The sequence below is a fragment of the Lagenorhynchus albirostris genome, chromosome 5 (genome assembly GCF_949774975.1).
Source record: "Lagenorhynchus albirostris chromosome 5, mLagAlb1.1, whole genome shotgun sequence".
NCBI classification, from domain to species: domain Eukaryota; kingdom Metazoa; phylum Chordata; class Mammalia; order Artiodactyla; family Delphinidae; genus Lagenorhynchus; species Lagenorhynchus albirostris.
Genome location: NC_083099.1, coordinates 138,587,828 through 139,164,543, shown reverse-complemented (window position 1 = coordinate 139,164,543; position 576,716 = coordinate 138,587,828). Strand labels below are relative to the sequence as shown.

Sequence of the window (576,716 nt, the reverse complement as noted above, 5' to 3'; positions counted from 1 at the left end):
GGTTAAAAAACAAAACTATGTGTGATCTCCAAAAAATCTACTTTAAATGTGATGACAAAGATATGTAAGAATAAAAAGATGGAAATAGATATACCATGAAAAGAGTAAACAAAATAAAGAGTAGCTTCATTAACTTTTAAGAGAAGATGGACTTCAGAAGAAGAATTATTAATATGGGTAAAGAAGATTATTTCATACAGATAGAGGTCAATTTACCACAAAAGCATAACAATCCTAAATGTGTGCATATACAAAAACAAAGTTAACAGGCCTCATAAACTAGGCAGATCAACTATTTTAGTTGGAAATTTTAGCATTCCTTTCTTAATAATTTATAGAACAAGTAAACAGATACTAAATAAGGATATTATTCACCAACTTGACCTAAAAATGTCTACCCACACCAGCAGAATAAACCATTCTTTTCAAGTGCACATGGAACATACACCAAGATAGACCATATGCTAAGTCACAGAATAAGCCTCAACAAATTTTTTTTTTTTTTTGGCTGCATTGGGTCTTCATTGCAGTGCATGGGCTTCTCATTGCTGTGGCTTCTCTTGCAGAGCACAGGCTCTAGGCACATGGGCTTCAGTAGTTGTGGCTCGTGGGCTCTAGAGCACAGGCTCAGTAGTCGTGGCGCACAGGCTTAATTGCTCCGTGGCACGTGGGATCTTCCTGGACTAGGGCTTGAACCCATGTCCCCTGCCTTGGCAGGTGGATTCTTAACCACAGTGCCACCAGGGAAGCCCAACAAATTTTAAAAGGATTGAAATCATACAAAGTTTATCCTTTGCTTAACAACAGAATTTAGTAAGAAATCAACAACAGAAGAATATCTGGAAAATCTTCAAACATTTGGGAATTAAACAGCATACGTCTAAATAACACATGGGTCAAAGAAGAAACTACAAGGAGGATTAAGAATATTTTGAACTAAACAAGAATAAAAATACCAGCAAAATTTGTGAGGTATAGCTTAAATAAATGAATTAAACTTCCATCTTAAAATGTTAGGAAAGAAAAAAATGCAAGTTAAATCCAAAAGTCAGAAGCAGAAAATAATAAACATAAAAGTAGAAATCAATGAAATGAAAAACAACAGCAAAATAACAACATGAACGAAACCGAGAGTTGAGTCTTTGAAAAAAAATACACAATGAAATTGATAAACCTTTAACTAGACTTATTCAGAAAAAAAGAGAGAAGACACGAATTACCACTTCAGGAATGAAATAGAAGCATCACTACAGACACTATAGGCTTTAAAAGGATAAAAATAATATGAGCAATATTACTCCAATTACTTTAATAACTTAAATGATTTTTTTGTCACAATATTACTTTGGTTGTATTGAAGAGTGTCCTTATTTTTAGTATATACATGCAGAAATATTATATTATATAGAAATATAAACACAATTTTGATGGTTGGTGAATTGAAATTTTGAATCTCACTGGCTGGTGTACAAGTGTTCATTGTGTTCTTCCTTTCCATTTTCTGTGTACTTGAACATGTTCATACTATGAAATTGGGAAAAAGAAATCCAGCATAAATACTTGTCAGCAGAGAGGTTCTCACTCCAGATTCTTCACTTGAAATAGGCTGATGGTGGGAAGGACAGTGTCATGACCTTTTTTCCCAGAGGGCGGTGTTGTGACCTTCCCTCTGTGTCAGGATGAAGCTTCTTGGTGGGGATGCTGGTGGGCTGTGGAACCTCCTATAAGACAAACACAGAGAAGAAGGACCTAGATCACTGGGTGACCAGTCTTGCCCTTTCACCAACAGCAAGAGCCAAGAAAAATATTTAGTAGCTTAATCTAGAGGTTTAGCTACTAACAACAACTTGGGAAATGCCTGGGGGAGTCAGTCTTGGGCCTTGTTCTGTAAACAGAGGCCTGACATACTTAATTGGTCCCAGAGGTTGGAAAAGGAGGCCTTGACTCACACAGACATGAAACTTAGCCTAATTAAATACTAATTACTCATAAGAACTTTGTTTACCTAAACTTCCCATAAACCAAGTTTGGTATGAAATGAGAGCAGGCATAAAGGAGCAGAATCGCTGCTCGGAAAATGACATCAATTCAGTCCTTTTTTCAGAAATGATGTTGCTAATTGCACAAGAATCAACAATACACGAGTTGATAAATCCCACACTTAGGGGCTGTGAACAGCTTTCCTACATTCCTAAGGAGCTCTATGTTTGGAATGGGTACAATGAAAGGAAGAATAGTTGGCCATCTGAAGCCACTTTGGATGAAAGAAGCAGAATTCTCCATATTTCTATATATTGCTGTAATGAGAGAATCTGTCAAGGACATGAATGATTGCATGCTTACGACTCTAGTAAGATATCAGGAAAAGAGGCCTGGTAATGTGAGTTTCCCTTGGCCTTGGGTGCTGGCTGATGTTCGGGCATCCAGCCACCCTCTCTGTCTGAGTGGAGACCTGAGAGGGAGCCAGAGGGAGGAACAGCATTAAAACTTCCTTGCGGGACGAAAGCGAACCACTTGCTACTTAACTTTTTATGGTCCATTTGTTCAAGAAATGGAGCGTCTCAATCACGAATGCTGTTATAGACACTAGATACAGTGGAGAAAAAGACAAACTAAATTGCTGTTTTTATGCAGCTTACATTGTGGTTGAAGTCATAAAATCAAAATTATTTAAATAAGAAAAAAAATATGTGAGGAAAGCTTTGGACTTAGAAAATCTGGTCTCTCATCCCAGCGTTGCAGCTAGCTTGCTGGGGACCCTGAGTGATGAGTCCTTTGACCCCCACTTTAGACCTTAAGGTCTCATTTATCTTGGGTGGAAATGACCACATTTCCCAAAACAGCCCTTCCAGCCCGATCTTTGTAAGGGGAGATCCGAGTACAGTCCAGTGGGGAAGGGCTAGGCTTTGAAGTAAAGCATTTGGGTTGCTCAGTGATTGAATCTCTGATCTTGGTCAAGTCATTTAACCTCTCTGAGTTTAGTTTTCTTGCTGTGAAATGAGATGATAATGTTTGTTCAATTGAGATCCCACAGGCAAGACAACACTCTGCTCCTGACGTGCCCTCGTACCTGGTACCTGGCCGCAGCTCCCCTGGGGAGCTTACCTGTGAAAAAGGTTTTGCAGGGCATAAACAATGGTCATTTTGCTAGTGAAGCAACCCAGAAAGTGGGCAATTTCCCCCCAGTCGCCCAGCCTAAGAAGGTTTGGCTCACAACGTCCCACCCCCTCCCTCATTCTGAACATCTGTGGTCTGAAGAACTGGAAAATTACCTTCAAATGAGAAAAAAATTCCTGGCGGCACATACTTTCATTATCCACACTGAGTTTGTGCTCCTTTTGGAAAATGTGTCCAGTTGAACACGTCGGGGCCATTTTTCACACAGCCCGTCCTGGCTCTGAGAGACCAGCAAGAGGGGCAGAGGGACCCGGGCTTGGGCTGCTGTGCACCAGCTGTGCCCCTCGGGGTGCCTCTGGCAGAGGCCGGCCCTCCCGCGTCCACGTGTCAGGGGACGATTCCTGCGACCACGGACAACTGACCCCCCAGGGGCCTTGTGGTAGAAACCTCGAGGGCAAGGCTGCAGCAGTGGTCCAACGCAATACCATCATTTCTTCTAATTTCCAGAACACGATAGATGATTAACAACACAAGACTGGGATCCAGCACTTACAGAGAACCTGCAGAAATCACTAAGAAAGAGACAAGCGAACCGATTAAAAAATGGGCAAAGGTCCTGAGCCGGTGCTTTACAGTAGAGCAGGGTCCGCAAATGAAGGCGCCCTCAGGCCAAATCCCACCCCCCAGCCTGGTTTATAAATAGTTCTATTGGAAGAAAGCCACACCCGTTCACTCCCATGTGGTCAAGGGCTGCTTTTCTCTACAGCAGCGGGGCTGATGAGTTGGGGCAGAGACTGTGTGGCCTGTAAACCAAAGATGTTTACTATCAGCCCCTTTCAGAAAAATCTGCAGATCCAAGAGCCCACTAAGCATATGAAAAGGTGCCCAACGTTATTAGCCAAGAGGAACATGCAAACCGAACCCATAGTAAATTACCTCGTGCATCTATTAGAATGGCTAAAATTCCAGAGACTGGCCAGTGTGACAATGGTGGGACAGCTGGGGCTCTCAGACGTCTGTGGCTGAAGTGCAGAGTGATACCACCTTGGAAACTGTTCTGCTGTATCCCCTACAGGTAAACACACGTGCTTCCATGGCCAGCGGTTCCTGGGTGGGTGTAACTCAGGTGAGATGGGGGCTCGGGCCACAAACCGACACTCGTGAGAATGTCCATAATCATCGTCATGTATAATAGTCCCAAACATGAGCTAACCCAAATGGTCATCAGTTGTAGGACAAGTTGAATCAACTGTGCTATATTCACATAATGGGACGGTACACAGTAAACAAACAAACAGTTGTTCCAGGCGAGGACACGTCACAGACACAGTGTCGAGTGAAAAAAGACCCCAGCGCGTGTACTGTGTGAACCCACCTGCAGGAAGTCCAGTGACACGTGGTGCTGGGTGTCGGGACAGAAGCCGCCTCCAGCCTGGGGATCCTTGGTGGGGGTTGCTATTGACCAGGGGGCCTGCTGGGGCCTGGAAAGTTCTACCTATTGCTCGGGGAGGTGTCCCATGCTGGAGACGCATGTTAAAGGTCCCTGAATGGTACCCCGAACATTCAAGCACCTGCAGTGCAAGTGTGGTATCTCAATAAAAAAGAAGAAGATTAAAGAAAAGAAAGACTGGGAGTCCTTTTGGACTTGAACCTTAACACCAGCAGTGGATTCTGCAGAGTGAAGTTTTTTTTTTTTTTTAACATCTTTATTGGAGTCTAATTGCTTTACAATGGTGTGTTAGTTTCTGCTTTATAACAAAGTGAATCAGTTATACATATGCATATGTTCCCATATCTCTTCCCTCTTGCATCTCCCTCCCTCCCACCTTCCCTATCCCACCCCTCTAGGTGGTCACAAAGCACCCAGCTGATCTCCCTGTGCTATGTGGCTGCTTCCCACTAGCCATCTATTTTATGTTTGGTAGTGTATATATGTCAATGCCACTCTCTCACTTTGTCACAGCTTACCCTTCCCACTCCCCATATCCTCAAGTCTGGTCTCTAGTAGGTCTGTGTCTTTATTCCCGTATTACCCCTAGGTTCTTCATGACTTTTTTTTTTCTTAGATTCCATATATATGTGTTAGCATACGGTATTTGTTTTTCTCTTTCTGACTTACTTCACTCTGTATGACAGACTCTAGGTCCATCCACCTCACTACAAATAATTCAATTTTGTTTCTTTTTATGGCTGAGTAATATTCCATTGTATATATGTGCCACATCTTCTTTATCCATTCATTCGATGATGGACACTTAGGTTGCTTCCATGTCCTGGCTATTGTAAATAGAGCTGCAATGAACATTTTGGTACATGACTCTTTTAGAATTATGGTTTTCTCAGGGTATATGCCCAGTCGTGGGATTGCTGGGTCGTATGGTAGTTCTATTTGTAGTTTTTTAAGGAACTTCCATACTGTTCTCCACAGTGGCTGTGTCAATTTACATTCCCACCAACAGTGCAAGAGGGTGCCCTTTTCTCCACACCCTCTCCAGCATTTATTGTTTGTAGATTTTTTGATGATGGCCATTCTGACCGGTGTGAAATGATATCTCATTGTAGTTTTGATTTGAATTTCTCTAATGATTAATGATGTTGAGCATTCTTTCATGTGTTTGTTGGCAATCTGTATATCTTCATTGGAGAAATGTCTATTTAGGTCTTCTGCCCATTTTTGGATTGGGTTGTTTGTTTTTTTGTTATTGAGCTGTATGAGCTGCTTGTAGATTTTGGAGATTAATCCTTTGTCAGTTGCTTCATTTGCAAATATTTTCTCCCATTCTGAGGGTTGTCTTTTGGTCTTGTTTATGGTTTCCTTTGCTGTGCAAAAGCTTTTAAGTTTCATTAGGTCCCATTTGTTTATTTTTGTTTTTATTTGCATTTCTCTAGGAGGTGGGTCAAAAAGGATCTTGCTGTGATTTATGTCATAGAGTGTTCTGCCTTTGTTTTCCTCTAAGAGTTTGATAGTTTCTGACATTTAGGTCTTTAAGTCTTTGAGCTTATTTTTGTGTATGGTGTTAGGGAGTGTTCTAATCTCATACTTTTACATATACTTGTCCAGTTTTCCCAGCACCACTTATTGAAGGGACTGTCTTTTCTCCACTGTATATTCTGGCCTCCTTTATCAAAGATAAGGTGACCATATGTGTGTGGGTTTATCTCTGGGCTTTCTATCCTGTTCCATTGATATTTCTGTTTTTGTGCCAGTACCATACTGTCTTGATTACTGTAGCTTTGTAGTGTTGTCTGAAGTCAGGGAGCCTGATTCCTCCAGCTCCATTTTTCATTCTCAAGGTTGCTTTGGCTGTTCGGAGTCTTTTGTGTTTCCATACAAATTGTGAAATTTTTTGTTCTAGTTCTGTGAAAAATGCCAGTGGTAGTTTGATAGGGATTGCATTGAATCTGTTAATTGCTTTGGGCAGCAGAGTCGTTTTCACAAGGTTGATTCTTCCAATCCAAGAACATGGTATATCTCTCCATCTATTTGTATCATCTTTAATTTCTTTCATCAGTGTCTTATAATTTTCTGCATCTACAGGCCAATATCACTGGTGAACATAGATGCAAAAATCCTCAACAAAATACTAGCAAACAGAATCCAACAGCACATTCAAAGGATCATACACCATGATCAAGTGGGGTTTATTCCAGGAATGCAAGGATTCTTCAATATACGCAAATCAACCAATGTGATACACCATATTAACAAATTGAAGGAGAAAAACCATATGATTATCTCAATAGATGCAGAGAAAGCTTTCAGCAAAATTCACCACCCATTTATGATAAAAACCCTGCAGAAAGTAGGCACAGAGTGAACTTTCCTCAACATAATAAAGGCCATATATGATAAACCCACAGCCAACATCATCCTCAATGGTGGAGTTTTAACTAGAATTCACACTGCAATACCTTTTAAGCTTTGCCCTAAAAAGAACGAACATTTCAGAATGTACTAAAGTCTTCTGTAGTAACCTGTTTCTCTCCCTCCGCCCCCTGTCCCCACCAAAGCTGAGGACACTAGCTATGGCCCTGGCCTGATCCCTGATGTAGATGTGTTTTGAGGTGACACCTGTGGGGTGTGTGTGTGTGACTCATACTGAGGGGACCAAGGACCGAGGCTTACGCCAGTCCTGCCCTGGTGGCCATGGAGGCCAGTCCTATTCACTGGAAGGCAGATGTTCTGGAGGTGGTGCCTCCCCAGGGTCAGCTGGTCCCATCGTGGGTCCAGGAGGAGAACACAAGGGCCATGGTCTTTCTAGGTGAACCCAAGCCCCACCTTAATGGAGCAAATACCGAGGACCCCCATCATACCTCTGACAGGAAAGCATCCCTACCCCATGATGCCTAGGACCCGGTGGATGCAGGGTCACAGGTGTGAAGGAAGGAAAGCTAAGGCAGCACCTTTTGGTCTCAAAGCAGGTGAATGTTTCCTATTAGGTATTGGGATGATGTCTGCTGCTCTCAGACTGTCCCTGGGAAAGACTCAATGGTTTCCCAATGGTCTCCCATGGGTTGGGATTTTGGGTCCGACTGGATCATCTGGTAGTGGAGGGTGGAGTCACATCGGAAATGTCCTGGTACCTCCCCCATCACTGCACACGCATGTGAAACGCTGCTCAGCTGAAGTGCTCACGTAACAGGGCTTGAGGATAGACAGGTCCATGAACGCCTTTTCCTGGTAGGTTTGACTTAAAGCCACCTCTTCACTCACCCCCAGTGAAGGCGAGGAGCCACACAGAAAGAGAGTCAGTGAGACAGACTCTGAACACGTCCCAACAAGGGAACCTTTATGAGGACATGATGAGGTCACAGATGTGGCAGGACTGCCTCTCCCCACTTTTCCTTCCTGCCCATCCTGGGGCAGAGACGGGCCTCCCAGGAGCCAAGCACAGCAAACAGAACAGAACTTGTCTTCATGGAGCATGTGCAGGATTACACGCAGGTGCAAACCATGAACTCAATGTCATTGGTTGAGTTCATGATGAATCTGTGTCAATCCCAGGACATTCCCTAGAAGATTACTTTAAAAATATCTAAGGGGTGTGTGTGTGTGCGCGCGCACGTGTGCATGCACGTGTGTGTTATTTTTCTGTATTGTTTTACTCTTTCCTTAAAAGTATAAGGAGTAGGGCTTCCCTGGTGGCACAGTGGTTGAGAGTCCGCCTGCCGATGCAGGGGACATGGGTTCGTGCCCCGGTCCGGGAAGATCCCACATGCCGCGGAGCGGCTGGGCCCGTGAGCCATGGCCGCTGAGCCTGCGCGTCCAGAGCCTGTGCTCCGCAACGGGAGAGGTCACAACAGTGAGAGGCCCGAGTACTGCAAAAAAAAAAAAAAAGTATAAGGAGTAGATATCAGACACATTTTTCATTCTATCCTAGGTTCAGGCCAGTTGAATCCCAGCTTAGAAGTTTTGCAAGGCCTCCATTTTGAAGTATCATGTGTCACCGTCTTCATTTCCTGTGGCTGCTATAACAAATGACCACAAGGGTGGGAGGGAGGGAGGCACAAGAGGGAAGGGATATGGTGATAGATGTATAGCTGATTCACTTTGTTATAAAGCAGAAACTAACACACCATTGTAAAGCAATTATACTTCAATAAAGATGTTAAAAAAACCCCAAAATAACAACAAAAAAAACAAATGACCACAAATGGGGGTGCTTAAAACAACAGAAATTTATTATCTCCCTGAACTGGAGACCAGAAGTCTGAATCAAGGTGTCGGCAGGGTTGGTTCTTTCTGAAGGCCCTGAGGGAGGAATTGGTCCAGGTCCCTCTCCCAGCATCTGGGTCTCTGCCTCTGTCTTCACGTGGTTTCTTCCCTGTGAGTCTGTTTTCCATAAGAACACCAGTTGCGCAGGATTAGGGGCCCACCCTAACCCAGTATGACCTCATCTTGACTAATGACATCTTCAAGGACCCTATTTCCAGTAAGGTCACCTTTTGAGGTTGCAAGTGGACATGAATTTAGGGAGATGCTGTTCAACCCAGCACAGGCATCAAATGTGTCTATCAGTCACCTCACACTGCAGATGGGTGGAAAGACCCACCTGTGACCACATCCTGAAGACAACCTCAGGAAAAGCATTCTGGAAGGAAAAGTGCGTCATGAGCACGGGTGGGGAGGGCAAGGGCTGGCGAGCAGGTTGCCATGGTGATTGTGTCTGACGTCTACCATGATTCCCCCAGTTCTCAGGGGGTCCTGCCCTCCCTCCATGGATCATTCACAGTCCACACACCCCACACACAGGGGTCAGTGCATGGCCAGCAGCCTCTCCTCCTCCCTTGATAGTCTGGGGTCCAGAGATGATGGAGCTGCAGAGCAGCTTGTAGCTCTGGGGGTAGGAAAGGCCTCCTTCCAGGAGGGTGGCTGCCTGGGTGAGCCCCGGGTGAGGGTGCAGATTTGTCGCCCTAGCAATGGGTAGAGGACCCTCTGGGCCTAACTCAAAATACAGTAATTCACACGGGGGGTTAGCCTTTAGTGGTAAGGTAAGAGTTCTGGGTGGAGTTTTATGCCAATTGATGGCAAATCCTCCAGGATTTAGTATCCTCACCATTATGTTATGAACCTGGGAACTGGATGGGGGGTTTGCATCTCATAGGTCGTTCTCTAGCAGGGTATGTGGCTGGAGTGATGTCTGTGTTTGGGGGGCGGTCAAGGGAACTCCTTCAAGTCTCAAATTCCACAAACACTGTTCCCTACACCTTTCTGTCTCAGAAATTAGTTGATAAGTCTTGACATTAACTTTGCCCAGGAGGAAAAAAAAAAAAATATATATATATATATTTATCTGCAGCCTGTTTTTAATAAATCTTAATAGATGGGGTAGCAGCTGCCTTATTGTCTCCTCCCACTCAGAGAGTCCAATGGCGGGTAGAGATTTTATTTCAGCTTAAAGATTCTGTGTGATGCCTGAAATGAGATATTTAGAATACGTGTGATATAGACCTGCCCATTAGTTCTAATCTTACAACTACTCGAATCTCCCAGGTTTTGTTCATCCTGACCCCATGATTCAGACTTGAAATTTCACCAGCAGTGGGAACAGCAGAGTATTCAAATAGAAAACCAGTCCCAAACTGGCCATCATTGACACTCATTGACCAAAGTGCATCAGTTAGTATTTGCCAAGGTTGAGGTCAGATGTTGGTGTGGGATGAAATGGCAGAAAAGCTGTGTTTGTGGATGACGTGAGAGCTCCATGGATCTGTCTGATTAGGTGTTTTGTCTTCCAGCATTGCTGATAACTTCTAGGGGTCTCAGGATGGGAGTTCCAATCAGGACCAGCTTCTGCCTCTTCCTCAGGTCTCGTTTCGAAGGTCCAGGAGTAACCCTCGGTCAGAAATCCAGAGAGCACTTCACCACCACCACTGTTGGGGACAGAATACCTGGGTCTCGCCCCTTGTGGCCTCTCCTTCCCTAGGAGAGTGGCAGCCCCTCCCCAGAAGCTTCCCTGGCAGGGAGGTGCTCCCTATACACACAGGAGTGGGAGCCCCCAGCCCCAGCCCTGCTCCCTGGAGGAACTGCTGTGGGTCTGATGGGTCATTGGCGAAGGCTGAGCCCTTGTGGTCCCTGCTGTCTTCCCTGGGAAGTTTGGAAGCTGGGCCAAACAATCCCCTTCCCTGAGGGCCCACAAGGAGAGTGCAACAGCCTTGGACAGAGGGTGACTCCAGAGGGAGGATGCCTTGAAAACTCAGAAACAGGGACGCTTGTCACTGCTCCTATACTTGTAAAGCATGAGCCCAGGTGTGACCAACTGCACCTTTGAGCTCTCTCACCTTGTCTGTTCTGATGGACGCTGTGACTCTGAACAGAGTGTTTTATTTAAGACAGAGTTTGCTATTGGCAGAATGATTGTAAAAATATAACCAATAGGATTCATTCACATGCAACTGATAGAAACTCAGCTCTGTCTGGCTTAAACCTCAAAGGGGACTCAATGGCTCAGGGCATTTAAGAGAGGAGGATATGGGACTTCAGGAACAGCTGGATCCAGGGTCCAGCTCTCAGGACTCTGGCTCTGTCTTCTGGCTTCACTGCTTTCTCTGCAGTAGCTTAGTTCTCAAATAGGAGATCTCCAAAAGGGAGGAGATGACCAATGATGCCCCAGGCTTACAGGATTCTTGGTGCTCATGGTTTCAAACTGAGAGAAGTTCCCTCTTTCTTAACATCTGTACTAATCTGTAAAAGGGGGCTGGGCCCGGGCTTGCAGGGGTCACATGTCCACCCTGTACTTCAGGGCTGGAGGTCATTCCCACTTGGAGGAGGGCAACTCCCAGAAAGCAGGGAAGGAGGCAGAGTTGCGGGGCACCCAGCATCAGGCTTCCACTACCAGTGCTCAGAGACCAGCCTCCCCGAGGGGATGTTCCCTGGCACCTAGTGAGAGTCGGGAGACAGCAATCAGCAGAGGTTGGATGTGACCAAGAGCCTCTAAAAACCCCTGCTTGCTGACCATCTCACGACTCTGAAAACCTGAGAATGTCACCTAAATAACAGGAGAAAGGGCTGCGAGTCCCTCTGCCCTGTCCTGGGTGGCAGGCGCCACGGTGAGTCCAGAGCTTTCTCCAGGCTGTACCAGCAGACTGGTGCACTTGACATTTAAACCATATTCCAGCCCCGGGTTCCTTTGAGAGACTAGATCATCTCTGAACTGAATATCCAGGTAAATCGAGAGAAAGATTGGGAGAAGATCCCCTCTTCTGAAACGCCTGTTTCTTAGGAGAAGCACAGGGAGGGAGCGGACCAGTCCTCCTCTGTGGCTCTGCACCTTCCACGGGGTCCCAGCTCAGAACCAGGGGTGAGTTCTTTCCAGTATCCCCACCCTTCTGACCCCCGCTTCGCGATCATGGAAAAACCCAGGGAGGGACGTGACTTTTCAGGGTCCATAAATGAACTTGGATGGGCAAAAAGACCCCACAACATTTTAATTTTCACTAGCTTCCGACTAAAATGTAGCATTTTCTTCATTAATTGAATGGAGGCAACACATTACAGCAGCATTAGCAACACCTGTGATTTTGTCACCAGTCGAAATCACAGGTATTTCCTACGGCATTAACGCTGTTGTGAAATCTCGAAACACCGCTTCTGCTCGTAACTGCTTTGAAATTGCAGTAGTTATTAGACCTGCCACTGATCTTATTCTACGACATGTTAATAAAAAGCACATAGATCACTTTTCCACGACTATATTTCAATATGCATTTCAATGTACAGTAACTGGTTTCATTTGTCATCCTCTGAATTTTATGTTATGCGTTTAAAAATATGATTCTGAGAAGGGGCCCGTGGCCTTCACCAGCCTGCCACTGGGAGCCACAGGACGTCCTGTGTGTTGGCACTGTGCTGTGAGCTTTGCAAGTGTTATTAAGAGAATCCCCACAGCTACACTATGAGGTAGGTATGAAGAATTCCCCCATTTAACAGATGAAAAGATTGAGGCTCACAGAGTGGATAAATTCCCCCAGGACTCAGAGTCAGTAAGTGGCAGGGTTGGAATTCAAATCCAGACAGTCTAGCAGGGAGCTACCTCACCTTCTTGACTCAGAGGTGACGGTCAAGCTCTGGTCCAGGGAGGGGGCAGATGTCAGACGTGTCCCCAAAGCCCGTGCATCCTCCAACCAGGTTCACAGGAAGGTATGAACAGAGCAGGTGCCTGTGGGCACAGGCGGGGCCTTAGGAGGCACACCCTTGAGGGAGGACAGGTGAGAACAAGAGAACCTGCCTCGGGCTATATTCGGGGACCCTTGATTTTTTCCCAAACACTCCTTGCAGGGTTCCCCAAATTTTCCTATCTGTGATATCTGACCTATACTTAGATATCTGATTTTAGGTATTTTTTTCAAAAGGAGTCATCAGAAATTTTAAAACAATAAAGAGGAGGTGCAGTGTTTTAGGCTGGTAATAATATTATCAGTTTCTGATCAGTGAGAGAGGTGATATTTTCACTCTTCCACAAAGATCTCTCCATCCCTGTTGATGACAGAGAACTTGACCCATTTCTTTCTTATTCTTTAAACTGGAAAATCCCAGTTCATAGTTAAAGCTCATGATTGACAGTGAATAAATAATGGCTCAGAGAGGGTTTAAGTTCAAAATGAACCCAAAAACTAGGGAGCGATTTCTCAATGAAGAAGATTCTGCTTCCCTGAAAGATCATGGGAGCATGCTGACTTTTCTCCCCTCCCCTCCGCTCCCCTGTCCTTCCTGATGGTTCCTGGCAGGTCCTCAGCTGCCCAGCAGGTCTCTCCCCACCCCGAAGCTCCTCTCCCTGAATCACACATCAGCAGGGTTTACTTGAAATGATTATTGAACATTGCTTAGAAATGGAAACCAACCAAGGAGAGATGAGTAAAATATCCAGCTCCCCTGCTTTCTCAGTGGGAAACACTGAACGCAGCCCCTTTTCCCTGTAATTTCGTGAGCATATTTGCAGGTGCTCCCGGGTGGGGAGAACTTCTCCATGTGTCTCCAAGTGCCTGGCGCCCATCACATGCTCAGTCTGGGTGGGGTAGGGATGGATGTCGGGTAGGTGACCTGGATTGAGGTGGGAAGAGGAGGTGAGGAAGGGAAGGAGTGATGGAGGTGGGAAAGGGGAGGAAAGAGGCAGGAGGGGAGGGAGGGGAGGCGGGAAGCATCTGGAGACAAAGACGGAGCCCGGGGATCAGAGAAGGGAAGAGGCGGAGACGCTGCTCTTCACAGACTCTGGTTCACATCCTGCTCTGGCCTCACCAGCTACTGAATCTGACCTGTTTCTCACCTGGAGACTGGAGACCCTGTGCAGACCTCATAGGATCGGCGTGAAGGTGGTCCCCTCTGTGTGTAGACAGGGAGGTGGGCGACCAGACGGTGGACACGCAGGTGATGTGGGCATGATGTCGTCTGTCACCTTGAGCTGCTGCTCACCAGGGCTCCGAGGACAGAACCTTCTCCAGTGTCTGATCTCTGTCCGTGTGTTGCCATGGGAACGCTCTCCCCGTCCTCTACCTGCTCTTCACTCTGAACCCATCCTGGCCCTTCGGGATCAGATGCCCGCAGCCACCACCAGCCACGAGCTGTGGCACCAGAGATGGTGGCATGGCCCCCAGAGCACCTGGGACAACCCAGCTGCAGGTCAGCACTTTTCCTCCCTGAAGCTCTCAACACAGGATCCTGAGCCCCCTTGTCACCTGTTGGCCCCAGTCCCACAGGAAACAAACTGGGGGTGTCGGTACTCAGGATCCTATCGTTTCACCTCGTTCCGTGAGCGTTCTCATTTTTAGAGCGACCCGAATATCACCAGGGGAGCCCAGACTTTCCTCACTTGTCTCCCTATTCCTGAGCTCAAGGCGGCGTGAAAAGTGGGTTTATCATTTCATTGGCAGCATCGTCCTTACTAAAAACCCCACCCCCTCCACCTCCTGCCATCGTTTCCTGGCTTCCTCACCGTCACAGCTTAGAGACAATAAATAACTTATCCAAACAATCTTTGGCATCGTTCAGCCCTGAAACCAGGCCACACCATAATCCGGGTGAGAGTGGCCAGTAAAATTACTACCTCGGTCCCCTGTTCTTAATAACTATCTTTTCTGTGTATAAGATTTAGATATCTTGTCCCTATATACACAAATTGCACATGTGTGATTTTTATTTTTCCTTTATTAACTAAAATTTTTTTCTCTTTATTTTTACATTTTCCTTAGGTACTGAAATAACAAATAAATTGTCTTACACCCACATTGTAGTCTTTGTGTGTTTGTGTATGTCTGTGTGTACATGTGGGTATGTGTGTGTGTGCATATGTGATTTGCCAATAGAAAATTTTTATTTTCACTTCATAAAACTGAAAAATGTCTAAACGACAAACAATACTTTAAACAAAACGACAAAGGTTGAAAATATAATAAAACAAAAAATGAGGGCTTCCCTGGTGGCACAGTGGTTGAGAGTCCGCCTGCCGATGCAGGGGACATGGGTTCATGTCCCGGTCCGGGAAGATCCCACATGCCGCGGAGCGGCTGGGCCCGTGAGCCATGGCCGCTGAGCCTACGCATCTGGAGCCTGTGCTCTGCAATGGGAGAGGCCACAACAGTGAGAGGACCGCGTACCACAAAAAAAAAAAAAAAAGAGTGCAAGATGTCAACTCCTCTAAATTATTCAATGAATTTAGACCATTTCATAAAAAATTATGACATTTCAGTGGTAGTGTATTCAAGGGTTTTTTTGTTTGTTTGTTTGCATTGTGTTTTAAAACCCATCTAATTTCTTGGGGGCAAATTTTAGATACCTGTACAGATTTCTAATAACAGTTCGTAGCATACAGAAATGGTCTTTATTATTTCAAACATCTCTCTCATGTTAAACTTCAATGATGGCTTAAGGAATAGCGACTTTTGATTTAAATTAAAATACATTATTTATACTATCATGTTCTAGATGGTGCAAGACATACAAATAAATTATTCATAAGAACTGTATTAAGGGCTTCCCTAGTGGCGCAGTGGTTGAGAGTCCGCCTGCCGATGCAGGGGACACGGGTTCGTGCCCCTGTCCGGGAAGATCCCACATGCCGCAGAGCAGCTGGGCCTGTGAGCCATGGCTGCTGAGCCTGCGCGTCCGGAGCCTGTGCTCCGCAGCGGGAGAGGCCACGACAGTGAGAGGCCCGTGTACTGGAAAAAAAAAAAATTGTATTAAATAAAACTTTATTTGAAAAATCTTACAAATTATAATGCATTATCTGTATGAATAAAAAATAAATTATGTAATAGAAGCTAAACTAAAAAGATAAAAATCAAAATTACTCCAAAAAGGGAAAACACATGCAGATGTTTTGTCCTGGTTGTGAGTGTCCAGACCTCGCTGCTGTGAGCTGAGTCAAACCTGCAAGTGACCCCAGGTCCCTGGGCCCTCGTGGCATGATCTTCCTCCTTCCGGGGAGGTGGTGCCTGATGACCCAGGGGATCCCCTGACACTCCCGGGCCTCTGTGGACTGTGGGTAGAGCAGCAGGGGCACAAGGGCCCCTTGGGAATGGCTGGATGTTGGACTCGACCTTGGCCAGCACCTGCCTGTTGTGGTCACTCTCCTGCCTTGGCTCCTTGAGCTTTCTTTCCATCTCCACCACCCAGCTTTCTTGAGCTTTTTTCTCATGGAGGCAGGTCTCCTGGTGATAGTAGGAAGTGGTTCTCTCCAATTCTCTGCCCATGTCTTTGGCTGTCTTCTTGGAGAGGTTGAGGTTCTGATTATGGAGTTCATGGCTCTATACATGCTGAAAAGTTTCTTCCATCCTAAGCAGCGTGCTTCCTCCTTAAACAATTTTTTGTGAAGTTGCATCACATAGTCATCATGTAAATCAGGCAGACTTTGAAGTTTCTGCTTCAGCGGCTGAATCTCACTGTCAAGAAGTAAAGTTTCACACTGCACAGATGCTTCCTCAGTTTGGAGACTCGTGATTTGTCCTGTACGCTCTTCGATCATTTGCTTTTCTTCCCTCAGTTGTCTGGCTGCTCCTTGATGTTCCTCTTCAGGACGTGGCAGGGACACGTTGCAGTCAACATCATCAATGATGCCCTTCAGGTCAACTTCTGACCCATGGACAGGGCAATGGCCATTTTCTGCTTCCTTCTCTGGCTGGATATCTGAGTTCCCTTCATCCACGTGATCTCCAAAGGGCTCAGGTGCAGAGAAGATTGTCAGCAGGTGTTCTGCTATGGGTCTTAATCGGCTGACTTTATCTTTCAGGACCTGCTCCTTTCATGCCTTCCACTGCTCCAGGCTTCCTCCCATCTCCTCCTTTTCCTGGACTCGCCACTTTTCTCTCTCAATTTCTTGGTCAGACAGTTCTAGACTTTCTGGAAAATCAACATTGTTATTCAGATCATTTGTTTCTTTCTTCTGAGGTTGTTCTCCCTCTTCCTCTGATGCTTTAAAGGTGTGTTTTCCATCAGTAACTTGGGAAAGTTGAGGAGGCTGGCTGTTGTGTACCTTTTCCAGAAGGTCCACAGTGTCCTGAAATGATGACCTGCTCTGGTTTGCATTCATTGCCGACAAGCACAGCGTTTGTAACATGGGAGGACTGGCCTCCACCCAGGTGGCCTGAGGGCTTCATCAGCCTGAGCTATTGGTCCAATATTCTCATTACATTTTCCACAGACTTCATCATGGTCAGAAGACCTTTTCCCTCAGAACTTCACACCTCTTAAAGTGTGCCGTCTCTTTACTATCAGAACCAGCAGCATAGCACATAACAGGAACTCGCAGGGAAATGCAGGGAGACCTGGGAGGTGCGTCAAGCTTTGGGGAACCACCAGCAGAACACCCCACAGGTGTTCCAGGATCAGTTGGAAAGTGGACCAGGGAGCAGGTGGCAGACCTTCCATGGCTGTGCGGGCTCCACAGATCTGCCTCTGAGGGCCAGTGTCCTCTGGTTCTCAACTGACCACTCAGAACCCTGCAGAGTGTTCTGTCTCCAAGGTAAACAAGGGCCTGACAACCAGGGCTGATCCGTTAGGCTGGGGAAGGGGAGGTCAGCCAGGTTCTAGGAAACAGTTCTCCCTAATTGCTCTGAAATAGAAAGTGATCTAATCACTTATACAGGCCTTGGGGGAGGTGGAAAGTGCTGATCGCCGCCTGGAGCTGGACCCCTCTAGGCCCCACCTGGCCCTACAGCAAACCTAGGGGGTCAGAGCAGGGCCAGGCCATGTCCTTTCTGTGCAGAAGAACAAGTCAGTGCAGAGTGGTGGGGCCCTGTCCTATTTGCATTGTGATGAAAAATGACCTCTTCAATACCCAATGTGGTGGAGTTTACCAGCAAATGGCAAAATCGTTTCTGAAGGGGTTTACATGGAGATGGATCATGGCTGATACACAATATTTTTGTTCATTTTCTATTTACCATTTTCCCTCCATTTCTATCTCCATCCTCCAGCCAGCCCAGGCCACAGGCCCCCTTGAATCAGCCTGTCTGTCCCCCTGTCATGTAAACACACAGGTGTGTGCTGAGCCCTGATTATATGTACTCAGCGTATGAAGCCATAGACACAGAAACAACGGATGGGGATCAGATGTGGCAATCTGAGGCTGTTTTGCTATCTGAACCTGAATTTGGTAAGCAAGGAGGGGTCACTTACTCACAGCACATGAACAAAGGTCATGCCAATTCCAGTTGCAAAGGTGTCAACACACCAGCTGTGACCAAAAGTGATCTTTTCCCTAATATGAGATTTCAAGCAGTATCACATGTTCTAAACCTGCCCAGGAGTTTCAAAAGAGTGTATACAATAAGGGGTTTCCCCTTTCCCTGCTTGTGTCTCACCCTTCTGTTGTGCTCTTACAGAAAAGACAGATTAACTTCTGGCCCAGGTTATGCGATCCTGTCCTCTGCTCAGAGAACGGAGCTGCCGCCAGCTGCTGTGTGTCCAAGGACTCTATGTTCTCTTGTAGGAGGTTCCTAGATAATTTAACATTCAAAAACAAGGGCAGTGCACAGAAGCCTGGGGGAGCCCCTGGGTAGCAGTTTTAATGACATCAACAAAACTCAGTCTGGTTATCTTGGCAAGAGAACAACATGAAGAAACAGAAGATCTGGGTCTGAGTCCTGGTTCTGTTCAGTGTCAGCTTTATCGCTGAACTGTGCACCCATGCTGCTTCTGGAAACAGAGCATTGATGTGAGAAGCCGTCTGTTCTTTGCAGAACCCCTGCTGGAAGGCTTTGGTTAAGACTTCAGTGGAGTCCCCAGGCCACTGACTTCCCACAGTCTTAAACCAACCATGGATACATCCACCAGGGACCTCATTTTGTGGGGGGAAACTGAGGCATGGAGTAAGTCACGTGCCCATGGTCACAAAGGCCGGGTAAGGGTGATAAGCTGAGGTCTGGTTCCTAAGCACAATAAACCCTCCTGCCAACTTGATGTTTCCAAAGAGATGATGAAACAGCCCACCCTGCCCCCCTCCTTGGACCCTGCCCCCCTCCTCCGGCCCCACATCCTGTGCCTCACACACCCATCAGGCTCCCAGTCCCTGTATCTGCTGTGAGTGTCCATCATCTGCAGCTCTCAGGCCCCTAATATGAGGAATAGCTGGGACCCAGGGAGGAGGGGGCAGCTAAAGGCAACTTAGTTCTGCTGCTTCTCCACCTTGTGGAAAAGCTGGAAGACAGGCCACAGGAACCTCATCTCTTTATGACCACAGATTTGACTATGTTAGGAAAAATAATTTTAAAAATATATTATGGTAAAATATACATTTAAAAAAAGGTTTGGAATTTCAGTGGAACTAGGAAAAGGACAAAGAGTGAGGCTAATAGAAGGACTTTGGATCCATCTCAGCCTGGGTGAATGGATTTTTCCTTATCATGCAGACGTTAGACCATTCTATTTGCTTTAAATAAAAGATGCTTCATCTTAACTGGCTATGAAAGGGTAAGATTGGAAACACAGATACTGAATTAGAGAGACAAAAAGAAAATGTTTCCTCCCTGTGCCCCCCTCCCTGCCCCAGTTCCACCCCTTTTATTCTGGGTGAGCTTCTCCTCTTTCTAGAACAGTTCTCAAAGTGAGGTCCACAGACAACACCCTTTCAGAGGGATCCTCAAGGGTCGAAATGATTTTTATAATAATATTAAAACCTTCACCTTTTTTACTGTGTTGACATTTGCATTGATGGTGCTTAAAACTCCTGGAGCCTTAGCACTAAACTGTACTAGAAATCACGATATTCTTCATCATGTACATGCAGGAAAAAAATACTAGTTTCCTTTAAAAAATGTCCTTGATGAAGCAGTAAAAATTTTCTTAATAAGTGAAGACACATCTTTTTAGTTTCTGGGTAATAACATGGAAAAGTACACAGAAGGTCTGGTGCAACTGAGATAGATTGATTGTCCTGGGAAAGGCAGTTGTGGATTTGAGTTGCCAGCTAAACTAACCATTTCATTCATAAGTGCCATTTGTATTTGAAAGACCAACTGACAAATGATGTTTATTCAGACTTGGGTATTTGGCAGGTATTTCCCCAAAAGTAAATGAAATCAGTCTGTCACTCCCCAAAGAACAACTTTGAATATTTGTTGCTGATGATAAAACTTGAGCTTTCAAGTGAAAATTTGAATTTTTGAAAATTTGTATCTGCCACTGGGAGCTTGATAGCTTCTCAGGACTTTTCTGGTGAAACTGGTGGTGAGAGTAACTAATGTGATCGTTTGATATCATATGTTGAAATAAGTCAACATTTTGAAGCAGTGTTTTCCAATGACTAATGCATGTTACAAACCCACACATGGGTAAAAGACCCATTCAAAGCGCAGGAGGGACCAATGGACTTTACTGTAACCATAGGCAAGTTTATTGATATGGTTTCATAGGCCAACTGGAACTTATCTTTAAGAAACTACCATTTGTCAGTTTAGGTGTAGTATAAAGCAATATCCAGTTATGTGAAACCGCTATAAAACACGCTTGCCTGTTCCAATTACAGATCCCTGTGGGGCCTGATTTTCTTCAAAATGTATCCCAACAGACTGATGCAGAAGCCAATATAGGAATCCAGCTCTTTCCCACTAAACCAGACATCAAAGAGATTTAAAAACATGTAAAATAGTGCTGTTCTCGCTTTTTGGGAAAAAGTTATTTTTTATAAAATATTAACATAGATGTAATTTCAAAAATGAATCATAGTTTTCAACTTGTTTTAATTTCTAATATGGTTAACATTGAGGACCAGTGGTGTGCTAGTAAGTGTTTAATAACCTGCTCCCTGAGAAGGGCTGGTGGGGGAAGCCCTGACTTGTAGCGTTTGCTGGTTTCAGGGGTGTAACTTACTCTCGTCCCAAACAAGTTTGAGCTACTAAAATACCTCACTGATGCAAAGTTGGGGAGAGGCCCTCACCTTCTGCTCTGGCCAGCCCGTGGCAAGCCGGCTTCAGCACACCACTGATACAATCTACCTAAGTTTTTAGAATCCTCACTTATTTTGCAGAGTAGAAAGGTGGTCCAAGAATGAGTTTGAGAAGAGGTGTCCTAGGGACCACCAGCCTCATCTATGATAAGTCATCTCGGCAACATCAGAACTCCAGGGGAGTCAAGGTCTCAGTTACAAAAGTCCTTGAACTTCAAACTCCAATGCTTTTATTAGAAACATCCTAAAATCTCGTTATCTCTGCCAACCCCCTGGCAAAGACTAGACCCCTGTATTTTTCTATTTTAATCTCTTCTTGAAAATTTTTCGCTTTAAGGAACACTTTGGGGGAATTCCTTCAGGAAGTGCTCACAGTTGGTTCCAGCTTGGTCCCAATTTACTAGGGGATGGGTGTGTGAAATCAGTTAAAGGGAGATGTAATTCTGAGGGACTGAGCAGGTGTGTGTCCGGCGGTTCTGAGCCCAGTATCCTGACTCCACCGCCTCCACGCCGGGGGGTCGGTGGGGATGAAGAATGAGGACCCTTACAAGGAGTTTATATAAACAAAATACTTTATTATTTGAGAAAGAAAAGGCCGAATTACAAAACTTTTATACTCAAGTCCTGTTCATTACCACGCCAAAGGTTTACCATGGATTTGATTTTCCATAACTATTGGGTTAAGCCACATAAAACTGCCAACTTCGTAGATGAAACACACAAACATTGGCAATTTCACGTGGTCAAACCCCATATAAAATAAGCCAATAGCTAAGATTTCTTTTTGGCAGCAAGATGTTCCCAGTCCCATGTCTGTTGATGTTATAAACAGATGTCTGAGAGATAAACAGTTTCTGCTTAAGAAAAACACCTTGTGCGTAGTGATACTGGAATACAGTCCTGTGTGGGTTCTGAGACTGTGTGGTGCCCCTTCCAGCTCTGCTCTGCCCCGCTCGCCCTACCACCCAAGCCCCTGGTCTCATCGCACGGATGATTCTTCTTTAGAGATGTCACCGATGGTCCTAGTTACCTCCTCATGCTGCTAGTGAGGGCTGTCCAACCTTGAAACCGACTTGATTCGATCATTTACAAAAGGCAAGAGGCACAGGCTGAACCAGGGATTCCTTTGAAACAACTACTAAAGTCTCCATCACGATCAAGATGTTTTCTTCACAGGAACAACCCCAATCCCTTCTCTTTCCCATCTTGTTGGTCCTCTCTTTGCCTCTGGGCATTCTGCGTCCAAGAAAATAAAACTGTGGACACTAAGCAGAAAGGAGCAGCTTGGTATCCAGAAAGCCCGAGACTCGACAGGTAAAGAAGATGGGGAAAATCAGGCTTTACTCACGTTCAAGAGGTTTAATAAAGCTTCCCCTCCCCCTGCACCTTCAGCTCTGTACGTCAACTGTACGTGGAGCTGAGGTAAAAATAAAACTTTCTTTACAAATTACATTTTTTTCCAGTGAATTACTTTTGCAGTAAAAATAGCTGCTACATAAATCCCTCCTGATCTCTGAAAAGGAGTCGCATATTTCCAAAAATAGTATTCTTATTTTAATCAAACAGCATAATTTGGGGCACGGGAAGGAAATGGCTGGTCAAGGGGAGGTTCGTTGTTGGGGGAAAAACAGTTCAACTCAAAAATAAGTTTGTATATAAACTGATTTAAAGGCATGCATAGAAATGGAAAACATATGCCATTTATCAAGAAAAATACTGCTTTATAGCTTTTACATTACAATTAAAGGAGAAGCAGAGAGGCCAGATGGGCCCCCAGATAATAACATTAAGTTTCTTATAAAAATTCCCAAATGTACAAAGTCCTTGCCATAGATAACCCAGACAAAACAAAACGAAAAAAAACAGGAATTAACCCGCTTAGACCTTATTCCTGCAGGTATATTAAATGTAAATAATACACACTTTACAACTTCTCTTAGTCTGTCCTGGCAGATTAAACGTTTGCAAAATGCCACCTGTGCTCTTGACAACTGGAATACATTGCAAAATGCCGTCTGCATTCTCATTTCACATATAGTTATATAATTATTTTAAATTACAATATACAATTTCTGTTAAATAGGTCTGTTAGGGGATTTTGATAACAATTATAAGGTTACAGTCATATATACAAACTAACTTCTGAAATGGCATGATTGTTTCCTTGCACTCTCTTCCCCCTCTGAACCAGAGACCTCTTTGGCATTGGCGTTTCCCGGTTGCAAAAGGCAAAAGAAAATCCAAAAGTGTGTGTCCACAAGATGCTCGCTCCTTTGAGAAGACCCAACAGCCCGAATGATCCTGTCACGACACAGCCCGCCCAGAGCCAGGACGGCTGCCTGGTGCCTCTTTCTGGGCCATTCTAATGTAACAGCATCTTAAGTTGCGTGTTCCTGGCAGCAGGAGTTAGAAGCGAGAAACTGTGCTGCTTTCGGCAGAGAACCGCGGTACCAGATGAAATAAGGCCGCTGCTTCTTGGAGACGTTCCCAGACGCGTTGATCCTGCCTCTCGGGGTCCTTGGATGCGTCCCCATGGCCCCAGTTCCGGCCCCGGGCGGCTTCAGTCCTCCGTGTCCAGCTGGACGCCCAGGATGGCGTGCAGCTCCTCGGGCGTGAAGCCCAGCAAGTTCTGGAGGTCGCACACGAAGCGGTACACGTAGCGCTTCCCCGACGTCTTGTGGATGATGTTCTTGTCGTAGTAATAGCGTAAACCCCGGCTCAGCTTCTCGTAGTTCATCTTGGGCTTGTTTTTCCGCTTTCCCCACCGGCGGGCCACCTGTGGGATGGACGGAAAAGAGTTCCATTCAAGTTGGCAATTAAGAAAAAGTGCATCACTTTCCCAACAATGATTCGGATGCATGCTCACTTGACCACTATGTAAGGACCACAGAGGTGTCATCTGCTTCTGTGCACAGGCCAGGGCTCTGCATCCCCCCGGCTGTTTCTCAGGGGATGGAGGGAGGCACTGATGCGAGAGCGAGGTGACCTCACCCAAAGCTCCGTCTGCGGAGGCCTCTCACTCAGCAAAACCCCCAGGAGCCAAGGGTTCAGAATCAGGGAGGTCCTGAGACGAGGGAAATGCTGTGTCCCACCCACCTCCTGGGTTTGAATTCTGACCCCCATGTCCACAGCTGCTGAGGGGAATCAGGACCTCAGGACATTCTGCATCCCTCAGTGCTTCTGCTGCCCTAGGATACTGGGGAGGTGACAGAACGCACTCTACTGGTACCAGAGACCAAGGGCTCCCCCCTTACACTGTCCTCGAGGGGCTGGTATCGGACCTGCCCTCGGCTTTCTCCTCCAGATGGGGCTGGAGCAGCTCTGCCAACCTCATCCGAGGAGTGGGCTCAGTTCCTCCAAGGGAAAAGGCAAATTTCCTAAAACACCTTCAGATGATCAGGCGAGAGCCTCAGTTGACAACTTTCACCTTTTAACTAGATGACAGAGCAGGGTGGTGAAGCCTGCCTGGGGCTGTGTGCGTAAACAGGGGACACTATAAACTGTTCATCGGCGAAACAAGACTCCACATTTCCCGACAGTCAGGCCCGCCTCCTGTGGAAGTGCTCTCATCTGTATACTGGTGACCCCTTTCCTGCACCCAGAGAATTGGATCTGTGAACCCCACGGGATGGAATCAGGTTTGAGAGCCTGGAGAGCAAGTTCCCAGGTTCTGGACGTACCTCATCGGGGTCAGCAAGCTTAAACTCCCATCCGTCCCCCGTCCAGCTGATGAAAGACTGACAGGATTTGTCGGATAGCAATTCTAGAAGAAACTGCCACAACTGGATAGGTCCGCTTCCTGAGGGGAAAGGGGGCGGGTTATCTTTTTCTAGGTTTAAAATACAGCATGGCTTTAATCATTCTACTGAACCAAGGAATGTGAGACCTGGCTCTGGACTGGGTGCCAAGGTGAAGGCGTGACTCTGGGTGCTGGTGACAATCCTGGAGGGCTTCCTGCTCCTGAAAAAGAGGCCGCTGGGCCCCTGATTGCTGGGTTTGGTCTTTTTGGAAAAAAAGAAAAAAAAAATTCTGGGCCACCAACTCTTGGCATCAAAATTTCTCACCCTAGGGCTTCCCTGGTGGCGCAGTGAGAGTCTGCCTGCCGATGCAGGGGACACGGGTTCGTGCCCCGGTCCGGGAAGATCCCACATGCCGCAGAGCGGCTGGGCCCGTGAGCCATGGCCGCTGAGCCTGCGTGTCCGGAGCCTGTGCTCCGCAACGGGAGAGGCCACAGCAGTGAGAGGCCCACGTACGGCAAAAAAAAAAAAAATTCCTCACCCTATTTAATTGTTCCTTATGTAATAACTTTCAAGGTTTATTTCTAGAAACACCCAGTGGGACAGGGATGCAGGCGGTGGAAGGATGAGGCGTGTCATTCTCCGAATCCCATGCGTAGCTTTCTTGCCAGATGACAATGGGCAAATTGCTTAACCGAAGACTTGCTTTACTCAGTGGTCACTGGGGCATCTGGGGTTGTAGCCATGGCCTCACCGCCTCTATTTAATGAGGTATATGCTCTGCAAAGTGTTCTTCATATACCTTTTCTCGATTAATACTTAGAACTGCCGCCACCTTGTGAAGTATCACCGTATCAGTATTTTAAAGATGAAGGATAAGATGGGCTCAGCAGCTGGGTGCCTTGCCCCGGATCACATGCTTATCCAAGTGCCGTTCCGCAAGGCGCAGTGGCTATATCGTTGATAAGGCTGTGTGACCTTTGTGACCACAGACAGCTATCTTCCTCTGAGCCCATTTCCCCACCTGTAAAATGGGTTAATACCACCCATGCTAGGCTGTCCTAGGGTCTACTGACCATATGCCTACCACACTGACCTGGCAGGCAATGAACGGTAACTAATATTAAAATGAAAACCACCAACACCATGGCTGTTTACTTTCTTATCAGGCCCTGATGCCCACGTATGAAAATTACAGCAGTTTCCACACTCTCTGAGTATTTTAACACTTTTTCACGGCTATTCGTTTTATGTGACAGAAAAAAAATGGGTGTCTACGTATTCTTATTTTAACCTATTGGATTTTTTTAAAGCAGGTATTTTTTTTAAATCCCCAATGGCCCCATATGTTCAAAATATGAAGAAAAAAAAAAGCACATTTAAGGACACATGAAGCAACGAAAAAAATTTTCTGATATTTTCGCTAAAGTACTGGAAATATCTGGTTCTAAAAACAGCTTTAATATTTGTCCCCGGCCTAGAATAGCTCTTACCCAAACCTTCAAAATAAGATGGATTTGAGAAGCAAGCAGAGGTAAACAGTTCCCGGGTTACTGGAGGCTGGCTCTGCTGCCCCTCCCCCAGCCAGTTTACATTCTCTGAAATTCCTGGCGTGGCTGAGTCAGGGCTTAAGCCTCCACAGGCCCGCGTCCCCTGCTGCTGCTCTTCTAGGCACTGGCCGGGCACATCCCAGGTGAGGGAGCAGCAAATTTGGCCTTTTCTTAATTCAGGGAGACAGCTCGCTTGGGTTCAGGATTACACCCCACGCATAAGACATGGGGTGTCAACACAATGTGGTCCAGCGAGAAACGCCCTTGATAAACAGGGCGGGTGCAGGGCTGGGCGGGTGCAGGGGAGGGGACGGGGACCCGGGGTGGCGCCCACCTGTGAAGCCGGCCAGCACGGCCGCAGGTATAACTGGTTTGCCTTGCTCCACCGGGTCGCTCCTCTCCTGGATGTAGTCCTTGAAGGACATGGTCGGCTTGCTGAGGCCCAGGGACTGGCTGCAGTCGTCCTCGAAGCTCTCGAAGGACGGTACCCGCTGCACGTCCAGCAGGGACGACTGGCTGTTCCAGGACTGCAGCAGCGACTCTGAGCTCTCGAAGCTGTCGGCGCCTGTCTCGGCGGAGTCGTGGTCTCCGGGCTTCCCTGGCGGAGACAACGACGGACTCTGACCCCCCAGGACAACAGCACGTCTGGTGCTACCACCCACGGAGGCGGCATCGTCGCCATTGCCCCCTTTAAGTGTTCGCCCTGCTGGTTCAGAATCACCCAGACTTTTCACGATGCCCTGAAACAGAGCTGCTTATTCCTTATGAAACATATGCTACACAATCGCATCTTCCATCAACGGCAGGATGCAGCTCCGAGCAGAGGGCTGCACAGCAAGGAAAAGGGCAGCAGCGTGGACGGACCTCAGGCACACACAATGCGAGCAAAAGACAAACACGGGAGAAAACACAACCTGCGTCAAGTTCAAGAACCGGCAAAACTATGGTGATAAAAGTCAGGACAATGATGGGGTGGGGATGCTATTAACTGGGAGGGGGCGTGAGGGAGCCTTGTGGGGTGCTGGTACCCTCTCCGTGTCAATCTGGGTGGCTGTCACACAGGGGTGAATATGGAGAAACCCAACCTCAGCTTCACGCACAGTACATACGCATCCCCGTACCAAGAGATGTCACCTTCCTACACTGCCTCCCGCAATAGCCCGCTGCGTGGACGACTCTGGCCACAGGAGCAAGGACTGTGTCATTCACCCGGCACCCCCAGTGCCTGGGACCTGAGATACGTTAGGGGTAAGCTCGCCGAGCACCACTGTTGGGACCGTGACCCGACGGACCAGTCCTTGACCTCCTTCACTGGCTGAACTCTGGATGTCTGAGCTCATGCCACCGTGGCTGCGGGATCGAACCAACAACCCTGCTGAGAAGGGCACTTGGAAGCCTGGATCTTACCAGAACTGCTGGAGAGCAGATTCAAGGTGGCGGCCGGGAAGTCCTGGCTGATGGAGCAGTAGTTGACGCTGACAGTGCTGAGTCGGGCCTTGGGAAACATCTGGAAGTCCTGCTCGGGACCGAGTGTGCTGGGCGCTGAGGATGCTGGACACAGGCCATCCAGGAGGCCGCCTTTGGGGTAGTTCTGCGTCTGCATTCCATACAGCGCTTGCTCCACGCCAAAACCTGCAACAGGACCACAGATGGCAGAGCCGTCAGGTGACATCAACGTGATGACCAGAGACCCTCCACACCTCAAAACGGAGCGCGAGCAGGTCTGCCCGCTCCAGCCCTCCCTCCCCAAAACCCCAGTGGACTTGTGAGCTTGGGTGGGCAGCTTTTCTCCTGTGTCCTCCCGTTCTCTAAATGTTCGTCTTCTCAGTCAATGAGCCCTTTTCCAAAATGCCTGCAGCCCCTGGACCCCGGATGCAATGCCTCATGTGAGTATTTCTACATCTCTTGTTTTTCAAGTGCTTCCATGTGAGCCTTGGGACAACAGGGTCACTGGATCTTTCAGCTTCTGAGGAAACTAAGGCTCAGACAGATGAAGTGATTTGCCGTCCAGCCAGTGACCCATAAGGGAGTACCTCCAGTTGCCCTGCCCACTCTGGCTGGAGGACCACCAAAACCTACACTCACCAGTGTCAACCACCGCAGGGGCGGTGGGGGGACAGAATTCCATGACACCTATTTAAACCCCAAAGTCCAGAGCAAATTTAGTATTGCTGTCCACACACTTCCTGGGCCTGCCACCTTTGTTTGTTACACTAATCTGACCACAGCAATTGGCTCACTCCATTCTGCCCCTTGAGTTATAAATTGCCAATTTATAGCCCTGGCCAAAGCAAGGATAACGTAAGTCACTGATGTGACGTTAAATTTTCTAGTAGCCACACTGAAAAACTAAAAAGACACTGGCGAAATGAATTTGAATATTTTACTTGACCTAAGAGAGCCATTATCATTTCAATACGTAATCAGAATTTTAAAAATTATTAAGGAGATATTGACGTTTTCTGTTCAATACTAAGACTTTCGGATCGGGCGGGTGTGCGTTATATTCTCCGTACACATCTGTGTGGACTGGCTGCACTTCTGGATTTGTGAATGTGTGTGATCGCCGTATGGGACAGTGCAGGTTCTGCCTTCGAACCTTCCATGAATCTAACAGGAAGACTCAGAAGCTCTTAAGGGCAGAATTAATTGCACTGACCTAACGAATTGCTATTAATCCAATGAGGAACTGAGTTGAGGTGTGAAATTTCTTCATACTGATCTTCTGTCTTTTCTTGGTTTTCTGAAAAATAGACAGAGGAGACATAAGATTATAAATTGAGAGGTTTAAACTACAGAAGAACAAAAGTTCCTTTCTGAATTACTGTTCTATGGTTATTTCAGCATAACAAAATGCATTTTAGCACTTCCCACTTAATCTGACGGTGTTCCATGTCATCACGTCGTTTCAAAGCACTAGAGACAGAAATGTATTTTTCTAATAACTAGAATAAGTCTTCTAAACTCCTCAGTGCTGTTATTGGCGAAGCTGAATTTTCTAGTATACAAGAGAGAGATCTAGATGGTGTACTGTATTCATCTATGTAGTCGACAAAGGGTTAATGAATGCTTACGAAGTACCCCCCTGTACCAGGGGCTGGAATACAGCAGATTAGTAACATGGACACAGTTCCTGCCCTGGTGAAGCTTCTGACCCATCGCCTCAAACCCTGAGGTGTGTCCAGGGGTGGTGAGCGCTGTTACAGAAAGAGAGGTCAAAGCAGTGCTATGGGCATCCGAACAGGGACACACACGTCCAGGAACTTAAAGGGAAAAGGTTAGCATTCCCTGTATGTGCTTACATCCTACAAACACACAACCACATGCACGCCCACCACAAATCCAGACCCACACAGACTCACACAGCGAGAAAAGGCAAAACAGGTCTAACTTGCCAGCAAATAGATTCACCAGAAACTTGTCAGACCAGACGTGTCCAAGTTCAGGGAAAAGTTGAGGGTCTTTAAGTTTCCCTGGCCCTCAGAAGCCATAACTAAGAAGAGCTGGCAGGCGACCCCGAGAGCTTTTTAAGATTCTGAGTCTGTGACAGACGTTGAAACTCAGAGTTTAAAATCAATTAAATGAGGAATACTTCCCTAAACTCTTCTCACGGGCTTGTTTTCTTACATTTTCAACTTGAAGGATTCCCTCACTATACCGTTTCTCCTTTGTAACTCAATATATTTTTAACATTGGTGTCAATGCTCTTTTTAGGTCGAACTCAAGACTTTCTATATAAGAGCTCTTTTTACTCAAAGGCCAGGTCCTGTATAATATGTCAGTGTGTAAATATGTATCAATTACTTCTACATTGGTTTATAAACATAAAACAAAAAACTTCTCTGTTGGATTCCATTTGGTCTTAGGAAATGTTACTATAAAATTCCCAGTTTATCTGAACAAAGGCTCACTTTCGCCGAGGCTGACTTATTTCCTAAGGCTCTGTGAGGTGAGCTCCGAACACGGGCCTTCTTGCTGTCTCCTCACCTGAGCCACACGTATGCCTCCAACTCCAACTCATGACGTCTGGCGACACTGAACACCTTGGTGACTAGGGCTCCTGCCTTGTGGCCAATGCTCCCCACACACGTACTTAAGTGGAGCCAAAATCCATAAATCACCGTCACGCAGCTGACTCACGCCAATGGCATTTTCAGACAATCTGTCCTACATCACTGAAATGCCAACCGTAGACAACCTCCCCCATCACTCTTCCCTGCTATGCTCACCCCGCCTGGGGAGCCCAGTCGTTCACCGGTACCTTTGATCATCTGCTCCAGGTGTTCCCAGAGAATGTCACCCACAAAGTCAGGCGCCAGCTCCAGAAAGCGCTCCTTGCCAAGGTTACACAACACCTGGCCGGTCATGCCGAACCTCTGGAGGTTGACGTCCACCAGACTGAACTCGTTCGTGGCCCAGAGAAGCCACTGGCACACCTGTTGCTCAGTCCACAGCCAGGGATCTACCGGGGAGGGAAGAAAAGGACGCGGTAAGGCCAGAAGCACTCCTGATTTACCCGCAGAGCCCAGACGGGCACCAGAGTCCAAGGAAATGAACGAGACACCCAGGAAGATGTTGAGGCACTAAAAGCAGTGCTGGATGAAGTGTTCAGTTGGTGGATTTTGAAATAAAAACTGGCTCAGCTTAATGACAGCTCTGTCCCTCTTTTCAATACGCCCTCAACAAATGCTTGAAATTAAGTCATCTCAAGCTATGGCAGCCTGAAGGCTCTGTCTAGTACAGCGCAGGCGCAGAAAGCTCCAGGAAGGAGCGCTTACTCTTCGGGATGCCAAGGCGGCGCTGCTCCTTTTTGAAGCCACTGAAGGTAGCTTTTAAGGCTTGACTCATCACAGCCTTGCTGCATGGGGTCAACAGAGGCAACTCACAGTTGGTCGAGTCTGGAAAAGAAACCCCACGGGGATGTTAGGAGTTCAAGCTGGCAGCAACACAGGGAGAATTGGGGGCGGGGGGGAGTCTTAGCTTCTAGGGAAGAACAATTCTGATCTCAAATCTTCCACATCATTCCTTAGATGAGTGTAAATATTAACAAAAACTGTGTTTTTGACTGCAATGGAGAAAATATCATACATCTCATAACTACACTTATTTTAAAAAAATCTAAAATAAAACAAGTTTGATTTTTTGCCAAACTTCATAGAGCAGTGACACCTAGATAACGGTTCTATTTAAGACTATTCTTAATTTTCGACAATGAAAGAAGTTGCAAGGTTTTTGGCCAAAAGCCTTAAGGGGTTGTAAATGGCTAATTTGGAAGCGACTTCCATTAAACTAAGCGGCAGCAAAGGAACATCAGATGTAACAGGAACACACAGCACTTAGCACCCGTGACGTCAATTTTTATTGAAACACAGCCTTCTCTGGATTCCCTCGGCAATTTCAAGAATGATAAATGACCGTCACATGATGGCACGCTTACGCAAGCGTGTGTGTTTTAATTAATTTTCTGGGCTGTATTTTCTAGCACCTACTTCATATGACAAAGTAATTTCTGGAACGTTTCCAACTAATAACTCTATCACAGTAATCTCAGAGGCATTACTTGACGTGCTATTCCCTTAAAAAGAGTAAACAACGGGCTTCCCTGGTGGCGCAGTGGTTGAGAGTCTGCCTGCCAATGCAGGGGACACGGGATCGTGCCCCGGTCCGGGAAGATCCCACATGCCGCGGAGCGGCTGGGCCCGTGAGCCATGGCTCCGTTCAGCCTGCGCGTCCGGAGCCTGTGCTCCGCAACGGGAGAGGCCACAACAGTGAGAGGCCCGCGTAACGCAAAAAAAAAAAAAAAAAAAAGAGTAAACAAGGACGTTAAGAACTACGGAAGCAAACGCAGATGGGTAAAGATGAGCAGGAAAAATTTGTTGCCCCAAAACTCGGGGTAGGGGAGGAAGATCCAGCTAAGGACCTGGATGAAAAGTTGGGGTGCATTTTAATGTCTACTGGTCTGCTTTGCAGAGGGGACTGGGAGATGGGGCCGGGGCTAGCTGCAGTGTTGAAATATCCTAAGGAGAAGCTGGGGAGGGGGGAACCCCTGTGGTTTGCTCCCAGCAAGGCACCCACCCTCCCTGGGGTGTGTCTGGCAAGTGAGGACTTCAAGAGTCACCAAGCGCATAAGAAAGGAAAACTGTCTTCTCTCAGATCTGAGCCTCTACCGGACTTTTCATACAAAGATTCAAGATACCAACATTCGCCACTTACGAATTATAATGTAGGAACTGAACTACTTAGGGACATCACGCTCGATTTGTCAAGTCTGAGTAACAAATTACCATGAGCAATTGAATCCAAGCCTGTCGGCACTTCCTGGAGTGTTTGCTCTTCATTGAGGGAGGGGAAAGCAGCGAGCAGGGAGCCATCAAAGGTGTCAAAGGCAGGCTGGCGCTGCAAAAGCAGAGGGAAAGAAAACTGAAACGTGACATTTCAACTTACTTAATGACCTATTTTCAAAGTGGTCCACGGGCAGCCTCACTGATACACCCTGATTAAGCTGTCAGTCATAAAGCCACGCGTGGAATCAACCAGTCTGAGTGGACTTCTGACAGGGTCCAAGTGACCAGAACGATTCTACTTTACGCTGGATCACTTACAGGCCTACCTTGGAGATATTGCAGGTGTGGTTGCAGACCATCAAAATAAAGTGAATATTGCGGTAAAGCGAGTCACACAAATGTTTTGGTTTCCCGATACACATAGAAGTTACGTTTACATTATTAATTGTGCAATAGCGTTATGTCTAAAAACTATGCGTACCTTAATTAAAAACTACTTTATTGCTAAAAAATGCTAACCGTCATCTAAGCCTTCAGAGAGTTGTAATCATTTCACTGGTGGAGGGTTTGAGATATTTCGAGGATTACCAAAATGGGACACAGAGACACGAAGAGAGCAAATGCTGTTGGAAGAATGGTGCCGATAAACTCAGGATGCAGGGTTGGCACAAACCTTCAATTTGTAAAAAGCGCAGTAAAGCGAAGTACAGCACAACAAGGTCTGCCTGTCATCAACCGCAGAGCCAGAATGACTGGGAGCTTATTTTTAATGGCCTAACCAATTTAAATGAATAAATTAAGTAAACAAACCTAAAACCAAGAGAATCTTAGAACAGTGCCCGGAGGGACTCAGAGACCACTGCGATCCAAACACCTGGGCGGGTTTCCCTGGTGGCGCAGTGGTTGAGAGTCCGCCTGCCGATGCAGGGGACACGGGTTCGTGCCCCGGTCCGGGAAGATCCCACATGCCGCGGAGCGGCTGGGCCCGTGAGCCATGGCCACTGATCCTGCTTGTCCGGAGCGCAACGGGAGAGGCCACAACAATGAGAGGCCCGCATACCGCAAAAAACAAACAAACAAAAAGAAAAACAAACACCTGGGCCTTCTAAGCTACTTGGGAGAGATGCTTAGGCTGTGTGTATAAGAAAAACGACTTGGTTCACTGCAGTTAAAATGAAAGGCGAGTGATTAAATGAAAATGAAAAATCAAACAACAAAATACATTACTTTTTCTGTTGAAGCATTTATTCTGAAATGCTTACCATGAAACACTGCAACTGAAACTACATGTCTTTCCTTATCTATTCCAACGGTTCAGAAAATAATAATACATATGAGAACATTCCTTAAGACTAAATTTTGTAAAAGTTTAGTGCATTGAAAAGGACACCCCTCCCCCATCATCTATTAAGGGGAAAGATTTCTAAAGGAAATAGGTTTAAAGTTAAACTATCTATAATTTAGAGGAAAGAGGGGGAGAAATACACAGAGAAAGATACGCCTGGAACTGTGAGGACTTCTAATAATCTCATCTAACATTTACAAATGGAATAGCCTTTAATGGTAAGACTCATTGGGACTTCCCTGGTGGTCCAGTGGTTAAGACTGCACTTCCACTGCAGGGGGCATGGGTTCAATCCCTAGTTGAGAACTAAGACCCCTCATGCTGCATGGCGCAGTCAAAAAAAGGAAAAATGACTCATTTATGAGTAACACATGTAACAGATAAAGGCTCGATTCATCATTGCCTAACCTGAAGAAAAACGTGAAGGTTATATGTTTCCAACATAAGCTGGAAATCCCATGCCATGTGCAATGCAATGACCCATCTGTTGAGTCATCAATTAAAAAATGTGTAAGACATTTACAAATCAAACAGTTTGTGTGTTTTCTTTTTAGAAATGCAGAACAATGAATGACACATTACATAAGAAGTAGGAGCTCAACCCAGTGATGTCCCAATGATGTTGGAGTCCAGCTCCCCAAAACCCAAAGCAAAGATGTCCAATGGCCCAAAGCCCAAGGGGGAAAGACCAATCCTGAGAGTGTGAAATACTCATCTCAGTTTATGAACTACCTTCTAGCAGCGCCAATTTTAGTGAAATAGCCAATAGATTTTTAAAATTCCCACTAGCATTGCCCAGTGACTAAGAAATGCCTGCCCTTTCCTGACTGGACTCCTGACTGTTCTTTTTTTTAAAACCAGGAAGCCAAAAGACAAGACAAATTCCTGCTGCGTATTTCAACACATCAAATTTCAGCAATGACAGTTTCTTCTCCAAGCCCAGAGATCGCACAGGCATTGTCAAACTCTTCTAGTTTATAGAAGTCTTCTCTCTAGAGGGGTCGTTTCAAACTTAATACCGTAATTTCTTGTATGGTTTCTGCCATGCAAACACTGAAAATGTCTGACCAAAATGAACAGAAAAAAGAAAACCTCGCTCACTTGACGTCTGATAAGTTTCATGACACTCTAGAAAGGTCTGTGCCAATTTTTGCCTCTTGGGGTTCTATCAGACAGATAACCTCACGCTGATCCACTGAGAAAAATGTAACATGCCAGAGACACATCTTCATACAAAACACCAAGCTAGGAGGAGGCTAATTTAAAATCGCTGTTTCTGAGACATGTTTACTACTCAGCACTAAAAAAACCCCAATCAAATCTCCCTGTCACATTTGTAGAAGGCAAATGGGAAATTATCAGTTTGTGCTGCTAAAGAATGTTCCCCAAAGGGACTGAGACAGAAACTACACAGAATGTTTATGACGCAGCCGAGAAGGCTCTTTCATCTTTAATCTGTTCTTTGGTTTACATAAACAGGCGCAGTTGTGCCTGGAAGGACACAATGGAAGCAGACTGCCTGCATCCCGGTGGGCACTGACCCTTCTGACGGGAGCTGCAGCAGCAGTTGGGCCCGCCTGCCTCTTCTAAGCTCTTTCATTTCAGTTCTTAAACAACTTTTCTGTCACCCAAGAAAACTCCTGGGGGGACAGAACAGATAGCTCCTCCAGCTCTGTTCTCTGGAGAATTCATAGGATTTTTCACCTGGTAGGAGCCTCCGAAAGCAACTACAAAGGCCTCACCATCTGCAAATTAAATGGTTTCATATCTTGGAGGACAAGTTGAACAAGCACCAGGACACCCATTTTGCAGACTAGAAAACGGAGGCCCAGAGAGATTAAGCAAACAGTCCAGAGTCACACGGCCAGTTAATTAAAAAGCTAGGGCTAGAACCGGTCTTCTGGGACCCAACCCACTGTTTTTTCTCCTAGAGATTGAGTTTTCCAATTTTTTTTTTTAAGTTTTAATTAATACTTGTTCACTCACCTTGAGTGTCCCTCTGTAACTGCTGGACACAGGGGCCACCTGGTCCATGTTCTTGATTCCAAAATCATTCATCTTAAAAAAAAAAAAAAAGAAAAAGGAAAAGAAAGGAAGAAAGTCAAAGAGGCAACAAATCAAGTCCACGTCCACACCTAATTCTGGCTGAGTTGGCCCAAGTTCTCCAGCCCTAACAGGTCATTCAAAACTGAATGCCAGGAATTCTTCTCACAAATGGGATGCTACTTAAGTAATTAAATAATAATGCTGATTCGCTGCTGAATTCTATTTAGATTTGAGGCATACAGATAAAGTTGCCTTCTAGCTGGCTGGGTGAGCTGGGCTGGGGGCCTGGGTCCTTCCAGGACAGGAGTGGGAGGATGCTCAATTCCAAGGTTCACCTCGGGGTGTGGGCTGCCGGGCAGGGGAGGGCTATCTCCCTTATGCAAGGGGGACAGTCAGCTCAACCTGGGAGCTCCAGGGCAAGCGCAGGGATGACGTGCCACCGCAGCTCCCAGATCCAGGAAAGCCTGCCGGGAGACCTGCCTCGGAGGCCCCCTCCCCTCTCCAAGCTGTGAGGAAGCACAGGCCCAGGAAACAGATAAAAGGGAGAACCAGGGCTGCAGCTCAAACCCTCCTGCGTTGTCTAGATCCTCCTGCGTTTAATACACAAGCTCAAAACACGTCTGCTTTGCGTGTTGCTCAGCTGTGCATCTCTTCAAAAGGAAGTAATTCTGATCACAGATCTGCCTTACTTGCTTGGATGGTCTGGGCTTATCCTGGGCCTGCACTGACCAACGTGGCGGCCACCAGCCACGTGGGGCTCCTGAGCGCTTGGCACTGGGCTGGGGCGAACTCCGATGTGCTCAGCGTGCAAAAGACACTCTCAATTTCAAAGATTTCGTAGAGAAAAGTAAAGTATCTCAGTACTAACTTTGTATGTACTGCATGTTTATGTAATATTTTGAATGTGCGAGGTTAATTGAAACACATTGAAATTAATTTCACCACATTTACCGTGGCTATTAGAAAACTTAGAGTTGCATGTGTGATGGGCATTTGGACAGTTCCATATGTGACCTGTGATTGCTGTAATCAACTGAAAACTTATTTGGGGCCCTAAAATGTAATTGTTTGGTGGGGTAAGTTAAACATTAATAAGTGAGAAAGGTACTTAGATAATCCTGCCTTAGTGTTAGATTAAAAAAACAGAGCAACTAAAGCTGATTTTCAAATAACCTGGGAATCCCCTACGACAGTAACCCACCCTCCCCGCTTCACGGCCTTGAACTGGGGGTCTAGAAAGAAGCTTCACGGGGTACCTCTAACTGCCTGCCCCGCGGTCTCCACTGAGGGCTCCTACCTGTTACAACCAAGAACCCTGAGTAATTAAAACATTGTGCAATGGATAGACTCACTGGCGGAGGCAAACAGCTTATTTTCCTGTAACTACTTAATTCGAGTTTGTACTTTCTTGTTTTCTCTTTATAGTCAACGTTATGGCTAAACAGACCGCCCAACAACTCAGCATACAGACACACACCCCCTTGGCTAGAAAAGGCAGTATGAGAGTAGAGTCCCAGCCACCAGGGAGGCCAGAGGCACTGGACAGGCCTGTAAAAACCCTCAGACTGCGGGTAATTATCTTGGGGGACAGCGGAGGCGCGAAAGCTTTGACAGTAAATCATAGTTGGGGGTGGAGGGGTGGGAGCAGGGGTTCAGAGGGGCGGAGTTGTCCTGGATCAAAAGTGACCGCGTTTGCTCAGAATCTCCACTTGGTGGATCCTGTCATCCACCTGCACTCAAGAATCAATACTCACTACTGATGATCGCTGCCCTGGTAGATTCCACCTTGCTAAGGGCGAAGCCTGAGCTGGGGCACCACACCTTCCCACCTCACTCAACTGTCTGACATCCCCGAGCGGCAGATGTTATACCATCTTACAGCGAGGCAACAGAGACCTCGGGATCTTGCCCTGGGATCACACAGCTACTGCGGGGGCATCTAAGGGGCACAGGGCAGACCAAAGCCCCGGGGAGTATGGCCCTACCTGCTGAGCTCCTCCAGGAGCCAGGATCACGATGAGGCGTGCGCCCTCCTCCCAGCACATCAATAAAGAGCAGCGATGGCACACAGATATCTTTAGCCTAGGCCCCTGCTCGAGACGCTTCATGATGTGAAATGCTCCTTAATGTAGAACTTTATGCCACTGACCCGGATGAACTAAGTCCCGTCACCGGCTGATTACACCAGCAAGCCTCAAACAGGAGACCAAAATGAAAGCACACCTTGGGTGTTGTCAGCTACCCATCGTCTTTGCCTGGTTTGCGGACTTTATTCCACATTCTTCAGCTTCACGGAGACGGACAGAGAATAGAAGTGGAAGGCAATGGAGAAGCCTCGCCTGATTTTTGTGTACAAATACCAGGAGGAAAGGCCGTCTACCACTCCCACATAAAGAGCTGTAATGACTAGCTATGGAATAGAATTCTTCTGTTGTCCGGATTTTAATTTGTTTTGTAGAAACCATGTAGAATCAAAATGCTCTACCGATGGTTTCTGACAAACACATAACTAATCAAATTTAAGTTCCCTTATTTTACTCAACACAGCTTGTGAAGGTGGCAGACAGGCCAAGTTTCTCCACCTAAGTCAATTTCACATTTAGATCTTTTTGGTGTTGCCCTATTGATCGATGCTTTTGAACAACAGAAAAAAGGGAAAATGGCAGAAATGGAAGGGCTGAGAATGGTTAAATTTTAAAACAAGCAGAACTTGCCGGACAACAGTACCGTTATGGAAACAAGTGATCGCTTATGAGCACAGATTAGAGCACAGGTTTCTATTTAGGTAAATTTAAAAAAAAGCAAGAATAAAGAAAAACAAGCCTGAAACGCACTTTTGAAGATTAGTTTGCTTTTTCCTTTGAAAGTTATCAATCTAGAGAGAGGAATGACTAATCCCAGAAATGAGTGTTTGATTATTTCCCTGCAGGACTCAGAGAGCTAGCATTTACTGTACTGTGATATCATTCAGAATTTTAATAAATCTTAACTTAGAGACTTATCTCTCTGATTGGTGGTGATGTGGGCAAGCAGACAGTGCACAGCCGCTTCCACTGCACGGAACAAACATAATCTCTTACGGGTAAATTAAAATAAATTACCCCTATCTCCAAAGAGAACTGCTCACTTCTTTACTTTCTAAATCAGCAGTAGCAGGTCAACTACTATTTTCGGATACCCTAACACTGAATACAGGCCAATATAAAAGTCTCATGTGCTTAAAAAAAAAAAAAAAGCCATACACGCTCAAACGCTGTTACCCCTTCATCCAAAATGCTCTAAGAACGGGAAAATAAAGTCAGCCTTGTGCACCCGCATCTCCATTTCCGACAGGCTCCCCATGTTCGCCTCGCAGGACCGCGGGGCCCGGACCCAGAGGTCCTGGGGCGCCCGCGGGGGTCCTACTGGAGCCGCGGGACCCTCCAGCCGGCCCCCTCGCCCGCTGCCACGGCCGGGCCCCGGACCTGGCCGCGGAGGTGACCGGGGGATTGGGATCGGCGCGTTTTCGGGAAGCCGCAGCCTCCCAGGTGTTTCAGGCGCCCGGCACCCCAGATTTTCCCGGGCCCGGCGTCCTCCCCGCAAACCCGGGCGCGCCTCTCCAGCGTCCCCCACCCCTTCGCGAAATCAGGTCCGCCGGGCGCCCACTGGCAGGAGCCCCCCTACCACGCCCGCGTTTCCTTTTAAAACAAAAGCAAGTGAAACAAGCGGCGCGCCCCGCCCGCCCCTGCCACCTCGGCGACCCTGGGGCCGCGGCCCAAGTTCGCAGCCTGCTCCGCCCGTCACCGCAGGGCCCACTCCGAGCTCTGCCCGCCGCCCCGAAAGCCACTCGGCCCCAGGAACACGAGCCCCTAGCGGACCGAATCCCAGACGCTCGACCCCCGAATACTACGGATAGCCGCCACCCAGCCTGGGTCCCGGCTGCGCCCCGGGATCCGGACCTCGGCGCCACCCACGTCCCCCGCCCGGTTCCTGGGTTCCCCGGTAGAGGATCTGACGCCGGAGAACGCTCCCCGCCGGACCCCGGCCGCCCGCCCGGCCCGATCCCGCTCTTACCGCGCCTCTTCGGGCAGGGCCGCCGGCGGTTCGGGGCCCGGGCTCCTCCGTGCGCGCCGGCTAGGGCGCGGGCGCGGCCGCGGGCGCGCGGCGGGAGATGTCTGGGAGGCCGGGATGGGCGGCGGACGGCGGGCGGCAGGCTGCTGGCGGGCGGGCTCCGGGCGCTCGGGTCTGGGGCTACACCGCACTCCGCGCAGCCGCTGGAGGAAGTAACCGGCTGGTCCCCTCCGCCGCGCGCTCTTCAGGAGCGGGGGGAGAAGGGAGGACAAGAGGGAGGGGAGACGGCAGCGAGGAGGGGAGGAGGGGCTGAGGAGGAGGGGAAAGGAGGGAGGGGAGTGGAGGAGAGACTGCAGAGGGCGGGTGGAGGGGAGGGGAGGGGAGGGCAGCGGGGGGAGGGGGAGGAGAAGAGCAGGGGGCGGAGCCGGACCTTTCAGGCGGGACCTCGCTCGGCGCCTGATGTCACTCGGCTGTTCCTCGCCTGCTGTTCCAGGGCCGCTCTGGGCCGGGGACTCCGAGGCCTGGCGCCCCGTGCTCTGTGTGTCCCGGGAGCTGAGGAGGAGAGTCGTTCTTTGGTTTCTTCCCCGGGTCCGGAGGATTTAACCCCAAACGTGCCCTGGCAGGACTGGAGTAGTGTGGCCGCAAGGCTTGGGGTCATAAGGGATTCATCCTGGCCCCATTCTTGGACCTCCTCGTGGACTTAGGATTGTTGATCATTTTTATTTCTGATCATTCTGTCATGCTGACGCTGAGACGATAAAGATGCAGAATGGGCCCTTTTATGGGTCACGGAGTCCCCCTGCTCCGAGAAGCCCCATTCCCACAGCCGCCGTGTGAGTGGCGCCCCCTAGAGCTGAGCGGTGCCTTAGTAGTAGCCAGCCTTGACTGAGCTTCCCTGGGCTAATTCCCCAAGGCATTATTGTCCCCACTTTAAATGTGAGGGAGTTGACCCTCAGGGTAAATAACTTGCCAAGTCATAAGACATAGAAATGGGAAATTCAGGGTTGCAACTCCAGTTTATCTGACTTCTAACTAGGATCAAAACCATCACCCACACCTCCTATTTCCATTTGTAGCAGGAAATATTCAATACTTGAGTCCCTGGCTAGAAACGTGCACATTTCCTATTCAGATTCAGGTCGGATTCTCAATATTTTGGAGGAATATTTAGATTCCTAAGAGTAGTTATAAAATAAAATAGCTCAGCTTAGGCAAGGCCAGGGGCTGAAATTTGGTGCGTCTCAGGGACTGCAGTGCTGTGAAGGGAGAGAGGAAAGGCCTCACTTCTCCGTTACCAAGGTTCCTGGTTTCCATGGCAACCCTAAACCAGGAGTTATCCAGATAATTGAGATACTACTGCACCTTAATGTTTCCAGGTACCTGAGGGTCTCCGGGTATCACCATTGCATGGGTCAGAGGCAGGGTCTACACGGCTCAAACAACCGGGTGCTGGAAGATTGATATTTCCAGCACATTGAACTGATTCTGATGGTTTCTCCCTGTACATTCAGGCCTGGAACAGAAATCACAGATAGGTCAAGAAGGAGTTTCATAAATGGGATACAGATCCATAGTAAGTTACCATGGAGACATAAAGAGTATTTTTTTTTTAACTGTAGCAGAAAATACTGACTCATCTGGGCTGCAGTTTCCACTCATAGAGGGTCTTTTCCCCCAGGCTACTGAAAGCATCTGATAAGCTTGGTACAGACAGCCATTAGGTCAAGTTCAGTTGCCCGGAGTGGGGCTGCCTTGTCCATAGGACCTGTTCCCCTACCCGTGGGTCTCCGGTGCTAGGTGATCAGGGGCTCCCTGAGTCCCTGAGGTCCACTGACTCTTTGGGAAGACATCTTTCCTCCTCGAGGGGCTGGTCGGGGGAGGGGTGTTTCCAACACATCTGAGCAGAAAGACGTCAAAAGAAGTGGCACTGGAGTCTGGAGACAGTCCGTTCCTGACAACCAACTTTTCCTCTGCTCTAACGGGCTAAACCTTGGGCCAGTTCTCGCCTCTGTAGAAGCAAGGGTGATTATGGCGCCTATGTCATCAGGCTGTGATGGGCATTTGACACAGAACCAAATTTGTAAAGAATTTGTTCAGCACATGGTAGAGAGAGGTTAAAAATGATATAGCTATTAAGTGTCTTTTTCCAAGCTCCCCTCTGGGATCATTTTATGAAAAATCCTTTAAAAACTATATACATGAAACAAAAATCCCTACCCTCTCAGATATAAATGTATGAAACCTGATAGAAAATAATCCAACCGGGAGCAAAATGCAGAGCTGAAAGAAGTGCAGAGGCTGGAGAGAGGAAGCTGGGGTCACGCACAAGCCTGTACTCCTGACTCCCACCCAGGCCTCTGCCACTCCCTGTTCCCCTTCCCAGGAGCCCTGGGCTCAGGCAAGCAACCCCCTTGCCCTGGGTCCTACGCGGCAGTGGCTGATCCCACTCTAGGCTTGGGTGGTCACATGCTCATAATAAAATGTCTTATCCTAGTTCTGGGGCCATAACAGGGTTCCTAACATTTTTTACCTTCCTGTTGTTAGTCGGTTTCCTAGTTACTCAGCAGAACTAAAACCCAGCCTGGCTGCAGCCTGTGATTATTCATTGACTATTATGGCTTGATTCACAAGGAACATCGGGTTTTCCAGTAAATTAAACCCAATAAAAGTACGGCCCTTGCGCTTCAAGATCAAAAGTCAAAGGTGTTAGAAGGAAATTAAAAGTCAGGAGGGCCCATCAGGAGAAATGACCAGATTTACCATGTCAGGCTGAGTGTAAGAGCAGTCTTAACTCTTCCTTTAAGAAAGAGGGAAGCTCATAGAGGAGAAGAAGAAAGAGGAAATTACAGTAGAATGTATGCATTATAAACAGTAAATGTCTAGAGGGTAAAATGCAGACAAAGAGTTCTTTAGAATCCAGACGTAATTATTAAAAATGATTAGCTTACCAAATTATCCTGTAAAAACAACGACAACAAAAACTTCTCCTTAGAAACACGTCTGTATTTATCTTGAAATCCAAATCAATAGTCAACATACAGTTGCAAGTGGAAACCATACAGGTGGTTTCCACTTGCAAGCTAAACAGATGTCATCTGGTCTGAGATGTATCATTTATTCATTCAGCAAACACAGTGTCAGCTGCTGAGGAGACAGATGAGTAAGGGCTTAGTCCCTGCCCTTGAAGAAGTAAAAATGAAGTCCACGGTTCTGCAAAAATCATGCACAAGTGTGAGACTTTGGAAATCCTGGGAGGGGGGTGGGCAGTGGAGGGGGAAATGCACTTAGAGATAGAAATAATTTAATGCATGCATATCTTTCTGGCACCTACATTTCCTTTGCTGACCATTCACCCTGCAGTCACAGGGTCATGACCGTCAGTAGTTATTCCACTGATGCATGTTGGGGTCAAGGAGCAGATGAAATTAAACTTTATTACCTCCCCCATTTCCTCCCACCACACACAGCCAATACGCGCACAACGTGTATACCATCCAGCTGCTCTCTCCTTATGCCCATCTACGGGCTGGCACTGGTTCCTGGAATCCAGGCCAAGCGAGGGTCATCCAGCAGCCTCCCAGGCCCCTCCCCCACACTATGCAAGAGCAGGTAGTTTCTACCCTTTTCTTTAAGATTCCTCGGAACAGCCAACATGGGACTACCCGCGGGAGGTCAAAAACTTCTCCTAATGTCCTATGTTAACTTCAGCTGCTTTTGACAGCCTCATTGGTCCCTTGTGTTTCCTGGGGCGTGAAGGCAGGATAACTAGATATAGAGCCTGTGATCTTATCCTGTGAAGGGCAGCCTGTGGGGTCAGACTTCCTGAGGTCAAATCCCAACTTAGCCCTTCACTAGCTGTCCAGCTGTGGCCCCAGCAAGTTACTTAAACTGTCTGGATCTCAGTTTCCTTCTCTGTCAAGTTTGCATAATAGCCTTGCTTTTCTTCTAGGGTTGTGTGACGATTAAGTGAGTTAAAGTTTCTTAAGTACTTAGAACAATGCCTGGCACATAATTAAGTCTAAGGTTGTGATAAACAAGCAACAGGTCCGCAGAGAGTTGGTCCTGCCATCCCCTTCAGCCGCCTCTGATCACGATCTTCTGCTACACTCTAAGCAGGATTTTGATTCACAGTAGGGAATAAGGTCAAAGACCAATGCTGTCCATTGGAGCTCACAGTTTCACTATAATTCTCTTGCCTTTGGTAGCAGGAGACCAGGGAATGAAACACTGAATTTTAAAATCGGAAAAGTCTTCAGAGCTGATAAGTGAGACCAACTCCTGTTTTTACCAGGAAACTGAGGCCCAAGGAGGATCAATTCATAGGACTCTTTCCTGGTGGGCCTGGGGCCTCAGTCTAGACCTACTGCCCCCACTGCCTCCCTGACACAGTCATTTTTTCCTTATAAGGCGGTGCTCTTGGAGTATATAAACCACCTTCAAAATCCGCTGTGATATTAAACTACGTGATGACATGCTTTAGGCAAGTCTGAACAGCAAAAATAGTAAGAGGGACCTGCTGTATTCTGCAGGATTGATAATCCCTAAATAAATGTGTCTGCAGTGTGAGTCAGACCTGTACAGATAGAGGACTTTGGAGTTGTGTGTGTTTCTTCTGAATCACAAAATGATTCCCACAGCACACACTGGGCTGAAGGATTCTTCGAGCACCAACTTGATTATTTGTGTTGCAAACTGGACGCGGAACTGCTAGTCCTCGCGCAAATGAAGACTTAGTCTCTATTGTACCTGTCAGTCCAGCAAAAGATTAAGGAAGGCTAATTCTCATGCCACTTTAGGTGACAACATAAGACCTGGATTAGCATTTTAAAGCTCAATAATGTAACAGACATAAGCAACACATGAATAAATCATTAAAACGGGATATTTATATTATGTCCATTTGAAACCGCACACCTCAAGCTGGAAGTTGAACCCACAGGCCAGGACTAGAACCCAGCCAAAACACAGGCTCCAGACGCGCAGGCTCAGCGGCCATGGCTCACGGGCCCAGTCGCTCTGCGGCATGTGGGATCTTCCCGGACCGGGGCACGAACCCGTGTCCCCTGCATCGGCAGGCGGACTCAACCCCTGCGCCACCAGGGAAGCCCGAACTCACTGTCTTTTAATTGAGATTGCACACCTGGTCGCAGGACTTAATGAAACTCAGGTTCTTTATGTCTCAGCGCAGAAGGAATTCAACGAGAAGCAAAGTGATAGGTGAGAAGTGAATTTATTTAGAGAGGTACACATTCCATAGACAGAATGAGGTCTATCTCAAGAGGCAAGAAGGGCCCTGGGGAGTGAAACAGACAGACTCCGCAGACAGAGGGTGGGCCATCTCAAAAGGCTAGATGCCCCGAAATATGGGTGGTTAGTTTTTATGGGCTGAGTAATTTCATAGGCTAATGAGGGGGAGAGGATTACGCCAACTATTTTGGAGAACGGGTGGGGATTTCCAAGAATTGGGCCACCGCCTACTTTTCAGTCTTTTAGGGTTACCCTTGGAACAGTCATGGCGCCTGTGGGCATGTCATTTAGCATGTGCTGATGAGCGTATAATGAGCGTGTAATGAGTCTTAAGGTCCCCTGGAAGTTGAATCTTCTGCCACCTTGGACCTAGTTGGTTCTAAGCAGTTTACGTTGTATCCTCAACTGGTATGTCATTCTTTTAAAGGTTGTGCCCTGCCCCCTTCCCTCCTGTTTCACCTTCTTTTGAGGAATGGCTTTCCAACTGCTGCAAGATTTTTTCCCCCACTTCTTCGCTTTTATGGATTTTGGTGTCTATTTCAGACCCACTTTGTTGTTAGCGCCTCTGGTTTATAGCCGTTATGTAAATCACCTCTTTTCATTAAAGCTAATGCTTGCTTTACCTCTAAATGCCGGACTTGTCACCTTGAACATGCCTCTTTGCTTCTGGTTGAGGGTGAGGAGAAGGTCCCACCCTCCACTCGCAGCTGTCAAGGGGGCTAACCAGCTGCGCTCATCTTCTGGAAGATTCTCACAGAATGCTGCATGAGGCACCCCAGCTCTCCTAGCAAAGGAACATCCCTTCATGTGCCCCCTTAATCAAAACAAAGCAGAGCTGACTAGCAGGGACACACCCCTCCCCCTCCACGCCTGGAGAAAGGGACAGTGAAGGGACCAGGTCCCAGTCTCCACCTTGAAATTCTTAATACTTTAAAATTATTTATTTATTTATTGTTTTGTAATTTTTTGGCCATGCCCCTCGGCTTGTGGGATCTTAGTTCCCTGACCAGAGATCTAACCTGCGCCCTCGGCAGTGAAAGCACCGAGTTCTAACCACTGGACCACCGGGGAATTCCCTTAATACTTCTTTTTAAAAATAGGGGGCTCTCTTCCATTTTGCAGAGGGCTCTGCGAATTATGTAGTCGGTCCTAGGTGGGACATTTCTCCCACGCCCGTCCCCACGTGCAGGGAGCCAGCGGGCGCTTCTGTCACACAGAATGCACGGCAGACATGTAGCTGTCAGTCCCCTGCTCCCGAGGCAGGTCTGGGACTCTGCGTCAGTCTGACTTGGCCTCTTCAAACTACACACTCCACAAACGCACATCCACACCTTTCCTGAGATATAATTCACATACCATAAAATTGATCCATTTAAAGTATAGATAATTCGTTGTTGGTTTTTAGAATATTCACAAATATGTGCAACGGTCAATTTTAGAACATTTTCCTCACCTCAGAAAGAAGCCCTGTGTCCATTAGCGATCACCCCACCCGCCCGTCTATCCCTATCCAGCCTTATGTAACCATTAATCTGCTTTCTGTCTGCCAATTCTGGGCATTTCCTATGAACGGAATTGTACCACACGTAGTCTTTTGTGACTGGCTTCTTTCACTCAGCATACTGTTCTCAAGGGTCATCCCTGTTGCAGCCTGTGTCAGCATCTCATTTTTCTTTATGGCCAATATATATTTTAGTATACACCATTGTCTGGTTTCTGTTGGCAACTACCTGGGAAACTGCTGGCCTATCGATGAGTCTTAGAGCACCTTGAGCACCTAGAGAGGGGTCACCCCTCATGTTCTTTTCCTGGACCAGCCTGGGTAGCAGAGGAAGAAGCAAAGCCAATCCAGGCAGAAGCAGCCTGGGCTGTGCCGGACGGTCCATCACGGGGCTTCCTTTAGGTCCCATCTGTCCTTCCCTCACAGCGGCCCTCCCGGCAGTGGGGTACCCCAGGAACAGCCGGGCCTACCTCGTAGGGGATGGAGGAGAGACCAAGAAGACCCTCCCACCTCTGATCTTTAGCACATGTGTTTCTTGGTAAGGAGGGAGAAGAATGTTTGATGAAACTTAGCGAGTTGTGTCTTCTCGTTCCCTTATTTTCACCCTACACTTTGAGGTTTGTATAGAAAAGTGAGTCAACTATTTCCCTGCAAGAACCACCTGATCTGGTTTAATTTTTTTTAAAGTAACCATTTGACATTTTATTTATTCATTCATTCGTTCTAGTTTTATTGAGATATAATTGGCATCATTTGACATCTTAAAAATGACTTTTCAGTGTGACTTATACTCATTTCTAAAGACCTAAACACTGTGCTTGTTTTCAACACAGCAGCCAGAGGGATGCTGTCAAAAAAAATCCGTCAGACCTGTCGCTCAACAGCTGAAACCATCCACTGGCCCCGGGTGACTCAGAGGAAAAGCTTGAGGCCCCACCAGGACCCCCGAGGTCCTGTGACCCGGCCTCCCTCCGTCTCTGCGATTCTCTTCTTTCTCCAATCCTGGTGCCCCTCAGGCACCAGCTGGCCTTCCCCAAACACCAGGCGGTATCTTTCCTCTCCTGGGAAAGCTCTTTCCCCATTGAACATTTCAACCATTGCTCATCTGACACGGCATGATTTTTTTTCTAAAGCCCTTGTCATTATGTAATGTGCCTTTGACATTCTACTTTTTTACCCTGCGAATTCTCTATTTCCCTAGCATGAATTCTACTCCATCAGGCCAGGGCTTGTATCCGTTTAGGGCACTACTTTTCTACAGTGCTCAGAACAATTCCTGACACACCACTCAATAAATATTTGTTGAGTAAATGACACTCATGAATTCCGAGGATGAATTTCTGTCACCTTTCCGAGGAACACGTAAAATTTTGGTTGATAAGTATGGATGCAGATGTTAAAAGTTTTACCAATAAAAAGAGATAAATACATGATACAATGTCTTTCATTTTTAAAATTTTATTTTATGTTGGATTTTAGTTGATTTACAACGTTTTGTTAGTTTCAGGTGTACAGCAAAGTGATTCATTTATACATATACATATATCTGTTCTTTTTCAAGTTCTTTTCCAATTTGGGTTATTACAGAATATTGAGTAGAGTTCCCTGTGCTATACAGTAGGTCCTTGTTGATTATCAATTTTATATATATATAGTAGTATGTATATGTTAATCTCAAATGTCCCTCGCCCTCACCTTCCCCCCGGTAACCATAAGTTTGTTTTTGAAGTCTGTGAGTCTGTTTCTGTTTTGTAAATAAGTTCATTTGTATCATTTTTTTAGATTGCACATGTGATATCATATGGTATTTGTCTTTGTCTGTTTCATTTAGTATGATAATCTCCAAGTCCATCCATGTTGCTGCAAATGGCATTATTTCATTCTTTTTTAAGGCTGAGTGATATTCCATTATATATATATATATATATATATATATATATATATATATATATATGCCACATCTTCTTTATCCATTCATCTGTCAATGGACATTTAGGTTGCTTCCATGTCCTGGCTATTGTAAACAGTGCTGCAGTGAACATTGGGATGCATGTATCTTTTCCAATCATGGTTTTCTCTGGATATATGCTCAGGAGTGGGGTTGCAGGATCGTATGGTAGCTCTATTTGTAGTTTTTTAGCAATGTCTTTTATAATACTTTGCTGAAATAGTAAAAAACCAGAATAGTGACAGAGTCTTGCATTTACATTGGACTTTATGCTTTTCCTAGGTTTACCTTCTGTGACATTACTTATTTTGGATAACGTTAGTATTTCCAATTTAATGACTTGTCCAAAGTCACAGAGCAAACTTCAAGGTGATTCAGGACTAAAACCTCCTGAAGTTTTCATTGAGAGTACATAGTACTTTGCATGTGTGTAGCCCTTGACAGTTTGCACACTGCTCCACAGACATCAGCTGCCCGTCCCTTGCCCTGTGGGAAGCAGAACATGCCCTGTTATCCCTGTTAACCAGTGAGGGAACCGTGACTCAGCCTGGCCAGTGTCTTGCCCTGCGGCCGTTGGCTAAGCTGCAGGCCAGGGCCAGCCGTCTGCTCTGTGTACTGACTGGACAACAGATAAGGCCATCCTTGTGCTTTGCAGAAGGAGCTATGATGTGACCCTCGGCATTCGAGGCTGTCATGTTGGTCAGTTCCATCGTGTGAGGGCAGCCTGAAGACCCCTGGTGGGCTGGGTTTTGAAACTTGGCTGAGACATGTCTCAACTGCTCCAGCCACGTGGCTACAGGGGGAAGGGGCTCCCCCACTGCTCAGGGTGCTTTTCACCTTGACTTGGGTGGGTTCCCCTTCTCTTGGCCTGTGCAGTAACTCTCCACGAGGGGTAGTGGTCATATCCCTGAAGTGAGCTGAATGGTGCCTCCCCCGCCCAAAGATATGTCTATGTCCTAACCCACTACGAATGTGAACTTACTGGGAAAAAAAGGTTTTGCAGATGTACTTCGTGAAGAACCTTAAGATGAAACCACGCTGTGTTACCCTGGCAGCTCCTAAATGAAGTGATAAGTGTTGAGGAGAGACACAGGGAGAAGAGGAGGGGGCCAGGTGAAGACGGAAGCTGGGGTTGGAGTGATGTGGCCACAAGCCAAGGGACACCTGGAGCCCCCAGAGGCTGGAAGAGGCAGGAAGGACCCTCCCCGAGCGCCTCCAGAGGGAGCGTGGCTCTAGTGACACCTTGATTTCGTGCTGCTGGCCTCCAGAACTGGGACAGAATTAATGTCCATTTCTTCAAGCCACCGAGTTTGAGGTAATTCATTACAGCAGCCACAGGAAACTAATACAATCCCTTTGTGAGACAAGACACTGGAAGGAGAGAAAGGAGGCACCAGGGGTGCTGTCAAAGGACAGGAACCTTTTAAGAAAGTGAGGGGTCTTAGCAGCAGTAAGGAAGTTTTGAGTAAACTGAAAAAATAGGGTAACAAGTAAAAAGTTGAATTAGGCAGTGACTTGGATCTCTGACATTCTCTACAAGAAAATGAGAAAAAGGGGTTTATGAAACTTCTTTCTTGAATGTTCCAGCCAGTGGGGGCAACATGTGTTTATGGTGGTAATTACACGTTGGACTCTTAAGTGCAATCTTGGGAGTGAGTCACCATCTACGATTCATGTGAAAAAAATCATTAAAATAAAAGAATAAGAGCTTAGAATTCAGATCAATTACATGTTAATAACGTTGTGAAGTGGTCAACGGCCTGAAGATTAGAAGAAACTGGAAGGTCGTCTTTGGCTCTCCTGTCCCTGTTTGTTCCTAGTTTCTCCTTGTTGGGCTCTCTGGGGCCCCTCAACGTTGGGATCTGATCCAGTCCCTGTTCCTGAGTTGGGAAGAGAACTGGGCTGGCCCCATGGACTTTTGGACAGCAGCTAAAAGTACCCCAATAGGAAGCCCCGTGGTCTGGTGGAGATTGGACCCAGGGTCACTGCTGGGTCCTGAGAAGTCCCCTGGTCACTGCTGTTCTGTGCACCAGGACCTCTTCCTTCCCTCACTTCTGGTCTCCAGGACGGAGCTTCTGCCTTGGTCTTGTTTCTTCAGCTCAATCTTCTCCCCTGCTTGGTGTCCTCAATCCCCTCGCTGGCCAGAAGCATGTCCAAGTTCTGCCATCCAAGGACAGTCCCTTATAGTGATCACCTGTCTGTCTCTCCTCTGAGCATGAACCATACTGGGATTTCCTTCCAGCCCATCCGTTAGCACGTGCAAGTGTTTCTGTGGGACTCCAGGGCTGATCTCAACCTACTCCATCACAGGCTGTGGAGGACAGGAGTGAGGGCCTCAGGAAGGTCAGCCAGGTGACTGCACTGGGTGTAAAGGTAGGGGCCAGGGTGGCTTGAACCACCAGCGGCTTAATGGTGGAGATGGAGAAAATGATTCACCATCTTAGAAACCAGCACCATCATCCAGTTACTCAAGCCGAGGTCCTGGGGGTCATCCTTGATTCCTTTCCTTTCTCAGCCCCATAAGCCATCAGCAAATCCTGTGGACTCCACTTCCATAGCATATCTCAAATCTAACCATGTCTCACTCTTTCTGCTTCTATACTCTTGTCACCATTTTGCTCACCTTGACCGTGCATCTGTCTCCTAACTGCGGACCACCCTCCACTGCAGCCCTCCTAGGAGTCACCCTTCACACAGCAGTCAACCTAGTCTTGAAAAAGTAAATCCCGCAATGCTACATCTCTCCTCAGAATCGTCCAAAAGCTTCTCATTCTAAGTAGAATAGAATCTCAACTTTTTCTAGTGCTCTGAACAACTGGCCCCATCTTCTTGCCCATCATTCTTTCCCTTGATCATTATACTGCAACACACCTACTTCTGTCTGTTCCTGAAACACCTGAAACTGCTCCTACCCCAGGGCCTTTGCACTTGCCCTTCTCCACAATGTTCTTTGCCCTGTCTCTGCATCTAGGATGAATATCACTGGCTTAAGGCGGTCCTTTCTGATCCCTGGTCAGAAGGAGCCTCACCTTCCCGTCACTATCACATCACACTTGTAACACTCTTTCTAGCATTTATCGCTTCAAAAATTGTCATTAGGGCTTCCCTGGTGGCGCAGTGGTTGAGAGTCTGCCTGCCGATGCAGGGGACGCGGGTTCGTGCTCCGGTCCGGGAAGATCCCACATGCCGCGGAGCGGCTGGGCCTGTGAGCCATGGCCGCTGAGCCTGCGTGTCCGGAGCCTGTGCTCCGCAACGGAGAGGCCACAACAGTGAGAGGCCCACGTACCGCAAAAAAAAAAAAAAAAATTGTCATTAATCTGTTTCTTTTATTTTGCTGTCTTTCTACTGCAAAGTAAAACACAAGCTCAGTGGGAGCAGAGCCCTTGTCCATCCTGTTCATTGCTGTGTCTCAGCACCTTCAGGAATGAATGAATGAATGAATGGATGAATCTGACTGGATTCAGTGTACCAGTCCTATCTCGCAGATCTTTACGACTCCCAAGTTTCGTTATCCAAAGTATCTTCCATCACTAACCACTTTGAGTAAGCTATAACCTTGATAAGCAAGTCGTTGAACAAATAGTGACTAAGAATCAGTAGTATGTCACTAGGACTCTCCCTCCGGGTGGCAATAACCTAGGGATGATTAACTCATTTTGTATAACTGCCCTTAAAGATATAAGACATTGGGCGAAATATCCTGCTGAAGAACAAATAACATGTCACATTCACCTTTTCTGCTTCACCAATAAGCCCACCAGGTGCCACCGACGGAACTTGTTTTTATGAAATCCTAGCAACCCTGAGGCCCTCACTCAGTCGGGAGTGTGTCCCGGCTCAGCCCTGCCAGAGCAGTTGTGAAGTGTCTGCTGCTGCCCGAATGCCTGCTGCACACCTAAACGGCCTCTGTTCCCGGGCTGGCATGGGCTGTGGACACCTCACAGTGCAGAGCTTGTGGGCAGAGGATGGGTGGCTCTGAGAACCTATAGTCCGAGATAGAGTTTCTCAACCTGTTGGTCCCTTAAAATACAACAAAAGCAAATGGGTCTGCCCTTCACATAGCACGGCACATAAACATGTCAGAAACAAGACACCACAAATACAGGGGCTTAAATGAGGTGGAATTTTACTGATCCTGGGCGTAACACTCGGAGAAGGTGGTCCAAAGCTGGTTTTGGTGGCTCAGTGATGTTGGGACATAGGCTCCTCCCATCTTGTTCAGCCCTTGTCCCCCTGGTAGAAGATGACTCACTACCATGTCCACATTCCTTCCTGGGATAGGAGGGAAGAGAAGCAGAGGCACTTCCGTTTAGGGGCACGATTCAGAATTGCGCACTGCAGTCCAGCTTGTTCCCATTGGTCTGGATTGAGTCACATGACTTCATCTAGCTGCAAGGGAGGCTAGGAGGTATAGTCTCTGGCTGGATGAGCCTGTGATAAGAATGGCTACCCACAGGGCAAGCAGAGACTCAGCTACATCCATCCCTGAGATACGCCACTCCCCCTGGGCTATTTCCCTGTTGACCAGGGACATTCCTCAGGCTGTCTATCTCTTGCCCTCTCCAAATCAATCTGAAACCTGAACCGGGAACTGTGGATACTAGCTCTGACATTTCCCTAACAATCTCTTCTTCCTATTCTTACTGATCTAATAGGAATGAGCACAGTAGTGTCAGCCAGTTGTTTTCCCATCAGATGCCCTCCCCCTGGTATCTTCCTTTCAGTCAATGCTACACCAGGCAGCCCGATACGCTTCCTAATCCATTGCTCTGATTATGTCATTCCCCTGCTCAAAGGCGTTCAGTGCCTCAGCACTGCCCTCAAGATGAAACCTAAACAGCTTGGTGTGGCTTTCATCGGCATCGCCAGCCTTGTCTCCTGCTACCCCACGTCACCTACCCTGTGAGCCTCAAGACCCAGCCAAGGGAAGGGAAGAGAGTGAGGAGAAAACAAAGTAGAAATGTACCGAGGGTTTTTTGAATAATCATTGCTATGGTCTGAATGTTTGTGTAGCCCCCAGATTCATGTGCTGAAACCTAACCCACCCTGAGATGGTATTTGGAGGCGGGGGATTGGGGAGGTGATTGCATCATGAGGGCCCTGCTTATTTTGCACACGGTCCTTATAGTAGCCTTGTGGTGAGCAGACTCCTGGGTCTTAATCCCTGGGCTGTAACGCTCAGTTTTGGCTGTTTCTCCCTAGAGACTCTAAGCTTCCTGAAGGTCCAGAAAAGCCCCCTTCCACCCAGGGCTTGAGGCTTCCTGGGTGAGGGCAGCACCAGGATCTTTTAGAGGAGTTGCAGGCAGTTTCTTCCAGGCTGGAGAGGCTGAGATTGAAAGGGGCTCCACCAGCTCAGTGGACGTCAGGAACCTGGCTGGCTGACTGCAAGAACCCCTCTTCCTTCCCAGAGATTTCCAGAAGAGGCAGCCTGTGGCTGTGGTTACTGAATCATGGACTTAACCAGGAGCAAAAGCAGTGGGTGGCCCTCAGAGGGCGTGCCTCACATAGCAGGAAACACTCCGGGGCTGGTGAATGGGGCTTGACCCGTGTCACCACACTGAACTTGGAAGGCTTCCTGTGGATTCCAGAGCCTGGATCTGTTCACAGACCCAGAGATCTCCTCACACCACTCGTGTGGATGGTGTGAGCTCCTCCAAAGGGCTCTGAGTTCTTTCCTGGAAATCTATGCATCTTTCAGTGACAACTGGACACAGGCTCTCTGTTACTACCAACTCCAGGGGGCTCAGATACCCCCAGGATGACTAGAGAAGGGGTTGCCTTCTGGGGTCAGATTATAGAGCCACATTACAGAGGAAGCTACAACAGGAAGTTTGGGCTTTACCACCACCATGGGACCTCCAACAGGGACCTTCACTTCCGATGCCTCGGTTTCTCCCATAAAACAGTGACAGTGCCACCTGCCCTGTCAATTATACAGATACTGGAAGAGCTATGCCCCTGTCTCCTCCCTCTCCCCTCCCCCTCCCTCACATCCACAGATATTTATCAGGTGCCTGCCACGTGCCAGCCCCAGTTCTAGGCAGCCTGGGATATTTTAAAACAAAATAGACAAACATCTCAGCCCTCATGGAGTTTATACATCAGCAGAGAAATACACGTGACAGGTAAGAAGCATAACAAGTAAGTAAAGTATTGAGTAATTAAAATGACCATAAGTGCATTGTGGGTAAAGAAGAAAAAAAAAACTGACAAGGCAAAGACATCTAAATTAGGAATGACAAAGGGACCTTAAGGTGACTTAGTGCAATGGGTGTCAAATCCTTTTGTCTCAGGATGCCTTTATATTCTTAAAATTTCTTGTTGACATGGATCATACACATTTTTACCATATTAGAAATCAAAACTGAAACATGTTGAAAACATTTATTTATTTAAAAATAATGACGATAGACCTATTACATGTTCACCTGAATAACATTTCTTAACGAAAGGTACCTGAATGCTCTAAAACAACAAAACATTAGTGTGACCCATGGAATTGTTTTACAATTTTGTGAATCTTCTTAATGTCTGGCTTCATGGAAGGCATTTGGATTCTCATATCTGCTTCTTTCCTTTTCTTAAATTTTATTTATTCATTTTTGGCTGCGTTGGGTCTTCATTGATGCGCGCGGGCTTTCTCTAGTTGCGGCGAGTGGGGGCTACTCTTCGTTGCAGCACAGGCTTTTCATTGCGGTGGCTTCTCTTGTTGCAGAGCACAGGCGCTAGGCGTGAGGGCTTCAGTAGTTGTGGCATGCAGCCTCAGTAGTTGTGGCACACGGGCTCTAGAGCGCAGGCTCAGTAGCTGTGGTGCATGGGCTTAGTTGCTCTAGGGCATGTGGGATCTTCCCGGACCAGGGCTCGAACCCGTGTCCCCTGCATTGACAGGCAGATTCTTAACCACTGTGCCACCAGGGACGTCCTCATATCAGCTTCTGAATTCAATCCCTTGCAATATCACGTGTCACTGAAAAGCTCCACTGGACACTCAGGAGAGAGTGAGAATGAAAAAAGCAAATATGTAATTTTTGCCCTCACAGACACTAGGAAAAAGGCTCAGGGACCCATAGGTGCCCTGGAACACACTTTGAGAACTACTGCCCTGTTTTATTCTAATCTCATTTTTTAGATGAGAAAACAGAGATTCCAATGTGAGTTTATGAGGTCTGTCAGCTGATCAGTACCACGTAAGGAGGACCAGATGCACAACTTCTTACCTTAGCCCAAGATTCTCTCCCCAGCATGTTTGTTGCTTGATAATTTTAATGCAAAGCAAATGCCTAGGTATTTAATTATGTTTAAAATGAAGGCACAACTTTTGTAATAAATACGGTATCAACTCAATGCCACCCACAGCCCAAGGTAAGTCATACGTGCCGGAGGAGGAGCACAGCTGTCAATGGCGTGTTTACTACTTCCTCCATCTCACTGGGCTCTGGTTTACACAATGCCCCTTTGTGATTTCTGAAAGGCCTGTGTGTCTTAAGTGTAGCCTTGGGTACAGTGAGAAGAGTCATTACAACCACAGTAAATATTCCCTTTGATGAATGGAGCAGAGGTGATTTAAGCTGCATCTTGATGGAAGGAGGAGAGGTAATAGGCTGCTCTGTGTCAGCTGGTCACACTTAGAAGAGCTTCTCACCTTCTGGACAGGTGTATTTGACACACCTTGACTTCCGTCCCGGGAGGCCCCAAGTCGGCTCAATCACAGCCAGCTAGAGTGAATGGATCAACTCCTCTTGTTCTGGGACTGGAGGGACATAGCTACCAATCGGCACCATTTGATCTCTGTTCCAGGAAGGACAAGCCCTTGGAGCAAGTGTGGTCTGAACAAACAGTGCCTTCACCGAGCTTCCCAGGTGTTGTAGGCATTAGTCATCTAGGTGTTATCAAGATGTAGAAAGTCCTGACTGGGTTGGGAGTGAGTCACTGGGCCCCATCAAAGACCAATGAGACAAACAGAAACGAAGCAGAAAAATCAATATAGTGCCCTTCACCCGATGGGCCCAGCAGGGGTTGTGCAAGCAAAGATTTCACCACCTGGAAGGAAGGTGATGTCCCTGTACCCAGCTGTTGGGGCCCAGGGAATTGGTGGGGATCTCTAAGCTGAGGCCCACGACCTGTTATGTTCCTCCACTACATCTCTGATCTCTTAAGGTGGTCTGTACCACTTTTAGAATGTAAAAATGTAAAACCAGCCTCATGGGGGTAAGGCAGAGGCATTTCTGGGAAGGAAGAAAGGGAAGGGGGCTTTGCAAGAGAAAGAAATGGGTTGTTAGTAGAATCAGGAAGAGTGACCCCAGAGTTCTGAAGTTTATTCCTTCAACGGCTTTAACTAAGGATCTATATTTTAAGATTTCAGTTCCTTATTTTCTTCAGACGTTTTTGATATCATAAAATAATTTGGTTGATAAGGCTTTTAGAGCCATCATAAATTTGAATTATTAAGTAGTTACCATGTTTACTGAGACTCTAGGGTAAGTTTAAGGTGACATTTAATGTACTGTTCTCTATAAAATAATTCATTTTCATGTTTCCCTTTTCAAATTTTCAGCTCTTTGTTCATAAAGCTGTACTATAATTAAGCATAAATGGAGAAAATCTGGGCCTGTAAATACTGTCTCATGAGAGGGCTGAATACGAATGCCAACTTAAAAAAAAAGTCATTGCTTTAAAATCTAGAGAAATGATCTAGACAAAAGTTAGAATACATAACTAATTTTACACCATATTTAATGCTAATGTTAAAAGAACTATTGACTTATTTCTATTGAAATGACATTTAAATACCCTTATCACTCCCACTATAAGAGCTGGACATTCTCATTAGTGACATTCACTCATCTGTATCCCTTATGACTGGGGACAGTCACACACCTAAGACCCTGACATTAAGCTCTCTGCATTGGGTCAGTGTTTGGAAGTGTGTAAGGTGAGACACTTTGGTTTTGTTCGTGTCTGGGAAAGTTAATGCCTATCTTTCCATGTATCCTAAGGACTTGGACCCCTTACTCAATTTAGCATGTTCATCATAACATTCTAGATCTACCTGAATCAGATGCACTGTGTTTTGCCCAGTGGTATAATACAGTGAATGAGAACATGCAGGCTTCTTAAATGACACAGGTTCCTGCTTCTCCTTATGTCAATTCACTCAGCAGGTAGTAGATGCTCAATAAATATTTACTGAATGAATGTCAGAAACAGAGTGTAGAAGAAACAATATATATTACAAAGTCATTAAACCATAAATTTTACAAGGAAATTCCTATCTTGATCAAAAAAAAAAAAAACACTTAACAAAATGGTTGCTTAGTGGTGGATACTCAGGATGAGCAGGAATTTCAGGAGAAACTTGAGAAAAGTTAGGCAGTAAACATCCAGATACAGAGTCCATAACCCGACTGCGTTCCCAGGCATCTGGCTTGGCCCTCACAGGAAAAGATAATATAAGTCCCCTTGGAGCCTCCATCCCCCCAGCCTCGAGGGCCAAGGTGATCACTAAACTCTGCAGCTTTAGGTATTGTTGAAATAAATTACCAGGCCCCAGGTGGAGATGCTCTGGACCCGGGGCTACCACGTCAGCAAACCGCAACATAACTTTGGTGGCCCTGTAAATGCTCTGCTTGACCAGAAACGCAGTGTCTCTGGCCCCAAATGCCAAGCCAACTCTGGGCTCTACACTCAAGTCCTTGTTTTTTATGTTTTATCCTGTAAACGCCTCCTGCCTTCTGTCGCATTTTGCCATTTTCCTAATGGAGACTGTCTGCTTCATGAAGGGTTAAGTAAAATTCGTTGGTATCACCTAAGCTGTCTTTAATCATTTTTTAACAGTATCTTTGGGGCCTGTTAAAGGAGGAGCTAAGACATATTAAAATGTTTTGAGTTTCTTGGAGCAAAAATCTATTCAAATCGTGCAGCACTAGACTGGAAATTGTTCTCAGGCCCCCACCCACTGTCCCCAGAGAAGAAAGATACATATAGAGAGAGTGCGGAGGCAAAGGCAGGAAATCACTGGTTGATTGTAGCGTGAGGCATAGTTGGCTGTTTGCAATTGGTTGTCCTTAGCTTTTGATTTGGGAACTTTGAGGCGTTTACAGGCTTAGGTTCTGGTTTGCTTATGAAGCTGCCACGGCATCAGGCCACGTCAGACTAATGGCCTCTCTGTTGAATCAATTTAATGGGCCTAAACTGCCACATTTGGGCTTAAAAACCTATAAAAACTTAATTTTAGGACAGAGCTTTAAAAGAAATAGTTGGCCCCGAAACAGCCACACTTAGACTAATATGCAGTATGCTGGCTTATTTATTTTTTTTAATTTTTTTTGCTACTGGATATTTTAGTTTGCAGTGCACTAGGATGTAATTCAATTCAGTAGCGACCCAGTAGAATTAACTGTTCACACTATACAAAGTGTGAGTTCTGTCTTGGATGTATTTTGAGAGGCAGCCAGACAGTGTGGACTAGATTTTGGTGTGGATAGATCTTGGCTTTGCCTTTCACTAGCCGTGTGACCTTGGGCTGGGTGTTGACCCGCTCTGGGCCTCAGGTGTAACACGGCGATCGTAACACCTACCTCAGTGGTGTTGTGAGGGTAAGTAGCCACCCTGATGATTGATTGATGGATCCACCTCCTGTCTATGTATCTATCATCTATCTATCTGCGCATCTATCACACAGTCTGTAGACCAGGCTACAGTGTTTCGGCACAATCTGCGCAGGAAATACAAATGCTGTCATTGACTACACTGCCTCCAAAAATGATTCCATTTTATGCTTTTGTCTCTGTCTCTCTCTTTTTAATTGAAGTATAGTTGATTTACAATGTTGTGCTAGTTTCAGGTGTACAACACAGTGATTCAGTTATACATATACATATATATTTTCAGACTACTTTCCCTTATAGGTTATTATAAAATATTGAGTACAGTTCCCTGTGCTATACTGTAGGTCCTTGTTAGTTATCTATTTTATATATAGGAGTGTGTATATGTTAATCCCAAACTCCTAATTTATCCCTCCCCTCCCCCACTTCCCCTTTGGTAACTGTAAATTTGTTTTCTATATCTGTGGGTCTTTATCTGTTTTGTGAATAAGCTTATTTATATCTTTTTTTTTTAAGATTCCACATATAAACAATATCATATGATATGTCTTTCTCTCTGATGCCGAAAACTCGGCCTCTAGGCACAAGTACCAAATCAAATCTTGCAGACAGAGTTTTGGGCGAAGAAGAAAAGAACAGCTTTATTGCTTTGCCAGGCAAAGGGGGACACAGTGGGATCACGCCCCTCAAAACTGTGTGTCCCACTTGGGAGAATTTGGTGAGGAGTTTTATAGCAATGGTTGAAGGGCGGGGTTGCTGATAAGATTGGAGTGTGTGCAAGGCCTGTACTCCTTTAATCTGGTCTCAAGTAATCTCTTGATGAGCTTCTCTAGTTCCTTTAATCTGAAGAATGCTACATCTTCCATTAGTTGGGGGTTTTAGTTTTGCAGAAGAGCTCAAAGATATTGTTATGTGCATCCCTTGAGGCAGAACCAGGACCTGCCCCAAGGCTGCACTACTGTTTCTTGACTGCTCCTCCCCTGTCTCTGCATCCCCTCCCTTCCCTGATTAGCAACTGTTCGAATCTGCCCTTTGGGACTCAGGGAAGGTCATGGAGGCTGGAGCCTGTTCCCTACAAACAAGGAATGGGGGACACGGGAAGGCTTCCATGCCCAGGAGCCCCGCAGGATCCTGCTCAGTTTCATCTTTCTGAATTACCTCACTTACTATGATAATCTCTAGGTCCATCTGTGTTGCCAAAAAATGGCATTATTTCATTCTTTTTTATGGCTAAGTAATATTCCATTGTATATATGTACCACATCTTCTTTATCCATTCCTCTGTTTATGGACATTTAGGTTGCTTCCATGTCCTGGCTATTGTAAATAGTGCTGCAATGAACATTGGGTTGCACGTATCTTTTCGAATTATGGTTTTCTCTGGATGTATGTCCAGCAGTCAGATTGCAGGATCGTATGGTAACTCTATTTTTAGTTTTTTAAGGAACCTCCATACTGTTCTCCATAGTGGCTGCACCAATTTACATTCCCACCAATGGTAGGAGGGTTCCTTTTTCTCCACACCCTCTCCAGCATTTATCTTTTGTAGACTTTATGATGACGGCCATTCTGGCCAGAGGGAGGTGATACCTCCTTGTGATTTTGTGCAAAGTAGGATTGTTTACTTCTCTAATTTGAGAACATCTTAGATGGATGGAAGTTTGAGAATCTAGTAGAACATGGTAAAAATGGAAAACTGAGAAGAAACTGTAAGGTACTATTTTCTGGTCTTTGTTCTGTCCTACTGCTGTGTAACAGAGCAGAAATGACTTTTTAAAAGTTCAGTTTAGTTGTATCGGACAGTGAAGTGAATCAACCTACTGTTTTAAGTAAGTGATTATGGCCCCCAAGCTGTGGGTAGCCACTTGGGCACACAGCCCGTTTCTTACTCTATAAAAATGGAACTCTGAAGTTCTGAGCCTCCCTTTACTGTAGTGGGAAGGATTGATGAGACAATGTTTGCTCAGAGCCAGGCTGGAGGAAATGCTTTTAACAAAGCCTGTTTCTTCCTTCTCTGAAGACCTTCTTTAAATTATGTAAATAGAAACTATTTTGATTTAAATAAAACTGCTGCTTGGTTAGCAATGAGGGATGTTTCTGGCAGCCCAAGGCAGACCATCGGGTAAAAATGAATTACAGTCCTGAAAGCCTTCCTCTTTAATAAGTACTTGATCAGGCTGATAACCTTCTAGACAGAGGGTTCTCTCTCTTTTTCCTGAAGAACCAAATCTGACTAATGCACACTCAATTTAAGATGCCAAATGAATCCCTTACATTTAAAAGTTTTCTATCTACGATTTCAGACTTAAGATGGTGGATCAGAGCCCTGCAGCCATTCAGTCAGTAAAGCTGGAAATTCTGGGCAAGAGTTTTCCTTTCTAACTGGGACTCTTTCTGCAGGTCTCTCTCTTAAGTATCACCTTACAGGGAGGACCATTCTGACCTCAGGCTAGGTTCCTTTCTGAGCAAAGTGACCCAGGAAGGCTTCTGGCAGTGGGTGGTGGAACAGATGCTCAGGGCCACTGGGGTGTTCCAAATACTAGCTCCTTTTCCTACAGGCAGATTCTTCATCCTGGCTTTTTCCCCAGATGGATGAGTGATGCCCACCGACAGGCCAACTTCCCACAGAGGTCTGGCTTCGGTTATGCAGCAACATCTTTCTTCTAGTTCCCGTCATGTCAGATTGTGAAAGCCAGGGAGACAGATCTGAACCCCAGCACTTCACTCAGTGCTCCATTCCTGGCTTCAGATGCTCACCACCAAGTGTTACACAGAACCCACCACGATCCTGTTAATTTCACCCTTTGTGAAGTTCTTGCCTTTCTCGGGAGAATTAATGCAGATTTACACACAACACAATGAACTGGGTGGGATCTCAACAGTTGTCTCCTGAGTACACAGCAAGAGGCATGGAGGTCGGGGCTGGCCTGGAGGTGGTGGATCGGCAGTGAGGTGAGCAAACTCTCATTCTAGAAACATCTTTCTGACTACTGTGTGGAGAACAGATGAAGGAGGGAAGCTTGTTGCCATGAGGCCAGGTTAGAAGAGGGCTGTGAGGTAAGGGAAATGGAGATGCAAAGGAGCATTTCTGAGTCCATGTCGAGAGAGCAAGTTCTTTATTGTGGAGATTGGTAAGAAGAAACCTTCAATTGAGAAGTACCAGACCACATGACAGGTTACAAAACAACTGAAAATGGTGGTTAAAATAACCAAAACAGCTAAACATGTGTGGAAATAACAAAGACTGCAAAGGCTATTTATTTCTAGCTGGTGGCAGCAAGGAAGTTGGCCACCATCTCTTACTTCTCTTGAGCCCCCTTGCCTGACCCAACAGCTATAGAAGGACCACAGAACCATGACTATAGATTCACCTTCTTGTCAAGCATGCACAGAATATTTACCTACATTGTACACATACTTGGCTAAAAGACAAGCCTCAACCAATTTCAAACGATTGGTAAACTGGAGTCCACATTTTCTGGCTACAATGCTATTACATGGGAAATCAATAACAAAAAGGTAACTAGAAGAAAACCCATGTGACTGGAGTTGAAGAAACACAGTTATACATAATTTATGGATGTACAGGTCAAAGGCAGTGTCTTTGTCTGCTATAGTTTCCATCACAAAGTACCACAGATCAGGTGACTGAAACAACAAAATGTTATCCTTTCTCACATCTTTCTATTGGTTAGTTAGTTTTATCCAAATCCATTGAATCTATTTTATTTTATTTACATAATTTTATGTGTCAACTTAACTGGGCTAAGGAATGCCTAGATAGCTGATAAAACATTACTTCTGAGTGTATCTGTGAGGGTGTTTCTGGAAGAGATTAGCATTGATTCAGTAGAGTGAGCCAGAGATTCACCCTCACCAATGGGCAGGCATCATCCAATCCATTAAGGGCCTGACCAGAACAAAAAGATAGAGGAAGGGCAAATTCTCTCTCTCTTCTTCAGCTGGGACATCCATCTCTCCTGCCCTCGGACCTCAGAACTTCTGGACTTCAGACTGAATTTTACCACAGGTTTTTCTGGTTTTTCAGCTTGCAGATGGCATATTGTAAGACTTCTCAGCCTCCAAAATTGTGAGCCAATTCCCATAATAGATTTCCTCTTATATGTCTGTATATATCCAATTGGTCCTGTTCTTCCAGAAAACCCTGAGTACGACACATATTATTCTGCTTGAGTTACCCAGAGTTGGTTTTGCTACTGACACTCCCAGAACGACAACTAACTTGAATTTTCATCTCTGCTCAACCACTTAATAACCATATGACCCCATGTTAGGAACTTAACCTCTCTGAGATTTAAGTTTCTCATCTGCGCAAGAAGCATAATAATAAAAACAAGCAATGCAAAAAATGTTGAGAAGATTAAATTAGACAAAACATGTAAATGGAAATATTCATCCTTGAATCTCAAAAGGGAGCTATAGCTCAATAGGGCAGAGGAATAATTATTATGTATCAGTAGAATGAGCACCACGATTCTAAGCTAGATTTTATGCTGAATATCAACAAGAATAGCTGACTACACTTCCCTTCAGAATTGCCAGAGAGGAGAGAACTTCTCCTGGCATAAATTCGAGGAATTCACAACGTCTTTTCCTGGAAGCTAGATGATATAACTCTCTTGCTATGACCTGACTCTCAAGAAGAACAAAGCAGTTAGTCATCGCTACTACTCTGTCAAGCTCCTGAATATATTTGAATAAATGGGAAAAAAGTCCTTACCTTACGCTACATACGTTGTCAGTTCTTTTTAAACATTCCCTTTGAGTGTCACTCTCAGGATGCCATCTTTGTTAGCTATTCTCTTTGTACTTGTCTCTTTTGTATCGGTTGTTAGAGTTGTTTGTATTAGTTGTTTATGTTTATAAAAACTTGATGGGAGGGTAATAATATGTTTCAGAATGTCAGAGTTTAGTAATAGTATGATTCCTGTTGTTAGAACTGCTTTCTATACAATTGGAGTTACTTTTCTCATTAGTGTTGTCCCAGTGTTATTTCTAGCAGTTCCTTCTCTTTCATTTAAGAAAACAATAACAACAACAACAACAATTCATTTTCACACAGTTCTGGAGGCCAGAAGTCCAAGAACAAGGTGTTGGCAGGTTTGGTTTCTCCTGAGGCCCCTCTCCTAGGTTGGCAAATAGTTGCCTACTTTCTGTGTCTTCACCTGATCACCTCTTCATCTGTGCGTCTGTGTCCCAATCACCTGTTCTTAAAAGGACACCAGTTCTTATAAGGATTAAGTAACACACTAATGACTCTATTTTAACCCAGTTACCTCTTTACGGAATCTATCTCCAAATACTGTCACATTCTGTACTAGAGGTTAGGGTTTCAGCATATGAATTTTGAGGGGACACAATTCAGCCCAAAGAGATGACCAGAAATTCTTTGCCATTTCTCCCATCCAGAGGCAGGATCTGTGTCCCTTCCAATGAATCTGGGAGGTCTCTGTGGTTGTTTCGAGCAAGAAAATATGGCTGAAGTGGCGCTGGGCCAGTTTCCAGGTCTGAACCTTAGACTAGCAGTTTCCTTCCTCTTAGAGCACTCTCTCTGGGAACCCTTAGCCACCTTGAATTAGTCCAACCATCCTGAGACTACTGTGTGGCAGATGCCATGTGTGGACATACGAGCCAACAGTCTCACCTGAGCCTACCCTTCCCTCCCAAGATGCAAAACATGTATGAGGGGGCTGTCTTGGACCCTCCAGACCAGTCCATTTACCAGCTGAATACCACCAGTTACCTCAGTCAACACTGAGGGGAGCAAAAGAGTCACCCAGCTGAAAGTTGCCCAAATTCATGACCCACAAACTGGTGAGAGAAAATAAAATGATTGATGTTTTAAGCTGCTGTGCTTTTTTTTTTTTTAATGCAGCAATAGATAACCAAGCAAAATGTCAAAGGAGAAATCATAATGGAAATTAGAAAATATTCACAACTGAACAACTAGGAATATACTAAATATTAAAACTTGGGGGATGCAGTTAAAGCAGAACTTAGAAGTATGTTCATAGTTTTAAATGCTCACATTGAGGGGAAAAAGGCTGAAAACAAATGAGTTAAATATTCATCTTAATATTACAAGAGAAAGAACAGCAAAATAAATAAACTTAGGATCCAAACTTGCAGATGAGATCTTCAAGAAGTCAGTGGGACCCCGACACTGCCAGATTTTGTGTGTATGTGGGAGAGAGTCCACATATCTCGACAGATTTGCGAAGTTTCTCTGGGCTGGTCGCACAGATTTTTCTGACTTCTTTATTTAGTTTCCTTAATTGCTGCAGCCACTGTGGCTGTGGCTCTGGGGGTTACTTCTTTTACGTGTGTCTCTGTGTTTGCACTGTTTTTCATTTCTCTTTCTTGGAAAGAGATGATGACGATCTTAATATAATCATAAAAAGTAATGCAGGCAGCCTATGGTGCTGTTCATTTTGCTCAGGTCTGTCCCCTGGTATGGGTTCTCAAACCTGGCCCACTCTTGGTCACCATTACTACCCGTGTCCCTAAAAGGCCCTAATGGTACATCCTGGCCACATTGGTCCTCAAAGCCCATCTTCTTTTGGCTACCTGACTTTGGCTACCATCCTGACATTGAGTACCCCCCAGGATCTGGCCACTGTCCACCTTCAGAGTCCTCCATTCAGGACGCACCTGGACACATCATATACTTTCTAGTCTTTACTTCTTGTCCTGCCCTGCACATGGCCCATGAGTTCTTCCCACTACACACTATCTCTTGTGCACTGGTGAGTGGAAGGATGGGGGGACTCTAAACTCAGTTTGACCCAAGTTTAAATTATGGCCCTACATCTTACTTGTGTGTCACCCTGGGCACATGATCATACCTATTTCCAATTCCTCACATTGCTATTGTGAAGGAATATGAAAGGAACTGTTCCTCAAAAAGTTCAACATAGAGTTACCATATTAACCAGCAATTCCACTCCTAGGTATGTACCCAAGGGAAATGAAAAAGTATGTCCATACAGAGACATGAACATGAATGTTAATGGCAGCATTATTCATAAGAGTCAAAAGATGGAAACAACCCAGACGCCCATCAAAAGACAAATTGATAAAGGCCAATTGTGATGTATACATACAATGGAACATCATCGTTCAGTCATAAAAAGGAATGAAGTACAACATAGATGAACCCTGGAAATATTATGTCAAGTGAAAGAAGCCAGTCACAAAAGATCCCATATTGCATGACTTTTTTTCATATGAAATGTCCGGAATAAGCAAGTTTATAGGTAAGCAAGTTTATAGAGGCTGAATGTAGATTAATGGTTGCTTATGACTGGTGGGACTGGAGGGATAATGGGGTGATAGATAATGAGAACCAGGTTTTCTTGAGGTAATGTAAATACAGTTGACCATTGAACAACATGGGGGTTGGGGTGCTGACCCTCTGTGGTCTTGAAAATCCGAATGTAATTTATAGTCGGCTCTCTGTATATGCGGTTACTCATATCTCTGTTTCCTCCACTATCCACAGTTTCAATTCCGTGGATTCAACTGACCAAGGATCACGTGGTACTATAGTATTTACTGTTGAAAAAACTCCGGGTATAATTGGACCTGCACAGTTCAAACTCATGTTGTTCAAGGTCAATTTTATTCTAACAAAGAAGCCAGACACAAAAGGTCACATATTGTATGATTTCATTCATATGAAATATCTAGAAGAGGCAAATCCATAAAGAAAGAGCAGATCAGTGGTTTCTAGGGGATGCGGGGGGAGGAGTGAATGGAGAGTCACTGTTTGATGAGAACTGGGTATTTTTCTGGGGTGATGAAAAAGACTTGAAACTAGAGAGAGGTGGTGGCTACGAAGCATTTAGTGAATGTACTCAATGCCACTGAATTGTAGACTTTAAAATGACTAATTTATGTTATGTGAATTTCACCTCAACTGAAAAAAAAAGATGAAAGGAATCAATGGTACATGATAAGTGGCGATGACTATTAACCACAGTTATTACCAGTGTCCTTTCTGCCCCATAACCAGCACACCTGTTTTTTTGTTTTCCCATTTATTTTTATTTTTTTAATTGAAGTATAGTTGATTTTCAGGTGAACAGCAAAGTGATTCAGTTACACACACACACACACACACACACACATGCATATGTATGTATATGTTCTTTTTCAGATTCTTTTCCATTATAGCTTATTACAAGATATTGAATATAGTTCCCTGTGCTATACAGTAGGACCTTGTTTATCTACCAGCAGACTTGTTTTAAGGGTCTCCCTCGTTTCTGAAGGAGCCATAATGCATTATATCACATATATTAAAATGTACTCATTTCCCATCTTAAATGTTTCTTGAATGTAAAATAACCTGAGAAGATGTTTTTAAAAAATAACATTGCTTCCAAAATGAGCTGGCTGCAAGCAGCTACTTTAATCTATTGTGCATAGTTGAGAATTCTGTATTCTGGTAAATTGAGAAAATCTAGCTCACAAATTATTTTAAAACATAGTGGAATTTGTACCTATTCGAAATTCAACAAGTAATGAATTGAGATAGCATTACAGTTTGTAGAGATTCAATGAAACAATTTGGATTTCATAATTTTCCTCTCTCATCTAGGCTTTCAAACATTTTCACAGGCCCCTCAAAAAGTTCTCAGCTAAAAGTTTAAGCCCAAGATACCTAGTGGATAAATCAGTCTGAGAACCAGGTTCCATTCTGGTGTCTCTTCTGTACTATGCAAATAATCCTGACAGAGTCCAAGTCGTGTTTTGATGGGTGAGGCCAAATTAGGATGTCTATAGGTTTGGGAGGTTTGGCAGGTATTTCGATGTGGGAGGAAGCTTGATTATGAAATAAGCTTCATGAAGTAATGGTGTAGGATGAATATGAACAGCAAGATGAGGGTTTTAAAGCAGGATACGCCAAAGAGTCTCAGAGAATAAACGATCCTTGATACAATCTATTGAAGAGTGGGCCAGCTTGATGTTTATTTAAATTCATTTTTCTGGGAAGTTCCTGGAATCAACAATAAAAGCTAGTAACTTCTACTTTCCAGGGCACAGTGGGATGGTGCAGTCATGTCAGGGAGGGCTGCTGAACAGTGAAGCCACGTCTGCGTAGACAGGAACCTGTGTGGGTGTAGATGTTTCTGCTCCTGGAGATAGTCTGAGGCTATGTCATGGAGCACTTTACATAATATTTGAAAGAATTTAAATTTTATTTGAATGAAAATGACAGAACCAGAGCTTGTATTGGAGGATGAACATGGCAGCAGGTTGGAGTGGAGACAAGATCAAAGGCCAAGCGGCCGACAAGGTGGATAGTGAAATAGTTCGGGTGGGAGGCCATGAGAACTTCCTAGAGACACTGTAGCCTTTACTGTCCACGTTGTCATTCATCCAGAAAATATTCCACTGGGTGGCAGGCACTGCTCTCCACGCTGGGGCTCTTGGGGACAAGCTCTTGGGGCTCTTGGGGACTGGCAAAGGACCTGTTTTCGTGGTGCTTACAGAGACCTCCTGCAATGCACACGTGTAGGATGAGTGATGTCATGCCTTCTGAGTCCAAGACCCTGATTGCTTTACAGGTTAAAGTCTCACCAGCCTCAAATTCAAAGTCCTGGGTATTCGTTTCCTACAGCTAGTGTAACAGATTACTGCAAACTTAGTGGCTCAAAACAACACACGTTTATTCTTTTCCAGTACTGGAGGTCAGAAGATCTAAAATCCAGGTGTTGGCAGGGCTGTATTCCTAGTGGAGACTCTAGTGGAGAATCTGTTTCTTGGCCTTCTCCGGCTTCTACAGGTCATGCACATTCCTTGGCTAATGGTCCCTCTTCCGTCTTCAAGGCATAGGGTCATAGCACAGCACCTTGAAATCTCTCTCTCTGACCTTGGCTTCCCTTGTGATAGGTCCTTCTCTGAGACAGAGACTCCTGCCTCGCTCTTATAAAGACTTTTGTGATTACCTTTAGGTTCCACCTGGATGATCCAGGATAATGTCCCCATCTCAAGGTCTTTAACTTAATCACATCTGTAAAAGTCCCTTTTGCCATGGAAGGCAACATTCATAGTTTTGGGGATTAGGGCTTGAACACCCTTGGGGAGCCATCGTTCTACCACCCATACCCTCCAAGTATATATCTCATTCTTCTTGATTCTTCTCACTCCCTTGAGCCTTCTTCTCTACTTCCCAATGGAAGTTTCCACTCCAGCCAAGCTGGTGTTCTCACAGTCTTGGCCTCCAGATTTTCTTATAATGACCTTACCCCTTTCTTGACTTTTCCATGTTCTCATCATCTTTTAGGGCCTCTGGAAGCCCACCTCATCCAGGAATCCCTCTTTGACCATTGTAACCCATCTCTTCCTCCTCTTCCTCAGATATCTCTCATTCATTGTAAACATAAGATCCTGTTAGCTCTTTTATGTCTCTGTCTTATCTCTTTTAGGGCAGAGACTGAGCCTCAGCCACTGCTGGTTTAATTAAATAAATTTCAGAGCAACGCATTATTTTACCTAGTGAGGAAAGAGCCATGAGGCGTTCATGTGGTGTCAGTAACCAAATAAATGAAGACATACAGTGTGGAAATTGTGAGCAGTTTGTCCTTCATTGAACGGAATGAATGAGAACAAGGTGTGTCTGCCAATGGGCTTGGTTCAGCTTTCAAAAAGAAACCCCTGGTCCCCGACTTTTGGGTCACTGAATTACTAGGGTGGGCTGTGGAATCTCACTCTTGGCAGTCTTTAGGAATAGGGTTACAGACTACCCCTCAAGGATGACCTGGGTGCAGTTGTGTTTACTTAGAAGCAGGGAGTGGACTGAATCACACTTTTGCTCTAGGAATGTATGTGAATCAGGTCCAGAGTGAGCATCACCGCACTACTTTCATTCCCCACTTCTCTTTCTCTTCCCAACTGTGACCTTTTGGGACTGATTTTGAACTACACACCTGATCGGGAAAAAAAATCTGAAAAAGAAGTTACCCGTAAGCACCCTGCTCAGTGGTATCCATCTATACTTCCCAGAACTAGATGCATCGGTCAGATAATAAATGCTAGCTGCTGTAACATTGTCTTACCATCATAAAGATCTGCTTTCCCTCCTCCACAGTCTGATGCAGGCTGGGCAGCTCTCCTGGGCTCTCCTCCAAGTGGTAGCCCAGGAATCCAGTCTCCTTATATCTTGTGAAGCCATCATCTTCACGCATGACCTCTAGGGTCATGATGGAAGAAGGGCATGCATCAGAGTTCGTGCAGGGAGCTTTAAGGCCAAGCCATAACTCCAAGACCTTCTGCCCACTTTCCATTGGCCAGAACCCAGTGAAATGGCCAACCTAACAACAAGGGAGGCCGAGAAATGCATCCTCCTTTGTGCCCAGGCTGAGGACATGCAACTATGAATATCTTGCCTCACCCACCTCTACTACAACCTGTCCACACAGACCAAGCATCACCTGTGACCGCATCTGAATGTTTGATTAATATGACATTTTATCCCAATACTCACAGATGTCTAGCAGCAAGGAGACCAAATCTTCAGGTCACTGACTGGTGACGGTCTTATATCAACACAGTTAGAGATGCTTCTGCAACTCTTGACAATGTGCTCAGCCTGTGCATGCAACCCAGAGGTAATTTCCTATAAATAATACTGCCCGGCAGAAGACCTAAATAGACATTTCTCCAAAGGACATACAGATGGCCAACAGACACATGAAAAGATGCTCAACATCTCTAATTATTAGAGAAATGCAAATCAACACCACAAATGAGGTATAACCCCACACTAGTCAGAATGGCCTTCATTAAATGTCTGTAAATAACAAATGCTAGAGAGGATGTGGAGAAAAGGGAACCCTCCCACCCTGTCGGTGGGAATGTGAATTGGTACAGCCACTATGGAGAACAGTATGGAGGTTCCTTAAAAAACTGAAAATAGAACTACCATATGATCCAAAAATCCCACTCCTGGGCATATACCCAGACAAAACTATAATTTGAAAAGATACATGCACCCCAGTGTTCACAGCAGCACTATTTACAATAGGCAAGACATGGAAGTAACCTAAATGTCCATCAAAATATGAATGGATAAAGAAGATGTGGTATGTATGTGTATATATATATATATATATATATATATATAATGGAATATTACTCAGCCATAAAAAAGAATGAAATACCGCCATTTACAGCAACATGGATGGACCTAGAGATTATCAGACCTAGAGATTATCATACTAAGTGAAGTAAGTCAGACAGAGAGAGATTACATGTGGAATCTAAAATATGATACAAATGAACTTATATACAAAACAAAAGGAGACTCACAGATATAGAGAACAGACTTGTGGTTACTAAAAGGGAAGGGAGGGGAGAGATAATTTAGGAGTTTAGGATTAACATATACACACTACTATATATAAAATAGATAATCAAAAAGGGCCTACTGTATTGCACAGGGAACTATATTTAATACCTTGTAATAACCTGTAATGGAAAAGAATCTGAAAAATTCTATATAGATATCGATATCTATATATCACAATATAGATATCTATATCTATATCCATATCTGTACTGTGATTGGGGCTTTGTTTTGACTTTCGTTTCTTACAGTTTGAGAAAGAACCATGTTCCAGGTCATTTGGCTTCATGACAAATGAAACAAAAGTGGGGCTTTTCTACCTTAAACCTCAGCCAGCCTGTGTGTCCACACCTGCATATGGTCAGCAAGGCTGCCATGCCCTCAAGGTCAGGGGTGCCAGCCCTGTCTCCTGTGTCCACTGACTGGATGGGGAGGGGACTGGCAAAGACGACCCCTGGGGGGTTTTCCAGCCTGTTTTGACCTCCAGCTCTGGCCCCCCATCTCAGTCCTCAGCCCCTGCAAAGTAGCCACAGTTTCCTTCTGGGGAAACCTCCATCCAAGGGCAATTTTCTTTGCCACACACTCCTGGAAGGAAGGGAACCTGCTTTGCAAAGTCTGGTAGAATTTTTTACCATATAAAGGGTAGTAGAGTCAAAAATCCATACTTGTCTTCTGTCTCTAATTCCTTTGGAGTTTTAAATGCTTTACTACATTGCTCACATTCAGGGAGGGAATGCATGTGAAAATGTTTCCTAGCACAGTGCCTGACATGCAAAAAATGTGAATTGCTCTATTTATAAATGACCTTTCTGCCTGGTTCTAGTTTTCTTGATAATCTCACTGAGAGTATCCTTCCCACTGAAATGTGGATTCGTTTATCAACTTTCTGATCAGTTCTTTCCCCAGGAGAATGAGAGGCAGGCCTGTTGCCAGTGAGGACTGTGGTCCTACAGCCGCTCTCACTCCAGAATCCGGCCGGCTCCTAGATTCTTCTCCCACTGACGTCAGCATGACTGACCCCAAATTCCCAGTGACTTATTTCCCAACACCTCCCACTTAGTACTCCCTGAAATAATATTCTGAGGCAGTCCAAGTCCAGGAGGCTTCCAGAATGTTCTTCAAATTAATCAATGAATACCATGAGAATGTGTGAGTAGGAGAACGTATCACGACACAGGCTAGCGGACGCTCTTCTCGACTGTGTGCTGTTCACACATCTGTTTCTGTGGCACAAAACAACATATTCTCTCTTCCACCCTTTACTGTCACAGCTCAGTGAAGATTCACCTATTGGAGAAAAAAAATAAAAGGAAACCAAGATGTCTTTGAACTTAACTGTTTTATGTGTTTTCTTAACATTTTGGTCTGGGACATCTGTCTTTGCTTAAAAGCACATCTATTTATATCAACAACTGTTTACATTGAGTCCTGGGAGACTGATTCACACAGATGTTGCATGACGTGGGTTTTTAATACAATTCACTTTGAAGAAATGTGGCATTCATTTCTAGCCCACTCCTTCCCCCAGTCAAGTTAAATCTTAGAAATTTTCAAACCTTAGATTTCTGTGTACACAACGTACATCCTTTTGTCTTTTATAACGCTCGACTCACATTATTGTGTGATGGATGGACAAATGAATGATTTTTGTATTACGAGGGCTGGAGGACGGTACTCCTGTGGGAGCTGGCTTGCTTAGAAGACTGGTAATGGGATTACTCATTTAAATAGAGACCAGCATGAAGGCTGGGAGCTGCATTTCCAGGGATGTTTATACAACCACTGCCTTGGCATGGAGCATGGGGCCTGGGCAGATTGGAAGTGGGTAGGGAAGGCTGAGGCTGGCATTATGGAGTGCGACAATGCCAACGAATCAGACACTGATGGAGTTGCAGAAGGAAAGACCCAGGGTGAAACCGCCCTCCGCTGCATTTGAAAGTCATGCTCAGGCAGTGAGGTTTCTTGCACACAGCAGACTAAGTCTTCTGGTCTCCTCTCCATAGGGCTCTGCTGGCTTCAGGTGGGAGGGCTTCCTGCTTTCAGGGGCCCTGGGAGGTCTGCACTGCTTTTCAGGGAAGCAGATTCACTAACAGAATCCTGTTCTGTGTATTGTCTGTTCGATTCTTCTTCTTGCTGCCTTGTCTTTATCTTGTCCCATATGCATCCCATTCACCGGTGGCACACAGGAGATTTAATCCTATTCAATGCATCTTTGTCTTGTATTTGTGCCTAAAGAGAGTTCCTATTGATGGAATATAATTTATGAAGCCATTTCTTCCTTATTCTGTGAAATGACCTATGGAGTCTATATGCACAAGGGCTTCTTTTCTTGGAGGATATTTTCAACTGAATCAAGCCCACTTAAAGTGAACTTAATTAGGATGGAGAACATGATTTCACAGAACCAGTGGGAGGAAATGGATAACTGGGACATCATCTTGAAAATAAACCTTTAAAAAATGATGAAAATAAATATTGTTTTTTTTATTAATACATTTAAAGTAATAATTGCAACGTCAGCTTTCACCACACACTGAACAATTCCAGTAGTTCCTCAGTCGTGTTCTTTAACTTCAGGAAACTTATTATCCCAGGCAAGGTTTGAATTTCCACTTTGTAATCAGCTTGCATTGTTTTTGCACATTGTTTTCTGGTGGTTTCAGTATTTGTCTGTTATATATGAGACTGGTGTAGACACTGACACAATAGTCTGCAGTCAAGGCTGGTGTTGGGTGTGGAGGGATTTGAGTGTCATCTACTTCTCTAAGTTCATTAGAGAATATTTAAGGATTATGATTAATTTGGCTTTGCCCTGCAACATGGTCCTAATTCTAAGTTCAGGAGGAATACCCTGATTTTAAAAATGACCCCTCGTTGATACATGTTGGTGTTTATTGTGAACAAGGCACGTTATTCCCATTAATTCATCTGAGCCTCACAATGACTCAGTAATTTATGTGTGACTGCCCCGTTTTATAGATGCAAAAATCAGAGGCTCAGAGAGGTTGACTAATGCACCTGATGTCACACAGTGGATAATGGAGGAGATGATATCCACCCTAACTTCTCTACACAGTTCATCCAAGTCAACTGTGCTGGGTGGCCAAATAGGTAAGGGTCAAATCTAACCACTGACAGTAACCAGCCTTCGCTTTTCCTCCTCCAGACCTCTGACCTGGACTAAAAGGAACCCCTCCCAATTCAGCTGAAAGGTAAAGCCAATGGTGGAATCTGGTATAGGCCATGCACGCCTGAAACAGTACATAACTTAAATTCTATGTGCCTCTGTTATAATCCAGTCCAATTCTCGCACTGTCAAGGAGCATCTATCTGTACTTCAGAGCATCAGAAACATATTCTCGCAAGGAATAACTTTCCAAGAACAACAGAAACCCTGCCTGGCAGTGATTGTCTCTACACACCATGTATATTTTGTTGCTGGATTCGAACTAGCTGACATCTCCTCTGACGAAGGCACTGCAGGAACATCACAGCTATGACAGTTTTCTGATGAACTTTCCAACAGTATTTTGCAGCGTCTTTGTTGCAAAGATCAGGCAGTCTGCAGCCGGGCACTGAGGACGATTTTTACTTGCTCTGACTCTGTTCTGTGAAAGACTCTGGTAAAAATGTCAAATCCTTCCTCCATGGTGAATGTACAATGTGGACTCTGCATGAGCAGGTGGGAGGGAGCGGAGTCACGGGGTGCTTGTTATGGCGGCCCCTGATTGGCTCCTGGGGTGCATGGCCCCGCCCATGGGGAGTGACGCTGAGTGAGGTAATGGTTCAGAGCAAGGAAATCAGGTCTCCAATACAAATCGGACTGTTGCAAGTGAGTTCTCCAAGCAGGTGAACCTAAAGGCCGGCCTGCAGAGATCTCGTGCTGGCCAAATTACTGTTCCCACCTTCAGTTTCCTCACTTCTAATGTAAAAAATAGCAACACCGGGATCCTGGAAGTATTCTAGAGTCAGGTGAGATTTATCTGGATAAAGGATGTGAGAGTGTGCTGTTAGTGATAAAAAGCTGATTTCTAGGGAAGGGCTGGTGAGGAGTGATCACACTTTGTACAGAAAGTGATTTTTTTTTAATTTAAGATTAGAACTTCTTTAATGATAATATCATGTTGCCATGTTTGAAGACACTCTTTTGGAAGAAGATATCTGGGCATACATATCCGAAAGAAAATCAGAACCAGTACATTCCGACTTAGAGCTTCAAGGAAACAAAGCTTCTGTGAACCTGACAACTGAGAATTGAACTTCTGAGACTGACACTAGACTGTATCCTAAATGACTCTAATAAACAACCCTCTCACCATCATAGTTACCAGAAGGGTAACTTATATGATATGTTTAAGTTTGAGGTACACTATCATCCCATTGCAAACACCTATTTAATGAACTAGATTCCAAGCGTTGTTAATCGTTCGTGTAGGGTGTATATTTGGATGTGATGTATCTGCAATTAGGTTTAACTAAAACCACCCACTTAGAGCATGCTGAAAGACCAGGATTTAAAAACAGGAGCTGAATGATTAGAGTCATTAATGGGCGCTGATTATTTAGTTTATGAAGGCTTAAAAATAAATAAGGATCAGCAGGTTTCTCATTTCTAATGGAAACACAGAGGACAGAGCAAAGCTACTTTGGAGGGACCCCCTCATTGTAAGACCGAGAATGGCTATCGTTCTGCATTTTCCTCCAAAACATCTTCATCAGGCTTTTGTGAGTCGATACTGTGTCCTGTGAGGGTTAGAGGAAAGCCCCGCTCTTGGGGCAGAACAAGACAGCCAGTGGGGGCTGGACTCAGCCTCCCCGGACCCCTGGGTGGAGCCTTCGAGCTGGGTCTGAACTGCACAGTGCTGGGTGGCAGCCCTCATTCCCTCAGAGGCCTCGTGGAACTAATTCTCCGTCATCTCTGGTCCTGTGGTTACTGCATGGATTTTTCTAAGGCCACTGTGAACCTATTGATGAAACTCCTGGCTCACCCACTGTCTATGACTCCCTGCCCTTAAGTAAACAGTTTAAGTACACGATGCTGCTGCTGTCTGTCTGAGACATGCTACATTCTTTTGCCTCGCTGGGGGGCTTAAAGAGCTTCAGATGACTTACTAAAAGACAATGGTGACTTTGAAAGCACGTGTGAGGCAATGAGATATGCAACCTGTACTAATACCCAAGGTGACCTCAGGAGTACAAAATCCATAGCTGTTCCCGGGTGGGGTGGAGGTAGAGTGGTGACAAGTTAAACTCATGCAGGGCTCCAGAGACTAATACCTATGGCTGGTACCCAGTGATAAAAGGGGAGATTTTTCTGGCCATGATTTTCTCCTAGGCTTGAACTGGACTGTATTCACAAAAATCCAGAATAAGTGGTGTGTGTGTGTGTGTGTGTGTGTGTGTGTGTGTGTGTGTGTGTGTCCTATTAGGCAACTAACCACAGATGAGGCTGAGTTTCTATTCCTTCGCTCTATGATGGAAATCATTTTAAACCATGTTCCCCAGGCTCGGAGTGTCATTTCAAGCTACGAGTAGGTTTATTGTGAGGTACACAATGGTGCCCGGATCAGCTCCCTGAGAATCAGCCTTCCCCTCCAGCATCTGAACTCGTGTCTTGCCCGCCTAGAAATCCTGTTCTGTGTTTTGGGTACCACTGTTTACCCTTACTTCATAGTTTTACAAGTGCAGTAAATCTCATTCGAAAGTTTCACTCCAACTTTTTTGGTGGGAGAGTCGGGGAGTAGAGTTTGGATTGGTTTAGATTCACAAGAAAATGGTATGAATCTGTTCTGGATGTGTTTATGAAGTTGGTTAAATAGGATTTCATACCCATTATAAGACAAAAAGCAATCCCTTTAGAAAAGCTATAACACAGGGCTTCTCAGCCTCATCAGTTCTAACATTTTGTGCTGGATTATTTTTCGTCATTGGGGGCTGTCCTATATGCTGTAGAATGTTGAGCATCAACACTGACCTCCACCCACAAATGCCGGTAGCACTCTTTCCTCCCCCCCACCCCAGGGTGACATTCAAAGCTGTTTCCAGGCATTGCCACATGTCCCCTGCGGGGGGTTGAGGGGCAAAATTGCCCTGGTTGAGAACCTCATATAACATGATTTATCAGGGTAGGGAAAATTCATTCTGCCTTTCTCCATGTCTAAAATATCTTGAATTTTGTTTTTCTAAGGTTCTCAAGGAATTACTGAATCTCAGGATTGTTTATCCTCTTCAAGAAGATAAAGTCTTCTACTTTATTAAACACTTTTTTGGGTCACATTTTTGTTTTTCTATGCAATTTACCTCTCCGAATTTTAAGGTTTAGGAATGAAATTGTACATTAGCCATCCTTGCACTAGGTAAATTAGGTCTACCTTCTACTTGACCTGAGATAAAAATATATCATTTCCCCTGGCTTTTCAACTCCTTTCTCCATTGACAAAATGTCTAATCATCCATAACTGTTGACATATATGGCAGGAAGTCTTAGCGGTAAAATTGGCTGCTTAATTTTTTCCCATTTCTCCTGTTGATCTCCTTCAAATCTATTTCTCCCCAGCCTTTGTGGTGTGTCAGATTCACGTGCTGCAAATTGTACCCATAGAAACATGTGGTATGTTTCCCCAAGGCACACTGTAAATTTATAATCACCCAGATATTTTCCAGAGCTACCCCAAGACCGATTCACAGTTACTTTCTGAGATAAGTCTCTCTTCCTTGATGTGGGAAGATGTCGATAACGTACTAACGAGTGAAAAAGGAAGTTGTCAGACGCTGTGCTTTTAAAATACAATGAAATGAAACAGACGGTGTTACAGCATGTCTGTATGGGCAATGGAGAGTCTTCCGCTAGGCGGACTCAGCACATATTATATATAGTAGTTCCTGGGGAGTCCGAATGCGGAGGACAGGTTTTGGGGGTGAAAACAGAGGCAGAGGCACTTCTGTTTTGACTCTATATGCTTCTATGTAATTTTAGTGTTTTGAATCATCATGTACTGACTTTACAACTTAAATTAGTGAAACACTTTCTCTTTTACTAGACAAGTGGCACTTTTGGGTTTTCACTTTTGCCATTTTCCCCTCCCACTTATGACATTATCTTTCACTTACAGTTTGAATAAGGGCATCATTTTTCACTAGCCAAGGATACTAGTCAAGAATGCTCTACAGCTCAGGATACCAGTCAGGTAGGCTGGCCTCAGCCTACCTCACGTGTGTAATGGCGTGTTGGGGGTAGAATTTGACATCATTCTAAATATGTCCAGCGTGCCTTTTATGTGGCAGCAGAGGTATTGGGCACAGCAGGCTCGGCAAGTCCTCCCCCCATTTCCTTCCCGGCTGGCCCCCAGGGCTCAGAGCTAAGATCCCTACAGTTCAAGGCCCCTGCAGAGCACAGGCGGGGAATCGACTAAGGCAAGTGGGGACGTTTATGCTTATGGAGAGTGAACACAATGGGTCTGAAAGCAGTTACTTTTGTAAGATCAGTCAAAATAAGGATGAGGAAAAAGGCTAAAGGCAGAGTAGCAGCTAAACCCAAGCCTTACCCTCGTGCCTTGGATGCCGTGTGAGTGTCCTGGGGCTGCGGTCACAAAGTTCCACGAACTGGAAAGCTTAAACCACAGAAAGCTATTCTCAAAGTTTTGGAGCCCATCAAGGTGTCAGCAGGGTGGTGCTCCCCTGAAACCTGTAGGGGAGGGTCCTTCCTTACTTTGCCCAGCTTCTGCTGGTTTCTAGCAATCCTTGGCACTCCTTGGCACTCCTTGGCTTGTAGACACATCACTTCAATCTCTGCCTCCGTCTTCACCTGGCCTTCTCCCTGCATCTCTGTCTCTGAGTATCCTCTCTTTATAGGGACAGCAGTCATGTGGGATTAGGGAAGGGCCCACCCTAATTCAGTATGATCAGTTCTGAATTTAATTAGTTATAACTGCAAATAATCCAAATAAGGTAATGTTCTAGGGCATCATTTTGGGGGACAAGATTCAACCAGTGACAGAGTCCTCCAAAGGCTTCCTTTCTGGACCTTGTATCTTCCTGGTCAGACCTAGGTGTGGGGACTGGGGAGGGTGATGAGTCCCTTTTCACGTTTCCTCTCTGCTGGCCTTTCACAGCCCCTTTCCTAGTCCCCCTTCAGGTGCTGGAGCCATCTTCTCCCACACCTTCCTCTCGTCCCACAGAAGTGATGCCAAACCTGCGACTCACCTGCCATGCACTTGGGGTTCCCACTTGGCCTCTTTGAGTTTCTCCAGGAGAAACATGAGGATGTTGGTCTAGAAAGTCTCCCAGTTCCCTTCCTAGATCTGTTAATAAAGGTGATTAATAGAAAAACCTGCGATCCCTGTTGATTATCTCTGGAAGCAGGTTGGCTATGAATTGCTTTAAAGAGGGCATTTCAACTGAAGGGGCCTGAGAATCAAATATAACACAAGTCACATATGATTTCAATTGTATGAAATGTCCCCAACAGACAAATTTAGAGATCCAAAAAGGAGATTAAATGTTGCACAACTTTGTGAATATATTAGAAAAAAACCCAACTGGATTATGTACTTTTTTTCACTGTGTTGGGTTTCGTTGCTGCACATGGGCTTTCTCTATTTGCAGTGAGGGGGAGCTTCTTTTCATTGCGGTGCACAGGCTTCTCATTGTGGTGGCTTCTCCTGTTGCGGAGCATGGCCCCTCTAGGTACATGGGCTTCAGTACTTGCAGCACGTGGGCTCAGTAGTTGTGGCACATGGGCCCTAGAGCATGTGGGTTTCAGTATCACAGCATGTGGACTCAGTAGTTGCAGCACGGGCTCTAGGGTGTGCGTGCTTCTGTCGTTGTGGTGCATGGGCTCGGCAGTTGTGGCTCGCAGTCTCTAGGGAGCAGGTTCAGTAGTTGTGGCATGCGGGCTCAGTAGTTGTGGCTCGTGGGCTCTAGAGCGCTCAGTAGAGGGCTCAGTAGTTGTGGTGCATAGGCTTAGTTGCTCCGTGGCATGTGGGATCTTCCCAGACCAAGGCTTAGACCCTGCATTGGCAGACAGATTCTAAACCACTGTGCCACCAGGGAAGTCTGGATTATGTACTTTAAAAGGATGAATTTTATATTAGGTGGATTATATCTCAATGAAAAAAGATTTTAACTCTGGAGGAAACAGAGACTGTGCCTGCCCTTAACATCTTCAGAGAGATGAGATTTTCAGCTATGAATCAAGAAAGGGATACTATAAAAAAGCGACATTTAGGAAACAACAACATCCAAAGGCACTTTGGGAAAGTAACAACATGATGGCAGACATGGAAGACTCAGTGGAAGTGTTGGAAGGTGTGGTTGAAAGATTCTATCAGAAAATAGAACAAAATGACAGAGTGAAAAAGGGGAGAAAATATAAGAAATGGGAGGCCCGGTCCAGGAGGTGAGTGTCCAGGAGGAGGGAACAGGGAAGATGGTGAGAGGTCTTTAAAACACACTTCAAGAAACTTTTCCAAGAATGAAGGTTGAAAGGGCCCAGTGCGATGGGTAAAAATAGACCCACACTAAGGCCCAGTGTTGTGAAATTTCAGACCAACCAGGACAAAAGAAGATTCTGCAAGCTTCCAGGGAGTGAAGAAAAAAGCACCGTACAAAGAATCGAGACTCACAATGGCTTCAGCTCTCCCAGCAGCAACTCTGGGAATGAGAAGATCACAGAATGTCCTGAAGGTAGATGATTGTCAACCTGGAATGCTATACCCACAGAAGCTATTAATCAAGTGCAAAAGCAGAAGAAAGATATTTTCAGAAATTTACAATTACAGTAGGTTAGGTATTCATCCTACAATACCAACTGAGCTTTAAAATAGTCCTAAAGGAAAAGAGTCAGAAACATAGTGAAATAAATAACACCAGGTATGAGGGCTTACACAAAATACAGTGTGCATCCCACAGATGGTTGCAAATGTGAAGCCAGGTGTGGAGGGGGCAGAAAGGAAAAGGGAAGAGGGTGGAGACGGGAGGGAAATTGAGGAGCCATGAGAGGAGAGGGGAATGAGCAGGTGGCGTGCCTGTGCCCTGTGCCTTTTACTGACGTCATCTCAGAATAGAACTGCAGCTTTGCAGAATCTGAAGAGCTTTCAAGAAGCAGCAGAAGCCCCACAGTAGCCCTGGGAGACCCTGTGTTGGTGTCTCTGTCCACTCAGGCTGCCATAACCAAGCACCACAGACCAGGCAACTTGAACAACAGGTACTTGTTTTCTCAGTTCTGGAGGCTGGGTTCCTAGATCAAGGTGTTGGGTGCTTCAGTGTCTTCTGAGACCTGTCTCCTTGGCTTGTGGATGACTCTCTTCTCCCCATGTCCTCACATGATCATCCCCCTGTGTTTGACTGTGTCCTAAGTTTCTCTTCTTATAAGGATACCAGTCATCTTGAATTAGGACCCACCCTAATGGCCTCATTTTAACTTATTCACATCTTTACAGAACCTATCTTCAAATAAGAACCCATTCTGAGGTACCGGGGGTTAGGACTTCAGTGCATGAATCTGGGGAGATACATTTTAGGCCATAACAGCTGGACAGACAACCTTCAGATATTCAGTTTCATCACCTACAACATGTACAAAATAACAGTGCCAAGCTCTCAGAGGTATTTGAGAATCAGCTGGATAAAGTGTGTAAGAGTATATTTTTCAGAGTTAAAGCACCAAACACACCTCAGTTATTATTTCTGCAGGTCAAGGACCCATTTTATATGATGCTTAATCTTATTAAAGATAATTTTCTAGAACTATTTCCTCCTTTTCATCAGAAACCACTTTAGCAGGGTTTTATCTTAAAATGTTTCTCCATCATGCCATCTCATGGTTTGTTGCTTTGATCTGAGAGAGCCCGATCATTCGGTTGGGCAGTTTCTCTCTTGTGGCTGGCTGGGGGCAGGCTGGGTCCGGTCCAGCACAGTGTAAGAAGCAGAAGTTCGTCTCGACAGCTCTTCTCACTACCCACACAAGGGCCTTTATTCATAGAAAAATAGGCTTCTTATTTAATATAAACAGAAGCACAAATGGAAGTTTGTGCTTTTTTGCAGTTTTGAAACAAGGCTCTTATTTACGTTTTTTGCCAAACTTGGCATTTTATTGTGGACGTTGAAAGGGGCCCCCTTTTCTTAGAAGTGAAGCGCCCTCCCTGCCTGGCTTTCAGGGCCTCCCATGTAACATGGGGTTTAAGGATGAGTTTTTGGAGTCAGAAGTTTTTGTGGGACTGTGTGGGTGGAAAAGAGCGCCTTCTAATGAGCAATAGAGTCCAAGTTTGTTGGCATCGCGGTGGGAGCTGTTTACATGCAAACCTGAAACCCAACCAAACTGATGGAGTGAGACCTTCCAGGCCCACAAATGTCATCTTACAGAGCAGCATCCAGCAAATACCAGATAAACATGAACAGCTGTGGGAAAGCCCCAGAAACTATCAACTGGGTAGACAGAGGCTGCAGAAAGGTATGTGTGCATGGAGGGGAGGGGGTGTGCTCCAGAAAATTCCAGAAACTTCCAGAAATTGCTCGTTGGTCGGGTTAAATGAATGGCAACATCCCCAAAAGCTTTTCTTGTTTAACAAAATTGTTATCAGTCATGCCTAAGTGCTGTGTTAGGCCTTGTGGGCACTCAAATGTGAGACAGACATTGTCACTGTTGTCAGGGGGTTGCCTCTGTGTGTGTGTGTGTGTGTGTGTGTGTGTGTGTGTGTGTGTGTGTAGCATCAGGCAGAAAGCACAGTCTCAAGATGGCTTTTCTGATCATAAAACAGGGCAAGGTGGAATGTATAATTCTTCTCAATGTAGCTCTTCCCGCCCTTTTTTCCTGGTCATTCTTTACCAGGAAAGATTTATTTTGTCCTGTTTTATTTTTCTTCAGAGCATATGGAACATGATGTTACATTACACATTCATTTGTTTACTGTATTGGGTGTCTCCATCCCTCTCCAGGCTGTAAATGCCACCAAGGCATGTACTTTCTTTCATTCCCAGCACTTGGAACTATGCCTGGTATATTTAGGCACCATAAATATGTGTGGAGTGAACAAATGCAAAACAGAAGGACAAGCACAAGATGAGAGCCCCTGAGGGAGGGACTGAATCCCCTGGCAGGCTGGGGACACAAATTTCGAGAGTCCTACACCTACAAGGTTGAGGGAACCGAGGATTCTAGTTCCACTAAATGGTGGAAAGTCTGGGCTAAAAAAATGAAACTGTGTGCATCTTTATGTCACACTGTGATAGGTAAAATATTGTATTATCCAAAGATCGTTTTCCAAATCTTTCTTGGGTAAGTGATACAGGCACACAAAAACATGTGAATGGGCATGGGATGTGAACAAAAGAGGAAGTGCAACTAGTACCTAGTTTATGAGAAATAGTTCCACTAACAGTGGAGGAAATGGGAATTTAAGGAAAAAAACAGTTTTTAACCTATGAAATTCACAAGAAAAGGATAAAATGTCATGCTATTCTCTAATACTGGCAAGGATAGGGTAGACAAAATATTCAAAGTTACATAATAATAGTCAGGTATTAACGTTGGTTGCTTTATGATGGTAGGATTATGGGAAACACTTGCCTTTGTTTAGCCTTTAAAAATGGTTTCATTTTATAGACACACGCACATATTCACAAGCACATACAGCTTATCACTGCCTTGTAGGATTCCTGTTTGGGCTGTGGCAGGGCAGGGGTCTGCTGCCCACACAGGTGAACGTAAATAGTTTGCAGGAATAGCAGAGGCATAAGAACTTCAGAAGCCTTCCTGACATCTCTACCTCCTCAAAAGAAGTGTGCTTAGGAGATGGCCATGAAAGAATGAGACTGACCATTTCTGTGGCCTGTGGAATCTGTCATTATTTTACAGGAACTCTTGGAACTTGTACTTCTTAAATGTGTTCATGAACTTGTCAGAACATTCATGAAGCGAGATGTTATCACATCATTAAGAAAGATACCATGAGGGTGCTTCCTGACAGTAATACTGGCCACAGCGAAAGCAGCATAATGCCTGTAAATGCAGATAAAATGGTTAAAGAATGATGGGATCCCAAGAAACAGGGTGGTGGGAGATGGGCAGGGGGAGGGTGATATTACAGGTGCTCATGTTTCTGGACATTTGGGAAAATCCGTTTTCAGATTGGCTACCAATTCAGAAGTAATTTTTTAGCCAAAAGAGTGGACTCGACCACCTCCCTCCTATTACTGAAGTGTGAGAAAGACCAGGCTCGGGATTCCTCCATCCAAGGACAAAGTCTTTCTCTTACTTGTTATTGAAAAGAATAAACTTTCATGAAAATGAATCGATGAAAACTTAGTCTTTGGAGTGAACTGTGAGCAATTGCATCAGCACAATCTACAAAAATCTGTAAACAGTCAAGGTCCTGAAACAGGAATGGGAGCAATGCCATGCAGACCAGCATGGAATGTGGAGGAAACAAAGTAAAGCCAAAGAAGATAGAAAAAAGATCTCTCTAACCTGGAAAAAGCAGAATCTCGGTTGGGCCAATACTACAGCATTTTCATAATCTCACTAATGAGGAGTTCCTGTGAGTTCCTTAGAAAGCAGAGCCTGGAAGGGTCTACCTCGATCCAACAGTACAATTTTATAGATATTGTATATGCTTATCCTCAAGCTGATGAACAGGAAAATGGACATAATTCTTACTTCAGAACATGGATTTTATCATCGACACATTATTTTGCCACTGAAACAAGCATTCCTGTGCACATACCAGGCTTAAGTTTAAGAGAGGAATTTTATACTGTAATAGTTGGCTAGGTAATTCAGGGAAGCCAGAAATACGGTGAAACTAGTTTTAAAATTTTTTCTTCCATTGACAGAGAAATAGATAAATAATATGTGGTACATATATACAATGGGATATTACTCAGCCATAAAAAAAGAATGAAATAATGCTGTTTGCAGCAACATGGACAGACCTAGAGATTCTGAGTGAAGTAAGTCAGACAGAGAAGGACGAATATCGTATGATATCGCTTATATGTGGAATCTAAAAAAATGGTACAAATGAACGTATCTACAAAACAGAAATAGAGTCACAGATGTAGAAAACAATCTATGGTTACCCAGGGGGGAAGGGGGAGGGATAAATTGGGAGATTGGGATTGACATATACAAACTACTGTATATAAAATAGATAACTAATATTGACCTACTGTAAAGCACAGGGAACTCTGCTCAATACTCTGTAATGACCTATATGGAAAAGGAATCTAAAAAACAGTTGATATGTGTATATGTATAACTGACTCATTTTGCTGCACAGCAGAAAGTAACACAACATTGTAAATTGACTATACTCCAATAAAAAAAGAAAGATTCCCTAATATTGATTTCTTGGAATTTCCTAGTAAATAAAAGGGTCAATATATTTGGAAATTAAAAAAAAAATTTCTTGGGAGCATCAAAAAGCCAACAAAATAGTAAAGAATTACCCAGCCAAAATGCAGGGGAGGATGAAATTCCAAGATGGTAGACTGGATCTTAGGCTGATTTTTTTTTTTTTCTGATTCCTGCAAGGGCATCAGAAAGGTAAAGAGGCTGAGCCTCTGGGGATGAAACTATGGAACCCAGGGTTTGTCAAGAGGGGAGAGGAAATATTAAAGATAAGAGCAGGAATGAATGAGACTTATGTCTATATAACAAGCACTTAATAGAGCAAATTAACAAAGCCAAAGCCAAAGTTCTTTAGAAAGATTCATGAAATTGATAAATCTCTGGCAAGACAGATTAAGGGGAAAGAAAAGACAGAAGACATAAATAATCAATTCTAAGAATTAGAAAGGAGATAACATTACAGTTTCTATGGTAAGTGGATACAATGGTTAACTTTGTTGCAAAACATTTAAAAATTAAGATAATAAGTGACAAATTCCTAGAAAAATACAACCTACCAAAGTAACATTTAAAAGAAGGAAAGGTAGAACTTCCCTGATGGCACAGTGGTTAAGAATCTGCCTGCCAATGCAGGGGACACGGCTTTGAGCCTTGGCCCAGGAAGAGCCCACATGCCATGACGCAACTAAGCCCGTGAGGCACAACTAATGATCCCATGTGCCACAACTACTGAAGCCCACCCGCCTAGAGCCCGTGCTCTGCAACAAGAGAAGCCACTGCAATGAGATGCCCACACACCACAACGAAGAGTAGCCCCTGCTTGCCACAACTAGACAAAGCCTTGCATGCAGCAAAGAAGACCCAATGCAGCCAAAAATAAATAAATTTAAAAAAAGAAGAAAAGTTAGAATAGTTCTACAACTATTAAAATAATCGAATCTAGAATTTAACACTGGCTACCTACCCCTCTCCCCACCACTCACACACAAATTCTTGGGGTCAGAGGGCTTCACTGGCAAATCTAACAAATATTTAAGGAAGGAATATCACTAAAATTACACAAACTGTTCCACAGAGTAGAAAAAAAGAACCACTTCTCAACTGTTCACAAGAGCATATCTCTGATACAAAAACCTGACAAAGACATCACAGGAAAGAAAAATTACAGGCCTAACTCATGAATGCAATATAGATGCAAAAATCCAAAACCAAATCTTAACAAATCAAATCTAGCAACATAGAAATAGGATAGCACACAATGACCAAGTTGGGTTTAATTCAAGAATGTAAGGTGGAAAACCTTTGGAAAAAGATCATTGTAAATTCACCACATTAACAGAATAAAGGAGAAAATAATAAGGTCTTCTCAGTAGATGCAGGATAAGCATTCTATAAAATTCAACATCCAGGCATGAGAAAAAGTCTTAGCATATCAGGAATGATAGGAACATCCTTGATTTGTCAATTGATAGATAGGAAACCTATAAAGAAATCTCATCCATTATGGTACAGTGTTGAAAGCTTTACCTTTGAAATCAGCAACAAGGCAAGGACATCTTTATTGTTATTTCCATTCTCCACTGCATTGGAGATCTTAGCCAGTGCAGTAAGACAAGAAAAAGAAACACAAACGAGTGTGGTAAGGCAAGAAAAAGAAACACAAGATATAAGGTTTGCAAGGGAGTAAATAAAATCGTCAGTATTCTTAAATGATATAATTATGTATATAGAGAATCAAAAAATGAATTAGGATTCAGGTTACTGAGTCATATCAATAAGTAAGTTTAGCAAGACTCCTTGATATGAGGTGTCTATACAAAACTCAAGTTGCCCAATAGAAAAATGGACAAGACTTGAAGATGCTTGACCAGGAAGGATATTCAAATGGCCAATAAACATGGGAAAAGATGCTCAACTTCATTATTAATAGAAAATACAAATTAAAAACATATTGAGATTCTACGACATGCTCACCAGAGTAAGTAAAATTAAGGGGAGTGTCTACATCAAGAAAAAGACGGGGAGCAATGTAAACTGTCTCCCATACACTGCAGTGCTAATAACTGATGGAAGCAGTTTGGTGTGAGCTACTAAAGTGAATATATGCATACATTCTTTCTTAGTGGCTCCACTCCTAGGTAGATACTCAGGAGAAAAGCCGGTCTGTGTTCACCAAGATACTTGACAAGAGTCTTCACAGCAACATTATTTTTAGTAGCCTTAGACTGGAAGCAACCTAATTGTCTATCAGCAATGGAATGGATTCACGAAAATGTTTTCATGATAAACTACTCTACAGCAGTGAAAATAATTGAACTACAGTCACATGAATACGAACGGCTCTCACAACATAATGATGAGCAAAAGAAGCCAGACAGATACTCAAGAAAATCCATGGGAGAATTCCATAGACATAGAGTTTTAAAAACAGGCAGAAGTTAACTATGGTGGTAAGGGAGCCATGCTTAGGTGGTAAAACTATAGAAGAGTAAGACAATGTTTAGCAAGAGTCAGGAAAGGATAACCGTTGTCTTTGGAGGTGGGGAGGGTGTAGTACGAGGAGGGGACACTAGGGGCTACCGGGTGCTCCCAACGTTCTTTTTCTTGACCTGCAGCATTGTTACACAGGTGTGTGTGTGTGTGTGTGTGTGTGTGTGTGTGTGTGTGTGTGTGTATGTGTGTGTGTTATATTCATTGAGCTGTTCATTTCTTATTTTCACACTTTTCTGTTGTGTAGTATATGTAACATGAAAATTCATAGCACAGTCTCTCTACATTTTAAAAACTGCAGAGTTATTTGGGTCTGGTATTGGCAATGTTTAGGTATCCCCAGTGAGGAAAATCATAATCTATACCAGGGTGCCTTGATGAGGCCGGGTTCCGCTGTGTGTGTTAGTCGTTACATAACCGTGGTAATAAAGAGCACATTGGTCAGAATGGGGGAGAACAACCAATCATTATGATTCTTATGTTTGCACAGCACTTTTGGGGGCACTAAACAGAAAAGGAAGGTCAGAGGTAAAATGTTTCCAACATGCTTTAAAATTTCACTTGGCCTAAAGAAACAGCAGTGCTACGGAGACGATACTACAACAGCCGAGGGGAACTGCGAGAGACAACATTTTGAGCAGTCGCCAAGGCTAAAAGACAAAAGATGTACGTTCCATGAGTCATTGAATCCACAGAGCAGGAGTCCAGTATACAACCACTGTGGGAAATGGAGTGTCTACATTCAAAGAAAATCTACACGGGGCTCTCCTGCATGTGGGAGATCAACAGATTCCAAGACAGAAAGTGCTCCTACTGCAATGTTGGTGATGATGGACCATGGCGACCAAGTTGACAAAAGGTGCAGGCAGGGCAATCCTCTGCCTCACAGGTATCATGGACCAAACGGTTCATCATAATAAACTTTCATATGAATTAGCTATATGTATATGGTGCTTTGTAGCCTACAGAATTTGTCTGCATACATCAGTTTCATTTTCTTTTCAGCGCTATTGGGTAGGTAGATCTGCTATTATCACTCCCATCTGCCACACAAGGAAACCAAGACCTGGGAGATCACATGGGTTTGCTCATGGTTACATAACTGGTAACAGGATCAAGTCTTCCGCATTTCAATTTATCACTTGCCCCCATGCATCAATGATTCTCAATGGATTGTCTTGGAGTGACTTCCAGCGGTTCAGAAATCCATAACAGTGATTAAATAATAACTTATACACTCATACACGTATACCGCCATTTTTACATGTATGTATTTATTGCATGTAATAAAAGACACAATCTTTCAATGCCATTAATGAATTCACAGTGCCTTTTGTCATTATAGTTCTTCATTAATTAAGCAGCCCTACAAACATTTATTGAGCACCTACAGGTGCTTTTCTAGAAGCTGGGGATACAGAAATGAATAAGACAGAAAGAGTTCCTGTACCCTTGGAGCTTCGTTTCCTGTCAGAAGAGAAAGTCAATACATGAGTTGAGTAGTAATATAGTTGCGAGGGTATTAAGTGTTGTGAAGAAAATAAAGCAGCTTTAGGGGAGAGCGTGATTGTGGTGGAGGTGAGGATTGTGGGGACGTCCCACTCCACAAAGCTGAGAATGCCCCAGCCCTCCACAAAGCTTGCCCCAGTGGCAAGAGATGCAGGATGACCATTTTATAAAATCAACATCCATTCACGGGATGTTGGACCTCCACAAGTCCAGGCCGGCAGGAGGGAGGGGCCGCTAGGGAAACAGTTTTGTTAAAGGAAAGTGATAACAAAGTCATTAAAAGCATTTATTTCCCTTGATGAAACTGGACCTATTTTTATAGCTTGAAGAGATGGGGGGCAAAAAGGGGGCAGTTTATGGAATAATATCACAATGCTTTAAAATCATAGACAGTTCTCGAAGAGAATTATCTTGGATGCTGTTAACGATGACTGATTTTGGAGACAAAACGTCATAGTTATAAATTTAAGATGCTGAGAGTGCTTAAAAAAAAACCTACTTTACAAAAACATCAGCACGTGAAATATTTGACTTTCTTGCCCAAGGAACTCTCACTTGGCCATCATTATGATTACATATGTGACACCCAACTTGGCAAGTGACACCCAGCAGGATAAAAGAGGAACTGCCTTCCACCAAGATATTATTAAAGCAACAGATACATTTTAATTTTGTTTAAGAACAATTAAGGATGGATCATCTTGGCTTTCAGCCAAAGATTTCTCCTAGCCAGAATTTTCTCCAATTATGTAATAAATAATGGATGTCTCATACTTCAGATTATTTCCACATTCTTTGTAGAAGCTATAGCTTGTCTTTGAACTTAAAGCATATTCAGCTGTAAACTGGGAACGGAATGTTCTTGAGACTTGGAAACTCTATGTACTTTGCTTTCTTCTTCTTCTTTTTTAAAATATTATAGAGCTTGTTTAAACCAATTTAGCCCAGACTTTAACCAATCCTAGTTAAGACAAGGAAATGATAAGGCAAGTGCGGCATTAAAAAAGACTTGAGAGAGAGTTAAATGGATGAGATAATATTACATTTAAAAAACATTTTTTAATTGGAGTATAGTTGCTTTACAATGTTGTGCCACTAATTTTTAGATTCTTTTCCCATATAGGTCATTGCAGAGTACTGAGTAGAGTTCCCTGTGCTATATAGTAGGTCCTTATTAGTAATCTATTTTATATATAGTACTGTGTATATGTCAATTCCAATCTCCCAGTTTATCCCTTCCCCCCTTCCCCCCGGTAACCATGAGTTTGTTTTCTACATCTGTGAGTCTATTTCAGTTTTGTAAATAAGTTCATTTGTACCACTTTTTTTTTTAAGTTTCCACTTATAAGCCATATCATATGATATTTGTCTTTCTCTGTCTGACTTACTTCACTCAGCATGACAATCTCTAGGTCTATCCATGTTGCTCCAAGATATTACCTTTTTAGGAAAATCAACTTGATTTTCCCTCCAAAGTTTTCAGAAATTGTCCACTGTGGCAAAGGCAGAGATCAGTCATCTTCTCCATTTCCTGAAGATGCGGTGTGAGCTGCCTGCGTGGCTGTCCGCTTATCTGGCCGGTCCCCAAGGCAGTCACCTGCCCCTTCTCCTCTCACTTAGAAGAACCACTTGCTCTCCATGCTCTCCATGCATTAGAGCAGCCCTGCTAATTTCACTGCCCATCAGCTTTTTCAAAAACAAAGTATATTGTTATTTTTCCCAGAGATATAAGCAACAGAATTGCTGTAGGAAGCATGGAGTCCCCTGTGCCCTATTGTGTGGTGAATATATATGTGTGTTTTCCCATTTTCCCCAGCAGGCCAAGTTGTCACTAGCGTCTCTGAGAAAGTGCCCCCTCTTGGGGGAGGTGGAGGTTTGTCCAGGCCTGATCTTGTCAGATCAGCGGTGTCCTGTCCTGGGGAGTCTGGCCCGATCGGATCTATCCTTTCAGTCTTACTGGGGTGACAGCAGGGACACAGAGGAAATGGTCCTGGGGGTAAGGAGAGCTACTCTGTGGAAGGTGTTTCTGCCTGCTGACCCTTTGGTTGGTGGGGGGAGCGTTTATCTGTGTATCACAGGCAGAAGCCCAGGATCTCGGGGGGAAAGGGGCCTTTTGACTCATGGGAGGGGATCCTGCAGAGGCCATCAGAGTCCAGAGCCCCTGGATCACTTACGTGATGTGCCCCAGGTGCTGGCTGGGGGCCCTCTCTCCACCTCATCCCTGTGACCCACCAAAGGGCCAAGCCACAGAAGATGCTGGAAAACACAAGTTCCTATCCTCCCCGCCTTCCCTAAATACAGCTCCTTTTGCTTGGTGGGGTCTGAAGCGGCCCCCAACAGGGCACCGTTCCCTCCCGACAAAAGAGGAGCCTGGGAATGCAAAGAACGTGCCAACTTAATTCTCGCTAGGTCGTCAGTGTCGAATCTGGTGGCTTTCACCCCGAGTCATTTTCAAAGATGGCTCAACCGGTTGGAGAGATGCCGTTCTGCTACAGTTCAGGACACAGGTCTCAGCAGAAAGCAGGGGAAGCAGGAGCAGAGGGAACCCGCGGAGGCCAAGGGCAAGGTCGGCTCCCACCAACTCACCGCCTTTCTCGCCGCATTCTTGGGGACTGACTCCTACCCAGAGCCGCGGCGCAGGGAGGAATGCTGTGGTACGAGGTGCTCTTCTCCAGGTGGCAGGGGAGTGATATGGTCCTGATGCGGGAGGGAGAAGGGAGCTAAGTGATGTGTTTGATCTGCTGCTGTTGCGGCAGGTGAAAATTCCCCCACCTGGCTTGAGTCGCCGTGGGTGTGCATTAGTGTCCGGTCCCCCTAAGGGCCTTACGGATGCTCGGTGCCAGCCTCCTGTGGGACGCATCAGCATCGTTCCTGGTCAGGAGACATCTGCTCTCATTTCCCAATGGAGGGATTTTCTTTGCTCTGGTGCAGCCATCCACGGAAGACACAGTCTTGGCTGCTGGGAGAATAAGAAAATGGCTCTTTGCAGGGGGGAGGGGGGAGAAGCAGTGAAAGGATGTGACCGAGTAGAACTGAGTTTGGAAATGATGCTATGGACGGGATGGATTTTGGAGGAGATAGTTGCAAGCGTGATCGGAACAGAAAAAAAAATGAGGCGACGGAAGGGGTGATTTGAAAGATTCGGAGAAGAAGCAGCAGCAGTAGATGAGAGGTACCCGGCAGGCTTTCCAGAATTTGATGAAAGGAAAAGAAGAGGTCTAGGAAAAGATGAACGAAACAAAGAGAAAGGTTAACAGGTAGGTACTTGAAAAAGTGCAACAGAGCAAAGCAAGCTGTTAGCTCGGTTTCATCCAGAGGTCGCCAGCTCCTCGTGCGCTGAGTTTCGGTGCTTGTTAAATCAGCAAGTACGAAACTTAACCACACCCTAGGTGGCGCCTATCGGTACATGTTCTTGGACTCATCACTCCAGTGGTGGCGTCGTGGCTCGTGGCTCCCCCGGGGGGCGGGGTTGCTTGTCAGCCCTGTGTGGTTCAGAGAGCCTTCCTTGAGGTGCATCCAATCAATGCTCTGTAAGCAAGCGCCCCTGTTTCCAGCTCCTCCGCGTGTGACTCACCTACAGTAGCTGCCAAGCCTTGTGCCCTGTGTTCTCAGACTACATCTGATACGTTCCCCTGGGTGATGGGCTGAACTGTGCGCCTCCCCTGCTCCCTCCCGCCATCCACATGTTGAAGCCCTCCCCTCTAAGACTTCCAAATGTGACTGTATTTGGAGACAGTGTCTTTAAAGAAGTAAATGAGGTCATTACAGTGGCCCCAACCCAGTCCTTTTAAAAAGAGGAGATGGGGGGCTTCCCTGGTGGCGCAGTGGTTGAGAGTCCGCCTGCCGATACAGGGGACGCGGGTTCGTGCCCCGGTCCGGGAAGATCCCACATGCCGCGGAGCGGCTGGGCCCGTGAGCCATGGCCGCTGAGCCTGCGCGTCCGGAGCCTGTGCTCTGCAATGGGAGAGGCCCGCGTACCGCAAAAAAAAAAATTAAAAATAAAAAAATAAAATAAAAAGAGGAGATGGGACACACACACAGGAAAGACCTTGTGAAGACACAGGAAGGAGATGCCATCTACAACCCGAGGACAGAGGTCTTAAAAGAAACCAACCCTGCCAACACCTTGATCTGGGACTTCCAAACTCCAGAACTGTGTGTGAGCCCCCCAGGCCATGGTAATTGCTGTGACCACCCTAGAAGACGCATGCAACCTCCCTCATTTTACTCCAGCTATGCTGGCTTCTTTGCTGCTCCTCGGACACACGGGCAGCAGACTCCTGCCTCAGGACCTTAGCACAGGCTGTACCCTCTGCCTGGAACACCCTTCTCCCAGACTCCTCATAGCTTATCTGCTTCAGGTCCTCACCTTCCATGACCTCTGGGAGCCCCCAACTCTCCCGATGCCTTCCCCACCTAACTTCTTTCCCTAGCCTTGATCACCCTTCAACATGCTCTGTCTTCCACGTCTCCTGTTTATCATCCGTCTCCCTCACCAGAGGTAAGCTCCCTAAAGGCAGACAGTTTTCTGTTTTGTCTGCTGTTCCAGTCCCTAGAACAGTGCCTGACACGTGGTTGTTGCTGCCTATATGTATATATATATATTTTTGTTTTAGATGAATGAATGTACTGAGTGCTCGCCATGTGCCATGTATTAACTCAATCCTCATAAACAACCCCTAGAAGTAGGCTATTTGTCATCTTCATCTGAGAGCAGAAAGGTGAAGTAACCCACCTGAGGTTGCCTTCTGTGTCGGCAGAAGAATGGGGATTCGATTCTTCTTCAGCCCGGCTCCAGTGTCCTGGCCCTGAAACCTTTTGGCCTTGGACCAAAGGTTGACTGCCCTGTGCAGAAGTACAGCTTGGGGCAGGGTGGTGATCCCAGGCAAAGAAATGCAGATCTAGGGCCTGGGGGGGACCATCTACAAGTGAGTGGTGTTTGAAGCCAGGGTCCAGGGCAAGACAAGACCATGTTGAGGCCCTGAGCTCTCCTTTTTCTTTAAGGAAGAGACCCCTGCCTACATCAAGTCACACATTTTAAAATGCAGCCACATCTCACCTCACATACATGTGTATTTGGCTATAAAATAATTTGAAAGACTTGTTATACCATTTGTTTTAAAAATGAGTTGCGTTATGCTTGGCTAAGATGTCAAGGCAGTTACTCTGTATACATAGGGATGCTTTCAAATCATAAAATCAAACCTACACATGATTTTTACTTCCTCTGCGACACCCTTAGCCTTTATATCACAACCACTTATCTCATTAATGTCATTAAACGGCTTTCACTTGGTTCCTCTAGCTGCACATCTAGAAGTTTCTGGAACAGCAGTGGTGTTGACATTCCATGATCAGCTGTTTCTTCTATAACTCCGTGTACATATATTTCACTTCGACATTATCCATTTTTTTCCTTTGATGTACTTTCTTTTTTTTTTTTTTTGCCAATTCCCTTTTTCGATTGTCCATTTTTGTAAAATGTCATGTGGGTTTATCAGTGGGGTACAAGGAAGCAACACAACTACACATTTTGCTGCCTGTGTGTGAACTGAACCACAGACACGCAGTGACCAGTCCCCCACAGACGGAAAGAAGCGACGTGATTATTATTTAAGCAGCCATTTGTGGAGTGAGGAGCTAGCATCAAGGTTTGTACTGCTTGCAGTTACTCAGTTAATGCACCCTGGTAACCAAAATTTGAACCGTGTTGCTGGGAAACCAGTGTTGTTTAACTGGACCATGGTGAGTGAAGTTTGTATGTATAGTAACAAAATGAGGACCCCCCCCCATGCTTTAACTAGCTAACACGGATGACACTGCTTTTTGAAATGCGGTGATTAGCTGGGGTTCCTAGAGCTGTGTCCTTGCTCCGGAGACCTCCTTGTCCTTCTGCTGAAGATAATCTGAGTTCCTATAACATGCTACTGGATTGAGGGGTCTGAGCCCAGCCTCAGCTACTTGTTGTCTGTACGACTTTGGCTCGTTACCCAAACCCTCTGTACCTCTGTCTCCTCTTTTGTAACATGGGGATGGAATTCACAACACCTACTCACAAGGTATTTGTGAGGGTTAAATAAGGTAATATACATAAAACAATTACAGCAGAGCCTGGATCACACTACAAGCTGTAAACGCGTGAACTGTTATTTCTATTCTTTAAAAATAGCTCACTTTGGGTATTTCCTGAGTTCAGGGGCAATGCTAAGAAAACTACAGGCATTGCCTTATCGAATCCTCATAACAGTACTAAAAGAAGTTTCCAGAACCCCCATTTTACAGAGAAGGAGACTGAGCTTTGGAGAGATATGTAACATTTCCATGGCCACATTGGACTCAAATCTGTCTGACTTGAAAAGCCAAGCTTTTAATCACTATGTTATATTTCTTCAATCATCAAAACCCTGAGGATATCTGGTTGATAACATTTCCCATATATCCAGTTAACATGCATGTACATTAGGTCAATGTCATACCCAAATTATTTATTGTACAATCAGTTAGGTCACATCTGTACATGTCCTTATGTTGTTATCATGGTCACAAGAACTGTCTATCCTGAAAAGTTGATTTCTGCCTTCCGGTTTATTCTTTAAGGTTTATATAAATTTAGGTCCTAGAAGAGATCTACTTAGCACAAAATCCGGAGCTTACCACCCTGAAACAATGGAAATAATTGAGTTCTGTAATAATTTCCAGGCAGCTTCAGATTAAATTTCTTTCAATCTACTTTGAGGTGTAAATATTTCTCCAGGGGAACCATTGGGTTGGGCTTTCTAATTTGATTTAGCAAAAAAAGGAAGTGGAATCTCTGTTTCGTGGAGAGCAAGGCGTTTCAGTGCATTTGGGAGACTTTCAGATATCTGTGTAGGTGTTTTTAATAAGTTAGTTTACCTAATTTTATTTCCTCTCCACTAAAGAAGAAATGTCCTACCCTAATGGGTTTAATCTTTCTAAATTATTTGCTGGTTTTAATTGTGCTATTTCCCACAAGCACCTAATTTCATTATAAGATTATAAGGCTTTGCTGTGAAAGGGTTGCTTGCACATTACAAACGCTGGGATTCAAATGTTTAGAGGGGGACACAAAAAGCATGCTTATTCACTTTCTCAAGAGTGAGCAGAAAAGTGGCTGAATGCCCATTTGCCCCAGTCATTGGGGTCTTTGGAAGTTGTGGAATGTGAGGGGCCTGACCCAGTCAGGGGCTGAGGAAGACCCTTCGACCTGTCCCAAGACAAGTCCACATGTCACTAGAGACTCACACCATGGTTCCACTGGACGATGGTGCCTGTTATGAACTAAATTACGTTCCCCCTTCCTGATTCCTTTGTTGAAGTTCTGACCTCTGATGTGACCGTATTTGGAGACAGGGCCTTTAGAGAGGCACCAAAGGTGACATCACGACATATAGGCCTGGTGTCCTTATAGGAAGAAGAAGACATGAGGGACCTCTCGCTCCACACCTGCAGAGGGAAGGCCATGTGAACAATCTCCTGGCACCTTGATCTCAGACGTCTAGCCTCTAGAACTGCAAGCGAATAAATGCCTGTTGTTTAAGCCACCCAGTCTGTGGTGTATTTTTTATGGCAGCCAAGGCAGAGCTGGTTCTTAGGAGCTGGGGGTGGATGGGGAGAAGCCCGGGAGGCCAAGGGCTGAGGGGAAGGGCAATGCATGGACCACTGGGGCCCCTTCAAGGATTGTCCTGGAGATGGAAGGATGAGAGGGAAGGGAGGACGTGCGGGCACCATGTTAAATGCCTGTTCCTTGGATCATAAATGGAAGGAGAGTTGAAAACCCTGTAAGAAATCCCAGGTAGACAAAGGATCATGGATTTCTAGCCACAACTGGGAAAGGGAGTGGAGGAAGCCAGCACCACGGTCGAAAAATGATTCATTTCTTTGTGCTTCTGATTCCTCAGCTGTAAGATGGGCTAGTAATAGTAACTGCCCCACTGGGGTGTTATGATTCTTCATCAAGTTAATATTTGTAAAGAGCTTTAAAAATGTGTGTTTCTACAGACTCACAGACACAGAGATCAGCCTTGTGGTTGCCAAGGGGGAGGAGGCGATTGGGAGTTGGGGGTCAGCAGATGCAAACTACTATGTATAGAATGGATAAACAACAAGGTCCTACTGTAGAGCACAGGGAACTCTATTCAATATCCTGTGATAAATCGTAATGGAAAAGAATGAAAAAGAACATATATTATGTATAACTGAATCACTCTGCTGTACAGCAGAAACTAATACAACATCGTAAATCAACCATACTTCAGTAAAAAAAAATTTTTAAGTTACCTGAAAAAATGCATTTCTAAAATAAATTAAGATAAAATAAAATAAAACAGGATAAAATAGACAGGAACTAACATTTACTGAACATCTACTACATGCAGGCACCAGGCTAGACATTGGAGACACAACATCTTATTTAAGAGTGTAGGTACATTAATGGTACAAGTTTCCTGGTGCAATCTGTGACATATTTCGGTGACATACGTGAGAAAGCATAGGTATGAGGTTGTAAGCCTAGCTTTATTTGCTAGTTACCCTGCTCAAGATTTTCTGTCCTAACGGCCTGAGGCAAGGGAGGTACATATTGAACATATGCTAATTAAATATTGATTCTATTGACAAAAAACAAACCAAACAACAATCAACACTTTGGGTTTCATAGAATTAAGAGAGATATACTGATATTGTCCTTTGGTTTTTTTAGGCAATACAATTAGTCATCAAATCTCAAAGAAGGAGAATCGAGAGAGTTTGTTTACTGGGCATGGTTATCTCTTATTTACCTCTCAGTATCTTCCTAGGCCTGTGATTTAGGAACCCCAAGTGACACCTTCCTGGAGATGAAAAGGGCTTGATTTTATAGAAGAGATTATCAAATATTTAGCTACTTTTGCAGAACAGAATTATCTTTTCAATTGTACAAAGTCTCACAGGTAGGGTAATGCTTCCTCTCTTTCTTAGTAATGGTGTTATTTTTTTAGCTTTGCTTTATTTTATTTTAGTTTTTGTTTTGAGTTGCTTGAAGTGCACCAGACACAGTTGTGTATCCCACACATGTCATTGTGCCAGGGAGCTGGTATCCTGCTGTAAGGAGGAAAGGGATGTCCGGGTGACCTCAGTGACTGGGCTCCTTCTAAGGATACAGGCAGGGGAGGAGGGATGCATGGAGACAACAGGAAGCCCAGCTCCACCTGCACCACAGAGAAACAGTCCCCCTGGAAATTGGCACCACAGAGAAACAGTGCCCACCTGAAACCCCTGTCTCCCATCAGCCCCTGCATTCCCACCAGTCAGAGTGGCTGCTGGGCCATATGCCGGGAGTAGGGTCCTAAAGACCAAGTGGGGCTGAGGGATATCCCGGGGGAAGGGCTGGTGTGGCTGGGCAGCTGGGGTGAGACACTTAGCAACCAGTGTGGAAGTCATTCAGTACGGGAGCTCTGGGTGCAGCTGGACCAGTGGCACGAGCTGCACAGCATCCTGGGTGTGCATGGAGGTTCCTGCGGCTCCCTTCTCCATGGAGGTGGCCACCCTGTGATGGTGCTTCCCTCCTCCTCTGCTTCTGTGCTCCTGCTGTTGCCTCACTGACCCCCTCTCAGACCCATGCTCTCTGCTTTTTGTCTGAGGGTCTCTGAGTCATGCTCTGGCTCTGTGGACTGGCTCCCTGGGCCTCCCATTAGACTTTGTAGGGGCATCGTGTAGCATTGTCCCCGGCCCACACAGGCAGGAGGCTTGTGTCAGCTCATCTCAGTGCCCCCCATGTGCCTCTGGTCAGGTGATGACCCTTGGTGACCTGTGGCAGCCTTGTGTGTAAGGAACCACTTTGGGTTGGCCCAAGTAGGGGGCTATGGGCTTGGTAGGCACACTGGACTTCTTAGAGGGAAGGAAGGTAACTGAGGGGGGGGGTTCCCTCCATGGCTTTTTCTGTGTGTGTATGGAAAAATTTGATTTGGAAAAAGAAGTAAAGAAAGAAGGCCAAATAGGCACGTAAAAAGATGCAAAAGATGCTCTAATTATTAGGCAAATGCAAATCAAAACTACAATGAGATACTACAACATACTGGTTGGAATTAAAAAGTCTACAAATAATAAATGCTGGAGAAGGTGTGGAGAAAAGGAAACCCTCCTACTCTGTTGGTGGGAATGTAAATTGGTGCAGCTACTATGGAGAACAGTATGGAGGTTCCTTAAGAAACTACAGATAGAGTTGCCGTATGATCCATCCATCCCACTCCTGGGCATATATCTGGAGAAAACTGTAATTCAAAAAGATATATACACCCAAATGTTCATAGCAGCACTATTTACAATAGCCGAGACATGGAAGCAACTTAAATGTCCATCAACAGATGAAGGGATAAAGAAGTGGAACATATACACAATGGAATACTACTCAGCCATAACAAATAATGAAATAATGCCATGTGCAGCAACATGGATGGACCTAGAGATTATCGTACTAACTGAAGTAAGTCAGAAAGAGAAAGACAAATAGCATATGTTATCACTTATATGTGGAATCTAAAATACGACACAAATGAACTTATTTACAATATAGAAACAGACTCAAAGACATAGAAAACAAACCTATGGTTACCAAAGGGGAAAAGGGATGGGCGAGGGATAAATTAGGAGTTTGGGATTAGCAGATATAAACTATTATATATAAAACAGATAAACAACATGGTCCTACTGTATAACACAAGGAACTATATTCAATATCTTGTAATTAACCATAATGGAAAAGAATATGAAAAAGAATATATATATATATATACACACATATATACATATGTGTATATATATATGCAAATCACAGAATCACTTTGCTGTACACCAGAAACTAACACAACAATTTAAATCAACTATAGTTCAATAAAAAAAAAAAGAAATAAAAGAAGGCCAGAAGAAAGATGCCAAAGTCTTAGCTGTGGTGGGATTACCAATTTTTTTTTCTTTGCATTTTCCAATTCTAAACTAATTTTTAATGATGATGGCTAGGCATCATTGCATGTTTGCATGAGAAACAGAGAGAGAGAGAGAGAAGGAGAGGGAGGGGGTGTAACAGCAAGACAGCTATTCTGACTGATGATGATGATATTTTTAGTTGAAGTAAATTTTAGGCAGAACAATTCTCTAAGAGAAAAAAAGCACAAGATACAAGAATGAATTCTGGGATCTTCCACAGCAGTGAAAAAACCTGGACAACATCATAGCTTTGTTGTTTTTTTCCCTAAAGCAGTGTTCCTGAGAACTTCCTAAAGTGTCTGTTCTTTAGGACAATTGTCTCAAGATGTGTTCCATGAGTTTGGGAAACGACCATCTGTTGGTGAATCCTTTATTTATTTATTTAATAAATCTTTATTGAGATCTTACTATGTTTGAGACACTGTCCAAGACACAGAATACTTAAGAAGACACAGTCTTTGCCTTCATGGTGCTTATACTGTAGATACAGAAGGAAAGCAGGGTACCCAGGGGTAGGACCAATATAGTTGCTATGGTGACACAGACAGACACCCACCCTGCCGTTCCAGGTCAAGGGCTCTGACAAGTCCTGTGGTGAAGAAATCTACTTCATTTCTCTTCATTCCATCTTTGCCAAACTTTTCCATATAACATAGTTTGACGTCTCTCAAAACATCCCACGTCCACACTTGGAGAAATACTGCCTTTTAATAAATCCAACAATTCAGTCAAAGTGGACCCCAAGCTTCCCTAAAACAACTGCAGGGAAGCTCTTGTAATTGGACCGTTTGGGACCACGATGGTTTAGCATAAGTGAGGTAGGGGAAGCTACCCTGTTTCCCCTTCTTCCCCCTTCCTTCCTCAAATGACTGGGATCTTGAATTTTTATCGCAGGGGCCAAACCTTTCTGTGCTACAATGAAAAATAAGACATAAATACCAAGTGGCAGTTGTGACTGAGATACATACAACATGCAGGTGGAGGATAGCAGAAGTGGTGTGGAGGGTGCCTCTTTGTCTAGGGAGAAGGAGAAGGGTGTGGGGATGTCCTGGGAGCCTGGGTGTTTGCAGATGGAAGCTGCACTAGACTCACTTGCATGTGACTGATCTTCTCACTCAGAATAAAACCCACACTTGCCGTGCAATGTCTGAGGCTGCGCAGGAGCTGGTCCTTTCTGTCTAGGGATGTCATCTTGTGTTCTGTCCACTAAGCTCCAGCTGCACTGACCTCTCCAGTCTGGAATTCACTAACTAGGCTCTCTGTGGCCTTGACCTTGCACCCTTACCCGTCACGGTGGCTCCTTCACTCCCTCAGGTCTTCTTTTTTTATTTTTTACATTTTTATTGGAGTATAATTGCTTTACAGTGTTGTGTTAGTTTCTGCCGTATAACAAAGTGAATCAGCTATAAGAATATGTATATCCCCATATCCCCTCCCTCTTGTGTCTCCCTCCCACCCTCCTTATCCCACCCCTCTAGGTGGTCACAAAGCACCGAGCTGATCTCCCTGTGCTATGTGGCTATTTCCCATTAGCTATCTATTTTACATTTGGTAGTGTATATATGTCCATGCCACTCTCTCACTTCGTCCCAGCTTTCCCTGCCACATCCCCATGTCTTCAAGTCCATTCTCTACATCTGTGTCTTTATTCCTGTCCTGCCCCTAGGCTCATCAGAACCTTTTTTTTTTTTAAGATTCCATATATACGTGTTAGTGTACGGTATTTGTTTTTCTCTTTCTGACTTAATTTGCTCTGTATGACAGACTCTAGGTCCATCCACCTCATAACAAATAACTCAATTTCATTTCTTTTTATGGTTGACTAATATTCCATTGTATATATGTGCCACATCTTCTTTATCCATTCATCTGTTGATGGACACTTAGTTTTCTTCCATGTCCTGGCTATTGTAAATAGAGCTGCAGTGAACATTGTGGTACATGACTCTTTTTGAATTATGGTTTTCTCAGGGTATATGCCAAGGAGTGGGATTGCTGGGTCGTATGGTAGTTTATTTTTAGTTTTTTAAGGAACTTCCATACTGTTTTCCATAGTGGCTCTATCAATTTACATTCCAACCAACAGTGCAAGAGGGTTCCCTTTTCTCCACACCTTCTCCAGCATTTATTATTTGTAGATTTTTTGATGATGGCCATTCTGACTGGTGTGAGGTGATACCTCATTGTAGTTTTGATTTGCATTTCTCAATGATTAGTGATGTTGAGCATCCTTTCATGTGTTTGTTGGCAATCTGTATATCTTCTTTGGAGAAATGTCTATTTGGATCTTCTGCCCATTTTTGAATTGGGTTTTTTATTTTTTTGATATTGAGCTGCTTGTATATTTTGGAGATTAATCCTTTGTCAGTTGCTTCATTTGCAAATATTTTCTCCCATTCTGAGGGTTGTCTTTTCATCTTGTTTATATTTTCCTTTGCTGTGCAAAAGCTTTTAAGTTTCATTAGGTCCCATTTGTTTATTTTTGTTTTTATTACCATTTCTCTAGGAGGTGGGTCAAAAGGGATGTTGCTGCGATTTATGTCATAGAGTGTTCTGCATATGTTCTCCTCTAAGAGTTTTACAGTGTCTGGCCTTACCTTTAGGTCTTTAATCCATTTTGAGTTTATTTTTGCATATGGTGTTAGGGAATGTTCTAATTTCATTCTTTTACATGTAGCTGTCCAGTTTTCCCAGCACCACTTATTGAAGGGACTGTCTTTTCTCCATTGTATATTCTTGTCTCCTTTATTAAAAATAAGGTGACCATATGTGCATGGGTTTATCTCTGGGCTTTCTATCCTGTTCCATTGATCTATAGTTCTGTTTTTGTGCCAGTACCCTACTGTCTTGATTACTGTAGCTTTGTAGTATAGTCTGAAGTCAGGGACCCTGATTCCTCCAGCTCCGTTTTTCTTTCTCAAGATGGCTTTTGCTATTTGGGGTCTTTCGTGCTTCCATACAAATTGTGAAATTTTTTGTTCTAGTTCTGTGAAAAATGCCAAAGGCGATTTGATAGGGATTGCATTGAATTTGTAGGTTGCTTTGGGTAGTATAGTCATTTTCACAATGTTGATTCTTCCAATCCAAGAACATGGTATATCTCTCCATCTGTTTGTATCATCTTTAATTTCTTTCATCAGTGTCTTATAGCTTTCTGCATACGGTCTTTTGTTGCCTTAGGTAGGTTTATTCCTAGATATTTTATTCTTTTTGTTTCAGTGGTAAATGGGAGTGTTTCCTTAATTTCTCTTTAGGATTTTTCATCATTAGTGTATAGGAATGCAAGAGATTTCTGTGCCCTAATTTTGTAATCTTCTACTTTACCAAATTCATTGATTAGCTCTAGTAGTTTTCTGGTAGCATCTTTAGGTTTCTCTATGTATAGTATCATGTCATCTGCAAACAGTGACAGCTTTACATCTTCTTTTCCAATTTGGATTCCTTTTATTTTTTTTTCTTCTCTGATTGCTGTGGTTAAAACATCCAAAACTATGTTGAATTATAGTGGTGAGAGTGGACAGCCTTGTTTGTTTCTGATCTTAGTGGAAATGGTTTCAGTTTTTCACCATTGAGGACGATGTTGGCTTTGGGTTTGTCATATATGGCCTTTATTATGTTGAGGAATGTTCCCTCTATACCTACTTTCTGGAGGGTTTTTATCATAAATGGGTGTTGAATTTTGTCAAAAGCTTTTTTGCCTCTTTTGAGATGATCATATGGTTTTTATCTTTCAGTTTGTTTATATGGTGTATCACACTGATTGATTTGCATATATTGAAGAATCCTTGCATTCCTAGGATAAACCCCACTTGATCATGTTGTATGATGCCTTTAATATGCTGTTGGATTCTCTTTGCTAGTATTTTATTGAGGATTTTTGTATCTATGTTCATCAGGGATATTGGCCTACAGTTTTCTTTCTTTGTGATATCTTTGTCTGGTTTTGGTGTCAGGGTGATGGTGGCCTCATAGAATGAGTTTGGGAGTGTTCCTCCCTCTGCTATATTTTGGAAGAGTTTGAGAGTGTAGGTGTTAGCTCTTCTCTAAATGTTTGATAGAATTTGCCTGTGAAGCCATCTGGTCCTGGGCTTTTGTTTGTTGGAAGATTTTTAATCACAGTCTCAATTTCAGTGCTTGTGATTGGTCTGTTTATATTTTCTATTTCTTCCTGGTTCAGTCTTGGAAGGTTGTGCTTTTCTAAGAATTTGTCCATTTCTTCCAGGTTGTCCATTTTATTGGCATAAAAGTTGCTTGTAGTAATCTCTCATGATCCTTTGTATTTCTGCAGTGTCAGTTGTTACTTCTCCTTTTTCATTTCTAATTCTATTGATTTGAGTCTTCTCCCTTTTCTTCTTGATGAGTCTTGCTAATGGTTTATCAATTTTGTTTATCTTCTCAAAGAACCAGCTTTTAATTTTATTGATCTTTGCTCTTGTTTCCTTCATTTTTTTTCACTTCTTTCTGATCTAATCTTTATGATTTCTTTCTTTAGCTAACTTTGGGGTTTTTTTGTTCTTCATTCTCTAATTGCTCTAGTTGTAAAGTTAGGTTTTTTATTTGCAATGTTTCTTGTTTCTTGAGGTAGGATTGTATTGTTATATACTTCCCTCTTAGAACTGCTTTTGCTGCATCCCATAGGTTTGGGGTCATCAAATTTTCACTGTAATTTGTTTCTACGTATTTTTTTTTATTTCCTCTTTGATTTCTTCAGTGATCTCTTGGTTATTAAGTAGTGTATTGTGTAGCTTCCCTGTGTTTCTATATTTTACAGATTTTTTCCTATAACTGATATCTAGTCTCGTAGTGTTGTGGTCAGAAAAGATATTTGATACGATTTCAATTTTCTTAAATTTACCAAAGCTTGATTTGTGACCCAAGATATGATCTATCCTGGAGAATGTTCCATGAGCACTTGACAAGAAAGTGTATTCTGTTGTTTTGGGATGGAATGTCATAAATATCAATTAAGTCCATCTTGTTTAATGTATCATTTAAAGCTTGTGTTTCCTTATTTATTTTCACTTTTGATGATCTGTCCATTGGTGAAAGTGGGGTGTTAAAGTCCCCTACTATGATTGTGTTACTGTAGATTTCCCCTTTTATGGTTGTTAGCATTTTCCTTATGTATTGAGGTGCTCCTTGTTGTGTGCATAAATATTTACAGTTGTTATATCTCCTTGGATTGATCCCTTGATCATTATGTAGTATCCTTCTTTGTCTCTTGTAATAGTCTTTATTTTAAAGTCTATTTTGTCAGATATGAGAATTGCTACTCCAGCTTTCTTTTGATTTTCCACTTTCTTTTGATTTCCATCCTCCCTATGTATAACTTTGAGAAAAGTCTACACTGTCTTCAAATAAGCATTTCTTTCTTTTTTTTTTTAACCCACCATGACCTTGTATTTCACAGAGGTGTACATCTCCTGTAAACAATGTGTGCAGCTGTTAAAAATAGAGCATCGACTGTCTTTTCTGCATAGGTGTTTTCTAATCAGCCACCCAGAACAAATTTGAACAACACGCTTTCCATTTTTCTGCCTCCTTCTTCAAATTGCACAATGAATAGGTCATAACTCAACATCTGTGTACACTCTTGGTGGTTACAGGCAAGTTGAGTTTGGGAAGAGACCCCACGTGCACAGATATTCAAAGGGTGTTTCCTGGGGGAAAAAGTCTTAGTTTATCTTTCTTATAGGACTTGGCTCCTCCCAGGAGAGAGAGCCCTCGTGAGTTGGAAAACTAAGTCACAGAGAATTTGCAAGGGACAAGGGACAAAATGAAACAGAAATATAGGAAATGACATGACAGAGGATCTTGTTCTCTTCTCTTACTGAAAAGTCTATCTTGAACTTCAGTGTTTCTGGAAGGGGTGTGTGATTATTCCACTCAATTTATTTCATGGCTCAGCCTCATAAAAAGTGGTTATTGCCCTGGCGGATGCTGGCCTTTTCTCATTCTTTTCATTATTCTTCCTTAATGCATCATTTTGAGCCACAAGCCTCTCTCTTTGTCCTTGCCCAAATTTTCAAGGAATTGAATGAAGTTTTTACAATTATGCCTCCAATTAGAGGTTATTTAGAAATTAGAAATGAATCCAAATGTACATATCTCTAGAAAGTTTACTTTATTCTTATAAAGGGCAGGGTTGCAGAATATGCTTTGCTTATTGAAAAGACTAGAAAATGACGGGTTTCAGGAACATTCCATTTTAGAAGTATTTTCTTGAAAAAATAAGCAGACTTAAGCTAAATGTACAGTCCTAGCTTTTAGGAGAACTTCCTTCCTTAAAATGAGCTTTTGCCTATTTGGCCCTATTTTATTTTCCTATGTTTATTTAAATAGAGACAAGAATTACCAATATTTTAACAGTGACCGGAAGGACAGATCTTTTTACTTGCAAAGGGCCATCATAATTTTGTAAGGTAATAAGACACTGGGGAAAAACGATCACTTTGAATTAATTTGCATATGAAAGAAGAACAAACGTAACTTGAAAAGGCCTCTTATTACATCTGAAAGGCAGAAACGGAAGTTAATTCTCAAATGCTTAGTCCCAATAAGTCTCTCTAAGATTTGGGTTTTGTTCCTAGCTTTTACCTGCACAAAGGTTTCTAGGCTGCACTCTGGGCCGGAAGCTGCGGGGTGCTCGCAGGGACTCTGCCAGGCGCCCTCTTACTCCCAGGGTAGGGCCTGGCATTCTTGCCGCTGAGGGGCAGTCGTTGTCAGTCAATCCGTTTCTTTTACCGCAGCTGCAGCAGGTGCTGCGCTTGGTCCTGGCTGCTCTGGCATTTCCTCGTATCCAATAGCCTGTCTCCCTCTGAGGCGCCCCACTCTTTTGGGGCCCTTTTATTCGTCTTCCCGGCATGGCTTCCAGATGCTTCTCCCATTCACCCCAACGCGATGTTTCTGACCATCTCAAGTCCATTCTCTGACGATCCTGTTTGGAGAGCATCTTCAGAATCTGCGCTTCCAGGGCCAATATAGAAGCACCATTTGCCTGGAGCGCCACCGCCTGGCCGAAACGGGAACGACCTCTGCCCATCGCTGAGGATCAACTTGGAAAGTTGCTGAGGTGGCTCTTCTAGCCTTTGTACAATCCTCATCTTTACCCACTTTCTATAAAGTGACTATGATGGATATTCTTCCTGACTAATGTAGGTAGTTTTCTTCTGAATAACTCTACACATTTCTCTTGCAATAGTTTGAGTTTAAAGGTACTGAAATAAGAATCTGTATCATCAACTAAAAATCATATAAATTGTATTGTTTATAAATGGGTGGATATGATATGCTTTGGTGATATAAAAATACAATAACAGGACCATTCAGGAAATACTCTTTTTCTCACCTAGTTTTTCAGCATTCTGTCTATGTTGGGATAGATCTAAATGGAAATAGCTCACCCTCCCCCCATGGTCCCCAAATCACCTGGCATCACAGCTGGTTGATGGCCACGTTATAGCACTGACTTTACAGACCCAGGCTCCAGAATGAACTGGATTAGAAGGTTTTAAAAAGTGTGTACACCCCAGAGTGTGTGTGTAGTGTGTGTGCACATGCTTTGTGAGTTGACTCCCTGGAGTGCTAAAAGAAAATTTAGGAATTCTACTTATACTTATTTTGTATCTCAAACTTCAACATTTATATTTTATAATGTATGTAAAATTATTAGAACAGTTGTTGTAAATCATTTACAAATCAGCATTTTAAAAGGTATTAAGAGTGTGGGTTAAATGTCTTATTGATAGAAGTTTGTGACCAAAATGCATTAACATTTTATATGTTTAAAAATGCATTACAATTAAAGATGATCTCAAAACAGTCCTAACTGGCATTACAAGACAACATAATGGATATCCAGGCAATTGGAATGGGGCTTGGCCTGCAGGTCCTGTAGCCAGCCTCTCCCTCTGGGTGGGGATCTAGAATGAGATTAGGCTCAGCAGGGGATTCTGAACCTGCCTCTGACAGCCTCATTATGAAACCTGGGTAAATCATCTCACAACCGTGAGGTCTCTCCATGGCTACACAAATGTGTAAAGAGAATCAGCTAAGTGTTGGGCACCAGATGGGGTGGGTGGGTTGAAGATAATAGGTGACAGGAGATGGAGCTTATCTTGAGGCGTTTGCGGTCAAGGCTAACTTTCGGTTGAACTGAAAAATTATATGAAAGTACAAAATAAAAGTACAAGCACGATTAAAAGGAAAGGGTCTAAAATGCCTAAAAGAAGATGAATTATAGAGAACTCTCAAGCTCTTGAAGACCCCGCATTTGCTTACAGAACTTTGATGCCCTCTGTGTAGAATATCCTTACCAATTAAAAAAATTAGAACAGAAAAAACTCTAATTCGGAAAGACACATGCACCCCAATGTTCATAGCAGCACTATTTACAATAGCCGAGACATGGAAGCAGCCCATGGGTCCATTGACAGATGAATCGATAAAGAAGATGTGGCACATATATACAATGGAATATTACGCAGCCATAAAAAGGAATGAAATTTTGCCATTTGCGGCACCATGGATGGGCCTAGAGGTCATAATACTAAGTGAAGTCAGTCACACAGAGAAAGACAGATATGATATCACTTATATGTGGAATCTAAAATATGACACAAATAAACAGAAGGAGACTCACAGACATAGAAAACAAACTTATGGTTACCAAAGGGGAAAGAGGGTGAGGAGTGATAAAGTAAGAGTTAGGGATTAGTAGATACAAACTACTATATATAAAATAGATAAACAGCAAGGACCTGCTCTATAGGACAGGGATCCATACACCTCAAATATCTTGTAATAACCTATAATGGAAAAGAATCTGAAAAAAAAATATATATATATATATATATATAACTTTTCTGTATACTTGAAACTGACATATTGTAAATTAACTATACTTCAATTAAAAAATAAAATAGTAGCACACACAAAAATGAGAATCTCATGTGATAAATCTGCATTATATCTATTTGTGACTATATCTTTTTTTCTTTTCCAAAGTGGATGGCGAAAACAGGATTAATGATCCATGGGCTGAATTGCCATTTCTCAAAGATCATTTTTGTTATATGTTTGGACAAAGAAACTAGAAACTCCAGTTCTAAAAGGATAAGTGGGAACATTTTAATATGCAGCCCAGGCTTTGGAATGGTGATATAAATTGCTCTTCAAGTGACAGCTTTGATTAAACTCTAAAACCAGTATGGTCCCACTTATGTGACCCAAAGCACTGTACTGGACAGAAATCTTGTCTTATTTTAAGAGAAAGGCAAAAGACAAAGACCTGTGTTTTTCATTTACCTATGACTTGCTGACAGCTGTCAAATTTGTTATTATTTTTATTTTAGATTTGAAAACAGAGGCTTCCCTTTGAACAGCTTGAGGTCAGGATATTTTATTGGTGTTGGATCTTGTCTGCAGTGAATAGCAAGTTCCTCATCACATGGGTCATTTGGTGACTGTGTGGGTAAGAAAAATTATAATTTGACCATGATTTGGAAATGTTCTGGAAGTTTCCAAGAGATGCAGTTTCTGGAATCACTAAAGACGCAGTGTGTTATTTGCTTTGCAAGAGAGTATGTGGGTGGCCAGAAGTTGAGGGGTGGAGAGGTAACATCCCAGGCTGAGGAATCTCACCTGGCTCTTGGTCTACCTTCTCCTATTTCTGAGGAAATACTATTTGTTGTTCCTGCCTGCCTGGTTTTGACACGCATCTTGGGCAAGGCACCCAGCTAAACTGGGCCCTCTTTCCTCATCTGTAAAATCTGGGTTTGGGTGCACTGAGAGGGCAGCATGATTCATCCAAGAAACCTCTAGCGACGGGGCTCTAGGGTTTTATCTGCCCTGGTGGGGATGAATACTAGTCAAGCCTTTTGGGAGCACCATTTGGAAGCATGAATCACATGCCTTGTTAGCCACATGCACGCTTTCTGACCCAGCAGGTCTGCCTCTAGGAATTCGTCCTAAGGAAATAGTCTAGTGATGGGGACAGAGGTTCATGTACATGCTCATTTACTTCCCAAATTTTAAGACAAGTTAAATGTTTAAAAGTAAGGGCATTTCTAAATAAATTAAGTCAATTTGTTCAATGGAATATTGTGTAGACTTTACACATTATGTTTCAAAGCATATTAGCACAACGAATGTTCATTATATAAAATTATGATTGTAAAAAGTAAGACAGGGGCTTCCCTGGTGGTGCAGTGTTTGAGAGTCCGCCTGCCGATGCAGGGGACATGGGTTCATGCCCCGGTCCGGGAAGATCCCACATGCCGCGGAGCGGCTGGGCCCGTGAGCCATGGCCGCTGAGCCTGCGCGTCCGGATACCGCAAACAAACAAACAAAAAAGTAAGACAGAATGTTGAATTGCACAGTACTAATTTTGCAGCAAATAATTGAGACATACATTTGTATTAAAAAAGTCTGCAATAAAAACAACCACATGAGAACAGTCCTCCTAGGTGATTTAATATTCTTATTTTCCCCCTGAATTTCCAAATTTTCTTCAATGAATATGTATTTTTTTATAATTGGAAAAAACATAAAAGTAAAATTCCAAACTCAAAACAACATGGTGTTTGTGGTTTGATCACCTTTGTGACTAGTGTGATTGTGCACGTTTCTGGGACTCAGAGGAAGAGTAGGAAAACACTGTAGACCACGGACTCTAGAACCAGACTACTCGGGTTCAAATTCTGGCTGCCCTTCATCTTGTTGGCATGGCTGGAGTGATCCCCTTAGCCTCTCTGTGCCTCAGTTTCTTCAACTGTGAAGTGAGGATAGTAGTAGTACCTGCTGAGAGAGTTAAAGGTCAACATATGTAAACCCCTGACCCATACCAAATACTCAATGAATGTTAGTTATTATCATTAACATCTGTAAAGTGGAAAAACTAATATTAATTCAATAAATGTTTATTGGTCACCTACTCTGTGCCAGGCACTGTCCTAGGTGCTGGATATGCAGCCGTGTAGGAATGATCAATGTGGGCAATGACTCTGCTCTCATGGAACTGTGTTTTAGTGGGGAAGACAGACAACAACAAATAAACAGGGGAGCTAGAGTGTTAAGAAGAGTAATGAGAGAAAGAATGGGAGAGGTGTGCTCCTCAGGGAGGTGTTGGATAAAGTAACATTGAGAGAATGAGTGAGCATGGGGTGAGCCAATCAGGTATATGGATGAAGAGCAATAGGGGCAGAATGAAAAGTCAGTGCAAAGGTCCTGAGGTATGCTCGACTTGTTTAAGGAGCAGTAAGGAAACTATATAAGATAGTTATCCCCAAAGCAGACTCTGAGACAAGGATTCAAGTGCAAGTAGACTGCTTGGAAAATGATCCCAGGAAGATGGATCCCACAAGTGGGGAAGTGAGATAGGGAAGGGGAGGAAGAAAATCTGAGGGGCATTCATGAGTGAGCTGTCACTGGAGACAACTGGCCAGAACCACAGGGAGTGACAAATACGCCCTCTGTGTTGTCCCACCTGAGGGATGAGGAAACAGGAGTATGGATCCTCCAAATCCAGTCTGTCATTAGCCGAGGGCTGGCTTTCGCTGAGTACGGGCCCCTCACCCCAGAGAAAGCACCAGAGAAAGCACTGGAGCTGAGAGTTGCAGGTTCTTACAGCAGGAAGTCATCACCCGGGCTGAGGAGCTGAGTACTGAGGGATGGATTCTGGATTTTGCCAGCATCTGCCACAAAAGCCATTGTAGCTACAGTGGAACCAGCAAGGCTGACTGTGGCAGGAGTTGCATTCAAAGAGGTAAGGGATGGGGGTGTGAATCACGTAGGGTGCTGTGGGCCATTGTAAAGAATTTTATTCTGAGTCATATGAGAGTCATTGTAGAGTTGTGAGCAAAAGAATGGCATGATCTGACTTGTTCTAGAAGGACAGTCTGGATGCTGCGTGGGGAACAGCATGTTGGAGGGCAAGTGGAGGGGCAGGAACACAGTCAGGGGGTAACAGTCAAAGTCCAGGTCAGGGAGTATGGTGATTTGAATTTGAGCAATAGGCATGAGATATACTTTGGGATTCTGGATATATTTTAAACAAAGAGTCAAGTGAATTTGCAGACGAATTGGATGAGAAGTGAAAGAAAGACAGGAATCAAGGAAACTCTAAAGTTTTGACCTGAGCAACTGGTAGAACAAAGTAGCCATTTTTCAAGATGGTGAGGATGGCGGGAGGTGGTGATGATGGGAGGGTAAGAGTGGGAAAGAGGAGTTTGGCTTTCATTTATTAAATTGGAGGCATATATTAGTACTCTATCTCATCTTTTTTTTTTTCCTGGGAATTAAAAGAATCAGTACAGGGCTTCCCTGGTGGTGCAGTCGTTGAGAGTCAGCCTGCCGATGCAGGGGATGCGGGTTCGTGCCCCGGTCCGGGAAGATCCCACATGCCGCGGAGCGGCTGGGCCCGTGAGCCATGGCCGCTGAGCCTGCACGTCCGGAGCCTGTGCTCCGCAACGGGAGAGGTCACAGCAGTGAGAGGCCCGCGTACCGCAAAATAAAAAAAAAGAAAGAAAGAAAAAAAAAAGAATCAGTACAGTGTTATGAGCTCTCAGTAAGTATTACTTTCCCTACCCTATTCACTTTCCCAGCTTACTTTTTGTATAGGTGTCCTATGGTCACAATAATGTTGTGTCACAAACAAAAGTCTCAGCTTCATACGACAAAGAGGGTTTATTTTGCATCTTATGTCCGCGGGCCAGGTGGCCTAAGCAAGGCTCATCTGATCTCGGCTGGGCTTTTGCTCATGCATCTAGGAATTGGCTGGAGGTCAGTTGATCCGGGCTCAGCTCTGCTCCTGTGACTCTCATCCTCCTTGTGGGACCAGCAAGCTAGTCTGGGCTTGTTTCTTCAAGAAAGCAAGTGGAAACACATGAAGCCTCAGAAAGGCTCATACCCGATACATCATCACTCCCACGTTTGTTCAGTTGGCCAAGGCAAGTCACGTGGCTATCCCTAAAGCCAAGAGACAGCAAAACATATTCTGCCTTAGTGTGTATGTGTCTGTGTGTGTGTGTGGCTCGTGGTGGTGGGAAGTGAATATCTGTCAACAATAATCTAAGTTAGAATCACCCTCTTCTTGATGAATCTTAATTATTCTTCAACATGCAAAATATGTTAACCCTTATTCAAAAATCCCCAAAGTTTCATCCAATCATGGTCTAGACTTGAAGGTCAAGATCTCATGATCTACATCAGGGCCAGATGTAATTCCTCTTCCTTGGAGGCTTTAAAGAACAAGTTGATCCCTCCTCTCTACACATATACAAAATAATACAGTGAAACAGACAGGATAAGCACAGTAAAATATGCCTATCTAAAAGAGGGAAGAATGGCCATCATTGGTCCTTAGCAATTTTAAAGTCTTGCTCGGCAAATGTTTCCATGTCCTACGACATTGGGGTTGGTGAGTTTTCCCCGATTAACACCAGGTTCAGTTCACTGGGTGTGGTTCCTCACTCCATTGTTCACTATGGCTCATGGCTATGTTCTCTGAGCTGTCCTCTCTTCTGCATCCCTTTTCAGGGACACTTCTGAAGAGGACTTTGGAAAATAAGCTATTTTTGGTGACTCAGAAACTTTCTTGGTGTACTTTCTGTCAGGAGAAAGTTGGAGGCTGAGATGGTTAATTTTACAGATCAACTTGGCTAGGCCACAGTACCCAGATACTTGGTTAACCATTATCCTAGATGTTTTTGTGAATAGATTCTGTAGGTGAGATTAATATTTAAATCTGTACACTTTGGGTAAAGCAGATTGCCCTACATAATGAGGATGGGCCTCATCCAACTAGTTCCTTAGTAGGAAAAAGGCTGACTTCCTCCAGAGAACAGGGAATTCTATCAGTAGACAGCCTTCAGACACAAGCTGCAACACCAATTCTTCCCTGGGTCACCAGCCTGCTGGCTTATCATACAGATTTTGGACTTGCTACTTTCCAAAATCATATGAGCCTGTTCCTCAAAATAAAGGATCTATCTATCTATCTATCTATCTATCTATCTATCTATCTATCATCTATCTTCTGTCAAGAGATTCTATTGGTTCTGTTCTTTTGGAGACTGGTACACAGTCCCAGAGATTTTTCTGTGTTTTGAACACTCACTTTTACCCCTGGTTGCCAACACGTCTATGTGGCTGCCTCAAAAATGTTGTATGTCTTACATATATTTGGCTGCAGTCTACTCCATGTACCAAAAATCACACACATAATTCATTTTGAGATATTCATCTCTCAATGTACTTACTGCTATTATAGTCACATCAGGCTGCCCTTGCACCCCACTCTATGTTTTCTAAAAGTCTTTTTGTCTAACTGAGAAAGTACGTCAGACTTTACCTTAATTCTTACAAAATTCATAACAAAAGCACTTACATCCATAGGCTTAATTTGGTTTTTACTCTGAGGCCAGGTCTTACTGGGGGTGTTGTTGGATTAATCATTGTTGCCAGGTTGTATCCTGATTTGCAAATATTTTGTTACCTGGAAAGGCTGGAAATGAGAGACACTTTTATTCTCTAAATCAGTAAGTTCTGAATTCCTATATTCCCTCCAAATTCTGCTTGTAGACTGGCTGGTTCTTCCTGATCTCATTTCTTTCTTGAAGTAACTCATCACATGTGCTAAAAGGAACCAACTCACACTTTTGGTATTTTGCCTGGAGATCTCTTTGTCCAGGTTCACAAGTTCATTAGGTACATTTTCCATTTTCTACTCCCACCATGCATCATCGCTATTTCAGCCCCCTAAAATTGTTTTCTAACCATTTTCTTACCTTCTTTAAGTTTCTCAACCTCTTGCCACTCATCCCTCAAACCAACTCAACATACCTTGGGTTTTGTTAGAATAGCACTCCAATTCTGGTACCAATTTTTGTTCTGGTTTTGTGTGGCCAAAGTAATGCTGTGTAAGAGGCAACTACAAAATCTTGGTAGCCTACAACAGTAAGCACTCATTTAACTCATGCGTCTTGGGGTCAGCTGGGGGTCAGCTGATCTAGGCTGGGTTTGGCCAGGCGGGTCTGATGATCTTGGCCAGGTTTACTCACACATCTGGGGGTCAGCTAGTGATGAACCGACTTGTGGTTGGTTCATCTGGGGCGGTTCAGCTCTGCTCCATGTGTCTCTCCTCCTCCCCTTTGGCCAGCCAACAGTCCAGCCTAGCGGTCTAGTTTCCTGCCAGTGGCAGAAGTAAAATAGGGTGCATCGAAACACGTGAAGTCTCTTAAGGCTGAGGTTCGGGATGGGTACTCATCTCTCCTGGTTCCATTGATGAAACAAGGCAATGAATAAACTTAAAGCCAAGGGATAGGAAATATACTCCACCCTTTAAGAGAAGGATAGAGAGTGAATACGTCCGATCAATAATCTAATCTTTCCACTCCCCAATCATTCCAGTGATGCTGTGTTTCTATAAAATGTTTCACCAGAATCTCCAGTTGCATGGTCCTGTGTGGGTCTGATTTAGAGTTAACCAGAAGAGAAATGTGTGTGATTTCTGAAAGGCAGTGAAGCAGCAGCCGTTACTCTCTGAGGTTTTTCGAGAATCTGGATGTGGAGGTAGGTAGACGCAGAGGTCTGGTGGGTTTCGGTCATCATCTCCCTTCTCTGCTCCCTGCCGGCTCTTGATCCTGACTGCTGGCTTTCTCAGGCTCTTGGCTGCAGAGGTGATAGCAGCCTTCTCCCCAGATCTGCCTCTGTGCTCTCATTTGAGCAATGTGAAGATTGACTCTCAGGTTGATGGACTGGGGTCTCTAACGCTGATCATCACCAGCCCCCCCAACGTTGGCTTAACTCAGATCCTCCCACAATTGTGGAAGGTCTAATTCCTGTAATTCCTCTATCCCGTGACACTCACCGTGACCTTGCTCCCCTGCTGAGTCCCACCCGACTGAAACAGCCCACAAGCCGTCCACAACGCTGTGCTCCCTCCATTCCCATGACTCAGCCATGGACCCCGTGTCCTTCTTCTGCCTCTTAACTGCTCAACAGAGGACTTCCCTGGCGGTCCAGCGGTTAAGACCTCCCCTTCCAATGCAGCGGGTGCAGGTTTGATCCCTGGTCGGGGAGCCAAGATCCCACATGCCTCGCGACCAAAACATCAAAACATAAAAACAGAAGCAATATTGTAACAAATTCAATAAAATGGTCCATATCAGCTGCTAAAAGCTCAACACCTAACTCTTAAATGCTCCCTCCTTTCCTGAAACAATCCTCCACCCAGGTCCCTTTATTATTTTTAATTTTAAAAAATTTAAAAAAATTTTATTGAAGTATAGTTGATTTACAATGTTGTGCACAGCAAAGTGATTCAGTTATACATACATATATATCTATTTTTTTCTGATTCTTTTTCCTTATAGGTTATTACAAAATATTGAGTAGAGTTCCCTGAGCTAAATAATAGGCCCTTGTTGGTTATCTTTTTTTTGTTTTCCGGTACGCGGGCGTCTCACCGTTGTGGCATCTCCCGTTGCGGAGCACAGGCTCCGGACGCGCAGGCTCAGTGGCCATGGCTCACGGGCCCAGCCGCTCCACGGCATGTGGGATCTTCCCGGACCGGGGCACGAACCCATGTCCCCTGCATCGGCAGGCGGACTCTCAACCACTGCGCCACCAGGGAAGCCCAGTTATCTATTTTACATATAGTAGTTTGTATATGTTAATTCCAAGCTCCTAACTTATCACCCCCCCCCGTTTCCCCTCCTATGTCCCTTTAAATAGGCTCCCGCTCTCTTCTCGCCATGGTTCAGCAAGCCAAGACAATACCCGTTTTGTAGCGGATTCCAAAGTGTTACTAGGTCATTTCATCATTTTACATCTATATGTTTCAGCAGGACCTCTGGGTACAATGACAACCCAGAGCAGTGATGGCGTGAGTTTCAGGCTCTGTGACAGTCCCTAGGAAGCCACTCAGGCACCCGTTAGGGCCTTGCAGAGTCCCCTAGGGAATAAGAGGCGTTGGATTCCTCAGAAGCTGGGCTGGAGCGGGATTATGCCCACTCTTACGCTTCTTTGCCTGAATGAATTTTGCTTTTCCTTTGAATAACAGGGAGGTTTTGTCACAAATAGGTGGGATTATACAATCCAGGTATTTTAAAAACAAATCAATGTATAACTTAAATTTCTAAAGTAAAAACAGACCTTTTCTAAGTAGCCGCGTTGTGGGCTTACACACTTACCCACAGGAAACCTCGCAGCAAGCCTCAGTACCTTTTCACAGGCCTCGTTTGGAATCTAGTAAGCGATGGCAACTCATCCCACGTAAAGATGAGCTGGATCTTTTGAAACAACCAGAAGTCAGTTAGTGATCAACTTGATGAATAAAGGGAGTTGTCAGGGTGAGTGAAATTACTATATAAATAAAAAGGTGGTTCTGAAAAGCCACGTCAAAGAGGTTCTGAGAGCTGTTTCGATCCCTTCACGTTAACCCTGGAAAAGGTCACAGTCTTTCAGAGAGACAGCTCTGAAGAGGGATACGTGAATTTAGAGGTTAAGTCTTAGTATTTAAAATCGTTCAGGTTTTCTCAAGCCTGAGACCTCTATTATATTTTTATTAGTAGGTCTTATTGGTTAAAAACCATTATTGAAAATTCTTATACCTCAAACTACTATTCCCTTCACTTCTGAACTAGCACACTGCTCTTGACAGTTATTGTTTCCTTTTCTAGCAAAGTTTAAACAGGCTGATTTGTCCTGCAGGGAATTAAAGGATATGATCGACAAATTAGCACATGCTGAAAGAAGAATGGATAGTTTTGCGTCTTCTGACTTTGGAAGTGACTTGCAGCTTTGCTGGCCAATCTTTCCAGCAAGGTGGATTTTTTTTTTTTTTTTTTTTTTTTTTTTTTGCAGTTGAGCTCAGTTAGTGCATCACTGAGACCCCCACCAGCAAAACAGAAGTGGTGAGAAGTTGATATGAAACTGCTTTTGCAGGTACAAAATGGACAAATATGGGTGATTTAATATGGTTAACCTAATATTTCCACTAGTTTCCTGCCTAAGCTCTCCCCAGGCAAACCCAGCTGGAACGCAGTCGGCAGGCAAGCCCGGCCTGCAGAGCTGAGCAAGAGAAGGGGACTGAGGGTCCACTCAGAGGCAGGAAACTTGGAAGAAATTTTCAGAGCATCCCTGCCAGATGAAGGCTGGGAAAGACGTTGACAAAGAGAGCTTCTTGGAAAGACAGGACCACGACCTGGTCAAAGCACCATTGCAGGTAAATGCCTTCCCTCATTCCTTCCATGTGCTCTAAAAGCCATTCTTCTAAGTCCTGGTGGCTGCAGGTATAGGAGGATCAGGTCCACTGGGGCCACACGACTCTGGGGAACAGAGTGCTGTGTGGACACAATGGTGGGGGTGGACCTTTTGTTATCCTTACACCAGGTCTTGGTCGTTTGACATCACAAGTATAACTTAAAATATTTATGTCCGAGCTGCCTGACAGAGGGGCTGTTTACCCAGTGTGATTTGAGGAGGTGTTGTAGGTTGAACTGTGTCCACCAAAAAGATACACTGAAGCCCTAACCGCCCCCCCCGCCCCCCACCCCCCACATATCTGTGAAATTTATCTGATTCAGAAACAGGGTCTTGGCAGATGTCATCATATAGAGATGAGGCTGTACTGGGTTAGGATGGGTCCTAACCCAATAACTGGTGTCCTTAAAAGAAGAGGGAAATTTGAACACAGAGAGACACAGACTCATAGGAGATGCCACGTGACAACAGAGGCAGAGATTGCTGTGATGTGTCTACAAACCAAGGACCATCAAGGACTGCGGGCATCCACCAGAAGCTGGAAGAGGCAGGAAGGACCCTCCCCTGGATTCTTCAGAGGGAGCTCCGCCCTGCTGACACCTTGATGTCGGACTTCCGGCCTCCAGAACCGGGAGGGACCACACTTCTGTTGTTTTAAGCCCCCCAGTTTAGGATCATTTGTTATGGCGGCCCTGGGGCGGCTCATCCACGAGGTATCTAGCAAAGGTGATTGTCTGAGAGAATTAACACCTGGGTAGCTGTGGGCATGCCCCCCAACTTCCAGATTCTTCCCTCTGCTCCTGTCCTCCGGGGTCGCCCATGTCTGAAACAAGTGCTACTGACGTAGCTTTCCATTCCAGAGGGCAGGTGGAAGGCCTGCCTATCAAAAGTCTCCTGTGGTCAAAAAACTCCACAGCGTATTTTAAAGAAAGACGAGAAAAGGAAACAGTTCCCTCCCTCTCTCCCCATCCCCCCGCCCTTCCTTCCGACCTTTTGTAAACTTCCTTCCATTCTTCCTCCCTTACCTGCACGTTATTGGTTGACAGGGGTGTTAGACAGACATTAGGAAGCAGTTTGTTCAGGCTCTTATTTGATCTTTAAACGTTTACTTGTTTATTGTCTATACGCCTTCAGGGAGTAGGAAAGCACACTGCAATCCCCTCTCCTTCTTTTTGGAATGTGTCTCTGTTACTTTATGACACAGTGTTCTAACTGGGCTGGGCTGATTTTATGCCCCTTTCAACACTATGCACAAAAGTGTAAAGAATGGGTGGGAACTGAGTCCCAGCTGCTATGAATTGTTGGCTATCCTTCATCTTTTTTTCGGAAACCGTTGTTGGACATTTTTACAAAAAGCAACACCTAGATCTTCCCATGTATCTCTGTCTATCCCTGTCCTCTGTGTATATCTTGAGAGCCATTGGGCTAACCGAAGGGAAACTCATTCCACATTAGCCAAGCGGGGAGGAAATATCCGGCTAGTCTGACAGGATAGAGTAGAAGCCAGTGGTCTCAGCCAGCATTTCTCACGGGGGTGCTTCTTCATGTTGGGTGAGACATTTCTTGCTGGTGCAGAATCACGCCAAGCATGGCCTCAGCCAGTAAATACAGATAGGAGCTCCCAATTATTGTGACAAGTAAAACCCACTCCCAGTCACACGCACACGCTTTATTTCCAAAAGTCGTCTGTCGCAGACGCTGTTGGTGTCCTTGGATGTCATCTCTGACACAAACGGCTGCTTACTGTGAACACGTGAGACTTCCTGCCTGCAGGCTTGTTGCTGGATGACTGCGGAGCCCTCTCAGACGCACAGAACAACTGGAAATGCTGGAGCGTTCACCCTGCTGGCTGTAGACCAGTGGTGGATGCCCCAAATCCTCACCCTTGGTTGGGCGACCTGGAAGCATGCTGTCCACCACCTTCCAGAAGCCCCCAGTGTGCCTGGGCTCCAGTTGCCCACGTGGTAGCTGACTCCTAACACGCTTGTATTAGTTTCCTGTTGTTGCTGCTACAAATGTTCACGCCTTAGTGATTAACACGACACATATTTATTATCTTATGGTTTTGGAGGTTAAAAGTCAGAAATGAGCTGAGGATCAAGGTGCCAGCAGGTGCATCTGGAGGCTGCAGGGGAGAATCCATTTCCTGGCCTTTTCCATCTTCTAGAGGCTGCCCACATTCCTTGGCTTGTTGCCCCTCCCTCCAACTTCAAAGCCAGCACCATTGGGCTGAGTCCTTCTCCTGCTACCATCTCTGGTTCTCTCTTCTGCTCCCTCTTCTCCTTTTAAAGACCCTTGTGGTTACTTTGGGCCCACCCAAATAATGCGGGATACTCTCCTTATCTTAAGGCCAGCTGATTAACAGACTTAGTTCCCTCTGCAACTTGAATTCCCCTTTGCTTGTAATCCAACTTATGGCCAGATCTCAGGATGCAGACATCCTTGGGGACCATTATTCTTCCTACCAGAACACGCTTAATTGGCTTCCTCTCCTTCTCTGTCTCACTATCCCATTTCCCTATTGGTCTTTCTTGGGACCATCTCCCAAATTAACTACTTGCACTAGAAGTCTTATCTCATAGTCTGCTTGTGCAGAAATCCAAGCCAGAACGCCGTCTAAAAGGGAATTTTAGACACTCAGAACCACTGGCCTGGGGACTCCAGTGCATCATCAGGACTTAGTTTCTCTGTGTCCCTTGCCTATTCCTTTCACAACCCTTGTCACAGCTGACACAAAGGCTAAGGTAACGCCAACTAAGCCAACAACCTTCCAGGTTCAATTCTATGGGGAAAGAGTAACTTCTGTTCACATTCTGAGATAAATTCTAACTTGACTCCTTTAGGTCATGAGTCTCTCCCTCACCTGATCCTTAAGGCTGGAGGACTGTGGTGTTTTACTTGGCTAAGCCTGAGTTGCATTCTCCACTCCTGGAAATGAGGGTTGAGCCTCACCCAGGCTTCGTGGACTCAGAGTGATGTCTACTCAACGAGGCAGCAATGAGTGCTGGAAAGGCCAATAACAAATATCAACTACATCGTCTTTTCTTTCTTCTTCTTTGCTCCCTCTTCAAACCCCGCCACATGGGGCTGCACGCACCTGTGCTTGTATAACACAGGACGCCTGAGCAGGGCCTAGGGAACATCCAGTGAATTTCATAGATTGCAAAACTGAGGGCAAAACAAATGCAAGGAATTACTGTTGGTTGCACACCAGCATTGTCAGTCTCCCTTGAGAACACCTGTCTCCCGATTCTAGGCCCTGCGACCTGTTCACCACAGTCTGACCTCTTCCAGACTGTAGCCTTTTGTAGCTCGGGTCAATTTTGTATTAAAAATGGATACATTTGAGTTGATAGTGGGAGGTATCTCCCTATTAGTAATTTATGTTCATTTGTGTTTATTTGTTTGCTTTTATCCTTGCCCCAAATACACTTTTTTTTTTGCGGTACGCGGGCCTCTCACTGCTGTGGCCTCTCCCGCTGCAGAGCACAGGCTCTGGACGCGCAGGCTCAGCGGCCATGGCTCACGGCCCCAGCCGCTCCGCAGCACGTGGGATCCTCCCGGACCGGGGCATGAACCCATGTCCCTTGCATCGGCAGGCGGACCCTCAACCACTGCGCCACCAGGGAAGCCCCCAAATACACTTTTGTTGCAGGGTGCATACACTGGTGACATGGTGTAGAAGCAAATTGAAACGTGCATTCAACAGACCACATGAAACGTCGTCAGTGTGCTTTGTGATATGGATGTGATGGCTAATTTCATACGGCACTCAAGAAATGTGGCTTTCATTATGGCAATGATGGTGGTGGTGATGATTAATAATAAACGACTTTAACAAGAACAATGTCTTACAACTTCAGAAACTGCAATACATTAGATATTCATGTGGAGATAGAGAATCTCCTCTGGAACCCTTAGATGATTGCATTCTTTTCCAGGAATTAACACCAGGAAATAGAGATCAGTTCCCTCCTTGCATCATTTATAATATGCATTGCAAATTCATGAAGCAGAGTTGTGAGAGGAAAGTTATTCCTCTCTCTGAAATATATTAGATCAGCTGTAAATCAGTTCAGTATTTCTTGGGCTTAATTCTACGTAGACTTCTCTCCCATCTTGAGAACTTTCTAGAATCTCTCCTACTTGGTTATCTCTTTTAGGTCACTCATTGTGTCTCTCAGTCTTAATTTTAGGTAAGACATTTAGCCAACTGCTTCCTTGAGCTGCCTTTTTAAAACAAAAATAAAATATAACCCTAAACCAAAACCAGAAACAGCTTTCCATCCAGCCCCTTTGAAATAACCCCTAGGACTCTGGAGAGGGGTGTGAGAGAGTGTGAATCTGTGGGTTCACATGATTTTGGTTGGCTACATGAACATGCACGGAACATTTACAAGTGATGACTGGAAGTCAAAGCTTCTATAAACTTTTCCCATTCTCCTTGCAAATGGCAAACACCACTGTGGGGTAGAGAGAAATTTGCACGAAGAGCTGGCAGAGTGAACAGAGTGAAGGTGAGCAGAGATAGACATTGGACCATTGGATGTTGGGCTGGGACTGGTGTGGTGATGATGGTGGGGAAGGCATGTGGCCAAGTGGGAGAGTATTTTATTTTGATCTTATTTTCTTTCTGTTTTATTATCTTTAGGTTGGTTGAGTATAAAACTCATAAATGCACCAGGGTATTTCTTTTGGGGGGGTATTTATTTCTAGGCCAATAGTAGCCCAACATAGGAAGAGAGAGCACGAACAAATTGCACTGTTTAATGTAATGTGGTCATTAAAATTGGAAGGAGAGGTCTGGGAACCCTGACATTTTGGGGCCTTGGAGTTCTAATCTTTAAAATTAAAAAGTTAGGGGATCCCTAGGGACATTTCTCAGCTCTAGCACTTTAGAATTCATTGGCATAGGTCCCTGTGCTACAATTCTCAGAAACTTCTGCCTCAGGTTCTGCTAAATTAGTGAAGGGATACCCCAAAATACCTTCAAGATAGCTCGTTGGGAGGTGATGGAAAGGACCAGTTGTGTGAGGGGGATGGACACTCCCACCTGTGTCCAGTTGTCCTATAGCAATATGCACCCGTTTTCATTTGTAAATTTGACCACCGCTGAGAAATGAAGTCATTGGCAGGCTTGAAATATAGAGACCTTATATGATTAATCTTCCACATCTATAATTCATAATACTGAAGAGGAATTGGGGGGAAGGAAAAACATTTGGAAAGGGTAATGCTTTTATGAAACAAGCTCTGTTGAGTTTACTTAAAGATTATGCATGTTTTGTTTGCTCTTTATGTTGTTAAAATGTTCAGGGAAGAAAGAAAGTTGGAACCATTTAAGAAATACCTGGCAGAATTCCATGGTACAATGGAGGAACCATTCAGAAATCGAAAGTGGTCCTGCTAGGTGAGTCAAAATCATAGGGACCAGGGAGGCAGCCTCATCTCTGCATTTTGGGACTTCTTTAAGGAGCCGTGAGGTGTGCATGCCTGTGTACACACACACACACACACACACACACACTCACACACATACACACACATACACACAGACAATGCAGGGTATATAGCTCATCAAATAAAGGGCAGAGGGAAGTCTTTGCAGATACAAATTGTTTCTCCTGGTAATGGGGGAGATAACAGTGGGAAAGGCTGATTTCATGCCTCTCCACTGATGAGCCGCTGAGGGCCCAGTAATGAACCTACAGGCCCCAGGGGGCTTTGTCTGCACTTCTGCAGGCTTGTCTGTGAGAGGAATGAGGGCTGAAGAAAGGAGTGCCTAATATAAGGAAACAGGCTGAAAACGGAGTAGGGTGGGTGATAGCCAGAATCTAGGAGTTTGTATTCATTTTGAGACAGTCTGGAACCGGGGACCTGGGACCTGGGATCCTTTGCTGCAGTGCTTGCACCTGGACAAACATCTCCTGGAGCAAAAAAATGCAAAGAAACTCTACGGGACTAAAAATAACTGGCTTCCTGCACAGTTGGGGCAAATTATAGACAAAATGATACAATAAGACCCGCCCCCGCCCCCTCAAAATCCACTGCCTCTTCTGAAGAGCCAGGAGCAAAATCAGGGTACTGTGCATGCCCCCTACACTCTACACCAGTAAAGGGGTGGACGAAACACCTAAGCCACCCTCTGGCCTGACCCCTGGACTCACCCCTACCCTCACCCCATATCAGGAATAGCTCGCCCCACCCCCAACCTTGGGGAGCAAGCTGGGGAAACTGTTACTTGTTTTCACACTTGTTTTCACTCCCTCCTGCTGAGGCGGGTCTCCCAATACAGCCTTGCCTGAATTTCTTGTCTGGCCTCTCATCAATTTCTGTTGATTGGGGAAGGCCGAGAACCCTGGCTGATAGCCATTCTACCATTTGAAAGCAGAGACTAAAAATTCAATGTATCAATAAGGAGGATTCTTGTGCTGTAGTTGTATATGTTTGCAGTAGATAATGCCAGCAGCTCCCCCAATATTCATGTTTTCCCCTTTCTTTCTTATTAACAGAACCTTCATATGGCCTAGAAATCCAACCACTAGCTAAGGAAAAGTCACTTCCCCAGGCTTCTCTGCTGTTGAGGAAGCCATGGGCATAGCTTAGGCACGGAGACGTAGCTGCTAGACTCAGGACAGGCAGCCCCTCCTGAATCACTTTTTTGCCTTTCATCTGGTTACCCTTTTTTCTTTTTCCCACTGGATGGTGACTGTGTGAATTGTGAGTGAAGCTGCCATCTGGTAAGAAGCAAGTTTCACTGAAGAAACATGGCAAATGTGTTTAGATGTCATGGACTGAAAAAAGAATAGTGGTTTCCAATGAGGCAAAGAGTCACATGGAGAGTGCCTTGAAAATGCAGACATTGGTTTGTGATCCAGCTGCCTCTCATGTGATTAACCTATGTAGCATGGGCTAAGGTGATTATCAGCAATTTTATTTATTTAATGGTAGTTCATACTTCTAAGGACTACTGGGAAGGCTGGCGTTTTACACACCATTTAGAAATCTTATTGTGGTGGTGTATAAAAGATAAGACCACGACTGTTGGCTAACCCAACGTTCATTCTCAAACTGCCTTCACTTTTGCCCAACTCCATTATAGGAGCTGGAAAAACTGATCATCTTTTCCAGCCTCTTTTGTGCCTAGCGTGGCCATGTGTCATAGTTCAATGGGACATAAGCATAAATCTTCATGGGGAGGGTTCTGGGAAGGAACGGATATGGCTGCCTTGTTCTTCTTCCTTTCTTCCTGGATGTGATGCTGGATCTGGGGCAGCCATTTTGCCACCATGAGTGCGAGGCCATGAGATTGGCAGAAACACTGTCATTGACACTATTGAGCTACTGAACCAACAATGGCAGCCAATTTCTGCAGAATTCTGAAAAACTCTATTGGTTTGCATCATTGTGAGTCAGATTTTTCTCTTAACTTTCAGCTCAGAGCATTCCTGAAAACACAATGTGAAAAATAAGAATCACAAATGGCCAATAGGATATGAAAAAAATTCAGCTTCAATAATAATCAAATAAGTGAAATTTGACCAAAATTTTGAAATAATGATCACACTTAGTGCTAGGACGCTGCTGCAAGATAAGTGTACCTGTTCCCTACTGGTGCCATTATACACGGGTACAGATTTTCTCAAAAGACGTGGATGAATTTATGAAGAGCCTTCAAAGATTTTCAATCCTTGGACCAAGTAATTTCACTCTTGAGAACCTCTCCAGAGGAAATAGTATCAGGAACCCAGATTTGCATGCATTATGATCCAAGTTTTGTAAGAAAGAAAAAAAAATTATCTTCATATGTGTAGACTTAGGTAAGGGTACAAAAATGTTAAGAATTGTTATCTCTTGTTCTGAGTGACGTTTTTCCAATTTTTAAGAAAGAACATGTATTCATTTGGAATTAGGAATAGACAACAGAAGTCATTTAAAAGAATAATACCACTGAATGCTCAAGTCTCTGTCCTTTGTGGAAATAACAGTGAAGCATCTTCACAGGTCTTTGACCACAAGTCCTTCTTTTCATTTATTTATTTATTTTTTTTTTAATTTTTTGTGGTACGCGGGCCTCTCACCGTTGTGGCCTCTCCCATTGCGGAGCACAGGCTCCGGACACGCAGGCTCAGCGGCCATGGCTCACGGGCCCAGCTGCTCCGCGGCATGTGGGATCCTCCCGGACCGAGACACGAACCCGTGTCCCCTGCATCGGCAGGCGGACTCTCAACCACTGCGCCACCAGGGAAGCCCTTTTCATTTATTTTTAAATTTATTACTGAGATACTAAACAGAGTCATCATATAAAAAAACGCTGGGTATGATTGCCTGCACTCATGTACTCACTTGAACTTGACAGTGGCTCTGAGAGTTATGAAAGGATGTTATTATTCCCATTGTACTTTTTGAAAAGGGAAAGAAAGGAGCCAAGTATCTTCCTGAAGGTCAGTCTGCCTGTGAGTGGCAGAGGCAGTACCTGACCTAGGTCAGCTGATTGTAACCTTGAGCTCCGTTTTGACACCAGGATTTCTATCCTGCATGGGTGAAACACATACCCAGTGAGGGCCACAGCTGAAGTTCCCTGTAATTGCAAAAGAGACCAAGGAGAAAACCTGGTTTTACATCCAGACAGGAAAAGGATGAGGGAGGCAACTGAACTGCCAGCTACACAGATTATACACACTCTGAATGCTTATTTATACAAACCCGTCCACCCACGACTATAACGTAACCAATATGCAAAAAAGAAATCTAGTTTTGAGCTAAATACTAAATCAACCATTGTTAAAAGAGAATAAACTACAAGTGCATTAGACTGTTCAGGCCTCCATCAGGGTATTTGGAAGAGTGTGGGAATCGAAATTGTGTGTGACCCAGAAGACCCACAGAATTGGGTTTATATAAATGATGGACAGAATTTTTAAGTGGCTGCGTTCCCATTAATTCCCGTTCTCTCCATGTACATGGGGTGCCACGGCCAAACTTTTCATTTTGGAGATTAACTTTTCCTTTACAGATAGGTGTGACTGAAAAGACTGTAGGTTAGAATATTATATTTTCCCCCAGAATTTTATTTTATTTTTCAATATTAATTTTTATTGGAGTATAGTTGATTTACAATGTTGTGTTAGTTTCCGCTGCACAGCAAAGTAGATGTATATACATATATCCACTCTTTTTTTAGTAGAATATTCTTAAATAATGTCGTGTGTAGGAAAGAGATGCTTAGACTGCAAGGGACAATATGATGTTATCTAATTTTTAAGAGAGATGAAAATAAATGCCGAAGTATGAAGCAGCAGTGATAGTCTTTGCCAGTTATGAGCGATAGTTAATAGGGTTCTTTAAAACTGAACCATACATGATGGAAAGCTGGCAAGTTTCTTGAAAATTAACCAGGCACAACAAACTTATCTTCTGTGTGTCAAGTTTGCAATCTCCAGCCCACTTCCTGCATGGGCTTGGGCTCCTGGAGCCCACAATTGCCCTAACTAGCTAGGCGGCCCCCATCTCTCAGTAAAAGCCAATGCAAAGCAAACCGCGTGATTAGAAGTTAAGAGAGTGAGGATATTACATTTTCTTGTGGACGACTACCTGAATTTTGTTAAGCTTATCCAGATTTATTTTACACTATGGACACCTGAGTTAGCGCTTATTTTTAAGTTGTCAAGGGATACCTTCAGAAAGGAAAAAATACGGCTTCTCTGTTTACATAGAACTTTTCATTCGCTGTTCACTTTGAGTTCCTTTACCCCCTGGTTTTAATTTATGACTTTTTAAGTATCCTTTAAGTAGCAGATGTTTAAACACTTTTTAATCGGCGAAACTGCAAAGTGTAATTGCTGGGTTTGGCAGGTGGCCCTCTGGGAGCCCCTGGCCCGCTGATAAACGTGTTCTGAACGCAGTACCATCTCCCTGCAGAAGCAGTGAGACCGTATCACAGCCTGTAGATGTCTTTTGTCAGGTTTGGGGAGAGTTCTTCAATTAATCAGTCGAACTGGCTTAAACTGAAGGGACGCGTCAGGGAAACATCACCTCCTACTGTCATAGGAGGATGAGGTGGAGGGTGAGTCTGCTCCCTGAATTAAAATAAAGACTCTCTGCATTCTGGGGGCCGGGGAGATGAAAGCTAAAAAGTCTGTTTGTCTGTTGGCTTGACCTAAAAAACAAAGATGGAATCCATTAAGACACCAAACCATGTGTCTCAACTGTGAAGTGTCATTTGCGTTTCTAGTTGGTTGCTCTCACCCTGTGAGCCTGCCCAGGGCAGGCGAGGGAAGCAGTGCTGAGGAAAATAAATGCCAATTCTCTACTCCTGTCATTTGTCTGTTCCTTCCAGAGTCTTAGTGAAGAGTGAATATTTCAAAATGAACGCAGTAAGATACAGGCATTCTTCTTTCAGAACAACCATCCAAGGGGCAAAACATCATGAGTTGGTCACACAAGAACTCACTCGCTTTTGGTGTTTTCTGCTACCCACCAGTGTCCCTAAATGTGTGTTCTGGTACCTGCCTCTGTCCCCGGATGGACGCACAGCAGTGTGCCTGGATGTGGTCCATGCCGTTTGCCCGGGGCACAGGGGACGGTGATGCGGTTCTCACTGGGAGGGAGGGAGTGGGGGAGGGGCGGAGCCACGGGACCAGGGACCCGTCATTACACCAGCTGTGTTCCCTCCCCCTGTTCTGATAACAGGAATAAGGACTCAGTACTCCCTGAGACTCTTGCAGGGGTATTTGTTAGAAATGCAAAGTCTGAAGCCGATCCCAGACCTCCTGGATCAGGTGCTCTGCGTGGGGCCCTGGGCATCTGCATTTTGAACTCTCTCCATAAGTGACTGTGTTGAGAACCACAGAGGTCACGTGTGGGATCCTTTCTGTGCTGAAGACTCCAGGTCTCTGTACGGTTTGCTGGCTCTGAGCTGAGGGTAGAGGCAGAGGACACCCTGTCTCACTGTTTGTGGGATCCTTTCTGTGCTAAAGACTCCAGGTCTCTGTACGGTGTGCTGGCTCTGAGCTGAGGGTAGAGGCAGAGGACGCCCTGTCTCACTGTTTGTGTTGGCCTCGGTCTACCTGACCTCTGCCTGGGATGCTGAGGCCCCGGTCCTGTTCCTCATCCATGCAGTGCGCAATAGTGCTGGCAGACACAGGGGTCGGGGAGTGTGTACACGTGAAGTTAGATTCAGGGTGAGAGGTGCTGGGGTGTCGGGGGGCCTTGGGGGAGAGGACGCATCTCACCAAGGCCTGTCATTTTCCGGCGCTGTTATATCCAGTTTGACGAGCTGGGAGGCTGAGAGTTTCGGAGTGAAGTGGAGACCCCACGAGTCAGGACCGTGAGGCCCAGACGAGCATCTGTGTGTTCCCTCCCTCAGTGGTGTGGCCTCGGGTGAGATCTGTGGGCTTCTGTCCCTTCCTCTATAAATGGAGGATAATAATGCCTGATTATTTCGCCCTGTGGGGTGACTTGAGGCTCCAGTGAAACAGGACAGGAATGTGAAAGTGTCTTGACAACTGTACAGTTTAGCAGAAGCTCTTTTCTCCACTTCCGGACCTGGGTCCTCTTTCCCTCCAACTCATTCCCTTGCCCCTAATTAGGTCCTTTATTTCCATTAATGATGGGTAATGGGCTTGGAAAAGGTGAATGAGAATCTAAGTGTTTTTTTTTTCCTATCAAACTCTACCTGCAGGAAGAATTTCGTGGCCAGGGTCCTTGTGGGGATCTATGAAGACCACATCAGGCACCCCAAACCACCCCCCAAAACAGAACTCTCTGTGCTTATTCTTTTTTTTTTAAGAAGATGTTGGGGGTAGGAGTTTATTAATTTTTTATTTATTTTTGCTGTGTTGGCTCTTCGTTGCTGTGCGAGGGCTTTCTCTAGTTGTGGCAAGCAGGGGCCACTCTTCATCGCGGTGCGCGGGCCTCTCACTATGGCGGCCTCTCTTGTTGCGGAGCACAGGCTCCAGACACGCAGGCTCAGCAGTCGTGGCTCACGGGCCCAGTTGCTCCGCGGCATGTGGGATCTTCCCAGACCAGGCCTCGAACCCGCGTCCCCTGCATTGGCAGGCGGACTCTCAACCACTGCGCCACCAGGGAAGCCCCTAGGAGACCATTTTTAAGTCTCCCTGTCTGACTGCTCGCTTTGCAGACCTCAAGCTCCAGCACCCGACACAAAGGCAACAGCCTTTGGGAGCCTGTTTCACCAGCTCCCACAACTGTATACAGTTAAACCTCTCGTTGAATCTATCACTTCCTAAGTGCTTCTGTTTCTCTGATCAAACTGATAGAAGCATGATCCTATTCGCAAGACTAGATGGGGACCCACTGAGCGTTTTATGTAACAGGCAGCTCCAGGTGTACACTCTTCAGATACCCCTCAGGTTGAAGTCATTCCATTGTCTGATGATTCCATCTGATTTGTGTAGACAAGACAGCCCATTAAGGTTCCAACTAATTTCCTTCTCTCAATTCTTTGTTGCTTGATCGAATTCTGGATTCTTTCCATATTTCCCTGTCTTCATAGATTTTGAAATGATACCTGAGCAGTGACCACTGTCTCTCCCAGACACTGGCCCACAACTCTGGTTTCCTGATGTCACCAAGCCTTTGGAGGAGCAGGACTTGTCTTTGTTTGCAGCTGACCCTTTCTCGGGGGAATCTCTGAGGCCCCACTTCGATGAGGCAGGTGATGTAGGCTCCCCTGGTGCAGCTCGGCCCTGCCCCTGGTTGTTGGAGTTCCTCTCTCCCAGAATCTCTTTGTTGTGGCACCAGTGCCCTTCCAGAATGTTCCCCTGAGCACACTTTAAGATCTTCTGTCTCTCCATCATGGCCCACACATGGTCCGTGGGAAACAGCCCAGAGTCCCATGCGCCCATTGATGGGAGCGACCTCATGCTCCCTGCATCCCGTCCCCCTCTCCCTGCCCTGCTGCTGCTGCAAACCCACAGCCCACAGCTTCTCATTTTTGGGCTCTTTGCACAGATGTCAGACATCAGTCCACCAGGCCTCCCAGAGTTCAGGGCACATGGAGCCCCAGCTCCAATCCATCCTACAGAAGTTTGAAAGGAAGAGAAAAGGCACACTTCCATGTACCACCCCTATAGGGGTGTTTTGTACTTTTCTCCAGGGAAATCCTTGTCACAAAACCTGCATCTCCCAAGCCTGACCTCTTTATAGCCTTGATGTGGGTGAGTTCTCCAATTAGATCTTGACTATTTAAAATATTTACATTGAAGTCGATTTTGCCATTCACTTGTAACCTGAAATCTACCACCCCTGGGTGCCTTGGGGAAAGCATCCCACATAGTATCAGGTCCACAGCTTGGCAGGGAGACTGTGCCCTGACCACAGTATTAAGTGTGGGCTCTGGGCCACGGGGAAGCCCCTCAGGGGACAAAAGAGTATCAGGATCCTAATCTGATGACACAGCCAATGGCTGCGATTTCAGGCTAGTCAAGCTGCCTGTCAATCATAATTTGTCCTCTTTCGTGTATCTGCCTGAGTAGGGTTGGAAGGGGTGAAGCGGCGCTACTCAGCCACCTGATGGTTATGCTTCTCCCTGCAACAAATGCATGCTTTCGTCTGACAAACCTCTGGAAAGACGTGGAAACTTACGTGCCTCAGCTCAGTAAGTGCTGCGCTCGCAGCAAGATGCTCCTTCTTCTCTCCCGCCCCCGGCTGTGCAGCATCCGGCTTTGCACCCTTGTTGCATATCCTCCTCCATCCATTTCTCTCGGGTTGCACTTCCTTCTCCTTTGCCTCAGGCAGTCCCTGTTCATCAACAGTTCTCTTGTCTCTGTCACTAGATTATCAGTGACTCAGGGACATAAAATCACTTTGTCAGACTCAGGGAGATTCTAGGGCTGTTCAGAGCTCAGGCTGGGGCTTATGAACACGTGCTGAGTAGAATCGAGGTGGATGTTTCCAACGTCTCCGAGCATGAGAAATATTCCTGAAAGGGCAGAGACAGTAGAGAGCTTAGCTTTAACTGACCTTTAATTTGTAAGCTGGTGTCTTCTTCCCGCCTTCTTCACCAAGGGAAGCCTCCATCCTGGAGCCTCTCTGAGGAAGCTGGTTAGCAAGATGCCCAAAAGTTTCCCAAGGCTGGGGGTCTGGGATAGGTGGGAAGGCAGGATGGATTAGTGGACACAACAACTCTAAGTCTGTGTTGTTCCAGGCGGGTCCTAAGCACCTTCCATGAATTCCCAGTTCCGCTCTCCCGAGAAATCTATGAGGTAGATACCCTCATCGGCAACCCACTGCACAGATGGTGGTCCGTCGATGTTAGGTATCGATATCTTTCTCAAGGTCACACAGCTCATAAGTGGTGGAGCTGATATTTGAACCAGGAAGTCCCACTCCTGAGTCCACCCTGCAATTTGCCATATTGTATTTCAATGGCTTTGCCGGCTGGGGGGCAGCAGTGCAAATCCTGGCCCTGTTACTCACTAGCTCTGTGATTTGGGACCAACGACTTGATATATTTGAGTCTCAGTTTCTAAACTGAAGAGGAGCATGAGACTCCGTTCGCTGTGAAGGTGAAAAGAGAGAAAAGGACCGGCTGGTATAAGAGGGCCCTCTCTATCCTCTCCGCTCTGCCCTGCCACACACACAGATGGTGTCTAGTTTATCCTGGTAAAGGATAAAGCGATAGATGCACCAGGATGCCGATGGGGGCGAGGTTCTAGGTTGTGGGTGCACCAGTGTAGGGCTGAAGCTTCTAGAAAAGGAAACTCATCTGAAGAGACTCATCTTGCGTGTAGTTAAAAGTGCAGAGTCCAGGGGTGAACGAATGCCTGTCTTTGACAGGTGTGCCCGGGGGGGGGTTCCCCGTGGCCTTTTACACCCACGACATCGTGTTCGTCTTTCAATCACGTTCTCTCCTTTTCAATGACTTCTGTACAATTTCCCCTTAAAAATGGCATTGTATTGATTTTTCTTTTCTAAAAAGTAATTTATGTTCACGGGGGAAATTTTAGAAAGCAGAGGGAAACAAAAGTAAAAGCCCTAAGTCACATGCATGTTAACCTTTCATTCACCAGGACTGTTGTCCCCACCTCTCATCCTTACCCTGCTCGAATGAATTCCTTCTCTGCACTTAAGCCATTGATCCTTTTAAAATGCAACAAGGTCCTACTGTAGAGCACAGGGAACTATATTCAATACCCCGTGACAAACCATAATGGAAAAGAATATGAAAAAGAATGTACATATATGTATAACTGAGTCACTTTGCTGTACAGCAGTAATTATCACAACATTGTAAATCAACCTTACTTCAATAAAATTAAAAAATAATAAAATGCAAATCTGATCCCATCACTCTCCCACTAAAAGCCATCCATCGTGCCCCTTCTCCCACAGGATGAAGTTCAAAGCCATGGCCCTGCCTCCCGGCCTTGACGACCTCCCCTTGGACCCACGTGTCTCTGAACGTCTTTCTCTGACCTTTGTGCCCTTCTCGATGTGCCTGGAAATCTACCCTCTCTCCCTTGCGCACCACCGCAGGGCAAGCCTCGTCATCCTCCAGGTCTCAGTGTGAACGCCACTTCCGTGATCCCCACTGGATGACGTTGGGGGCCTCAACTCCCCAAGCCCTCTTCGCTCAGTGTAATACAATTCATGCCCGTTCTGCATTCTGCCCACCGCTTCGCTGCGGGGAATGTGTCTGATCTGATTTTAAGAGGGGTCGCTGGCCGCTCTTACGGCAAGACGGACTCAGAGCCTCTCCTCTCTTTGACCTCTAAGTGTTGAAATGCACAGAGCCACATCTGAGGCCTCTTTGTTTCCCCATCAACACTCTTTTCCCAGGTAATACAATCCCTTTTCATAACTTTAATGCCATTGGAGTGACCAACCACCATGGTTTGCTTGGGACTGAGGGGTTTCACGGAATGTGGGACTTTGAGTGCTGAAAACCAGGGGAGTCCCAGGCAAACTGGGATGAGCTGGTCACTCTAAGTCCCACCCAATGCTGGAAACTCCACAAATTTATATCTGCCACCATAGTCTCTCCCCTGAGCTCCAGACATGAGACTCTAATACCTAATTCCATTCTGATGTGTTGTCAGAATCTCTAAGCTGAGGTGGCTCAGACAAGGCTCACTGTGGTCTAGACTCTGCCCCACTTCCCATCATGCCTCATCCCACCCTCACCCTAACTCACTGGTTTCCACCCATCCTCAAACATGCCAAAGCCTTCCCACCCCAGGACGTTTGCACCTGACGTCTCTCCTGCTGGGAACACCCCTCCCCTCCTCTCCTCTGCTACCCACTGCTCTTCCCTCCCGTTACTCCCTAATAGTTACTCCCTCAGAGAGCCCTTTCCAGATCTAAAGCAGCCCCCTTCCCTACTATTTTCTCCATCATGTCACCTGCCTTATATCTCTCATGACACCACAACCAGAAATTATCTTATTCATAGCATTGCTCACTTGTTTACTGCCATTCTCTCTCCCTCCTCCTTTCTGCCCTCACTCGGATGTAAGCCCACGAAGGTAGGGATTTTGTCCTGTTCTTCTATAACAGTGCCCGGCACACAGTAGGCTCAAAAATTTTGATGAATGAAAGAATCAATCAATATATTGGAATAAGAATGTGCTGGAGAGGCAGAGTGGAACAATTTTCCTTAAAAGAGTACATTATTCACAGACAAAATGTTATCACTTTGCTACCATTTTATTTAATTATGTGTCCTCCCTCTCAATGTTTGGATAGGGCAGTTGATGGTGGAGCAGAGAATTTCCTACCTGAGTACTGATGCACAGAGCAAATTGGGAGAAAATTTGTCATTAACCCTGGAAGATATCATTTAACATTTTACTTGATGACTTGGCCTAGAGATTCATTGATTTTTTTTGAAGACAATTTTTTAGAGCACTTTTGGGTTCATAGCAAAATTGAGGGGAAAGTATAGAAAGTTCCCATATGCCCCCTGCACCCACATGTCACGGCCTCCCCCACTGTCAACATGCCCCACCAGAGGGAACATCTGTCATAACCGATAAACTTGCAGTGACACGCCATCGTCACCCCAATCCATAGTTTACATTAGGGTTCACTCTTGGTGTTTCACATCCCATGGGTTTGGACAGATATGTAGTGACATGGACCCATCATTAGGGTGTCATGCAGTGTTTTCACTGCCCTCAGACCCCTTGAGCCCTGCCTAGTCACCACTCCCTCACCCGTAGCAACAATGATCTTTTTACTGTCTCCATAGTTTTGCCTTTGGAGAATGTCATCTAGTTGGAATAGCAATTTCAGACTGGCTTCTTTCACTTAGTAATATGCATTTAAGGTTCTCCCATGTATTCTCATGGCTTGATAACTCATTCTTTTTAGCGATGAATAATATTCCATGGTCTGCACGTACCACAGTTTATTTATCCACTCACCTACTAAGTATTCCATTCTCACCAGCAATGAATGAGAGTTCCTGTTGTTCCACATCATTGTCAGCACTTGGTGTTGTCAGTGTTCCAGATTTTGGCCATTGTAATGGGTGTTGTAGGTTTGTTAATTTTTAAAATAAGAAAAACGTAAAATGCAAAGAGCAAAATAATTTTTATAATGTCTCCAGACACAGATATCATTGTTAAAGTTCAACAATGAGTCTTCAGGATTTTGGTTTTCCTGCTAATACAGGCAAACCTCATTTTATCATGCCTCGTTTTATTGTGCTTTGCAGATAGTTGTGTTTTTTACAGATTGAAGGTTTGTGGCAACATTTGTCTGTTGGCACCATTTTTCCAACAGCATTTGCTCACTTTGTGTCTCTGTGTCACATTTTGTTGATTCTTGGAATATTGCAAACTTTTTCATTATTATGATATGTGTTACGCGATCTTTGATCAATGATATTTGATGTTCCCATTGTAATTGTTTTGGGGCCCCATGAACTTTGCCTGTATAAGGTGGCAAACAATCAGTAAATGTTATGTGTGTTCTGATTGCTTCACCGACAGGCTGTTTCCCATCTCTCTCCCTTATCCTTGGCCCTCCTATTTCCTGAGACACAACAATACTGAAATTAAGCCAATTAAGAACCCTACAATGGCCCCTAAGTGTTCAAGGGAAAGGAAGAGTCAATGGATGCGGCAACTTCATTGTGTCTTCTTGTTCGTAATTGGCTCAGCTACCCCTACCTTCTCAGCCACCGCCCTGATCAGTCAGCAGCCACCAGCATCGAGGTGGGCCTCCCCAGCAAAAAGATGATAACTCCCGAAGGCTCAGATGATGGGTAGCATCTTCTAGCAATGAAGTATTTTTAAATTAAGGTATGTACATTGCTTTTTTAGCCATAACACATTGCACACTTAATGGGCTGCAGAATAGTGTAAGCATAACTTTTATATGCACTGGGAAAGCAGATATGCTCTACTGCAGTGGTCTGGAACCAAACCCACAATATCTCTGAGGTACACCTGTAGATGTATTCTGATTTTTACAAGACTGATGTAATGGTGCGTGTTTGGCTTGGTGGTTGCTTTAACTTTTACTTGATAATATGCCGTGATCATGTTTATACATCACTTTTGATGGTTGCATGAGATCCCATTATATACACAAGTCTTACTTTGTTTAACCAATTCCCTATTATTGGAAAATTAGATTGTTTCCAAAGTTTTACTGTTATAAACAAGGTGGAGACGATCATGCCAGTGACTACATCTCTGTCTAGATTTTTGTTATTCCCTCTTAATAAACTCCTTGAAGTGAAATTCGGGGGCTACAAAAGTTTTAAAATTTTGATATTTGTAACCAAATAGCTCTATGGAAAGGTTAAATGAGTTCATACTTCCTAGCATAGGAGAATATGTTCAAACTTCACCAATATTAAGTTAGTGAGTTTCTTTTTTTAATCTTTGCCAATTTTAATTATACTTTCCCGTTGTTTAATTTTCACTCTGTTGAGGATGGGGAACATGGCTTTTGGTATTACCTTTTGGAAGACAGAGCAGGAGGTTTTGCCCTACACTCTCTTAGGTGTCAAGAGGTAGGAAGCATCCTGGGGGCTGGTGATGTGGAGACAAGGGGTGGGTGGGATAGGGTGGGGTCTGAGGGACAGCTGGTGTTGAAGGTCGTCACCTAAGAAAAGTCAGGGCTGATGCTCCTTAATTTCCAGTTGGTGGGAGAGAGATGGGCACGAAGTTCCCTGGAGTCTGAGAGAAACTTTTCTCTCATCCTGATTTTTAGCATCATCCCTCCCTCACACCTAGCACAGCACTTGGCACAAGATATTCTGCTCTTGTGGCTAAGGCTTTGGGGAAGGATAGTTCTTCTGAATCTTTGAGGACCTACCATGGGTGCATGGCTCTCAAGGTCCACCCCTGGGGTCAGATTCGATGGCGATCCACAGGGACCAGTTCAACCAGAGCTTTGCAGAAAGGGTCTGGACGTTTCCTGACAGCATCACCAGCTTCAGAAGGTGGACCTTCTGCTGCCGCTTTCCACAGGGGATGAGCCAGGTGCGCTGAGGCTGACAGTGGTGGGGGAGGCCACCTGGAGGAGGGCAAACGGCTGTGCTCCCATTAGGGTGTGGGCACGGGGAAAGGGCTCTCTCCACCTGCAGGTAGGAGTGAACACAGATCTCCTCTGTCCTTATTCAATTCTTGTCACCGAGTGGCTTGTCAGAGATGCTGCAGTTAAACCTAAAAGCAGAGCTTTGTGAATGTGCTGACTGCCGTTCTGCAAGGTCCCAGGGTTCTCCGAGGCTCCTGTGCGGTCCTCTGTAGGACACCCCATGCTGTTCAAAGCGTCTTTGAAAGAGGACCAGAATCTACAAGGGTCTATTTTTTTTAAAAAAAGGGAAAGAAAGAACAATTTTGTAGACATTTTTCTTTGGCATTTTCACAAGACTCCGATGTTTTGTCTAATTTGAATTGTTCGTTGTTCTTTTTGGTTTGAAATTATGGGAGGTGCATGAAAATGCAACTCGTCAGACTCTGTCAAAACCAGACTTTCCAAATGTTTAATGCTTAGCTTGGCCAAATGGCTTGCACACCCAGAATCTATTTCCAGAACTGTGGAGAGATTCATCCCTTCTTCCCTATTTGTCTGGGTGTGGACACCTGGTGAGAGGTGGTGGATCACGTTCACCCCCAGAGCAAACCTTCTAAGTGAGCCGGTCACAAGCACCTGCCCAGAGGAGCGTTTGAGTCACTTTTTTTTATTGTTCATCCTCACTGATTCCTGAAAACACACGTGATGGATATTGGGTGCTGCAAACGGAAGCAGGTGGGCAAACAGCCTTTCTAGAAAGGTGTTTTTATTCAAGTGTGCTGAATGAATCTCTTGGCAGGCAATAGTACATTTGATCTGGAGATGTCAAAACTTTGCTATTACTTCGATGTTCTTGTACCAGCAGAGTGTTGAACTAGATGTGTTTCTTGAACCAGGCAGAGCACAGAAGGAGCTTCCTTTCATGCTCATTGACAACAGTTCAGTGTGAACAAATTCTAATCTTCCTAGATTTTAGACACCTCATCTCCTCATAAGGAAGTGGGGAAATGAGGAGGGGGGGCAGCCCACTCCACAGTCACTTTTCTAGATGATTAATACTTTCATTCAATTATTTATTCACCAAACATTTATTTAACACCATCTGTGCACCGGGCCTGGGCTTATTGTTAAGGAGAAGAAGATGAACAGGGCAAAATCAAATAGAAATGCAGAGGCAACAGGTTGGGCTCTTTTGAAGGTCAGGAAGGCTTCCAGAGGAGGTGACTTTAAAAAATTTTATTTTATTGAAGTAAAGTTGATTTACAATGTTGTGTTAGTTTCAGGTGTACAGCAAAGTGATTCCATTATACATCTATACATGTATTCTTTTTTAGATTCTTTTCCATTATAGGTTATTACAGGATATTGAATATAGTTCCCTGTGCTCTACAGTAGGACTTTGTTGTTTATTTTATATATAGTAGTGCGTTTTTGTTAATCCCAAACTCCTAATATATCCCTCCCCGTCACCTTCCCCCCTGGTAACCATAAGTTTGTTTTCTATGTCTGTGAGTCTGTTTCTGTTTTGTAAATAAGTTCATTTGTATCATTTTTTTTAGATTCCACACATAAGTGATATCATGATATTTGTCTTTCTCTGACTTACTTCACTTAGCATGACCATCTCTAGGTCCATCCGTGTTGCTGCAAAAGGAAGTGACTTTTGAATAGGGTCTTGAAGAGGCGTTGAGGTATAGCAGTATCTGATGTAAGGCCAAGGGATGCTTATTGCATAAGTATCACACTCAGCTTTTTTAAAAGGTCATTCTTTTTACAAGACTGAGAATCTTTTCAACATGTGCAGTTGATGTTCTCCTTAGTGGAGAAAAGAGGATGACACAAGAAAACACACGGCACACACTTCCCACACCCTATTTAGATCCAGGAAACATTAAAAGGACATGTTGATTCTAACACTATTGTGAGTATCCACTTTTTACTTTCATCCATCACCAGTTGTTATTCTGTTTTCCTTTAAAGAGAAAGCAGGTGACATTGCTAATTAATATATTTTTTGGTAGGATATGTACTGTTTTATTTTTTTCCTCTTGAAATGTTTTTTCACTTTGAATTTTTAAAGGATGAACATTGAGCCGTGATGGTAACAGAAGTAATCATGTATCTTTATAAAGTTCATGAAATTAGTATGTATCGTTGCACTTGAAACAGAGATTTTAAAACATTCTAGAGATGTCATGTTCCCTCTGGTGGTGAAGTGTGGAGAGAAGTAGTGGGGGTCAGGCAATTCCAGGTCTAAACGGGAAGCCTCTGGGGGTTTTGAGCAGAGGAGAGACTTGCTTCTACTTACATTTTGGGAAGAATGGGGAGGTAGAGACCTGTACAGAGGCTCCTCCAGTGGTGCAGGAAGGGCTCAGATTCAGGATGTTTCTTAAAGGTGAGGATAACAGGATTCTCTGATGAACTGGATCTGGAGCGTGAGAGGAAGAGAAGAAACAGGGACAAGGTCTAGGTTTCTGTACCTGGCAACTGGGGAAAGGTGCCATGTATGGCCATGAAGAGGATCCAGGGGTCATAGGACACGTGTGGGAGGAGTTGATCCGTAGCACGGTTTGGGCTGGTAGGTGGGAAACGTAGCCCCTAGACTGGGCTTCCTGGAAGCACAGCCTGAGCTGGGGATTCTTGTGCAAGTGATTTATAGAGGAGGAGCTCTCCACAGAAAGTGATGCGGGATACAGCAGGAGAATCAGCTGGGCAAAGCCATTGTTGCAGTCTGGTCTCGTCTCAGCCTGATCCCACAGGGGACTCTGGGGCGTGAATGGCACTGTGGAGTTGCCCCTCCTGGAGGCACAGGGGCTGGGCTTCGTATCCCTGTAATAGCCAGTTATTGGCTAGGGTGCCCGTTCATCCCTTCTAGGGTATAATCCCCCCCAACATTTCTGGGTGAGGGGTTTTTCATCATCCCGAGCATCTTTTATCAGCCAAGGCAACACTCCAGAAAGGGTGCAGCTGTGTGCTATTAGCAGCCAACAGCCCCCGGGGTAGGGACACACGGGCCTGGTGAAGGTCTAGGACACCACCTAGCGGACCACCAAGTAGAAGTGTGGAAGGGGCAGCTGGAGCTCAGAAAGGAGCTTGGGGTGGCGATATAAAGTTAGGGGATCGGCGGTGTATGTTGTGCCAATTAAAGCCATGAAACCAGCTGAGATCAAGTCAGGAGGTAATATGGATAAAGGTGAGCAGAGCCTCAAGAACTCGTACCTTGAGCACCTCGACTTTCAGGGCTTAGAAGAGGAGGCAGAGGAGGAAGAGGCCGGTGAGGTAGGAGGACAGCCTGGGCAGTAAGCTTCCCAGAATACACTGGAAACAGGGTGACCAAGTAGGAGGAGGACCAAGAAAGGAGCACATGTTTGGGCAAAATGGAGGTTCCTGGTGACCTCGATGAGAACAATCAGATGGGCAATGGGAAGCAAAGCCAGGTCAGAGTGGGCTCCACAGAGAAGGCTTCTGAAATGGCAGAGAAGATTGTGTGACCTGGAGATCGTTTGCTCTTGCTGGGATGAACTGTGCAAGGGGGGAGGGGTGAATGGCAGTGACGATGGGATGGAGCAGAGGGGCAAGGGCTAGCTCATCAAGGTCTTTGGATGCCAGGCCAAAAAGCTGGGATTTTAGGCAATGGGAAGAAAAACACTGGGGACTTTAAGGAGAGAACAAATGTGGTAAGATTTGTATCTTGTTCTGGAAATATTTTATGCCTTTGTATGTAGGTTTGCATGCCTACACTGTACACGCTTTGTTCATCTATGGGAAATCATCACAAAGGTGTGTCTCTGTAGCTGTGGTTCCATTGTATTTTCCTGCAGTTTAAAAGAGATTTCACCTTTTAAAGTCTCCAGCCAGTCTGCACGCTCACTTTCAATTTGCTTCAACTATTTTTTTTTGAGCTAACGATGCTAGAAAACGATGCATCAATGAGAAAAATTGGAAAATTATTAAAAATTTATCCCAAGAGTTTTAAAATTTTCATCAGCATTTTCTTCCTGACGCACCCAAGGAAATTTTTCTTTGCAAAATAGGCTAAGCATTGTTGTCAGATAGCCCTGAGAGTTTGACGTGTACAATTTTACCCAGATTTAAGCCAGCTAAGTTCAAAACAAGAACCATAGTTTCCTGGAAACATCTGGCTCTCTAACCACCGTCTGGCGTGATCTTGGTTACTCTTAACTGTTATTTTGTGCCATTTTATCAACCTTTATTTATTTTACATTATTCATTCATCTTGAAAAGGAGTCCTCAATGCTTATCAGAACACCCTTCTTTCTAGCCTCCTTCCTTTCAAAAACAGTACAGCTAACTCTTACTTTTGTTCTAAGAAAGAAAAAAATATTTAATACTTAAGCTCTCAGGCCACGCTGACTTGGTAGAGAAGAGATTTCTTCAGTATACATGTATTGCCTGAGGGAGCATCAGAGTTTTTTTGTTAACCAAATCTTATTGACTTTCTGATTGCTGGTGGGAATATAAATTTGTGCAACTGCTTAGGAAAGTTACTTGGTAGAACCTACTAAATCTGACAGTCCACAAACCCTATAACCTAGCAGTTCCATTCCTAGGTGGGGGCCACACAGGAATACATACACATGTTCACAAAAAGACAAGTACATGAATATTCATAGTGGTAGTAGTCATAATAGCTCCAAACGGGAACCTATCCAAATGCTCTTCAGTTGTAGAACGGATACATTGGTTGTGGTATATTCACACAGCGGAATACTACACAGCAATAAGGATGAGTAAAATACAACCATATGCAACAATATTATTGAATCTCTTAAACATGATATTGAGCAAGGTCTATACTATAAGATTCCATTCATATAAGGTTCAAAAACAGGCAAGATTCATCTATGGAGTTAGAAGTCAGGTTAATGGTTACCTCTGGGGAGAGTTGGTGGCTGGAAGGGCCACCAGGGGGAGATTCTTAGATGATGGTCATGTTCAGCTTCTTGATCTGAGTGCTGGCTCCTCAGGTGCGTTAACTCTATGAAAATCCTTCAAATGCACGTTTTGGATTTGTTCACTTTTCTGTACTTACGTTATACAGTAATTAAAGGTCAAAAGACAATTCAGAAAGCTAACAAGGAAATTTAAAAAACAGAACTAATTCTAAACATCTTAATAAAAGTAAATGAGATAAATTTAGCTATAAAAGGAAAACTGTTAAAAAAAACTGGAGGGCTTCCCCGGTGGCGCTGTGGTTGAGAGTCCGCCTGCCGATGCAGGGGACATGGGTTCGTGCCCCGGTCCAGGAGGATCCCACGTGCCACGGAGCGGCTGGGTCCGTGAGCCATGGCCGCTGAGCCTGCGCGTCCGGAGCCTGTGCTCCGCAACGGGAGAGGCCACAACAGTGAGAGGCCAGCAAACCGGAAAAAAAAAAAAAGAACTGGAACAGATAATTGTGCCTGTATGTTAGACAAAGCTGGACTTTCTTACTGGCTTCATACCAATGCAAAGGGTATTAGACTTCACAACCCCAGCTGTATTTCTCATCCCTGATTTAGGCCTAAAGCATAGGGCTGGACCCCCCTCTTCCTTTTCGAGGATGCTTCTTTAAGAGATGTATCAGAGAAATGGTTCACATCAGTTATCACCTTTCAACACTGATCAGCTTGTCTCCTGCAAGATGTCTTCCCAGACTTGTCAGTCTTCACCGGTTGCCATCCGTTTCTTGGCTCTCAGCACACCAGGTCCACTACTCACACTGGGTCGCTAATCATGGCCTGTCTCCTTGCATCCTTGCTCTGTACCTGCCCATTCCACTTGGCTTCGGGGGCTCTGTCCGTGCAGCTCCTGCATAAGAGCACAAACTCCTGGAGGACCAGAGTCATTGCTCCTTCATCTGTGTGCCCATTGGCCCCAGAGCCAAGTTCCTGATGGATGCCTGGTAAATGGTTTTGGTAGGATTCCCTGGTGGGTGGTTGATGATATTCCCTGGGTGGTGGTGTTGTGGATGACACTGTTCAACACACCCTAGCTCTTAGGAGCATCTTTCTAAAACAGAATCTATGCAACCTGAATGCACGTTACTCTGATGAGTTCTATGCATAAACAGGGTAGTTTACTTTTGGGGTCGGTTTCCTAGTATTTTCGAAAATTGTGTCATTTGATTACCTGGGAGAACTTCCCACCCTGGAGAACTGTGATTGCTGCTCGAACACTCTCAGCTTCCCCTTGATTGCAGTCGGAGGGACTGGATTTGAGCAGGGATTTATGTCCTTGACTACCTTACCTACAGGGGAGGAGAAACATGTCAGATCCTTTTTCTTTTTAACCATCAAACTCTCAATTACTCATGACAAGAGTGACATGTTCTCAACTTCCACCCAAATTAGACCATCTCATGTTTTCTCCTTTCTTATTTTGAGCTTCATTTTCCTCCTAGAATCCAGTTTTTCAGAACATTAGTTTTTATAAGCCCACAATATGCCACACACTCAGCATATTAACCCCATTGTTATTGAGCTCTCTGAAGACTGAACAAGATTGAATCATTTTCTGATTTAGAAAAGATTTTCTTTCTTTTTTTCCCATAGTGCTACATAATTTGACAGGCTTCCTCATGAATGTCAGAGGGTGCAGAGTTCACATTTGGCATGATTATGCTTCATCCAGAAGAAAGAACTTTCCAGATGGTTTGGAAGGCTGAGGGGCAATATTTGGGAGATTAGGAAAACTTCCCAGCATATAATTGATTGGAAATGCCTGTCCAGTCCTTTTTTTTTTTTTTAAACAATATCCTTTTTTACTTTCACCTTTGTCCCCTTCTGTGTTATTTGAAGCTTCTCTTCATGGGGTCTAAACCCCAATCTTTTGGAAGCAATTTTTAGTGCTGGGGGACAGTATTTCTGAGACAGTTTGTATATTAGATAGAACCATAAAATTGCCAATTTTCTGGTAGGTCAAAATTCATCACATATCAGCAATTTCATTTGGCTTAATGTAAACATTGGTTCTCGTTCTTGTTTTCATCCATAAGTCAAGTAGCTGTTCAACACTTATCACGCGTGTGTCCGACACAGTGCTAGGTTGTGAAGATACAACAGGGAATGAGACAGAGGGCTTGCCTTCCAAGACCCTGATGGGGAGCAGCTGTACAAACAGGTAATAACAGCAGAGAAGTCATGGTGGGGCACTTAAGCCAGTGTTGGGGCCACCCTTAGGGAAAGCAGTGACCCTGCCGAAGGAGTAGAAGTTGGCCAACTGAAGGAGGAGCAGGAATTGTAAGAATAACACTTCTGTTTTGGAATGTTCCAAGGCCTGGGGTGGTTTACGGGGAACAGAACATACTCGGCTGTGGTGGAAATCGTGTAAAGGGGGCGTTGGGGAGTTCTGAGGCTATGAAGATGGGTGGGGGTGTGTAAACCTTGATACGGCTTTGGAAATGATTCCAGGGTAGCAGGGAGGAGAGTTTTAAACGGAAGCATAGTTTATGCCACTCTGTACCCATGTTGAGGGCTAGAAGGAGGAGCAAGAGTCGTGCCGGGGAGGACCACTGGGATAAAGGCCAGGGTGTGCTTTTCCTCTGTTCTGTTGATTGTTTGTTTGTTCTTAGGGGAGTCACTTTACTTAATTTTGGTGTGGAGCAGAAAAAAGATGGAGAAAATCTGATCATGTTCATGAGACAGTTCAGGAAGGGAGTTGTTCCAGGGCAAGTGTGGGTGAAAAAGGCAGAAGAAATGGCCTCAGAGCTTCAAGTGACCCGGCCCACGGCCTATGTAGTGGGCCAGCCAGGGCTGGCAGAAGGGAGGACCTCAGAGAGTCAGCACAGCTTCTTCAAGTAGCTGTGCAGGGCAGCTGTGGGGCGGCTTGTCCAGCCACCAGCCATGGCAAGGATGGCAAGCCATTGCCTTGAGCTTGGAAGCCACACAAAAATACCAAGACACAAGCCAGCGCCCCAAGGCAGAATCCTTCTTAACTCTGTAAAGGAGCCATAAAAGTACACAAAAATGCAAATGGAAAAGAAGTACATGTAGGTGTAGCAGAACACCTTTTCCTGAAAAACTGTCCCAGTCTTTTGGAGGGAGGAAGAATAGGACATAGGCAGAGAGACCTGCTTAAGCACTTAACCTGAGTGTTGCTTTCGTTTATAATTTAATATTAAAAATTGAGTCTCTGAAGCACATAAATTTATCTGATCCTGTACAGTGCTTTGGCTACCTCCCCAAGCCCCTTGTTATTTTTCCAAGCTGGTCTAAATTTTCCAGGTTGTTGGAAGTGCTGGTTATCCTGTGGCCTTCAAGAGCATCTTACATTAAACCCAGTCACACTGAGTTATGGTTTTTCCATCAACTAAACCTTTTCGCCAAATTGCCCACGGCTGAAACTATTTTCTGATAGATAAATATTTTCAAAGTTCCACTGTCAAACCCACTTTAGAAATGTCAAGTCTGTAATGACTGTACCCACTGGTGTCTCTTCCTTCTTATGGTACTTTTTTTTCCAGAGCAACAAATCTGGGGGAAAAACGTAGAGATCCACATAGTAAAATGATATTAGCAAAGAAAGAAACAATGGCTTCTTTGTGATAATTTATGGTTATTCAGAGGAGAAATATATTCATACCCTTATTTTTAGCATCATACCCACTTTTGTGCTCAAACCCAGTTCTTGTGGCCATGAGTGTTATGACTTATTAGGAACAACACGGAGCAGCAAGAGACATTGTTCAAATTCTGCAGAGGAGAGATGTGTAGTCTAAAACGTTTGAGGACATCACTTCCAAAAATTGAAAGATGTTCATCCTGTTTGGCAAAGTTTAAAGAAGGGATAAGGACAGACTTTCTATCAGAAACTGTAAGCCAGATGATTTCAGGCCTGGCACAAAGCTGAGAACAAATGAAAAGCAACGTGTTCTCTTTGTGGGATGTATCACATGGTATTTTCTTGTTTCTTTATAGGTTTATTCATCTGACCCCTGCCCCAGGATGATAGCTCCTTGGGGGGCAGCTGCTTGCTCACCACTGTAAGCCCAGGTCCTGGTGAATGGAAACTTTGGTGAACAGGTATTAAATAAGTGAGCAAACACATGAATGAATGAAGAGTGAAAGTGGTCCAGGAAAGTGCTTTTTTCACATAACTGTTCAGGACTGAGCTTTGGTGTCCCCCTTAATGCCTCCCCCCATCCCATTCATGTGTTAAAGCTCCAATTCCCAGTGTGGCTGTATTTGGCATTGGGGCCTTGAAGAACGTAATTAAGGTTAAATGAGGTCAAAGCGTGGGCCCTGATGCAATAAGATTAGTGTCCTTATAAGAAGAGATGCCAGAGAGCTCTGTCCCTGTCTCTCTGTGAGGAGAGGCCATATAAGGACATAGTGAGAAGGTGGCCATCTGCAAGGCAGGAAGAGAGCCCTCACCAGGAACCCAACTCCACCAGAATCTTGATCTAAGACTTTGGCGTCTGCAGAACTGTGAGAAAATACATTTCCATTGTTTAAGCCTCCCTGTCTATGGTGTGTTGCAGGCAGAGCAGACTGTATATCTCCTGGAATTCAGTTGGAATGCGGACTCTAGAATCAGCTCTCTTTGGCTTCTAACAGCTGGCTGGTTAGCAGTCCCTGGTGAGAACTCTTCAGTTCATTTTATCCATAAACCATGAGAAACTTCTCTCTTAATAGCAAAGCTGATGCTCCAGGCAGAGGGCTGTGGTCTCAGGGCTGGAGTAACAGGGGTCACACCCTTCCCTTAGATGAAATCAAACTTAGGACCAGGGCACTTGGCGGAAAACTGCCAAGTAACTCAGGAAAACTAAAGTTTCCTTTTAGCTCTTGGAATCAGAACAATACCATTTCACACAGCCCTCTTAGGGGGCAGCACCCCAAGTTCACATCCTGAGCAGTTTAACGTCCTGGGAACAGCAACGTTGAATGTTATTCATCTTTTAAAAATTCATCTAAGGGGGTCAGAGGCGAGGATGGGGCTGCATCGTGAAGATGATGGGAACAATGATTACAGTCTCAGAATGGAAATATCTTATCCCCTGGTGAACTCATACTTGTTTTACCAGTCCGTACACTTTCCTTTTTAGCAAGTCCCTCTTGGTCTCCTTCTCTGATGGAAAGGCTCTGTGACCCGTGCTGACCTTCCAGGACCATTCTCGTTTGTGGGGTGCTGTTGGCGGAGAGGGCCCTGGCTGCCTGGAGGCCAGGAGGTGTCGGATTCCCACAGGTCATGTCATTTTCCTGCTACCCCTTGGTTTTACTCCTGTCTCTGTGGTCTGGCTCCTCACGGTGGCCTCACACCACGGAGCTCTGCGGAAACTCAGTGCTTCAAAGGCGGCTCTGAGCTCAGCTTATGCCCCACCTTGGGAAAGGGGCAGAGCAGGGACAGGCAGCCCTAGGTGTCTGCACGATGCTGTGCACACCGGGTGTGGGGAGAAGAAAGCAGCATTTCATGGCCACGTCCAGAGGACCTGGGCTGCTCTTGAACCCGTGACCTTGTGAAAAAAGTTGCTATCCAGTGACAGAGTCATCCAGGGAACTCAAGTGGGCAAACAGATGAAGTGGGAAGCTGCCAGCAAGCAATCCCAAGGTTTGCCTAGGACTCGCGGCCTGGAGAGGCCCTGATGGAGCTGAGCACACCTGACCTGGACAGTTGCCAAACTTGGTTCCCATGCAAAGAGAGCTGTCGTCCCACATCACCGCATCTGCTGCAATCTGCTGGCCTGGGCATCCTGAGTGAGATCTTCAGCCCACAGCCCTTGGCCTCAAACATCTTACAGTCTGAGATGGAGCTGAAGCGATGACCTGTCTCGGGTCTGAGCCGACACGCCAGGTCTGAGCAGAATCAGGCAGTGTCTCATCCTCGCCACCGGACTTCGTACTTGGGGAAAATATCCCATGGATATGTCTTCATTTTTCAAATATGGGCAGCGTGTGAGTATGATGAAAACATAATTAACACCATGATTTAAGATGAATGGGACAAGGCAAATTTTAACATCCAAACCAAAGTTTCTAATGCTATTTGAAAATTCCTTGTCATGGGACACATCACAAGTACAATCTGTAGCTTATCTCCATAACAAGGGTTTCATGATGCCTTATGCTTCCTCTGAAAGGCAGTCGCCCTCTCGTGTGTATTTACCAGAGGTGCATTTGCTGATTAATTCGTTGCTAGAATGAATAATAACATCACCAGTCTCTGCGTTTATAGCCTGCAAATCCGAGCCACTATCCTGCATCTAAGAGATTTCCGTAACTGTTCTCCTTCACGCAGAGGATTGGATTTGCCTTCAGCACAGAGTAGAGGGGAACCTGTAGTTCAGGAAAAGGTTTTTACAATAAAGAGATATCATCACACTGTGGGTTTTCAATCCCCACTCCGGCAACGTTCAGGGAAGGTTCACTAGGTACTACCCAGAGATCTGCTAAGCTGGCAAATCAGTAACATAATATTGAGCCTAAAACAGCTAAAGAGGGATGCCCAGGGCTGCTGCTGGAAGAGGGCAGGTGGTGGAGGGAGGGTATGGAGGCTGTTTCACGGGAAGTGTCATGGTATTTGTGTTTTGGCTCCATAGCAGAGCTGTTCTCAGCTCCTCTCAAAGTGAAAAATGACCCTGCCTACAACCAGAGGTTTCAACTCTCACCACCACCCCTTGGCCAAAGCAAGGAAAAAATCCTGATCCTAAAGGACAGTCTGGTCAAGGGAAGCCAAGACTTGGAAGACAGTGGTGGAGGCTCCCCCTGAGCTGTCATCTCTCAAAATGCATTTGAAGCAACACCTTTCCGGAAATCAGTTGAAAAGGATGCAGGGCTGTGTTGGGACAAGCAGGTCAGTATGGACAAAAAGGCATAAATCAGGACCTGAAAGGAAGAAACAGACATAAGGTGAAGATGACTGTGTTTCACCAGGAGCAAAAAGGGATGGGGTCAGCCCATGAAGACCCTCCAGTCACGTCTGACTACCATGGTTTTGAATGGCCTGTGAGCTCAGAAGGGCTTGATATTGTTAAATGATTGGAAGAGAACCGGATGAGGAATCTGACACGTGCAGAGCGTATACGAGTCAAATCTTAGTGTTTATTTTTAAAAGTTTTTTTTTCTTTTCATTTTTTTTATTTTGGGAGATTTGAGATAATTTTTTTTTAACATCTTTGTTGGGGTATAATTGCTTTACAATAGTGTGTTAGTTTCTGCTTTATAACAAAGTGAATCAGTTATACATGTACATATGTTCCCATATGTCTTCCCTCTTGTGTCTCCCTCCCTCCCACCCTCCCTATCCCACCCCTCCAGGCGGTCACAAAGCACCGAGCTGATCTCCCTGTGCTATGAGGCTGCTTCCCACTAACTATCTACCCTACGTTTGGTTGTGTATATACGTCCATGCCTCTCTCTCGCTGAAACTAAGTCCCGCTCCTTCTTTTGCACACAGCTGCTCTCATGGGACAGCAGCAGAGTGGAGAAACTGTGAGGAGAGAGAATGACCCCTGAAGCCTGGAGTATCTGCTGCCTGATCTCCTTGAAATAACTTTCAAGGGGAAGTTTGCTGACTCCTCATCCGGAGCATCATCAAAGAGCCCGGGAACGATCCCAGCCCATTGCATGGCTTTTACAGGATGTCATGTATGTTAAATCAGAAACAGTCCTCCGAGTATGGTCGGTGATCTTTCTGGAGTCTAGTGTTAGAGCATCTGAGGTGTTGTCAGAAGTGTAAGAGGGAAGAACAAATCTGACTCCACACTGGATCCGCTTCTTCTACTTTAACCTTTGTATTCTATTGCTCTTGCCTGGAGTTAAGAATGTTGCCTAGAGCCTGAAATATACCGGAGAGCCCATTCCCAAGGCTCTGACCTTTAAAGGTGTAAAACTTTCCCATTCCTATAGAGATAAAAAGTTGCAGAGCAGGGAGAATAACATTTGTCTTGTTGGAGGTTTACAGGGGCATCCCGACCTGACCTGCATGGACAGCTGCAAGAACAAAGGACTATGACACCAAGAAGTCTGCAACAAGCAACCACACCCCTCCCTCACCTTGCCTTTAAAAATGCTTTGCTGGGGCTTCCCTGGTGGCACAGTGGTTGAGAGTCCGCCTGCCGATGCAGGGGGCACGGGTTCGTGCCCCAGTCTGGGAAGATCCCACATGCCGCGGAGCAGCTGGGCCTGTGAGCCATGGCCGCTGAGCCTGCGTGTCCAGAGCCTGTGCTCCACAACGGGAGAGGCCACATCAGTGAGAGGCCCGTGTACCGCAAAAAAAAAAAAAAATGGGCAGAAGACCTAAATAGACATTTCTCCAAAGAAGACATACAGATGGCCAAGAAGCACATGAAAAGCTGCTCAGCATCACTAATTATCAGAGAAATGCAAATCAAAACTACCATGAGGTATCACCTCACACTGGTTAGAATGGGCATCATCAGAAAATCTACAAACAACAAATGCTGGAGAGGGTGTGGAGAAAAGGAAACCCTCTTGCACTGTTGGTGGGAATGTAAATTGATAGAGCCACTAAAGAGAACAGTATGGAGGTTCCTTAAAAAAATAAAAATAGAATTACCATATGATCCAGCAATCCCACTACTGGGCATATACCCAGAGAAAACCATAATTCAGAAAGACACATGCACCCCAATATTCATTGCAGCACTATTTATAATAGCCAGGTCATGGAAGCAGTCTAAATGCTCATCGACAGAAGAATGGATAAAGAAGATGTGGCACATATATACAATGGAGTATTACTCAGCCATAAAAAGAAACAAAATTGAGTTATTTATTATGAGGTGGATAGACCTAGAGTCTGTCATACAGAGTGAAGTAAGTCAGAAAGAAGAAGACAAATACCGTATGCTAACACATATATATGGAATTTAAGGAAAAAAAATGTCACGAAGAACCTAGGAGTAAGACAGGAATAAAGACGCAGACCTACTGGAGAACGGACTTGAGGATATGGGGAAGGGGGAAGGGTGAGCTGTGACAGGGCGAGAGAGAGTCATGGACATATACACACTAACAAACGTAGTAAGGTAGATAGCTAGTGGGAAGCAGCCGCATGGCACAGGGATATTGGCTCGGTGCTTTGTGACCGCCTGGAGGGGTGGGATAGGGAGGGTGGGAGGGAGGGAGACGCAAGAGGGAAGACATATGGGAACATATGTATATGTATAACTGATTCACTTTGTTATAAAGTAGAAACTAACACACTATTGTAAAGCAATTATACCCCAATAAAGATGTTAAAAAAAATAAATAAATAAAAAAAGAAGTTGTGGTACATATATACAATGGAATATTACTCAGCCATAAAAAAGAACAAAATTGAGTCATTTGTTGAGACATGGATGAATCTAGAGACTGTCATACAGAGTGAAGTAAGTCAGAAAGAGAAAAACAAATATCGTATATTAACGCACGTACGTGGAACCTAAAAAACTGGTACAGATGAATCGGTTTACAGGGCAGAAGTTGAGACACAGATGTAGAGAACAAATGTATGGACACCAAGGGGGGAAAACTGCGGTGGGGTGGGGATGGTGGTGTGCTGAATTGGGTAATTGGGATTGACATGTATACACTGATGTGTATAAAATTGATGACTAATAAGAACCTGCAGTATAAACAAACAAACAAACACACAAAAAACAACTAATACTAAACTTTCTTTGGGTTATTTGTATGGAAATATGTTAATATAAATGTTTCAGAGATTACATGAAATTTCTAAAAATCTTATATGTTCTGGTATAATGTTATAAGTCATAATTCTAGTTATTACTTTAAAATGTATATCACAGAAATAACTAAATTTCCTTATCAATTGCATTATTATGAACTTTCATCAAATCTTTAACCATGGTCATTTTTAAGTCTTTTGTCATTTACAGACAGTTCTGGGTGTACCCTGATGCTTTCGCAAATATGTTCCTATAAAAGGGTTTCATCTTCAAGGAATTCATGGAAAAGACTCTGACAAGCACAGGTTTCTGGTAACTGACTATACGGCTGAACTGAATGAATAAGCATTTTCAGAACTCTAATGGAAAACTGATGAATTCATAAGAGTGCTAACAAAAGATCAAGATAAAAAAAATTAATTACATGGGACTGAGTGAACTGATGAGGATGATTATAATTTTTGTGACTATCTGTTTGAATAAAAACAAAAAAAATCCCACAAGGACTCAGAGGCAAAAAATATACAAATCAATTTTCACTGCAAAGTAAAGGTGCTGTTACAGTGGAGGATTACTGGACTGAATGTCAATATTATGACATAGTGTGAGTGTGTTTCGTGTTTGGTAATCGCAATCATTGTTGCTTTTGTTGCGGTCATTCATTTACAATGCTTGGTGTTAGTTTATTTATCTCTTGTAAAAATAAGATACAGTGTGTGTGTGTGAAAAAAAAAAAGCTTTGCTGAAACCCTTCAGGGAGTTCGGGGTTTTGTGGGGCATGAGCCAGCCATTCCCCTTGCATGACCTTTCTCTGCTCCAAATTCCAATGTTTCGGTATTGTTTGGCCTCGCTGTGCATCGGGCACATGAACCTGCATCCGGTTTAACAGGAGGAGACCTGGTCTCTGAATTATGGTGTCTGCAGTGGGCAGGATGGGGCAGCAGCACCCCTTCCAGAATTCACGTTGGTTTTCCTCGCTCTACATCTACTTGGGGGCTAAATGTTGAAGCAGAGAACCTAGAGGGGTTAGATAGATATTTAATGACTAAGAAACCCTGGTACGTGTTGAAATTACAATGTAACAGAGACATTTAGCTCTTACTTGGATTTTCTATCTGTAGTGGGCTGAATTGTGGTCCCTCCCTCTCTCTACCCCGAATTCATATGTTGAAATCCTGACCCCAGTACCTGAGAATCTGACCTTATTAGGAGATAGGGCTTTACAGAGGTAATTAAGTTAAAGTGAGGTCATTGGGGTGGGTCCTGATCCAATAGGACTGGTGTCCTTCTAAGAAGAGAGATTAGGACACAGACACATGCAGAAGTGAGATGGTATGAAGACACAGAGAGAAGATGACATCTACAAGCCAACGCCTTGATCTTGGACTTCTGACCTTCTGAGCTGTGAGAAAATAAGTTTCTGTTGTTTTAAAACCCCCTGTCTCTGGTACTTTGCTATGGCAGCCCTAGCAAACGAATACACCACCTCATTCAATGTTAGAGTGAAATTCTCCTTTTAATATGTAAACCTTTCTTCATGAATCATTTCACATTTCTTGTCTAATTATTCACAGATTTTGTATAAATGATGATACATATCTGAAGTGAGGGAAATAGCACTGATAAAGGGCAGAGAGATTTTCAAAAGTCATCCTGGCTGAAGGCTGGAATATTTTGAGTAATTTACTATAGACACTGTGGAAGTCGGGCAGCTGTTTTGCTTTAAACATTAGTTTCTTCCATAGGGAGTGGAAAATTACTCTGAGAAGTGATTCTAAAAAGTTGATTCTCATTCTTTGTGCCAAGTTTTCCAGAAGAAGTTAACAAAAAGATTGTCTTTATCTGGAGGGACTTTCTGAACTGCTGCCTCCTCAGCGTCTCGATTCTGCCCATTTTTGTCTCCACTCCCACCTCATCCTACTGGGTACTTGTTAAGCAAATAATATACACGCCCAGGGTTGGATTTATTATTTTTATGCAGATTGTTAAAAATAGTGCAACTGTGGGCAGAGGAATGACCACAGGAAGTGATTCACTTCCTCTGGTCGGTTTCTCTGACACCTACCAAGACCAGAGAAATACAAATAATGGAAGGATTCATGTCGGAAAGTCATGGCGCCATCTCTTGATTCTTCTTTCTGCCAGAGACTAGCCCAATCTAGGATGTGCTTCTGCTTGCCACCCGGGCTGTATGTCTTTGAAGCCTGGGGTCACGCTTCTACCCCGGGGACCTGTCTTCACTCTGGTGTGTATCTGGCACGGTTGATACAGCTGGACTTTAACTGCAGCAGAGACACTTTCCCTTCTGCTTTTGGGGAGATGATGGGGGCTCATGGTGGTGGTGTGGGTTCCCATCGGTGGTCCTTGGTGTGCTTCAATATGGTTTCAGCAAACCTTTCACAATGGTTCAAACCATTTCACCTGGTCTTGATCCTAGACTCCATTTGCTTCTCTTAGACAACGGTATGACCAGACGAGTATAATTAGGACAATCTTGAGCCTTGCCTGGTATCTACAGATTGTGTTTTCTCCAACATGATCTCATTAGTGTGCATCAATTCTGGAAGGTCATGGGCGCCCTTCACTCGATTTACTATCTGGGCAAGGGAACAGGGTTCAAAGACCCCACAGGTTGACAGTGAACCTTCCTTGTGGACCACTCAGCCTGGGAAATGGGGAAATATGATTTTACCCAGCATGTTAAACATAGGTGAGCTACAGTTGGGGAGACTCCTGCAGGGTGGGTCTGGGCTCCTGGAAGCCTTCAATTATCCTTTCTTATTCTTATTCTCAGTAACGGGTGTCACACATTATTGTTCTATTAAATCTTTAAGCCTTGAGTAAAGAACAGTTTTTTGAAAGACATAAATGTAGATTTTTAAAAATCACCCAATGAAGATTTTGGAATAAGGTGGATTAAAAATAAAGAAAGAAATGAAATGAGCAATCAAATCACAATAGTTACAAAAAAATCCATCAAGGGCCATTAGGAGAAAAAAGAAATTCAAATCATTTGAGATGTTGGAAAAATAATTTTTAAAAGTTAAAAAATCAGAAGCATTATTTTAAATCCAATATACAAAAACCAGTGTTTTCATTCCACATTCTCATTAATAAAGAGTTTGGGGGGGTTCCCTGGTGGCACAGTGGTTGAGAGTCTGCCTGCTAATGCAGGGGACACGGGTTCAAGCCCTGGTCCAGGAAGATCCCACATGCCGCGGAGCAACTGGGCCCGTGAGCCACGACTACTGAGCCTGCGCGTCTGGAGCCTGTGCTCTGCAACAAGAGAGGCCGCGATAGTGAGAGGCCCGCGTACCGCGATGAAGAGTGGCCCTGCTCGCCGCAGCTAGAGAAAGCCCTCGCACAGCAACGAAGACCCAACAGAGCAAAAATAAATATAAATAAATTAATAAACTCCTACCCCCAACATCTAAAAAGAAAAAAAAGTTTGGAAAAGGAAGATAAAAGGGAAAACAGAAAGAGATATGGGTGGGTGGGAGAGATACAGAGTGGAGGAAAGGGGAATGAAGAGGAACATACAGACAGGCTGGATGGCTGTTCAAAAAAACGGCAGCAGGGGGCTTCCCTGGTGGTGCAGTGGTTGAGAGTCCGCCTGCCGATGCAGGGGACACGGGTTCGTGCCCCGGTCCGGGAGGATCCCGCATGCCGCGTAGCGGCTGGGCCCGTGAGCCATGGCTGCTGAGTCTGCGCGTCCGGAGCCTGTGCTCCGCAACGGGAGAGGCCACAACAGTGAGAGGCCCGCGTACCACAAAAAACAAAACAAAACAAAACAAAAACAGGGCAGCAGGACCCACAGATGAAGTCAGAGAAGCATAGTATGAGGGACAGGGTGGAGCTAGAAGTCCAGGGACATTCTGAAGAGCTTGTAGATTATTCTTACTGCAGGCTGGTCCCCGGCCCTGTGGGCCTTCCCTTGCCCCATCCTATTTGTACGACTGCCATTTGAAAAGCAGACTGGCTAGTCACCCAACATTTGGAAGTTTTCAATGGCTCTTCCACAAGCAAGCCAAAGTGGCATTTGAAATGGATGGTTTCAGACAGCTTGGGAAGGATGCCCTCCAGTGGGTCAGAGCAATAACCCCCAAGGTTTGGAGTAAGAGGGACAGAAGGACAGAGAGCCCTTCAGTGTGCAGGTCCTCCAAGACAGCCCGCCAGAGGTTCTTAAGCTGGGGTGTACGACCCCCCCCAGACATCATATCTCCACCTGTAAGGGCTCAGGTACTAAGTGTTTTCCTGGGAGAGGGCGCTTGTCCTCCTGCGAGATTGCTGAATTAGACTGTACCCAGGGAGAGCGGGGCTGCCCAACAATGAGATAAAACCCCTTCCAGCAGGAAGAGAAAGCAGGAAATCGTGAAGGTAGATGCACTGCAATCCCCATGGTCATTTCCAACTCTATAACAACCTCTGGTTTTGTGATTGAACAAAAAAGACTGGAGCTCTTGATAGGTGTCATTAAAAAAATTTTTTTTAATTATAAAATTCAAACATGTAAAAAATAAATCAGCAGTTCAAAAGTGTATAAAGAACAGAGGAGAGTACCATCTTTAATACCATTCCTGGGTGATAATCATTGCTCAACATTTGGGATATATCCATTCATTCTTCCACACTGAAAATATGCAGAGTTGGGCTTCCCTGGTGACGCAGTGGTTGACAATCTGCCTGCCAATGTAAGGGACACGGGTTCGATCCCTGGTCCGGGAAGATCCCACATGCTGTGGAGCAACTAAGCCCGTGAGCCACAACTACTGAGCCTGCGCTCTAGAGCCCATGAGCCACAACTACTGAAGCCCATGTGCCTAGAGCCCGTGCTCTGCAACAAGAGAAGCCACTGCAATGAAAAGCCTGTGCACCGCAACGAAGAGTAGCCCCTGCTCGCCACAAACTAGGGAAAAGCCCGCATACAACAACGAAGACCCAACGCACCAAAAATAAATAAATAAATAAATTTATTAAATATATATATATATATATATGCAGAGTTAAACATATGAAATATACCACACATGAACACGGATAATGTCTTTTGTATGCAACTCACTAATTTTATTTGCCACCTCATGGCAAATAATGGATACACTGCCATGTCAGTACTTAACATCTATTTCATTCTTTTTTTTTTTAATTTGGGCTTATGTGTACTGGAATCAAAACAGTACAAGAAAAAAAACATGATTGGTCCCAAGACTTCAGCACTGTTAAGATTTACTGAGGCACTCTTGAGGGTCCAGAGAGAGAACTGCAGGGTTATCTCTGGCTAAACCCACCAGCTTCTCCCTGGTCAGGTGGAGCTTTTCAGTAAATGCCCGAAAGCAGCCGTCATGGGAGCTATTTCTCAGGGCTGCCAGGGGGCATGTTCTCCCAGGCAGGATGTCAGCTCAGCCGAGTTGCCCTTCTGTACCTCCCGTGCTGTGATGCTCTTTCCTCTCCCCGACCCCAGCCTGAGTGATCCAATCTCTGACGCTCTTGGTTGTGAAAAATCTGCTTGTGGGAAAGGCCTGAAATGTCAGCTCACTCTCTCTGTGTCTGCCTGTAAGTGACAACTGTGGAAACGCAAGTTCTGGCCCTTGGAAACCACACCTTGGGATGGAACACGGGGTGCCAATTTCCACCATCATCACAAAGGCTGCTGTTGGGGAACCCTTAGTACACTCAGGCATTTTACTTCTTATCACCTCTGATCTTCAGAAACCCTAGGAGGGAGGTATTACTATCTCCATTTTATAGAAAAGGACAATAAAGCCCAGAGAGCTTAAGGAGCTTGTCCCACGTTGCCCAGCTTCATGGTAGAAGCAGAATTCCTTTTGGGGTCTCCCTGTGCCCTTCACACTGCACCCTGCCAACCTGGTGAAGGAGGCATTGGCCTCTGCAGTCACGCCGTGTGGCCCTAAGGCAGCTGCCTGGCCAGAGTCAAGCCTGCCAGTGGTCACTTAGAAAGTGGAGCCCCCAGCTGCGGTAGGACGCTGGAGGCTTTGGGTTCTCCTGGAGACTTCAGGGGGCCACGACCTCCAAAACCACCCTGGACGGCAACCTCCATATCACTGACCCACCTTCCTAGCCTGCTGGACCTCTGGTCTCATAACAGAAACATTTCAGCATTGGTGTCTTAAACACTTGGGATCTAAGTTTGGCATCTAAGCCAGGGTTTTGGTAAAATGAATATGTCACTCCTGGGTGTCAAAATCTTCTGATAACCTGGCTTGTTTATTGCAGGTCTTACTGCAGGTGTCTTTCATTGTAAACTATTTCAAACTTTCTTTGAAGGTCAAGGGTGTTCCAAAAAATTGTAGAGGAGTGTAGGAAAATTGGATAGAATTCAGAAAAGAACAAAAGTAATGACTCTGAGGATGGAAAACAGGCCTCTTAGGACAGGGGATTAAGGTGATTATTCGTTTCCTGGAGGGAAGTTGAGGGGTGGCTATCATTCTTAGGATCTTGGCTGGATTCTGACCACTGACCAGCGATTCCTAACTCCACAGACAAATAGGAATTTGTCCCCGAAGGGGGCATTCTGGCCAGATGTGGTTACTGCTCGCTGGTCCAGGCTCTCCCAGAGCCCTTTGGTATCTGCTTCTCGTTTGGTTCTTGGAATTGTCTTGTGAGGGAGGGCAAGGATGCTTATGGCTTTGCCACTTACTCTCTTACCAGAAACTGGCTGAATCTCACGAAATTTCTGCGCCTCTGATTCCTCACCAGCAACATGAAGATATTAATTGTATCTATCTGATGATTAACTGAATTAACCTATGCAAGTGTTCAGAAGAGTGGTGGTCACATTGCAAAGACAATGTAAGCGTTAGCTATTGCTGTTGCTGAAATCAGAAACAGAGGACCAGGGGAATTCAGAGGCTTGCACAAGGCTTGGACTAGACTTAATTTTTTAAATTAATCAATTTGCTATTTATTAATGGACCATGAGTTATGTCAGCAAAAATGAAGTGTGCACAGTTGGACGAATTTTGATCAGTGCAGCACTCGTGTGGGTATCACCCCCCGGTGTGTTTCCAGTGGTTACACAGTGCGTGGTCAATGGCAGGGGTTGCCCCAGTTTACTCAACAACCCTTACTGCAGGGCACACAGAATCTAATGCTAGAAGGGGCTCGTCATCTCTGGTGTTTTGCCGCTGCCAGCACCAGCATCACCCCTGGGTCCTGGTGGGGTAGCAGAGTCAGCCCTGAATCAGAGTCAGGGAAGTGTTTCTAGACCCTTCCTCCTTCTGGTCCAGACTCACCGACTCTGCCAGCGCCGCTGCAGCAACATCCCCCTCGGTGCCCCACTGTCCCTCACCGAAGTCCCCAGGGAGCCTTCCACGAGGTGACCCAGAGCACCTGGCACCTTGAACACTGTCCACGAGGCTCCACCCTTCCTGGGTCCCTGCTGTGCGACAGTCACTTTATCCAAGGGCTTCCCTCATCTCTGCCCCCCCACAGCCTCTCTGACCCCTCACCTGCCTGGTCTTACTTCAACGTTCATCACCTGGCACCTGTTTCTCACTTTGTGGTCTATCTCCCCCTCCACCCAACGTCAAATGCACACTCCACAAGAGCCAGAATTTGTTTTCTCCATTGCCGGTTACCAGCGGGGAAATGTGTGGGGTGTATTAATTAGGGATTTGGGATTAACATGCACACGACTATATATAAAATAGAGAACCAACAAGGACCTACTGTAGAGCACAGGGAACTCTAGTCAATATCTTGTATTAACCTATGATGGAAAAGAAGTTATGTATAACTGAATCACCTTGCTATACACATGAAACATTGTATATCAACAATACTTCAATTGAAAAAAAAAAAAGGCTGCCTGAGGCTGAAAGTGAGGGTGTCCTCTTGGGCCTGCGGGGGGAGGCTGTGGGCGTGTGACTCTCTGCTGCCTCCTCCTCGGGGCAGGGGGGTGTCAGAGTGGGGCTGTTGCTCGAGGGATTTTTATTTATTTATTTATTTTTGGCTGCATTGGGTCTTCGTTGCTGCGCGCGGGCTTACTCTAGTTGTGGCGACCGGGGCTACTCTTGGTTGCGGTGAGTGGGCTTCTCATTGTAGTGGCTTCTCTTGTTGCGGAGCACAGGCTCTAGAGTGCGGGCTCAGTAGTTGTGGCTCACGGGCTTAGTTGTTCCACGACACGTGGGATCTTCCTGGACCAGGGCTTGAACCCGTGTCCCCTGCATTGGCAGGCAGATTCTTAACCACTGCGCCACCAGGAAAGACCTGCTCGAGGGATTTTTAGAAGAGCTCTCCCTAAGGCTCTGGTTAGTAGCCTGGTTTGATGAACTTGGGTGACGAAACAAAATGATCCGCATTTTCACCACGGCCTCATTGATATTTAGCATTTTCTTGACTTATACACGAGCTAAGCTCTCCCCATGGTCATTGGCAGGACTTGTGATTTTGTCACTGATACCATTCACATATTTTCAGGGCACATTATAGTTGTTGCAGGTATCTTGGTATCTGTTTTTTGCTCATATTATAACTATCAGGGACACCACTAGATCATTTTATTTAACAAGTTAATAAAGAAGCCTGTCGACCACAAATTTATTTTTGTACTATTTTGGTATCTGATGTCAATGTCATTGATTTGCTTTGAGATCCTATGTGTTCTATTTTATGAATTTAGAAACATTTCCTGAGGAGCAGTCCACAGGTATCGCCAGAGAGCCGAGGGGATCCACGACACACAGAGGAAGAGGTTCTTGTCTATGGGGTTGAGGGTCCCATTGAGATAGAAGATGGAACCTTGGCTGTTGGGAGGAAAAGGTCTCCTTCAGACCAGAAGCCTCGGCCCCTCGCATTCAACCTTGCTGCCGGTAGGGCCTGGGACTTGGGCCAAGGGTGACCTTGGCCTTGGCATGAAGGAGCTAAATCTTTCCCCTATCCAGGCCTTTCTGTCAGCTCTCCCATCCTTTCCCTCCAATTCTCTTTCCATTCCAGCCCCAACTCTCCCCACTAAGCACCATGAAGGCCCCTTGTATCCTCCCAGGATTTGCTACTGTCATAGAGGGAGACACATGACCTTGCCCTTCCCTGGTTGTCAGGGTGAGGACACCTGCGTGGAAGTGTTTACAAAGCCAGCTGCCACTCCTGGGCACCCAAGTCCCTAATCTAGACAGAGCCTTACTATTTTGGACAAACACTAAATTCATAAAGACAGATGATCAAATTTTCCTATCAGGTTCAAACAGAACACTAAACTGTAGTGACGAATGAGTCTCTTAAGTCCAAAGCAAAGATTTGCAGAAAGGATGTTGGTAGGAAGAAAAATGTAGAAAGAGTAAAAAACAGTTATCCATGTCGGCAGATCACGTATCCTGTTATTCTCATGAAATACTTTCTTCTGTTTAGTTTCCTTAGTGGAGGCTGGAGAATGTAAAGGAGACAATAGGAATTACTTTATTTTGGTCTCAATTATGAAGGCCACTGTGTGAACCTGGGCAAGTCACTGAAACGTATTTCATTTCTCATTTTATGAACCAGTCATTTTCTCTCTGTGTATCTCTCTTTTTCTCTGTGTCTCTGTCTGTCTCTCTTTAACACACACACACACACACACACACACACACACACACACACACACACACACACATACACACACACAGTAGTTAAGGTCTAAGTCCCACTCCCGTTTTCATTCTCTGCATGAAGAGACTCCATGGCATCAAAGCCCGTACACAGCACCCTCTGCAGATTCAGCTCCTGGCTACAGCCCCATCTCCTTCCTCAGGTCCCAAGAATATTATGTGACCAAGTGTTAATATCTGAAAAATGCTTTGAAGTCTTGCGAAGAGACACTATATTAAAGGATTCTTAAAAAATCATTATCCTGCCTAAAATGTAGAACCATGCCCAGCAAGAAGGCTGTGATTGTGTGAGCAGGCCAAGCTAATGATTTAGAAGTTATCATTGTAACAACAGATCAACTCAGACCATAAATTTGGTCCTAAAATAAGCCTTCGGACCTCTGAGTCTTCATCTTACTCTTGAGCAAGTCTTTAGAATAGAAATGTGTCTCATTTCATCACACATATAACCTACTTTCACATCGAAATATTCTTCACAGAATGTGACCACTTGCCAAATTTAGAACACGATAAACCTTTTTTTTTTTTTGTCGGGAGAGGGCTGGGAGGGATCCTGACTTTCTTGAAAAAAAAAAAATTCACATTGCAAAATGCAGGGACGAATATATCCCACTTCCAGAATATATATGGCTGCTTCAGTCGCCACAATCCAAAAGCGCCATCTGAGCATCTATTTTTCCAAGTAGTTGAGAGAAATGATGTGTACATTTTTCATGTGTAATTAGGCAGTGTAAGGCGATCCCCGCTGCCGACGGGCTGCCGCTGCCCTCGTCGGGTGAATGGCTTCCAGATTTCACCCCCATCTCTTCTGTCTAGACTCTACGTTGCTACTTTTTTTTCCTCCTCGCTTAAAACAGACTCCAACATAAAATGCCAAAAACAGAAGTTTTGTCCGTCTTCCTCATAAAGATGTGGGACAGAGCTCGCTCTGCCAGACAAGCAGGGGCCCCAGACTTTCATAAGACACGTGTCATCTGAAGCTGGCATTAAAGATTGTCCAGGGGTTTCAGCGGGTCATGCAAACCTTTTTTTTTTTTTTAAATATGGTTTTCATTAAGAAAGAGAGTATTTCTAGAGAGGTGTGGTGCAGTTTAGAGCTGGGGAGCGAAGGGTAGGAAGAGAGGCGGGGAACAACAATGCCGTTATTGATGCCGCTGCCGAAATGTACATTGTCTTATAAAAGGGCTTTTGGGGAGTGAAAAAATCATCTCATTCTATTACCAGGGGCCTATCTTGTTGAGTGTGCTGATAATTCAGGTTAAAATCTAGTCACTTAATAGAAGAAAATGGAGAAGTTCTTATGACACTAATGCCACTTATTAATTGTAAGAACTTTTATGTATCCTGTTCTGGGGGGGAGTAAAAAAGTCATTTTTTAAAACTTAGACTTAAAAAAACCCATATTATTACTGAATTTATTTAATAAGATGAGATGCTTATTATAAAGATGAGACAGGTAGTTGAAGGTCCGTGTGATTTGACCAACAAGGGCTGGGGTGGATTCACATTTTGATTGTTTAAAGCTGCCTTGTTTAATCTCGTCCCAAACTTCTGCAGTTTCTGTGGAGATGAAGTTCATATTCTTCTGTTTACCAAGCTGCTTCCATATGCGATCAACAAACAAAGATAATAATATAGAAAATCATTTTTAAAGAAAAGGATGAATAAAATAGTGCTGTTTATTGGGTATCAAAAATAAAATAATACTTTCTCAGAAAGCTGAAGACGGGTTTCAGTTTTCACTGAAAGCAAAACAGAAGTAGTGAACGCGCAGTATGAAAATAAGCTTCCAATCAGTAAATGATAAGAAAATTCAAATACTTCTGTATGTTTTCTTTTTCTGTCTCCCCTCTCTAGTCTATTTTAAAATACACCCCACAGAGTGGTACCCATGGGGCTGTTAACTAGAGGTTTAAAACCTGAGAACCTAGTTGTAGTTTGTGTTATAAACTCTTTAGGGATTACTGCTAGCCTTTTACTAAAAATATGCAAAATCGTCCTTATATTATAGAACTTGGGTAGAATTTTCAAATCTTCAGAATCAGTGAATTTGCCGACTTTTTAAAAAATCTGCTTTATACGTTGGTACTATGTAGGCTGTAGAAAATCGACTGTATCTTAATTGTTTCAAAGGCAATTCAGCAGCCACTAAGCTGAAACGAATGATCCAACAACACTTTAAAAATTCCTGCATTTACCAGTGTTCCAGAGAACTTGAGAACTAGAAAAAGGGGGAGAATTGACTCGATTTTGAAAACTCCTCAACCTCAGCAAAAAGACCAAAGTCCTTACAGCTGAGAAATGAAAAGCCAGCTGTGTGAGGAGGAAAGAGACAAACGGTAACAGAAGAAGGGGGTTTCTGACACCTTGAGTAAGAGAGTTTTGTGGGCCAAGGAGGTCCGGGAACACCCCACAACATAATTTCACTTTTGAATTGAGAACCAATTTTCTTAATAGTGCTAGACCCCAGCACTAAATGTTTCTTTAAAAACATTATAAACCCTTTAGGAGGCACTGCTGGCCTTTTACGCAAGACCATGCAAATTCATGCTTAGATTATAGAACACAGGTTGAATTCCCAAATCTTGAATCAATAAACACAACAAAAATCCAAATATGTGTCATATACGTTGTGTCGAATGCATGTTATGCCTTTACTCCTAATTTAAATGTGTGTGTTTGGATTTTATTCGATGAGGATAATAATATGTCTATAAAGCAGGATTTAACTCTAATCTATGGAATTTCTATTCCAAGATTTATCTGCTTTGACCCCTGCTCACTCACACAGTGATTTTATTTATAATGTTTGTATCAATAGTCGTCATCCGGGGCTTCCCTGGTGGCGCAGTGGTTGAGAGTCCGCCTGCCGATGCAGGGGACACGGGTTCGTGCCCCGGTCTGGGAAGATCCCACATGCCGTGGAGCGGCTGGGCCCGTGAGCCATGGCCGCTGAGCCTGCGCATCCGGAGCCTGTGCTCCGCAATGGGAGAGGCCACAACGGGGAGAGGCCCGGATACCGCAAAAAAAAAAAAAAAAAAAGTTGTCATCTGCCTTGCTGTGATTTTGCTTGGACGTCTAAATACAGCTTCCTAGATGGATATAGTTTACATCTACTTAAAATTAAATAGCTTCTTATCTAATCTGTTATTGCATCTGAGTTCACCAGAGTGACTCATGAACTGAGTCCATTTCTCTCTCTCATTACACTTAGCACAGTCCTCTGCAAGGATGAGTTTGCATACCTCTCTCCCCCATCACACCATGAATTCCTGGGGGGCAGAAGGCATATCATCTTTTCATCCTTAGTGCCTGGCATGATGCTTACACTCACTAGGTGCTTAAATGGATGTGTGCTTCTCCAGTTGGTGCCTGATCCACTTTCAGTGGAGTGAAGAAAGCACAAAGGCAATAAATCTCAGTTTGAACCGCTTACAGGAAGCCCACCTAGGTTCCCGAGGTCAGAAAAGATTTCGCCTGCAGCTAAACTCTGCAATCATACTCTGCCTTCCTTCTAGAGCCCTTATTTTACATATCCTTTTTGTAGATTCTTGTGTAGGCGACTTAATTTCCTTATAAGGAAGTGAGCTCGGGAAAACTGGGATCATTTAGTTCTGCATCTCTGTACTGCGCATTGCACCAGGCATGGGAAAGCGTGTGTTGTGGGCACAGGGGCCATAATCTCTTGAATTTCTCTTTTACGTCTGCCCAGCACGTTGCAAGTGCATGGGAAGCAAGTCATCTTGTTGGGTGTTTCTTTATGCGGTGCTGTGCTCACAGCCAAGAGAAAGGCAATTTTTGATGAAGCTTTATTTTTCTCTGGAAAATATCTAAATGCTCTACTCTGTCTTTATGTGTCAAATGACCACCACAGATTGTCCTGGAAGTGAGAGGACATTTTGGCCAAACAGAGGCTGAGAAACATGGCTTCTGGCTGTAACTCAGACTCTGATGTATTCATTTAAAATGAGGAGAAACGAAACCCCAGGAAAGTCTGATGATGCATTTAACTGTAATAGAATTTAGAGATCTCTCCACGGCAAAACCCGAGACCCAATTTGCCAAACGGACGGGCGTGGAGCCCTCCACAGTGCCAGTCATAGAAACACTTCTGCCAAGACAGGAACAACAGCCTACGGTGCAAAGCATGCCATCTGCATGGGCTCAAATTCTGCATGCTGGTGCATAATTTTTTTTTTTTCTGTTCACATCAGAGAACACAGGGTTGGAGTTGTTTTCAGAAGACTTAAGTAGCACTCATTTAAATTATTCAAAAGTTGTACTTGGCTGAAAGTTGAGTTTCATTCCTTCTTAAACTGGGATCATTTCCAAGGATTGTTAAAAAAAAAAAAATCTCAGTGACTTTAGTGGTGAAAGAATGTAACTAATTTGGTGATAGCCCCCATAGAAACAGACAGCTAGCTCAACAGACGTGGTCTGGTCTGAGGCGATGTGGCCCGCGGTGGGACCTGGGGGCTGGCGGGGCTCTGCTGGAGCTCATGAAAGGGGCTCAGTCCCAGGAGTGGCCGCACAGGCGGTGGGAAATGGCAGGGCTGTGGAGAGGCAGAGCTGCCACAGCTTATACCCGCTCGCGGGGGGAGATCATAAAAAGTATGTAACTTTCATCTTAATTGCCAAGAGTAAGTGGACAGCTGAGGCTGCCTATTCATTAGCAATTTGGCTCTCGTGTGCCGACCTAGAAATACGCACAGGGAAAACTACTCTTTAGAACTGAACGCCTTGGAGAGAAGGTCCACGTTTTCTTTTCTTTGGAACATGGGCTGTGAGGCCCTGGGTTCTGGCGTTGTCTTTCCACGATGATGATTTGGAATTGTCTGCTGAACCCCATCATCAATGAACAGAACTCTGGACCTGATTGATTAATGGAATGAACACAAATTGGCCTGCCTCAACTTAGACACATTTGGAAGAGAGTGTGTGTTTCCACATAAGTATATATTCTTCCTATCTATCTGTCTATCTATTTATCTATCATCATCTATCTATCCATCAATCATCTCTTTTCTATCAATCATCTATCTATTAAATATCTATCAACTATCAATCATTTATCTTTGTATCTTTTTATCTATCATTTATATCAATCAGTCATCTGTCTTTCTATCTTTTTATCTATCTGTCATTTATATCTATCATCTATTCTTTCTATCTATCATATATTATTTCTATTTATTATATCTATCATCTATTTATTGTCTATCATATCTATCTACCTATAATATCTATCAATCATCTATATATCTATCTAACATATCTATCTACCATCTACCATATCTATCTACCATCTGTCATATCTATCTATCATCTATTATATCTATCATCTATCATATCTATCTATCATGTCTATCTACCATCTATCATATCTATCATCTATCTATCTATCTATCATCATCTATCTATCTCTCAAACAACTCACACAAACTACATTATGCTTTGTTCTTAGCTCGTGTATTTTAATCCAAGCCAAAGCAGATCCAATTTAATTCCTTTCAAAGCCATTTAAAAAACATTTATTCAATATCGGCCATGTGCCAGGCTCTGAGAATACTAAGATAAATAGGACAAAACCAAGCAGTGAGCAGCCTGCCTGTTTGGCAGGAGACAGAGGCTGACGTCATCAGTGCCCTGTGCTGAGTTCCGTAGTGGACAAGTGTGTGAACCACGGTGGACACGGTGCAGCCTGGCCTGTGGAAGGGGCGGCGTGAGAAACAGCCACGACTGCCGACTGCCCTGTGCGATGCTCTCTGCCACCATGTTCTCTCTGACGTGCACAGAAAGACGAGCACCTACGTTCTCAGCGCCCAGTGGGTCTGTGTTGCGCTGGGAGCTGCGCTCTGTGCCAGGCGGGGCTCTTTTCCTCATGAGTCATGCGGTCCGTGTCACCCGTTGGCGATGCAGGTGACACCGCGTGTATTTTACACTGACCTCCCAGGACTTCTTTCTGTGAGGGGACAGGGGTGTGCTGTTTGCCTTGGCGGTGATGGTTGGAAGGGCGAGGTTCTCCGGGATAGCAGGGAGCTTTGAGCATTTTTAGACAGTGGCAGAGATGCCACCTTCTTTGTCACCAGCATCCTCACCAGTCAGGTTGTGAGAGGGTGAGGCCCCAAATCTCTCAAGGTCCAATTCTCCACAGATGTGGCCTTCTGGCTCATTCGGGGTTCTAGAGCCTTGTGCTGTTTGTACCGCAAAGGCCACCCCTGGATCAGGTCCACAGGTCTGCTCTGTACTGACACTGGCAGGATGAGGGTCAGGGCACACGTGGACAACAAACGGCCCCTTGGTGATGTTTTGTATGGTTCCCATCAAACGCAGACTTGAGACAGGGCTTTGGGTTCAAGAAGTTTATCTGGAAAGTGATCCCAGCAAGCAAGAGTGAGGGAGTGGGGAAGAGGGATGGGGGAGGGCAAACCAATGAAAAGAACGTGTTCTGGGCGTGATTTCTGCACCAATGGGCAGTTAGGGCCCAATCCATGGAAACCATCTGAGGAGCCGTGTAGAATATGCTTCAGAGTTGTGTCTCTGAGCTGGGACATTGGCCCACGACGTGCCACCCCTCACAGTTGAGGGCTGGGATCTGTGCCTCCCCGGCACTCCTGGGCTGCCTTGCCAGCTCTGGGCACCCCAGAGAAGGCTTCTCCAAGCAGCCAGAGAGGCTCAGACAGAAACTGTGGACGCAGGAGGAAATGGTCCACCAGGCTATGGGTGAGCTCGAGGGGCCGGTGGGGTCCAGGGCAGGGCGTAGACTGCTTTGATCATCTTTAGGTACCAGGAGGTGAGTTAAGTCACAACTGCGTGAGATTTAGGATGTGATGCTAAAGTCCGTGAATCAACAGACATTTGTAAGATGGACTATCTTTCCAACGCTGTGCTTGATGCTACGAAAATGAAAATGGTAGGCTGTGCACAGTTAAAAAAGAGTGGGAGAGGAGACTGGGTATATTGAAAGATTCATGTAAGGAAGTGATGGGTATCAAATCACAAAGAAAACCTGGACCCAGATTGTGGGTCAATATCTATGTAAAACAAATATCTATGTCAAGGAATCACAAATCTTAATTCATGCCATGACTTACACATTCAGAGAAAGGGGATTTCTTCAGTGACTCTGAGCTCCCTCCTCTGTCCCACCTGCTGGTTAGCGGGAAAAATATTTGCTTTATGAGTGCGTCTGGTTAAGCATCTCTAGCCTGACCCAATAAATTAAACAGTTTCTCTAGACAGGGCTAGGCCTCCCTGGTCTTCCTAAAGACTGGTACTCATCCAGTCTTTCACAGACTGGTACCCATCCAGGGACCACACTTGGAGTAGCACCATCTTCTGGAAGAGATGGGCTCTCAGACATAAACCCTGAGGTTTCAGGGGAAGGTCCCTTATCCTCCTGGTTGTCACTCACCCTGCTGGCAGCCTTGTGACCAGAGCCTGTGGCTGGTGGGGCCCATTGTTCAGACTCCTTCTGGGCACCTCCGAGGCTTGGCCGAAACCTTCACCTGGCCTGTGAGCCCAGAGGTTAACTTCCAATGGTGACAGTGATCTTACCTAACCATGTGGGCTCCGGGGATCACAACTCAGAATCCACGCCACACGGGGGGTCATGTGAGTCCCCCTCTGTCACCCTGGGCCCTGGGGCATGGGAGCTTCCAGGTCCCTCGTTAGGGATTGGGTGTCAGAACCCCCTTTTCCCCACTGTTGGCCTCACATTCCTGCACCTCTGCACAGAAGCAGAATGAGGCAATAGGGACCCAGACTTTCTTATTCACGACTCCTCCCTTTATCTCTCACCCATCCGTGGGCCTCAGAAGGGGGTGGGCTTTCCCCTATATTATGTTCTCCTCTCCTGAATCCAAATGCCCAGCTAAATCTTGATGGCAAATAGAACTCTAATCTCCGCCACCGTGGGAGGACTCCCTGAGTGGGGTGCTCCAGGCCTGTGCAGTGCTGATAAGGGCCGAGGGTCTTCGAGAAAGGAGCTTTTGTCCTGTCCCTTAATCCTACTTGCATGTCAGAATCTTCTACCTTTAGTTTCTTCTGCAACAAATCTTAATCCCCCTTCCCCTTCCATGCAGGTAGGTAGACATGGAGGTGAAGAGATTGCCCTCTGCAAGGCTTGTCCATGATTTCCAAATTCTCACCTGGTGCACTAGAAATGCATCTGGAATCTACCCAATGGGCAAGACGTGCTCCTGAAGGCTTCCGAAGCCAGCTGTGGTGTGATGAGGTGAAGGCCCTTTGGCCAGATGGTACTTGGCACAGTGCCAGGGAGTGGGTGGGCAGTTAGGAGACAGCCTCCATGGCCAGCGGCTATAAAAGCTCAAGTGAGAGGCCTGGACCCTGGGAATAGACAAAGCAGCTGTCCATGGGAACTGTGGTGACTCAGTATGGCCGATGGCGACCATTTAGCTATAGGCCAAGTGAAGGGCAGGTTCAAAGGTCAATTCTTATTGAGTTCCAAAGTGTGAATGATGCAGTTACAAGAAACTGGTGCTGTCCCAAGGCTGGGAAGGCTTGCTGGAGGGCGGGAATTAAATTAGGCTCAGGGCTGGCCAAGACAGGTCCAGAAGGAGACTTTGAATAAGGAAGCGTGATGAACTGGCCACACAGTGAACACTCCCAAGATCTGGGTCTGAGTCTTGACTCACTTTGGAGCCCTTTGAACTGGAGTGCCTCAGGCCTTGTTCCTACTGCATAAGTGACTGAAAGGCACCTGCATGATAAACATGCCTGTTGAATGGTAGACCACAATGAAGAAAGGAAGAACATTCCAGGAAACGGTGGCAAAATGAGGAAGAAATCCTAAGGTTCTAGGATTTGGGGACTGAGTGAAGATTGACACTAAACACAGAAGGAGGGCAGTCTGGCCAGACAACTGTTTTGGGGGACAGAGCTCATCTCTGAAGCACATTTTCTGAATTATCTCATTAGGTAGAGATTCTAGACTTCCTTCCTTATTCAATGAATGATTGTCATTTCAACAGCGTGATCGTTGACCCTGGAGATCCATGCCTATGACCTGGGGAGTTTCAAACATCTGTATTGGTGCCATAGACCTCCCTGTCCCCCAAGATTCTGATTCACATGGTCTGAGATGGGGTCAAGAGAACGGCATTATTTTTGAAGCTGCCCGGTGGTTTTGACGTAGAGGCAGGGCTCTGATCACTGCTGTGTAGACCTCAGTTCTCCACCCACGCCTGGACTGAAATGTAAGGGAACCTCTGCCCAGAGGGTGCTGTTCTCCCTGCATGGGTGCACGGGAGAGAAGCAGGAGTGTGTGCTCAGGGCTTATTGAAGAGAGGTGTAATTTCTAATATGTGCCCTCAATTAATCAATCAGTCACAATGCAAAAAGCAGGGAGATAAAGATGAATAACCCAAATTCTCCCCTGGGAGTTCCTTTGTTTAGCCTATTTGAGGTCATCCACTCCAATAGCCTCAGTTAATAGATAAGAAAATTGAGATTTCAATCAAGAGGCCGTGCCTTGCCCAAGGTCATAAGGCTGGTGAGTGTTGGATTCCTCTTCTCACTCATCCCTCGTCAACTGTCTGTGTATTTTATCTGAAATAGACTTTTCACCCATTTAAATTATATCAGGTCACCCATAATCATAGAATAATAATTTTCTATTCTAGGATACAAAAGAAAATCATTAAGATATTGATTTTATTTGCACTGAGGCACTGTTATGCTAAGGCCTTTATCAATACAAAAAAAAATCACTGAGTTGTGTCAACTTTCTAAAAATGCAACTATTCTCGCACTCATGAGTAATCCCATTGATGAAAATGTACATGACGAAACTGTTCATTGATAGAATTAGTGTCACAGTATGTATGTGAAGCTCACAAGCAAATAAGTATAATAAGTATAATCATCAGAAGAGCGGCAGCAAATCTCCTGATGTGTCCTATGTAATTCCATTTTAAAAATGCAAATACAGTCTCCCGATCCATTTTGTATAACCTTTGTCACCAAAGCTCACTGACAGATGTACAATGTGTTTCATATCAACTCGTCGTGTGCATTATGCAAGTTGATAGGAATTATGCATTATGCAATTTTATGGAGCAGTTTGTGGTCACCACGTGTTATTAAGAACTGCTGTGTATACTGCAGGCTTAAACTACATCTGACGGCGATTGAAAAAGTGCTTCAGAGGATAAGAGTGTTGCATGAAATTAGTTTGTCTAGGAGGGTAAGGAGCACATAAAACTGACTTCTTAGCAGCTGATGATAAAAGATCCTGGTGATAGTGGGGATGCTTTTGTGGTGGCTTGAAGACTCTCCCAAGAGAATTTACACCTCTGCCCTCTCGTGTTCACTTACAATCAATGAAGAAAGTCAGAGAATGGGATGAGGATGGTGGTGGGGAGAGGGCCCCCAGGGAAGCTCCATTTAGGACCCTAACTCCAGAATTCTAACGCTTATTCTCCTCCCTTTCCTGTCTTGGGTTGCCCCAGTAGGAGCCCCATCCAACCACCTCCAGGATGAAAAGAAGGTCCCAATTGATTGAGTGGAGGCTGTGGCGGGGGGGGGAGGGGCTGGGTTGGGGACTCTGGATGCCCCAAGAAACACTGAAGATGCTCAGGGCTTGAACAGTGGGAAATGGCCAGTGGCCGAAGCACACATACTGTCTCCTTTCTCAAACCAGGGCTGTCCTTCTCGCCAGGTCTGAGCTCACCCAAGATGTGAAAAGTGTCAGTGTGGCGAACCTCACTCCAGTACCTCATTTAAAATGGAATCTGAGACTTCCTCCCTTGAGAGCCTTTACTGCAGGGGGATGCGCTCCCCTTTTCATATTTAACACGTGCACACACAGAACTGCTAAGCCATAAAGTAAGCTAGCTCAAAGACACTCCCTGCGAGGACTACAAAGGCCAGACCTTACAAAATGATAACCAGGAGTTTATAACTCATAACTCCACGCACGTGATATTAAACGTGGAAGGCTTTTTGAACTGCAACCTTTACATCCCAATCCAATAGTTCTTTCAGCTTTGAAATATCCACAATCTGAATTTTATAGGGATTATTTTTTATTATAGGTAAAGCAATTAAATCTCCATATTGAAGGATGTAAACCTTTTAAGGTCCTTCTCAGAATATCAAAAGAAAAGGAGGCTTATATTTAACAGGTGTGACAACCCAATTCAGGACATTTCATTGAACAAGAACTTGACATTCTCCAGTAACAAATACTTAAATTAATCCAAAACATCTTTTGGATAAAAGGGATTTCAAAAAGAATTAAGTCGACCACAAAACTTGACATAGAAAGATTATCTCATGTATGAAATACTTAAAAATACTAATTCTTGTGGAACGTGTCAAGCGGTGTTTTTATAAAATCCTTCCTTTTAAATGTATTTTTTTTTTTTTTTTTGCGGTACACGGGCCTCTCACTGTTGTGGCCTCTCCCATTGCGGAGCACAGGCTCCGGACCCGCAGGCTCAGCGGCCATGGCTCACGGGCCCAGCCGCTCCGCGGCATGTGGGATCTTCCCGGACCAGGGCACGAACCCGTGCCCCTGCATCGGCAGGCGGACTCCCAACCACTGCGCCACCAGGGAAGCCCTTAAATTGTATTTTATGAACTTAGAATGACTGTATTTCCTGTCTTGCAGCACAGATAGATGGTGAATGTATCTCCATTACTTGTGTTCTGTTGGCCTCTCAAATTAACTCAATTGATTTAATTAGTTGAAATTGACTTCCCACTACTTGACCTTGATTATGGACCAGACTCAAAGGAATGCTGTGGTAGAAGGTGGGGATTAGATTAGACAATAGAAAGAACTTCCTAACTGCAACTGCAAGATACAATCAGTTGGAGGAGATGGTATCCTAACTTTGTGAAACTCTGGGATTCTGGGTTCTAAGATTTTTCAACATTAATAACCTCAGCTTTGAGAGTGGGCTTAGTATGTGCTTTTGTCTTTTATGCAATTCTCTCTCTCCGTTCTCCTCTCCTCCCCACCCCCCTCTGTGTGGTATATTTGGGGGAATGGGAGAGAGTAGCAAGGACGAGCCGCAGATGACATTGTTTCAAATATTGTGGTTTTTCTGAACTCATTTTTTCTGTTCTCAACAGTGGTAACGGGTTGTTGAAATCATGTTCTACTATGAAAGTACAGTTCTTAATTCATAAAGCAAGCTCCTTTGTCAGTTAGCACACATTATATTATTTTCAGCATGGTTCTATATTATTAGAGTATTCGGTACCTGTGATGATGTTGAAGGAACTTTGCTAGGGTAATGTATTGCAAAGCAGAGTCATTGCCGTGGACTGCAGATCTCATTGGTCAGGTTGAGAATCTATTCACTTTAAAGCACTCCCCTAAATGACAAAGGCTCTCTGTGGTGAGTTTTGGACATGAGTGGCTAAGAGGAAGATTTCAAAATACAGGGAGGTTTCTTGGATCTGGAATCTTTGGAGAATAGTTCTAAAGAATAGGAACCGAAATATGCAACTGATAGTTTAGGGGGGAGGCAGGTTGAATATTTTTGAAGATCGTGTGAATGGCAATACTGTGACTTCTGTGATACTAGCGAGCAATTCAAAGGAGTCAACCAATTCTGCCAATTTTGATTCTAGCATAGATTGTGAAAACTGACATAACCTTATTACTAAATATGCACTTTTAATATGCATTCTGCTTTTCTGTACCGCATCCTCAGAAAGAAAAGGATTGCATGCTTCTCAGAAACTTAATCTGTTTTCCATACTTATTTTTATTGGTATCTTCTCCTGGCCACCTATGGAGAGGTGGGCTTGCATCCCATCTACCATGGTGTGCCTGTTTGTTCAAGAAATTTCCTAGGAATGCATTTGTAGTTTGTGAAGGTTGTCCACTTAAAAGAGAGGTACTTCCTTGGAGAGTGTGGAATGGTAGATTTTCATATCCATGATTTCATTTTGGCATCTCTAGGGTTAAAGAACCTCTCTGAATCTATAGGTCCTGGAGAAGGCGGTTTCTAAACTCAGCTGCTTAGACCCATCCTATTTTTTCCTCAGCAAACAGGAAATGGAGGCCTGAAGGGCTTTTTTTTTCCTTTAAACTGGAAATTGTGTGGAGAGGGGGCATACTGGTGATGCCCACTTACAACCCTGAGCCTGACCCAGACTTGGGGGTCTCTCTGTGTTTTTTCTTCCCTCTCTTTTTTTTTTTCTATTATTTTGGCAGACTTTTTGGAATGTCTGGGAGCTAAGGGCTTTGCTTCATGGAGCAGAATTCTGAAGCAAGAAAAAGAGAAAGTTATAGACTAAACCACAGAAATGTAAACACGTCTGCAGCTAAAATAACTCCACTTTCATTGAAAACACTCCTTCACAATCAGACTTCTGTGTGCTATGGTCAATAAAACTGCATGTTAATAGCGACCAATTAATAGATTATGTTGCCCGGCCTTAAACGTTGAGGGAGTTTTAATTATTATTTTTCAAATTAAAGAAGTGCTTATTCCCTCCCTTCCCTTGGGGTGGCAGGCGGTGGGGGGGGCTTAGTTTTCTTTCTGGCTGTTTGCTGAAATTCTTGGCTGTTAAAGTTTGGAGAGGGAGGGACACGAGTAGTTTTCACTTGGTCGGAAAGGGGAGAGTCTGCAAGAGGACGCTCTAGGTTGGGTTCCTAGCGATCAGGCAGGGACGGTCCCCGCGGGACATGAGTGAAGAGAAGCAGCAGTCAGGTAAGCGCGATTTTGATGTCAGAAATCACTTATAAACTAAAACATCTGGAGGGGCTTCGCAGTGCCCCCGGGCCGATGAGCCAGACCTCGCGGCTCCCCCTTTTGGAGGCTGTATCTTGCAGACACTGTTCTCAGGAGGGCCGCCGTCACCGTGTCTGTCCATCAGACCAGGGTGTCCCCTGGACATCTTGGCATCCTCGCGACCGCACACCGCTGCTCCTCAGGCTCCTCCATCGGGTCCCAACGCTCTCGGGACGCGCGGGCAGTGACTCCAGGTCTTACTAAAGCCGGTGGCGCCTGGCACCGCGTCTCTTCATTACGCTGAGGGCAACGTCGTCTTAATTCTGATCAGCATCCCAGGCAGTCGATGGTCATTTTAAACTTCTCCCGAAACAACCAGTTTTAACTTTTATTATTTGTAATGTGTGTAACGGCCGAGGTTGGGTAAAAAGTTACTTCTCACCAAGTTCCGAGGAGCAAGCACCTCCGCGGCGTCCCCCACCTCCCGGGCCCTCCCCTCCCCTCGCCTGTTCTCCGGTCCTCTCCCCTCCTGGGTTTCTCTGCCGCGCCGCCGGGGCCTGGACTCTGGCTCACTCCGTCCCAGGCTCCGCTTCTCCTCCTCTTCCTCCTCCGAGCCGCCAGATGCTTCCTAAAGCCAAGCGGGGTCCAGACCTGCCCGCGCCGCCCGCGCTCCCCGGCCCGAGGGCGCGCTCACGGCCACGCGCGCCCGCATACCCACGCGCACTTGGACGCGCGCGCGCGCGCACCCCCGCGCCCCGGGCCACTCACGCCCCCGCGCCCCGCCCCGCCCCCGGCGTGCACTCCCGGATCTCGAGCTGCGCGTCGGGGCGGCAGCCCTGCTCGGCGATTGGCGGGAGCCAGAACCTCCCGGAGGCCGGCGCCCACACCATGGGCTGAGCCCGTCGGCGCCCAGGGACTCAGTGCTGCCCGGCTCGGCGCCCACGGCCAGGCACGCGCGCGGGCACACGCGGGCGCGGACACGCGCGGACACCCACGTGCGGGACACGCCCTCCCCCGACGGCGGCGCTCGCCTCTCGGTAAGTCCCGTGGCCCGCGCGCTCTGCCCGGCTCCTTCGCTGGAGGCGGCGGCGGGGACGGTGGCAGCGGGCTGACCCGGCTCTTCCGACGGCGCCGGGACAGGTGGGGTGTGGGACTCCGGGAGGCATGGCTCATCGTTGCCCGGGTCCTCGGAAGGCGCGCGCGCCCGGGACGGAGGGAGAGGAGTGGAGACCCCCGCAATAGGCGAGGGCCGGGAAAGCTGATCGCGGGGGCCTCGTCTGGGACACCGAGAAAGAGGTTATTTGTTGTTGTCTGGAATAGAAATAAGGCTCGAATTAAAGCCCACGCTTGGCTGAAAGTCGAGACGAGGTGTGGGCTTGGCTGTCACTGCCGGGTCGGTCCTTCTGTGCATGGAGTCGCCCTTCGACGGCGCTCTCACCGCGCGTTCCTAAACCTGGGCTTAGTCTCTTCTCTGCACTTCTGTCTCTGTCTTTTCACCTTCTGACACCTCAGCTTGCAGCTGTTATGTTTATATGCTTCCCGTTTACCACTTTAATTGGGAAACTTGGCATGTTTAAAAATTATATATATATATATATATGTATATCAGCTAGCCTTCTTGGTTTCTACCTGAAATCCAACATCTGTGTATCGCTATTGTATATTGTATAGAGGCTTTACAAAAGGTACTGCATAGAATTATTTTTAACATTTTAAAGCAGTTAGATGCTATTACCAATAGCAGAGTAAACTGCCCAATAAAATGGATAAACAATTTTAATGCTGATGTGAACTTAATACATAGAGTTGTTTATTTATTCGTTGGGATAATTTCGTTATCTTTCCAAAGAACATATTCATATGTGCCACGGATTTCCCACTGTGCATGTTTCTGGAGCTTCTGTAGTTCAGAAAACTTTCAATGTGATTTTAAAAAATTTTTAGTCTTCCCCTGGTGACATACATAGGGCATAGAGTTTATTTACCATTGAGATTATTTTTGAGTATTTTCAATTCTCTCCAAATAGCTTAGAGCCCTTGACCTGGCCTCAGCTACCCGTCACCTTATCACCAGGAGAACTGTCACATTCCTGGGGTTAACCCTTGCTTCGCTGGCAGCAGCTTGCACTGGCTTCATCAGTGGGAAGACCAGGCAATAGAAGTTACATAAAAATCCAACCAGATAAATTAACTCACTATGCGTCAAATTATGAATGAGCTAATTATACCATTGAAATTACGATTCTAGTGGAAACCGGATGAGCTGTGCAAATTTGTGGCTACTATGCAAAGTTTTCTAATTCTGAAGAAAGGCATTATGAGTTCTACACATATCACAAATACAGTTTGCGGTCTGGTAACCCCAGCTTCGATTTGACTCAGTGACTTTTGGAAATTACACTAAGCCAGCAAATAGGTATTATATCTTTTTGAGTTATTTAAGAATATATAATTATAGGTACACTTAAAATTTTGGTTTCTTCTCTTTTCTGACACTTTGTAATTCCTTCATTTTATTTTTAAATATTTGGGGTAGCGTTGTGATATATTATTTTCCATGTATCTATTCTCTCATGATGAGTTCTTGGTGATTTACTCTGATGCGCCTTCTTTAGGTAAATTTTTGAGAATTCTTGTTTACCATTGGATTATGTAATGGGACTGCATGTACACGTGTTTATAACCATTGCCTCCTCCACTTCTTGTTCTTTTTTGTAAAAGCAACTTCATTTTAATATTTATTTATTTATTTAAAATTTATTTATTTTTTGGCTGTGCTGGGTCTTCATTGCTGTGTGCGGGCTACTCATTGCGGTGGCTTCTCGTTGCGGAGCACGGGCTCTAGGCATGTGGGCTTCAGTAGTTGCAGTGCATGGGCTCAGTAGTTGTGGCTCACGGGCTCTAGAGCTCAGGCTCAGTAGTTGTGGTGCACGGGCTCAGTTGCTGTGCAGCATCTGGGATCTTCCCGGACCAGGGCTCAAACCCATGTCCTCCACATTGGCAGGCAGATTCTTAACCACTGCGCCACCAGGGAAGTCCCCTGTTTTGTTTTGGTATTAAAGAAAATTCTTGAGTTTCTCATCTCATAAAATCAGCTATTTTATTTGTGGTAAGGGCTGAGATCCCAGTGGAGTGCCGGATATATACGTAAAAAGTAAAGCCTCTTTGAAAGATGTCAACCTTGATTTTTAACTTATGTACTATTCTAAAATTTTATATATTGTGTGTATATGGAATATATATTTTGTAAGTAGGTAATAGGAAATTTTCAACTTTTTTTTCTAAAATTAATATTAGCTCTGGTCTTTCCTTGTTACCTGTCCTTAAACAACAACAACAAAAATAATAAAAGGGGGATTTAGTTCTTCACAAGACAGAGGAGCTAATGTTCCTGAGATCTTTTGCTATTCCCCAGTGAAAAACCAGAGCAGGTCAGCATCAGTCATATGATATGGAGGGTGGGGAGACAGTGTTGTGTTGAATAAATGTCGGTGCCACTCACTCTTTCATGGAACTTCATTCAGGAGGTGTCGACAGAGAGACACCCGCTTCTAGTGAGACTGCTGGAGCCTGGGAAGCAAGAAGTGGTCCAGGTAACTTAGATCAGAAGGAAGTCATTATAAGCAGAATCCCGGCTTTGTGATGCTGCAAATCAGTGCTCCGTTTAAGCTGGGGGTCGATCTCTCTAAATGCAGGTCTCTTTGTCACCTCCTGGCTTGATCACCCTTTGCTTCCTGGACAAGCTTTTCCAGTGAGGAGGAGAATGCCAAAGGGGTTCCATTTTCTTTCTCCGAAGTGTAAGGATACTTGGGCATTCCCAGGGTATATCGTCCTTCAAAACACAGCCTTTGTTTATGATCTGCACCTTGAATTTGGAACTCTTCAAACCTTTTGAGTTGCATTTGTAAGAAAAACAAGATGACGCAACAGAGGGATTCCAATATTTTGGACACAATTTCAGAAAATTTTGATACGTGGTGGTGGCAGTGTGAGTTTGGGGGGGGGGACTTTGAAAGTCCCTGCCGTAGTTGGTGACACTCACACAGGAGGTCTCCTAGCTGCCCCTGTATTGTTGACGTCACGATGGCATCTTCCTTGGTGTTCGTTTGCACCCTCACGTGGCTTAGGAACAGGTAATTATATGTACATTGTGCATTGTCAATATACACCTTCTCACACTGATAGATTCAAAGCAGTTATTCTGTAGATTAAAAAAACAGAAGTCTCCGACGGCTGGGCTCTCATTCGCACCAGTTTTTCAAAATAGCCAGGGGGAAATGTTGCCCTTTTAACTTTTTTACCTTTTATTTTAAACATTTTAGTATTTAGAAGAGAGAGGATTCGGTGCTCTCTGTTTGTAACATTGCAGATCTAGTGAAGGTAGTGAAGTGATCTAAAGGCGAGTGATCTAAAATTACTTTGCTAAATTTAAGCATAAGTAAGATGTAGACACCACCAAGTAATTAAAGGGTGCATCTAAAAATGGAGCACTGGGTCTGCGTTTTAGATTTAAAGTAACTTTTAAGTTCTTCTATTTTGACAGTGGCCTGTCATAATCTGGGAGACCCTGATTGCGTGTGAGAAGCAGTAATTTAACAATGAAAGTAAGGGGTTCAGTTACCTTGACTCAGCGCCTGGTCAGAAGCAGGAGCAAAGAAAGTTTAGTCCTGAGACTTTTTCCCGTTTCAGAATGGCTGTGGCTGAAGCCTACAATCTCCTTAAAGTGTGTACAATAGGCCTTTTGAATTAATTTATCACTTTTGAAAATCACAACCCTAGAGAATTAGACGGGAGATCTGATCTAGAACAAACTGTTAGCATGTCTCTGGGATTTGAAAACCTAGATCTGTAGTTAAAACATACCACCTAATTTTGAACTGTTTCAGTGGGAATGAGATTTTCACACGTTAGTGTCTCATATCGGATTCCTTTTAGTGCTACTATTATTTTAATAATTATTCCCCCAGGAAAACCTACTCTGGGGGAGAAAAACATGCCTGCAATGGATAGGAAGAAAAACATATATTGTAAAAAATAATAAATAAATGAAAAATAAAACCTAAAGAATGGTTAAAAAAAAGAAAAAGAAAAAAACAGGCACATCTACGGTGATTTTTCAAAAACAGGAAACCCTTACTTTCACTTGATTAAGGGTTTGGCTGAGGTTTCCAAACCTTCGTTTCAAAGTGAAGAAGAGTGTTTGCCCCTTAGTTTGAGTACAGGGGAATGAAGGGGCCCAGCTTTGAGCGGTAATGTCCTCGTTTGGTCATATTTCCACTGAGTGATTCTCTGTTCTTGGTGGGGAGATTCGTTTCCTCCGTGAGGGAGTGGAAGTGTGGGTTATGGATCCTCGGGGCTCTACGAAAGTAGTTAAGTTGCAAAGTAAAAGAGAGATGCATGTGCAAGTTTTTCGGTGCTCTAGGCAGGGAGGTTTGTGTCACCACCTTGAGGAAGGATTCGTTTGTGAAAAGTCATAAGCAGCATCGCGGAAATGGATTAACTGGTGTCGTGCATCTTTCTGTCTGAGCTAAGCTGGGCGTCAGGCTCTGTGCTCTTCTGAACAACAGGAGAAACCCAAGATCTTACTATGTGTGTTAACGACCCCGTTGCCTTAATATAATCAATTGATTGGAACAGGCAATGGAAAAGCAGTGTTCCCTCCTCTCTGTGCTACTGGTGCTTGGAATTCTGCTTGTGCTGGAGAGAATGAAGAGCTCAGGCTTTTGAGTAGAGGTTGAAAGAAGCTGTTTTGAGGAGGCTGGCGGGAGGGAGGTGATCACGGTGGCACCTTGGGACCCCAGGAGTGAACAAGGATGGTTTCAGGATTCTTCCATGGGACGTACAAAGAACCAAGCTGAATATAAATAATAGCTGAAGTGTGTGCTAGTAAAATGAAATGTTTGGAAACACAAACCATGCACACTTGCCATCTCAACATAAAACTTGAAATTAAATATATCAGAAAATCGAGATTTCTTTTTATTGGGAAACAAGACGCCAATTGGCGTCTTAGGGACATTTTAAGAAGATCGCATTTTAAGAAGAATGGAATCTCATTAAAATCATATCCAACCTCCCGAAGCTGATGTGGGCCTGCTGCCGGATTTACAGATCTGGGTCTATAATTGCTCAAAATTTAAACGTGCCTTGTGCAAGCCTGGCGCTTTCTGGAGTGCAAGTTACAGTAGCAAGATGACAGAATAAGCGAAAGTGGAGGAAAAAATTTGCCTCTTCAGTAGTGCAAAGTACTTTCTAGTCTGTTTGACCCTGGCAGGAACATGTACTTCTCTACAGAGTTTTAAAATAGAAATAATGACAATGAAGTTCAAATCCAGGGAATACTGAGAGCCTTTTCTGGAGAAGGGGTGTTAGGTCAGCATATTACCAGGATTTAAGTTCTGAAACCCCACCCCAAACCGTGCCATTAAAGCAGAGAAAGAGATTGTTGCTTGCAGGGTCAAAGGGAGAGGGTTTTACAGCTGAAGTAGTATCAGGTCCGAAATGGCTTCTAATCCCATCTCATGAGAAAATTTGATGGATTTTTGCAGTTTTCTAAGGCTTGTAAATATAGATGATTGAACAGAACATCCCACAAGACCAGTTTCTCCTACGTACTTTATTCCCAAATTGTAAAACTGGAGGTAAGTCCAGAAGAATCGTCCCATAAGTATGTAGAACCCTCAGTAAACTCCTGGGAGGCAGAGAAGGGGTTATATCTGTTTTAATTTTAAGATCGCATTTGTAACTATGTTTTGCACGCATATAAGTTTTTCTTTGCACACGTTAAGCGTTAAATCATGTTGAATTTTCTTTATTAAATTGAGGCAACCTGGAAACACATTTCTCAATCAAAATTTATTGATCACCTATTAAATGAGAGCACTGTCCTGAAAGAGAGATGGGAATGTGGATCGCATAGGGACTGTTAAGACACTGGACATATCTAGAGATTAGAAAAGCAACTGCACATGTAATGGAAAAGCCAGAACATTTCAGAGCTTGCCTGTCTGCCTGTTTGATCGCAGCCATTAGTGGCCTGCCTCAAGTATTCTTTGCTCAACTAGTTGTATTGACAACATGTAAAGGAAACTATAGCCCCTTCCATTCCAAATAGCTAATAGCATTCACTCTGAACGCAACGTCCTTGGGATAGACATCCACAGGTGGAAATTCATGCAGGAGAGTGCAGGGAGTGCCGAGCAGGGAGAGACCTGTCTGAGGTCAGATCTGACCCAGACTTGGAAGGTTCAGGACTCCAGTAGGGGAGGGGCATTCTGAGTCACAGAGAGGCAAGCGCCAGGAAGAGACTAGAAGGGCAAGCTGATCTTTCAGTGCAAGGCACTGTGGGGAAGCCTCGGGTCAGGCCTTCAGGAGCTGAAATCTAGAAAGGGAGTGAGTGTACATGCCACTGAATCTATAAGGGGGGTGAAAGCATAGGTCATGGGATCTAGAAAGGGGATGAATGCACAGGCCATGGGATCTAGAAAGGGGGTGAATGCACAGGCCATGGGATCTAGAAAGGGGATGAACACACAGGCCATGAGCTCTAGAAAGGGGGTGAATGCAGAGGCCATGGGATCTAGAAAGGGGGTGAACACACAGGCCATGGGTTCTAGAAAGGGGATGAACACACAGGCCATGGGATCTAGAAGGGGGATGAACACACAGGTCATGGGTTCTAGAAAGGGAGTGAACACACAGGCCATGGGTTCTAGAAAGGGGATGAACACACAGGCTATGGGATCTAGAAAGGGAGTGAACGCACAGGCCATGGGATCTAGAAAGGGGATGAACACACAGGCCATGGGATCTAGAAAGGGGGTGAATGCACAGGCCATGGGTTCTAGAAGGGGGATGAAAGCCTAGGCCATGGGATCTAGAAAGGGGTGAACGCACAGGCCATGGGATCTAGAAAGGGGGTGAATGCACAGGCCATGGGTTCTAGAAGGGGAATGAAAGCCTAGGCCATGGGTTCTAGAAAGGGGATGAACACACAGGCCATGGGATCTAGAAGGGGGATGAACACACAGGTCATGGGTTCTAGAAAGGGAGTGAACACACAGGCCATGGGTTCTAGAAAGGGGATGAACACACAGGCTATGGGATCTAGAAAGGGAGTGAACGCACAGGCCATGGGATCTAGAAAGGGGATGAACACACAGGCCATGGGATCTAGAAAGGGGGTGAATGCACAGGCCATGGGTTCTAGAAGGGGGATGAAAGCCTAGGCCATGGGATCTAGAAAGGGGTGAACGCACAGGCCATGGGATCTAGAAAGGGGGTGAATGCACAGGCCATGGGTTCTAGAAGGGGAATGAAAGCCTAGGCCATGGGTTCTAGAAAGGGGATGAACACACAGGCCACGGGATCTAGAAGGGAGATGAACACACAGGCCATGGGATCTAGAAGGGGGGTGAATGCTCAGGCCAACAAAAATGGCACATTCATCAGTGCCACCTGCTTGAACCAGGCCTGTGTGACAGTGAGCCAGGGTCTTAGGCTGTGCAGTGATGGAGGGAGTGGTCCCTAGGGGGCTCTGATGTGCTGCATTTGGGGCCATGACAGAGACCATCCCCATGCCTGCTGTAGGTCACCTGTTGGGCAAGCTTGTTATCTTATCAAGATTTGGGTCTTATCAAGACTTTGGGTCGACTCTGCATGAGGAGTAGTTGTCTGAGTTGGATGTCGTTCATCCAGCTTGGAGGTGTGCGTGTGCCCCAGATCCGGCACGGGTGCAGGATCCTGTGACCTCCTGGGTGGGCTGCCACGTTCTTAGCTCCTCTTCCCGTTCTTGCCCTTGTTTCCCTTTAGCCTCATCTCTATTGTTTAATTTGCATCTACTTCGGAATTTTTAAAAAACCTTGTTATATCACCTGTATCCTTGTGGATCACTTTAAATCCTTTTATGGAACAAGATAGATTGTAAATAAAATAGTCCACCTCCTAAGAATCATACAATCGAAAAGGGATCTAGACCATGCCAGAGGAAGACCAAAAAATGCTTCCCGAAGGTTGGTGCGTTGGGCCTGCACCATGGCGTGTCCTGGCTCTAGATAGGCAGGGATGGGGGTGGGAGGGCAGCCGCAGGCAGCCGCGTGGCAGAGTCAGGCACTGCGGTGCTCGGAGTGTGGGAAGTTCCCCCTGGGAGCTGGGGGACACAGCACAGGAACTGCCCAACCCCTGGCGTTGGAAGGACCAAGCTAGACACCAAGTGTGAAGTTAAAAGGCAGGGAATAAAGTAATCTTGCAAAGGAGAGCGAGATGTGATGTTTAGAGCATGGTCACTGACCTTGACTCCACCAGGCAGTGCAGACATGGGATCCCTGTTGCCCCAGGGCATCCTCACCACGGCTCTGTGAAGGTGGTGTTTTATTGCCCCATTTTCCAGAGTAGCAAAGTGAGGCTTGGGAGAGCTGAGTGATGTGCCCACAGTCACACAGATAGTCAGAGCCAGAGCAGAGTCCGAACCCAGCTGGGGTTTGGCCCTGGATCCCCACTGCTACGGGGAGTTCTTTTGGTCAGCACAGAGGGTCCACTTATGGATATGACAAGAAGGGGGCAGGGTGACATGGAGGCAGGGGGGGTGGAAGGTCAGAGCAGCGCTGGGCAGGGGATATAGAATGTGAGTCTCACGTGTACTTTTAGAAAGGAAAAAGAAACATGAAATTAATAATTAACCATTATTATTAAAAATTAAGAATCTATTTTACGTAATACATGTCCAAAATATTATCACTTCAAGTGTCATCTATATAAAAATATTGATGAGCTCTCTTACATTTTTTTCTGTATTAAATCTTCAGAATCAAGTGTGTGGGTTACATGGAGCACATCTCAGTTTGCACTGGCCACATTTCATGGGCTCAGTAGCCACATGTGGCTCTTGTATTGGACAGTGCAGGTCGACACGATTCAGCACAGGTGTTCAGGATTCATATAATTAGGAGCTGTGAAGTCTACTGTATAACTTGATCACAGTAATAGAATTTTTGTGATTTCGTGTCCCCCTTGGCAATATCGCCCAATATATCACGCTGGAGCCAGAAATGATAGCAATAAAAACGTGAACGCGGGCTTCCCTGGTGGCGCAGTGGTTGAGAGTCTGCCTGCCGATGCAGGGGACGCGGGTTCGTGCCCCGGTCCGGGAAGATCCCACATGCCGCGGAGCGGCTGGGCCCGTGAGTCATGGCCGCTGAGCCTGCACGTCCGGAGCCTGTGCTCCGCAATGGGAGAGGCCACAACAGTGAGAGGCCCGCGTACTGCAAAAAAAAAAAAAAAAAAAAAGTGAATGCTAGCATGGTATGTTCTGTATCAAACCTGCAGTTTTCAGATTGCAGAGATCACGTATGTATGATTTCCTGTTGACTCACTTCATGCTTTTAAGAGGCAAAACCAAATATCTGCTTTCAGACTGAAACTTCAGTCTGGTGACAGGCCTGGTGACAAATAGTGCTGCTTTTGTTGGAATTGTGCTCTGACAGCTTCTCGTATAAACATCTTATTTGAGTATTCCCTGTTTAAGGGTAATCCCGGCAGGATGACACATTACTTATTTTGCCCGTGGACAGTGTCTTGAGGATAATACAATTTATCATTTTGAGGAATAGCGTTCTTGAGGTGCTAGAATCCCAGAGAAAGAAAGGGTAGCCATCAGATGGATTGCTGCAGAGTTAACTTCTCAGAGCACACGTTCGCACAATTTGGTGATGACAGATTGCATCTAATGCGTGCCTTTCCCTCTCCTGTAACGCTGAAGTTCATAGCCAAGTCAGTCACATGCTGCTTATTATTGCCGGTGTACTATGTGTAATGTGTCGTTGAATAACTTAGCCCTTTTACCGTCTGCATGTTTTAGAGCTGATTTAATTTAATTTTTATGCAAAGTCAAAACCTTCCCTACAGATTCTTACTCATTCACCTTCCCCTGAATAAGAAGTGTGTGTTCAGTTCAGGGCCCGGTCGGCAGTGAACTCCTTGTCTGCACGTTTTTCTAGATAGTTTGTGTTCGTTACCACCCGTGCAGGAGGGCATTTCACTCCATTGTTCTGGTTTATTTTTGCTGGTGGGCAGTGCTTACTGTAAACAAAACAAAAGTGTGTTAAATAAGATATGTGTGCCTTTTCTCAAGTCGAATTTGCCGTGCAGAATCGAACACCTAATTCAGGGCAGTTATTGGCATCCCAACACAGATAGAAAGGATTTTGCGATGTATTAAAAAAACCCAGAGAACTCAGAATTAACAGATGTGGCTTTGTGTGCTGGTCTAGACGTTCCGCATCTCTCATTGTCGGGATGCTTCATTTGAGGTCAGCAAAGAATAAACCAAAAAGCGAGAGCGTTTGTGCGGTGTATGTTTCTGCTGCTTTCAAACACAGGCAACACGTTAAATCTTGTAGCTCAGTCCTGTTTCGTTCCATGCGGAGCATCGGTCGCCAGGTGAGATCCTGCTAACGTAATTGCAGTTCTGTTCCAGGACCTACGGCGTGTCCACTCGATGCCATACGCCGCGTTCATTGCACCACTTTCCCACGGGAGTACAAATTTAATTTAAAGTCTAAATTATATTTGAGAAGTCTGAAGCACATTAAGCCTTCTTAAATAATTCACTCGGGGTTATGTTCAGTGAACATGCGTAAATATGAGAACGTGCGAGGCAAGTGGTCTAAACAGAGCGAATACGAGACCACACTGATGCGAGCCACATGTGCTTAAAATCTTGGAGGAAAAACCGTGCCGTCACGGGCACCCAGAGCCTTCGACTGGCAGCGTGGCTCGGCAGGGAAAGTTGAGGTCCAGTTGCTTCTGTGTGGGGTCCTTGCAAGTTGCCACATCCTCAGGCAAGACCTTGGAGGCAAGTTGCTGAACGGCTCTGACAGCTCGTGGCTGCAGCTATGGGCTGGGGCACAGAGAAGGCGACAGGGACCCAGCGGGTCTGCCCATCCCCACATGGATCCCCCACCAGCTTCTCTGGTTGGGTGTTCGTGGGTGTGAAATGGCTAAAATGTGCTCTTGGAAACTGCTGTATTTAGGTAAACTTGGATTAAGAATGTCAGCTGTGGAGTGTTTTCTTTCTCCCCTTCGGGATGAACAGCTTTCATATGCTGTAGGGATGTGTGGGCGGATTCAGTGACAGGACCAGTAACAAACACCCAGTAGAGTCACCTTATAAAGGCGTTGCTAAGCATTTCCCTGTTCCTGTGGTCTCTAAACTCACTGATCCCCCTCTCTGCAGCCAGAGCCCCTGTCCCTCCTGCACGGGTCTTATTTCCTTAAGTGTCTGGATAGCACGGTTTTGATGGTGAGCGTCAGCGAAGTGTCACCTGCAGTGGACACGCACAGGGGCTAAAAGAAACAAGGCAGTGAGTCTAATGAAATCAGGCTGCAGATGTGAAGCGATTTTGGAATATCATGCCCCTGGTTTCTGTCCTGTGTCTGGTTTTCATGGAAATTTGTGTCTGGGAATGAGGGGGAATCGGAGTGGATTTGCTGGAGGCAGGTGACTGCGTTCTTTGGCCCCGGCTGTCAGGACTCTGGTCCAGGCACTTCCGAAGAGGGGAGGGAGTCAGAGGCCTTAGGAGATTCAATGGGCACTGTGCAATCTTTATCAGACAGGGAGGATTTTCGCAGACTTCCTGATATTTGAAAATTATTCATAAGTCTGCCCTAGTCTGGGAGTTTTAGCACCAAAAACATACCCCACTTACTGTCCATAAATTACATTTTGAGGTCATCACAGAGTTACTTCTGTATTCTGTGATGCTGGCTTACGTAACCTCTGAGATTACGAGTCAAAATGACTCCATTTCTCTCTCCAGCAAGGGCACAGGCAGCGCAGGTCAGGAAAACATGTAGCATCATGGATGGCCCTGTTGGAAATATAGGCTATCTCTCCAAAGGGCTGGGAATGAGTTCCGGCTTAACCCAGATGAAAGAAGATACAAAAAGTGGAAATGAGGATGAGAATCAGTTACGTTGGCACTGGCAAAGGAAGCAAGATAAAACACCGTTTTTTAGTCTTCGCTCCAAGCAAGTAAAAGAAAAGAATTGCACATCATGTATTTGAGAAAGATAAACGCATGCTTCCTTTCTGGAATAAGTAAGGTTCTTAATAGACTAAGGCAAGGCAAAGATTGTTTGCTGCGTTGGATATTTAATATGGAATGAGAAGATATTCTGAGAGATCTTTAGTTCGTAGACATTTAAAAAAATAGGTCATTGTTTTCAAATAAGTACAAGCATCTGCTTCATTTGCATTAGCATATTAGCTCTTTATCTCTTTCCTTTTCTAGTTTTTGTTTTTCTCTTTGGTTTTGTTTCTTGCGCTCAATGCCCATTGGCTTCTAAAACAAGAGGAGGCATGTGTGTGAATTGTTGGTTAAAGAGTATCTCAGTGTAGCATAACTCTTCCAATTCCCAGTTTACAAAGAAATCATTATGGGCACATCGTAAACAGACGGGAGTAAATGCAAACAGGATTTCTTTATCACAGAAGCACCGGTGCTAAACATATCGAGAAGTCATAATATTTTGTGATGCAGTTACCCTTAGGCTTAAATTATTTTTCAACCTTTTTTCATAACCAATTCCCTAAGGAGTCTTTTCAGACATTTTTTCCCCTAATCACCCTTCTCCCACCTGAAAATTTAACACCACAGTTACACAGCATATCGGTTTAGGAATCTTACATTATACATATACATGTATATCTACATTTAGGTGTATCTGTGCTTTATACATAAAAGAGTGAGACCTTTTTTCCTCCTCCAAGAGCAGATTTTAGCCTCCTTGGGAATGCATGGCTTAACTTCGAGAGATGCTGATTGTTTAGAGAAGAGATGGCCGATGCCACTCCGTGGTCTTAGAAGGGATTGACAGAGGGGGGGTAATCCAAGGGAACTCAGGACATTATGCTGGGGAATTACGTTCTCCTTTGCATCCAGAGTGCCCTGAAAACTGACGGTATTAAAGCAAGGGCAATTTTATTTTTTTATTGAAGTATAGTTGATTTACAGTGTTGGGTTAATTTCAAGCAAATGAAGTTGATAGCTCCTTGTGTATTTCTCAGAGGGCTCCATTGACCATGTATTTCTGCCAACCACACACTCCGCACGAGAACAGGTGATGGGTTGCTTATCAGACTTAGGGTATACACGATCAGCAAGTCTTCAGAAACACCCAAGTTGCAAATAAAAGTCCCCACGAGGCCAGGGAACCCTTGCGTGTCAGTGACCAGAAAGGCCACCTTTACTTCCCCATCTGGGCAGGAGCACCCCTCCTCTGCTTCTGCAGACAGCGCTTCCCCATAGTCTCAGATGTAGAAACACAGGTTGTGTGGCCGATTGGATGCAGCTGGATCCCTTTGGCGCTAAGGTTTCCCCTCTAGTAAAAATGGAAATATATTAAACAATAACAGCCCCCCCAGACACGCCAAGTTGAAACCAAAAATCAATCAGAAGAGAAAAACAGTTGGGCCAGTGTCAAGAGAAACAAAACCAAGCCAGCACAAATTTTTATGAAAATGATCACTGTATAGTATTTCCATGAACAGGCAGCTGACTCCGAGGTGGAAGGGTGAGTGTTCTGAGCAGCCTGTCCCCGGCCGGAGCTGACGGGATACTTACTAGAAGGGACCGGACCCAGTGATACCAAAAATAGGAATAACTGGATGAGGGAAAAAACCAGATTCTTAGGAAGGGAGAGACGTGCGAGCTGTGAAACCAGGGCGGTTTGGTGAGAAGCTCACGTTGTATTTGAGTTTCCCCTCCTCGCCAGCAGTCCTGCCAAATCCTCTGGTTCTCAAAGTCAGTAATAGTATCCAGAGTCCCTTTTCTTCTAGAATAATCAAATGATAAATAACATTACTGTGAGTGCAGAGCGCACAAAGGTTAAGTTTTTAAAAAATGCTTACCTCCAACTCATGGTATAGGAGGAGTTATGATATTTTCTGGTAGTATGCTTCTTTCTGGAATGTCACCAAGAAATTTGCTTCTGTTGAGATAGGTGATCCAGGCGGGTATCTGGGCCTAGAGCATCTCTGAGCCCGTGATGTGATGCAGAGCCTGGCGGCTCCTCTGCCCCACCCCTGACGCTGTCTGTGCTGTGCATTTGGAAGGTAAAAGGTGCATTTTCATGGATTCTTTTTGTCTTTGTTGTCTCCGTTTCAAGAGGTGCTAACCTCCAAGCAAGTCACATTTAATTATGAAAGCTCTCTCTCCTAACCCTTCCCCCTCTTCTTCACACAAGGCTTCTTTTTCATTTCTTACAAATAGTTAGATCACCAGTGGGTGATCCACAGTCAGAATTTTGAAAACCAAACAGGAGAATTGACCAAGTGCTATGACGTGGCCACATGAAGAACAGATTTGGAAGTTGATGAGTGCTTGCCCTTAAAAATTGCTCAGAATGCCTCTTCAAACGGTGACTGCTCTCACAGTACATGCCATAGTAAAATTACAGTGTTATTTACTTTTTTTGGTAATAGGACCAGATTAGATGACGCACCACAGTGTATGCCTAAACATTTATATTACAAGCTATGTATCTGATCTTCCGTAGCCATCGTTGACACTTACTTCACTCCACCTTTTCTGGAGAATTCCCTTTGAACTTACTAATTGAGACTGTTGACTATAAAGCAGTCTAGGAATTTAGAAAACATTGAGGATCCTAACCAACCAGGGTCAGTGATAACAGGAAGTCCACGTCTGTATCCAGAAAAGTAAATATCAAATACCATTTGGTTTTCTAGGCCATTTCAGCGTTGTTTCACTGCTTGGCTCAATTGTCTTTAACATGATTTTTGCATGGCATTCCCCCGCCCCAAATCTTTTAATAAACATAAGCTATTACATATATACACACACACACACACACACACACGTTCACACATATATATAATCTAGTACATAGATTTCATGTGTACTGTACATATAATCTATTGCATAGATTACAATATTGCAATAATCCTGTAAATATTGTGATAACCTCTCACCAGGGCCTAGAATTCAGGATAAGTTGTCTCTTCTTCGACCACATTCAGAGAGGTCCGAGGAGGACCCCAGTCTTACTGAATTTCACTCTGTTGCTAATTACTCAGGTAGAAAAAGACCATGTTCTATGTGATCTCCTTCTATGGGGCTCCTATAGGTCAAGGCACCTGCTGTCCGTGTACGGGAAGGCTCCACACCTAAACAGAAGCCTTCACCAGACTAGTGGAACCTGGGGAAAGTTCTTTTAACATTGGAGAGTTGAATCCCCTTTAAAAATATAAGATTTTTAAAAGCAAAGATGTCTTCCCATTATTTTCTAGTATGTTGTAATAAATAGAAGCTTCTTTTTTTTTTTTTTTTTTTTTTTTTTTTTACTTGGTATGAAAATACGTTTTTTAATGGTTGAGAAAACAACACAGAAAACTTAAGTAACTTGTCAAAAGTTATTTAGCTGTAACTGGTGGAGCCAGGATCTAAAGGCTGGCCTTTCTGATTTCTTCTTCTTCTCTGATCATTCCTTTTCAGTCTGTCCTAGTAACTTCTCATCCTTTTACACCACCCCCCTTCAATGTTGGACCACCTTAGGCTCTGTCATATACCTTCTTCTTTTCTCAGTCTGTATATTCTCCTTAAAGAAATTCTTCCAGTTCCATGGTTCCAATTATCATCTATATACAGATGACTCCAAGTGTACCTTCAGATGAGAACTTTCTTCTTATTCCTATAGGTATGTATATGCAGGTAGCCTCTTGACATCTACACTTTGGGGTTTCTCAGGTACCTCGAATTAATAGCAATTCAAACCTGCTACTTTTAAAAATGTTTCTTACCACTTTGAATGGAGGGACTCAATTAAGCCAGAAACCCAACAGTGTTACATAAATTCATTCTCCTTCCCCTTCCCCATCAAACAATTACCAAATCTTGTCGTTTCTCCTTCCAGCTATCTCTCAAATCCATTCATTTTCCAGTTACCTTTCCTGCAATCACTTGCTGAGAGCAAAATAGTTTCCTACCTGGCCTCACTGAATTCACTTTTGTCCTTTACTAGTGTCTTTTCCATGTAACTGCCAAAATTGTGTTTTGAAAATAAAAATCTGTCAAAAGTCTTCAATGAATACACATAAAATCCTTAACTAGTAAATGGTCCTTCATTATCGGACCCTTGCTTACATTCTAAGCATCATTTCACACCATGTTTTCTTCTCTATCTCTCTGCTCTAGGAAATCTAGCTTTCTTTCAGTTCTCCCTTGCCTCAGGACTTTGGAAAATTATGGTTCCTATTCTTGAAACACTTCTCCTAACCTCAGCAATCTTATTTTCCTATTTGTAACATCCACCACAGTTGTAACCGCTAACATCCCTCTTATGTTGCAAACTCTATGAGGGTAAGGCCCCATGTTTACCCAGTTTATCTTGGGGTCCCAAGTGCCAACACTAACCTATAACTTAGTGGCAACTTAATAAATACCATATATGTACATATATAAGGTGATTTTTTCTCATCCCTCAGAAAAGTTTATACCTTATAAGCTGGTTCAGGCAGTCGCTCAATTCCTTTAGTTTGTACAAAAAAAAAAAAAAACAGTCTGATTGCCCTCAAATATCTTCTACCAATGCTGCTTTAGACCATGGTTATAAAGACCATCTGAGGGAATCAGTAAAAATGTAAGGGAAACATGGCAATACAAATTTAGGATATATTCTGAGAACTGAATGTTCAACAAGTCAACAAAAATATATTTATAAAACATAATGTTCTAGAGAATATGAAGAAATAAAGAAAAAACAACTATGTGTTATGCAAGTAGATACATGTGATTTCAAATAAGAGTTTCAAGGAACAGCATCATGCTAAGATTGTAACAGTGCTAAACTGCAAACATCTTAAATGGAAGTGACAATCACAGATCCTGGAAAACTGTTAGATGATTCGAAAAGCAGTTCTTTGACAAAGATACTGATGTAGAAGATGTATATGAAGAGTTTGATTAGAACTATTCATGGACTGTGAGAGCACAAAAACAGCAGAATTTCTAAAGTAATCTATTATATATCTGATTTTTAAATATTTATGCATAACTAAATTTTTACATTAACTATTTATGTTAACTATTACAGGTAGAACTGTGACTATTTAATCTACATCCCCCAAATTTATATATTCAAGCCACCCCAGAGCTTTTTTTGTACCTTCTGAAATGGAGGAATGACTTATAATCAGTGTGGCCTTACACTGGAGCATATTAATACTCAAATTAAATTCCAAATTAACACTCTTATTAGCAAGTACATTGTCTTCTCAGAAAATTAAAGGGTAAATACACTTTTAGGTGAATCAGTTCTAGACTGTTTTTAAAGAAAAAAATCACAGTAGTTTATAGTAATTCTTAAAGGAGTCATAACATTACGTTTATGTAAACATTAATGACAATACAACAGCATTTTAGGAAGAAACATGCCTTCACAGCTTTGAACTTCATTTAGAGGTTCTACTCTCGTCACATTCCAGCAGGTCTTTGTTTCCAGCCCAAATAAATTCATTATTCCCATAAATGTGCGATACCAGAAGGCTATAATCACCTCTGGATAAAGATGGAAGCGTTTCACTGTATTAATTGCAAGGGGATATTCAGTAAGCTTGTCATTCATAATCATCCATAGTCCTTCCAAAAATGAAGGTGCTTCGATAATGGTTTTGAAGTAGGAATAATAAAGTCCCATTTCAGTGCGAAAAGTCATCTCCCGTTCCAAGGATGAGAGGTGAGAAAAATGACGATCATTTTCAAAAAGTGTTATTAAATGTATCCAGTGCAAAATTGCCACAAAGACAGCTATGCTGAGGGTCATACTGCCCGTGAACTGATATCTCCGCAATAGATGCACCTTATCGCGGAGCTGCTCCATGAAACATCTGAGGAATTGAAAGCGGCCGAGAAGAACGGTCCTTCCGACCACTTCCATTTGCAGGCAATTCTGCGCGTTCAGGTTTCGGGTCCTCCGCGGCGAGTACTTCCGGGCGCCCCCTGGCAGGTTCCCCCCGCGTGCGGGCAAAGGCAGCTCCGTCTTTTTCACCTTCCCCTTCGGCTCCTCGTCCAACTCCGGCTCTCCGGCTCCGGTGGCCCGGCGCCGCCGCTGCTTAGACTGCGTGGAGCGGAGAGAGTACGACGGCTCTGAGGCCGCTTCTTTGAGCTTGTTCCTCGTTTGCCCGACCATTTTCTCATAGTCCCTGTTCGGATGGAGCTGCTACTCTCTCCGGCGCGGGCCCGGCCGAGTCGGGCGACGTCCGCAGGTGTCTGGCTCGGCTCGCAGCCTCAACGACTCAGAAGCTTCTTTTAAAAGGGATTCTTCTACTGAGTAAAGATAGCATCACGTTGGTTTGCAGACAGAATGCCACTCTAAAAAATGGAGCCCCATTTTCACTGGAGTCAGAAAGGCAGTCAGCGTCCCTGCTTTTCCCTCCCCTCTTTATGCCTTGGCCTTGATTCAGGCTGTCAACTCCAAGTCCATCCACAGTGGATCCAGGGTGCCCCCTAGAGAGGGGGTGAGTGTGGCTGGAAAGACCCTTCCAGGGAAGACAGACAACTTCACTCACGTTTGTTGAGCTGACGGGACAGAAAGGGAGCAGGGTGACAGAAGGGACTGTTATGGTCACGCTAGTCCCTGGGGACCCCAGCCTTCGGCAGTGGCTGGTTTCTTTGGGTGCTGGGCTGTGAGTCACCCCCTGCAGGGGAGGGTTTGTTACCTGCCCTGCATCACCAGTCAGCATTCCAGTCAAGGCCTTTGTGCTTCTCTTCTCATATTGACTTGAATTCTCTCGGAACACATGGGATTTACATAAACACACAATGTCATGATTCTCTACATTGACCAAAAATGGACCTGAGAAAATTTTCAGATGATCCTGCCAGCACTGAAATGGAACAATCTTGGTTGAGTCGAATCTACCTTTGACCTTTTGAGCGTTGTTCTCGTGGGTTGGGATATTTCAGGAGCGGGCTGATCACATGGGTCTTTTTGTTCCACAGAACACCTGAGTTTCTGTGTGTGGTCTGAAGGCCTGTTCTACCATAAGAAAGCATTTTGCCTCTTAAATAAAGAACCAGGGACTACCGTGCTCTTGGCTCTGGGGTGTGTCAAGCTTAGAAGAAGGAAGAGCTGTGTCCTGGCTCTGTCTCCCTGCAGACTTGCAGGTCCGTGGGCTGTAGGTGAGGTTCATGGAGTGCATGCAGGCTCACTAGGTATGTCCCGAAAGATGTTTTTGTTCCCCCCTTGGGGTTTAGTCCTGAGACTACCAATTAAACCATTCAATAAATCCTCCATTATAGGTAGTAAAACCCAACTTTAGATTTCCTGCTTGCTCCAGTATCCTGCTTGTTTGCTACTAGTTGGCAAAAGTCTGCTCCCCGGGCCTGGGGAGCAGACGCTTCACACTGCACCACATGTTCAAGCCTTTTTCTCACATATTTGGCGTTTGGTCTTCATTCCCTGACTGCTTTTATCTTGAGTTTCAAAAACTTCAGAAGATAGCGTTTTGCAGAACTCTGCAGCTTACTTGGTTCTTTTCAGTAGACAACTTTGATGCAAAGACTGAGGGAAGGGGGCATGGAGAAGGCAGTGGGTGTCAGGGTGGGTAAAGTGAAGGGTGAAGGCCTTTGCAACTTTTGCTCAGAATATGAAGGTCTGTCCCCTGCAGGTGTTTCATGCTCTGTGATCTGTAACTCAGCCCCTTCCGCATGCTCAAAGCTTCTTGGGAAGACACACGCATGTTCTGAATGCCTACTGGGACCAGTTCATCCCTCCTACCTCTCCCAACAGCCTCCACCAATGATCCTGAATGTTACCAAGTCCAAGCTTGTACTGCCTGCTGCACGACAGGGCAGTAAATCGAGAGATGAGTTATTGGGGCAAGGAATAGCGATTTTATTCGAAATACCAGCTGACCGAGAAGATGGCAGACTCGTGTCCCAAAGAACCATCTTACCCGAGTTAGAATTCAGACTGCTTTTATACTAAAAAGGGAGGGGATTACAGTCGTTTGCTGCAACCTTTCTGGTGCCAGATCCTATATTCTTGCAACTGTCCGTGTGGGTCAGGTCATGATGTTCCTGTAAACCTCCAACAAGACAAATGTTATTCTCTGTTCTGCAACTTTTTAATCTCTATATGAATGGAAAAGTGTGACACCTTTAAAGGTCAGAGTCTTGAGAATGAGCTATCCTGTATATTTCAGGCTATAGGCAACATTCTTAACTTGCAGCAAAAGCGATAGAATACAAAGATTAAAGTAAAAGAAACAGATCCAATATGGAGTCAGATTTGTTCTTCCCTATTACACTAATGGTTTAGCAGGGCTAGAATTTGGGGGATTTGGAGGTGGGCTGTGTCTTCCTCATTGTCTGTCTCAGAGTCACAAATCCACTCTCTGGTTTCCTGATATTATTACAGTAAAAACAGCTCCCCTCTCATCCCTTGAATTTAGAAGGTCAGTGGGTGTAAGGAAGTTAACAAGGATATTCTGGGTTTGAGGCAGCCAAACTTTATTACCTCCAAAGGAGAGATGAAACTCATGGAAAGTTGTCCTCTCACCCTGGAGACTTGGCAGGGAGCAAGCAGTGTGCCCCGAAAGATTCGGGTGAGAGTTTGGGTGTGTGTATAGATTTAGTGGTTGACCAGGAGTGGGGCGTGAGGTGAAATCTATGTGAACAGTGTTAAAATGTTTAAAACGTACAAATGACATGTCTAAGCATTTTTGAACTTTGGAAGGCGATGTCTGTAATAGGCAGTCTCTATAATACTTTCTTCATTGTGGAAATATTAGAACATACAGATAGACAAAAATATTTAAATTAAATCTTTCCACACTCAGACCTTACAGCTACTGACAATGTTGCATTTAATTCCAGAATGGTGGCAATTCTTTTGTATACACTTTTTTCCAAAAGTGGATCATATCACATATACTTTTATAACCTGTGTTTTTACTTAACATTGTAACTATCTGTCCATGTCAATAAATATGCTTAATGAAATATCTTTTTTCTGCCACATTATTTTAACACTGTCTGGGATTCCATTGTATGGCCCTATCATGATGGACTTGACCTATCCTCTCTGTTGAGTATTTAGGCTGTTTCCAGTTTTCTTTATTATAAACCAAGAGCTCTCCATCTTGGCTGCTGAATACAGATGCCCTGGCCCCATCACAGTCCAATTAAATCAGGCTGTCTTGGGGGCGAGGCCCAGGAATCAGTATTCTGACATTCTCTCAGGGTCTAAGGTCACTGTTGCAAACCAGTGGTCTAGTTTACCAAAGACTAGGATACATTCTTGGAAGTGGAATTTTGGGGTCAAGGGTGTGTGTCTTTAATCTTTTTTTTCTTTTTTTTTTGCGGTACGCGGGCCTCTCACTGCTGTGGCCTCTCCCGTCGCGGAGCACAGGCTCCAGACGCGCAGGCTCAGAGGCCATGGCTCACGGGCCCAGCCGCTCTGCGGCACGTGGGATCTTCCCGGACCCGGGTGCAAACCTGTGTCCCCTGCATCGGCAGGCGGACTCTCAACCACTGCGCCACCAGGGAAGCCCTGTCTTTAATCTTTTGATGCGTCCTGCCAAGTTACCATTCAGAAGTATTTTTTGTTTTAAACTAATTTTCGCCTTAAGTTTTAAGGCTTTTCAAAGATGAAGGATGAAAGAATGTGTGTGTGGATTTGGGGAAGAGGTTTGTATAACACCAGATAACTACACTGAGCGGTTTGGCTTTTGCTAGTTTTTGGTATAGTGACACGACCTAAATAAACAAACAAGTGTTACTAAAATAATGAAGAGGGGTGTGTTTTGTGCCTCTTTCTCCCCATGGAGCTTTGGTCAGACCACCAGGCAGATGCCACAGCCCTGACGATGGGCATGTGACAGTCCTGCAGGAGGTGCTTTATACCTCTAGGCCCCTGATGAATCCTGAGACATCTGCTCCACAGCTGCCTCTTTAGTTTATTCACTCGGACGGTCCCCTACATATTTTATCACTTTTCTAATGTAGCTGTTATTGTTCTCAAAATAATACATATCTATCTATCATCTATCTAAATTTAAAAGTCCAATAGTATTTCCAAGCTTATAGCAGTTTTCTGCCCAACGCCTCCCAAAGGTAACTCCTGTCTTCTTAGCTGTTCTTCTGTCATTTACCTCCATGTTTGTAAATCATGGGCTTGTGCTGCTCCTTTATGAGTTTTCAGTTTGGACACTATTGATTTTCTATGAAGGAAGAGCAGAATTTGCTCATCCCCCACCCCATCCCCTCCCTGTTCCTCCTACCTTCCAAGTAGTTAAGCAATGATGTCAGTTACATTAATGTTCACTTCTAAGTGATTGTAACTATGTAACTATTATTAAAGGTGAACCATATGCTGTGCTGCGTTTGCCTTTTGTCTTTAATACCTGGGATTTGAGTGTTGCCTTAGTTTTTCTATGTACTTATCAGTAAGAGGCCAGTCAACTCCCCAGCAGAACTGGCATCTCCTGCCAGAGTGGCAGGATACATTCAGTCATCTCTCAGGTTTTTGGAGGGAAGGGAGAGGATGACCTTGGGAGTCCTGTGTTCTTAGGTTCTAGGTGAATTGGCTGCTTCCAAGAACTGGGGGTCTCTTGTGTGGGACTCCCTGTGCCCCCATTATCCCATCCCTCTCATTCTTGGGGTGGCCATCAGCTTGGCCATGTGGTCAGGCATTCAGTTCTCTTTAAAAAACATTTTCCTCACGATTTGGAAAGCAATGCTTCATTGACCCCTGGTTCCTGTTTCTTTTTTTTTTATTGAAGTATAGTTGATGTACAATATATAAGTTACAGGTATAATAGTGATTCACAATTTTTACAGGTTATGTGGTTCCTGTTTCTTCTCTCTGAATGCTTTCAGGCTTTTCTCCTTGTTCCTGGTGTTATGAAATTTCACACTGATGTGCCTCAGCCAGAGTTTGCTTCCTTTTATTGTGTTAGGTGCTCAGGGGGCCCTTTCTGTCTAGAAGTTCATGCCTTTCAGTTATAGGACGTTTTCCTGTATTATTTCTTTGATAATTTTCCTTCCATTTTTTCATGTGCTCTGTTCTTAGAACTCATCAATTAGTTGAATGTCTTCTCTGATTTGTTAATCCAGCATCTTTTTTTAAAAAACTGGAGGCAGCCTCTTTACTTATCTCTAGTATCTAAGTGATAGTTTTTATAAGTTAAAATAGTTTTCTCTGCTTCATGTCATCGTTTTGCTTTATGTTTTTCTTTGTTTCTGTTTGTTGGGTTTTGGTCACTGTCGCTCATGTTGGAGGTTGTCTCCCATCTGGTGGTGCTTGGATGCTTGTTCTGATGAAGAATGAGCCCAGGTGGGGTTGTTGGCTGTCGTGTGTGCCATGGTGGGGGTGGGTCCTGACCATGGCATTGGGGAACACATGGCTGTTTCAGAGCTTTTTCTTTGGAGCTGGTCAGTATCTCCAGCGAAGGGTGCTGCAACCTTCTACCCTGGGAAGGGCAGTGGAGCAAGGCTGGGGGTTGTGAGAGCCTGGCTGCAGTGTGCTGAAGGTCAAGTAGAGGGAAGGTCCTTGGAAGGGGGGGTGTCTCACCATTCACTTAATTCTCCTTCCAGTCCAGTGCCTCATCCCCACACTCTGCAGGGCTTGGAATCCTCACCATCTCTGGAGGGGGACCTCCAATTTCCTGCCAGGGTATGCCCAGGAGAGGAGGGCACTTGAAATGCTCCTTATGCCAGCTTCCTTAAACTCGAGTTTTTGCCCCTCCTCTCCCCCTCCATCATGTGCTGGGCCCTCAGACATCAGGACCTCTCTGGGGTTCTGTGGTGTGAATCGTATTTCCCTTTACTGGCTTCCTTCTTTGCTAGCACAGAGGTCCCCTCCATCAGCTGCCACTTAACCATTTGCTTCTCATCTTGCAAACTGGGTGGGTATCTCCCTTAGGCCGATGTCTCCTCTTTCTTTCCTCTGTCTGCCTGGGTTTCTACTTTTTGTGATATTATTCTGAAGGTAAGCTTATGGGTCCAACATGCCATTTTTATTTTTATTTATTTACTTATTTACATCTTTATTGGAGTATAATTGCTTTACAATGGTGTGTTAGTTTCTGCTTTATAACAAAGTGAATCAGTTATACATATACATATGTTCCCATATCTCTTCCCTCTCCCTCCCTCCCACCCCTCTAGGTGGTCACAAAGCACCGAGCTGATCTCCCTGTGCTATGCAGCTGCTTCCCACGAGCTATCTATTTGACGTTTGGTAGTGTATATATGTCCATGCCACTCTCTCACTTTGTCACAGCTTACCCTTCCCCCTTCCCATATCCTCAAGTCCATTCTCTTGTGGGTCTGTGTCTTTATTCCCGCCTTACCCATAGGTTGTTCATGACATTTTTTTTTCTTAGATTCCATATATATGTGTTAGCATACGGTATTTGTCTTTCTCTTTCTGACTTACTCCACTCTGTATGACAGACTCTAGGTCCATCCACCTCACTACAAATAACTCAATTTCGTTTCTTTTTATGGCTGAGTAATACTCCATTGTATATATGTGCCACATCTTCTTTATCCATTCATCAGATGATGGACACTTAGGTTGCTTCCATGTCCTGGCTATTGTAAATAGAGCTGCAATGAACATTTTGGTACATGACTCTTTTTGAATTATGGGTTTCTCAGGGTATATGTCCAGTAGTGGGATTGCTGGGTCATATGGTAGTTCTATTTGTAGTTTTTTAAGGAACCTCCATACTGTTCTCCATAGTGGCTGTACCAATTCACATTCCCACCAGCAGTGCAAGAGTGTTCCCTTTTCTCCACACGCTCTCCAGCATTTATCAACATGCCATTTTTAAATGGGATGTGCTATGTTTTAGGGATGAAGTAAGTTGCAAACATTCAGATAAGGACTGTGTTTCATCATGGACTGCAACAGCTGTGAGTGGGAAGGGCTAGATCCATGCAGAATGATAACATGATCCTAATAAAGCCAGCATTTATAGAGTGCTGATTGTGACACGTTACCTGTATTAACTCACTTAATCCTCACAACCCAGTGGGGGAAGACCCATTCCCTCCAACTCACAGAAGAGGACCCTGGGACTTGGAATCTCTGAGTAACGTGCCCAGGGTCCCATGGGGAGAAGTGGCTGAGCGGGATATTGGACTCAGGCTGGCTCATCCAGAGGCTGAGACCTGGACCACAACACTGTCCTTAAGCAGGGAAGGGGGATGTTTCCAGCAACCTCTCAAAACTCTCCTCCTGGTATTGAGGAAAACCTCAGATTCCACACTAGTTTTTCTCCTTGAAGAGTCCCATGAGCCACAGTTCCTCCCCTGGATCACACCCCATCCCCAACATTTATTTCCAGAGTCACATGCGCCATGTCCCATCCCTTAGCATTTAGACCTTTGTTTTCTGTGGATATGTCCAGGTAGTATGGGTATGGATATAATGAGAACTCTCCTGGTCTTGAATCCATTCAGTTAACATTTTTGCAGTGCTGAATGTTTTGCTTTTATAATTGTACAGACTCCAGAGGCAAATTCCTAATGGGAAAATGGAAACACCTGTTGGAGCACTTACATGTGTGTGTACACACACGCACACAAAACCTGTGAAAATACACAATGTAAAGCAGACAGATAACACCACTGATTAAAAAAGGACATGCAGAATAAACAACTGAGCACAAAACAAGCCAATAAGTTAATAGAGTGGAATTATGTAAATTTTTAACTATTATTAATAATTTTAATAATTAAAGTCATTAATAATATTAACATAATGGTAGCTGCTGCTTCTTGGGTCCCTGTATATACTAGCTCATTGTCACAACAGCCTTGCAAGATGGACATTTTAATCCTACTTTTGTTTTTTATTTATTTATTTTCTTAACATCTTTATTGGAGTATAATTGCTTTACAATGGTGTGTTAATTTCTGCTGTATAACAAAATGAATCAGATATATGTATACATATATCCCCATATTCCCTCCCTCTTGCGTCTCCCTCCCACCCTCCCTATCCCATCCCTCTAGGTGGTCACAAAGCACCGAGCTGATCTCCCTGTGCTATGCAGCTGCTTCCCACTAGCTATCTACCTTACATTTGGTAGTGTATATATGTCCATGCCACTCTCTCACTTCGTCCCAGCTTACCCTTCCCCCTCCCTGTGTCCTCAAGTCCATTCTCTACATCTGTGTCTTTATTCCTGTCCTGCCCTTAGGTTCTTCAGAACCATTTTTTCTTTTTTTTTTACATTCCACATATATGTGTTAACATACGGTATTTGTTTTTCTCTTTCTGACTTACTTCACTCCGTATGACAGTCTTTAGGTCCATCCACAGCACTGCAAATAACTCAATTTCGTTTCTTTGTATGGCTGAGTAATATTCCAGTGTATATATGTGCCACATCTTCTTTATCCCTTCATCTGTCGATGGACACTTGGATTACTTCCATGTCCTGGCTATTGTAAATAGTGCTGCAATGAACATTGTGGTACATGACTCTTTTTGAATTATGGTTTTCTCGGGCTATATGCCCAGTAGTGGGATTGCTGGGTCATATGGTAGTTCTATTTTCAGTTTTTTTAAGGAACCTCCACATTGTTCTCCATAGTGGCTGTATCAATTTACATTCCCACCAACAGTGCAAGAGGGTTCCCCTTTCTCCACACCCTCTCCAACATTAATTGTTTTTAGATTTTCTGATGATGGCCATTCTGACCACTGTGAGGTGATACCTCATTGTAGTTTTGATTTGCATTTCTCTAATAATTAGTGATGTTGAGCATCCTTTCATGTGTTTGTTGGCCATCTGTATATCTTCTTTGGAGAAATGTCTCTTTAGGTCTTCTGCGCATTTTTGTATTGGGTTGTTTGCTTTTTGATATTGAACTGCATGAGCTGCTTGTATATTTTTGAGATTAATCCTTTGTCCATTGCCTCCTTTGCAAACATTTTCTCCCATTCTGAGGGTTGTCTTTTTGTCTTGTTTATAGTTTCCTTTGCTGTGCAAAAGCTTTTAAGTTTCATTAGGTCTAATTTGTTTATTTGTTTTTATTTCCATTTCTCTAAGAGGTGGGTCAAAAAGGATCTTGCTGTGATTTATGTCATAGAGTGTTCTGCCTGTGTTTTCCTCTAAGTACTGTATAGTGTCTGGACTTACATTTAGGTCTTTAATCCATTTTCAGTTTATTTTTCTGTATGCTGTTGGGGAGTGTTCTAATTTCATTCTTTTACATGTAGCTGTCCAGTTTTCCCAGCACCACTTATTGAAGAGGCTGTCTTTTCTCCATTGTATATTCTTGCCTCCTTTATCAGACATAATGGGACCATATGTGCGTGGGTTTACCTCTGGGCTTTCTATCCTGTTCCATTGATCTATATTTCTGTTTTTGTGCCAGTACCATACTGTCTTGATTACTGAAGCTTTGTAACATAGTCTGAAGTCAGGGACCCTGATTCCTCCAGCTTCATTTTTCTTTCTCAAGATTGCTTTGGCTATTCGGGGTCTTTTGTGTTTCCATACAAATTGTGAAATTTTTTGTTCTAGTTCTGTGAAAAATGCCAAAGGCGATTTGATAGGGATTGCATTGAATTTGTAGGTTGCTTTGGGTAGTATAGTCATTTTCACAATGTTGATTCTTCCAATCCAAGGACATGGTATATCTCTCCATCTGTTTGTATCATCTTTAATTTCTTTCATCAGTGTCTTATAGTTTTCTGTATACAGGTCTTTTGTCTCTTTAGGTACGTTTATTCCTAGGTATTTTATTCTTTTTGTTTCAGTGGTAAATGGGAGTGTTTCCGTAATTTCTCTTTCAGATTTTTCATCATTAGTGTATAGGAATGCAAGAGATTTCTCTGCATTAATTTTCTATCCTGCTACTTCACCAGATTCATTGTTGAACTCTATTAATTTTCTGGTAGAGTCTTTAGGATTCTTTATGTATAGTATCATGTCATCTGCAAACAGTGACAGCTTTATTTTTTGTTTTCCAATTTGGATTCCTTTTATTTCTTTTTCTTCTCTGATTGCTGTGGCTAAAACATCCAAAACTATGTTGAATAATAGTGGTGAGAGTGGGCACCCTTATCTTGTTCCTGATCTTAGTGGAAATGGTTTCAGTTTTTCACCATTGAGAAAGATGTTGGCTGTGGGTTTGTCATATATGGCGTTTATTATGTTGAGGTTAAGTTTTCTCTATGCCTGTTTTCTGGAAGGTTTTTATCAGAAATGGGTGTTGAATTTTGTTGAAAGCTTTTTCTGCATCTACTGAGATGATCATAGGGTATTTATCCTTCAGTTTGTTCATATGGTGTATCACACTGATTGATTTGCATATATTGAAGAATCCTTGCATTCCTGCGATAAACCCCACTTGATCATGGTGTATGATCCTTTTAATGTGCTGTTGGATTCTGTTTGCTAGTATTTTGTTGGGGATTTTTGCATCTATATTCTTCAGTTATTTTGGCCTGTGGTTTTCTTTCTTTGTGACATCTTTGTCTGGTTTTGGTATCAGAGTCGTGGTGGTCTCATAGAATGAGTTTGGGAGTGTTCCTCCCTCTGCTATATTTTGGAAGAGTTTGAGAAGGATAGGTGTTAGCTCTTCTCTAAATGTTTGGTAGAATTTGCCTGTGAAGCCATCTGGTCCTGGACCTTTGTTTGTTGGAAGATTTTTAATCACAGTCTCAATTTCAGTGCTTGTGATTGGTCTGTTTATATTTTCTATTTCTTCCTGGTTCAGTCTCAGAAGGTTGTGCTTTTCTAAGAATTTGTCCATTTCTTCTAGGTTGTCCATTTTATTGGCATATAGTTGCTTGTAGTAATCTCTCATGATCCTTTGTATTTCTGCAGTGTTAGTTGTTACTTCTCCTTTTTCATTTTTAATTCTATTGATTTGACTCTTCTCCCTTTTTTCCTTGATGATTCTGGCTAATTAATGGTTTATCAATTTTTTTTATCTTCTCAAAGAAGCAACTTTTAACTTTATTGATCTTTGCTATTGTTTCCTTCATTTTTTTTCATTTATTTCTGATCTGATCCTTATGATTTCTTTCCTTCTGGTAACTTTGGTGTGTTTTTGTTTGTTCTCTAATTGCTTTAGGTGTAAGGTTAGGTTGTTCATTTGAGATGTTTCTTGTTTCTTGAGGTAGGATTGTATTTCTATAAACTTCCCTCTTAGAACTGCTTTTGCTGCATCCCGTAGGTTTTGGATCATCATGTTTTCATTGTCATTTGTTTCTAGGTATTTTTTGATTTCCTCTTTGATTTCTGCAATGATCTCTTGTTTATCAAGTAGTTGATTGTTTAGCCTCCCTGTGTTTGTATTTTTTACAGATTTTTTACTGTGATTGATATCTAGTCTCATAGCGTTGTGGTCGGAAGAGATACTTGATACGATTTCAATTTTCTTAAATTTACCAAGACTTGATTTGTGACACAAGATATGATCTATCCTGGAGAATGTTCCATTAGCACTTGAGAAGAAAGTGTATTCTGTTGGTTTTGGATGGAATGTCCTATAAATATCAATGAAGTCCATCTTGTTTAATGTATCATTTAAAGCTTGTGTTTCCGTATTTATTTTCATTTTGGTTGATCTGTCCATGGGTGAAAGTGGGGTGTTAAAGTCCCCTACTATGATTGTGTTACTGTCGATTTCCCCTTTTATGGTTGTTAGCATTTACCTTATGTATTGAGGTGCTCCTGTGTTCAGTGTATAAATATTTACAATTGTTATATCTTGTTCGTGGATTGATTCCTTGATCGTTATGTAGTGTCCTTCTTTGTCTCTTGTAATAGTCTTTATGTTAAAGTCCCTTTTTCCTGATATGAGAATTGCTACACCAGCTTTCTTTTGATTTCCATTTGCATGGAGTATCTTTTTCCATCCCCTCACTTTCAGGTCTGAATGTGTCCCTAGGTCTGAAGTGGGTTTCTTGTGGACAGCATATATACGGGTCTTGTTTTTATATCCATTCAGCCAGTCTATGTCTTTTGGTGGGAGCATTTAATCCATTTACAGTTAAGGTAATTATTGATATGTATGTTCCTATTACCATTTTCTGAATTGTTTTACGTTTCTTATTGGAGTTCTTTTCCTTCTCTTGTGTTTCCTGCCTTGTGTTTCCTTCAACATTTGTTGTAAAGCTGGTTTGGTGGTGCTGAATTCTCTTAGCTTTTGCTTGTCTGTAAAGGTTTTAGTTTCTCCTTCGAAACTGAATGAGATCCTTGCTGGGTAGAGTAATCTTGGTTATAGTTTCTTCCCTTTCATCACTTTAAATATGTCTTGCCACTCCCTTCTGACTTGCAGAGTTTCCGCTGAAAGCTCAGCTGTTAACCTTATGGGGATTCCCTTGTATGTTATTTGTTGCTTTTCCCTTGCTGCTTTTAATATTCTTCCTTTATATTTAAATTTTGATAGTTTGATTAATATGTGTCTTGGCGCGTTTCTCCTTGGATTTATCCTGTATCGACTCTCTGTGCTTCCTGGGCTTGATTGACTCTTTCCTTTCCCATATTAGGGAAGTTTTCAACTATAATCTCTTCAAATATTTTCTCAGTCCCTGTCTTTTCTCTTCTTCTTCTGGGACCACTATAATTCAAATGTTGCTGTGTTTAATATTGTCCTAGAGGTTTCTGACGCTGTTTTCAATTCTTTTCTTTTTTTTTCTTTATTATGCTTGCGGTAGTTATTTCCACTATTTTATCTTCCAGGTCACTTATCCGTTCTTCTGCCTCAGTTGTTCTGCTATTGATTCCTTCTAGAGAATTTTTAATTTCATTTATTGTGTTGTTCATCATTGTTTGTTTGCTGTTTAGTTCTTCTAGGTCCTTGTTAAAAGTTTCTTTTATTTTCTCCATTTTATTTCTAAGATTTTGGATCATCTTTACTATCATTACTCTGAATTCTTTTTCAGGTAGACTGCCTATGTCCTCTTCATTTGTTAGGTCTGGTGCGTTTTTACCTTGCTCCTTTATCTGTTATGTGTTTCTCTGTCTTCTCATTTTGCTTAACTTACTGTGTTTGGGGTCTCCTTTTCGCAGGCTGCAGGTTCGTAGTTCCTGTTGTTTTTGGTGTCTTCCCGCATTGGGTAAGTTTAGGTCAGTGGGTTCTGTAGGTTTCCTGGTGGAGGGGACTGGTGCCTGTGTTCTTGTGGATGAGGCTGGATCTTGTCTTTCTGGTGGGTAGGTCCATGTCTGGTGGTGTGTTTTGGGGTGTCTGTGGACTTATTATGATTTTAGCCAGCCTCTCTGATAATGGATGGGGCTGTGTTCCTGTGTTGCTAGTTGTTTGGCATAGGGTGTCCAGCACTGTAGCCTGCTGGTTGTTGAGTGGATCTGGGTCTTAGTGTTGAGATGGAGATCTCTGTGAGAGCTTTCACCGTTTGATATTACGTGGGGCCGGAAGCTCTGTGGTGGACCAGTGTCCTGAACTCGGCTCTCCCACTTCAGAGGCTCAGGCCTGATACCTGGCCAGAGCCCCACGACCCTGTCAGCCACTCGGCTCAGAAGAAAAGGGAGAAAAAAAAAAGAAAGAAAGAAAGAAAGAAAGAAAAAGAAATTATTAAAAATAAAAAAGGAATTAAAAAAAAAAGAAAGAAGAGAACAACAAAACCTAAAAACAAATCCATCAATGATAACAAGCACTAAAAGCTATAGCAAAAGAACCAAAAAAACAAAAAAACTCTGACAGAACCCTAGGACAAATGGTAAAAGCAAAGCTATACAGACAAAATCACCCAAAGAAACATACACATACACGCTTACAAAAAGAGAAAAAGGAAAAAATATATATATTAAAAAAAAATGAAGAGAGCAACCAAATCAATAAACAAATCTACCAATGATAATAAGCTCTAACTACTAAACTAAAACAAAAATAAAACCAGAAACAAATTAGATGCAGAAAGCAAACCCCAAGTCTGCAGTTGCTCCCAAAGTCCACCTTCTCAATTCTGGGATGATTCGTTGTCTATTCAGGTATTCCACAGATGCAGGTACATAAAGTTGATCGTGGAGATTTAATCCACTGCTCCTGAGGCTGCTTCTTTTTTCGCACAGCTCCTGGGGTTCAGCTTTGAATTTGGCCCCGCCTCTGTGTGTAGGTCGCCTGAGGGCGTCTGTTCTTCGCTCAGAGAGGGTGAAGACAGGGGTTAAAGTAGCAGCTGATTAGGGGACTCTGGCTCACTCAGGCCAGGGGGAGGGAGGGGTACGGAGTGCGGGGTAAGCCTGTGGTGGCAGAGGCCGGCGTGACGTTGCACCAGCCTGAGGCATGCCATGTGTTCTCCCGGAGAAGTTGTCCCTGGATCACGGGACCCTGGCAGTGGCGGGCTGCACAGGCTCCCAGGAGGGGAGGTGTGGATAGTGACCTGTGCTCGCACACAGGCTTCTTGGTGGCGGCAGCAGCAGCCTTAGTGTCTCGTGCCCGTCTCTGGGGTCTGTGCTGTTAGCCGTGGCTTGTGCCCGTCTCTGGAGCTCGTTTAGGAAGTACTCTGAATCCCCTCTCCTCGCGCACCAGGAAACAATGGTCTCTTGCCTCTTAGGCGGTTCCGGACTTTCTCCTGGACTCCCTCCTGGCTAGATGTGGTGCACCGGCCCCCTTCAGGCTGTGTTCACGTAGCCAACCCCAGTCCTCTCCCTGGTTTCTGACCTCCGAAGCCTGAGCCTCAGCTCCCAGCCCCCACCCGTCCCGGCGGGTGAGCAGACAAGCCTCTTGGGCTGGTGAGTGCTGGTCAGCACCAATCCTCTGTGCGGGAATCTCTCCGCTTGGCCCTCTTCACCCCTGTTGCTGCACTCTCTGTGGCTCCGAAGCTTCCCCCTGCCACCCCCCGTCTCCGTCTAGTGTGTGGAAACTTCCTCCTTCACAGCTCCCTCCCCAAGGTGCAGGTCCCATCCCTATTCTTTTTTTTTTTTTTTTGCAGTACGCGGGCCTCTCACTGCTGTGGCCTCTCCCGCTGTGGAGCACAGGCTCCGGACGCGCAGGCTCAGCGGCCATGGCTCGTGGGCCCAGCCGCTCCACGGCATGTGGGATCTTCCCGGACCGGGGCACGAACCCGTGTCCCCTGCATTGGGAGGAGGGCTCTCAACCACTGCACCACCAGGGAAGTCCTCATCCCTATTGTTTTGTCTCTGTTTTTCCTTTTCTTTTTGCCCTACCCAGGTATGCGGGGAGTTTCGTGCCTTTTGGGAAGTCTGAGGTCTTCTGTCAGCATTCAGTAGGTGTTCTGTAGGAGTTGTTCCACAGTAGATGTATTTTTGATATATTTGTGGGAGGGAAGGTGATCTCCACGTCTTACTCCTCCTTCATCTTGAAGGTCCCCAATCCTCCTTTTAAATTGAGAAACTGAAACTTGGAGATATTAAGTCACTTCCTATGGACATCTAATTAGTAGTGCAGGGTCTTTTCCAAATTGTGGGTTCTTTCCACTACACCATGGTATCCTTCAAAAAATTGAGTCAAGTAAAGACTACTTTTAATATTCAAGTTTTGATGGCAGTAAGAAATCCAAATGGTTGTTTCTTCAACTTCTTTTTTCTGTTCTTTTTTTTAAAAAAAATAATTTATTTTTGGCTGTGTTGCGTCTTCTTTGCTGCATGTGGGCTTTCTCTAGTTGCGGTGAGCAGGGGCTACTCTTCATTGTGGAGTGTGGGCTTCCCATTGCGGTGGCTTCTCTTGTTGTAGAGCATGGGCTCTAGACATGCAGGCTCCAGTAGTGGCTCATGGGCTCTAGAGCACAGCCTCAGTAGTTGTGGTGCACGGGCTTAGTTCCTCCATGGCATGTGGGATCTTCCCAGACCAGGGCTCAAACCTGTGTCCCCTGCATTGGCAGGTGAATTCGTAACCACTGCACCACCAGGGAAGCCCCAAATGGTTGTTTCTTAAACTCTCAATCAAGTGTTTCTTCATTCAGTCAGGTTCTGTTTGCCACTTTGCAGGTAGGTCATATCCTTTCGTGAGCTTCAGTAGAAAGGCAGGCACATGTGCAATGACACACACACAGACATGAACGCATAGACATGCCTATGTGGCTTTCAGAAGACTGGGAAGGCAAAACATTTGAGGTGCTTTTTACACTGACTAGCAAACACAGAGAGGCTGGTGCCTGAGCAGAAGGATCTTCATCTAGATCTTCACTTAGAATAGATCATCACTGGCAGTACCAGCTTTGGATCCCAGGTCTACCTCCTATTACATAACATTTCACAACATTTTTCTTTTCTGTGGCTTTATTTCCCTCCTCATTTAAAGTCTTTTATAACTTAAGGGTCCATGATTCTTGTATGTAAACTACAATGGGTGTTTGCCCTTTCCTTTTTGATCATTGTCTTATTATTTAATAAATGCTTTTGAATAAATATTTGCTTCCTTCTAAGTAGGACAAATACTCAGATGGCACTCACCCATCCCTCCAAACATTGGCCCCAGTATTTCAGGTAGAATCTTCCCCCCTTAGGCCATTGGAATGGGAGAGGAACTCTTTGGATAACATCCTGCAGAACTGCAGCAGTGGGCCAAGGTGGGAGATGAGATATTGGACGGGTTTATAGGAGCCAAAGTACATTCTGCCTTCGATAATCCCCTTCGAAATGAAAAAATGGTTCTCTCAAGTTTTTATATTTCCAGCTTTCATCTCTTCCTCACCCACAGGTGCTTCATTCCTTGGCACGAGCAAATACCTTCAGGGAAAAGGAACCAGATGTCTCTTTTAATTTTCTTTGTCTTTTTTTTTTAGCTAAGGAGGTCTCTGTTCAAATAAAATTGTACACAAAAGCCCAGTAAGTAAAACCTCCCCCAAAAGAGTGGAACTCTTTTGGTGGAAGCCAGTCCCCTCTTGCCCCTCCCTATCGTCCCATCCCCACTGTACCCAGCCCCTCTCTTCCACTGGAGACCAGTATCGAAACTGCTGCCTGGTCTGTTCTGTTCACGTCTTGTGTGAGAAAATAGACACCCGTCAAAGTCAGTTGCCCAACTTTGGAGAACTAATGACTGGCAAAGTGGGGACCCTGCCCAGTATCTTATTTCCTGCATCTCATTCCACCCTTAGTCCCGCCGGGGTCAACCGCGTTTGAACATGTGTGGTAATCGCCAGAGGGGATCTCTGTCACTGTGACCGCAAACATCTACAGCTCAGCCTTCAACTATACAGTTGACCTTACCTAAACACAAAAAGTTCTTGCAAAGTTGTGTGTTGTCACACTGCATTTTATACTCAATAATTGTGCTTTAAAAATATCACATTGAATTCTTTTGCAATAGTTTTTGGGTTTTCGAGATGAGAACATTTTTTTTCCCCTTAAAGGAAGACGGGCCTGTGAAGTTTCATGATTTTTTCATTTCTTTAATTACTTACTATTTACTTATCTCTGAATCTGTTAAATTTTTTCTATCTCAGTGTAGTTTTTTGTTTGTTTTTAAGTGTGGTACATTTGTTATAATTGATGAACCAATATTGATACATTATTATTAACTAAAGTCCATTGTTTACATTAGGGTTCATTCTTTGTGTTGTACTTTCTATGGATTTTAACTAATGTCTAATGCTACATAGTCACCTTTACTGTACCATACTGAATAGCTTTACTGTCCTAAAAATACCCCATGTTCCAACAATTCATCCCTTTGAACCTATGATGAGCAGTGACCTCTTTACCGTCTCAATATTTTGCCTTTTCCAGAATGTCATATAGTTGGAATCGCACAGTACTGTGACTTTGAGGGGGCTTCTTTTTCTTAGTAATATGCACTTAAGCCTCCTCCACATTTCTTTGTGGCTTGCTAGCTCATTTCTTTTCACAGCCAAATAATATTCCACAGTATGGATGTACCACAGCTGGTTTATCCATTCACCTATTGAAGGGCATCTTGGTTACTTCCAAGTTTTAGCAATCACTTTCATGATTGTTTTCAAAGCTGGAATGAAATTTGTGAGGGAAGGATGCTACCTGTAGAGGAACTGCTGTGCTCTCGTAATTTACGTTGAGATTCTAATAATGGGTCATCAGTATGCACCCATGTGAAGAGACATGGTTATATTTGATATAGTAAATGTTGCAGACTTAGTATAGGTCTACATCATTTTAGGTCTCCTATCAGGGTGTCATGTTGAATGAGTAGTGAAGCTTTTCTAAGCATTTCATCTTGAGGTCACTCTGAATGTACCGGCATTCTCTCCACTCCGTGTGCTTTAAAACTGGATTTCATAGAGTTTCTGGTTGGAGGAGAGGTAGATTGTTACCTTCACTACATCTATTTAGAACCTACTGTAGAAGTTTCTTCTCTACATTCTTTTTTTTTTTTGTGGTACGCGGGCCTCTCACTGTTGTGGCCTCTCCCGTTGCGGAGCACAGGCTCCGGACACGCAGGCCCAGCGGCCATGGCTCACGGGCCCAGCCGCTCCGCGGCATGTGGGATCTTCCTGGACCGGGGCACGAATCCGTGTCCCCTGCATTGGCAGGCAGAATCTCAACCACTGCGCCACCAGGGAAGCCCTCTTCTCTACATTCTTAATGCTCATATTGCCTTTGCCTGCGTAGCCCCAGGGATGGGGACCTCACTCCCTCACTAAATAGCCCTTTCCACTGCAAGATAGCTGTTTATCAGTATGTGTTTCCTTTGAGTGACCTCAGATTTTCTCCGTCTACTTCTGCCTTCTAGGATAACACAGTAAAGTGGCTGTTTTTGGTCATGATTGGTACTGTTAACACCTAGCACAGTGCCTGATTCTTAAAAATCTTACAATAAATATTTACCAAATAATCTCAGAACTGAACAAGTGAATGTGTGAACATTTGACCGATCTTCATATATTTCAAATGAGTATTTCCTTAAACTTATCTTTTTCAGATAAAACACAACGAATTTTTAATCCCCTATTTCATATAATACATTTTTTAGAGCTATCATATATCAGTTTTATTTTTCTGGATATATTATTTTTTTAATCAATGTTCTTCTTAGACATTCATGTCCAGAATGGTCCCTAAGAAATCTGGGACCATTATATTTTGTGATCTGGGCTTTATGCTTCTAACTGTGTTAGCTCTGGGGCAGCCCCATCATACTGCCTTTGAAAACAATCATGTCTCTTTTTGATCAACTGCTGCAAGCTCATAGTAAATAGGAAGGCTCTCAAAAAGTCTAAGCAAAGAGAGTAATCCAAACTTAAGATTGTATCTTATGAAATTGAATAATTGGTGGTTGATTTTTTTCTTAAAAGATTCATATTATACTTTTTACTGTTATCCTAAAATGAATAATTTTAAAATAGAATGCGTAAAGCTTCTAAAACAATTAGCCATAGAGAGCAATACATGATATGGAAAACTGCGAAGATGACAAGAAGTAAGAAAACAAAAGCCCAAACAAGTAAAAAGGCACCAAACCAAACTTAAAATAATTCACACACGTTGATGTAGTGTGGAACAAAATATGTGGATTCATTGATGAAGGTGACATTTACAGAACATTCACTCTGTGCCCGGCAGTGTTCTGTGCTTTACATGTATGAACTGGTTTAATTCATATGACAGCATGTTTTTAATGATAATTTTTTTGTCTGTGTGGTAAAAACCATATAATGTAAAATTGACTGTTTTAACCATTTTTAAGTGTACAGTCAGTAGTGCTAGGTATATTCACATTGTTTCAAAGCAGATCTGTAGAACTATTTCATCTTGCATATGTAAAATTCTGTCCCCATTAAATGCTAATTCCCCATCCTTGTTCCCTCCCGTCCCTGGTAACCACCGTTATACTATACATTTGACTACTTTAGGTCCCTCATATAAGTGGAATCATACAGTATTTGTCCTTCTGTGACTGGCTCATTTCACCGAGCCTAATGTCCCCAAGGTTCATCCGTGTTATAGCATGTAACAGAATTTCCTTCTTTTTTAAGGCTGAATAATGTTTCATTATATGTATATACCACATTTTCTTTATGCATGCATCTGTTGATGGACACTTGGGTTGCTCCCACCTCTTGGCCAGTATAAAGAAGGCTGCTATAAACACTAGTGTGCAAATATCTTTTCAAGACTCTGCTTTCAATTCTTTTGAGTAAATACCCAGAGGTGGAATTACTGGATCGTATGGTTATTTTGTTTAATTTTTTGAGGAACCTCCATCCTATTTTCCATAGCAGTTGCACCATTTTACAGTCCCACCAACAGTGTGCAAGGGTTCCAATTTCTCCATATCCTGGTCAACACACGTTCGTTTCTTTTTCATATTAGTCATCCTAATGGGTATGTAGTGGTGTCTCGTTGTGGTTTTGATTTGCATTTTTCTAATGATTAGTGATACTGAGCATCTTTTCATGTGCGTGGTGGCCATTTGTGTGTAGGGAGTCACTTTTACTATACCCATTTTAGGGATAAGAAAATGGAGGCAGCAAAGGTTAGTCAGCCTGTTCAAAGTCATGTAGATAGTAAATTATGGAATCAGACTTTGAATCTGGACAGTCAGGCAGAGTCTTACTTTCATCCACTGTGTTATATCCCTCCCTGTGAGGGGAGAATGCTGCTCTTTCAAGTAATTTTTTCTAACACTTATCCTTATATTGGGCTCATGGCTGGATTTTGAGCAGGAGGAGAAGTAGGAGAGAGTTCTTCTTTCCTTCCTCCCTCCCTCCCTTCCTTCCTTTCAACAGATAACTACTTGTACCCACCTGGGTCAGCTGCTATATGAGGGGAGACTCCTTGGAGAATGGAAGGGTTGCCAGGACAGAATCTTTCCTATTATCAAGGAGGTGACACACACATTGGAGAGATTAGTTGGGTGTCTGTATAATTTTTCTTCCAAACTCGAAATGAAAGAAGACACAATGAATAATTATATTGACAACAGGCCAAACTAGAACTGTCTTGGACGAGCTAGAATGTGTGATTCCCTTAGAGATGAGACATATGAAAAGCTGTAATATGAGATGGATAATAAATGCTAAAAAATAAAAGGGAGGGTTTAAAGCATTCTAAAACTCAAGAGATGACTTTCTGTAGGGGTGATGCTGATGGAGGGATGATTCAAGCAGAAGCCATTTAAGCTTGCTTCCACAGCCAAGCACACCCTCTAGAACTGTCTACGGGATTTTGTTTGCAGGCCTGGGTCTGAAGTGCTTCCTGACTTGAATCGGTGGCAGGAGACAGGTAATGCCGGGAGGGCTGAGTTGGGGTAAGGGCTGTGGCTTCCAGAACAGGGGTATGGGGGCTTTATACCTCTATGGACAGATAGATCTCTTCCAAAACAGGGGATGAGAAAGGCGTGGGAATCAGGTGTGCATACGCAGTCACACAGAGTTGTTGTAGTATTACTGAGGATTACATGGATTTTGTCCAAAGGAAAGGAAAGTAGTAAGAGGAAGGTCAAAATTGGGACGACGCCATCTCTTAAAAAGGATGAGAAGGCTATAAAAGTCTTCCCAGGCTGTTAGCTATTTCGCCTCTGCTGAAAGTGACATATATAGCAGCAACAGAATGTTAGGTTACCACTAAAAGCAAAATTTCCCCCAGTGTGCTTTAAAGAGACGAGGCATGTGGGCGTTTAGTGTTTCTGATTCTTCCTGATGCCATTTGTTTTTGAAACCAAATTTTCTATGACTCATAAGAACTCTCATCCTCTCTCTTAACTGTGTGAATATGTGAAACTCTGTACTTGGCCTCTGAAATTTTCAACCAAAGACAGCCTTCATGGGAAACAAAGTGTAGGGTAGGGGGCGTTTTGAAGGTGCTGAATCTTTTTCCTTGAGGGCAGGAGGCATTCAGAGTTGAGGGAGGTGGGTGCCCTGGAAACGGCAAGTGTTTGTTACCCACCTGAAATGTCATGAATGGGCCAGTGGGTGCTTCCTGGTCTCTGCTAAAGCTGAACGCAGCCCAGGTCATAAGGGTTTTTCTTTGTATTCAGTTATTCCAGGTGTTTGAAATTCTACAAAATGGATGAGGTGAGGCATTAGGAAAGTGACTCTTTATTTTCATCTTTTTGTTTAAAATTTTCTTCTTATTTTCTTTCTTTTTCCCTCCCTTCTCTCCATCCCTTTTTCTTGCTTTCTTTTGCTTTTTTTCTTTATTTCTTTAATTGCTTCTCAATTTAGCCGTGCTTATTCCTTGGAGTACATGGTGAATAACAACATTTTGTACTGCATATCCCTATAAGTGTCCAGATTCTTTGTATGTTGCCAAGTGAGCTTACCGAAGAAGAAAGTACTCACTTGGCCACAGCTGTTTCTTAAAGCTACCCCTTTCTGCATTGTGATCCTAGGAAATCTTGAAGATTTGCAACTTTGTGCCAAAAAACATTTGCAAGGTGATTTTCAACTTACGCAGAGGTGGCTTGTGTTCTGTCAGTCCTCATCCTTCCCTTCTTCCTCAGTAACAGAACTCCTGAACGTTAGCGGAGAAGGTCGGTGCCTGGAACAAAGACTACATTTCCCAGCTTCCTTTGCAGCTGAGTGCTGCCATGTGACTATGTTCTGGCCAATAGAATGTGAGCAGAAGGGCTGCAGGCAACTTCTAGGAAGTTGACCTTCCACGTAGAGTCTTTAAAGGGAAACGTATGCCCTTCTCCTTTCCTTTCCCCATTCCACTTGCTGGATTGCTGATGTGATGACTGGAGTTGGAGCAGCCATCTTGTTACAAGAAGTAAGCTGTGTGTTGAGGTAGTAGAATGTCAAAACAGAAGGAGTTGGGTCTCTGATAATCATAGCAGTCTTTATCTAACTATTTTGATATGATTTAAGCCACCATTAAACAAAATTATATGCTGGTGAAATATAACAAAATTTACCATTGTAGCCATTTGTAAGTGTGCGGTTCAGTGGTATGAACTATATTCACAATATTGTGTAACCACCACCACTGTCCATTTCTAGGACTTATTCATCATCACAGACGGAAACTCTGTACCCATTAAACTAACTCCCTGTCTTAGCTCAGGCTTCTATAAGAAAGTTATAGTATGGATGGCTTAAATAACATATACTTCTTACAGTTCTTGGGTCTGGGAAGTCCAAGATCAGGGTGTCAGCATGGTCATGCTCTGGTGAGAGCCCTCTTCCTGGTTGCAGACAGCTGCCTTCTTGCTGTGTCCTCACATGGCAGAAACAGAGAGAAGCACACTTTTTCTTGTCTCTTCTTATAAGGGCACTTATAATCCAATAATGAAGGCTCCCCTTCATGACCTAATTACCTCCAAAAGGCTCCATCTCCAAGTATCATCATATTGGCAGTTAGGGCTTTAACATGTGAATTTTAGGGGAACGCAAACATTAAGTCCATAATACGCCCCATTCCTCTATCCGCCTAGCCCTTAGTACCTTCTATTCTGCTTACTGTCTTTATGAATTTGACTACTTTAGGGACCTTATATAGGTGGAATCATATAGTATTTGTCTTTTGGTGTCTGGCCTATTTCACTCAGCATAATATCTTCAAGGTTCATCCATATTGTACCATGTTTCAGAATTTCATTCCCTTTTAAGGCTGAATAATATGGAATTTTGTTTATCCGTTCATCTGTTGATGTACATTTGGGTCATTTCTATCTGTTGGCTGCTGTGGGTAGTGCTGCTGTAAACATGGGCAAGCGAGTATCTGATTCTCTGCTCTCAATTCTTTTGTGTATATATGCAGAAGTGAAATTAATGGGTCACGTGGTAATTTTATGCTTAACTGTTTGAGGAACCACCATACAGTCTTCCACAGTGGCTGCACCATTTTGTATTCCCATCAGTAATGCCAAGAGGTTCCAATTGCTCCACATTCTCACCAACGCTAGTTACTCTCTGTTATTTTGATAGTAGCCATCCTAATGGCTGTGAAGTGGTATCTCATTGTGGTTTGGATTTGCATTTCATTAATGATTGATGGTGTTGAACACCTCTTCCTGTGCTTATTGGCCATCTGCCTATCTCCCTTGGAGAACTGTCTGTTCAAGCCCTTTGCCCATTTTTAAATTAGGTTGCTTGTTTTGAAAAGCTACCATTTTTAAAAGTCCATGTTATCTCTTCAATCACAGAGCCATAGATGAAACTAATGAAATATTGAATTCAGATGTCCAGCTTATTCTCAATTTTCCTGAGACTCTGTGACAATGAAAGTTTCAAAATGTGCCCAGTGTCTTGTTTGTCCATATTCACTTGAGGGGCTCATATAGGAAGGATGTAGAGAATGTAATAATGAACAGAAAAGATATGTTTGACATGTGTAAATGTGTCTGGTGCAAAATGGATTCTTTATACTAGTAAATATAACTATAGAAGAAAATGAGGGTTGTAGGGTAAGTGTCAACTGACAATAAATACAATGATAAAAAGAAGTCAATGTTATCTCTGTCGCTTACAACTAAAATGAATCCTAATTAATACACTCTGTTGCTTTGACTGTGATGAGAACCTCCTGGTGGAGGAGGTCCTAGGGTCCTGGTGTACCAGTCCTGGAAGTCAGTTATAATTGCCTCTGGTCTATGGCAGAGAGAGTGGCTGATTGGTCTCAGGTTCCCTGCTTAGAGCTTGTGCAGGGATGGAGGGGCTTAGGTTTCCTACCTCCTATTCCAAGGGTTTACCTGTCACTATCTCCCACTGGAGAGGTCTATAAGCAGGCATCTCTGAGCTTTATATATTCCTGTCCAAGGGCTGCAGGATGCTGTGAACTCAGCATGGGAAACTTTGCTACTGAATTGTAAATGTTGTCTACCTAAAAACAGGTCATTCCTTAGCATTAATAATAACAGTGATAGTAATAACCACAATGATAATAATGATAATATTAATTCGTTTAGGATACTTTAGTAGAAGGGGAACACTTTGGAGGACCCTAGTCATTTATAAGCAAAAGCTGTGTATTGCTGCTCTCTTTATCTTTTGATAAAAGAGGAAAAAGTTAATAATACAGATATGATGAACAGTGATAGCTTATGAGAAATTGTGTAAAAGTGCTCAACCTAGCCTGGTGGGCTCTGTGGATAACAGGGGTTATTCTGAAAGCTTGGAGCATGTGGATGGAAGAGGTGGGAGGTTTGAGGGGAAGGGAAGTGGAGGTGCTGCCCCCCCGCCCCGGGACGGCCCCACTTCCACGGGAAACAAGACCCTGGGAAGGAGGTGGCCAGGTAGACTCTTGAGCTGCCCAACTGGCAGACTGTGCTGTGTTCCCAGTTATTCTGCTATAGATACATCCTGGAATGAATGCTCTAACGCTTTGCTTGGCCCAGTAGCTAGGGGTGGGGTGTTGTGTGTTTAACTGACTCTTCCTTATCTGCATCCTAAGGTCATCACATTCATGCTGTTGTTTTTGTGGTTCTGGGTAACGTGTGGGGTCTGTCAGTGATAGACAGCTCACGTGATCCCTTAGACAGGCAAAGCTCTTAAAGCTGTTTTTAAATGGTTGAACTCATGTCACCCTCTTATGACTCTGTGGTCTTTAGTTCTTAATGGCATGAGTGGAATTCAGGTAGAAAAAGATGATAAATACAGAGAAGCAAAAGGAAGAAAAAAAACTCTCTGTAATGTCCCTGTAGAGTTATCCACTGTTACTATTTTGTTTTATATAGTTCCAGACTCTTTTATGCATAGTTATATAAAGATATACATCGAAGAAACACTGCATCCCTTCTTTGCCTAGGAGTATTATGATATTTAAAAATACTGAGGAGGGACTTCCCTAGTGGCACAGTGGTTAAGAATCCACCTGCCAATGCAGGGGACGCAGGTTCGATCCCTGGTCCAGGAAGATCCCATATGCTGAGGAGCAACTAAGCCCATGCGCCACAACTACTGAGTCTGTGTTCTAAAGCCCGAGCCACAACCACTGAGCCTGCCTGCAACAACTACTGAAGCCCATGCGCCTAGAGCCCATGCTCCGCAACAAGAGAAGCCACCACAATGAGAAGCCTGCGCACCGCAACGAAGCGTAGCCCCCGCTCACTGCAACTAGAGAAAGCCTGTGCATAGCAATGAAGACCCAACCCAGCCAAAAATAAAGAAATGTTCCTTTTTACAAAAAAATAAAAATACTGAGGAGATCAGATGAATAAACAAGTCTGTCTAGTTCACGTCTTTAAAAAGCTGGGAAAACACTGGTTTCTTAGAGAAACACTGGAGTGCATTTCTGCTCATCTTCCATAGTATCACATAAGGAAGACAGAAATATTGAATGTACTGCATTAGCTTTCAGGTCCTATGTCACTAAGTGTGTTATGTAGCTGACATTGTTTTTCCTTGTAGCACAAGACTTTCTCTAGAAAGGAGGCAGTTGTTGAGTTTATATTCAAGTGTATGCACCTAGATCCCTGGAATTGTAGCTATGCTCTCTGTCTCGTCTTTTTTTTTTTTTAACATCTTTATTGGAGTATAATTGCTTTACAATGGTGTGTTAGTTTCTGCTTTATAACAAAGTGAATCAGCTATACATATACATATATCCCCATTACTCCTCCCTCCCACCCTCCCTATCCCACCCCTCTAGATGGTCACAAAGCACCTAGCTGATCTCCCTGTGCTATGTGGCTGCTTCCCACTAGCTATCTATTTTATGTTTGGTAGTGTATATATGTCCACGCCACTCTCTCACTTTGTCACAGCTTACCCTTCCCCCGCCCCATATCCTCAAGTCCATTCTCTAGTAGGTCTGTGTCTTTATTCCCGCCTTACCCCTAGGTTCTTCATGACCTTTTTTTTTTTTTCTTAGATTCCATATATGTGTGTTAGCATACGGTATTTGTTTTTCTCCTTCTGACTTACTTCACTCTGTATGACAGACTCTAGGTCCATCCACCTCACTACAAATAACTCAATTTCGTTTCCTTTTATGGCTGAGTAATATTCCATTGTATATATGTGCCACATCTTCTTTATCCATTCATTAGATGATGGACACTTAGGTTGCTTCCATGTCCTGGCTATTGTAAATAGAGCTGCAATGAATATTTTGGTACATGACTCTTTTTGAATTATGGTTTGCTCAGGGTATATGCCCAGTAGTGGGATTGCTGGGTCGTGTGGTAGTTCTATTTGTAGTTTTTTAAGGAAGCTCCATACTGTTCTCCATAGTGGGTGTACCAATTCACATTCCCACCAACAGTCAAGAGTGTTCCCTTTTCTCCACACCCTCTCCAGCATTTATTGTTTCTAGATTTTTTGATGATGGCCATTCTGACTGGTGTGAGATGAAATCCCATTGTAGTTTTGACTTGCATTTCTCTAATGATTAATGATGTTGAGCATTCTTTCATGTGTTTGTTGGCAATCTGTATATCTTCTTTGGAGAAATGTCTATTTAGGTCTTTTGCCCAATTTTGGATTGGGTTGTTTGTTTTTTTGTTATTGAGCTGCATGAGCTGCTTGTAAATTTTGGAGATTAATCCTTTGTCAGTTGCTTTATTTACAAATATTTTCTCCCATTCTGAGGGTTGTCTTTTGGTCTTGTTTATGGTTTCCTTTGCTGTGCAGAAGCTTTTAAGTTTCATTAGGTCCCATTTGTTTATTTTTGTTTTTATTTGCATTTCTCTAGGAGGTGGGTCAAAAAGGATCTTGCTGTGATTTATGTCATAGAGTGTTCTGCCTATGTTTTCCTCTAAGAGTTTGATAGTGCCTGGCCTTACATTTAGGTCTTTAATCCATTTTGAGCTTATTTTTGTGTATGGTGTTAGGGAGTGTTCTAATCTCATACTTTTACATGTACCTGTGCAGTTTTCCTAGCACCACTTATTGAAGAGGCTGTCTTTTCTCCACTGTATATTCTTGCCTCCTTTATCAAAGATAAGGGTGACCATATGTGCGTGAGTTTATCTCTGGGCTTTCTATCCTGTTCCATTGATCTATATTTCTGTTTTTGTGCCAGTACCATACTGTCTTGATTACTGTAGCTTTGTAGTATAGTCTGAAGTCAGGGACCCTGATTCCTCCAATCTAGGAATAAACCTAGCTAAGGAGGCAAAAGATGTGTATGCAGAAAATTATAAGACACTGATGAAATAAATTAAAGATGATACAAATAGATGGAGAGATATACCATGTTCTTGGATTGGAAGAATCAACATTGTGAAAATGACTCTACTACCCAAAGCAATCTACAGATTCAATGCAATCCCTGTCAAACTACCACTGGCATTTTTCACAGAAGTAGAACAAAAAATTTCACAATCTGTCCCGTCTTGAAAACACTGAGTTAGGATATCATTGGGAAGTGGTATGAGCACAGGCTGCGGATACGCAGGTTCAGCGGCCATGGCTCATGGGCCCAGCCGCTCCGCGGCATGTGGGAGCTTCCCGGACCGGGGCACAAACCTGTGTTCCCTGCACCGGCAGGGGGACTCTCAACCACTGTGCCACCAGGGAAGCCTTACGTATTTTTTTTTTTTGGTCACAGATTCACCTAACATTTCCCAAATAGACTCCTCTGATGCAGTTTTACATGGATGTCTTGACAATTTTATGTTTTTGTTTGTTTTTAGTTTTTGCAACCCAAGTCCCTTTGCACTAGAAGTCTTCAAAAGCATTCCTTCTATATATGAAATATTGAACATCTGCTTCTGTTGCTTTTCAATGAATGCTGGTTCTTGCAAATACTTTTTTTTTGTTTTGAGCTTTAAAAACAATATTTTAAATGTAAAATGCTGCTTAAGTTTTGATAGTTTCGTTGTTTCGTCTGCCAGTGCATCTTTGCAAATGAATACAGTGTTTTTGGCACTTCTTCTTACCGACTATGGCTACGTAGCTGAATTTGGTTGTTCTGTGAGGGGTCATACCATTGTTGCATAGCTGGCCAGTGGTGCAGCTGAGAATCAAACCCAGGTTGTTACACGAGGATTGAGGAGACAGGTGCTCTAGAAGGACCCATGGAAGTGCGGTTTCACCAAGACTGTCCAGGGGTCAGGGATGGCTTCTCAGAAGAGCCAGTGCATGCACTGGGTCTAAAGGCAAACACATGTTAGCTGGATTGAGTAGGGAGGAAGTTTCCAAGAGGCATATGCAAAAGCAGGACATCTAGTGCTCATGCATTCTGGTGACAGTCAGCGGTTCACCGAGGCCGGACCATAGGATGGACGGTGAGGGGTGGCCAGAGGTGACCTTAGAGTGAGGACGTCTAAGTCCCATGGTTGGCTCAGCTCAGAGCTTTACCCTAAGGCTTCAAATGCAGCCTGAAGGATGAAGAAAGCTGAGATTATTTAATAAGTAGCTTCTCTCTTCAAAATGAAAAGCATCTCAAGAATGTTTTTATTTGCTGTGTGATGACGACAACTCTGAGAGCTTTAAAACTTCTTTTGTAAAAAATTTGCTAGGGAAGAAATGGCTCACTTGCATTATGTTTTAGTGAAGATGGAGCCAGGATGTCCTTTCAGAAATCTAATGACTGAATGTTACGAATTGCCTTGTTTCGTTATGGAAGGTTTCTTGTGTGTCACAGGCAAGGGGCCCAGATGCATAGATTCATTTCAAGTTCAATTCCTCCCAGGTAGGTGATCATCTATGCCTTTGTCAGAGGTGTGCTGTCCGTGCAGAGCAACACATGTGCTCCATTTCTTTAGGGAGCAACACATCTGAGTCTAGGACTTTCATTTTCTGCTACAGTGACGTGTAAAACAAGCTAACACGTGTAAAAGCTCTGTTGCACTGTGATACTGCAAAACGTGCTATTATCGTTCAGGTGACAAAATCCCCAGACACAACCCGACAGGCGAAGAGATAAATGAAATCATATTTTGAGCGTGACAAACATTTCAGAGATAATGTATAAAGATCTCACATTCGGCTGGTCTTCTCTAAGTTTGAATCTAATCTGCGCTGCAAGAAAAATGAATCAGTGTTTTCATCTGCTTTCTGTTTACTTCATGCAAGCTGTGTGTGCCTGTGGGTGCGTATGTGTGTGTGTTAGCTATTGGATATTGAAAGAGACCTAAGAGACCTTTCATTCGGGAATGGCAGAGTCTCATTTTCCTCGATGTCAGCCAGCCTTCATTCTCCTCCGTTGATTTGGCTGAGAACGCAAAGAGGAACGCTCTTTGGTGAGTTGTACTGACCTGTGGAGAGTGAAAAGCCCAGCTTAAGGTCAAAATGAGGGCATATCCAGGGCCCCTCCTGAATGGAAGGCTCGTGACAGGTTGTGTCCTGGCACAGTGGATGGCAGCACCTGAGGTGGTAGTGACTGCAGGGTGTGCCCACCCTTCTTCCCTGTGGCTTGGCATGCCTGGGGCTGCACCTGAGCAGGGTGGGCATGACCCAGAGTCCCACAGGTGCTGGGTCAGGCTGCATTACAGAGCAGTCGCTTGCTTGTTTACCCAGAGGTTCAGGGCAGTCTCTGCCCTCTGTCAATTTCCCAGTCTTTTGCCCTCAGTGAGGAGACTGGATGTCAACCCACTAAGGCCAAGATTGTCTTGTGTTCATCTTTGTATGTAAGCAACTCTGCTGGCTCATAAATCTTGTAGGTGTTTGTTGAAATGAGTTACCATAATGGCTCATATCAGAACCTTTCTTCGGGGCAGGTTTTCCCTGTGGGCAAGGCACTGGTGGGGAGTCGGGTGGAGAGCACCTAAGGGAAGTCTGGAAGTTCTGATGGTAAACGTGGACCATTTCATCATCTGGTCTTGGGCTGACCTTGCACAGCTCCGTGGATCACACTCAGACTTGAGGCCCTGGCATCTTTGAGGTAGACTTACTCTGCTTTTTGGGAAGTATCTACTGGCGGTGATAATTTTCATTTATGTATTAGTTAGCTTTTGCTGCAGTAACAAACAGTCCTAAAACTCTCAGTGGCTTATAACAACAGATATTTATTTCTTACTTGGAGGACTACAGGTCAGGTGTGGCTCTGTTGGGCTCCTTTCTGGGTCCCGTGTGGAAGGGGCGGAAGCTGATGGGTGAGCAGAGTCCTGTGATTCCTCTCGGAGTTGCCTCCTGCAATGGGTACACTTTCACTTTAGCCTACGTTTATTGGTCAGAACCAAGTGCATGGGCAAGACCAAAGTTAATGGGGAGGTGAGTGCCCTGTGCCCACAGGAAGGCCAGAGCAAGTCACAGACAGCGAGTGGGGCTGCATTATTCTCTTACAGGAGGGACAGAGCTACGAGTTGGAACAATAATCCACAGTAATCTGCCATAATTCCTTTTTCACAGAAGGGGTTAGTCTGTTACTCTCTGAGTGACCTCATTTAGTCCCCCTGGCTTCCAGCACCACCCATGGGCCGGTGACTCCCAAACATCTCCATCCCTGATGGTCCCGCCACACTCAAATTCCTATATCCAACTGTTGACTTGACATCTGACTTGGATGCCTAATGGGCATCTTTAAAATCGTTCCTCCAGTAGTCTGTGCCCTTTTAATAAATGGCGAAAACCATTGGCATCATTCTCAGCTCATTCCCCGGAGACCAGGGGTGAAGTGCGCTAGATTACAGCTAAGGCCCTTCTAACTCAACGAGTCTGTGTGTCCGTGAGTGTGGGTAAGTGGCTTCCAAAGAGATTCCACTTTCCAGGCTCTTCAGACCAAATTCACCAGCCTGCTGCTCCCCACTTGATGACTCCTGACCACATCTGCAAGGGGAAACTCGATTTAGCTTGGACTGGTGGGCAGAAAGGCCTGTCCTTGGATAAGAGAATGGTGGCACCCACATTCAAATCCATATCTTTCTGCCTCCTAAATCCATGCTTTTTCTGCTACACAGGTGTCGTGATAAAGTCAGCTCTTATGGCATCCTTAAAATCTTAGTGATGGCTCAGAATCCCCGTTTTTTAAATTTATTGAAAAAAATCTGTTCCTTATGCGTGAGACAACGTAAGCTGTATTTTAAAATAAATAGAACCAGTGTTCTCTTTCATTGGTCATTTTCAAATTACAGTATTGTTCCTTCCTAAGCAGACAGGCTGGCTGCAGGGCTGCAGAACACACTGGGGATTTTGTAGCTAGAAGCCAGAGGTTCATTTTGGCCATTACACATGGGCAGGAGAGTTGACTTGGCATTGTTCTTAGTCCTTGGAATAATGAACTAGAACAAAAGAACAAGTCATAGCTTTTCCACTGCTCAACCTCTCCAACCCAGAAACCAAACCAAACTCGCAACTGACCACGTAAAACCTGACCAGACCAAAACGCCAAGTAGCAGAAGATCCTTTTGCTGAAGACACCAGATCACGTGGAAGGAATATAATCCTGATTTATGGAGTCTCTTTATCTAACACTTAAAATGCTGATTTACAGAGGGAACCCAGCCCAGATATCTCAACAGAACACAGCCCTGCTGCTTGGCTGGCGTTCTGCGGATTGTCAATGGTCTCTTCACCCTGTATTTTCCCATTCAAGTGTGTCAAGCTTTTTGAGTTGAAATAACACTAAGCACATTCAAACATCCTCCAAACTTTATCAAATATCTCCTTTCCTTTTGGGATAGATTCAGGCAGTTAGACCATAACCTACATATTTTTCTTCCTCTTGTGTTTTTGTTGGTATTTTCATAATAGCTGTGATGAATTATGTTCCAGGATAAAATGAATGCTCATGGTCCTGGAAAGCGATGGCAGTGATGCTACGTGAAGCCAGCATACCATAAATTTACGGATACGAGAGTACACTGAGATGGGGCAATGGCTTGACTAGCTAATTTATGAAGCCATAAGGCTGGTAATAAATTCTGGCTCTATAAACCCTGTCAGGCAGTGTAGACTGAAATATAGTAGATTTACCTAGTACATTGTGCAGGGCCTCCTGAGCTGTCCCCATTAGTTAGACTCTCAGAAAAGTGATGCTCTGAGGTTTGCTAGGAGATCCCGTGTGCCATTTTGTTTCTTTCCAGGTAAGACTGAGGGCCACGGTGTTAATGAACTGTGAGGCCAGGGGGTGAGGTAAGCTGGGATTGCAGTGAGATTAAGTGGGAGAGAGAGGAAAAAGGGAAGAAGGAAGAAAAAGGGGGAGAGGGAGAAGGAGGAAATGTCACGTCTTGAAGGAGGCATTCAGAAGTGCCCAAGGCTCTTCTCTGGTTCTCTGGATGCCAGGTCGGTGGGCCACAATACCAGACTCCAGTGGCTCATGAAGCTGGAGTCCTTGAAATACTTTCAGCTTAGTATCTGGACTGCCTTGGGTATGAGGAAGGGACGGTGACAGGTCGAGTCTGTCATGGGCTCCATCTTGGAGGTGTCAGGAGATGGATGGCAGCAGAACCCAGTGAATTTGATTTGATTGGAAATACCTGGCGGACCCGATAGGCTTCCCACTTAACCCAGCTTCGCATGACCCTTTACAGTGACATCTCCTTAGTGTTTTAGGTTCCTCTTCAGTTCCTTCCTTAGTCATTAACTTTGTTTTATTAAGTACTCGCTAAATGTTCAGAACTGGGTTCCAGTCTCCAACACAGAGCCACTCACTTAGTGGTCCCCGCATCCAGGGGGCTTGGATAATTTTATTCCCCTTTGATAGCTGGTGGACCTGAGGCACAAAGTTGTAGCTTGCCCAGTGTCACACTGCTAGTGAGTGGTGGGGGGGAGTGTGAATGCGCCTCAGCGGGCTTTAGTCCTCACGTACTTTCTTCCCCGTCTCGGGGGGGATGCACCGTTTTTTCAGTGCTGGCTGGTCCTGAATGTCCCCGTGTCTTGGGGGAGGTGGGGCCATTACTGCTCTAGTGACAGAACGGCTGCACTGCCCAGAGGCCATGGACTTTCTCTACAGGAGTTTTCTGAAGGGCTCACTATTTTCTGTTTTATTAAGTTATGAATTTTTGAAGTTTAAAAAAAATTTTATTTCTTTTCCTTTTTTTCCCCCCAAGTGAGGGGATTTGATCATTCTTGCTAACCTTATAGTTACAGTGATTTTAAAATGTTACCAACCCAGCTTCTTGCTTTGGGGGCCAAAGAATGTCTTGGAGACTCTCCCTGATCTAAGTTGCTTTATGGTCATCACTCTGTGTTACTTTTTCTTTGTTCACTTTGTTCACTGTGTACTTTGTTCACTGTTCACTGTGTATATAAATTGCCACCAATGTATATCCTTATGTTTGCTCTTTCCACTCCTGTCATCTCCTGAATGAACCTGTTTATTCTAAGCTGCTCTTTTGACCCTGGTTTTGCACAGCCTGCAAGGCCACTTTCACTCCTCAAAGCATCTTACACGATGGGGTCTTCTTACTCCAGGCTTGGGTCCCGACTTCTGTGGGGCCGGGAGCTGGGTTGCTGCAGGTGATTCTGTCAGTTTCCCACCTATGGCTTTGCCTTGATTTTCTATGTCGTCTTACTTTCTAATCTGACTGCTGATGGTCCGGAAGCCTCCATCCCCCTGTCCTCCCGTGAAGCAGCAGAAGTTGCACCTGACACGCGTGGCCTCATGCGCACTCCTTGTTCTTCCCTTCAACCGCTGCTCCAGGCTGCCCTGACTCTCAGGGGCTGCTCCAGGCTGACTTGGGGCCGCTGGGTCCTACCCCCTCTGCTTGCTGTCACCTATGAGAGCATCCCTGTGGGGAGAATAGAGCCTTCCTTGCCTCTCTCCTCTGGAGACGGATTCCTCCTGGTGCTTCCTCAGCAGCAGACTGGCAACAAACCATTTAGGAAACAAACGGCCTTCAGTTTCAGGCTGAACACGTCCTACCAAGTGTTTACGGTGAAATGGAAATAATACAGAAACTGATGGAAATCTCCATACCACTTCCATGAAATAGAAACATTATCAGTGACTTGAGTCACTATATGGAACAGAAATGAGTTCGGGACTTGCACTGTCTCCTATCCAGTGAATATTGTCATGAGCTGAAGAGGTGAGGAAGGAGGTGACGCAAACAGTGTGCCTTGCTACACTTATTTCTTCTTTAAAAAATCCGTCAAGGCCATTTAAAATGAAGGCAGAGGGACATTTTTCAGGACAACTCTAAATTTATTAAATAAAACGTTCTCCCAAATGTCAGTGGCAGGATGGTGCGTGGAGAATTCCCTGTGCTGGGCAAGTGGTCTGCCTGCCCTTTCCATTTGGTTTGGGGGAAGGCTGAACATGGGCCTGTTTGCAGGATCCTCCTGGCAGGCTGTTCCAGATCTGCTGTGGTTGGAGAGATGGGCTGGAAAAGAGCACATGCTCTGTGCCTGAGGTGTGCTGGGCCCATGTTTCCCCATGAACAGCTCTTTCCAGGGGAATTTTTCATTAAATCTCCTTAGTTAAGACATATTTATGGTACCATTGAGTCTTAGAATTGGAAGAACCTTGAAGCCATCTCTGCCAAAATCCATGAGGGAAAAAAATGACATTTACCCAGACACAGCAGTGTTATTAAATGCGACTCTGTTATCCCCAGGTGGAGATCATTTAGAAGTTGGGTTTGGGGAAGCAGAATGTGATGTGACTCCTTAGGCCTCTTTGCTAGAAATCCAGGCAGATAATTTGATGAGATACTGTCTCTCTCAGTATATTCTGTTGTATGGACGGACCTTGGTTGGGAATCTTCAGGGAATTTCTTGGTTTTCCGAATCCCTTGGCTCCATATATAGGTTGATGTCAATGTAGATGGACAGAGGTGATGGGAAAGCACTGTCCTTATTTGGTGTGCTCACAGCTGAGTGTGGGCCACAACCCAAGCTCTTAAACGTATCCCTTCCCTATTCTGATATTCATCAAAACATTTTTTTTCTGAGTCCCAGGCCAAATCTATGCCAGATGATGAAGAGATGAAAATAGCCGAGTGCCTGAAGAATCGTAATCAACCATCCATTCATTCACTTAATGTTGCTTAGTGCCCACATGCCAGGGGTTATGCCACACACTCGGGAACCCACAATGAACAACAGGAATCACTACGGGGCTGGACCAGTGCTGAGCTGCTGTCAGCTCTTACCGCTCATAGGAGTTGATAGTATAACTTACCTTCCCAAGTCTGCGTTCAGTGACATCACGTCGATAGCTGGAAGCTGGCCCCAGTGGGAGTATTTGCACCATGGAAATTGGTAATGGCTACAAATTGGGGCTTTTTTTTTTCCGAAGAAACAGACAACACTTTTACCAGCACTCCCCTGCCTCAAGCTTACATTCTGATAATCAACTATCATGTATTATGAGTATTGTTACGGGTGGACCTCGACGTCTTACTGCACTTCGTTTTTTTATTGTGCTTCACAGATATTGTGTTTTTTGCAAATTAAAGGTTTGTGGTAACCCTGCATCAAGCAAGTCTCTCGGGGCTATTTTTCCAACAGCATTTGTTCACTTCATGTCTCTGTGTCACATTTTGGTAATTCTTGAAATATTTCAAACTTTCTTCTTTATTATGATATTTGTCACGGTGATCTGTGATCCGTTACAATTGTTTTGGGGCACCATGAACCACACCCATATAAGACGGTGAATTTAATCGATAAATGTGTGTGTTCTGACTGCTCCACCAATTTGCTGTTCCCCCATCTCCCTCCCTCTCCTCCAGACTCCCTTCTACCCTGAGACACAACGATATTGAAATTAGGCCATTTAAGGACCCTACGATGGCTGCTAAGTGTTCAAGGGAAAGGAAGAGTCAATGGGTGCGGCAACTTCATTGTTGTCTTATTGTATGTAATTGGCTCAGCTACCCCTACCTTCCCAGCCACCACCCTGATCAGTCAGCAGCCACCAACATGGAGGCAAGGCCCTCCACCAGCAAAAAGCTGACGACTCGCTGAATGCTAAAAAATAGCATTTTTAGCAATAAAGTATTTTTTAATTAAGGCATGTACATTTTTTAAGGTATCATGCTATTGCATACTTAAGAGACCACAGTATCCTGTAATCATAACTTTCATAGGCACTGAGAGACCAAACATTCCATGTCACTCACTTTATTGTGGTGGTCTGGAACCAAACCCGCCATATCTCTGAGGTGTGCCTGTATTTAATATCATTGTTATTATTTATATAATAGAAGCCATTTATTTATCTGGCTCTCTGCCTGCCAGTTGCTTTACCGACCTTGTCTCAATATCTTTACAACTACTTCTGAGATGGTTTCTATTGACCACAAAACTGAGGCTCGGGGAGGTTAGGAATTTAACTAAGGTCGCACAAATCGTAAACGTCGGAGCCAGAATCGGAATTGACCCTGACCTCAAAGCCCATGGAGCCCAGCATCGTGCTCTGCTGCTTCCTTCCAGAAGACCTTTCCAAAGGACCACACAGGCATTTTAACAGGTGCCGTCCACATGTACAGTGGTTTCACTTCAAGGCGTAGGAACTGGGGGACCTTTAGGCCCCAAGTCAAGTCATTTTGGACATTTTATTCAGATAATCATTTTACACAGCTAGATAATTCAGCACTTCTCAAATTTAAATTTACATCACCCAGCATTTTATCTACTGGCGAGGTGGCAGCGGGTTGTGTGGGTAACACTGGTATTGCAAGCAGGTTATTTGCTTTAGGAAAGTGCAGAATTAACCAGGTATCTCGGATTTCATGGTGCCTCTCTGCTTCCCAGTGGGAAGGAATGGAGCAACTTCAGGGCCATTGGTCACCCTCACTGTTTTACCAGGACAGCAGTCTGTCTGCTGGTGAGGGAGTTGGTGGGAATGGATTGAAGGAGACAGAGGGGAAAAAAGTGGCACTGTCCCTTGCTTGTCCCCATAGTGAACAGTGAAGAACCCTGGTCTGCAGGTGTGTTGACTGCTGCTGTTTGCTGAAGTTGGAGCTCTGGGGACAGTGTATGAAAATAATGGACAGCCCACTGTAACAGGGAAGGAAGGGAAGTGGTGCTCTCCGTGAGGACGGTGTTTCGTTTTCGTTGGAATGTGGTCATGTGTGCTTTAGTGACTGGGCTTCATGAATTCATCCAATAGCTCTGATGACACTGTGATCGTCAAATTTTATACTGTGGTCACTTCTTAGAGAACACACATCAACAATAGACTAGAAAGTAGCTGCTTGTTCTAATTTTTATTTTGGAAACTAAGTCTGACTAAAGGCCCGTGATTTCTTTTGTAAACTCATGGCAGTTTAGCATCTTGGACTCACTTGTGAGTTTACTGAACAGTCTTAAAGAAGATGATCAATGTGTCCCCGGCTGCTCTGGGGTGGACGCATCCAGAGTCCCTGCTACACCGATCCAATTGTGTGCTTGAAATGCATTTGACAAGATGAATATTTTGTTATGCCAATAAGAACCAGCGAGCAAACTAAGATGAACTGGGACTTCGAGGGTTCTCCCTGTTCAGATCTGTACATCTTTTACAAACAGTTAACACGGTTTGCAAATATAATCTGCTGCTTAGAAATGTCAAAGCAAATAACTGTAATGGTACCTAGTTGCTGTGTTTTATTTCTTCATCTTTTTATTCATAAACATTTAAATAATTCTCCAGTTGAAATGGAAGATGGAGGAAGGCAAGGGGACATTTCTAAAAGGAACGTATAGGATTTAATATGTGCAAATGCTCTTGATGTAAAAGGAATCCTCCCATGACACGTGATTTTAGTCTTAAGAAAAATAGACTATAAGGGAGGCACCATGTGTAATGATAGAAAATGAAAAACATTTTATAACCAAATAAAATATCAAAGTTTTACTAATATGCTTTAATCAAAATGCTACTCCTATTATGTTATGTCTTAAAAAAGAGGACGAAAAAGAGGGAAATCAATCTGAATCAATCACATTTTCAGGAAACTATTTTTGAGCAGAATTTTAAGATCCCACTTAAGTAGTATTTTAAACTTTTCTAAACATTTTAAGACCATGATTTTGTAAAGTGGAATTCTTCAAGCAGGACATGGCTGGACCCTCAGGACATTTTTGTATGTTTTTTACTTGGCTGGCGTTTGCTACAGTCTTGGAAATGTCACCCACATTCCTCCTCCTGTTTACAAGCTAGAGTACATATAACTTAATGACAAAACTCATTTAAAATATCTCCGACTAAATTTAGTTTACTTAAAAATCAAAGGCATTACCATTTTGACTCAGGAAAGAAGAATCACACAGAACCCCTTTTTTCTTTCCTGTTTAGCGGGAGTTTCATAAACCAGAAAACAGAAGCACGGCCTCCCCTACCCTCCTATTTTGTCATAGACTCTCGGTGTAATTCGGTTCACAGAGATTTATTACTCGTGACCTACATGCCAGGCCCTGCTCTGGGTGCTGCGGATACAAGTGAGAGCAGAGCAGACTAAGGGCCCTGCCCCTGGAGCATCCGTTCTGCCCGGGGAGACAGTCCAAAAAAAGATAAACAGCAAAAGACCTGATCGGGTAGAAATTAGTGCTAAGAAGAAAAATAAAGCAGGGACAAGGGAATAGAGAATGCTGAGGGTCAGGGTTTTATAGTGACCAGTATTGGAAGGAGTGACATTTGAGTGAATGCCCTGCAGGAGGTGAGGGGCTGCCGTCAGCTAGCTGGGGAGGAATAGTCCAGACAGAGGGGACAGCCGGTGCCTTCTGCGTTGAGAAGCAGCAAAGGGGCCAGTGTGAGAGGGGGACAGAGGGACTTGGGAGGAGTGGAGATGAGGTCAGAGAAACCAGGGAGGGCCGAGGATGGAGGATGCTGACAGGCCACTGTGAGGACATGGGTCTTCAGTTTTTAATCTGTGTGAGATGGGAGCCCAGCATTGAGGGTTTTGAGCAACAGGGGTGACGTGATATCATGTCTGTTTTTACAAGATCACGCTGGTTGCCGTGTGGACAGTAGTTTTTTGGTTCGAAGCAGAAAACACAGGAAGCTCTGGGAATAATCCGGATGAGAAATGATAGTGGTTTGGCGCAGGGTGGTTTTCCTGGAGGTCTGGGGGTGGGTGTGTCACATTCTGGTTGTGGTCTGGGTGTGAGAGGAGCAGGGGAAGTGAGGATGAAGCTGACATTTGGGGTCTGAGCAGCTGGCATGTCTGCGTCCCACCTTCCGCCGGCCGGTCTTGGTGGTTCTTGGGTGAGAGGAGTTTTTGGTAGCAGCACAGTGGGGAACAGTGCTGAGGGCTTGTTCTTCAAGCCATCATACTCGCAGCGTCCGTCCCCCTTCATGGGAAGCACTGTCTTCCTTTTTCAACCTCTCCGTGGACTTCTCTTCCTGCTCGTCCCTGCTTTGTGTGCAGGACCAGGCGCTGGATGTGGAGAGGCTGCCCAGATGCACGGTGCTGTGTGGTCACAGGAAGGCAAGTATCATTCCTGAGGTTTCCTTTCCCAAGCCGCAGAGCAGAATGATGGCTCGGATCAAAAGTTCATTGTCCGTGAGCATGGTATGATTGCAATTCAGTATCGCCCACTTCGGTCTGCATGCTGTGTTTTTATCGAAACTTCGAGGAATCCAGCCCCCTCCTGCTTGCACTCACACTGACTGCGGGGACCGGGTTTAAGATGGGGAGGCTGGAAGGCGGAGATGTGGGTGGACGCTGACCAGGTTGACCTGTTACAGAAGGGAGGCTGAGGCCACGGATGGGCGGCTTTTGGGTGGTGACCTTTGCCGTTGCACAGAAGCAGGCGTGGCCGGGAGCTGCCAGGAGCTTTGAAGGTGTGCCCTTCACCCGACCAGGATCTGAGCCTGGAGCCGATTTGTCAGAAACCAGCATGTTTAGGAAAACATTTCAGTTCTCGTTCCTTCCTGGGAAGCTTTGCTTTTGTGGGTAGGAGCAAGTGAAGCATTAGCCGCTCTCGGTTACTTGCTGTGTGTTGGAATACTAATGGCAACACTTTGTGCTGAATCACAACCCGCTGTGATCTCGCACCTCCCTCCATCCTTCATCGTGGCTTCTGGTCCATCCCGCGTGCAGGGCTCCAGCCAGAGCCGTACTCAGAGAAGGAGAAGCTGCGTTAGAAACAGGCTTTGCGTGTTGGAGTGGCTTTTCTTCTTTAATGGTGTGTATTTGAAATACACAAAGACCGGTCATAATGAAACAAACAAAATCCATGTACTCACTGACCCAGTTTAACATTTGCTAACACTTAGCTGTTATTTCTTCTTCACATTCTTTCGAAAGAAATACTTCAAAGAGTCAGTGATTCATGTACGTCCCTTCCCAGTCTCGGCTCTCCCATCTCCATTCAGTGGCCAGAAATGGGTGTGTGTATTCTTCCCCTCACTCTGCACGTATGTGCCACGCATCTCACACACGTTCACACACAGGTGCACACACGTGTATTCTGTAAATGCATGAAACATTTTTTTACACAAATAGTGTTAATACATATTCTTCTGCAGTTTGCTTTTCCACTCAACTTTATGTTTGAAGGTGTATCAGTATTGGCGTGTGTAGGTCTAGTTTATATGCCGATTTTTCTGGTATATTTTCTGGTGGCTCAGTTCTAATTTTTTCATAGTTTTCTTCGACTCATCATTAGATTATTTTTTAGCCTAAAAGTCTTTTTTTTGAGACATCTCTGTTATTTCTAATCTTGTTTCACTGTAGCGAGAGAGTGTGGATATTCATTCTGTGGCATTTGTGGATTATTTCTTTGGGACCTACCACCTAGTCAATTTTTATAAATCCTCCACGTGGGCATGAAAAGAGTGTCATTTTTCTACGTTGTGCAGGATCCTCTGAAAACCTGTTAGATCTAGCTGGATCTTTGTGTTTTTCAAATCTATCTGTAATAGGCACATCCAGCGATCTTTTTTTCACCCTCTGTTTTTATCCTTGTGCAGATGAATCTCTTTCACAGCCCTTCTTGCTGACTCGCTGGTAGATTCAAACTTTCCAGTCTCCTTCAGCCATTTGTAAAAGTCTGGTCTAGACTAATTCAAAACTCTTACGTGATTGTACCCCTCCGTCCTCCCTAAACGTCCCTCCAGGGCATGAGGGACAGGCCACGGGGATATAGAGGGGGAGGTCTATTCTGTTATCTGTCCCCCACCTGGTTCTGGCTCCCCAGTGTATGGGTTTGGGGGGGGTATAAAGTGAAATGAGTTAGTTGTCTGGCCGCGTCTGTAGGAGAAGCTTGGCTGTCGCTGTGTGTCTGATACTGTCCTACTGAGGCCCTCTGGGTGGCAGCCCATGTGTAAGGGTATCAGGGGGATCTGTAAGTTTCCCTGGAGTGGGAGACCCCTTTTGGCCTGATTGCTTCCAGGGTCCCTCTCTTTGCCCCGGCAGCTTCCTGCTGGGCAGGCAGCTCTTACTGATTCCCAAGCTCATCTCTGTATTGGCAGAAGGCTTCAAGACTCGCTGTCTCTTACAGCGTCCATAGGAAGCATCCTGGACTGGCCCCATCCCCTACATAAACTGACGAGGGACACTGCACCCACCTCCTAATAAGCCCAAGCCCGTCAGGTCTCTCTTGTCCTCGGTTTGGGGTTTTAGCCACCAAATCTCAGGTGACAGCTAAAGTCTCACAAAACATCCTCTGAGAACCATCCGTACTAGTTTTTTTGATATGGTAGTTTTGGACAAAGTGACCATTTCTCTCCATAACCTATAATAGATTTGTCTATTTCTCCTTATCATTCTGTTAATTTTTGCTTATCTGTCAATATTTTGAGGCTCTTGTTAGGGGGCATAGAGCTTCTGGATTTTTTATATCTTCTTGGTAAATAACCCCATTTTATCATGGAGCATTGCCCATCTTTATCCCTAATTATGCCTTTTGTCTTAAAATCTACCTTTTCCTGATATAAAATTACGATTCCAGCTTTCTTTTTGTTAGGTGAAGTTTTTCTTGCTATATCAGGTATATATCATTTTTCAACAAGTTTATGTTAAACTTTCCCGTTTACATTTTAAATTTATCTGTTGTAAACAGAATATAACTCGGATTTAAAAAAAAAAACCCGAAGAGGATATTTATGTTTTGATAACTGAGTTTAATCGACAAAATATATATTTATAATATTATTACTATATATATTTGTATTTATTACTGTTTTTTTCAGCTTCCCAGTTTTACTCCTTTTCTGACTTTATCAAATGTATTTATTCCTCCTCTCCCCACCTACTGTTTTTGGAATGTATACATTCTAATTTTAGTGGATTTGGGCTACTCCTACAATTTTACAAGTATTCCTTAGCTAACAGAGTCCAAAGTTAAATGGTATCTCTATCCTCTGTCTACAAAATATAAGGCGTCTGACTCCCATCTCTCATGTTATTGTCACCAAATTCCTTAGTTCTACGCTGCTTTAAAATCCTTCTAAAATTGACCATGGTTGCCGTGTTTTTAATTGTATCGACATTTATCTGGATTTCTCAACTGCTAGCTAGTTTTTTTTTTTTTAATTTAAAAAAAATTTTTTTTTTTGGTACGGGGGCCTCTCACTGTTGTGGCCTCTCCCGTTGCGGAGCACAGGCTCTGGACGCATAGGCCCAGCGGCCATGGCTTATGGGCCCAGCCGCTCCGCGATATGTGGGATCTTCCCGGACCCGGGGCACGAACCCATGTCCCCTGCATCGGCAGGCAGACTCCAACCACTGCGCCACCAGGGAAGCCCCTAGCTAGTTTCTTTTGTGTGCCTTTTCTTCTTGAATTTCATTTTTTTCCCATTCTGGGCTTAATTTCCTTGGTACTGAAGGCATACTTTGGTAGTTCTTTAATTAAATGTCTGTGAGTGGAAAATCTTTCAGTCTTTCCCTCAACATTTTCTCAGTTCCCCCTGGTTCTTGAATGATCATTTTGCCTGACAGTTGTTTAGGTTACCAGTGCTTGGAAGATATTGTTTCATTGTGTTCTGGTATGTGTTCTTGCTGATGAGAAGCCTTATATCGATTCACACTGGCTCCTTTGTGGTTCATCTCTTTCCTGTTCTCTGGTCACTTTTAATATTTCCTCTTTGTCTTCCACGTTTCCTCATGCTACGACTAGATGTGCATTTAGTTCTATGTATTTTGCCCAGGACTTCTTTTTCTTTTTTCTTTCGAAGTCTCACTTATTTCCTCAAACCTGGTTATGATTTCTTCCCAGTTATCTCTTTGGAATATTTTTTATCCCCCATTTTCACTAATTCACTCATCATGGAAATCCTGGTAGGCACTGGCCATTGCATCCTAGCCTCCACACTCCTTAATACCTCTCTCTGTCTCTTTTTCCTACTTTCTAGGTAGTTCACTAACTTTTCCATCATTTATGAAACACTGTTTTTTAAATGATCTGTTACATTTTTCATTTCTGGAAGTGTCTTCAGTTATTTCAGCTCTGCTTGTGATTGGTTTATACTGTCCTGCTTTTTTCATTATGGTTTTAGATACTTTTTGAAAAAGTTATTTTAAATTTATTTTACAGATTTTTTTTTTTGGTTTGATCTTTTATCCACAGTTTTTGGGGTGTTCTTCTTCCTTCTTTTTGCATATCTACATCAACTAAACTCTATTCATTTTAGTTTTTTCATCATGTACTTTGTAATATTATCTTGTGAGCTCATCTTCAGTGGGAACTAATTTTTCTTTGTACGTTTACTGTAACCTAAGATGTGAAGGTGTCCCTACAGAGTGGGTTTTCTGTTTGCTCCTGCCAGAGTCCTAGGGGTTTTGATGGTTATGAATCAGTTATCTATCTGTCTAATCTAGCTGTGCTAATATACTCTATACAGATAACAGAAATGTGGTTTTGATGTCTCACAGATAGCTTTTTCTTTTTTTTTCCCTCTGCACAAGTCCTTGGGCACTTAGCAAGCTTTCTTGCTAGGAAGAGTCCCAATCCTAGTTCTCCTGCTTCCCCTGAATCATAAGCCATGTTTTGTCCCTGTTTGAGCCTTAGAATCTACCCCTCACCTCCCACCAATTTCTTAGGACCTATATTTGGGGCCCAAATTCCTGTGGGTTTTTGTGATTTCAGCTAGTACTTACCACTCTTGCTTTATTTTTTCTCTTTGATTCTGGAGCTTGTGGATTTCTCTTTCTTTCTTTTGCTCTTGGGTATTATACAGACTCTTATTCTGAGTGGTGGGTATTGGTGGTTATTTGTTCTATGGTATTTCACTGTGTTTGTAATGGGAATAGGGCCTTGACTGTGTCAGATGAGTCTGACGTGTGGTGACCTAGGGTAGCATTTTAGGAAGAATATTTACTGTACTTCTAGTTAAACCCAGAGGCAGAACGGGTATTCAGTAAGAGAAATCATTTTTTTTTAAAACTCGTTGGATGACAGTGGCTACTGTACCACTCAAAGGTGATTTGCTTTAAATCATGGGTTTTTGAAAAATTAATTAATTAATTTTATTTTATTTTTGGCTGTGTTGAGTCTTCGTTTCTGTGCGAGGGCTTTCTCTAGTTGCGGTGAGTGGGGGCCACTCTTCATCATGGCGTGCAGGCCTCTCACTGTCGCGGCCTCTCCTTTTGCGGAGCACAGGCTCCAGGCGCGCAGGCTCAGTAGTTGTGGCTCACGGGCCTAGTTGCTCCGTGGCATGTGGGATCTTTCCGGACCAGGGCTCGAACCCATGTCCCCTGCATTGGCAGGCAGATTCTCAACCACTGTGCCACCAGGGAACCCCAGATGATTTGCTTTATATAATTTTCTATTATTGGTACTGAAAGCATTGGGATAGTGTAGATAACTTCTTAATGGTTTAAACAGTGGAAAGAAGTGGGGAGGAAGAAACTAAAAGCCATACCATTCATCTGGTAGGAAAAACTGAGAATTCAGCAAGAAAGTAAACCTTCAACTATGGGAAAGAGGAAGTTGGAAGGGAGGAAAAATAGAGAAAATGATTTCATCTATTAAGCACTGATGTATTACTATTATTAGAATATTTAACATGAGATCTACCATCTTAATAACTTTTTAAGTGTAGGGTACGTTATTGTTAACTATAGGTGCAATGCAAAGGTTGCTTTAAGGAGAACCAAAGCAGAACCTTCAGTTAGAATTGGGAAAGAGAAGAGGGAAGATGTACACTTTCTAGTTAACATTTCAGACTCCCAGTAGGAGAACAAATGGATTTTTTTTTTTTTTTTTTTACCGTACGCGGGCCTCTCACTGTTGTGGCCTCTCCTGTTGCGGAGCACAGGCTCTGGACGCGCAGGCTCAGCGGCCATGGCTCACGGGCCCAGCCGCTCCGCAACGTGTGGGATCTTCCCAGACCGGGGCATGAACCCATGTCCCCTGCATCGGCAGGCAGACTGTCAACCACTGCGCCACCAGGGAAGCCCAGCAAATGGATTTTGAATCTTGTAGTGGCACGAGGCTAATAGAACTGTTATGAAGATTTTAAAATCGCTCCTATTCAAGCTGACCCTATCAGAGAAGAGTCTTTGAATATGGCCTAGACTGTTTTGTAGGATCCAAAATGGACATGAAGACTGAATTAGTCCTTAGATAATGTCCAATAAATAATACTCATAATGTATAAATTATTAAAGTGACAAAAGAACTAACATTTATGTCAATATTTTTGGAAAGACACACTCCGGTGGCTGCAGAGAGAATTGTGTATGCTTCAATCGATAGTATGTATTCACTCGAAACTTCTTTTAATTTAAAAGATAATTCTATAGGAATTCTATTCTATTAGAATAGATAATTCTATTAAAAAGAAATTTAAAAAATTTTACAGGGCTTCCCAGGTGGCGCAGCGGTTGAGAGTCCGCCTGCCGATGCAGGGGACACGGGTTCGTGCCCCAGTCTGGGAAGATCCCACATGCCGCGGAACGGCTGGGCCCGTGAGCCATGGCCACTGAGCCTGCGCGTCCGGAGCCTGTGCTCCACAACGGGAGAGGCCACAACAGCGAGAGGCCTGCGTACCCACCCCCCCAAAAAAAAATTTACATTGTCCCAATTATACCATTCTTTTGCAACTATTTTCATTTTGCATTGTATATCACATTTGTGTGTTCTCTTTCCTGGCCGTAATCATACCATTATATAATACTTAGCATATTCTTCTATTTATTATGGTAAATATTTTCAGGTATCTAATTAAATTCTCATAATTTTGCAGACATTTTAGATGGAGACTTGCGATTAAGACGTGAGACTAGTAAAATTAAAAAAAGAAAGGGAATCAGGATTTCCAATTTGTTTTGTTAAATAAGGACATTAAAATAAAAAAACAAGAAGAAAGAAAGAAACAAACAAAACCTATTCTGTGATTTCATAGCATTTCCACAAATAAAGGACATTTTAACATCAAAAAAAAAAGGATATAATCTCAAAATAAAGGAAAATGCCTTTAATTTAGCCTTTTGAGTAACTTACTCTTTGAGTTACTTACTCTTCTTCCACTTCTCCCCCTATTTCTCCAAGGATGGTTGAAAACCTCATCAGGGAAGTTTCCTGATCCAAAAACCAGGTCAAGGATTCCCTGGACCTGGGCGATGTCTGAAGGAACTTCTTCATGTCTGAGTTGTGACTTTGCTTGCAAAATAGCTGATTAATGCAGTAAAACCAGTGAGAAAGGTGGGTGTTTCCAATGGCGGACCCCAAATCCACTGCTTCCCACACAGGTGGAGCTTCCCCCAAAGTCCCAGAACAAGGAACCACAAAGGATGGCTCTGATATCTGTCAGTTTTAATACAGTTTTTGTCTGGAAATCTTGAAAAATGTTCAGTTAAGGCCCATTGCTGGAGACCTTGCAAAATTATATGCAATTTTGTTGAAAAAGGATCTGATTTGGACACATTTCAGATCTCTTCCTGTGGCAGACATACCCTCTCAAAGACAAGTTCTTTAGGTGATAAGGATATAAATTAAAAGTGTAACACTTTTGAACTGGCTCAGTTTGACATTGGGGCATGCTTCTGGTGCCCTGGACTGGACAGGTTCTCAGTGTCACCTTGCCTGTGCTCCTGCCTGAAGTAAGTCTGAGCTCCCCCTGCCTCGACAGCACAGCTGGGCTCCTGCCCCGACCATGGCCAAGCTCACCCGTTCTCAGCAGAGACAGAAAGCCCTTCAGTACCTTTTTTGATGTGGTTTATCTTTCACTTCTCAGGAGGAAATTCCACCCAACTGGATCATAATTTTTTGAGGACTTTCACCAGATCTTAGAGTTTCAGGAATGAAAGGCTCATGTGTTTTATTCAGGAAACTTCCAGCTGCTGAAAGGACTTGAACGTTAAGCATCAAATCAGTGTGAGGTGTTCAAAGATATTCTTCAAAAGGGCTTGAGAGAAAAAAGAAGAGAAAAAGGGCAAGCCCACACATCAATGTGTTATTAAGCATTATTTTCAGTGCCGTTGCTCTGTATTGCTAGTTACAGAACACAGAAGCATTTTTAATGATAACTTTGCCGTTGCTCTGTATTGCTAGTTACAAAACACAGAAGCATTTTTAATGATAACTTTGTAAAATATATGATAATGTAATGAAACATTTTAATGATAAGGGAGGATTTAAATTGCTGTAAATATATCAGTTTGCTGCTTTTTCACTCCTCACCACCTCTCCTCCCCATTTAAAGTCAATATTTATCAAAAATCGTTTCATTTTCGAATGTCTGATGTTTGCACAGCTGTTTTGGTTTCTTTTTTTCAAAGTTCCTACATTTGCAATGAAAGTGTCAAAAGTTAAAGGCCGAAATTAAATCAAGAAGTAGGAGGTTTATGCCAAGTGCGAGTAACAGGATGCAACGCAGTCAGAAAGACAATGGAAGTGGCTCTGAGGACCTTCAAAGTCTTCCCAAGTTCAAAACGCTTTTCGTAAAATAACTTCCTTTTCAAAAAGTGTTTGGTAAGCTTTGACTTCTTCTCATTTTAATTTTTTTATGCCTATGAATTTATTTTAAAGTTGCTTCTGTTATTATTCTAGGAGAAAACTGTTATCCTCTCTCCTTAAAGTGGTGACTGGAAATGCTCGCAGAAATAGGAGGGTCAGTAAAAAGAGGAATAGGAGTAAAATGCTCATGGCAGCAAGTTAAGGGGATGAGAAACTCAGGGAGTCAGGTCATCTGAGAATTAAAATGGGAGAAATTCCTCTGGTACGGGGACAATGTTTAGTCATGATTCTAACCGCTCCCCGCCACGCCCATAACCGTCCTGAATTCTTTGGTTAGCCTTTGGCAATTAAAACTGAAAATATTGATATCAATATCTAACTGTCCATCATCTGTGTCTATCTATCCATCTTTCTATCACCTGTCATCCTTCTGTCTATCTATCTACCTACCTATCATCTATCTATCTACCTATCATCTGTCTCTCTGATTTTCTCCAATTGAGCATGTCTAGTACAATAATACGGTATTGGATTGCTTCATAAATTAACTTCGAGATTCGCTTTGATTTCCTTTGAGCTTTACCAAACTTTGTATATCTTTCAAGACCGTGGTATCCTCGCAGTTGAGCCTTCCCCTCACTCATCTTATTTAAACATTAGGTTGGATTTCCGCCTCATATGGCTGTTGTGTTTTAGGCTATGTCATCTGAATTGGTGGGAGTGGGGAGTGGCGGGTGGAGGTCCTGGGACCAACTCTGGAACCCAGTGATTCTCTGAATTATGTGAAATCCATCAGTGCCAACAATACAAGCTGGTGAACCCTATGTCCTGTAGGTAGAGGTGATGTTTCTGGTTGTCTCTTTGTTCCCTGTAAACCTGACTGCTGTAACCAGAGATGGAAGAAACTAAGAGTGACAACATGGGTGTCTCAGAGCCAAGGATTTCCGAGTGGGGCTAGACACATGGACAGGCTGGAATCGCAGGGCTGCCTTTCATTTTCCGTGAACTCTGTCAGAGTTTAGGAATTGCCTGAAATCTCCAATTGACGTCTTGTTGGCTCACCTATAGAAGATACTCAATATTAGTATCTTCTAATACTAATTAGAAGTAAAAACCTCTTGGCGTATTTCAGCCGGAAGTGTCTCTTAATTGTTTAATTCTGCGTTCTACTGGTGCTATGATTTCATCCTTATTAAGATATCTTACTGTTGCATTTCTTGGTCAAATAAAATAGAGCTTCTCCTCCCTGCTCTTCACTCCCTCTTCACTCCTCTGAATAGCAGGGAGGGGTGGTTGATAGGATTCATGACGTCCTACAGTCCTACATGAGACAGGCTGCCACCTAGGGTGGCATCACTCCAGTGTCCCCTTTGGACCCTTCCATCGCACCCTGGGAGGGCTGCCTTCTGTGAGCAGGGGAGGGGGTCCTCTGTGACACTGCACTGGAGCTGTTCTGTGTCCTGTCCTTCAGGGGACATTTTTTTTTCTCACCCACCTTTCCTGCAGGCAATATGTGAACCCAACTGGGAACTTTATTTTTTAATTAATTCATTAATTTTTTGTGTGTTTTTCTTGGAAGTGTTCTCTTTTTTAAATTGAAGTATAGTTGAGTTACAGTGTTTCAGGTGTATAGCAAAGTGATTCATATATATATTCTTTTTCATATTCAATTCCATTATAGGATATTACAAGACACTGAATATAGTTCCCTGTGCTATACAGTAGGGCCTTGTTGTTTATCTGTTTGATATACAGTAGTGTGTATCCATGAATCACAAATTCCCAGTTTATCCTCACACGCTCTTTCCCCTTTGGTAACCGTAAGTTTGTTTTCTGTGCCTGTGAGTCTGTTTCTGTTTTGTAAACAAGTTCATTTATATCCTTTTTTTAAGGCTCCACATACAAGTGATATCATACGGTATTTGTGTTTCTCTAAACGTTAGTCTGTATATTGGGACATTTCTTCCAGCCACTGGCCTACAGGCAGGTGTTTCTGATTGCGATGTTGTCAGATCGCCTTGATGTACAGGTGTTTCCACTCATTACTTTGCAGTCCCAGGTGAGCCGAAGCCAGGGTGGGATGAATGGGGTGGGGCTTGGAGTGTGGGTCTGTCACTAGCCTGGATCACTCACCCTCTCTAGACCATTCTGTCTCTTGGTGTTTGTCCAGATGTGTCTCACTTTTTGTCGCTGTCCCTGAGGTCGGCCTCCACTCCTCCGTGATTTCACCTCTTCCACCACACCTGTGAGAAGCTGGGCATCTGTATTTCCAATGCGCTGGACTCAGTGAGACGCAGTGAGGGATGAACTTTATTCCCCCCAAACTCATGGTTCAAGTCTAGAGCACGTCTCACCCCCATCCCAGTCTCATAGATGCCAGACTTTCCCCAGAACTTCCAGGGGCTAAGTAACAGTCTAATTTTCAAGTACTGAGAGGTCTAATCAATGTAAGTCTGTCTTTCCGTCCATTTAAAGATGCTTTGCGTGTTGAGCCTGTCTCAGAATCAGAAAGACTTCTGGGGCCCCTGTCTCCCAGCACTGTTCTTCTTCTCCCCCTTCTCTGCTGCCCTCTGCCTCTGCTCCTCCAGGGCTGGAGCGGGAAGGGGAGGGTGGCAAGGGGCTCGTGGAAGGCTTGCTCCCCAGGGCATTGTGATTTGTGGAGCTGAGGTCCAAGCACCGGCTGTCTTGCATGGGGCGAGTTGGAAGGTTCCTCAGGGGTCTTGTAGGGACCACAGCTCTCCGTGGCATGGTTTATGACGCCCTCCTCATAGCTTCTCCACCCCTAGGACACCTCCAGCCGCCTCCTCTCAGGCTTGACGTGCTCCCGGAAGTCTGGCATCCAACTTTCCAAAGGATGCTCAGGCCACTGATGGCAACTCAGCTCTCTCCCACCGTGGCCCGTCTACCTACCTGTGTCAGGTGGCTCCAGGCTGCCTCTCTGAGAGATTCTTCCCCTGGAAGTCAGGCACCAGTCCCTCTGCCCCGGCAGCTTGGAACCCTGGGGGTCCCGTGAGGCTCCCCAAATGGTTCTTCTGAAGCTTTGAGCTCTGTGTGTGTGCGTGTGTATGCTTGTGCAATTTCACCATCTAAGCCCGTTTTCCCTTCACCCCTTGGGGTGAGGGAGACACTGCACAGACGCTGGCAACACTCCCGCTAAAGAAATGCGGGGTCTCTGACCTCCCTGCTGAGTGTCCCACATGAGAGCTGTGAGGACCCATGTGCGCTTCTCTCCCTACGACTCCTGTTGGCCCATGGAAACCGCAGGTGGGGTCATATTTACAGCACACGGAAATCAGCAGACCCTCCCCGCCCTGACTCTGGATTTTAGAGACGCTCCCTCCCTCCTGTGCATGGGGAAGGGTCAGGCTTCATCCTTGCTGTGCGGGAAGGTCCTGGACCACCCGCTATCAGAGGTCTCATAACTTCATGTGCAGAGCGTTGGTCAGCTGAGATCGGCCTCAATGTACCATGATCATCGGATGCTGTCCATTTGTGCCGGAGTATTTCACAGTAAATTAGTGATGTCTAAGGTTTTTCCCCAACTCTAAATCATGCGATGTTTTCATCCTGGTTTTTACCTGACAGTTCTGGTCATTTACTCTCTACCTGTTCAGTTTGCCTGGTTAGCATGGACTCTGGAATGTGCTGCCCTTCTTAGGAGTGGAGGGCTTATTGCCTCAGATGCTGCGAGTGTGGCTGGAAGATGTCTCAGCTGTTGGCCCCCTTTGGGGAGTACCAGCTGCAGATGACGCCCTGCCCAAGGTCATGCCTCCTTCCTGGGGCAGCCAAAGCCTTCTCAGCACAGGGGTACCAGTCAGGTTCTCCAGAGAAGCAGATCCAATAGGATGGATTTAGATACATATGTGTAGATATCTATCTATATCTATATCTATGTCTGCGTCTATATATCTAATTTATATCATCTCTATCTGTTTTTATATCTATTTTAATGAGATTTATTTTAAGGAGTTGGCCCACACAACTGTGAAGGCTGGCAAAATCTATAGGATGGACCAGCAGGTTGGAAACTCAGGCAAGAGATGATGTTCCAGTCTTTTTTTTTTTATTGAAGTATAGTTGATTTACAATATTGTGTTAGTTTCTGGTGTACAACAAAGTGATTCAGTTATATATATATATTTTTTTCTGGTTATTTTTCATTATAGGATATTACAAGATATTGACTATAATTGCCTGTGCTATATAGTAAATCCCTGTCTTGTCTATTTTATGTATAGCAGTGTGTATCTGTTAATCCCGTACAGTTAATTTATCCTTCCCCGCCTTTCCCCTTTGGTAACCAGAAGTTTGTTTTCTATGTCTGTGAGTCTGTTTCTGTTTTGTAAATAATTCATTTGTATTATGTTTTAGATTCCACATATGTGATATTATTTCATATTTGTCTTTCTCTGTGTGACTTACTTCACTCAGTATGAAAATCTCCAGGTCTGATGTTCCAGTCTTGATTCTGAAATTTGTGGCTGGCAAGCTGGACACTCAGGCAGGATTTCTCTGTTACAGTCTGGAGGCAGAATCCCTTCTTCCCCCCAAACCTCTTTTTTTCTCTTAAGGCCTTCAGCTGATTGGGTGAGGTCCACCCACATTAGGGAGGGTAACCGGCTTTCCTTAAAGTTAACCGATTGTAGATGTTGACCACATGCTCAAAATGCCATCACAGAAACACCTAGACTAGTGTTTGACCAAACAGCTGGGCACCAGAGCCTAGCCCAGTTGACATATAGACTTAACCACACAGCAGGGGTTAAAAGGCCTGGCCCCTTGCCCCTGACTCCCAGCTGTGAAAGGCCAGATCAGCTGCAGAGTACCCCAGGGGCATGTGTGAGGCCTTTCCTAGGGCTGCCTGACACCTCACCTTTCCCCCCACGTCCACGCCTGCTTCCTCCCCCCTGCATCCACAGGATACACCCTGTCAAATGCCCTCCACCTTTATCTCTGACTCAGGTTTTGCTCCCCTGAGAACCCATCCTGCAAAACCAGTTAATTAGCAAAACTGAGCTACAGGAGTGGATGCCCTGCCTTGCCTACCCTGGGTGTGTAATTCACGCTCACTGGAAGTGCTCACCTTTAAATGACTTCTGTGACTCCAGTGGACAAAGTATTTAAAATTCACAAGTAATCCCCCAAAACTCATTGGAACTTCTTCTCCATAAACCATTTTATGCAACTAATTCAATAGTTCACATTTATTGAGCACTTGCTATGTTCCAAGAACTCTTCTAAGCTTTTGAAATATATTAGTTCATTTAATTCCCCCAAAAGACTTATAAGTAGATATTACTGTTGTATCCATTTTATAGATATGCAAATGGAGGCACAGAGAGGCTAAGTCACTCACCCAGGGTCACACAGCTTGTCCTTCTCTCACTCAGGAAGGTATAAACACGAAACGGGGGTAGATGGAAGGGAGGTGATGGGGTTGTCCTGGGTTCAGTCATCCTTCTCAGCACCAAGGGCGGCTGGAATGTTTTCTGGGTCCCAGGTAGACTGAGGGCTGTGAATTGGACTGCGACCAGGGCCTCGTTCTCTGCTTTGGAGGAAAGTTCTCAAGAGTAAGTAGCAGGCTGGTGGTCACAGGGAGAATAAAGAAGACGATGATGTTAATGAGAGCAGCTGAGCTCTCCTCCCAGCCCTGATACATGGGTGTCTGCTCAACTTCCCTCTGCAAGGTCTCAAGGCTTTCTGTTTGGCTGCCTGTGTTTTTGGTAAATGGGGATGGACACGATGGGGTGGAGAGCGGGTGGTGTGATGTCTGGGTTCACGCCACGTCTGAAACACCAGCGAGGGGAACGCCTTCTGGGAGCATCCCCACTACCCACTCAGCCTGAAATGACATTCTTGAGCCTTCCCAAGAAGGCCACAGTGGCTGGGTGAGATTTTAGGAAGTTGATTCAGAGAATGAATGGACAAAACGTAGCATTTCAGAGACAAGCTAAGGAGAAACTGGGAGGCCTTAAGGCAAAGATTGGCTTGCATGTGTCCATACCTGGGGATTTTTGTCTTTGGGGCATGAGTTGGTTCTGAGTGATCAGGGTAACAGCGTTCAGCTCTCTAAGGGGCATCTTCCCACTCATCCTGGGTTTTAACCAAAAGAGGATCATGGATCTCAGGAGGGGGCCCCACGGTGGAAATGACTCATAGAAACGGTTCAGGGATGCTTGCCTCTTGGTCTTTTCTGCCCTCAAACCGGAGTGTGACTTTTCCTCCACGGAAAAGACAGCAAGGTTCACGGACTAAATCGAGGCAGGCTTTGAATCCTGAGTTCCAATCCCTGCTCATCCACTTAGCAGATCTGTGCCCTCAACTTCCTTATCAGAGAAACAAGGAGAGTGATAACCGCCTCCCAGGCTCTCAGTACAGCAGCCGATGGTTAGTGCCATAAAGGCTCCACAGTTCGGGTGATGACCGAGGCCATTACTACCACTCAGGGGGATCGCAGCAGCCGTGCTGGGTTAACTGGCTTCTGATGCATTTCTTACACAAAGCTCAAGTTATTCTATCTGCCATAGAATGAGAAGGGAGAAGGGCCCTCCTTCCTCTTGTTTAGAGAGATAGAGCCAGCCTGGAAGACCTGGTTTCGAGATTGCAAAACCTGGTCACATTTCAGAGGGTTAGACTGGCAAGGAGAAGTCCAGGTACTTGATAGCTCTTTTCCCAGCAAGAAGGAAAAAAGTGCTGAATAAACGTTATCATTGTATCTCGTGAATGCTGCAAACAGAAAACTCAGAGAAATTTCAAGTGAGAAGATAATCCCCGAACGGAACGGGGTGTGGGTTCAGCAGGCGGGTGTACGGAGGACGAAGGTCAGGCTCGCCCCGCAGGAGGACGACAAGCCCCTTCCATCTCCCTGTAGCCCCTCCCCCAGCCCCCATCTTAGCCACCCTCCCTGCCCTGGGAAACTCTGTCATTGCTCTGCGGCCCCGAGAGAGTCCAAGCCCAGTCCCTGCCTGGACCAAGCCCTGGAGCTCCTGTTCACCTTGCCCAGCTTCATGGGTTGGGGCCTGAGGATGAAATTTTTCATCCTTGGGACTGGAACAGAATGCCCCACCTTCATCAAGACCTCACTTTCCCATTTTCCATCCTTCCTCCTTCTCTCTCCCCCTCCTCTTCCGTGTCCGATGGGCCCCCAGGTCTTGGCATCTCCCCTCCCCTCCATCCTGCCTCCTTGCTCCTTGGCTGGGCCGCCTTCACTCCTGGCTGGACCGTGGTAGCATTTCCCTCCCTGCAGTCAGCTGCCTTGGGAATCTTCCCAAAAGCCTCTTTGGGAAACTCCATTCTACAGATGCTCAAAAGTCCCCAGCTGCTGTTTTCAGAGCAAGGGCCACACTTCCTAGCCTGTGCTTTGAGGCTCTCTCAGTGGCTCCGCCTGGCCACACAAGCCTTCCTGGTCCAGCCACGGTGCCCACCATCCCACCCTTGGGCTCTCCTGCTCTCCTGCTTTTCTGGAACATCTGCCTGAAGGACTGGCCCAGCTTCTCTCCACACCCTCTGTCTGACGCCTTTGTCCTGCTTTGAAAAGCCCTCCTTGACCACCTCAGGTGATGGCAAAGATGATTTGGTTGTTGTTGTGCTGTTTCACAGAGACTTTTACTCACATGCAGAGGTGGCTGCCTTGTGCCCCCTTTATAGGCTCGTGTTCTGCAGTCCTGTTGTACTTGATGGCCTGCGGCACTTATTCCTTCTTCCCGGGCTGCCCTCCTCTCTCATGTCTGTATAACATTCTTCCTCTTTTTCATCATCTGATTTAAATCCTACCACCCAAAGCTGAAGCTCCCTCTTCCTCTTCCCCAAGCTGTCCCAGTGCATCTTATCGAAGCTGCTGTGTTGCCCCTTATTCTGTATCATAAAACATTAGGCCACACGCTGACTCTCCCGCAAGGCATGAGAGACACACCTTGGAACTTTTTCATCCTCCCTCACCCCTGGACACAGCTCTTTGCATGATGTCATCAGTTAATACTTATAGAAGGACTTGCTAATGATGTATTTCATGGAAGATTCTGTACGGATGGAATGCAGAGCTGTACAGCCAGAGGCACATTGTAAACTTTGCCTCCTGGGTACAGTAAGTTCCCTACATAGGCACCTCCAAGTTGCAGACTTTCAGAGATGTGAACGTGCGTTCACCCGTCCAATCACATAAGTTGGTTCACGTGTCTGGTGTACATTGTCACGTGCATGCATCCTCTACAAGTGGTTGTACTTTATTGGACAGTACTGTATAGAGTACAGTAGTACAGTATCTTTATTTCAAGCCCAGGATGTCCAGAAGCAAGCGTAAAAGCAGCAGTAATGTAGCTGGTACTGCTAGGAAGCGCCAAGCGATTATGATGGAAACAGAAAGGAAAATAACTGAGAGAGTGGAGTGAGGCCAAAAGATGGTAGACGTCGCTTGTCCTTATAACTTGAAACGTTCAACCATCGGCGCGATCTTAAAGAACAAGATCATGGAACATGTGAAGTCTGCTGTGCTGATGATGTTGACGGTGATATCGGAGAAGCGTGGAAAAGTGATGGAGGAGATGGAGAAACTTCTCAGTGTGTGGATGCAGGGTCAGCATCAGCGTCGAGTCCCGCTCAGCTTAATGCTGATTCAAGAGAAAGCTAAAAGCCTTTATGAAGACTTGAAGAAGAAACACGGCGAAGAATCAGAGGGAACATCTTTGAGTGCCAGCCATGGCTGGTTTCATCGGCTCAAGGCTGGAGCCAACTTTCACAACGTACAACTGGCGAGGTAGCGAGTGCAGATAGGGTAGCTGCCTGGGAATTTCCTGAATTCTCTTTGTCCTAGAGAAAGAACAAAGGGAGACAAGAGGAGAACAATAATTGAAGGACCAGAGAGATTCATGATGCAGGAAATGGCAAGGAGATTTTCTTTACTTGAGGAGGCACTGTTAGTGTTTGAGGCACAGGGCCCGAACGTGGAACAGTACACAGAGGTTGCAGCAGCCGTTCAGAATGCAGTCCAGTGCTACCGTGTCATCTATGATGAGAAAAAAGAGCTACTACCCAGACATCACTGGATTGTTCTTTCAAGAGGGTAGATAGAATTGAATCCAGCAAGGAACCAGAACCTGTGCCATCCGCGTCAGGCGTGAATGAAACTGCAGCCTGCCCTCCGTCTCCTGTTGCTGACGACCCTTCCGCTCTACCATCTCCCACCTCCTCTCCCTCCTCCAGTCAGTAACTCTTCTGGCCTGTTCACTCGATGCCAGCCCCTGGATGCCAGCTGTTGTACGGTACTACTGTGCTTTTCAAGGTACTGTACTGTAAGATTAAAAATGTTTTCTTTATGGTTTTTTTTTTGCGTATTATTTGTGTGAAAAGTATCATAAACCTGTTACAGTGCAGTACTATATAGCCGATTGTGTTAGTTGGGTCCCTAGGCTAACTTTGTTGGACTTAACGAACAAATTGGACTTACGAACGCGCTCTCAGAATGGAACTCATTCGTATGTAGAGGACTTACACTGTATCAGCGAAGGGCGTTTGTGGTGAGACTCGTGATTTCTATTTAAATATATAAGAAGAGTGAAAAATCTTTATTTCCAGATTGTGTCCAGTACAAGTGAGACAGTTTTGATGCAGTTCTCTTAAACTAATCAAAATCAGCAGAAATGGAAAAGCTGATTTCAGTGCTCCTGCGGTGAAAATCCCATCACCAGGGAGGCCAAAGTGTTTCAGCCAAGCTAGTGGACACAGAACTACTTTCAGGATGAGTTCAAGGTTCTTTGAAATGCCTCACTCTTAAAGAGCACAAGGAAACCTTTCCAGTTAATATTCTGTACGTATTTGGCAGTTGGTTTGTTTTTTAAAGGCAGATAATGTAGAGAATTATCTGCGTTATTGGAGAGCCTAAGAGTTTTTTCTTTCTGCCTTTAGGCCAGTTGATTTTCCTTAGGAAAAGCTTCTAACTCTCCTGACTTGCCTCTTCATACTGTATTCAAAATAAACACATTAGAGGGATGCTGAAAGAAGAATTTCATCTGAAAGAGATGCTCTGTGATATTCTCTGGGTCCCTTACATAGGATATCGCTATTAATTTAAGTTATTTTCATTTTTGCTCTGTTATAGATCTTGCTGCTCAGGAATTTTGCATTTATAATATTGAGATGGTAATACAATATTGATTAATTTAACTAGCAATTAGTTATTTTATATGCATCCTCTAAAGCAGTTAGGCATTAACAATGTTTTACTTTTTTCTGCCCAGTGTTGTTAATTTAAAAATATGAAACAGGGCTTCCCTGGTGGCGCAGTGGTTGAGAGTCCGCCTGCCGATGCAGAGGACACGGGTTCGTGCCCCGGTCCGGGAAGATCCCACATGCCACGGAGCGGGTGGGCCCGTGAGCCATGGCCGCTGAGCCTGCGCGTCCGGAGCCTGTGCTCCGCAACGGGAGAGGCCACAACAGTGAGAGGCCCGCGTACCACAAAAACAAACAAAAAAACCCAAAAAAACAAAATATAAAAATAAAAATATGAAACAGACCTCGTTGTTTGCACAGATGGCTGTTGAAGCAGTTGCTGTCTGTAAGATGTGACCTTGTGATGACATCAAGACAAAATTCGTTTTGAAGGCCAAATTCGCTTCTAAAACAGACTTTGGGATTCTGTTCTCAAAGATATATTTTGTTTGATGAACTTTCTTAGAAATACATCATGTCCCTTTAATCTGTGGCCTGCTTGTCAGTTGTCTGCCGTTATGAAATGACTAAATATTTATGTTTTTCCAGTTGAGCTTAGGGAAAAAACACAACTCTGGTAAATGTGTTTCCTTTAACAGAAGGCTCAGTGTAAAACGGGAGAGAAGTAGTATTTATAGTTGTTTTCGCTTTTCTGGATGTCACCCGCCTTTCAAACGCAGCCTGTTTTCTTTCAAATGTCTCTTTTTTACTGGGGACCTCGAGGCAGACCATGGACCCCAGACCGAGGGGCCGTGGAGCCGTGTGGTGGCTGTGCGTCTTGCCCTGGTGGAAGGCGGCGGCCACCCCCCTGCCTCTGCCATCAGCCCGATCAGCTTGAATACTTTCACATGCGCATGACGAGGCCAAGAAGGAGAGAAAGACCCAGTGTCCCCTCCTCCAAGGACATCACAGGCTCGTAAGGCGCGTTAATGTCCAGGTTCGTTTTGCTCTCTCCTTGGAAAAAGAATAAGGGAAGAAGCATTAAGGATGGAGGTTGACTTAAGGCTGTGAATGGCAGAAAGGCTGACCCTAAGGAACAAAATGAAAGGAAACCAAACAACCACAAAACAAAACAAAACAAAACTGACAGGCAGCCTCCAGGCGTGGCCATGCATGGCACAGACTTGATTCCTGAAGACTCTTACCATTTTCTTCCAGCAGAACTGCTCTGGTATATTTTTTACCACGTTTCTCTACGACGGAGAGTCAGTGGACCCCCTCTGGGGAATTTGAAAAGCTGCCAGGAATTGCCTCGCTGAGTTCTGAGAGTGGATAAGGCAGCACAGTGATTTACAAGTGAAAAGGTACACACGTGTGCGCACGAACAACGTCAAGTTGAGGGATGGTAACGATGAACAGCATACGACGTTTTGGGTTCTAAGCAGGTTCAAGAGGCAGAAGAGCTGATGTGGATGCGATTTCAGAGCACTGCCGTGTTTTCTAGCTCTGGAACGCCATCTCCCTCGTTTCTGCCCTACCTACAAGTGACATGTCTCAGGGACTCAGCTACTGGCAGAGCAGCTGCTTTGGTTGGTCTTCACAGATTTCCTCACCATCACCTCTTAACTTAACAGTAATTTCGGGGCCTTTTTTCTCTGCTTGGCTCTGGAGCACAGGTGTGCCAGGACTTACTAGAAAGATGGCCCATATCTCTGTTCAACTCTGTACTCAGGGACTTCTGTTAGTTTCCTGAAATTGCCCAGGATAGGGATAGTTACTCCACAAGAATTGCCAAATGCTTCAAATCAGAGGATTTCCCCTGGAGAGCCGGTTGCTAAACATTTAGTAACACACCACTTCTGAGACACTGGGGTCCCTTCCACCCGCCAGAGCTGACATTATGGCCTGGCCTTTCCTCTGTCTCTTCAAGACTGGACTGTCCCTGATCCTCTGTCTCTAGAATCTGTCTCTGCTACTACACCTTTCCCTTTATCCCACCTATAAACGTACCTGCTTTTCTCATCCTTAAGAAACCAGCTAGACAAATAAGATAAACCTTCTTCTAATTGCATCGTAAACTTCTTGAGGGCAGGACTGAGTCTTGTGCACTCTTGCATTCCTAGCTGCTGGCCATTTCTGACACACAGTAGGCATGCAACAAATGTTGGGTGAGTGAACACGTGTTTCTTTTTTTCTTAAACTGCTTTCCCCTTTTCTCTCTTTGTTGCTTAGTGCCTTTCATGAATAGCCTATGTTGACCTTCCTATATCCTCCCAACCTTCCACTAGCAAACCTTTGGAAACTGGCAACATTATTGGAGGTCACCCAGAGGTTTTGACTTGCCGAATCCAATACCTTTTTATCAACTTGTGTGGTTGGTTGATTGAATTTCTCATTCGTATTCAGCTCTCTGGAGATCGATGCTGTGAACTGTTTCTGCCTTACTGAATGTCCTTCCTTGGCCTCCAGGACTTGGATCCTTTCTAAATTTTTCCTAATTCTCTGACTGCTCCTCCCTGTGTTCTTGGTTGTCCAGTTTTCTTCCTTCCGTCTCTCAAATAGTTCAGGTGCTCTGCTGCATACCTCCGTTGTGGGAGTTATTCTGCAGCTGAGGGTCAAGCGTGGTAATGGGGGAGTTGGTATTTGTGATTGTTCCTTTACAACCTTGTCTTTCCCACTAGACTCTCAACTCATGGCAGAGCCCACCTCTGGTTAGTGCTTAACTCAGTGATGGCACCTGGAGGAAACTGACTTAGTGGATGTTGGATAGATGGATGGATGGATGGGTGATGGATGGATAGATTGTTGGATGGATGATGGATGGATAGATGGATGGATGGATAGATGGATGGATGGATGGATGGATAGATGGATGGATGGATGGATGGATGGATGGGTGGATGATGGATGGATGGATGATGGATGGATAGATTGTTGGATGGATGGATGGATGATGGATGGATAGATGGATGGATGGATGGATGGATGATGGATGGATAGATTGTTGGATGGATGGATGGATGATGGATGGATAGATGGATGGATGGATGGATGGATGGGTGGATGATGGATGGATGGATGGATGGATAGATTGATGGATCATGGATGGATGGATGGATGGATGGATGGATGATGGATGGATAGATTGTTGGATGGACGGATGGATGATGGATAGATGGATGGATGGATGCTGTATGGGTAGATGGATGGATGGATGGATGGATGATGGATGAATTGATGGATGGATAGATTGATGGATCATGGATGGATGGATGATGGACAATGGGTGATGGATGAATGAATGGAGGAACAATTGAGTGAATGAATGGATTTGAAGGGTAGGTTGAACTTAGATTGTGGAAAGAAACAAGTATCAACATAACTTCTTAATTACAGAGACAAGTCATTCAACATTTCTGAACTGTGCTCTGAGAGTAAAAGACACTCTACGGTGTGCCTCTCCTGCGTACTTTTTCACTTTCATACCTTTGCTCATCTCTCTCCTCTACTTTATATACTCTCCTCCCTGTTCCCATCTATTGAATACTAAGTGCCTATGGTATACTCACTCCTATGAAGAGGCATTGCCATTCCGTGAGGCTAGATGGAATTGCCACCTCTTTTGTACTTCTCTTATGACCCTCACCACATTCTGCCTCCAATCAGTCATTTAACCAGAAGTGTAATCCCCCCATCAAATCCTGTGTTTACTGAGGGCACCATTCTGTGTCACCTCTAGTACCTGGACACTCAATACATATATAGACTGGGATAGATCACTTATCTTGATAATAGTTATTTGTTTCTCAAGTCTTAAGATATAATGTTATAAGTAGGAAGATTTATGGGCTGGGCTAATTTCCAGCAGATCATTTTATTTAAAAAATTAGAACAGAAAAGTGTACCCAGCATGTCTGTTTGAGTTGGACACAGATAATGAAAGAGACGAAGGTGGCTCTTTTGAACATAGACACTGTAGTCTATAGGATGCTTCGTGTCTTCAGGGTTGATTAATCCTGCCGTCCCCCACCCAAAGCAGAATCTCAGGGGACTGCCTTCATTTTTTCCCCTGACATCGCAGCATATTGGTTTTGTCCTCAGGTCCCCACCTCTCATGGTTCTGAGATGGCTGTCACAGTTCCAACTGTCCCCAAGACAAGACAATATCACATGACCTTTCTTTGTCAGCTAAGAGACTTTCTCCAGAAGTCCTCTTGTTATGTCCCCCAGGGTTGAATTGGCCAAAATGATATCACATGCTCATCCCTAAACCAATCAGTGGCAAGAGGAATGGGTGCCCAATGATCAGATTTGCCCCTGAAGTTGGGGCAGGGTCAGCCTTTGCCAGGGCATGTCGGGGGGCTGGGCTACATACCCAAGCAAAGTTGGGTTTCCTTTCTCAGGAGAAGGGGGCAGCCAGTGTGTCCGCTGCCTTTGCTACCTGTGGGGAGGGGGCTATAAACAGATGAGCGGGCTCACAGTTCACCATGACTGTTCCCGGTGTCGCTGCTGGGAATGAAGCCTTTCCACAAAAGATGGCTGTTGTTCACTCAAGGTCCGGGGTGTTTTCTGTCGAGAAGGCAGCAGCTCTCTAGGACATCTAGTTTTCCATCTTCCCAGTAGCTGACCTCAGCTTATGAAACATTCACTGTTGCTGACACAGGTGGCCAGGAAAATCTGTGCGTAGGGAGTGGCTTCTTGTCTGCGTGTTTATGGAACGAGGACATTGCATGTCCCTGGACATACGATGCCTTGTGTCTCTTCTCTTGGCACTGCCACAAACACTGTCTCCTTGGACTCGCACCATCCCTGTCTAACCCATGGCTTGCAGATGGGCAGACTGAGGTGGAGAGCGGTCTGCTGGCTGCTGGTGGTCAGCACCAATCTGGCCCTGAGCCCAGTCTCTCTGTACACCGCAACTGCTTTGCAAATTAAACTTGCCCTTGAGATGCTCAGGTGTGTTTAACTTTGACCATTTCCAGTGAGAATTTTCCAACGATCAAGATCACATGTGTTCTCCTACCGCGTAGATCAGGGGGCCCATTGGATCCAGGGGTGACTGGGTTCAGAGCACTTGACCTTGGCAGGGCTGGGCACCATGTTCTTCATCCTGTGCTTTCTGCAGGACCGAGGGCTGTTCAGCTGGCTTGAGCAGTTTGCTCTCATACCAAGGTTCTCAAATGGCTCTGTTTTTTGACTTCTTGAGTCTGGTTTGCATAATTTTCTGACTTTTCTGCTTTGATTGGGCCGGTTGTTACCTCACGCGGCTGGTAGCGTGCCTTTTCTCTGGCAAAGCTTCTCTCTCCCTAGACTTCGTGACATCTTTTTGGATCCTTTGTGGGCTTCTCAGCTGCATTACGGATAATTTACGTTGTCAGATAAATGCCCTCTGGATAGATGAAATATTAATAACATTATAACGCTAATTTAAAAATACCCATTGCACATATTTAATAGAATCTTCTCTGGCCTTTGCTCTTGTCTTTAAATCAGGTCCAATGATATTCAATCATAAATCAAGTGTTTCTTTTGGCATAGAAGAGGTTTGGGCACGAAAACGTACTATAGGATGACACAGTATAGGAAATTTTAGCCCAGGCTTTTAAAACCCATGTTCCCTTTGCAGCAATTGGAAACTAAATACTATTTTAACCACTTGTCCGTGGAAAGCATTTAACCAAATAATAGTCAATATTGGCTTTTGGATTTAGAGAAAAAGAAATTTGGAAACACCTTAATTAACTCAAGATCTGTGTGGCCATGCGAAGCATGACCTAATTCACTGCTGTCCCCTCCTTTCCTGCTGAGCAGCCTGTCTCTGAGCATGGGAGGCCCCATGGTTCCTTGAGGCTGGACGCTTATCCCACATCACTGTGAAGAAAACACTTTGCAAACGTGTTTAGGATTATACAATCATTATTATGTAGTTCTCTGATTATCCAGATGAATATTCTTGGTTCTGAAAATTTGGAAAATGCCCATGATTATAAAGAAGAAAATAAGACTCCCCAGAAATCACATTGGAAACCCAAAGACCACTTCCAGTAGCGACTTCCTGCACTTTCTTAGAGCCTTCCTCCTCTTTCTGTCTCCCCTCTTGTTTTTTTTTTTAATTTTTATTGGAGTCTAGTTGATTTACAATGTTGTTAGTTTCTGCTGTACAGCAAAGTGACTCAGTTATACATATACATATATCCACTCTTTTTTTTTAGATTATTTTCCTATATAGGCCATTACAGAGCATTGAGTAGAGTTCCCTGTGCTATACAGTAAGTCCTTATTAGTTATCTATTTTATATATAGTAGTGTGTGTATGTCAACCTTATTCTCCCAGTTTATCCCTCCCCTTATCCCCTGTAGAAAACAAACTGTAAGTTTGTTTTCTACATCTGTGACTCTACTTCTGTTTTGTAACTAAGTTCATTTGTACCCTTTTTCCTCTCTTGTTTTTTCATCCATCTGTTTTCTGTTTATGGTATTGGAATCAGACTATATATATGGTTTGTATTCTAATTTTCCACCAAGAATTTGGATTTTCCATATCCTACCAAACCCTTTGCCCCACCAGTTGGGCGATTTGGTTTAAATATCTTGATGCCCAGGCCTGCAGCCTTCAGGTGGAGTTGGCTGGGGCCTCTTGGGTGGAGTGGGAGTCTCAGTTGGTCTGTGGAACCATTTATAAATAATATTGTCCATTGCAAATATTGATTTTGATGCAATACTTAAGGATTTTCTAACTTGAAAATATTTTTGACTGAAAAAGCTGCCGTTTGCAATTAGTCATGTTGTGAGGATTTTGTTAAATGTACTAAATATTTTGGTATTGGATATTTGATTTGGAGACTTGCATAAGCACAGAAATTCCTGTATCTCCAAAAAAAAAAACAAAACAAAAAAACCCCAGAGAGATTGGATTTTAGAGCTGCACCGACAGGCATATTCTGAGGAAGATTTTTTATTTTTATTTTTTTAATATGGTAGTTCTCTAATCTCTTAAAAATAATATGGATCCTTGTGGCATCTACAAATTAAAAAGACTGTTTGTTTCCTGGGACTAAAACAGTTGTTTAATTACAGTTCTCAGGATGTTGAATAAACCCCATTACTCTTTGTTTTGAGCAGACAAAAGTGCTAAAGTAATGATCTGGGGAAACCATTATTACTAAAGCTGTGGGCTGTGAGGAAAGGAAAACATTTTCAAAATATTTTCTTTGCAAAAGTATACGTGGTCTTCAGTATATCCATTCAGGCTTGGCCCTCATTTCATTCCTAATTTTTGCTTTGTAATGCTGAACTTCCCTGGGAGAAATGTTGCCCCATCTCCCTCCCTCACTTTTTTTTTTTTAAAGTAAGAATTTTAAGTTCATTCCCCTTTTAGGATATTTTAAAGTAATGTTTCAGAAATAGGATTTGTCACTAAATGTATAGTCGATCCTTGGTTTTAATATTTGGGAAAAAACCAGGGCTTAATATATTGAAATTCTCTTTCAGGTTGTTCCAAGATCTTTGAAGACCCAGGAAAAAGCCGTGTTGACCAAAAGGAAGACAAATGACTCACAGAGAGAAAAGATGGGGGAGCCAAGGGCAATTAAAGGTAAAACAACAAAACCCAGAAAACCCTACCTTTCCTAGTCAAGAATTTTTAGAAAAATGTGAATGTAAATATTTTATATCTTCAGTATTTGATATTTGTGGTCCCAGACCTCCAAAGACCTTTTCTTTGGTCCTTTGGTGTACTTAGAGGACTTATATTGGTTCCATTGATTCTCCTGCACAAATAAGATGCCCCTCGCCCAGTACTACCTATTCCTGCCTTCAACACTGTAGAGTTTTTTCTTTTAAGAGAAAAAACCCCCGTAAAAATCAGTGGGGGGAATCTTATTTCACAGGCGTCTTAAGACTCTCAACTATTTAAATAAACAAAAACTGGATATTACAGATCATGTATGATGTTTCATTTATGCAGCATAGAATAGCAATGACTTAGTGGATCTACACTGAGGAAAGAAACCTTGGCTATATACATCAATGGCTAAATGAATGTATAGTTAGCTATACTTAGAGTTTAGTAAGTTCTTCATGCATCATTTTATTGTATTTTTTTTTAGGTGGGAGAATTTTATTTTATTTAAATTTTTTTAAAATTTTTTAACATCTTTATTGGAGTATAATTGCTTTACAATGGTGTGTTAGTTTCTGCTTTATAACAAAGTGAATCAGCTATACATATACATATATCCCCATATCTCCTCCCTCTTGTGTTTCCCTCCCACCCTTCCTATCCCACCCCTCTAGGTGGTCACAAAGCACCGAGCTGATCTCCCTGTGCTATGCGGCTGCTTCCCACTAGCCATCTACCTTACATTTGGTAGTGTATATATGTCCATGCCACTCTCTCACTTCATCGCAGCTTCCCCTTACCCATCCCCGTGTCCTCAAGGCCATTCTCTATGCCTGCGTCTTTATTCCTGTCCTGCCCCTAGGTTCTTCATAACCATTTTTGGTTTTTTAGATTCCATATATTTGTGTTAGCATTCAGTATTTGCTTTTCTCTTTCTGACTTACTTCACTCTGTATGACAGACTCTAGGTCCATCCATCTCACTACAAATAACTCAATTTTGTATCTTTTTATGGCTGAGTAATATTCCATTGTATATATGTGCCACATCTTCTTTATCTATTCATCTGTCACTGGACACTTAGGTTGCTTCCATGTCCTGGCTATTGTAAATAGAGGTGCAAAGAACATTGTGGTGCATGACTCTTTTTGAATTATGGTTTTCTCAGGGTATATGCCCAGTAGGGAGATTGCTGGGTCGTATAGTAGTTCTATTTTTAGTTTTTAAAGGAACCTCCATACTGTTCTCCATGGTGGCTGTGTCAATTTACATTCCACCAACAGTGCAAAAGGGTTCCCTTTTCTTCACACCCTCTCCAGCATTTATTGTTTGTAGATTTTTTGATGATGGCCATTCTGACTAGTATCAATGAGGTGATACCTCATTGTACTTTTGATTTTCATTTCTCTACTGATTAGTGATGTTGACCATCCTTTCATGTGTTTGTTGGCAGTCTGTATATCTTCTTTGGAGAAATGTCTCTTTAGGTCTTCTGCCGATTTTTGGTTTGGGTTGTTTGTTTTTTTGATTTTGAGCTGCATGAGCTACTTGTGTATTTTTGAGATTTATCCTTTGTCAGTTCTTCCTTTGCAAATATTTTCTCCCATTCTGAGGGTTGTCTTTTCATCTTGCTTATAGTTTCCTTTGCTGTGTAAAAGCATTTAAGTTTCATTAGGTCCCATTTGTTAATTTTTGTTTCTATTTCCATTTCTCTAGGAGGTGGGTCAAAAAGGATGTTGCTGTGATTTATGTCATAGAGTGTTCTGCCTATGTTTTCCTATAAGAGTTTTATAGTGTCTGGCCTTACATTTAGGCCTTTAATCCATTTGGAGTTTATTTTTGTGTACAGTGTTAGGGAGTATTCTAATTTCATTCTTTTACATGTAGCTGTCCAGTTTTCCCAGCACCACTTATAGAAGAGGCTGTCTTTTCTCCATTGTATATTCTCGTCTCCTTTATCAGAGGTAGGTGACCATATGTGCGTGGGTTTATCTCTGGGCTTTCTATGCTGTTCCATTTATCTATAGTTCTGTTTTTGTGCCAGTACCATACTGTCTTGATTACAGTAGCTTTATAGTATAGTCTGAAGTCAGGGAGTGTGATTCCTCCAGCTCCGCTTTTCTTTCTCAAGGTTGCTTTTGCTTTTTGGGTTCTTTTGTGTTTCCATACAAATTGAGAAATTTTTTGTTCTAGATCTGTGAAAAAAGCCATTGGTAGTTTGATAGGGATTACATTGAATCTGTAGATTGCTATGGGTAGTATAGTCATTTTCACAATGTTGATTCTTCCAATCCAAGAACGTGGTATATCTCTCCATCTGTTTGTATCATCTTTAATTTCTTTCATCAGTGTCTTATAGTTTTCTGCATACAGGTCTTTTGTCTCCTTAGGTAGGTTTATCCATAGGTATTTTATTCTTTTTGTTGTAATAGTAAATGGGAGTGTTTCCTTAACTTCTCTTTCAGATTTTTCATCATTAGTGTATAGGAATGCAAGAGATTTCTGTGCCCTAATTTTGTATCCTGCTACTCTACCAAATTCATTGATTAGCTCTAGTAGTTTCCTGGTAGCTTCTTTAGGAGTCTCTATGTATAATATCATGTCACCTGCAAATAGTGACATTTTTACATCTTCTTTTCTGATTTGGATTCCTTTTATTTCTTTTTCTTCTATGATTGCTGTGGCTAAAACTTCCAAAACTATGTTGAATAATAGTGGTGAGAGTGGGCAACCTTGTCTTGTTCCTGATCTTAGTGGAAATGGTTTCAGTTTTTCACCATTGAAAATGATGTTGGCTCTGGGTTTGTCATATATGCTCTTTATTATGTTGAAGAAAGTTCCCTCAGTGCCTACTTTCTGCAGGGTTTTTATCATAAATGGGTGTTGAATTTTGTCGAAAGCTTTTTCTCCATGTATTGAGATGATCATATGGTTTTTATCCTTCAGTTTGTTAATATGGTGTATCACATTGCTTGGTTTGCGTATATTGAAGAATCCTTGCATTCCTGGGATAAACCCCACTTGATCATGGTGTATGATCCTTTTAATGTGCTGTTGGATTCTTTTTGCTAGTTTTTTGTTGAGGATTTTTGCATATATGTTCAGCAGTGATACTGGCCTGTAGTTTTCTTTCTTTGTGACATCTTTGTCTGGTTTTGGTGTCAGGGTGATGGTGGTCTCGTAGAATGAGTTTGGGAGTGTTCCTCCCTCTGCTTTATTTTGGAAGAGTTTGAGAAGGATAGGTGTTAGCTCTTCTCTAAATGTTTGATAGAATTCACCTGTGAAACCATCTGGTCCTGGGCTTTTGTTTGTTGGAAGATTTTTTTTTTTTTTTTTTGCGGTACGCGGGCCTCTAACTGTTGTGGCCTCTCCCATTGCGGAGCACAGGCTCCGGACGCGCAGGCTCAGCGGCCATGGCTCACGGGCCCAGCCCCTCCGCGGCATGTGGGATCTTCCCAGACCGGGGCACGAACCCGTGTCCCCTGCATCGGCAGGTGGACTCTCAATCACTGCGCCACCAGGGAAGCCCTGTTGGAAGATTTTTAATCACAGTCTCAATTTCAGTGCTTGTGATTGGTCTATTTATATTTTCTATTTCTTCCTGGTTCAGTCTCGGAAGGTTGTGCTTTTCTAAGAATTTGTCCATTTCTTCTAGGTTGTCCATTTTATTGTCATAGAGTTGCTTGTAGTAATCTCTCATGATCCCTTGTATTTCTGCAGTGTCAGTTGTTACTCCTCCTTTTTCATTTCTAATTCTATTGATTTGACTCTTCTCCCTTTTTTCCTTGATGATTCTGGCTAATGGTTTATCAATTTTGTTTATCTTTTAGTTTTATTGATCTTTGCTATCGTTTCCTTCATTTCTTTTTCATTTATTTCTGATCTGATCTTTATGATTTCTTTCCTTCTGCTAACTTTGGTGTTTTTTTGTTCTTCTCTCTATAATTGCTTTAGGTGTAAGGTGAGGTTGTTTATTTGAGATGTTTCTTGTTCCTTGTGGTTGGATTGCATTGCTATAAACTTCCCTATTAGAACTGTTTTGGGTTGTCGTGTTTTCATTGTCATTTGTTTCTAGGTATTTTTTGATTTCCTCTTTGATTTCTTCAGTGATCTCTTGGTTATTAAGTAGTATATTGTTTAGCCTCCCTGTGTTTGTATTTTTTACAGATTTTTTACTGTAATTGATATCTAGTCTCATAGCATTGTGTTCGGAAAAGATACTTGATATGATTTCAATTTTCTTAAATTTACCAAGGCTTGATTTGTGACCCAAGATATGATCTATCCTGGAGAATGTTCCATGAGCACTTGAGAAGAAAGTGTATTCTGTTGTTTTTGGATGGAATGTCCTATAAATATCCATTAAGTCCATCTTGTTTAATGTATCATTTAAAGCTTGTGTTTCCTTATTTATTTTCATTTTGGATGATCTGTCCATTGGTGAAAGTGGGGTGTTAAAGTCCCCTACTATGATTGTGTTACTGTTGATTTTCCCTTTTATGGCTGTTAGCATTTGCCTTATGTATTGAGGTGCTCCTATGTTCAGTGTGTAAATATTTACAATTGTTATATCTTCTTCTTGGATTGATCCCTTGATTATTATGTAGTGTCCTTCTTTGTCTCTTGTAATAGTCTTTATTTTAAAGTCCCTTTTTTCTGATATGAGAATTGCTACACCAGCTTTCTTTTGATTTCCATTTGCATGGAGTATCTTTTTCCATCCCCTTATTTTCAGTCTGTATGTGTCCCCAGGTCTGAAGTGGGTCTCTTATAGACAGCATATATACGGGTCTTGTTTCTGTATCCATTCACCCAGTCTATGTCTTTTGGTTGGAGCATTTAATCCATTTACATTTAAGGTAATTATCGATATGTATGTTCCTATTACCATTTTCTTAATTGTTTTGGGTTTGTTTTTGTAGGTCCTTTTCTTCTCTTGTGTTTCCCACTTAGAGAAGTTCCTTTAGCATTTGTTGTAGAGCTGGTTTGGTGGTGCTGAATTCTCTTAGCTTTTGCTTGTCTGTAAAGGTTTTAATTTCTCCATCGAATCTGAATGAGATCCTTGCTGGGTAGAGTAATCTTGGTTGTAGTTTCTTCCCTTTAATCATGTTAAATATGTCTTGCCACTCCCTTCTGGCTTGCAGAGTTTCTGCTAAGAGATCAGCTGTTAACCTTATGGGGATTCCCTTGTGTGTTATTTGTTGTTTTTCCCTTGCTGCTTTTAATATTTGTTCTTTGTATTTAATTTTTGATAGTTTGATTAATATGTGTCTTGGCGCATTTCTCCTTGGATTTATCCTGTATGAGACTCTCTGTGCTTCGTGGACTTGATTAAATATTTCCTTTCCCATGTTAGGGAAGTTTTCAACTATAATCTCTTCAAATATTTTCTCAGTCCCTTTCTTTTTCTCTTTTTCTTCTGGGACCACTATAATTCGAATGTTGGTGTGTTTAATTTTGCCCCAGAGGTCTCTGAGACTGTTGTCAATTCTTTTCATTCTTTTTTCTTTATTCTGCTCTGCAATAGTCATTTCCACTATTTTATCTTCCAGGTCACTTATCTGTTCTTCTGCCTAAGTTGTTCTGCTATTGATTCCTTCTAGAGAATTTTTAATTTCATTTATTGTGTTGTTCATCATTGTTTGGTTGCTCTTTAGTTCTTCTAGGTCCTTGTTAAGCGTTTCTTGTATTTTCTTCATTTTATTTCCAGGATTTTGGATCATCTTTACTATCATTATTCTGAATTCTTTTTCAGATAGACTGCCTATGTCCTCTTCATTTGTTATGTCTGGTGGGTTTTTCCCTTGCTGCTCATCTGCTGTGTGTTTTTCTGTCTTCTCATTTTGCTTAACTTACTGTGTTTGGGGTCTCCTTTTCGCAGGCTGCAGGTTCATAGTTCCCTTTGTTTTTGGTGTCTGCCCCCAGTGGCTAAGGTTGGTTCAGTGGGTTGTGTATGGCTCCTGGTGCCTGTGTTCTGGTGGATGAAGCTGGATCTTGTCTTTCTGGTGGGCCGGACCACGTCCGGTGGTGTGTTTTGGGGGTGTCTGTGACCTTATTATGATTTTAGGCAGCCCCTCTGCAATTGGGTGGGGTTGTGTTCCTGTCTTGTTAGTTGTTTGGCACAGGGTGTCCAGCACTGTAGCTTGCTGGTCGTTGAGTGGATCTGGGTCTTAGTGTTGAGATGGAGATCTCTGGGAGAGCTTTTGCCGTTTGCTATTACGTGGAGCCGGGAGGTCTCAGGTGGACCAATGTCCTGAACTTGGCTCTCCCAGCTCAGAGGCTCAGGCCTGACACTAAGCCACAACCCCAAGACCCCGTCAGCCACACGGGTCAGAAGAAAAAGGAGAAAGAAAGAACGAAAGAGAGAAGGAGAGAGAGAGAGAGAGAGAAAGAAAAGAAAAAAGTTATTAAAATAAAAAAATTATTAAAAATAAAAAAATTTAAAAGCAATAAACAAAAAGGAAAGAAGAGAGCAACCAAACCAAAAAACAAATCCACGAATGATAACAAGCATTAAAAACTATACTAAAAAAAAAACAGAAAAGGGAAAGACAGAACCTTAGGACAAATGGTAAAAGCAAAGCTATGCAGACAAAATCACACAAAGAAGCATACACATACACACTCACAAAAAGAGTTAAAGGAAAAAAATATACATATATTGTTGCTCCCAAAGTCCACCTCCTCAATTTGGGATGATTCGTTGTCTATTCAGGTATTCCGCAGATGCAGGTACATCAGGTTGATTGTGGAGCTTTAATCCGCTGCTTCTGAGGCTGCTGGGAGAGATTTCCCTTTCTCTTCTTTGTTCTCACAGCTCGCAGGGGCTCAGCTTTGGATTGGGCCCCGCCTCTGTGTGTAGGTCGCCGGAGGGCGTCTGTTCTTCGCTCAGACAGGATGGGGTTAAAGGAGCCGCTGATTCGGGGGCTCTGGCGCACTCAGGCCGGCAGGGAGGGAGGAGCACGGAGTGCGGGGCGGGCCTGCGGCGGCAAAGTCCGGCGTGACTTTGCACCAACCTGAGGCCCACAGTGCGTTCTGCCGGGCAAGTTGTCCCTGGATCCCGGGAACCTGGCAGTGGCGGGCTGCACAGGCTCCCCTGAAGGGAGGTGTGGAGAGTGACCTGTGCTCGCACACAGGCTTCTTGGTGGCGGCAGCAGCAGCCTTAGCGTCTCCCGCCCGTCTCTGGGGTCCGCGCTGTTAGCCGCGGCTCGCGCCTGTCTCTGGAGCTCCTTTAAGCAGTGCTCTTAATCCCCTCTCCTCGTGCACCAGGAAACCAAGAGGTAAGAAAAAGTCTCTTGCCTCTTCAGCAGGTCCAGACTTTTCCCCGGACTCCCTCCCGGCCAGCCGTGGCGCACTGGCCCCCTTCAGGCTGTGTTCACGCCGCCAACCCCAGTCCTCTCCCTGCGCTCTGACCGAAGCCCGAGCCTCAGCTCCCAGCCCCGCCCGCCCCGGCGGGGGAGCAGACAAGCCTCTCGGGCTGGTGAATGCCGGTTGGCACCGATCCTCTGTGCGGGAATCTCCCCGCTTTGCCCTCCGCACCCCTGTGGCTGCGCTCTCCTCCACGGCTCCGAAGCTCCCTCGCTCCACCACCCACAGTCTCCGCCCGCGAAGGGGCTTCTAGTGTGTGGAACCCTTTCCTCCTTCACGGCTCCCTCCCACTGGTGCAGGTCCCGTCCCTATTCTTTTGTCTCTGTTTTTTCTTTTGCCCTACCCAGGTACGTGGGGAGTTTCTTCCTTTTGAGAGGTCTGAGGTCTTCTGCCAGCGTTCAGTAGGTGTTCTGTAGGAGTTGTTCCACATGTAGATGTATTTCTGATGTATTTGTGGGGAGGAAGGTGATTTCCACGTCTCACTCCTCTGCCATCTTGAAGGTCTCTTCTGTAGAGTTTTTAAAATCACTGCTTTCTGAGTACTGCAGTCATCACAACTCTTCCCTTCTACACTGCCTTCCGCTTTCTTCTGCGCCTTCCAGAAGAGCCAAAGGGCCAAGAACAGTGTCCACAGGCCTGTGCTTTTATGATAACTATATCTTTTGTGTCCTGTTACTAGGTTTGGTTCATAGTTATTTTAGAGTTATTTTGCCTGAATTCAATTGAAACCTCATTTCGTGAGGCACACACAGGGATTGAGTCTACACATTCATTAGCTATGCAAAAAAATAAATAAATAAAGGTGGAGGATTTCAGCACTTTATCTACAAATCATGCCCCTTAGCTCTTCAGGACTGTCAGGCTTCCCCCCGAAAAGCGTTCCAGGGGTTGGAAGAGATTATGGTGGGCCCCGTATAACACTCACTCAAGCCTTAGAACTTAAAAGAGTCTCTTCTCTGCTGACATGAAGCCAGGAGTGATGAGTAGATGGCACAACAGTCCATGGTGCCTGGGACGGTCCTTGAGCAGAGTTTGTGTTCCGTAAGAAATAGTGCAATTAAATTGGATGTGGTTCTTGAGGCCATGCCCCCATCAGGGCCTGTATTCTTCATCAGTTAAAATATTGAAAATAAAGGTGTGTTCGTTTGCAGGGCTGTTGTAACAAAGTACCACAGACTGGGGAAGCTTAGACAACAGAAATTTCTTCTCTCCCAGCTCTGGAGGCTGCAAGTCTGAGATCAAGGTGAGGGCAGAATTGGTTCCTTCCGAGGGCTGTGAGGGACAGTCTTCCCAGGCCCCTCTCCTTGGATTGTAGACGGTTCTATTCTCCCTGTGTTTCCACATTGTCTTCCCTTTACACAGGTCTCTGTTTCAAAATTCCCTTTTTTTAAAAAAAATAAGGACACCAGTCATATTGGGTTAGGGCCCACCCTAGTAACCCCATTTTAAGCTTCATTTCTTCTAGAAAGACCCTGTCTCCTCATAAGGTCACGTTCTGAGCTACTGGGCGTTTGGGCTCCAACACATGAAGGGTTGCATGATGGAAACGGTTCAACCCACTGAAGTAGTTATTTGTATTCATTTGGAAAGATAAGCCATATCCTACTGAAGGAGTACAGTTTCTTATTTTTAGACAAATATAGAGGTACAGTTGGTTTCTCATTCTTCCACCTTCCACTGGTCTCCCTTTTTTTTTTTTCCGTTATTTTTTTTCGGTACGCGGGCCTCTCACTGTTGTGGCCTCTCCTGTTGTGGAGCACAGGCTCCAGACACGCAGGCCCAGCGGCCACGGCTCACGGGCCCAGCCGCTCCGCGGCACGTGGGATCTTCCCAGACCAGGGCACGAACCTGTGTCCCCTGCACCGGCAGGCGGACTCTGAACCACTGGGCCACCAGGGAAGCCCCCACTGGTCTCTCTTGCTTACCTCAGGGAGTGCAGGCACCAGGGCTGGGGCCAGGGTCAGCCGAGTGAGGCACAAAGTTGAAGGAGATGCCCCCTCTCAGGTGCCGGCTGAGCACCTGCAGGAGCCTGAGGGCGGGGGTGGGGCACCTCCTTAAATCGTGGGCCCCAGGTGGGCGTCTCATTGGCCTCACGCTCCATTTAGGAGACCACTGCCCAGAGCAGAGTCAGCCCTGTGCAGTACTTAGGGTAGGTTTTGCTGGTAAGGGACTGACATGCCTAATACCCACTCATCTAGAACGAGTGTGTCTCGTGATCAGCTCATTCAGTGAATGGATCCATTATGATGAGTTTGCTCAGAGCCATTTCATCTAAAATGTCTTCACTTAATGACTAGTTAGCTTGAAACTAAAAATTCGGTTTTAACATTAAGGACAAAGGGCCCTTATGAAAAACTGGCAATTTCTTTCTTGAGAATTGTTTTCCTCAAAGGTGCAAGATTTTATACAAGATCAGAATGTGTGCTTTCTTCCCCAAAATGATTATCACTGATTAAGTGCTTACTCTGCACACAGCACTGTGAGAGGTTTTGGAGGCATGGTTCAGTCTGATCCTCACAAAGGCCTTATGGAGTAGGCAGGGAAGATTAGCTACACAGTGGCTCTACTCAGGGACTAACCAGTTGCAATAGAGGCTGGCCAAATCTTGCGTCACACCTGTGTGAACGGCTGACCATCAATTTGGAGGTGGTAATTGAGGGGATTTTCCCTCCTGACATCGAATAGGTGGTGTATTTTCCAGTACCATCAACCCGTCTTCCAACTCTCCAATACCAACTGAGTATCCTACAGTTTGATTCAATTCTGAGGGTACCTGGAGTTAGCACCAGACACCACAGGCTAAAGGCTCAGTGCCACAAGACTGCCGCCCACTTCAGAGGCCAGCAGAAAGTGTCAGGTCCTCAGGTTACCCACCCTCTGTCCACCTTGGCTTCAGAGTCGGGGGTTCCCACAGTCCCCCCCTCCAGGATTCAGTAATTTGCTAGAAGGAGTCACACAACTCAGGACACTGCTGTACTTACTGTTACAGGTTCTTATAAAGGATACAAATGAACAGACGGATGGAGGTTTGTAGGTCGAGGTCCAGAAGGGTCCCGAGCACAGGGGCGTCTGTCTCCGAGGAGTCGGGGGGGGGGAACCGCCCTCTTAGCACATGGATGTGCTCACCAACTTGGAAACTCTCCGAATCCTGTCGTTTCGGGGTTTTTATGAACATTTCATCACATAGGCAAGATCCATTATGAATTCAATCTCCAGCTCTTCCTCTCCCTCCAGAGGAAGCGGGTGGGGCTGAAAGTGCCAGGCCTCTCACCCAGGCTTGGTGGTTCTGAGACCATCCTGAAGCTTTCTAGGGGTTTGCCGAGAGTCACTTCATTGGAGCAAGACATGGTCCTGTCACACTTAGCACTCAGGAAATTTAAGAGCTCTGTGCCAGGAACTGCCAACAAAGGCCGAGTGTGTTTTTTATTCTCCCACGGTAATATCCCCATTCTACAGATGTGTGACCAAAGACCATAGAGAATAGAGTGACCTTTTCTAGGTTTCTGAGGAGGGAAACCGAATCTGGCTTCCATCTTCCATGTGACGCTGCACCTCTGCTTGGATGCACTACCCTCCATGAGAGCCCTGCCCCCATGCCTTCTAGGGCCTTCTCTTGCCCATCTCCCACTCCACACTGCCCTTGAGGGGCCTGGGAACCCAGAATTCCTTGCCAAACTGGCCTAAGCGTCTTTCGGGCCTACACAGGCCTCTTTCCTGCAGTCCATCTCCTTGGGCCGGTCCTGTGTGTGCTTCTCTAGGCCTGAAGGATGGCCAGCATGGCCGTGTGGACTGGAGTGTCCCGATGACTGTGTGGGGACCTTGCAAACAGGCCAGAACTGGCTTGGGAAGAGAAGAGGGTTAGGGAGCGCCCATTTCTATTCTTGCCCCAGCCATGCAGATATGCAGGTCTTCTCTTAACCATTTTTACAGTATTGCCTCCCCAATTACAAAATGCTTATTTTCCCTTTGGCCCTGTGCACCAGTCCCCACTTGATGCGGTTATAGCTAAAGCAACCCAAATCAAATATGTGTTTCTGTGTAGTAAGCCATTGGCATTTGCAAAACAAGAACAAAGAAGGGAGCGTTTCATTTTTCAAGATACCCAGTAATAAAATAATACTGGATTGTGAAATCCAAAGTCGTAAACATATACATTACCAAAGGAATTTATTGCAAGAAATAGGTAGTAAAAGGGTTTTTAGATAACATGGATTCAGGTTTTGCAAGGCTTCAAGGGCAAGTAAAATAGAAAATAGAAGAGGCTCCCACAGCGATAGAAAAGCATCACGTCATTCATCAATGACTAAATTTTTGAGAAATGCTCATTAGAAACACAAAAGTAAATTAGAAGTGCTCTTAAAAAAATCCATAAAAACCCCTCAGATGGCAAAAAGAACAGACACCAACTGACTGCAGAAACAGTCAAGGGTATTTGTGGAGGGAAGAGGCATGGGAAAGGAGGTAGAACTTTCATCCTTCTGGGCTTTAGGGACTTTGCTTCTTGGCTGGTCTGGTTTGGAGGACGGCAGCAGCATTCACACGCTCTGGTTAGTAAATCCCTTGAGTGGATGATGACCTGATGGTGGTGGTGGGTTAGGGTCATAGACTCTGGCTCCCTAAGGTGGAGGAGATGGGAGGAATTTTTGTTCCCTGCCTTTCTGCCAGTGTACATGCCTCTTGTTCTTCAAGGCTTCTTGGTGGCATCGCCTTGATTCTCTGTATCACTCAGCTCTTTCCCTCCCCTAGGTATCATCCATGTCCCTCATCTGGCATTGCCACTGGCCGTCTGCTCTCAGGACCTCTGGGTATCTGTGTGAATTGTTTCCCCATCTCTATCCCTGGAGGGGTAGACAAGCGACAGTGCTGCATCTGGAATCTATTTATCCCCTTCCCCACAGTTTCATCTTTATGCGTTGAAAGTGCCCCAAACTTCCCCATACAAGACATGAGACATAAACAGTTGTTATTAGGTTTATGTCTTGCTTGGTTACAGATTGAATGGCCTTTGTAACTTCTGAGATGTTTCTATGGTCTTGGATATCCAGAATGTTGATTCCGTTTCATTATATTTGGAATCCCCAGCAGGCTGACAGGGTCCCACGATGTTAAGTGAGAACTCGGCTGTTCCTGAGAAGGGCTCTGAGAATCCCGGAGTCTTCTGGTTGGAGTTTCTCAGTTACTCTTCAGTTTCCAAACTCATTTTGAGGGTGGGATAAGGGTTTGAAATCATGTCTCTTAGATGGATGGAAATGGTTTGTTTGTGGGTTGGGATGAATTTCCTTTGAAATTTCTGTTGGAGTCTCCTTTTATCTCTCTAGCTAGGAAAGTTTTAAGGGGCATCTTGGTAACCCGGTTATTAAGAACGTATCGTGTATATTAGTAATTGACTGTCACAAAAATGCTGTGTAACAATATACCTCCAGTCTCAGCGGTTTAAAACAAGTAGCATCTGTTCAGCTCATGAGCCTGTGGGTCGGCCATGTTGGCCTTGGCTGGCAGTTCTGGTTCTGTAGTTTCCCTCACAAGCCTGGGGATGGGTGGTCTTTTAGATGGATGATCTAGAGTGGTCTGGGCTGGAGAGATTGGATGACTGGGCTTTGTCCACATGCCTCTCATCTCCAGCACACTGGCCTGGGTGTGTTCCCATGGGGCTGGAAAGTTACAAGTGCAGACACTTGATGCCTCCTGAGACTTGGGCTGTCTTGCTGTGTTCTGTTGAATGAAGCAAGTCCAATGGGCAGCCCAAAAACAAGGCTTGGGGAAGCGCACCCTACTTAGTGAGAGGAACCACAGTCACATGGCAAAAGGCAGGGACCCCGGGAGGAGTGGAGAATTGGAACCATCATTTAATCTACCATAGTGTGACAGGAAAATGTAAGCAAGTTAGTCTCCCTTCTCTGTGTATCTACAACACATGGAGGGTATTTTGATTACCTATGTGGGTAATCAACTAGCCCCAAAGTGAGTAGCTTCAAGAACCCACTTGCTCTTTCTCATAACCCTGTGGGTTGACTGGACTCAGCTGGACAGTAGTTCTCCTTTCTTGCTGTCAGCAGGGGCTGCAGTCATCTGAGAAACCACCATTCTGGAATGTCCAGGATGACTCCCTTGTGGGCCTGGCACGTGGTGCAGGTGTCAGCCGGACACCCACTTCAGGCCTCTGCCACGTGCTGCCCTGGGGCACAGGGACTGGGTTCCCAGAGGCAGGAAGGGAAAGCTTCTGGTTCTATGAAGGTCTGAGCTCAGGCCCCCAGAGCATCCCTTCTGCAGTGTTCTTTGGATCAGAGGCAGTCGTTAACTCAGCTGGGCTTGGAGGGGAGGGGACAAGCTCGTGGTACGAGCAGCAGCGTGTGGGTGCAGGGGGGGAGCGACTGTGTGGGTTGGGTTACCCTAGAGAGGTGCTAAAACCTACAGAGAAAGCGGTCGTTCCTGAATGTGGGGTCCTGCAGTGGGGGGACTTGCTTTTGTCAGGAAACCTGCAGGATGGACCTCTCTGGGCTGAATGACCCTAGGGGCAGAGTGGTCTTTTCCTGGGGTGACTTCTGCTGCCCTGAGGAGGCCGTCTCGGAGGAGTGGAAGGAATTACCCGTCCACCCCGCTCCCAGAGGAGCCAGCTCTGAGAGACCTTTGTCCAGGCTGCCTGCCATCCTCTGTCCTCTCCCGTGTGCGCCAAGAGCGTGGGTGACCTTCAAGAGCTGCCCAATTCAATTTCAGGACAGTGCTTCATTCCTTGTGCATTTTTAGCAACTCTTATCCCCCAGAAGGACTTGCTTTAGACCTAGGGGGGAAATTGCCTACTTTCCAAGATCAAGACATTTGGCTATAGGAAAAAATAATGTCTAAGGTTCCAAGTTTGTCATCTTGGACAGCCAAGCTTCCCCTGATCTTGGGAGGATGCCGTGGAGCCACGTGGGGGACAGACCCACCCCACACACAGACCCGGAGGCGAAGACCTCCCGTGAGAAGCTCATCTACGTTGGAGGTGGATGTGTTTGCGCCTTGAGAGGGTCGGAAAGCCCAGAATACACGTGTACTTGGGACTCGGCGAGTGCCCGGCAGGTCCCTGGAGTAATGTGTTCAGTAGCAAACTTGAAAGTCAGCTTTTGTGTCTGTAGTCCTGTAATGAAGATGTGAATTTTTGTTTTGTGGTTTACTACTGCTAAGAGTCATAGGCCAGATTTACCAAGAAGAAAACACACAAAAATAATAGTTAATAAAAAAGTCATGGCCCCTAAAAATGTAAATTAGAAGAGGTATTTTCAGTGCCAGGAAACAACTGATGGCTAAGATCTACAGAGAACCAGAGTTGGATTGGGGAATGGTTCCTGGAGCCTGGAGCCCTGGGGGAGGGTCCCGAGGATGGGAGAGGTCCCCATAGGATCTAGCTATGGCCAGACCGTGGCCAAGACTTCAGGGAGCCTCGAGTGGATGGTGGGAAGGGTTGGGGGCAAAATGTCCCTACTCTTCTCTCTTCCCGCCTCGTGATCTCCAGGTGGTGTCATGTTGATCAAACTTGACGGGGGCCAGAAGGTGAAGGAGCCCAGCTGAGGTAGTCTGTAGGGGTCAGCCCTGGGTGGGGGCATGGGGCAGGGGTGGAGAACCTGCGATGGGGAGGGGCAGACAGACAAGAGCCAGAACGCACTGGTGCAGAATCTGAAGAAAGGAAAATTTTGGATGAAGTGTTTCTCCCTAGAGTATGGGCACCTTAATATTTCATTCATTTAAGTTTAAATTAAATTTTCAAATGAATTAAAGTGTCTTCAAAATACAGGGTGAAACGTGTTAATTATATCAAACCAAAGTTTCTTATGGGCTTTGGAGTCAGGCCAGTCTGACTTGAATCCTGGCTCTGTTGCTTGAGAATCAGGTGATCATGGACAAATTAGCAACCTCCCTGGGTGTCCACATCCCCGACCAGATGATGGGAATGTGAGCTTTCAGAGTGGTGGTCAGGGTTAGATGAGAAATGCGTGTGGAGCCCTTAGCCCCAGGGCTGCCACTTAAGCGCTCGATGACCAGTATCTGTGCTTTTTATTAAGTGCTTAATTATGAGGCTTACCGAGGTGTAGATGGCATTAGTTTCAGTAGAAAGTTCAAAAGTCCAGTTCTCTCAATATAATAGAAAATATCATTTTGGGTGTCTCATTTCTTCCTGTCAGTTATATAATATATATATTATTATATTATATATATATAATATATAATATATATATAATTATTAATATATATAATATATAATATATAATAATATAATATATATAATTATATTATATATATAACATATATAATATATATATTATATATGTTATATATATAATATATAATGACAGATAATCATCGTAGATGCTGCCCGTGTAAAATGATGTGCATGAACTGAATTTGACTTGGGTTTGGGGGGACTTGTCCTATTAGGGTTTTGGGGACTAAAAGTAAGTGATATTCCCAACAGGAGAGAACTGGGTTTTCTCATCACTTCATTTACTATGCATATCTAAAGGCAAATGTTTAGTGCAGAGCTGGGGTTATTTTACCATTGGTGTGTTGTGTTCAGTCCTAATGGAAAACCAAACAAAGAAACCTGGTTGTTTATTACTATTTGTGTTGCCCCTTTGTGTCTTCTAGCTGCCTCAGGTTCTGAACAGATGGTAACCGTGCTGGCCTCCTGAAGGACATGATTCAGACTGTCCCAGACCCGGCAGCTCATATCAAGGTAGGTTCTAGCTCGGCCAGGAAGCTGCCCTGGCTTCCTCCTTGGCTGGACCTTTGCAGATGCCTGCCCACCTGTCAGCGAATGTAAGGGTCAGCCAACCACAGCCGTGGGCCAAACCCGGTCCACCACCTACCTGTCTTTATTCAGCCCATGAGCTAAGAAAATGCTTTTAAGTTTTTAAATGGTTGAAAAAAAATCAAAAGAAGAAGAAGATTTCATAGTGCATGTAAATTATAGGAAATTTAGACTTCATTGTCCAGAAGGAGAGTTTTCCTGGGCTGTAGCCACACACTCATTTCCATGCTGTCTAGGGCTGCTTTCACACTGTCATGGCAGAATTGAGTCCTTCAGCAAAGAACGTAGGGTGGCAAAGCCGACGATATTTACTATCTGGTTCTTTGCAGAAAAAGATTGCCGACCCCTGAGTTAACATTGAAAACCACATCCAAATCCTCTAACTTCTGTTCTACGTTCAACTCCTTTACACTTCCTGGGGTTACCTAGGGAGAGACGAGAGGGTTTCCAGTGCTCAGCCGTGTCGTTTTATCTGGGCGTGCTGACACTTCAGCAGCTTGTCACCCCACACCTGCCCCGCCTGCTCACTGGCAGCTCTTCCTGGAGCTCTGGAGGTGAGAGAACAACAGGGAAGTGAGACTCCAGCCAAAGCCAGTCCCTGGGAGGAAGCCGGCCCATTCCTTTCAATACTCCGCGTACACATGGTTATAGCCACCGGGAGAAATGAAGTGATGGTTTTCATATACTTGACCCAAATAAAAGTTACAGAAAAAGTTGGGGCTTGAGCTACATGATCCAGATAGGCTGTCTACACCTGTGCTGATTGGTCCAGCTGTCTACGTTGGCCCAACTCACTCACTACCTTGCCAGTTCTTGGCTTCCCCCATATAAATTCATTTCCCCAAATGGTCTCATCGGTTTTACTAATTTTTACTCTTTACCTAAAACATTTATTGAAAATGGAAAGTGGCTTATAAAGGAGAGGAAAGTTTATGGTATTGAAATATTTATCTTTTTTTTTTGGACTAAAATATAAAATGCCCTCCAAAATGACACGTGCACACACACATTTACATACACACATGCTTTTCAAAAGCAGTATATTTGCGAAAGTGTTATGTACCATGTACAACTCACATTCATACGTGTTTAATTTCTTTGAAAGTGGAATTAGAAGTAATAAGAGTTTAAATGCATTTTCTGACCTTTGTGGGTGTTACTGCAAGTGTCAGAGATACGGGGAGTCCCGGGGTGTGGAGCTTTTCTGAATGTCATCCAGGGACGGACAGGAGCAGATCCTCTGGGTTGACACTATCATTTGATTTCTGTGTGATAACTGATTGGGGCATGGACATTATGTCTACAAAAATGCAAGTGGGAAAACTCCTGTGGATGTGATAAGGTCTCTTCAGAAATATCTGGAATGTGTTTGGTGAGTGTGTTTGTGCTACACACTGAGTGGGGGAGGGGACTTTTTTCTTTTAGCCTCTGTTGACCATGAAGCTGCAGGATGCAAAGAAAAGCTCTCAGGGAAAGAAGTTGATATAAGAAATACCTTCTGTAGTTCAGAGTATGAGCGACAGCAACTGAAATCCACTTTGACTGGCATTTTATTCGTAACCAACCAGAAGGAAAAGATGAATTCAGCAAGAAATTATTGCAGATTTTTAAAAGTTAATTCATCAAGTGCAAACAGACACATCTGAGAAACATGATCTCTGAAAAAGTGTTTAGTAGAAATGCTCTGTATTTGATCTCAGGAATGAGCTATGTTTTTAGCTCTGATTTATTATGCTCACATTGGTTAACGTAAATATAACTGACAGATAATTTTAAGAAATGGAACCCTGAGAGTTTCTTAAAAACAAATTTCAACTAAAATTGCTTCTGTGCCTTTTGCAGATGATTTGGTAATTTAGAGTTGCATATACTAATAGCTGATGTTGGCTTTGAGGCAGAGAGAATTGCATTAAAGACATTTGTTTCCTTGGTAAATCTATCAAATTCCACCTATTGCAATTTGAATAATTATTCCTGGACTTCCTTGTTTTTCTGTTTATGAAATTGGTGTCCTTGACAACAGTCAGGAAAATAGGTTGCCTTCCACTGTTCCCTTAAAATACCCAATTTGGGGAATTTATTCAGTAAAATTTTCTATGCTGAGAAGTTTCTGGTTGTGGGCTGAGGAATGCAGCTCTTATTTCTGGGAGAGGAAGTTCTTATAAATGACACGTGACAGGTTCCACTTGCTATGTTAATGTAGATAGTGGAAGATTTTGTCTTTGGCTCACTGCTACAGAAATGTTTTTCTCATCTGAAAAGGACTTGAATTCTCCACAGAATTGACTTCACCTGGCAGGTGTGCACGGAGACAGCCATAAAGACTTTATGTGGCCTTCGTATCCCTCCATAGGCTGACCTGGAGGAAAGAAATGTTCCTTTTTATTTAGGAAATGTATTCTGCAAAATTTCCTACAGTTCTTTTCTGCCAGAGCAAATTACTTTTACCCTTTCATATATTTAAGGAGCTGGAAATAGTTTTTAAAAAGGAAGGGTGGCAAATAATTGTGAAATATTAGATATTCTTGATTTAAATAATGTAACAATTGTGGCAATTGATTTACAAAGAAAATGAACAGAACTTTAAACGTATTTCAGCTTATTCTTTATTGATGAAAATATTAAGTTATTAAGCACATTTTGATTTGTCTTTCTTTGCTGGCCCTTCCAAGTACTGTCTTATAATAGAAATTATGGTGAGTGTCACACCAGTATGCTCTGAGCTGGTTAGGCCATGTGACCATGCCTCTGCTCTGCTAAGGGGTAGCACGTTTCGCTGCCAAAGATAGACCCAGACTCTTACCCCTGTTACTGAGTCCAAGTTGGAACTGCTTGCCACATGACAGGCCAGTAAATCCAGAGACAGGTTGTTGAGGGGAAGGAATAGTGACTTTATTCAGAAAGCCGGCAGACTGAGAAGATGGTGGACTAGTGTCCCAAAGAACCATCTTACCTGAGTTAGAATTCAGGCTTCTTTTATACCAAAAGGGGAGGGGGTGTGGCTGGTTGTTGCAGACTTCTTGGTGCCGGAATCCTTTGTTCTTGCAGCTGTCCACGTGGGTCTGGTCACAGTTGTCCTATCAACCTCCAACAAGACAATTGTTATTCTCTGCTTTGCAACTTTTTATCTCTATATGATTGGAAAAGTGTTACACCTTTAAAAGTCAGAGCCTTGAGAATGGGCTCTCCTGTATATTTCAGGCTATAGGCAACGTTCTTTTACAAAAGGTGCAGAGCCAGCATGACTAAGCACAGGCAACAGAGCACAAGGGTTAGAGTTGAAGGAATGGATCTGATAGGGAGTCAGGTTGGTTCTTCTCTGTTACATCCCAAGCAGGGAAAAAAGACTAGAAAATCCATTTTGCTAGGACTTGACAAAGACTTTGGTCATGAATTCTCATTCCGATGAGAATTCTCATCGGAATTCTCGATTTACATCATTGCATTTCCTCCTAAGAGCTCCATTTTCATATTTTCATTTACTAACATTAGAGACGAAGAGGATGAGCAGAGGAGAGAGTAGTCAAGTTTCTCGCTTTAAAGAAACATCTGATTGGTACAGTTTGTAATTGTTCCCTTTGCCATTCATCAACTACCCACTTGGATTACTAGACATTTTGGAACTGGCCAAAGGAGGATGGGACTGAGAGGGGAAGGGTCTGAATTTTAGTTCTATTCCATGGATCACTGGCTGTGTGACCCAGAAATGCTGGTTCCCAAAACTCTGAGAGCTGCATGTTCTTAGCTAGTTCATATCATGGATAAGAGAGAGGGTCCTAGTGTCCTAGGACTCAATTCAAACCTGCCTTGTCGTTTACTAACTCGGTGATGCTGTACAAGTTCCTTAATCTCTCTGTGCTTTGGTTTCCTCTTGTCTGAAGTGGAGGCACCTACTTTGGCGGTTAGTGTGAGGATTCAGTGAGCTCTTATTACGGGTAATGCACCAAGACCCTGCTGAGAGCTCCTGTGGTCTGTAAAATGAGGATAACATATCCGTCTCGAGGACAGAATATTGTCGTGTCTGATATACACAGAGTGACATGGATATGTCTTAAAAAATATTGACTTGAAGGAAAAAAATCTAAAACAGGATGTGCTCTGTGGCACAATACTATTTACACATAGGAAATCATGTACACTTCCCAAAAGACATCATGTACTTTTCATGGATACATGTGTATCTAAAACATACCATGACCACATCAGAGGAGATGAGTGCATATATGGGACATGTTGGCTAGTTGCTCTGAGAGGTGGTTAGGAGATAAGGGAAATAATAGTAATAATATACAGATAATGTCAGTTCCTACCATGGATGGGACACAGAGGGTCCTCTCCTCCACACTGGTGGTAAGTTGGTACAATACCAGTTGTGCTTTGGTACCAGTTTGGCGTTAACTTCTGAAGCTAATGGTGCTCTAGGAGGTCCACCCCTGGGTATATGCCCTGTTGCACACAGGTGCCAGGAAACATGCATAAGCAAAAAACTAGAACAACCCAAATGCCAGGAGAACAGATAAATAACTTGTGGTCTAGCCCTCCAATGGAATACTATACAGCAGTGAAGAAAAACTACAAACATCTACCTGTGTCTGTGCATTGATGTGCATGATTCTCAAGGTTGAGTGAAAAAAAAGTCACAGAAGAATAAGTACAGTATCATACTGTATTTATCATACCGTATTTATTTAAGAATAAAGTATCATACTTTATACACAGTATGATTCCATGTATAAAGATCAAAAAAAAGGCAAAACTACAAAACATATGTTGTTCATAGACACACATGTATGTGGCAAAAGGAAGAACAGAGGCACAATATGTACATAATTCAGGATAGAAATTGCCTTGTGGGGGAGGGGAGAACTTTGGGGAGGGACTCAGGGGGCATCTGAGATCCTGGTATTGCCTGTTGTGGGCTGAGGATGCATACAAGAGCGTTTGCTTCTTATTCTTTAACTTGCACAAGTATCACATATCATATTTGTGTAAGAGTGATATTTACAGTGAAGAACATAAGATACTAAAAGAAGAGAAAGGGAAGATCAAGGTGGGCAGCTCAAGGTGGCATGATATTTGGGAAGACACTTCTAACTGTAAACCATTCTGCACTGCGGCAGATCGTCAGTGTTAGAGGTCGCTTTGTCCAGCGCTGGTCTAGCTGCTGAGGCGGGTGGGAGCCAGCTCTGGTCAAGTGACAGCTGGGCAGGGACTGCAGTGAGAGGCTGTGTCTCCACGGAGGCTGAGCACGAAGCTCTCCAGGCAGCTCTGGTTATTGGACTATAAATCAGCTATAGTTGATTTACAAGGTTGGGTTAATTTCTGTTGTACAGCAAAGTGATTCAGTTATCCATACACACACACACACACACACACATATATTTATATTTATTTATTTATTTTTTAAAATATTCTTTTCCATTATGGTTTATCACAGGATATTGAGTATAGTTCCCTGTGCTCTACAGTAGCACCTTGTTGTTTATCCATCCTATATATACTAGTTTGCATCTGCTGACCCCAAACTCCCAATCCATCTCTCCCCCTCCCCTTGGCAACCACAGTCTGTTCTCTGTTTGTGAGTCTGTTGGTCATTTCTGAGTTGAGTGAGTCCACCCGCCTGTAGCTCTGTGGGTGGCTCCGCTACACTCTTTCGCAACAAGGAATCTCTCTCTGATTCACTCGTTCATTCATTCAGCAAACATCAAAGCCTTCCCTGTACTCGAAACAGGTTGGGAGTGTGGGTGTGGGAATAAGAGATCATAAAGGCACAGCACCTGCCATCTGGGGCACAGGACACACGTTCCCAGACACATGTTCTGGGACATACCTCACCCATCCCACCTCGTCCCGCTCCTAGCCCTGTGCTCGGCCAGCACTGCTTCTGCCTGGAGACAGCCTGGTGTCTCCAGGGTCTTCCTGGGGGGGTCCCACGTTGCCGGGTATTTCAGGTAGAGCACACACGCGATTTGGAGTGCACTTCATGGATCTGATGGCTCCCAGGTGCAGCTCACATGCTTCCGTGTCTAGAAATGCCTGGAGTTTGTCACTGCCCTGTTGACCCTCTGTCGTCCTGAGGAGGACGCCGGGCTCAGTTCTGGTGTCCATGGCTAGCTCATCTCCAGCCCCTGTTCCCCAGGGTTTCGTGTGAGGATCAGTCATAGCTGACCACGGGGTAAACAGTTTCTCTGTTCTGGTTTCTAGTTGATTCCTTCCACTTGTGGAAAAGGACTGAAAAATGGCTTACTCAGGATTTTTGTTTCTAATGACTTTTTTGCCTTCCTGTTCCTTTCCCCTTTAACTTTTGTATTTTTTTGCCCTTTTTTAGGGTTGGGGCCATATGGCCTAGGTTTGAAGCTTGGTGCCACTTGTTATCAGTTGCCTCAGTTTCTTCAGCTGTAAAATGGGGGTATATAGTGTACCTACCTCCTAGAATCATGAGGATTAAATTAGTTAATGTTAATGCTTTTAAAGCACTCAGAGCCGTGCCCAGCTCCCATTAACACTTATTATAACATTACCTATTATTATTAATATATTAATGTCATTAATATCATATTCATTATATAATGTATTAATATATGATGCAATATATTATATATTGTATTTTATGTTATAGTAATTATATAATATATTCTTATATTGTTTATATATTACTGATAATATTAACATTTTATATATTTATATATAATTAATATATTATTAACATGTTATATATTAATATATTATTAATATTATTGTTAATGATATAGCAATATATTATTATAGTACTAAAAACTAAAGCAGTTGTATAATATAAATTTATGTCATTAATATATAATATTATATATTAGCATGCTCTTACATAATAGCAGTAGAAGGAGAGAAGGAAGAAGAGGGAATATTCTGGAAACAACTGGAAAGATAATAGGGTCAGTACTTGCCAAGAAGCCAACTGCTGAACTGACTTCTTTCCCACATGATTCTGTGGCTGCCTCTCTGGAAGTAATGCTAAATGTTTCTGACTATAAAAGATGCTAAACTTAAACCCCGTTTGCATTTCATAGAAGGAAGGATCTGAAAAAGATTTAAGAAGTAGCCAGGATTAAGCACAGGGTCACTGGGAGGCCTGAGAACCCAGAAGATGAGCAGAATCCTTTTAAAATAACACAAGGCAGATACAAAAAGTGCCCTGATCTGCATCCCGAGTGAGCAATTAGGTGGCTTCTGTGGCTGGTGGTGACTTATCCCATCGCCCTGGAGAAGAGTGGATCTCACTACCTAGCTCCTGTGTGACTGACAGAGGACCCATTGCATTGTAAGCATTTTGCACATCTTTGCAAATCTGATTTATAGTGGCTTTGCTTCCCGGGAAGGTGGACAGCTTATCCTTTCGATGATATACTCAACAGAGGCCAGAGTTTTCCTCCCCAAATCTGTGTACTGTGAAGATGATGTAAGCCTTTGATACGCTGCCTGTTTTTTCCTCAGTAAATCAGCTTTGATCAGATGCCGGTGGGGTTAGCACATCCCAGTAAGCCTGGCGACTGGCTGCTTATAGCTGCCAGTTCATTTTTCTGCGAGATGGTGGCACTTAATGAAACACAGAAGAGCAAATCTGCGAAAATGCCCACGATGAATGCGTATTACTTTTTATAACCAGAAGGTAATATTTAAAAAAAAGTTTCAGGACATTCCATATGGCACAACTGTGGAGACTTCTAACATCGAAGCGTCTCCCCTGCACGTATCCGAGGTGAGGTTTGCTGGAGCAGGGCTGTACTTTCTGTCTCTCCCTGCTGGCTGCCTGCGCCCCTCAGGGCTGAGCCTGGTCACCTGCTGGAGGCTGTGCTCAGGGTGGGTGCAGGGGGCCGTAATGGCGTGGTCCTTCCCAAACTAGCAATGCCTCATTAAGATTCAGTGACGCTGACATTCAGGGAGGGCACCCGCCTTACCGAGAGGTGTAAACGGGGGTCAGAAGAGGTTCAGATCACTTCCCTGGAGAATGGTTAGAAGTTGTCCGTGCTTGGCTTAGAGCCCCTCTGGGGCAGTTTTCCTCCAGAAGTGGTTCTCCAAAGGTATCCTGGAATTCTAATCAAAATGCAGATTCCTGGGCTGTCTGCCAGAGCCGCTTCTTCAGTAAATTTGGGCTGGGCTCAGTGATCTTCATTTTAACAAGCACCTAAGGTGCTTGCTTAGATAATGAATAATTACTAATTATTAACCTAGCCTTACGGTAAATATTTATCAAAGCAACTGATTTTCTTTTCTGTCTACACTGGCGGCTGCATTGTTCTGCACCACCGCTCTGAATATCTGAGTCACACGTGTAAGGGTTTAGAGAACCTTATTTGGACTCGGGTTTCAGAATGCCACAGCAGGTTTCCTGGGCTCCGTGACTGGGTGTAATGAGAGTCCAGGAGAGAAGTGTCCTTCCTCCTTCTTCCACCTTATGGGAAATGAACTAATCAAGAATTTGAATCAAGAATGTTTCAGATCAGCCCCTAGCAATTGAGTGTTTTGGACTCGTCAGCCTCTGTGGCTGACGTCGATGTTGCCTGTGTGGCTCTGTTGGTGCATTTGGGGTTTGAGCATCGTTATCCTTGTTGCAAGACTGATGTTGGGACTGCTGATGTGGAGGAGGGGGCGTGAGCTGGAGGTGAGCTTAGTGGGGACAGTGAGTCCAGGATGCAACATGTGTGTTTTCCAATGGGCGCACCGAACGCTCTGCCTGAGTGGGGACAGGACTTAACTTACAGGTTCTCCATGGTTTAATTCCACCTTCTGCTTTTCTTCTTGTACTTTCTTTACCTTCTGACCTCAAAGTCTCATGGCTTCAGTTGTCACCTTCTGGGGACAGGGGACTCTGTTATCTCTGGCTCTGGTTTCTCTCCCGAGCTCCAGCCTCACATTTCTAGGTGCAGGCTGGACACGTCACCTGGATATGGGTACTAGTACCTTCAACTCAGCAACCAATCAGAGGAGCCATACTTACGTTGTGTGATGCCTCGAGTCTCTGGAGCATCTTCATACACTTCTGGTGCATTGAATGCAGCGCTTAGCTTGTTTGTCCAGGTCACAGAGTCCAGCCTCCTCCAAGGCCAGGTTCATTCATTGTGATATCATGTCATTTCTGGTGAACCACTTCCCTTTGGGACAAGGCAGCTCCAGAGTAATGGGTGAGCAGACAGGCTGTAGAGCTAGACTTCCTGATTTATAATCCCCAGCATGACATTTGTTATTTGACCTTGGGCAAGTCACTGAGCCCCTCTGAGCCTCAATTCTCTCATCAGTAAAATGAGAGTGGTGTCTACCTCCTAGGGATGTAGGAAGATCAGATGAGGTGATTCATGTGAAGGTCTTGGAACAGTGTCTAGTGAATAGTGGTTAGCTATCATCATCATCATCATTGTCATCATTTAAATTTTTTGTTAATCCCCCTTTTCCTTTTTTCTTCATGGCCACTTCTCCCAGTTACCAGGCTTAAAATTTAGGGCATATCTTTAACACTTTTCTCTCTTTCACTTTTCACTTTGTGTCTAATTCGTGGTACCTTTTCATAGCAGGTCTGCTTTATCTCTTGTCTCTGACTATTCTTCTGTTGCTTTTTTCCACCCAGCCTTCCTTATGTGCTTGTTATCTCATGCTGCCAGGTTAATCTTCCTACAAGACGGCTTCCTTCGGCACCTCTCTGATCAGAAACCTTGATTAATCCCAGGAGTAGGAACATTTTTAAGGCTTTTGATAACAATATCTCCCCACCCAATTGTGCCCTTCTTCCTTCTCCAAGGAGTATCTGAAAAAGCCATTTTATCACAATCTATTGTGATTTTTAATCTTTGCTGATTTGATGAGTGGAGTTTTATCAGAGTTATTTCATTTGGAAACTTTTGCGAGTGGTCATCTCCTCATTTGCTTATCAGCAAGTTATAATATCTCTTTTGTAATTTTTTTGGACCCATTTCAATGAAACCGTTCAACATTGCTGAGGGTATAGCATGAACCAAACAGATAAGATCCCCGCTTGCATGAAGCTTACATTCTAGGGGGTAAGATAGATGAAGCTCAAATATATATAGTATATTACCAGCATTACAGCATTACAACCAGCATTACAACGTGTGTGTATTTTAAAATGCTGGTTATGGGTCTTTAGAATAAACGTAAAGTAAGCAAGAGGTCATCAAGAGAGTGATGGAGGGGAGAGGCGCCCTTTCGCCCAGATTAAGGAAGGTTTTTGGGAAGAGCTGAAATTCAGAGAGAGACCTGAGGGAAGTGGTGATCAGATCGGGGAATTGTGTCCCAGAGAGAGGGGATAGCACCTGCAAAGGCCATTAGGCTGGAGCCTGCTTGGCATGTCCAAGGAACAGCAGGGAGATTGGGGCTGGTGTAGAGTAAGGGTGAGGCCATGTGTTAAGTTCTGATATGCAAGGACAGGGACTTTTACATTGTATTCTGCATGTCGGGGGACAGGGGACCATTGGGGGGTTTTAAGTAGAATGGGCGACGTGATCTGATGGCAGGTTTTTGATTTTGTAAACAGCTTCATTGAAGTATAATATAATGTACATTGGTTGAGTCGTTTGCATTATGAGTCATCGGCCTGTATTTCAGGCTGGGTGCCTAACGAGCTCACCTGGAGACCAAGGTACAAGAGAGCCTTAGGGTTGAGCTTTGAGTCCCTGCAACACACAGAGGTTGGGAAGAGGGATTTGCATGGAGTGGACAAAAGCCACATTGGACTGGGTTCAAACCCAAAAGGGGGAATGGATAAGTGCAGACAGCTCATGCAGGCGACTCTTTTCAGGGATTTAGGAGGTTTCGTTCTTTCCTCAACAGCTTGTATACATTATACTTTAATGATATCTACCTCGAGCTATGTCATATTTGTCATACAGATTGGTTTCGATGTTTATTCTGCCTTTTAATTTTTACCTCCATGAGAGAAATATTTTTATTTGCTTACACCTCTAGATGTTCTTCTTTGCTATCTTTCCCTTCGCTTTACAACCTAAAAAGTGCCTATCTATTTTTCTTGCTTTTACTCTTGTGTATTTCCCAGTTTTCTTTAATAGAAATAAAAGAAAATGTATATTATTTTAAAAACCACCAAGAAAGTCGTTCAGGGTTCACAGAAGACACGCAGAATTGCTGCCAGCATCCAACCCAGGGTCTTGAGTTCTGTGTTCTGTGCACAAGGAACCCAGCCTAACTTTGCAGCAACTTTTTCCTGCTAGTTTCCCCTGGAGGGTAGGAAAATCAAAATATAATATTTAACAACTGGCACGGGCACACCAGTCGGAATGGGGCAGACCAACCAGAAGAGATCACGGTTGGAAACACCTGGTGCCCCTACCGAAGTGTTTCTATCCTTCCTCCGAGTGCCCACGTGCCAGGGCACTGAACCTCTTCCTCCAGGCTCTTCTGGCCTCTTGCTTTTGTTTTCATCCTCCAAATCTTGACATTTGCTCCTTGACATTTGGAGAGAGGAGCGGGTATTCACCATATATTGATTATTTTTGTGCCTGTTTTCTTTGCGTGTAGACTGTACATTACTTAAAGTGATCCTATAATCACCTTAGTGTCTTTCATGGTACCCTGTGCCTGCTAGATCCTTAACATAGAGGTGTTGATGGAACTGAATAAGCGTTGGTCACAGGGGAGCGAGAGTAATCCAGGGACTTTGTTCTGTTCTGGGACTGATGGCCCAGCTCAGTGCTCACCTACTCTTCACCCTTCTCTCTCCTCCTTTGCAGGTATGGTTGTAACCACACAGCCCATTTGCAGAAGAGACAATGTGTTCTCAAGGGCAGTGTGTCTTAACTTTTATTTGTATAGTTTTATATATGTAACTTTATGAGGTTTTTTTAAGAACGGTTTTAGGTTCACAGCAAAATTGAGCAAAGTACCCTCTCTTCCCACACACCCACAGCCCCTCCCACTGTCAACATGCCCCACTAATGTGGTGCATTTGTTAACAGCTGATGCACCTGCGCTGACACGTCATCATCACCCAGACTCCAAAGTTTATATTAGGGTTCACTCTTGGTGCTGTATATTCTGTGGCCTTGGACCCACGTATAATGACATGTTTCTATCACTGTAGTTTCATACAGAGTATTTTCACTGCCGTAAAAACCTCTGTGCTCTGCCTGTTCATCCCTTCCCTCCCTTCCAAACCCCACCCCATCCCTGGCAACCACTGATCTTTTTACAGTTTCCATAGTCTTGTGGTTTCCAGAATGTCATAAAGTTGCCATCATACAGTATATAGCCTTTGCAGACTGGCTTTTTTCACTTAGTGCTATGTGTTTATGTTTCTTCTAAGTCCTGTCATAGCCTGATAGCTCATCTTACCTTTTCTGAATCTTAGAACTCTTTAAAAATTTGGTAAATGCTATATATTTTCCCCTCGGGGTGAGCACACACACACACACACACACACACACACACACACACTCTTATATGCTCACAGATCGATTTCAGCACCCGTGCCCCCCAGCCCCCTGAAGCCCAGGGATCCCAGGTTGGGAGCCCTGTGCTGGCAATGGAAACCCCATTGGACGCAGTTGATAAAACTGAAAATAAATTTTCATTTGCACCTAAGTGGCCTGCCAGAAAATGTGTTGCCTCTTGAAGTTAGTGGAATGACAGAGCTTCTTTGAACAAAGCTTGTTTCGAGGCACATTCTTGGTCTAAATTCAGTTCAGATGACAGATCCTCATTCTGCAGTTTTGTGTTCTAGAGCAAAGCTTTTCAAACGTTAATGTGCACACGAGTCACCTGGAGACCAGGATGGATGGGCCTTGAGATTCTGCACTTCAAACAAGGCCTCTGCTGGTGCCGCTGGCCCAAGGACCAGCATTTTTACAGCAAGGCCCTGAAGCCCTGGTTTTCAAACTACAGGTCAAGACCCATGTGTGGAAGTGAGTCAAAGCCAGTATTAACAAAAGGAAATGGAATGGAATGGAATAGGATGGAAACTATCAGGGTGTGTTGCATATAGAAAGGAAAAGTATTCTTTTGGAAAACCTTTTTAGTTATGTATGCATAGGTACGTATACTGGCTTGTGTTATGTAACATGATTTTTTTGCTCTGGGTACATTTGGAAAACAGTCCTCAAGATTTCTGTGGTATAAGAAATGAGGGGGAAGCACCTCCCTAGTCGTTTCATCCGAAAAAATAGTGGGTTTGCAAGCATAAAATTGCACATGTGTCTCCGTAGATTTTGCTGCTCTGATTCTGGTATCCAGATGTTGGAATTTATCCCAAAGCAGGAACTGTAAATAGCAGAGAAAGTTTTTTTTTTTTTAATTTTAAAGATCAAATTCCAGGGTTAAATGAAAATCCTGGTTGTGTTTGGCTTAATTGAGAGTACATGTTACTTTTGAGAATGTACTTTAAAAAAGTAACCAAATTGAACCGAAGCATGGATATTAATTTTTTAGTGATTCTTTGTGGATTTTCTGAGAAGTGCTGTTCATTTGCATTCTACATGAACTGCTAATATGCTGCTATTATCAGTATCCAAAAATAAACAACAACACCAATTTATATGGACCTCCAAATTAGCCCCATAAAATTTTATGATAGTGGTATTATTGCTCCAACTCAGTTTGAAGCTGACAGAAGTATATAACTCTAACCACGTGATTCTCATATCCTTTGTTTTAAAACCCAAGTTTAAAATGTCTTTATGTTTAAGTGTATCATCACAAATTAAAAGGGTATGACTAAAGTAACAGTCAAAAATAAGTCAAAATTTTGATGACTTATGTTGTTTGAAAAGCCCACAATTCAAATTCTTACTTTCCATTATTATTTGAAAAAAAAGTTATGCAGATTTCCCTATTTCCGTACACATTACAGAAGGGGTCAGGAGCCTGCAGGTGAAAGGAGAGGTGATGAGTGAGTTTCCTATTTGGCCATCAGGGGAGGTTGTCCGGGAAGAATTATACATAAAATAGGCAATATTAGCAATGAACAGAGGCATCAAGAACAAAAACAGAATCAAAGAAAAGATATTTTTGTCTTTTGAATAATTTGAACAATATGCTGCTGTTCTTATTCCTTAGTCTTTAAGAATGGAAAATTCACACATATTCAATAAAAGGACTTAAAAAAAAACCTTACTTTATTCCTCACAAGTGAAATTAAAAAAAAATAAAAATGAGGATTTACTGTATAGCACAGGGAACTATATTCAATATCTTGCAATAACCTATGGTGGAAAAGAATCTGAAAAAATATATATGAATCACTGTTGTACACTTGAAACTAACACAATACTGTAAATCTATACTTCAATTTAAAAAAAATGTACGGCAGTGCTCTGATACTACTAGTTTATCAAGTTTACAGTCATTTTTCCAAAGTGACTTTGATCTTAGGGCTGTTGAAATAAAATGGATTGATAATAAAAACAAGACAAAACAGGGTCTTCCCTGGTGGTGCAGTGGTTGAGAGTCCGCCTGCCGATGCTGGGGACATGGGTTGGTGCCCCGGTCCGGGAAGATCCCACATGCCGCGGAGCGGCTGGGCCCGTGAGCCATGGCCGCCGAGCCTGCGCATCCGGAGCCTGTGCTCTGCAACGGGAGAGGCCACAGCGGTGAGAGGCCCGCGTACCGCAAAAAAAAAAAAACAAAAACAAAAAAAACAAGATAAAACAAAACAAAAAACCTTGTGTGACATAAGACATACCTGGTGAAGAAATGTGGCTATGAATAAGAAAAAAATGACGCAAGTATTGTTTTGTTTTTCTTTTTTCCCGAGCTTTATTGAGATACAATTGGTATGTAACATTGTGTCAGTTTAAGGTGTACAAAGAGAGGATTTGCTACAGGTACGTGTTGTGAAGTGATTGCTATAATAGGGTTAGTTAATGTCTCCATCACCTCACAGAATTCTCTCTTTTCTCCTTGGTGGTGAGAACATTTAAGATCTACTCTCTTAGCAACTTTCAAGTATACAGTACAGTGTTGTTATGCTGTCCATTAGATCTCAGAATTTACTCATAACTGGAAGTCTGTACCCCTTGACCAGCATCTTCCCATTTCCCTCACCCCGACCCCCTGACAGCCAGCATTCTGCTCTTGGTTTCTATGAGTTTGGACTTTTTTAGATTCCACGTTTAAATGAAATCACACAGTATTTGTCTTTCTCTATCTGATTTATTTCACTTAACGTAATGCCCTCCCAGGTTTTTTCTTTTAAATGCATTTTACAGTATTAAAATATGTGTCTTAGAAAACCTTTTGATTGATATGATGTAGATCACTGGAAGGATTTAGTAAGTATCTGCTATTATTTTTGCATCAAATAACAGTATTTAAATTTACCTGAACATGTAAAAGCGTGTTACGTGCAATCCTAATTATTTTGTGTCATTATGACAATAACAACATTTCAATCATCGGTTTACTCACTGACGATTGAAATTTGTGATGCTTGTTTATTCCCTTTGAAATGGCCAAATAACATGGTTAATGGGAATTGCATGAAATAGTTTTTTGGTATGAAATGATATAATTTTTTTAAGTTGGTTTACAATGTTGTGTTAATTTCTGCTGTGCAGCAAAGTGACTCAGTTATACACATGTATATATTCTTTTTTTATATTCTTTTCCACTATGGTTTATCCTAGGATATTGGATATAGTTCCCTATGCTATACAGTAGAACCTTGTTGTTTATCCATTCTATATTTAGTAGTTTACCGCATGAAATTTTAATTTCCGGAAAGTTGATCTCTGGACTGGGGCGTGGAAAGTCACTTCCCACTGGTATTGGTTTTAGGAGCATTGTGTTAGTTGGGTTCCCTGGGAAGCAGATGTTGGGACGGAATTAGGAACGCATTATTTGAGGGGGAGGGTGCTCCTGTGAACGGTAAAAGGAGGATGAAGCAGGATTCGGCAGAAACAGCCTCAGCCCAGATGCAGATTGGACAGTTTGACCAGCCCAGTGGGAAGCTCTGGAGCAGACATTGCCTTTGGTGCAGTCCAGTGATGGGCAGAAATGGCCAGGCTCTTGCACCCCACTGGGTTCGGTTATTGGCTCTGGTGTCTGAGATGAGGCAGAGTGGGTGAGAGCAGCTGGAGGCTGTTCAGGTTCTTTCCTGAAGGGAGGTCTGAGGCGCACACCTCTGGGGCTGCCACAAGCATCTGCAGAAGCAAGAGCAGGAAGTAGTCACCTGCTTTGCAAAGCCCGGCAGAGTCATTTGCTTGACATTGTTACTCCATCCTTTTTCCTTTTTTGTGGGGTGCAAACTTACCGTTTGCAGGATTATCTTCTGCTGAATAGCAGGTGCCCTTCGATCACAAAATCTACGTGATTATCACAGCACGGATAGCCTCTTGTCCGTAGTACTTGGATCGGGGCACTTCACTGCTGGGCAGTTCCACCATTTATCCAGGACCACCATGATGGAAAATCAGAATGCTTAGAAAAATAGATGATTTTAAAAAAGTCCTTTTTGACTATTAATGCTATTGTTTGGATGTTTCTTGGGTTTAGACCTCTGGATAAACAGTTTTTTACTCTGTTGTATTATTTGCCTCTTCAGTTACAATTCAGAGTTGACATTACATTTCTCTTTGGGCTTTTGGTTAAGTCATTTATTTGGTTCCTCAGATCCCAAGTCTAAACACCCGAATCATGTTGGTCATTCTGTAACCTTTTGCCCCCCAACAGTTAAGCCTAGTAATTGGGGCTTTATTCTAATGCTACCTTGGGCCTGGGTTGCCCCCCTGTGATATTCAGTGCTTGAAATGAAATGAGATTCAAGGAGAGGGAGTTGATTTCCTACCAAGTATGGTGCTAGAAAGCAGAAAGGTCCCCTCACATGTGGAGAAAAAGGAACCCTCCTACCGTTGGTGGGAACGTAAATTGGTGCAGCCACTGTGGAGAACAGTATGGAGATTCCTTAAAAAAACTAAACATAGAACTACCATATGATCCTGCAATCCCACTGCTGGGCATATCCAGAGAAATCTATAATTTGAAAAGATACATGCACCCCACTGTTCATAGCAGCACTATTTATAATAGCCAAGACATGGAAGCAACCTAAGTGTCCATCAGTAGACTAATGGATAAAAAAGATGTGGTACACACACACACACACACACACACACACACACAATGGAATATTACTCAGCCATAAAAAGATTGAAATAATGCCATCTGCAACAACATGGATGGACCTAGAGATTATCATACTAAGTGAAATAAGCCATACAGAAAAAGACAAATACCATATGATATCACTTACACGTGGAATCTAAAAAAAAAAAAAGATACAAATGAACTTATTTACAAAACAGAAATAGACTCGCAGACATAGAAAACAAACTTATGGTTCCCAAGGGGAAAGGCAGCGGGGGGGGGGGGGGATAAATTAGGAGTTTGGATGAACACATACACACACCTGTATATAAAATAGATAATCAGAAGGACCTACTGTAGAGCACAGGGAACTACACTCAATATCTTATAATAACCTATAAGGGAAAAGAATCTGAGAAAGAATATATATATCTCTGTGTCACTTTGCCGTACACCTAAAACTAACATGATATTGTAAATAAACTACACTTCAAATAAAAAAAAAAAAAGAAAGGTCTCCCCTCACATATGGGCACCAGGAGGCAGCTCCACCCATGTTTTTGCCAGGCTCCTGCCCCAGCCTTTTGCTGCTACCAGATGTGGGAATTTCTGGACCAGAAAAAAAATTGGGGGAGGCTACTCACATGGGTTTCCTTGTTCTACTCCTGACGTTACCACACAAGGCTCCTTCTAGGCTTCCTCATGCAAGGTCTGTGGCTTCAATGCTGGCCAAAGCTTTCTCTCTACTGTGGGGCATCTATCGATAGCCTTCATCCCTGTGGCACTTTGTTTGTCCTGTGTCCCGTAGGAGACTGAATCTTGATCTCTCTTCTCTTTCTTGGCTGTCTAATATTTTCTTTACATTCTGATTATCTAGTCAATAATTTTGGTATTATTTTGTATGTTTCCCTCCATCTTGATGAAGGACCTTGCACATTTCTCACCTTCCCCTGTGTTGATGGTTAAGCTGTTTACAAATACTGCCATCATGCTTCATTTCTTTTAGATGTGCCTTAATGTTTTTAGTTTATTCATTGGAGTCATTTACTTTCCCTTTCATTTTGCAGTGTAATTTTTGTCACCTCTGTGTGTGGTAAATATATCCGGGAGGTTTCTTCATGTCTTACTTTTGGCGTACTTAAAGCCACTTTCTTTATTGATATATTTTGAAAAATAAAGCTCCTGAGGAAGGGCTATTCCAGGCTGCAGGAATGTTGGAGCGACATGAAACACCACTTTATCTTCTATTTCCATGCCTTCACTATTTACCATTTGAGGATTTGGAGAGTGATACCATTTTTATGAATGAGCTGTACTCAGTAAAGTGTGCATAAAACCTTACTTTTCTTAGACTTCCCTGGTGGCGCAGTGGTTAAAAATCCGCCTGCCAATGCAGGGGACACGGGTTCGAGCCCTGGTCCGGGAAGATCCAACATACTGTGGAGCAGCTAAGCCTGTGCACCACAACTACTGAGCCTGTGCTCTAGAGCCCGTGAGCCACAGCTACTGAAGCCCACGTGCCTAGAGCCAGTGCTTCGCAACAGGAGAAGCCACCGCAATGAGAAGCCCGCGCACCGCAACGAAGAATAGCCCCCGCTCGCTGCAACTAGAGAAAGCCCGCACAGCAACGAAGACCCAACGCAGCCAAAATAAATAAATAAAACCCTACTTTTCTCACCACTGCTCCTTCCCATCTGCTTAGAGTAAAAATCCTCTTCTTCTCTCAGATGATACGTCAGATGCATCCAGAGTTTTTATAATCACTTACAATTGTTAATACACAATTTTATTTTCAGGTATTGAGAAATACAGTTAATTTCTTTTTTTTTTTGGCCACGTTGCATGGCATGTGGGATCTTAATTCCCCGACCAGGGCCCGTGCTCCCTGCAGTGGAAGCACAGAGTCTGAATCATTGGACCGCCAGGGAAGTCCTGGGAAATCCAGTTAATTCTTAAACATACTTCAATCTCCTATTCAGTTTAAGGTTTGTTGCCCTCTTTGGTTCTGACCTGTTTCAGGGTGAGAAACTTCAGAGTGGAAGCAGGGTGTGGTCAGTCCCCTCTTGTCCCATCTTACTTGCCCACTTCTCCTGTCATCTCCTTCCTCCTCCTGTGCCCGTGAAATCAGTGATGGGCTGAGTTCACCAGACCAGGTTTAGGGCAACTCTAGACATGTTCTAATTCAGTAGTCTTGTCCCTCACTTTATAATGAGGGCCTCTGCTGCAAGTCTGAGACCAAAACACTTAAGTTCCACCAGGAACTGAATGTCCTGCTCCAGTTAAAAGAAAAAAGAAAATATGGTAAAGTTAAATATAAAATGCCAGTTGCCAATAGCATATGTCAAACAATTCCAAGCCATAGAGAATTTAAAAAAAATGTATTCACTTCTTGACACACAAGGAAAACCTTGTACATCTCGCCAGTCTCAGTTAATTCTGCATCTTCAGGAGCAAAGAAGAAAGGTCAGTATGCAGATGGTGGGTAGGCGTGCATCTTTATGGAACAGTCACCCCAACAGACATACTTTAGAACATTCTGAGAGTCTTCTGAGGAAGCAAGGGAAATTGTCCACAACACGTATTGTTTTTCTCATGTGGCTAGGATTTAATCTTCATCTTGAAGAGCTTTTCCATGTAAATTGTCACTCTGCTGTTTTTGCTGGTTAAAGCCCCGAGACTACTAAGTTGTTAAACATTTAACCATTATTATTTTTTAGAATAGTAGCTTTTTCTCAAGCTAGTATATCTTGGGTCATTGATCCTCACAGACCCCTAAAACCCCCAGTGTGGCCCTAGAAACATGGGAGATGTCTCCTAATAGCAGGTGACACAAAGTCTTACCAATCCACTTGCACCTTGGAGGTACACCATCAAAGTGAAAACCAGCAGGGATTATATAACTTTACAGATCTTTATGTACCGGATCTTTTAATTTTATTCTAAAACAGCATATTGCACTATTGAAATTCAATATGGAAATGTTTCCTTTGGTTTTAAATAAAGTGTTCAGAAATGCATAAGTTAGCAACTAAAAATAAAGTCCCAAATTTCTCATTTTTCCATAGTTATCAGAGAGATTTAACACTTTTCTTGGCACTCCAGGGAATGTCATCCATGACATCACTGGTACCAGGTCACAGAAACAGAACTTCCTCTTCATGAGCACCTATAGCTTTGAGTGGCTGAATACATGTTCTTTGTGAGTGTTCAAGTGCAGAGTCACAAAGCATGGGATGGGGTTGAGTGGGATGCGGTTGAGTGGCATGTGCAGGAAGAGCCTGTCACTCTGCTGGGGGTGCTGGGCAGGAGTGAGGGGCTACCTCAGAGTTAATTGGGGAATACTGACAGCTCTAACGAATCCCCAGATTTCATTGGTCCAACAAAAAAGTTTATTTCTCACTCAGTCCAGTTCAGGGGTACCTGGTGTGGTGACTCTCCTGGTATCTTTTTTGTAAGCAGTGACTCAGGGATCCAGCCTTTTTCCCTCTCAGCCTCTGACTAGACTTTGCTCTTCTCAGTGTCCCCAGAAGCCTTTCCATTCAGCCACTGGGTGGGAAAGAGAATGGCGGATTGAGTGTAGGAGCGTTTCATAGATCAGACTTCCATCCGCTTCCATTGGCTAGAATCAATCACATGACCACACCTGACTGCAAAGGAGGCTGGGAAATAGTCTACCTGGGTCCCCAGGAGGAAAAGGGACCTTAGCAAATGCTTAGCCAGTTTCTCCTGTGCCCACAAAGTGTCATGGAAACCTGACTGAATCATAGAGGAGCTGCAGGTCCATATGTGGCTTTCTTTTCTTCCTGTCTGTCTCCTTCTATGGTTACAAAATAAACGTCTTTTTGTTCTTTTCTCTCATGACAAAACTCTATATGTCATTGTGAACAACTTACAAAGATAAAATAATTACATAAAAACCCACCAACTCAGATACCCACAGTTAATGTTTTGATGGACATCTTTCCAGTCTATTTTTTCATGAACAAAATGAGATATAATTATTTTTGCCAAAAAAGGGACATAGTAAATATTTTTTGAAACTGCTCTTCTATCATCCGTAGATATTGCATTGATGGTTTTGCATGTCCTAAATACTGTTTAGGACCTCATGGAATTTCTATGCATATTGCATAAATTCTGAACTAAATATTTATTGATGCGTTTTTTTTTTTTTTTTTCGGTACACAGGCTTCTCACTGTTGTGGCCACTCCCGTTGCGGAGCACAGGCTCCAGACGCGCAGGCTCAGCGGCCATGGCTCACGGGCCCAGCCGCTCCGTGGCATGTGGGATCTTCCCGGACTGGGGCACGAACCTGTGTCCCCTGCATCGGCAGGCGGACTCTCAACCACTGTGCCACCAGGGAAGCCCTATTGATGCATTTTTAGGCATCAGATTTTGGCTCTTACATGTGCTGTGTTGAATATCCTGTATCTTTCCTTAGACCTATGATAACTTTTTAAAGTTGCAATCATAGAAGTGGAATTGCTAAGTCAAAAATACACAAAATTCTAGTATTTTACAGGAATTTCCAAGTTGCCATTTGAAGACTTGTACCAGCTTAAGCATGCACTGGTATATGAGTACTTTTTTCCCCCAATGCTTGCCAATATTTATTAAATCTTTCTAACTTGACAATGTAAATGGCAAAAAATTGATATGCCATTTTGTTTTCACTTTATTTTTTCTAAAATGTTCTAAAATAATTTTTCTAAAATGTTTATGGCCATTCATACTTCTTCATATCCCTTGCCCATTTTTTTCCATGTGGCCTTGAATATTTCTTCTGCAGTTCCTCAAATATCTTGCCAGTGTCTATTGCTGTAGACAGGCAATAAACATTTGTTAAATGAACAAAGGAAAGTGGGAAGGTTTTTTTTTATATGTTTAGGATGTTAAAAAGCTGTCACAGGTAGTTCAAATATTTTCCCCAGGTGGTTGAAAATTTTCTAATTTTTTTACAAAGAATATATATATTTTTTGTCATCGAGAATGAACAAAACTATTTGCTTTTTAATTTAGTCTTTTTTTAACATACAGAGTATCTTAATTCTTTTAAATGTAGTTTAATCTATCAGTGTTTTCCTTTATGGACTCTGTTAGTTCATCATGACAGAGGCTGTACCCACCCACCCTAAATTATACAAATGTTTATCTTTTAAAAATTTCTTTTTTAATGGCTTAATTTTTAGTATTTACACCTCTCGTCAATTTGGATTTTAGATATATAAGGTAGCTTTTTAAAAAATAAATGATTGTCTCAGTGCTATTTATTGAATAACTCGTTTTAACCTAACTGATGTCCCCTCTCCTCCTAAATTCTTATGGGTACAGGGGTTTGTTTCCAGATTTTGTAGTTTGTTTAATTAACCCGTTAATTGTATGTTAATTCCTGACTGCTGGCCTTGCTGATTCATCTACCTCCTATTTCTTACGTCACAAACTTTGTGTGAAACTGAGTCCCATTTGCAGTGGCCCATCTCTGGCCAGTTGTATCACTAGGCATAGTCTCTGCGTCCTCAGTTTCTCCAAGTCAGCAGCTCACACGGTAGACGGTACACCGTGCGCGTCGAAGCCCATCCCGGTGGCCTCTGCGCATCCCCTCCTGCCGAGACCCTCAGCCCCCCGCCCGGCCTCCACGCCACGTCGGCGGCTGCTTTCACCGGCAGGAGCCGGCCAGCTCCGGTACTGCTGAGCCTTCCGCCGCGTTGTTGAGCAACCAAGTGCAAGGGATTCCGGATCCTCTTGCCATTTCTGCCCTTAAATGAAGCACCCCATACGGGCCGTAGTATCTGACTTTGGGAGTGGTAACTCTGACTAATGGCATACAAGATGTAGAAAAAACATAGGCAAGTAAAGTCCCTCCTCCCTCCCTCGCGTGGGCTCTCATGAGGCAGGGTTTCTCCTACAACCTGCCACAAGGCATCCGCAGGTCTCCGCGGGGGCTGCTGTCTCTGTCCGTGGCTCATTGTGCAGCCGGCAGTCACGGGGCACCTTGCCTTGCTCCCCGTGCCTCCCTCCCCCCCTGCTTCCGTTCCCCTCACTCTCCCCGCCCTGGGTTTGCACCTCCAAAATGAAGCAGCAGCGCTTTGGCTTCGCTTCAGGCTAAGCGTTCTAAGAAATCCAGGCTGAAACACCCTGTATGAACAAACATTACTTCTGGCATGTTTTCTTCTCTATACTTTTTTTTCCCATGAAAATAAATATATGCACACAAACTAGCCTTTTTCGAAAGACTCATCTCCCATGAGATTGTCCTGTTATACAACTAAAGAAGTCATGAGTGTGAAACAATCCTTAGCAGTCACTCCACTGTGCCTTAGTGTGTGTGTGTGTGTGTGTGAGTGAGAGAGAGAGACAGAGAGGGAAAGAGAGAGACATCAAATCACAGAAAAGCTTACTGAACGTCTAGACTAGGGGAGCCTAAGCTTTACTAGGTGGAGACACATTTTTAGTTGTAGATTTTTGTAAGCAGCTAAACTAGCTGCTTGGATATGTCCCTGTCTTGACTGCACAGCTGGTTAACGTTAGGACGTGCAATAGAGCATCATCTTAAAACTTCTCTAATACTCTTAAGGAGCTGTCACATGATGCTTTTAACACACTGGTTTGCAACCTGAGATACCAAGAGATCATCTAGGGAGCATTAAAAAATGCCTGTGCCTGGGCCCTATCCCTGGTGATTCTGATTTCATTGGGCAGGAGTATAGGCTTGTCTGTCTTTTAAAAAATGCCTCCAGGTGATCTTAATGTGCTTCCACACGACTGTTCTAAATAGTACTAAATAGTAACAATAAGAAATACTGTTCCAAAGTCATGCTATGTAGAGTTTTAAAAAATTATCATTTAATTTTCCTTTAAAAATTCTTATGAGAATGGTCTCTGTTCAGGGGAAGCAAATTTAGGCATCTCAGAATGGTTGCCTGCATTGGTTTAAGAGGCTTTATTTTTTAACATAAGTTAAAACATTAAATGAATAATGAATAACTGTCAAGTTATATATGGTGTCACAATTTTTAGAATAAGCTGTCGTAGATCTCTTGATGGCTTGAGTCCAAAACCAGGTGGGATATGGTCCTCACTGAGATAATCAGAGATTCCTCAGGGAGACAGGAGGGGCATCTTTTGCTAGATTTTGCTCTCACTGAGCTGCCATCAGGTGCAATTTGTGTCTGTCTAGCTCTTCCACTTTTTTAGACCTTAAGGGCTGGAGGAAGACCTGGAGAATGATGTGGCAACATTTTTTGGAGAAAAATATTATCATACATCTCAAAGTCATTTTGATGCAGAACAATTATGATTGCATAATTTTAGGTATCTTAAATACTTTCCTGCTTAGAATCTATGTGTTGAATTAGACAAGAAGTAAAGGATTATGTCATGTTTTGTGCATTTTGTGCTTTTTATTACACATGATTGTACCTTACACATTAAAAATTGCCTCTCATTAAATAACAATGGTACAGTCTTACAGATGCTGGCTGGGGTAACAAAGGTTTTGGTGTTGGGCTGTTCCTGGCCTGTTAGATTCATGGAGGTGTTTCAAGGGCCAAGAGTGTAGCTGAATGGGATGAGGGCACTGTTTGTCTTTCTTTTGTAAAGGTATGTGGTGATAGCTGCGTTTATTTTGCCTATGGAATGCAAGTCAGTTTCCACAGAGTAAATAAAACAAACAAAGCAAAACAGAAAACATCCACGAGCCAGCACAATCTGAGTGGCATTTTGGTACTAAGGGCAGACGTTGCCTGGGATCTAGCTGTCCTCTTTCAGAGTTAAAAGCTCACTGTTCACTTTGGCTTCTCTCTTGTTCATTGCTAGGAGAATCACTTCCAGGGGTCCCAGATCGTGGCTCCATTCCCACTGAGAGGTAGCCTTTCCTCTTGTTTTTTTAAGAATAAGTTTGATACCCTCTTCATTTTAGTGCCTTGATAGTGGAGTTTGTAATGTCACATACAGTCAAACATGTACCGATGGTCAGCCAGGCTAATCCTATGTGCGTGCAGAATATATATATATAACTTAATTCCAAATATTTTAGCAAGAATAAACCCATAGCCACATACGTGGGAAGCTGAATATTAATGCTAAATCAGGGCATTTGAGGTCGAGAAGATGGCAGAAAATCCACGTCTCTTCATTTATCCCTGTGAACTGGCTTAGAAGTTATGCAGGACAGACTAGACCAAATAGATGGGAAATTCCCTGGGCCTCCCTTAGATTCTTCCTTATTCCAACACCCTAGCTCATACTCCCAACGCAAAGGAAATTATAAGAAGCAGTTCTACAGAAAGGCAAACTGCCTGCAGACAGGTAAAATCACCTTCGAGGCCGAGGAGAGGAATATTATTCCTAATGGATGTCAGCTGGGTAGCGAACCACTTCATGTATCCACCCAAACGAGAAATAAATCATCATTGATTCATTTTGCCAGACCCTAAACGTGTTTGGATTAACCTGGACACCATTCTTATTCTTCAGAAACGTCCAGCTGAGGGAGGGAGCTCGACAGGGAGACGGATAACCAAGGTCAGCAGGAAGCTTGACCTTGGCATTCTGCACTGCCCACTCAAAGTTTCCCCGGAAGATGTTCAATTGTTTCCGGAAGTTGAGTCCAGGAGCTGGTACCTCTAATGAGCATCATTCAGGCATCTCTGTGGTGGCTGCAGGCTGGGTCTGGACTAGGTTGTTTCTTAGTGCCACCCCCAGAGGAGGACCTCATTGTGTTTCTCTTGATGGGGACACAGAGATTAGGAGGAAAAAGACGTTGGCCCCAGAGTAGAGCTGTTGAAAACTGTATATCACAGAATGGGAAAAATGTATTCTCTTAGGAGTGTGGGCACTTGTGCCAGCTCCTGGAAGTGAGCTCATATCACAAGACTGTGGTAGCGGCAAAGACGTATTGCATAGCAAGCAGTGCCTGTGGTGGTATCACATGAACCCACACCTGGATAGGGAAGGACGTGTAACACCAAGACTGGAGGAAGCCCAGGACAGCCCTTGTTGCACGTGGTTCTGTGGCGGATGGGAAAGGGAATAGAACAGGGTGCCTGTAATTGGAGCACTTCTGTGTGAGTATGGGAGGGTCAGACATAACATAAAAAGTTCTACTATGAGTGGATGGGGTAACAGAAAAAAAAATCAAAACTTTTATGGGATTTTTAAGGGAGAGGGTTGCCACTCACATCTGGGGTAGAAAAAGGCTTTACTGATAAAGGGACAAGATGTGGGCATGGAAGATGGAGCTGGGCGATGGGAGGCTCCACATAGAGCAAATGCCTTTAAAACTCCCTGGGGCTGGGGACCTGGGAAGGGAGGAATTAGAGGTGACTGGAGGCTGGACCTGGAGGCCTGGAAGATGAGGATGCCATTTCTAGGAACGGGAACATTCATGAGGAAGACAAGGATGGAGTTGGATGGATAAGAGAAGGGAGGAGAAGTTTGGAGAATTTGGTTTCTGACGTTTGGCTTTCAAGAGTCAAGTAGAGATGTTGTGCAGGAAGTAGATTGGAGCTAATGGGACAGCCCGGAGCTGGCAGGTTTTGAAGATCGCTGAGGAGGGGAGAGTTTCACCCTTGGGAATGGGTGTGGTCCCATACGAAAGATCTTAGTGGAGTTCACTAGAAGCCATCTTGCAAGTAATTAAAGAGAAAGCGGACAACATAGCAAGGTATGTTGACTGTTCTTTCTTTTGAGAAATATGATGGCGAAGGCCAGAACCCCATCATGTTTGTCTTTGTGTCTGAGAATCTTAGCACCTTCCTGGCTTAATTAGCTTTTGTTGAAACAAGGGAAAGTGAGATATTGAATGTTGGCTTAAGTGGAGTCAAGAGATGTTTTGGATTATTTGTTTTAGGATAGAAGAAATTTCTCTTGCACAGAGAAACTATCCATTGCAGAAAGAAAGATGGAAGGTACAAAAGGGAATAGACAGTGGATAAGACAGCATGCTAGCAAACCTTGGCAGGTCTGTTTCAAGGGCACAGAAGGAGGGGTTAAATTGGGAAAGGAACAAGGGAGACGTTTTTCCTCTGAGTCAAGAGAAAAGTAGGAGAATATGGGTGACTCTCCTGAGAAACCTTGAGAATTAGAGGTTCACACTGAAAGTACTTACTTTTTGTGGCTTCCTTCTTCTCAACAAGATAAAAAGCGAGATCATCTGTGAGTGACGTGAAAGCAGGTTTGGAGTAAGAGGCAGAAAAATAAAAGATTTTCAAGAGCTGTGCTGGGTATTACGTAGAAGGTGAATTAGAAATGAAAAAAAACAAAGTCAAGGAGTAGATGTAAATTCCAAATGAGTTTGAAAAATTATGGAATTTGTGGTAGACCCAACCAGTATAGTTGCATGGTCTCCCCAGCAATGCTTAGTCTCTGGGATCAGGGTGGAGAAGGAAGAGGGGGTGCCTGGCCTCTTGGTTATTAGGAGATGAGAGATTTCAAGGGACCAGTAAGATGATACTGAGATGACCACAGGGAGCTAAGTGAAACCAGGAGTTGATAAGGGATCTGGGAAAACAGTCTAGATATGGAAGACGGAACTTAACAAAGGACATTTCAGAAAGAGGGCTGGAGAGGGAAAGATAGAAGGAGAGAGGGCTGTGGTTAGTGGGAGGAGTTTAGTTAGAGATGCTTTTGCCCTCATCAGGTCAGACCCCACACGGGCTGTGTACCTTATGTAATCATTTTCATCACGCTGGCTGGCTCGCCTTTTGGGTTTCAGTATTTGTGAGAATAGGATACCTTGGGAAAGGAAACGTAAAATCGTCTCTCTCTTCTGCCATGGTGAGGCCACAATTGGAGTGTGGTGTTTAGTTCCAGACCTTTAACTGTGTTTTCTCCACAAATCCTGTTGACTGAACCCTGGAAATCCAGAACAGGACCACTTCTCTGCTGCTGTTGATCTGGGCCACTGTTGTCCTGTGTGGGGATCACGCCTCTGCTCTACTTCCCAGCCTCCCTTTTTCTGTTCTAACCTTCTGTGGGTCTGTTCTCCAGGCAGCTAAAGTGGCCTGTTAAAACACTAAGTTAGACCCCATCACTCCACTGTGGCAGACCTTCCAGTGCCTTCCACTTCCCTGGGGGTAAAGGCCCGAGTCTTCACATTGGTCCGTGAGGCTCTGCACCATCTGACCAGATCCTTCCTTGACCTCATATCCTATGCCCTGACCCTTTGTTCTCTCCACTCCACCCACACAGGCTTCCTAGGTGTTTCTCAAGCATCCCAGGCCTGTTCCTACCCCAGGGCCTTTGCATGTGCTACTCCTTCAGTCTGGAACGTTCTGCCCACATAGAGTGGCTTATTCCCTCACTTCTTTCAGGTCTTTATCACCTTCATAGAACAGTAAGTCCCCTACATAACAACGAGTTCCGTTCTGAGAGTGCGTTCATAAGTCCAATTTGTTCATAAGTCCAACAGAGTTAGTCTAGGTACCCCACTAACACGATCGGCTGTATGGTACTGTGCTGTAATAGGTTTATAATACTTTCCACACAAATAATACGTAAAAAACAAACAAAAAATAAAGAAAACATTTTTAATCTTACAGTACAGTACCTTGAAAAGTACAGTAGTACAGTGCAACAGCTGGCATACAGGGGCTGGCATCGAGTGAACAGGCAAGAAATAAAGATACTGTACTACTGTACCTGATACAGTACTGTACAGTAAAGCACACAAAAGTACAACCACTTGTAGAGGATGCCCTCACGGGACAATGTACGCCAGACACGTGAACTAACTTACGTGATTGGACGTGCAAATGCACGTTCACATCTGTGAAAGTTTGCAGCTTAAAGGTTCGTATGTAGGAGACGTACTGTAAAGCCTTCCCTGTCCATCCTATTTCGCAGTGTTTCCCTCACGTCACCCCTGTTCTCCTTCTCAATTTTATAGCACCTTCTAACATACTATTAGTTTTACTCTTTTTTTTTTTTTTTTAACTTTGTGTCTCCTTCAGTGAGAAGGTAAGTTCACAAGGGCAGGGGTTTTTCATTTCGCTTGTTTGTGGCTGCATCCTCACCTCACAGGACAGTTCCTGGCACATAGTGGGTGCTCAGTAATGGTCGTTGAATGAATGAATATTGAATTACCTGGCTGCAAAAGTCACATATGCCCGTGGTAGAAGGTTGAGAAAACACAGAAACGCATAAAGAAGAAAATAAAAATAGTCCCTAATTCTATGAGGAAATAATCTCCATTAATATTTCAGTGTAATCTCTTTTTTTTAACCTGTGCATACATAGGTGATGTATTAATAGGGATATTGGTAAATAGAAGGTGATGGCAGGAATATGACGAGGAAGATAAAGATCTGAAATCACATCAGCTAAAGGGACATTTTGAGGGTCGTTTGGCCTGGAGATTAGAAGGCTGTGGAGGCGCATGACGGATGCTTTAGATATTATGGTGCCTAAGACCAATTATACTTCTTTACATAAATCTAGACTAGGCAGAACCTACATTAATGGGGAAAGCTACAGAAAGGGTGATTTCAGCTCTATAGAAAATAATTTCTCTCTAATTGGTCACACACCAGTGGGACTAAATTCTAGAGGACAGAATTTTCCATCACTAGAAGTTCAGATAGAAAGTCTATGGCTGGGACTTCCCTGGCGGTCCAGTGGTTAAGACTTCGCCTTCCAATGCAGAGGGTGCAGGTTCGATCCCTGGCTGGGGAGCTAAGATCCCACATGCCTCGTGGCCAAAAAACCGAAAAACTATAAAAACAGAAGCAGTATTGTAACAAATTCAGTAAAGATTTTAAAAATGGTCCACATCAAAAAAAAAAAAAATCTCCAAAGAAAGAAAGTCTATGGCCACGTGTTCTACTTGAGGGCTTTCATCTGAAGAGTCTCAGGTAGCAGCAAAACAAACTAAAAAAACTATTAACAGTTTTAAACTGGTAACAGTAGATTTGCATACAGTAGTAGGAAATTTCTTATACTCCTGTGGAGATTTTTCCTTTTCTATAAAATATCTGAATTATTTCTTATAAAATAATGACTTGTATGAAATACCTATTTAGTGTTTATTTACTTATATATTTTTCTGTGATAAACCCCTTTGTATTCACAGTTTAAGTGTCATATTATCTGAGAAGAATGTGAATTAGTTCTGCACACGATAGATCAGACAAGTAATTGATTTTCTTTTAACAAAACTATATCTCGATTTATAGAAATCTATTATTCCGGAAACATCAGGAACACATTAAGCTACATAGTAACTAAGATTTTAAAGCCATGTTTTGAAGACCCTCTAAAGCCAATTGGTATAAACACGGTCAGGCTTGTCATGGTGATGATGTCATTTGTCCTGTAAACATCTTTTAGCCTTCGGGAATCATAGCAGACCTATCAGTAGAATTCATAAACAAACCATTTGAAAATACACACAAAGAAAAGTCGGTAATTTGAGTAATTTAATTGGAAAAATCACAGGGCATCTTATGGATTTATAAATGAGGTGATAGAACTAACAGTATATAGGATTTTTGCTTTGAAGCTGTTGATCTTTTCAGATTATTTTTTAGAAGAATGACATGATTTCTCCTTGAATTGCTCTGTTTAGTACATTACAAATTGTGCGTTTTATTCCATATATATATTAAATCAATTTGAAATAAAACTTTTTTGCAGTAAGTCTCATGGCATTTTAATTTCAGTCATACACAAAGTAAATTTCAAATAGTTTGATTCTGTTTAAACCTGACGTATTGCCTTAAAATGCATGTTATGATTGCTTTTTTCAGTTAATATTAGTGCTATGTCAGCCGTTTAAGGCTTGTTTTCTACTACAGTGAGTGGCAATCTATGGCATAAAACAAGTCCTTCCCATGACTACAAATGGAGTGCAGTTAAGTGTGTTATAATAATGTAAAGTGAAACAGGAGACAAAGCATTTGTTAGCCAGAGCTATCTAGGCACCCCACCTTCATGATCTGAATTTATTTGGATTACCAGAATGATTGAGGGGATTTTTACTCAGGTCACTGTGGTTGGGTAATCTGGACTTTTCTTCAAATTTCATTTGAATGAAGCGCCTTAAACAGAAACATCTGGGCGTGGAAAAGCCAGCATCAGAACGCTTACAAGGCAATAAAAAGAGTAATAAGAATTTATAATTGAAGGGCATCTTTCATCCAGATGGGTTCTGTGCAAGATTTAAAAGCCTTGCACAGAAAGGCAAGACGGATACACAGTGGTGTGCTTACCACTCGCAGTTGCTGCCCAGTTAAGAGAAATTTGAAGTCTACAAATCCCCCCTCCCTCCAGACTTCTCACAACCACCGAAGTGCTGAAGGGACAGCTAAAGAGAGGAGCTCTCGCCCTGGACCCTCAAGAGCTGGCCCTTCCTTTGTGAATTCTGCTGGATTGAGAGACAGGTCCAGACATGATCCTGGCCTGGCCATCCTCAGGTGCCTCCACCAGCCTCCCCAGTGTGTCCCCCACCCTTGTCATCACCACAGGTCCTCTCCCTTAGATCTTGGAGGTTGGCTCATCAGCTGGCGTGTGGCAAATATTGTATGGAGGCCAACTGAGAAGTTTCAACGCTCAGAAGAGCCTAATTCATGGAAGGATTAGATTGAGATGACAGGGGACATTGGAAAGCTCTCCAAGGCAGGGTCTGGTGCTTGCCTGTGTGTTGATGTATTGTGGAGTGACAGGACCTGACCCCTGGCTGGGCCTCGCTCTGTGGAGGGGGTTTCATTGGAATAGGGGGGTGGAGATATTTGTTCTTGTCAGTGTCTTCTGTTGTGTTATAGGTGGATCATTCCATGTCAGGATATTGAGAGATACTAAATAATTCACTCACCCTGGGCTTGTAGTTTACTCATCATTTTTAACTGAATAGCTAAGAGCAAATCAATTGTGCACAAAACAGTAGGGCTGGAGGGGGAAATGGGGAGTCAGTTTCCTTTTGGGGTGATGAGAATGTTTTGGAATGGGATGGAGGCAGTGGCTGCACACATTGTGAATGTGTTAGATGCCTCTGAATTGTTTAAGACGGTTAATTTCATGTTATGTGAATTTCACTTCAATAAAAAAAATGGCAGGAGAAAACTAATTTTTTTTTAACTAAATATTTTTGAATGATGTTAAAAGATTGGGTGAGCCAGGTGCTGTTTTTGCCCATCAGACCTACAGTCAAAGAAGAACCGGAAAAATGCTGTTCCCTGTGATGCCCACAGGGATTAGAGCTGTGCTGGAGTTTCTGGATGTCGCATGCTTTTACTGCACGTCCTGCCGGGTCCTAGGGCTGTTCCTGCCTGAGCGTGTCTGCACGGGAGCTGGACTCATTAGCAGAAAGGAAAGGTAGGGAGAGGGGAAGTCAGGCAGTCACCAGCTTCAGTGGTCAGGAGTATGCTCAAAAAATTACTGCTTCAAGGAAATTACCGCTGCAAAAAATATAGTCATGATTGCTAAATGTCTCTATTTTTTAACTTTTTTTTTTTTTTTTTTTTTTTGCGGTACGTGGGCCTCTCACTGTTGTGGCCTCTCCCGTTGCGGAGTACAGGCTCTGGAGGTGCAGGCTCAGCGGCCATGGCTCACGGGCCCAGCTGCTCTGCGGCACGTGGGATCTTCCCGGACCGGGGCACGAACCCGTGTCCCCTGCATCGGCAGGCGGACTCTCAACCACTGCACTACCAGGGAAGCCCTATTTTTTAACTTTTTGGCTTTATTTACTGATTTCTTTCTATCCTCCCATGCTTAAAAATAACTCAAAAGTTATATTCATCAGTCTAGAGCAGTGCTGTCCAATATAAATAAGAATGTAAGCCATGTATGTAATTTTACATTTGCTAGTAGCCACATTAAAAAAGTAAAAGTAAAAAGAAACAGGTGAAATGAATTTTATTTTTGTTTTAAATTTTAACTTGTATCCTTTTTTTATTATTAATTTACGTTTGGCTGCGTTGGGTCTTCGTTGCTGCATGAGCACTTTCTCTAGTTGCGGCAAGCAGGGGCTGCTCTTAGTTGTGGTGCGCGGGCTTCTCATTGCGGTGGCTTGTCTTGTTGTGGAGCATGGGCTCTAGGCGCGCGGGCTTCAGTAGTTGTGGCTCACGGGCTCTAGAGCGCAGGCTCAGTAGTTGTGGCACATGGGCTTAGTTGCTCCGCGGCATGTGGGATCTTCCCAGACCAGGGCTCGAACCCGTGTCCCCTGCACTGGCAGGTGGATTCTTAACTGCTCTGTCACAAGGGAAAATTCTGAAATGAATTTTAATTGCGTATTTTCTTTAAATAGTTTCTTTAAATACTGTGTCACTATCTGCCTAGAGAGTGCAGTATATCCTTTCAACATGTAATTAATATAAAAATGATTGATATTTCACTTTCCCTTTTCACACTAAGTCTTCAGAATCTGGTGTGTATCCTACTCTTACGGCACATCTCAATTTGGACTCACCACCTTCACGTGCTCGAAAGCCACATGTGGCTAGTGGCTGCTGTAGGGGGCATGGATCTAGAAGTTACTATTTTTGTTGGGTTCTCTGGGCTCCAGAGATGCTCCGTAGGTGGAGATGAGGAACATCATTATCGTTCAAGTGCCTTTACAAATAGGGTGGTTCCTGATCTCACAATTTTGTGAATGAGGTAAAAGAAGCATTATTCTTTGTCATTTTGTAGGTGAGGAATCTGAGATTCTTATGACCTAACGAAGCTTGTTTACTCCTTCCTAGGAAGGCTGAACTCCTGTTCTGGCTTCCTGGTTGTCCTGGATAGACTCTGAGAAGTCTCTGTTTCTGGGGGAAAGGGTTTATGCAACTGTGACAGGAACTCAATCTCGTTTTACAGACTAAAGAGTGAATCTCGGAGCAGAAAAGTAGCTATCCTGGTGGTCTCAGGAGAGTCAATAGTGGACATTGAACAAGAGCCACATGGAGAGCTCCTTTGACTTGCTGGTTACAACCAGGAATCCAGGGCACTTCCTGTCCCTGTCTCCTGGTCAGTGTCAGTCACACTTGGCCATGTGGCTGAAAGCAAAGGGTTGTGGTACCTTGCAAAATTGCACCACTCTGTTGAAAACATGGAAACCAACAGCCTAGTTCACTGACTTAGCCACTTAGCCCTAGGACAAGCTCTGGCCAGACACCAATTCCAGAAATCTGGAATTGCCCCCAGCCAGTGCCTCTCAGTTGGGTAGTAAAGTGGTTAGTGACTCACGGGCTCTAGAGCGCAGGCTCAGTAGTTGTGGCACTGGATGGGGGCCCAGTTCTCAGACGCCTTCATCACTTTGGATATATTTCTATCTCTCTGGTCCAAGAGCTGCAAAGGAAGGAGGACCTACTGGATCCAGGAACACTCAAGGACACATTGAATTCTACTTTCCTTCCATAGTGCTAACTCCTGAGATTTTATTGACCCCCCCCAACAAAAGTGTGTCTGTTAAATTTATCAAAAAAAATTGTTTTTTGGTTAGGCAAAGACTTCACTTGCAAAAAGAAATTTTTGGGTTGAAATAATTTCAGGCGTATGAGTTTGGCATTTCTAAGTACAGATCAGTCATGGCTAATTGCACAACTTTTAGCTAGTGTGTTGAAGTATGAATACTGACGAGACCCCCTTGCCTGGTGTGTTCACTCATCCTTGTATCCACCACACACAGAGTCTCAGGCTCTGTGTTGGGTTCTGAACATTCAGATGCCTGGCCTCTTGCCTCCAAATGTAATGGTGGCTATAGCTGTACAAACAGGAGCTTTGACAGACGAGGCACAAAAGGCTGGGAACACAGGAGCGGGGGTGACTTCCAGGGGAAGGCTTCACTAGGAGGTGAGGCTAGATCTGGTACAGAGGGATGGAGAGGAGTTCTCAAGGTAGATTAAAAAGAAGGAGGAGTTATTTTAGATCTGGAGCCAATGGCTGTTCTAGAAACCACAATTATTAGATGTGGGCTGCTTCTCCCCATGGCTCACCCTTGGCATTACCTGACTATCTTTCTAGTTTGCGCCCTGGACGGAGATGTTACCATGTTACTGTACAGCTCTGGTGGCTCCCAGAGCCCCAGTGCATAGGTTGGGTTTGGTCGGAGACTACCTCAGTGTCTACCTGGAGAGTTCAATTTCAGGGCTAACGTTCCAGCAAGATATTTAATCCTGGTCTGACTGAAGTCCGCACGTGAGCTCCGTTCCCAGGGGTGCAGAGGAGCTGATGGCTTTCGGCCCATGTAATGCTTGTCATCAGATATAATAACCTAGGTGGGTCCAGAGACAGCTTGTGTAGGCAGCACAGAGCAGTGGAGAGGATGAGCTATGAAAAAGCACCAAGAAGGTAGTGTTGATTAAAAGAACCCAAAACAATTATGTGTGTGTTTCTTAAAGGTTGAAGATGTGGATTTAACAGGAAGTGCCTTCTACTCCTGGAATCCCATAGCATTTTATCTGTATCCTTTTGGTGAAAAGGGAAGCTGTGCCCAAATGAAGCACATTAATTTGTAAACACTAGTGAATTTATGGGGCCAACGTGGCAGAAGACTTGAAATTGCCATTGCATCGAAAAAATCTAGGAAACACAGCAGCTTTCAGCAGTGAACACATTCTACTTTGTATTTATGGCCCTGCAGTATCTTGAAATGTAGGGCACACCCCTGATTCATCTTTCGGTCTTTCAGGTTGAATAGCTGATAGGTGTACACATTGTGTTATCTATAAATACGGGGTGTATGGAGGAATGAATGGGGGAATGGGAAAATCATGAAATAGTTACCAGTGTAAGATATCAAATGGTTTTTGTCTGTAATAGGTGCTGAAAAATCGTTTTTATTTTAGTAAAATACACAAAGCACAAAGTTTACCATCTTAAGCATTTTAAGTGTACAGTTCAGTAATGTTAATAAGTATACTCACCGTGTTGTACAGCCAATCTTTAGAACTTTTTCATCTTATAAAACCAAAACTCTGTACCCATTAATCAACAACGTTCCATCTCCTCTCTTGAGCCCCTGGCCACCACCAATTCTACTTTCTGTTCCTATGAATTTGACTATTCTAGTCAAATAGACTAGCCTTACAGAAGAGTATGTGTCTTTTTTGTGCCTGGTTCATTTCGCTGAGCACATTATAATGTCCTCAAGATTCATGCATGCTGTGATAGATGTCAGAATGTGCTTCCTTTTTAAGGCTAAGTAATATTCCACTGTATGGATATACCACATTTGTTCATTTGCTCATCTGTTGATGGACATTTGGGTTGCTTCTACCTTTTGGCTATTGTGAATGATGATGCTGTGAGCATTCGTGTACAAATACCTCTTGAAGGTCTTGCTTTCAGTTCTTTTGGGTATATATCCAGAAGTGGAATTGCTGGATCATAGGGTAGTTCTATTTTTAATTTTTTCAGGACCTGCCATACTGTTTTCCATGACAGCTGCACCATTTCACACTCCCATGAACAGTGTTAGAGGGTTCCAATTTCTCCACATCTTCACCAACGCTTGCTATTTTCTGTGTTTTTTGTTTCCATAGTAGCCATCCTTATGCGTTGAGGTGCAAAACTCTTTTTTTAAGATTAATGAATGAAGCTATTGAGTGCCACCTGCTTGTCTTCTATCAGTCAGTACATTTTAAGAAATCATTCTTCAAAGAAGACTATATTTTGAAGTCATAAGCTTCCTATGTGTGACTTTCGAGAACTCTTTGAATCAAGTGTTGTTTTGGCAATCGCAACTTTGATGAAACACCCAAAACAACCTCTTCTCCAAAACCTTTAAAAATAGTAGAAATTGTTTTTGAAAAGCCACAGATCGGTCCTCTGTCAGCAGTGATTTTCGGGCCCACGCAAAGCTTAAGATTAGTAGGTAAGTCATCCCAGGACTGAACGCAGAGAATGAGATCGGAGTGGACCCTATGGTATTATGTGTCTTGGGAAATATGTGGGTGAAGGAGCTGTCCAGCAGGAGAGAGGCAAGGCTTTATTTGCACATAACGTGCTACAACTTTTTGTTGCACCGCAAGTAGAAGTGAAGTGTTTGGTGTGTGTTCCTGTGTGTGCCTGTGTGTGTGCCTGTGTGTGTGGCCAAGGGAGAGGGGGTGTTTCTTGTGTAGGAAAAAAACGGCTCTGTTTACTCCTGAACCTCCCCTTGCTTACTGTATGAGAAAAAATATATACTTGCCGAAGGAAGGCAGGCAATTTTAAGAGCATGGATCCTGTAACATCATCCAGCAGAGTGAATATCAGTTGAGCAGCTGGTATAAGAGAGCTTTGCAATGAGTTATGAGGCTCTGAAACTTTCCAAGTGAGTTTACGTACGCCCTTTGTGGCACGATATGAAGACTTTCGTTTAGCTTAAGTGTTTTAATGAGGTATTGCCATGTAGCACACGCAAATGAAAAGCATATGATGTACCCCAGGCAAGAGAGAAGCAATAACTCTACAGGTTTTTGAAGAAGACTAGTCATACCACAGGCTACCATTATAACAGAAAAAATAACAAGAATTTTAATACCGTTGTCTGGCCAAATATATTAATTTCAACTGAATGCCTTTTAAAAAATATTATAGCTGTGAGGCAGGACGTTCCATTGGCGAGCATCTTCAAAACCTTCATTTTAAAGGATTCACTGAAAATTATTGAAGTGGAGCAGCCTTTGCCCATCCGCGCATTTGGAGGAACCACTGAAAAGTCTTTGATCATTTATGTGAGGCTTCTTTGAGTTTGACACAAAGAAGCTCAAATAAGAGGAGACGCTTTTTTTAAAAAAAAAATTTATTTACTTGTTTAGTTTTGGCTGTATTGGGTCTTCGTTGCTGTGCACAGGCTTTCTCCAGTTGCGGCGAGTAGGGCCCATTCCTCACTGTGGTGTATGGGCCTCTCATTGCAGTGGCTTCTCTTTTTGCAGAGCACGGGCTCCAGGTGCACGGGCTTCAGCAGTTGTGGCTCACTGGCTCCAGAGTGCAGGCTTAGTAGTTGTGGCGCACAGGCTTAGTTGCTCCGCGGCATGTGGGATCTTCCTGGACCAGGGCTCAAACCCGTGTCCCCTGCATTGGCAGGCGGCTTCTTAACCACTGCGCCACCAGCGAAGCCTGAGATGCATTTTTAAGTGGGTTAACTTCTTTGCATTGACATAAGGGCATGGCCGATTTACTGATAGCAGACACCCGATGGAGGAATTCCAGAATAAGAACACGGGGTTGTGCTTTCCAGGTCAGCTGTTCGATTGCCTGGACCACGTGCCGACTTGGGTTCACATTCAGTCATTTGTTAGATTTCTGTGTATCTCGTTTGGAAATGTTTTTGGAAAAAGGTGTTCTGTGACCTCGTTTGGGTATTACTCCTGGGTTCTAATAACGCTTGTCTGAAAAAAAATACATTTTTGTGTATATCCTTTAATTTAGAAATCTGAAATCTCAAAATGCTTTCCTACATTTTCATCCAAAAAGCATTTTGCTGACTTTCAGGTTCGGGAAACACAGAGATGAAAAAGAAATAGTGCCCTCAGGAAGCTCTGTAGCTTACTAAGCAGTTAATTTTTACCAAAAGTCTCTGAAGACAGGTGATGACTGATACAGCACTGGGAAGCCTGTTAGGTCAAGTGATGGAACTTTCTTATTTGATATCTTTATATTTCTTTCGAGTCTACCTCACACAAAAGCACTAAGGAGACTGTTTGGGTGATCATGACTTCTATCTGTAGAGACCGTTGGATTCCAGGTAAGAGGAGTTGGGGGAGGGGGGAGCTGAGAGTGTGTGTTCAAGGCGATATCATTGAAGCTTTCTTCTCATCAGAATAATCTGCGATGACAGATGGTCTGTTCTCAGCTTGAGTGCAGCCGGGGACCAGCATCAGACATCTTGGCTTTCAGTGGTTTTCCTCACTTCAGTCCTTGAAGTCCTGACCCTCAGCCTTTTCCATAAATCTCCTCCTTTTGAATCCTCTACAAAGAGTCACCTTTTCCAAACTAGAATTGTTCCACATGAAGGGAGAACACACGTGTGGAGGCTTCTTTCAATTTTGTGGAATAACCTTTAGAAGTAACTTCAGGAATGATTTCCCATCGCTTGGAATGGCAGCCCACAGACACATTTTCCCCCTAAATACTCTCTTCATCTCCAGCTATTGGGTCTTTCTTATGTGAAAAAAAAATTGGTATTTTTTTCCCTGCAGCTCAAATGAAGCTAGAAATGAACACCGGTGACTCACGTATTAGCTCATCTTGTGAAAACGTTCACGTGTCTAGTTAGCATTGGTTGTCTGTCTGTGAGTAATGGGAGGTCTCCCTGTTTGCTAGCTCTCCTGGGCAAGGCTTGAACTTTCTTTCTCATACTTATTCTCTTTGCTACTTACAATTGTTCTGAAAGCAACCAAGAAAATACAAAATATTGGTTCCTACACTGACGTGACTAGGCTTTGTATTGAGAGGCAAAAGAGAGAAATCATATGATAATATTTTTCTTTTTTACATGTTTTTCTCTTTAAAGAACTGAATTGTCTATGTGGTTGTTTCAGATGAAAGAATGACTCTGGGAAGCTTTTTCTGGATGGGCTTCTGCTTAACACCCTGCACTTTGGTTTTGTCTGAACACGTGTAATTGGAAACATGTACATTCACAGTGGCCCTTGACTCTGAAGAATGGTACAGACATTTTCCCCAGCTTTGTTCGTTCTTATTTTGTCCCTGTGCCATGATTTTTTTAAATTGAATTCAAATTTGCAGCTTTTAAAAGCAAACCACAAGAACATGGTTTTTAATCCCTTGAGATTTGTTTGCCCCTGTTCTACATATAAAATAACAATTGCCTTAATATGGCCATGCCAGACTTATAAAACAATTAAAAATGGCATCTCTTTATTCATTTAGGTTTTTAAAAAAATCTTTTACCAGTTAAGGTAGAGCGTGTCTTACCAAAGCAAAGCAGAGGTTTTTCCCTCGAGTCCAAGGAGGTAGGGTAGCTATTTACACGGATCCTTCTTCAGAGTGTCAAGGAAGGGTCAGTCCTTGTTTTAAGTGGTAATTTTACCCTGCAGCCAGAGATTCCAATCTTGGGGAGGAAAAAAAGTCCTGGAAAAACTGTGTGGCCACATGTCGAGTGATGTCACCAGGTGGGGGAGGGCACCAAGAGAAGATGAAGAATCTTATGGCTTGTTTGATTTGTGAACTGTTTCTGATTATCCCAATTGAGGGGGGAGGGCGGTCCTTTGAATAATGACGCCTTGACATCCCTTCCCTGGGGAATCCACACTACTGGTCACCAGATGTGTTAGGGCAGCCGCTTCAAGCTTCAGACCTGTCCTGTGAGCTGCACATGTTCAGATACTGCTCTCCATTTACCCCTGCTGAAGGAAAGCCAAGCCTGAAACCCGCTCTCCCAATTAAAGAAAGTTCTAGTTTACAGTGATTTGTTATTAATATTCATGTCCTTGGGCCCAGTAATTGTTCTTTGGGCATGACTGTCGGGCATGGGCTGTGTAGCTCAGCAGCTGCCCAAGTAGAACTCTCTTGGTCCTTTTGAGCTAAATATGAAATACTATGAGCGTTTTCTGATATAGGAATTTTTATGTTTAGACATAACTACAAAGCCCTAGACTGTAAACCTTGAAGGGACTTTGAAGATCACCACTCTCGCAGATCTTTACATTTTCAACTTTTCTATTAGAATCTTGAAAAATATAAAATGATTCCTATTGAAGTCAGGTGCACTATCTAGAAAAAGCTTGCTTTTCTAGCCTGTGTCACTGTCATCGGGAAAAGCCATGTGCTAGTTGAATATGTAACTGCCTGTGTATGAGAGATTTAGGGAAATGAAGGCATCACCTCCTCTCCCAGAAACCTAAAAATGTAGATCATGGATTGAGAGAAATTTAGAGCTGTACCTTCCAACCCCTTACCCAGTGGAGGAATCTCCCCCGCAGAATCCTGAAAGATGTTATGCCACCTTTTCTTGCCTCTTTCTTCTACTGGAGGAACCCTTTGGCCTTTTGGAAAAGTTCTCCCCTTCGTCTTAGATAGACCCTCCAGAACTACTCAAGCCCGAAGAATAAGTGAATCCCTTTTTCACATGCAAGCTTTCAAATATTTGAGGACAAGACACTCATGTCTCCCTCTGATCCTTCATTTTTTTCTTTTTCAACACAACACCCCTGGTTTCCTCCCCTGTTCTCTCCCATGGTTTTTATTTCTTGTATCATCCTGGCAGTTCTCCCATGGATGTGCTTCCTATACTAGCATCACTTTGTAACATTCTGTCACTTTATTCTGTGCTTGTCAGACTACAACTAAAAAATAAAAACTAAAAGTGAATGCGACCTATTTGCAGGGCAGGAAGAGATGTAGAGAATGGACATGTGGGCACGGGGGTAAGGGGAGGGTGGGACGAATTGGGGGATTAGGATTGATATATATACACTACCATGTGTAAAATAGCTAGCTAGTGGGAACATGCTATATAGCACAGGGAACTCAGCTCGGTGCTCTGTGATGACCTAGATGGGCGGGATGGGGGTGGTGGGGGAGGGAGGTCCAAGAGGGAGGGGATATATGTATACATCTAGCTGATTCACTTCATTGTACAGCAGAAACGAACAGAACATTGTAAAGCAATTATACTATAATAAAAAAAGTTAAAAAGCTAAAAGTCAATGCAGTATTTCTTTTTTTTTTTTGCGGTACGCAGGCCTCTCACTGTTGTGGCCTCTCCTATTGCGGAGCACAGGCTCTGGACGCACAGGCTCAGCGGCCATGGCTCATGGGCCCAGCCGCTCCGCGGCACGTGGGATCTTCCCAGACCGGGGCACGAACCCGCGTCCCCTGCATCGGCAGGCGGACTCCCAAACACTGCGCCACCAGGGAAGCCCTCAATGCGGTATTTCTGATTTGATCCAAGCAGCAAAGTTTCTTAAACTGTGGGGTGCTCTCTCTGAGTGACCTACAATGTGTCACAAGGGCCTATTGCTCCCTATTCCGATTTCACTAACTTTTTTTTTTTTCCATATGAGGAGAGCTTTACTGGAGAACTTCACTATGTTTGTATGTGTGAGGTTATATAAATAATTATCTGCTCATTTAAAAAGTGCAAATAATTCACAAAGATATAAAGTTGAAAAACCTGGTAAAGCCAGCGACCCCATTGATGGAGCTCTGAGGAAGCTGTGGTAACAAATTAACTCCAAATCCCAGGGGTTAACCTAACAAGCTCCCACACAGTCACTCAGGCTGACAGAAGTCCCCCCATCTTATGACTTCGTTGCATCAACACGTGGCTTCCAGGCCCATCGTAGCAGGGGAAAGAGACACACAGAACTAATACCTGTTCTATACGATCCCTGGAGCACCGGTGACATCCTTCACTTGTGTTTATAATCCGGTGGCCAGAGTCTCTCGCAAGGTCCCAATAATTGCAAGGGCTGGGAATCTTCCAGAGTGTCCAGGAAGTTACTATGAAATTCATTAAGCTTAAAAACTTTTAAGAAAGATAATAGTAGTAAATAAATAAATAAATAAATAGTAAAAAAAAATTACTAAGAAATTCATTAAGCTTAAAAATATTTTTCTTAAATAATAAAAAATAAAATAAATGTTAAAGAAGGTTATTAAGAAATTCATTAATTTCTTTAAGCATAGTGAATTTCTTAGTAACCGCCTACAGGTAGCTTATTTCCTAAACAAACAAACACTTGAATGACTGAAGATTTTAGTGCTAATCCCTGACCTGAGATCTGAGTGCCAGCCATAGACACTGGTTTGTCTGTAGCAGAGGTTGAACAAAGGCCCCCTAACCACAGGATTCTAATTGTGACCTAGTATTGCCTCTGTTTATGTGACATGTGGTTAATTGTATTAAGCCCAACAAAGACCCCTGGAAAATTTTTTTTTCAGCCTTTGAATCCTTGGACACTATTCCCATAAGATGGTTCGTACACATGATATTAAAAACGTTTGCTTCTGAGAACTGAATGTCAAGTCCATTCGTCTGCTGGATTAAAACTCATCATCTGATTTCTCATTAGTGAATCTCAGATGAGGGTGTCTCAATTACATGTCTAACCTCAAGAATGGATAGGTTTTAGGATGATTTATTATATCATTGACTACTGTTAGATTATTGGTGTGATTTAAATGTCGTCATGTATCTGGAAATAATTTATAAGTTGTAAGCTTGATAATCCAGTGTGAGGCACACATTTGGCACCATTACAGAAACTTTCAAAACATTTGTATCCTTTTTCTTTGTGGTACATGGGCCTCTCACTGTTGTGGCCTCTCCCGTTGCGGAGCACAGGCTCCAGACACGCAGGCTCAGCGGCCATGGCTCACGGGCTCAGCCGCTCTGCGGCATGTGGGATCCTCCTGGACTGGGGCACGAACCCGCGTCCCCTGCATCGGCAGGCGGACTCTCAACCACTGCACCACCAGGGAAGCCCCATTTGTATCCTTTGACTTAATAATATTTCTAGGCTTCTTTTATAAGTGAATTATTGGGCATTTTTAAAAAGAACTTTGTTCTTGGACTTTCCTGGTGATCCAGTGGCTACGACTCCACGCTTCCACTGCAGGGGGTGTGGGTTCCATCCCCGGTTGGGGAAGTTTGTGCGCTGTGGGGTACGGCCAAAAAAAAAAAAAAAGAAAGGTCTTGCCTTAGTACTGGAGAGTATAGGGAGTAATTAGCCCTAGACTAAGTGCTTCTGAGCACTGCCAAAATAATTTTTAAAAGATCCAAAAGGATCAAATGATGAAAAAAGAAAGAATTTTGTCCTCAATATTGAAATATTGGAAATGACTTAACTTTCTACTACTAAGAAGGTAGTTCAGTCATTCAACAGTTTTTATTTAAGTCTGTGCTAAATGCTAAGCACTGTTCTTGACCAAACCCAAAGGATGAAATCCCTATTCTCTGAGAGCCGTCATTCTGAGGAGGAAGACAGTTACCAGGGTAATTAAATAAAATACGTAATAAAATAAGTGAGATGGAGAAAAACCAAGCGAGGAAGAACAGGACGTACTGGGAAGCGGGAACTGTAGTGTTTCATGAAGAGATGAACTAAGCTGCAGAGAAGGCGACCTTTGAGCAAACACTGGAAGGAGGGAAGGAGTGAGGCGGATGCGTGAATTGGGGGAGATACCTTCCAGGCAGAAGGAATAAGGACAAAGGCTCCAAGGTGGGAGCCTACCTGATGTGTGGGAAAACCAATGACCCAGCCATTCAAAGGACTCCTAGGCAGCCATTAAAATAATAACCTAGACCTATATGTATTCACAGGGAAAGACGGTGATATATAATTAGTGAAAAAAGCAAAGCGAATTTTAAAATGATATACATAGAAAATCCCATTATTTTTGGCTGAAACATTTTACCCATGGCTATTTATAAACATATACTTAGAAAAATACCTACAAGGATATAACTCAAAAGGTTGACAGTAATTTTCTTATTTCCTTTATACCTGAAAAATTTACTATGAATTAATTGCAATGCAGGTGTAGGATATTTTTATAATTAAAAGGTCATTCTAGGGCTTCCCTGGTGGCACAGTGGTTGAGGGTCTGCCTGCCGATACAGGGGGCATGGGTTCGTGCCCCGGTCTGGGAGAATTCCACATGCCGCGGAGCGGCTGTGCCCGCATATCCGGAGCCTATGCTCCGCAACGGGAGAGGCCACAGCAGTGAGAGGCCCATGTACTGCAAAAAAAAAGATCATTCTATTATTAGTGCCCATCCCACATCATGGTACTCTAAATGAAGGTGAATATTTTAGCTAAATCTTGTCAGGAAAGATATTTTAATATTAATTCTACTAAACTCAGTAAATACTCATTTTTGAAAAGTTTTCTATAGCTTCCTAGTCATAATACTAAATGACCTGTTATAGGTTGGGCTGTGTCCCCACAAAATTTATATGTTGAAGTTCTAACCCTCAGGACCTCAGAATGTGACCTTATTTAGAAATGGGGTCATTGCAGATGTAATTAGTTAAGAATAGGTCATAGTGAAGTAGGGGGGTCCCTAGTCCAGTATGACTGGTGTCCTATCAAAAGGGGAGGTTTGGAGACAGATACGCACACACACATACACAGGCAGAACACCATGCGAAGGTGAAGGTAGAGTTCTTGTTCAGGCTTATATGAGCCAGGGAACACTGCAGCTCTCAAACCTTTTCTGGGCAAGGCCATGCACAGAATAGTGAGTCGCCCTTTGGTCTTTAACAGACCCTGCTCTTAATGGAAAGCTCCTGCTCTGTCTTTGGTGTCCCTCCAAGAGAAGTGAGCTGGGGGTGAGACAGGAGCAGAAAGCACCATGGGTCGCCTTTCAGTCAACAGCAATCCATGCCCCCTCTTCAGAACCTCCCTTGTCACCACAGTCCTGTTTGCCATCTGCTGTGCAGCATTCTGGCCGGGAGGGAATTCGATAGACTAAGGAATGATGTAGGGGGTCGTTCCTTGGCGTTCACTAAGCACTGCCCCTCTACTAAGCAAGCAGGAAGTTGTCTACCACGAGGGTCTTCAAACTATAAGGCATGTTAAAGTATGATTTCTTGGCCTACCTCAGAAATGCTGTTTTGGGGGCCTAGGGAGGAGCCCATGCCTTTCGTTTCCATCCAGCCCCCAATGATGCTGATACTGCTGGTCTGGAGACCATGTTTTGAGTAGCTCTGACCTCCCAGGACTGGACCATGTTCTTGTCCCCAGTCCAGGGGGAATTTTCTTCTCCCAACTTCACTTGGGTATTATGCTCTTGAATTTCACCAAGAGCCAGTGTGGGGTAGACCACGCTTGTGGTGTCTGTCGCCATTTCAGAGAAGTCCTCTCAAGGGCTTTGCTCATTTTGTTGCTGGGTGTCCTTCGTGGAAAATTACCCTCAAGTCTGAGGATGTAGATACATTGACTCTCTTCTTATAAGTGGCTGGGCTTCTTAGTAGATGGCAAAAATTAAGAGTTAGGGATTAACAGATACAAACTACTATATATAGAATAGATAACCAACAAGAACCTACTGTAGAGCACAGGGAACTATGCTCAATACTTGTAAGAATCTATAACGGAAAAGAATCTAAAAAAGAATGTGTGTGCATGTATATGCATACGTATAACTGAATTACTTCGCTGTACACCTGAGACTAACACAACATTGTAAATCAACTATATTTCAATAAAAACATTCTGTCATTCTGTTTTTCTCATTACTTTGTCTAATAAGATGCTCAGAACGAGGATTTTTCTCAACTGCTACAGCTTCACTCAGAATTCCTAACGTAATTTTCCAATTCTGCTGCTTGATTTTGTTCTTTCATATATCCCAATAATATTTCTATAACTGTGTTTCTTATTCTTTTTTGAAAAAGTAAATTTTTATTACAAAATTAATAGTGGTAAATATTTAGTAAATATAGTTAGTAAAAAGAAAAATAAAACCTTCCCAGCCCCATCACTCAAATAATATCTGTTATTTTTCAGTAGTAGTCCTCTAGTTAATACATAAAATTTATTTTAATTAAATTATACACATTTATATAAGAATATAATGTAAATTTATTTAACAAGTAAAATTCAAATGATTTAAATAACTGAAATTAAAAATATTTAACTTAGAGTTTTATTAATTGCTGTTTATTGGTAGAATCATGAGTATCTTCTCCTGTTGTGAATCTATTCTTAGATTCCAACTTTGACTCTTCTAGGTAGTTTCTAGTTTTTCTCTATCACAGACAAAATTGTGATTGATATTACAGTAAATACATCTAACTCATCTAGTATAAAATTCTAGAAATGGATTTATTTGGTGAGAGAGAGGTGGGGGAGGGAGGGAAGGGGAGAGAGAGAGAGAGGTGCAGAGTGGAGCTTACATTTTTTCCCAATCACCTCTGGCTCTGGGTTCCTGCTTCCAGGGAAGCTGGTCCATTCACGGATTATTTTACTTTCCTTGACATCCAATCCCTGTCCTCCAGCCACGCTCCTGAGGAGAGGGTTCCTTGAGTTCCTTCCGTGAGTTTCCCCAGCCGCTCCCTGGCACAAAGCGTCCGTGTGTGTAACAGACCACATCCTCTCTTTTTCAGGACTCCTTTTTCAGTTCCACGTGTCTTTGAATTCACGCCCCTCCCCCCAACCCTAGAGTTACCTTTCCCCCACAAGAGTCCAAACAGTATTCTGTTCAAAAAATGGATTCCTCAGGTATCCCTGTGAAACTCGTCGCCTTACAGAACAAATGAGCTTGATGTTTTGCTTAGCCCCTCATCAGCTCAGTTGGCTTCCAGTCGACCTTTTCAAACTCCCAGACCCATGTCTCAACCAAAGGTGTGGTCGCTAAGGACAGGTGAAAACCACGATTTCAAGCTTGCTTTCTCCCTCTCCTCTGCCAGTTCTAGGATCTGACGGGAGATGTACAGAAATCAGCTTTCCCACTGATGTAAATATGCCTCTCCTGCCCCGTAAGAAGATGTTCTGGCTGAAGTCAGTTAAACAGCAACACGTAGGAGATTAGGGTTAAGTCAGTGGAATCGCGGGGGTGAACTGGACGGTGGGGATGAAGCAGTGAGATGGCTTGCAAACGGACCCCTTGTATCTTGTCTCCGGAGACTGGGGCGTGGTGGGGAACCCTGGAGGGGAAGCACCGAGGAGACCTCTGCATTCGGTGGGGATCAGGTTTTGTTGAAGGGCTAGCGTTCATCCAGGTGAGGCGTCTGGCAGGCATTTGGATATACAGATCTGCATCAGGAGGGGGGCAGAGCTTGGGTAGCTGTGAAGGCATCAGTCTAAGAGGTGTGTGGGGACGTGGCCTTTCACAGAGGACGTGGGCGGGAACCTGCTAGAGGACAAATGCCCAGGGGAGGTGGTGGAACCGGAGCCAGGAAGGAGATGTGAGTGAGTCACTTCCATTGCCATGATGCTCACATCACCCCAGCAGAGATGGGTCTTGAGACTCCTCTTACGTTGTCTTTACTCATTTTCTGGGAATATCTGAAATAAATTTCCCTTTTCCTTTTTCAAATTCATTTTCTGAGCTTTTTCTATGATTATAAATGCTGTTAATTCTGCATCATCCTCCACTCCTTCCAACAGTGACTTCATGTCGAAAGCAGCATGCATACTTTCTGTGATGGGTTCAGTCCTAATTTATGACTGTTGGTCTCATTGTTTGTAATTAGCACGAGCTCTTGCCTCTTGCGTTAATGCTATACTTTTCTTTGGGAAGAATTTCAAACAGAGGAGTCCTGAGAATTCTTCTGCAGGAGAATTTCCGAAGCTATTTTCAGAAGTGCTCAGGTTGAACTGGGAGATCACTCCTTAGACTTTTAAATGTTTCCCAAATAAAGGATGCTGTTTCTGGCTCTGGAATTTCTTACTTTGGGTACTTCTGCAGGTTCCTGTCTTCTCCACTTCAGTAAAGAAAACCTAACCTCTTCTCACCTCTCTCTGTGTTTGGGAGTTTCTCATAACAGAATGTTCTGTTTTCAAGGATTCTTTTGTTATTATATTTTAAACATGCAATGATGTTTCTAAAAATGCCCTGAAAGGGAGCAGGAAAAGTCATTGACAGCTTTGTTCAGACTCTGCCAGTTTGGATGGCCGAGGCTGAGGGATTTCAGGGCAGTAGCTCATTTAGTTTTGTGCTGGTTCTGTTGATCAGTCACTTGAAATGATCCGCCAAGAGTCATGTATATGAAGACATGGACTCTCTTCCCAGCCAGCACTGCTTGCATGTCTTCCTAGTCCAGTGGTCACCAAGTTGCTGCCACTTTGTGACATATTTGAATTTATTTTTTGTTTATAGAAATCCAAGCCAGAAAGACTCACAGTTTTGGCAGTTGATTAAAGCCATTTAAGGTAGATTTTTGACACTGTAATTAAATGTGAGCACAAATCAAATAGTGCTGCCATGTTCCTGACAGTGGGGAGGGCTCCAGAGCTGGCAGAGGGTCCCTGCCTAGCTTGGGTTAGGTCTCTGGGATTCCAAAGAAAGCTTTGATTTGTAAATGGTTGGGTTGAACGATGCCTTCCAAAATATATCTTTTAGAGGTATGAACTAACAAAATAAATGAAAGAAAATTGGATTAATTTTAATAATTCTGCCTCTTTGATTCCAAATCCTTGAACACCTACAAAAACAGAGTGCCTCTTAAAAGCACAACTTTGCCTTTGGAGACTAGTACTCTGTTTCTGTTTATGAGCAGGAGAAGCCAGACATGTATTTTTAGATGGATGGAGGCATCCAACGGAGAGTGAAGGTGGCTGAGAAGCCCTTCCAGGGTGCTGGTTGGAGATCACTGGGCTTCTTGGAGCTTTCAGAGTAAATTCCTTTCAAATTATGTTTTTGAAACCAGATCCAGGCCCTTTTATGTTATTGATTGTTTTCATATGAAATAACATTGAAATCCAGTAGCAAATTAGGCTAGATGTAGATGAGTATTCCACATGGGTAACTGGGATGTTAATTGAGAATTACAATAATGAATGGAGTGAGAATAGACACAGAACATTAACGAGGGTGGAAGCCCAGAGAAGCAGGTCAGGATGACTGCCAGTTTCGTGGTTAGAGAGTTCTTTGTTGCTACTCTGATCCTGCCTCTTACTTTCTGAACTTGGATAAAGGACTTACCCTGTCTAAGCCTTAGTTTCTTCATCTGTAAAATGGGAAGAATAACGTCTCATTCGTAGAACTATGGTTAAGAATTAACAGCTTATAATTAATGTGCATAAAGCATTTACAGGGATTCCTGGCATATGATAAATTAGTAGTGTTTGTCATTATTTTAATAACCAATACCACTGTTTAGGTAAAATAGAAAAGAGATGTTTTCTTAGATATTTTTTTTTCTGAGTATTTTTGGGGAGATGTCAGTGATAGGTACTCATTAGAATGTTTACTATAAATACAGACTTGGTGTTATATAAGATAGCAACAATAACAGTACTCTGGATTCTATGAAAAGGCGCAGGGAGAACATAATGGACTGTTTATCTTCAATAGACCACCGTGGACAGTATATAAACATTAACCCACATTATTTTTAGTCTGCCCTTTCTGCCACCTGTGTGGGTTTTTTGAGAACTATAGGCCCCATTTTGGGGAGGGAGCCTGGAAGTGTGGGATCCAATGGCATTACTTGAAATGATGTTGAGTGGAAAGCTCAGCTCCCCCAAACACAAAGCCTCCTTTGAGAAACCATTTTGCACAGCCAAAGTTGCTCCCACGTAAGAAGTAACTGCCCCTGGCTCATATGGAACAACTCATTTCTTCCCAAAACACATTTTATGTCCAAGAGAAATAGTCTAATAGAGCTTATACCTTTGTTTTTTGTATCATTTCCATCATATCATATCTAAACAGATGGTCAAAGCAAGATTGCTCAGATTTTTACTGGAAATTCACATGACAATAACAACTGTGTCTTTTGGGAACGGCTTGGAAAACACTGAAACAAACAAGAATTTGCTTATTCCTTTTGTCTAGTCACAGGACCACTGTTGAACTTCGATAAATACCTTGGAAATATCTGATCGAACTTTCACATTGTAAAATGAAGCCACATATAGATAATTGCTTGATTAAAATGACATATTTTGACATGCTTGATCTGCACTATAAACTGATAATTAAAAATAGTTGGGGTGTTTTTAACATTGCTGGTAGAGCAGTTATGGCTAAATCCACTTTATAACTTTCAAACAGCTTTTATTTTATTTTATTTTATTTTATTTTATTTTATTTTATTTTATTTTGCTGTACGCGGGCCTCTCACTGTTGTGGCCTCTCCCGTTGCGGAGCACAGGCTGTGGGCGCGCAGGCTCAGCGGCCATGGCTCACGGGCCCAGCCGCTCCGCAGCATGTGGGATCCTCCCGGACCGGGGCACGAACCCACGTCCCCTGCATCAGCAGGCGGACTCCCAACCACTGCGCCACCAGGGAAGCCCCAGACAGCTTTTATTGATTATGACTTTATGTAATCATTTGTCATGTTGCAAATAAGAGAATAGAGTTCGTGTATGGATTTTTAATTTATGATATCCTCTTCTTGCAATACCAATATAATCCATCTTTTCAAGCGTTAGTAAGTCAAGACAAAACCTTTTATTAGTAAATTTACAGATACTAAGAAAAAGGAAACCAAAAATGCATATTTTGTAAAGACCATTACTTCAGAAGTAAATCGTTCCTTTCATATGAGAAAAAGTACATCTTTTTATTACATCTTTTAATTTAACTGACTATATTTTACCAAAATTTATATATGAAACAGGTCACACTTATATACCACTTTCTAAAAGCAAACCTTTCTTTCCCCCATCACTTATTCATAGGGAGTGGACCACACATTATGAAAAATTATGAATGCTACTCTAGGTTTAGATTTAAGTAATTCTTTCCATAATAGAAAACTCTCCATTTTCATATGGTACTATTTGTAGTTATTGCACGTAACACAAATTATAACCCTTCATACTGAGAACTTTAGCTGATGAGAGGACTGATTATCAAATTTACCCAGAAATAACTGAATTTCATTCACATCATATTTTTAATATTCAAACCACACATTGCAAATATATGATCAAGAATATCACAGATAAGAGTGTCTGGATCTGAAAATGTACCCCCAGAGCCCCTTTAATGCTTGTCTGATCGTAATTGCCAATTTGAGTTCTCTTATTTGGAGCACCAGGTAGTCTAACTCTGCCTGCTCAGAGGTGCTTTGTCACCGTTGTGTCTAATCTGGGCTGCAGATTTCTAAAACATTTCCTAAGTGGTTCCCCATCTTATTTTAGTTTCCAAAATTCAAAACCTGAATTATGGTTTCTTGCAAACAAATTCAGTGAACTTCATTTGCATCATTTTCCTCATCACGCTGTGATGAACCATATTGTGTTTCTATGGAGGATGCCTTTCCCAAGAACCCTGAATATCGTTCTTAAGTTCCACACTTTGCTCTTTGTGTCGGTTTCCTTTTTGTGGGCTTTCTTGGTGCCAGAGTACCTTTTCTCCCCCTTCCTTTGGAGGTAGCATTAGAACAGTGTTTAAGGATATGACATCTGGTTGAGAAGGACTTTGCCTCAAAGTTGGTGATTCCCATTCTTGCCGCCCTGATTATAACTATCCCCTAATTGCTGTGACGGTGGGCATGTTATTTAACTTCTGTGGGCCTCCGTACCTTCAGCTGTAAAGTTCGGCTAAGAGTAGACATACCTAGTAAGGTTTTGTGATGATTGGCCCTGGGCTTGTCTCCATTCATAGTAGCTGCACTTTGAGCCGTTGAACGTTACCTGAGGGAAGATACAGAACTGTGCTGGCTGCTCTCACTCTATTTGTGACCGCAGGTCTCCGACAGGCATTCAAGGCTGCATCGAAATCCTCCTGCACTGCCCTGAGTCATAGGCTGGCTCTTTTTTCTCTGCTCAGCATCTAAGTGATGGACAGTCCCAAGGCTCAGCTTTAATCACTTTGTCCAGACTCACCTCCCCCTTAAAAAAATGTGGTCCAATCACATGGTTCCACTCCCCTCCCCCACTACCCATTTCAATGATTCCCAATCTTACCTCCTTGCTTATAAGCATCTCTAAATTGATATCTCAACATGCATATCCATAAGCAACTTTGACTTTAAGTACAAATCCTGACCTGTCCTCCCCAAACTTGTATTCTCCAAGTCTCCCCATCTCTGTGAAGTGGAAACACGATCTTCCCAGTTGCAAAGGCCATGCAATTAAACAAAAGAACATCCAGAAGCCACAGATCATCTCTGATGCTTTTCTTTACTCTCTGCCTCCAGTGTATCGGCCAATCCTGTCAACTCTTCCTCTGGTGGCTCCTGCTCCATCATCCTTCACCTGGGTTGACACAGTAGCATCTTAGCTGCATTCTCCCAGCTCCCCTTTGTGCATGTTGACAACCTTCTCCTTTGTGCAGCGTCCGGAGCCTTTAGAGCACGTCCATCAGATCATACAATCTTTATTTCATCTCCAGCCCCAGTGGCTTCCCGCCATACTGGGGATACGTCCAAACTCCTGAGTATGATCTGGATCTTGCCCGCTTTGCAGACACTGGATGAAATTACTGGGCCCTGGCTCATGGCGCTCCAGTATTCTGTTTCTCTGATGTGCCAAACAGCCTGACTCAGGAATATTGAAGTAGCTGGTCTCTCACCTGGAGGGCTGCTCCTCTGCATCTGTAAATGGCCCCTGTTTGTTGTGTACATTTTAACTTAACGCCACCTTCTGGTGAGGGCCCCATGTCACTGAGGGCCACTCCCTCCAGTTCCTGGACCCTCACCAAGGAGATGCCCCTCATTGAGGAATGGTGAGGGTCAGGAGAAATATTCATTATCCTTCATATTACTGATCTCCAGTAATATGAAGATCAGGTGGAATTGGTATATTACCGCAAGTCACGATTATCCCTTTTTCACTGCCAAATCCCATGTTTCATCTGGCTGCCTGTAAAAGTATTCCCTACGTGAAAAATTTTGACCTGCTGAGTTGAGGAGAAGAGGTAGCCCTGGAGGTTTCTCCCTCTCTCCCTCCCCTCTTTTGCTTCCTTTCTTTTTGAGAGGGGATTACACAAAAGGTATTTTACATAAAATGTTTTCTATGACCTGCTCTGAGTTCCCCTTATCTGGAAGCTAATTGGGTGGCAAAGTCTTCTCAGTTGTACCTTTCTCCCAGATCAGGGTCTCTGTCCTAATTTACATCTAACCCATGTAGCCATTACCAAGTCCAAGCTTGTACTGCTCACCACACAACAGGCCAATAAATCAAGAAACGAGTTTTTGGGGCAAGGAATAGCGACTTTATTCAGGAAACCAGCAGACTGAGAAGATGGTGGACTAGTGTCCCAAAGAACCATCTTTCCCGAGTTAGAATTCAGGCTTCTTTCATACTAACAGAGGAGGGGGTAAAGTCCTGGTTGCTGAACAGACTCCTGAGGGGATGTGTTACTTTTTTTCCTTCCTGCAGCCATTCACAGGTGGGCCTGGTCAGGATGTTTCCTGTGAGCTAAACAAAGGTATTGTAGCTTAATGCTCATTATCTGGGAGGCAGGATTCCCAGAGATGGGCCATTATGTATACTTTAAGCTTAACTGGCTTCTAACATAGCCAGTTATAGTGTTTAACTGAGCAAACAAGAGAATGGATTCCTAGCATCTAATATTTCATGGTTACATAACCTTTTTATTAATTAAAAAAATTTTGAAGTGTAACACAGAGAGAAAAGTACCTGAAAGATAAATGTGCACCATGGTTAATTACAATTCCAGGAACAGCCCCACTCGTGCCCCTCCCTGATCCTTACTCCTCCTTCCCTTCCTCTAAAGGTAGATATTATCTTAAGTTTTAGATCATTGCTTCTTTGCTGTTCTTTGTAGTTTTCTCATCTAACTATGCATACCTAGTCACTAGAATGTAGCTTTGCCTCCTTTTCAATCTTTATATAAAGGTAATTGTACCTTGTATTCCTTTGTGTTGGGCTTTCACTCACCATTACATTTGTGGCATTTATCTGTATTGCTGTGTGTGGTTTCTTCATTTTCATTGCTGTAGAGGGCGCAGTGTGCCACAATAGGCCACACTTTATTGATTCATTCTACCACTGAAGGGTATTTGAGCTGTTCCCAGCATCAGGCTATGACAGTTAATACTGCTGAGAACATTCCCAGAGAATGTTCGTGCACATTGAGAATGTGCACATATGCATACGTTTCATTGTGTATGTATTAAGTAGTTTCATTGTGTGTGTATTAATACGTTTCATTGTGTATGTATTAAGTAGTGGAATTGCAAAGTCTTTAATGATGTAGATGTACTGGATTTTCTCCGTTTACTTCTCCAGTCTGCTCTCTAGCCTTCTCTGCCCTGCTTCTTACCTGGGAGTTTGACACCTGTGGACTACATCCGATGTGCTCCGTGGTCCTCTGTCTTGCACTGAGTTCAGCTCATGAGAAACACCAGGAGGAAATCAGAGAGGAGGAGAGAGAGTTTACATATTTATTTCCCCAACTTTCTCTCTTTGGCCACAGGTTGGCAGTGGCTTTTTCTCTCTAGGGAAAGCCACAGCTCCTATGGTTTGTCCTCGCCTGTAGTTAAAGCTACAGCTGCATCTGTTTCTAGGTGCTAATAACCACCTTCTCCCTTGCTGTTTTGAGCCTGAGGATCGTAATACCTTCCTGTTCTTGCTGGCCTTTGGGACTTCATCACCCTCTAGTTTTTACTCAGTTCTGCCCTTAACTTTATAAGTTCTTTCATTAAACTCTCTGTATCTGTTTCCTATAAGAACACTGACTCATAAATAAAGATATTTTCCAAACTCCAGCTGTGTGCAAAAGTTCTTATTGCTACATCTTTGCCAAAAATGTTGTCATTCCTCTTCATTTTAGACATTCTGATGTATATGTTGTGTTATCTCATTGTGGTTTTAATTTGCATTTCCTGGATTACTAACCAGGTGGAAGGGTTTTTCCTATATTTAATGGGCATTTGATAGCCTCTTTTATGAGTGCCTGTTCAACTTTCTTCCCTGCTTCTCCATTGGGTTGTGTGTCTTATTGATTTATAGGTGTATTTTACATATTCTGGATATGAATCGTAGGTTAGATGTGTTAAAAGTATTATCTTATACTCCATGGCTTGCCTTTTTATTCTTTTAAGAGTGTCTCTTGGTGAAAAGAAGTTCTTAATGTATTTCTTTATTTTAATGTAGTTCAGTGTACCAGTCTAATTTTATAGTTAGTGTTTTTGTGCTGTTTTACAAAATTTTCTCCATCCCAAAGTCATAAATATATTCTTCTATATTATGTTCCAGAAACTTTGTTTTCCTCTCACATTTATATCTACAGTTCACCTGGAATTGATTTTTGTGATGGTGTTAGTTGTCAAGTTTCTTTTTCCCGTATGGATATCCTATTTCATCAGCACTATTTTCTAAGAATTTCTTTCTTTCTTGACTGCTCTGCATGATACCTTTGTCAAAAATTAAGTGTGTCCATATATGTGTGAATCTGTTTCTGAAAGAAAATCTGTTTCTTTTCTTTTCCATTGTTTGTTTTTACCTGCATGAATACTACTCTAGAGCAAGTTGTCATTAAGAATCACTCTTCTTTAAGAATATCTGTTCTATTTTTGGCCTTTGTATTTCCATACAAATTTTAGAATCAATTTGTCAAGTTCTACAAAAATCTTGTTGCAATTTTGATTGCGTCTACATTGAATCTGTTGATTAGTTTGAAGAGAATTGACATCTTTACAGTATTGTCTTTCAATCCATGAATATGGTATAGCTATCCATTTATTTAGATCTTCTTCAATAATACTTTGTAGTTTTCTGTGTAAAGGTCCTGCACATCGTATATTATTCCCATATATTAAGTTTTTTTGATGCTAATACAAAGACTATCATTTAAAATTTATTTTCTACTGATGCTGATATATAGAAATAAAATTGAATTACCTATACTGACCTAACCAGCAAAGTTCCCAAACTTAGACATTCTGATGATTTGTTTCTAAATTCTCTTGGAAGTCCTATGCAAAAAACTATATCATCTGCAGATAGTTAAAGTTCTATCTATTTTTCCCCAATCCCTTGGCATTTTAGTTCATTTTCTTGCCTTACGTACCGTCTAGGACCACCAATACAATTTGTGACACATGTGGTGATAGTGAGCCTCTTTGTCTTTTTCCCAACTTTAAAAAATTAGATTTCAGTATTTCACCATTAAAGTATGTGGTTTATTGTAGAGTTTGGTAAATGCCCTTTATGATATTGTTAAAGTTCCCTTTCATCTCTAATTTACTAAGAATTTTTATCATGAATTGAAATTGAATTTTATCCTCTTTTGAGATCATCATATGACTTTTCTTCTTTACAATGCAAATTGAATAATTTATATTGATTGAAGTAACCTTGCAGTCTTAGAATAAACCCAAGTTCATCATAGTACATATGATTCTGTTTTATATACTGTTGATTTGGTTTTCTGGGAATTTTTTCAAGTTTTTTGCATCTGCATTTATGTGTGAGATTAGTCTATAATTTTCCTTTCTCATAATGTCCTAGTCACATTTTGATATGAAACTTTCCTCTTTTTCTATTATCTGGACAAGTTTGTGTAAGACTGACATTAATTCCTGTTTAAGTGTATGTTGGAATTTGCTGAGAAATCAGTCTGGGCTTGGAATGTTCCTTCTTCATTTTTATGAAGGTTTTAGATGATTCTTTACTAGTTAGAGTAGTTCAGATTTTTTGTTTTTTCTTTGGGAGTTTTGGTAAATTATATTTTTCAAGAATTTTATCAATTTCAGCTAAATTTTCACATGTATTGATAAGAAATTATTTATAATGTGCTCTTATAATTCTCCTAATGTTTATAGGATCTGTAATAATGGCCCCTTTTTTATTAGCTCCCCCTCCCCCCATGCCTTGCAGCATGCAGGGTCTTAGTTCCCCACCAGGGATCGAACCCATGCCCCCTGCAGAGGAAGCATGGAGTTTTAACCACTGGGCTGCCAGGGAAGTCCCCCTTTTTCATCGTTGACTTTGGTTATTTCAACCTTCCCTCTTTTCTCCGTATTTGTACTCATCAAGGATTTATAAATAACTAATCAAAGAACCAGACTGGGCTTTGTTAGTCTTTTTCCACTGTATGCTCATTATCTATTTTATAAATTTTGTTCTTGGACTTCCCTGGCAGCCCACTGGTTAAGACTCTGCACTGCCAATGCAGGGGGCACAGGTTCTATCACTGGTCGGGGAACTAAGATCCCCCATGCCATGCAGCCAGAAAAGAAAAAAAAAATTAAGAATTTGTTCATATTTTTTAAATTTTTTCTTTGGGTTTTTCTAACTTCTTAAGATTAATATCCTTGTTTGTTTCCTGTGAGAGATTAACCACAGAAACAGTAACATTATTGTCTAATCCATTTCATATTTACTCTTCGTTTTTAATTTGCAGAACCAAACCTAGTTCCCGTTAGGATATAAGTAATTTCTACAGCCATTTCTTCATGCCATGTCCTAAAATGTGTTCTAATCTGAAGCATTTTATGTGTGCCCTTTAAATTAGTCTTGTGAATCCTCATTGCCGAAATGAATCAATAATAAATATCTGTCTGTAGATGACAAGATATCTCCCTCATTTTGACACATTTCTTGGAATAATCTTACCTGCAGCTTCTTTGTTCCTTTCATGTTGAACTAACTCCTTTACCTGAGCTTTTAAATTTCTTATTCCTAAAATACTTTGACACTTTCCCCCCTACAGTCTGAACACATTCTAATCCTGTGCGACTCAACTAAAATTTTATTTTTCCCAGGAGCTTTTATTAATGAGTCTCACTGATTATTTTACTAACGTTAATTTAATAAAATAGATGCTCAGATATTTCTGGGATAAGAGATTAAACCTCTACCTCTTTTTTTTTTTTTTTTTTTTGGTACATGGGCCTCTCACTGTTGTGGCCTCTCCTGTTGCAGAGCACAGGCTCCGGATGCGCGGCTCAGTGGCCATGGCTCACGGGCCCAGCCACTCCGCGGCATGTGGGATCTTCCCGGACCGGGGCACGAACCCACGTCCCCTGCATCGGCAGGCAGACTCTCAACCACTGCGCCACCAGGGAAGCCCTAAACCTCTACCTCTTTGTATCTATATTACTGTGTATTTATGTTATGTGTTTTGTAAAGTCTATTCTGTAGCCTATTATATGTTTTTATTAATATATTTAAATTCTGTGACATTTTAATATTTATCAGAATATGAATTAAATTTTTGTCTGATTACAGAAGCAACACATATTTGTTATAGCTCAACTTTCCACAAATGTTTGACTTAAAAAGAGGCAATTATCCCGTGATCCCAACCTCTAAACTGAGGTTTATGCCTCAGGATGTTTTCTCTGCATTTAGTAACACAAATCTGGTAATTTTTAAAACTTATTATGCCTTGAGCATTTTCTATGCAGTGAATTTAGATCTCATTCTTCTTAATACTGTGTGGTCTATTATTTAGTCTCTGATTGATAGCATTCAATTTTTTCTGATTGAATAGCATTCAATCTGATTGATAGCATTCAATTTTTTCTCATTTTTTTATGATTACTAAACAGGTGAACATTCTTGCACCTGTCTTTGTCTATTGTGAATATTTCTGAAAGGTGGATTTCTAGGATAGAAATTGCTAAGTCAAAAGATAAATTAACTTTCTGATAAGGTATTAATCTATATCCCTAATAAATGTGAATGAAAGTGCTCTTTCCTCAACATTCTTGCCAATGTTGCAAAAATCAGAATTTTTTCATTTTTGAAAATATTCAATATGGATAGGCCCAGAATGCTGTATTTTGATTTTCTTTAATTTCTTCCTTATTTTGATTTTCTTTAATTCTTTTCATAGTTATTGGATAGTCTATATAAATAGTGAAATCTTGTGATAGTGACTTGCCTCATGCATGTCACTTAATTTTTCTAATTTAAAAAATTGTATTGACATATAATTGACATATAAGATTGTATTAGTTTTAGATGTACAACATGATGATTTGATATATGTATGTATTATGAAATGATTATCACAGTAAGTCTAGTTAACATCCATTACCACACAGTTACACACTGTTTTATCTTGGGATGAGAACTTTTAAGATTTATTCTCTTAGCAACTTTCCAATATACAACATAGTACAGTTATCTATAGTCATCATGCTGTACATTACATTCCCGGGGCTGTAAGATAAATATCTTATAATTGGGTCTCTGTGCCTTTTGATCACCTTCACCCATTTTGCCCACCCCTCTCCTGCCACCTCTGGCGACCAACAATCTGTTCTCTGTATCCATGAGTTCATTATTATTATTATTACTGTTATTCCACATATAAGTGAGATCATGCAGTATTTGTCTTTCTCTGTGTCACTTACTTTACTTAGCATAATGCCCTCAAGGTCCATCCATGCTGTTGAGAATGGCAGAATTTTATTTTTTTTTATGACCAATATTCCATTTTATATATAAACCACATTTTCTTTATCCATTCATCTGTTGATGGGCACTTAGATTGTTTCCATGTCTTGACTGTTGTTAATAATGCTGCAGTGAACAGGAGTATGCAGATATCTTTTTTGAGATAGTGATTTTGTTTCCTTGGGATAAATATCCAGAAGTGGAATTGCTGGATCTTATGGTACTTATATTTTTAATTTTTTGAGGAACCTCCATACTGCTTTTCATAGTGGCTGTACCAATTTACATTCCCACCCACAGTGCACAATGGTTCCTTTTTCTCCACATCCTTACCAACACTTGCCATTTCCTTTTCTTGTTTTTGTTTTAGATAACAGCAATTCTAACAGGTGTGAGGTGACATCTCATCCTGGTTTTGATTTGCATTTCCCTAGTGATTGGTGATGTTGAGCACTTTTCAGAGCTCTTTTACATCCCATTGGTTGGGATGGCCAACAGGCACTCTTATCCATGCACCAATTATTTGTTCATGTTATGTTTTTTAGGTCAGTGCATCTCATCTAACAGTACACTTTCCAGTTGGCTTTCCAGTCTGTCATTTATACATAAAGTAAATTATATTGTAAAGCTGACCAAATTGAATTGCTCTGTTCCGATGTTTCCCAGCTGGGGTGATTCTGCCTCTACCCTCAGGGACATTTGGCAATGTCTGAAGACAGTTTGGGTTATCATAACCGAGGGCATGGAAGATGCTCCTGGTATCTGTAGATGACAAGGTATTTCCCTCATTTTGACACATTTCTTGGAATAATCTTGGAATAACGGGCAGAGGCCAGGGATGCTAACAAACAAACATCCTGCAGTGCACAGGACAGCTCCCACAGCAAAAAGTTTTCCAGCCCCCAAATGTCTGTAGATCACAGGTTGAGAAACCCGGCAGTCTGCTCTAAATAACATTTTAGTGCCCTGTTCTTCTGTAAGTGTACCACATTACCTCTATGCTAAAGCACATATTGGTTTCCAAAAGTTGGGATGTGTCTGCAATTGATGGATAAGAAAGTGTTAATGGCTAATTTTGTTTGGCTGAATTTTTTTTTTCCTTTCTGAGTGATACATTAAATCATGGCGTGTTTTACATCTTCTCATCCACAGTCTTATGTCGATGAAATGTGATTATGACTCTGTCTTAGTCTTTCTCTTATTTATACATATGCACCAGTCTAATTTCAGTGTAGGACTAGAAGTCTTATGTAGCATGACAGTGTAACTGCCATAGTTACAGGCATTAAAAATCAATCAATATCTAGCCTTGTATCTATAATCATTCTACTCTGTGCCTGCTTTAAGGTAAAAAGCAATATTCAATGTCTAAAACAATTTTATATTTAATTTTATGTTAAAATAGTTCCTCTTGGATTTAGTAAATAGACAATATTGATAAAATGTTCGAATTTAGTGCAGCATGATTGATTTCTCCATTTGGGAGGTTCTGAATCATTCCTGTTTCTATTGATTTTTCCCTTTCACTTATATCGATTACTTTTAAAATTCGGGAAAATGATTGGAAATCCAAATGATTTCCATGTTAGGGAAACATTTTAGGTTGCTAGATTTTTTGCCTTAAACCGATTCTCTTACATTTACAAGCACCCTGGCTAATTCAAGGACCTCTGCACCTACCGAGTCTTGGGAAAAGGTAACAAGACAAATATCTCCTTTTCCGTATAAATTCTCTCCTTTCAGATCTTGTTGTTAAAGGCGGTGATCACCTAACCTAAAACCTAGTCAGATGACAGCAGCACAGTTTGGTGGAGAGAGCTTTCATTTCTGGCTCTTATCAGAGAAAATCTGTATGTGTTCAGAGGGGCATGGATTTTAATGTGTACTGTCGATTCTTTTTTGCATTTATAAGTGAGAAAACAATTAACTAGTTAAAGGGTAGCAGTTTTGAGTTATTAAGAGGGATCTGGATTAGCCTCAACTTCCCTGGGTCAGTACAAGGTAGCCACTGATATTTCACATCTGGTTTTGGTTTGCAGTAACTAACAAAGAAGCCCAAGGTATGTGTAGCCCCATTGTTAGGGGTCTCCGGGCTCTTTTAAAGACAAAGAGCTTCCCACTCCAAAGGTCCTGAAATACTTTTAACTCCTATTTACAGATTAGGCCAAACCTCTTAGGTTAAGGTTCATTTAAGGCAGTCGAACAATTTCTTTGTGAACTTCCCAGTTTTCTGGCTGTTAAAGAAAATAATAAAAGAAAAAGAGCTCCCCAGTGCAAGAATTCCATAAAACAGAGAGAGGCGTGTGAGACGCATTAATGGTTTCCATTCCTGATGAAAAGCTTGAGACAGCTTTAAGTAATATGGAATCAAATATCTCAAATCCTAGCTTAGTCTGGGAGGTGAGGCTTGGATGCTTCAGCTGCCTGAGGAGAGGAACAGCGATGCTGCATCTACAAGAATTCAACGTGAGGGGTTAAAAGCAAGATAACTGACCTTCTTTAATTAAACCTCAGATGTTCGGGGAGAATTCCACTCAGGGCTGCGCTTTTCCTCGTCGTCTTTTGGGGGATGAGCCCACGGCACTGTGGTTCTTGGAAACGGACCTACTGTGTGTCCCTTTGCTCATAGTAAAGCTCTCGTCCAGTGCTTGTGCAGACCCACCGTTGCCGTCCTCCAGATGGCTCTCATTATAGTCAAAAATTGACCGACGGCAGCCCGCAAGGCGTCCTGGAAGGCTTCGAGACGGCCATGGGGACAGAGCCCCTGATTTCTAGGAGCTAATGTTTCAGGGAAAATAATAACAACACCTCCTAAACACTAGGGCTTTTCTTCTTAGTAACTCGAGGTAATGAATCCTCTCCCTCTGCTTCTCATTTCCCACCCCCTTTTCTGTGAAGTCACAGAGGGGGAAATTAAAGTTTTCCCATGTCTCCTTGGGAGAGTCATCTGGGGTTGATGGGCAGAGATGTTTCTAACAAATGGGAATGGGGCACCAGCAGTATGAAGCCTGGGGAGCTGCCGGCATTGGGTGTGGAGCCAGGGTGAAGGCCAGGGGCGGAACAGCAGGGGTTCCATCTCCATGGGGTCGTGACCCTGAGGCACGCTTACATTGAATGAGCAGAGAGAGGACGAGAGTAGGAGAGCAGAGGGAAGAGCTGTTATGTTCACAGTGTTTGTCTGTTCTCTTGGGTTAAGATGCTCTTGTGATTTCAGAATCTTTTTCTCTCCAACTAACATATAGGGTTTTTTGTTCTTTTTTTTTGAGGACTGTTTCTCTTCTTTCCTGCGTCTTCAGTGGCTGACACGATGCCGAGCGTATAATGGGTGCTAGTAAAGGTTTGATGAATGGATGAATGATCACGTAGCAAAAATATTTTCTGCTGTAACAATGCTGCAAAAGATAAAGGATCTTCTGATGGCATCCTCATTCCTTATGGCTGCTAACAAAACACTCCAAAACTCAGTGGCTTCAAATCACAGGGATCATTTGATTACTCCTTGTGGTTCCAGGGGTTGAGTGGGCTGAGGGAGAGGCGGTTTTCGCTCAGGGTCTCTCGGGTGGTTGCTGTCAAGTGGCAGTGGAGTTGGAGTCACCTTGAAGGTTGCCTCACACTGCTGGAGGTTGGTGTTGGCTGCTGGCCTGACTGATGACCTACAAATGGCCTCTCCATGTGCCTTGGACTTCCTCTCAGTATGGTGGTTGAGGTGTAGGAGCGGCTGTTCCCCAGAAAACCAGGTGGAAGCCGTATCATCTTTACAGATAGCCTTGGCAGTCACACAGCTGAACTTCGGCTATAGTCACAAGCCCACCAGCTTGGATGGGAGCAATGTCAGTGTCACCTTGTTAGATGGGATTGTGTGACAGGACATCTTACTGAACTGTCTGGGGAACCGTGATTGTCATGGGTGATACAGCAAGTGCCTAGAAATGCAATGAATCTGTCATTCAGTGCGTGTGAAGCCGGCCCGGTTGCTGAAATAGTTTAGCTGGAAATAATTTTTGTCAGAGTTCCTTTGGAAAATGGCAAGGGCTGTGGAGTACAAACGGGAGCCGTTATTTCATTCTGCAGCTCTGGTAGCTCTGCTGTGAATACAGCGTGGCAGGCCAAATAGAGGGCATGTACTCACTCGCTCTTTCAGTCTTTTTTTGCTTGCTCATTCATTCGGTATTTATTTATTTATGATTGAATATCTACTCACTGCCGGGTATTTAGGTCAGTTACTGAGATGGAAATCCCATAATTTATAGAGTTGGAAGATCTCTTAGAGACCCTTTGCCTTCATCGCTTCCCAGCACCTTGATCTGGGGGAGTGGCTCAGGAAAGTCACCTCCAAAGTTGTTACCCAGGGTCCCTTGGCCAAAGTTTGACTTTTGGTCCCTCCTGGGCTGCCCGTTGGCACAGCCCATGCTGCCCTTCCCAGGGCTCCTGGCTCTGTAGACATCTTCATTCACTCATTCGTTCATTCGTTCATTCATTCATTCATTCAGCAAAGGCTTGCTTAGCGCCAGCACTGTGACAGAGCCCTGGGGCCCCCTGGGGGCTGCTGCTCTCATTTCAGCCTGTGGGGTGCCGGAGAGGGGCACAGAGCAGCATGCTCAATGTGTGCTAGTTCCTCCTTGGAACAAGCCTGTGGAGTTACTCATTGATGTGCACATGGAAAATTGGGACAGGTGAATTAGATGACTCCTTAAGTCACTAAGGAGGCTGAGGCTGAGGCCAGGCTGAGGCCCCTCTGCCCTAAGCCTAGGCCCTTGGGATCGGGGTGCCACCCTGGGCTCGTGCTCCCTGAGGGATGTCCCCAGGCTCCCCCGCCAGCGTGTGCAGGTCTATTTCACCTGCGGACGTAGGCGGTAGCCCTGCACTCACGTCCTCAGTTCCCACCTGAGACAGCTTATCGTTGGCAGTTAGGATTGTGGGAGCTGGCTGTGCTCTCCTCAGCTGCTGATGCCCAGTATCTGGAGCTGGGTCAGTGTGAAGCTGGATGAGGGGTCCCCTGCTCTTACAGTTTTCAACGCCTCGTCCCGCTGCTCTGCGCCATTTATGTGCCCAAGTCAAAGTTGTTGTTCCCTTTAAAAATCACAGACGGAGGGCTTCCCTGGTGGTGCAGTGGTTGAGAGTCCGCCTGCCGATGCAGGAGACGCGGGTTCATGCCCCGGTCCGGGAAGATCCCACGTGCCGCGGGGCGGCTGGGTCCGTGAGCCATGGCCGCTGAGCCTGCGCGCCCGGAGCCTGTGCTCCGCAACGGGAGAGGCCACAACAGTGAGAGGCCCGCGTACCGCAAAAAAAAAAAAAAAAAAAAAAAATCACAGACGGACAGATGAAATACTGCCTTAATTATCCTTCCGTAGAACACACTGCATATGAACCTCTGCTCCACTGGCAGACCGAGAGGAAAATCCATGGTCAACTGCAGTTACAGGGGCCTCTTCAGATGTCTGTGGGAGCCATCCCCACGCAGCCCCCCTCTGGGCAGCCAGGAGCACAAACAACCCTCATCTACTGCCCTCATTCTTCCTTGGTATATAGGAGCCAAAGTGGAAGAAGAAAAAGGAAATTCTACAGATATGTTTAAGTACAAGTGAAGACAAAAAGAGGAAAGTTGCAAAATCAGTTAACTTTTTTGGTTTTGCAGATATTTCCAAGACACTGCATTTTGCTTTAAGTGTGTTTTTAATGACCTGAAAGTCAGTGTAATTGCATAATAGGGTTATTTTCAAGAAAACTCTCGTATTTAGTTTTAAAGCTTATTTTATTTCAACTCTATTTATATATACCTTCATATTGTATATCATTTTGATAAGTGTTGTATCATAAGCATATCCCAAGAGACTACGGTTTCTTTTTTTAAATAAAGGAAGGGACCACAAAGTCTCTCTCACATGTTACAGTATAATCCGTACCCCTCCTATAGTTCTCATGTCTGGAAAGGGTATACTAATATCTGAGTTCAGGCAAAGTGCTTAACCCTGAAACCAGAAAATAAATGCACTCAAAACTTATCATTTACTTGATGAAACTTGCACTGGGAACATATTCAGCCCTTTAGAATTACTGTGAAATAGAATATTTTTCAGGGTTTGAAATTATTTATAGTGATGTAGAACAATTATACAATTTCCATAGTCAAATCTCACCCAGAATGATGCCATTAGTCCTATGTACAGATCTTTTTTTTTTTTTTTTTTGGCCGCGTCGGTGGGACTTGTGGGATCTTAGCTCCCCGACAGGGAGTTGAACCCGTGCCCTCGGAGTGAAAGGGCGGGGGTTGGGGAATTCCGTCTTATGTGCAGATGCATATACTTTATATTTCCTTATGTTCCATAATAATGAAAAATTTTTAATTTTCAAAAATGTTCTACATTTTGAATGTTGGACTTTGATTTTAGTGGATAAATGAGACAACTTTGTAGGATAATATCAATTCAAGAAACGTAGAGGCAAGAATTATGCATACTCCTCTCCCCTCTAAGGACCTTTTAGAGGGACATTTAGCGCCCTCTAGTGACAACAATCAAGCAGTTCAAAAAGAAATTCCCTGCAAAGCTTACTTCTGGTTTCCAGCTAGCAAATAAACAAAGCACTTTAGTTTTTTGGTCTTGAGGCAGGATTATTTTTGTAGCTGTAATAAAGGGTAAAATAGTATCCTCTAGGCAAACCGCCGCTTCTCTTCTGGCCTGTCATTGACAATACATCCAGAAAGAACATTTCCACTTGTCCCCGGAGACTGCAACTTTCCCCAAATTATGTGCTGAGATTTGTGTTGGGATCAGATGCAACCTATGAATTAACCTGCATCATAGTTTTGAGTACATTCAGTGTATTTAAATAGAAGTAAACAAATTTTCTTTCCATGAGGGTGAACTGGAAAAAAACTGGCCTGTACTCTGTACCTCCAAGAGGGAACAGTTCTGTACCTCACTTTGCAGAGGGAGAGGATACAATATAGAGAGGGTGCATGTAGAGGGGATGCAATGCAGAGAAGGAGCACAGTGCAGAGAGGGTACAGTGCAGGGAGAATACAGCCTAGCGGGGCTGCCACAGTGAGACAGACCCTGTTTCACATACCTGCCTTCAAGATGTAGGCCTAGGACTAAGTTAAGTCTGCAGGTTGCCTGATTACACTCATGCAGATCTAAATGCGTTATTTACGGCACAGCACTTTGTTCCTTGGCTTCCTTTCTGATTCCAATTGCGATAGAAATATATCAGCAAAAACATAAACAAATTAAGTGATGTGGAAAGAAAGGCCATCTCAATCTGAAACCAAAACGCCTTTATAAACAGACTGAGCAATTATGGAATGCTGGCTTCTCTGTAAATTTCCATTAATTGTGTGACATTATGGTGCGATTTGAATGCCGTTTCTTTGAGAAATAGTATATAATTTCTTTAAGAAATAATTTACAAAATCTTACAGATCAAGACAAAAATAAATGCTGATGCCCAGTATCTTATAAGTGAGACTGACACACTTAAAAAAAAAAAACATTTAAAAATCTAACTAGTGATCAAAATCTAACTTAATGTCAGTAGCTCCAGATAACTTCTCGGGGTGGCCAGGGGTGATAGCTGAGGATAGTCATTGGGACACAGAACCCTAGATCTGAGTAGCGGGCAGAGGAACAGGACAGCCTTTAGGCAGAGGGCCATGTGCCTTTGTGGGCCTTCCAGTTATGTGACATGGGTGCTAGACTGTCCTGTGGTGAACCAGTGGCAATCTGATGACTATAACATTTATACTAATTTATGCCCCAGTTAGATGGATGAAGACCTTGAAATGTACTTAATGGTTCACAAATTGTATGTAGAAACATGATCTTTGAAAAAGGAAATTTAAATGTTCCTTTATACTAAATTAGTGTGTCAAAATAAGTACTCTTGTTTCTTTCGTCTTTGCTTTTTAATTAAAAAAAATTTTTTTTCAGCCACGAGTATTAAGTTGACATACTTAGGGTTCCTGTTATGGGTTTTAATACTCCCGCATTTTTAGAGCCATTGGGTAAGAGGCAAAGTTGGCAAAATGTGAGGATATAGGTGATGCTTATGAAATCGTGTGCACTGAAATCATTGCTCCATCTGAGCCTATAGAACTGAACTTGACACATGCTTCCAAATTAAGCAACTTGGTGTTGAGAAGTCGAGGATTTAGTGTGTGATAACAATTTCCTTGTTTTAGACTAGTTCAAATGCACCAAGACGCTGAAGAATATATTAACCACTTAGAGAAAGTGTTGAAACAGTAGTTATTTAAATTGTAATTGGATTATTTCTTCATGAGCGGCTGGAGGGTATGCCACACACACACAGAGTCTTACCCAATGGAGTGAAACAGTCCTCATGAAGTCCGCTTTGAATAGAAAAATGGTCCTTAACCAGTATAAGATGGGTGACCTTGGGGGCTAAGAGTGCCTTATGCTCCCTGTGTTCTCAGGCAAATCCTCCAATTGATACAGATGGAAAAGTTCCACTGGGTGATGGAGTTTTCCGTTGTGGGGACAGCTCCAGATGCTTAATCCTTATCTACAATCTCAGGCGTGCCCCTGCCAAAAATCCTTTGGACATCCTTCTTGCCGGGCTCTCTTGAATAATCCAAACATTACGCATTTTAAGATTCATGTATCATCCTAGGGACAATAAATATACAGCACTTTTATCCTATTGTTTTGCCCATAAAGAGTCTGCGGTTCATGGATTGGTCCCATGCTCTGCAGTTTTATGTGTGCGGAATTTGAGTTGCCGAACAGAGACTTCATGAATGCTGAGACACCCAGGGACTGGACAGAGTCCTGTCATCCTTGTTTCCTTGTGCCCACCAGAGCTCTGAGTGGGCATGGAAAAGGCACTCATTGACTGGAGGGAATAATGCTGGGGAGGTGACCATTACAGAGCACATGAGTGTCTGCAGGGTTTCCTTAGTGAAATTAATCAAAAAGAGCTACTCCTGTAGATGTTTATAAAAGAATGTGCATTTTGGTACACACACATATAGAGTTTGACAAATAGGTATCGTGTGCTGCATGTTATACAGGTATTTAGAAAAAAAATAGAACATTGCATGTTGCTTATATAACTTTTTCATCACAATGTAACATGTTTATTGTAACTTTTTTAAAGAAAGACGTCTATGAGAAACTTTTATTTAACACTATATTATAAAAAATTTAGAACTCAGAGGAGTGCAAATGATACAATGAACACTCATGTAAGTTATGATTGAGATTTGACAATTGTACAATTTTGTCACATTTGCATTATGTTATTTTTCATGAATTCTTTCAAATAAATTACAGAAATTATTACCTTTTCATCTTCAATACTTTGGAACGCAGCTCTAAGTAGTAAGGACGTTTTCCTACAAAGTATTCTTAAAGCTATAAATAGTTAACAATAAATCTATAATATGATGTAGCAATCATTATGTATTCAGATTTCTCTAGCATCCCTGGAAAAGCCTTTGACTTCTAATTTGTTCATGTCAGTATCTAATTGTAGACCATCATTTGCATTTGGGCTTTGGGTTTCTTAAGTTCCATTGACTCTAGAACTCTCCTCCCCTCTTCCCCACTTTTTTTTTCATAATATTGGCTTGCTGAACATATGAAACAATATGTTCTACATATTTTGTAGAATAGATGAGTAAATTTTATTCTATTTTACTATTTATTTATTTCTATTGAAGTTATTATAACTGATTTTAAAATATAGATGAACCAAAGGGGAAAGGGGGAAAAACAAAAAAGATTCTCTACTATTAGTATTGTAGTATGTAGCTGACTAATATTTCTGTTTTGCCTTTTTATTTTTAACAAAATGAGTCTGTGATATAATTCTCCTTTATGACCTCAGTTTTAAATTACCAGACATCGTACCCTAATTTTCCATATCACTAAGTATTCATCTACTACATCATTTTCCTGCAGTATTTTCAGTGATGATAAGTATGTCATTGTATGGCTGTTGAATACAGGGATCAATCAGTCCATCATGAGTGAATCTTCTGTTGTGTCTCCAATTAAGATTCTGGCTCATTATCTCTTTGCTACACTCATATATGATTTTTAGAACTATGTTGCCTTCACCCAAAAGTGTTCTCAACCCTTGACCTTCCTCTGTAGATCCCACACAGAGAAGTTAGTAGGAGAAGACGGATGAGCATTTGTTGACTCCAGCAAATGGGAAGCTGTGGATTTAGGATAAATAAATGACAGTGCTCCTTTTATAGTTAGGGTAATGGTAGAGTCTATTTTACACTCTTTCCTTTTTCATTTGGAGTAAGATATGAACAGGCTTTTGAAGGGCTTTGGTAAATTCATGGGTCATGGGTCCCTGATGTATAAGTACAGAATGGAAACGTGTAGTTTATTCACACATATGCCGGGGGTGCCACACTGTTCCAGCATGGTGTTTACTGAGTTCCAAGGAGGGTGGAAAAGGACCCTGTCTTGACAGATTCATGGCAGGATGACCCAGGCGGAGGCTACCTGCAGTTGCCCCGAAATGGGTCTGCATAGTGACCTGAGGGTGGCTTCCCCCAAGGAGGCGTGGTGTCTCGTTGGAAGGGCAGCCCGGTCCTTAGGCTGCTGAGTGTTCTAGTACTGAGGCCGTTTAATGGCAGAGGTTTGGGTGTGGGTGACGGGAGCATAGATGATTTCCCCCAGAATGATGTTTGGGAAATGATTTCTGCATTACTAAATATATTCTAATTAATAGATATGCCTTGTGCTGTCAATAGCCAATTGAAGTTTGTTTTTTTAGAACTTTGCATTAAATAGTCAGAGAATACTGAACTGGGATGCTATTATGCCATTCTAGACATCAGGAATAATTCTCTCGGAAGATGATAGACATCAGTCAGCATTTGTCATTAGAAATGAGGAAGATTTGCCTTTTAAATTTTGTAACTGGGTTTACAACTCATTATCTCAAAACTGGATTTTTATTACATCACTTCGTGTTATATGCATTTTCAGAATTAGACACAATGAAACTTACGGATAGAATCTTCAGGAAATAAAGAGTAGCATAGAGTTTTCTGTTTGTAAGTTCCAAGCAAGTACATTAGTCTAACAAAATTTTATTAAAGAATAAAATATGGGTGTATATACATATATATGCATTAGACATAAGTAAGAGAGACAGAGAGAGAGAAGGCAAAGCAAATGATGTAAATTACCAAAGTTGGAGGAACTGGTGAAGGATATTAGGAGTTCTTTGTATTATCTTGTAACTTTTCTATAAGTTTCATTCTTTCTGTTTTCTTCTTTATTTTATTGAAGTGTAGTTGATTTACAATGTTGTGTTTATTTCTGCTGTATAGCAAAGTGACTCAGTTATACATATATATATTATTTTTCATATTCTTTTCCATTATAGTTTATCACAGGATATTGAATATAGTTCCCTGTGCTATACAGTAGGACTATTATCCTATATATAATAGTTTGCATCTGCTAATCCCAAACTCCCAATCCTTCCCTCTCCCACACCCCTCCCCCTTGGCAACCACAAGTCTGTTCTCTATGTCTGTGAGTCTGTTTCTGTTTCGTAGATATGTTCATTTGTATCGTATTTTGTTTTATTGCTTTCTTTTTTTTAATTAAAATGAGCTTTTTAAAAAAATTTTTATTGGTGTGTCTTATTTTATATTCCACATATAAGTGATATCATATGGTATTTGAAGTTTGATGTCATTTCTAAATAAAGAGTTAAAAAAATGTTACTGTTCGCTGATTTGAATTAGACAAGAACCAAGGAGTTCAGGGCAGACCCTCAACGAAGAATTAGATCTCCATAAAATTGTTGATGCTTTCCTGCTGCAGAGGACAAGGGCTGTGTCAGAAACCAGGCGGCAGTGGTGAGATGGGACCGCACAGAACTTTCTTCCATGGCTATTTTTTTTTAGCAAGGGGTCACCCTACTTAAGGCTGCTCTTTGAGAAATTCATAATAGAACACTGCTTATTAGGGTACTACAGTTCACATTTGAAATTGATGCTTCTTAGGAGAGTAAAAATAAGGAATCTCAGTGGAGCTGAAAGAGCGCTTTTCCCAGCACTCCTGAATCCTAGTGGAAGCTGCCCAGATAAAACAACTCAGTACTTTGAAATTTTAGGGGAAACACAATTTGAATCAGCCTGCCATCTCATTTATTGTTTGGAGATGAAAAGAGCGGAAATGAACATCCCCTCAAAATGTAGATGCTGAGAATTTGTCAGGTTCTGATTTTTACATGAGATTTCTTATAGTTTCTCTTTCTTTCGTTTTCCTTTTCCCCCCTCTGTTTGTTTCTTTCTCTTTGTTCGTTTCCTTTCCTCTTTTCTTTCTTTCTTTCTCTCTTTCTTTCCTCTCTCCGCCCACTTCTCTCTCTCTCTCTCTTTCTTTTCTCCTTCTCCTTTCCTTTCTCCCCTTCCTTCTCCTCATGTTTCCTTCTCCTTCACCTATCATAAAGGGAAATCTTGGGATCAGTGAAAGATATAGAAACTTGGGCTCATTTCTAGAGCTCTGATGTAGACAGGCCTAAGTCCCAGTGAAATCAATTCACTGACTGCCTCTGAAACCAGGAGCTGCTGGATGACTCAGGGTTTTGTCTATTGTGTTCTGCGGGTCCCCTATGGAGACCACACCTCTTTACTGGCCCAACTTTAGTGTAGCTAGATTCAAAGCAAAATGTTGTTTCTTCCAGAGAACAAGTAATTTCCTGAAAATGAGTAATTAAAAGGCCTGAAATCCTCTAAGGAATGTTCAGACCTACAATTAGCTGTATTTCCTCTGAGTGGAAAACAGACGTGTGGCCCTGAACTTACAGCTCAGATTTTAAAACACTTAATGAGGACGTGGCATCTCTGTGTAGCCAAGAGTTCTACTGGGGTCTGTTGTCTGCAACCTGGACGTTTGTCAGAGGGGGCCAGCTCGCTGCCATTATAAAGCATTCGTAGTCATTTAAGTGCCTTGGATTTTAAATAAATATTTGAAAGTGAGGATTTGACAGGTTTATTTTCCTCTTTATTTCTCTTAGCTACTTCCATTCTAGAGTCTTTGCATTTTCAACTATTTTATCGTGGAGCCGATAGCAATTACTTATGTTTGGAAGGAGAAAATGAAACTGTCCTGGAACATTCACTTGAGATGCTGAACCAGTGGAGGTTGTTAAAAATCAGCAGGTGAATGGCTATTATTAAATGTCGTCGCCTATTCACATGAAATAAGCGCTACCTGCAAAGTGGAGCGGGTAGGGGCCTTAGGCCCCGTGACCCAGGCGTGTGGCACATCCGGGGAGACAGAGGCCCAAGAGTCCCGTCCGCACCCAGGGGCCTTGAGGAGCGCGCCGCCCACGTGAAGCCACTCGGAGTCCCGCCACATCTGCATCCTGCCCCGGGGCGGCGTGTCACAGGGCGGCACACTGGGTCACACCTGCTGTGGTCATCCCAGGCCCAGGCAATTGATGTCTTTTTTTTTTTTAATTGAAAAAAAAAAAATCTCCTGGCTGCATATCATCAAGAAAAACAACATTGTTTTCAGGGTCTCTTATCTCTCCACTCCCAAATATCCTGTTTCTTCGGGCTGGGCAGCCAGGACCAATAGAAACCTCTTCCTGCCATTGACTGACTTCATTTCCCAGACTTAGCACAATCTCATCCGCTCTAAACAACCTCATCAAAACTACTTTCTGGTCAGAGAGAAGCAATAATTATTATTAACATTTATTAACGATCAATAAACTTGATTGCATTATGGCCAGCACTATTAAGGTAAGGAGAGGGTTCCTTTTCATTTGACCAAATTCTGTGCTTGTTACTCTTTTCTTTGGTTTCCTTTATCAACGCAGATAAGTGAGCATTGGGCAACACCCCCGCTGCCACAATAGAGGACAACAAGATTTCCTTTGCACTGCCTAGTAAATTTCCTTTTTCCTACTCCAACCATCCGCAAGGCTTAAAAACTTCAAACTCAGAAAAAAATTGGGGTTTCTAAATTCACGGTTGAGGGCTGTGGATGACCTTTTGCAAAAGCTTTTCAAAGAGCGCGTCCGAATTTTCATATTCTTTAACTATCTCTAGCGGTGCCTGGATGTGTATCTGCTGGAAGGCAATGGACTTGGAGAGTTTGGAGGGCAGGGTCGGAGAAAAAGATGGGCTTGGAAATGTTGAACTTTTGGACGTTCTTGAAGGCCTCCTTACCATCAGGGGTGCCAGCCGGTCCCTGTGGAAATGAAGAGATGCCTGGCAAGTGGCTGTCAGTCATGGGACATGCCAATGTTGACTTGATTTTTGGAACCTTCAGGCTGAGAACAGAGCGTTCTCATAATGCAAGTGGTGGTAATTCGGTTTGTTCGGTTATGTATTTATCTTTAATAAAGTACCTACTCCTCGGTGCACTGTGAATAGACTTTCTTCTCCGTGATGGTTGCTTTGTGGGAATTGCGGGTTGGTTCTCTGTGCTCTGGGGTGTGTGGTCTGATGTTTTGTTTTTCTTGCAAATAGAGAGATTAAGGTGGAGGTGAATGCACAGAGGTAGAAACGTGAATGTAGTCTGATTCCTGGAACTGAAGCCAGTTTGATGGTTAGTGCAAGTTGGCGGCATAGAGCCCGTGAAGTGGTCTGTCACAATATTTTCAAGGCCAGCACGCCTTGGTGACATTTCTAGAAATGAGAAAAGTCAGGAACAAAAACAGATACTGAAAGGAGGAAAAAGCGAGTTTATGGGTTGCATGTCTTTAGTTTTGCTGCATGTAGGTGAGAAGCATTTGGTTGTGTTTTCATCAAGGGTTTTAGTTGATCTGAAAGCTCATGAATAGAGAAGTTTGCCCAGAACTGGGCCAGGACAATTTTTAAAAGCCTCTTTGATTTGGAATTTGAAATGTTTGTGCGAGAGGATTTAATTAATACCCGTTGCATAAACTATGTTTCAGAAGTTCTGTTCAGTTTCTAGTTTTCAAGATAGGTTTTGGTTTTCAAGGTATGTTCAATAATACATATTAAAAAATCATGTATCAGAGATTTTTCTTTCTTCAAGGATTGAAGTCTGCTGAAGTATAACTGTATAGAAAGGAATTTTAAAATTGAGGGTTTGATGTACTCTGCTTTGAGCTATATGAGTAGAAATTATTTGATTTTATAACCCCAAATGCTGCCCTCTTAATTCTTATTTTTACCCTTATTGGTGTCCATATTTCATAGCGGTTGAATCTAATGTTCTTTGTAAATTTTGAATAGCTTGGGTACAGTTGTGTGTGTGTGTGTGTGTATGTGTGTGTGTGTGTGTGTGTGTGTGTGTGTTTCAAAAAAATCAGTGTATTAAAGGACATTGAAATAACAGACAATCCTTTAGGTGTGGGGTATGTTTTGCATAGAATACAAATGTGTCATACTGTTTAATTTAAAGTATACGTTTCTGAAAAGATGAAGATATTTTTGAAGCTTGAACGTTTTGTGTTTTTCAGGATGAATTTTGGGAAACAGTTTCCACTTACCCAGGAGACTATGCTTACTTTAACATTTGATTACACTGCATTATCTGTGTATCATATATAGCTTAAGTGAACTTTCAAAATGACTTCAAGTAGACTCTTTTTAATCCTCTGTTAAAATAAAATAGCCCCTCTTTATAGGTAACTTCCTTTGACAAATGTTCTGCTAGGCTTCCTGGGTAAAGTAATGAGATGACTTTACAGACTTGTTTATAGAGTGGAAAAAAGGAGGCCTGAGTCTGTTGACTGCAGTTTTAATTATGTTAGTGCAAAGCTCAAATTAGCATAGGGAAAATTACGGCTGTCCGTTGGAATTAGGAAAGTCTGTCATACGGGCAATTTCCAGTCTCAAACGCACTCTGTTTTTTGTTGTTTCAGTAAATAAATCAATTAGTCCATCAAGCATCAGATGCACAGAATCTGTTAAGTTGGTCTCCGCATCTCAGTGGATTTTTTTTTTTTTTGGCGTGAATGTCTATAAGACCCTATGAGGCACTATGAAAAGCTCTATGTTTTTATCCCGTCTTTATGATTCTCACCATCATTTTCCCTTGGTATTTTGGAAATGGTAAAAGAGTGTTTCCATGGGAAGAAGTAAAGGAATCTTATGAGTTTATGTGAGTATGTCGGTTGGTTTATCCTTAAAGGGCAGTGGATTTTAAGATCAGATTAAGAGTTCTAATAAAAACGAAAGCATCAAAAGTGATGTTCCCACATGTAATTCACGAATCAGTTTTGGTGCTTCCACTGCTTCCGGGGCCACCTGATGATACCTGGGGGGTGCTTTACAACCCCCTCCCTTCCTTCTGCACAAAACAGTGCTGCCTTTGCTTACAGCCTCCAAGCAGCCAGTTGTTAGCCTTGGAACTTGATTTTGCTTCTGTTAGGATTTTTAATCCAATCTCCCAAAGACTTCCCTGATCCTTTGTTATGCCTTGGGCCACTCGGGAAGTCTAATGAAGCCTGCAATCCCGTCTCAGATTAATGCTTTTAAAATGCAGGAAAGGCAATACATAGAGTGACAAGGGCAGCTAATACTATTGAAATCCAGTTCTGTCCTTGGACTCCTTGGGTTGTCCGTGAACCCCAGGTTACAGCCCCTGATCCTAGAGTTTAAAGGTCCTTAGTCTTTACGAGGGGATTGTGGGCATTTTCCTTTATCACAGATCTGGCACTGGAAGACCAGGAGAGAGCAAACTGCAAACAGCAGCGTGAGTGGAGAGCATCTTAGAATCAGGGGATGGAAAGTTACTAACAAGGCTTGCTATGGGAGAACATGATTACGGTGTCAATGAGCTGTTTAAAGAAGTTCCTTTCTTTGATTTGACAGAGGTTGGAGGGTTTTGATGATCACCATGATATAACTTATAGGTGGAATCTAAAAACTACAACAAATAAGAAAAAGAAGCAGACTCACAGATGTGGAGAACAAACTTGTGGTTACAAGTCGGGAGGGGGAAAGGAGGAGGGGTAACGTAGGGGTGGGGGATGAAGAGGACAAACCATTATATATAAAATAAGCTGCAAGGATATACTGTGCAGCACAGGGATTATAGCCAGTATTTTATAATAACTAGAAATGGAGTAGAACCTTTAAAAATTGGGAATCACTATATTGTACACCTGTAACATATAATATTGTACATCAACTATACTTCAGTAAAAAAAAAGAAGTTAATTTAAAAACATGAAGCATCTTTTACGTATTTCATGGCTTGCACGTAGCAGGCTCTTGCTGAATATTTGCTATCATGTGTGAAGCAAACTTGTTTAAAATTAAAAGCTCAGGGTTATATGAAGGAAGTTCATATATAGGATTTTAAGGGATGTGATGAATGAGCTTAATAGCTCTAGGGCATATAAATTTTCAACAACTCATTGGCTCAAGTGAAATTTCAGTTGTTTCATCCCTTGTTACTATAGAGGACTCTGTGACAGTGGAAGGAATAGAAAACGGAAAATACTGTTGCACCACTATGTGAATGTCATGTTTCTAGAACACTGGCCTAAAGGTGGAATTATGGGCCGTTATCTTAAAATGACTTGCTGCTTGCATCCGTGGGTGGCTCTGGACACAGTTTGCCCCCTCTGGACGGGACACAGCACTCTTCCTCCTACAGCTCTCTCTGAGGCTGGGCACGCTGCCTCAGTGGCCGTGGAAAGGAGAATTGGAAAGGATAGAATTTGTGGATCATTCTTCCCATGAAATATACTTATGGAGGACTGCAGTACTCTCAGAGAATGTTCTGGAAGTCTGAACTGTTTTCTAATTATCTATATTTTCTTTAAAGTGATTATTTCATTAAATTTTTTTTTTTTTTACAAAACAGATCTTTGCTTAAATCTCTCCTCTACCCCGACACATACGTACGCTTGTCGATGTCTCTTGAAAAACCACAAGTAGAAATAAAATAAATAAATGAAACAATCGTTCCTGATGCTTTCAGGAAAATATTACTTCTGTGTTTAGAATTTCAGAATAAGGTTCCCTCTGTGGGAGGGGAGACCCAAAGCAGAACATTCCGCTTTGGCATCCCAATACCCTGGCAGATTCAACAGCTGACACAGAAGAGAATCACAATACAGGAGGCCGTTGGAAAGCCAGGACCAGAGAGTTTCTCTGCAGTGTAAAATCTTCCGAGAAGGGGGTTTGACAGAGACAGTCTCCAGGCCTTTCCAATGGTGGTGACACATCTGCTCCAGCAGGATTTTTTCCTAGGGCTTAGGGAATGCCTCAAATGCAGCATCCCCTCCTTTTGTCCCCACAGGTTAGAGGACGGCTCTTCTCTTCTCAGGGGACTTTGTCCCCCCGTCACCTCTGAGATTTCTTTACTTATTTATGTGGCCACGGACACACCTGCATTTGAACCCTTCCTAGTCACGTGACCCGGGGCAAGGGCCCTAACCTGTCTGAGCTCCGTTTCCTCACCTGTAGGTGGGATTATAATGACCGTCCTGATGCGAGTCCAGGGTGGGAGAGCTTTTAGTAGGTGCTCAGTGAATGACAGATGCCATCGGACAATCCAAGTCCATCTAACCTTTGCTAATAAATTGCACTGTCTTTCTGGCCCTGCTCTGAATTCTCTCTATGTGTTCCATTACCCGGCTTCAGTTGTGAAGCCCAGAGGCACACAGACTCTGTGCTAACGCTTTTGAAGAGACAGGGAGAATAACAGGTCACTTCCATAGGTCACTACTGCGGCCTCCCAGCCAGGGCAGGGCACACGGGAGCCTGGAGAGGTGAGGGGCAAGGAGCTCGTAGGCATCCCTGGAGAAGGGTATGGCAGGGCAGGGACCAAACACCTGGGCAGGCGGAGTGTCCAGGGGATCCCTCAAGGCATGGGTGATCAGAGGGTTGGTTTAGTCCTGTTCTGAGGACGGAGGCTGTTTGCTTCGTCGCTGAAGGAGGGCAGAGGCCTGCAGTGCCTCTTGCTTCTGATTAGGGCAGGAACAGGGTTACTGGAATCCTCCACTGTCCTGTATTCTCATTAATTTTGAAAAATGCATCTTGTTATTTTGTACAAATTACAGTCATAAAACATTCTCACTGTAGCGAAAATGAAAAAAGAAATCATTACAGAGTCAATATAAATTGTTCCCAGCCCCAGGCAGTCAGAGAAAATTACCAGCATTTGGTGTGTGTCTTCCTACTGTGTGTTTCTGTCTGTCCTTTTGTCTCCCTGTCCTGCTCATCTCAGTTAACATTGTTTTACAAACATTTCCCCATGTCACTACAATTTTTTAATAAGCAGAATTTTTATGCTTAATTATATTCCATTTAAAATAAGTATTATGATTTATATAACCAATATCCTATTGTAGGAAATAATATTGCTTTCAGTTTTTCACCAATTACATTGCAATGTACCCTTTATGTAATTAAAAAAAAAATTATTTTATTAGTGTTAGTGCTTAGAAAAGGAATCATTGGACCAATGGGTGTACATATTTTTAAAGTCTCTGCCAAATTTAAATATTTGCCAGTTTAAAAAAAAAATGACCACTTTACTCTCTAGAAGGGTTATACCAGTTCCCACTTGTAGCCATAGATAAGGCCAGTTCCACTGAACTCATAACAACTCTGAATATTTCACTCTTTGAATCTTTGCCATTGTGACAGGCAAAAATGGAATCTCATTTTTATTTGTATTTCCGTAATTATAGTATTTCATTCCACTTTTTTTTTTTTTTTTGCTGTGAACCTATTTCAATTAGTGGCCACTGTGACCTCTGGATCTTTTTCTTATTCACATTTTCATTGCCTGTTTGATCACTTATTTCGCACATATTTCCCCTATTGAACTTGGCTGAGGCATGTTTTATAAAGTTTAAGAACATTCCTCATTCTGTCCACTCTCTCCTGCTTTGTTTTCTCTCTTGGCGACACATGCTCTCAGCTTTGCTTGTGTTTGTGTGACTCTACTTTTTGTCTACCTGTGTAAACAATAGAACCTGTTTTCTTGTGATAGTCTGTCCATCTCTTCTGTGTCCTTGACAGAGCCTGGCAAAGCATAGGGGTTCAATAAATGGTTGTTGAAAAATAAATTTTGATGAAAATCCTTTAAGGTCATCAAGAGAAAGTGAAGATATTAGTAAAATCTGCAATCATTATTGCAGATTTTAAATAGATGTATTTCTTTAGAGATAGCTCTCCTAGTTTAAATACACATTAACTACATAGAATTAAATTGCTGTTGAAAAGATCATAGAGAAAAGCGTTTTTAAAAGGTAGATCTTGTAGCTTGAATTCATAATCCAAATTAATAGCATCCTTGTAACTGCTTATTCCAGGCCAGACTCTGTGCAGGATGCTCACGTTATCTCGTGAGATGCTCACCACAGCCTGCATCCTGGTGCTTTTTGTCCAGATAAGGATAGAGGATTAGAGAGGCTCGGAAACTTGCTCCGGCACACAAATCTGTTTCCCTTCAGTTTATCATCATCTGATCTTTTTTTTCCTGCTATTTGCCTTACTTAGCTCCAAATAATAAATTACTGTGCAGGAAAAAAAAAAGGTGTATTAAATGATATAGTGTGATACATTAAATAATGAAAATTATTATAATTGGCTAACTTATGTTACCACTCTTGTGTGAAAAAGCCCACAGCCGACAATTATTATGCTCTCACTGGCTAATTAAGATAAAGCACTAGAAAACCGAACAGCTAAAACTCTAGCACCCCATTCTCCACTTGCTTGGTGCCAAGAATTCTTTCCATATTTGGCTATATCCAAGGGGCCCGTGGTTGCAGATTCCAGATCAGCTGCTGATTTGTTTCCTCACCCCAAGTATCAACTTCCTTGCCCACGTCTCTGAGTTTTCCATCAGGCCTTACCAAGTCTTTCCGCAGGGGTGTTCATGGAATTAGACTCTGGGAAGAACGGTAATCTGCTGTGAGGCACAGATAAGTGCCGAGACGTTTAGAAAAGAAATGCCAAGGCCAAGCAAAATTATTTATTTTTCAAGCCACATCATAATCCAATCATAACATTCACATCAGTGCTGTTACTTCAAATGATTTTGTTCAAGACAATGCACGTCAATTTCTGGGGCATAAAATAAAGAACACTTCTAACATGTGCAAAGAACTCGCACTCCTGGATCTCACACAGTGGCCTTTAAATCGCTCCACCTTGATGATTTAACATCTGTCTTTCCATTATGAAATTACAGTATAGCAAACTGATGGGGTTTTTTAATTTAGCAAGTACTGAAACAGAGTCACCACTGAAGACAAAATCTGCCCCCCATCGCTCCCATCCACATGCCCCCAAGTCCATTAATTGAAATCATCAGCCAATAGGGACTTTACCGTCGTGTTCCCTTTGGATCCCATTGGGTCTTGTTGACTTTTATTTTTTAAAGTTAGCTGTAGGCATGTGATGCTCACCTTTGAGGAAGAGGAAACTGTTGAAACAACACTTGGGAATTTGTCAACACGATTAGTCTGTGTCTCAATTTGAGGTAGATTTCCTAATATGTTGCTCCGAGTTTAAAAAAAAAAGTGTGTGTGGTTTTATATTGCGAAGTCCCCTTTGGATCTGTGTTGTACGTGGGTGTTACCTGATGTTCCCAAGAGCATCGGAAGCATGAAGGTGAAATAGAGCGAGCCCAGCCGTGTTTATCTTATGCCCAGGGAGGCCCTGAAGACTCTATTTCTTCACGGCATCCTTAAAATAGCCTCTGTGGGGAAAGGATTGGTCTTATCTTGTTCACAAGGAAAGGGAGGCATAGATGTGGAGGCTAGGGAGGGGAAGTGGAAAGAGGCTGTCCTGAGAGAGACCGGCTGAGGCTGCAGTTGATGCTGTAGGGCCTCAGCAGGTGAAGACACCTCTCCAGGCCTGAGTTCCTTCTCGGGAAAACAGAAATGGTCTTCCTGGCATTTCACCCTGGACAGGCCCCTCACCTCACGATCTCTGGGTATTTCCATCTGTAAAAAGCAGTAACCACAGTTTCTACTTCGCAGGGCTATGGGGAGATGAACCGAGTTGGAATTGTATGCAGCACATTAGAGGTACTTAATACTTGTTAGCTAATTTGATTATTCACTCGAGTCAGATCAATTTTCCTTCTAGGAATAAAATCAGGAAGTCCATAGAAGGTTTTTTTTCTTTTTCAATTGCTACAACAGGTTGTGAATTGATTCTTTTTTTTTTTCTTTTTTCAAGTAGCCAATTTTCCTCTGATGAACATGTTCTTTTCTCTTTATTAAGAAATAAAGACTCTTACAGAACAGTGAGTCCTCAGTTATTCGCAGTGCTTTATCTGTATTGGAGATGACCTAAGACAGTGCTAAGAGGTGCTCGCTGAGGAGTCTGCCTGAGCCTCTGCATGGCCGGCCCTGGAGAAGAAATCTGGGGCCTTGCTACCCTCTGCTTCTCTCTGTACTTCTCACTCTCATGCTCCTTCCCTCCTCTTTCTTCTTCTCTGCAATAGTTAACAACCCAACAAGAGCTTTTCAAAACATAAAGGACAACAGTAATGATGGAGAGGACCCCCCCGGAACATCTCCAGTGCTCAAGGGTTCTCCTCGGACCCGTTTCCATTCACCCCACACTGCCTCTCACAGATACCCAATCACTCCTGTCATCCCAGGAAACCTGGGACAGTGAAGGCTCACAAGCTTTTCATCTGGAATAAAGAAATAAAGAGAAGATTGGCAGGAGGCTCTGCCTGCCCCAGGTAAAAGTCATCAAAGGCAGTAGCCACACGTCCACGTTGGAGTTCTATCTTTAACTTCTTCTTGTGTGAACTCTTAGGGCTAGAAGCATGTTTATATCCACATAAAAAAGATGAATATTGCCCAAGGTCAAAGACAAGTGATTTTATGGGCTATCCGTTCTACCAGTTTGAGTTAACGTGGAAAGTCTTGTTCACTTTACCTGTTCAGCCAAAGACCCTGACTCTGTTAAGCCCGTGTTAAGCTTAGAAGAGAAATAAAATTTACTTTGCTAGAGTAGCATCTCAGTAAAGAAAACCAGGCTTTGTTTTTTGGGCATCCCTGAGAGAGAAGCTTCTGTTCTACCCCCAAAGCTGTTCCCATTGACTCACTCACTCTTGGAAGCACGGTCATATTGCCGACGGTTTTGATAAGAAGCTGGTTATGAAATAAGTGCACGTACATTTTTTTTAAGCCTTGTTCTTTGGAGATGGAAAACATCTTTTTTTAGATCACATGTTTACTGCTTTAGTAAACAGTAAAATGCTGCTGTAGCAATTACCTTGAGGATAAAGGGTTTGTAGACAGATACTTCCTGCGTCCACTTCCTACACAGATAGCCAACCCGACCAGAGACGCACCAATGCAGGAAGAGCTCCCCATGGAAGCTTCCTTTGCGAATGCACAGTTTGTGATGCGTTCGCTCCGCTCCAAGGGGAATGAGCCTATTGCTACAGATTTTCTGGCAGAATTCACTGTCTTGAAGTAGGTGAAAAGACGACGTTTCTAAGGTAACGGCTTTAGACCCTTGTTCTCATCCTTGGTCCTGTCTGCTGGTTGGATTTTACAGAGGAGGGTAACTAGATTAGACATGTCCACGGGTAAGACTTGTGCCCCGTGGGCACTCTAGCCTCCTTGGAATCATGGAGAATGATGCATGAGTCTGTTTTTGTATTTGTTGAAAAATACGCCTCTTTGAGATTCAGTCAGTGGTTTTCTTTTCTGTGGTTATTTAGATGTAAAGGTCATTTTAGATTTTGCTTTCTTGAGTCAAGCAGAGATCACCCGATTTGGGTACAAAAATCTCAGCGCACAGATTGTTCTCTGTACTGATTTTACACCAGTTGTTAAATTCCAGTGAATGCATTGTTTAGGTCCTTTGAACCAAAGCAAATAAAACCACTACACACAAACACTGAACAATAGGGAATCATCAATTTTCCACTTACAGGATATGTTCTTACCGACTGGCCCCTTTGTGGGGGGAAAAAATATATCAAGTCAACAAACAGTAACACTGAACAATAAACTAAACAAAATAAATAGCACCTGAAAGCCACTCGGCTCAAGCACTGGCAAAACTCCAAAGAGTGATGTTTACTTACTCTAAGCATGGAAACCTACAGCTCCACCCTGATCTCCTACGGGTCCCTGAAATCATCAGAACACTGAGCCGCTGTTAATTGTCGGGTGACTTCATGCTAAAGTGCCTCCTTTGATGATCAGAAAGCGCCTGTGAGCTTTGCATTGAAATGGACAAGAGGACAGCGTCCAATAGAGATTCTCCGTCCAGTATGTATTCTGTAGATGTTGATGGCTGTCCAGGGGGAGGCAGAGATTATATCTGACCCTGAGAAGCTGCCAGCCGTGGTTAGATGTAGTACTGTCTCATGAAGGTGCTGGTACATGAACATACTCCAATGATTTTATTTACACAGTCACTCAAGGCACGTATTTTGGTGGAATTGACATGAAGCTGCCAGAGTGATATTTTTCTTTTGGAGACCCATTTGTTGATATGCTTTTGCTCATCTTGTTGGAAGACACCGTAACATCTCAGGAGCCTCCTGTTTGAATGAAGATCTTTCTTCCTCCGTACTTGCCCGCCTCCCCCCCCCACCTTCATTGTGCAGTTTTGTTACCTTTCAGTGAAACTCCACAAGGCATCTCCCTACATGTTTCCTTCCAGATGCTGCCTCCTACCACTTCTGCTTTTTTTTCAAAATGCCTTCTCTGATCTCCTGCGTCTGTATTGGTTCCGGTGCCACGGGAATCACGGTTGTTTGGTGCTGGGCAGGGCCTTATAGCTGGTAGACTCATTTTGGACATCCTCTCTGAAAATCACCACTGCCTGCCTGCGGATGGTGGTTGCTTTTGTTCTGTTTTGTTTTCTTCAACCTGAATACAGGTTTAATAAACCCACAGGATAAAATATTTTTTAAACGACAAAATAATAATACAAACTTTGTTCTTTCCCCCCGTTTCCAAAACAATTATTGTAGGAGCTTAGAAAATAATTTAGAAAAGGAAGTTAAATTAATTGATATTGCACCATCAGGGGTCTGCTAAGATTGGATTCTTTTTGAATTCTTTTGTCTGTTCTCCATGCACACAGATATATTCTTTAAAAAGCATAATAGAATGGGAGAAATTAAACTCATTTCAGTAGTCCTTTTTCATTCCCTTTTTCTTCCAGGATAGTGAAGAAAAGAGGAATGAGGACTGAACTTTTATGACCCCCCCTAGAGATTAAGGCCCCGTATCCCTTCCTAAAGACCCAGTGCCTTATTCTGGAGCACAACCAGACTGCCTAGGGCTGACCCTTGTTCCACCGAGTGTTGCCAGGGCATTTCACTTTTCTGTGCCTCATTTTCCTCATCTGTAAAATAGACTCAGTAGTGGTAATAACGCTTGCTTGTTGGTGGTGGTTCAAGGATCCAACAGCTTAATACATGTCCATGCTTCAACAGTAATGTGTTTTTGTGTGCAAAAAATGTTCACTAATGTGAGCTCTTCTTCGTTACTCATCCTAGTCTCATTCTTATTATTTAATTTACTGTCATATCTTATTTGCTTTGTTTGAAGTAATCATTTCTTGATTGTGTTTGTTTCTACTGTTCATCTTTTGAATGGATTCCTCCAATACCCTTTAGATATTTATAGCTTCTTCTACAGAGACGAAAGTGTTTCCCTCTATGTAATTGGTTTCTTTCTCGTGCCATTCATTTGAGGCTAGTAGAATAAATATAACAGAGTCACCACTGTGAGTCCATTTAGGAGTTCAAGCAACAAATTAACCAAATTTTCAGCAGCCGAACTCAGCTGCATTTTTTTGAGCCCAGAAATCCAATAGTTTTGACGATCCAAAAAGAAAACCAAGATGGAGGGCTGGAGGATACTCACTGTCTCTTTCCTTGCCTTTTCTCTGGCCTGTGCCAATGAATGAATGAATGCTTGAATGAATGAATGTGTTCTTTCAGTGGGGAGCCACAGCTGGTCTCTGGAGCAGTCCTAGCATGGAAGGAGTCAAGTGCTATTTTGAACCAGCTACTTTGGCTGACACATTCTTTAGAGGCAAGCAGACGTCTACTGATTTACCATATCGCCAGTGAATGTTCATGATTAGGAATCTATGGGACCTCATTGAAAAACAGAAACTCTCAAAACATTGCTTGTTAAAGTTCAGCCCTCTATGCCCTAAGTTATATGGCTGGGGTCCTGTAATCTTTTATCTGTGCTGACCATGCCTGGTAAGCGGCAGGCTTTTAATAATGTGTGTTCAATGAGTAAATGAATATCTGCCTGGATGATAAATGCATGAACAAGGGCATTAATTAGTGAGCTGATAACATCATAGAGAAGTAATTCATTTAATTCAATGAGCAATTACTGATTTCTTACATGCCAAGCATCGTAAAGTCGCCCTCCGCAAGGTTCGGAGAGAAGTTGTACTTCTTGATCAGAAGACAGAATTATTACTATGTCTTGGGACCAATGTCTTGCGTGCCCCTGTGTCCAGTTTGAATGCCAGATGTTAGACATAAGTGTGTGTTATCTTAAAGAACCTGCCTGGGCTTGGGAAGGTTTGGTGATCGTTGGGCTTCCCAGAACCTAATGGGGTTTTGAACATTTGTGAGCACGTGCCCGATCAGTGCCCATGTCTGTGCCGGCCCGTGGTTGGAGATGCTTCCATGTGAAAACTGAAAGCAGAAATACAGTTCTCAGAGCCTGAATTTTGTTACGTGACACTTGTTTGGATGCGGCAAAACCAAGCAGCAATTTTGCTTTTACTGAGTGGCAGCACCTCCCAGTGCCTCTCCAAGGTGTGCGTTGGCTTCTCTAAATGTTCAGCTGTTAACAACCCCCTATGCAAAAAGTCCTCCTGGGTACAACGTCATGAAAAGTTGTGTTTAATGGATTACGATGGGCACCGTTTGATTTTCTTCTTTTGTTAACTGCAGTCACTCCTTAGAAATTTCAGTGAAGTTGTAACTTGATCCCTTAAACACATGTGCTGATATCCAATGTACTGGTTCACACGGAGGGTTTCCTTGCTCATTGGTGAATCAGGCAGCTCTTCCAGTACTGCAATTATTATATAGTTAACATCTGCAATGGATATGATGTGGGACAACATTTTCATGAGAGCTAAGTTCTTTTGTATTTAATTGCAAGATAATTCTGCTTTATGAGAAAGATTAATAGCAATTAACAACCAGCTTATCTAAGCCAGGTAGTAAAATTGGATTCCCTACTGAAATTTCAAAGTTAGCAAACATATTATTAACAATGAACTTGATGGTCAAAGTATTATATATAAGCCAAGGAAAATGTGATCTTTCCTAAAACCTACAGAATTTGGTTATCTTGGTAAGAGTTCTTAAATGAATTTCCAATCTAATAATTTTTCAATCTAATAATTCAAATATTTGGCTTACTGTTGTTTCTTCAGTGCCTAGCACATAAAGTGCTGACTCATAAATATTTGCTGAATGAGTGAACACAACGATAAATGGGTACCAAAATCTTTCCCTGAGGGAAGCATGTCTTTGGCAGTATATGTCATTAGAAGAGGTCTGACTTTGGCCCTCTCCTAACAAACACCATGATCTAGTATCTAAGGAGTTGAAGAGAAGGAAACAACTTTTATTTGGGAGCCAAAATGTTGGAAGAAACTTAACTGGCCATTGAGAAGCCCAGTGTGTCTCAACCCAGTTCTCCTTTGGGTCAGGAAATTCTTAATTTTCTTTAGGATAATTGAAAGGAACTCCTAAGAGAACGAGGATTTTGTTAGGGAAAGAATATACATGAAGCAGCAGGGAGGGATAAATTGGGAGTTTGGGATGAACGAATAAACATTACTGTATATAAAATAAACAGCAAGGACCTACAGTATAGCACAGGGAACTAGATTTACTATCTTGCAATAACCTATAATGGAAAAGAATCTGAAAAAGAATAGATATATGTATATATGTATAACTGATCACTTTGCTGTACATCTGAAACTAACACAACATTGTAAATCACTATACTTCATATATACTTCATATACTTCACTATACTTCATATACTTCAAATTATGATTGCTTCATATATATATATATATATATATATATATATGGGAGAACATTTTCATAAATAGCTAAGTTCTTTGTATTCAATTGCAAGATAATCTGCTTTATGAGAAAAATTAACTTTAATAGCAATTAACAACCAACTTAAATAAGCCAGGTGATAAAATTGGATTCCATATATATGTATGAAGCAATCATAATTTGAAAAATTTGCCCACATATGTTAGCTGGAAAAACATACTAAAAAATTAGGTTTTAATTTCCATTGGCTGTTTTTTTGTTTTAACTTCTAACAGTCTTTTCAAACGAACGTTGAGAGATTTAAAGATGTTTGTTAAAACACCTTCCCTCCTGATCATGACATTCATTAGAAGGTGAATCAGACATTTTTCCCCCAGTGGTAGAAGAGACACATTTTCCTAAGCAGAAAAATCAGGGCATGGTCAGACAAAGGAGTTTACATGAAAAGCTTTGTAAAGTTAGTATTGTTCTTGAAAATTCAGGCTATCTGGTTGCTGTAATCTGGGAGTTCCCTTCAAGCACTTTTGGAAACTGTACTATATAAGGCAATTAATGGGCCATATAATGTCCAGAGATGGTAAACTGTTAAAAACAGCATCTACAGGTAGTGTATTAGTATATCCTAGGACTCCCGTGAAAACAACCACAAACTGGGGGCTTAAAACATCAGGAATTTGTTCTCTCAAGAGTTCAGGAGGCCTGAAGTCCAAAATCAAGGTGTCAACAGGGCTGGTTCTGGAGGTTCTGAAAGAGAATCCGCTCCATGCCTCTCTCCCAGCTCCAGGTGTTTTCCTACAATCTTTACCTTCCTGGGGCTGTAGCTGCATCATCACTTCCATCTCCGCCTCTGTCGTCTTCACATCACCTTCTTCTCTGAGTCTCTGTCTGTCCTCTTTGGTCTCTTATAAGGATGCTCTCCTTGGATTCAGGGTCTATACTAATCTAATCCAATCTCATCTCACTCCTTACCTTAATTACATCTGCAAAGATCCTATTTCCAAACAAGGTCACATTCTGAGGTTCCAGGTGGGCTTGGGGTCCGCTCTTCAGGTAGGGAGGAGACAAAGTAGGTTTCAAGGTAGATCTTCTCTTCTGCACGTTTCTTGCCCATTAGAAGAGCGAGGCTCTACTCATTGGCAAGGTCTAATGACTGAAGTGCTGATGCTAGGATTCTAACATTCATGCTTAGGTAGAAATCCCTCGGGTGTCAATACCATATTGGAAAGTGTAATGCAGTTAGTTTCATTGAAAAAAGCATACAACTGCACAACATGGATGTCGTTCAATCCAGTATGATGATCAAAACAAAAATCACTGTCAAGCAAAGTGTTTACTCTGCAACCGTTTCAGTTTCACAAGATACTGAGTATGATGTTGTGGTTTCCCTGATCTCATCATTTTCCTTGGTAAATGTCAAGAAGTGTAACAAGGTTAGGGCAGCCCACACCAGCTCATCAGAGTCACGTGAGGACTTAGGCAGCAAGTCACCCTCCTCTCGTCTGCTCAGTCTAGACTAATGGTTGAGTGTGCTGTTTACATCTTATAAAAAAAATGATTCCTGTGGCTTTTTTCATAATGTCCTCGAGTTGAAACTGCACTATTCTAAGGCATAAAATGGCGTCATAAACTGTGTGACCGTCAGGCACTATGATTTATTTTTTGTCTTCGGTCTGTATATCTGCCGAGGTTATATATACAGAGAGGATTTGGAACCAGAAACATGGACTGCCCCTAAACATTCTGCTTTTATGTCTTATGAAATGAATCTGACTGTAAGTAAAATGGAACTTCATCTTGTCACTGACGTGGCAGCTCTGCAAGATTTTCTTGGGAAAGAAATGCAAACTTAAATCAAGAACCAGTCAGGGACTTTGGTCATGTTGTTTGTGTGTGCTCTCGTCTACTTGAAGTACACCCGATGTTCACTCTGGGATGAAAAGTTGGCCAGCTCGAGTGACTCTAGCCCCTCTCCACCTTGCCTCAGGCTGAGTCACCAAAAAGCTTGCCGGGTGACTGGGAGAATTGGCCCAGTGGAATCCCTTGCTGGCATCAACTTGGCTGCAAATGCAGAGATGGTCTAAACCCCTGTGATGCAAGAGCTGGTCCATTTGCTTTCCTCTCACAGCTCCTGCTCTGGAGGGTAAGGAGGTTTTTACCCACTCATGGCAGGAGGAGGCACTGTGTGAAGCAAATGAATGCAAACTCAGAAAGCAAGACCCTGAGGCTGGGATATTTTGTCCTGGTTGCATAACACTTCCCGATATGACGCATACCCTCTACCATGTCACTCTTTCATGCTGTTAATAGAGGCCGGTCCGGAGACCAGCATGGGTGAGGTTTACCCTGGAGACTCAGCTTTGCTGTGTACATGCAAACACAGCACTGAAGCCTGGTACATCGTGACTTATCCCCTGGAAAAAGAGAAACCAGGTTCAAAGGAGAGCTAAGATGCAACGTTAAGATGAACTATTTTGAGAGCTGTCTTTGGTCATCGTGAAGACTGGGTTAAAATCTTGGAGAGATAAATTTGCTTAGAACATGCTAAATGAATCTTTTCCTTTTTTCCTTTTCTAATTATTTTTAAAAATCTGAGTTACAGTCACACTAGCAGAGAGGTTAGTTACATAGAACATCTGTCCCTCATATTACTTTGTAGATGTACTTAAATATTTTTCTTGTTTAAACGCCATAAGTGGGGTATATTATGCACCCACATTGGTTTGTCACCAGTTCTAAGGTTCAGGGGCCTTCTCCTTTATCTATTCATTGTTAATATCCTGGATACAGACAACCCAATGGCCCAGTATAAACTGATGCTAAAGAGAGCTGTTGCCTGAGAGATGAGTTAAATGACGTCAGAGATTTCTCTTCAGTGTCATAAAAATTATTTTTAATTGTAGGTGGTAGATTTCCTAACCACTTCGTAATTTACGTGGGCCGGCTTGGTTAGCTCAATCAGTTACAGCATATGCTGATAAAGGCAAGATCACAGGTTTGTGCCCCATGAAAGCTAATAACTTCTCAGAGATTAAAAAAAAAAAAATCTCCCTTTGGTGACCACAAGCTGCATCACTTGTGCAAATGCCCGCATTGGTTGGAAGAGAGGAATTGAGTGCAAGCGAGGGGCCAGCTCCGTGCAAATATTCCTCCTGTTGGACAAAAGAAATAGAAAAGGAAAAAAAAACCACGCAAATTGTGTTTCTCCTAGCAGACATGTGTTCCTGCATGAAAGGAACTCTGTCCAACTCCCTTAAAGCTAGTGATTTTATTGAAAAATGCCCCTAGTGATTTTTCACGCTAATAACCTCAATTTGAGCAAACTGAGCCCAAAGTTACCTGAGTTATCAGCGCAGTCCTGACCCACCTGCACCCTGGACTTTGTCGTCACTGCACATCTGCAGAAAGAGGCCATTTACGTGGAATTCAAATCTGGTTGTTTAGTCTACAAGGAGGTGGGGGGGAAGGATTCTGTCTCTTTAATGTTTATAACGGTTGGACAGAGCTTGTCGGGTGAAGGTTAATTGCTCTCCAGTTGAAGCAGTTGTGTGCCCAGATGGGTTATCAGGGCTGAACACTCGTTAAAAGATTAATCTCATTTCCGACAAGACTTCCCTTTCCTTCAACTGATTTTTGCCCAGCCATTGGCGCTGTCATCGGCCGTTAAAAGAAGGGTGGATTACTCTGGGATATTCACGCTGGTATGCAGCGAAACAATGCAGAGTGGTGTCATATCTCAGGGAACATCTTTAGGAGAACACATTTCAGGGGGTGTTACAAAGGCCGAGGCTCATAAACAGTGGGGACAATCGAACCCCTTTACACCAAGGCTCCAGTGAAAAGGCCCGAAGTCCACGCAGCTGCTCCCTGCACCCCTCCCCCCCCCCCCCCCCGCAGGACCCTGCTCCTCCTAGGACGGATGCCGAGTGACACTCAGGGCTTTGTTTGCTGCTGAAGATGTTAAAACAATTATGATCCGGTCTTCCTTCTTAAGGCGCCCACCTAAGTGGTGAGGAGTTCTGTTCGTTGCATCCACCCTGAATTCTGTGGCAGTGGACACTTCATTTAATTCCTGTGCACATTTCAAGCTTCTGTTTAATTTCTGGGATTTCATAGACATTGTCTTCATGTGTGTGCCTAAAAACGGTAGGCAGATTTTAGTTGACTGTGACAGGTAGCTTCATGACTTTTGGTTTGTCTCAGGAAATTCCTCCAAGAAAGAGCATGGCAAAAGAGCAACGTCATCTTATCCCTTTGGGTTTGGCTCGTGGGCATCAACGCGTCTGTGTATTCTGATGAGCTGTTGGGTACCCACGGTGGCTGTGGGTGCGTGAAGCAGGATGGCCAGGCTCACACGGTACCCTTGGTCCAGTGGGTATGGGCAGGTCTGACCGATGGAACACAGCGGAGCAGTGATGACGTATCAGGAGGTGGGAAGCGTGGGCCACAAACAGGAGAGGGCGTGCTGGCAGGGGCGACAGGGGCTCTGGCCTGGACTAGGTGGTTGGGGAAGGCTGTCAGGCAGAGATGCAAAGGGAGTGTGCGGACAAGGGCTGGATATCCTGGGGAAGTGTTGTGGGCTGAGTGGAGCAGCAAGGGCAAAGGCCCTGAGGCAGTGACGGGCTTGGGTGTCTGGGAGCAGCGACCATACTTGTGCAGCTGGAAGGGGGAGCCTGTGTACCAGCGGTGGACATCAGGCCTCTTGTAAAGTGATTTCTCAGAGGACGTGCTAAGAAGAGCATCCTACCTAAAGAAGAGGTCCACCTGCTTCAGTTGTTGTCAGGTTCCGTCTTGTACCAGGTCCCTCTCCCTTAGGTGCGAAAAGATGGGAACGCCTTGGCCATGGGGTACCAGTGAAGTGGTTTAAGCAGAGTTAACGGCATGAAGGAAAAGTTAAATGATCTAGGTTACCTTCCCTTCTCCTTACATCGCGTCTCTGATGCATTGTCTCTTTTCACTGGCTGGGCTAGTTTTCAATATTCTCTTGTTTCCTGCGTTTCAAAGTGCCTTTGCAGCCGCTTCAGTTCCAGGCTATTTGATGCAGCGGGTTCAGTGGTTAAACACATGCCCTTTGGAATCTGGCAGCTGCTAGAAATCTGGTGTTTACTAGCCATGTGCTCTAGGTAGCTTATTTAATCAGGTGAGCCTCAGTTTCCACATCTTTAAAATGGGATCGCGGTAGCTCCTACTTTAAAAAGCTAACACGCAGGTTAGAGGCATGAATTCACACAGGCGCTTGTCATAGTGATAGCCACGGTTTGATCATCCATTAAAGTTGTTACGAAGATCCAACATCGTCTGTTTCCCTTTTGTAGAGCCATCTATTTCGCTGAGAAAAGGGAGCATAAATTGTATATAACTGAATCACTTTGTTGTACACCTGAAACTAACACAACTTTGTTAATCAACATAAAATAAAAGATGTTTTAAAAAGGGAGCATGAATTATCATTAAGTCTAGAGATATTTTTGTTCGTTGGAGACTTCTTGTCACAATGTTTTCTCCCCCCCAAAAATCAGTTCAGCTGAGTTTTTCATTTCACCCTGTTTGTTGTTGTTGTTGTTGTCGTTCTGTAAATAAGGGATGCGTAGTTATCACCTTCTGCACAGCCAGGAATCTCATGGGTTTTCAGTGGTTTTTGAAGAATAAGTGCTTTATCTGTCCCACAGACCATCACGTGGCTTAATGAGATTTTTAAACCCACAAGGAGCACATGATTTTCCGGGTGAAAAGCTGAGGCAGAGAAGAGAGAGAAGTTTGCGTCGTTGGGGCACTGTCTCTTTGGGGCCTCTGACAGTCTGTGGCACTGAGGGCCAGGGGGCGGGGACCCAGCAGGCTCTGATGCTGGAGGTCACCTGAGGCAAACAGAAGATGCTGTAGCCAGGGATGCTCAGCCATCATGCCGACTCTGTGGTCCTGAACCCCTGTGAAGGTTGCACCGAATGGGATTTGAGCTTGCATGTGCTGCCTTATTTCTTGGCTTTCCTCCTGATGAATTCTTTGTTTTCCGTTTGAGAATTCTTCTAAGGAATACACAAGCAGTGAGTGCCTTGGGTGGGGGGAGGGTTGAGAGGACAGAGGAAATTCTCAGGCATGACCATTTTTGTCCGTGGATTCCAGGACCAGCAATGGGTCTTACCTCTTACTCCATGGATGACTCATACATGGGCAAGAATTGCCCCTCCCAGATTTCTCTGCTGTTATGGGAAAGCCTTGAAAGATAGATATACTGATGAGTAAACTTTTAACCATTTTTCTTTAGTCCCACACTCATGCCAATCTGAGGAAATAAATCATTTGGCTTATTTTTCCAACTTACTTCCTCCTTTGATGTCATATATATGTATAAATAAATATAAATAAAAAAGTATACCTGTTTACATCCAAACTCACCCACTTTACATAGAATGTAAAGATGTAAGTGAACTTTAAAATAATATCTGTACCATACATTTAAATATGTCATTTCACAAAGTAATAATATCCCCACACTACATCTCCCTCACCCACCTTGACTATTTTCTCTTGGCCACAAAGTGAAAGATATTTCCTCCTTGGCATTTATAAATGCTTCTGAATTTTTGACGCTCCCAAACTTGAGTCAGTTTCCCATACATCAACATAGGGTTAAGTTTGAATCATTACAATTTCACCACTCTCTGGTATCTAAAATAATTTTTTTTTCTTATTTAAAGTATTCTTCAAAAAAAGAGAGAGAAAAATTTTTGTATATAGAATTAAGTGTAGGATCACGTTAATATATTAAAAAAAATGGGCTCAGTGTCCCAAAGAACAACGAACAGCTGAACAAGATAAACTAAGGGACTTACTAAAGATAAATGATTTCACCCAACCCTCACCTGCCTAGGTAGTGTGAGTGATGTCAAGATGGGGTTGAAGTGATTGGGAATCAAATTTGGGAAATTGCTCGATATGGCTGAGTTCAGTACAGAGTGTGCTTGTAGTGCCTGTGCTGTGCCCGTGACTTATAACGTCTGAGCTATGAACTTACATTTCAGAGGCGACTAGCACCTCCTTACTTACGCTGAGCAGCCTGGGGTGCACACAGAGGGAGAAAATTCAGCTTCCTGTAGATGTCAGATCATGGGTTCAGAGCCCCCTGAAATGGCTGCGGCCCCAGGGTCAGGACCTCATTCCTTCCCACTAAGAAGGTCCAACACCTGCATCTCTGGCCTCTGCTCCTGGAGCCTCGGGATGTGGGCCCACAGCTCATCCTCCTGGTTCACGGGCGTGGTACGTGCCCTGCAGTGGATCCCCCTCCCCTGTTGGTGTCATCTTTCCAAAACACAGACTTGGCTGCCCACCTGCAGGAGACCCTTTTCCAGCTCCCCATCACAAGTGACAGAGGCCACGCTGCTTGGCGTGGTAGGCAGGTCCACTTGAGTCTCAGCCCAGGGGCACTCTGTGTTCCACTGCCTGCTACCCTGGGGCCATGTGTAGGGTTCTCCAACGTGGTGGGGGCTTTGGGCCCTGCTCGTGTGTGCCGGCAAAGCCCTACCCATCCTCCGAGGCCCAGCCCCGATGTCATTTCACTGTGAGGCAGCTTTCTTTATTCATTCCTGTCCTGCCTAAGACGTGCTTAAAAAAATGGCTCCTTGACTCTAGGATGGTTTTAATACCACCGTTACCCAAGGAGCAGCGCCCAGAGGTATGAATTCCAGTCCTGGTCATTCTGCCCCTTCGCTGTAGCAAAGAACTTCTCATCTTTATTAGGAGGGGTTTGGAGTGGAAGATGGGGAGCTCATTCAGTTTGCTATTCTGGGTTATTGAAAAATGGCACCATGACCTAGGTTTCAATGGGATCTGTCCAGTCATTTTTTTTTTTTTTTTTTTTTTTTTTTTTGCGGTACGCGGGCCTCTCACTGCTGTGGCCCCTCCCGTTGCGGAGCACAGGCTCCGGACGCGCAGACTCAGCGGCCATGGCTCACGGGCCCAGCCGCTCCGCGGCATGTGGGATCTTCCCGGACTGGGGCACGAACCCGCGTCCCCCGCATCGGCAGGCAGACTCTCAACCACTGCGCCACCAGGGAAGCCCTGTCCAGCCATTTTTATGAGCAGAGGCACAGTGGGGCTGCTGCTCTCCAAAGTCACCCCTCTTAGCCCCGTTTGGGGATTCATCCTGAGGCTTAGCCTCATTTCAGGAAGTACTTCCTGCTGCTGCTTCCAGCGCTCATGTGGTGTAAAGAGCCCGCTGGCTTTCATTCTGTGCAGAACAGACACAGGAAAGTTCCTGGAATTGCCCATGATTGTGGCATGTGATCTGTGTATATGACCACTTCTTGAGTAAATATGGTCAGCAGAGAAAGAAGGTATAGAGTAGGGGTAACAAAGACCATCTCAGAATGACACACGATCCCCAAATTATTTCTACTTTATTTAAAAAGTTTTTGAGATAATTTTAAATTTATAGAAGAGTTGTAAAGATAGTACAGAGAGATCCCATATCCCCTTCAGCCTCCCCTTGTGTTAACATTTTCCATAACCAGGGCACAATGGTCAAAACTGAGAAACTAACATCAGTACAGTATTACTGTCTAGGAGTCAGCAAACTCAGCTCACAGGCCAATCCAACCCACTGCCCATTTAAAAAAAAATTTTATTGGAGTCTAGTTGATTTACAATGTTAGTTTCAGGTGTACAGCAAAGTGAATCTGTTACACATATACATATATCCACTCTTTTTTAGATTCTTTTCCCATATAGGTCATTACAGAGTATTGAGTAGAATTCCCTGTGCTATACAGTAGGCCCTTATTAGTTAACTATTTTATATATAGTAGTGTGTATATGTCAATCCCAGTCTCCCAATTTATCCCTCCCCCCTTCCCTCCTGGCAACCAAAAGTTTATTTTCTACATCTATGACTATTTCTGTCTCGTAAATAAGTCCGTTTGAACCATATTTTTAGATTCCACATATAAGCGATACCATATATTTGTCTTTGTTTGACTGACTTCACTCACTATGACAATCTCTAGGTCCATCCATGTTCCTGCAAATGGCATTATTTCGTTCACCACTGCCCATTTTTGTATGTAAGTTTTACTGGAATACAGTCACGACTCTTTGCTGCCGTGTGTTTTTGGACCACTTTTGCACTACAGGGACAGGGGTAAGCAGTTTCAAAGTTGAGCACATGGCCCACAAAGAGAAAAACTTTTACTATCTGCCTCTTTATAGAAAAAAAAATTGCCACCTCCTCCTTTTAAAAAAACTGCACACTTTATCCAAATTGTCCCAATTTTCCACTGATGTTCCCTTTCTGATCTAGGAAGCTGCATTGCATTTTCTTGTCATATCTCTTTATGTAAGACAGTTTCACGTTCTTTCCTTTTCTTTCATGACCTTGATGTTTCTGAAGAGTACTGCTCAGGTATTTTGTACAGTGTCCCTCACTGGGGGTTTGTCATACCGAGGCAGAGGTTATAGATTCTTAGGAAGAAAATACCACAGAGGTTATACGCCCATCTCGTTGTATCACAGCAGGCGGTGCATGACATTGCTGTGTCTTCTTGCTGGCAAAATTGACCTGGATCCCTTGGTGAAGGTGGTGTCTGTCATTTTTCTTCACCACAGGGTCACTGCTTTCCCCTTTTCCATGCTTTATTTCTTAGAAGCGAGTTACTAAGTTCAGCCCACACTCAAGGGGAGGGGAATTAAGCTCCATCTCCTGGAGGGGGAAGTATCAAAGATGTTGTGGACATGCATTAACATAACAGCAGTTATTAATAAATATTTTGAAGGAGATACTTTGAAGACATTCAGATATCCTGTTTCTCCTTAAAGTATCGCCCACTAATTGGAGCCCCATTGGTACCTCTTGCCTACAGCAGTTTGGACTGTGCGACTCTTGAGGGTGATTTTCTATTTCCCTCACTCCTTCTATGTTTAGTATTTGGGATTCTTCTGTAAAGAAGAGTTGTCTCTTCTCCCCCGTATATTCACTTAATTCCATCATTTATTTAGATCAGAAGAGGCATTTGATATTTATCTGATTCTTTGGGTTATAATCCAATACTCTCATTATTTATTTTGTTGCTGATCTTGTCCAAGCTTTGGCCATTGGACCCTCCCCCCTTCTTTCTCTCTCTCTCTCTCTCTCTCTCTCTCTTTCTCTCTGCCTCTCTCAATCATGAGTTCATTGGTTCCTCTGTCCTTTTGACATATCTTGGCCTCTTTTTTTTTACTTTGTTGAGAACTTCCTTCATTTCATTTTGCAGTACATTTTTTGTAGACTGTTCTGTGGTCGGGAAACATGCTACACTTCAAAATCGCACCTCAGAAGGGAGGAGACAGTTGTGCAGGTCCTGGGCCGCCCCCCAAGCCCCGCTCCCCATCTGTGGCTGCTGCCTGGTGCTGGGTCTGTAGGCAGGGCGCTGAGGGTCAGCAGAAGAAGCTAAGTTCAAGAGTGGAGATGGGGCTGCAAAACTTATTTCCTTTGGGCCCTATGGGGGCTCTTCAGGATGGAAACAGTCCACACCAAGACCTGGCAGAGAAACTTAGATAATCTTGCAGCACACGGAGCTCAAGACTGGCCCACGGGCAGTCATTTCCTTCTTCAGGAAAAAGAGAAACGAACTTAGGAGCTGCGACTTCTTTCCTCCCCCCTGCCACTGCGATTTAGCAAGGCCTTTTTCAGAAGGTTCATCTTCTTTCTTTTCCCTGCTGAGCGTCAGCGGCATCCCCTGCATCTTAGGTCTCCAGCTCTCTGAGGGGCCCTGCACAGCCTGCTTAGCTCAGGGCGGGTACCAGACAGCAGCATCTTACGTGGGCGCCTCACCAAGCTCACCACTAAGGTGACACATCTCTGTGGGGTGGTCAGAGCGTCAGACGTTAACAGGCAACAGACAAGCAAACTTTTGCAACACAACCCATGTATTTATCTATAAACTAGATATCATGAAATCTCCCCTCTGCCAAGTAGGGAGTGGTTAAGAGGATCGAATGAGATGATGATCAAAACGTGTTTATTAAACTGTAAAGCACTCATCGTATAATCCAGTAAACAACTTTGCATAATGGCTAATCCATTTCATAGCTCATTAGAACATCGTGTGTTATATGAGCACCTGAAGGTGGCCTGTACTGGTACCTCACGTCATTCATTCCTTCATTCTACAAACATTCAGTGTCTGGGATTTGCTGGGAGTTGTTCAGGTTCTGGGGAAACCGGTCTTTGCTCTCCTGGGTTTTACATTCTTGTGTATCTAGTGTTTCAGATAATAATCAAATACACAAACGTACATTATACATTAATCATACATGCTAGGCAATCAAAGAAGGCAGGTAAAAGAGAATGATAGGGAGACGGGTGGTTCTGGAAGGAGAATCAAGTGATCTGTTCTGAGCCTGTTAGGTCTGAGGTGCTTTTTCTTGTCTTTTTTCTTTTTTTTAAGCATAGTTGATTTACAGTGTTGTGTTAGTTTCAGGTGTCCAGCACAGTGATTCTTTTTCAGATTCTTTTTCCTTATAGGTTATTACAAAATATTGAATATAGTTTCCAGTACTATACAGTAGAATATATAAAAATATATATATATATAAACTATACTTCAAAAAGATACATGCACCCCAATGTTCATAGCAGCACTATTTACAATAACCAAGACATGGAAGCAACCTAAATGTCCATCAACAGATGAATGAGTAAAGAAGATGTGGTATATATGTACAATGGAATACTACTCAGCCATAAAAAAGAATGAAATAATGCCATTTGCAGCAACATGGATGAAACTAGAGATTATCGTACTAAGTGAAGTAAGTCACACAGAGAAAGACAAATATCGTATGACATTGCTTATATGAAGTGCTTTTTAGACATTGTAAAACTAGCCTAATCCCTCTTTTCCTCAGTAGGTTTATTGAATACTACTATTTCCAAGTGTAATCAGAAAAGGAATTGCTTTTCTTCATTAACAGATAGATGGGGCTTTGAATCATATTCATTCGTTCTTGCAGGCTAATGAATTCTCAGAATTTTTTATCTTAATGTTCAAATTCAGGAAAAGAGGAATTAAACAAAATTAATCAATGATGCTAAACGCTTTTTCTTTAACTTGTAGAAAACTATTTATAGCTTGGTCATTGAGTAATTTTATTATCAGCTTAGGATCTTTAATTAGGTTTAATTCTCATGATGAAGATGTGGCCAGTTTACTCTGGAGAAGATGGGATAAGCATAAATGCTTAATGTGATTGGATATATCCAGAAAGAATGAGACTTTGGCCTCTAACGATTCTAGAAATGTATCATCCTTTGATGAGCTCTGTAGCTTTTGCCCTTCTCAACAGGAGGCAGTGTTGGAATTTTGGGCCTACAGTCTTCTTGGATTATGTAAAACTAAACCATATTTTGAAGGTGTCCTCGGTTCTGCCCACTGACTGCCAGATGCTCCCTCCATGGCCATGACAACCCAAAGGCTCCACATATTCCCAAACAGCCTCCTGCCTGGAGACAAGAGGCCTTTGCCGTTCGCTGAGAACCCAGATGCACTCATTTCTGTAAGAGCTTTCTTTGTTTTCCCTTATTCTAATATTTCAATCAAGTGACAGAACTATTTACCCACTTTCATCACTGAATTTCATAATCTAATTTTAGCCTTCATACAAATGAACATGTTTATAAAAAATTCTCTAATGTTTATGTATCGTTCACTGGCCTCCACTGTGGTGAACTAAGCTGCAATATATAAAGCAGAATATACAAGCTGATTATAAGCTTGTAATATATATGCTAAATATATAAAGCAGAGAGTCGATATAGGATGTAGGGCATTCTACCTGGAGTACAGTGAAACAGCATCAATTTCTGTAGGTTTGCCAATAGCATCACCTTGACTAGCTCATCATCGTTGTCCAGTCTTATGAGACAATTTACAAAGTGTCTTCCACTTTAGCCTTTCTTGTTAGTACTTGGTGTAGACTATTCTACTGTCACTGTGGGGGGATTTTAATAGACTCTTAGACAAAGAAACAAATAGAATTAAATGGTGACGAAGTGGATTATACTGTTCGTTTTCCTTTTTTTAATGTTCTGAAGGCTGGGTCAATTGTATTTGGTTCCTGGTACAAGGTTTTGCTTAGGAAGCTGTTTGACAAATGTAATTATGAGATGTATATGTGGAAGAAAAGAGACACCACTGTAGAGTGAGGCCAGGTTTTACTATTTCTGGATCCCCTCAGCTAACCAGCATGTTAATGTCCAATGTGTATTGGGTAAGGTCATTGGAATTATGACAGGTAAACAGACATAGGTAATCCTTACAAATAAATTATTTTTTTCCTGTATGAATGGAAATAATTTTGAGAAAAAATCCTACAACTTTGGTAGACTAGACAAAGCTATGGACCAGGATAGCGAATCCCCGATATTCCTTTCTTTCTGCCAGTTATCCATCACATTCAGTTGTACAAGTTAGCTCACCTACAGGAATTTTCATTCAATCAACTCTAAATAACAACCACGGTAATAGTGGAGAACACTTATGGAGTACTTATTATATGCCAGACATTGTATTAAGTGTTTTGTTGATCAGAACAGATAAGACAGGGGCAGTCATTATGCACATTTCACAGCTAAGGACACAGCTACAGAGAGGTTAAGTAACCAAGGAGGGCTGCATTCATTCTGTGCCTGGGGATACAGAAGTGAATTTGATACTTCCCTACCCTCCTAGAGCTTACAGTTTAATAACGTGAGACAGACAAATAAACCATGGTTATGCAATCAGGTTGTTCACAAATTGTAAACATCTGTATGCAATACACATGATAAAATTAAAAAGACGAATTCCTGGGGAAATCTTTGTAGCAGATATTTCAGGTGGTAATACCCATAATGTATAAAGATTATATTAGATCCAAATGAGATTGTGTATGTGCACATACGCCGTACAGCAGGAGGGAGTAAGAGTTATAATTCCTACCCCAGTGTTGCCTTACTAACACAAACGTAAGCCTGTCCTTTTATTTCCTTTTTCAAGTAAAAGCAAGACATACTTAAAAGCTGCTTATAAATTCAGTTTTTCACTCAGTTTAGTTGAAAATAAACATGAAAAATAATTTGTCATAAAATGTGTCTCTTACAAATTAATATTGCCTAAAAGATATTAAAAGGAAACATTTCACAATATATCCTAAAAAGAAAGAGAATAGCCAAAAGCAATAAAATAAAATGATTCTGGGGGGAAGATGCAATTAATTATGTTCGTATGTAGTCATTCATTTTTCTAGGATGGCAGGATCTTCCAAAGCAATAGAGCCCAGCTCACAAAGATGACGTGTATGAGCATTTGTGGCTGATTTTTTAATAAGATAACGGCATACAAATGGCAGGTGGATAGAACTGTCGGATCTTCTCGTAAGAGATGTTGAAATTGTATCACAGTGCACGGCACAAAGTAATGAGTCAGTACATGTTTGATGAGTGAATCAATTAGTTCATGAGTGATAAGTATAATATTAAAAACATGTCCAAAGTCTGAAGAGGAGGTTGAACTTCACAGATTTCTTAGATTCTCTGATTGAAACTGTTCTTGGTAGAAATGCTTCTATAATGGAAACTTCAGTTCCATCATAGGTCTCAGGGAGCTATGATCTGATTGGACACGGGCCTGGGGATGCGGTCTTCAAGTCACATTTTCTTCGTGAGGACACTGCATTTGTCCAGAGAGCTGGTTTATTTGGGATGGCTTCATGGTGTGTGAAGTGAACCAAAGACTCTGCAAGGCTCCCTTGGAGTTACAGTTGACAAAGGGAAATCTAGAATGTTGCATCCCTGCCTCTGCTGTGGCGTATGTTTTAGCATCATTAACTGTGCTGATCAGGGTGGCCAGAACCTCAAAGTCATTCCGTGATTCTTGTGAAAAAAGTCTTTAGGAACTGAGGCCAATGCTATGGGAATTTTGCAAAGCTCTGCTTGTCTCAGATTTAACTTTTGCTTTCAGAAAACAATTAAGTTCACAGTATCCTTGCCATGTTAACCCCCAATTTCCACCCCCTCCGCCTCCATATCCAGGGAAGCACTTGTGTTTTCCATTGCCCAGAGCTTCAGAGCATCTTAACAGGCCAACAGGAGAGAAGCAGTCAGGCAGGTGGACCGTTCCCAGTTAGGAGAGAAGCACTGCTGATGAACTGACCAGTGGGGGACGAGGAAGGTGCAGATCCACGTAAAGAACAAATCTCATGCGCACACAGGCCATCCCTGGCTCTCCACCAACAAACCTTTCCCCTGAAGCACAGATAGTCCCGATGTGGATGGAGAGGAGTTTCACCTTTTCCCCCTTTCTGCACCTAGCTGCAGATCATTGGCTGAGGGCCAGTGAGATGTTTTAAGACGGCAGGAAGCTGGAGGGAGGAAGACAAAGGTTCCAGTACCTCCCAGAGTGGGTGACAGGCCACGGCATGACTGACTCGTGTTGGGCGTGCATGTGGCCCATGGTCACGGATGACACACTGGCGCACACACACTGCAAGTGTGCTTTACATTTTGTTAACCAGGCTGCTTTCCACCTCACGTGCCAGGAAGGCAAACATTTTATTTTTGGTATATGCAGATTTCACTTGGAATTCACCAATTGATTGTGTGATTTTGCATATGTACTGCTTTTCCGCTGTTTGAGCCCTGAGATGGTAACTACTGAGGAATTCTTGGAAGCCCCAAAGTCAAGGTGCAAATTAATGGATTTCTGTCTGGCCTCAGATCCAAGTCCTTTGAAGGTGGCGATTTGATGAGAGCACATTGACGGTTACAGAACCCACCTCTGTGTGCCTGTTGGGGGTTCCTTCTTCTTAGTTTCATGTCTCAAATCTCAACACACTTTCTCCTGAACTCCCTTCTGTCCTGCCCCTCCAACCCCACGGGTACACCTGCCCCCGCTGCATCTAACTTGTTAGTATAAGGCACTTGTTCTTTGAAAATGTGTTTCTTTTTTTTTTTAACATCTTTATTGGAGTATAATTACTTTACAGTGTTGCGTCAGTTTCCGCTGTATAACAGTGAATCAGCTATATGTATACATATATCCCCATATCCCCTCCCTCTTGCATCTCCCTCCCACCCCCCCATCCCACCCCTCTAGGTGGTCACAAAGCACTGAGCTGATCTCCCTGTGCTATGCGACTGCTTCCCACTAGCTATCTATTTTACGTTTGGTAGTGTATATATGTCCATGCCACTCTCTCACTTCATCCCAGCTCACCCTTCCCCCTCCCCGTGTCCTCAAGTCCATTCTCTACATCTGCGTCTTTATTCCGGTCCTGTCCCTAGGTTCTTCATAACCAGAAAATGTGTGTTTCTGATTTCACATTTTGATGTCTGACTGCTTGTTGGGAAACAGTATCATGTATAGAAGATCTGGGGCCAGCTTGGAGGAGAGAGGGTTGTTTGGGGCAACAGCACAAGAACCCAGTTCATTCCCTCCAGTGCACATGCCGGGAGTGTGCTTATTTCCTTGGAAACATTTGCAGCACAAGAATTTTACAGTAATGTGTTCTTGCACATGAACTTGAGCTGTGATATGTTTTTTCTGCTTTCATTTGTCTGGTCTTTCTCTTAACTACAAAGTGGGACCTCATCCAGATAAAGAACAAGGTCCTTAACTCAAGTGACTTGAATCCAAGATTGAATCCTAATTCCCAGCAGCCCATCCAAATGTTTCTTGAATTAGTAGAATAAGAGGATTTTCCCACAAAGTCACAATGATGTAGGTCGTGCCTTGCCAAGTTAACCTGCCTCTTCTGGTTGATCGGAAGTTATCTTCATTGCTCAGGTCACTAACAAGTGAATGCAGAAATAGTTTACAAGAATAACAAGCTGTAGACCCCTCTTTGCAGGATTTATGGGTTTCTAGGGGCCAGAAGATGTTGGGAAATCAGATTTTATTTTAGGGCAGGAGAGTGACACAGTAGGATTTTTGTTCCAATAGAGAAAGGAGAGTATCTCTCCCTCCCTTCCCTCATTCTTTCCTTTCCTCCTTCCTACTTTCCTTCCTCCTTCCATCATCCAAGCAGTAGACAAACTCAGTACCACACTTAACACCTACATACTAAGAATTTATGCAATAGATATTCAGTGCGTGTGTGTCACTTTTACAGACACTGGTGAAACATCACTGAAGAAAACACCCCTGCCCTCATGGAGCCTGCATTCCCCCAGTCCTGATGCATCTCTTCTCCCAGGTGTTTTGTCCTTCTATCAAAGTGATTACAGTCTGTCTAGAATAATAGACTTTGAGAATGGTCCATCTTATATCACTACCGACAGTGCCCACCCTAGTTGCTTTGCACATGGTGGGTACCCAACTACTTGTCATTTGAATCAGATACCTTGGAGAAATGGTTTTAAAATGAGATAGCTATGTGCAATCCCTAACAAGGATATAAACAGGGAGGATCTCCCAAGAGACAAGTTTAAAAATTAAAACAACCTGGTCATTAAAACAAAAGGAGCGTGGTCCTTAGCACTAATTGAAGAGTGCCACCTGTGCATCCGGAGATGCACCAGGTGTGCCAAAAATGGGATCGCTGGGGGATGGGCAGGGAGTCTGTGCCTGGGCCCTGCAGCCCCTCGCCCGCAGGACCAGTTTCCCAGGCTGGCTCGGATCCGAAGCACAGCCAGCTTGGTAGTGGGTAGGTGGTCTTCAGTCTCCGCTGATTTCCTGCTGGTCTGGGTTCCCTCATGGACCTCCTCTCGTTTTGCCAAGAGGCATGCCACTTTCAAGAAGGCTCAGCTGGAAATAGATGTTGGTAGGTAGTTTGTAACTAGGTGGGGGTGGGCAACCTGCTTCTTTAGTAGATTCTGTCCAGTGTTAGGCGGTCTGGGGCCAACACTTGGCAGATCAGTTGAGAGGCCAAAAAAGTGCTGATCCCTCCAACTCTTGGTGTTGTAAGTTCTTATGTTCCAAATTGAACACATCACTAGGTCGAGATCAGATTTTCTGTTTTTCTTCATGAGAACTCTCTGTTGTCAACCTAAGGGGATGGCCAACAAACTTCCTTTTTTGTGGCACTTAGCTACTAAAAATATGTTCTTTATAAAGCGTCTTATCACCCTAAGACTGTGGGTTACTTCAGAGAAGAAAGATTAGGTCCTAGCCAGTTTACCTCTGTACAGCAGTGGTCCTCAAACTTGTGGTCTCAGGATCCTTGACACCCTGAAAAATGCCTCAGGACCCTAAAGGGCAGTGGTTGATAGGGGTTATATCTGTTGATGTTTACTGAATTAGAAATAAAAATTGAGATGTTCTTAAAATATTTATCAATGAATTCATTTTAAAATAACAGTAATAAACCCATTATATGTTAATTTAAATAACACATGGCTATGAAAAATCACTGTCTTTTCCAAAAAGACATTTAGTAAGAAGAGTCACATTGTTTCACATTTTTGCAAATCTCTTCAGTGTCTGGCTTAACAGCTGACAGCTGGATTCTCATATCTGCCCCTGCAGTTAATCTGTTGTACTATCACATGTCCTGTAGCTTCTGGCAAATTTCACTGTACACCTGTGAGAGGATGAGCCAGGAAGGTGCAAATAATGTCCTAGCATGTCGTGAAAACTGTCAAGCAGCAGAGTCCCTGGAAGGGTCTTGGGACCCCAGGGGGTTCCTGGAACACACTTTGAGAACCACTGACTTATTGTTCTTATTCTGGTACCTGGCACTGTGCTAGGCAGTGAATTAAGTGGACACACTCTCTTGGGATTCCCTGGCGGTCCAGTGGTCTGCGCTTTCACTGCTGGGGCCCCAGTTCAATCCCTGATCGGGGAACTAGGATCCCGCAAGCCGCACAGCAGCCCCCCGAAGAAAATGGACACGTTCTCTGCCCTGTTACGGGTTGAATTGTGTGCCCCTAAATTCATATGTGGGAGTTCTAACCCCCAGAACCTCAGAATGTGATCGTGTTTGGAGATCAGGTCTTTACAGAGGTAATCAAGATGAGGTCATGAGGTTGGGCCTGAAACCAATATGGCCACGTCCTTATAAAAAGGGGAGATTTGGACACAGATACGGACATGCATAGAGGGAAGACTTTGTGAAGGCCCTGGGAGAAGACAGCCGTCTACAAGCTAGGGAGGGAGGCCTGGAGCAGCTCATGGCCCTCAGAAGGAACCAACCCTGCCCACGCTTTGAGTTTGGATTTCTGGCCTCCAGAACTGTGAGAAAATGAGTTTCTGTTGGTTAAGCCCCCCTAGTCTGTGGTATTTGGTTTCGCAGCCCTAGAAAACTAATATACAGACTATACACTGAATGTCGAGATTGGATTCAGAGATGGCTACGAGGCCTATGTTGATGACTTGAGAAAATTCCGCAGCAGAAGGGAAGTCGCCCTTTATTAACCAGGAAGCACTTTCCACCAGATAGACCTCGGAGAATTAGGGTTCTCCACCGGCAAGGACAATAAACAGTTCTTCTAAATGCCTCCTTCCTGAAGCACGCTTATCATTGTGTTTAAAGAGGAAATACCTGGTCATCTGCATCCCTGCTCAAGCCCTGAAACTTTCAGTCCAGCATGGGGAGGGGGCAGCAGGAAGTGATGTTCTGGCCTGTCATTTGCCACCAGAGCTGCCAGAATCTGTGGGCCTCACACAGCTGACTTGGGAGCAGGGGATCCCTTTGGTGCTGTGTTTCCTCTTGATTCCAGAGGTGGGGCTCCCTGAGGCTGCCTGTTAGAGTGGTGGGGGCAGAGGAGCCTCAGGGAGGTATTTACTGTCTGTGCAAAACCTTTTAACAGCGGTCATGGCCATTTACAGACTCTCTGAATGAAAAACACATATTCTGAATTCCCACAGATTTCTCTGTATGATGACGAACAGAAGCCCCCACTGTATGGGGAGCAAAGGATGGCCGTAACATTTTGTGAGGTGTGGCTTTTGGTGTACACGTGGTGTGCACGATACATGCATGCAAGTCACATTGAGCTTTGAAAATATTGGGCTGGCCAGAAAGTTCGTTGTGTTGGTGAATCCATTGTTCGATACAATTCTTGGTGAAAATGAAAAATGTCTTTTATTTTTACTTAAAACCGAACGAACATTTTGGCCAACCCAATAATAAAACTCACTCTATAGCACAGGGAACTCTGTTCAGTGTTATGTGGTAGCCTGGATGGGAGGGGATACATGTATATGTATGGTTGAGTCCCTTTGCTGTGCACCTGAAACTATCACAACATTGTTAATCGGCTGTACTCCAATATAAAATAAAAAGTTAAAAAAAAAAGAAAATAGAAAGTATTTTCTTTGCACAGCCCATACGAGGTGGAAAATATTAGTATATCTTAGGAAAGAAGACAATCCCTGGGCTTTTAGCCAAGACATCTAGAGAGGCTCTCATTTCACTCGCAGTACCGCCCAGGTCCTGCCAACGACCCCCAGCCACAACTGGCTTACCTCCTTGTCCACTGCTAGCGCTTCCTGTCCCTCCTCTCCTGTGACAATACTTCCTCCTTGGCTGTTCCTGAGCCCTGTGTCCCACCCTCAAACCACTTCTGGCCTTGTTCTGTTATCGCTGGGCCTCCTTCAAGCTTGCTTAGGGCTCGCCTCCTCCAAGAAGACCTCCCTGACCACTCTAATTAAAAGAAGTAGTCTGCCCTCTCCTCCTCCCCCTTCTCACGCAGCCCTGCCTTTTCTTTCTTTTGGGAAACTTAGACCACCCTCTCACCCAGTTCTCCACACTTAAATGTGCCTGCCATTCCCCTTGTGAATCTTGTTGAATAGGGTTTTGATTCAGTAGCTCTGGGGTGGGGTCTGGTGAAGCTCTGCTTCTCTGTCAAAGTCCCAGGTGATGCTGATGCTGCTGGTCCACGGATCAGACTTTGAAAAGCAAGGTTCACAGTTCTTTACACCTTGTTTAAATTTTTAAAGTGTCCCTCTGCTTGCAAATAGTGATCAGTGCAAGTCTACCAGACTGGAAGACAGGACGGCAAATCATCCTTTGTACTAAGTAAGTTGCCCTTTTAAGTAGATGTGCCCCCGCCCCATAAGGCTTATTATGCACATTAGATGGGTGGGTGACAGGAAACTCAACCCCCTCGGAAAGGAGATACATCTGCACAGACCCCTCACCTGTCCAGCAGCTCTCTTTGTGCCTGTACATGTATATGACACTGCACACAGTTCTGAGCCCTGGAAACTTCCTCCTTCTCCTGGAAAAGGTGGGTAGACATGGATATTCATGGTTCTGCTTCCTCCCTGGGGATTCAGTGTAATAAGTAAAGAGGTCCAAGTAAAGAGACAATCTAAAAACCGAAGTTTAGACCCTGGGGTAGACATCATGAAGATTTTCAGGCCACCAAGCTTTTCTGCAGGTTAGAGTGGTTTTGGTAGGAACAGATCTACAGATTTTTAAAGAGACCAATTTACAGAGGGGCTCAGAAGAGCCTCATTGCGTATGGTACATGTATACGTATTTTGAAATTGTTGGACGAGTTTACAGTGCATAATTCAAACGTATTAGGTTTTGAGATCAACACTCCCAGAATTGTAAAAATCAGGTCTCGCTGGTAACCAGCTGGTTGGTGCATGAAAAGTGTTCTGATGACGGGGTCCTCTCTCGTGCCCTGAACTACATGATAGGCAGAGATTGAGCTCGGCGCAGAGCGGGAACAAAGGTCATGATACCCTAGCTCCTGGGTCCCCTTCCTGTGCAGCCACCAGCACGGATCTATGTGCTAGAAAATCTGGTGCAAAGCACAGGCTTAGCCTCCCAGCCCCAGGGACAGAGGCGTCATCATTCGTGGAGCCGAAGTGAGGGTTGGCAGGGCTGGACCCTCACCGTGGGTGAGCTCTCGGCTCTTTCCACAATGGGAGTTGGTGTCTAAGGAAAAGAAAATGTTTGTGTTCATGTCTGCTTTATACGTTGTGTGGCCCTTGACAACAGTTACTTGGGAATGAGGATGGAAAGGAGAGGAAGGAGGTCCCTGGAGCACCTTGGGAAAAGTGAGGGCTTCTTACGTACGCTCCCTCCCGCCACGAGACTCCCAGTCTCTGTAAGACTTTTTGTTAGTAGAACTGTATTTTATTGTGGCTGATGTGTTTTCTGAACAGACCCAGAGTTCCCGTGCAGGAGATTAGGTCCTAATGGCAGTTGAAGACATGAAATGAGCTCTCAGGGTCTTGACTACCCTCCCACCATGAGCATGGAAGAAGTTATCCAGAGGAAATTAAAACCCAGGGCAGCCTGGAAAGAGCCCACAGTTCACTCTGAACCTGAACTCATAGGAACTTTCGGCAGCTCCCCAGGTGATAGGTTTTCCCCTTAGGCACATAGCTGCTCAGAGATGGAGAAGGTGGGGCCTGTGGTTTGGCCCCGGCAGGAAGAGAATGTCACTAGTTAAATACAGTAGATTTCATCTTGGTGCAAGGAGGGACCTCAGGAAGGAAACATCAGGAGACCAGACCCTCATGTAACAGACGAGGAGGCCGTGGCTGCAGGGCACGAGGCACAGGGAGCAGTTGCATCTCACACCAGTGACCCTGTGTTCCTGTTGCCCCTTTTAAATTCCCACGTGACCATCCCGACACTTGCAGAGTGCATCTGGTACTGTGCACCCATGTGGGGGGAACCGCATCACTTAATAAACTTAAGGCCTCCCTCTTTTATGGGGAATTTTGAGTTGGAAGTTTGAAGGCACGAGATAGGTACCTGATGCAAATGGGCTGAACCAGCTGCAGGCCTGGGGGCGGAGGCCAGCACATCTGCTGCTGCTATCTAATGCTTGCCAGCGTTTCCCATTGTGCCAAAGTTTTCTCATGAATAAAATTCTTGGAATTTTCTCGAAAACAGTGAATCCATGTGTCAGAGATTCATGGATGAGACACATTCCAGATGTGCAGTGCATTGTATTTTTAGCATCTGAATGTATGTTTTGAAAAGGCCAAGCATAGAGCTGCCTGTTTTCATGGAGCTCCTGGAGGTGAGAGGTATGATGTACCATCTCTCCCTTGGGGTTTAGAGAGGGCTGTTCCAATAGAGGAAAACTTTGTCACCCTGTGGGCGTGGTGGTGCCCTTCTGAGGGCCCTCTGTGCCTCTTGGAACCTGAATCACTTGCAGCCCAACCTGGGTTGGGCTGAGTGAGCTGCAGAAATCAGAAGAGTAAAAGAGTTCCGTGAGCCTCTTAGCAAGACTGCTATAGAATCACTTCCTTGTCCAAGTTTGTTAAAAATCTCATGAGGTTTTAGGGAAAGTTAAGATGAAAAGCATCGTGGATCCCACATCCTGGAAGAGAAGACTTTTTTGGGGAGTTTGAGGAACATCAGCTGTGTGCCGTGTGCAGTTTTAGGGAAATGAATGGGAATTGTGTTATGAGAACGTGGTATATTCATACATTCACCTATTCATCCATTCCTCCACTCATTTTGTAGAGAACAACAACATGCCAGGGTATGTACCAGCTGTTGAGGCCACAGTTTTCAACAGGTAATCCAGATCCCTTCCCACACAAAACTTACATTGAATTGACATCCAACAAACTAATGTAGAATTACAACCAAAAACCCATGTACAAACTGGACCGGGCACCATAAAGGCTAAATCACATTGGACTAAATGCTCTCGACAATAAAAGCAAAGATGCCAGCTCATCTTTCTCCCCATGTTAGATAAAGATACCTGACTTTTAAATTTAGTACTTAACAAAGAACGAGTGACTAATGGCATACAAGAGACGATGTACTTTTCCTGGCATGTGGCCTGTTAGAAGAATAGGATTTGAAACGGATAGTCCAAGCCACCGTCTTGAACCCCATGGAGAATTGGGTCAGTCACATCAGCTTTCTAGGATGGGATAATAGTTGAAATGCAACATTAAGGCTTATAAGACCTTTTACATACACTAGCTCACTTGGCCCATTGGGAGCCCTGGTTGGGATTGGGGCAGCTCTTATCAACATCACCTTCACAGCTGAAGAAATTGAGACTCAAGCAAGGATCGGGCAGCAGGACTTAACCTTGAATATGCGAGTGTGCCAGGTTCATGTTATGAAGTGGATTCTGATTCAGCAGGGCTGCAGACACGCAGACTCTGCGTCTGTAACAAGCCCTCAGCAGCTCACGTGGGACTGAATTTGGAGCAGAGTGGGGTTGTGGAAGTCCCAGGGTGACCCAGTGACCAAGGGCAGCTTCCACCACAGGTCTTTGGAGCCCCAATCCAGCGGGCACCATGCTCTACCGTGCTGTCTCCGACATTTTGGTGCATCTCCATTGTTTATCCTGAATTTGGTGATCAAAGTGAAAAGCAAATCATCTTTTCATCTCAAATGAGTTATTTCAAATGAGATACAAATAAGATGAAGGCTTTTGATGAAATTTTCTGAGTGTCACGTGATGACAGTGATTAGAAAAACACAAACAAGTATGGAAAGCCAGGAGTAGAATTTGCCCCCCACAAAACCAAGAGGGTGCAGAAGGATCTGAAGGGGGTAGTGCTGCATTCTTTGCACTCATTCCGACTTAAAACACACAAACAGGATGTTTCCACACATGTTTTTACACTTTTTTTATTCATCTCTAAAGAAGGAAAGAAGCCTATGGGGGGAAAATGTGTTTCTTTGTAGGAAAACAAAGAGGCTATTAACATCACTTACACATTGTTTCTTTTGTTTTTTCAAAAATGACTTTACTGAGGCTTGATTGACGTACTAAAAAGCTGTACAGTATTTAACGTTTATAACTTAATAAGTTTGGAGATAAGTATCTACACATGAAACCATTACCACAATCAATGCCATAAACGTATCCATCGTCTATGAAAGCTTCCTCCTTCCCTCTTTATTTTATATATTTTTTGTGATAAGAACACTTAACATAAGATCTACTCTCTTAGCAAATTTGTGAGTATATGATTCAGAATTGTTAACTATAGCAGGATGCTGTGCTGTAGAACCCAGAGACTTAACTCATCGTGCATGCCTGAAACCTTGTACCCTCTGATTGCCAGGCTAAATATTCCTATCTCACCCTCCTTTCAAATGTTTCAAAGAGCATCTGCATAGAACTGAGAAAGTAAACAGAAGGGTTGTTTTAAAATTATGTTTGTTGGGTTTCTAATTTTTTGAGGTTCATTCAAATCTAGTTCTCCTTATGTGGAACCTAACTATTCTCTCCTTGACATTTTTCTGCAATGCTCCAATCTCCGCAAGCGTTCTAGGATTTGCGCTTAGCCATTGAAAGCTTCTCTCCTTGCTTTGCCAGTGTTCATTTTCTAGTAAGTCTTATTTATTTCATATGTTGCCTAACTACGCAGAGTCCCTAATTCGAGCCTACGTAGATTTCAGGTAAAACCCTGCAGTAATGTGCTCCAGATCATATGGCTGAGGCTATAGTGCCAGGGCGATCAGCTTCCAAACTCCTGGTCACTGGCTGCACACTTCATCTCACAAGTATATTTTCCTTTGTTTTGATGTGAAAAAAGTTTTTGGACCTACAGCATTATGATGGGGCTTTCGTATAATTTCATGACTTAGTTCTGTGGTTAATAGGAGCATCAACAAAATGTGATGTTAAGAAGCTGTTTGGATGCTAGGGACACACACACACACACACACACACACACACACACACACACACACACACACACAGGATCCTGCCCTGGAAATGCTCATATCTTCATAAAGGCAGCAGTTGGGGGAGAAGTATGTGAGCAAGAGAATTCCCAGGACTGGCTACGCTGCTCAGAGCCAAGGAGAAATCCGGTGAGTTCAGAGCAGGGAAATTCGTCTGAAGGTCATAAGGAGACTGGTTTCCAGATCAGTCTTTTCTTGAAGGGATTTGCTGAGGGGAGGAAAAGCACCTTCGAGTTTGAGAAAGAAACAAATCAAGGCAAAAAGGGAAGAATCCTGGTTTTCTACATCATTTAGGCACCATCTTCCCTAGGGGGTCTGCTGACCAATAAGGACTGTGTACAGGTCCTCTAAAGTGCTCAATGAGCAAAGATAGTAAGGATGGAGAGATAGATGGAGATATATATATATATATATGTGTATTATGTGTGTATGTAAATGTCTGTATATGAATATGCATGTGTGTATGTAAATATGTGCATGTATATGAATATGCATATATGTGTGAATATGTATGTGTATATGAATATGCATGTACAGATATGTATATTTGAATATGTATGTGTGTATATGTGTATGACTGTGTGTGAATATGCATGTGTGTGAATATGCATGTGTATGAATGTGTCTATGTTTATGCATGTGTGTATGTTCACATGAATATGCACGCATGCGTGAATACGAATATATGCATGTATGTGTAGGCATGTATATGGAAATAGACATATGTGTATGTATATGTATGTATATGTGTATGTGTGTGAGCATGCATATATGTGCGTGTGAATATGTATGTGTATGCATGTATATGAATATATTTGTATGTCTGTATCTCTGCACCAGTCCTGGGTTTCATTCTCTTAGTGCTGGGCTGGTACTGCAGTTGTAAACGTGTTTGATACTGAAGCGATACCACATTGGGGAAACACTCTCTTTAGATGGACTTCATTTGCCTACATGCATTTTTCCTTTGAGGTTAATCCAAGATTTTTATATTTTTGAAGGACTAAAATAGCAATGTGTTAAATGAGAAAAACGTGAGCACAAAGCTAGATGCTGCATTTAATATATGATTTTAATGTTTCCTCCGCTGAAGAATTAAGGAAAGAAAATAATATCAAGACGGGGCAAAATGATTCCCACTCAGCCTGACAATGCATCTTTTAACTCACAATGTTTGGCTTTTTTTGTGTTGTAATTAAAAGATACCGGTCAGAGGAAGTTTCTCATCCCATGAGATGTTGGCAATATTCAAATGCAAAAATATACACGTTGAGAATAAAATTCTGGAAGGATTGGCCTTTTGTTGGGCCCATGGAGTGGAGGTCTTCCTAGAGACGTATTTGTGTTGCTTTTTTCTCCTCTGAATGTGATTAGGAGTAGACTTTCCAGAAGCATCTATTGCATGCACTCTACCTTGAAGAGAAGCTATAAACAATTGTTTTTGTTTTTGTTTTTGTGGTACGCGGGCCTCTCCTATTGCGGAGCACAAGCTCCGGACGCGCAGGCTCATCGGCCATGGCTCACGGGCCCAGCCGCTCCACGGCATGTGGGATCTTCCCAGACTGGGACACGAACCCGTGTCCCCTGCATCGGCGGGCGGACTCTCAACCACTGCGCCACCAGGGAAGCCCGAGAAGCTATAAACAACTGGGCTTGAGACAGCCTAATAGTTTTCCAGTATCATTAGGTCTGCAGACATCCATTTAAGGCCACCACGTGCACTGGCTCTAAAATTTATAAATGGTGTTCCTACCTGCCCTATTCTTCCCTTGCAGTATTGATTGAGAAGCCAGGCATCCACCTGCAATGAACACACCCCAATACACGGCCATCAATTTGGGTCTGAATTATCTGATTAACCAATGAAAAGAACAGATTTGTTGATTTAAACTATTAAGTAAGAAAGACTAATTAAATGTATCTGGGACCTATTGCTACATAGCTTTTAGCCTTATAAGAGAGCGTGTTGTACTTAGAAATTTCCCTCCTAGTTTCCAACAGGTTTTCCACTTACTCTCCTGATCCTTTAATTCCATCAAAGTCCTGGGATTCTGGGCATTTATCCCCTCAGCCTTCTCCCACCTCTTCCCTCCACCAGCCTCTCTCTTTCTAGGTGGTTCCGTCTCTTATTTGTGCTGTCAGCTCTGCTCTTTCCACAGCTGTTTCAAGGCAGTGAAGCCCTGTGCATCTGACCTCCATCAGCCCAACCTGTTCTTTCTCTGGTCACACCCAGGGTGGCGAGTGTACAGCCTCAGGAAGTGATTCCACTCCCCGACACGAACGCTGCTGCTACCTTGTCCTCATGTTGACATTACCCTTCTTCCCAATCCTGCTTTCTCACCTGTGGGCAGGAATGACACCTGGCCTTATAAGACTATTGTCAGGACTGTATTTCATAAAATTAAGATGTCACTGATGATAAAACGAACCATTATTTTACCGGCCGTCAAAGGAGAAGAGATGCTGCCAATAACCCATGACATGCCATCGATGGTGAGATGCATCCAGATTTCAGAGCTCGTAAAATGTGAAAAAAGGTGTATCTTAAAATCAGTGTAATAAGATTGAAAGGGATACCGCATACGAAGTGCTTACCAAGGTAACCTGGTTTATTATGTGATGGATCAGCTGTTTATGAGTCAAGAGAACGTGGCTAAAAGATGGCTTATTCATCGCAGTGTAAGCAGTTATGTGATGTTCCAGATTCTGATCGGTTATGTGTGTGGGGGAAAGGCAGACTATTGATGTAAGATGACCTTGGCTTCCTAAAGTGTATTGTGATACCAAAGACTTCTATAAGAATTTTTTTTTCTAAAGCATGACCATAATCTTAACATGCTTGTTCCACTTAGTTTTTCCATTTGTTTTTCATAACTATTTGAGGCACCTAAGACTTGAGGAAACTGAGGGTGAATTTGGGAATCCTGTTCCCTGGACGCCTAGTTCTGGCCATCCTCTGGATTTTTGAAAACGACGTAAGGATCATTTCCCTGGGTATGCTTCACTGGCTCCAGCTGTGAAAGAGAGCCGATCATTCCTTAAGACTTTCTTAGTTTCAACATTTTACCACGCCCAGATTTTCATGAAAATTTAAGTATGTTGGGTTCCCTGGATTGACATTTCAGTGTTTTTATGAACCGTGGGGATCAAAAGTTAAGAGCAAAATTGAGCCCAGACCCTTATTTTATAATTCTTTTGCTGGAAACGTAGGAGCCTCTCAAACTATTCGTCTGTTACAGAAAAAAATTCATTTGTTTTAGGCTGTCTGAAATCATTTGCTGGAAATGTCAGCATGCTTAAAAGTGCATTCGACTTTTAATTTTTCTAAAAATCTAAGCATTTTGGAACCTTTGTTGTACCCAAATCTAGTTACTTAAAAATAGAATCGTATTTTAGTCTCATGTATGAAATATAATCTAGTTGAGTTCTCTTCACTTTCTAGAACTGTCAGTCAACTGTGATGACCAGAATCTGAAGAAGTGGTCCTCACATGTCATTGGTGCACATTCAGTATTCAAATGAAATAATAAACATTGTATACTAACACGACGGTCCCTTTTGTTTGAGGGCAGTTCGCTTAGAATTTATGCATTTCTCATAAGTTCATGAAAAATGGCATTGGTAGCCTGCCACTGGGCACATCAAAATATCCCAGCTTTCCTGGGGCTACAGAAAAGAACACCCCGCACACACGCACACAACCAATCTAAAGTTCATGTCTTTTTATAGTAACACAGAGGTGGGCATATTAATTAATTATACCACATTTCTGCCAGGTTTGGACTTTTTTTTTTAATTCTCTGTCATAAAGCAGCCAAAGCAGTTTGCAAGTCCCCGCGTCTGGCCGAAGGTGCTGAGGGAATAAGCCATACATGTTACCTAAGGCATCTGCTGACAGCTTTGGCAGGTAGGCAGGTAGGTAGGTGAGATGACCACAGGCAAGGAGGGAAGCCAGACGGCAGGGAAGCAGGGACAGCATCCGTCGAAGCCAGGAAGAGTCACTTGCAGAACTACAGTTGAGGGACTCATGTGTTCCTGGTTACCAGCCTGTGTGTAGTGATCCATTCTGGTTTTAATCCTACTAGGCTAGATCCTTTCCCTGCTTTGAAGTCCCAGTGCTGCTGGGGCGGGAGAATCCTATGCCTCAGCCTCTGTCATTCATACTGCAACCAAAGGGATGATGAAACCTACATGTAATATACAAAGTCAAGTGGGTGAACAAAGGCATGCTGTTGGTACATAGCATTTGTTTGCTTCTAAAGAACAGCAGTTAATTTTCGTGGTCATCTTTAAAGCAGGTCTCTGAAGACCACCCTTCAGCTTCTTTTGACTCCTCCATTGTTCAGATGTGCTAAGTTAGCACGCACGTGTGTGTGTGTGTGTGTGTGTGTGTGTGTGTGTGTGTGAGAGAGAGAGAGAGATTCCATTTATTCATTTGTTTCCTTTTCCTGACTTGTACTTAACCCTAGGTGCTTGCCTGCCTTGGTTTAATTAGCATCACTTTGGGGCATGCGCTGTCTTTCCAGAATATGGACTGTGTTTCACCCCTTTGGAAATGAAACGTTTATCCTGAAGCGTCCTCATTTTTAGACTGCTTCTCCTCTAGCGAACAAAAGCAGCTTTTGATATTCTGAAGTATATGGCCTTTCTCATTTTTATTCAGTACTAACTTGGAGGAAAATTTTAAGATACGAAGAAAAGATGTGTGTCCCCCCCCCCCCCCCGCTTATCTCTAGCTTTTGTAGTTTTTTTTTTCCTAAATCGATCCCAATTAACTTTGATTTCTTTCTTTAGAAAACCATGTGGTGGAAAAATGCTTTGCCAGATGTGAGAATGGGTTCCTCCCCCTCCAAGCACACACTGAAGCCTGGTTTCAGTTCTAGTATTTTGGTCCAGTTTTTAAATCTTAGGCTACATTTATTTGGTCATTGGTTGTGTTTGTGAGAATATCCTACTTTATCTTGGGGAGATACTCATATTTTAACATTGTTACTCTTTTTGTTGTGAAAGCCATTTTCTTCTCATTTGTGATTTAAAGGTTAGCCTGCTCCTTATATCTAACCTGTTTCTGCCAATTTCTGATACACATCGCACATTTATTCATGTTTCTCTTCACCGGTGAGCCAACGCTGACATTACATAGCATGGTGTTCCCCTCCGAGGCTTGGTGGAGTCTGCAGGACCCGGCGGGAGAATGGAGGCAGCCTTCAGCCTTGTTTTTTGCTCTGAGTGCGTAAAACCATTCCATCCAGCGCCGCGATGGGAAAGGAGACCCTGTCTTGCACAATTTATTGAAGAAGCTGTAATTTTGCCTTTATTAATTAGCAGGACTGCACGAAGTCCGTGGTGCCGATTTGACTTTTAAACCCATGTCTGTGAGTTTAGATTCCTTACATCCCCTCACTCCGTTTGTGACCGGAAGAGAGAGCCACGTGACTCAGGCTCCCCCGCCGAATCTACCGTGCCCATTTCTCGGATTGTTGCCATCTGTTTGTTGATGCGTTTGCTTTTGCTGGCGGTTCAAGGTGCCTTACTTTTTTTCTTTTCTTCCTTGTGCCTGATTCTGGTTCTCTGGCTGGCACAACCCATCCTTTTCTACATTTTGAGTTATTGTTTAAACCCCCAGCTTACTCTTTCCCAGACTGTCACAGGGCTGCGATTCTAAGAGATTTTAGAGATACCGTGGCGGTGGGTGGTGGCGGGGGGTGGTTATCCATGCACAGACACCTGGCCTCCACTCTGAGAGCCAGAGCATTGAGTTTGTTCCTTTTGATTCTCCCTGCTCACTGGTTCACAGCACAGTGTGCCTGGCAGTGAAGTTCAGGTACTCGGGTCCCTGGGTAGATGGGGGATGGAGTGGGGGAGGACACACTGGATTGGGGGGTGCTTTGTGAAATTGCATGTGTTCCCTAAAGATTCGGACACTTCTGCGTAAGGGGGGGGGCTTCTGTCTTAGAAAGGCTGCTTCGTAGGTCTCTATTATTAACGGGGGTGGGGGGAAAATCGTTACTTATTTAAGTATCAATTCAAAGAATAAGAAAGGAGTGCTAATGTAGACAATTATCGGAAACCAAGGAATATAAGAAGGGTGTCCTAGGCTGTGGGGATAGGAGGGAACTGAAGATAAAACACTCACCAGTGTGCTCACCAAATCCCTGCTTTATCTTGGGCAGCTCACCTCAAGGTGAGGTCTCGACCTTCCTGGGTCTCCGATCTTCCCATTTGGGGGATGAGGAGTTTGGACAAGAAGGTCTCCGCAAGTCCCCACTGGCTCCAAAGTTTCCATTTAAAAAACATGTGTGACCCAGACAGCATTTGCTTCTCACCAGCTGCATAGCAGTACCGAGGGTGCCCAAGGACTGAAATAAACATGAACTACCACATGGATTTCTGTTTTGGTTATAGAAAGCAAAATTGGATGGTCTCGTAGTTCTTCTGTGTCGTTGCTGCACAATACGTCATTCAAGTAGCTGAAATTTCCCAATCGAATTTGCCTTTGCTGATTTGGCTGTCGAACGTCCGCCTAGCCATAGGCTAACCACTTGTTTGACTTAAAACCACAGAAGAATGCTCTAACAATGACACATTTCTATTTCTTCTCACCCAATCGTGCAAAATGAGCAAAGATAGGAATAGAAAGTAAGGGGGAAAAAAAAAGAGCTAGTCAGCGATCTAGGTATTTTAAACATCTTGGTATTTGGAGACCTCTGGCTAATCACAGCTTTTTTTTTTTTTTTTGGTTCATTTATCATCCAGATGTTCACCGTCATGGAAGCGCCACTTGAAACTATTTCAGCTAATAACTTAGAAGTGGAAAAATTCATATCTTTGTCTCTGTGTCCTTTGGTGCCCCATTTCCCCCTCACTCTTCTAAGTAGCTCTTCTTCAAAATCTCCTGGGAATGTGGCAGTTTTGCCAGATGCTTAGGTGTTAGCCGTCACATGTCTTTTTTAATCTTCACGACCATTCTGTACCCTGTCTGCTTGAATTATAGATTGCATTTGTCAAATAATGACACATGCAATTGGATGTCTTCTAAGACCTTTGAAATTCCACTTCCTTGAGTTGAGATTAAAGTGGGTATTATCTGCACGGCTGTGGTCAAGGCTGGGATGTTTGGAGACCTGCACAAAAGTTTTTCTAGGTCGGCCAGTGCCAACTCTTACCGTCTCTAGGGGAAAGAAAGCCAGCTCCCTTTTGCTGCTGAAAGGTGGAAATGGATACCGTAAAAACTACCTAAAAAGGGGGTCCCAGTTAGAAATGACCATACAGTTAGCAACTTTTTGAAGCATGACTGTCCCTTGGAACATCCTGACTGTGTGTTTCTTTGGGTGTCCAGGAAGCGTTATCTGTCGTGAGCGAGGACCAGTCATTGTTTGAGTGCGCATACGGCACGCCGCACCTGGCCAAGACGGACATGACCGCGTCCTCCTCCAGCGACTATGGACAGACATCCAAGATGAGCCCGCGTGTCCCTCAGCAGGACTGGCTGTCTCAACCCCCAGCCAGGGTCACCATCAAGATGGAATGTAACCCTAACCAGGTGAATGGCTCAAGGTAAGGAGACCGCCGGCTCTTGCTCTCCCAGACCTCTGGTTTTCCCACCCCTTGGAAAGGCAAAGTGGAAATTGATCACGCTTCCCCCGAGATGGTTTCAGAAACTCAGGGCATTGAACAGTAACACTGGGCAATGATGAGAAAATGTGTTCTCCAGTGGTTTGCGTGGAGGATAAAGGTTGTAAAACCAGTAGTACATTTACCGAGAACTCGCTTTGAAGATGAGATGTTCAATTCCACTTCCCAGACGTGAGGGCTTTGTGGGAGGGGGCCTTGCCCACATATGGCAGAATTTGTCTCTGAGGTTTTTATTGCCTGGAAAGTAAAGCTGTCTTCTGTTTTCATGGAGGGAGAGTGTCAGCTAGTGGCCAGGCAGTGTAGCATATGTCCAAGCCCTATGACATTGCTAACGGACCTACTTTCTGTGTCCTCCAGCCCCCCGCCCCCCAACCTTCTCTCCTCTGTCACCTTCTTTGGATGCTTGCTTTTTCTTCTCATCTTTACTTACACTTAAAACCAAGCACCAGTGTCACCCATAAGTATTAACTCTCCTGAGTTTGTCACGATAATGCTGCGGTCACCTAGAATGTATTAGTGAATTACCGAATGTATTATCCCTGACACTCAAAAGCATTTCTTTTTCTTTTTCTAAATTTATCTGTTTGTTTATTTTTGTCTGCGTTGGGTCTTCGTTGCTGCGTGCGGGCTTTTCTCTAGTTGCAGCGAGCAGGGGCTTCTCATTGCGGTGGCTTCTCTTGCTGCGGAGCACAGGCTCTAGGCACGTGGGCTTCAGTAGTTGTGGCACATGGGCTCAGTAGTTGTGGCTCATGGTCTTTAGAGCACAGGCTCAGTAGTTGTGGCGTACGGGCTTAGTTGCTCCATGGCATGTGGGATCTTCCCGGGCCAGGGCTTGAACCCGTGTCCCCGGCATTGGCAGGTGGATTCTTAACCAGTGTGCCACCAGGGAAGCCCACAAAAGCATTTCATTGGATGTAGTTTTGAAGAGTCAGGTTGATTTCAATTATGATATAATACCCCATATATATTCAGAAAGAATCGTATCAAATCTGAAGACAAAGAAAGAATAATTTCATTTAAAGTTGTATGATCTGCCCAGAGTCACAAGAGCAGCTCACAATTTTTAGTGCTTTACTATGTATAAAGCCCTTTTACATCCGATGGCCTATCAGTCCTCCAGGCAGCCCTGTGAGGAATGCTTATCCCCATTCGATGGATGAGGAAACTGAGACTCAGGCATTTTCTGGCTAACCCAGATCAGCACTTAAAGCAACTCAGAATTTGGATTCCAATCAAGGGTGTTTGACTCCACAGCCAGTGCATTTTCCCCACTCTGTTGCGGCTATAACAGGCCCTTTTTGCTACGTATATATTTTAATGCGAAATATGTTTTTTATAAGTGTCATGTTTTATAAGTGCTGGAAACCATTGCATCAACTTCTAGTGTGGTGTCCGTGAAGGTGCCAAGTCACAGCCCTCAGAGGGAATGTCAACCATGAGGCTGGACGTGCCAAACAGGGAGATGGGAGGGGCCAGAACTTCCCTGGGCCCTGAGAAGTCAGTTCGCTTCTGTGCGTCAAGTTTCTTCTTGAAAGTGGGAACGCTAATTCTGATGTTGCCTATTTGCTACAGCACTGGTCCTTTAAAGGGAATTCAAGCCAAGGCAGACCCATCTTAGGCCTCATCAAGGGGCTAATTCCTAGACTTCTGAAAGGACCGTGGTAGAAAAGGCAAGCATAGGGTCCAGGATGCCAGAGTCCCGGCCAGTTCCTCGTTATATGTAAATATGTTACAGGTAAATCCTATCCATCTGATAGAATGGTCCCACTGACCATTTGCTGTATCTGTTTCTGAGACTTGGAGGCATGCAGGTTAATCCTGTTCTGAAGAAGGTAGCGGTGTTTGTATAAAAGGGTAGTTGTGGAGCCAACCCTGTAAACACTGATGGATTCTATTTTTTGGTGGAGTCACGTGATCCCACGCATGCCGGGGCAGTCACGGTGGGAGCATTAAGAGCAAGATGCATTTCTAAAGCGTTCTTCTTCCAAGGCTAGTTTCTACCTATGGGAGATACATCAGCCCGTGTGTGTGCGCGCGCGCATGTGTGTGTGTGCGTATGTGTGTGTGCATGTGTGTGAGAGAGAGAGGGAGATTGTGTGTGCAAGGGAGAGATGATGAGAGAGATAGAGATGGAGATGGAGAGAGTGGAAGATAAATAATTAGAGAGAGGGGGAAAGAACGCTTCGGGCAGAGGGCACTGAGATGGTCTCCAGCTGGCAGCTGGCAGAGCGAGCCGTGCCCTGGCCCTTATTTGTGGAGTCTGGCCTAGGGCCAGCTCCAGGAATGCCAGTCTGGATTTAGCAAGCCTCAGAAAGGAGACTGAATGAGGAGGTGAGAACAATGTTGCAGAAATGAAACTTCCTCTCCTTCTCGCTGAATTTAAATAGATGAATGGATAAATAAGTAAGCAAACAAACAAATAAACGAATAAATAAATAAGAGAGAAGTGTGAATACCGGTTCCTTCAATGCCGGCCTGTGCTTCCCTTCAAGAGCTGATGTCCACCTGCCCTCCTGGCCAAGCCCTGGGGCCTCCTTCCCAGCCCAAGATGGTCATCACAGGGATTCGGGATGGGTGGGGGGACTTGAGGTGACCCTGAGCCTGGCCTAGGGGCTTCAAGTCCCCAAGAAAGACACGGGCCCCCGGAAAGCTTCTCCCGCGTTCCTCGGCCGGCTGACCTTGGAAAGCTTCTTGGCCGTTCGTCTGTCAGGCAGCTGCGAAGCTGCGGACTCAGGCGAGGGTCTCTTTCCTGGGAAAGGAAATCATTTTTGGAGAAACTGGACCATTTTCTTGCAAGGGGACAATGGAAGCGTCAGTAGCTTCCACTCTCAGGCCCTCATGGAATCCTAAGATGCTCAGAATTCTCCCCTCAGAGGATGGTTAAAGGCAGTTCCAGCTTTGAGAGCAAACTGGGATGTGTTTCGGTGGTGGCTACCGAGGGAAGTCAGCCTTGTCGTGGTCCTTGTCCTCCTCCTGGATGTCCGGTGGTGCTGGCCCAGCAGCCGCTGCCCGGGAGGTGGGCACGACTGCCTGCATTTGCCTGGTAACTTGATGGGAAATGGCAAGCCTGGTGTGGAGCAAGGGGTGAGGGGCATGGGGAGGAGGGGCACTGGGGGGAGGAGGACATGGGGGAGGAGCCCGGGGGGGGGAGGAGGACGAGGGGAGGAGCAGAGGGGGGAGGAGCACGGGGGGAGGAGCAGAGGGGATGAGGGGAACGGGGGTGAGGGGCGTGGGGGGAGGAGCAGAGGGGGGAGGAGCAGAGGGGGGAGGAGCACGGGGGGAGGAGCGTCGGGGGAGCACTGTGGGAGGAGGAGCAGAGGGGGAGGAGCACGGGGGAGGAGGACGGAGGGGAGGAGCAGAGGGGGGAGGAGCACGGAGATGAGGGGCACGGGGGTTAGGGGCGTGGGGGGGAGGAGCAGAGGGGGGAGGAGTGTGGGGGGAGGAACACGGGGGAAGGAGCAGAGGGGGGAGGAGCATGGGGGAGGAGCACAGCTTGTGGAACTGAGCTATGATGCAGATGTCAGCTGGTCACCAAGTGCCCTCCTTCCCCTCACCGTGGAACGTTCTGGGGAAACAGGAGGCAGACATATATTGATCCTCTTTGTAGAAGAGTCTTTTGCCTGTCTTTTCCGAGCTCCGCGTGCTGGATCCAGCCCAGTGGGGCTGGTCTGGTGTGTTCGTCAGGGTTCTCCAGAGAAACAAAACCAGTGGAATGCACAATGAAGAGGTTTGCTGTAAGGAACTGGCTCACACAGTTGTGGAAGCTGTCAAGTCTGAGATCTGTAGGGTGTACCAGCAGGCTGCAATCTCAAGGAGGAGTAGGTGCAACAGTCTTTTTTTGTTTTTTCAAATTTAGTTTATTTTTTTGTACAGCAGGTTCTTATTAGTGATTATTTTATACATATTAGTGTATACACGTCAATCCCAGTCTCCCAATTCGTCCCACCCTCCCCGCCGCCGCTCTCCCCCCTTGGTGTCCATACGTTTGTTCTCTACATCTGTGTCTCTATTTCAGATGCAACAGTCTTGAGGCAGAATTCCTTCTTCCTTAGGGGAAGCTCAGGTTTTGTTCTTTAGACCTTCAATTGATGAGATGAGGCCCACCCACCTTATCAAGGATAATCACCTTTATTTAAAATCAATGGTTGGTAGATGTTAACCGCATCTGTGAAATACCTTCAGACCAACACCTCGATTGGCATTGGATTAAGTCGCTGAGTGCAATGGCCTTGCCAGGTGGACACAGGACACCGACCACGCCTGGTGCTTCTGGCCCCTTGGCTGGTCAGTGGTTAGTGGGGCCGTTCCTTTCAGATTTGCAAATCAGCATTTCCTGGGGTAGCCAGTTCCCTGTCCCTGCAGCCCGGCTGGATGGGAAGTGTTGGGGGCTGTCGCACATCAGGTTGATGGTCACCAGGACCGGCCTTCAGGCTGTGACCTTGTGGAATATTGCAAGTGGGTGGTGAGGCCCAGTCTGCTCTTCAGAGCATAACGGGCTGCCCGAAGGGGCGTGGAGGAGGGAAAAACTCAAAATTCATCAGCGGACCTAAGGCCCATTTCATCTCGAGGATTGGAAGAGGCCGGCAGACAGGGCTGCCCAGGATCAGATCCGCAGACTTTGCCAGCTTGCGGCGTGGTCTTCACACGTGTCAGCTCCAGTTCCATAAAAGGGAACGTGGACCTGCATGGACTCTGCTTTCATTCTAGAGACCTTGAATGGGCACCTGGCTGTACCAGCTCTGCCCAAAGTGTCAGGGGGCAGAGGCCCAGATCATGGAGACAGGGATCCTCCCTGGAGGGGCTCACGGCAGAGACACGGCAGAGGTGAGCGTGGTCGAGCACCAGTGACCAGGATGCAGCTCGTAAATGTGCCGCCTCCCTGCATCTTTCCGGAGATGCTGGCTTCCTCACCCACCACCTGGAAGCCCCAGGCCAGGGGTGCTGGGAGTTAGGGACTGCAGCAGGAAAGGAAGCACATCTCCTGGCCCCCAGCCCAGTAGCTCCGTCTCATTGTTCTTGCTCTGAGCTTTTGTGTGGTGGGCTTCCATACAGTACACTTGCCTCTTGAAGTCACGTTCAGGGGGAGTTTACGTAAGTCAAAAATCGGACTTTGGCTGGAACGGGCAGGCTGTTACCTTTGTGGCCCCTTGGTGCTCTTTTGCAAACACCCCCCCGGGGGGGGGGGAGAGCCCCCTGTACAGCCTGGGCGTTGCCAGAACGTGACCTAGCTCCTTCCGCATAAGATACGGTCCCTGGGAATGGTCCTGTCTGTCCCTATCGACTCATTACCCTCGGAGGAAAAGGCCAAGGCTTGGAGGAGGGAGGAACTGAATTTCCCAAGCAAGTGATGGAATTCCGCAAAACCTTAGCCCCAATGCGCACACAAGCTCCTGAAATGAAATATGAGTGGTGAAATGAGATCTACTGCCATTATAACAGAGCTCTATAAAAAATAATGAAAGGAAAACAGGAGAGAAAGGAACCCTGCCTTGTGAGCCAACAGGGATGTAATTGTGGGTTTGGTTTGGCGGCTGCCGTATCAGAGGACATGATTCTTGCAGACACTAATCCAATTGCACATTGTGTAGACACAAGACATCATTTCTCAGCTTCGGTGGTCCCTGACACCCTGCCTTTCCCCTTTCTTCACTCCAGCCTCACACACAAGAAACCCCCAAGTGTTCACACAATGGAGACGTGTCAGTGCAGCCCAGCTGGAACAGCTGTTCACAGAGGGCCCTGCTGGGGCTTCAGAACTGCCTGGCCTCCAGCGAGCCCCCTGCTGTTGGCCTTAATTCTATGTGAGGTTCCTAAGGCCCAAGCCACTGTAGACTGGCAAGATAGACCAAGAAACACACACACGCACACACACACTCATACTCACATGCGGTCCACAAGAAAATTGTCTTCCATCACAAGCAGGCAGTATGGTGTGCAAGCCTTTACTCTCTCTCAGCATCCCTGTCTCAGAGATTCAGTCAACTCTCAGGTGGGTGGAATTGGGCATCCTTCATCCTTCCACAGGCAGTAAAAACTCCTGGTAGCCCACCAGGAAGTCGTGGCAATTCCGTGCTGCCCCCCTGGAGGCTCACTGCAGCTGGAATTGAATGACTCTGTGTGCCACACTGTGAGTCCTGCTCTTAGCCCAGTACCCAAGCCACCTGGAGCCATTCATCTATTGTTGAGGTCTGTTGGGTGAGCGGTCCCCTGGTGCGCTGATTTTCAAAGTAGGGCCCTAAGATCCGCTGCATCAGCAACATCTGGGAGCTTGTTAGAGATGCAGATGCTCAGGCCCTGCCCAGACCTGCTGAGTCCAAAGCTCTGGGGGTGGGACCCAGCACTCCTGCTTTAACAAGCTCCCCCTCCCCTGCCCCGGGACTCTGACACTCACCGGTCTGAGAAACACAGTCCCGTGGCAGCATCCAGGGAGAGAAAAAAATGAGAATCCCCGGAACTGGGTAAAGGTGGCCTATAGAGTGGATAATCTGGGAGAACAAAGTGCAGAGGAGGGTTCGCTCCCAGGAAGTCTGTCTGCCTAGGTGGACGGCCACCCTGCTCGCCTCTCACTGCAGTGGCTTTTGTCTGGCTGAGCCTGTGAGGTGAGAGATTGGGCCTCGCCTTTCTCTGTTGTCTGGGAAGGAGATTCACTGTGTGCTGTGAAGAACTCCAGCCTAGGATCAGATGACAGGATGCTTTTGACGTAATATTTAAAAAGCATGCGGTCTGGAGTGTGATGAAGATGACAGAAAAGGGGGCTACCTGATTGGTCCATCTTGGTGTCAGACGTCCTGGTTACGCACGGAGTCATTCATTCATCCAACAAGTATGTACTGAGCACCTATTATGTGCAGTCACTGTTTTAGGTACTTGACATACAGTCGTAAAACATACACAAAAATATTGCCTCTCTAAGTTCACTTTCTAACGGGAAAGACAGCCAGTGAACCAGATAGCTAATTAAAGGCTAACAGGTTAGACTGTGGTAAGTGCTAAAGAAAAGAGAAAACTAAAGCAGGGCAGGGGGTGGCAGTTCTAGAAAGGGCAGCCTGAAAAGATCACCTCTGAGAATATGACATTTGAGTAAAGCCCCAAAGTCAGTGAGGGAGAAGGTCCCATGGTTACCCAGTAGGAGAATATTCCAGGCAAAGGGAGTGGTGAGTGCAGAGACCCTGAGGTCAGCCTGAAGTGTTGGAGGACAGTCGTGGCTAATGTTCAGTGACCAAGGGGAAGAGTGATAGGAGGTGAGGTTGAGTGATCGTGGGGCCAGTGAGGGGCTTTGATCTTCACTCTGAGCGAGCTAGGAGACCCCTGGGGGCTGTAAGCGAAGGAGGGACGTGATGTCACTCAGATTCAGCAGGATCTCCCTGGCTCCTGTGTTGAAGCCAAGACCGCTAGGAGGCCCTTCAGGAGTTAGGGTAAGAGATGGTGAGGCCTGCGTGAGGGTGGTTGCGATGCAGGGGTGGGAAAAGTGATTGCATTCTGGACATATTTTGAGGGTAGAACTGTTGTGTTTTGCTGATGGGTATGGAGTGAGGAAGAGGGAAGTGAGGCTGAGCCCCAGGTTTGGGGGGTGTACCCCAAATGAGGAGTGGACAAACCACAACTGGAATCCTCCTGAGAATCGAGCCTAGGCCCCTCTAAGTATCAGCCCAGACGCAGGGGGCTTGCACTTACCTCTAATAGGCACCAGGCAAAATAGGACGAGCTCTGGACTCCTTGCCTGAGTTCAGGGGATCTTACTCATTAAACCAGTGGTTCGCAGACGCCGTGGCTGCGCCCCCAGGGAGCCATTTGGCAGTGTCTGCAGACAGTTGTTTTTTTTTTGCGGTTTGCGGGCCTCTCACTGTTGTGGCCTCTCCCGTGTGGAGCACAGGTTCCGGACGCGCAGGCTCAGCCGCCATGGCTCACGGGCCCAGCCGCTCCGCGGCATGTGGGATCTTTCCGGACCGGGTCACGAACCCGTGTCCCCTGCATCGGCAGGCGGACTCTCAACCACCGCGCCACCAGGGAAGCCCTGAAGACAGTTTTGACTGTCACACCTGTGAGGCGTTCCTGGCATCTAATGAGTTGAGGCTAGAGGTGCTGCTCAGCGGCCTGCAACACACAGGAGAGCATCTGCCCCCAGAAAGAATCATCTGGCCCCAGAGGTCTGTCGTCTCGAAGTGGTGAACTCTGCACTAAACCATTTATTTGGTGTTTACTCTTCATCACAGACAGTGTTTGCTATGAAGATGAGTTAAGAGAAGCTTACGGTCCATCAAAGGTGAAAAAGATTCCGTGAGGTCGCATGACAAGTACAAGTTCAGGGGGATGCTCTGGGCCTGGCCATAGCAGGGATGAGAGTATGACTCAGTTTCCCCAGGCAGGAAAGACTCCCAGAGGAGTGATACTAATATTTCTATAACACACTGTGATTTATTAATAGATTTTAGGATACAACATATCATCCAATTTCCTCATTAAATCTATGATTTGGCATTAAGATTATACCCATTTTACGCATGGAGACCATTGAGTCTCCATAACTTAAGTCCGCCTGCCATGGGCCGTGTGACCCCAGGCCAGTGCTCCTCTTCCTCCCTCAGGGCTGCTTCCTTTAGCCAGGCATCACCTCTGTGTTAGCAGGGATGGTGGAGTTTCTCCAGGTGATAGATGAGCAATATGTCCGATTTTTTGTCTTCTGAGAGGCATTAAATCCAAACACCAACCATATTTTGATTTCTTGTATATATTACACAGTTAAAAAAATTTACTTTCTTCTCATTTTACTTATTATAAGAGATCAATTAAACTGCACTCATCTTTACATTCCCTTCATGAGGTGATTCCAAACAGAACCACATTTAACAAATAATTCGCGTGATGGGAGACCTACAGTCTGAGCCCAGTCAGTGGTGGCTCTCAGTAAATACTCATTGGGCTGAAATTAAAAATAAAAAATTCTCAGTTTTAGGATAGCGACTATTCCAGTTCCCTGTGTGTCATTGTGTTGGGAGAGGTGCTTTGCCCAGTTCCTGCGTACAGAGCAACATCTTGGCGGAAGGTCTTTTAACATCCGTTTTCTCATTTTACGTGGAACACTCAATATTTGACATTTGAAAGCGGCTCCCTGGGACTGGTCTCCCTCATGCCTTTCTACTTTGATGCATTGAGATTTGACTTCATGTATTATCTTCTTACATTTTCTAGAAGACTTTATGTCTTCTTTTAGGACAGTGAAATTTGCAGCTATAATCACATTTGTTCCTTTCTGCCTTAAGGTTCTGAATCCGACTGGCATAAAAGATGTTTCCTAGTTAAGCTTGGCCACCTTCCAAACCTTCCAAGCTGTGGGCGGCTCAGTGTTGGAGACTGGAAAACTAGCGGTTTTCCCAACTGTGCTAGTGAGGTCGGGTGGTAATGGTTTGTCCTACTTGTAAGGGGCCTTGAGTCTTTACAGACATCAGTTCATTGGGCTGCAGGGCTGAGACATGGATTGAAAGGGCCTCACTTGGGGAAGATTTAGTGAGAGAGTCAAGTTCTCTGGGGCTCCCTCTCTGTCTGGAGCAGACTTTTTCTCATCCCCCTTCCTTAGTAGCACTCATGAGCATCTTTGCCATTTCTTGGGGTGTCAAATGGATGGACACCATTTTGGAGAACAGCCTAAGAGCTGTGCTCTTCCTTATGATGTAAGTGAATCCCATCGGGTCACTGTGGATATTGACATTGGGACAAGGGCACTGCTTGGCATTTTCTATCCTGAAAGGAAAATCATCTTGGTTAACCAGAATTTACATAGCCTTTTAGGAAAATAAAACCCTGAAAGCACCATAATGGCTATCGGGCTATCTGAAAAATGAAAGTGTTTTGAGAAAAGCATACACACACGCACACAAGATAGAAAAGGTGCCACATCTTTGTCAGGTAACTATTTGTAGACATCTCATTCTACAGAATACTTTATTCTAAATGGTGAATCCCCAAAGGATGCATTTCCTCCTCAGTTTTCAAGATCTAAATGTGCCGTGATCTTGCTGATACCATTTTCGGCTGTTAAACCATGAAACTTTCTCAGGGAAACTTCAAATCCCTTTTGGAGACAAAGAACTAACTGTTGGTGGTGACTTTTTAAATTAATTTCATCTTCAACTGCTTAGGAGAAGGGAGAAGGGAGAAGGGAACAGGCCTGGTGGGAGGAGGCTGAAATTCCAGGTGTAAGAGAGAATATTTAGTAAGGGTAAAAATAACACACAGCTGTGAAGATAAACATCTCCAGTTTCAGTTGGAGCCCAGAGTGCTCCGTGAATCACTGCCCAGCTCCACCCGCTGCTCAGGCCATGGGCTCTGAAGCAGCTTTTCCACTGCCTCTGATTCAGAAATAAACCAGACCTACAAATTACCCCAGTGCTTTCCAGACAATCCCCTCCTTGTCTGGGGTCCTAAAAATACCTTTTGTGGTGACTACCTCCATTCATGGCATGAAACTTGATTAGGAGTTGGTTCGGTCGATTAGGACTAAGTATGTGCTTTTAGGATTCTTAGGAAGAAAACCACCTGAGGGGGGATTGATTCCTATTCAGGTTTAAGGCAGACTTGGGATGCGTGCCCTGGCCAGCATCCTTAGGACCCTCTCGTGGAACTGAACTCTTTGGACTGTCAGGGTAGAGCTGCCAAAGAAAGCCTCTGTAGTCTAGCTTCATCATCAAGTTCTTAACATGAAGTCACCTAATAAGCTAAAAAGCACATTTGGGAAGATAGTGCCATTCTAATAAACTGTCATGAGCTGAAGACTGCATGGGAGTAAACATTCGCTTGCTCATCCACAAAAGGGTTGGATGGGATGTGGACCGTGGTCTTCCAGGGCAGAGTATGTGGGGCTGGGGAGAGAGACTTCACCCACCCAAAGGCAGGCACCACGAGAACAGGGACACTGCTGGGTCCCTGGCACCTGGGACAGTACGTGGCGTACACTTGCTCTGTAAGTGTTTATCACACAGATGAATGGATAAAGAAGATGGGGTACATATGTACGATGGAATGTTACTCAGCCATAAGAAAGAATGAAATAATGTCATTTGCAGCAATACGGATGGACCTGGAGATTCTCATACTGAGTGAAGTAAGTCAGAGAAAGACAGATAGCATATGATGTTGCTTATATGTGGAATCTTTTTTAAAAAAATGGTACAAAGGAACTTATTTATAATGCAAAACAGAAATAGACCCACAGACATAGAAAACAAACTTACGGTTACCAAAGGGGAAAGGGAGGGGAGGGATGAATTAGGAGTTTGAGATTAACATATACACGCTGCTATATATAAAATAGATAAACAACCAGGACCTACTGTATAGCACAGGGAACTGTACTCAATATTCTGTAATAACCTATAAGGGAGAACAATCTGAAAAAGAACGTGTGTGTGTGTGTGTGTGTGTGTGTGTGTGTGTGTGTGTATAAAATGCATACCTGAATCACTTTGCTGTACACCTGAAACTTACACAACATTGTAAATCAACAATACTTTAATAATTTTTTTAAATGAATGAATTGAGGAGGCCCAGGGCCAGATGGCCGAGGACAGTCTAGGGAGTGTGGATTTGTCGGAAGGCTCTATGGGCCGAGGAAGGGCTTGGGTTGCACGTGGCCAGCATGGACTTGTCTTTGTGGAAGATGACTCTGGTAGCAGGAAAGCAGACTCTCTGGAAGTAAAGCTCAAGAATACTCCCCCTTCTAATTTATCCCTCTCCCCCTCTCTTGCCTTTGGAAACCATAAGTTTGTTGTCTACATCTGTGACTCTATTTCTGTTTTGAAACTAAGTTCATTTGTACCATTTTTTTTAGATTCCACGTATAAGCGATATCATATGATATTTGTCTTTTCTCTGTCTGAATTAGTTCACATATACACACTACTATATATAAAGTAGGTAATTAATAAGGACCTACTGTATAACACAGGGAGCTCTACTCAATATTCTGTAATGACCTTCATGGGAAAAGAATCTAAAACAGAATGGATATATGCATATGTGTAACTGAATCACTTTGCTGTACACCCAAAACTAACCCAACATTGTAAATTAACTATACTCCAATAAAAGTTTTTTTTAAAAAATATGCATTTCAGGGCTTCCCTGGTGGCGCAGTGGCTGAGAGTCCGCCTGCCGATGCAGGGTACACGGGTTCGTGCCCTGGTCTGGGAAGATCCCGCATGCCGCAGAGCAGCTGGGCCTGTGAGCCGTGGCCGCTGAGCCTGCACCTCCGGAGCCTGTGCTCCGCAGCGGGAGAGGCCATGACAGTGAGAGGCCTGCGTACCAAAAAAAAAAAAAAAATGCATTTCAAATGTGAAAAAAAAAATTACTCCACCAGCATGTGATGGAGAACGAGGCAGGGGAAAGCCGTCTCCAAGTGCAAGAGGAATTCAGGAACAGGAAGGAGGATAGGGCTTGAAGAATGGGTAGATTTTCGAGAGGACCAGCGGGTTTGCCTTCACCCACCAGGAGAAGTTATATCAGTTTTGCCCAAATTCGATTTTGACTTGCCTTGGGCTTTCTCTCAGGCCTGAGCGCCTCCACTAACTGTTGTGAAGTGAGGGTGGATCACAGATTTAAGGTGGCTGGTGAGCTCGGCCCTGTCACTTGGGGCTGCATTCAGTGACATGCTTGGATAAATGAGGTCCATTCACACTCAGCTCAGGGCACAGCGCATCCTTGTCAAGCTAACGGTCGCATCTATGCCATTTCACTGCGGGCTGTTTCTGTGATGGAATCTGCCCTGCTGTAAGTAGACTCTGATGTGAGAAAACCAATGTCAGATGTCAAGTTTATTTTGTTTTTCAAAAACCAAAGCCCTAATTTTAATGTCTTGGTACATTTTTATAGGCACATTACCCCTTTTCAAAGAAAAGGATTATGGAAACAGCTAAAAGAAGCTTTTGTATTGGGCTGGGGTCCACTTAATCTTAAAAAAGTTAGATGGACTACTTTCTCAGTGGTTCAGCTTCTGTCCTGGTTCTCAGTTCTGTCTTCTTAGACCCACGATCTGAGTCACAGGCATTCCCACTCTCCTCTCTGAGCACAGACACTTCTTGTCTGATTTCCTCACACTCATGAATGTTCACCCATCATCTCTGCAGAGCTTGCACCCTGCTGAGTGCCTCAAGGAAGGTTTGGGGAGGGACATATGATGTTCAACTGTAAATCGAGGTGGCCACCTTTTTCTTAAACCAGACTTATCAAAATTTGTATGCATGTCCAAATAAACATTGCTGCCTTTAGCGTCTCCCAGGAGGCTCTGCCTTTGTCTGCACAGGGCTGGCCCTACTCATCTCACATCTGCCGTCCTATCCATGACTGTCTTCAGGGCCACTCCCAGGATATTCTTCAGAAAATACCCAATAGTGATGACCTTGAGTCTTCTGAGGGTCCATCCCATTAGGTGTTAATGTCTGTGAAAGAGACCATTTGTGTGGAGTTACCAGGGGAGGTCCTATAGCATGGTGGTCAAGTCCTTGGACTCAGGACCCCAACTCTGTAGGTTCAAATCCCAGCTGTTCCACTGCTGGTCATGTAACCTTGGGCACAACCTGCCTCCATCCTCTCTGCAAGTCAGCTGTAATATTGCTGCTGCTTATTGGTATTTGACCTCGTGGAGTTGTGTGGACGAGATGAATAATAACAGCTAACGCATAGCATTTACTGTGTGTTAAGCACCATTTTGAATGTTTCACTATAACATGAATACATGAAAAGAGTTTGGAGCCATCCCTAGCATGAGTAAAAGCAGTCAGATACGGGCTAGAAGATGAAACAAATGAGGTCTGTAAATATTTGTTTGCCCACCATGCAGAGGCAAATCTGAATTTAAAACATATAACTTAGAAGACTGTGGAAACTGGAATATGTAGCATTCCATCTCTCAAGATTGTTTTCGGTTTTTAATCATTTATTTTTTATATTTTTGCACCCATTTTTCTGGTTGGCTGGTTGTTTCCAAAATCAGTGTCGAGAAGTGGTAAGCATGGAGCGCTGGCTGAGGAAATACAGTCTCCCAGTTCCTGTAGCTGAAGCAGCTGCGAGCTGTGTGATTGGAGCATCCTGCTTTGTGTGTGGTATGTTCTCAGGTCTGTTATGGGATGCTGGGAAGGATACTGCTTGCCGCATCACCCAGTTCTCTGCAAGAGAAGCCACGAGAGAAACTTCTCTCAAGTTTCAGCCCAGGAAAAGCTTTGCTTCTGCTGAGTGACTGGTTCATATGTATCTTTCTGACACCTTGAATTGTCACAGGATAGATTCCTTTTTTGCTTTGGCAAGTAGGAAGTTCAGAGATAGATTGATGTTCTACCTTGAACAACTATAAATAGGAAGCTTACTCAATGTGCTGATTTTATCTCTTGGTTAATTGCTTTTCTGCCCTCATATAACCTTCACTTCCATTCCTTTGATCGTTTATGTCTTGTGTGCATTTTTGCAGTCCACCTCAAATGTCACATAGTTTGAGGAAGGACAGGGGAAGAAAGTGTATTCAGAGCCACCACACATACACATAAATATAACTCTGGAGTTGCAGAGGGAGATGTTGGACTCTCCTCCTTAGAAAAATGTTAATATAAGCTAAGCATTTGTTCATCCAGGTAGCTTCTGGAGAGTCCTGCCTGGGGGCTTGGGAATGGAGTTTCCCAGCCCTCTGATTCTGTAACCCTACGAGAACCCAGTGGAGTTTGGCAGCATGTCTGACTTCTCACCTTAATTTAAATATAGTAGATTTTCCAATTTATCTGATATTCTTTGCTGTGTTCTTTCATCATTAATTCATAATACTAGTATGTTTTAAGAAGTCAATGATCATGTTCTCAACTCACCTTAATTCTCCAAATGCTACTTAAGAGCGATTAATTAATTGAGGCTCAACAGGCCATCTTAGTTGGGCATGTGTCTCCAGTTATCAGAAGAAGGGCACCAACCCCCTGTCTTGTTCATCATGAAGGTTGAGGGGGTCTTTCTACATTATTTCTCTATTTCCTAGAGTGACCGCAATTACACCCAAGTGGCATGGAAATCTGTTAGATTGCTGCAGAGATTAAACTCCTGAAGTTGTGTGGCCCCAAGGATGTTTTAAGGGGCTTGGAGGCTGATACACCCAACTTCCTGGCACCCCAGCTGTTGTCCAGTGCCTTCCTGAAATTCTTCAGCCTGAATCAGCCTCCCCCTCTCAGGGCAGCCCCAGCCCCATGTGGGATTTCTCCTGCGGTGAGCGGTCTTCCTGCCTTCTCTTCCTTCTCACTGGTACCACATACTGTATGGAGTGGTCAAGACCAGTGTTTTGTGGGTTATAAATAGGACCCAGACCTGAAAATGTGAATCTGAGAATATGGTTAAGACACAATCATTTTTTATTTATTTTATTGTGGTAAGAACACAACACGAGATCTACCTTTTAAACAAATGTTTAAGTGTACCTTATTGTTGACCAAAGGTACCAAGTAGTACAGCAGATCTCTGGAGCCTTTTCATTCTACTTGACTGAGACTTTATGATGGTTGATTAGTAACGTCACCACTTCTCCCTCCCCCAGCTCCTGGAAACCAACATTTCACTCTTTGATTCTCTGCATTTGACTTTTTTAGATACCTCATATAAGGGGGAATCGGGCAGTATTTGTCTTTCTGTGACTGGCTTTTTTCACTAAGTATAATGTTCTCAAGGTTCATCCATGCTGTCATAGAATAGTATTCTATTGTATGAGTGTACCACATTTTCTTTATCTATTCATCCATCAATGGACATATAGGTTGTTTCCACACCTTGACTATTGTGAATGGTACTGTAGTGAAGCTAGAAGTGCTAATATCTCTTGCCTGATTTTCATTATTTTGGATAAATAGGCATAAGTGGGATTGCTGGATCATATGGTGGTTTTCTTTAAAAATGTTTCAAGGAACCGCTATACTGTTTTCCAGTGCAACTGTACCATTTTGCATTCCCACCAACAGTACGCGAGGGTTCCAATTTCTCTACATCCTCACCAACACTTGTTCTCTTTTGGTTTTTGTTTTTATAATAGCCATCTTGACAGGTGTGAAGTGATATCTCACTGTGGTTTGACTTGCATAATCACTTTTCCATGCCCTTAAAAGGTAGAGTCTTTGAGAGAAATATCTTGAACCATGCTTATTAGCAATAAAGAAATTGATGCCCCAAATAATAAGACAGAGAACTTTCCTATTCACCAACTAATTACCCAGTTAGCAGGCATCTAATGAATTGCCTTAGAACTTTCACAGGAACTGTTAAAGAACACACATGTGAATACCAAGAATATTATATTTAAAGGGATGCTCTTTGCTATGTGCATTTCAAAGTAATGTACTGAATGCCCAAACCTTTACCATGTTAGAATAGAGAATGTGGGATCCTCTGTTCTAGGCTTGGTACAGGTAGGATACCAGGCTGTTTGTGGGAGCTTCTCCCTGTGACTTCTCGGAATGCACGGTGAAGGTAGAGCTAAACAGTGCAGTAAGCAAGGGGCAGGTTTCCGGTGTGGATCTCTTCTTACCACAGCTGGGCAAAGAGCTGAAAACGCATTTATTGGGAGACTTTTCAATATACACTTTGCAATTCTCTGAATCACGTTAAGATTTCTTTTTCTTAAAATAGCAGTGTCTAAAGTCCATGAAAAAATCCCCCTCCAGGATTTCCCTCTCTTTCTTATTTCCGTCTTTTTAGATACGCTCTGGATGGGTCACACATCTGCTGTGCTGGGGAGTGAACAGTCCAGGGGCAAGGATGGTGGCCTAGACTATGAATTGTGTATGTATCACAGTGCACACCCTAAGCCAGAGTAATGTGTGGGGCAGGGCGTTCCTGATGCCTTTCTGAAATAAGGATCTGCTTTACTTTTTAAAGGGCCACCATCCTAGCCATCTTAGCTTTACTGGGTGGGGCTGTCTGTGCGGGGGTTATAAGTGTGGCCAGTGAGTAGAGGCTGCCCAGCTTCAAGCCTCAGTTCTGCCTCCTCCTGGCTCTGAGACCTGGAGCAATTCCCTTCTCTTTTGTGTCATCAGTTTACACATCTGAGAAAGGGAGCTAATGCCAGCAGCCGCTGCACCAGGCTGTTGTGAGGATTGGTAACTGTTAAGCTCTCAGAACACAGCGACATATATATATGCTACTCTTTTGCTATTAAAATTTCCAAGAGAATAAACAAGGCGAAATGACTGAACAGTGAGAATAGAACACCTGGGGCCCCTTTAACCAGTATTTATTGAATACCTGCCTTGAGTCTCGTATGTCAGTGGCCCTATGGGGTGACCTTTCCCCTCTTTGGGGTTGGAGTTCTGTTAGATTTATTACTTAGATTCAAAAACTATTTGAAGTGATCACAAACATGGTTCCCTTCTGTCTTCCTCTGAAGCTAAAACAAAATACAGTGGAAAAATGACAATTTTTTTTACTGAACTGAAGGTACAATGTTTGAAAATAGGATTTCATTCTGCTGCTTTTTTTCACAATGAAAGCTGGCTGGAAAAGCTTAATGAGATGAATTATGTCTTCTGGCTATAAGATGAAGACAAAGTAACCATATTGAAGACTGCCCCTGTTTTAAATACTTACACATATTTTTGGAAAGCTCTGGTAAAATGGAATTTAATAGCTCATTATATCTCTGTATTTGATGAGGGATCTATTTTAATGCCATGGGAAAACTGATTTGTTCCTAGAGCTTTCGTCCTCAGAGATGGAAATTGAACAATTGAATTGTAAGAAAATGGGAGAGTTGGAACGTATGGTCCATAATCCCCCATGTTTCCTCTTTCTATAATTCTATACATCTCTTTGACTTTTAACTTTTTAGATGGATAACTGCCTTGCTGGAGAAGAAAGAATTTATGGCGCCTGATACACAGCAGGCACGCAATAAAAAATAGTCTAAATGGAGGAGTGAACGAATGAATCTGAACAGTGCTCTTCTTAGATCTTACAGATGTTACTTGAGTGACACTCATCACCTAAGTAGCATCTAAAGTCTTTTTCCTAAAGAAACAAACCCCTTTAACCCTCTTCCCTAGTAACTTCTCTCCTTGAGACCAACGGACCAAAACATACATACTCCCCTCAACTGATGGAATTTTCCAAAGGGAAAGGAAGCTAAGTCTCAAGTGAAGACATTCAGTGTTTTGATATTAGGATGGGTCTTTTAGAGATAAGTGTTGGAAGCCAGGAAAAACAGCATCAAGAGGAAATAATGCACGTGTAGGCAGCATTGGAAATATAGAGGGTTCACACCGTGGGAACTCCGACTGCTATTATTTTTAAATTTCCTTCATGTTAGTACAGCTGTGAGGATGCCATGAAACAGGTCTGTGTATTTCCAGGCCCATGGTAGGAACTTAGTCCTGGATGACCCCAACTATAACCTCCATGCACAGACATACCTGCTTCTTCCTCATCATCAGCCCTAAGCTCCCTCCATCAGCACCAGACATGTGCAAGGGATGCTGAGAACAAATCTGTATTTTCAGAGTTCCCAGACGCTGAACAAACTCTTTCCAGGGCCTTTGGTCTGCTCTTCCTGTCCACACCCCTGCCATTGCTCTTGGGTCTAGAATGACCTTTTCCACCCCACCTCAGTCCTGCCCCGCCCAGAGAGTGCCCTTCTGCCTCAATGCCTCAGACCATCTCTGACTTGAAGGTCATGTCCATGCCAGACCTATAGTTCCAAGATTCTGCAAATTGGCTGCAGAGTTCCAGCAAACAAAGTGTGGAGGAGACAAAGGAAGGCTCACTGGAGTGGAGCCCACAACCATCAGGGCCTCAGACATGGGGATGGAAATCTAACATCCAATGGAGATGCGTAGATTCCTAAGAGTATGAAGAATCCTGTGTTGGGTTGAGAGGAAAGTCCTGAGCTCAAGTCCTGAGCTCAAGTCCTGAGCACTTGAGAGGAAATTTCTAGAAATCCACCTTAGAAGACATAACCCAACCATCAAGATCCCTCAGAAAAAAACATTTTTCTGTTTCCTGGTTAAGCTGCATTTTCTGTTTGGAGTTTCCCCATTATGTATGATTTCACCATGTCCAATAACTTTCCAGTCTCACTTAAAAATTTATATTCCCCTTTTTTCTTTTTTTAGAAAGGCAGGTTTGTCTTTGTCCAAGAGGCCATGGCTGTCTTAACGAACAGCAGCCCTGTGAGCTGTTCCCCAAGGCCCAGCAGCTGACTCCTTTCTGCAGGCGCATAGCTGGTTTCCCCCCCCCACCAATCCTAGTCCTACAGGGCTGCTGGGGTCCCCTGTCCTTCTCCCTCCTCTGATCTTCCTGCCTGCACCTAAGCCAGGAACACTGGGGGCCTTCAAACTCTGTGTCTAAAGATTGGCTGCAGGGATTTGAAATTGAGCACAAGGATTTCGTTCTGAGGTTGTGAAGAGGCATGCACTCTAGGATAAACCTTGATGAGGGTCGTCTCCCAGCATCTGTGTGCGTGGCCTGTTTACAGTCACACGGGGAGAACAAGCGCCAGTTCCCTGCTCCTTGCAAGTGTTTCCAGTCAGTTGTCACGGAAGGGGGTTTGACACGACAGTTTCAGAAGGAGCTGGCTGGAGAAATAGAAGCCAGGTGGCAGCTTTGCTTCCCACGTGCCTGCCCTCTGCTTCCACTGAGCAAGGGCACTGTCTTAGTCTGCTCAGGCTGCCATCACAAAATACCATGGACTGGGGCAGTGGGGGGCGGGTGCTTAAATAACAGTTGTGTAGACTGGAAGTCAAAGATCAAGTTGCTGGCAGGGTTGATGTCTGGAGACAGCTCTCTTCTTGGGTGGAGGATGGCCACCTTCTCACTGTAAACTCAGTGGCAAAGAGGAGAGAGACAGAGACAGAGAGAGGTATCTGGTCTCTTTGCCTTCTTATAAGGGCCACTAATCCCATCATAGGGGCCTCACCCTCAGGACCTTGTGTAAAATTAATTATCTCCCCAAGGCCCCACCTCCAAATGCCATCACGTGGGGATTAAAGCTTCAAAATATAAATTTGGAAGAAACACAGCCATTCAGTTCATCACAGACACTGCATTTGTCTTTTCACAGTCTCCTCGCCCTTCCTCACACCCCTCCACCTTGCCCCTCCTTGCTTCTCTGGGTATCACGCGGAGACAGGGAGGAGGGCTCTGGGTTGCCGCAATAATGGAAGGATGTGTCTTCTTCCCCTCCAGGAACTCCCCCGATGAATGCAGCATGGCCAAAGGAGGGAAGATGGTGGGTAGCACGGACACTGTCGGGATGAATTACAGCGGCTACATGGAGGAGAAGCATATGCCGCCCCCAAACATGACCACGAACGAGCGCCGGGTTATCGTCCCAGCAGGTCAGAGGCTCGGTCAGCGACCCACGCCTTCCTAGAACTTCATTCGGCTCTCTCTTCTTGCCCTTGGCATTGGTCACCCTCCACTGCCTGGAGCAATGGTTGTAAATGGAAGCCGGCAGAAGTTGGTCCACCCACAGTGAAATGTTCACTGCTCTTGTGTGTGTGTGTGTGTGTGTGTGTGTGTGTGTGTGTGTGTGTATGTGAAAGAGAGAGAGAGAGAGAGAGAATCCATGAAAAGTGACCTCTCTAAGGAAGAATTGGCTTTTCTCTGAGGTTATTTGGTGTTAAATATCCTGCCTTTTATGAGGTGCTATTTATAATAGAAGGTAGGCTTTAAAAGTTTTTTTTATCTAGCAAAATTAACAGTTGGGAGCCCTATATTGTTTGATCTCAAACTCTGAAATTCCAGCTATCACTGACCTATAACACAGACTCTGAGAGCCAGAAAAATTCTTTACCAGAAGCAGTTCTAAACCCAAGCCAAAACAATGGCTCTGGATTTGAGGAGAATGCCAGGAATTTATTTATTTAGCAAAACTAAAGGTAATAGGAAGGATGCCTTAAACCTCCTCAGAGGAAATGCACTACATAAAACCAAAAATATCACCACAATAGCAACGGTGACAACTCAGTGGGTCCTGACTCTATATTAGGTATTTGGTGAGCGATGTGCAGACATAGAAAGTTTGGTGTCATGAAATCTTGGGAAATAGGTAGTGTCTTTGTCACAAGTGCCCTGATGAGGAAACTGAAGCTTGGAGAGGTCAGCCTGCAGTTAATAAGAGGCCGAGTTAGAGCTCAGGCCCTTCTGACTCCTTCGTTCTCTTCCTTTCGGGGGGGAGGGGGGTTGGAATGAATCTCAGCCCCTTGCAGTAGCCCTGCCGGTTCCCTCCCATCACCCACTGCAGCCACCTGGTCCCCCTCTTGTTCCGCCTCAGGGGCTGAACTGGCTGTCGCCTCAGCCCGAAACCCCCTTGGTTCCAGGGAGTTCTGTCCTTCACCGGGGCTCTGTGGAAACATCTCTTCAGAAGCCTTTCCTGACCACTCCATCCAGAGTCGCCCCCTCCCCACTCCACCCAGTGACTCTCAACCCCCCACCTGCTTCATTTTCCTTTATTGCCTTTATTCCCATCTGTCACTATAGTGGACATTTATGTGAAAGCTCTCTTATTATCTCCTCCCTCAATAGAATGTAAGCCCCACAAAGGCCCTACCTCCATGGCCAGGTGCAGTACCTGGTGTGTACTAGGTGCTCAATGAATATTAACTGAGGGAGGAATGGATGAAGGGGTGCCTAGCCACTGGGTAGTCCTGTCCGGGCTGCCCCTTGTTGCTGGAGTAATAAGAGGTGTGCATGGGTGAGGTTGGTGCAAACTTGATTCTCCCTTGCCGCAGAAGTCACCTCTATTCATCTCCATGAAGTGTGATGGCAGACGGGTTCAAATCCCCTCTGTGGCATGATTCCCACCCTTGCCCCTCCTTCTGCATCAGGTCACATCCAGGGGACTTCTGTTCCCGTTGCTTTCCGAACAGGAGAGTTCAGAGTGCAGAGTCCTTGGCAACACCTCTGACTTGGGTTCCTGGACTGGCTTTCTCTTCGGGGTTGTCACTGTGTGGCTTTGCAGCAAAATGATTTGATGCAGTTATAGGTACGAAAGGGATCATCCGTCCCTGATCTGGAAGCACACGTTGTAAGGCTTTTATAGGAGACAGTGGAGAGTCTCAAGTGTGCCGTATGAGAGGGACAAAGCTGGTTTTCGTGTTTCTGGAAAGACAGTTGGCATTTATGCAGAGGGCGTGTATTTGGTTTGATCATGGGAACTAAGCTGCATTCCTGAGACCCATTACTTGTTACTGAGACTTAGAACAGGAGGCATTTCCTGTTGAATGGGAAAAAATATGGAAGGGCAGATGTCCGAGATGCCCATCCGGGATGTGTGGTACCTAAAAAAGGCTTGAGAACAGACATGTGCCTGGAGAGGACTGGGAGGGCAGGGATGCTGTTGCCTCGGACACTGGCTGACGCTGAACGGGATGACAGAAACCCAGAAGATGTCCGTCCAAGCCCATCTCACCCTTTGCCTTCCTCCTTAAGAAAGTATTTTCTTCAGTTTACGCAAAACAAAGTCTTTTTAGTTCTCTAAGGTGAGAGAGTCAATCTGAGGAGAGGCCCATGTTAAAGATGCTTATCTGGGTTCCCTGTAGAATTGCAGACCCAGGAGCTAAGCCTGGTGCCATTATATCCTTTTAACTGACGAGGTCCTATTTCTGTCCTGCCAGCAATAGCCTTTGATGTCATCAATATCCTTTCCAGTAGGGCCAGACTTGCGGCTTCCTATGTGAAATAAACTGTTTAGAAAACAGGAGAGATATTTACATGGGAAAGAGGCAAAGAAGCAATTGAATCAAGTCAAAGCATCCACCATTTGTGATCTAGGTAGTCGGTGCTCATTAAATGTCAGTCAGTTGGGTGGAAGCCTGGTTGCACAGATTGGCTCATATTAAGTTTCTGTGTAAAGGCTGGTTTCATCTCCTGAAGAAGGTCCTCTTTCAGCTGTTCCCTCCTTTGGTTGCTTCACGCCAATGCAGAGGCAGTTATTCAGTTAACAGGGTTTGTAAGAGAGCTCCTTGTGGCTGGTTTTGCAAGTTGTGAGCCTTTCAGTTATTGGTCAAGCCTCCCGTGTGTGTGTTCATACACAGACACACAGATGAACGCACACACACACAGCTGCGTTGCACAATCCAGAAAATTCCCCAGCGTAGAGATGGCAGGACGTGGGGACCACTCTGTCAGCTGCTGCCTCTGTACCTTAGGCCCCAGCTCTGGGATCCAGGCACCTCACTTGGGCACATTTGGGGTGTAGAGAACTCCGTATACTTAGGTAGAATTCTCCAAACCTTGTTCTGACTGGTTCATATAGTTCCTACTACTTAAACACATTGATTGGCACTCATAAGTGCAAATCAAAAAGATAACCAACCCCCCCCCAAAAAAAAACCCATTATTTACTCTGAAGCACTTGCACCATCGATTACCTACATACTGACATTCATGTCCTAGACCTAAAAATGGTCCTGATACACAGTGGCCCGAAGGTGGGTGTGTTAGCGAGAAGAAACAGCAGAACTTGGGATATTGTCTGTGTTCAGATTGGGCTCTTGTACCTGAATTCCTCACTTCTCAAAGTTCCTGGTTTTGAGACTCACTGTCTTTAACTCAAGAGCTTTAAAGAAACTCATAAAATAACCCTAATGAATAAATGTATACCTTCATTGGATATATTTACACTCTCTCCTTGTTTCAAAATGGATTTAAGGAAGCTCACACAAATATAAATAAAGGAACAAGACAGAATCCATATTCAGAGTAAACGGATAGAGAACAGGGGCTAAAGTAAGAACTTAACAGACGGTGAAACCAGGAAGGGGGTTTGTATGTTTGTGTATATATGTATATATTTTTAACGCAAGCTTTTAGATCCTGCACAGTTGTAGAAAGCGGGTGTTATTTGGGTCCAAGGTGTCAGCAGGCTGTGTGAAGATGCCGCCATCAATACATGCCTCAGTGTCCCTAGAATAAAAAGAAAACAAATGTGGGAAAGTGGCCCAGCTATTAATTCTGCGTCTAGGGAAAAATGTGCTCCTTGGTTTATTGTAGGCGGGTAACAGGGACGTCACAAGAAAAATAGTCAGTAGAGCTGCCAGACATTCTGGGAAACCCTGGCTTACACCTGTCATCCTGGCAAGGTTGGTGATTGTGCCCCTCCCCCTCAAAGTGTAGTGGTTAGACAGTACATCTCACCTGTTCTTCCTTTCTTTCTCTCTCTTCCTCCCTTCCTTTTTTCCTTCCTTCCTTCTTTCCTCCCTCTCTTTCTTTCTTTCTTTCTCTTTCATCATCTATTCTTTCTATCATCTGTATATCTATCATTTATCTATATCTATCTATCATTTATCTGTCTGTCTCTATCATTTATATCTATGTATCATACCTGTCTGTCTATCTATCTATCTATTTGGCATGAATATCTGTATATCTGGGTCTACATCTCAGGGGGTTGGGCTGTTTCTCATGTTCACAGTTGTAGATCAAAGTATCATTCGGTGAAATCAGTCTTAGTAAGAGGGGCCCTGACATGGGACCCAGTTAAATGGCTCTTTGCTGGCTCAGCTTAATTTGGAGGCTGACTGGGAAATGTTTCTCCCAAGTGTGACCGGAACCACTTGCATCAGGGTTCCCTGGGAGACTTATGATTTTAAAATGCCCATCTCTAAATTTTATGAATCCTGGCGTGGGGTTGAGGATTTTACATAGTTAACACGTTCCTGTGTGATTTTCATAAATTATAAGGTTTGAGGTGCTCTAAGCTAGACAGAAGACACTAAATCAATTTTGCTTTCATACACCTTCATTGTTTGAAATAAAGGCATCATTTAGAAAAGGAAGTTGGCAAAAGAAAGAATTGTCCTAAAGCTTTTCCCTTCAGGTGTGTTTTGGGGGCTGTCATCGGCTGGCACAATAAATTCTGTAAAGGTCCTGTATCAGGGCACTCAAAGGGAAATACAGGGCCATTGAAGGCACAAAACACAGTGTGAGAGCTGAGGAAGAAGTCCCGCAGCTCCATTCACTGGTGGCAGCGCTGAGCTCCATTCAGACAGATCAGGTCAAGCGCAATACTCAGCCTTATACATTTTACTGTGCTCCCATCAACAGCTGAGACAACTCGGGGACAACCTGGGAATCTGACTTCCAGGTGGTATTTCCAGTTCTTCTTCACCAAGGCTGTGAACACAGATCGATTTTTAGAAAGAATGGGTCCCCATTGTACAATGGAACTAATATGTTCTAGAGAACGTAAGTTTTGTGATGTCTGATGAAGCCTCTGCAGCCTCTGATGCTGTCCCTCCGTGTGCCGGGTGGCCTCCGGCAGTCACTGTTATTTTTTTGGCCTTGACAGTATGCTCAGCGATGTGCTAACTGAGAGAGCTGGCAAAGAGTAAGGCACGGTCTTCATCCACTTTTCTTCAGAGTTGCAGAACGCTGACCAAAATGCAACAGAACCTCTGGTTTCAGCAGCTTACATCATTTTGAGAAGATTTTTCTTTTTCTTTATTTTTATTCCCTAAAATGGGTGCTAAGGCATGGGGCTTTTCAGACATTTCTTTTTTTTTTTTTTGCGGTATACGGGCCTCTCACTGATGTGGCCTCTCCTGTTGCGGAGCACAGGCTCCGGACGCGCAGGCTCAGCGGCCATGGCTCACGGGCCCAGCCGCTCCGTGGTATGTGGGATCTTCCCGGACCGGGGCACAAACCCGTGTCCCCTGCATCGGCAGGCGGACTCTCAACCACTGCGCCACCAGGGAAGCCCAAACACTTCTATTTTTATTTTCTAAATATCCACTTTGAGCACAAATGCTCTTGGGAGTCAGAAGTCTCAGAGACAAAAAGTTGCCACGTTCATCTTTTAACTAGCTCCTTGTCTGCATTCATTCATTCATCCATTCATTCATTCATCCATCCATCCATCCATTAATTCATTCATTTACTGAGCACTTAGAATATTCTAGTCACCAAGGATAAAAGCTCTTATGTGATTTAAAACCCCCTGTTCCTGGCCCCCAAACACACATGGCTAGAACTTCTTGTATTGTGTCTTCCTCAGGCCCTCCCTGCTGGGTAACTTCTACTCAATGCGTGAGGTATTTACTGGGTACTTGCTACTCTCACACCAGTCACAGAGGAAATGACCAAAGCCTGTGAGAAGCAGATAAGACCCAGCCACATGAAGTTAAGTAATTCGTGACAGCAGAGAGTATGATTAAGAGCTCAAATGAGTGATTCAGACATGTTTCAAAATAGCTGAGGAACAAGATGACTGTAAACATGACTAGTAAAGAAAAGCTTCCTTTGTTCCCTGATGACAAGATTTCTAAATCCCTTTGCAGCCTCCACCCTGTCCTGCCCTCCAGTCACATCATTCTACTCCTGAGCTGCGTTGTCACAAGTGTCCTCGCCCATGCTGTTCCCTCTGATGGAATGCCCTTCCTCTCTCTGCTAACAAATCCTTCTCACTTTTCAAGGCATCTTTGAAATCCACCTTGTCTAGGAAGCCATCCTTGATCTGCTGGTACCTTCATTGCTTCTCTGCCAACGTCTTACCAATTCTTTCATTGCCACGCTTTATTTGGTTTTATACTATATTCTATAATGCATCTGTATACTGGACATAGCATTTAATTCCATGAAGGATTTGAGATGCCTTGTGAACTAAACTACTGATAATCATGTGAACCAAGCTACGGATCAGTTAGAAACTGATGTTTGTTTGTATGAGATCAGTACTAAGGCAATTACAAATATTAATGGAAAACCAAGGTCTCATGAAGGAGGAATGCAGCCATTTTGGCCACAAGCTTGGCCAATATGCTGTAGCTAAGCTTCCAGTATGGCTCTGAGCTTCCTGGTGGCCAGTGTAAAAAGAGCCATTTGGGGAATTAATGCCTGTTTTCAAAAAAGTTTCACAGGGAAGGCAATGTTTTTATTGGTGCAGAATCCTAAAAGCAGGATCCCTGGGCTTAATGTTCGGGCTTCACTGAGGCTACAGTCGTGACCACCATCCTGCCTCAGTGGCAGTACCACGTAGTGCCAGCCTGCTTCTTGTGACATCCTCCACGGACAGAGTGACTTACATTAGCAAACAGCTCAGTGCAGACAGAGAGCGTACGCCCAGTGTGAGTCTGCTGGTCTGGTTTCTTAGAAAGTCAGGATTTTGAGTTTTCAGAGTGGCAGAAGTCTCTCATGACCTGCACACGGTCCTTTCTACATAGGACATCTCCAAGCTGGGCTTGAAAGCAGACGAATAAGAAGCAATAGAAGAATACACTCTCCAACCAAGCCCAGATGACCAACATATTACTACGATTTAATCTTATTAGACTTAGTTATTTATAAGCTTGTCTGTTCTATTAGATTGTGAGCATCCTGAGTTGGTGATTTTGTCTTTTGCATATTCTTCACCACCAGCCAAAGCAGCAGGCTCATGGCCCATGTGCAGAAGTCAGTAAACATGCATTTATTTGAGTGAATGGGAATCCGGCTTTAGTTAGTGGGAACCACAGAATCACAGGAGACGGATGTACAAGATTCTTGGTGATCTTCGTTCAGCTTTGTATTAGGCAGGGTTCTACAAAGAAGCAGAACCAATCTTTCTCTCTCTCTGTCCCCCTCTCCCTGTCTGTGCTTTACTCAGTCTCACAATTCAGACGCTGGTATCTTCTGGAAACACCCTCACGGACACACCCAGAAATAATGTTTAACTAAATATCTAGGCATCCCATGATCTAGTCAAGTGGAAACATACAATTAACTATCATAAAACTCTTAAACATGACAAAATCGAGCCCTAGGGAGGTGAAACAACTTTCCCGAGGACACACGCGGAGATGGGTGAGACCAGAGCCAATTCCCAGGCCTGTGCTCATTTATACTTAAAGAACTTCTTGGTAAAGCTACACATTTCTTTTTTTTTTTTAATGGAAGTATAGTTGATTTACAATATTGTGTTAGTTTCAGGTGTATAACACAGTGATTCAGTATTTTTGAAGATTATACTCCATGATAGGTTATTATAAGATAATGGGTATTATTCCCTGTGCTATACAGTCTATCCTTGTTGCTTATCTGTTTTATACATAAAAGTTTGTATCTGTTAATCCCACACCCCTAATTTGTACCCCTCCTTCCCTTTCCCCTTTGGTAACCACACATTTGTTTTCTATAAACTACATTTCTTTATTTTACTTTGTCAAGCCTCTAAACACTTCCAAAGATCTCTCCCATTATGTTTGCATTATGGAATGTGTTTCTATAAGCTTCTGGTTACAATTTTTTATGCTAAGTCAAGAACTAAACAACCAGACCAACTAAAACTTAAATCCTAAAGTCAAAACTAATTATATTTTTAAACTATGAGCTGAATTGAGGAAACTGCCATTGGGTTATACGTGTGACTGAAATGATAAAGACAGAAATAGCAACAGTCACCCTCTGTTGAGTGCACACTGTTGTCAGGCAGTTGGCCGTGTTCTTTATTAAAAAGGGATTATCTCACTTAAATCCCACAACTATCCTATGGTCTAGGGACTATTTATTATTCTCACTTTACAGATAAAGAAACTAAAACTAGGGAAAATAAGATAGTAGCCCAAGATGTCCTAGCCAATGATGTGGAGAGCCAGAATTCTAACCCAGTTCTGTCTGAATCCATAGTCTGAGCTCTTATTCCTATCCTACATGATCAGAAATGTCCAGGAAGAACACAAGGTAATAGAATGGTGGAATAAATTTGTTAAATTGTTGTAGATTCTGAAATGGCCTTTTCAAAGGAGATGTAAGTAATAAGTCAAGGGATAAAGGAGATTTTCAAGATCGTCTGTTGCTCAGCCCGTAACCTTTACATTTCCATGATGATAATGATTTCTCTGTTTTTCCTGTAAACCAAGAAAAGAATCGCATTGAAAATAGCTTTGATTTGGCAAGAATGGCTGGGTGGATGTTAGTAAATGTAAAAAAAAAAACTAAGATAGATGATTCTGGTTTGGTTCATCCTGTACTTAAGATGTCCATGTGATACCCACAAGGCAGTTCAGTGGGCCCATGTAGAGCTAGGGTTAAAATTCTTTATCATGGGGTCACTGCACGTGAGTTCTAAACTATGCCATTTTCTAGCTCTGGGAAGTCATTTAATCTTGCTGATCCTTAGTTTTTTTGCCACTACAATAAGGATGATAGTAATGCCTACCTCATATGGTGCTGTATGGATTAAATAAGACCTATGTGTGAAGTGCATCAACAGTGCTTGGGCTATAGTGATACCTCCAAAAATTGCAGCTCTTCTCTTCATATTTGGTCAGGCGTTTGGGAGAAAGCGCTAGGCTCAAGGGATAAGCGTGTATTACGGGTTGAATTGTTCCCCCACAAAAAAATATGTTGACGTCCTAATTTCTGGTGCCTTGGAATGTGACCTGATTTGGAAATAGAGTATTTTCAGATTTGATCAAGTCAAGATGAGGTCACAAAGGTGGGCCTAATAAAACGACCGGTGTCCTTATCAAAAGGGGACATTTGGACCCAGACATACATGGAGAGAAGATGATGTGAAGACACAGGGAGAAGGCCATGTAAAGATGGAGGCAGAGATTGGAAGGATGCAGCTGCAAGCTAAGGAACGCTGAGGATTGCCAGCCACCACCAGAATATGGAAGAGGAAAGGAAGAATTTTATCCAGAGTCCCAGAGGGAGCACAGCCCTCCTGACAGCTTGATTTCAGACTTCTAGCCTCCAGGACTATGAGGGACCACGTTCCTGTTGCTTTAAGCCACTTAGTATGTGGTCCTCTGTTAATGGCATCCCTTGGAAACCAATACAGCGTGTGTGTTGTAGTTGGAACGTGAGAGCCTAGACGCCCAGGGATATCTATGAAGTGAGGAGAATGGAGGACCGAGGACAAAACTCCAGGGACACCAACGTTTAAAGAGGGGCAAAGAAACAAAACCCAAGCAGGGAGAGACTTTGAAATGGAACAAGTCACTCTATTTCTAAAACATGATGGGCATAAGCAGCGTTCTCACGGAATAACTAAGGGGAGGTAATGGGGGAACAAATAAAGAAAACCAAAATCCCCAAACTAGATAATCCACTCAAGAGGAGTTAAGAATGTCTCCATCCACTGAAATATTTTGGCATGTCAGAGTTTCAAAGGGATCTTTAGAGCCCAACAAAAATAGTGTAGTCATGTATGTTTTGAATAAAATACATAATGGAATTGTTGATTCTCAGAGAGTTTAAAGTAGGCACATTTTTTTTTACAGTTTTTATGCTGTAGGGTATTGAGCAATTCATATGTACAATTAACTTTTGACAGTTGATTAATTAATAAATGAATGAAGTGGAGCATAGTGTGAGCTAGGTTGACAGCTGCATTGAAAATGGAAAAGTTTTAAAGTAAATGGGTAAAAAATATGCAGAGAAGACTCTTGGTTCTAGTAAAATATTGAACTTAAAAGGATCTCTTGTGGAGCACCAGGAAATTATGCATAGAATCCAACGTCCTTTTAAATGCATAGCTGAACTGAGAAGAAAGTCAGTGAATTTCTTAGGGACTAAAAAAGAAGGGGGAACTGAAAACAGGGCAGCCCATTCTCATGTTGTCACCTGGTTGCCTTAGGTGGCGTGAATGGGGGTCGGGTTCCAATGTCTATAATACAGAGATTTAGGTTTTAAAGGTCAATTAGGGGCAGGAAATGAGATCTTGGTCTTGCACAAAGCAGGAGTTGGGCATGATCCCTCCCCTTACCCTATACACACATGCACACAACTGTGTGGTCCAACAATCCTGAGTCAGAAATTAACCATTGAAAAGTAGTTATGAGCTAGTGATAACCTTGGGCACCTGGAGGAAGTAAGTACAAAATCTTCCTGGAGAAGCTTGCCTTCAATCCAGGCTTTACAGAATTCCTACAAAGACCCACAGAAAATGATTCTGCAACCCCAAGTTTTGAAAACAGGAAGAAACAATCTACCAAGACCAAGATTCAGCAGAAACAACAGATTAAACCCTCAAGAATATTAGATAATTGAAGTATGATAGAGAATATAAAGTGAATAGATTTAAAAGTGACGAGATACATAAAAGAAGGAACCAAAAAAGAGAGGAAGCAGATATTATGGAAAAGAATAGATAATCTTAAGGAAGAAACAATAGAATTCCTAGAAACACAAAACAGTTTTCAAAATTCAGTGTCAAAAAATACCAAAAACAAACAAACAAAAAAATACCAAAAACTCAGTAGATGGATTAAGCAGTTGATCTGAAAAAATCAAAGAGTGAATTAGAGAAGGGAGACTTGAGATTGTTTTCAGAGTGCAGCACGTGACAAAGGGGTAGAAAATGAGAAAAAAAGTCAACAGTTGGGAAGGACTCATAGTAATGTCTTATGTAGATCTAATAGAAGTTCCAGCAAGAGAAAATAAAGAGAACGGAAGAGATGAAATATTGGAAGAGATAAAAGCTAAGACTTTCCCAAAATTGGTGGACAACACCATTCTCCAAATACAGGAAACACCGGTCAGAGAAGGATAAATAAGAATTCATCTTCTCTAATTACATTATGGTAAGACTGAAGAACACCAACGACAAAGTACTTTAGAGCCAGCACTAAAGAAAAAGACAGGCTATCTGAAGATAATGACAGTTATGAGGACAGCAGACTTCTCAACAACAAAACAGGGCACAGAGGGGCAGTAGAAGGAAATCTCCAGTGAGCTGGGAGAAACTGACAAAACTCTAGTTACCTTCTGGGCTCTTAACCTTTCTTTTTTTACCTTTTACAGACTCTAATAAGGTGGAATAAAAATACTGGCCAACATTATCTTATAAGGATGAATGACTAGTGTTGAGGGTTCCTAAATTCCTTCCATTCTTTGGGAGAAGGACATTTGGTGATTAACTTTAGATTTTGTTTAAAGATTAACAAGTAGAGAAACAAAAAGGAACAAAGAAAAATAGATCAATCCAATCAGGTATTTGGAAAGGAGAAATAAAGAACAGCTATAGCAATAATAGAAAGCATAAAGTGGTAGAAATCAGATCTATCAGTAACAATAAATGTAAGTAGACCAAACTTGCCATTAAAGACAGAAAGTGATGAAGCAGATTTTTAAAAATTATTCTAAAGTTAGTTATGTATATACTGTTTACACAAACATCTAACACAGAGAAGGAATGACAGCAAATAGATGGGATAAGATATAGTAGTTAAATTTCAGTCAAAATAAAGCTGACAAGAATGGAAACAGAAAGCAGAAAACATTACTGGAGAAAGTTGAGGGTTATCACATAATAAAAACAGTTTACATTTATGAAGAATATATAACAGTGATAAAGTTGTATATACCTAATAGCATAGCCTCAAAATACATAAAGGACTGTACAGAGAAATAGACAAATCCACCTTAGTGAGAGATTTAAATTTGCCTTTCTCAGTCTTTGATAGATCAATGACATGAAAATTATATATGCATTACTAATTTTGATCTAGTGGTTATTCATAGAAACCTGCACTCAACAATTAGAAGATAAGCCTTCTTTTTAAGCATGGTCAATTTGCAGAAATTGCCCACCAAAGGAGTAACAACCAGTATTCAAAAAATCAGTATCTTATACCTCCTTCACTGGCCAAAGTGTCATAAAATTAGAAATCAGTAATTATCAAAACAATAACTGAGCCCCATTCATAGTATGGAGATGAAAAGGTTCAGAAGTAACCTTGACGTAGGCTCTTTACTTGAGCTCAAATTTCAGTTTCTTGTGGAGTGAAGCTCAAATGTGAGCTAGTTCTCTTTATTAAGCTTCTTTATAAATGTAAAGTCTGTTCCAATGAGGAGGCAACATGCTAAATCTTATTTTTGCAGGCTTCTGAGTGTGTGGGACAGCAGACTGGCAGGCTCACCAAGGTCTGGTTTTATAAACAAAGACCTCATAGGATTTTGATATGATTCAGAAGTACATTTTATTTTTGTTGGTATTTTTTCATTACCAAGGGTGATTTTTCTTTCTGGAAGCCAATATTTTACATTGATATTGTTCAAGAAAAATGACACTCAGAGCTTATATTATCACCAATTTGGTTCTTGCTTAATCTTGCTTTTATTCATTACTCTGGGGTGGGGTTGGGGGTCTCTGAAACAGGATGTTTGCCTACATGAGGTATTTTGTTTCAAGAAGGCACAGTATGTCTTCAGCAATGCAATATCCTTTTGCTTAATTTAAATATCTACTTAATATTTTCCTGGCAGCAGTGGAACTCTACTAGGGCAGAATCCAGTTTCAGGGAAATGTAAAAAAAATGTTCAACCCTAATCCCACCCACTGCTTGTCCCTCCTCCCCCTGCTTCCCCACCCACACCTTAAACGGTGCAACTCTGCTTTGCTTTTATTTATTGTTTTAATCCCAGTTTACTGAAATAGCATTTGTAAAACTTTTGGATATTAACCATGTAATCTAAGGTACAAATAAGAAACTGCAGAGAGAGAGATGGCTTCCTGTTTCTTTTACCCTGTACCATGGGGGTTTACCATTTTGATGTCCACGAAATGTGGAGTGATGACACAGATGTTTTCAAAACAATTGGACTGGAGGGCTGAAAACAAAACAACTTATCTGTAGTGGCTCTTGGTTCATCTCACAGAAGCACCTCCGAAAACTTCTTAAAATAAAGTGATAAATCAGACTTTTGTGTTTAGAGGAAGAGGCTGACCCTGTGATAATAGATTGTTTATTTCATTTTAGCAGAGTTTGCAATGCAAAATCCAGCGCGTGGTTGCGTTATTGCTCTGTAATGTGTTATTGTTGGCAAAGTGCTTTCACATACGTTATCTCATTTACTTTTCTCTTCCCCTAACATTTCACTTAATTACCCACAGAAAAAAGAAAACAAATTCTAGAGAGGTTAACTTTTACATCTAAAGAACGGTTGAATCAGAGCCCAAATATGGGTATTCTGGCTCCCAATAAAGCCTTTTATTTGATCACCAACTTTGCTGTGCTTGATGTAACTTAAGACATTCTTTGATTCCTCAGACATTTTCAATGACTCTGAAATTCCTAGATCATAAAGTCTAGCCTTCTTAGCAAGATCCTCAAGGCTCTCCTTGATCTGTCTCCAGCTTTCATTTCCATCCTCCTATGTCTCTGTGCTCCCTCTTAAACCCTCCACTCCAGCCACACCAAACTTCTCACATGTCCCTCAAAACCGTCAGATATTTCATGCCTCTGTGGGTGTGAAGCTGGGCTCAAGCTGTTCCCCTAAACTAAAGGTCTTCTCCGCTTTTGCCACCCTACTTCTGTCAAAATCCTTTTTGTTAATGCAGGCTCAAGCCAAACCCTTCTGGTGAAGCTTTTCCCTTTTTTCCTTGTTGGGATCAGTTGCTGCTTCTCTGTACTCCCATCCTGCTTGGATAACACAGATTTCATTCTGCTTTGTGGGTTGTCTTCATGGCTGCCTACCTCGGTAGATTCTCAGCATCTTTGTCTTGGCCAATTCTGAATCCCTGAAGTACTTGTGTATATTGTAAATGCTCAATAACTCAGTTAAATTCAGCTTAGTCATTATCCTATGGGTCCTAGAGGCTGCACATTGTTTTATAAATGTCCATCAACAGATGAATGGATAAAGAAGATGTGGTACATACATACAATGGAATACTACTCAGAACAAAACAATGCCATTTGCAGCAACATGGATGCAGCTAGAGATTACCATATTAAGTGAAGTAAGTCAGAAAGAGAAAGACAAATACCATATGATATCACTTATATGTGGGATCTAAAATAGGACACAAATGAACTTATCTGCGAAACAGACTCACAGACATGGAGAACAGACTTGTGGTTGCCAAGGGGGAGGGAGATAGGGGAAGGAAGTATTGGGAGTTTGGGATTAGCAGATGCAAACTAGTATATATAAAATAGATAACCAGTAAGGTCCTACTGTATAGCACAGGGAACTGTATTCAATATCCTGTGATAAACCATAATGGAAAAGAATATGAAAAAGAATGTATATATATGTATAACTGAATCACTGTGCTGTACAGCAGAAATTAACACAACTTTGTAAATCAACTATACTTCAATTAAAAAAATAATAATGAAATGAGCAGAAAACCACAAAAATCCAGGCTTAGTCGTGAGGTTAGGTGGCAGGTTCTGAGCTGCATCACTACCTGGGGCAGAGGTTGTGGGATGCCGCCCCTGAACAGAGGCGAAGTTGACCCTTGGTTGGAGCTCATCCTGTTGCCCCCTCCCCTTTCTCCTTCACATGCATAGTTGAGGAAAGAGATAAGGCCTTCTGAATCTTGTGGGACCTCGTGAGCTCCCTTCTGTTATGGTGGGTGGGCCAGAAGCAAGAAAACTTTGCTGACCTGTCATGGGCCATGGAGGAGACCTGGAAGCTTCTACTGGGTGATCTGTGGAATTGAGGAGTGAGCTGGGGCCCCACACACTGACCTGAACCCTAAACAACACTGTCTACAGTGGCACCATCCATGCCTGGCCCAGGGAGTTTGTGGGGAGCCCAGGGTAGGCTCTGCCATCAGGGCAGGGACAGGGCCTCCTGTCTTTTTATCAGTTCCCTGCCCAGAGAGTCACGATAAGTGCTTACACCTCAAGAGCGTGGAGGACAGACACCCAAAGTGGGTGGTGAGTGTAGGTGAGGATGCAAGCAGGGGCGAGTCCTCAAGCAGTGGGTGGTGTGTGGGTGCAGGCAGGGGCTGTGGGTTCAGGAGATGGCAACTGGATGTGTGTAGGATGAAGGGGTTGGGGAAGGACAGGGGATGATACCTATTAAGACGGTGGGCCCCAGAACCTAAGAGTCACGTGCTTTAGGCTGAAGAGTTTGGACTTGCCCCTTGCAGACTGTTCTCTTTGCACCTGTAGAGTAGGTCCAGAGTAATGGCGCCCTATGGACAGGTTGGAAAGGAACATCTCATTTACTCTTATCAAGTGACCATATTTTGTTTTTAATATTTTTTGCTTATAAATGTATAGGGCAGAGGTATGGAGATCAAATTCCAAAAGGATACAGGAGTAACCTGACTTTGTGTAATTTTATTCTTTTCAAACGAAGCAATTTCCATTAACAAACTGTATAAGAAAGTGACATTAAAATATTATACTCTTGAAAGTTTTATAAAAACACTTTAACAAATATATATATATGTATCATATATATATATATAATCCTTTATAAAACCTTGTTTTGATTTTGAAATATAGAGAATACATTTTTAAAAATAACTTTTTAACCCAAGTATTATATGTGTATTGTAGGAAAGAGAGAAGATAAAGTTTAGTGAAAAGAAAACTTTTAAATCTCTACTGCCTTTGTTTCAGAGACAGTAGTTGCCATTTCACTGCATATCTCTCCAAAATTCTTTCCATGGATATGTTTATATTTCTTTGCAAAATATAATCTACCATAATGTTTCAAACGTTTAAATTGAATCTATTTTGAACAGTTTTCATATCAATAACTACATTCAGCAGTGTAATTTTTAGTTTCTAAATATCACAGGACTGTTCCTAAATGTACAACAACTTAACTAGTTCTCTTTCTCTGGGACATTTAGGGTGTTTCCAGTGTTTTGCTATTATAAACAACACTACAAAGAACATCCTTGAAAATAAATCATTGCGCACTTCCTCTATGATTTCCGAAGGACAAATTTCTAGAAGTGGAATTTTTAGTTTAGAGACTATACACACAGTTTTTTAAAAGGCATTTGAAATGTATTGCCGAATTGTTCATTGGAAAGGTTGTAGCAATTTACAGCTCACTCCAATTGGCCATTTGACCAATCCAAAGTGAGAATTTAGGGATTATAACAGGGCAGGTCAAGGAGGAATTGGTCTCTGGGGTCTTGCATGTGATTCCCTTAAACGAAAATTGAATGAGCCATTACAACCTTGGGCTTAGCGAGGGAAACCAATTAACAGGCACACCAAGGGATGCTGGAGAGATTGGACTTCTTTTTTTGGCTATCTTCCTAAGACGTCATTTGACCGTTTTAACATGAACCCAGGAACTTTCAGGAAGATCTTTATGTATCATTTTTAGAATATCTGTTTCTACCATTAAGAGAAGAAAATGCCTTCCTAGAATGAACTGATTTCTAGGAAGTAGTTACACCAAAACATAGTCCTTCCAGGTTGTTAAATGCAAAACAAAACAAAAAGAAGAGTTTGGCTAATACCTAGTGTTGGAATTTATAGGAAATGGCTTGGGGACCCCTGTGGAAGGGAGGGTCTTCTCTCTGAGAGGGCCGTTTAACTGTCCTCTGCACAGAACCAAGGAAAGAGGACTTGAATTCAGGGCATCCTAATACCAATATATGATCTGTTCCTGAATAATGAGGAGTCATGACATACCATGAGAAAAAGGAAAAGAAGGACTTTCTATGGAAACATTCTGGAGTTCAGAACATTTTATCCCTGAAAGCAGAATGCTGACCCAATGGCAAAGAGCCATCTGAACTTCAGTGACTTGGACAGAGTTAACATTCCCAATACACATTCGGTTTTCACAGGCTAACAAAATGTTTCCATGTGTTTGGATTACAAAGGAATATGCACAGCTTTCTGTCAACACTGCCATTTGAGCTTTTGTAGATGTTCTGCGCTTTGTAGCAGAACCAGAGTTCTTAGTTTATAGCTTCTATACATGGGCCCTACGACCAGCAATTCTACATCTAGGTCCTCACCTAGGCCAGCACTTTCTCAGGCTTAATGTGCACACAGATCAGCTGAGAATCCTATGAAAATATAAACTCTGATTCGGCAGGCATGTGGCAGCACCTGGGATTCTGCATTTCTAATTAGGTCCCAGGGGAGGCCAAGGCTGCTAGATCCCACGACCACAGTCTGAGTAGTGAAGCCCCAGGGTAGATGGTCTGAACCACTTTAGAATTACCTGGACAGCTTTTAACAACCCTGATGCCCGGGCTGCCCTCCAGCAGAATTAACTCAGAATCTTTGTGGGTGAGACCAGGCATCAGTAGTTTTTTATTGGAACCCAGGCTGTGGACCAATGCAGATTGCTTCACATGTGGGTGGGGAGGGAGACACAGGGGTCTTCATTGATAAGTAAGTGGGGTATATTTGTGGGGGGTGGGGGTGGGGATATCCGAGAGCAGATTAAATGATGAAATATACCTCCATGGATTGACTTGGACACATCTTGAAAATACAGTGCCGAACGCCAAAAGCAAATCAGATACCATTTATGTTAGCTTAAAGGCACACAACAATATATGTACAGTGGATATGGTAAATGTATTCAGATATGTATAGGGATGATGCATGTATCATTTCAGGTTAGTGGTTCCTCCTGGAGTGTCCAGGAGGGGAATGGGTTAGGGATGGATTCTACTGGGGTTGAAAGAATTTCTTTCTATTAAAAAAGATATGAAAAAGTAGGGAATGGACAAAATAAGGGAGGGAGGGGGAGGCAGAAAGAGAGTAAGAAAGAAAAAGAAAGGAAAGAAGGAAGGATGGGAGGGAGGGAGAAAGGGAGGAGAATTCTGGTGACTGTGACTGTCTGGCTGTTTCTCACTGTTACTGCCACTGACTCTGGAAACCGAAAATGTATCCCAACAGCACATCGAATGCCCATTCTTGAGCAGCCTGAAACATTAGTAAGACCAAACAAGCTTCTAAAACTATTAGCTAGAAAGCAATTCAAAAGGGTGATGTATTTCCCCCAGCAGATATTTTCACTCACGATGATCTGAGTATCGTGGCACACCTGCCCTCTACGAGCCTGTCCAGAGGACCCAGACCAAGGCTTTCATTTCACGTTGGAAACAGACACAGAAAGGAGAAGCAGCCTCTGGAGGCTGCAGCGTTGAGAGACCCTGGGATCAGGACTCTGGGCTCCTACTCCTTTGCCCAGGTGTCTTTCTGTGCTCAGGGACCCCAGGGAGGAGCCCCGTCTGCTGGCGAGGCGCCCTGGGCACCCCTCCACCCAGGCTGTTTATGTGGGGTGGTCCCAACTTGTGTTTCCGTTGGGGATCACCTGCTCCTTTTCCCCAGAGACTTGCTCTCCTGGTCATACAGGGTTCTCCTCCCATATGTGCAGCAGAGCGTGATGACACTGCCTGCCTCCTGTGGGGTGTTTGTGCCCCAGCTGTGGAATGTGAAAGCCCCCCAGCCATCTTGCCTCCTGCAGGTGTGAGTTAGTTGCAAAACCAAGTTCTCTGCAGGAAAAGCGTGTAACTGACGGCTCTCTCTTAGAAACACTAGCTCCTGGGAAGTGCTAGGGTTCTGGCTGACCTACACATCATCTCCAATTCTGTGGTCAATATCTTTCAGTATTTCAGACAAATACTGTATGGGATTTTTTTTTTTTTGGTAATCTGTAATTAACATCTTCCTGATATGTGTTGCTCTTATTTCATATAAAGATACCAGTAGTTTTCTGAGGAAAGAAAGTTTTCATTTATTCTTATTCATTTTTTCCCATTCTTTTTTAAATTGAAGTATAGTTGATTTACAATGTTGTGTTAGTTTCAGGTATACAGCAGTGTGATTCATATATATATATATATATATTCACACATACACATATTTTTATATGAATAAATAAAAATTAAAAGAAACTAATAAAAAGAAAATCCCATCCCTACAGGAAACTTTAGATTATATGAGCAACAGAAGGGCAGGTGGTGTGAATAATCCTAAACTTCCAGAACAATTCACTTTAAAGACAGTGGTCTCTGACTGTGAGTCAGTTGGTCTTCCTCAGACATTCTCCTCGGACTGGTCCCTGAGCCTGGCTTGAGGCTGTGCTTCTGCAAGAGAGGGAGGGGATGCTCTGGAAAGCTATGGCTGGTGGGAGATCCCACCTGGGATATGGCTCTACCCCAGAAATTTGTCTTCAGGAGTTGACCAAATATGCTTCCATCCCGTTTCAGATCCTATGCTATGGAGTACGGACCATGTCCGGCAGTGGCTGGAGTGGGCAGTGAAAGAATATGGCCTTCCGGACGTCGACATCCTATTGTTCCAGAATATTGACGGGAAGGAGCTGTGCAAGATGACCAAAGACGACTTTCAGAGGCTCACCCCGAGCTACAACGCTGACATCCTTCTGTCGCATCTCCACTACCTCAGAGAGAGTAAGGCAGTCCCCGCTCCCACAGAGAGCACTGTCGAGAGGTCCTTGTTAACGTAAGATGCGAGGGTTCAGCCCAGTTGCCGGCAGCATCTTGCTGCCCTAACCCGATTCCCACTAGTATCTGAGAGAATGCTTATAAGTGATGACTTATTGCGTAGCGAGAAGTAGTCAGCGCTTTTACGAAAGCGGCAAAGTCAACTAGCATTCAGCTGCCTCCTCCAGGGTCCCCCAACCAGGAAGATCACATGCCAAAGGGAAACAGAGCTTTATCTGGTCACACATTATTTCATCTCCATGATGCCCAAATAGAAATAAACATTATGGAAAGGCTCCTACTTGATGGGAATTGTGGAGTGTATCTTCCCTAAAGCCAAAGCAAGCTCCCCTTCGTATCCCACTCGAACACAAAATGAGGAACATTTTCACTTGGTATCTTGAGACGTGGCTTAGCCTGTCACAATGGGAATGGCGTCTTGGCAATGAGAGGCATGAATCCACAGAGTCTGCTGCATGCTTTAATATTTCAAATGTCAAGCATGATCAGAAGGAGATAGTAGAGATAGTGCAACAGTGGGTGGTGTGAACTCTTTGGTGTAAATGCTTTGCTTGGCATCCCAACCACTTCTTCCCTGAACTCAATATGGATCCCCATCTAGGTTTTAACATGCTAACCAGTAGCAGGGCCATGGAGAGATTCCCAAGCAGCCCATGATAACAGGATGGGGAGTGGGGTGAATGTTTTCCTTCTTTTTCTTCTTTTTTTTTCAAGGAAGGGAATTCTCTCTCTCTTTTTTCATTTGGATGTTGCTTTTTGTTTTGTTTTGTAGCACCTCTTCCACATTTGACTTCAGATGATGTTGATAAAGCCTTACAAAACTCTCCACGGTTAATGCATGCTAGAAACACAGGTAATGCTGGCCCTGCCCCTTCCCCCCAGGACAAGTGTAGGGTTTTGTTTACAGGTTGCATGCTTTACAGGTAGAACGTGGGACAGTCAGTGCATCAGGAAGGCGGAAGTCAGAGGTGGATGGTTGAGGGGTCCCTGGTAGGTTGAGGCTCTGTGTTGGCGGTACCACAGCCTCAAGGCAGGAGGCACTCTTTGGTCTCTGAACACTCCCCCGCTTCCCTTGCCAGTCAGAGGATTTCTTTGCACCAGGAGATGTGCAGAATCAGCCTTCAGCCATAGCCTCAGCTCACATTGGCTGGGTCACAGTCTGCTGTTGTTAGTCCTCAAGTATGCCCTGTGCTGACTGTAGAAACTAAAAGCATGTTCCATGTGAAGGGGCCCTTAGCATGCTCCTTTTTTCTTTTTTTTCCTTTTAAAATTTTCATTCTTAAAGGAATGTTTACTAGGACAAGCAGGGGTTTTACTTTTTCCTTTTTGGTAAAGTTTTAGGCCATTCCACTTGACTTGAATCTTCTTGCACAGTCTTCGTACATTTGCAAAAAGGCCGTAGGAGGGAATGCCGGTTACTTTGGGGGAGCTTTTGTTGTGAGGGAAACTGTGTTATGACTTGGGAAGATTTGACATTAGTGACTAACTAAATACCTGCTATTCTGTGTCTAACCATTGATGCTACCTTTTATTTATTTATCTATTTTATTTTATTTTTTTTGCCTGAGCCTGATAGAGTTTTAACGTGATGCTTCTTCCTGGCTAACCCTGCTCCCTCCCCTCCTAGTAAAGGCTGAGAGTAGAGGCTGGGCTTTCTGTGGATGAATGTGGCCCTGGTCACACCCATTTCCTCCCTGGTGATGGAGACACTTACAGAAGCATGGCCGCAGGCTGCTCACCCCACTGTTATCAGCCTGCAGGGACCCTCTGCCACCACCAGGCTAGGGAGAAAACCATCTAGTGTTGGAAAGACTTAAGTAACCCCTCATAGGCAAGCCAGCCAGTTCATGAGCAGCCCTCACATAGGAATACAGCCATTTTCCAAAGACTTGCCCTGTTATTTTTAAATGTATGATGTGAGTGAGTCCAGGCTTGAGTATTATAAAGGGATTGCTAGTTGATCTCCAGTAGCCAGAATGTTGTGCTTTTAATCTGAAATTTTAAAAAAATGGCTTTGAGTCAATAATACACTTTTTCAATATAGGTTACACAGTCAGCCCATTAATGACCTTGTGGCCAGAAATAGCAAGCACCTTAGACAAAGTAATTCCCCTGCCTTAGGAAACGCCTCGGAGATACACACACTTTCTGATAACTTCTTAGTCATTTAAAAAGTTTTTAGCAGAGGATGAAAGTGTCAGGAAAGCTCTGACTTCATTATTTTTGCTATTGCTAAACATAGAAGCAATTGAAAAGCAGGACAACAGATTCCAAACGGACTGACCTGTGAAAAGAGGATTACTTCCACTAACAATTTGAGAATTGATTGAGGGAAAGAAAGGGAAAATGTGCATCTGAACAGAGACACGGATTAATTTTTAAAAAGATCCATATATTCTTTGGCAAAATATTTATCATTCTTTGGTGCTCCTTTCCAAGGGCTCTGTAAAATGTTTTATGGGTTTTATACGATTTGAAAATTAAAACACCCACCATAGAATTGTTTTAATAAAATGAGCTTGCAGGGGGATGGGCAGACCCACGGATGGGCTTCAGGAGGAAGCCGTTAAATCAAAACACAAGACGCCTTATGCCGAGTGGGGCACAGAGAGAGTCACATCTCTTCCACCTTCAGCATCTGTTTCTGACCTGTGTGCTAGTCCCTTCTCCCGAAGTCTGGCGTGGCAGGTTCTAGGAGGCCACCTCCCTTGGTTGTCATGGGGCAAAGTAGATTAGGCGCTGTTGCTGAGATCAGATCAACAACCACAGCAAAAGACCTTCACATGTTTTGTCTTTCCTTTTGTCTGCAGGGGGTGCAGCTTTTATTTTCCCAAATACTTCAGTATATCCTGAAGCTACGCAAAGAATTACAACTAGGCCAGGTACGAAAACACCCCTGTGTAATCTCTTTATTGAGAGAAATCCCAGGATGTCCTGTGAGATCCGTGACCTACGTCACGAGACACAGCTGATCTTGGATCGGACCCTCTAAACGGTCTTATTCTGCCTCTGTGGATCTGGCGCCTAGAATCAGACCGTTCCATCCAGAGATCACGCAAACAGTCCCCGAACTGCGGGATTATGAGCAGGTCAGCCCCTTCACTAGCTGCTCTCGAAGACAGATGGGCCAGGAAGGCATCCTGGATGCCTGGCGATAAGGAATCCATCCGGTTTCGAGTTTACAGAAGGACATAAGTGTAATCTCTCCGTCCTCAAGGCACAGCACAGAGCAGGAGGCATTCCCCTAACACTAACAGCTGGTCCTCAGCTGTCACGAGAGCCAGTCTTTCAGAGCAGAAGCATGTAATCAATCATATGTACACCTGAGTCTTACTTTCTGTCTTTCCCGATGATTTAATTAGGTTATTAATTTACGCGTCATTCACGAAAAGAATCACTGTCTATCAGCTGTCTGTTAGTGCCAAGCACGATGTTAGATTCTGGGAATCTAAAGATGAACCAGACTTTACAAAGCTTCCTGTCTTCAGAAAGCTGGCCTGTTCATTCCACCGTTGTCCACGGACCCTCCTGAGTGCCAGCCATGGGGGTGCAGCAGAGAACAAGCCCACAGGCACACAGCCTAAAGCTCTAGATGTTTCTAGATGTAAAGCCACCTAGAGCCAGAAACAGACTCACACACATATACATTTAACCTACGGGCTAGGTACCTAGAGCCGGAGAGACACATATGGATGTTTAACCTAAAGCACTGATTGTATAGTAGAGGCAACACCTCTAACGACAGAGGCTGTGGGAACAGGAAGGGAAAGGAATTCATCCCTCCACGAATGGGGGAAGGAAGCGTTGCAGAGGAAGGACCATATGACAGAGGAGGATTAGGTGTTGCCAGGTGGAGAAGGAGAGGGTGACATTGGGCAAGCATGGCTCAAACATCTGTCCCCTCGCTGGGATGTACAACCCCATGAGCTGGATGATACATGCCAGCCTCACAGCTGAGGAATCGTGATTAGAGCTGTGGGATGGCTTTTCCCTATTCACTCGTGGATCTAGAAGTCACGTCTTCTTAGACCCAAGCTGATGCTCTTGGATGTCTGTCACGTGTCCAGGCTGCCCAAGTCCTAGTTTGAACTGGTCCCAGGCACTAAGCTTGGCGCTGCTGTTTCTTCCCAGTGAAAAAGACGGGGGTGGGGGTGGGGGGGTGGGGGCAGTGAGCTGAATAGCCTGGGTGAAGATGCTTCTGGGAGTTTTTCTCGCCCCAACACAGCCCTGGTACTGTGACTTCAGGCTGGCGATTTTCTGTCCCCTAACCTCATGAAGTTCCTCCTGGGAAGCATAGTGGAAAGGCTTGGCGATAGTGCTTAGTTACCTCTGACACAGGCCATTTGATCGTGGACAAGACCCAGGGTCTGGAGTGAACTAGATTGACCCTAAAGAAACCCGCCGTGTGTACTGAGAAAGGACAATGAAAGTACATGTGTCACACTAGCTCTAGGCATTCCTGAGTTTACTGCCAGTAAATGGTCCCTTGGGAGGACATGGGAAGTGTAGGAAAATCACCATGATTTTGTGAGTGTTTGAAAGAAGTTTCCATACGTACTCACAAAAGTCAAAGCTATCTGTGAAACATTTGGCCATGGGTTGCGTATTTGTTTGTTTATTTGAAGCAATTTCATGGATGCCTCTGAGTTGCAAAAGCCAGGGATTGTGAGCTGGTGTCAGGGCTGTGTGGCCGCATGAGTTCGTTCAGCACGATGGTCGGAGCAGCCAGTCGGCTGCCTGTTGCTTCCTAGACGGAACAATGGGTCCTGGAGCTCCTTTGCTCCCTATTTGAGGATATGGTGGATTTGGAAGATATGGCGCGTCCAGGTGTCAGAGAGGAGAGTGGCCGGGAGGTCTCTGGCTGGGACACCCCTCTGTGCTTCAGCCCAGGGGGAGACAAGGGTGGCAAACACTAATCCACCTAGCAAAGCCCTGATGATGCTCTTTTCTTGGGTCTGTCATTCGAGTGTGACTTGGAAGAAACTTGATTTGTACCAAAATACGTGTTTTGGTGATTGCTGCTGTGATTCTGAAAGGAGATACAAATATTAGTGTCTGAGCTACAAAAAACTGAAAGTCAGAGTGAATGAGCCAGAGAACGGTTTGCTGTCAGCCAGACTGAGGGATTCAAACTTGGAGAACAGACTTGTTTGTATATCTTGGGTGGACCAGTGATCAACCTTGCAGGAACAGTCTTGTGAGTGTGAAAGCTTATAACGGTGCAGTTGGAGAAGTTTGTGACGGCTCAGCGGGGATGGGTGTTGTACATCATTGGGGGAGGGGTCACTGGGAATCTGACCGTATCCCTTTGGTTGGTGGGTATCTGACTGCTTTCGAAAGAGCTGGTTGCTGACTTTCCTTGGGAGAGGTCCTTGGGTCCTTGGGGACAGAGACCCGAGTTCCCGTTCCCCTGCACTCTTGGTTTGCTGTGTCCATCCATTTCTCTAATCCCACATCCACGGAGACAGAGGACTCCTTCCTCCCACCTGTGTCATCCTGCTGAGTCCAACTTCCCAGTGTCCCCTCCCCACTTCCTTCCTTTCCTTCCTCCTCAAGTAACCACCCCCGTCTACCTTTTCTTCTTGTCATGGCCCAGCTTCGCAAAAAGATCATTTATTCCAGAGTCCCCTTACTGCCTGCCCTGTCCAATTACTGGGTCTTTTCAGTTCCCCCCCCCAACAATTGTCCGGGACTGTTCAGTGACCTTACAGGATAACACATGATGGACAATATACTCTTTTGTTCATGCCTCAATCCCCTCTCTGCCTGTGCTTGTTCCTATTAATTTTATCCAGATTTTCCTGATTCAAAATGCACCCTCTTTCACGATCCCTTTGTTGAATTAGCATTTAGATGAGTCTCTCCTCTCCTCTTATAAAGTGCTAGCACATAGGCAGATCCATTTACGTTCTTTTTTTATGATCGAATTTCATGGTGTCGCATGTGTTTCTTGGGTAGTCAGTTATTATGACCAGAAGCCCTTTCCCCATCTCCCCTGTAAACACCCTCCTTCTTTGCTGAACACATGCTTTTTTGGGGGCCATGGCCCCTTGAGGCCTCAAGTGACATAAACAGAGACAGGTCTGACTTAGAGAAACTTTCAAGCTGGTTTTTGACCTCATGATGTGAACCCTGCCTGGCGTCCTAGGAGCAGTGTATGTGAAAGCTCTGGTGTGTGCCCAGGACGATCTGTAACCCCATCCTCCCCTCCTCCGTCACCATGGTAATCCATGCACCATGATACCCATCTAGGATTTTATCGAAGGAGACTGGAGACTTGGGTCAGCAAGTGCAGCCTCGACTTTCCCTTTTCAGCTGGCTCTCCTCAAGGGTTTCTCGGAATCTGCAATGATTCCTCCTTTGGAGTTTGCAGCTCAGTGCCATTCAGCATCTCCAGTCATAGCAAGATGACGCAGCCAGTGCACTGTGTCCTCAGTTAAGTAAAGCCTGTATCACAGCAAATGGCTGAAAATGCATTCTTGGCTTTGCCCTAACTGTACTCTAACCACAGATCTGTACATCTGTACGCCTAGTTGAAAAGGGAAGGCACAATGCCCCCAGCTCTCCCTGTCTTTGACAGAGGAGTTTAGAAGACCCTAGGGAGAGCTAGAGGAAGACACGAGAGAGTGATTTAATCATGTCAGTCGGCTTTGACCCTGAAAATTCCTTGCATTAAATAGGGGTTTATAGATTGGTTTAGGCCAATAGCTCTCGGTCTTTGTCTTTGCCATTAGCATCTAAGTTCATTGAGAGTGGCAAAATTCAACCTTTCACATCCAGTGCAACCAGGGACCTCCAGAGTTACTTTGTACATGTGGCATGGATCCCCAGCATGAGGATAAGCTCTCCCATGATCCAAGTTCTGGTCCTTTAAAAAAATAAAGTGGTGGGTAGATGTCAAGAGGGCTAGTGGGCTGTTCTTCAGTAATCTTGATGAAAGGAGAGTGTAAAGCTTGGTGAACTTAATCCTGCACAAAGGGCAGCAAGGATGCTTGCTTACATCATTGATGTCTAGGGAAGGGAGTGGTTGGGGGAAGGAGTCTCATTCAGAATCAGGAACTGATCTTGACTCCCAGGAAATAAACAAAGGTGCTGGGGTGGAGGGGGCCAACACCAGTCAAACTCCCTATTTGTAGTTTTCATGGTGTTTGGTCTAGATCACGGCATATAGCATACTTCTTTGGTAACCCTCAGCTGCCTGTGAAATGGCTTTTATAAAGTTGTTTTAAAACACTGTCTGTTACAGAAAAAATATAGCAGAACCCATGCCAGAAAGCAGCTGTCCCTGACACAGGACCTTCTGCCAAGTCTAAGAGTTAATGACCTTGAAGATTAAAGTTGAAGAGAAATGGAGAATGGATTGAAATGACCACCAAAAATGAAATGTATACTGTGTTCTTCCTAGAGGTCTTATGATCTACTCTCCATAAGAGGCAAATAGCAAATGTACACAGAGTAATAATTTTTCAAGGAGCCAAAAAGCAGAACTGCTCAAAACTGGCTCTGCTTTGAGGTGTTGTAGCTGCTGACAAGGTCACTGAGATGATTGTCTCCCATCTCAGCAAGCCTTAGTTCAACACCCCCCAATGTCACATCGCACAGGAGGGGGGCTTGGTGCCCATGGCCTGTGATCTGTAGCTGGTAAGAGAACACTGGAGCAGAATTTCATGAACAAAAACAAAAGCCCACTTATCTTCCATGGCAATATGTTCATGAACACATTAATCATTGTTCATATAAACATCTCCAGTTCTTGGCAAAAAATCAGACTTGGAGTTGTTTAGGGCCTGACTGATTTTCAAGGGAGGATGAGACACGGTTACACACTCTAAGAAGGACTTTATGAATTAAGAGTTTCAAAATATTTTCGTATTAGTAGTTTGGTGTTTAATTTCTTCCAGTCACATTTCATGGGCAAAAAGTAGTAGCAGACTAACTACTGACACTTGCTATTAATTCCATTTCTAATGTTTCAGGTGAAAGCATTCAATCTAGAACTCTTTCCACACATTTATTTGTGTTAACACACTCAGATAGCATTTCTGAAATCCTTATCTGTAGGAACACAGATTTTTAGAAAAGAATAGTGGAAATTGTCTAGAACAGGCTTTCTCAAACTTCAGTGTACACCCAAGTTAAATGGGACCATGTTAAAATACAGATTCTTTTTTTTAATTGAAGTATAGTTGTTTTACAATATCATGTTAGTTTCAGATGTACAGCAAAATGATTCCGTTTTATATATACATATAAAACTGTGTATATATATATATGTATGTATATATATATTTTTTCTTTTTCAGATTCTTTACTCTTATAGGTTATTACAAAATATTGAGTATAGTTCCCCGTGCTATACAGTAGGTCCTTGTTGGTTATCTATTTTATTTATAGTAGTGAGCATATGTTAATCCCAAACTCCTAATTTATCCCTCCCCCCCTTTAGTAACCATAAGTTTGTTTTCTGTGTCTGTTTTATATATAAGCTCATTTGTACCATTTTTTTGTTTTCTGTTTTGTATATAAGCTCATTTGTATCGGTTTTTTTTAGATCCCACATATAAGTGATATCATATGATATTTGGCTTTCTCTGTCTGCCTTACTTCACTTCGTATGATAATCTCCAGGTCCATCCATGTTGCTGCAAATGGCATTATTTCATTCTTTTTTATGTCTGAGTAATATTCCATTGTGTATATGTACCACATCTTCTTTATCCATTCCTCTGTTGATGGACATTTAGGTTGCTTCCATGTCTTGGCTATTGTAAACAGTGCTGCAATGAACAGTGGGGTGCCTGTATCTTTTCTAATTATGGTTTTCTTCAGATATATGCCCAGGAGTGTGATTGCAGGATCATATGGTAGTTCTATTTTATTTTATTTTTTACCAGAATCTGGTAAAATGCAGATTCTGATTCAATAGATCTAGAGTGAGGTTCTGCATTTCTAACGAGCTTCCAGACATTGCCGATACAGCTAGTCTGCGGAGAAACAAGGACCCAGAACATATTTCTGGATTCTCTTGCTTTTTCATTTGGTAGACAGAAGCCCCATGTTGATATGGCTGTCTGCTCCTAAAGTAGGGGAGATGCTGTTACAGTTGCCCTGCTAGTAGATTTTTCTTTCTGAGACAATTCTCAAGTTGAAACTCTGCCTAACCATTTTCTAGACAAAATGCAACTAGATGAGAATCTGTGTGCAAATGCTCCCAGCGACTTAAGTTGAAATTTAGTTGTAAATTGATAGCGACTGCAGATTTAATTCCCACGTGTAACCTCAACACCAGAAAAGTGAGAATCTGAGGAACTGGGTGGGAAACGCTTACAGTCCAAAAATACAGAAATGCCAGTGGAGAGGGAGTGGTGAGCAATAGGAGAGTTTCAAAAGAAAAATTATCGAATTCAACCAAAGCTCTGGAGGGTAGGATTTCACGGACCACACTAGTCGAGATGCTTGTAGCCAAACAGACCAAATAAATTAAGGCAATTCTGCGTTGGATTTCACGTTGCATTTCATTGCTATTCTCTCTGGGATATGAAACTAGGAAGAGACATGTCTTCTGCAACACAGTCAACAAGCTTTTTCAAGATTGACCCACCAAACTGCCAATTTTAAACAACGTTTAAAATCTCTCCAAGTGAGATTTTATAGTCATCTCCAGGTGACTGGCAGCAGAACACCTGCTGAAGTACCTGGCTATGGCTTTCAGCTGGCCCAGAATGACACATGGCATTGGACCGAGACCCGTCAATCCAAGTTGTAGTTTTGAAATGGTTCTGTAATAAAATTGCGTGTAGTTGGCCACCCCACTCCCCAGCTTTATGTAGGCACAGTTAGTAAGAGCATGCATAATAACGTTTCTGGAATATATTTTTAAAGGAAACTTGAAATGGCATAGAGTCATAATCATTAATAGAACTTGCACTGAGGATGCAGAAGTATAATTATTAAATTTGCATATGCAAAGTGTGATGAAGTTTTATGGGACAAATAGCAATACATTATAAATACAAAAAAAAATCATTGGCATATACTTCAGCTCTACGGCATTGCCAGTGTTTTGCGGGGGCAGTACTATTTCAGTCTTACAGTTCATTTTAGAGAAATTCTAAATTCATTTAGTGAAGGAGAAAGAGTAGACATTTGCATAGGAAAATAACTAGACCCACCTAAATGGGAGGGAAGTCCAAAAGGGAGGGGACATCTGTATGCGTATGGATGGTTCATTCTGTTGTGCAGTGGAGGCTAACACAACATTGTAAAGCAACCATACTCCAATAAAAATTAATTTTAATAAAAGAAGAAAAATAACTAGACCCTTAAGACTGATTTAATATAAGTGGATGAGGGAAAATGAGGGGTGGCTGAGAGAGGCATCTGGCAAGTAAGAGAAGGCAGTGCTCGTTTCCAAGGAAGAAGAAAAGGGAGGAACGTGAACATCATTTGGTGGATCTAGTGTGAGACTTCACGTAGGAAATCGGTTGATTCATCCACGTTGTAGGCTGTGTCTCAGACAGGTCATGAAGATAATAAAGGGGTGATGGACTTATGTCAATTCCAGCGGGAAGCAGGAAAAATTAGATTGTAAGAAACTTTTGATATGGTCTTGACCTAGGATTGCAGGAAATTACCTTAGAAGAGTCAGCCAGCTCCTAGAGAATCCATCCATGGGAGTTTTCAGATTAATGGGTGCAACTGTTAGATCAATAAAAGATACAAAGTTATCATTTGTAAATAAAACCCAAATCTCGTGGAATCCAGGTTGAATATTACTTTGGATAACTGGGTTTTCTTGCACAATATTGATTCTAATAAACACAAAACAAAAAAAAGCACACAAAATAGCTGTTATCAAGTTACATCATTGATCTTTTAGTCAATTTATTTATCTTTACAGATTTACCTTACGAACCACCCAGGAGATCAGCCTGGACCAGTCACGGCCACCCCACCCCCCAGTCGAAAGGTACAGTGTTGGTTCCCACTGCCTTGAATCCTCACATCACAAGGCAGTGGGTAACTCTTGATGCAGTAAATGATAATTTCTGTAGCCAAACTATGCTTTTTCAACATACATTTGTCCCTTTGGCAACAAAGCGCAACTGATCTTTAAATGCAATGATTCTTTCTCTATTGGCATTATACCTATTTCTATAACAAGAAGAAGTGAATGATGTAATGAATGATGTAATGCATTTCTGGACAAATGCATGTCTCATAGGATGCTTGAGTACAGATTAAATACTGGGTGATTTCCTAATCTTGGCCATGTTTATAGTATTCCTTACTTTATATTTTCCTGGTGGTTTCCCTTTATCTTTTTATTTTAGAGTTGATTCATTTTAATCTGTTTTGTAAACCATCTCAAATTTTTTTTAGTTTTGCAAAAAGTGGGGTAAAAATAAATTTTTAAAATAAGTATATTTAAAAATAAATACTTATTTAAAAATAAGTATTTTAAAAATAATAATAAATTTTTAAAAAGTGCCCTCGTTTTGCTACCACATTTACATTTGGTTTCATTAGAAAGGAAATTTTTTTCTTACCATGTTTCTTATTATAAGAGTAAGGCTATTATGTTAATAACTAAGGTAAATGATGGAATGATGATACAACAGCATCAAAGTCTGGTAGCAAATACAAGTTATAACTAATTGTCTCTTTGTTTTTTGGATTTTCAGCTGCTCAGCCATCTCCTTCCACAGTGCCCAAAACTGAAGACCAGCGTCCTCAGCTAGGTATGTTTCACAGAGCATCTTGGTGGCCATAAAAGAAGAAACAGGTTTAGCAGCATCTTTCTAAAATGTGTCACTTTCTAAGTTAAACTGATGTTCCTTCGTCTTCTTTAGGACTGCTCCGTATGTAAACCAGGGACTAAATTATCAGTCTACTCAACTGGGAATGACTTGAGATTTTGCTAAAACATTTCCAAAACCCGTGCAATAAATATGGAAAAAACATGCTGCGTGCCCACAGGCAGCTTCTTTGCGGCCTAGCAGTTCTTTGATTTTCACCTTCCAGGTCACATACAGCAACATCAGCGTGTGTGCCAAGTCCAGTGCGGAAACACAGTGGCAGGATGCTGCCGCCCGTGTGCTGAGCGTCACGGCCCACACGGCCCTGGCAGAATACATCTGCCCTGTTTAAATCCTGGGATGGAGAGAGCGCTGGGCTAGGTGTTGGGAACCCTGGGCCAAATCTGAGCTTGGCCACCAGCTAGGAGACCTTTACTGAGAAGCATCACTCAGACCCATGTGACATCTTTTCTAATACAGGAAGTGGTGCTGGGGGACTTTGGTGTGGGGGACATTTTCAGCTCTGAGATCTGGAAACACCAGTGGGTCAGCATTATTCCTGGAGCTGCATCCTACCTGCTCACAACTATGTCTTTGGGATCTGACTTCTTTTCTTTTTGCTGTAGATCCTTATCAGATTCTTGGACCCACGAGTAGCCGCCTTGCAAATCCAGGTGAGATACTGCTGACGATTTTGCTCTTATAAAGTTATCTTTTAGGCAGTAGCTATTTTGAAACTGCACTTGTATAGACAAGAAATCCCTTCCACTGAGCAAGCTGAAGTTGTAGGTCTCGCTGGACTATTTGCCTAAGTGGAAAAAACTGGGTCGGGTTATACATTAAGATGTAGCTTCTGCAAAGAGCATCATTACCTAATCCAAACTGTATCTGTTTCCTAGGGCTGCTCTAACAAGGTACCACAGACTGGGGGTTTAGACATCGACATTTATTGTCTCCTAGTTCTAGAGGACAGAAGTCCAAAATCAAGTGGTCAGGGTTATTTCCCTCTGTGGACCATGAAAGAAGGATCTATTCCAGACCTCTCTCCTTGGCTTATAGCTGCCGTCTTCTGCCTGTATCTCTTTACCTCTATATGTGTCTGTATCCAGATTTCCCTTTTTCTAAGGACACCAGTCATATTGGATTAGAGCCCCCTCAAATGATATTACTTTAACTTGATTACTTCTCTGAAGACCCTATTTCCAAATAGCGTCACATGCTGAGGTACTGGGCAAGTCCAACATATGAATTTGGGGGGAGGGCCACAATTCAACCCATCACACTAGCAGATAAAATAATATCTTAAAAAAAAAGAACCATAATGACAACCACAAGACTTCAAATCTAGGATCATCTTCAATGAATGGTCTATTTCTGAACTCAGGTGCCAGGAGAAAGTACAGATTCTTAATTGGCCCATTTGTAACCTGTCCCTTGCCAAGGATTGTCACCTGTCATCACGCTTCAGTGCCAACCAAATTGTTTGATGTGTTTGTATTCAGATCAGAACCAGCTGTGCTGGCATCCACTTCAGAAATTCACAGCATATGCTGCATATTCTCAACAGCAAATTCAGATGCCAAGATGTCATAGGAGTATTGCAAATACAAGCTGGAATGTATATTTTCTATACATTGAGGCCAAAATGGGGTTAGAAATGGGAAAATATAGGTTCAATCAATGTACATCCCCACAGGGAATCTATACTTTTGAAAACATAAAATATCATCATTATTTGGCATCCACATCTTTGACATTAAATTTTGATTAATGTTAACTAATTCAGCAAATATTTTTTAAGCAGCTTAGAAGTGAGAAGGGTCTGTTTTGTTTATTGCTCTACCCCTTGGGCCTAGACCGGGTGCTAAATAATTATTGGTTGAATAAATGAATGCAAGGAGTAACAAGATACCATCCTGGACCCTCAAGGAGCTTCCATTCCTGTGGAGAAATGGACACAGGTTCACCCCAGCATCCACCTGGTGGCCACGTCTCCGGGGTCTTGGTCCGTCCTCCTGCCTATGCTCAGCTTTCTATTTGCAACTGCCTTTATAACCATTCACATAAAAATGATTACTATGTTTTGAGATGATTATTATTAGTCAGGCTTCAGGAAGACTGATCTGGCAGCAATGTTCAGGATAGATTAGAAAGGGGAACAGGACGGAAGCTGGAACACGCTGGGAAAGTTAATACAATAATGTGAAATAACAATTCAATAGCTTTCCCCCCACCCCTCCCCCATATCATGCCTGGGCAAATGTCTGTCTCAGAACAGCCCTGGGAGGTCATTATCTTCGTCCTACGGAAAAGGAATCAGAGGTCCAGACAAATTAGGTAACTTCTCCTGGGTCACACAGCCCATAAGAAGGGAGGCCAGGTTTGAACCGTGACTCTCTGTCTCCAAAATCTGCTTTTATTGATATTTTCTGGCTCTCCACTGCCACTGAGTGAGCCTGGAAGAGGGAGGTCTTGGAGAATGAGGACCAAGAGAATAGAAAGAAAGGATTTCCTTTCAGTTTAACAACTGTTTCAATGCTTGGGATGAGGCTGAGGTCAGGGATGAAGAGGAGGAACATGTCAAACTGCACCAAACAAAACCAAACCGACCCTTTCACCCACACAGATTGGTGAAGTGAAATATAAGTCTGTGCCCATGTTGTTGCAGTTCAAAGGTGTGGCTTGGTTGGTGCCTTGGGGCCAAAGAGAGTTGCTGGCCCCTAAGCAGAGGGCTTAGTGTCTATTCACGCTGTTCCCAGCAGCCTGGGGTTGCCCACAGAGGGTAGAGGGACCTGGGACCGAGCAAGGAGGAGACTGCAGACCCATCACTGGCCTGGGAAAATGTCTTGGTACCTAAGAGGTCCGCGACACTGGCATCGTAAGCAAAGACTGTGCCCATTGGGCCTGGGGAAAGTGGCAACATCCAACTTTTGACTCAAAGATAAAGATTTCTTTTACTTCGTTTATAATGAATTAGGCCTTCTCTCCATCTCTCCTTAGGCTGTGTGTCAGTTACTTTCATGTGGCCTTTCCCCCTAAAACCAGAATGTCTTATCATTCTATTAATGAGAATGCTTCTTCCTGTTTGATTCTAGTTTCCCAGTCTCTGATAAATAAATCCTTCACCACTTTAAACTGCTGCCTCTCCTCTTTTCACAATGCAAACGTTTTTTAAACCATTTTAAATGGAAAGATGACATCATATAGTATGAATGCACGAGATGATAACAGCGTCGCAACATCTCTATCCAAAATATGCATTTGGGGTGCACTTTGGACCGTATTTCTTCTGCTGAGAAGAGTGTGTCCCTGCATTATTATGTCCTGGATCAGATATTAGCGACATAGCCCCTTTATGTCCCGTCAGGATGGCTGACCATTTAATGTGGCTTCTATGATGAACAGAAATTGCCTTTCCACGGAAGAGCTTTCCTGGGAGCAGGAGTTCAGTAGCTCCCTCGGTGCTCCCTGGATAGTCGCTAATGGTGGGCATGAAAGTGTAACCTGCTTCATGCGGAACCAGAGACCAGTTTTAGGGATGTTTTTCCATTGGTTAGGAGGTGGGAGTGTCCAGTCTTCTACTGGGAACCCACCAAGCTCCAGGCCCAGGGAAGGACTGGAGGAGACTGCAGAGGTGTGTGCAGAAACCAGGCGCAAGAGCAGTGTTGTTGTGCAGTGATTTAGCCCCAGATTCTAGGCGAATCTGGGTTCCAACCCTTGCTGACCTTGGGCAAGATAAGTCACTCTACCTCTTTGGGCTCTAATTCCTCACCCCTACAATGGGCTATCACATGATTCTGGGGGGAGGGGGATTAAATAAACACGTGGAAAATGTTCAGAATGATGCCTGGTACCAGTCAGCATTCAGTGATGCTGGCCAGCCCTGAGAATACCACCATTCCCAGCTTTTGCCTGGCCAGCATGGGGTTTTTGGGGGGAAGGTGGTGGTTTTCCTTTGGCATCTCCTGGCTCTAGGCAAGGGATGTACCTTTCTTTTTTTTTTTTTTTTTTTTTTTTTTTGGCGGTACGTGGGCGGACGTCTCACTGTTGTGGCCTCTCCCGTTGCGGAGCACAGGCTCCGGACACGCAGGCTCAGCGGCCATGGCTCACGGGCCCAGCCGCTCCGCGGCATATGGGATCTTCCCGGACCGGAGCACGAACCCGCGTCCCCTACATCGGCAGGCGGACTCTCAACCACTGCGCCACCAGGGAAGCCCAGGATGTACCTTTCTTTAAGTCCTGGTTTCCAGCTCAAATCATGATAAGAGCACTTCTGTACCGAATTCACCCTCATAGTGATCCTGCAAGATGGTGCTACCATCTTGATAGTATTACCATCACCTGCATTTTGCAGCCAAGGACACTGAGGCACAGAGAGCCAGGTGAGCAGAGCCAGGATTCAGCTGCGACAGTGCCAACTCCAAAGGGGTGCTTCCGGCCACCATACTGTCCTGCCCCTCCCACCCCCGCAACAAGCCCTGTCTGAGCCACAGACAAAGCCTTCCGTCTGAGACACATGCCTGCTGCCTGAATCCTGATGCGCTGGGGGGTCCAGGCTGTGCACGTGGGATTTTCTGCAGCACCTCCAGCTACTGTAGAAAGTAGCCCAAGTGATTGCCACTGTGGTGCTTGCTGCTTTAAAGACCCTCTCTGCTTTATTTACGGCTCTGTTCCTCCATCAGCTGGCTGCTGAGTGCCCTGCTTGGGGACACCCCTCCTACTTGACCCACAGCTGCTGACTCACCCCCAGCTGTGCTTTTCTCTGTGGTTTATAAACCGTTTAGATGTTTTGCCCTTTTTTGCTCAGGCTGTACCTCTTCACTAGTATGTTTCTCTTCTTTTCTTTTAATTGCATTTGGAGAACACTTTCTTCCCCAGAATTAAAGGATTGCCTTCTGTCTTCTTTGAAGCCACGCCCCATGCCCCTTCACCCCACTGGACTCTCCTGTAGGTGGGCAGCAGACATCTTTGGGTCCCCCCACCTCCCGGTCCTGCCTTTTTAGTTAATTACCTTGGACAAAACTAGGGCAAAAGTAGCTACTCCTTACTGATGTTCCAAAGGTGGTTATCAGGATAGAGAGAGAAAATAGATACGAAGAGTTTTTCTGAAGAAGGTAATTCTTGAGGTGCAGGTGGTGAGGCTGTTTGGGTGCAAGGTCCGGTCTTATAAGAGCATCTCCCTTTACTTGTTGGTTTGGCCAGTGGAATACCCAAGCCACTCTCAGGCTTCCAAATCTTAGGCATTCGTGTTCTGGAATCCCTATTCTATATTCTAAAATGCACCTTCAGTGCACAGTAAGTGTTATTGTTTCGACAGTAAACGAAGAATTTAATAAATTGCTTTTGAAATTCGTGGCCACAAGTAACTCGTTTAATTTACCACTGACTATAACTTCTCAGCAAACATTGTGCCCCCTTGAGGATTCTCGAACAGCGAGAAAACCTGCTGTAGACTGTGAACGCAGTGGATTTTGTTATATTAAATTTAACAAGTAATGAGCTTGACATAATGTTACATTTTATAACATCTACTTAAACATTAATTGATTTGCATTTATGGTTTTGTTCTCAGGTTCGGAAGCTGATGAGTTTTGTTTACAGGTGTCTTATTCCCATAGACTCTTGAAATGCTCAGAGGCCCGAGCACTGTGTACAAGGGCTGATGGGTAAAATCGTCTAGGGAGAAATTCGTCATCCATCCTTTGAACTTTGAGTTTCTAGCCATGAATTTAGTTCCCTGACTTACTAGTTCTTCAGAAACAGGAGAGATGGGAAAACACTTTTGTACACTGGTTCTCTCCTATACATGTTTATAAAGGAAGTGGGTGAGGGACAAATTCCCAAGAGGCAATACCAAGGTTTGAATAGATACCAAGTATAAGTTTGACTGTTTAGGAAGATCTGTGTATTTATACAAAATCTGTGGGATTGTTCTCTGTATGGGAGGAGGTTGACAGTGAATATTTATTTTCAAACAACTCTATGTGTTTATATTGAAACATATGTTACACTGTTAAATCAAAAATCTATGTCTTTCCCTATTCCCAGGTCATATATGGAATTTTTTTTCAAGTAGTAATCCTTTGGTTACAATATATATACTAAAACCATATGGTTTTCTCAAACTATTCTTTGTATTTTTTAAATGCATATTAATGAAATGTTGGGGGCAAGAAAACTTGATTGAGAACAGTTTGAATATGTGGTCCCGAAAAAGCAAAGGCTTCCATTGCGATGAACTACAAGCTGTTAATACATTTCAAATGTGTTGCTAGACTGAAAATGCTAATTTTCCAGAACAAATTCAGAAAAGGCTGACCTTTCTCATGATGCTGTTGTACGGATAAAGTCACAAACATATCCATTTCCATGTAGCCAACATGGAAACAAAGATTTATGAGTTGGACAATTTATCTAGTGAGCTAGTAGGGAGGATTTAGAGAAAACACGTCTATAATTGAGTTTTACATTTCATCAATTCCCTGAATAGTCAACAGTTCCTTTAATGATTTTATCATTATCTACTGATATTTATTGATAGTATAATACAAGATAATCTTTTTGGTAATAAGCCCAAGGCAGTGCTTGGGAGTTTGGGAGGAAAGACCTGCCTCATGTGTCCATTTTCAAAGCTTCTAAAATCTGCTTAAAGCATCTTAGCTTCTCCTGGTGCTCAGGATCAGATATTCCCGGTACTTCGCCTCTCCTGGTGCTCCTGGTATGACTGTTGATATTTGCATGTTTCTCTCTTTTAGGGAGCCATCAATCATCTTAAAGTATTGCAGCATAGAGTCTAGAATGGTGTGCCTGGATTTTTCTCTGAATTTAATAAAACCAAAAAGCCACATCTATAGGTCTCCAATGGGATCAAGAGGGTTCTGTGTCCACCCAGTCAAATGAGGTCTCATTGACTCTGTTGGAAGCCCCAAGAGGGCTTGCAATCACTCATTGTTACAGTTTTTTCTTTTGGAAACTCTGCTTAACACAATTGGCATTGCAACGCAGGGACAACACATGGATTTCCGTTAAGATGCATTTGCCTAAATACTGGAAATGGGTGATCTGGTTTGAAACAGAGCCAGCTTTTTTCTAAACTTCCTCATTTTGAGTGGGTTAATTCTGTTCTAGGAAAAGTTTTGACAGAATGGCTTTCTGCATGCCAGCCAAATGTTATGTTAGAAATAACGGTGTTTACTTCCATTCTCGATTTTTTTCCATAAACTTTTTGAAGTTCATTTCCTAAATCTGACTTTTATTATTTTACTTGACCTAGCCAATATAAATGGTATTAAGTCATTATTGCCAGCCACATAACAGCACTTTCTGCCTCACAAAAGAGGAAAAGTAAGCCCTTCCACCCCCAATACACAACGTTGACTTGGCTATTCTTCTAAGGAAGTCAGAAATGGATGGAACAAACCTGAACTCTGACCTCTAGGAACTCTTTGCATTTCCAGGAAGGACCTGGATCTTTAGATCAGCCTGGTAGTCACCAAGGATCATCATCTTAGGTCAGCTTCCTTAGACACAGAGCTTGGGCTAAGGATACTTGTGCAAGTGATTAATTAAGGGTATTTCTCAGGAGAGAGGGAGTGAGGATGCAGGATTGGACCGGGGAAAGTGAAGGAAGCTTGTGGACTTCGCTGGAGCCCTGCTTTTGTCTGATCCCATGCGGAGCCCGGGGCATGGCCAGCATCACAGAATTGGTCCCTCTTCGAGGCAAGGGGGCCGGCCTCTGGTACCCTGTGTCAGTCCATCAGGCTGTGGGCTACCTGGGGGTGGATGAAATAGCGCCTCTTCAGCCAAGGGCAGTTCTCTGGAGACAAGCAGGGGGATCTGGGGGACAAGAGCAGCCAATACCCCAGCCGCTGATGGATGGGCGCACAGCCTGGTAAAGGAAGTCTGGGTGGGACGCCACAGCCCCCTCTTCTGTCGTTGAAGAAAGGACCCCTTTAGCTCAGATCCTGTTCTCACTGGGGTTTTCTTGTCTTTTCCCACCTCATCAGGGAGCGGGCAGATCCAGCTGTGGCAGTTTCTCCTGGAGCTCCTGTCAGACAGCTCGAACTCCAACTGCATCACCTGGGAAGGCACCAACGGGGAGTTCAAGATGACAGATCCAGATGAGGTGGCCCGGCGCTGGGGAGAACGGAAAAGCAAACCCAACATGAACTATGATAAACTCAGCCGGGCCCTCCGTTACTACTATGATAAAAACATCATGACCAAAGTCCACGGGAAGCGCTATGCCTACAAGTTTGACTTCCACGGGATCGCCCAGGCCCTGCAGCCCCACCCTCCAGAGTCCTCCCTGTACAAGTACCCCTCGGACCTCCCTTACATGGGCTCCTATCACACCCACCCACAGAAGATGAACTTTGTGGCCCCCCACCCTCCAGCCCTCCCCGTGACATCGTCCAGTTTTTTTGCTGCCCCAAACCCATACTGGAATTCACCAACAGGAGGGATCTACCCTAACACTAGGCTCCCAGCCAGCCATATGCCTTCGCATCTGGGCACTTACTACTAAAGACCCGAGAGAGGCCTTTCCCAGCAACATGCAACCGCCAACCAATTGCCACAAGCTCTATCGGAGACCATGAATCAGAAGTGCCTCAAGAGGAATGAAAAAGCTTGACTGGGGCTGAGGGGGAGGAAGCCGGGGAAGAGATCCAGAGACTCTCAGTGGGAGGGAATTACTAAAATATTACTACAGAGATAAAGAGGATGCTACAAGTGTAATGTACGTGGACAGATCATCTGTGGACCAACCTTGTGAAAGGCATTGTAAGTAGAAGCATGAAGTCATGAGGACAAAGTGCCAAAGAAAATGTTCTGAAGAAGTGTGTAAACCTTAGAGGAGCCTTTGGGATCCTGTTCATGCATTAAACTGGGATTAAACTCAAGCAATAGAGATAACACAGTCTGGACCTAACATGCCATTTCTAATGTCATTTGAAGGAAAAAAAAAAAACTACCTGTATTTAAAAAGAGAAACATATCAACACAGAAAAAAAAGAAAAGAGACTGTGGCCCATCGATAGACATTGATTGGGAACTCATCAGCACTTGCAGTTTTGGGCGAAATCAGATTCATTCCATTTGATGGAGAGCGGTCAGCTCTCTCCAACTGTGAAGACAACCCAAAGCTTCCAACTCCTTTATGATAGGACAGGAGCTCTGAGCCGAAGGGAGGGACTGAGAATGTGTCTGGAGGGTAAGCGTGTGGGTGTAGACAGATGAGGTGGGAGAGGAAGAAGCAGAAGAGGAGGCAAGGACTGGGAAAGAAACTTCTCGAGCAGTAAAGACTGGACTTAGGACGGTGTCGGTCCTGCAGAGAATTGAGTCATGGAGACTTGCGGTTCCATACGGTCAGTGTTGTACCAAATCCAGTGTTACGAGGAAGGACACAGCGTCACGGAGGCAGGGCAAGTAGTAGAATTCAGAAACAAAGTCGTGCATCTCTCTTTTTGTTTGTTTATCAAAAGAAAAATTGTAACTGGAATTGTCTGATATTTAAAAGAAACATTCAGGACCTCATCCTTAGGTGAGGGCCCTGCTCTCCACAGGGTCAGGTAAGAGCTAGCCTTCTGGGCTACTGCGATCCGAAATCACCTAGGCATCGGGGCGAGGCGGGCTCCAGGTTTCCTTTTGAGTCGCGAACGCTGTGCGTTTGTCAGAATGAAGTATACAAGTCAATGGTTTTTTTTTTTTCCTTTTTATATAATAATTATATAACTTATGCATTTATACACTACGAGTTGATCTCGGCCAGCCAAAGATACACGACAAAAGGGACAATCAATGATCTAATGTGGCCTTGAACTTTAACTCTGTATGCTTAATGTTTACAATATGAAGTTATTAGTTCTTAGAATGCAGAATGTATGTAATAAAATAAGCTTGGCCTAGCATGGCAAATCAGATTTACACAGGAGTCTGCAATTGCACTTTTTTAGTGACTCAAGTTGCCTTTTAGAAACTTGTGCTGCAAGGGGTGGGCTTTGTGTTAGAATTCTCCTTTGTCCAGGAACTCGTGCAAGGGAGAGCCAAGCAAATGGCACGCTTGGCGCGCAAACAGTGACGACCTCTCCGGGGCCTTGTTGCCAGCTGGAGCCGTCCGGAGCAGAAGGACTAAAGGTTTTCACCTGGGAGCCTCCAGATTTAGACCCAGAGTGGAGAGAGGCCCCTAAAGCTGGGGTTGTAATTGAGAAATTCCAGATCCGCGCCTAGTCACGAATCACCCTTAATTCCTGCTATAAAGCATTCATTGAATGGCAAACAAGCTATTGCTCTCAATGTAAACTGTATTATTGTTGGTAAATAAAACATCACAGATAGCAGCAATGTCTCACTTTAACGAGACAAGGGACAGCTTCTAAATTTGCCATTTGGCTTCTCCATCAGAGGCTCTCACCGGGTAGACTGTGGCCTTGACCTTCCCACACCAGGATAACCTGGGTACCCTGGTTTGGGATTCACCAACCCTGAGCCTGACAGATGATCAGACACTGTTTATTTCTCTGATCCAAAGTCAATTCCCCCTTGACATCCTTTCTCTCCTATGTGCCACAAAGGATGCCGGCCTTGGCCAAGGTGAAGGCAGCTTGAGAGCTGGGGTGCAAGGCCCTGTGAGAGGGGGTGAGCCTGGGCAGCTCCCTAGCCTGAGTCAGTTTCTGAACTGGCCCATCTCCTCGCTGTTTGGGGGCTTGTTTTGCACTCTGTAATCCTCTTGCGATGATTAAATGACGTTGCCAAACCTCTGGGCTCTGGATCCCTTGGCAGTGGTCTCTAAAGCTGGTAGGATCCGATTACCAAAGCTGCAGACACTCGGCATTACTTGGATTAAAAGAAGTCCAACTCTCCATCAATTACAGCAGCTTGGGAAGGGCCCGCAAAGTGCCTGTATCTCCTTAGGGAAGACATAAATAAGTAAAAGCATAAACGCTGGCAGCTGGGGTGACCCACACTGTTTTAATGGGAAAGATCAGTCATTTTTATTTTGCAATGCAAAGTTGAAGCACACCTACATTCTGCATATAAATAGACATTTACTCGGATAATCACTCAGTTCCCCTCTTTCAGGATTGTATCATGAACAAAGTAATAAAAACAAGGCGTAATTCTCATTTTCAATTTTAACAGCTGTTTTCAGTTAGGGTCCCACCTCCCCCTGCCATCCAGATTATTAGCAAACTTTATGACAAGCATGAGCAATGGGGATTATTTTGGATAACGTGATAATGCTGAGTTCTCCCAAATAAATAATTATTCAGTTATATCTTAAAATAACGTTCACTCTCTGCTCCTGCAGAATCGAATTCCAGAGCAGTCTCCAGTTCGTATTCATAGTGGCATCAAGAACCTTTTCCTCTCTGCTTTTCCCATCTCTCGGTTTGCCCTGATGTACACTCAAGATCCCTGCAGAATCTCCCTTCTGCTGGCAAGAGATGGGCCCTCTTCTTGTTTTAAATAGTCTTTTGGAATTTGTACATGGTGGAATCTCTGCGGATTCCCAAATCTCAGTCAAGACTTCATTTTTGCTCCCAGTTTGATGTCCTTGCTATGTCTCAGAGGGGTTCATGATGAAGCAACTTGTCAGGCCTGGTGCAGGTAGAGGACTTTCTGCTCCTCCAAAGCACCTCTTCGCTGCTGCAGCCCCTGCCACCTGGGAACAAGGGTCTGGAGGGGCATGCCATGGATGCAAGATGCTGCAGGGACCACTGACACCTGGGATGTGGGGCGGTGATGGCAAATAGGGAAAACATGGAGATCCCGCAAGCCTCCCCGGATTGACCTGTAACCTATGGTTAAAGAAAAGAGCATCATGTTTATTGGTCTTCCATCATGCCACCCAAATAGAAGTTCTTGGATGACTACTTGGAGAATGAAAAAGATTTTGGACTGCTCAAAGGTATATCACATTCCATTCCTTCTTTTTATCTTAACCTTGGTTTAAAAAAATCTTGGTGAAATGTTTTCATGTCAAATGGGGAAAAGGTTGGCTATAGAAATCAAATATTAAAAATAACTGGAACCTCTTCATCTATCATAGAGCAGTGGTGCTCAAAGTGGGGTCCCAGGGCCAGCAGCAGCCTCACCTGGGAACTTGTTAAATATGCAAATTCTCAGGCCCCACCCCAGAGCTGCTGTATTGGAAACCCTGGAGGGTGGGGCTTAGCCATCAGATCTAACACACCTTACAGGTGATTTGGAAGCATGTTGCAGTTTGCGAACCACTGCAGCAGAGGAAAAGATAATCTTTGTGTGTGGAATATTCAGTGTGAAATCTCCATCCCATAACATTTTCTTCTGTGGCCATATGAAAATCAACCATCAGGGAAGCCAGTTTACTCTGGAAGTGTCATCCTGAGTTCCACTCCCTCTGAACAACCCTCCTCCCTACTGTTAACTCGCCTACATGTGTATTAGTTATCTACTGCTGACTAACAAATTACCGCAAACTCAGCAGTTTGAAACAACACACATCTATTATCTTACAGTTTCTGTGGGTCAGGAGTGCAGGCATAACTTAGCTGGGTCTTCTGTTCAGGGTCTCTCCGGGCTGAAATCAAGGAATCAGCCAGGAGTGTGATTTTCTCTGAGGATGGGGTCCTTTTCCGAGCTCACTGGTTGTTGGCAGAATTTAGTTCCTTGTGGTTGTAGGACTGAAGTGCTATTTCCTTACTGGCCATCACCAGGGACCACTCTGAAGTCTTAGAGGCCACTTGAGGTCCTTGCTGTGTGGCCCTCTCAACCACAAGGCAGTTGCTTCTTCAAGGCCAGCAGGAGAGCCTCTCTCATTTCAAATTTCTCTGACTTCTTTTAAGTGCTCACCTGACTAGGTCAGGCCCACCCAGGAGAATCTCCTTTTTTATTAACTCAAAGTCTGCTGATTAGGGGCCTTATTTATATCTGCAAGATTCCTTTTGCCGTAGAATGTAACCTAATCATGGGAGTGATAAGCCATCATGTTCACAGGTCCTGTTCACACTCCAGTAGAGAGGATTCTGTAGGGCATGTACACCAGGGGTCGGGAATCTTAGAGACCATCTTAGAATTCTGCTTAACACCATAGCTATACTGCCTGTCTTCTAGCATTTTCTAAAATCCTTTGGCCAATCAAAACTGTTTAATGCACATTGCTGAAAAGGCCAGGCTCGACTCAGCAGCACTGATGCCCTGGGCTCCATGGCTGCCTCTCCCACTGGCAATGTGGACTTCTTTGAACAAGTCTATTGGTCTTAATCTGACCAATCTGAAAACTTTATGCTGAAAATGTAAGGGCTTATGCTAACTTTTTCATAGTATTTACATATTCTTTTGATTCTATTGAAAAAGCAGCCGAACTTCATTCTATATAGAAATCACTGTGCAAACTCTTCTAACTTATAACTTTTATTTTAAATTAATTTTATAAAGTGAAATGGCTTCATTCATTTTCTCATAAAAAGTTTTGACAAGATATTATTTTGTCAAGGCAAGCCTTAATATTTACTTGATTATCATTTGTGTCAGACATGTTGAATTACGGACTTATGCAGGAAGCATGTTAAATGTAAGACCTTTATGAAAAAAAGAAATAGCAAGTTTTTCATGACTCATAGATACACATAGCATGTTCCCTAAACAAAATAATACACAAATGGTAACCAGGATTTTATTCTGAGAGGACTTCATGAAACTGTTTTGAGATTTTGCAAGGTCATAACTGGTTGAGCACAGCCAAAGAGTACTGATTAAAAGATCAATACCCATCTGGAAGAGAGGTCCCGGGGACAGACTCCAGGCCTCTGCCCTTGACCTTACTCATTTATACCTCACTAGGGTGAAGATATAGGAAGTACACCAAAGACAACTCCAGATGCTGTGGGCTGAAAGGAAGATAGGTTACATGACGATTTCAGGATCCGAAAGAGCAGCCTAAAGGGATGGGCCCAGTTTTCCAGGCTTACTGGAGCTTAATGATGTTAGGAGCTGCATCACATTCAAAGCACCTGAGAGTGGGACTGAGCAAAAGCACATGTGGAAAGCACATCAGGGTTTTGGAGATGATGACAGTGATGTGTGGAATATACAGTATTAATGAGCTAAGGGGCAGGGGCAGACACTGCGCTGAGCACTTCAGATGCGTTGTCTCATTACTCCTTCCAGGCGTCCTCGTGAAACCAGCTAAAAATAAAAAATCCTGACACAGATTAAACAGTTTATCCTGCGTACCCAAGGTAAGAGGGTGAACTAATGCTGTCCCAGTACTGACTCTCAAACCTCTATTCTTTTTTTTATTATTAATTTTTATTGGAGTATAGTTGCTCTACAATGTTGTGTTAGTTTCTGCCGTGCAGCAAAGTGAATCAGCTATACGTATACATATATCCCCTCTTTTTTGGATTTCCTTCCCATTTAGGTCACCACAGAGCACTGAGTAGAGTTCCCTGTGCTCTACAGCAGGCTCTCATTAGTTATCTATTTTATACCTAGTATCAGTAGTCCAAACCTCTATTCTTAATCTTAAGCTATGTTGCCTCATATTGACAGGATATGGGAAAGTGACATGACTACCCTAATGTAGGCTGCATTTTTTTGAAAAGATTGGGAAAGAGAACTTGCTTATGCTGTTTTGAACTGATTCCAACATCAATTCTGGACATAACCTTGCACAGGTACATAGACCAGCTAGAGCAAGCCTAATAGAGATGAGAGAGGGATGAGGGAACCCAAGATTATGGCATGGAAGAATAGCTGAAGGGACTGTCCAGTATTTATACTGGAAGCAGGATTACATTTATGGCCCATCAGTCCAGGACCCAGTGTGGTGAATGGAAGTATTAAGCTGTCAGTAAATGTCTTCGGCTGTGAATATAAATGAACATGCAGAAAAGTAACTTCTGGAGTGTAGCTGGACCCAGTGTGGATGCCCATTGGCCAGACTCAAGAAGAACTTTCTAACAGAGGAGCTTCATATGGAATGGCCAACCCTTTGCCCAGCAGTTGCTGGACGTGGGTGCTCAAGTATAGACCATGTGATTAATCACCGGATATTTAGCAGCATTCGGTAGGTGGACTACTTGACTGTTTAGGTCTTTTCCAGTTCTACGGAACTCAGGTTCTGCAAAATGATGAAATGTCATATATATATATATGTTCCTGGAAGATCAGGGAAAAGGGTCTGAAATGCATGACAGCTTAGAAGTCTCACTGTTGGTCAGTATCACTTGGTCCCAAGGGCAGGAGCACAGTTGGGGATTAAACATTATGTAGACATTAGAATCCCCCAAATTTGCTTGTTCTGTGGCTTTATGTCTCCAGATTGATTTGAGCCCACTTTGCTTGGAGGTTAAAATGTACATATCCGTTCAGCACCACAGGGACCTGGTGAATGGGGGGAGGCAGCCGCCTGGTAGGACCGCTGAAGTTCCCCTCCACATTTTCTCACTTAACAGGAAGACCGCCCCCTGCCACACTCTTGCATAAAGGCACACATCGTGGGGTTGTTGGTCCCAGCCTGCTCAGCATTAGTCATGGCTCAGCTAAAAGAGTGTAGGGCAGCCCCAGGGAGCCTCAACCCAGCTTCAGACTGAAACCGTTTCCACCTCCCAGCAGGCATCGGAGGCTGGGAGACAAGGCTGGCTTTCCACTTAAGATGCTAAGGAAGGGATGGGAGCCGAGGTTAAATATGCAAGAAAGAATTTGGGCTAGAAGTGATGAAGCCATTTGGTAAGATCTCTTGACTAGAAGGCCAGGATATTCCAAGAAGCTGGCAGAAGTTGAGCAGAGTACGGAGCAACCTGCCTTCTTCAGAGAGGGTGATACTCAGGGAGAGAACAACCCTAACAGATTTCTGGGAGGGTGAGTCCTGTCTCTTCCTGTAGGAGACACCGGAAGGGGTGGGGACAAAGCAAGAATAACTGTGGGGAAAGCCCTCTCCACAGAAACGTGCGTCTCGTGGGGAACAGTGGGACCCAATACAATTTGTAATGCTAACGTAACCAATTGTACAAAATAACAAAAGTCAACAAAGACAGTACAAAAAGGACAATCACACTTAATGAACGTGAGATGCAAAGATATTAAACAAAATATTAGCTAATAGAATTCAGCCATGTATAACAAAGCACTTACATTATAACCAGGTTGGACTTATCAAAATAATGCAAAGTTGGGTTAATATTGGACAATCAATTAATGTAACTCCCACATGAGTACATTATGAGTAAAACACGATCATCTGATAGACATAGAAAATTTCTTTAATATAATCAAACAGGTATATATTGCTATTCGCAAATTAAGAATAGAATGTGACTTCTTTAACCTGTTAAAGTGCATCTATAGAAACATACAGCAAATGTCAGACTTAAAGATTTAAAATGGAAACATTTACTTTGTTGTCAAGAATAAGACAAAGATGTTTACTAGTACCATTTATATTCCACATAATTTTGGAAGTTCTCACCAGAACACTAAGGCAAGAAAAAAAGAAATAATATAAGTATTGGAAAGAAAAAAACCCCAATATTTCATTAATCACAAAAAATATGACTGTTTATGTAGAAAATCCAAATTAATCCTTAGGTTAATTTTTTGAATTTATAAGAGTCTTAGCAAAATTGTTGAAATAAAAATTCAACTGCATTTCTACATAACTAGCACACACACTTAGAAAAATAAACTTTAAAATATTATTTACAATAACATGAAATATGTAGTACCTAAGAATAAATCTAATACAGATATGCAAGATCTCTATGGGAAAATAGTAAAACTTCACTGAGAGACATCAGAGAAGATCTAAATAAATAAAGAGGTGAATCATGTTCATGGAGTTGATGATTCAGTATTATAAAGATGTTTATTATTTGCAAAATCTGGAAATTTACTTCAATCCCTATCAAAAACTCCCAAGTCTTTTTCTTTTTAATTGTACAAGCTGACTTTAGAATTTATACAGGAGACACTCTAGAAGAAAACACAGTCTATATTTTGTGGGTTTTGTCCTCCCAGATACTAAATCTTATAAAGTTATAGTAATTAAGAATCACAGTGTGAGATGGCTCAAAAAGAGACAAATAGATCAATGGAATAGAAGAAAAGTCCATAAACAAATCCAACATATCTGAATACCTGATATAGTCATAAATGACACTGAAGATCAGTGCAGAAAGAATGGATTTTTTAATAAATAGAGCTAAAACAATTAGAAATCTATACTGGGAAAAAATATGATGGAGTGTTATATAATACCACACAAAAATCAGTTACATGTGGTTAAGGACTAAAATTTAAAATGCAAAAGTGTGAAGATTTTCAAAGATCTTCCAGAAAAATACCGTCATGAACTTGAGGTGCAAAAGAATTTTTTAAACGTGACCAAAAAAAATACAAGACATAAAAGAAATATTGATAAAATTTTCTGTGTTTATATTAAGAACTTCTTTTCATTAATAGATATCATTCAAGAGAGCAAAAAGACAAGCTACACTCTGGGAGAAGGTATTTGTAACTCATATAACCTGCAAATTACTAGTATCCAGAATATATAATTATTATAAATCAATAAGAAAAAAGCAATAGAAAAATATGTAAAAGGGTTGAATAGCTCACTTCTCAAGAGTGGAAATGTGATAGACAATAAATGTATGGACAGTCATCAGGCTCATGGTAATCAAGGACATGTAAATTAAAACCAAAATGATATCCATTTGATACCCACCATATTGGCAAACGTTAAAAAGTCCAATTAAGAATGGTGATGGTGGTGATGTAAAACAAAGGGACGTCTCATGAACTACTGGTAGGAGCAGAGGTTGGTACAATCTCTTTGGAAAACAGTTTGTCATTCATTGTAGAACAGACAAAGTGTATACCCCAAATCCTGTTAGGGAAATTCCAAAGGAAACCAGGAACCTTCCATAAGTCCACTAGGATACATGAACCACAGTGTCCCTATAAGCATGCTTGTAATAATAATAACTGGAAACAACCCAAGAATCCATCTACGTTAGATTAGATAAGCCAGTTTTAGCATATTCACATAATGGAAATATAGACAATGGTGAATGAAACTCACAAATTTAATATTGAGCCAAAGAAATAAATATCAGGAAAACATATACAATATGGTTTCATTTATTTAGATTTCAAAAGCAGGCAAAGACAAATAATATGTTGTTCGGAGATTATGCAAAAGTATTCCAAAATAGGAATAAAAGCAAGGGACTGATGATTTCAAAGCCAAGATAGTGATTACTTCTCAGGGGGAAGAAGAGAGATGGGGTCAAGAAGGGATGCTCAGGTGTTTAAAAAATCTGGCCATGTTCTTTTCTCCATCATGAAAGCTATTTCTTTATTTGCTATGTATATTCATTTTAAACACTCTCTGTACCTATGATGTATCTTCCAATTCAAATGTGTTTTAAATGCTGTGACACAAAGAGGATAAACACATATGAAGCCACAGTTCCCCACCTGCCCGCAGTGTGCTGTTGGAGCAGTGTTTACCAGCACTGAGAAACATGCTACCCTCTGACTGCTCCTTGCAGAGGATGCTCCGTTTCCTCTTGTGAGGTGACTGAGAGTTCACTTTTGGTACAGTGGGTTTCGGTATTCCCCAGGTTTTTCTTCCTGTGCCAAATGCTCTCTGTTGGTTAGTTATTGTTGATGAATATCTGTACCTCATCCTGTCTCTCTCTAAGATGAGTCTCCTGTGAGTCCTCTCCATTCAAGAGATAGAGTTTAAGATTCCACCCTTTCAGTGTAGGCTGGACTCAATGACCTGCTAGTAAACAGAAAGTTGTAGAGGTGACAGTGGGTGACTTCTGAGATTACATGGTAAAAGGCATGGTGACCTTCTCCTTGCCTTCTCCCTTGGATAACTCATTCTGGGGAAAGCCAGCTGCCATGTCAGGAGGACACTCAAGCAGCCCCGTGGTAGGGCCATGACGGACTGAGACCTCCTGCTGATAGCCAATCCTCCAGCCCCAGTCAAGCCTTCAGATGACCTCATTCCTGGTCAACATTTTGACTGAAATCTCATGAGCGACCCTGAGCCAGAACCCCCCAACTAAGCTGCTGCTGAATTCCAGACCCACAGAAACTGTGAGATAATAAATGTTTGTTGTTCTAAGCCACTACGTTTTGGGCAAATTGATTACACTGCAATAGATAAAGAATACAACTTGCTTTCTCAACCTTGCTGCCTATGAGTTCTTCCCGACCTACCGTATTGCTTTAGACTTTAAGAATGGCTAAGCCGATATAGCCTGGGTTGACCTCAGATCTGGATATCCCTCTGATTCTGAAATATCTTGGGCTGATTCTTGTCATTCCGTTGACAAATTATGTTTCAACTCTCACGTTTTCTGAGGCTGAAGGATATTGCTTAAAGAAATACTTTTCCCGCAGATGTAAAAGGGGTATTATAAGCACCTAGGACCCTAAAATTCTGGGTTTTGTGGATTGTAGTTGAAATAGTGTGGGTTTCCAAACCCCATGGGCATGCATTGAGTCCTACCATTTGCTGGCTGTTTGAACTTGGTTATAGCATTTAGCTTCTCAGAAGTTCTCTTTCCTTCTCTGTTGGTCAAATAATAGTTACTTAGAATTAAGTCTGGCTATGGAAGAAGAAAAACAATGGTTTTATCAAAGTAGAAGTTTGCATCTCTTCCATGTCAAAATCCAAATGTAAATAGGTGGTCTAGGGCAGATGTGGCATCCGTGATGTCAGGAAATCCAGGACCTTTGTCTCTTGTTGTTCCACTATGTGTGGTTATTCTGATCAAAGGTTGATGCGCTAACTCCAAAATATTCACGGCAAAGCAAAAGTTGGACTTGGACTGTGTGTCAGCTAGGGTTCGACCAGAAAAACAGAACTGGTAGAATATGAATGTCTGTATGCTCCTATGTGTGTATTAATGTATGTATGTATGTACAAATGTGTGTGTGTATTTGTTTCAAGGAATTGGCTTCTGCCATTGTGGCATCTGGCTGGTGAGGCTGAAATCTGGTGGGCAAATCAGCTGGATGGAAACTCTCAGGCCAGAGTGGACACTGAAGTCCACAGGCAGAATTTTTTCTTCTCTCATTTTGCTCCTAAAATCTTTTAACTGATTGGATGAGACCCACCCAGATTATTAAAAGATAATCTCCTTTACTTAAAGTGAACAGATTATGGATGTTGACCACATCTACAAAACAGCTTAGAGTAACACCTAGATTAATGTTTGAATAACTGCCAAGAGCACATGAAACTGCCCATCTCAGGCTACAAGTCCAGTCTAAGACTGATTTCCCACCAGTCGGTCTCCTGCAAAGCTCCATGAAGAACAGCTACAGCTGAGTGCTGGGGGCGGCAAATCAGGTCCCTTCTGCCACATCATAGGAACTGCATCTCCAAGGCTTGGACTTTGAGCCCTGGTTCTCCAGAAAAGAGACCGGTGCTCCCCAGGCATGAATCTGAAGCTGCTGGGACAGGGCTCGAGAGAAAGTCTGAGCACCCCAACTGCTGTTGGATCCCGGCTGCTGTCTTGCTGGAAGAGGCAAGCTTAGACCCCTCTAAGGGTAGGGCCCTCTTCTGCAGCCTGATGTCAGGCCCTGCTAGCCCTGTGTGTCCTGGTAGCCACAGAACAATGTGTCCACAGGTGACCCATGCGCCCACTTCTGCTTCTGACTCCTTCAGTTTTCTCTAATTAATGCTTCCCAGTAGGTTGTGTGTGTGTGTGTGTGTGTGAGTGAGAGAGAGAGAGAGAGAGAGATCAGGCCATGCGTCTCTGGCTGAGTAACATCTGCAATCCAGCTCGCGCCAGTGAGGGAAGGATAAAGAAGAGGGACAAAAAGCACATGATGAAGCGTGCTTACTTCCCACTGATAGCACGTAGCAGCAGGGAGTCTGAAGAATGCATGCACTGCTCACTCACATAGAGACTGAGTGAGAGAGGAGACCGGGTAACTATTAGCTTTTCCCAGGAGGGCCGCCACCAGCACACAGGAAAGGTGCATGCTCTGGACCGACAAGCCACGTGGGTGAACGATTCTCAGCAATGTGGCCCTGTCTCTAGGCAACACATCCCTGAGCCAGGGCGCAGGTCTTGGTGATGGGAGCATGGGCTCCGCCGTCAGCCTCCACCCGCCCCTCAGCCGTGTACCTTTCTGCTCAGAACAGTCTGTTCTTTCTGCTGACCTGGGTGATTTTTTGATGAATGTAAATGCGTCAAGGTCCTTTCAGAAACTGGGACAGACATGGGGGTAAGTGCTGGCAATCCTTTGTAACAAGTGTATGCCCTGTGCTCCCAGCTAGGGATAGAGTGCCATTTGATGGCAGAATCCTGCATCTCTTTTTGGAGGTCAGAAGCACTGTCTCCTGTACAGGTGCCTACAGTAACAGTCCTCCAGACGCTCTGAACTTGAGACTTCGTGAAGATGCTGAGAGGGTCTGATGACCATGACCGCAGCCACGCGTTTTAAGGAGAGCCGAACACTGCATACTTTATCCTTTATATTTTCATATCTAGTTGGCTTGTAAGTGATACAAACTGAGAACGTTCAGTTTTCAGTTCCTTCTCACAAGGGAGCTGCAGGGGACTTTTGATTGTGGAAGCTTCCTATCATGCTGAGAATAAAACTAAACTCCTCACCAGGTCTGCAGACTCTGCAGGGTTTGCCCCTGCCACCTTCTCTAGTTTCATGGCTCAGTTCTCCCCTTGCTCTCCTTCTCTCTCAAACCCATGGCCTTTTCCGAGTTCAGGCCTTTGCACTAGCAGCTCCCACTGCATGGGGCACTCTTTCTCCAGATCTTCACGCAGCGGCCTTCTTCTTGTCCTCTGGGTCTCAGCAGGGCCGTCTCTGACCTCATCTAACTCAGCCTTCTGCACAGTCCCACATCCGCAGGGCTACTTTCGTCAAGGCCCTTGGCACTGGCCTTCTCCTCTTTTACATATTTGTTTTTCATCATCATTGCTGTTGAAACCTCCATGAAGGAGTGTCCTGGCGCCTGGCAGGTTGACGCAGTAAGGATGTTTTTATTTGTCAATGAGACAGATTTGGAAAGTTCAGAGCTAGACTTCAAGCAGAGATGCCTCCAGGGGCTTCAGGACTTGGTTTAACTCCATCTCTCAGCTTTATTTTCTCTCTGTAGGCTTTGGTTTTGGGTGGGCTTGTTTTGTGTCATATCAACATAGTCACCACCACAAAACTCCAGGTAAAGGCTTACAGATCTCTCACCATCAGTACCATCGACATTTGGGGCCAAGTGATTGTGGTGAGGCTGCTGTCCTGTGCCTTGTAGGATGTTCAGCAGTATCCCAGGCCCTTACCTACCATTTTGCCAGCCTCCTGGATGCATAACAATACGAAAGGTGTCCAGACATTCCCAAATATCCCATGAGGAGTAAAATCGCCACTGGTTGGGAATCACCAGCTACACCATGGCCTTTCAACCACTCCAACAGAAAAGCACTTGTTTTTCCCAGTAGTTCAAAGAGGAGACCTGGAATTAAGGGTCACTCCTGGACTTTGGTCACATGCCCTTCCCTGAACCCATCACTATAGCCAAAGAAATAAAATGCACTGATTGGCCAGCCTGAGTCATGTACCCTAGAGCTAGAGTTGGTTCAGTCACAGCCAAACCTTTGATGGTTAGGGAGGAGCTGTCACCCAAAGGAAAATGAGGGAATTGTGACCAAACGGGAAAAATTTTCCCACTAGTCTGAAGGAAGTCTCTTTGGAGGAGTCCACATTGTTCTTTTCATACATGCAGGGGTCTGCACTGGGCCCACTTCACGCCAATGTCATGGTAGTCTTCACGCTCTAAGAAAGTGCAGATGATTTCAGTATTTTAATCCATAAAGCAGAGATCCTTAACTGGGGCTGGTAATGCTCTAAATTGCATAGCAAAATTTTTTGCATTGGGGAATTTTTCTGGTGAGATGGCCCATTGCTTTCATCAAATCCCCAAAGTTTACTATCACCCTAAAATATTAAAAACAACTGCTCTAGAGATTGACCTTGTTTCAAGCCTTTTAATGGTGAATCAAGTACAAACCTAGGAAGAGCTATTTGTGCTTTATTGAATGACCCTAGACACATACCCAAATCTGTTGGTTTGGGCCCAAATAACACTCCTTTTACGTTCCACTGACTATGCATTTGTAGATAATGGAATTACTAGTTTAGATAAATCCAAATGTTCTTTGTGAGTTTATTAATCAAGGTTCCTAAATTTCTCTAATGAAGCCAAGAAATTAAAACTAGGTGATGCTAACCTTAATGTTTATGACTCTGTCCTCGTCAGGAGAGCCTAAAGATGTGATTTCGTGCAGAGAGCACCAGTTAGGAAGGTAATGAGCATTTGCGATCCTGCTCCTGTTCTGAAAGGCTAGATAAATCCAGGCAGTGAGTGGTCCCAGCAGTAGCAAGCATCAAGTCAACAAAACTTCCTTTTGAGAAACAGCCTTGTAGCACCTTCCATGAAATGAAGATCATGGTGGGGTCAGATGCCATCATGCTACTTGTTTGCATTATGATTTTGAACGCATGTGGCCACTTGGTCCTGCTCTATGATGTCTTTGACGCCATATGGCAAGTGTTTTACACATGGACCTGGTTGGATTCATAGGGTACCCTGATACACTGTGAGTGGATTGGGGTAAAATCAATGTCTGCCCTTTACATGGTCACTAGAAGGACCAGTTCTGTGCCTCCTTCTCTGAGGAAGACCTCTGGCATCTCTTTACTGGTGCTATAATTATCACCATAATCTCTGTGTATATCTGAAGTCTTGGATCAAAGTGAGTTTAAGTAATTTTCCCAAGACAACCATGCCAAAGTCCCTGCCACTGGGTCATATGGCTTTGCTTCTTCTTCCCCAGCCTCGCAAGGTATTCCTTTGTCTTCTCTCTCCCCTCTTTCTTTAATCCCCCACTCCATCCATTTCCTTGTTCCTCTCCTATTCCAGAAAAAATGTCAGGGATAGAGTAGAGATATGTGAACATACAGAGTTCCTTTTCTACCCAATAACTCCAAGAATCAGACATACTTTTCCTAATATTTCCTGAGCATTCCAGCCATCTTAGCAGGGGTGGAACTGTCGAGGGACTTGAGCTCCCAGTGATGATGAAAGCAGCTGTGATGGAGTTACCTCGTGGAGATGCAGAAGGGAAGGAAGTGAAGGGCAACCTTCTCATCTTAGGAGGATTGCTCTGATGGTTTGGCAGAGAATGGTCAGGGTGGGAGAAGAAACTGGCTGCAGGGTGACTGGAGCAGCTCGTGAGTCTGAAGGATGATTAACTCTCTTGGAGTGTTGGACAGAAGTGGAGCCAACTGTCCTTAGGGCAGGGCCTGCTGATGGGTGCTCTGGCCAGATTGTTGGGAGATAATGATGAACTTAAGGGCAAGAAACGTTGACCCAGAAGAAGAGGAGACTTGAACAAATTGCATGCCTTTAATGCAAGATAAAACCTCTCTGGTGATGAAAGCAATCTAGAGGTAGAAGCTGGGTCAAGGCTGGGCCACATTGCCAAATTGTAGCTGGGTGAGATGAAGCTCCATTTAGGTTGAAATAAGGAAGGATGACCAGGACTTGAGCCAGGAAAGGGAAAGTCTATTTGTCATTGGTGGTAGAGACTTAAATCTTGGGGTCCATGAACTAGTCCACCATGAGTGAACCCAGTGAAATCCTTTCAAGTAGAGGATGGTGACTGGGGATGTGAGTGATGGGAGGGTAAGCCTTCTAGATAAGGAAGGGCAGGGTCCCGGAGATGAGCCCAGGCAGGCTGGTGAATCGTAGGCTGCCCACCTCCCCAGTGGGCTGTCTCACCCTCCCGGTTTTTACACACATGCTCCCTCTCCCTGAAGTGCTTCCCCCACATCACCACCTGCTCGGTGCTCACTCGTCCTTCAAGAACCATCTCAGATCTCCATCTTTCACATTTTTGAGCACCCCAGGTCCAGTCCTCAGAACTCTTCTTTGGTTGATCCCACACAGTCTCATGTCTTTGAGGACTATCTCTGTGTTCTTAGGCTGTAAATGCAAAAAGATGACTCCCAAGTTGTAATTAGTTGACATCTTCCATGGGCTCCAATCTCTACTTGGCTGCCTAATGACCTCAAACTTAACATGTCCCCAAACAAAATCAAACTCTGTCTCACATGCCATATGTCAAATTGAAATCTGATTGGCTCGACTTTACAGAAAATGTACAAAAATAAGCTCACTTCACATTACTTCCACCAATACCTCTGCAATGTCATACCTTAACAAGCCCTGTATCAGTCAGCTCCGCTGATTAACAAACATCCCCAAACCTCAGAAGCTTTTGACAACAATTTATTTCTCATTCATGCTTCACGTCAGTGCCTGTGTTCAGTTCTTGCAGCTTTGCTCTGTGTTTTCTAGTTCAATGACCTGGGCTGAAGGACAATCCTCTACTTCTTCCTATTTGGGATGTCTGTTCTTTTAGAAGAGGGAAAAAAGTAAGAGCCAGTCAGGCAATGGCCCCTTAAACTTCTACTCATATGAGTTTACTGCCCAAGGCCCCTTGAGCCAAAACAAGTCACACGGTCAAGTGTACAGTCAACAGGGTGGGGGAGTTTATTCTGCCAGGGGAAGGCAGGTAAGCCCAGGATGCAAACTCCTGGGAGAGTAAAGGGACAGTAAGACAATCTACCATCTCTCCTAACTTGTCTCCCTATTTCTGTTCTCTCCACCTACTCTGCAATTCCATTCTTAATTTGGCAGTTAGAAAATTCCTTTTAAAACCTTAATCCAATCATATTGCTCTTCTGTTCAAATCTTCCAATGGTGCCTGGCCCACTGGGAGTAAAAGTAAAAACCAGCATCCTCATAGTGACCAACAATGCCCTGTAGAATCTGACTGCCAGCCTCTGACCACCTATGAGACTTCATCACCCACTACCCCCTTCATTCACTCCACTCCAGGGATACTGACCACCTTGCTGGTCCTCAAAACCCATCCTGGCCTCAGGGCCTCTGCACTTGCTGTTCTCTCTGCCTGAATATCTTCAAGGCTCACATCCCTCACTTCCTTCAGGGCTCTTCTCAAATACCACCGCCTTCAGGTCCACTCTGCTGAAACCTGCACCCCCCGCCCCCCAGGAGGCACCTCTCCTCATAACCTGCTTCATTATGTCCTCCATCGCACCTGTCACCTCCACTACATTTACTTGTTTGTATGTTTACTGTGTCTTCCTCACCGGAAGGGAAGCTGTCTAGGGAAGGGACTCGGTCTTGCTTGCAGTTCACACCTGATGGGATGATCAGAGCAAGTTTTAGACACGCCCCCACCCTTGATTTATTCTCATGTTTAATTCATTTTATCTTAACTTTTGCATAAGTAACATGATCTCATGACTCAAATGTTTGAAAATATAAAACAGCACACAGCAAAAAGCCTTATTTCTCACCCTATCCTCCCCCATCCCAGGCTCCCCTCAACATATAACAACTATTGTTCAATTGTGTATCTTTTATAGTTTTTAAAATGCATATGCAAGACAACATGAATATAAACTCTTGCCTGGGACTTCCCTAGTGGTCCAGTGGTTAAGACTCGGTGCTTCCAATGCAGGGAGTGCAGGTTCTATCCCTGGTTGGGGAACTGGGATCCCACATGCCTCGTGTCCAAAAAACCAACAAAAAAACCCAACAAATAAACCTCCTGCCTTCTTCACTTTCTATTTGAAAGATGGCAGGAGAGGTACCTGCTGGGTATCTTGCTTTTTCCACTTAAAAAGGTACCCAGGAGACTTTCCCCATCTATTCAGAGAAAGCTTCCTGGTTCATTTTTCATAGCTGACTGGTTTTCTGTTGCTTAGATGTGCCATTTTTATTTGACTTGTCTCCTATCGAAGGGATTTGGCGTTGCTTTCAAGCCACTGGTTATGCAAATAACACTGAAGGGAGTAATCACGGACACATGGAGGAGAATTGACAGAAGCCAGAGGTGGCCAACTGATTCAGTTAAAAGGAACAGTTTTTAAAATATTAAGAATAGCGATTTCTGCCCTAGATGCAAATAAAATCACCCCAGAGCATCTAAAAATTACTGATGTCAAGACGTAACTTCCAAAAATTAAGATTTCATTCATCCGCAGTGGGGCCCAGGGGTTGGCCCTTTGAAAAGGTTTTCCTTTTGAATTTTATTGAAGTATAGTTGATTTACAATGTTTTGTTACTTTCTGCTGTACAGCAAAATGACTCAGTTATACGTATATATTAGAATATATATGTATTTATCCTATATGAATAAGAATTTTAAAATGCAGCCAGGGCTGGGAACCATGAGTGTGGGGTGGGGGAATGCTTGGAAAGGATGATACTATTTTCAGGGGAGAGAGAGGAGAGGTTTGGGACAGCTGCCCGCTGCCAGGGACTTTGGCGAGGTAAGTTGGTAAAGCTTGGTGGGTTGGCTGGTTTCAGTAAATTTAGCTTGTGTGTATTCTGTGGCTCTGCGTCCCCACCTACCTTCAAATGACAATCAGTAAAGGCGCACATTACTTTTCAAAGAGTACGGATTCAACTCTGGGTCTTTTGGACAGATTACCATGCAGGGTGGCCCTAAAAGAAGCCACTTTTATTCAGATAAACACATATTGTTGACTCATCTGGTCTCCATCGTGAGGCACACGGTATCAGCATCTTCATTTTGTGGATGAGGAAGCTGCAGCTCAGAGACGTTAAGTGGTCTGCCCGAGGTCACACAGCTCAGAAGTAGGAGATTCACACCCGGGTCGGAGAGCTGAGGTTTCCTGCCAGAAGGGAGCCGATTTCTTTTCCTGCAGCTGTCAGGACTTGCAGACTTTTGCCACTTTCTGTTTGTTTGTTCATTTTCCTTCATCTTTTCTAAATCCTCTTTCCCTGGCCTCTTGTAACTTATTTCACATCGGCTCCAGCAGGGTAAACCTTGTGTCTTGTGAAGCGCAGATCATCACTCACTTTCTTTTTTCTTTCTGAGGAAGAGGCCGTGAGCCTCTAAGTCATGTTACCAGCCCCCGATTCACCAACCCTCACCAGGAAGGTCTCTGCAGCCTGGTGGGCTAGCAGCCCCTGATAGAGGGCAGGGGGTGGTGGTGTGTGACCCAACCCCCGCACCTTCCGTCACCCCGAGGAGGGCCAGCCAGACAGAGCATGTGAGTGTAAACCATCGGCCATCTCTCCCCCACCGGAAGATTCCCAGCTTGTTCCATTGTTCCCTCTCCTGGGGCGCCCAGACCTGCATCCTTATCTGGGGTTGGCAGAAAAGGAGACTTAAAAAAACAAAAACAAAAACAAAACAGGGGCAGGACCTTGATAAGGCAGCTTTGGCCACTAGGGGTCACGGGTTTAATATTTCTTCCCCACTCTGGAATCTGGCAAAATCTGGGGAAGCCAGTCTGCTGAAGCTGCGCCCATGAGCCCGGCAGGGCCTGGAGGGAGATCGTGGCATTGAAGCTGTGGGCATACACTTCTTTTGAATGTCCGTGTCTGTGTGTGTGTCCCTGTATGTGTGTGTCTGTGTGTATGTCTGTGTGTGTCCCTGTGGGTGTATCTGTGGGTGTGCCCCTGTGTCTGTTTGTGTGTCCCCGTGTGTGTGCGACTATGTGTGTGTCTGTGTGTCTGCATGTATCCCTGTGTGCATCTCTGTGTGCGTATCTGTGTCTGTGTGTCTGTGTGTGTCCCTGTGTGTACATGTCTGTGTGTCTGCATGTGTCTCTGTGTGTGTCTGTGTGTCTGTGTCCCTGTGTGTACATGTCTGTGTGTCTGCATGTGTCTCTGTGTATCTGTGTCTGTATCTGTTCTGTTTGTATGTGTGTGTGTTTTGCCTGTTGCCATCTCAGAGCTCTAATTCCTTTGAAATATCTTTTCAGTTCATAGCAAAGGGGAGAAGATTGCAGTTGCTCCCCTCTTTAATGGAGGACCCCCCAAAGAAGACCCGAGGTTAGAAGTACTTCTAGAACGCACTGTGTTGTCACCAAGCCTAGGGACCCACAGGCAGAGAGGACCTCTGGGCCAGGCAGGAGGTGACGGCACGTCTTGGTAGATTGATGTGAAAGCGCGGGGACGACTCCCATCCATCCACTAGGTGGCGCTAGAGCTGCACGCACGGCCACTGCGGTCGGGGACCCAAGACCCAGTTCCTACTTCACCATTTGCCTTCTTAACTTTGATCATTTTCTTTTTCAGGCATCACTCATCTCTCCAGAATAAGTTAGAGGTCAGTTGCGAGGTTACCTCCAGCGTGCTGCGGGCTGGCTCCCCCGTGAGCCTGGGCAGGGCTTGGAGAGAGATCTTGGGACTGAATCTGTGGGCACACACTTCTCTTTTTAAAACTCCGTGTGTGTGTGTGTGTGTGTGTGTGTGTGTGTGTGTGTGTGTGTGTATAGATTTTGTGGGCTGCAACCTCAGAGCTCTTCAAATGTCCTTTCAGTTCATCAGTTCATACTGATGGGGAGAACATTTAAGTAGGTCCCACAGAGAAGAGCCAGCGTTGGAAGATTTGGGTCAGCAGAGCTACTGATGGCCCTTGGGGTGTGGGGACATTCCAGTCAATGAACCCCAGAGCCTCCTGCAGATTCTTCCCTGGCCGTGACTTTCAAGACCCAGGTGTGGTCCTCTTGGGCGCATCTGAATCCCTTCAGGCATGAGGGCTATGCGTTCCACGGCATCACGGGGTAGTGTCAGGTGCCAAAAACAGGGCCAGCGTGGCCAGGGGTGACCGCTGAGGGCTGAGGCCATGTTTCTGAATAAAAACAGAGAAAACTTCTCTGGCTCGTTGGTAAGAGCGCCAACTTGATCCCCTCTCCCCATTGTAACTGCTTGCGAGTCCTTCACAAAGGGCGGTGCGTTTGTAACTCAACAACACACGTCTGGGAGGGATGGTTTTGCTTTTTTCTTCTCTCCATCTGATGTCCTTAAGTTTAAAGATGTGTTTGGTGGTTGATGCACCAGGGAAACGGCATCCCTTTATAGTAAAACATCATTAAATTCAGGGCCAGAATCGCTGCCATTTTCACCAATAACCTGTTTCCGTGTATTTGTGTCATGAGAGACTCATTTATTATTTCATCTCCTTTTTGGATAACGTTCATAAAAACGGCTCAGATCTAACAGGGAAAGTGTGTTCACGTGTATTCTTCATGGAGAAAACAACTGGCAGGACTCAGACTCTAAGTTGCCCTGAGATGCCCTGTTATTTTAACTTAATATCCAGTCAGTCTGTCATTTGTTCGTTCAAAAACCATGTAGCAGAAGAAATGGAGAAGGAAACCAACATGAGCAGAGCATTTCTGAGGGGCCAGGTGCTCACTCTACACAGGTATGGGGGGGGAGCAGACGATGGGGAAGCCACTGCCCGGGGTGGGGCTCACAGGTGAGTGTGCATCTGAATCCCTGTGTCTGCGTGTTAATGATGTCCGTTCCCGATTGTGGCCCAGACCTAATCTGCTTATACCGCACACACTGCAGAAAACACTTGCCTGGTGGGTGAAATCATAGCCGGTGAGGTAAGTACTGTGAGGTGGGAGAATCGCCCTGAAACCAAGGATGGCAAACACCTAGCTCCTGGTCCATCATGGACCTGTCCTAAGTGCTTTAGGTATTAACTCATCTAATTCTACAACAGGCATTCTAGGTGGTTTCTGCAGTCAGCCTCGTTTTCCAGATGAGGGACTGAGGCACAGAGAGGTTAAGTAAGTTGCCCAAGGTCACAGGACGGATGGGTGAGGGGAGGTGCAACCTTAACGCCAGCAGTCCAGCAGCAGAGTCCAGGATCTTAACTGCTATGCCAGTGCCTCTGCTAAGATGTAAGAAGGAAGGCCCTTTGTGTTAAGAGGATAAACATAATCCTCTTAGAGAATTAGAAGGTTTGGACTGATTTATAAATTTAGGAACTAGGGTGGCAGCTTGGAAGAGTCAGGTCAGAGAGCCAGTGAAACGAGAGAAATAGAAATGTTTAATGTAAGAGAGGAAAAAACCAGAAATATGCAAGATTCTTAAAAAGAAATAATGAAGAACGTGTCTCAGGGAAGAAACCCTGCGGTTCTAATTAGAAAGTGCAGTTGAGGGAATGAAAAGACCCGCCAAACCCAGGAGGGACTCGAGTCAATACCGCTCTCGGCCAGCAGATGGCGCTGGAGCTTCCCAAAAGAGACCCAGCGCAACTCGTCCCTGCTTCTCACAGCAAGGCTCCCCCTCAAGTCTCCAGGCTCTTATTTTGTTTGTGCTGTTGCTTCAAAACAGAGGAAACCTTGATGGGATTCCCCAGGGTGGGAAGCATCCGGCTTTGCTGGTGTTAGCGAGACCACAGTGGGCTGGCCGTAATCAAAACCTCAGCTTTGTGCAGATCTGCGAGGCCTTGGGGCCTGCCTAGGGCTCCCCTTTGAGTTGGACAAGGGCAATTTGATACAGGAATGAAGACAGAGAACTTAATCCTGGGGGGATTAGGAGATGTGAAGAATAGACCTTCGCTTTTAAATTATTGACAATATGTGCAATGTTCTAATAACAGCAAATATTAGTTGGGGTAATTTTCATGATTTCGTTTTCATCTTTAATTTGAACTGCGGCTTATTTTACACATGTTGTCGACGTACATTGTTTCTAATTATATTTTTTTTAAAAAAAGAGAATTTATTCCTATTGAGAAGCTATCAGGTGAGCAGTTCCAAAGTCCTAATCTTCTCCACAGTGACTCTACTGAAGAGGTTCTTGGTTTTTTTAGTCCCAATGCACAGGCCTCGAAATCAAGCCTCGGGGAGGTGAGATAACTTGCCAACCTGTGCACGGTGGCTCTGGGGTGGAAGCCTTGCTGCCACTGCCAGCTCCCTTTCCACCGCGCCACCCCGCCTCGGGGGATGGCGGGGGTGGGGGGTGGGGTGCCTGCCTGTGCGCGGAGCCACTGGCTCTGAGTAGTAGACAAATGCCAGGTGCTGCTTTGTTTTCTTAGTATTTGCTTTTCTCTTTAAGGTGGAAGCTAATCCGATTAATCAAGGGTTTCAATTAGATGCGTGCAGACTAACTCCAGGTTTTAAGGTACTTCCTGCTCCAAGTGGCTGTGTGACGAATCAGCTGTAATCTAGGTGGCTTAAATATCTCTTACAGGAAAGGGGACCGAGGCCTCCCCTTTTAGGAAGTGGGAAGCAAACATAAGAGGTCTTTGATTTCGGGGTTCTTAAATTCCCCACCCTCTGGTCCTACTTGACATCAACAAGGCTTACATGTGAAAAAAAGAAGAAAAAAAAAAAAAGAAAAGATGTGTCCTGTGGCTGGACTGACCTTAAGAGGCCAGCTCTAGCTATTCTCAATCTCTCTCTCCCTCCCTCCTTCCTTCCTCCCTCCCTCCCTCCCTTCCTTCCTCCCCTCTTTTCCCCTCCGCTCCCCTCCCTTTTTCTTCTTTCCTTACCTTGGGGGGGGGCGGGGCCGGTGCTGGGTGAGAACAATGTACAGAAGGCAGAGGAGGCAGAAACCAGAGCTTCTCAAATTCTAATGTGTGGGCTTCCCTGGTGGTGCAGTGGTTGAGAGTCCGCCTGCCGATGCAGGGGACACGGGTTCGTGCCCTGGTCCTGGAAGATCCCGCATGCCGCGGAGCGGCTGCGCCCGTGAGCCATGGCCGCTGAGCCTGCGCGTCCGGAGCCTGGGCTCCGCAACGGGAGAGGCCGCGGCAGTGAGAGGCCCACGAACCGCAAAGGAAAAAAAAAAAATCTAATGTGCACACAACACAAATAAATCACTTCAGGACCTCGTAAAACTCCAGATCGTGGGTTTTGGGTGAGCCTGAGATTCTGCATTTCCAGGACGCTTCCAGAAGCCGCTGCTGGGTGATGCTCGGCACGGCAAGGCATGAAGAGGTGCCAAAGGGTAAAGTGAGTGCGCTGGCCGAGCCTCCTCGCCCTGACGACTGATCGTGACGAGATCCGGCCAGCGCAAAGCAGCACAGGGACGGCCGGGCCCCTGGGCCACCTCAGACCAGCTGCTCTGAAACCTGCGGCCTTGTGTCTTGACTTGGGGATCTTCTGAGCTCAACAGGCTCTCCTTGTGTCCTGGGGAGATGGACTAGGTGGGAAGGGAGAGCCGTAGAAGTGGCAGCATGTTGGTGGGGGTCCCCTGGCTAGATGGTGAGGGAGGCGGTAGGTGCCCCTTTCGGGCTGGACAGCAACTGAGCCGCCCCTGGGCTTCAAATTCCTCCAGTCTGAGCGAGTCGGACAACATTCCAGTTGTGAGATTAGCGTTTCACAAAATGTCGTGCAGTGGGAAGGGCAACCTCAGACTACATCTGAATTTTCAGGGGTGGGTCCTGGGCTCCTGACACACCGTCCAGGTGATTCTGACCTGCACTGAAGTTTGGGAACCAGCATCACCAAGGTTGCCTCTGGCTCTAAAATTTCTCTTTTCCCAGCCAGTCAAGCTCTCCTCCCTACGATGTCTCCAGAGGCTCACAGGAGGGGCTGCTGTACAGGAGGCTAGGGTTCATCCAGCCTCTTGCCTTCAGTTTGGAGGAACTGAAGTCTGGAAGCATTAACTCCTGGTGGCCCAGCTGCCGAGCATAGAGCCAGGACTAAGCCCGGGGGTGAGGGTCCCTCGTCTAAAGCTCCTCCCTCAGCCACGCCCTCTTTCCCTTCCCTCCACAATGCCCCACTTAGCTCCTTACCGCTTCTCTCTTGGGCTCTTGCTCTGGCCTGTCTCTTATCCCTGCATTTCTCACCCGACTCTTTAATCCGTTCTTCACACTGACAGCAGTCTACGCTTTCTCCCCAGATCCGTTATTTTCTCTGCTCTTACCCACACCTTTTCTGTGGTTCCCAGCCGCTACCAAAAAAAAAAAAAGGCCCCAACTCCTATCTTCTGAGGATCCTCTATGTTTTGCCATCCACCATAGTCACCTGACATTCCATCCTGCATCCAGGTGTGGAAGAAGAACGTCACCGTCCATATCAGTAAACAAAGGATGTCGCAGCCATCACGCTACTACAGCCACCCCCTCGGTGAGCCCTGAGGGAACTCAGGAGGGAGACAAATGGGCTGCCCACTGCCCAGCTCTCAGCCACTGCAGCCGCCCCCAGCTGTGCACTGTGAGGGGATTCAGGACGGAGAAAAGCAGGATACTGGCCCTAAATGGTTAAGGTGCATATCAAAGGAGTGATTTCACGGAGCCCAGACTCTTGCATCTCCCCATACATAGAAAAGCGCTAAAGTCATTCACTTGAGATGTCTGGTTTTCTTTAATTAACAGTAATCTTTTGATGTTCTCACTACCTGGTTTTTGTTGCAAAAACTCCTGTATATCCTGGATCCTCCCTGACGTCTTCGGAGCAGTCCTTCAGCGCGATCTGAGAGGCTGTTTCCCGGGCTTAAGTCCTCAGCAAGCCTGCTGAATAAAACATAATTCTCAACTTTTAGGTTGTACCTTTTTTTTCAGTCGACACAGGTAACTGCCATTTTAATCACTCAATTTTTCTCATTTCTTACTTCCTCGGTTTGCTCAAACTTGGAAAATCATCTCCCTACATCCTCTTAAAAGCCCTTCATTTCTTCCTGTCAGAGTCCTTCCCACCCTTGTAGGCCAACAGCAATATTCTCCCTCTCTGGGGACATCCCTGAAAAGTAACCACGCCCTCCCCTGACCTCCCATGGTGTTACCGATGTTGCTGTGTCCCTGGAAAGCTCTTTGCATTCAGGGTGGTGTCAGACTTCTGCAGGTATGGACCACATGTTGACAGGCTGAGGGAATGAACGAATTCTTGGACAAATGACCACGTATAAATGACTGATCTGATATGTGAGCTTCATGATCTAGAAATTTAAGGTTTTCCACTGATTACTGAAGGTAGTTAGGTAGAATTTTTGAGTCTTTAACCCAAAATGCAAAATCAAGTGTAACACAACTTCAGTTTATCCTTCCCCAAATAGATAGAGGGTAACAGACACGATACTGCAAAGGGTAACCACAAAGATACACCGGAGAGAAAGAACTAATTCTGATGGTCAAACAACCCAAATTATCTGCTTTTTAGAATTGTTATTATTATTTATTGGGTTGATTCAGAGCTATGGAAACTGTTTGTGTAAACAGACAGGGTGGGGGGTTCCCAAGAAAGAGAATCAGGCATGGCTTTCTTGACAGGAGAGAAGCCATTTTTGGCTTAAGCCGTTTTGTGATCTAAGCCTGGCCACAATGCTTGCCTTGAACAGGTCTCAGTACTCAGTGATCTTAAGGGAATAAAGGAATGCAGGAACAGAGAAAAGGCAGTCAAACAATAGTACAATGACAAAACAGAGTCCTATTCTCCTGAAGGGATATGCATAATAATATGTCTTTGAGTTCTGCAGGAACTAAGGCCCCCATCCAGGTAGAGAATGGAAGGATGTTGACCCTCCTGATTTCAATCAACTAAAGCTTGGACTCTATCAACTTTTGCTCCAAGTCAACTTGAATTCTCCTCTGCTCAAGCCCGTTCATGAATATGCAGGTACCCTTAGCTTAAAGCTTCCCCAATTTTGCTGTTTGGGTAGACACTGCTTTGGAGAAGATCCCTGGTGGCTCCTTATTTGTGCAAGTAATAATAAATCCTTCTCTCGATCTTTAGCTTGGTTGTGTCTATTGGCTTGATACCCACCAAAATAACCCCACTTTCGGGTAACATTTATGCAGTTATACTATAGGTTGTAACTGTCTAAAATCATCTTCCGAGTCAAGTCAAAGAGTTTAGACTTTGGTAAACGTGTAATAGACTTACATTAAAAGGGCATGAAGATTGGTCCTTTGAGGTTCACAATGGGTAGATGTCAGAGACCTGAGCTACATCTTCTCTGGGGAGTGTGGACAACAAATCAGATGAAGTAGATTCTCTTGTTCCATTCCAAAGTCTAGCCGGGGTCCAGATATCAGAACCTTCCCTCTTTCCACTTAAGTAACTAAACGCATGCTCCAGCTATGGAATTTCCCTGATAACTGACACAGAAGATGTTTTTCTGCCTTCCACCTTCTCAATCAATTGTACATCCTGCCCACGTCCCCAGGTAATTTGTAAACACTGCTCCACTTTGCTTCCTGTAACTACAGCCAGCGACGTGCGGGACAGTGGAGAGAGTCATAATTTCTGAAACTGTCCATGAGCAGTTTTCTTACTTAAACCATGTCTCTCTGACCCTCCTCTCAGAAAACCACCCAAACTGAGATGTGTGTTCTTAACAAACCTCGGTCAAATATCTTGGCTGGTTTGCCATTTTCTTTCAGCAGATTCCAGGAAACAGGGATGCAGGGGTGCCTTACGAAGCCCCAGTTTGTGAGATTCCAGACACAATCCTCCCATCCTGAAGAAGGGTAGCTGGGGGTCAGGTGCCTTTTGTTGTTGTTGTTTCTTCTTCCTAGTACACACAAAAGTATGAGTTTACTTTTTTGTGTGTTTGTTTTTCTCTTAAGAAAACTATCGTCTTTTTTTAAAAAAAATGCTAACATGAGTTTTTCTTCTCTCAGTGCAGATGGTGATAATTACTGGGAAAATTAGCTACTTATTTCTAATGCAAACAGTGATAGACTCTCAAGGCATCTTAGCAAAGACACTGCGCTATTCCCTGTGGGTTGCTGGTGCCTTGGGCTGCAGAGAAGGGGGTGAGACCTGTCTGTAAAAGTCTCCCTCCCCCACGAAGTCCTGCCCCCAAATCAGGCATGATTGTGCCCCACAAAAGTTCATAAGCAGAGAAATTTCCCTCCCAGGATCTGGGGTATCTAGGAATCCTCTTACCTCCAAACCATCAGACTGTGAAATCAGAGTCTAAGGGATTCAACCGCCCCATTTCCTGTCCTACCCTTGGGGTGAGAGGTCGCCAGTGTCCTGAGTGGCTATAAAGTGTATGGTTCAGTTGCCTGCTTTGTAATCACCCCATGAGCGGCCACAGCACATGGGACCCACTGCCTTCCAAGACAGATTGCATTTTGGGAGGCCTCAGTGAAGAAAGCTCCTGAGTGGAGACGAGACACCACTCCTGCCTCCATCTCAAGAAAAGACTCCTCAGGGGTCCCAGGAAGTGATGACATTTTTTCCTTGGAACCAACCTTGAGGAAAGAGAAGGATTCGTTGCAAAGAGAATTGCTGCATCCATTATTCACATTAAAAAACTACCTTTCAGTTTCCAAGACTGTCTTCAGATAAACTCCTTTCCCTCTGCCCTCTCCACTTGCTCTCACTAAGCAAACTTCTATGTGGGACTTCCTTTTCATGCAAGGAAGCAAATGGCTGAACAGGGACAAAACTTTTTTTTTTTTTTTTGCAGTACGCGGGCCTCTCACTGTTGTGACCTCTCCCGTTGCGAAGCACAGGCTCCGGACGCACAGGCTCAGTGGCCATGGCTCACGGGCCCAGCTGCTCCGCGGCATGTGGGATCTTCCCGGAGCGGGGCACGAACCCATGTACCCTGCATCTGCAGGCGGACTCTCAACCACTGCGCCACCAGGGAAGCCCTACAAAACATTTTTGAGATGATGAGGATGCCTGTCTGAGAAGACATCTCAGCACTGTCTGCATGGCTCATGACCACTATCCTTGCAAGACAGGGCACAGGATGAAAAGACTAAGGACAGGAGGCAATTGGAGGGGATTCCTATGGTTCTAGGGACTGAAGCTCTGAAATGAGCAACAATTCGAGGGGTCATCTACTATGATCACCACCAGAGATAATAGTTGCTACCATTGCTCGGCCACTGCATGGCAGGCTCTGGGTGCTCTACATCTTACGTATGTATTACCTCATTGCATTCTCCCAGTAACCATATTTCACAGATAGAAAAACTGAACTTTAGAAAGATTGACGAATTGTGCAAAGGCATAATCTCAACACTCACAAATGATAGGGCTTGGAATATATGCTGAAGCGCTGACCCAGCAATGTGACTGTCTGCAGAGATACGGCCTCTGAGGAGGTACTTAAGGTTAAATGAGGTGTAAGCATAGAGCCATAATCTGATAGGACTTGTGTCCTCACAAGAAGAGGAAAAGACAACAGACACCTTCTTTTTTCCTTGATGCACACAGAGAGTAGTCCACATGGAGGCACATGGAGAAGGCAGCCATCTACAGGCCAGAAAGAGAGACCTCACCAGAAACCAAACCACGAAGGCTCCTTGATCTTGGCTTTTAGCCTCCAGCACTGTAAGAAAATAAATATTTGTTTTTTAAGCCATCCGGTCTTTGGTGTTTGGTCATGGCTGGCTGAGCAGACTAATACAGCATCTGACTTAAAAATCTATGCTCTTAACCATCCCCCATACTCACCTGTCCTCATGGTAGATGCTTTCATGCTTGATAGGATGATCTGGTGCTAATTTCCAGGGTTGAGGAGGGATGGGGGACTTGCTGGCCTCTGCAAAGAGACTTTAAGGGAGGTAGTGGCCTTTTCCCCGTGTGTGTAGTAGGTATGCCATGTTAACAAATGAAGTGCCAGATGGATCAGAACCAAGCAGAAGGAGCTGCAGTCCTGTGGGAGGATAGAACCATTTCTCCTTCCAAGAATTCAATACAACCAAATATGTCACCAAGGCGCCTCAGTGCTCTGTAGGTCCAGGTGGACTCACGCTGTTCTCAGCCTCTTGCCCCAGCCCTGAAACACCACAACCCTGGTTCTCTTCCAGTGCCCCACATCTCAGTGACTGGTACCCCCTTTCTCACTTCCACCCCAGCACTATCCCTGAGACTGTCTCCCTCACGTCCTTATGACCAATTTACAACTGAATTCTGTCTTGCCTTTTAATCTCCCACACTTCTGCAAAATGCATCCACTTCTCCCCAGCTTCATTGCTACCACCTAACTTAGATTACTGAAATAACTGTCCATCTGGTCTACCTCTCTAACAGTATTGTGTCATTGTTAAGTGTGTGGCTTTGCAGCTAGACAGCATGGTTGGAATCCTGGTTATTTATTCTGTCTGTGTTCTCATTCCTTCATGGTTAAAATGAGGATCATAAGAGTACCTGTTTTATTGGGTGCCTGTACTTCATTTAAACTTACAGGTGTACCAGGCACATAGTAAATTAATCAGTGCAAGCTGTCATTAATATCATCCACTCTGTCCTCCCTCCTGTCTGTCCTTCCCTCTGCAGCTGGAATAATCACCTGACTGCTCTACTTAGAGCCCATCCATGGCTCCTCATTGCACTTAGGTTAAAGATGATGGCCTTTAATTGATCTGCCAGGAATTGATCACCATGGCCCTCACCCACCTCTGCAGACCTGTCTCATCCTTCACTCCCCAGACTCTCCAGGCTTCACACTCATGCTTCCAGGCCTTGTGCTCACTGATCTCCTTACCGTGGGGGCTTGTTTGCACTTGCATTTTCTCAGATTTAGGAATCTCCTTCCCTTCCTTTTTATTGACATAACTCCTACCCATCATACATTTCTCAGTTCAAGCATCACTTCCTTGGGGAGTGTTCTTACTTGAACTGACTGTTCTTACTTGGCTTATATCCTGTGGGAGGTTTTATTTGTTTGTGGGATGTTTTTAGTTAACGTTCACGACCCCGCATGTGAGTACCTTGAAGACAGGGACTAACATGGTGCTTGGTATATAACAGGTACTCAATTACCTGCTGCACGAGGGTTTACTGAGACATGTTCCCCCCTCCCATCACTTCTGGCCCCTAACTCTTCCCTGCAATCTCTCCACCAGCTGGGGGATTGAAGAGCAGAGTAGAAACTCTTCCTTTCAGGCTGTTGTTTTCAAGCTGCCACTGGCTTTCCAAGCTTTGGTTGGAGGGAAGAGAAGTGGTCACCAGCTGATGGAGTTTTAGGGTTCCCCATACATGTTCACATTCATTATCTTAATAGACCCTCATGATGAATCAACTCTCATGTAGGATCATTAGTCTCCCCATTTGCCAGTGTGCAAACAGGGTCCCTGTGAAATTGATTTATCCAAGATCATACAGCTAGTGACTGACAGAGCTCAGATGAGAATGTGGCCCTAGGAACCTAACTCCTGTATCCTTTCCACTGTGCCCCAGAGTCTGACTGCTGCAGAAAGCCAGACAAGGAAAGGTGATGACAGTACAAAAGAAAGCAGATTTGTCTTTTGCCCTTTCATTCTCCTCTTTGTCTTGGGGAATTTCATCTGTTCTATTTCCTAGTTGTCACAAGTTGGGTTCCCTGGGAATGGACTCTGAAATGGAGTTTAAAGTACAGGATGTTTATTAAAGAGTGCCCTTGAGATTGACACCCGTGGAAGGGAGGAGAAGGAAAACATGAGTGGGATGAGGAGAGACAGTCTCAGTTGACCCTATGGGGACCTTGGGTGTTAAAATGGCCAAAATACTAGGCCTTTACACTCTCTCCTTGACCTGTCATTGGGCCACCTTGGTCAAGCAACTCTCTGCAACTGGGGCCATCCAAGAAGGAGCTGATAGCCCTCCTGGCAGCTGGGGCAAGATGTCCTTCATTGGGGGAGTGTGGGCAGGCATCCCACACTCTACTAAGCTTGTCTATGTTTCCTGCTTTCTGTGCCTAACTTATGGCTCCTCCCTTTCCCCTACTCCTCCTGGATCACTGAGCAGTCTGGAAAGAATTTTCCCAAATGAGTCTCTAGAGGTATATGGCCAAATGGTCAGGGGGTGGCTGTGTGTCTGAATGTGTGGGATTCTTCATCTGTGGTATCTGATGCTAGAGTGATCGTGGAGCCTAAGTAATCAAAAATAAAAAGTTAAGGTCAAAGGAACTTACTTGGCCTTTTCCACTAGAATTGTTCTTTTCCAACCTACAGTTTCTATTCCAGTAAGTTTAATTTCTACAAAACCGAATGATTACATAATGCATATCCTTGCAAAAGGCCCAGCAGTGATAGGATCTACAACCCACGGACCTTGCTTCTTTTCTGCACTATGTCCTACTCAGAGGGCTTCCCCACCTGCTTGAGTTCTATCAGGGCAGGCACAGCAGGTGTCCTGGACCTGAGAGGACACACAGAGGTCAGTGCATGCTCAAGGCCATGGTTCCAATTCACTGCAGAGCCAGGAGGAAGACACGGGACTCTCAACACACAGATCTTTTCACTCTTCTGGTTTTTAATAAGGTCAGTCACAAGGAGAATATCTTTTTGTAAGATGGTTTAATTTTGTGGCAAATATCTAGATTCTGTTTATTGTTCAATTAGATTATTCAGGCTGTAAAACTTGAGATAATTTGCTTTCCTTTTGGGGTGAGAAGGGCAAGAGTCTATTTTTTGCCACATTGCTTCTGTGAACCTCAAGGTAGCCTGAAAGCGTCAACACCAGCAGAAGTTAGCAAACAGTGGATGTTTATGTAATGTACTATCATTATAATAATATAAATAATTATAATAATAATTACCTTTATCGTCAGTATTTGCCCCTATGGAAAGATGGGTGGGCTCTAGTCTCAACTGAGTGAAGTTTTAAGTTGGCTCTGGTTTTTATTCCACTCCTCTCTGCTCTCCTGGGCTCCCAATCTGAAACGCTGCCTATAAATCCATGCTATGGTCCATGGTTTTCAGACAGTTGGAAGATTATGTTGACTAGACTCGAAACTGATTTTCATTTTCAACAAGTAGACACAAGCTCCCATCAGCTCAGCAACCTGGCAGCCTCTGTGACTTGGGGCTGTTCTCTGTGTCCTTTCCTTTCATGTCAGCAGTCTCCTAATCTCTCCTGGAATCAGGGGTCAGTCTGTTGCTGTGGGACCCGCACCAGTAGACACCATTCAACCAAAGTGACCCTGAGGCGGACTCAGCATAAACATGGCCCCTCTTGAGTCAAGCGTCCAGGATAAGGGAACCAACGCTGGGCTGAAAACCGCAAGCGGGTATTGTTTAAGTGCTATCACCTGCCCCTCAGCTCTTTCTGTAGCCCGGGGCTGGCAGGGCTGTGGAGTGCATGCCTGGTCCAGAACTACACAGAGGCCAACATCTTATCAACACTCAACAGCCAAGTAAACACTTGGTTCACTTACTTTTTCCTGGCTTTGCTCTACTTGATAACAGAGGAAGTGTTCTGGGGAGAGAGGTTTACAGCAGTGTCAGCAGAAATAATTGCTCCAGTGTCAGTTGTGGTAGGTTTCTTGCTCCCTCCCGGGCTGTTTTCATGGATAGGAAAGGGCATTTCTCACCCAAGTCAATGGTGGCCTTTTGCATTGTGTGAAGCTTTGCATTTGACTTCATTGAGGTTGAGGACTATTTGATTGCTATGAAGTGGGAAAGACTGAACAAAACGATTGTCTCACAGTCCAAGTTATCGAGACTGTCAGAAGAAAGGGGCTGGTTCTTTAATCTTCACACAATCCCTGCCATTCTCAGAAGACCTACTTCACTCTAGTCTACTGTAATACTTTTGGGGCATTTGAGGTCAGCATCTCTGAAGCAAATGCAAGACCAAAACTCTGTAGTTGTAAATATGATTATAAATATGTTGATGACCATGTATTATAGTAGAGAGCCTGGGTGCTTCAGAGACCTTTTAATCCTAAATTGTGGTTCTATTTTATGACTGTTTTGGGGAAGTGAGGAGGTTGAGGTGCAGAAGATGAAAAGGAATTTGCGAAGATGGTTGTGGGGGGGATGTTCCCTCCCTTCCAGCTTAGGAATTCCTGGGCTGAACCTTTCCCTATATTCCTGATCACAGTTGGAGATCAACTGCAGAAGTAAGACAATAGAAGGGCTCCAATCCATGTCCCACAAGTGGGTGAGAGAGAGTGAGGCAGTTAATGAATAACATATTTAGAGACAGAACCTTGGTACTAAGGAGCTGAAGTTTTCTCCCTGGGCAAAGACCTGACAACATTTGCTCTTGGAGATATTCTGAGGCTGGCCTATAAGAAATTGGGGGGGCAATTCAGGGATAAAAACTTAGGATGAGTACAACTTCATCCTTTCATGAACCTAGTAGAAATGGACTCACCTAATAGAGCGTGGGATTTTCTAATCCTTCTAGTCTACCTCACTATGATTAGAAAAGGGCCTTCATTTAGAAGCATTGGAGAGCATGAGTGCCTGGGATGAAAAGTAGTACAGGTGAGCTGGATAAGGGTGACCCTTATCCTGTTGGGGTGCTGATGAAGCCCTGCAAAGGACTCTTTACAAACTCTGAAAAGTTAGAGCAAAAGGGGTCATCATCAATGACTTCCTGTGTTTGATGGAGTAAAAATCTTGATAAATGCCCTTTCCAGTCAGCGTGAGTGTTCATTCCATCAGTGTTTGCTTAGCACTTACTAGGTGTCAGCAGTATGATCTGGGCATCACAGATAAAACAAGGAATAAGACGGGGCTGTCCCTGCCCTCGCTGAGCTAAAGCGCCTTTCCCTGGAACAGAAGTTAATTGAAGACACGGCTGCCACAGACGACGGTGCACAGTTTTCTGGATCTACAGGCTTTATACCTTTGGGTGGAGAACATATGAGATCTGAGTGTGAGACTTTTCATGCTTAACTATTTGTATAACCTCAAGGATCAAGATAACGGGGGTGAAGGCCTAACATAGAACATTTCCATTTAAGCCTCCTGACCTCTCCAAGGCTGAGACACTTGACTTTGCTATATCAAGGAAATGAGAACTCTTGGTCACCCCAGGGACACCTCAGGCTCTACCAGGGGTATGTTTGGAGCCTCAGCAGTCACTGGCGATGACTTCACATCTGCTTTCACCTGGGGTTTGTTGCCTTTGGCCCTTGGTCTAAGCTCTGCCCACATGTGTCCTCTGGCTGAAATTCTGATGGTCACAGGAGGGATGTTTCCTCGGAGGCAAAAACAGGGTTGTTGGTTAGCTAGCAGAGTGGGCTGGCGGCCCACTGGCAGAGATGCTGGCTGTGACTCAGAGGCACCAGGAGTGGGCAAGGAAAACCCTCCTTTATGAAAACCGATAGGGTCCTTGGGGAAAAGGAATGGAGACTTGTGGTGGGGAGTCTGCGACTTTGGGCAAAAATAGACCTGGAAGGAAAGCGAAGCCATAACTACCAGGAACCAGGTCTGCTGGGAACTGCTGGGGAAAGGGCCAGCCAGGAGCACCTGGCCAGGAAGCCAAGGACACGGCAGCCTCTGTGCTCCAAGGCTCCATAGGCTGGGCAAGGTGTGTAGTCACAGGGACTATGTGTTCCATATTCCTCCCTCAAAGAAGACACGTTGTCTGGCAGCCCTACATGCTCTCTAAGGAAAACAGATCGAAGTACTGGAGTCTGGGGTCTGCCCCGAAAATCTCAATTATGTGGCTGTTATTTCTGGGGGGAGGTGATGCTTCTTGCCCACCCCGTGTGGAGGGATATCCGTTACGTACTTTGGCCTCCTATCTGTTTTACTCGTTTCTTTATTTACTAAATTCTTGAGAATAGGGGAATGTATGAGTGGTACCCTTTCCTTCTGTTGATAGTTACACTGTATATTATTCACACACTATCTTAAAAGAAGGTTGAAAAATCTATCTACCCTTGTGTGTATTTATAAGTTATTATATAAATGTTTTCATCATAAACTTGAAAAAGTCTACTTCTTGGTAATAAATAAGACAAACATATAATACTCTATAAGATGAAATTAGAAGATGATGATGGATGGCGATTAGAATAAATATGATGTGACTTGATAAAATAGCTTTAACTATTCTGTTGAATAAAACACACCAACTTTAGAATGAATCTCATAAAATTTTTATCTGCACTTTTTTCTTTTTTTTTGCAGTACGCGAGTCTCTCACTGTTGTGGCCTCTCCCGTTGTGGAGCACAGGCTCCGGACGCGCAGGCTCAGCAGCCATGGCTCACGGGCCCAGCTGCTCTGCGGCATGTGGTATCTTCCCGGACCGGGGCACGAACCCACGTCCCCTGCATCGGCAGGCAGATTCTCAACCACTGCGCCACCTGGGAAGCCCTATCTGTACATTTTATATAATGTATCATGAAGAATTCGATAAGCTCACATTCTGTCTACATTTATAAGAACAAGTGACAATGACCTAAACTGCTTTGACTGTTCTATATTCAAAATATCACAATATAGGTCCAAATACACTATTTCTAATACCAAGCTTCACCAATTAACAGACCTATCTCTCAGGCAGGGAAAGACAGGAAGCCATATGGTTCCATGGCCTTTGTTTAATCAAAGAAATAAATACCTTTTTGTATGGTGCCATGGGTGTATTTCAGTTCAGGACAATGAGCCACAGTATATTAGAAGCGGGTGTGACACACGTTTTTCAAGGTGGGAAAAGGGCTATTCTGAATGTAGGCTCAGACTGACCAGTTTTAGGAAAGGGTACTGTCATAGGGACTTTGAAAACAGACTCCGAGAGCTGGATGTCGAAGTTTATCGGGGAGTGTTCTTGGGCTGCGTACATCTAAGGAGGTGAGGGAGGCAGAGCCAGCAGAGGGACGAACTGGCCTACAGCACAGCCACAGGCGGAGCCTCAGTTGATCTCCAGCAGCTCTGCAGCTGGGATGACCCTTCATAGTTGTCCCAAACTGAGGAAGAGAGGTTGAGTGTATGTGTCCCTGCAGAAGCCAGTCATTGATGACAGTTGTCCCCTGGGAGGAGGTATGAGATTAGGCAATGCAGGTCCCTGTGGCTGATGGAAGTGCCCATCAACGGATGCAGCTGGGAGCCATTAGCAGCCAAACCGTCCCCTGGGAGGTGAGTAAACCTGCTCCACCCGGGGTCTGGATGAAGCCCTATAGTATCTGCTATGGACTTAATGTGTGTGTTTCCCCTTGAAACTCTTATTTTGAAATTCCTACCCCCCAAATCCGATAGACTCACAGACTTAGAGAACGAACTTACAGTCACCAGGGGGAAAGGGTAGGGGGAAGGGATAGTTAGGGAGTTTGGGATTGACATGTGCACACTGCTGTATTTAAAATGGATAACCAACAAGGACCTACTGTCTAGCACAGGGAACTCTGCTCAGTATTATGTAACAACCTAAATGGGAAAAAAATTTGAAAAAGAATAGATACATGTATATGTATAATTGAATCACTTTGCTGTACACCTGAAACGCACACAACATTTTTAATCAACTATACCCCAATATAAAATAAAAAGTTAAAAAAAATCCTATCCCCCAAGTTGACAGTATTAGGAGGTGGGGCCTTTAGGAGGTAATTAGGTCATGAGGGTGGAGCCCTTATAAGGCTTTGTGCCCTTATAACAGCAGCCTCAGATTGCTCTCTAGCCCGTTTTCCACCATGTGGGAGCACAGTGAGAAGTCCTTGGCTGTCTGCAACCTGGGAGAGGTTTCTTATCAGAACCTGACCATCTGGCGCACTGATCTTGTACTTTCAACTTCCGTAATGTGAGAAATTAATGTCTATTGTTTATAGACCACTTAGTCTATGGTCTTCTGTTACAGCAGCTCAAACAGACTAAGACCGTCCTTACCCCTTGCACTGTCCAGATCTACTTGCTTCTTACAGTAGGTTTGCCCTGTGGAAAGAACTTCTGTAGGATTTTGTTTGGTCTTATTTCCCAGACAATTATATGAGAAGCACTATTAGAACAACTAGCACTTCCACTGCTTCAGCTGGTCTTAAACTGGTATGTATCATCCCCCTTATCAACTGTCCAGCCTCAATTCTCTCAGTTACATCTCTGCAGGTGTAGGCAGACTGCCTGATGGGATGATCGAGACTCTCGTCTCTGAGGACTCTGAGTCCCTGTCTCCCATGCCCTTTTTAGGCCATGGCTACTTTCATTGTTTAATTTGGGCATGAGAGCATAAAGAGATGTCCTAGTCTTTTCCCCAAGCGCCAAACATACTTTATTCTATGCTGTTTATGTAACAGCAGCACGACCACCTTCTGAAGATCGGGTCCCTCACCCCTGACAGCATGGCAACCCCCTTCCTCACCCGTAGGTTCCTTGGGCATAAGGAGCCCGAAGTTACTGGAGGGCAGCCACCACTTAAATTTCAATGAGACTCTTGATGTGCCCCCTCTGGGGAAGCATCTCCCCACTCTGGGAACTAGGACCTCTAGACCCAGAAATCCTAAAACTGTAGGGGCATGAAACACAAATTCCATAAGTCATTAGTAGTGATGATCAGCAAGACAAATTCTACTCTCAACCTTTGGTTCCTAGACCCTCATAAATTATCTATTTTGGACACAGAACCATATGATGATCATTCTTTAGAGTGTGCCACATTCTGTATGATGGCATCCTATCCCCACAGAATGTCATCCCTAACCCCAAGCCTCAGGTGTATCTTTAGGACACCTTTCCACTGTCTTTCAGACCAGTGGCTCCTGGGAGGAGGCTGTATAGCACTGTGTTTGGGGATAGCACTGCCTTTTCTTAAGAGTCCCTGTTGATGGATCAAACCTTCAAAAATACTCAGACAGGGCTTCCCTGGTGGCGCAGTGGTTGAGAGTCCGCCTGCCGATGCAGGGGACACGGGTTCGTGCCCCGGTCCAGGAGGATTCCACATGCCGCGGAGTGGCTGGGTCCGTGAGCCATGGCTGCTGAGCCTGCGCGTCCGGAGCCTGTGCTCTGCGATGGGAGAGGCCACAACAGTGAGAGACCCGCGTACCACAAAAAAAAAAAAAAAAATACTCAGACAGTGAGTTTGGTTTGGGCGCTGTGGGCAGGAAAGACAAACCCATATTTTCAATATACGTCTTTTCCTGAAAAAGACATATATTGCCTCTCCCTGATGGAGACGGGCCAATGTAATCAGTTGCCAGCAAGTGGCTTGTTGGTCACTTCTTGGACCAATATGTCAGGTTGAACATTCAGGTTGAACATAGGAAGCCCTGCTGGTGGGTCCATGTGTACCCTCCTTCCCAGCCACCATGGCTACTCTGTCCATGAGCCCATTGTGTCAGAACAGAACGGGTTCATGATCAGCTGGATGAGTCACTCTGCTTATCTGTGCCTTAGTGCTTGTTACAGATTGAATTGTTCCTTCCATGAATTCATATGTTGAAGCTGTAACCCTCGTTGTGACTGTACTTGAAGATATGGCCATTAAGGAGGTAATTAAGGTTAAATGAGGTCATAAGGGTGGGGCCGGATCCAATAGGACTGGTGTCCGTGTAAGAAGAGGAAAAGACACCAGAAATGCATGCGCACAGAGCAAAGACCACACAAGGGCACAGTGAGAAGGTGGCAGTCTGCAAGGCAAGAGGAGAGAGGCCGCAAGAAAAACCAAACCTGACACTTTGACCTTGGACTTCCAGCCTCCAGAACTGTGAGAAAATAAACTTCTGTCATTTAGGCTCCCCAGTCTGTTAGGGCAGTGCAGGCAGCCGAATACATTGTATCTTCCGTGGTGAGTGCTTTCTGGAGAGCGCTGACACGCCACAAATATCCTCACGTTGTACCCACATGTGTTAGTCCACACTCATCATACCCAGGCCGCCTTATCTCCCGATCTTTCAATCTTATGTTTCTCCTTGACTAGCAACTAGGCCATTCCTCACTGCCCATGACTCTGTATATATTCTAACCACTTCTACATGAAGTGGATGACCAGGGGCACCACCCAAAGCTCCACCCGGTGGAATTTTCCCTTACCGCAGTCTTCCAGGGCCACCCTAAGTGGGGCTGCAGTGCAGTAACAATTGCCCCAGGGAACGGGCAGCTTCTGTGATGGAGAAAGATCAGATGCAGTAGAGGAGGGGCCAGGAAAGCCCCAGCTACAGGGGTAGCCGACCCTCATCATCAAGGAGCCACAAGGAACCGCAAGGCTGTCAGGCCCTAATCTCCAGACATTAATGTGAACTTTCTCAACGTTTAAATGTTGGCCTAAAACATTTTAAGAAAAAACTCATGCCTACCACAACTGGAATAGGACAAAGTGTCTCAGTGAGATCCCTGTATTCTTAGGGATCCACGGACGGCTTCAGGTTTCTGGAAACCTCCAGAGGACACATGGACCTGAGAAACTGTGTGTCTTTTCTGGGGAGGGTCTCCATAGCTACAGCAGTTTTCAGACACCCCAAAATGTTAGGGGTTACTGCCTCACAGTGAGGTGCTGTTTTTTAATTTTGGCAGCATGGGGTGGGGGTGAGGGGTTCCCTAGAAGGTCTCCTGGACCTATGTGTAAATATCTTCTGGAAATTTTGCCTTCTAGTTGATTTCACCTTACGTGCATGTTTCTTAAGTTCAAGCCTCTGGAGGCCTGTGGTTGTCCTAAGTGTGAACCAGAGAAGGTTCTAGAATAGTTAGTAAGGTAAATGACTTACATCTGTGCTGTCAAACGGGGGAATTTTTTAACCCCCAAGGCACAGTGCCCTGCGCCCAAGGTGACTTGAAGCCGTAGGCGAACTGCGGACACAGCTTCCTGGGACATCAATATTTTTTTTTGAGTTTTCAGGCAATCACTAATTTTATATTTAATTTAAAATAGACATGGCATATTTTGGAGCAGAATGTAAAATTCTCGTGAATTATTAGGATAAATTCAAGACTTCAAAGACACTCCTTGCTGACATGGGGCTGCTCCAGGCTAAACTGGGGGACACAATTCAGCCCGTAACAGGTGGCTAGGGAAACAATAGAGCTCTCTTTGCATGTCTCTTGCCTTCTATCAGGGAGGAAAATTCTCTCCCAGATTCTCTCCAGCGGATTCCTTCATGGCACAACATCTGGAAATGGGTCAGAGTGTCACCTTAACTTTATAAAGGAAGGGATGCAAGGGAAGAGGGAGTTGGTAAAGGGTTTAAGGAAGGGACCCAAGCAGGATCTGCCTTAACTAGGCTTGTGATCTTGGGGATGCCACTTAACTTTAGTTTCTTTAACTGTGAAATGAGGAGGTTGGATTGGATGAGATATAAGATCTCTTTCAGTGCAAAGGAATTTATTGTAGCAATCCAAGCCCCACCGGCATGCCCAACATGCTTGTCCAGGAGGGTGACTAATTCGGGGCCATCTTGGGCTTGGGATTTTGAAGCACCTGGGAACTACGTGATCTGCTTGGTTGGGTTCATTCCTGTGGGCTGTGTAATCAGAAGTGTGTCTGGAGCAGCTGGGCTTGTAGGCATTTCAGGAGCCACTGATTAAAATACAAGGTTGGACATCAGAATCAGAGCCTGGCTGCTAGGGGTCAGTGGGGCTGTGTTATTAACCCAGCTGCCTTGGGGGAAGTTTGTATGGGACTCAGAAAGTCACATGGTAAGCAGCAAAAGTGATCGTGTTTGTTTAATTGCGCTTTCTGTCTATGGGGTGAGGTGTATTTGCTGATCTCCTTAATACCTTTCTCTTCCCCTCTGCTAGTCCACTTCTAAGTTGGTCTATTACATCTACCCTGGGAGCAATGGTTAATGGGGTCAACAAACCCAGATTTTAATACCAGCTCAGTCGCTTATCATCTGGCCAACACTGGACAATCTACTAGCCTTTTCAGCCTTGAATCCACCATGTGTAGAATGGTGTGATAATATTTCATGAGTGTTTTGATGATGAAGTGTTTTGATGTTAAGCCTAAAATTAAGGCTCAATATTATGTGTTTCCTTGACATCTGTTCAAATCAGGAGGGCCTCAAATGACCTAAATTTTGAATCCAGCTCCTTCCAAATGCTGCTCCTGAAGATGAAGTCCTCCTAAACAAGCAACCTGCCTTATAAAATGGACCAAGTGCAGTTCTTGTTAATCCCTCAGTAGCAGGTTTTATTCAGTTCCCTGCCAGCCTACAGAATTATTCAAGTAAACCACCACATCTTGGTGTCTGTGGGAACCAGGGCCCCCTTACCCTCTTGTTACTACCAAGCCTGCCGCACAATTCCAGCTTGTTCCCTCTGTGCCCAAGTGCAACCCCTGTATGGTTTGCAGTATCTTCCTTCCATGGGCTGTGAGTGTATGTTTCTGATAAACTACTATTGATCTCATTTCTCATTTCTCCATTGTTGTACATCTGACCATCCCCATAACCTTAGGGTAGGAATCTCTCCCTTACCATCTGGGTGAATAAGAGGCAAAAAAACCCATTTGTAACATTCTCAGAAACTGTGAGACATGTTTAGAGCCCAGCAAGTGTTAGCTATTGCTATTGCTATTATTTTGAAGGAAGATGATAGTTTGGTTTTCTTTCAATGAAGTTTGATTGGTGAGTGTGTTCTTTTGTTGCATTAGTCTTAATTTCTTTCAGGAAAATTTTCTGGGTCTTTCTATCCCACCTCAGTTAATATTTAGACACATTAATGTGTGCCTGTGGGGCAAGTGACAGCTGCATGTTTGAGGGCCACACTGAAAATCAAAGAAGAATTAATGCCAATTCTTCTCAAACTCTTCCCAAAAATAGAATAGGAGGGAACTCTTTTTATGAGGCCAACATTACCATGACAAAGCCAGACAAGGATGCCACAAGAAAAGAAAATTACAGGCCAATATCCCTGATGAACATAGATGAAAAGTCCTCAACAAAATATTAGCAAACTGAATTTAACAATACATTAAAAGGATCATACCCCATAATCAAGTGGGATTTATTCCAAGGATGCAAGCATGGTTCAACATCCACAAATCAGTCAGTGTGATACACCACATTAAAAAAAAGAAGGATAAAAATCATATGATCATTTCAATAGATGCAGAAAAAACATTTGACAAAATGTAGCATCCATTTATAATAAAAAACTCTTAACAAAGTGAGTTTAGAGGGAATGTATCTCAACATGATAAAGGCCATATGTGACAAGCCCACATCTAACATCATACTCAATGGTGAAAAGTTTGAAAGCCTTTCCTCTAAGATCAGCAACAGGACAAACATGCCCATTCTCACCACTTCTTCTCAACATAATATTGAAAAGTTCTAGCCAGAGCAATTATGAAAGAAAAAGAAATAAAAAGGCATACAAATTGGAAAGGAAGAAATAAAACTGTCACTGTTTGCAGATGACATGATATTCTACATAGAAAACCCCAAAGATTACACCAAAAAACTGTTAGAACTAATAAACAAATTCAGTAAAGTTGCAGGATACAAAATAAATATTAAAAAAATCTATTGAATATGTATATATTAATAAACTATCAAAAAGGGAAATAAAGAAAACAATTCCATTTAAAATCACATAGAAAAGAATAAAATACCTAGGAATAAGTTTAGCTAAGGAGGTGAAAGACCTGTATATTGAAAACTATAAGACATTAATGAAAAAAATTGAAGAAGACACAAATAAATGGAAAGATATTCTGTGCTTACGGATTGGAAGAATCAATATTGTTAAAATGTCCATACTACCCAACATGATCTAAAGATTCTATGCTGTCTCTATCAAAATTCCAAGGGCATTTTTCAAAGAAATAAAATAAATAATCCTAAAATTTGTATAGAATCACAAAAAATCCTGAATAGCCAAAGCAATTTTGAGAAAAAAGGTCAAAGCTGGAGGTAACACGCTTTCTGATTTCAAACTATCTTACAAAGGTATAGTAATTAAAACAGTATGGTATTGGCATGGAAATAGACACATAGATCAATAGAACAGAAAAGAGAGCACAGAAATAAACCTCACGTATATGCTCAGTTAATTTACTACAAAGGAGCTGAGAATACACAATGGGGAATGGACAGTCTCTTCAATAAGTGGTGTTGGGAAAACTGGACAGCCACATGCAAAAGAATGAAACTCGAACACCATCTTACACCATATCTGAAAATTAACTCAAAATGGATTAAAGATTTGAACATAAGACCTGAAACCATAAACCTCCGAGAAGAAAACATAGACACTAAACTCCTTGACATAGGTCTTGGTGATGATTTTTGGATTCTGACACCAAAAGCAAAGCAACAAAATAAAAAATGAATAAATGGGACTACTTCATGCTAAAAAGCTTCTGCACAGCAAAGGAAACCATCAACAAAATTAAAAGGCAAGCTACTGAATGGGAGAAAATATTTCCAAATCATATATATGATCATTTAAAATATATCTAAAGTACATAAAGAGTTCAAACAACTCAATAACAAAACAAAAACAAGCAATCCAATTAAAAAATGGGCAGAAGATCTGAACAGAAATTTTTCCAAAGAAAGCAAGCAAATAATCAAGAGGTATATGAAAAGATGCTCAACATCATTAATCATCAGGGAAGTGCAAACCAAGACCATGATGAGATATCACCTCACACCTGTTAGAATAGCTATTATCAAAAAGATAACAAATAACAAGTGTTGGTGAGGATATGGAGAAAAGGGAACCTTCATGCACTGTTGGTGGGAATGTAAATTGGTGAAACCACTATGGGAAACAGTATGGAGGTTCCTCAAAAAATTAAAAATAAAGCTACCATATGATCTAGCAATTCCACTTTGGGGTATTTATTCAAAGAAAACTAAAACATTATCTTGAAAAGGCATATGTACCTCCATGTTCATTGCAGTATCATTTACAATAGCCAAGATATGAAAACTATTTATATCCCTTGATAGATGAATGGATGAAGAAGATGTGATATATATATATATACACACACACACACAATAAAATATTATTTAGCCATAAAAGGAATGAAATATTGCTATTTTTGACAACATGGATGGACCTCAAGTGTATTATGCAACTGAAATAATTCAGACAGAGAGAGACAAATATTGTATGATCTCTATTATATGCAGGAATCTAAAAAATACAACAAACAAACAAAAAAAGAAGCCCATAGATACAGAGAACAGATGGGTGGTGGCTGGAGGAGGGGATGAGGAGGTGAGAGAAATAGATGAAGGGGATCGAAAGGTAAAAAGAAAAAAAAATGAAGTTGATGTAAAACAGACACAGAAAATTTGAATCATACTCAAAACATTTACTTTATATATATGTTTATACAGTAAAAAGTGGAATTTATGAATGAATGAAGCAAAACCTCCCTCGAAAACCTATTTAATCTCTAGCTACTCAACTCCCTCTCCGGTCTTCTTTATAGCAGAACTTCTTGAAAGTGTTGTCTATAATCATTGGTTCCATCTCCTAACCTTAATTTTCTACTCAACCCACACCACCCATCAATTTCTTCATCAAAATTGTTCTCTTGTGATCATCAGTGATTTCCATGACAGTAAATTCAAAGGAAACTTTTTAGTCCTCATTTTCTTGGCTTTTCAGCTGCATTTGAGACTGCTTACAGTGACCTTGGCTTCTGTGACATAATACTCTATTTTTTCTCCTCTTGATATTCAAAAAAAATAAAAATAAAAATAAATAAAAGTCCTTTTTAAGTTAAAATAAAGCTGTAACTCAAACAGGGATGCCCTACTTCAACAGTCTGATGTCATGCCCAGATGAGAAAGAAGTTTACTCCTCCTCTGGCTCCTTATCTGTCTATTTCTAGAATTAGAAGAGCAAACTCAGCTATGCTCCCTGAGGCTGGAGCACTTCACAGCCCAGCTACTGCAGCTCAGAGCAAGTGCTGTTGCACTGCCTGTGGTTGCCACCCAAATATGGTGGCTGTGTGGGACCTAAATAGATACCTCTTCTCACTGCTGCTAATAGCTCCTAGGGCCTGGCAGGCTATTGTGACATGTTCAGCTTGACCACACTCTACAGCTGTCTGCAGCGGATGCTCTCAATGGCTGCTGAAGCAAAAAGTATGTTATCTGGTTACTGAAACATCACCAGCAGAAGACTGTGTGGTTTGACTGAGTGTTCATCTCTGGCTCTTGCCCTGCCTCTTGGTGTAGATCCTACAATGGGATCAGCCAAGGGTGGGCCACCCCAGAATTGGCTTGGACCCCAATATGAGGCATTTATAGGCATGTACACAACCATTTCCTCAGGCTGCAAGCCTATCCTCAGCACAGCCCCAGGATGGAAGTTTCTGGAATCAGTAACCTAAACTCTAAATTTTAGATCTAAAATTCCTACCACCTTCTAGTCCCACTACTTTCTCTTCTATGGTGAGTGCTATCTCATCCAATAAATTAAAGAAAAATATTCAGCAAGGTGCTTATTGTATAGGGCACATTTTCATAGACACTGTGGATACAGGAGAAAAGAAGGAAAATCCCAACCCTCATAGAACCAATATTTCCATTTCCAGTGTTATTGCCATTTTCTATCATTTGGGCTTAAATCAAGACCACCTTCATCTGCCTACTATGTTTTATATGAAGGGAAGAGTTTCTCTTTTTATTCTATCTTTCCTAGTCTATCCTATTTTATACTAATCTTCTGTGCAGACTCCCTGAGTGTGTAACAGCAATCAGCATGCTGCACCACACTGGGCAAACTGGGAGGTCAGCAAGAGGTGGTTACATCAGAGGAGGATGTTGAATCTTCACCTGCCTACACAACCAGGGCCCCTATTTCATGAGAATTAATTTCCTCTGCATCATGTATAATGCAGTGTGTAATTTACAGCAGTAAATGACCAGGAAGGCTTTTATGCTCACCTTGACATCTCAGTATGCAGCTTCATGTAAGAGGTCTGTCCCACTTAGTTTGAATAGAAGGGGTTGTGCTCCCTTCATTTGCTCATGAGACCAGGGAACATTGTAAGAAAGGAGCAGTTACATAATTACACTCCAACAGCCTGATCTATCATGGATCATTGAAGCCCCTCTTCCCGACCTTAGGTGCAACCCATCATTCTATTTCCCCTCAGCTACCAACAAACTTGTTCTGGGGTGATGGGGTGTGTGTAGTTTGAAATATATCCACAAATTCTTTGACACTCTCTTGAAAAGCTGGAGCCTATTCTCCTCCTCTTGAGTAAGGGCTGGATTTAGTGACTTATAGCTAAAGAATAGGTGAAAACAGCAAAAGTGATAGAGTGCAACATCAGAGGCTAAGTCATAGAAGACATGGTGGATTCCTGTTTGCTTTCTCTCTTGGATCAATCTGTCTGGAATATGCTAGCTTCCATGTCATGAGAATGACCATGGAGAGGCCCATGTGGTGAAGACTGAAAACTCCAGCCAATAGTTAGTGAGAAATTGAGTTCTCCTATCAACAGTGGATCCTCCAGCCCTGATCAAGCCTTCAGATGACTGCAGCTCCTGGCAACACCTTGCCTGCACATCATAAAGACTTGGAGTCAGAATCACCTAACTAAGCTACTCCCACATTCCTGACCATCAAAAGCACTCAGATAAGAAATGATTGTTATACACCACCACCTTTCAAGGTAATTTGTTATTCAACAATAAGAAAGCTAATACAAGGTACCATTATATTCTCAAAAACTTCCAAGAATCTAGCCTAAAATCACCATTTTTATTACTATCAGAGAATTACAATGACACGTTTTAAATCAGTAACTCAAAGTTTACAGCATGTGTTAGTCAGGATGGTTACCACCAGCTACTGTAACAAACAAGCTTCCCTCCACCCACAAATCCCAATGGCTTAACAGATAGAGGTTTAGTTCTTCTTTGTACTCTGTTGGCCAGAACCAATCACATGTCCCCAGCCTAGCTACAAAGGAAACTGGCTAACTTTGGGAGTCCAAGGAATATGGATCACTGCTGCTGTCACTGTCACGTGGCCCTGTTTGAGTCTTCTAATTTCAAAACCAGGATAAATATAGCTTTAAAGAGATGTGTAATCTATGTTTGCTCTTTGTACAGAAGCCTGGGGATTAAAATGGGAGATATATTGACCATAATAAACCTTATTCTGTTATTGCTTCCTGCATAAAGTCCCCACCACAAATTGTTTTTCTGGGAATCCCCAGGGTATGTCTCCTAGACACCTGAGACAAACTTTATCAGACACCCACCATTTCCTTCTTTTTTCCTGCTGGGCAGCATCCATTGCTCCACTAACTGCCCATTCCACTAGGAACAGAAGTGGGTCCCTTAAGGTTTGACGAGTTCTGTGCTTCCTAGACAATGCAAACGGACTGTTCTGTGAGGATGGGGAACAACTGCCTCTTTCCCTTTTGGGTCTTACTTTGTCCCCTGGAACCTCAAGATGACCTTTAAGTGAAAACAGCTCTTTAACAATAGCTCTTTGTTTCCATATCTCTGAAACAAAGATGGCGCTGGGGGTTCCCCCTGCCCCACCCGTGCCCACCTCCTGTGACACATTTCTTCCACACTCTCTGGTCGTCCATCCACTCCTAAGCATTCCATAGTAACTCCTTTATCACATGTCTTATGACATGTGATACATGGAGAATTGTGGGAATCCATGCTGACGTGTGATGCCAAGATGCTGCAATTCTGCTCCACTCTACAATGGCTACTAGGGGTACTCTGCCTGAATATTAGAGATGAGAAAATCTGCACCATTTCTTTAAAACTATATTGTATTTTCCAGACTTCCCCTGAGCCTATACTTATTGAACTTACCCAACTTTTCCTCCCTTTCCAAGAGATTTTCAAATACATTCCTTTAGCATATTATGACTGCACACCTCATGTGTGTGTAAGTCTGGGCCCTAGAACTGCCTAAAAGTGTAAACGTTCACCCAAACCCACATTTTCTGGCATATGAGTTTTCCAACCTTCCTCATTGTTTCCTTTCCCTAAATAAAAAAAGATTGATAAAAAAGTTATAAAATATTTCTCAGACTTCCAGGAAATTGCATTAAACATCTTGATAAGTGAAGTGTAAAGAAGTTGAAATATGCAGATCAAATTCCCATTAAAAAACATGAATACTCATACAAATGAGGGGAAATGTGCTTTGCAGAACCATTGTTTTGGATTTTCTGAACCAAAAGCACTTGAAAAAAATAGTTGGAGACATTCAGCAATTCCAAACTGTGGCTGGGCTCACCCGCCCCTAATTTCAAGGGAAATTAAACCCATGTGTTTCTCATTCATTTACACTCAGTTCACCAAAATACTATTTGGTAAGAGTGATGGGCTGACCAGGAAGCTGCCCAGACTATTTTTCAGTGTTGTCCTCAACTGGGAAGTGGGCTTGGCCAATGGCCTTCAGCTTCACTGGCGGTTGATCTTCTACATGGAACCCACAAAGTCCTAATGGACTTGAAACTCGCTGAGGTAGACTCATAGACATGTGAGGGCTTGGAGAGGTCAATGGTACAGCTCCCTGCCTCAGGGAAGATCTACATTTAGAGCCCTTGCTACTCCAGTTTAGTTCTGTCTTCTTTGCTAATCCATCCTTTTCATCAACAACCTTGCCCTTCAGGAAGCGCCTCCTTCTAGCCTCCCTAAAAGGCTCGTATACTGTACTGGACACTGTTCATGCATCGCTCATAGATCCTTGGACATTTTTTCTTGTAATTGAAATACAGTTCATTTACAGTACAATGTTGTGTTAGTTTCAGGTATACAGCAAAGTGATTCATATGTATATGTGTAAATATACTGTAGGTCCTTGTTATTTATCTATTTTATATATAGTAGTATGTATCTGTTAATTCCAAACTCCTAATTTACCCCATCCCCCCTTTCCCCTTTGGTAACCATAAGTTTGTTTTCTATGTCTGTGAGTCTATTTCTGTTTTGTAAATAAGTTCATTTGTATCATTTTTTTTAAAGATTCTACATGGAAATGATATCATGTGATATTCATCTTTCTTTGTCTGACATATTTTACTTAGTATGATAATCTCTAGCTCCATTCACATTGCTGCAAAGGGCATTATTTCATTCTTTTTATGTCTGAGTAATATTCCATTGTATATATATAGCACATCTTCTTTATCCATTCATCCGTTGATGGACATTTAGGTTGTTTCCCTGTCTTGGCTATTGTAAATAGTGTTGCTGTGAACATTAGGGTGCATGTAAATTTTCAAATTGGAGTTTTCGTCTTTTCCAAATATATGCACAGGAGCAGAATTTCTGGGTCATATGGTAACTCTATTTTTAGTGTTTTAAGGAAACTTCCATGCTATTTTCCATAGTGGCTGCACCAATTTACATTCCTACCAACAGTGTAGGAGGGTTCCCTTTTCTCCATACCCTCTCCAACATTTATTATTTGTAGACTTTCTGATGATGGCCATTCTGACCAGTGTGAGATGATACCCCATTGTACTTTTGATTTGCATTTCTCTAATAATTTGTGATGCTGAGCATTTTTCATGTGCCTGTTAATGGGACACCTTTTTCCAGCTTTCTGTCCCCACCTCCCAACTTGTGCAAGCTTTTCTGCCACAGGCTCCCCCCAGGGCCCTGAAGCTTTCTTACCCTCAGCTTAGGGGAGGAATCACGTATTGTAAGGAATAATTATGTTATTAAAAACATTTTTTTTGATGCTCAGTCTGATATGGACACAGAATAACACCAGAGAGAAACATATGAAAACAAAAGAGATTTATTATACTTGCAGGTCCTAGAGGAGGGAGGCACAGCTTGGCATGCAGCAGCCCCTGGGGCAGAGCATGCAGGGAGTGGGCTCAACCAGGCAGGTGGGAGAGAGTGAGGACCCCTGGGCCAGTGCCTTTATGGGGATCAGGTGGACTATGAAAGCAAAAGGCAGGAGTGGGTTTCACTGATGTGTTTGAAGGTCAACAGGTCACTGTCAGGGGAGGGCAAGAAGGGGAACTTGTGTCAGGGGACAACCTTATCACTCTGGTGCACCTGGTCACCTGGTTGGTATGTTCACAGCCTGTTCGTGGGAATGTTGAGGCAACTGGAAAATAGGAAGTTTTAAGACTTTGCACTACCAATCAGAGTCTTCTTGGAGGATGGATGATGAACCCAGGTTATCAGCTGTCTCCCCACAGACCGGCTGGATGGGAATGTTTGATGGGCCAATAGGAGAGAATGTCAGAGTCACCCCTGCCTTCCACTTAGAGTCTCAATGAATTTCTGCAAGTTGCAGGGATATCTGAACAATACTCCTTTTCCTTGGGAGCCAGAGATCAAAATGGCAGCCCAAGTCCCCAGAAGCTCATAGCATGACTCTCTCATGGTGTGGACTCTCTGGTATGAGGAGACACTAGGGCAAAGTGTGGGTCTGGTTCTGCTGGAAAATAGCAACACCACTGGGAGGACAGAGGAGGGTGGTAGGGAACACCAATCAGCATTCTTGGTAAACAGCTCAAAGAGTAGACACTGCTTGGATGCTGGGTTGGTTGGCAAAGGATAACACGCTTTCGGGAGAACATAAGAAGAGCTGGCCCATCTTGTGGACAAAGGCTGATACGGGGCAAGTGCTGAATACATATCTGATGTTGAAACAATAATGTTCTCCATAAAGAATGGCAAAGTGGGAAGATTCTTGGACAGGGATTAGTGGTTCTGATTTTGGGGCCAGAACCTGTGACATTTGGAGCATGATAATTGCTCTGAGGGGAAGTCATAGAGCACAATGGTTAAGTGTGTGATGCTTGGGGTTGAATCTACCTCCTCTGGGTTTCAACCGCGACCTTGGGCAAGTCCCTTAAATTTTCTGTGCTTTGGTTTTTTACATTTGTTGTTATGGGATAATAAGAGTACCTGCCTTTACACTGAGGATTAAGTGAGTAAATTCATGTGCAGCTGTGAGAACGGTGTCCAACACTCAACGTGTGCTTAATAAATGCCAGATATGATTGTTAGTACATTAACAGTCTCATGGATGGATAACACTGTAGAGGAAGTTGTGGGACATGACCCAGCTCTATACGAATGAGAGAGGTGATGCTAATCACTCATGGAAAGAGGATTTATAAAAAGCTCTTCAGCTATACCTTATCTAAATTGGAGAGTTTAGTTCAGGCTCCTTTAAGTGTGGACTCAGACCAGCAGCTTGCGTGTCACCTGGAAGCTTGTTACAGTTGTGGAATCTCAGGACCCAGCCCAGATCTAATGAATCAGAATCTTTATTTTAACTAGCTCCCTGGTGATTAGAACATACATCAATTCTTTAATCCAATTTATTATGTTAAAATTAAGAAATAATAACTGTATGTATTTAAATGATCCTGGTTGATGTGTATGTATGTATGTTTAGCTTATTGAGGTATACAAAATTGCACACATATTAATATATACCTCTTGATGAGTTTGGTCATATGCTATCACCACAACCAAAGTATTAAACTTATCCATCACTTCTCAAAATGTCCTTGTGTTCTATTGTGTATGTGTGTGTGGAAGACCACCTGGCATAAGACCTATCCTCTTAAAATATTTGAAAGTGCACAATACTGTATTGTTAAACCTACCTATTATGTCACAGAGCAGATCTCTAGAATTTAGTTTTAACTGATGTGTAGACCTATGAACCATCATCACAGTAAAAATTAAGAACATCTCCAACACCCTCAAGAGATTCCTCATGCCTTTTTGCAGGCATTTTCTCTCTCCACCCCTGACCCAGGCAACTGCTGATTAGCTTTCTGTTACTGTAGATTATTCGGACAACTTAAAAATTTTCTATAAACAGAATCATACAGTACATACTCTTTTTGTCTGGCTTCTTTTACTCGTAATGTTTTGAAATTCATCTGCATTGTTGTCTTCATTCATTAATAGTAGATCATTAATTTTTATTTATTCCATTGTATGTGTAGATCACATTTTGTTATCCATTCACCTACTGATGAACATTTAGGCTGTTTACAGATTTCCTGGTTATTATAAGTAACAATGATGTATAAGTCTTTGAGTGGATATATGTTTTCATTTCACTTGGGTAATGCCTAAGAATGGAATATCTAGGTCTTCTCTTGCCTGTATATTATACATTTGACATTACTCTGCAGGTTCCTGGGGCTTATTAACTTTTTAAAAGTCTTTTTTCTTTCTCTTCTTTAGTTTGCATAATTCTACTGATATATATTCAAGTTCACCTACACTTTTCTTTTCATTTCCATTCTGCTATTCAACCTAGCTAGTAAAATTTAAAATTTCAGATATTTTATTCTTCAGTTTCAAAATTTCAACTTGGTCCTCATCTATATATTTCATATCTCTGGTAAGGTTTCTTATTTTTTTCATTCATTGCATTGTATTTTCTCTACCTTACTGAGCATAGTTTTAACAACTGTCATCTTAGGGTTGACCTCTGTTACTTGTCAGATTTTCCTGATTTTTTTGTATGTCATTTAATTTTGGATTGTATCCTAAACATTGTCAAAGTCATGTTGTAGATAATCTGAATTCTGTTCCTTCTTATAACGTGTGCTAATGTTTTTCTTTTAGCAGGCAATCAACTTGGTCAGAGTTAAACTTCAAAGTTGATCTCACCTGTGGTTATGTCATAGCTGTGTTCTCAGTTTGGACTTCATAGTCTGCCCCATGTGTGTATGTCTCAGTGGTCACCCACAGACTTTTCTAGAGTGTATGTACAGAATTAAGGATTCCCATTCTGTGCTTTTTCCTTTCTTTGATTCTCCCACCCTCCAGTAGTCCTGGTTGCCCTGGGCACCTATCCTTCTCTCCTGAGCCAGAAAACTGGTGACTTTCCATTGAAATTTTAGCTGACCTATGACACACCACAACTGCAATTGTCCTTAGGGCAAGGCTAGAAAGATGGGAACTTCCCCCATGCTTGCTGCTTCCTATGAGTTTCAACTCTCAAAACTTTACTTGCTTCTATTCACTCTATAGAGTCCTTGGGTAGTTGATTTTATATATTTTTTTCCAGTGTATGTAGCTGTTATCTGTGGGAGGGTAGGTAAGTTTGTTACCAGTAACAGAGCCATTATTTGTGGATTTTCTATTGCATTGATTTCTGTTTTGTTTATAATAGTTCCTTCCTTCCATTTATTTTGGATTCAATTTACTCTTTATTTTTCTTTTTTCCTTCTTGAGGCTGGAACATAAGTCATTGATTTTAGGCTTTTCTTCTTCTCTAAAATAAACACCTGAGACTGTAAATTTTTCTTTGAGCACTCTTACTGATCTTTATTTAAAATTTTGATAGTTTGTCCACTATTGATTTTTTTGGCCTTAATTTGATTTAAAAAATATTGCTTCAAAATATGGTTTTGATTACTTAGTTTTTTTTAGCACCCCTTACATTTTTCCCCTGAGGCAAATGTCTCATTATCTCACCTCACCCCACCTCAGTCTCATTAGAAGAATCAGTGTTAAATCACTTACCTAAGTGAGCCAGTAATAATAGTTGAGGATGTTTGAAGATACAGTGCAAAGGAAAGGCATAACAAGGGAGGAGATTATTAGGAGCCACATGAAGGAGAGCCATGATTCCCATGTTAGTCTTTATTCTGAAGCATAAGGTTTTGAGCAAGGGAGTCATATGATCAGATTTTTATATGATCCATGTTAGAATGCCAACTCTGTGTACAGTGTGATGACATGGAAGGGAGAAAGACTAGAGGCAGTTTCGGCCAGAAACTTTCAAAACACAGATGAGAGATGACAGTGACCTGAGCTAAGGGAGGAACAATTAGAATGAAAGTGAAGAAACTGACTTGAGACTCATTTCAGGGGTGGTGTGGACAGGGATGGGTGATGTTTTAGATACTGGTGGCGAGGTAGCAGGAGAAGACAAGGGTGGGTCTCAGGTTTCCTGCGCTGGAGGAGAAGCTGGTCTGGGGAGGATAACAATGTGTAAGAACATTGTTCACAGAGCAACATGGTGCTACCTGATTCTGTATAATGGTGCAAGTGTGAGCCCGCACCAGGCATACCTCAGCGTGTGAACTGGCAATGACTGCAGAGCTGCCTCAGTGAAGCACGTCTTGGTCAAAGGAAGGGTTTTTAGTAATCTTTATAGTAGGAGACACAAAATGCCCCAAAATGACAGACACAGAATTATGAAATGCATTTAAAAGTCAAATACTTTCAAGTTTTGGGAAATCAGCAAGCTCTTTGTGGATAGCAGTTGGGAGGGGAAGCCCAGTATATGATTAACTTGTAGAGGCTAAAACTAGCCTCTGACTATTTGAAAACCAGGTTTAAAAGTCTTCCGGTGTACGAAAATTGTGGAGAGAACATCCAAGGAAGAAAACACTTCGTTCTCTATGCGGAGAACCAAAAACACTCTCAGCGGTGTCTAAGAGCATCCTCAATGAAGCATCTCCTGGAAATTTGCTCTGTCTGTCCATTCTGCAGAACTGGGAGACCCAGGACAATTACCATCACCAATGTGAACACCTTATCTCTTCCAGGGAGAAGAATGGGAGGAGACCTGAGTGTAGACAAGCCAGTGATGAATTGGAAAGGGAAGAATAGTGTTATAGGTTGAATTGTGTCCCCTCAAAAAGACACGAGGAAGTCCTAATTCCCAGTGCCTTGGAATGTGACCTTATTTGGAAATAAGGTCTTTACAAAGGTAATAAAAATGAACTCATTAAGTGGTCCCTAATCTAGTATAACTTTTGTCCTTATAAAAAAGCAAAGTTTGAACACAGAGACAGACAGAGAGGACAGACAGTGTGAAGACCCAGGGAGAAGACCATGGGAAGATGGAGGCAGAGATTAGAGGGATGCAGCCACAAGCCATGGAGCATCTGGGGCTCCCAGAAGGTGGAGGAGGCCAGGAAGGATCCTACAGGTTTCAGAGGGAGAACCGCCCTGCCTACGTTGATTTCAGACTTCTTGCCTCCAGAATAGTGAGACAATAAATTTCCTTTGTTCTAAACCACCAAATTTGTGTAATTTGTTACAGCAGCCCTAGGGAAAGAGTACAAATAGCATGGCTCTTCAGGGAATCTGCTTTTATCTCCTAATACAATAAATGTTGCCAAATCGATATTAATGTGGAGACCACAACACTCTTAGGACCTGGCGTGGTAATCAGGCGATTGTTAATGTGTCTAATTTGGCTGGGTAAGAATTAAGTGAAGAAAGGAACCACTTTATCTGATGATGAACCACACACCTATGGCTCTGAGGATGGGCTTGCTTCCTGCCCTCCAACCTCTGCCTTGGAGAGCACTGAGGCTTGAGCTGTGGTTTTCAGCTCAGATTCCTACTCAGGGGAAATGAAGGTGCTCTGGGCCATTGACTCCTCACTCAATCCACCTTACCCCAGGTCCTGTTCTCCTTGAACCCTTCTTCCCAATATTTTACCCAGTTCCACTCCTGTCATGGTCAGCCTACTTATGCCTGAGTTCCAGACTTAGTCTTTGCCCCAGAAATAAGGTTTTGTCTGTTTCCCTTCTTCACTGACTTCTCCTAGGAACAGGTTCTGCCCCTGATTTGGCCGCATTGGGTTTGGGTCCCGAAACTTCACTCTCTTGATCTCCACTCTTTGTGGTGGGTTCATTCACCATGTCTCTCTCCTTGGCCCCTTCCTTTACTCATCTGCCCATGAAAGGGGAGATTTGCAGTCCTGTCTCCCCAAGCATCAGGACCCATCTGTCAGGATCTCCCTCTACAGTCAGCTTCCAGGGACTCCCTTGTGTGTTTGCCCTGTGTTTCTAGCTTTTCTTGGCTCCTGGGTCCTGATCTTGCCTGCTTAGCCCTGGTCATTATTATAGCAGTGACTGTGTGTGCTGGGACCACTCACTTGTCCCCACTAGGCCCCCTACACTCAGGATCAAATTCCAGCATGCTCTGTTGGTTCTGTAGTGTTTGTTCATCTTTATAAAACTCTCTTTGTCTCTCCATAAGCCAAGATCTTAAAATGATTACCTCTCTTAGAGTTTCTCTGAAGAACCCAGTATAAATTCTTGCAGATCAGGTTTTCAGAGATCAGCAAAACAATCACTTGGAAACTTACCACTCCATCTGTATTGGCAGCACACTGGCAAATCCCTTACTATTTGCATTGCTGCTCTTCAGTATTAATTCAGTACCCAGGGGTCGGGTCTATGGCAACATAGCAACTCAGCCGTGGTTTGTTTTCACTTGACAAAAACACACGAGAGCTGAACAGCAGCTGCTTTGTTCCAAGAACATCAACCACCAAATCCACTAGGCTACTTTGGATGCTCTGTGGAATGGCCCATCCAGGAGTCAGGAGAGAGCTTGCGTAGGGAGACGGGCTTTCACTTTGGTCAGTCCTGGGTTTTACTCCTGGTTCTGTCACTTCCTAACTATGCGACTTTGGACAAGTTACTTAACTTTTCTGAGCCTCAGTTTTACCATGTATAAAATAGGGATCCTGACAATGCTTACCTGTTTCAAGGAGATACAACTGGATCATAATGGATGTAAGGAACTTCAAACTAAACTGGGTGCGTACACTTGACCACTGAGACTCTCCTTTGGGATTTCTTAATTTTGGGTCACCCCTATGTCTATTTTTTGGCCAAATGTTCATCTATACATAGATAAACAGCAGGGCTGTAGATTTTGTTTAAATCTTAGTGAGCAGCCTTCATTTCTTCTGCTCTTTTCTTTCAGCTGATCGATTCATATCATTTCTACCTTCTGAATACTTATCCCGTGTGCTCAGCCCCTGAATAACAGACTCCTGGCAGCATGCAAAGCCTCCGTGTAATTCTTCCAGGCTCCCAGCCTCATCTTTTCCCTGGGTGACCTACTCTGTCATCACTTAGCTCTGATTTTGACCCATCACATATAGAAATCAGTTCCACGGTGAGATTCCCATGTTGTAAATTTAGGGGATGGAACATTAGACCAGAAGGGAGAGACCTGAATCACCGTACTCACTTGCTGGGTCACACTGAGTGAGACACTGAACCTCAGTGAGCAGTAGGGTCTTCTGTAAAGTATAGGAATTAAACATATCCTACTTCCTTTGTTGGGTATAAAATAGACCATTAAGTGTTTTGAAGTTGCTTAAAGCATTAAGAACCCTACAAGTGTGGGTATTGTTTGCTCTCTGCAAATCCAGGGTGTGACCAGAAGTCCTGGGACTTGCTTGCATGCACGTGTGTGTGTGTGTGTGTGTGTTGCTTGTATGAGTAGAAAAGGCATGTTGCAACAGGACACGCTACAACATACGCCCCATGTAGCAGGTCAGCCAGATTCATGGTGTGGGTGTGGGTTAGGAAAAGCACACGTTGTTCTGTGTTGGTGTAGAACTGTGTGTCTGTTGTTTATAGCAGACTTATGGCAGATCTTTAAATCACATGCAGATCTTTAAACCATATGTAAACAGAGTTTTTAACATACTCAATAGAGGCAAACCAAGAAAGATACAAAAAAAAAACGGTCCTAGGGACCAGTGAAACACATTTGGGACATTCAAATATATTACATGCTCAGCACTATAGTGGAAGTGTTAAATTCAAGTAAAAGGATAGAAAGTTTGGGGGAAAAAAACCTCAAACAAGCTAATAGTTTCTGGAAAGAATATGGACTTTTGCATGAAAAATTAAACCATAAAACTTGTTTATCTGATTTTTTTTAAACATCTTTACTGGAGTATAACTGCTTTAAAACAGTATGTTAGTTTCTGCTGTATAACAAAGTGAATCAGCTATACATATACATATATCCCCGTATCTCCTCCCTCTTGCGTCTCCCTCCCACCCTCCCTATCCCACCCCTCTAGGTGGTCACAAAGCACCGAGCTGATCTCCCTGTGCTATGCAGCTGCTTCCCACTAGCTATCTATTTTACATTTGGTAGTGTATATATGTCCATGCCACTCTCTCACTTTGTCCCAGCTTACCTGTCCCCCTCCCCATGTCCTCAAGTCCATTCTCTATGTCTGCGTCTTTATTCCTGTCTTGCCCCTAGGTTCTTCAGAACCTTTTTTTTTTTTTAAGATTCCATATATATGTGTTAGCATATGGTATTTGTTTTTCTCTTTCTGACTTACTTCACTCTGTATGACAGACTCTAGGTCCATCCACCTCACTACAAAAAACTCAATTACATTTCTTTTTATGGCTGAGTAATATTCCATTGTATATATGTGCCACATCTTCTTTATCCATTCATCTGTTGATGGACACTTAGGTTGCTTCCATGTCCTGGCTATTGTAAATAGAGCTGCACTGAACATTGTGATACATGACTCTTTACCCTGAGAAAACCATAATATCTGACTTTTTGAAGGCAGGTGAATGAAATCAAGGATTTCATAATTTCTCAGAGAAATTATGGCTGCCAGGATGCTCCGTTTCCTGCCCAGAACCAAAGCTTCCCATGCTGCTGTGACAAAGTCCCATATATTCACTGCCCCAAAGACATGGTGTGGTAGAGTCAAAGCTATTTCATGTCTTGGACATGGACAGCTCAGTTCTAGGCCAAGGTCACCCCCCAAGGGCAAGCAGATGCGGGGAGATAATGGAGTAGAAAATAATATGTGTCTGAGAAATTTCATGCAAATTAAAATTAATAAAATGTATCCCAACTGACGAGCCTCATTACTGTGTCTCAGATTACTGTGCACTTTCTGGAAAACATTTTGGCTTTTTTTGCCAAAACAGCATCCTGCATTTTGACTTCCTACCATATGCACCAGCCTTTTATATTTCCACCTGTCACATTCTCAGAGAACCTAGTCTTGCCACCACTGAGAATATCGCAATGAATGAGCTAAGATTCCAAAAGAGCAGGTTCCAAAAGAGACACCTGTAGAGGGTTTGGAGCTTTGGTGGCTACTCTGTTGTATGCCTGTATGTGGTATTCCCGCAGGAGGACAGTGATATGGGTGCATATCTCTGCAGTGTGGATCTTATATAGCTGTGTTTCTTTGTAGTCACACCCATACTGATGCATTTAAGGCTTATATAATTATGTGTTTTATTTCTTTTCATCCATCAAAGTAAAAGAGCAATGGAATGCAAGGGACTTTGGTAAGGAATAAGGTGCTGAAAGGATGCTGTTAAACTGTTAACTTGATCTTTAATCATTGACTAAAATAAAATGAGCAAGTAGAGCATCACGGCACAAGAAAGAGAAGAAGCGAGAATTTCATTTCTTTGATTAGAAAAGAAACAAAATACATTCCTTTAGACATTGGTAGAAAATACCATCTCAACAAGGACCTAGTCGTCCCCAAATTATTGTAGTTACCGTCATTGGAAAAGGCTGTGTCAAATGAGTTGATCTCTGAGGTCTCTAAGAAACTAGTAATTCCCTGCCCATCAGAGCACCAGCTGTAACATCATTACCCTTCCAGTGAAATGAGAAGAAACTCAAGACTATAAAAGTAGCTTTATTGTATTTGCTATTGTTTCACAGATGAGAGTGATTCCATATATATATTAAAAAAAAGGTGATGGAGATACATATGAAACAAGAAATGGTTTGACAAATAGCGGAATGAATTCATAGAACATAAAAGGACCTATTTAAAGCTGATTGGTCATAGCATGATTGGGTTCAGTAGTGACCAAGTACACACACCTCAGTTAGTTTGAGATTTCTAACATGCATCAAGTAGTAGCTCAACCTTGAGAAACAAGAGTCACTACTATGCTATGGTAAATTTAAGCCTAAGACTAGTTTAAAAATCGGAGGAAAACAAGGACACGCCTCTTGCGGCATGGTGTAGTGATCAGATGGAGTGCTATATATAGCAAGAGAGCAAGGCATGATGGAGATTTTGGTAAATGCAGTCTGCCAGTATTTACGAAAAGTAGAACTGTTTGCTTGTAAAATCTCATGTCATTTGGGATTTCCATCTTCATAACATTCCCGTGAATTTCATTAAGTGGTATTTTGGAGTGGGTCCTTTTGAAATGGAGATGACTGTTTACCAAAGCATTCTTTTTCATAACTTACAATGCTATGATACCCTACAGAAATAATTCTTCAAAAATAGATCCAAGTTGGCTGTCATCCTGCCTTCCCCTCCTGACTGCCGTTGAATACTTTGTGTCAGCACACAAACACAGCTTCCTCTCATGATCTGGAAGTTTGTTTTTGTAAAAAGTCCCTGATACAGTCATACTTCCTGTAATGATTTGATTTAATACAACGTCCTTACTCTTAAGATTTGATTGCAGATGGAAGAATATGGTTACATTATAGTAAATGAAAAAAAAATCATTCCTTTGAATTCCTCTCCAATCACATTCTTGGAAGTTCTTTACTTTTTCAGCAATATTAAGGGCATTGGCAATAATAACAATCATAGGAATAATAAGCTAAGAGGTCATATTCCTTAGCTCGGAATCAACAACTTCTGATGTTTTTTGAGAATGGGTACTATGTAATCAATTGTAGTAGCTCCCTTGGAGTCTAATTTTGAGTAGGTTCTACCTCTAACTTTAATATTTTTGAGGGGTGAAATTGGATATCTTAAGTTGTTGCGAAGGCCTGGATACTAGATAAGATTTGACCTGGAGTGAAGATAAGATCACAGTTAAGTACATCATAAGGCTGGAGCTGCTAAACAAAAAACTTGGTGATGGGCTTTTAGGTTGATGCCTTCATCTTTGGTTTTGCTCATCCCGTGCTGGTTAGGAATACAAAGCCATCAGCCCGATTCTCCAACAGAGGTTGGGAGTCAGGGCTCCTGTACATCACATGGAGGAAGAGTTAGAGCCCATTGTTCCTGGCTCTTCTGTGATAGGCTCAAAGGATGTGCATGGAATCTACCAAAGTCCCCTGTGTTTGGCTGAAATTTACTTTTACTCTATATATGTCCTTTATCTACATATATGACATCTTTGGCATTTATACTCATATGCCAATTATGTGCTTCGACTTCCATAATCAATTCTTGTAATTTTATTAGGAATTAACTATCCACTCAAATCAACAGGTTTTTCTTTTCTTTCTTTTTTTTTTTTAAGATGTTGGGGGGTAGGAGTTTATTAATTAATTAATTAATTTTTACTGTGCTGCGTCATCGTTTCTGTGCAAGGGCTTTCTCTAGTTGTGGCAAGCAGGGGCCACTCTTCACCGCGATGCCCGGACCTCTCACTATGGTGGCCTCTCTTGTTGCGGAGCACAGGCTCCAGACGTGCAGGCTCAGTAGTTGTGGCTCACGGGCCTAGTTGCTCCGCGGCAGGTGGGATCCTCCCAGACCAGGGCTTGAACCCATGTCCCCTGCATTAGCAGGCAGATTCTCAACCACTGCGCCACCAGGGAAGCCCCAACAGGTTTTTCTTGGTCTTCTATTTTTACATACGAGCAACATACTAACTGAAAGATAAAAGTTCCTATCCTCAGTTTTTAGGCATCTAAATGTCCACAAATTACTAATTTGGATTGATTGATTAATTTTAACCCACAGACTTATTTGACTTGCTAGAATGGATGGCAAAGATGAAGAATAATCAACCAAGGACATGTCAAGTTGAAAAGAAAATTCAGTCTAACAGGAGAACTGACAGAAGATGAAGATGAAGTGACATAACTGGAGCTTTATTTCTGACTCATGTTTTTTTTTTTTCATTAAATATCTAGTAGAAAAACTTTGGGAAAAAGTGGGGCTTAATACGTCAGTGTTTCTTAAAGGCTAGGAAAATTGCTACCCCTGGGAAGCCAGAAGGATATGATGACACAATCTGTTGTAATGTGAGACTGAATGACCCATATTTCCCCTGCAATGAAGTTCTTTTCCACTGGTAGAAGTCTTTTTATGTGGAAGTCTAATTGATCAACTATTAGCTTTTATTTTTTCATGTTTCTCCCTGCCTTTCTTACTTTGAAGACAAAGACTTTGTTTCAGATTTCTTAAAAAAAAATCAAAATGACACAACGACAATAAAAAAGTCTACCAACAAATAGTAATACCTCAAGAAATTAAGCAGCTCCTTTATTCTTTAAAATTCCAGTTGAATTCTAATTATACCATTTCATTACAAATTTATACTCTGGAGACTCAAACTCTGCTCATACGTTACCTCACTCTGAGAGCAGAAACTGCTCATTGCTACCCAGAGACCCAAGGATTGGTTGGCAGCTCATCCTGATTACAGATAAACTGAAATCCACAAAAGGCAAAACGTGTGTAGTTAGTCAATTAGGAGTGAAATGTTAAGTTTAGACCTTCAGGGGTAAGTCTTCCTAGGGGAAGAAAATTAAGGGCACCTTGGACCTATACAGAGTCCAATGCTGAAATTCGAGTGTACACTATAGAACTTGGAAATCAAGACTTGAAATGCTAATACCTTTCATTTGAAAAAAAATCCCATCCCAGAAAGCGATTATAAAATAACCTGCATTCAAAACTAGTTATTTCTAATATTTAACAGTAAAAGTCTAGCAAGAATGAAAGCCAAGATTGAGAGGCTGGAAGTCTTTGTTATGCCACATGGTTGGATGTCTGACCGTTTGACCACAGAGACCAAATACAGAACCAAGCCCGAAGATGAGGTGGCCCTTTACTAAGCTACCAGTGCAAAGGCCTCGTGACTTCCTTGTTTTTCTTTTCTCTTTTCTTCTTTCTCCAGATGATGTCTGAGTACAGAGGATCCAAGCAAGGGAGAAAGAATCATATTGCAGTAGAAGTGTCCCTTTTTTTTTTTAATCTGTCAATTTACATTTCGATGCGATTGAAATCAGTCAATTAAAACTGAAAATTTAATTCAAAGAAAAATCAGACAAAATAGTTGTTTAAATGCATCTAAATACCTGACCCACTCATTCATGGCACTTTTTACTTTTAACCTCTAATTTTAGGTTTCTGGAATCTCATCTCTGGGCCGTAATTTCCTGTTAAGTGGGAAAGAGAAACAAAGATGGCTTGTCGTGAGGATCAATGAGTGAATCTCTGCTATGCTGTCTGGGGCCATTGGCTACCGGGTGCCATGTCAGTACAATGTATTTTATCACTTAAATAAGACATGATTTGCCGATTACACTGATTTGCTGCTTGTTACGTTGTGGTTTCTCAAATGGAACATGACATTTTTGAATGGCTGCACTGAGAAGGCCTCATGCATTGGAAATATGTCAAAATGCAAAAAACATTTTTGGGTCAAAATCCTCCGTTAGCTTGACAATTGTTAGTTGGGTGTTGAGCATGAATCTGTTTCAGTCAGATTCATGCCCAGATGTAATCAAACAATTTTGCCTGAATCCTTTTGTTAGCATGTTAACAGGAGAGGATTTTGTACAGAGTAATAATAAGTACGTGTGCCTAGAAAATGCTAAGTTTCAAACCAGAAGCAACTTTAGAGCTATTTATGGAATATTTTGTTATAATATGATTTATTGACTTGTACAAGTATTGGATTTTAAGACGCTACATATTTATTTTGTGTGTAGTGCAATAGATCAGATGATTGAGTCTTCCAAATTTGGCTGAAATAGGTATGCAAAATGAACATACAGTAAGATTTCTCAATCTTATGTTACATCATTGTACCATATACAATAGAAGTATGCAAGATTCTTAATTTTGATCACATTCAAATTAGCAGTGATGTAAATACTGTGAAAAAACATAAGAAACGTAGTGCAAGAGAAAAACTGTAAACATACCAGGGCATTATTTTCCTGTCAATGTTACCACATTATACAATTAAAAAAGGTTTAATAACTAAAACGACTAATATCTAACTACATTAATGTGATTTTTAAAAATTAATTAATTAATTATATTTTGGCTGTGTTGGGTCTTCGTTGCTGCACGTGGACCTTCTCTAGTTGCGGTGAGCAGGGGCTACTCTTCTCTGCAGTGCGTGGGCTTCTCATTGCGGTGGCTTCACTTTGTTGCGTAGCATGGGCTCTAGGCGTGCGGACTCTAGAGCACAGGCTCAGTAGTTGTGGCTTTGTTTCTCCACAGCATGTGTGATCTTCCCGGACTAGGGCTCGAACCCATGTGCCCTGCATTGGCAGGTGGGTTCTTAACCACTGAGCCACCAAGGAAGTCCTAATGTGATTTTTTAAAAAGAGAATGAAGATCTAAAACAACCTGCCATAAAATGATCAACAGAAAAAGAAAAAAACTTCCTGAAAAATTGAAGACAATAACTTCCTGTGCACGGAGATTGTATTTTAAACTTTTTTTTTTGGCGGTACGCGGGCCGCTCACTGTTGTGGCCTCTCCCATTGCGGAGCACAGGCTCCGGACGTGCAGGCTCAGAGGCCATGGCTCACGGGCCCAGCCACTCCGCGGCATGTGGGATCTTCCCGGACCGGGGCACGAACCCGTGTCCCCTGCATCGGCAGGCGGACTCTCAACCACTGCGCCACCAGGGAAGCCCTGTATTTTAAACTTTACAGCTTCAACCCCATGATTTTTACAGCTGCATTAAAGGTTCAGTTCTGGGTCAGAGGTTTTAGCCACATTTTCTGTTTAATGGAAGAAGACTTGAAATGTGGGAACATCATGATATGACACCATTTCACAGATAATCTGAATCCAGATTACTTGCCCCAGTGTTCCCATTCTTATAGAACAAAATATACATGAGCACACTTGCCCAGGACTTGCTCTCTTAATCACAAATGTCTTCATGGATAATTTCCACAGTTGTGATGGGAGAGCCAGGACGAGCACGCCTCTGTGTGTGTGCGTGCATGCGGTGTGCGCGCTCGCAGGTCAGGTCAGTGTATCCATATATGTGGGCTCGTGTGTACATCCATGCCGTGTCTACACACTCAAAGTCACATTCTTCTTGAGTGAATGTACAAATCTGTCCTGGTTTGAATGAAATGAGAATTCACCTTTTGCACATTTAGCCAATCCTAGCCCATTTATTCTCTGCCCCAAATAAACGCTCTAAATTCTGCCAAAATCCAGACGTTACCTGTGTAACACTGAGTTGTATGAGATTTGTTTCAATACTGAGGGCATCCTTTACATGTTATCAGAGTATCAAATTTTGTTCCTGCTTCAAGGAATCGTCTGTGTTTGAATTCCTTATCCTCAGCTCCACCTGTTCTTCGGAGTCCCATCCAACCTCACGGACTGGACTTCAATATAGGAGCACATTTCCGATTGTTATGGAGCTGAATGTTTCTTTTGTGTTCACTGTAATTGACAAGCATGTACTTAGCTTGAGAGAGACAGCCATTATTCTCAACAGTCTTATTCTGTTCTTGAAATACCTGTGGCAGTTCCTTTGCGGACAAGGTATTTTAATAAGGAATGAAATCACTGAAAGGAATATGTGTCCATAATAAAGAACGGAGGATGTGGGACCCACAGAGTCCCCTGGCTTCAGAAAGTTACTTCGAAAACATTGTCCAGAGTGAAGTTTTAAAACTTTCATTTTTACGTGAATGACTCGTGGGTCCTGTTAAGATACAGCCTTGGATTCTCTAAGTCCAGCTGGAGCGAAATTACTAATAAGCTCCTGGATGCTGTTGATACTGCTGGTCTGTGAACCCATTTTGAATAGAAAGGGGCTAGTACATTCCAACCAAAGCAAATTAGTGTGAACAATCACATCAGCTCCATCTGTACATGTATTCACAACGATGCATTCCTGATTTGATCAATTTCACTCTGTACAATTACATTCACCGAAAAAGGTAAAAACAGAATTATCATATTTTGTGAGTACAGAGTCCCTTTGCCCCTTTTTATGTATTACCAGATAGCCTTCATTATAAATACCTTTTTCTCTGCTTGAAAAAATGAGTGTGTTTTAGAGCAATGATATAAGTGGGTACTGAGCCACGTTTCAGCTCTCGGCCATCTCCTCTCTGATACTTGGATTGAATAAATACATTTTATTATAGCTGACATCCTTGTATGGAAATGCATTTCCTTTCAATACCAGCATTGTGAAATATCTGTCCATCCAGATTGTTTCAAGTAGCCTCCACCAAGTTCTTTGAAATGCAGCCCCCTTTTTAGAAAATTTGAATTTGGGGAGTTTGCTTCACTCAAAGCATTTAAAAAGGGAACCCTCCCAGATGTGGAATGCTTGTTTAGACACCAGATCAAAGGAACAGGTCTGTACATCTGTGCAGTTTTTCAGAGTGCGTCCACACATTTTTGTTTTCCCGGTGACCTCTGGGTTTGAAGGGAGCTCAGATGTGGAAGCAGCTCAGAGTTAAGTCGAGGCGACACCACTGCCGTCAGACGTTGCTCTGTTGCAACAAAAGCGTTCTCAGCTCTCTTTCCCTCTGATCTTCCTGCCTGTACTTCTCCTCAAGTTTCTGCTTCTCAGAATCCGTGCAGTAAAAGGTGCAATCTGGGCTCTTCCGGATCTGTTCGAACTGACTGAAATCAGCCACGTACTTGCCGGTTTTTGAGAGAGAAACCACAGGCACAAACTCAAAACCCCAGTAGATCTCCTCTGGGATGTAAGAGGTGCGGCTCTGGCAGACAGCGCTGGTGGACTCCACCGTGGCGTTCAGGAGAACCACCAGCTCAAACTCCTTCTGCTTAAGGTTTTGGGGGGTGAGATCTCTCAGGGGGCTCGTCTCATCCAGCACGTGGTAGAATGTCATGGGCAAGATGAGGAAGGGGCTCTCGGAAGAGGAGTCCACGTGGAATTTGACGGTGGCCTGGTTGAGGAGGATTCGCTCCCCCTCCTTGGTGACGTGGGTCTGGAGGAGCTTTCCCGAGAGCTGGCACTGAATCAGGAGACTCTTCCTCATGTTGGCCACCTGGATCACCAAGCACAGCTTCCCGTTCTGCTTGGTGATGACGGCACAGTGGCTGAACTTGATGGTCTCTGCCCGCTTTTTGGGTCTCGCAATTTTGGCCAGGAAGGTGCCTGTGATGAAGATCTCAATCAAGGTGGTGATGACCAGCTGAGCCACCAAGAGGAAGATGGCATGAGGGCATTCCTCCGTGATGGAACGGACTCCATAGCCGATGGTTGTCTGGGATTCCAGGGAAAAGAGAAATGCCCCCGTGAGGGAGTCCACCTTCATGATGCAGGGGGTGTGATTTGAAGTGTGCTCCCTGGGTTCTAAGTCCCCATGAATGAAGGCAATGGCATAGTAGATCACACCAAAAAGGAACCAGGTCATCACGAACGTGGCAGCAAATAGGGTGAGCTTGTATCTCCACTTCATGTCGATGACGGTGGTCCACAAGTCTTGGAGGTAGAGCAAGTATATGCCATCCACTTTGTCGATTCTCACGTTGCTGTGCCCACTCTTGGACATGACTCGGGGTCTGCTGGCCTTGAGGCCAGCTCCAGCCGTGTGCTTCACCAGGGTAGCCCTGGCCATACTGATGTTAATCCGTTCCATGGTCAGGCCTTGGGACCACCTAAGGAAATGACAAAGAGAGATGTTCCATTGTTGTCACATGAGGTAGAATGCCCAGAAAACAGAAACAGGATAATCATGTGAGATAAGTACGAATGTACATGGACGTTTACAAGAAAGGATAATTCTGAGGGCAAGATGAATCACTGGGTACTTGAGAATGGCAGTAGGAGGGAGTGAAGAGCACAGACTGAAGACAGGGGAAGCCTGGGTTAAATGTTGCCTCTCCCACTTATTTGCTGTGAGACCTGGGCTAAGCTATTTAACCTTTCTGGACCTCAAATCTCTAATATGTAAAATATGGAAATAAAGTCTACTTTTCAGGGTTCTTGTGATAGTTGAATGAGATAATGGCTATAAAGTGCCAAAACAGAGATTCACACTCAAAAAAATGATGCTAATCTTCTCTTTGTGATATCACACTCACAAGAATCCACCCCACGGAGTATTATGATTATTTATGTATATTCAGCTCTTACGGATTTCCAAGTATAGAAAATTTAAAAATAAGTTGACTGAGCATAGGGCCAGTACTGATATAATTAAAATGCACCATCCATAAGATACGTCTTGATACAGCAATGGGAAATGTTAATACAAATTTTAAAATCGTGTGTAGTATTCATAAACGTTTTTAAAAAGCTACCATTTGCATGACATTCCCTGTAGCAGCAATTCATTTTCCCCCTAGTCCAATGAATAATTGGGAATCCATGACCTGTCCTAGTTCTTGATTATAATGGAAAAGAGCAAGTTATCAAACAACCAAAAACAAACATAGAGTGAATAATTAAGCTTTATTAACGCCTTGATCAATATGCTCGTTATTCTCAGAAAAGTGTTATCAATATAGAATATTAGGTGTGACATTTAGGTATGGTGCAAAAATTTGGCCTTACTTCTTTTGAGCTAAGTAGAACCAGCATAGGAATCTATTTTAAAGAGCCAATGAACAAGTAAATAAGTACAGGCATCCAACATTGTAGCAGAACAGACTTACCTAGAAGAAGCACTAGGCTCCCACACTGAGCCCTGGGCAATGCTCTGCCCTCCGTTTACAGATAGGGACAAGCTGGGTATGAGGCCACACAGCATCTTATAGTACCTGCCTGACGACTGACATAAATTACCACTACATTCCTTGAAAAACATAATGTGAGTGATTATAGGGCAATTCTACCTGGTTGGTATGTTTTTTCCACCTCATCGGCATTTTAAGAATAATAATAAAAAAATTTCTCCCTTTAAAAAGGAACTGGTATACGGTGGTCTGTGATTCACGCAATAATCTCTGCTGTTGGAGCAGTGTTATCTCAATAGAAGTTTCTAAAGTAATCCTTTGGGCAAATCCCTTCAAGGAATCTGAAACTGTATCCATTATAGGATAACACCTGTTGAGGATGCAGTAAATCTGTTGGGCTTTTTAATTTTCCTGTTATGTTATTAAGAGTGTGTCATTTACTGACTGACCCTTGAAATGTTTTTTTTTTTTCCTCAGAAAGGAGAGTCACCGTTTCATTTTCTTTGCAAAGAATGGCCCTAAGTTATTCAGAATTTATTTTACTTGTTGAAGCCTATTCCATTTATTTGGGTATCAATTTAGATATAAAGTACAGGATATAATTTAGCGTGGGCTTCATCAGACCCTTTATGCAGCACTTCTCAGTAATCAAGAGGAAAGCGACCACAATGAAAGTTTGAAAAGGTTAATGCCATGCTGGCATGCCCAAATGCGTAGTCAAGCTCAGAACACTTTGCCAAGACAAATGCAGCTTATGGACAAGTAATTGCATGCACTTAAACAAACAAAAAAGAAACTGGTAGGGGAAAGTACATGCCATTCAACCCACTGAAATAAAAACAGAAGCTTAAGTTTTCTTGTGTGAATGATGCAGAAGTGTCCTGCAGCACACGCTAAGCTCCAAGCTCAGCCTTCCACCAGATTCTGGGAAACTTGGCCCTGTTTCTATGAAGGCAGTGTCATGAAGCTTCTGTTTTAACCTCTGTTTCAAAGGGGCAGTGGGCCAGGCTCGCGATGAGCTGAATCTTTCCCCTCTTTCTGCTGAAAGTTCTTGTGCTGCATTTTTGCACAACTATTGTTGGAATCAGTGACACCAATGGCTATCAGAGGATGGGGGAACAAAACTTAGAGTCTCTGGGTGGGGTGGGGGTATTGGGATTAGCATCTCTCTGTGGAAAAGAGCGGCTGGTGGACAGCACTCAAAGGTTAAACACCCACTCCCTCCCTCTCAACATTCCTGTGCCCTCAGAACTGGGTGCTACCTGGTCACTCACTCGGCAGGTCAAATGGCGACTTCTTCAAAGCAGGTGTATCGTCCTTGCTCCCCTTCGCCCACCTGGCTACCATAGGATTCTTCTACTTCCTGAAAGAAAGAGGGACACATGGAGTTCACAGCTGTTTACTAAGAAACTGACCCAGTGAAACTGACCCTTACTGATTCCCCCAAGTGCTAGGGCCCCAGCATTCACCTTCCAACCCCTGGTGATCTGGCATAGTGCCCAGAATAGATCCAAGCTCAAGGAGTGTTTTAGGAATGAAGTTGAAGCCCCAATCACAGCCCTCACTGTAGAATTCCCACCCTCTGGAGGGAGCTCGATAGTAAAACACCCTGGAAAGGGTGGGTTAACTCACCCCCACTGAAGCCCACTATCAACTGACCAGCAAACAGGGAGGCAGGAAGGGGAAGTGCAGAGGAAGTAAACAGTGAGAATTGGAAGGGAAGAGTCTAGAATATTTTTACCGCCTGTGGAAATGCATTATTGCTGTTGAGTCATAGAACATTAGATTCAAAAAGAATGTCAAAACCAAGGCATTTGACACACGTTTTTCAAACCAGGAGACCTGGGAGGTTGCAGTGACTTGTCTTCTTCACACAGATGGCCCATAGCAGAAAGAACGGGGTCCAAAGTTTTTGGAAGCTAGACTGGAGTTCTTGTCAGTACACAAATCCCTCTTAAACCTCCAAAGTTTCATGCAATCTGTTCTAACTCCACTAGATTCTTTTGCATGCTACTTTTCTGAAATACTTCTTCCTAAACTATACATATATATCTCCCCACATTTTTATCTCTCTTATACACAGAGGCTTAGTACACTTCACACTTCTTTTCTGATCCACTAATTATTGTAAATAATTACAATAATTACTCTTTTATCATTTAGGTAGTCTCAATTATCAGTCCGTATAGCCTTTTATATATTGGATTCTCCCAGTGTGTTCACAGTATGTTTGGCAAACGACATCTACATCATCGCTCTATTAAGATCCAGCATCTCCTTCTTTGCACCCATTTATTTTTACCTGTATGCTTTATCTTTTACACTTTATTATATACTCTTAATTTATAGTATTTCATTCCTCAGCAGACTTCTTTAATGCAATTTACTTCATTGTACACTCTTCTTTCATATAATTTTATGTTACTGCTTTAGATATTTTTTCCCTTAGATTCTGCAATCTACCTGGTTTCACTTCTAAAATATTAAGGGACCATAGTCATTTCCCAAAAGTAAAGGAAGGAAAGAATAATAAAAGATATTCTCTTCTAATTTTCCCTCTCCTAGTCCTGCAAAGAAACAATGTTCCATATGAACCATTAGTAGTTTTCTATAGTCTCTGGAAACTGTATTTATTTCTCCAGTTTTCATCATATGATTCCAACATGTGGGTTGGGATTGTATTTCTTAGAATGGTGATATCTTTACTGAAGTGAAGTCCTTGAAACTACTGAATGGAGAGATCAATATTACACTCTCCTATTTCAGGCCAGTAACATATACATGGAATGAAGTCATTTAGTGCTTAGGCTGTGTAGCATTTGTTTTCTGGAGATAAAGGGGAAAAGAAACACATTTTGGAAACAGAACAGTAGCCACATTGAAAAAGATACTTATCTATATGAAGAACCACACTTCCAGTGCTGGGGACAAAACAATGAGAATGGAAAAAATGGAAAGGAAGTTCCCATCACCATCGCTGGTGGAAGGGGAAGAATTCTATCCAAGAAAGGGGATCTGGTAAGAATGGAAGACCAAAGAAATTAATTACTGCGAGCTGGAGGATGCTGTCCTGTCAGAGAGAAATCAACCTGTAAATGGACAGAAAGTCCCTGACCAGTTAGGAGAAATACATATGCAAATACTAAGCAAGAACAGAGTCAGGATAGAGCCAGAAATGGTCCAAAGTGGGAAAGGTCCAGATAATAAAATGACAATAATAAAATAAAGATTCAGATAAGTGACAATAATACAAAAGCTTCAGATCACTAATAACAATAATCATCATCATAAATAGATAGCGCTAGAGCCATGTACCAGCCACTATTCTAGGTGCTTTCCATGTGTGAATGTAATTAACCCTCACACCATCCCCATGAGGAAGAAATGGAGCCACAGAGAGGTGTGTGACTCACCCAAGCTCTCAACAGCTGGCAGCTGGCAGTGTGTGAAGCTGTTGTATCTACACTCTCAACCACTCTGACAAGGGTGCTCAGACTTTAGCTGCATCGGAACCATCTGGAAGGCTTGGAGTTTCTGACTCGGTAGGTTTAGAGTGGAGTCCAAGAATTAGCATGTCTAAAAATTCCCAGGTGATGCTGCTGTTGCAGGAACACATATTGAGAACCACCACACTGGGATATAGATGTTGAATCATATCAGCAGCCTAACGGCTTCCCCCCCTTGATAAATCTCCGATTCCCCACTTGCCCTTAGCATTTCTGAAATAACGCTATTGCACGCAGACATGGAGAACATCCGTTTATTACTTTTCAGAATCTTCACCATCCTTACAGATAAATGAATGCCAATGACCCAGTGGCCCAAGGCTAAGTATTAATTTTTTAAAAAGCAATATATGGAGAATCTGATCAAAACTGTAACACATTATTTATATTTATCATATAAATATCATATAAGTATTATGTGTTATAGGACATGTAGAAATTATATATTATTTAACTTATATAACATTTACAGTAAACACATAGATATTATGATACATTATTCATATTATATTAATATATGATATAAATAATGCTAGTAGATGTATTAGCCAAAATTAAGCACAGACAAGTCTCTCATTTCCACAATAGACTTTCACCCACCATTCTTCTAGTCAACCTGTATTTACAGGATATTTAATTCTCAACAATGTGATAATACAGCTAACTTTCATGTGATGCTTGGCTGGGAAAAAAATAAATATGCTTTAAGAATGATTTTTTTTCCCCTCCTAGTTAGTACAAAACTGAGACCTTCTAAAAACGTATAACTCTGTTGAGTCAAATTTTGGAAGTTTTCAGTTCACCCATGCTGGGAACAACTTCTGTGTTCCATGGTGGGCTAACAAAGTATATGCACCTGTGGAAAAATAATTTAAAAATGGGGAGACAGTGGCTCCCTAAACCTGGAATTTCTCAACCAGGCCTCAAGTGATGTCATCCTACATACCTTCAAATGGGCGGTGAGGCATGGAAGAATGAAATCCAAATCCAACCATAACTCTGGATTTCTAGACTAAAATTAGAATTTGAGGGACTTTGACTTGAAAACTCTGGCAAAACAGCTCCCTGTTTGTAAGAAAAGTTGCTTCTAAAGTTTTGTTGGATGTCAAATATTTTTGACAAAACAATCTTTTAATGATCTCTCTTTTTGCTATGAATCTGAAATACCTGGCTGAAATTTCACTTTAAGGGTACATGGGTTTAAATATTAAGTAGAAAAAAAGTGCTTGACAAGAATCTAGTTGGGGTTCACTGAACTCAAAAGGTTTAAAAATAATGGAAAATAAACTCAGTGAGGCTTAGCTATCCTTTCTTTGGATCCTGTGACTGTGGCCGCACATACACATGCACTGGGGCCTTTGGCACTGGCCTCGTGCCACCTTCTACCTGCTCTTCAAAGCAGCCTAGGACTCGCTTCAATGGCTGGGCTCCCTGTTCTGAATCCACTTCTTGACTTCATCAGTGTCAGCTGAGGACACAGATGGCTTTGCCCAGGTGGCCTCAGAACTGGACATGTTCATTAAAGAGAACAAGGTGGCCAAAGTTGACTCTCGGCAGATTCCAAAGGGTGGCCCTTTGGTTTTATCTGCTGGGGAAATTACTCTTTCCTTCTGCAAACCCATGTTTTCTCTTGGACCATTGAGGACTGAGGTTGGCTGGAAGGAGTGGCAGCTTTTGGGAAGCTGTGGAGTTGGACATTCTTCTTTGTGAGGAACAAGAGGCTCTGAGGGGAAGCACCAATGAAGGTTATGGCAAATTCACAATCTAGTTTCCTCTATCCTAATGACCTGTATTTTGAAGACATGAACTTGGAACCTCATTGGTAGAGCCGTGGTCATTTCGTGGCTGATTGTTGCTTCCACCTACTATCTGCCCCTCTCTGTGGGGTCCATCCATGAGATTCCTTCCCTGGGTTTGTCCCTGCAGGGAAGTATGTTTTCACGCTTTTGTGTCAGATGTGGTCATGTGACTGCTTCGGCCAATGGCCTGTGAGCTGCAGTGACTCAAGCCTCACCTGAACAGAGACATAAGAATGACACGGTTCTGTCACTGCTCTCCAGTGAGGCTCAGATTGGGCTGCTCCTTCCTCTGGATGGCAGTGAGGGGTAGGGGGGAGGTGGGGGACACTTGGAGCTGAGCTACAGCTGAACCAAAGCTGACTTGTAACCCAGGTGAGAAAAAACTCTTGTTGCCTGGTTGAATTCTTGGACTTGTTTGTTACTAAGGCAAAACCTAGTGAAAGTCTGACCGCAGTGATGCTCTTACTACATATTTTTGGATTAAATATCTGACCTAAAAGGTACTGTATTTAAAGAAAACATGTAAAGTCTTGAAATATCCTGCAAGGTAAACTTCCAATGTTAGTTTATGGCTAAACACTGAATAGAAAAATAAATACAAATCTCACAGGATTTCAGTGGGAAGAAAGACTTGCCTGATCCCTAAGGACAGCAGAGAAAAAGTGAACAATTCTTCTCATTCAGTTACTTCTAAATCAGTACTTAAATTTATCACGACAAGACAACTTTTCAGGGCAAGATATAAGGGCCTCAGATTCTGTCACTCTTATTTCTGTGGAGCAAGAAGCCCTTGGTTAATGTTCTGGTGGCCTCATAATCTGTGATGACAAACACATAGGGGATTATGTCATTAATTAAACATTATGTCATTAAAAGGGACTAGCCCTTTTCAGTGCCATTACAGACAGTATTTTATTTAATCCTCTTTACCTTCTGAAGAAAGAGTTTTCTTGATTTTCTAAATGAGGACACTAAGCTTAGAGAGATTCGATAATTTACACATGTTCATAAAGTTAATACATAGAGGACCTCGTTGGCAAAGCAAATCTGTCTCCTGTCTAACCACTTGGCACCTCTGTCCTCAAAACGAACTCAAGAACATCACTCCTAATGATGCAGTTCAAAACATCACCAAATAAGTTCCTGCTCATTACATGTTAGTAGCCCTTATAGAATAAACAGCTTTGATTTATTGCTTATCTGGTGCCAGATCTTACATAAGGTGCCGTATATTAATTTAACTCTCACTTAGATTCCGAGAGAGTTAATATGATTATTCCTGTCTTCCAGGTAAGGAAACTGATATAGCACAAGGTCTGTTTGAGTCTGTAACCCTCGCTTCTCATCTCTATAACATGAATTCACCAACTTCAGCGAGTGTCAGAATCACGTGGAAGTCTTGAAATACAGATGGCTGGGCTCTAGAGTCTCTGATTCAGTAGGTCTAGAGTAGAGCCTGGGAACATGCATTTCTAATGAGTTCCCAGGTGATGCTGAGGCTACTGGTCTTGAGACCACACCTTGAAATCATGATCTATACTCTTCACCACTTAGAGTTATATAGAATCTGTGGGAAATTCACAAGCACGTAAACCAGGTTGCCTAAAAGTTCAGCCTCGTTACTTTCAAGCAAAGGAGGGGGTTCTTCGGTGTGAGAAGGAAGAGAAAATCAATGGGGCTGAATGTACAAATATGGGAGCTGTTGGGTGGAGTTTTCAGTTTGCCAGGAAAGGTGTCCTAGGGAATAAAAGTTCAGGTGAATTGCCTTGAAGGGAAAAATGAGAATTTGAGAGAAAAGGAAAGCAATTGGTTTAAAATTGCTCTAAGTTTTCTTCCTTGGATGATGGATATCATCCTACAGTTGCTTTCGGGGTTCACTGGCTAAGAACATCAGAGGCCAGAGGAAAGATCCTGGATTTGAGGGCTGAGGGAGCTGGAGCTAATAGAAGAACCTTAGCAGTTCTCTTGCTCAGGCTTCCCCTAAGTGTGTGGTAATAGGTATTCCACAAATAAAGCAATCTGTGGTCAGGTAATTTGGGGAAGCTTTGCCTACAGAACCTCCAAGCACCCCACTGTCCCCACCCACTGGAGACTCACACAGCACATTTGTATATTACAGGGTCTGAGAAGTTCTACAGCAAAGAAACATGCTTAACTCTGTAAATCTGGCCTTTATCTGACGTGTGGGAACACTCTGAGGAGTGCTGATCTGGTTTAAACTTTGCACTTTATATCTGGGGAAAAATAAGATCACAAAGGTTGAGAGTGATTTATTCAAGGTCACTGAGCCAGTGGCAGGAGTAGGGATGGAAACAGGCTTTATGAATCTTCGTTCATTTGATGGGCAGATATCTTTCTCTGTGGTCATGAAATACCTTGAGATGAACTATCCATATCCCTGGACCCTGAAGACAGGACAGCATATAATAAAAGGCTTGCAGCTCCAGCATCACTTACTAATGTTAATCAGAAATCCCAGCTCTTGGGTCCCACACTCGAGCCACTGAATCAGAACCAGTGTCTTAAAAACACCCAACTTCCTAAAGGATTATGTGGCTGGAGGTTGTAAGTGATGGCTTGGAGAACTGACAAAGTCTTTCTTTTGCCTTATTATACATTGGAAAAGCAACAAGTACTGCTTTAAAGACAAATCCCACATTTTACATTGCATGTGAGCATCTAATGATCCAATTTGCCTCTGTGGTCAAATATTTAGCCTTTTTCCTATGTTTCCATTTCATTATTATTGTTTCAAATTCCATAAGTAAGTAAAAAAATCCTTTGGTTTGCATAGTTATACCCTTTACTCCTCAATGTAGATTCATTAAAAATTTTTTTCATTCCATAGAACATCAAGTTTTCTCTGGGCAAAGACAAGTTTAAACAGATAGTGGGTTCACTAGGAGACTCATTTCCCATTTTCCATGGCAAAGAATCCGAGCACTGGAATAAGGTATGATTTGCTGAATATTTTTGTAAAGACAGTTCAATTTCAGGCCCTTTATTTGGGAGAGAGTTGGCTAACCCAAATAAAACATTTTACATCTGTCTGTTGTTACGAGTGACCAACTTCAGCTGAACATCATTACTTAATAACAGCTAACTTTCCTATAGAGTAAGAATGCGCAGCAGCTGAAAAGCAAATGGAAATTTCCTTTGGTTTACCACGCTTGGTCTCTCCGTGCTCCAACATGTGAATAACTTGGGTAATAAGCATATACTCCCCTCTAATCACAGCATGGCTTGGACATGCATTGTTGTAAGATGACTGGTGAAACAGGAAAATTTATGTCTGAGTGGAGAAAAAAAACAAGGCGGGTTGGCCTGCGATAGCCTCCCTGATGCACTGCCCCCAATTTTCTCTTTAGGGAAGAGGTTTAACTAGCTCGTGGAATCTTACTTACTATTCTAGTCTGGATGAGTTCAAATGTAACACAGAGAAGACGGCTCCACATTGTTCCCTTTAGATAAGGAGATGAAAATGTAGAGCATCTGGGTTTGTCTGATGATAACCCGGAAGCTGGAACTAATTCAGAACGGAAGGCATCTATTTTTGCAGATGGTACTTGTAGAGAAACAAGTATTTTATTTAGTAGATTCTATTTAATGAAACTTCAAACTGGGCATAGTCAGAGCACTAAAAGACGAAGAAAAAAACGGAAAGCAAGCAAGCAAGTTTGTATTCTCAAACCCGCATCTCTGTCCTTCAAAAGTTGCTTGAGGCGAGATCACTGCCTTTTTACACTGCATCAGTACATAATTTGCAACACTCAGATTGATTTTTCCCTAAGTAAGTCTCTCATTCACTAAGACATTGAACCCGCCGCCTTTAACCACTCACATCTATCTTTCTTCGTCTCACATTTATAATATTTTTTACTATGGTGAAGGAATAGAAACACAGAAAGCATATCACATTATAAATATACATACCGACTTCAGGCCGGTTTGTTTTCTGGCTTCATGCTGACTACTTTTTCTTCTGTTAAAAATAAATTTGGAATTGTTGGCCTCGAGCAGTTGATGATTACTGGGCTTTGGTGTGATGCACCTGGATGCGAGAGTGACATTCTCCTCCTCGGTGATGTCTATGCTCCTTATTTTCATGATTGGAATCTCATCCCAGACAAAGGAAATTATGACGTTTGCTTGATTTGGAACCAAAATACTTAACAACGGGATGAGTGTCAAAAGGTTTTGAAATTCAGTTTCCCTGTCAGTCTAAACTTTGACCATATTTCTTTGATACAGAAACTGGATTATCACAGGATCTCGGGGGACACAGTTAACACCAAAATTCTTGGACGGTGGTAAATGGACTTTAAGGACTGGTAATATGTGTGAGTTGTATGCTTGTCCCAAAGTTGAAAACAGGTGTTTGTGATCACTGGGGGATAATAAGAAAATTTCAACTTCAAAATACCTTCACATTTAATCAAAGTCTGAGACCTTTGGCAGCTAACTAATCTCCATCAGTAAACACTGTAAGAAAACACTTTCTAACAATCTGTAGTTAATTAGTTGGGGGATACTGGCCCAATTTTGGTGTTTTTAGGGTTTCCAGGTAAAATACAAGATGTTGAATTAAAACGGAATTTCAGGTGGACAACAAATAATCTTTAGTTTAAGTATGTCCCATGCAATACTTGATATATACGTATTCTCAAAATCAGTCATTGTTTATTTGAAATCCGTATATATGTACCACATAGATATAGTACAAAGGAGTCCTATATTTTTATTTGTTAAGCCTGGCATCCCTAGGGAAGAGCAGATCGATGCTCAACAGTAGCTCAGAAGGTCAAAACACTCAAAGACAAGGTTCAATATACAGACAACTTTCTTAGAAGAACAGCAGTCCAGATTTTCCCAGTACTAGGACTCCTGGAAACAATTCTAACCATTATGGGACGAAAGCTTTTTCACGCATCGTACATCAGAGGGTGTCAGGAAGTCTAATAAGTCTAGTAAGCTGGTCTCATTTTTAATATTTTAGCTCAGGGATTCTTTTTTTAAATTTGTTTTATTATAGTTGATTTACAATATTATGGTAATTTCTGCTGTACAGCAAAGTGATTCACACACACACACACATATATATATATATACACACATTGTATACGTATATATATATATATATATATATACACATTATTTTTCATATTCTTTTCCATTATGGTTTATCACAGGATACTGAATACAGTTTACTGAGCTGTACGGTAGGATCTCACTGTTTATATGTTCTACACATAATAGTTTACATCTGCTAATCCGAAACTCCCACTCCATCCCTCCCCCACCCCCTTCCCACTTGGCAACCACAAGTCTGTTCTCTGTGTAGCTCAGGGATTTTTAACCATCTTTGTGTTATAGCTCTTTTTGGCAGACAGGTAAGACCTAAGATTGCTTTCTCAGAATGTGTTTAAATAGATAAGAATAAAATAAATATGACTACAAAAGACACCGATAATATTAAAATGCACTCATTAAAATATTTTTAAAACAAAATTGTGCTCTGTTTTCAAGTATTAATTAAGAAGAGCTAGCGTCTTGAAAGGGTGGTGAGCAGAAATGTTATTTCAAAATCTCTGAAGCAACTACATGTTGAAATACTGTGACTTCTACTATGACACAGTCACAGTTGGGGCTAAAATGATGGTGGTGTGTTACACATTCATAGTAAACAATAAAAGCCTAAGAGGTTATTGAGAATAAACAATTCCTCTTCTCCCACCCCTCCCCACCATCCTAGGACATGGACACTCCTGATTCTACCCCGAATCTCTCCAGGCTCCGTGCACCAGTGTGTAAACCCTGCTGTGAGTGAGGCTTCTACGTACAGTAATTCTGATAACGTCACAGAAATCGGGCCAACCCACTGAATCCTTCTTGGTTGATTTCCCTACAAACACTCCCTTGCCATTGATAACAAAGATGCTGTTACTTCTGGAAGAGTAGTTGAGATATTTCACAGAATTGCAATTAACTCCCTTTCCACTAGGACACCACTGGGGGCACTAGTGTTGGCAGTCACCACTCCCTTGGTGTTCACATCATTGGAGCAATGATACCCATGGGGAGACAGTCCAACACGCCCTCCTCTGGACATGATGGTACAGTTTCTTACATGGAAACAAAGGAGGAAATAGCAGCTCAGGCACACACGTAATTCTCTGTCTTCACAGCCTCATGGGCTGCATTTCTCAGGACTGTGAACCCGGATTTTTACAGTTAAGACACTATTCGGTTGCATGCAACTTTGTATTACCATGATTTCATCGTATCTCTTACCAGGAAGAAGAAGCACACTCATCTACAGAGTAATGCAGACGACAGCTCCCTTTGTAAGTCCTCCAGCAGCCTCTACTGCTGACAGGATAAATCCTCATCCCCTTTGCAAAGCAAAAGGTCCTTCTAAGCCCTGGCTCTCGTACCCTCTTCATCTTTGTTGCCTCCAGGATTTAGCCTGGTGTGTACTTACCTTTTCCAGACTGCTCAATGTGTTCATGGCTCCATGACCAGCAGCTGCTCCTTCCTGAGGGTGCTCGTCCTGCTATTTCCTTCTCCGTCAAATTCCACCTGTTCTTCAAAGGGCAGGTTGAATATTACCTCCTCTGAACTTAAAAAAAAAAAAATTAAACACTTCTTCAGAGGCAGCGTAGTGTAAAGGTTAAGAGTACAGTGTTCTGCTTCTGTTACGAATTGCTGTGTGACTTTCAACAACTTACTTAACCCCTCTGAGATTCAGTTTCATCCTCTGCAAACTAGTGCTAATAATCATGCCCACTCATAAGGTGGTGTGAGGTTAAAACATATAAAAGCACCATAAAACTCTGCCTGTTCACACTAATAATTATATGAGAGTTAGCTGTTATTGTTATGTGTTTACAATAAACAAAACACACAAAATATGCCTTACCCAAAGGAAATTTACCACAGATGACAGAAAGTTCTTAGAAGTCAATAAATTACTGTTTCCCCCCCAAACAGTAACATTTATAAGTAAACAATTCAAAAAGAAATTAAAAGGTAAAAAATCTTGAAGATATTTCAAGAATGATTCATTCATTTGTACACCAAGAGTTTACTGAGCACCTACTATGAGCTGCAGTGTGCAGGGGCCTGCAGATCCAGCAGGGAGAAAGACTGACTTGGTCCTCACTTTCATGTAGTTTACAATAGATCAGGGAAGAGAGGTATTTAATAAATCATTAGAATAGAACATGGGGTGTACAACATGTCCTAGCCTGGGGTTCCAGGAAGACTCCCTTGGGGAGGTGGCATTAAGGTGGAGACATAAAGAAGGACGAGCACTTGGCAGGTAAGGAGGCAGCCTGGGAGAGAGATGAGTGTTCTGGGCACAGGGCTACACATGGCATTTGCAAAGGCCTGGAGCTTGCCTTCTGGGACGTGAGGAAGGGTATTGAGTTGGAGAGCGTAGAGGGGGTGGAACAGGAGCTTAGGGCTGAGCCACACCATGTAGGGCTCTGTGGGGCCCTTGAACACCATCAGCACCATCTTAGCTGAACGAGCAGCATCTTGGGGTTTCAGTCAAGGAAGAGGTAGGATCAGACTTGCCTTTTCAAGTCATCTTCTGTGACATGACACGGGGAATGGATTGGAAAGAGGCAAACGTAGATGCTGGAAGTCGGGCTATCAGGTGCTTTCAGTAATCCAAGCTAAAATTAGGGATGCGCGGACAAGGGCTGAGAGGGGCCAGGGGCTCTGAGTTTCACGTTCCAGACAGAGTCAGTAGGAGGCTCTGACAGGTGGGTGGGGCGTGGGTGGAGAGGCAGACGGGGTCTCAAAGATAACTCCTGACTTTCTGGCATGAAAAAGAGGTGGATTGGATGTGGGTATGTTACTGATTCCAAGGACACTGGAACTTCCTCTGTAGCTAACACCCACTCATCCGTTATCAGACACCCACGCTGTTAGAATGTCTTCATGTTATATCAGTGTGGAACTCACTCTGGTACGTAATCCCAATACTAAACAGGATCCAGGTTTGGGGGTGAGGTTCGAGGGAATGCACTAGGGCTGCCTCAGGTGTGATCTGGGGTCTGTGCTGTTGGGTCTGATGTTCAAAAGAGAGGGCTGGGCAGGAGGGATGCCTTTACTGTTTAAGTCTACAAATAGAAAGTGAAATATGTAAGTGAATGAGATTCTCCTAGACGTAGGGTGTGGGAGAAGCAGCCCCAGACTGAGTCGTGGGCAGCCCCAGGGCCAGGCAGAGCAGGAGACGTTGGCAAATGAGAATAAGAAGGAGCCAGGGGTCCAAGAAACACAGCCTTTCACTGATCAGATAATCAGAGGTTTTAAAAGACACGGCAACATTCTGTATCCACAAGCATGCAGAGGCGAAGGGCTTCATACATGGCCTCCGATAGAGTAATTTGGCCAAGCTGTTTTGGAGGCAATTTGACAATGTATAACTAAAGTTTAAAACTGTTTATTATTCATCCTCTTTGACCCAGTAAATGTACTTCTAAGAACTAATAAGAAATATGCATCAGGATTATGTGTAAGAGCGTTCTCTGCATTAGTGACAATGTTAAAACCTCCAAACCAACCTGGATCATCAATAACATAGAAATGATTTAAAATGTACAAAATATTTATAAGCTGAAAATATTATGTGGTCTTTAAGTCACGGCAACGTGCTAAAATGTTAAATTTTAAAAAGGCATTAAGGGGGGCTTCCCTGGCGGTCCAGTGTTTAAGACTTGGCGCTTCCACTGCAGGGGGCGCGGGTTCGATCCCTGGTCAGGGAAATAAGATCCCACCTGCTGCGTGGCATGGCCACCCCCCCAGCTTCAGCGCTATTTTCAGGTGAGAGATCCAATTTTGGGGGGTGGAATTTGGAACGGCATTATGTAAAGCTGAAAAGACAGGATAAGTGCTCGGCTTTTCTCTTACTAGATAAGATTAAAATGAAATGTCTCTAAAATGTTAACAGCAGTTATCTCTTCAAAGGAAAACAAAATTAGTAAGGTTTTTTTAAACCAGACTTTCCATTTTTATGCAGTTAATCTGAAAATTCAATTTCCCTAGCACAAACCTTTCCCAAACATTCCAGATTTTACTGTAAATGAGAAGTACTTACTGTGCTCTGCTGAGAAACTTTCCACACACTGTCGTGGCCAAACCGTATGAAATAACTTACTCTCAGAGTCGTTCGATTTTACAAACCCAAGAGCCTACTGTTCAGTAAGCGTTCAGGGTTATTATTTCATGTCAATTTAAATTATTTCATTTAACTGACTGAGTGAGAAGAGTTTGCACTTCACCCAAGAGGAACGCTGATAAAGCAGGTTTCCTGCCCAATGCCTTTGCTCAGGGAGGTCCCTTTACCCCCAAGTTCCTTCTCTGTGCCCTGTGCCTGGCAAACTCCTATTCATCCCTTCAGGCCCAACTCAAATGTCACCTCCTTCAGCTTCCAGAGGAAGCTCTTCTTACTCCTCTCTTCTGCCTTTTGCAAGTTGTCCACACTGCATGATAAGACTTATGTATTGCTGTAATGATTTGTTGTGAAGCTTCTTTTTCTCCTTAAACCAGGCTCTGTGGGGTGATCAATTTGTCTTTTAACCCCAATGCCAACACAAGGCCTGATATATGGTAAGAAAGAAACAGGGTGGTCAGAGATGCTGTTCACATGAACACAGAGCCATCCGGATTTAGTAACTGATGTCACCCATTTAAATGATGATGTTCTAGGTCAGAGGGGAAGCTAGTCCAAAGCTAGGTGCGTCAGAGAGGATACCAAATACGTTACTGACTTGAATGACTAAACTAAAAAACAAAGATTTAGACTTCCTATTTTGATTCATAGCCCAAAGAACATCCTACAACATTTTACTTTGAAGAGAAAAATGGGTTTTACATTTCTCAACCTGATGAAATTGATAAACACTAAATATAAATGCGTATGCTGGGGATATGGCTTTACCTGTGGGTGGCATACATATATTCAATTTAGCCCAACAAATTACTTTCTATGTGTCTTTTGTGTTCCCTGAGGCCTTAAGAACCCTGACCATCATATAGAAAGTGTTCTAAGATTCCTTTTAGCTCTCTATTTGCTTCCTTAGAACAGGGGTCTACAAAGTATTGCACCCCAATAACCTAAGAGGGTACAATAAGAAAGTAATAGAACTATTCACATTTAGCTTCTGCCTCACCCTTTTAAATGTTTGTATTTTGTGCATATTTTAAAATGTACCTCATATATTAGTAAAGGACAAAAAATTTATATATGATGCACGTATGTCCCAAAGTGTTCGTGTGTGTGTGTGTGCGCGCGCACGCGCAGAGAGGGACTGTACATTTTTTAATTCACTGCTCTAGACTAGTGTTTATTAAACTTTAATGTGCAGACAGGTTCCCTGGGGATTGTGTTAAAATGCAGATTCTGATTTAGAAGATCTGGACTGAGGTCTGAGAATCTGCACTTCTAGAAAACTCCCAGGTGATGTGATGCTGAGGCTGGAGGTGGCTACACTTCGGATGGCAATCAGGCTTTTGCAGGCCTGGTTCTTCATCTGAACCACACAGCATAGAACACAGAAGGTGGTTCCAATAACTGTTTATTTGTGACTCCCACAGATAGCCGTAACTAGCACTGCTCGAGAGCAGAGGAGAGAAGGTAACTCATTCCAAGCAAAGGAAGCTGTGGGGACATGAAGCCTGACTTCTCTCACAGAGAAAGGGGCCTCCAAGGAGCATGCTGGTACACAGCTTTACCTGTGCGAGAAAGTTCAAGGGCACTAGCCAACTTCATTAAAACAGACAAACAAACCAAAAAACCCCACTGTTTATAAATCACCGTACAGTCTTACAAAACAGTCCTGGAGTCAGCAATTCTTTTCCAGTGTTTGGCTTCTCTCTGAGAACTTCCTTTACGAGAAGCATTGCTGGAAACCAAGGTCTTGACCACTTCTAATGGTCAAAGATCCTGGGGTGCTAATGTTAAGTGGCAGAGCGCTAAGTCCGGAGTTTCTGACTACTAATGGCAAAATCCATACACCCTCACCCTAATGGGACCCTGATGTTGGGAGTCAGTGGGTTACAAATACTCTCTGTCCAAAAGAAGAGAAGAAAAGAAACACATACATATAGCCCCCAATGAATATTTGTGAGTGAATATACACACTCACACATACACACACATTTTTGACAAATAAAATGATTCTCTTAATTTGCAAAGTCTACCCAGCAATTCACGTTTGTGTGTCCCATAGTTTCGAAAGACAACTTTGGTCTAATTTGAACCGTATGCCTTAGCTTAATTTCTGAGCTGGTTTACTATGGAATAGTGGTTACAAATGCGTTTTTGAATATCTAACAGCTTTTCCACTATGTAACTGGTGTCAACAAAAAGTGGCGTATCACTGAATTAGAAAGACGCTTCTTCTGACTCTAGGTCTGCTCTCCACACAAACGTAAGGCAGCCCAACAGGACTCAGCCTCTAACCACCTCAACACCTAAGGGCACATGTTCAAGATTAACAAAGAAAATGGAGACAAGAGGACGGATGAGGAAATTCCAAGAGGCCTTTAAGTTGTCCGCTTGAGATGAGCTGGCCCCTGAATTTAGACTTCTTGGCCAATTCTTAATGTTTTATCCTGGATCTATCTTCAGCACTATTTTCAGGTGAGAGATTCAATTTTGGGGGGGTGAAATTGGGAACGGGACCATGGTTGAAAGACCTGGGCACGACCCTCTTGTTTGTTCTGTGCGCCATCCTTTGTTTCCTCTTGATCACTGATGATAAAGATCATGAAATGAAAAAGGCCAAAACGCCCCTCTTTGGGTTGTGGGGAGAGACAAGGTGTATATCTTGTATCACAATGCCAAACTTCGGGGAACAGGATGGATGGCTATGGAGAAGAGCTTTAAGAAGGAAGGAAATGATGCTTTGCCTCCATGCCTTTGGTGGCTGTGTGATGACTCTTCAACCCAGGGGAATAGTCCTCTGCCACCACTCTGCTCCATCAGCACAGCCAGTGGGCAGGTGGGCACATTCCTCACCTACTTGACACTTCTGTAGCATTTCAGACTGTTGCTACAGTCTTCTCTCAACTTCTCCCTACTTTTCTGGCCCCTTTTCAGTTTTATTTTAGACTCCTCCTCTTCCATCAGCTCCTTAAAATGATATTTTCCCCGTGGCCCCATACTCCAAATCATTTTCTTCTCACTAAACATACTCCCGTATCCACTCCCATGGCTTGAGATGCCACCTTTATTTTTTAGGAAGCCCAGACCTTGCATCTCCATCCCAGGTCTCCCTCTCCCCTGCAAGAACATCACTGTAAGTCAAGAAATGATTCTTTTGTCCCATTTGATTGACCACAGCTTAGCTTCATTATCCACTGTCTAGGTCAGCTCCCCTGCTCCTGTAGACCCTCAGGCTCTGAATGATACTGAATTACTCCTAGTTTATCTCTATATCCCTTGAAGCTGTCACCTCTCCCTTCCCACTTCTACTTCCTTGGTTTAGATGCACATCCTTTCTTCAGTGATTCCAGCAAGTTGCCCTCCCTCTAAAGCATCCCCCATAGTGCAGCCTCTGTGATCTCCCTAAATACTCCTCAGCTGCCCAGCCCAGTGACCCCTTATTATCTACAAACCAAAGCCTCAGCTCCTGACCTTGTGAACATGGTATGTGAGACCTTCAGGAACTGGCCCCGCCTATATTTTAGACTTGACACCAGCCATTCTGCAGCCTGCTCCGTGATGAATGACTTTCAGTGGCCCAAATGGGTTGGTCCTCTACTGATTGATTCAATGCACTGAAATATACCAAAGCCATCTGCTGGAAGCCCTCTTCCTTTCTTTCCCGGCTTTCTCATATCTATGTTTTGAGACATTGCCCATTCTAGGTAGGTGCTTTCTCTGCTTGTTCTCATGGGTTAGGCGCTTTCCCTGTGTTTCTATCTCCCAGAATATTTATCTCAGTGTAGTTGAATTGTTTACTTGTATATATCTAATTGCAATAATAATTATCAAACTAACAGCTACCAGTAGTGGAGAACATAGGTGATCAGCATTGTGTTGGTAGTTCATATAGTTGAACTCCAAACTTCAGAGGAACACCGGTCAAAATAAGTAAATGGAGGCTCAGATAAGTTAGAGAGTGTGCCTAAGGTCACACACCGAGTCAGCAGTGGTGACAACATTTAGATCCCAGTCTGTCTGACTCAAAAGCCAGCTCTCTATCCATCATACCTTACTGCCTCTCATTGGAATGTGAGCTCCCATATATTATCTGGTTTATGCTGGTGCCTAGGTTCTAGCAGGGGCTTCATGTGTGTGAATGTATGAATAAGTGAATGCATGAATGGAAGCAAAGGGAGCTTGGACTCTTCCAGTTTTGGAAAAGCAGTCTGGGGTCTCCAAAGAAAATCTCCTACATACTGGTTGTATTGATGAGCTAAGTTGAGGGAAAATCACTTTGACTCAGTCTCCTGTAGCACACGCGGCTGCTTACCAATGGAAGACATGGATGGTATCGTGCCTACAAAGTCAGTGTTCCCTGGAGGTACATTGTGCTGCGCTGCCTACAACCCTCACTCCAAACTGCTCCTCTTCCTGTATCGTTTATTTCTGTGAGTGGCTCCACTGTCACTCAGCCCAGATGCTGGAGTCTGCTTCCCCTCCCCCTTCCTTCACAACCACAGCCACATGTCATCCAGTTCTATCTCCCGAATAACTTTTGTTTCCACTTCCTGCTCCCCTGCCCTTTTATGGCTTCACCCTGATCACTGCATCCCTGGCCCCTCCTTACCCCTCTCCACTCTGACCCTTTCCAGAGCCAATCTCTCTAACCGCAAATATAACCTTTCAAAAATTAGAACTTGTCCGTGTCGGTTCCGTGTGCCAACCCTCAAATCGTTCTTCAGTTCTCACGTGATAAAGTCTATACACTGTTTACCCAACGTCCAAGACTTCTGGCTACCATGTTGGTCACATCTCTGGATGTTCGCTCCATCATCCACGCTTCCACAATGCCAAGCAGCTTCCACTTCTCCACACACGGTGCACTGCCCCACACTTTTCTACCTGCTTTTGCCCCCAATGTCTCCCTTGCCTGAAAACCACATCCTAGAACCAGATCCCTCAATTGTCCCCGTGGTTCTTCCCTTGGCTCACTCCTCCCCTGCATCTTCATTTAAGATCCTGCCTCCCTTTACCATTATAAACGGTAATATCAATACACTCACCACAGTATGATTTTCTCTTCATGTTTCTTCTTCCCTTTATAGATGGCTAGTTCTCTGAGGGCAGGGATTAGGCCACGTTCATCTTTGTACCCACAGTAACACAGCCCCTGGCACAGAGTAGATGCTCAAACAAAAAAATAATAACTCATACTCATGACTCTATAAATGAGTCATCGAATAAATGGATTAATATTCAATCCATAAATTAAAGAATGAATAAATGTCAAAGACATGGCCAAAAACATGTGAGCAGTTTCAACGCCTTTATCATGACATGTGAAGTTTTCTAAACGGCTTTTTTTGAAATGATTTATATTTGCACATTGTTGTATCTCTGTGGGAAATGAGTTTCCACAGTGTTGAAATCCTCTGGATTAGGAAACACTTCCTTTTATCTCTCCTGACTCAGACGCTCCCGGAAGCTGGGCTAACCCTTTCAGCTCACTCAGCTGATGACTCTTATCCTCTGGTTCACTAGTGTCCTCAAAGTACTTGGATGTTCAGAGATGGCTTTCTCCCCGAGAACAGTTTACTTCTTAGGGTATGATTAATTGCTTGAAGGATTAGAGGTTTCCACTGGAGAAGCACAATTACTTTCACATGTGCATTTGTCCTTCACTTGTTAGCCCCACCCCAATCAGCCTGGAAATTATTGCAGGGCCCTATTCATCTTCATTTATTTGGTGGCCATTTTAGCAGCTTTCTCAGCAATATCTTTAAGAGGCCCAAAGACAACATGGAGACCATGGCAAGTTCAACAGGGAAGGAGGAAGTCTCATGGATCTGTAGGGTGGACAGGTGTTTCTTCTAATCCCCCCACCCCCAGTTCTTCCCATCAGCCATCAAACCATCCCATTTGATCTCCAGGATTTGCTTATTAAATTCAAAGGTGCTAAGTATGATTTTGGACAGACCATTACCACCTTCCTGTCATGAGAGAATTGGACCTAGTTTCTAGTAAGATATTATTATTACCATTTAAAATAAACTGTGGAATGGTTGGTGGACGGAAATTGTAGAACTCACACATAGCTTAGGACTGAAAATGATGATGTAACTCCAGTGGGACACCCTCCACCCTGGGCAGGCACTGAACTATGGCACTACTCCCTTGAAGCTGACACTATTTCCCAATGACTCCTAATCACCAACATATTACTCATTCACTCATTTACTCACTCACTCATTCATTGATTCAGTAAACATTTAACACTATTGTAAGAGAAATGTGGTCTTTGCAATACATAAAGGTGAATGATGCATGGTACTTGCCCTCAAACATATACCAATAACATATACATAAATTGTTATTGCACCAGGAAGAATAGAGCCTTTTATGCCTAAACACTATCTCATGGACACTTCCATATTGCTATTGTAAAACTTATGATATTTGTTGGTGCATGTGTTTCTCTTATCCCGCAAGATGGGCAGCTATGTGAAGACAGGGACCTTATCTTATTCTAACACTCTGCATTGTCCTTATCTAACACAGAGTCTTCCCTGCTGACATGAATGAATGTAATATATGAAAATGTACTAACAATTTCCAGGAAAAGGATTGATTCTTTCCAGTTGGAAGAAAATCAGAAGTCTTCATGCATTTTCTGTAGGAAGAAGAATAGAGCAAAGAGAACTGCTTTCAAGGGGAATTGCTCAGGCAAAAGTATGGGGTGTTGGTAAAGTACTTTGCTAAGTACACTCATTTGATTGCATCAAAGGGTATATCACTGATTCTCAACTATGGCTGCATGTAAAAAGCACCTGGGGAAATTTTAAAATTCCCTAATACCTTGGCTCTACCATAGGTCAGTTGAATCAGAATCTCTCAAGGAGGTTGCTGAGTGGAAGACATATGAGTAGGAGACAGAGTTTGGGTACTTTCTCCAAGCTCCCCATTTGCTTCTAATGTGTATCCATGGTTGAGCATCACTGTAGTACCTGTAGAAAGGTAGTATGAGGCCAGATTGGAAGCTATACTGGCAATAGATTTTAAAAGGCCATGGAGAGATAGCTTCAAGATGGCGGAGGAGTAAGACGCGGATATCACTTTCCTCCCCACAAATACATCGGAAATACATCTACACGTGGAACAACTCCTACAGAACACCTATTGAAAGCTGGCAGAGGACCTCAGACCTCCCAAAAGGCAAGAAACTCCCCACGTACCTGGGTAGGGCAAAAGAAAAAAGAAAAAACAGAGACAAAAGAATAGGGACGACACCTGCACCAGTGGGAGGGAGCTGTGAAGGAGGAAATGCTTCCACACACTAGGAAGCCCCTTCGTGGGCGGAGACTGCGGGTGGTGGAGGGGGAAAGCTTCGGAGCTGCGATGGAGAGCGCAGCCACGGGGTGCGGAGGGCAAAGCGGGGAGATTCCCGCACAGAGGATCGGTGCTGACCGGCACTCACCAGCCCGAGAGGCTTGTCTGCTCACCTGCTGGGGCGGGCGGGGCTGGGAGCTGAGGCTTGGGCTTCAGTCCGAGCGCAGGGAGAGGACTGGGGTCGGCGGCGTGAACACAGCCTGCAGGGGGTTAGTGCACCACGGCTAGCCGGGAGGGAGTCCAGGGAAAAGTCTGGACCTACCGAAGAGGCGAGAGACCCATTGTTTCGGGGTGCATGAGGAGAGGGGATTAAGAGCACTGCCTAAATGAGCTCCAGAGCCGGGCGCGAGCCGCGGCTAAAAGCGCGGACCCCGGAGACGGGCATGAGACGCTAAGGCTGCTGCTGCTGCCACCACCAAGACGCCTGTGTGCGAGCACAGGTCACTCTCCACACCTCCCTTCCGGGGAGCCTGTGCAGCCCGCCACTGCCAGGGTCCCGGGATCCAGGGACAACTTCCCCGGGAGAACTCATGGCATGCCTCAGGCTGGTGCAACGTCCCACAGGCCTCTGCCACCATAGGCTCGCCCCGCATCCGTGTCCCTCCCTCCTCCCGGCCTCAGTGAGCCACAGTCCCCGAATCAGCGGCTCCTTTAATCCTGTCCTGTCTGAACGGGAACAGACGCCCTCAGGCGACCTACACGCAGAGGCGGGGCCACACCCAAAGCTGAGCTCCGGAGCTGTGCGAATAAAGAAGAGAAGGGAAATCTCTCCCAGCAGCCTCAGGAGAAGCAGATTACATCTCCACAATCAACGTGATTTACCTCCATCTGTGGAATACATGAATACACAAGGAATCAGCCCAAAATTGAGGCAGTGGACTTTGGGAGCAATTGTAGACTTGGGGTTCCCTTTCTGCATCTAATTTGCTTTTGGTTTTATGTTTATCTTAGTTTAGTGTTTAGAGCTTATTATCACTGGTAGATGTGTTTACTGATTTGGTTGCTCTCTTCCTTGTGTATATATATATATGTGTATATATATATATATATATATATTTTCCTTTTTCTCCTTTTGTGACTGTGTATGTGTATGCTCCTTTGTGTGATTTTCTCTGTATAGCTTTGCTTTTACCATTTGTCCTAGGGTTCTGTCTGTCAGTTTTTGTTTTTTTTTTTTAAATATAGTTTTTACTGCTTGTTACAATTGGTGGATTTGTTTTTTGGATTGGTTGCTCTCTTCTTTCTTTCTTTCTGTCTTTTATTACTTTTTTAATTTTAAAAATTTTAATAACGTATTTTTTATTTTAATAACTTCTTTCTTTCTTTCTTTCTTTCTTTCTTTCTTTCTTTCTTTCTTTCTTTCTTTCCTTCTTTCTTTCTTCTTTCTTTCTTTCTTTCCCTCCCTTTTCTTCTGAGCCATGTGGCTGACAGGGTCTTGGTGCTCTGGCTGGGTGACAGGCCTGAGCCTCTGAGGTGGGAGAGCTGAGTTCAGGGCATTGGTCCACCAGAGACCTCCCAGCCCCATGTAATATCAAATGGCAAAACTCTCTCAGAGATCTCCATATCAACGTAAAGGCCAAGCTCCACTCAACGACCAGCAAGGTACAGTGCTGGACACCCTAAGCCAAACAACTAGCAAGACAGGAACACAACCCCACCCATTAGCAGAGAGGCTGCCTAAAATCATAATAAAGTCACAGACAGCCCAAAACACACCACTGGATGCAGTCCTGCTCACCAGAAAGACAATAGCCAGCCTGTTCCACCAGAACACAGGCACTAGCCCCCTCCATCAGGAACCCTACAGAACCCACTGAACCAACCTTACCAATGGGGGAAAACACCAAAAACAATGGGAACTACGAAACTGCAGCCTATGAAAAGGAGACCCCAAACAGAGTAAGGTAAGCAAAGTGAGAAGACAGAGAAATACATAGCAGATGAAGGAGCAAGGTAAAAACCCACCAGACCAAACAAATGAAGAGGAAATAGGCAGTCTACCTGAAAAAGAATTCAGAGTAATGATAGTAAAGATGATCCAAAATCTTGCAAATAGAATGGAAAAAGTACAAGAAATGTTTAACAAGGACCTAGAAGAACTAAAGAGCAAACAAACAATGATGAACAGCAAAATGAATGAACTTAAAAATTCTCTAGAAGGAATCAATAGCAGAATAACTGAGGCAGAAGAACGGATAAGTGACCTGGAAGATAAAATAGTGGAAAAAACTACTACAGAGCAGAATAAAGAAAAAGGAATGAAAAGAATTGAGGACAGTCTCAGAGACCTCTGGGACAACATTATATGCACCAACATTCGAATTATAGGGGTCCCAGAAGAAGAAGAGGAAGAAAAAGGAAACTGAGAATATATTTGAAGAGATTATAGTTGAAAACTTCCCTAATATGGGAAAGGAAAGAGTCAATCGAGTCCAGGAAGCACAGAAAGTCCCATACAGGATAAATCCAAGGAGAAACACGCCAAGACACATGTTAATCAAACTATCAAAAATTAAATACAAAGAAACAATATTAAAAGCAGCAAGGGAAAGCAACAAATAACATACAAGGGAATCTCCATAAGGTTAACAGCTGATCTTTCAGCAGAAACTCTGCAAGCCAGAAGGGAGTGGCAGGACATATTTAAAGTGATGAAAGGGAAAAACCTACAACCAAGATTACTCTACCCAGCAAGGATCTCATTCAGATTTGATGGATAAATTAAAACCTTTACAGACAAGCAAAAGCTAAGAGAATTCAGCACCACCAAACCAGCTTTACAATAAATGCTAAAGGAACTTCTCTAGGCAGGAAACACAAGAGATGGAAAAAACCTACAATAACAAACCCAAAACAATTAAGAAAATGGTAATAGTAACATATATATTAATAATTACCTTAAATGTAAATGGATTAAATGCTCCAACCAAAAGACATAGACTGGCTGAATGGATACAAAAACAAGACCCATATAGATCCTGTCTACAAGACACCCACTTCAGATCTAGGGACACATACAGACTGAAAGTGAGGGAATGGAAAAAGATATTCCATGCAAATGGAAATCAAAAGAAAGCTGGAGGGCTTCCCTGGTGGCGCAGTGGTTGAGAGTCTGCCTGCCGATGCAGGGGACGCGGGTTTGTGCCCCGGTGCGGGAGGATCCCACATGCCACGGAGCGGCTGGGCCCGTGAGCCATGGCCGCTGAGTCTGCGCGTCCGGAGCCTGTGTTCCGCAATGGGAGAGGCCACAACAGTGAGAGGCCCGCGTACCACAAAACAAAACAAAACAAAACAAAACAAAACAAAAAGAAAGCTGGAGCAGCAATTCTCATATCAGAAAAAGTAGACTTTAAAATAAAGACTATTACAAGAAACAGAGAAGGATACTACATAATGATCAAGGGACTGATCCAAGATGAATATATAACAATTGAAAATATTTATGCACCCAACATAGGAACACCTCAATACATAAGGCAAACGCTAACAGCCATTAAAGGGGAAATCAACAGTAACACAATCATAGTAGGGGACTTTAACACCCCACTTTCACCAATGGACAGATCATCCAAAATGAAAATAAATAAGGAAACACAAGCTTTAAATGATACATTGAACAAGATGGACTTAATTGATATTTATAGGACATTCCATCCAAAAACAACAGAATACACTTTCTTCTCAAGTGCTCATGGAACATTCTCCAGGATAGATCATATTTTGGGTCACAAATCAAGCCTTGGTAAAGTTAAGAAAATTGAAATCATATCAAGTATCTTTCCAACCACAATGTTATGAGACTACATATCAATTACAGGAAAATAATCTGTGAAAAATACAAACACATGGAGGTTAAACAATATACTACTGAAAAAACAAGAGATCCCTGAAGAAATCAAACAGGATGTCAAAAAATACCTAGAAACAAATGACAATGAAAACACGACGACCCAAAACCTATGGGATGCAGCAAAAGCAATTCTAAGAGGGAAGTTTATAGCAATACAATCCTACCTCAAGAAACAAGAAATATCTCAAATAAACAATGTAAGCTTACACCTAAAGCCATTAGAGGAAGAAGAACAACAATAAAAAAAAACCCAAAGTTGGCAGAGGGAAAGAAATCATAAAGATCGTTCAGAAATAAATGAAAAAGAAATGAAGGAAACAGTAGCAAAGATCAATAAAACTAAAAGCTGTGTCTTTGAGAAGGTAACAAAAATTGATAAACGACTAGCCAGACTCATCAAGAAAAAAAGGGTGAAGACTCAAATCAATAGAAATGAAAACGGAGAAGTAACAGCTGACACTGCAGAAATACAAAGGATCATGAGAGACTACTACAAGCAACTATATGCCAATAAAATGGACAACTTGGAAGACGTGGACAAATTCTTAGAAAAGCACACCTCCTAAGACTGAACCAGGAAAAAATAGAATATATAAACAGACCAATCACAAGCACTGAAATTGAAACTGTGATTAAAAGTCTTCCAACAAACAAAAGCCCAGGACCAGATGGCTCCACACGTGAATTCTATCAAACATTGAGAGAGGAGCTAACAACTATCCTTCTCAAACTCTTCCAAAATATAGCAGGGGGACTAATACTCCCAAACTCATTCTATGAGGCCACCATCACCCTGATACCAAAACCAAACAAAGATGTCACAAAAAAAGAAAACTACAGACCACTATCACTGATGAATATACATGCAAATATCCTCAACAAAATACTAGCAAACAGAATCCAACAGCACATTAAAAGGATCATGTACCATTATCAAGTGGGGTTTATCCCAGGAATGAAAGGATTCTTCAATATACACAAATCAATCAATGTGACACACCATAGTAACAAATTGAAGGATAAAAACTATATGATAATCTCAATAGATGCAGAAAAAGCTTTTGACAAAATGCAACACCTATGTACGATAAAAACTCTCCAGAAAGTAGGCATAGAGGGAACTTACCTCAACATAATAAAGGCTATATATGACAGACCCACAGCCAACATCATTTTCAATGGTGAAAAACTGAAATCATTTCCACTAAGATCAGGAATAAGACAAGGTTGCCCACTCTCACTACTATTATGCAACATAGTTTTGGAAGTTTTAGCCACACCAATCAGAGACAAAAAAGAAATAAAAGGAATCCAAATCAGAAAAGAAGTAAAACTGTTACTGTTTGCAGATGACATGATACTATACACAGAGAATCCTAAAGATGCTACCAGAAAACTACAAGAGCTAATCAATGAATTTGGTAAAGCAGCAGGATACAAAATTAATACATAGAAATCTGTTGCATTCCTATATGCTAATGATGAAAAATCTGAAAGAGAAAGAAAGGAAACTCTCCATTTACCATTGCAGCAAAAAGAATAAAATATTTAGGAATAAACCTACCTAAGGAGACAAAAGACCTGTATGCAGAAAACTATAAGACACTGATGAAAGAAATTAAAGATGATACAATAGATGGAGAGATATACCATGTTCTTGGATTGGAAGAATCAACCATTATGAAAATGACTCTACTACCCAAACCAATCTACAGATTCAATGCAATCCCTATCAAACGACCAATGGCATTTTTCACAGAACTAGAACAAAAATTTTCAGAATTTGTATGGAAACACAAAGACCCCGAATACCCAAAGCAATCTTGAGAAAGAAAAACGGAGCTGGAGGAATCAGGTGCCCTGATTTCAGACTATACTACAAAGCTACAGTAATCAAGACAGTATGGTACTGGCACAAAAATAGAAATATACATCAATGGAGCAGGATAGAAAGCTCAGAGATAAACCCACACAGATGATGGCCTTATCTTTGATAAAGGAGGCAAGAATATACAATGGAGAAAAGACAGGCTTTTCAATAAGTGGTGCTGGGAAAAATGGACAGCTACATGTAAAAGAATGAAATTAGAACACTCCCTAACACCATACAAAAAAATAAACTAAAAATTGGTTAAAAATCTAAATGTAAGGCCAGACACTATAAAACTCTTAGAGGAAAACATAGGTAGAACACTCTATGACATAAATCACAGCAAGATCCTTTTTGACCCACCTCCTAGAGAAATGGAAATAAAAACAAATATAAACAAATGGGACCTAATGAAAGTTAAAACTTTTGAACAGCGAAGGAAACCATAAACAAGATGAAAAGACAACCCTCAGAATGGGAGAAAATATTTGCAAATGAAGCAACTGACAAAGGATTAATCTCCAAAATATACAGGCAGCTCATGCAGCTCAATATCAAAAGAACAAACAACCCAATCCAAAAATTGACAGAAGACCTAAATAGATATTTTTCTAAAGAAGATATACAGATTGCCAACAAACACATGAAAGGATGCTCAACATCACTAATCATTAGAGAAATGCAAATCAAAACTACAATGAGATATCATCTCACACCAGTCAGAATGGCCATCATCAAAAAATCTACAAACAATAAATGCTGGAGAGGGTGTGGAGAAAAGGGAACCCTCTTGCACTGTTGGTGGGAATGTAAATGGATACAGCCACTATGGAGAACAGTATAGAGGTTCCTTAAAAAACTAAAAATAGAACTACCATATGACCCAGCAATCCCATTACTGGGTATATACCCTGAGAAAACCATAATTCAAAAAGAGTCACGTACCACAATGTTCATTGCAACACTATTTACAATAACCAGGACATGGAAGCAACCTAAGTGTCCATCAACAGATGAATGGATAAAGAAGATGTGGCACATATATACAATGGAATATTACTTAGCCATAAAGGGAAACAAAATTGAGTTATTTGTAGTGAGGTGGATGAACGTAGAGTCTGTCATACAGAGTGAAGTAAGTCAGAAAGAGAAAAACAAATACCGTATTCTAACACATATATATGGAATCTAAAAATAAAATGGTTCTGAAGAACCTAGGGGCAGGATGCAGACGTAGAGATGTAGACATAGAGAATGGACTTGAGGACACAGGGAAGGGGAAAGCTAAGCTGGGACGAAGTGAGAGAGTGGCATGGACACATATACACTACCAAATGTAAAATAGATAGCTAGTGAGAAACAGCCACATAGCACAGGGAGATCAGCTCATTGCTTTGTGTCCAGCTACAGTGGTGGGATAAGGTGGGTGGGAGGGAGACGCAAGAAGGAGGAGATAGGGGGATATATGTTTATGGATAGCTGATTCACTTTGTTATAAATCAGAAACTAACACACCATTGTAAAGCAATTACACTCCAATAAAGATGTTTAAAATTAAAATAAAATAAGAGGCCATGGAGATCAAACTGGAAAGTTTGGTCTTTCAACAGGCCAAAAGAAGCCAGGCTCATCTGGTAGATAGATTGAGAAGGAGGGAACAGCTGTAAAGAGATTATTTAGGAGGCTGCTATATTCATTAAGCAACACACGAACTTAAGGGCATCAACACCTACGTTCACCAACAGGTAATCCTCACACACCTCTTAGATGTGAAGTGGAGGGTGGAGAGCAAGAGCTGAAATGACTCTGGGCTTTGGTGCCTGGATGAAGAGGACGCCTTGCCTGAAAAGCAGAGGGTATTGACCATAACACGATGAGGTTGACTCTGGCTCTGATGGTAGGAGTCCATCTCTAGGAAATAAATTGGGGGCTGGCAATGGAGATTTGGGGATCACTGCCCAAGAAGTAGAAGTTGATCACCTATGAGTCAATGAGATTTGCAAAAAAGAAAAAAATACCGAGAGAAGAAGGCAGCTGAGGGCAGAAATTGGGGACTGCCTGTACTGAAGAGAGAGAGAACTTTCTAGCAAAGCAGCTTGAGGAGGAGCAGCCAGCAGAAGGCACGGCTCTGTAGACTCATCAGAGTGGACAACTAAGGAGGCACGATTTTGAGAGTGAGGACATGATCCAGAGGTCAGAGATTTGAGGGTGAACAAAGGGACACTGATGTTCCCAGGGGCAAAGTCTTAGACTGGAGGGAGACAAATGATTCCCTAAGAGAGCAAGGGTTACATTCATCACACATGTACGTGTCAAGCATCTACTATTTTCCAGACTCTTGTAGACACTGGGATTCAAGAGTACAGGCAAGATGCTTGTTCCATGAAGCTTCTGCTCCAGTTGTGGGGCAGAGGAAAAAAGATAAGTTATAAAAAATTTTTGAGCAGTTGAGGATGAAACTTGAGGAACTCTGTCCTTAGTCTGGGGACTGATGTCTTGGTCTTTTGGTGTAAGAGGAACAAGGCTGAAAAATGTCGAACAAACCTGTGCTGGCTCTTGAGAAGCACACAGGCGAAGTGATAAGAGTTGAAGAAAGAAGTTCAACCACTCGTTGAGGAGGGAAGAGGTGGGCTGTTCTGAGTTAGGTATTGGCAAGACTGCCCATGGTAAAAGGTGCCTGGGACTCGGGATGACAAATACCACATTAGAAATGTAAACATTTGAAAACCACAGAATGGAAATGCTCAAGGTCACAGCAGCCTCATCAGCTCATGGAATCCAGGTAGTAATTGAGCACATTAAGAAGCCTACTAACTCTGCTATCTTGTTTCAGGAGAGCTGTAATTTGGTATAACTAGCTATCAATTAGTCCTGTTTTCCTCATCTGTAAAATGAGAGGGTTGGACAAAATGACCTCAAAGTTCTCTCCCAGCGTGGTCAGTGCTGAACCTGAGGGCACACGTGAAATTCTGAGTTAATTTGCTTCCTTAACATCTACATCTAATGTTTAACTATTAGCGTTCAGAAATGCAGCTGCAGAACAAACAGGAATCTGTGCATGCAAAATCCTTAGTTTTATGGGTCATCTTGATTTTAAAATAAATTGCCCTGTGAAAATGTACAACTTAATACTGGTGGGAGAAATCTCAAGTGTCGTGGGTAACTGAGCAGAGTAATTGGTAGGTCATTGATATGACATTGATAGGACAGACTAGAAGATGATTAGAGATGAATGGGTTCTAATATTTGCAGGCCTGGGAAATTGCTTTGTGAATAATGGGAGAAAAGGGAGACATATTGGTCAAAGGGTTTCAGGGGGTGGGGGAAGGGAAGGAGCTTTTCAAATATTAGGATAAGAGTGGGTAGGGATATTAGATACAGTTATGCAAACGTGACTTCTCTCACAGAGCTAAGAATAATTTAGAGTAATATCTGCAGGACCTTTTTAAAAATGTTTTATTTTATTGACGTATAGTTGATTTACAATTGTGTTAATTTCTGCTGTACAGCAAAGTGATTCGGTTTTATATATATATATATTTATATAAAAATAAATACATAAATATATTATATATAATAAATAAATGAATAAATAAATATATATTTATATAAATATATATATTAATAAGATATATATTAATTATATTTATATATATAAATAAATATATAAATATATTTATTATATATAAATAAATATATATATAATAAAATATATATATATATACACACACACATATATACATTCTGTTTCATATTCTTTTCCATTATGGTTTATCACAGGATAATAAATATAGTTCCTTGTGCTATATGTAAGTCCTTTTTTGTATCCCTCTCAAAATTTGTGAATAAGAGTTAACCAGGCCTTGGGTAGATTCTGAAAGCCTAAGATAAAGTATGATCACGGGGTGCTAGCGAGCTACCATCATTTAATACTTGAAAAATCGTATCACTTTCCACATGCATTGTGACTTGTGAATAATAATATACATGATCTTGAAAGAAATGAACCTAAGTATACATACTTTTCCAAAAAGCTGCGTTTTTACATGTTGTCATTGAAATCAAGGTCTTTAAGGGTCAAAACTCAGCACTAACTCTGCAAGTTATTTGCTTGTAAATTTCATCTGGATTAATATAGCTAATTGCTATTTACAGAAGCATGTTCAATATATTACTATTGAAAGGAGGTTTTGGCCTAACTGCATTTTAGTTTTATACCGAGGCCTTTGTTTATGCAAATAAATTCGGGTTTCAGTCTTACAGTATAAGGTACAGGTCTTAATTGCTTGTTTTTCTGACCAAGTGAATATTCTATTTTATTTACAATGTCATTGAGTAGTGCTTAGTTGTTTTTAAGCACTGGAGTTTTCTTCAAATCAGTAAGATATACATGAGTTGAAATTGAAAAGAGTGGAGAGTAGAGAAGAAAATCATGCCTGAGGTCAAGATGAATCACTTTGGTTGGACCTTCCGGAAATTCCCTGGTCCTCTGAGTTCTGGGTGTTTTATTTTCCCCTTCCTTCTCTACCACCCAGGGTAATTAGCAGGAAGTACTCTGGGGGTCTTACCTGGAGTCTAGGTGCTGGGGCCCAGCTCAGGTGAAGATCCCAGGCATCTGGGGAAGTGATGAAGGAGGCTGGCTCTGCAGGGAGGAGGCTCGAGGTGCTGGGAGACTGGTTTGCAACCTGCACCTATAGGCTCTGTGCTCACGTGACAGCCGAGAGAGTGGACCAGATGTGCCCTCCACCCGGAGGTGGAAACTGGGCATCGAGCAGGGGCCTCTGTCCCTACCCCAGCAGCCCTCACACACCTCCAAGGATAGAGCCCTTGGACCACGAGTGCTTTCTAGCACAAGACTTGGTTTTTATGCATGAAAGACTGTCCCCTTGCATCATAAGATAATTATATCTGATATAGCTCCAGATTTTTCTTAAAGCTATTTGACAAAAAAAAACTGCCAAGCAGAATTACCACAGAGGCCTGGGAGGCAACACAGAGTTTTCTTATTCTTCAGAGGTGCTAAGGGACACTGGAAGGTCTTTCTCTCTCCTGAATTCTATCCAAAGGGCACTGGGACCTTGGGAAATTATCTGGGGAAGCCTCACATTTTAGCAGCTCTCAATGCCAACCTGGGGCTTCACACTTTCCCTTGTGGGTCTGATTGTGGCACTAAGTCACAGGTTTTGTGGTTTGTTTTTAAAATGTCAGGTAATTAAGCAGCCCCTTGTGGTGGATAATTATCACAAACAAATGGGAACCCACTAGAAACTTCCCATGACGTTGGCTGGATCTCGTGCACCTTCGTTTGCGATGACCTCTCCATTCATTTCTACAGACGTTTCTTCCCTGCAAAATCTGTTCCCATGATGACCTCAGGACAGGATGTGGACAACCTGCACATCGTAACAATGACCAGGTCCGGCAGCCAGGGCCTGGGTGACTCTATAGTGTAAGCAGCATAGTACATGGGCTCACCACATTCTGATAAGAAAAATACTAACATGCCACTCAGCCCAGTTCCCAGAGATTTTCCTTATAGGACCGACCTTAGGAATGAGAGTTCAGAGAAGGAACTATTGACAAATGTCAATGGTTTAGGAAAAGTAGGAGTCTTCTATTTTTCTTTTTTCTTTTTTTTTTTTTTTTTGCCACACTGCATGGCATGCAGGATCCTAGTTCCCGGATCAGGGATTGAACCCTTGGCCCCTGCAGTGGTAGCACAGAGTCTTAGACACTGGACTGCCAGGGAAGTCCCAGGAATCCTCTATCTTTTTAAAACATGCAAACGTCTAACTGATTTTCTATTTCTTTCCATTCACTCCTCTCATCTGTTTCCAAACTATAAGACGGTTCAGTTATTTGGCATCCCCCTGAGTTGGGGGTTCATCTTTTCCTCTTGGGTTCCTCCTGGGATAAGAGGATCCCTGGTGAGGGGTCTCAAGCACTGTCAGAAGAACCAGCTTCTCTATGTGCTGCAAGACCCCAGGCAAGTCATATGACCCCCTGGGCTTCAGTGTCCTCATCTGTAATGGGAGAGAGGGTCACACTCACTTCTCTGAAAACCCTTTAAGCTTTAACTTTCTATGAAGTGAAATTTCAAGAAAAAGCACGGAGAGCCCAGTCTCCAAATTTCAGCTTATTTAATCAGGTATGGCAGTTTTATAAGAACATCTGTCTTGGAAGACACCCCATCCAGTTTTGTCACTGAGAAGATTTAGGAAGATGGAAGTTCCTGCAGCTAAGACTCCTGCTGCTTTTGGTGATTTCTGGTACCTCGGGAGACTGGGCTCCATGAGATGAGAGTGATGCTGTCACTAGGAACTATCTTTGGCTCTTCAAGAAATTGTGCTAGAGACCTATCTGCTACATTTAAAATTCTTTATAAGACATGTGGCATGTATGGAAGTACATGTAACCCAGGTGATAAAATAGTTACACACTCCCTTAAACATTAACTTGCTTATAAATCTTTTTACCCTGTTACTATGAAGAACAAGGAGTCAAGTGTTGTCTTGGTCTTCTCATAAATATACAGGGAGAATGAGCTACCAAGTCATGAAAAGACATTAAGAAAACTTCAGTGTATTTACTAGGTGAAAGAAGCCAATCTGAAAAGGCTACTTACTGCATGATTCCAACTACATGCCATTCTGGAAAAGGCAAAACTGTGGTGGCAGATAAAGGTCAGTGGTGGCCAGGGATTAAGAAGGAAGGGAAGGATGAATAGGGAAACACTGAGGGTTTTTGGGCAGTGAAACTACTCTGTATGGAATTGTAATGATGGATACATGTCGTTACATATTTGTCCAAACCCATAGAATGTTCGACACCAAGAGTGAGTCCATATGGTAAACTATGGACTTTTGATGTCAATGTAGGTTCACTCTTGGTAAGAAAACTCTACCATCTGGTGAGTGATGTTGATAATGGGGGAGTCCGTGCATGTGTGGTGGCAGACGGTGTATGAGAAACCTCTGTACCTTCCTCTCAATTTTGTTGTAAACCTAAAACTGCTCTAAAAAAGGTATTGAAAAATCATACATATATACACTTTGAATATTTATATTATTAGGGAAGAGACCTTGCAGGCAAAGGCAACAAGATGGGATGAAACCAGAAGCAACAGAACAGGGGGCCTGAGTGGGTAGGGACAGAGCATGGGTAACTGAGGTCAGGTGATGGAGAACCTTGACGATAAGCAGGTCCTGGAACGGGTAACTGCAGAACACCACAGTAGATGCTTACGACTACTGGGTTCCATGGAACTAGTTAAGACTGCTACTAATTGCAAACATCCCCAGCTCCCTAGGGCACCTGGTGTTCTCTTGAGGCCAAATTGATTCTGTCTCCTCTTCTCTGAATTTGGGAGACTTGTGGTTTCTTTCCACACCAGCCTGTGCAGTATGTAGTCAATTTATAGTTTACAGGGAATTCTCCCACACCCATATATGCTTTCCACTGAAGTACTTTTTCCTAGACCCGCCCAAATTCCAGAGCATGGTTCAATGGTATGCCAAGTTCATAGTCTTTCTCTCTGTCACTCTTCTCTCCTTATAAGACCTAGGAGAAAGTTACCTTTTAATGCTTCTATGTATTTTTAACAGAAAAGAGTGAAGGACCAAAAAAAAAATTACAAGGGTAATTTCTGATTCAATTTGCATCGAGAACTACAGTCTTTTCTAGAGGGAAACCCAGTAAGCTAGTCCTGCCAAAACTAAACTCTCCTTCATCAAAATTTGAGTAGCTACAGGGGTATAATCCCTTTAAAAAATTAAAAATATTTAAAAAGCTGCTTGCAGATTTTGTAAGGGTGGTAACCTAGACTCTGGAATTGTGAGTTTCTTTATAAAGTAATTTCTAAAAAGCAGAATTGTATAAAAAGGGAATTAGGTCCTCAGGGAAGAAAGGAGGGTTGTTTTGGGTCATATTGAGAATATTTGTTCCCTACTGATTCATAGAAACAGGAGTGACTTCCCCACACTTTTACAAAAATCTGCTCATCGAACACTCCTGTTTTATTCTTACGGGTAGGAATTTCTTCAAGTTTACAGATGAGAATCTAAGAAGTTAGATAACTTTCAGAGGATCACACAGCACAGAAGTGAAGACTCCAATCCAGGGATTCCACTCCCAAGTTTAACTTTATTTTTTCACCAGCTGCCTTAAAGAAAAGCCTTGCTTTGCCCTTGGGAGTGGGGGTGATGGTGAGGAATCAGTGGGGGAGGGTGGCGACCAGGAGTGGGGAGAGAAAGAACCAACATCTGTTGATTGCTTCCCATACACCCTACAGTACACACTGAGGCTCTGATGGTCGGTGCATCTCACCCATGGGAGCCCGCACACCTGAAATTCACATCCAGGAATGTCAGCTCCCAAGTCCAAAGTCTTTTCCTGAGACCAACCTGCCCCTCTTCACAGACAGCCCTCTGTTTGTCAAGTTTCCACCGTTATCTACCTTGAGGCTTTTCTCATTCCTCTCCCAACTTTTTTTCTCTAGGGCTTCAGGAACTCTTACCAAACACATTCTGAAAAAAAAAAATCTACATTTTCTTACTCCCCTCCCCCAAATGTTATGATTTTTATGTCCTCTTTTACATCTTCATGTTTATCCTTTTGCTGTTCATTGTAATTATCAACTATACTTCAATAATAAATTGAAAAAAAGAACTCATCAAATATTCATATTCTTTAAGACAGAAGTTTCCAAAAGACTACCCATTTGACTTTTGCTAAGAAATTAAGACTGTGACTTTTTTAAAAATCCACCTACATATTTTTCAAAACTACTATAATATAGCATTTTAGGTTTTGCTGAAGTTTTGCTTAATCCCATTACAACACCGAAAAAGTAGAAGATAGTCCCAGCAAAACAAACTTGAAACTGTAGATTCAAAGCCAACAACGAATCATTCTGAAGGAACTGGCCCAGCCTGCTCTCTCTCTCCATCGTTAAGACTATCTGTCAGATCCTGTTTGTATTCAAAAGGTCTCCGATCTTATAAAAGAATAAACTTGAAAAGTCTTGCTTTAATCATGTCAGTAACTAGCAAATTTGGACGCTGCATTATCTTTCCCTTTTGATTGGAAACACATTCAAGAATGGGCTTGTGGACTTCCCTGGTGGTGCAGTGGTTAAGAATCCGCCTGCCAATGCAGGGGACACGGGTTCGAGCCCTGGTCCCACATACTGCGGAGCAACTAAGCCTGTGCGCCATAACTACCGAGCCTGCGCTCTAGAGCCCATGAGCCATAACTACTGAGCCTGTGTGCCACAGTTACTGCAGCTCGTGTAGAGTCCGTGCTCTGCAACAAGAGAAGCCACCGCAATGAGAAGCCTGTGCACTGTAATGAAGAGTAGCCCCCGCTCGCTGCAACTAGAGAAAGCCCGCATGCAGCAACGAAGACCCAACACAGCCAAAAATAAATAAATAAACAAATACATTTATTAAAAAAAAAAAAAAAAGAATGGGCTTGTAGTTTATCCAGAGTGTCTCAGGAAACTAAAGCACATAACTTGCAGAGACCAGGTATTCACCCAGTTCCCAGGGGCCTGAGTTGCTGGAATCTTCCTTTGGGAATACATGTAACCACCCTCTGAGCTAAGCACAGACTATTAAAATCATGATAGATGTTAATTTATGGAATAACTTGCCTGACTTTAAAGAGGAGCGGGAGCAGATTAACCATACTTAGAACAGGGAATAGAGGAAAAGACACTTATGTCACTAACACGAGTAGAAGTAGCCATCCTCCTGGCCTCTGAGACTCTGATTGGCCAGCCAAACGATCATCTCTCAATTCCTCTGACTTTCTTTCTGGGGAGTACATTGGGATGGGGCTACCAAGGCCTCCTGCAACATCTTTTCTTGCTGGTACTTTTAGACTCTCTGCTGCTTCTCTTCTTCAGTTCCCAAACATGCTTCTCCAGTTCTCTGATGTGTGAGTCAGGGCAGGTATTAGTAGCAGTGTCTTCAGAAAGTTCCTTCTGCCTTTTGCTACTGGGTCAGAAGACTCTTTGGTCATCCATCTGCTTCCCTGATTATCCATTCTCTTTCTGCTTGGTGGACTTTCCCTCTTCCTTCTCGCGCCCCCAGTTATATCCCCCAGGGTCTTTTAGTCATCCTCTTTTATTTCTCTTTATTCTCTCTCAGCATCCTCTACCTTACTCCCTCGACCGGTCCTGGCCCCATTTCTTTACCTGTGCCTCTTCTTAGATTCAATCTGCGTTTCCAATGTCCCCTGGTTCACCTCCCATAGAGAACTGCTCAGAACCAACTCATCCAAAACACAACTCACATTGTTCTCCCTGCATCCAACTACTTCTCCTGATTTTTGGTTCCAATCAATGGTGCCCTCATTCTCCCACCTGTGTGTCTTGACACTCCCTCACTCCTGCCTAATTAGTGCGAGCCCAGAGGTCCTACCTTCTTAGTGTATCTCGTGTGTGTGTCTCTCTTTCCCTCTCTTCTGCCCCTGCTCTGCTCCAACTCCCCAGTCCCTTTGCCCAGCCTCTCGAAATACCCTTCTGACAGGTCACATGGTCTTCACTACTGGGCTGATATTCAAAAGTGCAGCTCAAGCAAAACCTTCAGTGACTCCTCATTGCTTATCAAACCCCAAACAGCCCTTCCCAACGAGCTTACCCTTAAGGCTCATCTCCCAGGGAGCAAAACTTCAGGGTGTGGCCTCTAGAGACAGATGGCCTCACTTCAAAGCCCAGGATCACACCGTCCGAAACCTGTGACTGTAAGCGAGTTACTGAACCTCTGCTCTCTGCTTTCCTCATCTCTAAAACAACGCTAATAAGAAAGCCTCCCAGATAGGCAGTGGTTGTGAGGATTAAGACACAGCTGGAATGATCTGGCCTTTGGTGAGCACTCAGCAGTGTCCACCATCATCAGCGTCATCTAGATTCTTGTCATGACTCCCAGACTCCTTCTCTGCAGCAGACTCAACCCTCTGCCTACTGCAAGCCTCCCTGCCCTTCCCTTCAGGTGTACCTTTGTGCCTGCCTTTCTCCTGACCCCTGATGGCTTCTCCTCCCCATATCCTGATTCTCGAAGTCTTATTCATTCTCCAAGTTTCTCTCCAAGACCTTTCCCAACTGTCCCAAAGAGATCTGATCTTTCCCTCTTTGACTCTCCTCAGGCTTTTGTCAAGGTCTCATGTAATGCTCATCATATTCTGCCGGGCAGCACAGCCCTTCATGTGTTTTGAGTATTTCTTACTATTTTTCCACCTGCATCCCCATCCACACCTCCTCCCAGCAGTGGGATGGAAGTTCCTTGAGATTAAAGACAAGTCTTCTCCTCCTGTATCTTCTGAGACACAGCCTTCCAGCCTCCTGCAGAGCAAGCTGCCAGCACATGTGTACCAGGTAGAGAGAACTGAGTGTCAGAGCGTAACCAGCCACATTCCTGAGTTGATTAAGAAACTCATTAAATATACATTTTGACCAATATAGCGCTAGGAAGTCACAAACCGTTTCTTCGGATATTGAATACAAAACAGAGTGCTATGCAAAAAAGGCTAGGTAAGAGACCATTCCCAGGATATTGGACTAGACAAGTTAAAATCCATAATTGTAAAATGTATGTTTAACTATACAACCCTCATGCAGCCTCAGACTCTGAAACACCATGTACTGGCATCCACTACTCCTAGTCGGAATGAAATGCATTTGATTGTAATCACAGAAAAGTGGCTCTTATAAGTTTTAGTCCTATAATATTTCATCTTTAAAATGGGCAAATCTTAGAAAATGCTCTTCATCTTAAAATTTAAAACACATTGCGAGCCAAATACCCTCATTGCCGCAGGTATGCTAACACAGACTGTATCTAAGCATAGCGTTTGAGGGAGACTGAAATGATGTGAATTCCCTTGTCTCCTGGATGGGTCACGCCATGGATCAAATCACCCTTTCCTCCCCAAGACTGCAGTAGATTCTTTCATTCCTTTCTTTCCTTCATTTTCTTCTCCAGGATCAAACTTTCAGGCCACACCAAACCCTGCTGGCTCTGCATTTACTTTTTCTGTTTTATTTCCATTTTCCTCTTTTCAAAATACGCTGCGTGTTTCCTATTTTCCCTCCATGGGGCTCACACAACTCCTACATTGTAACTTGGTGGCCTGTTTCTTCTCACTCATACAAATATGTCTCCCTCCTTAATAGCCCCCTTTCAGTGATTCTAACAGCCAGTCTATCACTTTGTAATGGTCATCAAGGGAGAAAATGCACTAGTCAGGAGTTTTCAGATACATGTATTTTCAAAACACTTCAGATACAAAGTCCTGTGCTCTATGTTTACAGGATGGGACGGATGTAGGTCACGGTTCAACTGAAGATGTAATTACAGCAGAAATTTTGCCTCGGTGTCAATGCATGTTGATTCAACAAGCATTGCCTAAGGAATTATTTGGGCCAAGCTCTGGGAGCACAGAGGAAGAATCAGGTAAAATTCCATGGACATTGAGCTTACAACCCAGTAGGGGAGAGACACAAGTAGACAGGCGATTGCAAAGTAGGACCAAGTGGGATGAACCAGCTACATCCTGATGGAGAAAGTTTATAACCTCACTTACAGACAATTAAATTATAGAAATAGTGAGAAAACGAAAAAAAGAAAAAGATCTCGAGAGGCAGAATTAACATTGTCTTTTAAAAGAATTATAAAATATGGTGCACATAAAACTAGATTCAAGGAGTGCCTAATTGATTTCCAGGGTCAAATATGAAGCATATTTTAAAATATACATTGAATTCTAAAGTCACAAACAAGATTCCACTGCTGTGGGTCAGGGTACATTAATTTGTGGTTTTTAAAAATAGGTTAAAACTCATATAAGTAAATGATTTCATCAAATTACTTCTTTGAGGCTTACTCTTATTTTTCTTTTCCATCTACTTTTAATTAGTATTGTATTTGTGTGAGGGTATGTGGATGTGTCTTTGTAAATTCACCTGAATCCTTTTGGGAATAAGATGTACATAAAGAAACAAAGAGACAAAAAGGAAATAAATTATTTGCAGCTGACTGTGCGTGGCCACTTTGTAATCCCAAAGGCTGGCCAGTCACCTACAGGTCCCAAAAGTACAACTCACAGCCAAGTGGAGTATGAAACTTGTAACACGTTCTTTTCTTGGAGTATGTGAAAACTTTCCAATCAGAGCCTGCAAAAGTGTCCTCCATGGGGTTGCGTGAAGTATTAGTCAGAGGAGTGAATAATAGTTACAAGGAGGCGGAAGGAGGCGGCAGACAGTTTTGTAGTCCAACATGGTTTAAACAACTTGGGATTCAAAGTTAAAGGGTGCCTTTGCTGCTGGATTTCTTAGACTTTTTAATATGGTAATGATAACTGGCACATTCTAAGAGGGAGTTCTAGACTATGACAGATTTCCCAAACCTATCAGAGTATAGACCTTCTTATCTCCTGTAGGCCAAGAATTACACAGAACTCTCCTCAGGACCACTTGCTGGCCAGCAGAACTTCCCAGGAGAGATGCTGCTTTACTGTCAAACTTGATTGTGTTTTGGGATGCTTCCTTCAGCCTTCTGGCTAGGGGATTGCTCCTGCCCCTAGACCCCTAAGACAAGAAGTAGAGGGCCAGCTTCCAAGGGGTCTTCCCCCAGTTCCCAAGAGATTGAGTCATGAAGGCACTGGAGTGGACCCCTCAGTCCCCTCACCTCCCCATGCCAATAGGGATCAGGTGGGTTGTGGTGGTAAGAGGTGAAACCCTGAGTGTTCCTTAATCAGATTATCATGACATCCGTGTGGATGATAATGGAGTCACATGAATATGATACCCACCTCCTTTGTTAAAGGGTGATGCTAAGATCACTGTCACCATGGCAACACTGTTTAGAGGGCAATTTTTTGTACACTTAATCTTTACTATGGACCTTAAGTGTAAATTATAGATTTGAAATTTACTAAACAAGACAAGATGTTGAAAATAAAGCAGCATTGTACTGTGACACTGTTGGCGTTGGAATAAATTCCTCTATACCTACACAGTTAGTGTCATTATTAACGTTATGGCTAAATACATATCCACGCTCGCTGCCTTTGTTAGTTGCATATATATGTCTGCATGTGATGTAGCTCACTATTGGTTTATACATAAATTCTTTCCATGGACTTCTGAAACTAGGACGAGGACAGGGCAGGTTCTCATTCCTCAGTATTTAGAGAATTCTTAATAAAGGAGCCAGGTGCTCCTGGGCTCATATGTATATATTTTTAACTTGTAGCAGGTATGTGGGGATAGGATTTGTAGGAAACGTAGCGATGATGTCAAATTTCATGATATTTCAAAGCAAATGATAGGCGTCTCAAATGTGTTCTTGGAAGTTAGGGCTAGACAAAGGGGTAACTCAGGAAGTAAGAAAGCCAGATTCATTCGGGGAGCCAACCTTGCATTCTTTGGCAGGAGACTAGGATGAGCAAGATACCAATCTGCAATATTTGAAGACGTAAAATTCACTGAGTGAGAGCATTATTCGGCCTGGCAGGCATGGGTTTAGCCAGCATTCATACTGAGAAATGATACTGATAGCTGCGATTGGAGCTGGAAGCAGCACTCATAGAAATAGAAGAGGCTGTCCCTTGCCAGACACATAGATAGTTCGCTGGGCAAGGCCTCAAGCCTATTAAAAGAGAAGTGTGTTCTTGATGCCTTTAATATCTTTCTAGGTTCTAGGCCCACGACTAGCGCGAAGTTCTTCCGTTTTTAACTTGAGGACTTTTCAAATGGAAAAAGTGCGCCATGAATTTCAATTCCCACATACTCAGCTGTAGGAGTTTTGATAGCATCTTACCATTAGCATCTTACCACTGGGTAGTTATAACCTAACGTTTTTGACCACAGTACAAGGATCTACATTTCACAGCATTGTGCCAGTGAAATGAGAAATGTTCTAGGCATCACCCACATCAGTCTTCCATACATCACCAATCATTAGATGTATATAAGCACAATTATTTGATATTTTCACTTATCAGTTTTCAGAGTTACTTAGAGGGCAACCAGCAGCTAAAATTTACATAAATTAATTCAACCATGCCTGCAGGAAACAAGTATTGGGCCTTTATGACGTAGGACACAGAGTGGATTTGTCATAAAGCTAATGAAATGCAAGCTTCAGGGCTCCTCCCTTGTACCAACCTTCTCCAAAGCTTTGTACCTAATTTTACAGTCATAATTTTGCATTCCTCTTCCTTAAAGAGGGCTCTCAAAATTGTATAATCTTCAAGCTCCATAAAATCTTGATCAGCCTCTGGTCCCGGCACTGGAGAAAACTCACAAGAAGTTCATAGTCATCAGCCCCACAGCAGGGCAACTTCGGCTGAAACAGGATGTGGATTGAAACCCAAACCCAAACCTGGGCCCTGAGAACTGGATCCTTTTCTGCAGAGTTCCTCCTCCGAGCCACCTCTTTTGTATTCATTCCGATGGCCCTGACAGTGACTGAGGGTTAGAGTGATTTGTAATCCCAGGGTCACGGTCAGGCCATGGATGTCACTTCCCTGAACTCGGAACCCCGAATGGGAGCCTAAGTAGCCAATGCAGCCATGTGACTACAGATCAGGCCACCATGGAAGGAACTGCTTGCCTTGTTTAATGTGGATCAATACACTTCTAGATTGCTCTGAATCTGAGCTGTGGGGTCATGCGGAAGAACCAAACAAAACTGTGCTTATTCTATTGCTAATTCCTTTCAACAGCTCCTCTGGGTCCTCACCCCCAGGTAACACAGGCCTGCTCTTCTACTTCACTGTTTCCCATGGACAGGTGTGTTCCTACGGACAAGTGTGTTTTGTCCTTCTCGTGTATCTTCTGATTCTGTGAGCCTGGTCAGGCAACCCTAGTTCATCTTCAGATAGGACTGAAATATCTGGAATTCTGTGTTATGGAATTTTAGGTGTGGGACCACAGACTCTTCTGGAATTAGGCCAGGTGTGAATTTCTAAAGTCCAATTGGGTTGCAGTGACTATTGGCTTATGAATCCTTTCACCAGATAAGTCACGGTACCAAATGAAGGGAAGGCAGGTGTACAGACCCCTCACAAGCTCTGACCTTTGTTTATGAGAAAAGCAGAAATGTTTTTAGTTAAAAAGCCCTGGGAATACAGTGGGAATTTCTACGTGGACTCAGCTGCGTTGTGAGCAGAGGTGCCCACGTTGCTGTCTGCATTAGCCCAAGGAGCATTTTGCAGGGAGGGCAGATTTTCAGATTCGTCTTTCTTGCTTTGTCTTTTACCAGGAACGTCTATATGCTCGTTTTTTTCCCCTTTTATCTTAACAAAGTAATGCTTAGCAAATAAAACTTCTTGCCCAGAACCTTCGCTTTCAGATTTTAAGTTATTTTCTCTTCTCTCAATTCTCCATTTCAAGGTGGGGAAGGTGGGCTGCCCTTAGTTCCTTTAGCTGTGGGAAGGTTTGGCACTTCTGGAGCTGCTCTTTCTGGCCACACAGTGCTTTCTCTGTCTGTAAAACTGGCAGCAGGAGGCCACCTGAGCGGCAGGAAAGAGCCAGGTGTTTGGGGTCAGATCCGCCCCCTTCCATGGCACTGCATCCTTGAGGGGCACAGAGCAAGCCCCCCCCACACCCACCTTGGATCGCTTTGCTCCTCTGTTCTCCCCGTACCCAGCCCGGCCACACCAGTTGCACCCAAGCCCCACTCCCAAGGTGCGTCTACAAGATGAAGGTGAAGGGCAGGAGAGAGGAGAATGAAGAAGCACCCCTGTCTGATATGCATCTTTCATGTACCCTTTAATAAGCAACACACTCTTCTTTGCGAGCATGAAAGCTAACATTAACTCTGGCCATAGCTTTCTGACTATTTTTGGAGCAGAATTCTTTTTACTTAAAAGAAGAATTGAAACAGCACAATTGGAGATACCTGATTTACTCTGGCGTGAAGTGCTTGAATGGTTGCAGGGGAGAAGACGGTAGCTGAATTCCTTACAGAGTAAAGGCTGAAAGGCATGACTAGGGAGCTTTATATGCCTTAAACAAGCCTTCCCAGGGACTTGTCATCAGCAGCTCCAGCATGCTTACGGTTCATTCTGCAGACTCCTGCGCTGGTCCTAAGATTCTGATGCGTCCACCAGGCAAATACTCTCCACAAACATCTCTGCATCTGAAGCAGAGTCAGGAAGGAAGTCAGTGGGCTGCCCTGCGTCTCTGACAGATGAGAGGGGGTGTGGCAGGAAAGGAGATTTCAAATGCTTGACATTTAGTGATTAAGTCCGAAAATGTTTGTCTTTGATGCCTAAAGCCACACATTGGTGGCTCTTCTTGTACAAAGCATGTTGTCATTCAGGTACATAATTACACACACACACACACCCAAACCTGAAAGTTCAGCCCTTTTAAGATTTCCTTCACACAAGGGCAGAGCGAGAGTAGAAGGATCCAGCAGAACTGCTTCTCTCAGCTCTTCGGGACCGCGGGCATGGGAAGCCTGGGGTCTTACTCTGTCTCTTTTCCCCCAAACACGGGGCTGTCTACACTGGTTCTAAGTGTCAGGAGAGGAAATTGGGGAAATAGCACTTTCCGTAAAATGACCACAACGGTTGATGAGAGGAAGGAGTGATGAGAGTGTGGGAGGAGTTTTTAAAAATGTGTTTTCCTTAAGCAACCAGAATCGCCAAATTCAGCTAAGTCTATTTCTAGAAAACCCCCAAACTACTTAGGCATTTACTTAATTCAGTGAGGACCTGTCAGCCCCGTTATTTGATTAGTGTTTCTGAGATATGACTGGTGATTTGGTGAAACTCTTCTACTCTCCAGACGTTTGCAAAGACCAGTCATATGACCTCTGGGTTGCTCCCTGCCTGGCCATTTACTGTATTTATCACTAGGGAAGGAAGAAAACTGCTAAAAAAAAAACAAACAAAAAAAACACAACACCTGGGGAAAACAGTTCTGAGGGCAGATGTGTGTAAGGTAAGCACTTGGTTGTCATAAAATGATGGCATTTAAAAGTGCATGATAGTTGTATTTGACTCTTTTGAGTTTTAGGACAATTTTAAATTGAAAGAATTTATCACCTAAGGCTATCGTAGATCATTACATATTTATTTTAACATTTATGAGAGAGGACAGAATGGAATAGGATCTAGGATTAGCAGTTGTGTGTGTGTGAGTGTGATTTTGAGGTTTCAAAAAAAGAACTTCAAGAATCACTTGTAATATTTTTTTCAAAATCCTTCCTTTAGATAAACAAACAAACAAAAAGATTAAGATATTTTCTGATGAGAAGAAATAAATCTAAAGATTTGAATTGAGTAGGACTAATTTTGGTCTTTAATTTTGCCAAGTTGAACATCGCATTTGTTGTAAGTTTCCTAACCTGCGACTTAAAGAAATCATGAGGTCAAGAGATTTCTGTTGAACAGCACATTCTTATTTCCTTCAGGCAACTCAATGCGGAAGTGCAGAGGAGATAAAAAAAAGCTAGCTTCACAGGAACAATGTGGAAATTTCACCCAGTATAACATTGATTAGCTAAGAACCGTCTAGACCCCCATGAAATTATACACAGGTTATAAAACGCATTAGCCATGGGTTGTGAACCAGGTTCCTAATGTTTCCAAAGTCAGAATTGTTTACATTCCTTATACCTACCACAGAAAACTTACATTACTTTTTTCTTATAAGGATAGGTAACAGATTTTAAAATTTTCCGGCGAGGTTTCGCCTTACGCCAAGCTAAACTGATTTCTCCGCCGACTAAGGAAAATAACTGCTGAAGAACGACGCAAAAAACCCATGTAATCACTAAAAATCAATAACAAACTTGCTCTCACAGACACTAGGAGAAAAAAACACTTGCAAACAGAGTAATTCTTCTCCCTCCATCTAGATCACTTACACCCACAGCAAACAAGACAACATCTGGTTATTGTTTTACAGGCATGAATAAAGCCTTTTTTTTTTCTTGCCCCATCATTAAGTAAAAACCCGTTTTCCACAGGCAAACAGCACTTGTAAATTCCCCCAGATAAGCCTGGAAGTCTTGAAGGATTTAAGTCAGTTTCAAAAGAATCGCAACATTTTCATTACCTTTGGAAGGAAAGTTTTTCAGAAATCCCTCCAGCGAGCAGCATGTTCCAGAATTGACCTAAGCCTGTGCCTCTTACCTGCGAGGACTGGTGAATGCAGGCGCCTGGATAGATGCGAGGTTATGAAAAGGCGAGGAGATGAGTCCTCCACGCAGGTCGCCTTGGGAAGCCTAGGTCTTCAGGTTCTCTCAGAATGGAGAAAACGCTCTCGCTGTGCACTGTCAGTCAAAAACAAGTTGGTACAAGTCGGAGTAGGATTTACCTGAAGGAACTGAAGAGAGAAAGAAAGAGATTGGGAGAGATTGGGCGGAGGGAGGGAGGAACGGGAAAGGAGGGGGGGAGGGAGGGAGGGAGGGAGGGAAGGAGAGAAAGTGAGAGAGAGAGAGAGAGGAATCTGAGAAAGGAGACCAGGATGTCAGCAGTGTGTCTTAAGGGAATCTACAGACCGGCAAAATATTCTGATGGACACCCAGTCCTGAGTTCTCCAAACACCTGCATAAAAAAAAAAAACTAATGCCTTTTTAAAGAATGCCAGTTAATCTTTAAGAAACTTTGGCCACTCTTATCACAGCCTTTATAAAGGTCCCTTTGCGGAAATAAACTATAAATAAATAACCAGATTATACTTTTTAACAAGCTCTCCTTCACCTCCTGTTCTCTCCTCCTCTTCCCTCTCCCCACTCCAGGTGAATATTAACAAAACTCCTTCCTCCTGGGAAAATCAGGATGAACCCATATAGATAATGCATATATCAAATATACGTATAAGCAAACATTGCAGATGGACACTCTATGTTTTTAATTCAATCTCCTTCTTGCTGTATTGATTTGTTTCTATAGCCTTTGTTTTCCCTGATCAAAAAACATAAAAAGGTGGATAGATATGGGGAAAATCGAGTTCTTCCACAGCATGGAAATTGGGAATGAGATTCCATGTTGGAATCATCCCAGCGTTGGTCCACAGAGTCTAGCACTTTTATGAGAAATGGTCCGAATTCTGGAATGCATTTGTGTGTCCTTCCTACACCAAGCAGTTTCTTGCAGCCATCATGCCAAGGGACGCCAGTCCACAGCCCTTGCCTGTCACCAGCTGTCCTGT

The 576,716-nt window shown here is 43.5% G+C and overlaps 4 protein-coding genes across 10 annotated transcripts; 1 reads left to right on the top strand and 3 right to left on the bottom strand.

Moving 5' to 3' along the window:
• Positions 1 to 21,547: 21,547 nt before the first annotated feature.
• Positions 21,548 to 40,278, bottom strand: ETS2 (ETS proto-oncogene 2, transcription factor). 3 transcript variants are annotated; one of them, XM_060150941.1, is made up of 10 exons: positions 40,009 to 40,278; positions 35,896 to 35,967; positions 32,565 to 32,676; positions 31,059 to 31,178; positions 30,542 to 30,742; positions 28,940 to 29,023; positions 27,688 to 27,912; positions 26,615 to 26,878; positions 24,674 to 24,792; positions 21,548 to 23,769 (listed from the first exon to the last, which is right to left on the bottom strand). In XM_060150941.1, the coding sequence occupies exons 2-10, from the start codon at positions 35,965 to 35,967 to the stop codon at positions 23,554 to 23,556; spliced, it is 1,413 nt and encodes a 470-aa protein (XP_060006924.1). In that variant the 5' UTR covers positions 40,009 to 40,278; the 3' UTR covers positions 21,548 to 23,553. The 3 variants fall into 3 exon arrangements, with proteins under 3 accessions (XP_060006924.1, XP_060006925.1, XP_060006926.1); XM_060150942.1 differs by lacking the exon at positions 31,059 to 31,178 and having other exon boundaries at positions 40,009 to 40,277; XM_060150943.1 differs by lacking the exons at positions 35,896 to 35,967; positions 40,009 to 40,278 and having other exon boundaries at positions 31,059 to 32,018; positions 32,565 to 32,678.
• Positions 40,279 to 176,627: 136,349 nt separating this feature from the next.
• ERG (ETS transcription factor ERG) lies at positions 176,628 to 461,145 on the top strand. Of its 5 annotated transcripts, none has more exons than XM_060150935.1 (12): positions 176,628 to 176,696; positions 261,840 to 261,942; positions 277,960 to 278,047; positions 398,999 to 399,216; positions 419,482 to 419,633; positions 439,163 to 439,366; positions 440,193 to 440,273; positions 442,231 to 442,302; positions 450,321 to 450,389; positions 451,105 to 451,161; positions 451,845 to 451,892; positions 459,225 to 461,145. In XM_060150935.1, exons 3-12 carry the CDS (start codon positions 278,009 to 278,011, stop codon positions 459,743 to 459,745), a joined length of 1,461 nt encoding a protein of 486 aa, XP_060006918.1. In that variant the 5' UTR covers positions 176,628 to 176,696; positions 261,840 to 261,942; positions 277,960 to 278,008; the 3' UTR covers positions 459,746 to 461,145. The 5 variants fall into 5 exon arrangements, with proteins under 5 accessions (XP_060006918.1, XP_060006923.1, XP_060006921.1 ...); XM_060150936.1 differs by lacking the exon at positions 176,628 to 176,696 and adding an exon at positions 177,732 to 177,754; XM_060150938.1 differs by lacking the exon at positions 442,231 to 442,302 and having other exon boundaries at positions 176,632 to 176,696.
• LOC132520331 (probable C-mannosyltransferase DPY19L2) lies at positions 177,346 to 195,923 on the bottom strand. Its single transcript, XM_060149087.1, has 2 exons — positions 195,145 to 195,923; positions 177,346 to 177,994 (listed from the first exon to the last, which is right to left on the bottom strand). Exons 1-2 carry the CDS (start codon positions 195,921 to 195,923, stop codon positions 177,346 to 177,348), a joined length of 1,428 nt encoding a protein of 475 aa, XP_060005070.1.
• Positions 461,146 to 526,805: 65,660 nt separating the features above from the next.
• Positions 526,806 to 530,319, bottom strand: KCNJ15 (potassium inwardly rectifying channel subfamily J member 15). The gene is made up of 2 exons (XM_060149457.1): positions 530,235 to 530,319; positions 526,806 to 527,941 (listed from the first exon to the last, which is right to left on the bottom strand). Exon 2 carries the CDS (start codon positions 527,931 to 527,933, stop codon positions 526,806 to 526,808), a length of 1,128 nt encoding a protein of 375 aa, XP_060005440.1. The 5' UTR covers positions 527,934 to 527,941; positions 530,235 to 530,319.
• Between the last annotated feature and the right edge of the window lie 46,397 nt (positions 530,320 to 576,716).

What these genes read in the sequence shown, in the direction of transcription:
- KCNJ15 (XM_060149457.1), bottom strand. Translation starts at nt 527,933, where the DNA reads ATGGAACGGATTAACATCAGTATGGCCAGGGCTACCCTGGTGAAGCAC.
- ERG (XM_060150935.1), top strand. Translation starts at nt 278,009, where the DNA reads ATGATTCAGACTGTCCCAGACCCGGCAGCTCATATCAAG. An exon ending in AACCAGGTGAATGGCTCAAG is followed by an intron (nt 399,217 to 419,481) that starts GTAAGGAGACCG and finishes CTTCCCCTCCAG; the next exon opens with GAACTCCCCCGATGAATGCA. An exon ending in CCCCACCCCCCAGTCGAAAG is followed by an intron (nt 450,390 to 451,104) that starts GTACAGTGTTGG and finishes TTGGATTTTCAG; the next exon opens with CTGCTCAGCCATCTCCTTCC.
- LOC132520331 (XM_060149087.1), bottom strand. Translation starts at nt 195,923, where the DNA reads ATGGTCGGGCAAACGAGGAACAAGCTCAAAGAAGCGGCCTCAGAGCCG. An exon ending in TTTCTTCCTAAAATGCTGTT is followed by an intron (nt 177,995 to 195,144) that starts GTATTGTCATTA and finishes TCGGTGTCCCAG; the next exon opens with ACGAGGCCCCCGCGATCAGC.
- ETS2 (XM_060150941.1), bottom strand. Translation starts at nt 35,967, where the DNA reads ATGAATGATTTTGGAATCAAGAACATGGACCAGGTGGCCCCTGTGTCC. An exon ending in GTTACAGAGGGACACTCAAG is followed by an intron (nt 32,677 to 35,895) that starts GTGAGTGAACAA and finishes CTGCTTTTGCAG; the next exon opens with CGCCAGCCTGCCTTTGACAC. An exon ending in CTTGGATTCAATTGCTCATG is followed by an intron (nt 31,179 to 32,564) that starts GTAATTTGTTAC and finishes TTTCTTTTCCAG; the next exon opens with ACTCGACCAACTGTGAGTTG.